Genomic DNA, 576,716 nt, shown 5'->3' on the forward strand with positions numbered 1-576,716 from the left:
TTTAACTTAAAGGAAAACAAACAAACAAACAAACAATGTCATATTGGTTTTCTATGTGATTGAGATCTGGCGATTGGGCAGGTCACACGTACCTCATTGGATTGCAAATACTCGGTATAACAACCCTAGTGTTTGGTTTGGTGTGTTTGGGCTTGTCGTTTTGGAATCTCCAAACTAAGGGCACATTTTGCTCAGTGTAAGCATACTTAAAATCGATTTAAATAGCTCTATATCTGACATTCATAGTATATTTTATGATATGAATTGGACCCATGACTGTCTTATTTGTGTACTTGGTATTTGGATTCATCTGAAAAGAGTACTTCATTTCTGTCTCGACCAGTTTAAATCTTATTTGTCAAATTGTATGCCAGCAGAACGATTTTGTTTAGAAATGAGAGATATTTTCGCTATAGCAATCAAGACCAGCCTTCGGCTAGCGGTTCGAGAACTAATTTTCTATTTTAAATTATTGCTAACCTCCCGGGTAAATTTTTTTGGAAATTTCTTAACACATTGACTGCCAAGGCACTTTCACCAAATAAGATGCTGGGGGCCACAGCATTTTCTTTGCGTAATCTCTTCGAAAACGTCAATATTGGAATTTAGGCTACTGTCGGTAATATTTACTGCTTAGAAACCGTTTTTTTATAAATAAGAGGGTCTTACGAAATGGCGAAAAGGATTTTTTATGGGATACTGAGTTAGAAAAGATACTCAGTACAAGTTCAGAAAGTGATGAAGAATGTCAAGATTACAATTTTGATGAGGAACTTCCAGACAACATCGAACAAATTCTTAAAATCCAGCACTATTGTCTGACATGGCTAGAGAGAATAAAAGTCGTGTCAACATATGTGTCCGACGTGGCGTAAACCGCATAGTGCAGTGTCACACATATGTGTCCGACGTGGCAGTCAATGTGTTAAACTCTCTTGCTCTACATTTAAAATGTAAAAGTCCCATTGTTTTGCAAATGATAAGGAGTATAAATATCCACATTCTATAAATACATTTTTGCTGAACTTAAATGCTGAAATTTACTTTAGAATAGAAAACCTAGTAAGTATTAATTTATCTTAGAAATATAATTTGGAAAAAGGTCATGTTTTTAAAAAGATCAAGTTTCCATTGTATTGTCACTCATTGTAATTCTTGTTTTACTTTGATTAAATATTTCGTGAAATTCTCGGAATAAAATTTGGATATTTTCTTTGGCAAAATCCGTTAAATTAGAAAAATCCGTTAAAAAAAATTGATATTATTGGACAAGACTAGATTCAAGATTCTCAAATTATTCTTTTTATTAATTTAGTCAAAAAGTTTTATTATTTTTTCCAAAATCCCTGGAATATAGAATTACAAAATCGTCCGAAATTAATAGACTTTAATTAATAAACTAATCAAAAATGTTCTTTAAGAAAATAAAAATAAAATTATACCAATTGAATTTTTCTTCATCAGAAAATGCAAACTAAAAATGTTTTCGGAAATAAATCACCTTTAGTCATCATGTTTGGCTACCATTATTCCTAAATACCCATTCAGCTCACCAACTGCTACTCCTAAGCTACCGTTACCGAAATAACTGCAGTGACCGTTACCAATAAAATCGTAAATACCGTCACCGATATTCTATAAATAATTTTATTATCAATAATTGAGTTTAATAAAATCTACAAAATTAAAAACACATTCTTCGTCAATGTATTTTTAATTGTCGAAAAGTTTATTAATAATTCAATACGGGCTGATTTACACGCCTTTATATTAAATAACTACAACAGTTGTTTATCAAAAAATAAATGAAATATAAATAAATGATGTTTAAAAAAAATATTTAGGGCTATTTAAAATGATTATAAAACAAATTTAAAATATTCACAATATTTTGTCATTATATACATATATGCAGTTTCAAAAATACACACATACTGCAATCATGTATAATTTACATATACAATAATTATATATAGCAAGCGTATATTTAAAATAACGTGTAAATATATTTTTTAATATACTTCCATAACAATTTTCAAACCTTTAAATTTCCCCTTTTTATTTTTAGTACCTAGTAATTATCAAAGCATACCAATAAATACAACTCTTATAAAATACAACCCTGTGTGTTGTCATTTACTTTTATTGTGTCTCTGGCATCACTGTGATTAAAAAACACCGACGCGAGTGAAAGAAAGACGTAGAAATTTTCAAGTAAACAATTTTCTCCGCAAATTTTATACTAAAAATTAAATAAAATATTAAAAATGTAGCATCAAACAACTACAAAAATAATTAAATTTATCATTTCATGCGGTCGCCATAAAATAAATTAGTATAAAGTGTTATTTTAAAGATAAATGTAAAAGCGAAAAAAATTTTGTGCATAAATTTTAAGCATGTTGGAAAAAATTGGAAGTGTCTAATAAAGTTGAACAAGAAGGAAAGAGAAAGAAGATTATGAATAAATAGTGGATGAGAAAGAATATAAGATCAACAGAGATAAAACTATAAATACCTGAAGGACGTTTTGTGTGTTTTTTGTTTTTACCTTACACACAACTATTTCATATTTTGTGTTTTCATTATTTTAAGTTTTTAAATGTTTTTGAACCTTTCCGGAGGGAAGACACAATTACTACTTGTATTGAGAAAAGTGCTGAAACACGGTATTATTTAAAACAAAACAGAAAAACGTAAATAAAATAAATTTTACACAAAAAAATATTAAATTTTTGTTTTAACAAATTATGTAAATACTTGAATGTAAATAAGTTTGTATAAAAAAAGTATTTCTATTGCAACCAAAAAAAAGTGAAATTTTGTATTTTGTGAGAAAAGTTTTATAAAAAAAACTTAAACTGGATAACATAATGGGAAGTTCGGATGATCGCGTATACGCGGCGGAGCGTATAATCCAAAAACGCATTAGAAAGGTAAACTTTGTTAATTAATTTACAAATTTTATACGTGAAATTAAAATACAAAATAAATTAATGTCCTTGCTTTGAAAAGTCCTTCAAAAATTTACTGTGTTGCTTCAAAATTTTAACAAAACCAACAACAACCAATATAAACTAGCAATAATAATCCTCTTAACATCTGCTGGCAGCTGTTGTTTAGTTCATTCACAAAAACACAAGACAATTTACGTTGTTAGTTTTTTTTGTCCATTTCATTATTGTTGTCTCGTGCTCCTTTTTGCTTCTTAATTTTTCATCATCTGCTGTAATTTTCTACCTTATTTTTTTTTTTGTTATTTATTTTTGTATAGACTACAAGAAAAACACCTTCCTTTTCAGTAATGTCAATATAATAAAATAAGTAAAACGCTTATATTCTAATAAAAGAATTTGTATTATCAATTGTTTTGAAAATATTATGTTAATTCTCGTTACGTTTTTACCATGCGAAAATGCGAACTTTTGAACATTCACAACAAATACATAAATAACATATATGGTGTGTATTTTCGCGGAAAATACTTTGCTCTCAGAGATTCCGAATACCTATCTTTAAGTTAATATTTACAGTATATTTTATAAGTTTTGTGATTTTACTTAAATCTTTTACTCCTTGTCTATAATGTTAAAAATTTTGTTCTGCACAATTCAATTTATCGTATATTCAACAAGTGCTTGTATGTGCAAAACTGTTTAATGGAAAATGTTCCCTCCTATATAATAATACACAAAGTTTAATAGCAGAACGTTTAGATATTCAATTCAGGGTGATTATCATTTTAATTCCAAAGCTAATTTTATTTATTTGGATATGAACCCATAAAACTTGTAATTCTGTTCACGTTTAAAGATTTGAACTAATATGTATAGGTATTGAAGGACATTCTCTGATGCATTAAATAAAAAATTATATCACATTAGGAGGTGGTAAAATTTAAATACACAGTTGTTGACAATACAATAGAAACTTTAGCAAATATTTTACTAGTAGGTGAAAATAAAAAGAAAATCTTATAAATGTGTATTTTTTTAGTATTTTATTAATAGATGTTTACCTTTATTTACTTATATTAACAACAACAGAAATAACTGAATTATGAAATTAGGAAATAAACTTAAAAATATTTATTATTATGTTATTTACAAAACAATGGAAACTTAGGTTTAATTTTTACAAAAATAGTTTGATCATTTTTGTTGGATTGCACTTGTTTTTTATTGCTGCTTAACAGCGACGAATCTTTTAAGCCATTAAATAATTAATCATTTATTTGAAATATTTTGCAACTCTTTTATAATCTTACAGGTATGTGTGGGATAAATGTCGTGCTAGAATCTCTAAACTAGGCGCATATTTTCCTCAATGTATGGATACAAATTGATCTATATTCGATTCCATACATAGTATAATTTTTGATATGAATTAGCACCATTAATTTCCTTGAAAAATAGGCCCACACCGCAATATTGCTGAACTTGACTGTCTTATTTGTGTAATTGGGGTCAAGTCAATTTTCTTCGGCCGTCTTACAAATGAACTCACATCACTGCCTCTTAAATTGTACGACCATTATGGGGCTTTTATAAAAAATACGTTTTTTTCGCGGGTGGTTAGCAATAAAGGCCAGACTCATTTACCCAGCTCCAAACTAATTTATTATTTTAGATTATTGATAAACTCCTGGGTAGTAATTTTTGCGAATATTTAAAACTCGTGATATTAAATTATATTGTCTTGTAGTAGTTTTATGAAGTTTTCCTTCCAAATGTTGAGTTTTTACAATGAAATTTTTTTTATTTTTTGAAAATCTAATACAAATTTTGTTTAGACGATGAAATTGTATTATGATACTTGAGTTTTTGATCGGTCGGTATTGAAAATTAGTTTAAAACAATTCAAAAACTTTTTATTTTCATATGTATCGGGTATGTATTTATAAAAACAAATAAGGCAAATAAAAATGTCAAGAAAATATAAAATAAAAATAACATTTTCAGAAAAATATCAAACGATTTTTTGAAATACCGACTGAATTCAATAATATTTTAAATTTGAAAAGTGTTAATACTCAATATTGCCGTCTATAAATACCTTAAGTAATATTTGTTTTATAACATAATATTTTAATAAATTATAAATAATAAATTATTCTTAATTTAATAAAACTATTTTAAATTTATGAATAGATTTAATTTTTAAACAAAATTTGCATTTGTTGACATAAAAAACGCTAAAATGTTTTTAATTAGCACCACTACTTGAATTAAATGCTATTATTTTTCTTCATATTTCGTGTTTGTCTTTTTATTTTATTTATTTACAGTTTGTATAGTGCAATTAAAGAATTATTAGTTATTGTTGTTGTTGTTTGCTGTCGTTTTGTGGTTCCTTTTTCCTTTTTAACAATATTCGAATTTACTCCTATTACAGCTGTTGTTTTCATTTTATCATTAGTCCTATGATACACCTTTCGTCCTTTATTCCACTTCATTGGTTATTGTTGTTGTTGCTGTTGTTTTATTACAACAATAAGGCACGTTCTACGTCATTGTGATTCATTTAAATTGAATGCATATTTTACATGTTGTCTCTTCTCGAGTAAAAGGTCTGAAAATAAATTTTATACATTTTTATGCTTTATGTCCTTTTTTATTATTTTAACCATTTTATTTTATTAATATTAGTGTGTTTAAATTTCAAGGTGGTGGCGCCGTTTTTAATTTAAATGTGTAGTTCGGTATGCCTGTGCATATTTAGTTATTTCAGTTTTCTTAGAATTTTATGATGGTCATTTCTGCGTGTTCCTGCTTTATCGCATAATTTACCTGCATGTATTATGCAGGTATTTCATATTTTCTATAATGATCCTTTTAGTATGTATTATAATATGTACTTGGGTTTTTATTTGTTTTACTGGAAAATTCTAATACTAATCCGTTGATTATCTTTTAAGAAAATTTAAATCACTATATGGTTCTGGAGTTTAGTTTAAATTGTACAGATTTTGTTGGTGTTTTCCTTTATTTGGGTTAGTCTTGCTGTTTAAGGTACTTTAAATTCATTTATGATCATTTATGATGTAGACTAGCGATATAGGCAGCAAATTTAATATTTCACACATACAACATGTGGGCATTTCCAAAATATTCATTAGCTATTGCACTAATGTTTCGATAGTTTCATACTAGATTAAAGATAAAATGAAACCTATTTCCTTAATCTAGAACGAGACTGTCGATGGCGTAAAACGACTACGCCAACCGCGATTTAAATGGCCTACTGTTTCTAAACATCTTAATTTGTAATAATTTCTTTTATTTAATTAAATTCTATACAATTTAAAACTAAATCATTTTTTATTTTAACTTTTTCAGGGCGTTGTGGAATATCGCGTCAAATGGAAAGGCTGGAATCAACGTTACAACACCTGGGAGCCCGAAGTCAACATTTTAGATCGCAGACTTATTGAAATCTACGAACAAGGTAATAAATCCTCTAATACCCCCTCAAAACGTGGTCCGAAAAAGAAGGAAAAAGAACGTGATCCTGATCCCGAACCAGAATCCGATGATGAATACACCTTTACCGAAGAGGATGCGCAACCCGGCCAGGCCTCAACCTCAGCGGCGGCAGGTAGCACAATTTCAACAACAAATACAACAGCCGCCACAACCTCCTCCGCCTCTCTAACATCCGCCTCAGCGAATAGTGCTCATAATCATCACCAGCATTATCATCATGATAAAGAGAAGGAAAAGGACAAGGAAAAGAAACATCATCATCATCACCACCATCATCATCACAGCTCTAAAGCGGAACGTACTTCAAGTAGACGATCCGAATCGCCGCATACACATGGTGACAGTAAGAGGCAAAAGGACCACAACACAACAAATTCATCGAGTTTGGCCTTTATACCCGAAGCAGATACGAATTCTTCTAGTTCCGAGGACCAACCCTTAAGTCGAAAGGAGGTTGGTACAAAGCGTAAAGCAGAGGTACTCAAGGAATCGGGTAAAATAGGTGTTACCATAAAAACATCACCAGATGGTCCACCACCCTCAAAAATACACTGTTCGGTGGATACAGCAACACCCATCTCCACGCCCCTAAAAGCTGAAACTGAGCCATTGTCGCCAGAAACACCAGCTTCAAGGCCAGAGCAAGCTACTCCATCGGAAAAACCTCAACAGTATAATGGCCAAGATGATGATGACGATGAGTCGTCGTCTCAAGCGGAATCACAAAATGAAACCGAAAATAATAACATGCATCACAATAACAACATCATTAATCACAATAACAATAATAATAATAACAACAACAACAATACAAACAACCAGCGCAATCAACATTTCGATAATAATTTGGAAAATTCACCGCCCAAACAAAAATCACAACCCCTTACACCTCTATCCCCGCAAGCTTTACCGCCGCGCTTCTGGTTGCCAGCGAAATGTAACATTTCGGATAAAGTTGTTATCACCGATGTCACAGTTAACTTTGAAACTGTAACCATACGAGAGTGTAAAACCGAAAGAGGTTTTTTTCGTGAACGCGATATGAAAAGCAGTGATTCTGTAGCCTAAGTATACAATAAACTACACACAAACTGTAACAGAAACAAAAAACCATGGCCAAAAGTTAAGGATTAAAATGGATATAAATTCCTAAAAGGCACTTAATGAGACTAAATTGAAACTGAATGTTATGCAGGACTTTAAAGTTCAAAATTTGCCATTTTGTATACAAAATATTTATTTTTCTAAGCAAATTTTGAATAATTTAAAGAGTTAAAAAAAATGTTTATCATTTCTGAAGCTTTTATTAACAAATACCCAAATACAAAAGTTAAAGAAATTCATAAGAATGAAAAGTTTTGTTGCCTATAAGTGTAAATACATACAAGCAGTAACTAGAACGTAAATATTTACAAAGTATATTATACGAATTATATATTTAAACAAAAAAAAAAAAACTTATACACATAAGTATATTTTTGTAGAGCTTGAAAAAGTAAAAAAAAAAATCTAAAACATTCTTGAAAATTAAAAATTATGAAACTCTTTATAATACGATATTATTATCTCTATATTCATATAGAACATAATTTTAAACAAATTATCCTTGAAATTATTGATATTTATACATACCTTACATTTTATTATAACATACATTTTTTTACACATTTTTATTTTATTTTTTTCAATTTTTTTTTTAATTTCATTTCAATTTTTTTTTTTAATTTTACTGTATATAATTTTTTATTTTTTTGAATACTTTTTACAACTTTAAGTTGTATTTACCTTTAACATTTTTTCTTCAAACTCTAACTTAATGAGTTCATTCTAAATTATACCAAAAATTATTTCTAAATACAAAACACCATAAAAAATTCATAGATAATTGTATTAGTTTTTTTGTATTATTTAAAAAAGAAAAGCATTTATAACATTGTGGGCCTTCTATGCTCTTAACAATGCTTAATGGAAATATTGTTTAGTTTCTTTAAATTAAATTGCTTTGTTTCTATAATTAATTGATTAAAACAGAATTTAATTTTAAAAAACTTTAAGATACTGCAACGTTTCTTTGTAAATTCTGCCCGAAACCTACAAATCTAACTTTTAGTCCTGAAGCAGAGATAATTTAGAAAACAGAAATGTTTTTGTAATATTTGTTTACTTGAATTGATTATAAAATATAAAATACATACCTTAAATTAAGGCCAGTATCAAATTATTTATAGTTTAATAGATATTCATTAAACTGATTATTATTTCGATAAAAAAAATGAATTTTTGAACTCTTCTGAATTCTATAGTATTTGGTATATATGTTTGCCATGTCAAATTCGCTTTAGTTTGGATTTTTATTGTAGGTTCGTAGTTCACATATTTCAAATAGAACTTTTAGTCAGATTTTAAAATATTTTATTTCATATTAAAGCTATGAATCGAAGATTTTATAGTATTTTCTGGATATAGCATAAAAATCTCAAAAAAGCTATATTCCAGTTTTCAAAGTTTGAGTTTTTCTTTGTATAGCCAATTAAAAATAAACATTTCTCTGCTATGAAAAAAAGGAATAGCTGCCCTGAGATAGCAATATAGGGACTTACCTCTGTGTCAGGCTTTCATTGATCAATATAAGTTTACCCTATAGTGCTTTAGCTATTTCCCAGTCGCATCATACATCATTATTTTACTTACTATTAAAATATAAAATCCTAAATTACAATGCTGAAAAACAAGAAAACTATTTGCTTAATCAACAAAGTTTATCAGTGTGTAGATACGATAAAACCAAAATAGAGCAAAAGCAATATTCTAAGGTGTCTTAAGTTGTATAAAATTGAAAGATTTGCCAAAAATATTTGCTTACAACAAACAAATAAAATGCAATCAGAACACAGCAATTTTAAAAATTACAATAATAAACTATATAAGATTAAGAAACAAATTATTGTAAAAATATCAATCATTTTCACAAAACACCTTAGTAGTAGAGCATAAAATTAAAACAAACAAATATTAAAAAAAAATGCATTAAATGAAATTAAACAAATTTATGTTACAAAAATACGCAAATTGTTTTAAGTAAACAAACATAAACTTATATAAAAACCTCTAATAAATAATTACACTAAAACAAAATAATTGTTAAATTGTAGTTGAAACTCATGAAAATCAATAATTATTAAAAATATACATACATACTTGTGTCAAAGATTTCAAAAAAATATGTAAAACATGCATTAAAAAGATGAGATGAAAAAATCAGAAATTAAACATTCAATATTAAAATACTTACATTACAAACATATATATTTTAATACATAATCGTATATAACGCGTCTAATCTACATACATTTAAACAAAAACAAAAAAATACACACAACACCAATTATAAAGAAAATCATAAGAAATAAAATTATGGAAAACAACAAAAATTATATTTTTAAAATTATACCTCTTGCTTGTTTGTTATTAAAATATATAAGTAATATATATTTATTAGTTTTTAAGAATTCTTGTGTTATTTATGTATTTCACAATTATTATTGTAAATATTTTATTTAATTAAAAACATAAAACAAACATTAAACTATTTTACATTATAACATGATTTAAGTAATATTTTAAAATAAAATATAAGCCGAAATATAACAAGATAAAAAAACTTGTAGTTTTTCTTAAAGAAATTGTTTACAATTTAGTTAAATAGCCGTTAAAATGATTGAAAAATAAGTTTAAAACCAAACAAACTTGGCAGCACTGTTTCAGTCTAATAACAGCGCCATCTGTTGATTGCCTATTGCCGAAATTAAAAAGCAAAAAATCGATATGGCAACATTTAGTTAATCCCTTTAAAAAATTCGATCTGGCAACACTAACATTTCTTGTGTTATTTTTAAAGAGTTGCCATATTGTTTTTGTTAAAGGGGTACCAAAATTGGAGAAGTGTTGCCACATCGATTTTTTGTTTTTCATTTTGAGCAATATGCAATCAATAGATGGCGCTAAAAACATCCCATAAAAGTGCTGCCAAGTTTATATATTTTTAATTGCATTTTTAACGGAAAATATGTGAATTTGCAGCATTGATGAATTGAAATAAACAACTTGTGTTTTAATTTGCTAAATTTTATATATTTTGATATATTTATTGAACATATTACATTAATTTATTGGATATATTAAATAAATGATAAAAATGGTCTGCATGTGAGTTATAAGATGTTATTGCAAATATTGAGTTTAAGCCTGTAATATAAAAAAAGATAAATAAATGGATAAAATAAATATAAATGTAAAAATTAATAATTTCGTTTTTTATCGAATGATTTTTTCAACACTAGCAACATAAATTTTGTCAACCTTATTAAAATTTGTCAGTAGCATGAGAAAAATATGATAATTTAGAGTGAATTTGATTATCAATAAATTCAGTTATTAAAACCAAAACCATAGGGTAACATAGATACGTGACGTAATTGTCAAAAACCAAAGATAGTCAATGTAATATGATTTGTTGTATTTTTGTTTGACAAAACGGAGTGTCTGTCTCTATGTATAATCTTTATGACCAATACTATTTTCTATGTGTGAAAAACAAAATGTTTATTTAAAACTTCTCTACAAGGAATTATTAAGATTCTTAGCATTAAAACTTGTAAGGATATTCTTATTTTAAGAAAATAACGATAATAATATTGGTTCTAATTTTAAAATTTGAAACAAATTTCATAGATTTTTTATAGATTTAACTTAGTTGGAATTCTTAAATCTTCTTTTTATAAAAGTATACATAATATTGAATTTCGATCAATTATTTGAAAACATTTACTGGTTTTTGGCTTAATTATTAGTTTGTTGGCGCCACTCCGGATAGTTACCAAACTTTTGCCAAAAGTACCTATAATTTTATGTTGAACATGAGGGTACATTTTGCTTTTTGTCACCAGACTATATTTATCGAGAAAGTTATGTTCTGACACTCGCACTGTTGTCAAATCGGCTAACTTGTTTTTTGCATGTTCTGAAACTCAGGCGTGTTGCATGACATCTTTTAACACAATTTTAAGAAAATTTTACTAGTTTTAATTCAAATTATACCTATATTCATAATTTTGTTTCTTTAAAGTTTGGTAGGTATAGTCTAAATAAATCAGTTCACTACAGTATAGTCTTGCGATTTTAACTCGAAAAGAGTCGAGCGATTGTGATTTACAGAACACATCTCTTGCGAGTACAAATTACAATCGCAAATGTTATGCGAGTGTTAGAACACGCCCGTATATTGGATAAATTTACCTTTTACATCAGATATAATTCATAAAATTGTTGAATCTCAGTTAAAATTGTTCTGTAAAGAACATTCATTATACCCGCTATAAAGAAAACTATTTTATGAAAAGGTGTTCGACACACACAGAGTTTAAAACTTGTCCGCCCGGCCATAGACCGGCAGACATCAAAACGTTTTTATTCGAAACCGCATTTCGGTTACCAATTATGAATAAAAATCGGGAATTGGGTCCAAATGTATTATTAATTTAAATTCCATATTTAAGTTTTTTAATTGGCGCCAATAAAGCTGGCCACACACGGAATGATTTGTTCGCCTGACTTGTGATTGAAGAAAATATCCAATTACTTGTGATTTTGTTCGCGCACAGCTCCATTAACAAGTAACAAGACGTCGAACACGAACAAATTGCACTCACAAATCATCCGTTTGTGGCCAGCTTCAACTAGATTTGTTCCTCCATCAAACCGTGTCATATTTATAAAAAAATTAATTAAACCCACATACTTACTTTTGATTTAGGAATCGCCTTAAAATTGCAAATAGTCACTGAAATTCGAGGACGAAACACCCGACTATTACCTTTTTAACACTACACTAATTTTAAAATTTAATTTTAATTAAACTTTTTAATTAATTCAAGTTGTGTTAGTAAATTATCTTCTTCTTCGCAATTGTTCAAGTGCACAAAATATACACAGTGTTGCATTTTATATGTAGAGATGCCATATCATATATACAAAATTAAAGTGGGCATATTTGTCCTTGCATTATTTCAGGATTTTAATATATCCATTATCACAAATAAAATCTCTCTCCCCATTAATAAAAAACACAGTTTCATTAAAATGTTTTTTATTTATTTTTAGATTAAATATATATTTTTGTATTTATTTAATTTTCTGTTGTTTTGGCATACATATTATACTTTTTTGTTGTTGTTGTTTTGACAATTACATATTTATCGTATGTATTAAATAAGTGTTGTATGTTTTTTTGTTTTATAAAGTGTATATATTAAGTGTTTTTTGTGATATCAATATCCATTACTATAATAAGGATAAAACAGTTACAAAACCAACTGGTCTAAACGTTTATCACCAACTATTTTTTATTTTCATTCGAATTTTTAAATTTTCAATATAAAAATTTAAAAAAACAAGAGAAAATACTAAAAGTATTTAACAAACATAAAGACTTTTGTTCTTTCTACCTTTAAATTGTTAACAATTTAATTCCTTGCTAGATTAATACAAAGATAAACTATTTAATAGTTTTGTTGTATTTTTTTTTTTTTGTTCAATATCTTTTGTTTAACACTAACTTTCCTATATATGTATGTATATAAACCAACGTTTTTCATTCATTATTGTTATTATATTCCTTGTTGTTTTGTGTGAGTTATGTGTTTTTGTCAAGTGTATTTATTGATTAATTATGTTTGGTTTTAATTGTATTTGTTTTTAACAAACAAATTAAAATGTATGAATTAAATAACAGATTTCCTCTTTTTCCTTTAAACCAAAATTGTTAGGGATTTGTTTGAGTTGTTAAAAAATATAAATTATTTTATTTAACTTAATTTCTAGTTTGGTAAGTGACTTTCATCCTAAATTAATTATTTTTATTATTAATGCTAATTTTGGCATTTTTTTTATTTTTAATTTAAATGTTGGTATTTAATTATTGATTTTTTATATCTTTCAAAATTTTAAAAATTTTCTTAATATTTTTTGTAGGTAATATTAAAAAAAACTAAATTAATTGTTTTTTTTTTTTAATTTATTCTTTTAATTTTTTAATATTCAATAAAAAACTTAATTCATTTATAAACTAATAATTATAAATTCGATCAGGGTGTTTTAGAATCAGTTATTAGAGTATAATTTCAGAAAGTAGTTTTAGTTTGAAATTAAAATTGTTATCGAATATATATTTTTATTTAAATAAATATTAGTGAAGACTAGGTAAGTAATGAACTTTTGAAAACTTAATTTTTTTTTATAAGTATTTTAAAAAGTTGTGTGCAAATTTTAGATGATTGCTTGTTTTGTGATAGACAAATATTTAGTGAAAACTTTGTTTGAAATATGTATATTTTTCATTAGAAAATAATACTTTTTAAATAAAAGCATTTTTTAACCGCATTCTAAATATTATGACAATGACAAAATTATAATAAAATTTTAAAAACATTAAAGAAATTTATTAAAACATGTGCAAAAAATACAAACAAATATAGGGCTGGTTTTTAACTTGAAGACTAAATTTAAAGTTTAATCTACGAATGTTGTTTTTGTGTGGTGGATTATTTTATTATATTTGCTAGTTAGACGGTTTAAGGTCTGCAATACTGAAAGTACAAACAGCCTTTTCATAAATTACTTAGTTTAAACTAGAGCCCATAACAATCAAAATTAATTAACATTAGATTAGAATTATTTTTAGATTAACTAATCTGATTATTAATTGGCATTTGATTTTCAAGTAAAAAACCCGCCGATACCCGATAACTAAAAGCTATAAAATTTTGTTTTATTATTCTGAAGAAGCTAATTACGAAATTATATCCACTTTCTATCCGAATGAAAAGCTGCGACGACGTATTTGTGCTGTCATAAAGTTCAGAATGTGGGTTATAACAGTTTTCCTATGGATAGATGACAACTAGATAGGTAACTGAGAGCCAAAAACCTAAGTCTGTTGTCAAAAACCTAATTCATGATAATGTATTGCATGTATTTTGTTATTGTATCAACCGTATGTGTGAAAAGATAGTAATTTTTCTGTTTTTATATTAAATTGTTGCCATTGTTACAAAGTTTTAATATAATATTGGAATAAATATATATATTTTTTTGTTAATGCTGTAATTTGTGACCAGTAGAGAGAGACATTGTAAGTGTGGTGTAGGCAGATTTGGTTTATAATTTAATTCCTTTTGTGTAACCAAGTAATGAAACAACTATTAGCGATAAAGTTTGTAATTCATTTGATTTTATAACTTTTTAGTTTTTCGATTTTTAAGTAAAGATTGAACCTTAAAATATGATTTAATAAAAAATATAAAAAGTCTCAAAGCATTTCAATTCCATTTAGGTATTAATTTCCTATTTGAAATAAGATTTCAATTCCGTCTTAGAATGGAATTGATGTCCTTAATACTCTGGTATTTTTTAAAAGGCAAAAATTATAATGTTGTTGTCCCGGCAGGATAAGGTAAGAATATACCAAATAAACATAACCAATATTTTCATTTCCATTTAATTTTTTAATTAATGCCACGCAGTAATCACATTTTAAATTTATAAAACATAATTTGCAAATTATGCATTCGAAAAAATTTAATACTGAAACTAATTAATTGCTTGTATTGAGGATTTCATAAAATTCAACTGTATGTAGTATGACTAAGTAGAGAGTTAAGGAGAAAAAAGTTGTCTGTTGCTTCATTTCATCAAGATGTAGTATAAAAATTTAGAGTTCTTCTACATGTTAAAATATTAATTATTTAGTTAGTTAGTTTGTTTGTTGTTGCGGATTGTGTGACATGTAGATAAAGTATTTATGTTACTTTTGGAGGCATTACATTGTAGGTACTTTACTAATTATACTTTGTATTTTAAAATTATTTTCAATCAATATTTCATTTTTAATGTTGTAAAAATAATTTTATAAATTTTAATTCGATTTAAAATTTTCAAACTATCTATTACATTTGTGTCATTAAATAAATTATTTTAATTTTATAAATAAATGTGTCTTCATTTATAATTGGTGACCCCGCAAAACAAATATTAAAATAATTGCTACAATCAACATGCCTGTTTTTGAAGATATTCCATTACGAAACACGACACAAGAGATGCCACAATCGAATCCATTGCCACCGCCTGCAGAGCCTACAAATGTTCCAGAAATTTCTTCTGCAAAAACACCAAAGCTTCCAACTTTTTGGAAAGATGAACCAGAAGTTTGGTTCTTCCAAGTTGAAGCTAGTTTCCGTATTTGTGGAATTACACAAGACACCACAAAATTTGAATATTTGGTTATGAATTTGGACCAATCCGTCCTATTTTTGGTAAAAGACATAATCGTTTCCCCACCTACGTCTGGTAAATACGAAGCACTTAAAAATCGTATCATTAATTCATTTGCTGAGTCTGCGAAACATCAATTAAAACGTTTGCTAAATGGCATGGATATGGGCGATCAAAAGCCATCCCATTACCTTCAACGTATGAAATCTTTATCCAATGGTAAGGTTAGTAGTGACATTTTGAAAACACTCTTTCTGGAACGATTACCAGATAAAGTAAAGAGTATTTTGGCCGTGTGTGAAACCAGTGACGTTGATAAATTAGCACTACAAGCCGACAAAATTGTTGAAGCTTTTTCAAGTTCAACATCAATGTTTGTTTCCGAAATATCTCCGCCTTTAAATGAAAATAATTTATCAAGTAAATTGGACAACATAATTTCTCGTATAGATGCGTTAGAGACACGTTCAAGATCAACACCACGTACAAACACGTCATCTTTCAAAGCTCGATCTCGTTCAAGAGGAAGTTCAAGAAATAGGAAAGAATCAGGTTTATGTTGGTATCATTGGCGTTTCGCTGAAAAAGCACTTAAATGTACTCAGCCATGCAAATTTGAAACCCCAAAAAACTAAGCTCCTCTCATACAAGTTTACCGACCGCTTGTATGGATGAATTATATAATGGTCGTTTATTTATTACCGAAAAGCACTCAAAAATCCAATTTCTTATCGACACTGGGGCTGAAATTTCAGTATATCCTTGCAAAAATCGTAAGTCACCTCAGAAACTTTCATTATACGCAGCAAACGGCACCGAAATCAAAACATATGGCAACATTATTCTAAATTTAGACTTAGGTCTGCGCAGAAGTTTTAAATGGAACTTCGTTATAGCTGATGTGTCTCGCCCAATCATTGGGGCAGATTTTCTTCGTCATTATCATCTTCTTCCAGACTTAAAGCAAAGAGCATTAGTTGATGGTACAACCAACCTTAAATCAAATGGCAATATTGTCAACGTCTCGTTTGTTGGTATCAAAATGGTTTCTGGCGAAAGTGTATATCACAATTTGCTGAAAAAGTATCCAGAAATTTTCACACCATCTGAAACGTTTGAATCAAATCATGGCACTTATCATCACATTATCACACGTGGACCAAGTATTTCTTGTAGACCAAGACGACTAGATCCAGTCAGATTAAAAGCAGCTAAAAATGAATTCCAGTACATGTTGGACAAGGGAATTATTAGACCATCCAGCAGTAATTGGGCAAATCCACTTCATATGGTAGAAAAGCCTAACGGGGAATGGCGTCCCTGTGGCGATTACAGGGCTCTAAACAAAATGACTGTTGCAGACAAATATCCTGTTCCATATTTAACGGATTTTCAAATGAACCTTCATGGATCGGTAATTTTTTCTAAATTAGATTTAATTAAAGCGTTTCATCAAATTCCAGTGCACCCAGATGATATACCGAAGACTGCTGTGACCACACCCTTCGGGTTATTCGAGTTCTTGAGAATGCCCTTCGGGTTGTGCAATGCTGCACAAACATTTCAGCGTTTTATCGATGGAGTTTGCAGAGGACTCGACTTCATATTCGTCTACATTGATGACGTCTGTGTCTTTTCAAAATCTGAAGAAGAACATCTAACACACCTACAAATTCTTTTTGAGCGATTTAAAGAGTTCGGAATTAAGGTTAATCCCGCAAAATGTGTTTTTGGTGCTTCAGAGATTGATTTTCTTGGACATCACATTACCTCAAATGGAATTACCCCACTTCCACAAAAAGTAAAATCAATAAATGAATATCCCCTACCTAAAAATATTAAGGAATTAAGAAGATTTTTGGCCATGTTGAATTTTTACCGCAAATTTCTTCCACATGGTGCCACTGTTCAAGCTACCCTTAATACTTTTTTGAAAGGGTCAACAAAAAAGAATGATAACCGTGAAATACCCTGGAATGAAGACTCCATAAATGCATTTAACAACTGTAAGAAAGCATTAGCTGATGCAACAGTTTTGGGCCACCCAGCTCCTGATGGAAAGATGGCACTAAAAGTTGACGCATCGAACTTCGCCGTTGGTGCAGTTTTAGAGCAACTCATTGATAACTCCTTGCAACCTCTTGGTTTTTTCAGTAAAAAACTGAACGATACTCAAGCGAAATACAGCACATATGACCGTGAACTTTTAGCTATATATAAAGCTATTCGTCATTTTCGTCACTTATTGGAAGCTCGAGAATTCACAATTTATACAGATCATCGTCCTTTGATATTCGCATTCAAACAAAAATTGGAGAAGGCATCACCTCGTCAAAGAAATCATCTTGATTTTATTGCTCAGTTTTCCACGGACATAAGGCATATTTCCGGCGCGCAAAATATTACAGCCGATGCTCTATCACGTATTGAGACAATTCAAATTCAAGCTATAGATTATAAAATGTTAAGTGAATCCCAAAGGAATGACCTCCAACTTAAAGAAATTTTGCAATCTCCAGGTAATATGAAATTTGTAGTAATAACACTTCCAAATACAGACTACCAAGTTTATTGTGAAATGTCAACTGGCGTAGCTCGTCCATATATTCCAAAAGAGTTTCGAGAGATAATATTTAAAAATATTCATACCCTCTCACATCCTGGTATACGTGCGACTCGACAACTCATTTGTAAAAAATTCTTTTGGCCATCAATGAACAAAAATATCAACGATTGGTCTCGTGGTTGTCAAAACTGTCAACGTTCTAAAATCACGAGACACACTAAGAGCAAACTTGCAAAATTCCCAATTGTTACCAACCGATTTTCAATGATTCATTTGGACATCGTAGGACCTTTACCTCAATCAGAAGGATATTCATATCTTTTAACGTGTGTCGATCGTTTCAGTCGTTGGCCGGAAGCTTTTCCTCTCAAGGATATTAAAGCTGAAACTGTGTTTAGAGTTTTCTATGATGGTTGGATATGTCGTTTTGGTATTCCAAGTACTATTGTAACTGATAGAGGTAGCCAATTTACCTCTCACATGTTCAGTGAGATAACAAAGAACTTTGGAATATCTCACAATTTTACAACATCATACCACCCACAAGCTAATGGATTGGTGGAACGTTTTCACCGAACACTGAAAGCCGGTCTCACATGTGCGGACAATGAGCAATGGACTGTTTCATTAAATACAGTGTTGTTTGGCTTAAGAGCAAGTATAAAAGAGGAACTTGGAGCATCTGCATCTGAAATGTTGTATGGTGAAACGGTGCATCTTCCAGGTGAATTTTTCAAACCCTGCGATAAAATAGACCCTACATCTCATTTAACAACAATCAGACAAATAGTAAATAATCTTAAATCCACTGAAACCTTCAACCATCAAAGCAATTCAAACAAGTTTTTTGTTCATCAAGACTTAAACAACTGTTCTCATGTTTGGATACGTCGTGATTGTTATTCAAAACCTTTGCAACCTAAATATGTAGGACCCTTCAAAGTTTTACAACGAAATCCAAAAACTTTTAAAGTTTTAGTTGGTATTAAACAGGAAACAATATCAATTGACCGCCTCAAGCCAGCTTTTTTTGTAAATAACGGCTTAGAAGAAAATATTCGAAATACTCAAAACAAGCAAACGATTTCAAAATCAAGATCCGGAAGGACGGTAAAGATTCCTGAACGCTTCTGCGTCCATTGAGGGGGGAGTACTTGTAGGTACTTTACTAATTATACTTTGTATTTTAAAATTATTTTCAATCAATATTTCATTTTTAATGTTGTAAAAATAATTTTATAAATTTTAATTCGATTTAAAATTTTCAAACTATCTATTACATTTGTGTCATTAAATAAATTATTTTAATTTTATAAATAAATGTGTCTTCATTTATAACATCTTAAATTGAGTTTTGTCTATCTGTTTTGTCTTTAACTATTTAAGTATCTGTTTAAATACATGTATAATATCAACATTATTTTTAGTATATAATTTGTTTTTATGTTTTTTGTTTTAAATAATTTTTGTCTTACTATAAGAATATCAATTACTGTGGGTAGTTTGCCTTTTTTAATTTTTTTAAGTGCTGTTTGTTTTAGAAAACAAAATAAAAATGAACGATATAACCAAAAATAAATGAAAAAGAAACAAAAATGTATATATTTTTTCATAAATACTTTATATATTTTTAAATATTTTTTTTTAATTATAAATTTAACATTTTTTTAATGATTTTTTTTTTTGGTAGTTTTTAAACAGTTTAACTATTTTTTATAAACCAGACTTATTATTTTTGTGTGTTAAATTTTAATTTTTTTGTTTTATTTGTTCATGTATTTGTTTTTAACTTATGTTTGTTTTCTTTTTTTTTCTTGTTTAATAAAATGTCATTTTGTCTTGTATTTAATGACTTTTAATAATTTCGGTTTTCAGTAACTTCTTTTTATATTTTTTCATTTTAAAATATTTGAAATTTTTATAAAAAAAATTGCTTCTTTCAATGTTAACATTTTGTTTTTTTTATTTTATTTTTTTAAACATATTTTAAAATTGTTTTAATAATTATTTGGTTTTTTTAATGTTAAATAAAAAAAAGACAAGAAATATGTTAAAAAATAATAATAAAACTTTAATATTTTACAAAATTGTAAAAAAACTTAATGAAAAATGTAATGACTTAATTTTAAATCTTCCAGTTTGTTCGCTTTGTTAACTTATAAAAATAAATAAAATATAATTAAAAAAAAATTAAACAGAAAATTAAATTAAATTTACAACTGTACAGTTAAATAGTTTTATAGTTAGAATTTAAAAAAAACATATATGTAATAAACAAAATATACATAAAATGTGTAAATATCGAATATATTTTCTTTAAAATTTAAAATAATTAACAATTCTTTAAACAACAATTATAATTGACTTCCAATACATACAGTTATTTTGTACAAATGAAATAAATTTTTACAAAGAGAAAAAGTAGGGTTAGATAGAGAGAAAAAAAGAGATAGAGAGAATGAAAATTAAACATAAACAATTTCGAGTACATATTGTTTGAGATTCCATATTTTTTTTTAATTAAAAATAAATTTACGAACTAACACCACCATTTTCAGAATGTTCTAACACGGTATAGGTTTCGGTAAGATCAGTGCCGGTTAATTGTAGGTCACCCGTTGAGTGGGCGGATTGTGTGGTTTTGTGAGTGGGAGAGTGATTTGGTGTCGAAGCGGTACTCTTTGGTTTTCTAAACCAATTACCCAAACGTCTTCTGCCCAAAGAACCCGTTTGAGTTTCATTTCCTTGAGCCGCTGTTGTATCTAGTCTTTGTGATTTCTTATGCGGTAAAGTATCACTGTATTTAAATGATTTCGCTGGCGATTCCGGCACCGAAGACTCACCCGATGTATTGGTATTGTTGCCAGTATTTATATTAGATTCATACAAGTATTCTTTTAACTTTTGTTCACCACTATCGCCACCCTCATAATCCGACTGATCGGAATAGTCTCTCTCATCAAAGGCATATTCAAAGCCGGTCATTTCGGATATGTATAAAGACTTGCCACCAAATTGCCGCTCCAAAGCCAAAGTATTCAAAAATCTGTGCTTACGATTGGCCGAACGAAAACTAAAATCAAACCATTTATCTCTGGCCTCACAGTATATCCGCAGCGAGTTTTTAATGGTGTGTCCAAACATTTTTCCATCTCTAACATTCACCACCCGGCATCTGTCCAAAAATATGCGTCCTTTATATATGAAATTAGATCTCTTGATAATGTCACGTTTACAATAGACCAATTGGTTGTCGAATAAGAAGAGGGTGCAACTGCTGTTCCAAAGATTTTGTTTTTGCCGTGTAGCATCGATTTGCACAAAGAAGCGAGTGCTGTGTAAGTGCAGTGGGGGTCCTTTGAAATTTTGAAAACTCCCCTGATGACGTGCTATAGTCTCACTGTGACGTTTTCCCTCATTAACAGCTTCTGTGACTGATTTCATGGCCTCCAAAGCCATATCAATGGTTTCGGTGGTATCCGGTATATCCAATTGACTAACATCGATTTGTTCATATTCCAGCAGACTAAATGCCGGTGGTTCAGTTCCCTTTGCTGAGCTTTTAATCATCTCTCCCAAATGTAAAGGATAACGGCAGATGCGTTGCACTGGCGCCAGCAAATGAGCGGATAAGGGTAGTTCAGCCAGATTTTCTGATTCGCGACAACTGAAAAAGGAGAAAAAAAATATATGGTTAGTTTTTATTGCAGATAATAACAAGAAAGAAAGCTATATTCGGCTGTGCTAAATCTTATAAAAAAATTTAAAACAATTTTTTTGGAATTTTTAATGATTAAACATTTTTGTTGGAAAAAAAATGACTGGAGAACTTGTATACTTCTGGTTGTGGACCAATAAAGAACAACTTAATTCTGCCTCACAAGAAAATGGAGCCAAAACAGACTTGATTTTTTTTATACTTATAAAATACCATTAATGAAAATACTAAATTTCATTATGTTGTTTTAATGTTAGATTAATATTGATATTATTCTACTTACTTATCCAATATTGTGCGAGCATCTTTAACTCTCTCATATGAAGCCAATTCAATCAAAGCCCGAGGATAAGAATTACAATATGTTGAATAACATAAAAATCCTTTATGCTGTAATAGATAAATTAAGACATATTATTAGAAATGATATTTAATATTTTCCAAAATAAAAAAAACTTACCATTTTCAAAAATACTTTAGCAACTTGATTTTGTTCGATGCCCTTGCGTAAGGCTTCCAAAAATTTACGTTGAAATTTATAAATGGCCGTGATGTTGGAGAAAATCAAACGTATACTATTGGGTGAAAAGATATCAATACGTTTGCTCATAGCAGGCAAATAACTAGAAAGAAGGAAGATGAGAAAACAAAAAATAGTTAGTTTTATATTTAAAATTAAACACCTAAAGGTAGGCTAACTATTATTGCAATAGAAAATCAACTCACCCTTCACATATGGCTGACAATAATTTCACATAATTTACTTCCGTATCCAATAGTTCTTTAACAGCACTCCTACGCAGCAAATCGGCACTGTCCATAATGACATTAAGACTTTGAGATGTTGATAGAATTGCCTGGGTATTGGCTGTTAGTGTTGTATTGTTGGCCGATGCATCATTAGCCACATTATTGTCTATGCCCGCAAAATGGGGTGTCGACGTAGATGATGGCGATGATGATGATTCAATTACAATGGTTGTGACATTATGCTGATCAATTACGGTGGTATTACAATTATCTTCCATGCTGCTGCTGTTGTCAAGTGCACAGGGAGCACTTGATGATGTATTCAATGTATGATTTCCTGTTTGAGCATTCTCATTAAATTCATGACTTAGCTGAGATGTTTCATTTTGCTGATGCTGCTCTAGCTGTTGCTGTTGTTGTTCATGTTGTTCGGCCATGTGTTGCAGATAGAAGAAATCCGTTTCGGGTGAGTGTATAACACGTACAAATTCTTTGGGAAACCAACCCAATTCAGGATCTAAAATTTCCTCCACCAGACTGGCATCTTCTTTTTTAATGCGACCAAACCACCAGGGACCTATTTCCTTACGTAATATTTCAATTAATGTGCCCTTTTCCAAACCCAACTCTTGTGGCCCAGCTGCAGTGAAATTGTACAATACCTCAGCATAGATGGGATAATAACTGGTTGCTACAATGAAAACAAACATGGCAAAAAAGAATAATGCATTAAAATCGATACTATAATATTTTTGTTTTATTTTTTGTTTTGTTTCACTATGAACTTTAACATTTTCCATTTTTAGAAGAGAACAAAATGAAATAGATATGTATGCAGCTAGTAGTGGAGGAGGTGTTTAATGTGCTGTAAACAGTTGACTGCAGTTTATAATTATTTTCTGTTTTTAATTTATTTACCTTCTTCATGTGATGTTACACTATCACTGTCACTATCGTCCAAATCATTGCGTGTCATGCCACAAGACTCCAGACCATTGGGTTGACTTATCGAACGTGTGGGCAATGATTCAGGCGCTTCTCTCTCATTATGCATGTCCATGCGTTTTAGCATATTTGACTTGGTCGAATGTGTGGTAGAAGTATTTTCATCAATAATGGATGTGACTTTGGCGGAATTGGTGCGACGTACGGTTCGTACTCTAAGGGAACTCTGGAATGGGGAAAGAAGTAAAGAATTGTTTATTAAATATACACATCATTGTTGCACGCAAAGCGAACAACAGTTTTTGCGAGTTTAAATATCAGCTTATACAAAACTACAATATTTGGTTTAAATTTTATAGTCTATGTCTAATACCAATATGACAAATCAGTTGGTTGTCGACAATGCTGAAATGTTTTTGTATGGAAATGTAATAGATAATTCAGTAGTGACATTACACAAACATTATAAGAAATTCGGGAGAAATTTTTATACAATCGCTAAGACAAAAATTATATTTGAATTTAAACCAAATTTCGTTATAAATTTAACAAATTAAAACTAGAATTTAACAAATCTCTTAAATTTGTTTACTATTTAAAATTATATTGCATACTTTAAGGCTTGTGTAAAAATAAACCACATATTATTTCATGTATTAAAGTCTACTTTGGCTTCTAAAAAACCTTTCAAACTTACCATTCCTTCTTGTTTTCTATTAAACAAACTGCCATTACCATTAGAAGCATGTATGCCACCATTGCCAGCCGCCAAAACTCTAGCAAATTGCTCATCATTCTCTAATTCAATTTGTATGCCCGAGTCGCCACTGTTGCATTTATCACGACGATTATATTTTGTTTTACGTCGCTCCTTTGATGTACGCCACACTAAAGGACCAAATCTATATTTATTACTTACAGCCGTACTACAGCCATCCGTAACATCCGTTTGCATTTCTGTATCGCCGGCCATTAGAAACGCTGTAGTGTCCGAAGTGGCTCCTGCGGCTGCTGCTGTTGTCGTAGATGTGCCAGGGGCTGATGTTGTTGATGCTGGTGTTTGATTTGTGGCTGATGGTTGATGTTTGTTGAAATTGGTTAATGTGCGTTTGAATTTCTGTAGAACTCCAACATTTTGTGTGGCGGCTGAGGAGGAGGTGGATGCGGAGGCGGCGGCAGTATTATTGTTGGTAGTGGTGGTTTGACAATCCTCATGACTAGTTGTGGTATAAGATGAATTACTAGATGGTACTCTTTGGTGTACAAGGGCATTATTGTTGTGTGATGATGTTCTGGCTGCTGCTGTGTTGTTGGTATCTGAGGTTAGGGATGGACTTGAAACGGCACGGATTTGATGAGACTAAAAGGAATAAAGAAAGTTTAAATAGAATTATTAAAATTATGTTACATTTTTCTTATTATTTTTATTTATTAAGGTATGTCTTTTGCTTTCTTTACTATTATTTTTTGTCTAATTTTATATTATAATTGTTTTGTGGGGATTTTATATTTATCAAGTGATTTGATTTGAAAAAGTACAAAAAAACTTATAAAAAAAAAGAAAAAGTCAAGCAATTGATGGATTGATTTGTGGTGCCAGTCATATATATTTTTGTTTGCAATTTATTTTTTGTAATTAAAATTCTTGGAAAAGAAATATATTTATTTATTATGAAATTGAAACAATAAAATTTAATAGTAAAATAAATATTTTTTTCTGTTTACAATTGTAAATATTGATTGAGGGTTCTGGTTTAAAGATCCAATTTGTTTGTTGATGATTGAAATAGATTTTTGATATAAAATTGTGTGTTCTCAAATAAAAAACAAATCAAGTTCTTCTTCAACTAAATAATTATGTAGAAATCCAGCTGTGGTATCAAAGAATTTTGAGTATTTTCAATTATAATAGCAAAAATATTTTTGTTTTTAGAAAAATTAATAAAAATCTTAGGATTATTAGAAAAAATACGACCAAAACTTTTAGTTTTAATCTATTGTAAGGATATGAGTGTGAATCTGTTCAACTAAAAATATGTTGCATACTTTTAGGAGATAATTTGTAAACTAAAAAAATTTTAAAAGCAAATAAGTTTTTGTTTTTAGAAAAATAAAACAAATCTTAGGTTAATTTAAAAAAAATATGACCAAAAACGGTGAGTTTTAATCTATTTGTAAGGATATGTAAAAAGGCAAGTGTCAATATGTTCTTGTAAAAAATATGTAGCATACTTTTAGGAGGAAATATGGAGGTGTGTCTGATTTGGTTAGAAAAGTATTAAAATACGTTTTAGGAAAGAGTAATATATTTTTATAGATTAATTCTTTGTATAATACACACATAACAGTTAAATTACAACAAATTTCAATTTATTAGTTAAAGACTAAACTATTAGGTTTTCATATTTCGCAATATTATTGTAAAGAATTTCAGACATAAGAGTTTTCAAATACATACATAAATTATTATCTTTCAATATTTAATTAAAGTGATAAAAAACAATTTCTTAATCTTATCACAAATATGTATGTGTCTTATGATTAATTGGTTAAAAAAAACCAAATATGTTTGCCAATGTTAAAGTAATTATAGGGGATATCCCATATATAGTAACATATTTCTTTAAAAACTTTTTAATTTTCTAAATTTAAATTAAAATTCTTTACCATTTTTTGCACTGGCGAAGGTACCACCTTTCGCCTTGGATAACATTGTAACGTGGGATAACACTTGTTGAGTATTTTATTAGATGTTTCCGTTGAGGGACTGCCACAATCGAAATCCCAAAATTTGATTAAACCATAAGTATCAATTAGGCTGGGTATAATAATTTTTTTCATTATTTATTCAAACTTCTTGTTTCACCACAAAATGATTGCACAATTCTGTTCACATTATTTTAACAGGTATTTTAAGTTCAAATTTGCAACTTATTAGAAAAAAAACTTGTTCTAATGACTAGTTTTGGCTTGATAATATAAATTCTTTCACATATGCATGAAGTTATAAAAAACTGAATGCTGTGACAGTAAAACTTTAAAATATTGTTTTGAATGTATTTCTTAACAGGTGTCAACTAAGGCAACGATAAATATTAACTGATTGTTATAGAATTTGAAAAATGTCGATAACCAAAGAACAACCAAACCAACACTCATCATATCTGTGTGCACACACAATTGTTTGTATGGGTTTTTATGCAAACATATATATTGTTAAAATTCAATCAATCTGCACTACTACTACCATTCATTAACCAGCCACAATAATTTTTTTTATAAAGAATCTATAGCAAAAAACCAGCTACAACAAAGTTAAAGTTAAAGGCCAACCTTTTATTGCAACCAAGAATAATAAAAAAATAAAATAAATATGTAATAACCAGCGCAACACACATATCACTTTCAGTTAATACAGTTTTTTTTTTCATTGTATCCATATAGAGATTTGTGTATAGAAATTAAAAGTGGTTAGAGTCTGGGGTAAGCTGCATAGGTATGTTGGTTAATTATAATTATTTTGTAAAATTATAGCTACATTCTATGTTATTCTCTGGCTTAAAGAGTTTTACACTCACAATAATTGTATTCGTAGTTTTATTAAAATATTTCTTATCACAAATATGATTAAATCAAATAATCTAATTGTGAAAAACGATTTTTATAGGAAATTTGTTGAAAAGTTTTCTCATAGAAATTTATAAAAACAAATTGTTTTGAAAATGTCTTCATAGAAAAGTTTCGGCATATATGGTTTTATCAATACTTTCTAAATAGTTCCACATTCAGTCCAGAAAAATTTCTACATAACTTATTCTATATGTGGTCAAAATTTGGTGAAATTCTACTTCCAAAAAAGATCAATTGAAATATTACTTTTGTTCTAGATGTCTACTAACACAAACATTTTAAACTCAATTATTTCGAAATGGCAAAAAAATTATACACTATTGTTCTATTAAGGGGACGATATATCCATATAATACATTTAGTGTAATCCCTAAATGTATACTACAACTATTTGTATATCCCTCATAGCTATTTGTATATCCCTAAATGTATGCTATAGATAACTGTATTTATGTCTTTAATATCAATATTTTATAGACATTTTTAAAATACTACAGAATTTCAAATGAATAAAATAAAAATTCATAACAATAACAATTGAGATAAAAGGAATTAGAATTATTTAAGAATTTAAAATAAAAAAATAATATTAAAAATTCTTAATAATATGCATAACAATGTCTAAAATTTATAATTTTTGTTAAGCATAAAAAGTGTTGCATATCCACAAGGGATTAATAAATTAACAATGTTGCATAAAAATGGTGTATAATTTAAATTTTTTGAAAAATGTCGCAATATTTGAGATTTGTCGAATTAAATTGCACAGATTTTTATCCATTTTGGTTAATTTTCTATTTCCACCATTTTGTTCTTCAGAAGAAATTATTAATAACAATTTCTGTTACCTTTTTTGATTTCATTTGTTAAGTAAATTACCAACATTTATGTAAGAGTGAATTTTAAAATGCTTAACAATGATTGAGCATTTGTTTGATGTAAAGTTGAACAAAAAAATTCTTAGTTTTTCATGATAAGATATGAACGTAGAATACAACGAAACAAACAAAATCAAATGTAAACAAAAAGGGTGTACAAATTGGTAGGTTTACTCTTGTTTAATCACGTTCATTTAATAACAAACAGACACCTTACATACTAGTTACATTTACATAAGTGGATACATACTTGTACCTACATATGTACATATGTATGTATTTATAATACATAGTATTATAAAACTTGTCATAAACATCTGTTGGTACATAAGATATGCATCCATACTCTGATACTTTGTATCCAAATGCAATTAATAATTAAAACTGTGGCGTCACTTCACAAACAACTTAAGTCGAAAATCATAGTTTTGAAATGTTAGTCAACTTTTGTTACAAAATCATTTGTAAAGTAAATAAAACTTTAAAAACGCAGTAAATAAATTATAAGTTTTATTAAGTGACTTACAATTTAAGTTAAACACTTATTAATTTTTGCCATAAGATTTCGACTTAAGTTGTTTACAACTTATTTATTTTTTAAAGCGTTTTATTTTTAAACATAGTTCCAAAGCCTAGATTAGCAAGGATTTATATAAAATCCATAAATCCTCGATTTACTTAAGTCTAGTTAAGCTGTTTTGCCCAATAGCCACAGTAATATAAATGTTAACCAGGTTCTTTTAACTCTCATACCTATTTGTATATGTGAGAGCTTGAATGTAATAACTACAACAACAACAAAAAGCAGTAGTCATTTGTATTAGGTGTTATCATCTGATATCCCAGATATCATTAGTTTTTTGTTGTTTGTTTTTATTCTTTTTCTCGTTTGTTTTTTGTTGTTGTTTGCCTGTGTGTAAATTGATATGTTTATGTCATAACAACATGTCTAGAGAGTAAATTTCTTTATTTTATTTTTCTACTTTTCTCATTGGTATCATTTCCTTTGTGTCAGATTGAGACTTGGCTGGCTGGCTGTCTGTTTAAGTGTGTGTAGTTTTCAACTTAATGAATGAACGACTGACTGAAGATTGAATGTGTCATTTACATGAATAACAAAAGTTTTTCATGTTGGTGGTGTTAGTAAATAGGTTTTTAATAAATTTAATTACAATATTTAAAACAAAAAAAAAAAACCAATAGAAAAGAAAATTAATTAATTCTAGTATTTTTTGTTAAGAATAATCATTAATAGTTGTGTAGAGGAATTTATGGCGGTGGTTATGGACTTAATTCCGTAAAAAGTAACATAATTGTTTGAAGAAAATTTTAAAATTGTTGTGGTTATATCTACATACAGTTTTTTAATACTTTTGTGGTTTGATTTCATAAAATTAGGACCTAATTAAACTATTTTCCCAATTTTACTGAGATAATTATACATTTTTATACAATGCCTAAAAGTATGCTACAGTCAGCAGTATTAATCTTATTATCGCCAATATTTGATAGAAACACATTAGGATGCGTATTTTCATGAATTTTTAAATAAAATTAAGTACCTACCTAAAAATGATTTATTATAAAAAAATGATTAAAGGAAATTTGAAAAAAAATGAATTCATAATAATTAACACAATTTATCTAAAAACAAGTAAGAGAGTTATCTATATACTACATATATAATCTAATAGACCCTTCACCTAATTACAATTTAAATATTTTTAGGTAAACAAAATTAATTTTTTTTTTAATTTAATTTATTTTTTCACCACTTATGGTGAAGGCTATAAGGTCCTAGATCCTTCCCTCTAGGCCCTATAGTACGTTCAACAGATAGACGGATATATTTTGAGTATCTTAGAATTTTATAAGAACCTGGAATATACATACTTTTGTAAGTCAATGAAATCCATCGTTTTTATGGTAGGTATAAAAAGTGTTGCATATCCATAAGGGATTTAGAAATTAAAAAAAGCTGCATCAAACTGCTGCATAATGTTAATAGGTATTTTTTTTAAATGTTTTAGAATCTATTACAAAATTTAACATTAAAAACACTTTTCTTTATATAACTTAAAAATTAAAGCAAGAGACTTTAAATCAGAATTTTGGAAATTAATATTAAAAAACTATTTCGTCATTTAATAAAATATTGTCAACATCTAGGTACCTAATTTAAAATCAATTGTAAAACCTTAAACATTTTAAATTAAATTAATTTTCTTTAAGTCTATTGATAAAAATCGATAACCAAATCAATTAAACTTTCATTAACTTATCAACTAACCCCATTTTCAATTGAGATACGATTTTTGATAAATTCTTGTACCTGATACAATTACGCAATTTTAAAACACAAACCACCAGCAAATGTTTGAAACAAATTATCAAATACCAGCCGCTTTGTTATAAAAATAACTATAATAAAAAGAATACTTAAGTACTTAAGTCTATTTATACACTAGTATTAAACTTAGTACTTAAAACTAATCATGTTTTTATGATCTAATATAAACAAATGCAAACAAAAACTACTACAAAACTAAACATGAGCTACATAATTTTATGACTAATTTTGTAATCATTTTGTTATTATGGCCAAAACAAAAAGAAAAAAATCGTTAAAAAGGTTTGAAATTTTGGGGAAGAAGGTTTTTAACAAAAGAGGCAGTAGATAGTGTTGAACTTTATTGTAGGTTATGGTTGGTTTTTATATATAAATTCAAGGAAACCTTTAAATTAAAGCTACAATTATGTGAATTAAAAGAACATCAAATGTTTCTTAGGTAATTTAATAAAGCAAAGTCAGTAACATTTAAATTTAATTAAACACATAACTAATTTTTTTGAAATACTTATTTGCAAAAATATACAAATTGTTTGCAATTAAATGTTAAGAGAAAAGATTTTTTTGGTAGGATATTAATTAAAAAAACAATATTTGTGTAAATTTCATGGAAAATAATTAAACAAATTATTCTTTAAATTTTTATTTATTTATTATATTTTTTAGCTTCAAAATAGCAGCAGTTTTATCTCTGGTTTTTAATAATAATTTTTCAATTAAAAAATAATTAAATTTTCCGCTATTTCCAAAGAAAACACACACAGTTTTCATTACTCCCACTTGAATACACTTGAATACTAACAACAACAAAAAGATCGCAACAAATTAACACGAATACTCTAAAAAACCGAATAATACTCTCAACAACAAAATAATTAAAGCATTTAAACAAAAACAACACTTAAGATGTGCGCAAAAACAAAACAAACAAAAAATGGCAGAAATATGTTTTGAAATTTAACCGTTAATTATCAGAGATGGATGTAACAATTATATTTTACAGTAAACAATTTACTACTTATCTATACTTAATGATTAATGGTATAATGACTAAACAAACTACCTCAATTATAGCAGGTAATTTAAAGTAGAAAGAGATTTGTTTTCATTTGAATTTAGAACGAAAATTTCGAAATATTGTACATAATGAAAAATCAACAAGTTGTTTGGCAAAGTGTTTACAAACAGTGCAAATAAATTTTGTTATGTTTTATTTAATTACAACTAATTGTACTACACAGCAAGCATATTGCAATTAAACACCAACGTAATTAATTAAACAAATAACAAATTAAAAGAAAATAAATGATACAACAAATGTATTCTAATTTGAAAATGAAATAATAACTAATTGTTTTATTTGTATGACTATAAAATAATAAAAAAACAGGTGTAAATTTACAGAAAAAAAAACAGTTTTCTTAGAAGCCCTAACCATGTTGTGACATTGAATTAAGTTTTACGAATTTATTTTTTTTAGTTTTTAAGCACAAGGTCTACTGGAAACAACTACATTTTAAATAAATTAATTCATATTAATTGTTTTATATGGTTTAAAGCGACTTTAAGTTACACTTGAGGAACTTATAAAATATGTATTAAAATATATTTAATGCCTTTAAATGGTTAAACTTAATATGCTTACATTTTGGTTTAGCTCTGAAGTTGCATTTAAACGATTCTATGTTTTTTTGAACCGGTTTGTTGGGGTCTTAAAATTTATTACTTGCCAAAAATTGGGATTTCATAAACAGCAAATGGAAAAAAAACTCATAAAGCAGCTGCATAATTTTGTTTTTTGTCTCATAAACTAAAAAAATATTCTCAATTTTGAGTTGACTCGCATATTAACCCATTTGAAGAGGGACAGGTACCCTACGTTTAAGAAAAAATATTAATAAATATTAACCAAAATGGCAACATCCCATTATAAATGGATTTTCACTCTGGAACGACCAGTGCCGCACTGGACCAAACACCCAGTGTCAACCGAAAGTGTTTCCCGAGGGAAAAGCAGTAGACACCGACTTGTTGCAATCACAACGTATAGAATCGTCGTTTGCTCTAACACAAATATCGTGTTTCATGTAGTTTTCAATTATTTTTGCAATTTTTCAGAAATGCACAAAACAAGGATTAATATCCTTCAAGGAAATTTATATGGAAAAAGGAACTGAAATTGCACTAGTCACATAACTGGTCCCTTGGGGATACATCCAGTCTAAATCTAACACTTTGTATGAAAGAAGAGTAAATTGAAAATCAAATTAATATTTATAAGAAATTGAATACCTTTTCGAAAATGTACCAACCAGAGAAATTAAGAAGAATCAGCTGATGCTTTAATATATAATTAATTGAAGATTGTGTAAGGTCTATACAATTCAACAGCTGAAAGTATATCCCTACATGAAAGAGAAAGAAAATTAGTTCCCTGATTAGTTACTCGGAAACGGTTTTGATACAATTTAGATACATTGTTAAAGGTCTCGAAACTCATTCAAACGAACTTCTTGTATTGCAAGATGAGAATGAAAATGGTCAGGGTTTCAACGATTAATTCGGAAAGGTAAATCGCCGTTTGTTTGTCAGATTTCGTTAAAGATATAGATAAATGCAACCACGAGCACAAATTATTCTCCTTCAAGAAAACTCAGGTCCGCTCAAACCAGAAAGAAAATCGGCTTACAAATAACTGAGATATAAGGAAAAAACCGGGACAAATTCGATTTTTGGCCTATTTTTGATCAATATATGGATTATAAAGTCATTAATATGTATAGATAATATGGATATCTAATGATAGATTCATTGCAACGATGTATATTAGACTATAGTAAGTTGGACCTACAATGGGTCAAAATCGGGAAAATATTTTTTAACCCAAATTTTTTTTTAACAAAAAATTTTTTTATCACAAATTTTTTTTTCAGTAATAAATTTTAAAAAATTTTTTCTAAAAAAAAAAATTTAAATTTTGTTTATCTAAAAATATTTTAAAGTATAATTTGATGAAGGGTATATAAGATTTGGCACAGCCGAATAAAACGCTTTTAAGCGGTTAACATGTTTACTCTAGAATTGTAGAATACTTCACTCAAAACTCTCAGGCGGCTTAAGCAAGGGGAAAGAAGCAACAGCTGAAAAAAATACTAAAAGTTTGGTCAATGAAATACAGTCCAGTGGATGTTTGCAACACAAACGAACAAAAATAAAAAAGACACTTAAAACTGAAACTCATATTTCAGGTTCATTCACTGATTCATACCAAATATACATTTTTTTTATTGTTTTAGCCATCTCCCTTTTTTTGTTACACTTTATGGCATGTTGGCTTGGCGGCATTTAAAACATGGCTAAAATTTTTAAGTATATACTATATATATTATATCTTTTAGCTTTAAACAAAATAAATTGTTAAATATTAAGTCATGCGTTGAATTACATTTTACATAAAAAATAAAAAAATAAAATAAAAAACAAACCCGCATACTATTGAGTTCATTCAGATCTACAATATATACATACATATTTCTCTTTCAAATTGACTACAATTTTGTAATAATGATAATGTGAAAATATTTGCAATCAAGAGTTTGTTATAGATACATTGACGGCAATAAATCAAACTTATTTATACAAACATATTTCTTATACAATATAAATTAAATTGATACTTAAGGAAGAAGACAACATTACGATATGTTTGTTTTTTTTGTAGCTACTGCCAGTCAGCCAGCCCTCTTTATAGGTTTCTTTGAAATATAATGTAATTGTGGTTTTGAAATTAATATCATTGGAAATACATTACTTTCTTATGTACAAACATATGCCAAAACATATGTAATAAATAATTACAAAAAAATATCAGAAAAAACAATGATTTAAATCAACCACATGTATATTTTTCCTATATTTAAGGGTCTTTGACTTTAATAGAAAATTGTAGTAAAAAGTGTGAAGCAAGAAATATCAAACAATTATTTATGATTTTATGTAAAGCCTCTAAAATTTATTAAAATTTTTAAATAAATTTTTCTTGTTTTTATTAAATCAATATAACAGCTGCTACTTTTCATTTAATTTCATCTGCTAAACAAGAAAATTTGAATACTCTATCACAATTTAAAAGTAACAGCCGTTTAGTCAATTTTTGTCAAGGCAACAATGTGTTGTTGTTTTTTTGTTAATATTGAACGGAAATTTGATATTTTCTGGTTTATTAAAAGTGAAATTTTTGAAAATATCTTGCTGTGTTGTATATAGAATGAACAAACAACAAATGTTCTACCAAAATCAAATTTAAGTATCTAAAAGTACTTGAGTTTGATTGAAAACGCAATCATGCTATGAAATGTTAAAACATCCTCTCTGTTTGTATCTTTTTGGTGGTAAATGTTTAAATAGGAAGTAAAAATGATTTATTATTGAAATTTTGTTAAGGAACTTATGTATGTAGATATTTTCTAGTAGATTTCTTAAGGGTGGGTTTTGCAGAGTTTTGTTAAGTAAAATTAATTTCAATTTCTTGTAGATTTCAGATATTGATCAGTGTTTTTTTTTTATATTACGGAATTTTGATTTGAATGATGTTCTTAATCAAAAATCCCCAAATGTCTTTTATTACAATAATAACAATTTAACTAAAAATTGTGAAAGTTAATTGTAAAGAAACATTCAGTAAAAATTATTTTAAATTTGTTAAAATTTGATTTTAAACATTACAATATGTTAAGGAATGTTTTTGCCATTGGCTCTCCTACTAGTGTTCTATAGTTGAAACATAATGTCGGCTTTTCGACTATCTTCGATCTTTAAAAAGTCGAGTTTTTTTTCTACCTTCATAATACTTTAGTTGAAAATAATATGTAGAATATAGACTTTTATTGACCAGTCGACTTTTTAGGGACTTTTAGGATTCTATAGTTAAAACTAAATGTCGCCATTTTCCAATTTTTAAAAAGTCGACATTCAAAAATTTTAAAAAAGTCGAATGGTTACTTTTTTAATATTTTTGAAAAGTGGAGTTTTGATGTTTATGAAAAGTCGACTTTTATATGTAGACTACTTTTTCTACTTCTATTGACCACTCGACTCTTTTTAGTTAGTCGACTTTTTAGGAGTAACGTAATCGATTGTTTGATTTTTTGCCAACAAAAATAGAAAAATTGATTTTTCGACTTTTTTGGACTATTCGACTTTTTTAAGTTAGTCGACTTTTCGACTTTTTAGGAATAATGTAATCGAATGTTCGATTTTTTTACTACCAAAAATTAAAATTCAAAAATCTACTTTTTCGACATTTACTGACTATTCGACTTTTTTTAGTTAGTCGACTTTTTTGGGATAACGTAATACGAATTTAAGCAGAAAGAACATTTTGTTGGAATTTTATATCAGTCGATTTTTTGGAGATAACTTAAATGGATTGTACAACTTTTTTCCGACCAAATAGTAGAATTCGCTTTTTGTTTTTTTCTGCAAAAAGTCGGTACTTCGATTGTTCGAAAGTAGATTCATTCGTAAATTTGAATTTAACCCCCCAATTCTAAAAATGCCAATAAATGCAAATATAACTGATATTTAATTTCAAAAACTTTGAAAGCTTTTTAAAATAATTTAAGTGCGTTTTTTAGCAACTGTTACAGGAGTTTTTGAAATGCAAAATCAGTTATATTTGCATTTATTGTCATTTTTTCGATGAGTGCCTTGGGTATGCTTGGGCATTAGAGGGTTAAGTTATCTTAAAAAAGTCGACTTACTGAAAAAAGTTGACTATGCCAGATTTGTTCAAAAGTGATTTAACTTTTAATTCAACGAGTGCAGACCACTGCCATTCACTCGTAGCTCCCAGGGGACGAAGTAGATGGATCATTTGCCTGTAAATAATACGAATGACAATTAAATTCTCAAAAAAGAAACAAAAGTCATAATTCAAAATTGATACGATTAAGTTGGTATTTATAGTAAATTTCGAGCAAGCTCATGTTTATAGTAAATTTTCGATCAAGTTGTTCTTTAAAGTAAATTTTCGAGAAAGTTGGTATTTATAGTAAATTTTATAGATATTAGCTATTTAAAGTTAATTTTGCAGTAATTTTATATTTTTAGTTGACTTACAAAAATTGAAGAAAGTCGAAAAGTCGACTTTTTGAAAGTCATGTCATACTTCTCGATGCTGATTTAGATTTGGGTTAGAAATAGTTTTAAATTCTAGGGCAAGGATTTAAAAAATGTTTAGATTAACATTTAAAAATCTTTAGGAAATATTTACTTCAGATTTAATAACAAAAAACTCATTTGGCTTCCTTTCACTTGACAACTCATTGTAAAATTGGCCCTCTTGTGAAATTTAAAATGATTTCTTGAAAACAAAAACTTTTGATTTAAGTATGTGTTACAATCATAAAAACAGACATACGAGTATATATGTACATCTTGAACTAGTTTAGTTTTTGTTATTTATTTTCGTTTTTATATTTTTGTTAAATATAAATTGTTGTCTTTCTTTCTCAAGGGTATGTGTTGGGGGGTGTTCAAAAGGAGACAACGTCGCAGCAGCAGATATTTTTTTTATGACATGATGATATTTTTCAAAACGTGAGTGTTGTTCTGGTTTTTAGGATGTTTTTGCTGGCTTTTTTTTTTCTTGGTACCCCCATCAAACACAACAAAAAAAATATACAAGTATTGTGTTATTTTATCCTTTTTGTCATTAGAAAGTATATATGTCTGTCTGTATGTATGATTTCTGTTGTTTCATTTTAGGTTTTTTGATTGCTTGTTGTCATGTAGAACATGTCGAAAAGTTGCAACCATATGTTGCAGGCGTGTCTTGCTAGACTAATGATGGGAACGCATCAAAATAAGCGGGGGTTGCTGAAGATATATATGAGTGTGAGAGTTTGTATATATGTGGAAATGGCTGGTGGAAATGCATATAGTAGGTCTTAATTGGAATTTATTAAAACGAGTATGTGATGACAGCTTGACAACAACAACATACTCAATGATGTTGCTGTTGTTGTAAAGATTTTGAAAGTAAAGTTTAGATTAAATTAAGTATAGCTGAAAAACCATGTTACTTTTATATCCCTTAATAATAAAAACTAAATCTAATGTAAGATCTAACTATAGGTTTTAATATAAAAAATTCTCAGATACAAATTTTACCAAATAACAGTTTGTGGTTGAATTTAAATCAGTGGTTGGCTCAAAAAGCAGACGTCAGATTAGGGTCCCCCGATAGACAAGACAATAGTGTGGGTTGCGGGTTCGATTCCCTCCAAAGGCTCTAGGTTTATATGCAGACAAGCTAAAAGGCTTAGCAGTTTTTTTTTATTATCTCCAATTTGTTTCTCTTTTTATAATTATATTGAGTTTCGCTCTCGCTCGTGGTGTGTACATCTGAACACCCGATCGCGGTCTGTCCCTGGTAGCTATGAGAGCCGTGTACTGACTTATATACAAGTTAGTAAAATGTTGCAAAAATGTATGTTGATAATTATAGGTTTTGATTACAGACTTCCCTTTAAAAATTAATTTTATAAATATTTTATTAAATCTTTAAAATTGTATTAAAAATGTATTAGTTTTTTTATTTTTTTGTTCAAATTTATATTTAAAATTCTTACAATACTATATTTTGAACCCTTTTAAACCTTCTTTCTTTGGTTTAAAAACTTGTCTATACAAGATAATAAAATTTTATTTTATTTTTAAAATGCCTGTATAGGTTCTAAATCCTTTTAACTAAATTGATGTCAGACAGAAATCTAACAAAAAACTAAATATCCTTGCCACATGTTGTCTATTAAACACATCTTATGTCAATATCTAAACCCAAAGGCTTAAGTAAGAAATCCTTTTAACACTCAAACAATGTAAATATCATCAACCAATATCAAAATTAACCAAAAATTAAAAAAAACGCAAGTGTAATGTTTATTTCTTATTTTTTTTTTTGTAAAATCAACAAAATGTTTCTATTTTAGTGATAGTGGTGAAAGAAGGTATACAGAAGAAGTAACTAAAGAAGAGGAAAAAATTCTTAATGCCACATACTGCAAATGCATATTGTATAAATAATGTAAAATAATCAACGGATATAAAAATAGATAAACATCTATTGAATGGCGGAAAGTTAAACACCAGACGTCACATGTTTAAATATATCCGTTTTTGTTTTTGTTACAACTTATTTTCTTTCGGTTTTTTTTCTGTTTAATTTAGTACATGTACTCTTGTCGTCGACAGTTTTGTTATTTTTAATTTTTTTTTTGGAAGTGAAAGAAACAGAAACAAAAATCGAATAAATAAACATTGACTTTTAGAGTTCAGAAAACTCATTAATAATCCACACTGGTAAAAGTAGAGAAATTTTCTGTTTAAAATACTATAAAATTTGTTTAGTTTAAAAATATGTTTAATACTTGTAAGGACAGAGAGAGAGAGAAAATTTGAAAAATGTCAGAATACTTGTTGAAACCAGACAATTTTTGGATTAGCACAAAACTTTATCAGGTAAATTAATGAATTTCCTTGAATTGTTGGATATACATATTTTTTAAAGTAATTTTTGAAATTATCAAGAACATATTAATTCGTAAATCTGCTTATTTTGATATTTTTCCTTACCGACTTCAAACTTATAAATAACTTGCAGGAAATTTGTGGTTACTGCTAAAAAAAATTAATTTTTTTGTTATTTAGTGCCACAAATGGTTGAATATATCACGTACATGGCTTAAATCAGTGGTCGGCACTCAAACGCACCGAATCAGATAGACTTTTGAGATGTTCACAACACGACTGTAAGAGAAAAAGATCAAAAGCGAAACAAATTGGAGACTGTGATCCAAAATCACAATCCTAATGTGGCATGATCTGTTTTGTGCTGGTTTAACTGGTTAAAATGTATTAACTGAACAAGTGAATTCATATTAGATCTGAGATCTTTCAATTGACCCCTTTCAATGAAAATATCAAGTTGAAGTGATAGATGCACTTCATAGAAACGCTCCATATCGCAGTTCTTTGCTGGTTCATTTCTCTCTTTAATTAAAACAGACAAAATTTATTAAAAACAAATGAACGCAGTAGGGTCTGAATACAAAATAGAACGCCACAACAGAAAAATTCGGTTATCACAACCAAAATAGTTTTCTCTGAAAAACAAAATTTACTTTTCTAATACAATTTGAAATTTTGAATTATTAAGGCGCTAACATTAGAACTTCTATGCACACAGAAAACAGATTCGTAATAGCAACATAGAATTTTCGGTTCTAGCAACAGAAAATCTGTTGATAAAGAAGAATTTCGGTTGAAGTAACCAAACTTTTGTTACCACTTCTAAAATATTGTAGCCAAAACTGTAAAAATCGGTCTCTAGGCAGAATCATTCGATTGGAAACCAATTCGGTTACTACTACGAATCTTTTTTCTCTGTGTGGATATTTTTATTTAGAAAAAATAAAATAAAATAAAAGGGTGTCCTTTTTAATTTATTATGCCTTCTGTTTGGAGTCCGTTTTTAAATTATTTTTCTTATTTATTTCATTGTTTTTAAATTTTTCTGCCATAAAAGCTGTTGTTTGTTTACCTTTTGTTGAAAATTATCAATTCTACATATTTTGAAATTTCATGATGTTGCCATATCATTGGGACACTTGAATTTAAGACTGAAACACTCAACTGATATTTAAAATAGAAAAACTATTTGTGTGTTAAATATGTAGACTAAAACTGGACATTAGTCTGAAATATTGAAGTTGGAAATACAAAGAAAACTTTATATTTCAATACTGTCTCCATTAAAAAAAATAGTTTAATGGAAAAATCTATAGTTTTTAACCGATATAGGCCACCGAGCTTCTCTTTTTTTAATTATTACTTTATTTTTGCTTTTAATGGAAAATTTCGGACAAGGATCTACTCACATCTTTCCAAAATCAATATAGCGAAATGAAACAAGTAAGAGAGCTATATTCGGCTCTCTTCACCAAATTATACTTCAAAATAAAAATTTTAAATATTTTTAGGTGAACAAAATTTATTTTTTTTGCAGTTTTTTAATTTTTTGGAAAAAAAAATTTTCAAATTGATTTTTTTTTAAATATTTTAAATTTAAAATTTTTTTTTTTTAAATTTAAAATATTTTTTTTTTTAAATTTAAAATAATTTTTTTGGTGAAAAAAAAATTTGGGTTAAAAAATATTTTTTCCGATTTTGACCCATTGTAGGTCCAACTTACTATGGTCTTATGGTTACAAAGGTCTTTGAAATATCCATATTGTCTATATTAATGACTTAGTAATCCAGATATACAGTCAAAAATAGGTCAAAAATCGAGGTTGTCCTGGTTTTTTCCTCATATCTCAGCCATTTGTGCCATCGATTTTGCTGATTTTAAATAGCAAAGTACTCGAAAGCATGTCTGATTTGGATCCCGAAGATATCAGGGGTCTTCAGAAAATTGATTTCAACAGACAGGCGGACATGGCTTAATCGACTCCGCTATTTATAAGGATCCAGAATATATATACTTTATAGGGTCGAAAATGAAAAATGTAGAAATTACAAACGGAATGACAAACTTATATATACCCTTCTCACGAAGGTGAAGGGTATAAAAAACTGAAGTTTTATAAAATATTTGGGGTAGAAGAAATAAAAAATTATTATTATTCAAAATACTCTTAATAGAGATCCAACACTATTTTTTATATGTTTTGGAAACACTTTTTCTGCTCCCATTGTGGTAAATTTAAAACAGATTCAATTGTCACTTTAGAATCTCTAAGTAATCAATCGTGTAGTGGGTATAATTTTTTTCTGTTTACGCTACACAATAAACAATTTTATTAAACAAATTACACTAAAAAACAATCGAGTTAGATACAATTATTGTTTTTCAAAATACGATTCTGGATTGTCACTTTAGAGTCCCCAAGTAATCAATAGTGTAGTGTGTTTAATAATTTATTTAAACATTTTACTTTTAAAAGTAGTTATTTTTCTCAACCGGACAGTAATCTATTGCAGAGACAATTTCTACTAAAAATCCGTTTGTATCTGCTTATAGAACCCCAACTAGGATACATTTTAAATTCTGATTTTTGAGAGATGAGCCAAACTATTTTTATTTAAAATATCCTTTCAAATTTCATTTAATATTCCCTTGAATTCAAATCTAAAAAATTTAGTTTCATTATCTCTAATTGTATTTTTTGTTTATGTTTCTAGCTAATACTTCAATTTAAACCATTTGAATTTAATACCCCCCTTACTTTATGGGACACATAAACGTAAAGAAAGTCAAATACATTTTTAATTGGACAGAGTAATTCAATTTCAGTTTAGATCAATGAAAATTGAATGAATGAATGAATGAATGCATACATTCATTTGGTAAATGTTCCAAAGATAAAATTTATGTTCATTTTAAAAATAAAAGAAGCTAGCAACAAATTCCATTAAATTCATTAGAAACAACAGAAAATTCACTTACCAAATTTGTTGGAAAACCATTACGTATGCCAATGACACTAATACCGTCATTTGTTGTCGTTGTACGTGTGTATCTGGAAAATAAAGAGAGAGAAAAAAAACAGGTACAAGGATTAAAAAAGAGTAATTAGTGTAAAACTGAAATTTTCTTATTCTAGGAAATAAGTAAAACAAAGTAAATTTTTTGCACAATTGAAAAAAACGGTTAAAAATAATTTCAAAAACTTGAACAAAAATTGTTTATTTTATTTACATAATATTGTGTAAAATTATGTTGAAACACGCGTACAGAATTGAGTAATTTTAACAGGTAAATTCGGTGTTGAAAAGGTAGAAAAGGAAATATTTTTAAACCATTAAATTTTATGACGGGTCATAAACTTTTAAATTGTTTAGAAAACAGCTTAAATTTCAACAAAAAAAACTAATATTTGTTTTGCGATAATAGAAACAATGAAATATTTAAGTATAAAATAAAACCTTTTGCTTATTTTTCCGTAATTTATTTGTAAAGGAGTTAAATGTTTAAATGATAGGCAAGAATCGCAGGCTTGATTGATGGTGTGAAAATTCGAGAGAAATTCGTGCAAGAGAGATAAGTGTAGTTTCTGCAAAAACAAGAAGACCTCCCAGCATTTAATATCTGTTTAAGGATTCAAGGAAAAATAATGTTCGTTTCACTGCTTGAATTCTTATTGTCCTGTTTTAAACTCTTATTTTTTAAGAAATCCAACAAATTCTGGGAAAATCCTTAACAACAAATTTTAATCTTTTTACATTTTTCTTCAGCATTATTTCTTTACTGCAGTAATTACTAACGTAACTGTAACAGTTGGGTTTCCTTTTACAATTTTCCTCACACATTACCTTTTTTTGTTGCTGCTGTTGTTGGATATCTAATGAAACTACATTTATTTGAAGAGATTTTTAAGCCTACTTTAAGAATTTATTTGTAGATAAAGATTTCTAAGCATTTGAAAATTTCAAAAAAGAAAATATCGATTTTTCTTGTTTGTTCAAAATTCAATATGATTAGGCCTAGAGCATGAAGGATGTATTAGATGTAGATATTTTTGTATCATTTGCTTAGATTGACAGGTGAAAGATTTCCAAAAGTAGATTTAGGTTATGAAATGTATTCGTATAAAAAAAACCTGATTGCATGATGAATTCTTTTGTTTTTACTGTATGGTTTTGCGATCTTAAAGATTTGTTTCAAAAAAAAAAAACCAAACAGGAAATATTTATGTTAATACAAGTTACACAGAAAGAAAGAATATTTCTATTTTATTGTTTAACGGATTCTTTTCATAAACGATTGTAAAAGAAAATGCGCCAGCTGGAAAAAAGAAATTTAATGGCTGAAATAAAAATTCTACAAATTCACTACATATTATGGTTATGTAGGAGAATTTTAAAAATTTAGGCCAAAATCCTGATAGAACGTCATTAAAGAAGTTAATACAGATAATTTTTAATAAAATAGTTATAAAATCATATTTTAGAAATCAAAGATTAGGCCGATGTCGAACAAACTATTTAATTTGAAAGTTTCGTATTCCAAAACTAACTCATTAAAGAATTTACCCTTAAAAAAGTTGTGTGATAAATATAAGGGGAAATCATACTTCATTGCACACTACCCCTGCAAACCTTGCATATGTTAATCAACTACTGCCACTATTCGACAATACCGAGCCACTGCGTTTCGCTGTTTTTTCGAATATAATCGTGGTCGTTGTTCCTTACAGGAAAAATTTCTCTAACGAAGTCCAAAATCGGTTGTTATACCCAAAATATAGATGTTGTAAGTGAATTGATATTTCAAAGATCATCCTAAGACTTTTCATGAATTGGCAGTAAAAATATTTTCGATGGATACCATAAAACTTGACTATCACTAAAATAAGTATCTCGTCTAAAGGAATGTTCTATGAAAGTGCTTTAACTAAAGGGGTTTCCAATAAGTTTGGGCCGATATTAAAAGTCTGTGACGGCAAATATAGTTTGGCAGCGTCCATCAAATCGCTTGATTAATATTCAGTCATTTTTGGACCCAAATCGCCAAGTCAAGTTTCAGTAATGAGCAATACGTCCAAATGATAAGAATGTATTACCAAATGGGTGTTCTTTAGAGGACTTTACGCCGAGGTTATTATTCTTTTCTCTCGAATTGAACGGCATAATAGACACACAGCGAACACCACCATTGAACACCATCTTGAATTGGCCACCAAGATCGTGGAATTTACGCAAGGCTTTTTGTTGTGGTCTTTCCAGAAATCACAGCTCTATAAGTCATTACTAATAAGTCATTACCGACCGATGCCCTCATAGTTAACATAAACCAGTTCATCGCTCGAATTCAGCAGTCATTGAAATTTGGAGCTCTCGGATTTAAGGTTTTCTGAAATCTCAGGTCTATAAGTCGATACCGATGCCCTCATAACCCAGTTCATCACTCAAATTCAGCAGTGTCATTGAAATGTGGACCTCAATTCGCCCTTATTGGAAAACCTTTTGCATGATCATAAAACTCATCACTTGGTCTACACGAACAAAATGTCTATCAAATGAATTCTGGATCTATGCATATAAACACGAAAGTGAACTTCAAATGAATGTACAAAACTTTCAAAGCGAAAAAAAACCAACAAAAGTTAAAAGCAGATTAATTTTCGACTGTTTCTTCGGTTCTTCTGGTCATTCGACCGATAGGTCTCAACAACTTTTTTTTTGCCACATTAGCTTTCAAGCCTTTTCAAGACTCTGTGTGACTTTCACCTTATAAAAGTCAATCACCCCTATCGCGAATCAATATGTTCCCATTTTTCGTTCAACAACTTTGTTCACGTGCAAAAAATTCCCCAGGTTGTGAAATTTTTAGATGAAATTCTGTTACGAACAAACTCAACTATTGTGAATGAAAAGTTCATGGGAATATCACTATTTTCCCTTCAAGGGAAATTAATATTTCATGGGAACATGAAATATCACATGTTATTGCCGATAATTTGATGATCTCAAAAGTTCATGAACTCAAAAGTTCCACAACTTTTCTTATGACACAATGAAATAATTTTATATAGAATATGTACCGTTCTTCTGCTTCAAGTCAAGCAGCACAAAGTAAAGTTTGACTACTTCTCCACAAGGGATAGTTGAATCAGTAGCGATCGAAGAAACCCCCAGTAATGATCGCAGATCAAAACTATTAAATCCTGATCTCATAAGAAAATGTTTAAATTTGATCTTGAGCCTATAGTTCCTTATTATTGATGGGACTATTCAACAGTTTCAAACCTAAAAGATCAATAGGTTTGAAACCCAAAATTCTATAATTGGGAAATTCGCCAATTTGCGATTTAGTATTGAGCCTACAGGTCTTTATTGTTGATGAGACTATTCAACAGTTTATGTAACAATAATGTTGCGAATCCCAAATGTCTATCATAAGAAAATTTTCCAATTTCCGAATTAGTATTGAGCCTACAGGTCTTTATTGTTGAAAAGACTATTCACAAGTTTAGGCAACAATACGGTAGCGGATCCAGCATAATAAGGGGCTGTCTAGCCAATTAATGCGCTGTTTCATTATTTTCATGGTTGCCTAGGGTGTATTCTAAAGGACACCTGACATATCATACCCAAAAAAAGAACCATAATCAAATGGCGATATAGATTTCAATTATTAGTCTTTTAAAAAACTAGGAACCAACCCACATAACACTAGTTTCTTATTAAAACTAAGTTAAAATGGCACAACCGTGCTTTAAAACCAGACCTTTGTCTAGGTAAATAAAGATATAAATTTCATTCATGGCTAAAAAGGTCCACGATTCTCCAGGTAGTATCAAAATTGTGTGGTTGGAACAATTTGAAAAAACGGAAATTTGATTCTGGAGAGTAAAAGAAATCGAAGTAAATGTAAAATTTTGTGTATTTCTGGTTTAAGCTAAATTAAAACCGAGTTTAAAGTTCGTTTTAGTTTTGGAAGAATTCCGAACTTTCAATGAGGGAGTTGCAGGTTCATTCCCTATCAGTGTTCGTGATAAATATACATATAAATTGGATAATTTTAGTTGGAATTTACGATTCAGTTATCTCAAGTTTTTTTCATGCAATAGCAAGTTATTATTTCCGGGAAATCGAGAAAACAAATAAATTGCAATATGTTCATTATTATCTTTTATATTTTTAATAAATATTTTTTTGTTAACTTCTTTATTTGATCAGTTGTTTAAAAATATTTTTAATTAACAACCTTTTTTGTTTATTTTTTAATTGTTTCTTTAAATTTATTATTACTTTTTTAAATAACACTTTTTTCAAAACATTTGAAGGTTAAAATTTAAATTATCCATGATTTTATTTATTAATATTATTCCATTCTTTTACACATTATCATTTGGCTTCAATTATCCCTCAACACTTGATAATGTAGTAAACTAATTAAAAAAAAATAATATTCATTGATTTAATAAATGAACATGACGATATATATCGTTAAATAAATTTTTGATCATTGATAGAATTTAAGCCACAATGGCTTTTAAAAAACACGTATCCAATTATGAGCGAATGAATGAAAACAAAAAATCGGCTGTTTGTAGGCTCCCACTGAGTAAAAGGTGGATGATAATGTTGAGTTGAGTGGGGAAAAGGGAATATTATTTGTACCTTTGACGTCGCTGTTGTAAAGTAGAGGCAGCAGATGCAGATTTCGCCAACAATAAACAACGTTTTCTGGTCATGGTTAAACTTGCGGCAGCTGATGACGATGTTGCTGATTTTGTAGTGCATGAAATTGTTTGTTGAACAGAGGATGTTGTTAATGTTCTTAATGATGATGATGATGATGGCAATGCTGGTGATGTTATGGTGGCAGTTAACATTTTTGTTGGTGTAACTGTATAAGAACCTTTACGATTTAACATTTTATGTGTCAACAAAATGGAGGAGGACACACAGTAAGACAATGAATTTGAAATTATTTTACTAGGTTGCTCTAGCTGTTCTAGTTGTTGTTCTAATAAATTATTTTCACTTTTATGGCTGGTATTTAAAATTTGACCGTTTAAATTGCTTTTACTGGTTTTATTTTTATTTAAACATAAAGCTTGACGTCGTTGTGTATCACGCTCCCGATATGATACCATAATAAAATTGCGCTTAAAGTTGTAACGTAAAAATTCAACGTATTGCAATTAAATAAACAATGAAAAACATAAACACAAATAAAGGTTGTATTAAATTTTATCACTTTAAGATATTAAACAAAAATTTAACAACACTTTAATATTAAAATAAAAAAAATCTATTAAATTTGCACAAAATAAACTGCTTTGTGTGCTATTGCTGATTTATCCAATTTCGAATGCAATTTTCTTTTATATGACATTTTCGTTTGTTTTGTGATTTTTCTTTGCAGTTTCGGTTTTTACGCGCGCGTTCGTTTAAAAATCGTTTAACGATTTGTTTATAAATAATCCATTCATACGAAACGTTCGAGTAGACGTTTAAAATCCGACTAACAAAAATTTATATTTTTGTCATATAAACAGCTATAGGAGTTTTTTTTTTCAAAAAATATGTTTTGTTTCTATATCACACCATTTGTCTGAGTATGGGGCTTTTGTGTGTGTGTGTGTTGTGCATGGGTTTTGAGAAAATAAAGAAACGAAAATTGAAAGACCCTTCAGAAATAAAAATATGCCTGTGTTGTACTAAACTACACACAACAGATATTAAACATATGCCTACTATATGCCTCGGTACTCTGAGTTGTTGTAATGCACATACAATTTTAATGAAAAACAATACAAAACACAGACACACACTAGCAACAAATATACTCATTTTGAGTGTAAAAATTTTATTTGTTTCACTCTCTTTTAATCTAAATACAAATACACTCTTGATGGTTAAAAATATAAATATGAAGCATAAAGTTAGGGTAGGTAAAGTAATGACAAACTGTCGGTTAATACAACAACAATAAGAAATAATAATAACAATGAAAAAAAAACATTACCAACAGGCATAAAATAATGCATGCATACTATTCATACATTCATCCACACATAAACAATTTCATACTCGTTCTAGTTATAACAGAATTAGCAAAGAGTTCGTTCGTTCGTTTATTTTTACAGTTAATGCTTGATTTTACGAAGAGTAAACTACTCACACAATTGGCAATCGTTTAATGGCTGTGTGCTTGTATTTGCTAAGTACGAGAGAGTTACTTTAAAATGCACAAACAAGTCAAATCGTTTAAAAATAATTGGCACGTTTGCTGAATGAGGGGTCAGATCAAGGTCTATTAATATTTTATGTTAATGCAAATGATTGACTAGTGCTGCCAGATAAGAGAATTTGTAAATACATGAGAGCGATTCAAATGTTTGAAAATCTAAGCAAGATTTAAATTAAATAGAGAATACAGTTTTCATCGCTTGGTATTATTCAAAAACTGTGGCCGTCAATACTTACATTATTTTAAAATATTATTCAACAATGAAAATGTGTTCTCTCGTGAACTGCTAATTTTTTTACTAACTGCTGGATTATCAGTCTGAGGATGTCAAAAATTCTGGAAGTCTCTGCAGACAAGCCAAAAGATTTGTTTAAAAAAAAAAACTGTTCTTTTCTGCACAAATTAAAATCCTACATGAATTTTGAGACACCCTATATTTTGGATTAGGAGCTTGATAGATAGATTAATGTTTATTATACCAAACAAAGTAATATTTTTTCGCTTCACAGACAAGTTTCTGTTAGATTGGACTTAAAAAATAATATATGTATCAGCAAAAATTGGAACTCTTGGGTGCAAACAGTATTAACTTTTAACCCAAAATCACTGACTGACCTGTCGGTAGCCCCAAATAGAGCCCAGGTTAACTGTTAGGCACATTTCTAATATCTCATTGATTCCTTTTATATGATAGAATCTTTTAATTCAATAGCACTTATCAATGATATTAATCCTAAACTATCCTTGATAATAAAGTTAATTTACAACTGTAATATGAGAAAGAAGGCATGGTTTTAGTACGTTTGTTAAACTCTACTATAAACTCTAACTTTCATAAGGATCACATTTCTTGGACTCGTACACAAAATGAAAAAGAAACAAGTAAGAGAGCTATATTCGGCTGTGCTAATCGTATATACCCTTCACCAAATTATACTTCAAAATACAAATTTTAAATATTTTTAGGTAAACAAAATTTATTTAAATTAAATTTATTTATTTTATTTATTATTCCAAAGTTGTTTTTTCATTTTTTGGAAAAAAAATTTTTTCGAATTGTTTTTTTAAATTTAAAATTTTCTTTTTTGTTTTTTAAATTTTTTATTTTAATAATTAGAAAAAAACTTTTGGTAAAAAAAAAATATTTTTTCCCCGATTTTCAACTTACTATGGTCTTATATACGTCGTTGCAAAGGTCTTTGAAATATCTATCATAAGATATCCATATTGTTTATATTAATGACTTAGTAATCCAGATATAGATAAAAAATAGGTAAAAAATCGAGGTTGATCTGGTTTTTTCCATATCTCAGCCATTTGTGGCTTGATTTTGTCGATTTTAAATAGCAACCGAGCCGAAAGAATTCCGGAGATATTGATGTATGAATCGTGTATGTAAGTTATTTGGGGGCTTCGGAAAGTTGATTTCAACAGACAGACCGACATATAGACAGACGGGCATGGCTTAATAGACTCCGCTATCTATAAGGATCCAGAATATATATACTTTATAGTTTCGGAAATGAAAAATGTAGAAATTACAAACGGAAGAAAAACAGTAAGAAAAAACCGTACAAAATTTATAAATGTCTCTACAAAATAGAGTAACTTCGGGTAATGTGGACTACCGTTTTGTTTTTTCTAAATTTTGGCCACAATATATATGGATATTAAAAGAGTTGTGAAGCAATAAATTAGCTAATGTATTCTCTAATGGTTTTTGCAGTTGAATATTTTTTCCGTTAACCCGGCAATTCCCATACCCTCGCCAAAGGGAGAAACAGTTTGTTTTTATTAAAAATAGTAAATATACGTCTAGTTTACACTATAAATAAGTTTAAAATAAAAAAAAATGTAGCTAGTTGCGATATTATAGCGGGGTCACCAATAGGTGACACTGGGCAGAGAAAAAATAATTTTCTGAAAATACTTGCTGATATTGTTAGCCTGAATATCTAGCAGTATTTATTAAAAAAAATTATTGTGATACTTAACCGTTTGGCATTTTTATAACAACTTATTTATCATAAGACACACACCAGTATGTTAAAATCAAAAACACTGCTTAAAGATTTTTAAAAATCCCCTAGTTAATAAAATTCTAGCGTTGCCAAAATAAAATCTGATATAAAACAGGATCTTATCTGTATATAAATAATATCAATATTTATCAGTGATATCTGTTTCTATGTTTAAAACTACCGTTAATCTTTGTCACCTGTAGGTGACACTGGGAATTGCCGGGTTAAAGGATAAACAATTTATGTGAAAATATTGTAAGGAACCCAAAAATCAGCATTAAAAAAATTGGAGGGTAATATGGACCACTATATGAGGCTAATGTGGACTAGTATTTAATACATAAAATTCATGAACCAGCTAATCATGAATGATTAAAAAATTTAATTTCAATATATTTTTATTAATACAAACTAAAAAGTCGCGTTAGTGGCTTAGATAGATTGCTTACAAAGTACATAGTTATTGTCGGGTAATATTTACCAGTAGTACCCCAGTAAGCACCAAAGCCCCAAAAATTCAAGCACTTGAACATTTTGTTGGAATTTGACTTGAATGCAAATGTAATTATACTTTAGACATGAAAAATATTTGAAAATTTATTTATTTTTCAAACAAAAAACATATGGCTTAAATTTATGTTTCCTTTTTACTGGAGAATGCTATTGAAATAAAGTGTAATACAACTGTAATTCAATTGCTTGACTATAATTCAAGGCTTGAATTACACTTGCTTTCAACTTGAATTCCAGTAAAAATGCTTATTGGGTACATAATCAAGTAATTTAAGTGGTCCACATTACACGAACTTGGGTTACAGTGGTAAAAAGTTATTTTTACCTAATAATCTAAATGTGCTTAAATTCTTACCAAATATATGCAAAACTACGTGTCCACTTTAACTATATAAAACAACCAAACATTAAATTCTACCAAGTAACTGTACCAAATTTTGTTTCTTACTTGAGCCGAAAAAAATGTTGAGCTGTCGCATTAATTTCAATACAAGAATAAAAAGTCAACATATTAATAACTCATGAAAGCAAATGTGTAATTGTTGTTTCAAACAAATTGTAAAATGTACGACAAATCAGTTTTATCATACCTTCAATAGTTTCTGAAAAAAGACACTGGTCCACATTAGACGCATAGTCCACAATACCCGAAGTTACTCTACGTTAAATTTACCTACACATTTGGTAGGTAAACACAGGCGGGGACGGAAAGGGTTATGAGAAAGGTGGATGAGAACTACTCATCTTTTAAGGCCATGAACAAATCAAGCCAATATCGGAAACTCTGTCCTAAAGTGAAGCATTCTGCATCGATCGTAACAATTAATAGTCGACCGGGACACGGTTTGGATTATAAAGTGGGTAGGGCAAAATTTCCCAACCACTTTATTCTAAATACTTTTTGACAGGTATTGTAACAAGTGGCCGTGCGTTGTCATGATGGAATATTACTGTTTCAATCTGTTGCGTTCGGTACAGGTTCCCTGTGATGATCTGGTCAGATTTCAGCAGCTCATACTAGATACGACTCTTTTGCTCCCACCAAATACAGAGAATTACCTTAGCGCCATGGATATTTGGCTTTAGTGTCGATTCGGCTGGTTGGCCGAGATTCACATACGATCTCTTACACTTCGAATTATTGTAATGTATCCATTTTCCATCGCAAGTAATGAATTGGTGCAAAAATAATTTTCTTTTATAGCGTTCAAGCATCATTTAGGACATGCAAAATCGTCGTTCAAGGTCTCTCGGTTTCAATTCGTATGGGACCCAATTTTCCTGATTGCAGCCAATGATTTCGCAAGCTCTTGTTGAGTTTTACAATAATCTTCATGGATTAATGCCTCCAATTCTTGGTCTTCAAACTTTTTTGACTGGCCTGGGCGATCTTCGTCTGCTGTATCAAAATCACCACTTCTGAACCGAACAAACCATCTCTAGCACATTGAAACCGATGGAATACATTCACCATAAGCTTTTGTGAGAAATCGGTATACAGCTCTTTTTTCAAATTGAAAAAGGAAAGCAAAACTTCCTGCATATGACGATTCGTTGGTACAAAATTCAACATTTTCGAAGCAAAAAAAAACATTGTAAATCCAACATTTTTAAGTCATACATCAATAATAAGATTTTAGCACAAGGAATGTTTTGTAGTATTCAGTCGAAAAAATATATGAAAATTAAGCTGATTTTTTTCTAACTAAAGACTACCTTGAATATTACTTTTTGAACTAAATTTATCAACAAAAGATTTATTGTTAAATATTTTGTTTTTGGTGTAAGTCACTTAAAATATACAAATAACTTAAGTGCAGATAATTTGCATGCAAAACAAGTATTTATTGCGATATTTATCATTGAGTTTGGCACAATTCTTATTCAAAAAGAGTAGAACCAAAAATTAAACTACAGTAAAGTTTAGATCATTTAACAACTGAAGCAAAGAAATATTTTTTTAATATAGGCATGTTTAAATTTAACTAAATATTTCTACAATGAAAATTCCTTGAAATATTTTGCTTTAAAAAGTTTCTTTATGAATTCATTCCTTAAACTTCTGCTTAAATAACCTCTCACACTTCAAACTGACAACGGACCGTGATTGTGTGTGTGTGTTTCATATATTTTCATTACTTCACTGACACAACTGTCATTTCAAATTTACTCCATACAACAGACGGCAAAGACTCCTTTTTGTTCATTGTTTCAGTGAAAAAAGAATCTAGTAATTTATCAAACAATCTCGGATAGAACAAAAACAAAACAAGTATGGATGGTTTCACTAACAAATCTAAAATAAAAAATCTGTGTATAAATTTCTTTAATTTAAAAAATCTTTTGAACACAGCTGTTTTAGTTTAAAAAAAAGCTTAAGAGCGCGTAAAACTAAGAGAGCTATAGGGACAAACTAAAAAAAATGCTAGTGGATTTTTAGTAGTATAAAGTGGCATGCAAGTTTTTGTGGCATTTGTTGCATATTTCAAGCATTATGTTATAAATCCAATAGGATTACTTATGCTGCATTAATAGTTTTTTATTTGTTGGGTGGTGGTAGAACTGATTATATTATACAGATGCATTTATTTATAATTCATTTATTTTTATTGTTTGTAAAAGTAAAGGGGTGAAATAGAAACTCCCAACATTCCTTAGGGAGTTTTGTGTTTGATGTTCACACCATCAAGTTCATTAGAAATTGATCTGATTCTTATGATAGTATAGTTAAGACAGACAGATTCGTTTATGATTGTGATTTATTTCTGTTGTTAAAATGTTAAACATATGAAATACATATTAATGTTATTGTACATATCAAATAAAATCTTTAAGAGCATAAATAATTTACAAGATTTGACAGTCGTTTATAGAGTTTTGTCATGTTTTTTTTTAAATGTCTTTGAGGAAATAACTCCGTCAACAATAACATTGAAATTAATACTTAAGTCGTGGGCAAATTCTGATCATGCCCCTGTTTCAGTTAAATGTAAAGTGGAGCAATTTAAAAATGATTTTTATAGCATTGTTAAAATAAGAGAGAAAACATGTTTTTCTCTCTTTGACAACTATAAATTTGTTTTGGTATATAGGGATTTAAAATCTCCGCATGATATCGTGTTTACAACATCGGTATGCAAGAACGCTATGTAAATTTAAGTGAAATTGAAAATATGCTTATTTTGCAATAGATTGATTTCATTGGGTTACCTTGTCAAAATAAGGACCTGAAAATTATGTCCTCATTGCGATAGTTAATGTTACGGAAATCTATCTAAAAATCCGAAACTAATCAACAGCTGATTGTATCGATCTTTTAAGATAAAACAAATCCATACCAAAGTTCCTTCCATACGAACATGAGACCTTATACACGCAGAGAAAAAATATAGTTGGGCATGGTTACTGTAACCATTTCAATATTGTTACAAGTTTTTTAACTATATTATAGTCACAGTAACCATTTACATGATTGTCATATAAATGGTTACTGTGACTATAATATAGTTAAAAAACTTGTAACACTATATAAATGGTTACAGTAACCATGCCCAATTATATTTTTTCTCTGCGTGTAGTAGAACGATTAATTTGGAATTATGAATTGAAGAATAATGCAAGGTAACATTTGTGTTATATAAAGTGAGCTCTCAAAATTCGTCTCTAAATTGTGCCTTGTCTTTATTCGCTGTTAAAAAAGTCTATCGGAAATTTGTTCTTACCAATGGAATAATTATCAACTGTCAAACTCTTCATGAACGAGGAATATTCGCGATTATGTTTTCAGATGATTGTTTTAATTTAAATTTATTATTCCGGCTCAAGTTCATTTATATGTTATAACTCAAGGAATACTTTGAAAAAGTAATTTAAACTATTTGCTGACAGAACTTTTATACCTACAGGCTTACTCAGCAATCTTCAGTTGTATAAGTTCTCTTGTAAATAAATCTATTTAACTCTCCATTATTGGGATATAGAATTCGGTGATTTTTTTTGGTTGAAATTTACAATTAAGCTCATTTTCATATTCAATATTTGAGATTCTGAGCCACTGAGAGAGAATTAGAGTCAGAGAAATATGCCGAACAAATTCCACCGCCTCGGCTACGGTGAAAATTTCATGAAATTACTCAGAAACTTATACTAAAAAGTTGACTTAAGATGAACTATTTTCGGGGGAACTTTTACAATTTATCTGGGGGGCTAGTTCAGCTGGCTTATAGCCCTTCGGCGCAGATCTCTGATCCACGTACCATTTACATCCAATCAAAGTAACTGAGTGGCGCAACATTTACGCCGGAATTGTTATTGGGCCTCATCTTTTCGAGGAAGTATGATCAAAGAGCTTTAATTGATGAGTATGGGATTAGACGGGAGGATATGCTATTGCAATAGGAATGTACAACTGCACATACACTTGCAGTAATAGTGATGTTTTGGTGATTTGGCAAACAATATTTTGATCATATTTCTCTGAGAATGCAAATTTCCGTAATTCAGCTGAATAATTTGGAGACGTGGTTGCGGTGTGAGTTGTACGATGATGAATTGTCAAACAATTCTGAATAAAAACAAGTAAAAATTTTAAGTATTTTTAGGTAAAAATTTTTTTTTTCAAAGTTGTTTTTTTTTAATTTTTTGGAAATTTTTTTTCGAATTGTTATTTTAAATTTTTTAAACTTTAATTATTTTTTTTAAATTTAAAAAAAAAAATTTTGTTTTTGAAATTTTTTTTTCGGTGAAAAAAATTCGGGTTAATACATATTTTTCCGGATTTTAACCATTGTAGGTCCAACTTACTATGGTCTACGTATACGCCGTTGCAGAGGTCTTTGAAATATTTATCATTAGATATCCATATTGTCTATATTAATGACATAGTAAACCAGATATCGGTCAAAAATCGAGGTTGTCCTGGTTTTTTCCTCATATCTCAGCCATTTGTGGACCGATTTTGCTGATTTTAAATTGATTTGGATCCCGAATTGACAGAAAGACGGACATGGCTTAATCGACTCCGTTATCTATTAGGATTCGGAATATATATACTTTATAGGGTCGGAAAATTATATTGTGGAAATTACAAACGGAATGACAAACCTATATATACCCTTCTCACGAAGGTGAAGGGTATAATGAAATGAAAGTATGACACCAGACACTCGTGGTCTGTGGAAAAAAACCTTTAAAGAAATATCCCTTTACAAGAGAGGTTATCATGTAGTGCAATGTTTTGAATCTAGGACAATATCTTATGGGACGAAGAATGGTGAATGATGCAGTCTATAATATGTAACATAGACTTTATAGCACAGGTCCGGTATTAGTTAAAAGATCAGATGGACCGAAGTATATTTTACGCCGTTTAAAAAAAACTGATACTCCATAATGTATTTTTCGACACTTCAAATTAGCTCAGGTCATGAGAGTTCACATGACCTGAGCACCGGGATGACTGTGTTAGCATACAACATTGAGTCTTGCTTGACCTCAATCAGAAATTATAATAAGATCACGATTCATGTTTAGTCTCATGGCACCAATATGTGTTTAGATCAAAGGACAACAAACTGAACACTGATGACCAGAACATCAAGACTGTTTGATTACAAAGCTGATGATTGTGTTAACGTATAACATTGGGTCTAGTGTTCATTAAAATCGGACCGAATCAGAGATTGTAATAAGATTACGATTTATGTTTAGCCTCACGCCACCAACTTTGGCCTATAACTGAATTAAAATGAATGGCAAATGTTGTAGTTATTTGTCGAAGAATATATGTAGAGAGAAGAGCCATTAACAAAAATAAGAAATAAGTTAAAATACAGGAACATGTACATATCAACAAATTTGGAATTCAATGGTGCCATTGAATACCAAATCATAACCGATAATTTTTCATATTTTAAATAGTAATTATAAAAACGATTTTTCAACAATGACATGATGTTGAAAATGTGTTCGATATTTGATTAACACAAGAATAAATGATTGTTTAGTAACTTTCCTAAAACATTTTAAATTATTATATCAATCACTGCGTTATTAATATCTAATATTTTCTATAATATTATTATTCAAATTTGGAAATCATTGGGAGAGATGTTAGTGTCAACAGGTGTTAAGAAATGTGCAAAATTTTGTAAATGAACCACAACCGAGGACTATTTTTGACTTTAGATAATGATTCCAAACATATTAATGTATTTTGGGATCATTATCTCATGATAAAGAAATTTTTCGATATAAATCATTTCAGAATAAATCATGTTTCAGTAGCTTTCTTAAACATAAACCGCATTATTAATTTTCTTTTAAACGTTTCCTTTATTTGCTATTATTTTTTTAAATTAAAATCGTTTGCTTCCAAATTTTATGATTCATAACTTTTCAATTTTAAAGTCATTTCCTTTCTAAAATAATTGTTTGAATTGGAATATTAAAATAAGAGAAAAACCCATAAATTGTCAATCAAAATGTTCAAAACATTAAGAACAAAAATTATTATTATTTTATGATTTATGGATTTAACACCTTTTTATGACTATCAAAAAAAATACCAAACAGGTAAAAATTATAGACAAATGAAAAATATCAGGTAAAAATTACAGAAAAATACACTCAAACTCAACAATTGCATAAATTGAGTGGAAAATACTCTCCCACACACACGCACATAAATCAAAACAATCACTCAAACTCCAGAAAGAAATTTTGTAAAGAAAGGAACATGAAAAAAACACAAAGAACAACTAAGGAAATGATTATTAATTAAAGGAGGAATAAATAAAAAAGAAAAGAAATGAAATGAAAAAAAAAACTACAACAATTTTGAAAGAATTAAAAACAGCTGCCCTTTAACCATAACACAAGTCTTAAAAAGTGTTTTTGTAAAAAGTAAAAAAAAAGAAATGTAGAATTGACGACCGACTGTGCAAGTAAAATGGTTCTTACAAAATACCGCCGTCTGTGTGCCTCGTTTAGGGAAATAAAGAAATATAAAAAAGAATAATGTTTAAACATGGATACGTACGAGTAACCTTTAAATAAAAAAATGAATAAGAATAAGTATTTAGTTATAGAAGATACATTTAAGGTTTTGTAAGATACAAATGCAATACAATACGGAATATAAAGTATATTTGGTTTAGCAAAGACAGCTGTTAAAAAGGGCCATTGTGTTATTGTCGTGGCGTGTGCTCTGGAGAAGACAATAAAGAATAATTTTCGATTAGTTTTGAAGCTACATATTTTTTTTAAAAAAAGATAATGCTGCAACCAACCACTTGTTATTCTTGTAATGTATTAGAAGAAACAGCAAGTGTCTACAGTTTGTTTTTTAAGAAAAAAAAAACTTGAACAAAATTTAAAGAAATCTGTTCTAAAACAGCTGCCTATTTTCCAGAAAAGCATTATTTAAAGTGGTTTTGATTTGTCTATTCTACTTCAACAGTATGCTGCAAGCTGTTACAGGTGTGTGTACTATTCTTAGATAGTTGCAACAGTGACCCTACATCATATTTCTCATAACACGCACTGACACAGATTTGTTTTGAAGCTGTGTAACAAAAATGCAAGTATTTGGAAAATGTTATGTCAGTGAACATATATAGGAAGACTGTGACTTTTATTTTAATTTGCAGAGAAACTACCCTATACAAAACTTGTTTCTCCTTTAAAATGCCATAATCAGTTTTTATTTTATAAAAGTTTCGGACAAAATTTTGCCGAATACCGAGTTTTGGCCTAATTCGAAACTGAAAATTCTGTGATTTTTGTTTTAATGTACAGAGAAACTACCCTAAAGAAAACATGTTTCTCCTTTAAAATTCCATAATCTGTTTTTTCTTTATAAAAGTTTCGGAAAAAATTTGTCGGAATAATTCGGTCGGACTCAATAAAACAGCGAAATACAACCTAAATTTCGACAATGCTTCAGAGGTTAGTCTAAAGTCTAAAACATGTAGAATATACTTTAAAGCTCCGGCTCATACAAAGGCGATGTATTCTATCTGCGGTACAACCAGTCAAGAGATTAGATGTAGCTAAGTATCTCCAACACCCTTTTAAAAAACAGATGTTCCAACTCACATCACATTGAACTCTCATGAACAGAACATTAAGATGATCGTTCGATCAAGATGTGATTCTTGAAATTGACCTTATTTGTACGACCCCCATTAGATCATGATTCATGTTTGCCCTCACGGCACCAATTTGACCTATAATTTAATGAAAACGAATAATAATATAAAAACCTTAAATTTTTCATTTGTTTCTTTTTTCACAGATCACGCACACTGGTGTCATACTGTAATCTTATTATACCCTTCACCTTCGTGAGAAGTTTGTCATTCCGTTTGTAATTTCCACAATATCATTTTCCGACCCTATAAGGTATATATATTCTAGATCCTTATAGGTAGCGGAGTCGATTAAGCCATGTCCGTCTGTCTGTCTGTTGAAATCAACTTTCGGAAGCCCCCAAATACACGATTCATACATCAATATTTCTAGAATTCTTCCGGCTCGGTTGCTATTTAAAATCGAGAAAATCGGTCCACAAATGGCTAAGATATAAGGAAAAAACCAGGACAACCTCTATTTATGACTTATATCTGGATTACTAAGTCATTAATAAAGACAATATGGATATCTAATGATAGATATTTCAAAGACCTTTGCAACGACGAAAAAATATTTTTCAACCCGAATTTTTTTTTCACTAAAAGTTTTTTTTCATGTTAAACAAAAAAAATTTTAAAATTAAAAAATTTTATAAAAAACACAATACTAAATTTTTTTTTCCAAAAAATTAAAAAAAACAACTTTGGAAAAAAAATAAATTTTGTTTACCTAAAAATATATAAAATAAGATTCGGCACAGCCAAATATAGCTCTCTTAATTTCGCCTAGATCGTGTGATATCAAACTTCTTGAATTTTTTCTTTGGTGGCAATGCTGGAAAGAGTGATCGAAAATGGACCCATCCGAATGGACCACCAACAGTAAAAACTTGTATAACTATGTCCAAAAAATTAGGCATTCATTGGGTGAGATTTGGCAAATATGTTAATGTCAAGACTTGTTAAGATTTTTTGCAATGCACTATGGTCCCAAATCGATTTTTTTGGCAAAAATTAAATTTTTTTTTTTAAAAATTGTTAAAAATTAATTTATTTTCCTAAAGACAATACTCCAAGCAATCAAGAAAATATATTTAAAAAAAAAAACAGTTGACAACACTGCTGGTCTGCTAGGCTTCCAAAGTTCAAACTTTAAACACGTATTCTTAAATTAGTGTTAAAACAGTATTACAATTGTATAACGAGCAAACCTTAAAAAATAAAGTTATAAAGTATTTCAAAAATGGCAAATGTAGCCCAAGTTAAGTAGTTCTATGTCATATTTTTGAATTTTATTTTTGTTGAGTCCTTGTCGTAATTCTTGATATTGTGATTGTGTAGTTTTATAGTCTCGCCATAACCTATAAGTTCCGTGGACCAAAAGTTGTGTTTGGGCACGAACTTGCATGGAAGTTTAAATGTGGAAGTGTTCGCCAAAGTGATTATTTTGAGTGTATATTCATATCTCTCCAGCATTTTTCAGCAAACACCCACAATTGTCATTTTATTTTAGCACAATTTTTGACTACCCGTACCGACATGCTTTCGGATTGGACAACTAACGGGAGCAAATATGATGTAGTAATAGAATGGGTTCTTTAAAAAAAATCAATAAAAATCTGAATATTAACAAAAAAAATTAAATAAAACTAATATATATAATTTTCTTTTACATATAAAAAAAGAGTTCAGTTTGGATACCTTCCCATTTAGTGGGCGTGGTCCAATTGACTATTTTTTGTTTAAATTTATTTATATGCCATGGACATTAAATGTGCTGAAATTAAAAGCTCTGACATGATTATTTTAATTTATGCCATAAAAACTGGATTTGAAACCATAGTGCAATGGCATCATTATATCATGTTGAAAAAATCTGAACCTTACCGTTTTTAATTTGTTTTTTGGTTACTGCATTACCAACTACGGCATTACCAAACAGGAAAGAAAACTGCAAGATGAAGCTAATAAATGTGAGTTATGTATTTTCAAGCCATTAATGAAACTAGTGAAAAATGGTATGATTGACATATTATATACCAACAATTTACAAAAATATGATTTTATTCGTGAAAAAAAAAATCCGCAAAAAAAAATATTAAAAAAAAATTCGGGTAAAATATATTTTTCCCGATTGTCCGTATAATTTTTTTTATAAATTTAACTTAAATTTTCGTGTTGTGTCTTTGGCCTCTAAATTTTTAGCAGAATTCCTGTCAGGAACTTTATGAGCCTTGTATGTTTTTAAACCGGCATTGGCTTTAACTTTTCGTACAAAATAGTCCGAGTACTGAGCTAACCGGACTGCTTTCCTACAGGATGTGTTGGGAGCTCTTTTGAAAATGTTTTCTATTTGTTTTCTATTCAACGGACATACTTTTTAATAACATTGGAATCAGTTTGATGGCAGACCTTTGATTATTTGGCCAACTTTCAAATAATACTTAAAAATTTTAATTAAAAAATTGTGTTAAGATTTTTTTGATCTCGTCGACTCCGCTATCTATAACGATCCAGAATATATATATCGAATCGAAAATGATAAATGTGGAAATTACGAACGAAATGCCAAACCTATATATGCTTTGCCACTTATGGTAAAGGGTGTAAAAATAAAAGTCAACCATGTAAAATTGTACTGAAACAGGCTCATAAACAAGATTCGCTTAGTTTCGGTTAGGACGAATTCAAATATGTTGGCCGTATATTAGGTTTGGAATCTAACGATTGTAAAATAGTTGTGCCGCACAACAACAGAATTATTAAGTATTTTATGATCATGTTATTAAAAAGGCCATTCATTAAATATTTCCAATTTTTTTTTGGGGAAAAAAATTTATACAAAAATGACTTTTCCAGAAAAACAGGACTATTAATTAAAACAATATACTCGTACATGTTAAAAATATGTGTACGAACAATTTTCTCTTTTTTTCCGGAAAAAATATGCTCATTAATATTACAAACATCGACATGGTATAAACATACGAAAATGTGTTTATGTAAATTTTGAATAAATTTTTACAATGAAATTCTCCCAAAAAGGATGTTTGCATATCCTTCGAAAAGAAATAAAAAAAAAATACAATAACATGTGTTTTTTCCTATTGGGTTTAAAATTACTAAAAATCTTCTCACATACTCGTACATGAATAAATTTCTCAACATCTTCATGGGATTTCCAGTTTAATTTGCACAACTCTACTACAAATAAACTTACATGTGTAAAACTGTTAACATATGAAAGTAAGACGAGGAACGAATGCAAACTGTAAGAAATCTCAGTAACTCGATATGAGGGTATTTGCTAAGTAGAATGGAGGATACACATGTTAAGGGAGGAAATTTTTATAGTTTTTGAAGTCTGTATTTTTGTTTTTTTAGGAAGTTGCAGGTGTGTTTTGTCTATTTTTATAATTGAAGTTGTAGTTTCTTGAGTACCGGATATTGGAAGACAGAGAGACGTTTTAGTTTTAAGAGGATCCTTAAGTGGAGTGCATATTTCCTGTTGCGTAAAAGAAATGTTGAATCTGTAAATTAAGTTATAAATAAGCAGAAAACGGCACTAGCATATCTTTCAACATAAATGTTTTAACTATTTGTGAAGTAGTTATTATAAATCTTTGTAAAATTTAAAAATTCTTTATGTATTATGGGGGAAAAAGTTCAATGATCCGATAAACCAGAGATTTTCAATACAATTTTAAAGGAAATTGTTTGTTAAACTCTTTTTAGTATTTAAAAAGATGTGTAAAATTAAGAGCTTAAGAGAAACGAAATTAACGTCTTGATTTTATGATAAATTCTGTTTTACTTTAATATATTGTCAGTGTTCTTCATGGTTTTATGCTTTAGGTTAATTTTGGCCCCATGTTAAAGGGTTAATTTCGTTTCTTTTTTCGATGTTATTATGAATACCGGCCTTTAGGATATATTTTTCTCAAGTTTCATAAAAATCTACCGAAAAATATATAATATTACTCCATGTTTCCAGGAAAAATACTACAGATTTTTACCCACTGTCGATCCGAAAAGGTATCATTATATCGCTCATTTGCTGCAACAACGTCATAACTAAAAATCCGGGTGTTTTGAACTGAGTAATACAAAATATGCGCCGTGGCCGTTCTTTAGTCCTTCATATAGTTTTATCAGTTTCAAAAAAAGTCAATTATTTTTTGTATGAGAGTGTTTTTTCGTTGTAAACGTCAAAATTAAAATTCATGTTTTCTCGTATATTTGACAAGTAAAAATTGTGGCTAAATACAGATTAGAATGATATTAATATCTACTACTTAAATCAGGTTTTATTTCTGAAATCGCATGATTTGTTGATAATTTATTTAAGAAATAGTGAAATGTCATAAAACATTCAAAGCCGTTTTTCTCGAAACGACTTTTTTTGAATTAGGACTTTGTTGCAGCAAATGAGCGATATATTCTAAAGTTAGTGACTTAGTAATCCAGATATAGATCAAAAACAAGTAAGAGAGCTATATTCGGCTTTGACGAATCTTATATACTCTACACCAAATTATACTTTAAAATAAAAATTTGAATTTTTTTTATGTAAACAAAATTTTTTTAAATTTATTTTATTAACGAAAAAAAAAATTTTATGGCAAAAACATTTTAAATTTATTTGTAAAAAAATTGATAATTTTTTTTTTTTTTTAAAGAAAAAAAAATTGTGTTAAAAAATATTTTTCCTGATTTTGGCCAATTGTAGGTCCGATATACGCCGTTGCAAAGGTCTTTTAAATATCTAATATAGGATATCCAAATTGTCTATATTAAGGACTTAGTAATCCATAGATTAAAAATAGGTCAAAAATCGAGGTTGTCCAGAAAAAAGTGGGTACTAAAATTATTAAATATTTTCAACAAAACCCAACTTGGTCTTACAGAAAGTTGGCCAAACAATCAAAGGTCTTCCGTCAAACTGATTCTAATGTTATTAAACAGTATCGAGAGAACTTGTCCGTTGACAGAAAACCTGGTTCAGGTAGAATGAATGGTCCACATGATGTTTCTAAAGCCAATAAATAAAAAGCATTTTCAAAAGAGTTCCCAACAAATCTGGTAGGAATGCAGTCTGGTTAGCTCAGTACTCGGACTATTTGGTACGAAAAGTTAAAGCCAATGCAACTTTAAAAACATACAAGGCTCATAAAGTTCCTGATAGGAACTTTGCTATAAATTTAGAGGCCAAAGACAAAGCACGGAAATTGAAGTCAAATTTCATTAAAAAAACCTGCTGTATAATGGATGATGAAACGTATGTTCTAGAAATTTTTTCGTAGCTTCTGGGTCAATATTTGTATGTTGCTAATGCTAGAGGGAATGTTGTAGAAAAGTTTAGGACCCTAAAGCATACAATTTTCCCAAAAAGTTCTTGGTATGACAAGCAAATATGAAGTTACGGCAAAAGAAGCAAACATTTGTTACAAAGGGCTCTAAAATACCGAAATTTACATCAAGGAAAGTTTATAGAAGAGGCTATTTCCATTCATAAGACTTCTTAATGTGTCACCTTCGTTAGAAGGGTATATATAAGTTTGTCATTCAGTTTGAAATTTCCACTATATAATTTTCCGACCCTATAGATAGCGGAGTCGATTAAACTATGTCCGTCTGTCTGTCTATTTATTGAAATCAATTTTCTGAAGACCGCAGATATCTTCGGGATTCAAATCTTCAATAATTCTGTCAGACATGCTTTCGAGAAGTTTCTTATTTAAAATCAGCAAATTCGGTCCACAAATGGCTGAGATATGAGGAAAAAAACAGGACAATCTCGATTTTTGACCTACATATATCTGGATTACTAAGTCATTAATATAGACAATATGGATATCTAATGATAGATATTTCAAAGACCTTTGCAACGACGTATATAAGACCATAGTAAGTTGGACCTACAATGGGTCAAAATCGGAACAAATATTTTTTAACCCGAATTTTTTTTCACCAAAAAAAATTAAAAAAAAAAAAATTAAATTTAAATAAAAGAAATTTTTAAATTTAAAAAAAAAAAATTAAATAACAATTCCAAAATTTTTTTTCCAAAAAATGAAAAATTAAGTTTGGGAAAAAAAAAAAATTTGTTTACCTAAAAATATTTAAAATTTGTATTTTGAAGTATAATTTGGTGAAGGGTATATAAGATTCGGCACTGCCGAATATAGCGCTCTTACTAGTTTCTGGCCCAATTTGGCATCCTTTCACTATGGCAAGCAAGGTCTTAAGTGGTACAATAACAATAATGTGGTATTTGTACCAAGAGAGTCAAATCCTCCAAGCTGTCTGGAGTTAAGGCCAGTGGAGAGATATTGGGCTATTGCTAAAAGAGAATTCAAGAGCACAAAAAGGTGTCCAAAAGTGTGGTAGATTTTAAACGGAGATGGTCTACCTTTTCGTACAAAGTGACAAAAAGCATTATAAAAACCTTAATGGAAGGGTTTCCGGAAATGGTTCATAAATTCATCACTATTGATTAGAACTATAAAAATAATAATTTTGTAAGTTCAAATAATAATTTCAATCAAATAAAAAAAAATCAAAACTGTTGCTTCACTTTATTATCACGAATGCGTTAAATCGGTCCCAGAGCCATTGCGCCACCAGTTAACATTAACCCTTAGACATACACATAGGTCTGGTCAGACTTTTTTTTTTTTTTTTTTGCAATTTAAACGACTTTGCGATATCACTAGAGACTTGATTTTTCAGGTACCCTCTTAAAATTTTCTGTTTAAATTCTAGTTATTTTTATTTTTTTGCAAAATGCGTAAAACAAAATTTTTTGTTGCCAATTCACAAAAAACTTTTCAGTAACAAAATCAGCTTTTTACGGTAAAATAAAAGCTAAGTTCTCAACACTTGTTTGTTGTTATATTTTTCTTTGTTGTTATATTTTCTTTGTCTTTGTGTTTTCCATTTTATTTTGTTACAAACTTTAAAAATGTTTATGGGAGTTTTTTGTTGACAAATTAAATACATTTTTTTGTATTTTTTTATAACTTTTAGATTTGAGATTATTTAAGCAGTTTTTATAATTATATTATGAGGTCTGGCCAGACTCATATGTTACTAATGTGACAAATAAAACATGTGTATCACGGAGGGTTAATCTATCATATTAATATTTTGTGGAGTAATTTTTTACACTTAACAAATATTTGTTCGGCTATACAATCTTGTAAGATTGATTCCAATCTTGTTAGTTTGAATTTCTTTGAGTGATGTTCCTGTGAAATGTGATATTTTCAAAATTAAAGTAATTTTAAATATTTCAAAATTTTCCCATCCTTATTAAACAAACATCATCTTTTCCATAATACTGGTTTGCATATCCTGACAAATCGTTTGTCATTTATTTGTATTTTCTAAAGATATATTTTTCTTCACACCTACTACATCTGAACATTCATCCCCCTCAGAATATGGGTAAATGAAGAAAAACAATAACTTCCATTTTTCACCTGTGTAGAAACTTAAATAAATATACAAAAAAAATAAAAAAATAAATATGTGCGACTAAAAGAACAAAGAGAAAACCTTGTATTAACAAAATAAAAATATAAAACAAAAAAACACACATGAGAAGTTGAATGAGGATACCTTAACCTCCTACTTGTTCCCATATTTACAGATCCTCTACAAAATGCTTAACAAATGAACGAACACATGAACGTGTCTTTCTAAACATTCAAACTATTTATTCAACCTGGGATAAAATGAAGGAAGGTACGAAGGGAATAATCGTGCAAAAAAAAAAATACAAAGCTAAATGCTACAATACCTTAAGAATACATAGACATAGTCATCCACAGAGGAATGAATTCATGCTGAATGTAGTAGATGTCAGTAGGGGAATGTGTTGTTTCTTTGGTATGAAACGTAAAAACGTTTAAACATTTAAATCCTGGGATTAAGCAATTTTAGCCGCCGTATGTGGTTTCCAAACTCTGTGCAACATACACACCCAAGTCATTCAGTCTGCCAGCCAGTTCGTCATTCTACTTACTCACGTTTCTTGCTGGTGATCTCACCTCTCTCACTCACCGTTTAACACGCAAAAAGCCATTGTAGCCATTGCCAGAACAAACAAATACAATGAATCTTGGTTTATTTGGTTCGATGCTGACTTGGGAAGATACATTTTTATTTTTGCCATTATTTCAGTGTGTTTTTGAAAATGTAACGTTTACAAAAACACAAAACAGGCTTCAGTTATGAATTCGTCCTTCTGGCGGTCACCAGTTGTAGTTGTACGATGCATTTCCCGCATTTTTTCGCAATCAAAATTTATCAGCAACAACTACGACATGCATTTTTGGTGGCAAAAGGAAATGTGGCTTTTATATTTTATGTACGTTCCGTATTCTTTACAATAATAACAGAAATGTTGTATCTAAGGACTAATGGCAGGCAAACTAGTACGCTATCATTATAGATAGCGGAGTTGATTATTGATTAACCCATGTCCGTCTGTCTGTCTGTAGAAATCAATTTTCTGAGGACCCCAGATATTTTCGGGATCCAAATCTTTAATAATTCTGTGAGACATGCTTTCGAGAAATTTGCTATTTAAAATCAGCAAAATCGGTCCACAAATGGCTGAGATATGATGAAAAAACCAGGACAACCTCGATTTTTTTTATCTATTTTTGGCCTATATCTGGATTACTAAGTCATTAATATAGACAATATGGATATCTAATGAAAGATATTTCAAACACCTTTGCAATGACGTATTTAAAACCATAGTAAGTTGGACCTACAAAGGGTCAAAATCGGAAAAAATATTTTTTAACCCGAATTTTTTTCACCAAAAGTTTTTTTGCTAAATATTAAAAAAAATTGAAAAAAAAAATTAAAATTTATAAAAAAAATTAGAAAAAAAATGTTTCCAAAAAATTAAAAAAACTGCAAAAAAAAATAAATTTTGTATACCAAAAAATATTTCAAATTTTTATTTTGAAGTATAATTTGGTGAAGGTTAAGATTAAACTCAATTATGTATATTTGGGGTGAAATCTATATAAATGAAACAGTTTTGAAAAATAAAGTACAATATCGGGACTAGATTTTATCTCTACATCTTTATCACTCATCTCCTTCCTTCATTTAAGAAGTTATAATTTGTGCAACAAAAAAAAAATTGCAAACCTGTTTCAAAAGTTATTTTTTGTTCTTCATTCTCCAATTTTATTTTTGCCAACAATGGGCAAAATGTATGTGACACAGCAATTTTCATACCTGTTGTTGATTGTGAGCCCTGCCCTGTCCTTTTTACCTGTTTCAATATTGAATTTTTGCCAGGAACACGAAACGTAACAAACAAAAATAATGTCTATAAAATTGCCGCTAACTATTTTCTTATTACACAAACAATTTATCTTATCAATGATTTGGTAGTAAAGCAAAAAAAATAAAAAAATTAAAGAATTCTTGTGGTTATTTTATGTAAATAATTTCACAGGAATTTTTTTTAAACATTCTCCGTCATTCTCTTGTTATCCTGGCATCCCAAAAAATATTCTGTAAGTTAAATTACTTGTCTTTTGAAGTAAATGGGATTTTAAAAAAGGTAACGCCATAATTTCTATAAAATAAAGGTTGCAAATCTTGTGTCTTTAATTCGAGGAATTTTGCGTGCTCTATTTTAAGTATCAATTGATAGATTTGTTTAAATTGTTTTAAAAGGAATTTGGTTTTCTTTTTAATACAGAGACAGACGAGGAGATTTAAATGATACCTGCAGTCTTATAGGCGACAATGTAAATTAAGTTTTGTGAAGAAATTTAAAGAAATAGCTGGTCAATTTTTTCATTGTATTTGAATATTTGAACATGTAAAATATTAACGAATATTTTCATAAGTTCTGGTACATATTCAAGCGTCCCAGCTAAAGTCTGTATTGAGTTACTTTTGGAAATAAATAATCTAGTAAGCAGTAGCATTTTTAGTCTTAAAATTAAATTAGTAATAAAATATTTCCTTGGGAGACGGCTACACTCTTTTGCAGTAAATAGAATTCATCAATGCCTTCTCGATCTTGTTTTGATATTTTTTTCTGGGAAACGGATACTTTTGCTTACGGGTTTCTAATAAAGTTTTTAGTTTGCATCTTTGCACTTTAGTTTATTTCTCTTACATATATTTACATATTTCCTGTTGAAAACCTTGGAAAGACTGTCGAGCTGTCAACATGTTTGTCTAACGAATCATTCAACGGATACTGCTCTGCGTGAGGTTGTATGACCTATTCAAAGATCACTTGAATTTAATCAGTTTTCCCAGATATAGTAATTCTACGGACCCTAGAGGATCTAAGTGTTGAAATATACATAAGCAATTGGATAGTGCCTATGTCGAATTCGAGAGACTTTGTTATGACAGTCTTGGAAACAGTGAAAAGTCAAAACAAGTTAGAGGTGGAATACTTGAGGGTGGCATAATCTCTCCTCTACCATGACTTAATTTTGGTAACTCGGTTCTTGTTTAATTAGTCAGCAAGAGAATTAAAGCTGTTGCTTATGTGGACGAAGTGGTATTGATGGTGGTATTGATGGTTACAGATGTGATTAGCGATATCCTAACCAGTGCCTTAGGGATCCTCAGCAAATGGTCCACAAAGATCAAATTTCAGACTGTGAACTTTCCTTCTGAATTCGAAATTATCATGGAAACTGAAAATTCAACACTTGGTTAAGAGGGCCACAGTTGCAAGAACATTGGTGCAAAATGGGGCTTGAGCTCTATGGTGGTTAATTGAATGTACGCCACAATAATATGTCTAATATTAACTTATAAATCTATGGTTTGGTGGAGCACAACAGATACCTGCTAGCATTGGAATCATTAATCTTTAGAGGCTCTGAAAACTAAATTGAACCTAAGTCTAATAAAACTTCTGACTACTTCTATCGGACTTATCATTCCTTCCAGGCAGTTCACAAACATATATTTGTTTACTGTAACAATATATATGGTTGATTATTAACCATATTATGGTTACCACAATCATGTAAATGGTTACTGTGACTATAATATAGTTAAAAAACGTGTAACAATATTGAAATGGTTACAGTAACCATGCCCAACTATATTTTTTCTCTGCGTGTAGAGGCGTCTATGGTAATGAGAAGTCAGACGAGCTGAACAGAGAAGAATCTATTTTAAATGTCTCAGTTGCAGTATCTGTCGCAATACCGCTTGGGACTATTAATACCAAAATAGATGCATGAAAAACACACTACTAAAGAATGCAACCAGACTTGGATTTCCTTAAAACTGTTACTGTAGCAACTGCCGGAACCGCAGAAAGGAGTAACAAGTTTCTAACTTTCACTGTGAATGTCCGGTTCTTCATTTCTCTAGACATAGATTTCTGAACGAATATAGCGATATATTGTTTCATTTGTTTTTAATGAAAAAAGGTATGCAAAGAATTAAAAATCCTTTTCTGTAAAGTTTGTAGTTATGAACTTAAGTTGTTTTCGCTGTTAGGGCTCGAACTATATCAATAAACGATCCTTAATTATCGATTTGTATTAAAAAATGCAAATGGAATAAATTGTTGGTTAAGATATTTTTGCAGTTAGGGCTAGATATATTTGAGATATCGGGAACCAGACTGTGTGATCTCATTTGAAGTGATAGGCTGGCTTTAGTTCTCATTTCACTAGCATCAAGTCCTGATTTAATTCATCGATCTACCTGAAATATTGGGAGCCAGGCTGTGCGACCTTATTGGATACGTGAATCAACAGTTAGTCTTGATCTAGTTAATAGATCTTATTGGATAGTGTCAACGGTTTCAACGTGCGAGAGATGGCATGTGCGGTTAAGAAATGGTGATTTTGACACGGAAGACAAAGATCGCCCAGGCAAGCCAAACAAGAATTGGAGGCATTACTGCAAGAAAATTGTTGTAAAACTCAACAAGAGCTTGCAAAATTAATGGAAGCAGAAATCATCCAAAAGCTGAGAGACTTTGAAGAACGATTTTGTATGTCTGAAATGCTGCTTGAACGCTATAAAAGAAAATAACTTTTCCACCGACATTGCTTGCGATGAAAAATGGATCCATTACGATAACCCGAAGCGTAAGACATCGTATGTGAATCCCGGCCAACCAGCCGGATTGATACCAAAGCAAAATATCCATGGTGCTAAGGTAATGCTCTGTATTTGGTGGGAGTAAGAGGGTCCTATCTATTATCAGCTGCTGAAATCTGGACATATAACGAATGGAACTGATTCGTTTGAAGCGAGCATTTGCGTACAGACAGCCAATCCAGCCAGACGGATGGACGAACATCGTTAAACCCACTCAGAAAGTGATTCAGAGCCGATAGGTATACTTTAGTCTATTTTTAGGCGTTACAAACATCAGCAAAAACGCATAATATTCTCGCTACTATGGTGTTGGTGTAGGGTATAATTAAGCATTTCTCAGATACGAGTATTATCAATCGAAAAACAATTTCATACATCACGTGTGGTGAAGAGAGCATAAAAATGCATGTTTTTAAATAATTTAAACGTATCAACGACATTGCGGTTTAACACTTTTACCAACAAAACAAATTCTAAACAATTCATGAACACCACAACGTACATGGAAATTTAAACTCATATTTTTACCTTTTCTAAGCTTTTCTGTAGTTTTTATTTTATATTTTATTTTGTGTGCAAATTTGGCATGAGCGATTACAGTTTTTTGCAGCGTTCTTGGTTTGTCACAAAATTCATGTTTATGGGTTGACATTTATATGACAGACCTCACGGATGATGAAGATGACGATGTTGGCTGATGATGATGATGGCAGATGGTGTGATTTTTATTTAAAAGCCACAACATGTTGTATGTTATATGTCGGAAGAGGTAAAGAGGAGCGGAACAGAGCGGGGGAGTAGCATAGGAAAATTTGTTCATGTTGGCACAAGAAGTTTTGTGGCTGTCTGTCTGTTCAACACCAAAAGTGAAGTGAAATGTAATGACATGGAAAACGACAAAGAAGGAATAAAATAAAAATGATGGAGTTTATATCTAAACAAAAAAAAATAAATAGAATCTAGGCGGCGCGTAAAAATTAATTTAATGTGCACACGATTTTTATTTGGTAAATGTGGTTTTTATTGTTGTTGAGAAGAGGAAGAAGAGGAAATGTGTGAGTTGATTTTGTTAAGGGTTTATGAATGGCAAAAGTAATGAAACACACACTGTAGAAGATGATGATGTGCCGTTTGAATTGTTTTGAAATGCTATAAATTGCATGACAAATTCATAGATGAAGCATCAGCAAAGAAATGGCCTGGAATAAAATCAATTTATGCTTGACTTTATTTTCACTCGCACAACTTTTGAGGAAAATTCTGTAAATTATTATAAAGATTTCTCTTTGTTTTTTTGTTTTGTTTGTTCAGTTTTCTGATTGCACTTGTGGTTAAACTACATAGTAAATGATTGAGGCAGCAGCATATGTATGAAAAATAAAAGAAATGATCATAATAATTATTATTTGATTGCATGTACACATGCACTTTAGTTTGATAGTTCGATAGATGGATGGATGGATGAATGGTTGGCTGCCTAGTCTGACTTTCCATATCTACTACTTTGGCTTTGGTTATGTCTATCTAGTAGGTGATATACTAACATTGATTTCATATGCATGTATTTAGCAGCAACTACCAATTATCTTTTGTTCTAAATTCAAACATTTATGCCATCATGCCAGTCGTTCATTTACTTTTTTTTTATTCATTCATTCCAAATTGCAATCGTAGCAAATAAAATTTTGCTTTTATTCAACACATTCATACATTCCACAAATGGAGAACAAATCATAATTATCATTATCATTATTATCGTCATCATCGTACATATCATATCATTTCATTTGATATTCGTATCATAGAGAATAATGCCACTGCAACAAATTACAGTATAACAATGCAACACCCCATTCAAGCATTTTTTTCTCCTTTGTCTGGCAGCCAGTTTTAGCAGTCATCATGTATGTTGCTTTCAACTCAAGTTTTAACTTATAATTTCAAAATTATGTCAATGAAGATTAAAGGTATGAGATCATGGAGCTTGAAAAATAAAGATTATACGCTCCATTTGTGGTGCGGTCAATGTGGTTATTCTTACTAGTTTTAAGTTATGAAACTTTCAATAGTGTTTTCAAAGCAGTGGTCGACAGAAATAGCAACCAGGGTATAAACATGACCGGTTTCCAACAGTTCTAGCAGACTGTCCCGAACTAGTGATTTCACCCATCATTTAGGGTGACAACTAGTTATATAACTAGCTACATGACTTTCGGATTGCAATTAAACTATCTGATAGCTGGTCCAAAGCAGTCAAAGCATTGGATTCACATACCGGCTAAATACAGTCAGTTACTTTACTAGCTACTTAACTGGTTACTTGATCAGCTACATATTTTAACATGTTAAAAAAGACATATTATGGACAGATTGCTCGTAAGCAACTATCTCCAATAGATTACTTTTGGTGAGTATAACAACTACTTTCTAATGTAAAATACTATATAAACGTTTAAAGTGTCTACACTATAGTTTACTTAGAGACACTAAAGTGACAATTGACTTCGAGTTAGTTTACATGTGATTTCAGTATACTTAAGCAAAAAGAATGTAACCAGTTTGCTCGAATTAATCACAAAAAAGTGCAGTACATAAGGAGTGAGATCGAAAAAACCTTAGCACACATTTTGCATTAAAACTTTTAACCCAAGTATTATTTGATTTTTTTTTTTTATCAAGTTACCTTTGAAAAGTATGTCAGTTATTATGTTTAATGTCAATTATGTTCATTTGTTGTTAATCTGATTAAAATGAGTGACAAGAAAAAAGTGCGTACTAAAATTATAAAATTTGATTCCAATGTTATTAAACAGTATCAAAAGAACTTGTCCTTTGATAGAAAACCTGGATTAAGTAGAAGGAATGGTCTACATGATGTTTCTAAAGACAATAAATAGAAAGCATTTTCAAAATACCTCCCAACACATCCGAAAGAAAAACAGCCCGGTTAGCTCAGTACTCGGACTATTTGGTACGAAAAGTTAAAGACAATGCAGGTTTAGAAACATACAAAGCTCAAAAAAATCCTGACAGGAACTCTGCTAAAAATTTAGAGGCACGGAAACCTGCTGCAAATGGATGACCGGGTCATTATTTTTATGTTGCTGATGCTCGAGGGAATATTGTAGAAAAGTTTAGGACCCAAAAGTTGAAAATTTTCCCAAAAAGTTCTTGGTATGGCAAGCAATATGCAGTTGCGGCAAAAGAAGACAAGCATTTATTACAAAGGTCTCTATAAATACCGAAGTTGTCCAAAAGTGTGTTAAATTTTAAACGGAGATGGACTACCTGTTCGTACAAAGTGACAGAAAGCACTATAAAAACCTTAATAGAAGGGTTCCGGAAAAGGTTCATAAATTATTCATTATTGATTAGAATTATAAAAACAAGTAAGAGAGCAATATTCGGCTGTGCCGACTCTTATATACCCTTCACCAAATTATACTTCAAAATACAAATTTTAAATATTTTTAGGTAAACAAATTTTTTTTTAATTTTTTTTCGAATTGTTATATTTTTTTTAAAATTAAATTTTGTTTTTAAATTTTAAAATTTTTTTTTTGTTTTTTAATTGTTTTTGGTGAAAAAAAATTCGGGTTAAAAAATATTTTTTCCGATTTTGAGCCATTGTAGGTCCAACTTACTGTGGTCTTATATACGTCGTTGGAAAGGTCTTTGAAATATTTATCATTAGATATCTATATTGTCTATATTATTGACTTAGTAATCCAGATATAGGTCAAAAATCGAAGTTGTCCTGGTTTTTTCCTCATATCTCAGCCATTTGTGGACCGATATTGCTGATTGCTGGATACTTCTTGAAAGCATGTCTGACAGAATTATTGAAGATTTGGATCCCGAAGATATCTGGGGTCTTCAGAAAATTGATTTCAACAGACAGACGGACATGGCTTAATTGACTCCGCTATATATAAGGATCCAAAATATATAGAATATATAGAATATATATAATTACAAAAGGAATGACAAACCTATATATACCCTTCTCACGAAGGTGAAGGGTATAATAATATTTTTTGTAAGTTGTAATAATAATTTTAATCAAATAAAAAAAAATTGAAACTGTAAGTTTATTAACATTTATGTATGTTAAGATTTTTTCGATCTCACTCCTTTCTTATTACAATTTTAAATTTTCTCCAAAATCCCAATTTTAGTCTAACTTTTCGGGCCATCACATTGTGGTTCCAAAACAAAATCCAGGTGGACAAAATTATGAAAATCGGTATCCTCAGAATTTAGAAAAACTATGTTTTTTCGGAAGCTGACAATCCGCTCTCCTCCAATACAAATGGGTTTTTCAATTGGACATTTCGTTTTCTCGACAGAAGCGCCAGAAGTTCAACAAATTTTGAATCATATTTTTGTTATTTTTTTTTAATATTTTACTGCTTTACTAAATTATATATATCTCAATTGTTTTACCATATAGAAATTCCTATTTCAAAACATAGATAAACATTGATATAAGCTTTTATTAAGTGTATATCTTATATTTATGGGCCTCTCAATAGTCCTTAAAACTTGGGTCACAAATATACTGATATTTTTATACCCTTCATCTTCATGAGAAGGGTATATATAAGTTTGTCATTCCGTTTGTAATTTCTACATTTTTCATTTTCGGCCCTATAAAGTATATATATTCTGGATCCTTATAGATAGCGGAGTCGATTAAGCCATGTCCGTATGTCTGTCTGTTGAAATCAATTTTCTGAAGACCCCAGATATCTTCGGGATCCAAATCTTCAATAATTCTGTCAGACATGCTTTCGAGAAGTTTGCTATTTAAAATCAGCAAAATCGGTCCATAAATAACGGAGATATGAGCAAAAAACCGGGACAACCTCGATTTTTGACCTATTTTTGATCTATATCTGGATTACTAAGTCATTAATATAGACAATATGTATATCTAATGATAGATATTTCAAAGTCCATTGCAACGATGTAGATAAAGATATTTTTTAACCCGAATTTTTTTTCATCAAAAATTTTTTTTTGTCATACAATTTTTATCCAATCAAAAAAATTTGGAAAAAACTTTTTTTAAAAAAATTAAAAAACAATTTCAAAAAAAAAAAATTTAAAACAATTAAAAAAAAAAATTAAATTTAGTTTGCCTAAAAATATTTAAAAAAAATTATTTTAAAGTATAATTTGGTGAAGGGTATATAAGATTCGACACAGCCGAATATAGCTCTCTTACTTGTTTTTTCTAAGAATGTTAAATAGCTTGCCAAAAAAAAAAGACCGTCGAAGCCCGTCCAATGACTATATACATCGTTTAAAGAAACTTCTGGGGAATGTCTTTGTAAAAAAATTGTAGCCGCCAGCACCCGCCTAAATACTTTTTTTTAATTTTTACGGAATGGAATTTTTAGAAATATTTCTTTATTATTGATTTTTAAATATCTAGAGTCTAGATTCTAGACCCTACTGTAACTTGAAATATAGTAAATACAGATCTTTTAAAAAATTTAGTTTCAGAAACACATGAAAACGTATTTTTTCTAATTTTTTATTAATGATTCTTATATGTATATCTAGACCCTACTGTAAATTGAAAAAAGTTTACATTGATCTTTTAAAATTGTTTTTTGTAATCGGAGATACCAATTCTATATAAAAAGAGCGCCAAATTATTTTTTCCACGTAGATTTTGATTTGGAACCACAGTGCATCAGTTCAATTTTAATATGGATCTAGTAAAATATGCCAATGCTAAATCGTGCCAAATTATTGTTATTAAGTATTATACTCTTTTTCTGGTACATATCTCCATTAATTGTGCCAGTAGTTATGTATATAAAACTTGTTTCGATACTGCTACTTGATACTTGCAATTTTTTTTTGAGAATCTGAAAGATTTCACTCCTTTTAACCACCGATTATGACTAAAACATATGCATTGTTCATAAGATAGGCATTAAACAAAGATTTATATTTATTATTGTAATATTTGCTGATGATGATTCTGTTCTGGCTGCTGGCTGCTGATGAAGCTGAGCATGAGGACGCGCTGATGATGGGGATGTTTCAGTCAACTTTTACACTACAATGACGTTACTTTTGAAGCTGTTGCATTTTGCCGAAGTGTTGTAAAAACATAAAAAGAATAATTACAACAACGAGAATATATTGCAACAATGAAAAAATGCATAAAAGCATCACGCATATTCTTTTTTTTGTACTCGTTTGCATCATGTTGCACTTACTCACTCCATATCCAAGTTTCTTTGTTTGTTTTAAGAGTGTGAACATATAAAAAAAGCACAAACGGCAGACAGCAGTCGGACTATAGCAAATATACGACTCAAAAATAGTAGTTAGTTTTACAAAGAGCAACAGCAGCAACTACACTCCAAAAAATATGTCAATTTAATTTAGAAATGCAAAAAAAAAGAAAAGAACTTAGATATGAAATCAAAATCATGACAATTGAAAGGCATGTGATCCATCACTTTTATGTACTGTCAAGTGCACTGGAAAAGGGGAGAAACATGATGAATTTGCTTAATGAATCAGAAACACCAACAATTTAAATTTTTTTAAATGAATTAAATTTCTCTTGAACAATGAATGAACGCAAAATTATACAACTGTCATAAATAGATGAATATTTTTCAATCATTCTTAAAAAATCTATATTTTCAGGACAATCTGTATGAGTTCTACAATAAATTAAAAATAAACCTGATGATGGTTCAAGTTTGTTTGATATTGTCAGATTTAGAACTAGATTGAAGGTAACACTACGAAGCAATTTTAAACAGATAAACCTTTTTGAATATAAGCCCTCGATATGTAGTTGTATCACCATTCAATTTCCCTAGGCTACCACTGTGCAAGCTCTTCATATTGCAAACATTTAAATTCAATAACAAAAACCATAATTAATTCCTTTTTGAAAATTGTGCAACCTCCATACTTGGAACTCTCTTCTTATCATAAAGATCTTATTAAAATTAATTTTTCAAGGAAATTTTAAAAAAACCATAATTTCTATTCTCTTGAATTCTGTGAATTATTTGAGTGTGTTTCCTGCCTACAATAATCATCTGTGAGTTTAAAATGATTCATATATTAAAAATCTATAAAGCCATACAATTTGATTTCATATTTTTATGTTGAGATTCTATGTTTTTATGGAAAATTGCATGTAGAACATGTCTGGAAATTTAACCAGTAGAACAGAAAGATTTCACAGCTAACACACACAGATGCTAACATGCATTTAAATACACTAACACATACAATGTATAATGGAGATGCATTTAGTGCTGGCAGTTCTTTGAAGGAATTTATTCGCGAAATAATTTCTAGGGTTATTTTTCAAAATTTCAAAGTTGACTGGCAATCAACAATGTTTTGAATAAGTAAAGGATCTTTCATTAAGCGCTTCCTATCATTAAATTTAAATAAATCAAAGGGTGCGTGAGATATCATAGTTTGAAAGGCCTATCGTTGCCATGGAATATAACATCGAGCAAATGTCCGTCGCTGCTTCGCTGGACGTCCAATTTTCTATGACTTCGGTGCATAAATCTGGCTGAATTGGGTTATGTTGGCTTTGAGTGCCGCTGCGGTTTGTGGCTTATTCGCATAGACCTGCGACTTACGAAAAACCCACAAGAAAAAGTCTAACGGGTTATATCGTACGATCTCAGTGGCCAGTGAGATGACCATGCCCTCAAATCACTCGTGCAGAATGTCCAATGTGGCATGAGCTGTGTGGTACGTAGCGACTTCCTGTTGAAACTACATGTCGTTGGTGTCCATATCATACAATTCAGGCCAAAATAGGTTGGCAATCATCTATCTATAGCGTTCGCCGTTGATGGTGATGGCCTGGCCAATGTCGTTCTCAAAGAGTCTAGAGAGTCCATTTTCGGGATGCATTGGACGCTCTTGCATCTCATGTGGATTGGTATCGTTTCAAATTCAAAAATTTTGTTTGTTGACGAAAGAAACTACTGAAGCTACAGTATTTGATTGAAATTATTATTACAACTTACAAAAAATATTAGTTTTATAGTTCTAATCAATAGTGATGAATTTGTGAACCTTTTTCGGAAACCCGTCCATTAAGTTTCTTAGTGGTTTCTGTCACTTTGTTCGAACAGGTCGTCCATCTCCTTTTAAAATCTACCACACTTTTGGACATCTTTTTTGTGCTCTTCAATTCTCTTTTAACAACAGCCTAATATCTCTCCACTGGCTTTAGCTCCAGGCAATTTGGAGGATTTGCCTCTCTTGGTACAAATACTATATTATTGTTCTTGTATCACTCAAGACCTTGCTTACCATAGTGACAGGATGCCAAATCAGGCCAAAAATATGTGGACTCATTAAAAAGTCTTATGAATGGAAGCATCCTCTTTTGTAAACATTCCTTAATGTAAATTTCGGTATTTTAGAGCCCTTTCTAACAAATGTTTGGCTTCTTTAGCCGCAACTGCATATTGCTTGCCATATCAAGCACTTTTTGGGAACATTTTCTGCTTTAGTGTCCTGCAATATTTCTTCAAGCATCATCAACATAAAAATATTTTCCAGAACATACGTTCCGTCATCTATTATGCAGCAAGTATATTTTTTTTATTAAATTTTACTTAAATTTTCGTGCTCTATTTTTTTGGCCTCTAAATTTTTTTTTTAAACCTGCATTGGCTTTAACTTTTCGTACCAAATAGTCCGAGTACTGAGCTAACCAGACTGCTTTCCTACCGGATGTGTTGGGAGTTCTTTTGAAAATGCGTTTTATTTATTGGCTATAGAAACATCATGTAGACCATTCCTTTTACATGAAACAGGAACCAAGTTCTCCCGATACTGTTTAATAACATTGGAATCAGTTTGACGGCAGACCTTTGATTGTTTGGTCAACGTTTTGTAGGACCAAGTAGGGTTTTGTTGAAAATATTTAATAATTTTAGTAGGCACTTTTTTCTCGTTACTCATTTTAATCAGATTAACAACAAATGAACTCAATTATGTTAAATAATAACTGATATACTTTTCAAAGGTAAAAAAAAAAAATAATACTTGGGTTAAAAGTTTTAAGGAAAAACGTGTGTTAAGGTTTTTTCGATCTCATTCCTTAATACGAGTGTGGATTAATAAGTCCGTGACTTTTTGAATTTCCCGCCACTTAATTGAAAGAGCAACACTGCTACTGTTAACAAGCATATGTCAGTTGACTCCTATCAAAATTTGAATAAGCTGGTTCGTTTAGTTTGTGTTTGACAGCCTTGATAGCATACTACTTTGTGACTGGAGGTGAAAATGGAAAAAAATTAATTTCGTCAGCTCATTAACTATCACTCAAGCCAAGACTAAAGGTAGGGTCACACATGACAAATATTTGACGAAAAAGACGTAACCACTAAATAAAATGGATTTGAATTCTATTATTTATTTGAAAAACTTATTTTACTTAGGACGATTGAAAACAAAAAATTTTGTTTGATTTTATTTGATGCTGTTTGATCTTACAAAACACTTGTAAGAGTAAACACCCCAAACAAATTTGTGGTAAAAAAGTGGTTACGCTTTTTTGAGCAAATATTTGCCATGTGTGACCCTACCTTAAGCTTGATAAATACTATGTGAACTCTGTACAATCAATTTCTATGGTAAAAATGTGGTTTACTGAATTTCATTGCGGCCGTAGAAGCACGGAAGCTGCCGAAAGTTCTGGATGCCAGTTGAGGTCTCTACACCCGAAACAATTGAAAATTTTGAAAAATTCCCGATATGGTGTTGACCGATCAGAGATTGAAAGTGATTGTGGAAGCCATAGGAATCTCAAATGGTTCAGTGGTTTCAATTTTGAATGATCACTTGGGTATGAGAAAGCTTTCCGGAAGATGGCCGCCGCGTTTGAAATTATTGACCAGCCCTTGTAACACAAAAGCGAGAGGTATCCTCTTAAAAGGTAAATAAGCAGTTAATGACTCTGTCAAACATTTCTGGGTGAGAATGTTCTAAAATCTATGCATATAAGACGAGTTAAAGCTTATAACATTTCAAGCTAAAACGTTCAAGATTTGGAAGCTAGAATGAAACGTGTAGTTGCAAACTCTACACAGATCATCGCCATTTTATGGAGGAGATAGTCGAGGAAATTTTTCATAATAGAGCAAAACCCCGATTAAAAATTCCGTAACATCTGAGTTAAGATTTCAATAGTCTTGTTCTTATCCTCAGTCAGTATTTTAAATTTCTTTTGATAATATTCGAAACTCAGATTTGTCTCAAAAAAATCTTCCAAATGCTTCCCTTTTTTCTTCATTTTTGTCACTTAAAAATGTAAAAATATTTAATTTGGAAAACTAATTCTAAACTTATGGGAAAACTTTGCTAAGATAGAAACCATTATTTACAGCTCTGTGAATGAATGTCATGATAAAACTATGCAGACGACTGACTACCTCTCACAGCAGAACAGCTAAGTAGAAATACGATTAATGTAATCTGTACTGAATAAACCAGATGCTACTTTATTCATTCATTTGGTGGCATTAAGAATGTGATACGATGTGTTGTGATGTGATATGCAGCAAAGAAATGATATGATACTAAAGATATGTTACCATAATATTCCTCTTGATGAAAATGATGATGAAGTTCATCATACAGTGAGAGAATGAGTGTTTGCCTGTAGGTTCTGTGTGCAGCTTATAGAATCAACAATTATTTGCAACATTATTGCATATAAACCAAGCATACACTGACACATATTCTGAAAACCTCACACTATTGCAGATTCTTTCATACTAAATCCATGTACATATAAATATGTATAAAGTGAAATGCTTGAATGCATTTCTTTTCCAAAATATTCGTACGAGTTGAGTATGTAGTTTGCCTGTGAATGGTTTTCATAGTTCGCACAGAATTGAGGCCATTCTGCATGATTTAACTTTAAAGTTTTTTTTTGTCTCTTCTTTTTTTTTCTTATTTGTTTGAAGCAGATAATAAGCTTATTAAATGATTATTCTTAAGCTAATGTTTCAGTTTACACCAGGTGAGGTAGGTTGAGGCATCAGTGTTGTGAACAGGCTAAAGAGTTAAAGAGAGGTGACGATAATCTACAGGAAATTAATGAATATTGAAAGGAGTTTCAAATAACAAAAGAAAATTTCAAAATTAAAACGATCTTCTTGGGTAAAAGGAAACAATTAGTTTTGTTAGCTTTTGTTGTGAAAAACAATGGAATTTTTATATTTAAATTTGTAAGAATTATTTCTATAAGATTTTTAATGAATACTTAAAAGATGTGACAATTATAGAATACGATATCTTAATAATTGAATGTTTATAAGAAGCTTTGTAAAGATTTTTGGTTTGAATAGAAATGTCATGTATTTTTATGTTACTGAAAGCAATTGGTTCTTATTTTTTTTGTATTTAAAATATGAAATGTTCTTATTTGTGTACATAATAGCAAGATATTCCTCTGAATGTTCTACCAAATTACATTTATTTAAATTGAATTCTCAATAATTTAACATCAATATCTTTAAGAATTTTTTAAAATCAGTTTATTCCACTAACTCAAAATTAAGATTTTATGGATTTGTCCATGATATCTTCACTTGCACTTTAAGTCTGTCATGATACATTTACAGTAATATTTCCTTAACAACTTGGTTACATATTTATTATATTTATTATATGACATGCTCATCGTCAATAGCTTTAATTTTGTATATCTCTTCTGGTATTTTCTAGGGTCTAAACCATTTTTATGGAAAATATTGTTAATATTAGAATTATTTTGCCCATTAGTATATGTTCCTATGAATTTTGGTATTGAAAACAATTTTTTTTGGGAATTCTAGAAAATCATCATGAGAAAAGTCCAAATACTTCCCAACGCTTACTTGCGCAAGCGAAGTTTGGGTATATACGACTTCAAGAAAAAAGTCCTTTATAGTCAACCGATGTAAAATATTTGCGAACAGTGGTCGGATAAATACGATAATAAGATAGGCAGATGCAAGTTCAGATGATAGGCCAATTTGCAGTGCATAAATAAGAGATAAAGGTAGACAAGAAAAAGGTTTGAATTCCGAAGTAAAATATTTCCGAACAGTGGCCGGCCGGTAAGAGAGAAATACGATAATAAGATAGGCAGATGCAAGTTCAGATGATAGGCCAATTTGATACGAACTTTTATCATCTGAACTTGCATCTGTCTATCTTATTATCGCTAGACTTAAACTGTAAAGTGTTCCTGATCGTGTTTCTCTCATACCGGCCACTGTTCGCAAATATTTTACTTCGGAATTCAAACCTTTTTCTTGTCTACCTTTATCTCTTATTATGCACTGAATTTTTTCCAAGAATCCAGTATAGTTCCACGCGTATTAATTTTTAACCAGATAGAATATTACACAAAACTTGACAGTTTGAAGGACTATAACAAAAACATTCTTAAGACATTAAATTTATAAGAAATAGTCTTCAATGAAGACTCTTCATATGTCTTTTCCAATCCGAAAGTAAGATAGTTTGAAACAATTTTTGGTGAAAAAATGTTGGCAAAAAAATTTAAAAAAAAATTTGGTGGCAAATAGGAGAAACAATTGAGGTCGTCGCTATTTCTTAAAAAAAAAAAATTTTTGGTAAAAAAACAAATTGGTTAAATTCTTCACTGAACCACACCGATTGCTTAGCAAAACTTATCGTGATTGTTTTCGGTTTCAAAGTGCGAGAGATGGTTGGTTCAGTTCAGGTGTTGAGATTCTGACACGGAAGATAAAGATTGCCCAGGCCAGCCACAAAAGTTTTAAGATCAAGAATTGAAGGCATTACTCCATGAAGAGTGTTGTCAAACTCAACAAGAGCTTCATCCAAAAGCAGGGAAATCTGGTACCATACGAATTTAAACCGAGAGACCTTGAAAGACGATTTTGTACCGAATAATTACTTGCGATGAAAAATGCATCCATTAAGATAATTCGAAGCGTAAGAGATCGTACTTCAAGCCCGGTCAACTAAGTGAATCGACACAAAAGCCAAATATCCATGGCGTTAAGGTAATTCTCTGTGTTTGGTGGGAACAAGAGAGTCCTATGAGCTGTTGAAATCTGGCCAGACGAATACAGGGAATCTGAAGCGAACGCTAAATCGTTGAAGCGAGCAGACATGAAACTGTAATATTCCATCATGACAACACTCGGCCGCATGTTGCAATATCTGTTAAAAACTATTTAGAATGAAGTAGTTGGGAGGTTTTGTCTCACTACTATTTGTAACGATCGAAGCAGGACGATCTCTCTGAGATACGCTTCACTTTGGAACGGAGTATCTGATGTTGGCTTGATTCGTTCTTAGTCACAAAAGATTGGCACAGGTCATAGCTAACAATGGCCAATACTGTAAATAAATGTATAAAAATAAATGCTAAAAATTAAAAAGAGTCATACACCCAATAGGTGGAACAAATTGAGGTAGTCGCGGTTTGTGGACCAATATTCTCGATTATAAATAGCAATCTAAGTTGGACTATATCATGTATATTGATGAATCAGTCATGTATGTAAGTTATTTAGGGACTTCGGAAAATTGATTTCAACAGACAATTCGAAGTGGCAATAAATAGATCCAGAATATATAATTATACTATATGGGGTCGCAAATGAGAAATGTGAAAATGACAAACTTATAGAAATAACTATCTACAAATTTATATTTCATAAAGCAAATTTGAAAATGTATACTCAAATTTACGATCTTTATTTCGGAGAAAAATTTAATTGAAAACCAAATATATTCAGACACTCGCATTTAAACATAACCCTGTGATAAAAATCATAAGTCATCCACTTCGCCTGCCTTCTTGAAGTTTTTTTACAACTTCATCATTAACTAATTCACAATCTAGATGCATTCCGTGGAAAGGAATAAGGTCTCTGATTTCCATGCTAAAAGGTCCAAAACACGTTTCAACATCCCTTCATTTAGAAAGTTTTTTTTTTATTGGTATTTCGTGTTCAAATAATGAGAGAAAAATACAAGCCAGATAAATGTTTATTTCTGTAACAGGTCCATTGTTGTCGAGAGTTATTTCTTGAGAAAAACTTTCATTTGATGCAGCTGTTCCTGTTCTCACTTTGCTTGCGTTTTCATATTTTGAAATGTGTAATTGAAAATTATGATAAAATATGTTTGAACATGTTTTATTGATCTTAAATTAAGTGATTTATTTATTATAAAAACGCAAAGCACGTTTTCTTGAATAGGGCTGAATAATTTATAAGACTAAATACGAGTGTTTCTTCAGAAAGTTAGTCTAGATTTTGTCCTGACTCACTGCCTTAAAATATTCTTTTTAATGTTATTTGTTTTTTTTTTTTATAAAATTTCATAATTCTATCACAAAATTTTCCAGGAAATCCCCAAACGTTTTAATTTAATCCTGAATATCATAAATCCACCACAAATCAGAAGGTGCAAAGATAACAATATGTATCAGTATGTTGATTTTTCTCTTCTCTTCCTTTTGTTTGCCTAAACAAACACATTTGTGTAGGCGCTTAGATGCCAATAAAGAACGGTTTCCTAGAAAACCCTTAGAATACATTTTTCACACTTTATTTAAAAAAAAAAACAGTCACTTTAATCTTTAAAATAAATATTTAAGTTGGAGAGAGAGAGAAACAATGTAAGTAAAAATGAAGTAAATAAAATATAAACAAGAATAAAAATTCATAAGATATCAATAACGCAATCGCCAGCCATGTCAGCCAATTCCATTAGTTATGGATGGAGCAGGAAAATAGTGAATGCATTACAATGATATAAAATACTAAAGATTTTAAAAGTGTTGACATTAACCAATCCAATCCAAAAGCAGCAAAAGAAAAATATGGTTATAATACAGGGTAACTCGAAGTTAAGGAATATTCTATATTATGTTGTAGTTTGTATAAATATAAGAAAAACATTTGAAGTGAAACATATTAGTTGTGGCTACCGAATGAATCGATGGATAGTATGCTTAGATTTTTTCTGTTCCTTTCTTAAGAACATTTTTAAAGTACTCCTTTTCCCAAGAATATTTTCGTTTACCCTGTTTATAACTAATGATGGTGGCGTCAAAATAATATGTAGTATATCCTTTTTGGTGTTGCGCACCGACACTGACTAAACAATAAAGTCACTTTGGCTGTATGATGTTGTCGTTGCATGTTGATGACTTGTACGAGTCTGTGTATAAATAAAGTGTTGCCTGTTGCAATGATCCAATTTATAAATGTAAACTGACTGTTCTAGAGTATACAAGGAAAAATGACGTGTCTTTTGGCTGGGTCTGGCTGGGTATTTTGCTATTACTGATGTCCATCTATATAACCATATATCCATCTAGTCTTAAACATGAAAATGTATGTACGAACAAACGAGTTGCAGCTATAGATACAGCAAAACAAACTGATGTAACAGCAACTGGCAAACACAACAACTTCTAGATAAAGTAGCATACCATTCCATACATATGTAGTAAATAATGTTACCAATATTGTTGCTACATTAAAGATAAAACACAAATACCCAACAAAATATACAAATATCACCAACATATAATATTGACTCTAATGCAGGTTAGGAAAGGTATTATTTCCTGATATGCTACTTTATGCTATGAGAGTTCTCATTTGAGTTAAATGTTTAACAATCAGTTTAAAGTCATGTGAGCTTCCACAGCAACCATGTAATTTATTAGGAGTAATTGACTTTACTCAAAATTACTCCACGATATTATAATGTTTACAATGCAAATTTATACAAAGTATTGACCATTGTTCAGCTTTCATCTTTTCCCATCTTCTGGCAACATATGGATTCCTAGCCATCTTTTGAGGCCATGAACGAATCAAGCCAATATCGGATAATCTGTTCCAAAATGAAGTGTATCACAGAGAGAGCGTTCTGCATCGATCAAAACAAAAAGTAGTTCGACGGGACACGGTTTGGACTAAGGAATTAGATCGGAAAAACAGTTTTTCCTTAAAACTATTTGATTTTTTTTGATCAAGTTACCTTTGAAAAGTATGTCAGTTATTATGTTTAATGTCAATTATGTTCATTTGTTGTTAATCTGATTAAAATTAGTGACCAGAAAAAAGTGCGTACTAAAATTATTAAATACTAGTTGACCTTACTTGTCCCGGCTTCGCCCGATAGCTATTTACTAATGTTAGTTCGTCAAGTTTCTCTAACCCACATACACCTGCCTGTTCTTATTTATATTTATACTTTAGGGGGCTTTTTTTATTACAGTTGACTGGAATCAAAAAAAAATTTCCGAGTTTTACCTGGAATTTTTGAATTTTTTTTCTTTACAAACCATCTCCCGAAATTTTCGAATCGAAAAAAAATCTGCCAAATCGCTCCAGCCGTTCTCTCGTGATGCCATTACATACATGGACCATTTCATTTTTATACATCGCACTCGTTCAACAATACTCTATTAACTCAAAATTTTTAAAAATTCACTTTTTGCTTGAAATCAACTAACAACATCAATATCTATCTACTTTAAAAATTTCAACGTATTCCGATTACTCTTTCATATCGAAAACCACATTTGAGACCATTTTCGTGATAATTAGTGACTACCTTGTATCAACAAAAAGGTATTATTTTGAGTTAATACAAAAATTTAAATAGAAATACATCGTATATTTTCATAAAAAAATTTATTATTTTGAATTGAAAATAAATCAAATTAAAAATAATCAAATTGTTTTATTTAAATTTGGTTGTATTTTGAGTTGATACTGTTTTGTTGATAAAATAATACAAAAAAATAACGAGAGGTTTCAGAAAAATGTTATTAACTCAAAAAATAGATTTATTTTGCAATAATTGCAATAATTTAAAAAAAAAACAATGTAAATATATTTTCAAATGGAATTTGCATAATATGATGTGTCCGGATTTTCAAATTCTCTTAAAATGTAATCACAAACAGTTTTTGGCCTCTACTGAACATTTTAAAATTTTGAGTTAATACAGTATTGTTGAACGAGTGCGATATATAGGTTTTCAACAAAACCCAACTTGGTCCTACAAAACGTTGGCCAAACAATCAAAGGTCTGCCGTCAAACTGATTCCAATGTTATCAAAGAGTATCGGGAGAACTTCTTTGTTAATAGAAAACCTGGTGTAGGTAAAAGGAATGGTCCACATGATGTTTCTAAAGCCAATAAATAGAAAGCATTTTCAAAAGAGCTCCCAACACAACCGGTAGGAAAGCAGTCTGGTTAGCTCAGTACTCGGACTATTTGGTACGAAAAGTTAAAGCCAATGCAGGTTTAAAAACATACAAGGCTCGAACCGTACCTGACAGGAACTCTGCTAAAAATTTAGAGGTTAAAGACAGAGCACGGAAATTGAAGTAAAGTTTTATACAAAAAATATATACCAGCTGCATAATGGATGACGGATCAATATTTTTATGTTACTGCTGCTCGTCGGAATATTGTAGAAAAGTTTAGGACCCAAAAGCTGAAAATTTTCCCAAAAAATTCTTGGTATGGCAAGCAATATGCGGTTTCGGCAAAAGAAGCCAAACATTTGTTACAAAGGGCTCTATAAATACCGAAATTTACATCAAGGAATGTTTACAAAAGAGGATGCTTCCATTCATAAGAATTCTTAATGTGTCCACTTATTTTTAGCCTGATTTGGCATCCTGTGACTATGTTAAGCAAGGTTTTGAGTGGTAAAAGAACAATAATGTGGTAGTTGTTTTTCCACTTTGGAGAAAATCCTCCAAACTGTTTGTGAGCTAAGGCCACACAGAAAAAATTATGACTAATTTTTTTTCAACTAAATTGTTATTTGATTTTAAATTAAAATTAATTAATATTTTTTATTGGTTTTATTATTCTTTTTATTTGTTTTTAAAAAATCTGAAAACTTATATAAAGCAAAAACAATTTTTAAATCTACGAGTAAAAAAAATTGTTTTAAGTTAAAAAAAGTAATATATGTCAAATATCTAAAAAAAATAAATAAACATATGAAAGAAATTTTGTATTTTATACAATTTTTTTCATAAATCCATTTTTAAGCGACTATTTATCCAATTATAAATTGCCCATTAAAATCCGGTATCACCGGTAAGTATAAGATTATCATTCTGTGTAGTTTTCTTAAGCTTTTAGGTCTTTTTATAGATTTCCCCGTTGATAAGAAAGGGTTGCTGCAGGACTTAACGATTCTGATGCTTAGAACTTCGGGGTTTATTTCGGGTAAGCACTATTGAACATATATACATGTATATTGATTGTCCACACCACTGCTTATTTTGAATATTATGTTTTGTTGTGTCATTCCACAGTGTTTGAAGACATCTATCAATTACATATTTTGCATATCCTGTACCTGTGGAGCAATTCAAGCAAATCCAATGCAAGTCCCTAGTTCTTAAGAGTTATTTATAGCTTTAAGTTTTATTTGGTTCAAAAACAGACGCTAGCATTCATACATATTCTTAATACCAAGGTACATACATTTCCATATACATATCAAAGTTGGAATGTAATTAAGGTTTTCCAATCACCTTAATTGACATGCAGTCCAATTATGAATAAAAATTCCAAGAGAGTTTTTTCCCTTTTCCTATTCAAATGCAATGTTAAAGAAAAGAAAAGGGAAAAAACTACCGGGGAATTTTTATTCATAATTGGGTTGATTATGAAATGTAGATCATAGCCACTGTCCTATGTCACCATTTCTCAATATTGCTATCCTATTATAAGGCCTAGTTGCTGTCCGAAAAAGCCCTAAATCTAAAAAGAACTAAAAGAGGACCTTTTTATCCTCTAACGCAGCTCATCAATGGCTAGGCCAGATACAATTGTTTAGAAATGGTATCATAACACACTTTAATATTTTATATCAAGTTTAATGTTTTTATACCAACGTTTGTTTTCACTAACATTACACTACACCTTTATATTATACTTGCATTACACTAATATTGCACTACATTATTGTAAAATTCTTATATTAACATATTTATAAGTAATTAACTGTAATTAAATATATGTAAGCGCTTTTTAATATAAATAAAGATGAACAATAATCTTATTTATTAATTATAAACAGTATTTTTTATTAATATTTTTATAGTATCAAAAATAAAAGATGTTTGGATATCTGCTCATAACCAATCAAAAAAAAATATTGATTTTATTAAAAAAATTGTTTGAATTTTTCATACATTTTCAAATATTTTGATTCATTAATACTGATAATATTTTAATAAAAAAAAAATAATAAAAATTTCAATAAAAAATTTACGAGTTTTAGTATTTGATTTTACAAATTCTGTGATAAGTCCTATTTCAATAAAAAAAATATTTGATTTTATAAATTTTGTGATTGAATACGAATTTTAGTTTTTTCTGTGCAGATAAGAGATACTGAGTTGTTGTTAAAAGAGTATTAAAGAGCACAAAAAAGGTGTGCAAAAGTATAGTAAATTGTCCGTCAGTCTGTCTGTTGAAATCAACTTTCCGAAGCTCCAAATAACTTACATACTATTTAAAATCGAGAAAATCGGTCCAGAAATGGCTGAGATATAAGGAAAAAACCAGAACAACCTCGATTTTTGACCTGGATATCTGGATTACTAAGTCATTAATATAGACAATATGGATATCTAATGATAGATATTTCAAAGTTGGACTTACAATGGGTCAAAATCGAAAAATATTCTTTAGCCCGAATTTATTTTCACCAGAAGTTCTTTTTCCGCTAAATATTAAAAAAAAAATTTTAAATTTAAAAAAAAAAAAATTTAAAAAACAATTCGAAATTTTTTTTTCCCAAACAATGAAAAAAACTACTTTGGGAAAAAAAATGTTGTAATTTGGTGAAGATTCGGTGATAGAAAATTACGGTGTCATATCTGGCCGCATATTCTGGGCGTTTTTAGGCCAATGCTCTCTTCAAACGAATTAGTTGCATTCAGTTCATAATAGATAGGACACTTTTGCTCCGACCAAATACAGTGAAGTACCGATTCGGCTGGTTGGTTGGACTTCAAATACGATCTGAAAATTTTTTTTTAATTTATAGCGTTCAAGCATCATTTCAGACATGCAAAATTGTCTGTCAAGGTCTCTCTGGCATTCAATTCGTAGGTACCTAATTTTCCTGCTTTTGGATGAATCCTGCTGCACACAAACATTTTGAAATTGCTGCTTGCGTACCTCCCAATGACTTTCCAAGCTCTTGTTGAGTTTGACAACAATCTTTATCGAGAAATGCCTGTAATTCTTGATGAAACACATTCACCATTATCTTCTGAGAGCGAGACTTTTTTCAAATTAAAGAAGTAAAGCAAAACTTCCCACATTTGACGCTTTGTTGGCACAAAACGTTGTTGTTTACACTATAATGTTCAATAACTAAGTGAAAATAAATGGCATATATATACCCTCCAAAATGATATATAAGTTATTAAAAACAAAAACTGTGTTCAAAAGATACCCAATATTTTAATGAGAACAGTAATTCTCTAAAAAGTTGATTTCATTAAACATAATTACGGAAAACAAAATTGTTTTTTTCATAATTTAAAATTATCTAAAGAATAGCGGAATAGACTGTATTTTTGATTGTTTCTGTTATTTTAAGATCGAGCTGTAAGTATTCGAATTTCTAACCAAGAAAAAATGGAATTAAATGAAAACACTCTTTCAAATTCTTTCCCTAAAAGCAATTCTAGCGCCTTTTATATCTTATTTTGTAATTTTTTTTATGTACACAAGACATGAATACATAAAAAATCCTTTTTTCGTTTAAATATATAAAATAACAGCATTGGTCGGGATCTATTTTACATTTGTCGTTCAGAGCTCCTCATAATTCTTTTTATTTGTATTTGCTGTAAACACCAGCATAAACATTTTTGTATGTGGTAAAACAAATTTTAAAATTGGTTTCCATGTCGACAAGATATTCTAGTTCTAGTTGTATTCGATATCTCACTCTCTGTAGCAGAAAAATGTTTTATAAAATTTATTTCATGTACAACGTCATATTAAATTTGCCACTTGAGGCAAGTAAATTCAATCGAAAAGAATGCATTTTTACTTTGACAAACAAAGATTTTTTCTTCTTGAATTTATTTTTTTGCCGATAACAATTTTGTAAGAATGTTAGAGGGAAGGTATTTGAACGATAAATAAAAAATTATAAATAAAAATATGTTTGTGGTTATTTTTTACTTGTTTTGTAATCTGAGTTATTTTTGGAATACAGTTGTTGGAGATAGTATTATTACTTATGTAAACAAAAAGAATATTAATGAAATCTAATAAAAAGCATTAGAAAATAAGCGAATTTGTTTTCTTTAATTTATCCCCTTCAAAGGCTTCTTAATTTTTTTATTTCATTAAAATTAATTTTCAATCCACACTACTTAATAAATCTATTTAATTAAAAATTATAAACACATATGATCATAATTAAGATTCAGCAGTTGGTAGTATGAACAAAAATATACCCGCATATGTGTATTGTTAAATTGCCATAGATCAATCTAAGACTTTCCATCATAGTTATTTTTTTGTCTCTAATATCATTTTCATTTCAGTTGCCTTAGAACAACAAATAATCATAAAATAAAACTAAAATCAATATATTAAACAGATGTTGGGGGTACTGTATTGTAATACATATTGTTTGCCTTATGGTTACAACCATTAAATTGTTGCTGTTTGTCTATTCTTAAGTTAAGATTGTTTAGACATTTCAGAGTTCAAGATGAGACAGAGAAGTTACAAAAACAGTGTGTCTCACAGTGGGAAATAAATTTTCATAAATTTAACTTTATGTTCTTTTAATTACCGAAGATTACATATTAAGCAGCAAACAGTTGTAGTTTTCCTCCTAAACAGAAATGTTTTATTAGATAGAGAGGGTGTGCTGTGCAGTGGTTTGAGTGATATTTAAGATGTCCTACTTTTGGTGTCATAAAAATTTAAAGAAACTTGTAAAAAATATTTATTATGCGTAGGAATCTTAGTATTATACAACGTTTCAAGACTAAATGTATTTAGAAGTCTTATTATCGTTAATACAGTGACAAATGATTTTTTTTCATCTATAAATATATTGAAAGATCCTAAATTGAAGCAAGTAAGAGAGCTATATTTGGATGTGCCGAATTTTATATACCCTACACCAAAGTATACTTTGAGATAAAGATTGAAAAAACTTTTTGTTGAAAAAATTTTTGGAGGGAAATATTTGTCCCGATGTTGACCCATTGTCTATCCAAATTTCTATGACGTTATATATATCGTTGGAAAGGTATTTGAAATTATAAATCCATATTGTTTATATTAATGACATATTAATCCAAATATAGATAAAAACAAGTAAGAAAGTATGGTAGGCCAAGCCCGACCATGTAATACCCTACACTAAGTAAAAAAAAAAAATTTTCTTTTAAAATTTCAATAATTTATATTTTTGAGTGATTTTCGGAAGTGGGCCTTATATGGAAGCTAGGTCGTGTGATTTATGTCTATATGAAACTAATTATGTTGAATTTTGTGTAAATACCAACATTTTTAAGCGATTTATGCACGTTAAAGTGATTTTCGGAAGCGGGTTTATATGGGAGCTATGACTAATTATGGACCGATCCTAACAAAATTTGGTGACATGCATTTTGAATACATAAAACTTTTTTGGAGCGGAATTTGTGGAGATATATATATAAATTAAACATTTATGACCGATAAAGTCCAATTTCGGAAGAACATTTGTATGGGGGCTAGTGAAATAATAGACCGATTTAAGCCAGTTTCAATAGGCTTGGTCCTTGAGCCGAAAAAATAATATGTATCAAATTTCATCGAAATATCTTCAAAATTGCGACCTGTACTCTTCGCACAATGTTTACATGCACAGCCGACCAGCCAGCTAGACGGACGGACATCGTTTAATCGACTCAAAAAGTGATTATAAGTCGATCGATATACTTTAATGTGGGTGTTAGGGTATAAATACGAGTAGTTATGGTTTTTTGCTTTGTGGGCCTATTTTCCCGAATTTAAATAGCAACCTAACCTGGGCTATAGCGTATAAAATGATGTAACAATTGTGTATATAATTTATTTCGAGGCTGCGAAAAGTTGATTACAACATACAGACAGACATGGCTATATGACTTAAAAATGCTGGGTTTTCAGTAGATGACGTATCCTGTGAACGAAGTTTTTGTTTTTAATAACTTATATGTCATTTTGAAGGGTACATATCTGTCATTTATTCTCACTAAGTTATTGAACATTATAGAGTAAACAACAAAGTTTTTTTTTTGCTTCGAAAATGTAAAATTTTGTGCCATCAAAGCGACATATGGGGGAAGTTTTGCTTTACTTCTTTAATTTGAAAAACAGTGCAGCTGAATCACACATATTGCTCACAAAAGCTAATGGTGAATGTGTTTCAATATGAGAGAGATCGTTTGTGCGGTTCAGAAGTGGTGATTTGGACACGGAAGATACAGCTAGCCCAGGCCAGCCAAAAAGAGTATGAAGACCAAGAATTGGAGGCATTACTCCATGAAGATTGTTGTCAAACTCAAGCAGCAATTTCAAAACATTTACGAAAGCAGGGAAATTGGGTACCATACGAATTGAAGCTGAGAGACCTTGAAAAACGATTTTTAAATGCAACTTGAAGCTATAAAAGAATATCATTTCTGCACCGAATCATTACTTGCGATGAAAAATTTATCCATTACAATATCCCGATGCGTAAGAGATCGTATATGTGAAGTCCGGACAACCAGCTGAATCGAAACCAAAGCCAAATATCCATGACGCTATGGTAATGCTCTGTATTTGGTGGGACGAAAAGGGTCCTATCTAATATGAACATTTGCCGGAAAACTCCCAGAATATGCAGCCGTAAACCGTAAAATTCCATGATAACAACGCTAGGCCACATGTTGCAATACCTGTTAAAAACTATTTAGAATAAAGTGGTTGGGAAGTTTTGCCTAACCCGTATTGTAGTCCAGACCTTGCCCCGTCCGACTACTATTTGTTTCAATCGATGCAGAACTCTCTCTGGGATACGCTACACTTTAGAATAGGGTATCCGAAATTGGCTTGATTTGTTCATGGCCTCAAAAGAGGAGTAGTTCTTTTAGCGCGGAATCCATATATTACCAAAAGGATGAGAAAGGCCATAGCTAGCAATGGCCAATACTTTGAATAAATTTATATTGTACAATTGTGTCAAAATAAAAGCTAAACATTTAAAAAAACTAGTTTGAATTATACTTCAAAATAAAAATTTTAAATATTTTTAGGTAAACAAAATTCATTTTTTTTCCAAAGTTTTTTTTTTAATTTTTTGTAAAATAAAATTTTTCGAATTGTTTTTTTAAATAATTTTTTTTTTTTAAAAAAACTTAGTGAAAAAAAAATTTAAAAAAAATAAAAGGTCCAACTTAGTTATATACGTCGTTGCAAAGGTCTTAGAAATATCTATAATTAGATATCCATATTGTCTAGTAATCCAGACATAGGTCAAAAATCGAGATTGTCCTGGTTATATCTCAGCCATTTGTGGACCGATTTTCTCGATTTTAAATTGCAACCAAGCCGGAAGAATTCCGGAGATATTAATGTATGAATTGTGTAAGTTATTTGGGGGCTTCGGAAAGTTGATTTCAACAGACAGACAGACAGACAGACAGACAGACAGACAGACAGACAGACAGACAGACAGACGGACATGGCTTAATCGACTCCGTTATCTATAAGGATCCAGATAGGATCGGAAAATTATATTGTGGAAATTACAAATGGAATGACAAACTTGGTGAAGGGTATAAATATATTTTATCGGCTCAAAATCTAAAAGTTTCCCGTTTTTTGTTTTTTTTTTAATTTTTTTAATTTTTACCAACCACACAAGCTACCAAACATGCTTCCCTTTTTTTTCATAATTAAAAATAACAAACATAATTTAAAGACATTAAAAGAAATTCATCCGCATTTTATACTTAAATAAGTCTCTTATTTATAAGGAAGAAATCCCTAATGACTTATAAATAATATTTTTTTACAAACTGAAGAAGAACATATAAAAATATAAATAAATATTCTTCGGTTGTAATATTCCAGGAATTGAAAATCGATAAAAATCTAAAATACCAACTACATTCAGTATCGCATTACAGCGCTTAACCTTTACAAATTATTAGATATTTATGACCTTTTTCTGTCATTTTACTACTTAAATACAAAAATAAGAAAAAGTAGTAAGTAAAAGAAGTAAAATGTTAAGCAGCAGAGGAATTGAATTACTCGTACTATTAGTGTCTGTTTACAAAATAATAATTACTTTAAGTGTAGGGTAACTCACTTTTTTTATTTTATAAAAAAAAACGTTTTTGGTTTCAAATATTAATTTGGGTGGTCTTAAGAATTTAAATTCATTAAAACACAGATTTGAAATTAAAAAATAAACCCCAACAATGTTAGTTAATCAAAGTAAATTTTACCGCTTTTAAAAAATTTTTCTAGTTTTAGGTTTTCATTGTCAAGAACATTTGCATTGTTTATTTTATGACCTACTGGTTTGGCTGTCAAAATGTTCTTTAACAACAAATGACAATTTACTTACATAACAACACTCTCTGTTTCTACACTTTAGTTTGCGATAAAATACGACTATAACCCCTGCTGTTTGGTTTAAATTGTGATAATTTTTCATTTATTGTGTCTACATTATAGTTAAAATATTGTGTATTTGGATATTGTTAAATTTTTGTAACAAGAAGAATTCTTTTAAGTTGAAATTCGGTTAAAAGTAACTTAAATTGCATAAAATATACAAAATAAATAATGTTGACTTTCAACTCGGAACAGAAATATGTATTGTCTACATGTTGTTAATTTCCTTGAATTTGTCTGAGCTGAACATGAACAATTTTCTTTCTTTATGGCTTCTGTAAATTAATAAAAATATTCTTTACGAAACTTGTACCGATGACGATGTTGTTTGTTCTACATTTCCTCGTTCATTTATTTTATGAATTAATTTATGAAAAAAGTACTTTTTGACACACATGTAGTTTTTTTTTCTTCATTGTTTGATACTTTAAAGCAACGTTTTCCCCCCATTTAAATTAAATTGGCTCTTTATTTCTTTCTCTATTTCTGTTATTTTTTGTATATATATGATGTATAGTTTTTTTTCCTGCTCCTCCCCAATTCACAAAGTGCTTCATTGAAATATTATATGATTCACTTCACTGATTTGTGCTGTGTATTTATTGGTGATGCACTCTTTTCTTTTGGATACTAGGTAACCCAGCAAACATTTGTGGCAGAATTAAATCCAAACATACAAGCAAATACTTATATTTCCCAACAATTTAAAACCTCAATACTTGTTTAGCTGTTATTTATCAAAATTAAAAAAATATTTGTAATATGAAATAATCAAAGCATACAGTTAAAGTAAAATCTTGTTTGTCGAAACCTCAATACTTGTTTAGCTGATATTTATGAAGATTTGTAAAAAAAGGTTTCTGTTATGTGAAATAATCAAAGCATACAATTAAAATTAGCTGTTACTTGTCAAAAATCAATTCACATTTGCAAAAATAAACACGTTAATTAATAACAAATTACTTTTGTATTATTCCTTAAAAATTTAAATAAATAAACAAGCAAACATTTTGCCACTATTTCAAACATAAATACTCCTTTATTTGTTATTTATTAAAATTTTATACGAAATAGTCTAAGCATATAATTTTAATTAAGTGTTATTTGTCAGAAACCAACTCAAGATTGCAAAAATTAACATGTTAATTGATAACAAATGATCCAAGTAAATAAACAATATAAATCTAATACATACTTTTTGAATTTTCCCATAAAAAAATACAGAAGTCACTCAATATTTTTCGCTTACCTGGAATGAGAAAGAAAAGTTAAATATAATTAGTTTGAATTTGGAACTTATAAAAACTTTATCGATAATATATGGGCAATTATTATAATTTGTATACATCTATTTACAGAATATATATTGTTTTATTATAAGAGAAAAATCTGTCACGTACGGTAAGTCACGTACGATATTAAATTTTATTTATTATAAAATCATCCAGATTGTTTTTATTTAAATATGATGGTTTGTAAAGGAAAAATATTTCGTTGAGAGTAAAACATTAAAAGAAAACAAAACGCCTCTCGCGATTCGAATATTTTTGCATATTTCTACATGTACCTCAAAATGAGTTCCGTTTTATGTCACGTACGATATACCCTTATTTCACTCAATATTTTGGACAATAATATTTCAAAAGAACTTTTTATTATTTTAAATAGTACCCTCTGAATGGAATTTTTCAGATACTCTTATTTTTGTAAAATCTATTCCACTCTATAGTCGTACAAATGTCACGTACGATGATATGGAATTGCCCATATGTATATAAGTAATTAAAAGTGTAACATTATTTACCACCATTCACCATTGTCCAGCACAAACGCCAAAATCTATCCATAGATCCACTAAATTCGATTGTTTAGGGGTAAAAACGGATATATTTGGAAACCTTATGTAGATACAAAAAATATATTTTTATAATTTTAAAAAAATAAGCAAATATGTGTTTGGCATTTTTATGAAATTCTAACATTTTAGGGGAGAAAACGGGTAAAATCTGTACCTTTTTTGTTTATACAGTATAAATTAATTTTATATTGTATTTTTTAATTAACAAAACTTGTCAAATACAAATTTGGTACATTTTGGAAATTCGAAATTTTTACCTTGCGGGGTAAAAATTGTATTACTGTTTGGTACTTTTTTCTAAACACGTTTTTATACCCTTTACCTTCGTGAGAAGGGTATATGTATATAAGTTTGTCATTCCGTTTGTAATTTCCACAATATAATTTTCCGACCCTATAAAGTGTATATATTCTGGATCCTTATAGATATCGGAGTCGATTAAGCCATATTCGTCTGTCTGTCCATCTGTTGAAATCAACTTTCCGAAGCCCCTAAATAACTTACATACACGATTCATACATCGATATATCCGGAATTCTTTCGGCTCGGTTGTTATTTAATATCGCGAAAATAGGCCAACCTACATCTGGATTACTAAGTCATTAATATAGACAATATGGATATCTAATGATAGATATTTCAAAGACCTTTTCAACGACGATGTGTCAAAATCGGAAAAAATATTTTTTAACCCGAATTATTTTTTCACCAAATATTTTTTTTCGCAAAATATTAAAAAATTGAAAAAACAAAAATTTTTTTTTTTAAATTTAAAAGAAATGAAAAAAAAAATTTTAACCCGAATTATTTTTTTACCAAGTTTTTTCGCAAAATATTAAAAAAAAATTGAAAAAAGCAAAAATTTTCTTTAAATTTTATTTTTAAATTTAAAAAAACAATTCAAAAATTTTTTGTTCCAAAAAATTAAAAAAAAAAATTTTAAAAAAATGTTTACCTAAAAATATTTAAAATTTGTATTTTGAAGTATAATTTGGTGAAGGGTATAGATCCATGGTAGGCGATCATATTGTTCAGTTACGATGATTTTCGTCAAAAACCCCGAATGTGAACAAAAGAGCGTAAAAATACACACATTTCATTCATTTGCTTTGAGAATATTTTATTTTTTACCCAAACATGCACACAAATTAAATGCCTCTATTTGCCTACCAATGGTATAGATAACATAAGATTCGGCACAGCCGAATATATGTAGGTCTCTTACTTGTTATACCCTTCACCATGAGTGGCAAGGGTATACATAAGTTTGTCATTCGGCACAGCCGAATATAGTTCTCTTACTTGTTTTATAATAAATTGAACATTTTATTATGATACGATACTGAATGTAGTGCTAGATTCAGTTAAATATAATTTGAATCAACTCAATGGGAAATAAGTGCATAAAAGCGGGGCAAATACATTTTACATGGGTGTCTGACTTATAACTGCGGGATTTAGAATATATGGGGTATCTTTTGAAAGCGGTTTTTGTTTTTAATAACTTATATGTCATTTTGAAGGGTATATATCTGTCATTGCGAGCTACTCAAACAGCAATTTCAAAACGTTTTACTAGCAGCAGGATTCATCCAAATGCAGGAAAATTGGATACCATACCGAATTGCAGGCAAAAGACCTTGAAAGACGATTTTGCATGTTCGAAATGATGCTTGAATGCTATAAAAGAAAATTATTTTTGTACCGAATCATTACTTGCGATGAAAAATGGTTTCATTACAAAAACCCGAAGCGTAAGAGGTTGTATGTGAAGTCCGGCCAACCAGCCGAATCGACACCAAAGCCAAATATCCATGGCGGTAAGGTAATTCTCTGTATTTGGTGGGATTAAAAGGGTTCTATCTATTAAGAGCTGCTGAAATCTGAGCAGACCATCACGGCGAACCTGTACCGAAGGCAACTGATTCATTTAAAGCGAGCATTGCCCGAAAAACGCCTTTAATATGCCGCCAGACATGAAACCGTAGTACATATTCCATCATGACATCGATCGATGCAGAACTCTCTCTCTCTTTTGAATAGAGTATCTGAAATTGGCTTGATTGGTTCTTGGCCTCAAAAGATGAGCAGTTCTTTTTGCTCGGTATCCATATGTTGCCAGAAAGATGGGAGAAGGTCATAGCTAACAATGGCCAATACTTTGAATACATTTTTTTGTACAAATGTTTCAAAAAAAAAAGTTAAAAATTTAAAAAAATCCCGCTTAATTTTGATACCATTTTAAATATTGGTTCCTCCAGTCATCCATTAACTAACATCGTATTATTTCAAACTCGAGTGCAAATGTGCACAATAGATTCGGCGAAATCCGGATAAACAGTTTGGTACTTTCTTGAGCACATGAATTGCTTGAGACATATTTGTGTCATGAAAATATTTCCATATTATGGAGTGATTAGCTATATTAAAACATTTATTGGGGTTTTATTTTGCAAACTATCATTTTGCCAGTAAATTATTTTCAATACACATATTAATTTGTAAATTAAATTAATTTATTTACTCATACGGTTTTTTGAAATAGTACGTAGACCGAACCATTCTGTTTGATTAATTTAATTTAATTTTATAGTAGTAAACCCCTATTTAAACTGTTAATAACTCTCTGTCTCTCTATGCTTGCTAATTTAATCAAACAATTTCGTTTTTTTTTTAATTTTCACGTTCATTGACATTCAGACATTTGCTGCTGCTGTCGACTATTTGCAATGATGTATTTTTATTCAATATTTAGTTTTACGTTCTTTCCTTTATTCACTTTTCTATGTTTGCATTTAGTCTGCTGCCTTTATTACAAGAGTCAAGAGCTACAATTTGATTCCAGTAGATAGGTAGAGATGTTCAAGGGCTGCTTGAATGGCTGTTTTGGTTGGGTGGTTGGTTCGTTATGTAGCCAGTTATTGGTATAAAACTAATATTGATTGATTGAAACGACCACCTCTATATATTCCACCATCCATCCATCCAGTTAGTCAGTGTTTTTGCAGCGAATCGTTTTATGTAATCACGTATTGTTGACAAATACGTGTTGTAATACATTTCATAAATGTTTCAGTTGTCGCTCTTTGAATTTTAGGTTTCATTCAGTTAAACATCATGTTTATTTTTGTTTGGCTGTTGTTGGGTCCTTTTGTAATGAAATTAAGTAAATGACATAAGTGTGGCAGCAATGAATACAATGATGATGGGTGGTAGGGTTAATTAGATGATTTACTAATAATCGTTCAATTTGTTTTGCATTTCAATTAGTTAATTATTTGCATACAAAGACAGCAAGAATCAATTGTACAGCTGTTACTACAGCAGATATGTTTTTCAGGGACAGCTAGAACAGTGGTCGACCCTCATAGCTACTAGGGAGCCGATCGCGATCGACAATTTGGAAGACTATGTGAGAAAAACTCGATAATATTTTCAACATCTACGTTTAAAATACTAAATAAATTCTTCATAAAACATAAGTCGTTGAGGGTAAATATTATTGAAATCGGGCATAGCAAATCCAACTGCCATTCAGATGAATCTTCCTAGATGGCTTTTGTAGTGAGTATTTAATAAGAGAGGAACTTGTTCTTGCATTGCTCCATTTTATGAAAAGTTTCATGATGATCCAGTTGATTCGATAGATTGGGATGCATGACCAAAGTTTATGGCGAATGTGTTTCATCGGTTTCAGCGAAAGATAGTTTGTGTGGTTCAGAAGAGGTGATTTTGACACGTAAGACAAAGATCGCCCATGCCAGCCAAACAAATTTGAAGACCAAAAATTGGAGGCATTACTCTATGAAGATTGATGTCAAACTCAACAAGAACTTGCAAAATCTTTGGGAGATACTTAAGCAACAATTTTGGAAACGTTTTCGAGCAGCAGGATTGAACCAAAAGCAGAGAAATTGGGTTGCATACGAATTGAAGCCAAGAGACATTGTATGTCCGAAATGCTGCTTGCATGCTATAAAAGAAAATCATTTTTGCACCGAATCCCTGCGCTGTAAATTTTATACATTACAATAACCCGAAGCGTAAGAGATCGTACGTAAAGCCAGGCAACCAGCCGAATTGACACCAAAGCCAAATATCTTTGCCGCTAAGGCCAGACCATCCCAGGGAACTTGTACTGAAAGCAACTGATTCATTTGAAGCGAGCATTTGCTGAAAAATGCACTGAATATGCGGCCAGACATGAAACCATAATATTTCATCATGACAACGATCGGTCACATGTTGCAATACCTGTTAAAAAGTATTTAGAAGGAAGTGGTTGGGAAGATTTGCCTCACCCGCTTTATAGTCCAGACCCCGTCCAACTACTATATGTTATGATCGATGCAGAACGCTCTCTTTGGGATACGCTTAACTTTGGAACAAAGTATCCGATACTGACTTGATTTTTTTTTGGCGCGGAATATACAATAAATTTTATTGTATAAATGTTTCAAAATAAAAGCTCAGAATTTGAAAAAACCCCTTAACAACCCAATTTAAATCACGTTGAAAATCATACAAAACCAACGCATGGAAATTTTTATAAATGTTTTACCCAAAAGAATGACTGACGATTAACACTTTAAATAAGTAAACCCTTATAATTAGGAGTTAAAAAAACACATTTTCTATTATCATTTTCACTCTTTTGTAACCTGATCATTTTTTAAATGAGCAACCCTGCTGTGTGTGATCTGTTTTACTTGTTATTCGATATAAAATGTCTGGAATTTATTAATAGTTCCCTTATGTTTCTGCATACAAAAGATCTGAGTACTTAAAAACGCAGAAAATTAATATAAAGTCATTCTTTAAAGAGTTATAAATAAAATTAAGGACCTTAAAAAATTGAATTCAATACAAGCTTCATTAAAATAAAAATTCACATAAAATTGTTGTTCGTTACGCAAATACAAATGACTATTTTGCATTGCCTTCTTTTATTCATTAATTTGTGATAAACAAAACAACAAACAAGTAAGAGGGTTATGTTCGGCTGTATCGAATCTTCTACACCCACCATCAATATGTTGTTTTGGACTTCTATCATGGACCGATCCTCACAAAAGGTGGTAGAAAGATTTAGATATTAATAATTATAAGACAATTATGAACCTTTAAGTCATTTTCAGAGGGGGGCCTTGTATGGGGACTAGGGAGAAATGTTGCCCGAATTTCTCTCTGCTTTACAGTATAATTTCAGAGATCTTAAAACTAATTTGTGAAAAATTTTATCAGTATTATCACATAATCAATACATTTTTGACTGATCAAACAGTATTCCGGGGGGCTAAATGACATCATGGACCGATATAGCCCATTTTCAATACCAAACAAGCCTAATCAACAGAGAGTATTTGTGTTTGGGCCCTATCATATTTTCAATACACAGACAGGCGGACGGACATAGGCGAGATCGTCTTAGAATCTTACAAGGACCCAGAATATATATATTATGACCAATATTTCGCTACGTTACAAACGGAATGACAAAATCAATATACAACCCATATTTTTTGATGGTGATTATAAAAATGCAACGCCAACAAAAAGCACTGAAAATCGTTAAAATAAAATGCAAAGGAGGGGGAGTGCATCATTCATGGAATGACTATACAACGTCACGGTTAAAGTGCATTAATTTCAAGTGCATTTCATTTCATTGCATGTATTGAGGATTTCTTTTGTCTCGCAACAAATGTCATGTAAAAAAACACACAACACAAAGCTACGTAAAAAAAAGGAAAACCAGAGGGGACTGAATGAAATGTAATGAAGGCAGCAAGAAATTTTCAACACAAATTATTCGCTGTCACAATGCATATTTTTTCGCTGTCAAAGGTCTTGCTTTTTCCCTTTCTAGGTCTGTTTTTATTCATCACTGAATGAATGAAGTTGTAATATGAATGTTATAGGAAATGACAAATTTGTTGTACATATTTTTTCAATTTCCATTTGCAGCTTCTAAAGGGAGAGAGTCTGGGGCTCAGACTCTCATAAAAAAAAGGAAACAAAAAAATACGTTCGTACATATAAATATTAAAATGAAGAATCCTCGTCTTCCATCATTATCATGCATATCAAAACAGCGCCATCACAATTATCATCAACCTCTTCATCATAGTCATTTGTAATGTAAAACATGCCAAACATGTACTTTATACATATTTTGTTGCATAAAACAATTTTTTTTAAAGTATGTATTACTGTGACAGTTTGTTTAACATAAAATGACAGACATTTATTTATGACAGCTACACAAATAGTTCTTTTTTTTATAAAGAATAGAATAAAATAATTTAACAAAACAATTTCTTAAAGGTTTTTTTTATATTATTTGTATTGACACGTTCAGTTTATTGAATTATCTAGTACCACGCAATTTTACTAAGACATGTTGCCTAAAAAATTATTATTCCTGAGGCGCCTTACAAAATTTCTATAAACTTTTAACATTGGTTTAAAGAACTGATAGGCACACATAGCCACCAGGGGCTGATCATGATCAGTTATTTAAGTGTAAACAAAACGAATGTCAACGAAGTTCATAGCATTTTGTAATAAGAAACAAAAATCACAATAGCTGTCCTATTACAACAGAACATGGAATGTAATCTATATTCCATATTCTCTCTATGACGACCACTGGTTGAGAGATACATATATCAATTCTTGTACTAATGGTGCGCATAATATTAATGGTTTGTTACAGTGTTTAAAATACTAGACTACAAGTAGCAGTAGCTACGAAAAAACACAAGTAGTCTAGTTAAAAAATTAATAAAAACTCGGAGTTAATAATTACTACTACTACTGCTACCTTCACATTTTAGTAGCAGTAGTTGTGGTAGTACTAATAAAAGAAAAATTTAAAAGTATCAGAGTAATTTATTTTCTATTGCTACCTTAAAAAAAAAAAAGTTTTGATGTTGCAGTCATTAATTTTTTTATTAATTCTGCTACTTTTAGTAGTAATAGAAGTAGCAGTTGAGGTAGTAGAAGAAGTAGCAGTTGTAGTAGCAGCTAAGTAGCAGTTGAGGTAGCAATAAAATAAGTCAAAAATAGAAATCGTCACCCAAAAAAGTATATTATGTGTTGTTGTTGTGAATGTATATTTGTGTAAGTTGGTCGTGTTGTAAACAAAAGTTCGGCTTTTTTGTTATACACACAGAAAACACGATCTTTCTGTTAGCAACACGAACATCTGAGACGAATAAAAACGAATAATTCTTTCAAACTCTCTCAAAACAAAAACAGCACACAGTGTTTAATTCTGTCAATTTTGGTGTTATGACTGAAGATTTTCTTTTTTGACTACTTTTATTGCTACCTTAACTGCTGCATCAACTGCTACTTTACTGCTACCTTAAAAATTAAAACTCGATATAGAGCAGTAGCAATGATTTGTATTTTTATGCTACTACTCCATTTACAATTCATGTTTTATTACTACTGCTCTGTTAAGAGTTTTATATTTTGAAGGTAGCAGTAGTTTTAAAAAAACAAGAAAACGAAAAAAGACAAATGCTACTGCTACCGCTACATACACTTTTTTGAAGCAGTAGTTGTAGCAACAGTTAAAAATTTGTTAGTTATCGTAGGTTTTTAAACACTGGTTTGTTATACGAACTATTTTAGTCACATTCTTGGGAAAAAATTGTATTAACATTTCCTTGTGGTGATTGAGTATGATTTCAACGTTGTCCATATGGGTTCTTATGCCTTACAACATCGATCGTGAACTAATAACACAATATCATTATGAAACTTTTATAAAATTAAGGAAGGGCATTAGTTACTCTCTTGTTAAATACCGACTATAGAATTGCAAAATGGTCTGATGTCCTTTGGTATAATCAAATTTGATAGAGTTGCTTGGTACAAAATTATTCTTTGATGATCCATCTGAAAGTGGACCGATAGCTGTTGGATTTGACATTTCCGACATTTCATATAGTAAATAAGTATATGTGTGTGACAACCACTTTAATGATGAAGGTTTTACCACATTATGTTGTTCTCGCCTTATGGTTTTTTATAATGATTCATCATGAAAATGATGAACATAAACTTATATTAATTTACTACAATCATATTGTTAGGTTTTAACCTTTTCAAAACGTTTGTTTATTTCGTTTAAATAAACCGGATACTTTTGATTGCAAATAAAAGCCGTTTAGTAGTTTGAAAATTGTAACAACTCTTTATTTATTTAAAATGTACAACAACAGAATTAAATAGTCACTCAGTGTTTTTTATACACGTTTATAAATTCGCAGAAATAAAGACACACTTTATAATGTACACGAATTCACTTGAAAAACACAGCACACTTTAAGACACTCAGTTGATGTTTATTTGAATAGCTAACGACTGCAACCTCTGTCACTATTTATAACACTGCCATCTGCACTCTAGATTTCTCTTTAACTGTCTAGAGGTTTCCAATACATACGCCATCTGTGGTGTACTTTCTACAATGTTCTTTAACTGAATATTCAAATTCGAATATACGGTCGCAGCAAACAGCGTTGCCAACTTACGATCAATGGCCAACTGAAAGCATTTATTCAATGTTAATATTGCCCACAGATATGTTACAGTTTGCTATTACAGCACTGTTATTTGAAAGCATTAGGCTACTTTTAAAAATCAGCCGTTAAAATCGTTATATTTGAATTCAAGTACAATTTCGTAACAATATATATCATTGCATTGTTGAAATATATAAGAAACCTTTTCCGGAAGCCCTTCCATTAAGGTTTTTATAGTGCTTTCTGTCACTTTGTTCAAACAGGTAGTCCATGTCCGTGTAAAATCTACAACACTTTTGGACACCTAATTTTGTGCTCTTCAATTATTTTTTAACAAAAGTCCAACATCTCTCCACTGGCCTTAGCTCCAGGCAGTTTGGAGGATTTGCCTCCCTTGGTACAAATACCACATTATTGTTCTTGAACCACTCAAGACCTTGCTTACCATAGTGACAGCATGCCAAATCAGGCCAAATATAAGGGGACACATTAAGAATTTCTTTGTAAACATTCCTTGATTTAAATTTCGGTATTTATAGAGTCCTCTGCAACAAATGTTTGGCTTCTTTTGCCGCAACTGCATATTGCTTGCCATACCAAGAACTTTTTGGGAAAATTTTCAACTTTTGGGTCCTAAACTTTTCTACAACATTCGCTCAAGCATCATAAAAATATTGACCGGGAAGCTGAGAAAAAATTTTCCAGAACATATGTTTCGTCATCCATTATGCAGCAGGTATATTTTTTTTAAAAAAATTTGACTTCAATTTCCGTGCTCTGTCTTTGGCCTCTAAATTTTTAGCATAGTTAAACCTACATTGGCTTTAACTTTTCATACCAAATAGTCCGAGTAGTGAGCTAACGCGACTGCTTTCCTACCGGATGAGTTGGGAGCTCTTTTGAAAATGCTTTCTATTTTATTGGCTTTAGAAACATCATGTGGACCATTCCTTCTACCTGAACCAGGTTTTCTATTAACGGGCAAGTTCTCCCAATAGTGTTTAATAACATTTGAATCAGTTTGACGGCAGACCTTTGATTGTTTGGCCAACTTTTTGTAGGACCAAGTAGGGTTTTGTTGAAAATATTAAATAATTTTAGTACGCACTTTTTTCTCGAGATGGTTTATGCGATTCAAAAAGTAGTGATTTTGACACGGAAGCCGAAGATCGCCCGGGTCACCCAAAAAAGTTTTAAGACCAAGAATTGGTGGCTTAACTCCATGAAAATTGTTGTCAGACTCAAAAAGGCATTGCAAACACAGGAGCTACTCAATCTGCAATTTCAAAACTTGTGCCAGCAGCAGGATTCATCCAATTTCCAACAGGGAAATTCGGTACCATATGAAGCCGAGAGATATTGAAAGAAGTTTTTGTATATCTGAAATGCTGCTTTTCAACGCTATAAAAGAAAATCATCTTTGGACCGATGCAAAATGTATCCATTATGATAACCCGAAGCGTAAGAGACCGTATGTGAAGCTCGGCTAACCAGCCGAATCGACACCAAAGCCAAATATCCATGGCGCTAAGTTAATGTTCTATATTTGATGCGACTAAAACGGTTCTATATATTATGAGTTGCTGAAATCTGGCCAGACCATCACAGGGAACCTGTACCGAACGCAACATATTCGTTTGAAGCTAGCATTGATCGAAAAACGAAAGTTTTTTTCACACACGCCTTATAGTCCAGACCATGTCTCGTACGACTACTATTGGTTTCAATCTATGTAGAAAGTTCTATCTGGGATACGCTTCACAGAGTATCCGAAATTGGCTTGATTCGTTCATGGCCTCAAAAGTTGAGCAGTTCTTTTGACTTGGAATCCATATGTTACCAGATAGTTGGGAAAAGCGCATAGCTATTAATAGCCAATACTTTGAATACATTTCCTTTGTACAAATGTTTCAAAATAAAAGCTAAAAATTTAAAAAAATATCCTGCATTTTTAAGTCACTATGAGTTGTAAGCCTTGTCTGTTTAATTTAAATTTTCTTCACAGTTTATATTTAAATCAGTGGTCGGCACTCATAGCCACCAGGAGCTGAAGGCCATGCTCTATTCATATGTATACAACACGAATGTGGGCGAAACCCATTAATATTATTATTATCAATACAATCTGAAAATTTACAATACATTTACTAATAAGGCATTTTCCGTCTTATTCGAAACTGATACTCATTATGCTCTCGCCTCCTAAGGAGCTGTAGCATATATTAAATTATTAACATTATTAAAAAAACCCAACACTTTAAAACAACTTTTGAAATTGAAAAGGAATAAAGACACCATTTACACTTAATTATGATAATTTTATTCGTATTGAAAAAAAAACCTAAAAAATTATTTTAAAATTCTTAACACTGAAAACACAATATCCAAAGGGCTCCCCGAATGAGCATTATAATGTCCCTAATGAATATTCTATAATATTATAACACACACACGAAAAAAGGGTTTAAACTTAAATATCATTTACACTTAACACATTTTATAGAATGTGGCACGCGTCAAAATAAGAGGTAGAATGTAAAAAAGAAGAAACAACTCATGTGTGTGCACCTCAACAATTTATATGCTGCAATTGTTTTCAATTTGATATACTTTGCCACGAAATTTGTTGGGGGCACACACAACATATTTGAGGCATATTTAAGGCAACACAAACACAAATAACGAATTTCAAGTCAAAACATACTTTATAAGCCGCCTTGCAATTATTTGACTTTGCTTGACTGTCTGACTGACTGACAGACAGTTCTAATGGATTTTTGTTTTTGTTATTAAAATTTTAATTTTTTGTTTTTTTATATGTAGTAGGTATACAGAGCTAAGAAAAATGTTGTTGCTGAATGTGTCAAGAGTTTTAGAAGTAGGTTTTTGTTACGTTTTTTGAATGCTTAATAAGAGTGCATTGCAGCATGAAAGTTATAAGTACAGATAAGACAGACTGTATAAATAACTCAAAAATTTTGAATTTATAAAAATATGTTTTTAATATATTTTTTATATTCAGCTAGCTTCTACTATATTTTCTAAAAAAATGTTGTAGTAAGTAGTAATTTATGTTAAGTTCTAATACTTTTTGAAATCTTCCACCAAAAAAAAAAGACAAATTAATAATATTCGTAATAAGGCAACCAACCAACTAACTAAGTAGAAGTAAAATCAAAAAGCTAAATATTTTTTAATTAATTAAATATTCAAAATGGTTGCACAACTTGTGCATATTATAACGATATCGTAGTAAAAGTTTGTATCTTGTTGCAAGCAATATGCAACATGTGCCAAAGAGCTGGCTGATACCCTACAAACTGTTTAACAAAAGCTTGAAAAACATCATAGCAATGGTACACGCAGTTGTCAGCAGCAGTATACTGCAGAATAACAAGAATTGGAGGCATTACTCTATGAAGACTCAACAAGATCTTGCAAAATTAATCGGCAACTTCAAAACGATTGCGAACAGCAGCATTCATCCAAAAACAGAGAAATTAATTGGGTATCATACGAATTGAAGCCGAGAGCCTTGAAAACTGATTTTGCATGTCTGGTCATCCATTACGATGACCAGAAGCGTTAGAACGTGAACCATGATTTTGTCTTGTTGAAATGTACAATTTCTTAAATTTTTTCATCAATAAATGATATTAGAGCACCTTTAAAAATTCATTATAAATTATACTGTTCACTTTAGGTGGAAAAAAATATATCCTTGCTTTCACAACAGCAGAAAAAGCAGCAATAGAATATCATTAGATTTCTAAACATATAGTCCGATTTTAGTTAAACTCCTTAGGGCTATAGAGGAGGTATAGTAGAATTTAAGCATTGAATTTGCATAGCTAATTAAATCCAGTTTTGCTTGTGATGTCAAATATAATCAAAAATCTGAAAAATTCTATTTTTGGAAGTTTTTAAAACTTTTCTTGGGAATGTTAAGATTTTCAATAATAAATTTACTGAAAGTTAGTCAGCTGACCTTTTCCCCTTCTTTCTGGCAACGTATGGATTCCGAGCCAAAAAAATCTGCTCATCATTTGAGGCCAACAACGAATCAAACCAATTTCGGATAGTCTGTTCTGAAGTGTATAGTAGTCGGCCGAGGTCTATAAGTGAGTGAGGCAAAACTTATCAACCACTTCATTCTAAATAGTTTCTAACAGGTATTGCAACATGTGACCGAGCGTTGTGGTGATAGAATATTACGATTTCATGTCTCGCCGCATATTCCGGGTGTTTTTCGGCAAATGTTCGCTTCAAACGAATCAGTTGCATTCGGTGCAGGTTCCCTGTGATGGTCTGGTCAGATTTCCGCAGTTCATAATATATAGGATCCTTTTGCTCCCACCAAATACAGAGCATTACCTTACCGCCATGGATAATGGCTTTGGTGTGGATTTTGTTGGATGGCTGGGCTTCACATACGATTTCTTAAGCATCGGGCTATCGTAATGGATCCATTTTTCATCGCAAGTAATGATTCGTTGCAAAAATTACTTTCTTTTATAGTGTTAAAGTATCATTTCGGACTTACAAAATCGTCTTTCAAGGTCTCTCAGCTTTCATTGTAATGGTACCCAATTTTCCAGCTTTTGGATGAATCCTGCTGATCCCAAACGTTTCGAAATTGCTGTTTGAGTAGCTCCAAATAATTTTGCAAGCTTTTGTTGAGTTTGACAACAATTTTAATGGAGTAAAGACCAAATCTTGGTCTTGGCTACCCTGGGCGATCATTGTCTTCGGTGTCAAAATCACCACTTCTGAACATTACAAACCATCTCTCGCACGATGAAGCCGATGGAACACATTCACCATAAGCTTTTGTGAGCAATCGGTGTGCTGCAGCTGCAATTTTTTCCAAATTAAAGTAGTAAAGCTAGACGATATGACGCTTTGTTGGTAGAAAATTCGACATTTTCGAAGAAAAAAGATTTGTTGTTTGCACTATAATGTTTAATAACTAAGTGAGAGTAAAGTAGAGATATTATTAAAAACAAAACTCGCTTTCAAAAGCTACGCCATTTATTGTAAATCCCGCATTTTTAAGTCATACACCCAATATATAAATGTGTAAAATTTCTTTCTAAAATATTCATTGGCTTAATAACACAATTTCTTCTTGCAAAATGACGTCTATAAATCATTCATCCGTTTCTACATTTTGAAAAACAAAACACAATTGCCTATATTATGGTATATCATAAGTCTATCTTAACTTTTCAACTAGTCAAATTAATTGCATCAAAATAAACAATTCTTAGTAATTAGCTTCGACTTTTTATTGTCTTCCACGTTTGGCAATGCCGTAGTCGGTAATGCAGTGTTGAAAAATTAATGACAAGGCAGCTAAGTTGTTTTGTTGACTTTAAATCCATTTATTTGACTAGCATATAGATAAGTTAGATATATTTAAAATAGAAGATTATGTCTTCTTTTCAATAATGTATACAATTTGTATCAATTAAAATACTTATGGAAGACTTTTTGCAAAAAAAAAAGACAAATGAAAATTGTTTATTATTTATTGTAATTATTGTTTATTAATGTTTTTGAATGAAATTTTACATTTATATAGAATTATTCGTTCGAAGAGTGAAAAAACTTAGATTTGTTAGTGAAAATCACGCATTTCTCAGAAATGTTTTTGCAGTTATAAAGTTCCGTTAAATTAAAATTTTTATAGCCTCGGGAAGTTGCATTCACATCGGACTATTTATTTAGAAAGCACTGATTTATTTATAATTTTCTCTAAATTTCTTACTAGTTATGCACTGTTTTACGCCAAACCGAATTCTCGGCAGCTAGTTTATACAAAGTCAGATCCCGTTTTAATGTTAAATAGTAAACTGCCTTTTAAATTTTATTGTTTTTGAACGACTTAAATCACTTTTATTAAAAAATCCTTTTTTTTACTGCTCAACATCATAACTGGGGATTTTCCTTTAGTAACGAACCTAAATAATTAAAACTTTTAAAAGTAAATCATAAAATGTAAAACCATTTTATTATACCCATTCACATTGTACTACAACTACATAATAGTTGTATTTTAATGCTATAAATAAAATATATTTTATGTTTACATTAAAGTTCAATTTACTACAAAATACCAAAACCAATAATCAACTAAAACCACACAATTTTCTTTAAGTAGAGGGACATAAAAGGGAATTACAGCTTGTTAGTACAGGTCTCTCTCTACATTGTACCCACTACTCATTTGTATATAAGTACTTTAAGTGCCAGAGTAAGTGTGAGAGATGTAGCCATGAAACAAAAAGTACCAAGTACTTTTTACTTTTTAATAATTAAAGTAACAATTATATACTTTCTTTCTTTTCTCTTCTCTGCTATTCCAAGGCTTGGGCATTAAGTGATGTGGGATGGGAGGGCAATGGGAAGGGGAAGTATGAACACAACTGAATCTTGTGCAGTATGAAATAAGTTTAATGACCTCATTTAATGCTTTAACTTTGTTTCTCTTTTTCATTAATTCGTTATATTTTCTTTCTTTTTTTTTCGTTTTTTTTTTGGGAAGAAGCAGATATAAAGTGTCAAGAACAAATTTTCCATACTGCGGATGTTGTGGATGTTAAAATTTTATACTAAAATGAAAAGTTGTTTCTATATTTAGAATGACATTAATTAAATGGCTCAAGAGAATAAATAAATACAATTTAATTATAGACTTGTTAAAAATGGAAAACACGAACATTATCAAAAAAGAAGTAAATAACATGCAATTATAAAAAAAAAGAAATTCAAATTTTAAAGAAAATGTGTGAGAAAATTTTAGAAAGGTCATAAGATGGATATTTTCTGTGGTTAGATTAAACAAAATTTGTAATGTTTTTCATAAAGAAATGGTTAATCAGATGAAAATTACTTTTCATTTCCTTTTTGGTTAATACTTAATTCATTCATTACACAAATTTCATTCCGTCAAGATCCGTCTGTTTGTTGAAATCAACTTTTCGAAGCCCCAAAAAACATTTACTAACTTATATGTCATTTTGAAGGGTACATATCTGTCATTTATTCTCACTTTCTTATTGAACATTATAGTGTAAACAAAAGTTTTCTTGCTTCCAAAATGGAGAATTTTGTACCAACAAAGCGTCATTTCGAGCCCTTAGCGCCAAATTATCGTAAGCGACATTTTCTAATTTTTTTTTATTGCAAAAATTAAAATTTTATGGACCGACTGATGTTTTAGCGTTCTCAGAATATCAAAATTGTTAATAACTTCAAAATTATAGGGGGTAGGATTTTATCGTACGTCAATGTTTACAAAAAGTCGATTTTTCGCTAATTTTTTGGGATAAAAGAACATTTTTTCTTTTTAAGTTATCGCAAAAAATTTCTAAGAGGATGTATAAGGAATTTATAGTTTCTGAAAGCTAAGTTTTCAAAAAATATTTTAAATGAAAAAAAAATTAAAAATTTTTGTTACCGAAGGGACCAGGTCCATTCAAAAAACACCTATTTTTTATGTAAAATTAAACTTTCGGGCAAAAATTATGAAATCGCATATTCGATATCAAAATATAGTAACCGATTTTGGATGGCCCAGTATGCTTTTAATTATTTTGTAAAGGGTTCCGGTACCTCCGACCCTTATATCCAAAAAACTAAAAATTTCCATTTTTGGGATTTTTCAACACTTTTTTGGGAATTGCGGGATTGCTGATAATAAATTTAAAAATTCGTTTTTATTTTTCCATTTTAAATGGAAAATTTTACATAACTGTGAAATTTCATTAAAAACTATTCATAAATAACAATTTTATTTCAATTCGAAAAATTTGTATCTATGCAAAAATTCAATAAAAAACATTTTTTGTCATATTTTTCAATAAAGTACTCCATGAATTTTTAATTGTCAATAGTTATAAATATTTTTGAAAAATAGACAAATAGCTTGAATTTCAAATAAACGAAAAAACCTTCTCCTGTAAAATTTGTGCTTTGTCGCTTACGATAATTTGGCGCTAAGGGCTCGATATGTGGGAAGTTTAGTTTTACTTCTTTAATTTAAAAAAAGTGCCGCTGAAGACATCGATTGCTCACCAAAGCTTATGGTGAATGTGTTTCATCGGTTTCAACGTGCGAGAGATGGTTTGTGCGGTTCAGAAGTGGTCAAAAAGCCAGTCAAAAAGTTTTAAGACCAAGAATTACTCCATGAAGATTCTTGTAAAAATCAACAAGAGCTAAAATAGCTACTCAATCAGCAATTTCAAAACGTTTGCAAGCAGCTGGATTCATCCAAAAGCAGGGAAATACGAATTGAAGCCGAGAGACCTTGAAATACGATTTGGATGTTTGAAATGATGCTTTGCAGTGAATCATTACTTGCGATGGATCCATTACGATAACTCGATGCGTAAGAGATCGTATGTAATGACCGGCCAACCAGCCGAATTAACACCAAAGTCAAATATCCAGTAACTAATTCTCTGTATTTAGTGGTAGCAAATGGGTCATATCTATTATGACCTGCATTGGGCAAAAGCGAGCATTAGCCAAAAAATGCCCAGAATATGTGGCCAGACATGAAACCGTAATATTCCATAATGACAATGTTCGGCAACATGTTGCCATAACTGTTAAAAAGTATTTACATAGAAGTGGTTGGGAAGTTTTGCCTCACCCGAATTATAGTCCAGACCTTGCCCCATCCGACTTCTATTTGTTCCGATTGATGCAGAACCCTCTCTCTGGGATTCGCTTCAGAAAAGAGCATTCGAAATTGGCATGATTCGTTCTTGGTCTCAAAAGATGATCAGTTCCTTTGGCCCGGAATCCATATTTTGCCAGAAAAATGGGAAAATATCATAGCTAAGAATGGCCAATACTTTGAGTAAATTTATGTTGTACAAATCCCTCATTTTTAAGTCATATACAAAAAATTTTCAATTTACCTTTGTATTGTATTTCAACCCCCCAAAAAACACAAAACTTTAATTTCTCGATAAGAATCTTAAGCAAATAGAGTGTAAAGTAATTTGTCTCTGCAATAAACAAATTCTTTAAAAACTTTATAAAATTAAAGACAGTTCAAATTAATAAACACTTTGCACAAAAGCCATTGAAAAAGTTGTTATTAAACGAGATAAGAAAACTTTTAGCTAAAACAAGGAAAGAAGACTGCGGGAAAAAGGACAAATACAAATTTATTTAATACATGGTTAAAATATCATTTTAAATAGTTGGGTTTTTTTCTCTTGAGCGCTTTGCCAACCATTGAGACCAGTACTTAAGTAGTTTTATGTGAAAAAAAATTTACAAGTTGTCTGGCTTTATGAGAATTTCATGACGCGTTTATCAAAGAATTAAATTGTAATACTTAAATGGTTAGATATATGTGTTTTTCTATTAAAAAAGTGTATTTAAAATAAAAAGATAACTAAGAGTTAATCTTTTAAGACATGTTTCATTCCTTTTACACTTAAATGGGGGACATATTTTGTTAATTAATGCTAATAACTTTTCTAATGGCTGTCGCATTAAATGCAAAGCCCAAAGATTATGTTAGTGTGTTCTTTTTTTGGGGGGAAAAAACACTTAGAAAAAAAATTTTTCTAAAACTTAAATGTGACAACTTATTTCTAATAATAATAGGTAAATTTAGTTAAGAACTTTTTTTAATTAAAATCATGGAATTAAATTTAATGTTGGCTTAATAATTTTTAATAGTTTTTTCATATATCGCTAGCTTAGCGAGTAATTATGCTAAGTCCACTTTTGGTGTAAATGGAGAAAACTTATAAATAAGTAAAAATACAATGTTTGCTTAAAAAACGTTTACAATTGAGACCATCAGTGCAAATGTGGTGCAACCCACAATTTTTGTTGGTTGCTGTTCTGGTGTTACACTCATTCCTTACATTACTATCAATATAAAAGAGGAGTAAGCCGCCTTTTGGTATTCAATAATATAACAAAGTGATAGAGCAAAAGTGGTGTAAGCTACACCTACCCCTAAGTAAATTGTTTGGGGTTACACCACTTTTGCGCTTATAGCCTCAATTATTGTTGTTAACTGTGGTGAAAATGTGCATTTTTTGATGAAAATTGTAAATCATTAGCTCCGTCAAATGGAAAGTCAAAATTATTTTTTCAAAAACTATTAAAATACCTTTAACAGGCATATTTTTCTGATCATTCAAATCTAAGAGAAATATATAAGAAAATACAAATAAAAGCAAAGGATCGAAAGAATTAATTTCTAATTCCATTTTCGAAATCAAAAAACTAAGGATTTTATTTAGAACGTTTTTTTTTGTTCCTGTAAATTCTGTGAAAAGAGACTTATCACATTTGTACACTGCTAATGATTAAGCCACCATTTCTGTCAGTGTACTTTTTTACTTTACTTTGTAAATGTCTACTTATTGTTGTCAAAAAATTACCTCAGTTGAGTAGTTCTAACAAAGGAGGATTATAAAGACATCATTGCTGAAAATACTCTAAAGGATATGAATCACAACAAAAAAAAGGAAAACTTTAAGTTTTTATTTTCCACCACAAAACAAAGATGTTTGTTGCCTGCCTTTATTCCCTCCCAGATTTGCTTTACAAATGCGAATACAAAAGAATTGATGGACCACAAAATGAAAAATATTTGTATGTAGAACTAAAAGCACGTCTTTCCTTTTAAATGCCACAATAAGAACAACAACAACAGCAGCAGCAACATTAGCCAGGACTAATGATGCCGATAATAATGATGATGTCTTCTTTCAATAACAAATGACTTGGTTGGTTATGGGAGTAGAAAAGCTTTAGATTTTAACAAATTTGATATTTTTGATGGGTAGGTAGGAGGAGGAGGACATTGTGAGAGCCGAAAATATTAGCAGGACAAAATGTTGAAGATTGTAAAGTGTTCTATTAATAGTTTTCTTTTACCTTGTTGAAATAAATTTGGAATTTGATAGCAAGATAGTAGGGGGAGATATAAAAAGTTTGTTACAATATTGGTAACATTTAGCAATTGATTTCCTAATAAAATTATTATTTAAGGAGTGAGATTGAAAAAATCTTAACATACATAAATGTTAATAAAAACAAGTAAGAAAGTATGGTCGGTCAAGCCCGACCATATAATATCCTACACTAAGTAAAAGAGCAAAAAAAATTTTTCTTTTAAAATTTCAATAATTTATATTTTTGAGTGATTTTTGAAAGTGGTCATTATATGGGGGCTATGACCAATTATGAACCGATCACCATGAAATTAGGTCGTGTGATTTATGTCTATATTAAAGTTAACTATGTTGAATTTTGTGTGTTTACCAACATTTTTAAGCGATTTATGCACGTTAAAGTGATTTTCGGAAGCGGGTCTATATGGGAGCTATGACTAATTATGGACCGATCGTAACAAAATTTGGTGACATGAATTTTGTGTATATAAAACTTATTTGGAGCGGAATTTGTGGAGATACATATATAAATTAAACATTTATGACCGATAAAGTCCAATTTCGGGAGGACATTTGTATGGGGGCTAGGTGAAATAATGGACCGATTTCAGCCAGTTTCAATAGGCTTGGTCCTTGAGCCGAAAATGTATCAAATATGTATCAAATTTCATCGAAATATCTTCAAAATTGCGACCTGTACTCTGCGCACAAGGTTTATATGGACAGCCAGCCAGCCGACCAGACGGACGGACGGACAGACAGACGGACATCGCTAATATTTAGCGATATTAGATATAGACTAATATTTTTGGGCGTTACAAACATCTGCACAAACGCATAATACCCTCCCCACTATTTTGGTGTAGGGTATAAAAACTTAACCTACCTAAATTTTTAGCAGAGTTTCTGTCAGGAACTTTTTGAGCTTTTTATGTTTTTAAACCTGCATTGGCTTTAACTTTTCGTACCAAATAGTCCGAGTACTGAGCTAACCAGACTGCTTTCCTATCGGATATGTTGGGAACTCTTTTTGAAATGTTTCCTATGTATTGGCTTTAGAAACATCATGTGGACAATTCGTTCTACCTCAACCAGGTTTTCTATCAATGGACAAGTTCCCCCGATACTGCTTTATAAGATTGAAATCAGTTTGACGGCAGACTTTTGATTGTTTGGCCAACTTTTTGTAGCACCCTGTTGGGTTTTGTTGAAAATATTTAATAATTTTAGTAAGCAACTGTTTTTTCGTCACTCATTTTAATCAGATTAACAACAAATTAACATTACTGACCTACTTTCTAAAGGTAACTTGATCAAAAAAAATATGTAATCAAATAATACATGGGTTAATAGTTTTAAGGAAAAACGGGTGTTAAGGTTTTTTCGATCTCACTCCTTAGGTTTAGAGGTTCTTAGAGGTTCAATAAAATGTCTGTTTATGCTAAAAAAGATCCTAAAACATCTTTATACCAACTGTCTGTATCTACAACATTCGTTTTCTACCCTGTATATTTATGTTTTTCAATTACATTCATACATATTTGGAATTTAATCTCCTAATAATATTTAATTTAAAAATTTAGTTTCGTTTTGTTTTTTAATCATTTTATCTTTGGCGCTATTTTTTTGCTGCTCCAACAAATTATTTTTAAAAACTTTATAACACGAAAAAGTACTTTGTTTTAACGTTTAGACAATTGTTCTTTTTTTTTATTCTTTTGTTATTGTTTTCAACAAAAATTTTCTCACATTAAGTTTTTATTTTTAATAAACGTCTCTTTTGACAGGTGACATCATATTTTACTTGACTTAAATAGTTATTACGAGTATTAATATTCTGAAAACAAAATATCTCAAAATAAAACAACAATATGGTAGATTTTTTGCCATCTGTCAGATTGTTTTTTTGTTTCATTTACTTGACTGAATCTCTTCTTTAGAACTTTATTATATTTGGTTGCTTTAATGATACAATTGTTTAAAATTAAAAAAAAAAAATTCGAAATTGTTTTTAATTTTTTTTTTCAATTTATTAGTGAAAAAACAATTTTTTTTAGTTGAAAAAAAAAAAATGCGAGTTAAAAAATATTTTTCCCGTTTTTTATCCATTGACTCGATTTTGACCCATTATATATCGTTGCAATGGACTTTGAAAAACCTATCATTAGATATCCATATTGTCTATATGAATGACTTAGTAATCATGGTGAAGGGTATAAAAATATATTTGTAAAGTGGCAATAAATAATAAATGGGTCGATTATGTATGGCAACAGAACTTCATTTGCGTTGTCAGTTGCCTAATTAAACAGTATGTCAACTGGCAGCATCATTTTCTGTGGTGAAGTGGCAACCAGAAATTTGTGGTTGCTCTCTGGCAACGCAACTGAAGTTCGGTAATCGACACAAACAATTTATTTGTGCTATGCATCGATTAATTACATTAATCCCAGGTAATCTAGTGCAGAGTAAATTGTCACTTTAGTGTCCCTAAGTAATCAGACGGGTAACCATCTTAAAATTTATTTAGTTCATTTAACAGAAGTAAACTGTAGCAGAGTCAAATTTCATTTCGCCCTGATTTAAACGGACAAGACGTTTATATAGAAAATTTGTATGGAAATCACCCAAAAACTAAATATTCTTTGCAACGTATCGTGCGTTTTTCTCAATCAAGACCTTAATGTCAATTCACCGAATTGCTGGGGCAGCAGTAAATGAAATTTAACTTAAAAATGCTGGATGTCTTTCAAGTTGTTAGCTTCTATTTTGATACATTTGTACAATATAAATTTATTCCAAATATTGGTCATTGTTAGCTATGGCCTTTTCCAATCTTTCTAGCAACATATTTATTCCAAGCCAACAGAAGTGCTCATCTTTTCAGGTCAAGAACGAGTTAAGCCAATTTCGGATACTCTGTTCCAAAGTGAAGTGTATCTCAGAGTGAGCGCTCTGGACAAAAATTCCCAATCACTTCATTCTAAATACTTTTTAACAGGTATTGCAACATGTAACCTAGCGTTGTCATGATGGAATATTACGGTTTCATGTCTGGCCACATATTCTGGACGGCCTATATTTTTCGGCCTATGCTCGCTTCAAACGAATCCGTTGCATTATGTACAGGTTCCCTGTGATGGTATGGTCAAATTCCAGCAGCTCATAATAGATAGGACCCATTTTGGTCCCACTAAATACTTTGGCTTTGGTGTCGATTCGGCTGATTGGCAGGGCTTCAAATACGATCTCAAACGTTTCGGGGTTTTCGTAATGGATCCATTTTTCATTGCAAGTGGTGATTCGCTGGAAAAATTAGGGTGAATTCCAAAACGTCTGTATGCAATGCAACCTTAAATAGTTGAGCGATTCTTAACGCAACCGTGTAAACTTTGATAATGTTTCATATCGCAAAATGTATGAAAAGTAAAAACAGGCAGTATGCTAAGTTTTTTTTTTTTAATTTTAACTACGAGTTTGCTTGCTTTGTCTTGATAAAGATATGACTGCATTGCATACAGACGTTTTGGAATTCACCCATACTTTCTGAATTCATACAGCAATTCAGATATACAAAATTTCGTCATTCAATGTCTCTCGGCTTCAATTCGTATTGTACTCAAATTCCCTGCTTTTGGATGAATCCCGCTGCTCGCAAACGTTTTCAAAATTGCTGCCTGAGTAGCTCCCAATGATTTTGCAAGCTCTTGTTGAGTTTGACAATAGTCTTCATGGAGTAGTGAATCCAATTCTTGGTCTTCAAATTTTTTGGCTGGCCTGGGCGATCTTTGTCTTCCGCGTTAAAATCGCTTCTTCTGAACCGCACAAACCATCTCACGCTCGTTGAAACCGATGTAACACATTCACCATAAGCTTTTTTTTTTTTTTTTTTTTTTTTATTATTTATTAGCCTATGGAAAATTATCCTTACAGGCAATTAACAATTATTTGTATAAATGCAATTAAAAAAACTTATTATAAAAATTATGAATTCAAATAAGCAATAATGTTGTTTTTAATTATATTGTTACTTAATGAAAAATCAATTAACATGTAAAATTTATTAAATTCCATACACATTCTCCTTATTGGATCAGCATTGGCAAAGTTCGCTCTAATAAATTTCACTGATAATGGAACAAAATGACGTGATGGTCGTTGAGGCACATTAAATGAGATATTTTGGATTAAAAAACCGGAACTTACACTACCATTTAGTGAACAATTGGTGCACCAGCGGTATTTCTCTTTCAAATTAAAGAAGTAAAGCAAAACTTCTCGTACATGACTCTTTGTTGATAGAAAATTCGCCATTTTCGAATCATAGAAACACTTTGTTGTCTGCACTATAGTGTTCAATAACTAAGTGAGAATAAATTACAAAATGAAATAAGATATTAAAAACAAAAACCGCGTTCACAAGATACGCCATCTATGGTAAATCCCGCGTTTTTAAGTCATAACATAACGTATTTGTTGGACTTGTAACCAACAAAAGTATACAGGGGAGCAGAGTTTTTTCAGTATAGTTTTTTTCAATTGGCCAAAAATTATAGTAAAATTTATATTTTGTAAATTAATTAAAAACATCACAATTTTTTTAAATTTTTAAAAATTATTACAATATTTTAAATGAGCATATTTTTATAAGCTTTCAAAGCCAAAATATAACTCCGCTTTACACTTGAAAGGGAGATTTTTCAAACATACTTGTATTTATGAAGTGCTTGTTGCTGTTTCAGTTTTACTCATATCAGTTCATCATTGTCTGTAGAAATATTAAAATTATTTGCAAATATTTGCCAAGACATACTGAATATTACATTAAATACATTTGAATACATATTTTTTGTTTATGTTTACATTTATAAATTCCATGGTTGTGACACACTTTATCGAGCATAACGAATGTAGGAGAGACAAAAGATTTTCAGTTTCCATATTGCACTCTGATGATGTTTCCACCTACCAAAGACACAACACCAAGGTAAATACGAGTATGTACAAGTATCTCTTAGGAGTAATCGTATCTACACACTATATTTTACAAACAAATTACACTAGAATAACAAAAACAGACTATAAATAATAATAATAAAAATAATAGACAAAACAAAAAAAAAACAAAGTTAAAAAGAAAATATACCGCTAAAAGCCAAGTTCTGGAACCACATATACTAAAAATTCAACAAACAAACAAACAAATAAGTTAAGAAATGCAAACAACCAACTACACAAATTGTTACAGTGTCTGGCTTAAAAGGTGGAAAAAATAATAATGTTGGGGTTTGCTTTAACAAGCACTACTACCAAAAGTACTTATTGGAACTTCAATGTTTACCTTAAAGTTGTTAAAAGTTTTGTTGGTAAACATTACATTGAGTAAATATCTATCTACCTACCTACATATGTATCTAGCTTTACTTGCACCGAACACGTGCCACAACTTTTCGTTAAAACTTATATAGTCGGCTGAAAGGTGGCTTGTCACTTCTTTAAAATTCTATATAGTTGCTGGTTGCTGTCGTAATGTAGTCATTGTGGCAAATGAAGTGAACTGCAATTGAATTTTATGACTTCCTCTTGCAGTTTGTAGGTTCTTCTATTATTTTCTTTTCATATTTTATACTCGTGTTTTCTTTATGATTTTTAATCACGACAGCAAGGAACAAATAAATGCGTTTATTATTATTATTTTTTAGTGTTGCGTCTTAGAAATAAATTAAAAATACATAGTAACAGAGTACAGTGAGTTATAAAATAATAAAATCTTAAAACAAAACAAGTAATAGTGATATATTCGACAGTGTCGATTCTTGTATACTTGGGGGTAGGGTCAATTATGGACTGATTCTCACAAAAGTTGTTAGAATGATTTAGGTTTATATAAAACTTGGTTATGTCCAATGTTAATTATTATAAGGCAATTATGAGTGTACAAGTCATTTTCTGTGGGGGGACCTTGAATGGTGACTAGAGACATATGTTGCCTAATTATCGTCATACTTTACAGTATAATTGCAGAATACTTAGAACTAATTTGTGCAAAATTTTATCAGGAGTGCCGCATAATCAACATATTTACGACTGCTCAAACAGTATTCTGGGGGACATTTGTATTAACCATTAACCATTTTCAATACCAAACAAAACTTATCAGCTAGCTAGCTCCTTTCGTTTTGGCACTATCGAGTTTTCAACAGACAGACAGACGGACGGACATACCAGGATCGTCTTAGAATCTTATGAGAACCCAGAATATATATGTGGGATTTCATGTCAAGTGAACAAACTTTTGAAATCGATGTCTTCCGATCGGGATGAAATTTGCACCAGGGTTAGTTCTATTGGATAGTAACTCAACAAGATCGGTCGAGAACTCTCTGAGTTAGAGGGGGTCAAAATTTGACATTTTGGCCAAAAATGTGTTTTTTCTCATGCATGTAACTTATTCCCAATTGTTCTTAGCAAAATGTGTCCCAAATAGTTTAGACAACTATTTTTTCAATATTTCGAAAAAAAAAATTCACATTTTTTTCCGAAATCTAAAACTATTTTGACTTTATTTTCAAAATCGGCCTATTTTTTTGCTAAAAAAAAGCTTAGGTCCTTTCCTTGAAGAACTTTTTAGTCGCTTAGTGGGATGAGAGTTCGATATCTAACAAAATAAATATTTTATAACTCAAGGCATACAATTTTTTTCCTTTTTTTTTTCAAAATCTAACTTTCTTTCCAGAAAGGTTCCAAGAGTTCGATTCTATAGGAATATTGAAAACATCTAAAATAAATGAAAATTAATAAAGTCATTTTTTTTATATTTTCATTAATTAATTAAGTTAAAAACGCTTTAATGTTAAATTTAGGAAAATTGGTACTTTTAATAATGTTATTGCAGAAAAAAGTACCGTTTTGGTACTATTAAGAAAAAGTACCAAAAAGGTTCTAACAATGATGTAAGAGCATTGTGAAATCACTTTAAGTTAGGAAAAACATTACACTTAGTACTTTTGTGAATAAAAATACCGTAAATGAAAATATGTGGAAATTGCAAAGGGAATGACAAACTTATACAGTGACGGACATTACAATAGAATCACTACCAATATTTCATTTAAAACCAGGAGCAATCATAAGGATTGGTGTGGGCCAGAAAATATAAAAAAGTGGCAAAATGTGTTGTGGACGGACGAAACGACCATTAATTTAACTGGTACCATTAATTTAACTGGCAAAAACCAAAAACGTTTAAATATGGTTGGGGAAATATTATTATATGGGGATGCTTTTCTTGGTTTTGCGTTGGTCCAATTTATTGGATTAAAGAAAATATGGATAGCACTTGTATGTAAATATTTTGGAGAATGTTATAAAGCCACATGCAGAATGGAATGGCTCTTCCAGCAAGATAATGACCCAAAGCACACGTCAGGTCTTGCCAAAAATGGTTTTTATATAACAAAATTCATGTTATGGAATGGCCGTCTCAATAACCAGACTTAAATCCTATGGAAAATAGTAAAAGACAAACTCGGACCTGAAAAATTTAAAAACAAGGAAGAACTTTGGCAGAAAATTCAGGAAATATGGTATGCAATTTCCCGATCTACATGCGAAAGTTTGTTAAATTCAATCCCCAAAAGATTTGATGCTGTTATTAGAAATAATTGATATGCAACAAAATATTAAGAAAACAACGAAATCTTATGATGATTTTTTATTTTTAAGCATTTTAAGGCCTGTTTTCTCAATGTATCGACAAACTGCCTGTTACTGAATGTCAACATAAATTTATTAGGCTGATAAACTGTCCGTTAACAATTTTGGTTTTCTCAATATACCGACAAAAAACATTATTTTCAGATGGAAATATCAGCTGTTTAATGTGGCCATCTACAGCCGAAATCTTTTGAAAAATTAATTATCCTGCATGTCTGCCAGGTAGTTAGGCCTGGCATGATAAACTCTTTCAGCATTCACTTGGAACTCATGTTCTTCGAGTTCATACTCCATCAAATTAATGTTAATTCCTCTATTAAACTTTATTTTATAAAATCTATTTAATTTCGTTTACAAAAACACAAACACATAAAAACTATGAACAGCAGTCAGCTGATTGAATTTATCTGTACGATAAATAAATAATTGGAAGATGAGGTCGGGTTAGCTTTGCGACAGAATAGAAGCAAATGAGACATTGAGAAAACCAAATTTCTTTAATCTGCAGTTTTTCCTTGGGAAAAAAGATAATCACCTAATGAGAAAACGGCCCTAAGACTGATTGATTCTATTTGAATGTCGCATATTTTATTTAGTTTTTTAGATTTGACATCGTTTTTAACATAAGAATGTGTTATTTTTTTATTTTATTTTTTTTTCTATTTATTGTTTACGTTATGAGCATTACACAGTACAACACATGATTTTGGGACTCAATTCTGACAATTGCACGTGAAAGTAGCCCCAAAAATAAGAACTTCTGCGTCATTAGTTTTGTCAAGTTGGCTGCCGTAATAAAATAATGGCCATATGAATTTTTCTTGCTCAAGGTTTATTTTTATCACTTTTTCTATATTTTAACATGGTTATATCTCGGTATACCGTACGGAATATCTCTTTTGTGGCTGAAGCAATGTTGTAGATATTGAAAAGGAGAAAAAAAAGCGGAACATACCTACCCGAAAAAAGTGCATCCAGTGCCTTAAAAATCGCAAAAATGCCCATTTTTAAATTTTTTTTACCTATTTTTCAACTTTTTTGCTCAATAACTGAATTACAAATCCAATTATGGACCGATCACCATCAAATTAGGTTGTGTGATTTGTGTCTATATCAAAGTTATTTATCATGAATTTTGTATGTATACCATCATTTTTAAGAGATTTATGCACTTTAAAGTGATTTTCGGAAGCGGGTCTTATATAGGAGCTACGACTAATTATGGACCGATCATAATAAAATTTAGTACGTATAATTTGTTCAGCCCAAGGACGAAGTCTATTGAAATTGGCTGAAATCGGACCATTATTTCACCTATCCCCCATACAAATGTCCTCCCGAAATTACACTTTATTGGTCATAAATGTTAAATTTATATATGTATCTCCACAAATTGTGCTACAAAATAAGTTTTATATATACAAAATTCATGTCACCAAATTTTATTATGATCGGTCCATAATTAGTCGTAGCTCCTATATAAGACCCGCTTCCGAAAATCACTTTAAAGTGCATAAATCTCTTAAAAATTATGGTATACATACAAAATTCATGATAAATAACTTTGATATAGACACAAATCACACAACCTAATTTGATGGTGATTGGTCCATAATTGGATTTGTAATCCAGTTATTGAGCAAAAAAGGTGAAAAATTGGTAAAAAAAAATTTAAAAATGGGCATTTTTGCGATTTTTAAGGCACTGGATGCACTTTTTTCGGGTAGGTATGTTCCGCTTTTTTTTCTCCTTTTCAATATCTACAACATTGCTTCAGCCACAAAAGAGATATTCCGTACGGTATACCGAGATATAACCATGTTAAAATATAGAAAAAGTGATAAAAATAAACCTTGAGCAAGAAAAATTCGTATGGCCATTATTTTATTACGGCAGCCAACTTGACAAAACTAATGACGCAGAAGTTCTTATTTTTGGGGCTACTTTCACGTGCAATTGTCAGAATTGAGTCCCAAAGCAATGAACTGAAAAATGTTGTACTGTGTTAATATATAATGAACAAATTTTAAATTTTTAAATCAAATTTTGTAGTTTTACCGCTTTAATCGAATTCATATGTAGTGATTCTATTGTATTGTGCGTCACTATATATATCATAACCACTCATGGTGCTGAGTATAATTAACTACAATGGAAAATTTAGGTAAAAAGTACCATACAAAGGATTATACAGAGACAAATTTGGGATAACAATTTGTTACATATTTTTTGCTGAGAAAATGAACGCACATTTGTTTGATTGATTCAAATCAGTGTCTTTAGAAATGATCGGCAAAATGTAGTAATTTAAAACATCAAGCTCAATCTTCAATTGGAAATAGATTCCTTTTTCTTAATTTGGAACTTTTTTCTATTCGTATTTGCAATTAAAAAACAATTGAATGGAAAAATTTGCAGATATGCTTCTAAATGAAGTACGAAATTGGGAATAGGAAACTTTATGGTACTTTTATCTTTCTTATGGTACAAAGAATTGTACTTTTTGAATTTTCTCAATAAATTAAACTAAAAACATAACAAATAAGCTCATATGAGTAAACCGAGAACCTATAAAAACAGCTTAATGGTACTTTTCTTAATACATATGGTACCTTTTTTGTAGGTAGTATTTTGTGAGGTACATTTATAAATATTAAAAATATATCGGAATTTTTGAATTAAACTAATTTTAATTTTGAATTAAATAAATTTTCGGGGTACTTTTTTGAATTTTTTTTTTTAAATTTCATTTAAAACCGATTTAAAATTGAAAAAACTTAAATTTACGAAAGGCACTTTTATGGTGCTTTTATTAAAGTTATTCTAAACAAGTAAGAGATCTATATTCGGCTGTGCCGAATCTTATATACCCTTCACCAAAGTGTACTTAAAAATATAATTTTTTTTAAATATTTTTATTTAAACAAAATCAAAATTTGTTTTTTAATGTTCTAAAATTTTTTAAAAAATTTTTTTTCCAAATTGTTTTTAATTTTTTTTAAAAAAAGTTTTTCAAAATTTTTTTTTTTAAATTTCTTTAATTAAATTTTTTTGGAAAAAGAATTTATGACAAAAAAAAATTTTTGATGAAAAAAAAATTCGGGTTAAAAAATATTTTTTTCCGATTTTGACAAATTGTATGTCCAACTTACTATGGTCTTATATACGTCGTTGCAAAGGTCTATGAAATATCTATCATTAGATATCCATATTGTCTATATTAATTAAAGGGTATAAAAAAGTACCATTTTGGTACTAATATAAAATGTATCAAAAAGGCTATAAACCTATGAAATCACGTTGAGAAAAATTTGATTTCAGAAAATTAATATTTTTGTTACTTTTGTGAACGAAAATACCAACCGTTGAACAATAGTAATAAAATCTTACAATTATTTCCCAGACTGTATAGTCGTTATGTCAAGAACTTTTTTTTTTTCTATCCGCAATAAAAATTATGACACAATTTGTGTGTTGTGTAACCCGCTCTAGGAAGCAAGAAATTACCTTGAAAATGTAAGCAGAGAAAAAAAAAATAAATTGAAAATTTAACGGATGTTAGAAAATATTACATAAAACGGGAAAAAAAGATTTTCTTATTTTCCAAAAACAGAAAATCAACTACCGTATTTTTTTTATTACTACATACAGCAGGTTTTCTAAACAATAACATAAAAATCTATTATTTATTTCCCCTGGTAAATTATTGTGGGTGAGAGAAGTTCGTCATCATCATCAACACTTTTAAATGCAAATTACGACTGAACAAAAAAAAAACGTAAAAAGTTCAACAAACTATATACACATAAGAACGAGTACATAGTTGCTGGAATTATTCTTGCCACAACAAGAAACCTCATCAACAAATTGTTAGAAAACAACCACAACAATAACAATAAGAAAAAAAAAACATCTAAAAACTAATAAACAAATCAGTCTGAACTGTGGAGCCCCCACGAAATGTGGAAATAGACTCAAAACAGAAAATTTACATTTCTCATGGCAAGGAAGACGACCAGACAAACAGACAAACAGACAAACAGACAAACAGACTCATTTTAGATGTAATTTTCTATTTGTAAGCTTTTTTGCTCTGTAATATAATTTGACTGACAGTATTTGTCTGTTTGTTTGATTATAATAAATTTAGTTTAATAATTTATTATTTGTAGCTATTTGTGTGTGTATTTGAGTTTGAGTTTGGTGCATCAGAACAATTGCCACAAATTGCTGGCAGCTTTGAATTTCTAGTTGCTGCTGCTGCTGTTGCCTTTTGTTCGCCATGTGTAGGTGGCAGGTTGCATTTTGCATAAATGATTAATTATATTGTGATGGCATATTTAATAATATCTATGTATGTACTTGCATTATAAATTTATTACCGAAGTGTTTATAAATAAAAGATTATTTAAGAATAAGTTTGCCTTTAAAATTTTTGAATTTAATTTTAAGTAGAATATGAAATCATGGATTAATTTGATATTCTATACATTTCAAATATATTCAAAAAAAGAACTGTTGCACACCACAAAATGTTTGATATGGAAAAGTAAATTTTCGATAAAAAAAAATTGTATACAAAACAAATACATACCATTTTTCTACAGAGAAAAACTGTTATACAGAAATTTGACTATGAAAAAACTGAAATGTATACGGAAATAATATTTGTTTATAGAAAAAACAGTTTTACAGAAATTTTTTTACAGAATAAATTGTTATACGGACATTTTTCTACATAAAAAACAATATTATAGAAATTTGACTAAGAAAAAACTGTTAGAAACTTACATAAAATTGTTTTACAGAAAAAACTGTTATATAGAAATTATTCTAAAGACAGAAAAAACTGTTATATTTCTATAGAAAAAACTGTTATACGGAAATTTTTCTAAGGAAAAAACAGTTATACAGAAATTTGTCTACAGAAAAAACTGTTATATAGAAATTTGATTATAAAAAACTGTTATACAGAAAAAAGAACTGTTATACGAAAATTTTTCTATAGAAAAAACTGTTATACAGATATTTTTCTATAGAAAAAACTATTATACAGAAATTTGACTATAAAAAAACTGTTATACAGAAAAATAACTGTTATACAGAAAAAATAACTGTTATACAGATATTTTTCTATAGAAAAAACTGTTATACAGAAATTTTTTATAGAAAAAACTGTTATACTGAAATTTTTCTATAGAAAAAACTGTGATACAGATTTTTTTTACAGAAAAAAATGTTATACAGACATTTTTCTATGTATATATAACGAAAAAAAACTTTTATACATAAAATTTTCTACAGAAAAAACTTGTATAAACAAACTTATCTATAAAATAAACAGTTTAGCTTAAAATATTCTATAGAAAAAACAGTTTTCTACAGCGAAAACTGTTAAACACAAACTTTGCTGCAGGAAAATCTGTTATACACAAAATTTTAATAGAAAATATTGTTATACAATAAATATCCGACAAAAAAAAACATTAAATTATCTTTAGGAAACATTGTTAAACACAAAATTTTCTATAGAAAATACTGCTATACACGTTTCATGGTGACTATTAATGCCGAAAACTGCCCTAGAGTCTAGAGAAATGGGCCTTATGTTGTTTTAAACTTTTCTAAATCGAAAATTTTTAATAAAAACATAAATTTTTTAACCTTTACTCTTCTGAATTCAAAAATATTTCGTGTGCATGCTATCCATGGCCACACAAAAATTTAAGTTCTCCAGAATTTCAAAATTCGCTATAGTTTGGTTTGCAAAATACGAGGGCGGGTCAATAAGTCCGTGTCTTTATGAAATTTTCTTCTCTTAACTAATAGTACAATACTGCTGCTGTCAGTTGACTCCTGTCAAAATTTTAACAAGTTGCGCCATTTAGTTTGTGTTCGACAGCCATTGATAGCAGATTAATAGCAGACTACCGCGTGACTTTAGGAGAAATAAATGAATTTCGTCTGCTCTTTTAGCATTGTTTTTTTGTGGAAAAAAAAAACATCTTTCAAATAAAAGCTCAATTTGATAAATACTATTGGAACTCTGCACCATAGACAACAACTAGATAGGTAACTGAGAGCCAAAAACCTAAGTCTGTTGTCAGAAACCTAATTCATGAGAATGTATTGCATGTATTTTGTTTTTGTATCACCCGTATGTGTGAAAAGAGAGTAATATTTTACTCTCCCCTTCCGTTCTATGCGTTTATTCTATGCTCTGCACTATCAACGATTCCTATCAACGGAAAAGTTCTCCCGATACTGTTTAATAATATTGGAATCAGTTTGACGGCAGACCTTTGGTAGGACCAAGTTGAGTTTAGTTGAAAATATTTAATAATTTTAGTACGCACTATTTTCTCATCACTCATTTTAATCAGATTAACAACAAATGAACATAATTGACATTAAACATAATAACTGACATATTTTTTAAAGGTAACTTGATCAAAAAAAAAATAATCAAATAATACATGGGTTAAAAGTTTTAAGGAAAAACGTGTGTTGAAGTTTTTTCGATCTCAGTCTTTATTTTGATTACATATTAACACCGGTGGCAAATCCTGTAGTTTATTAAGGAAATTAAAAACAATTTACATGAAATTGTTTACATTTTTTATACTTAATTAACATATTTACGGATAAATATAAATATATATGAATGTATAATATTAAATAACTTAAAATCATCAAATAGCTTAATAGATATTAACTTTCATTTCTTTATTACCTCGTACTTGTACCGTGATTTCTTACAATTTGAATTTAACAATTAAATATGAAGTATGTTGCTTTTATTAATGTAAATGCTTGTTGCATAACGTTGCAAATATCAGACAGACAGACGGACTGGTTGACAGACAGACAAACAAACAACAAAAGAAAATACTTTATTAATCATATTAAATTTAATACAATAGAGCAACATAAAATTCATCATTTATTCAATCATACAATTCAATTCAATTCCTTTCTTACATTTCGCCATATTCAACCAAAAACTCAAACTCAAACCTCAATTTGTGGCAGACATTTGCGTTCATTCATTCATTTATTTATTCATGCATCCATCTCTTAAATATGTTCAGCCTCACCACACACACAGATACTACTTGCATACATAAGTAGTAGTACATAGTTGCTCAGATACTTACAATAAAAGTGCATTAAATTTTAATTATTTTAATTGTATGGTTGTATGAATTTTTTTTGTAAATATTCAACTCTCTATTAAATACAATATCATCACATAATAATTGTTATAATAAAGTTGTAAATCATAATAAAGACTTTTTTTACACAAAATTTTTATGTTTGATAATGATCTGCTTTTTTTCAACTCAATAAATTTCAAAAAAAGTTTACGCATCCATATAAAAAAATCTATTGTTTTGAATATAAAAAAGTTATAGTAAAAAATTGTTTTTTTTTAAACAATAACCTAAACAACATTTGAACTTTATGATGTTTTTATTATCTCATGTTTTTGTTGGTTTAATAAACCTATATTATGTGTTATTTTTTCTGGAACAAAAAAAAAACAAGTGATTTAAATGCACTTAATCCTCTTTAAACTGGGAATTATTTAAATACTTGTATTTTAATTTCATTGATATGTTCAGTAGGAATGAAAAATACTGTTGTACATATAATTTTCTATAGAAAATACTGTTATACAGAAGATTTTCTAGAGAAAATACTGAAAAAATGTTTAAAAAAATAAAAAAATTATAGGATAATTTCAAAATATATCGAACCAAAAATAGAGTTTTGATTGGAAAAATGGGCGTGGCAACAACCATACAAAGTAAATAGTTATTTTCTATTGGGACAGTTTTCAAACTTTATAGGAATCAATTTCTTATCACTGCATCAAATTTAACCAAAAATGGGACGGATCATAACAGGGGGTGTGGCTCCTCCCATACAAAGTAAATTGTTATTTCAAAATATCCTCAAATTTTGACTTTAAATTTTACATAGTTTTTTTTACATTAGTGGGAGTGGAAGCTCCCATAGAAAGTAATTAGTTAATTTCGAATATCTGGAAAACTATAATTGTAAAGAATTTAAACATTTTACCAATCAATTTCTTATTACTGAGTTTAGATGAAAATAGGTGGAATTAGTGGGTGTGGCACCTTCCATGCAAAGTAAATATTTATTTAGAATATCTGGTGAACTATAATCCGGTGAGTCACCTTTCATACAAAGTACATAGTCAATTTTGAATATCTGAATAAATAAAATTGCGAGATTGTCTGAAATATTTTTTTATAATTTTACGTAATTTGGCTGAAAGGCTCGGATTTTTATTAGTGGACATGAAACATTGCATAGAAAACAAGTAAGAAAGTATGGTAAGAAATACCCTACACTAAGTAAAAGAGCAAAAACATTTTGCTTTTAAAATTTCAATAATTTATATTTTTGAGTGATTTTCGGAAGTGGACCTTATATGTGGGCTATGTCCAATTATGGACCGATCACCATGAAATTAGGTCATGTGATTTGTGTCTATATACTATGTTGAATTTTGTGAGTATACCAACATTTTTAAGCGATTTATGCACGTTAAAGTGATTTTCGGAAGCGGGTCTATATGGGAGCTATGACTAATTATGGACCGATCGTAACAAAATTTGGTGACATGAATTTTGTATATATAAGGAGCGAAATTTGTGGAGATACATTCAAAAATTAAACATTTATGACCGATAAAGTCCAATTTCGGAAGGACATTTGTATGGGGGCTAGGTGAAATAATGGACCGATTTCAGCTAGTTTCAATAGGCTTGGTCCTTGGGCCGAAAAAATAATATGTACCAAATTTGATCCAAATATCTTCAAAATTGCGACCTGTATTCTGCGCATTAGGTTTACATGGACATCCAGCCAGCCGACCAGACGGACGGACATCGTTTAATCGACTCAGAAAGTGATTCAAAGTCGATCGGTATACTTTTAGATGTTAGACTAATATTTTTGGGCGTTACAAACATCTGCACAAATGCATAATACCCTCCCCACTATGGTGGTGTAGGGTATAATAAGCAATTTTATATATTTTGGAATTTTGTATTAAAAATCGATTTTACGTGGAAAATATCAATGATAACAGATTTTTATTATTTTCGCTCTATTTAACAAATTATATGCAATTTTGAAATTTTGTATGAAAAAATCGATTTTTGTAGGAAAATATCAGTGTTTAAAGATTTTCACTATTTTCACTATTTTCGCTCTAAATCCTTTATTAACGAATTATAATTAGTAATTTGAGAAATTCTGCAATTTTGTATGAAAAAATAGAATTGGTTGCAAAATATCAGTGATTACAGATTTTCACTATTCTCGCTCTAAACCCTTTATTTAGCGAATTATAAGCCATTTTAAATTTTTGTAATTTTGTATTAAAAAATCGATTTTGGGTGAAAAATATCAATGATTATAAATTTTCACTATTTTCGCTGTAAACCCTTTATTTAACGAATTATAAGCAATTTGAGATATTTTGGAATTTTGTATAAAAAAATTGATTTTCGATGAAAAATATTAATGATCACAGATTTTAATTATTTTCGCTGTAAACCTTTATTTTACAAATTCCCAGGAAAAATTTTGTGAATTTTTGTAATGACCACTAGTTATTTCATGCATTCTTTTGTAAGGAGTGGTGGTTACCCAGCACATTATTTTATTTACTAGAATAAGTACTTATTTTTATGCAGGCTGGTAATGAACTTTTGCATTTAGCACAGCTATTTAGTATGTTTGACTGGAAAACGGGAGGTTAGTGGTTCGCCACCTGTCAAAGCCATTAATTTTTTTGTTCATATCATATTCATTTATATGTTGATGTTAAAACTATTGTTAACTTACAATAAAATAACTCGTACATGGAGCAGTGAGTTAGCAGCTTAACTATCAAACACAAGCAAATAATGTGACTGTTCGATTCCCACACAAGGCAATATTTTTTGTGTTTTTTTTTTAGCTACATATTCTTGTTGTGAATTTACTACTTATTTCTCAACTGATTGTAAGTACATTTGTAAGCTTGACCCCTGAATTTTTTAAAAATCTCGAACAACGGTAAGTAGTGTTTCAGTCAAATAATAAGTAGTTATCGCTTTGCTCCAATTATACTTGCTGGCTGACTAGGTAAGTAAAGTTTTTGCTGGGTTATAAGCAATTTTAGAAATTTTGGAATTTTGTATGAATCATTTTATGTGGAAAATATCAGGATAATTATTTTCGCTGTAAACCCTTTATTTAACGAATTATAAGCCATTTTAAATATATTGGATTTTTGAATGAAAAAATCAATTTTTGTTGGAAAATGTCAATTAGGTTCATTCGTTGTTAATTTGATTAAAATGAGTGACGAGAAAAAAGTGCATACTAAAATTATTAAATATTTTCAACAAAACCCAACATGGTCCTACAAAAAGTTGGCCAAACAATCAAAGGTCTGCCGTCAAACTGATTCCAATGTTATTAAACAGTATCGGGAGAACTTGTCCGTTGATAGAAAACCTGGTTCAGGTAGAAGGCGTGGTCCACATGATGCTAATAAATAAAAAGGCTTATTAAAGGCTCTCCCAACACATCAGGTAGGAAAGCAGTCCGGTTAACTCAGTACTCGGACTATTTGGTAAGAAAAGTTAAAGCCAATGCAGGTTTAAAAATATACAAGGTTCAAAAAGTTCCTGACAGGAACTATGCTAAAAATTTAGAGGCCACAGGCAGAGCACGGAAATTGAATACAATTTTTTTTTTTTTCGGCTGTGCCGAATCTTATATACCCTTCAACAAATTATACTTCAAAATTTTAAATATTTTTAGGTAAACAAAATTTAATTATTTTTCCAGTTGTTTTTTTAATTTTTTGGAAAAAAATTTTTTCGGTTGTTATTTTAAATTTTAATTTTTTTTTTAAATTTTAAATTTTTTTTGTTTTTAAATTTTTTTTTCCGATTTTGACCCATTGTAGGTCCATCTTACCATGGTCTTATATACGTCGTTGCAAATGTCTTTTAAGTATCTATCATTAGATATCCATATTGTCTATATTAATGTCTTAGTAATCCAGATATAGGTCAAAAATCGAGGTTGTCTGGGTTTTTTCCTCATATCTCAACCATTTGTGGACCGATTCTCACGAAGGTGAAGGGTATAATTCGGAGTACCTGGAAGTTATTCTAAAAAAAAGTGAAAGAAATTTTTTGGAAAAAAAGTGCACGAAAAATGTATTTTTTGGGAGTTAAGTTAAGCTGTATCACAAAGTCTGAATTAGCTGTTGTCCAAAAACTGATGAAACCTTTTTTTGAGGGCTGCTGATTTTCAGAATCTTTGGAGGCCCATAAAATAAAATTGGTCATCAAAATGGACAAACTGAGTATAGGGTTTTACTACCCTTTGATAGTAGAGTAGGGATGCCAATCCCGAAATCCCGATCCCGAAAATCCCGGGATTTTTCGGGATTAACAAATCCCGAAATATTATGAGATTTTTGATATTTTAAGAAGATTTTTGAAGCACCCAAAATACTTAGACAGCTAAATTTCAGCATATTTTTTATAATACTAATCTCGCTTCAAATCCAAACGCAGCCAGATTTTTTCATTTGAATCGGAGAGCAGCACGTCTCCCTTGCATTAACAGGCTTTTACACAATTTACACTTTTACGAAATTTATGTTCAAGTTATTTTCTAAAGGGGACTAGGGGCAAATGTAGCCCGATTTCCGCAGTACTTTACAGTATAATTTCAGAGTACTTACAACTTATTTTGTGCAAAATTTTATAAGGATTGCCGCATAATCAAGATATTTATGACTGCTCAAACAGTACTCCGGGGGACAATTGTATGGAGCTAGGGGAAATCATGGACCATTTTATTTTAATTTAACGCATTAGTTTTTGATTTGTTATGTTTTTACTTAAATATATTAATGAAATAATAGTTTTTATTGTTGAATTTGATGTTTTTGACGTTTAACTAAAATCCCGAAGTCCCGAAAAATCCCGAAATCCCGAAAAATCCCGGGATCCCGAAAAATCCCGGGGTCCCGAAAAATCCCGGGATCCCGGGATTTACATTTCTAAAATCCCGAATCCCGGGATTTGTAAAACCCAGTCCCGTTTGGCATCCCTATAGTAGAGTCGAAACTATACTGTCATGGTCGTGTGTTTTTCCAAAAGTCTTCATTTGTTGTATAGTTTTATTAGTGGACATGGAACCTCAAATACAAAATAAATATATATCATCAAATATCTGGTGAACTGTATTAGAGACGTCTGTACATATATAAAAACCAAACTAAAGCGAATTTCGAAATTATGGAGAACTTATGGTAAATATTCAAAAATTTATTTTTTTATCGACATTTTTGCCCCTATATATGTATATAAAAATATATATGTATATAAATCTATGTATGTAATCGCATCACGCTTCGAAATTTTCTGGAAATGGTTTGTAGCGAAAATTAATAAAAAGTTTTTAATGTATTGCCCCCTTTTCACTTCTCATTTTTCATAATAAGAGAATTTTTTGGAGAAACATGAGCTAACAACATTGTCTCCTTTTCACTACTCAAGAAATTCCGGTATTAATTTATTTTTTTATAAAATCCTTTCACATTTTTTATTTTAATACGATAGGGGTAGCGAAGCGAACCGGGTCAAGTTAGTTTTTCATATGACTACATTATTAAATGATTTTTTATTTCTTTATAACACTTAAACATTTAAAAAACCAATACAATACTAAATATTTTATATCTATTTATAATATTTCAATAAAAAACGTTAATTGCTTGTTATTAAGCATTGCTTGAATTTATTTTAGTACATAATTTATGTTAAATTTTTTTTTATTGAAACAATAAATGAATAGAAAATAATTTATTGTTTAATTATTAATTTAGTTACAAATAACATGAGTTACTTGTAACTTATTTAAACAATAAATAGTAGAAATAGTTTATTGACCATATTTTTTTCTGCAATAAATTATTGGTTTATTAAATACTATTTAAATAAAAAGGGGTAGTAATAAAGGCTAAATCAAATTAAATGCATTTTTAATCAGTTTTTGGGGCAAGTAATGTAACAATAACTGCCTTTTTAGGTTGCAAGAACAGAGAAAAGGCAAACTTTTTGCCAGAAAGGAAAACGCCCTCAAACTGATCAGTCTTATTTGGATACTTGTGGTCCAGCCTCTCTCCCTACGGCCGTCTTACAAATGTTCTCCCATCACTGCCTCTTACATTGTCTTTGTATTAATCCATTTCTGTCTCAATATTTTCTATTATCATCAGTTTAATAAAAGTTCTAAAAAGCAAAATGACCATAAAACAGCACTTAGAACTGACCCTTAATTGATTATAAAAGATGCTAACGAATGAATTTTGTTCCCATGATAACACTAATGATTTCTAGACATTTAAAAACTATCAAGTAAGTGTTTAAAGGTCAATTCAATAATAAAAATTAATCTCAAAAAGAGTTTCTAATAAATCTTAGCTAAAAACAAAGTAAATTTACAAAATAAAAATTTATAAAATACGCCATTAGAACAGAAAAAAAAACATTACAAAAATAAGCTTTTTAAGATTAGAAAAATAATTTTTAATCTCATTGTTTTGTAAATAAATAATCAGCAAACAATTTACAATAATGGGGGGTAATACAGTGCTACAGTCAACATTTTATATAGAGTACTGGCCAAGTAATATAATTTTGTTAAATTCAAAATCCCGAAAGTAACAGAGAGAATCATCATGTAAACGTTACATTAGGCCAATGAACTTTTATGAGTTTATTTTTTTATTATTATAATACGGCCAACCTTATTTCTCATGGTACAAGATTTGTTGTTTACACGATGTAAAATAGATGTTGGCTTTGTGATGTAAGGAACTGAATTCTAAACGCAGCATCAACCAGAAATTGGGGGCAAAAATGAGTTCAAATTGTGGCGCATACTTTTTTTCTTTGCTTTTAAATTTCCCCAAAAAAAGTAATAAACTTAAACAGAAAAAAACGTGTAAGTTCTATTTGTTTTTCAGGGTCTTGCTGGCTTTTATAATGACCGAGAAAAGTGAAGGCCAAAAGGAAGTGAGAATGAAAGAAGTTGTAAAAGAGCAATGAATGTATTTCTTTTTAATAAATGACTGGGACTATGTTTTTTTATTTATATTATAAAGATTTACGATATAACGTAAGTGATAAAAGATTTGCTTGAAAAACTGCTTATTTTATAAGGCTTATGAGAAATTAATATAAATGTTAGAACTTTTCTTTTCCTTCGAGGCTTTTAAACAACAAATTATAGCTATTTAACTTAAGTTACTTAGTTTAAATGGCTGGTTATATAAAAATGAACTGAAAGGTATTTAAAATTGTTTACTCTAAGAAATATCGTTCTACTTGACCCCAACGAGAATCAATTACCCATAGAATTTATACAGTTCGATGTAGCATTTCCCAGAGCCTACTATTGTTATCCAAGATAATAGGTCCTGTAAGTATCCTAAAGTCATTATTGTCGTTCAATGATAACTTCGTTCCTAGAGTGATCCTCATGGCCAGTAATTCATTTAACCACAACAAGATACGTTCACGAATGAGTGCTGAAATCAATCATAGAAATCATGGGCAGAATTTGACATGATCTTTTTTTCATCTTTTACTTTTATGATAAAACAATAAAACGAAGTAGTGTGAGTTATCATCGAATTTTTTATTAGTTTGAAAAGCCTATCGATCCATTATGTAAGGAATTTATTGGGTGTATGACTTACAAATGCAAGACTTTTTCAAATTTGTAGTTTTTCATTTGAAATATCTGTAAAATAAAAATTGTTTTCAAAGGATTGACCATTGTTAGCTATGACCATTTCCTGTCTTTCTGACAACATATGGATTCCAAGCCTAAAGAACTGCTCATTTTTAGAGATCAAGAGCGAATCAAGCTAATTTCGGATACTCTATTCTGAAGTGAAGTGTATCCCAGACAGAGCGTTCTACATTGATCGAAACAAGGGGCAAGTTCTCGACTATAAGGCGGGTGAAGCAAAACTTCACAACCACTTCATTCAAAATAGTTTTTAACAGTTATTGCAACATGTGGACGAGCAAAATCATGATGTCATGTCATTTTTCGACAGCTCGCTTCAAACGAATCAGTTGCATTCGTTACAGGATTATGTGATAGTCTGGGCAGATTTCAGCAGATCATAATAGACAGGACCCCTTTGGTACCACCAAATACAGAGCATTACCTTAGTGCCATGGATATTTGGCTTTGGTGTCGATTCGGCTGGGCTTCACATACGACATCTTACGCTTCGGGTTATCGTAATGGATCCATTCTCAGCGCAAGTAATGATTCGGTGCAAAACAGATTTTCTTTTATAGCGTTCAAACATCATTTCGGACATTCAAAATCTTTCAAGGTCTCTCAGCTTCAATTCGTATGGTACACAATTTCCCTGCTTTTGGATGAGTCCTGCTGCATGCAAATGCTTTGAAATTGCTGATTGAGTAGCTCCCAATGACTTTCCAAGCTCTTCTTGAGTTTGACAACAATCTTCATGGAGTAACGCCTCCAATTATTGGTCTTCAAACTTTTTTGGCTGGCCTGGGCCATCGTGCCAAAATCACCACTTCTGAACCGCAAAAACCATCACTCGCACGTCTAAAGTCTAATGGGGTCATATCCCACGATCTCAGTGGCCATTTCACAGCACCTCCATGTGATATTAGCATGTTCTGAAATCACTCGTGCAGAATGTCGAATGTGGCATGAGCTGTGTGGCACATAGAGTCGAACTTTTTTAAAGGTGATGAATGGCCAACGTCGGTCTCAAATAAATATGGAATGACGTCACCGCCAGCCTAAAATCCACACTAAACAGTGAATTTGTATCTCATGTTGGTATCGTCCCAAATTCGAGAATTTTGTTTTTTGTACGTATCCCACACAGAGAAAACAGATTCGTGATAGCAACCGAATTTGTTGCCAATCGAATGATTCTGTCTTAGTGACCGAATTTTACAGTTGTGGGTACAATATTTTGGAAGGGGCAACTAAAGTTTGGTTGCCTCAACTAAAATTCTTCTTTATCAACTGACTTTCTGTTGTTAGAACTGAAAAATTCTATGTGTGCAACCGAATCATTCGATTGGCAACAAATTCGATTGCTATGACGAATCTGTTTTCTCTGTGCACTCATCCAGAAATGGGACTCATCGCTGATGAAAATTTTCATGACAATTATGTTCAAAACAGAACATTTTGATAAAACAACTTTATCATATACACTTGTTCTTGAAAGCTATATCCGTCCAGGGTAATTTTGCAAAACAAACTGAATAAATAACAGAAAATTCGACAAATGTAGCTTCAACAATATGACCGCTGTTAAAGTTCGGAATTCCCTTTTGGAAGACCCTTTGTAATGTCCACTTTATCTTTTCCCACGAGTTTCATTAATACACAACTGTTTGGTAATGCCGTAGTCAGTAATGCAGTGAAACAAATTATAATACAAGAATTTTTTGTGAAAAAATTTAAAAGTTTTAAATATTTAAAATATAATGTGGTTGTAAAGCAGCATCGAATATTCACCCTTATCGAGGTTGGCGTAAACGTTTTACGCTAAATCTATATATATAAAAATGAAATGGTCCATGTATGTAATGTCATCACCGGAGAACGGCTGAAGCGATTAGGCTGATTTTTTTTTATTCGATTTGAAATTTTCAGGAGATGGTTTGTAAAGAAAAAATTTCAGGTAATACTCGGAAATTCTTTTTTTTGTGAGTCCAGTCAACTGTAATAAAAAAGCTCCCTAAAGTATGCAGTACAAATTTAGATATTTTATTTGCAAATAAATAAGAACAGGCTAATGTGCGTGGGTTGGAGAAACTTGAAGAACTAACATTAGTAAATGCTACCGGGCGAAGCCGGGGCGATCAACTAGTTAAATATAAAATACAAATCTAGTAAGAAACTGTCGTAGGAGTACAACCACGATAAGGGTCATTAAATGTTAGTTAGCTATAAACAGATTCAGGTTCAATCCTAGGGCGTTCAATTTAAAAATGCGGGATTTACAATAGATGGCGTATCTTTTGTTTTCAATAACTTATGTAATTTTGAAGGGTATATATCTGTCATTTATTCTCACTTAGTTATTGAACATTATAGTGTAAACAACTAAGTTTTAATTTGCATCGAAAATCTTAAATTTAAAAAGTGCCGCTGAAGCACACCGATTGCTCACCGAATCTTATGGTGGATGTGTTTCATCGATTTCAATGTATGAGAGATGGTTTGTCGGTTCAGAAGTTTTGACTTCGACATGGAAGACAAAGATCGCCCAGGCTAGCCAAAAAACTTTGAAGAACAAGAATTGTAGTCGTATCTCCATGAAGATTGCTGACAAACTCAACAAGAACTTGCAAAATCATTGGAAGCTACTCAAGCAGCAATTTCAAAACATTTGCGAGCAGCTGGATTCATCTAAAAGCAGGGAAACTGGTTAGCATACGTATTGTAGCCGAGAGACCTTGAAAGACGATTTTGCATGTCCGAAATGTTGTTTAAACTCTATAAAAGAAAATCAGTTTTGCAACGAATCATTACTTGCGGTGGATCTATTACGATAACCCGAAGCGTAAGAGATCGACCTTGAAGCTCGGCCAACCAGCTGAATCGACACCAAAACCAAATATCCATGACGCTAAGGTAATGCTCTGTATTTTGTGGGAACAAAGGGGTCATATCTATTATAAGATGCTGAAATCTGACCAGACCATCACAGAGAACCTGTGCTTAACTACGACCTTTCGAATTTAATCTGTTTTTTATATTGAAATTTTGAATTTAGTTTAAATGTTAAAAAATCATAAAGATGGGGGATTCAAAAACCGGCAACTGTTTTAGATATTATGATATATAAACCATTCGTATTATTATTTTTTTAGTAAACAAAATTATTTTTTTTTTAATTTTCAAATTTAAAAAAAAAATTCTTTCTATAATTTTTTTTTTTTCGAAAAAATTTTAGATGGCGCTACGAACTAAGTCCCCAAACCGCAAATGAATTAAGGCCCCAAAATGTTATGTAGAAAAAAACCAACAACGAAATTTAGGGACTTTGTTCATTTTTTGGGAATTTATTTCATTTCTAAAATTGGGGATTTAATTCATAATGAAATTACTCTGGCGTGTATCAAAAATTGGCTTCGCTCAGAGAAGTTGTTTTGCATTGCGGGCCTTCGGCCGGGCGCAAAGCTTTTCTAATTTGGGGTGTTTCAAAAACTGGCTTCGCTCAGAAAAGTTTTTTTTTTGCAGATTTGTGGTTTGGGGACTTTGTTCATTGGGGACTTGTTCGTAGCGCCATTTTAAATTTGTTAGTGAAAAAAATGTATGACAAAAAATTTGTTGGTTAAAAAATATTTTTTTTCTCAGAAATATTTTTTTGCATTGCCGGCCATCGTCCGGGAGCAAAGGTTTTCTCCTCTGGGGTGTATCAAAAACCGGCTTCGCTCAGAAAAGTTATTTTGCATTGCGAATTCTGGGCGAAGCCGGTTTTTGATACCCCCAGAGGAGAAAACCTTTGCTCCCGGACGATGGCCGGCAATGCAAAAAAATATTTCTGAGCGAAGCCATGTTTTTGATAAACCCCAGAGGAGAAAACCTTTGCTCCCGGACACTCCTTTGTGATCGGTCCATAATTGGTCATAGCCCCCATATAAGGCCCACTTCCGAAAATCACTCAAAAATATAAATTATTGAAATTTTAAAAGAAAAATGTTTTTGCTCTTTTACTTAGTGTAGGGTATTATATGGTCGGGCTTTACCGACCATACTTTCTTACTTGTTTTTATTTTATTAAAGTAATGACATTTTTATAAGCGGTTGTGGTAAGTACTTGACTCCAAGGACTTCACCGTGTTATAATACTGAGTTAAATGCTATTTTTTATTTTAACTCATTACTGGGCAATGAAAGTTTTTGCAGGGAAACACAAGTATTCCCGAAGATTTTGTAGTAAAAGAACATAAAGATTGGAATATCAAATTTGCTAAATACTTCAAGAGTATCTCTTTTTTTCTATAATAAAATTGCCTAAATTGCAAAATTTACTCTTGATATTTTTGTCATTCAATTCAATATTCCTGTGACATCTTCAGGAAGTCATAAATCTTGAAGCGGCTTCTCAAACCTCTTTCAACAAACAAAAGTAATACACAAATAATTGAATTTATTTTACATTTTCTACTCGATTTTGATTGTTTTTTTTTAAATTTATACAAACAAATGTAGACATATAAATAAAAAACCTTAAAATTCAACAAGTTGTGTACGATTTTTGTTACTGTTTTTTTTATTGTATTTGATTTTTGACCATTAAATTCTTCATTAAATCAAAGTGTTGTTTTTATTTTTTACTAACAAATTGCGTATATTTTTTATAAATATTTTGTTTTCCTACTTGTTGTTTTGTGTAACTTGGGAGAATAAATTTGAATTTATCTGTTTTGTAGTTTTTCGTTTTTTTTTTATTATTTGCCTTAACAATGACTTTGATTTATTAGAATTTGTTGTGTCGTACCCAAAATAATGCAAATAGTAGATTGAAAATAACATGAAGAATAAAAAACTATAAATATATTGTGCATGTTGTGATTTTGAGTTGGGAATGACTACACTTAGAGAAATGCTGATATTGTGTCCAAACAATTTATTAAATCAAAGCTATTTAGGAGTCTAAATCATTTTAAGAACTGGTCATAAAATTGGTAGATTTAAGTCATGAATTATAAATATGTTTTAAACTAAATTTGAATTTATGTATCTTGAAGTGATTGCTCAGTGTATTTCTACATAAACATGATGATGACATGTTGCCAAATATATTTATTGTATATGGAAACCTTGACAGAAATAAAAAAAACTGTAACAATAATTGAATTTAAATTCTTTAGCAGAAAAAATTTAAAAAACAAAATAAAGAAAAAAAATATATATAAAAACCATACAATTTTGGTCTTCAGTTTACTTTCATTTATTTTAAAATGTACACAGAGTATTCATTTTTTAGCAATTATTTTATGCATAAAATTTTTAACATTTTTATTTATTTCAGTATATTTTTTTTATTAGTCAAGGATATGTAGTTGGCAATATTGGTCAAGTACAATATGTATTTTAAGGTTTCGTTTGATTTAAACTAAAATATTTCAAATTCTTTTAAAAATGATAAAAAAAAATGATCAAACATCAACCATACCATAGACGACCATTAAATAATTGAAATGTTCTTGAGTTCTTTTTTAAGTGGTTGGGCAAATAGTTCTTTTATTTTTTAATAATTAAACTAAAAGCTTAACACGTACAAAAAAACAAGATGAAGGAAAAAACCAAGAACTACTTATGAATAAACAATACAAATTATAAGAAGCTTCTTTAATTTGTTCTATTTTAATATCGTCTGCAGTGTCTGCAGCAAATTTACTGCGAAATGTTCTTATTGTTCTGCGTTTAAGTTTTGTTTGATTACTTTTGTTAATGTTGCCAGCCATCATCAGTCTGCTGCTGCTGCTGCTCATGACGTTTAGAATGGCTTGTTATTTAAACATCATATTACTGCCAACTCAGCAATATTCAACTTATTCTCAGCAATAATAAGCATTAACAATCCATACTAATAAAAATAATGATGAAAATAATAATAAAAAAATTAAGAAAACAGCTAAAATTGCAAATGGCAGCAGCAATTGCAGACAATAGACATGATAATGATTCAACAATTAAGCAGAATATTAAAAGGATTCAATGATTTTTGAATCATTAAATAAATATTTACCACACTCTACCTTAATTCTCAGTTACACAGAAAAAATTATATTTCAATTCAAACATTTATCCCATATTGAACTGGTTTCAATTATTTCATAATTAAATCATGTATTCATTTGCTCAAAAACAAAATTTCTTGATATTTTCTATTGAATTTTGAGTTTTGAATTTTATTATTTTGACAATTGTATATACAATTTTCGTTATTGGTTGAATTTCAAATACAAAAATTATTGAATAGATAATTTTCGTAATTGAAAAAACAAAAAATAACAAAAATGTGTTTTCAATTACGAAATATGTGACAAATATTTGAATTGAAACGGTTTAAGAAATAGTTTTTTCTGTGTAGTAAAGACACAAACAAAATATAGTTCAAATGATCACAACAACCATTTTAACATGTTTACAGGCTATTCAACAATATTATGATCATTGTAATTATTCATATGGTTGAAGCATATTATGATGATTCATTATGAACATGATTGCTACAAACATATACTACAATCATATATACACAAAGATAACAGTTTCGTGATAGCAACCAAATTTGTTGCCAATCGAATGATTCTACCCTAGTGAACGAATTTTACAGTTGTGGGTACAATATTTTGGAAGGGGGAACTAAAGTTTGGTTGCTGTAACCGAAATTCTTCTTTATCAACTGACTTTCTGTTGATAGGACCGAAAAAATTCTATATGTGCAACCAAATTATTCGATTGGCAACAAATTCGGTTGCTATCATGAATCTGTTTTCTCTGTGTATGATTGCAGCAATCTTGTGAATCGTAACCATAACATATTATGGTTGCTTCTACCTTATGTATAATTACAGTGACCACATTATTGTTGAATATCCTGTAAACATGTTAAAATGATTGTTGTCATCATTTAGAACTCTATTTTGTTTGTCTATGGATGTACTTATGCATTAAATATTCTTAACTAAATGAGAATTAAGATCGATCAGTAAACAAGTGTTAATAAATCTGTATCTTCTAAACTACTGGTCCGATTGCAAAATGATGCATGAACGAATCGTACAGAAGAGCATAAGCTTTCAGAAAATGAAATTTGTGAACAGCCTGTTAGAAAACACGATTAGATCCAGGCTATCAAAATCGTTCACCTCTAGTTTGCAAAAATTTGTAGAGCTTGTAACTTATATTGGGGTTATGAATCAAAAATGAGGGATTTTTTTAAAATTTTTAGATTTTATTTTTAATCATTTATGTAAATTTATTAAAAGTATTAGCCATTGTTAGCTATAACCTTTTGCCATCTTTCTGGGAACATATGTATCACGAACCAAAAGAACTACTCATCTTTTGAGGCCAAGAACGAATCAAGCCAATATCGGATATTCTGGTCCAAAAGAAAGCTTTATGCATCGATCAAAACAAATAGTAGTGGGACGGGGAAAGTTCTGAACTATTAGGCGGGTGTGGCAAACTTCTCAACTTCACTTCATTCTAAATAGTTTTTAACAGTTATTGCAAAATGTGGCCGAGCGATGTCATGATGGAATACTACGGTTTTATGTCTGGCCGCATATTCTAGGCGTTTTTCTCACAATTCTTGCTTCAGACGAATCAGTTGCGTTCGGTACACGTTCCCTGTGATAGTCTGCTCAGATTTCAGCAGCTCACAATACATTGGACCATTTTGGTCCCACCAAATATAGAACATTACCATAGCGCAGGCGCGGATACAGAGGGGGTGAAATAGGAAATTTCCCCCACCAAAACCGAAAAGTTTTTATATAAAAAAAGGAATAAAAAGAAAAATGTAGAACAAATTTTAATTTCCCCAACCCCCAAAGGTTTGACCTGGATCCGCGCCTGCCATAGCGCCCTGGATATTTGACTTTGGTGTCGATTCTTGCTGGTTAGCCGGGCTTCGCATACAATATCTTACGCTTTGGGTTATCGTAATGGATCCATTTTTCATCGCAAATAATGATAAGCTGCAAAAATCATTTTCTATTATAGTGTTCAAGCAGCATTTAGAATATGCAAAATCGTCTTTCAATGTCTCTTGGCTTCAACTCGTATCGTACCCAATTTCCCTGCTTTTGGAAGGATACTGCTGATTACAAACGTTTTGAAATTGTTGCTTTAGTTGCTCCCAATGATTTTGCAAGTTCTTGTTGAGTTTGAAAACAATCTTCAAACTTTTTGGCTGGCCTGGGCGATATTTGTCTTCTGTGTCAAAATCACCACTTCTGAACCGCACAAACCACTTCTCGCACGTTGAAACAGCCGATAGAGCAATCGGTGAGCTCAGCGGCACTTGTTTTCAAATTAAAGAAATAAAGCAAAACTTCCCGCATATGACGTTTTGTTGGTACAAAATTCGGGATTTTCGAAGCAAAACATCATTGTTGTTTACACTATAATGTTCAATAACTAAGCAAGATTAAATGACAGATATGTACACTTCAAAATGACATAAGTTATTTAAAACAAAAACCCCCGTTCAAAAGATACGCCATTTATTGTAAATCACGCATTTTTAAGTCATACACTGAATAAATTCATAAAAATAAATTTCGTATCATATTTTCTAGTATTTAATTTTAGACTGTTTCTTTGGTTTGCTAATTTATGTGTTAGATGAAGTTTGTATTTAAATTACAGTTTAAAAACTTAAAAAGATTACAGCCATTTAATTCTCAAAAATTCCAACTAAAAAAAAACTGTTACTAAACAAACAGGCCATTGCTAAACAACACAGAAAATTAAAAAAAGTAATGCAAACAAATAAAAAAAATCAAAAGTAAAGCAAACAGTCAGGAAAAAAATGGGCGACTAACAACAAATCGTAAAAAAAATTATGAACATTATAAATTTCTACAAGGAATTGGCATTAGTCCAATTAAACACTCAAAGAAATTTGTATAAGAAAATTATATCCTTTATTTATGCTGCATTTAAAGCAAGAAACTAACAGCCTAAAAGTAGGCTAATGTTTAGAGGCATATATGTGAAGGTTAACAATTATTCAGCATGTAAATATACAAAGAAGACCGTGAAAAATCTTAGAATGATTACAAGCAAACAGTTTGCAGTAAAACAGATGTTTAGTGAAAAAATGTTGATGAAAAAAAATTCGGTTAAACATATTATTTTTTCGTCTGATCTTGGAGAGGTCTTTGAAATCCCTTTTCATTCAGATATCAATCTATATTATTAATGCACATGACTTAGTAATCAAGATATAGATTAAAAATCGATGAAGTCATGGTTATTTACTTAAACCTATATCTCAGCCATTTGTGTAGCGTTATTCTCGCTATTTTTAATGGTAACCTAGCGGATAAATTGATGTATCAATCATGTTTGTAAGTTATAAAAGGGCTACGGAAAGTTGATTTCAACAGACAGACGGACATTGCTATATTGACTCCGCTATCTATATCGATCCAGAATACATTTATGATTTTCTATCTAGCCATTTTTCTGAGTGTATTGCATTCAAAATCAAAACTTTTAGCACTGTTGGGATTCTATTTTTTTCTTATATATTTAATCTTAAATGTGCAGAGGTTGAGATTATTTTTAGTTTTTTTTTTGTTGCAATTCCATTTTTTGTTCTATTTCATTTCTGGCTTTAAGTCAGAAAATAAAAAAATTTCATGCTGTTTTTATTTTATTGTTACAATTTTTATTTCGTTTTTATTTTTATTTTTTTTTTCAGCATTTCTGTTTTGCAAGTTGCACTCGTAATGTTTGAGTGAGTTGGTTGCACTAATTTTATTTTTTATTTCTTTTGTGTTTAATGTTTTCTTTTTTTATTATTTAGAAATCGTTACGGTTTATTATTTTGACCATGCACTTGTAAGTTGAATTAGTTTCAAGAGAAACAAATTGAGGTTTTGTTTAGTTTTTTTTTCTTCATCTTCTTAGTAATGCAGGAATTCAGAGAATTTTAAATGTTTATAAATAGATGAAAAAAAAGAAAATTTTATAAAATTCTAGGTAAGTATTGAAATAATGTTAATATTTAAACGAATATTTAATGTCATAAATCTTGAATAGCAATTATGGAACCTATAGATATGCTACACTTATTTTAAATTTAATTGAATAAGAAGTATAGAGGGATTTTAGGGGAAATTGATAGGTAAAAGTATGATTTAAATTGTTTTTATACCCTTCACCTTCGTGAGAAGGGTATATATAAGTTTGTCATTCCGTTTGTAATTTCTACATTTTTCATTTCCGACCCTATAAAGTATATATATTCTGGTTACTTATAGATAGTGGAGTCGATTAAGCCATGTCCGCCTGTCTGTCTGTTGAAATAAATTTTCTGAAGACCCCAGATATCTTCGGGAACCAAATCTTCAATAATTCTGTCACACATGCTTTCGAGAAGTTTGCTATTTAAAATCAGCAAAATCGGTCCATAAATAACGGAGATATGAGCAAAAAACCGGGACAACCTCGATTTTTGACCTATTTTTGATCTATTTATGGATTACTAAGTCATTACTATAGACAATATGGATATCTAATGATAGATATTTCAAAGTCCATTGCAACGATGTAGATAAGGCTATAGTAAGTTGGACCTATAATGGGTCAAAATCGGGAAAAATATTTTTTAACCCGAATTTTTTTTCTTTAAAACATTTTTTTTTCATAAATTTTTTTTAAAAAAAAAAAAAAAATTAAAAAACAATTCCAAAAAATAATATTTTGAAAAACAATTTAAAAAAAATTAAATTTTGTTTACCTAAAAATATTTAAAAAAATTTATTTTAAAGTATAATTTGGTGAAGGGTATATAAGATTCGGCACACACGAATATAGATCTCTTACTTGTTTGATTTCAAATCATTCTCCATTTAATATCAAATCTGAATATTTACTGGGTTTTTATCGATGAGTAAGTGAATGAACCAGTTTATTCGGAGTTATATATTTGGTCATACATTATGAATAGGAATTAAGACCCTACAGATATGCTACACTTATTTCAAACAAAATTAAAGCAGTAGTATAGTGGAGTTTTAGGCGAAAACCATAATTTATGGAATGTGTCAATAACAAAGATAAAATTTAAAAAGTTTATTTGATTACAAATGAATATTTATTGCGTTTTTTATAGACAAACTAGTAGGTGAACAAGTTTAGTCGGAGTTCAGTTGTGGATTTTGTCTTTACAACTTCTTAATGTCATATATTATGAATAGCAATTAACCCTACAGATATGCTACACGTATTTAAAATATAGTTAAAGCAGTTGTATAGTGGGGTTATAGGCGAAAGGCATAGTTTAAAGAATGTGTCAATAATAAATATAAAATTTGTACAGTTTACTTGATTACAAATGATTTAATACAGGGTTTACAATTGCTACTATATTAGCCGTCAATTGCAGTAAATATACATTTTTATCAATCTGCATACTAAAAATATAGTTACTATTATAATTTTGTATAACTCTGCTAATATAAATTGCTGTTACTATTCATATATTACTATACAAATTGCAATGTTAGTTTGCAATTTCTAGTAGCAGATACAAACAGTTGTCAACTCGTTATTGTAGCACAACAACCAAAATATATGTTCGTGCTATAACAGCATACACACTTTTTTGCCGAACTAATATTGCGCGTCAGCATTCGTTTTTGTTTTGTTGTGCTAGCAATTTTCTCTGGCAGCAATTTACATTTCTTTGGTTGCTCTGCTATGGTTGCATTGATATTTCTTGTTTTTTGGCTATTTGGATGCTGCTAGTTATTTTATTGTCAAGTATGTAATACGAAATAACGATTATTCATTAGTGTAAATATTTTTGAATCTAACTGAGATATTGACTTGCATTTTTTTTGTAAGACCAAAAATTAAAATATCTAAACAAGAAAAAAATGTTCGGAATAAATGTGGATCAAATTGTTCCTAATATGTATTTGCAATCCTATTAAAATGTTGATAAAAATTTTAGTTTTAGAAACTCAATAAATATGTAATATGTAATAAAATCTTTATTTATTAGCAAAACTCAATGAAATTTTCAACGTTTTTTAAATTTGTCATTCCAAATTACAAAGTGTAAAAAACCTTTTCAAAAGGTCAAAAGGAATCCCACAATTCCTAAAAATTTATGCGAAAATCCCGAAAATGGTATTTTTTACAATTTTAACCATAGGGTCTACATTTCCTCCGGGGCTGGGAAAATACTTTGGGGATAAATAGGAAACACATCAAGGTTTCTAAAGCTGCTTTCCGTTTTTTGATCCCAACTTTGGGATTTTAGAACATGTGGCCCAAAGTTGAAATTTTGATAAAAAAAATAGGTCAAATTCCGAAGGACGAAAGGGCAACATGTTCAAAAAATAGGACATGTTTTTTATACCAAAATGTTCTCTGTAAAGCTACCTTACAGAAAAACATAAAATTGTTATATGTTCTTAAAGAAATTTTTTTTTTAATAAAAAAGAGTTCAGTCACCTTTTCATCCAAAAAACAGCAAAAATCTACTATTTTTTGAATTCTTAAATTGAAAATCGTTTATTTTTGGATCTATAATCGATATTACTCTGAAATATTTTGTATATTACTGATAATTTAGTTGTCTAACTAACAAAAAAAATCGAGCCCGTTCGGTACAAAAGTACGACATATATTTTTAAAAAAGCGGACCAAGGTATGGCAAAATTTTAAAATTTCAATTTTGAAATGCTTATAACTCGAAAAGTATAAGAGATAAATAGCACACGCAAGCATATTTTTTCAAGACATAGGCGAGCGCTTTCTAAACATATAAAACTCTTTGAAATCGAGTGGGAAACAAAAAAAATGGCACGTGTTTAAAAATTTTGCATGTCGAAGGTACCTTATTTTGAGCCCCCATAGCGCCGCCCCTGGGGCATTTGTTGGGCCCATTTTAATAATTTAAACTCGAATACTCATTGGCTACGCCCGCGTCAAATTTTATCCTGATCAGATCAGCAGTTTAGAAATGCCAGATTTATTTCAAAAAAATTTTGATTCTGCCCAACTGTACATTGGGTGTGTTTACTGATATGTTGTTATGCACTTATCAAGAACAGCAACTGATAGCATCAATTGCAGAAATGTCAATTGTGCTATAGCACAACCACGGAAGTGTGTATTTTTGCTAGAAAAGTTTGCCAGCACAACAAAATAAAACGAATGGAGTGCAATATTAGCACGACAAAAAAACTGTGTGTGCTACTAAAGCATGAACATATATTTTGGTGGATGTGCAATTAATTGTGTTTGCTACTAAAAATTGCAGACTAGCATTGCAATTTTAATAGTAATACGAACGAATAGTATGAATATTTATATTAGTTGATTGTGATGAAATGAGATAATTTCATATTTATTGCATAGTCAAATGTAAGCAATATGTTGCTAGAGCTGAATATCGAAACTCTGATTTAATATCCAACATGAATATTTACTGGGTTTTTATATACAAACTAGTAGGTGAATCAGTTTATACTAAGTTCAATTGTGTATTTAGTCTTTACAAATGTTTAATGTCTTAAATTTTGAATAGCAATTAAGTCCCTACATGTAGGCTACACTTATTTAAATTATAATTAAATAAGTAGTATAGTTCTAGGCGAAAGACAAGTATTAAGGAATGCGCCAATTAAATTTAAACAGTTTATTTGAGTACAAATCGTTTTATATAATAAACTTGAATATTTATTGCGTTTTTATCCACAAACTCGTTAGGTGAATCAGTGTCTATTTAGTCTTTACTTATATTTTGAAATTCATATTTCTGCATCATAAATAAGTAATAGTAAATTATTTATTTATGGGTTGGTATCAAATATAAAACATTACAAAAAAGTTATATTTAGATCACAATTGAACTAAAAATTAGTATTAATTTCTCTCAGTTCTCTTTATTTCTCCATAATGGCAAACTTTATTAAGTAGCACTCTAATTATCTTTACTACATGTCCTCAGTTTTCCGTAAAATATACAACACAAATTCCTTTAAAATTTTCTCAAAATGTGTGACATGTTTAACATGAAAAACACAAGCTTCTTTCTAACTCTATAAAAATTATAACAGAAATACACATAAAATAAACACACATTACGAGTAATAAAAACAACTTTATAAATTTATAACATCTTGTTAACCAAAACATCAAAAATAGCTACAAAACACACAAAATAATAAATAAATAAAAGACTCAAAGTTGTTGAACTATAAATGAGACCAAAATGAACATGATATATGACACAAACAGGGAAGACGAGATGGATAGATAGAAGATATTTAAACGCACTATAATGTTTTGCTTCCAGCAAAGACACACTGCCTGTCACTCACTATCAGTTTAATGAACAACGAACGGAATACATATTCTCCCTGTCATACGCAACTAACTAACTAACGATGCAAGTTGTATTGCAGCTCTAATGTGAGTTTGTACTATGTAATATGCAGGGGAAGTTGCATTTGATTCAGAGATATTTATTTAAAACAAACTTTAGGGTAATCCAGGAAATAAAATTATAGTCAAAAGAGATATGAATTTCTAGGAAGAATATCGGACCAGTAGTTTAGAAGATATAGATTTATTACCGTGTTCCCGAGTCTTTCTGAGGCTAAATTAAAAGAAGGGATATTTGTGGTTCCTCAAATAAGAAAAATTTTGGCTGATACCAAATTTAAGTGTCTATTAACCGATGTTGAAAAAGTATTTTAAACTTGTTGTTAAAGAATTTTTGGGGAATAAGACAATTTATTACATAATTTTGAACTGATGGGTGTAAATATGTCCCCAAAATTCACTTTTTACATTCTCATGTGGATTTTTTCCAGGAAAACCACGGTGACGAACTTAGAGAGTGTTTCCATCAAGATTTGAAGTTTTTCGAGAGGAATTATCAAGGTTTTTGGGATCAGAATAGGAGACTACTGTTGAAATGTCGTGAGGGAGACAAATGAAAATAATTATAAAATATAATTTAATGTATATTTTTACATGTTTCGTTTTTAATAAATATCTCAAAAGTTTGTCGACCAGGATTTTTTTAATATTTTTTCCGAAGTTAGAAGACCTAAATACACAAATCCCCATATGTTTCAATTCATGAGCAAAAACCTAGTAAACTAGTGTAATAAGTCATAGCTCCCATATAATGCCCACTTCCGAAAATCGTTTTAATGAATGTAGATTTCTTCAAAAAGTTGGTATTCAAACAAAATTCAACACATATAGCTTTTATATACACAGAAGTCATGCCACCTAATTTTATGGCGATTGGTCCATATTTAGATTGGTGTAGGGTATCATATACCCTTCACCATTTTTCATTTCCGACCCTATAAAGTATATATATTCTGGATCCTTATAGATAGCGGAGTCGATTAAGCCATGTCCGTCTGTCTGTTGAAATCAATTTTCTGAAGACCCCAGATATCTTCGGGATCCAAATCTTCAATAATTCTGTCAGACATGCTTTCGAGAAGTTTGCTATTTAAAATCAGCAAAATCGGTCCATAAATAACGGAGATATGAGCAAAAAACCGGGACAACCTCGATTTTTGACCCATTTTTGATCTATATCTGGATTACTAAGTCATTAATATAGACAATATGGATATCTAATGATAGATATTTCAAAGTCCATTGCAACGATGTAGATAAGGCTATAGTATGTTGGACCTACAATGGGTCAAAATCGGGAAAAATATTTTTTACCCGAATTTTTTTTTCATCCAAAAATTTTTTTGTCATACATTTTTTTTCCAAAAAAAAAAAATTTTTTTAAAAAATTTGGAAATAAATTTTTTTAAAAAAAATTAAAAAACAATTTCAAAAAAAAAAATTTTTTGAAAAACAATTAAAAAAAATTCAATTTTGTTTACCTAAAAATATTTAAAAAAAAATTATTTTAAAGTATAATTTGGTGAAGGGTATATAAGATTCGGCACAGCCGAATATAGCTCTCTTACTTGTTTTTTTTTTATAAAATTTTACCTCAATTTTTTCGCTCGTTCTTTTGCTTTTAAGTTCATTACAGCATTGAGATCTGGAACTTTCTACGACTTCAACCCTTCATTAGCTTTGGTTCTGCACACAAACGAATCAGAGCATTTAACTTTACGAGCTGCTTTTCTGATAGAAATGTTCGTTGCTCTTCGAAAGAGTTCTTCGACTTCTTTTGCCTTAACAATATCTGTTAGATTGTTTTTCTTCTTGATCTAGATTTCCATTCAATGTTCAAGTCTTCCATATACTGTTTAATGGCTTTGGAAACAGTGTGACGATAAACCTTCAGATCTTTTGCTTTTTTTAAAGTCCATAATGGATTTTTTTGAAAAGTTTAAAATATTTTGACCGAAATAAAAGATGATTTAGAAAAGATAATATCTGACATATCTTTTAAAAGCTAACGTGATTAAAAAATAATAATTTGTTGGACCATGGGTAAGTTTTGGCTAGAATAGTGTGTATAAGTTTTTTTTTGACTCACTCTTTATTATTGGGTAAAAGATGCGTGCTTTATAATGGATGATGAGACAGAAATACATTGAAAGGGAATTCATCACACTTTCAAATAATTATTTCCCTATTAAAGCAAGAGTTCATCCAGAATCGTCAAAACTTAATTAACTTAATATTTTACTCCTTTAATACTCTGATAACAGCACATTTGTAGTTTCCATATGTTTATTTCGGTAAATTATATCGGTCTGTCTGGCTTCAACAACTTGACTTTGTCATTTTCAACCAAAACCATTGCATTGCATTGTTTTATTTTACACTCTCTCTGTCGGTCCGTCCGTCCGTCTGCGGGTTTTTGTCATACCCCAACAGTCACAGTCATAAATATACACAGTGTCTTCTTATTATGTGTTGAAAATTTAATTTGTATAGTCTTTTTTTTGTTTTCTATCTTGTTGTGTTTTGTTTTAAAATCATTTGCTTTGTTTTCTTTTCTTTAGCTTTTTGGTATGATCATTAAGTTAATAGTGCGTAAGCTGCTTCCGCTTTTTTATGACCAAGTTAAGAAGACGACGACTCTCAACCATTTGAAATGAAATTTTTATGGTGAAAAGCAAAAGTGATTTGTTTTATTTGTGCTGTCTCTGTCTGTATCTATACTAAAGAGTTGGTTGCATTTAAAAAAAAATCATTTTTATTTAGGTAATTCTTAAGAAAAAGTGAAATTTTATTAGTAAAACAAAACACAAATGTATATTAAAATGCAAGAGCTTTAAATTGTATTTAAAAAAATGCACATTAAGATATGAATCATGCATTTTTTGGTGTTTTATTATACAATAGAAAAGGGGTGTTTGTTTGTTTTTATAACTCAAATCATAAATATTAACAAGAACTAAGAAATAAGACTTTTTCAATTGAAGAGTGAGTTAGAAAAAACTTATACACACTATTCCAGCCAAAACTTATTCTTGGTCCAACAAATTATTATTTTTTTAATCACGTTTTTTTCTAAATCATTCATTTTCAACTGTTATTTAGGTCAAAACGTTCATCGGAAAAAAGGACGTGAAAAAATAATTAAACTTTTCAAAAAAATCCAATAAGTCCTTGCACAAAAAGGCTAAAGATATGAAGGTTCATCGCCACACGGTTTCAAAAGCTATTAAACAGTATAAGGAAGACTTGAACATTGAAAGAAAACCTGGATCAGGAAGAAATTAGTAAAGCAAAAGAAGTCGAAGAGCACCGAACATTTCTATTAGAAAAGCCGATCGTAAAGTTAAATGATCTGATTCTTTTGTACGCAGAGCCAAACCTAATGCTAGGTTGAAGTCGTATCAAGTTCCAGATCGCAAAGCGTTAAATAACTTAGAAGCAAATGAACGAGGGAAATAATTTAGGTCAAATTTTATAAAAAATACACCATTTGTGTGATGGATGATGAAACTTATGCACTGGCAGACTTTTTAGAACTTCCAAGTCCAGATTTGTATTTGGCTGTTAGACAAGGTAATGTTCAAGAACAATACCGGAATAAAAAAATAAACAAAATTCCCTAAGAAGTTTATTGTGTGGCAAGCCATTCGCAGTTGTGGCAAAAGAAGCAAAACAGCACAGAGTGCCTTTATATTTCTGGCTCGATTTGGCATCATGTCACTATGGAAAAAGGGCCCTTGAGTGGAATTCAAACAATAGTACCTCGGAAGGCAACAACCCAACTGTCCAGAACTTCGGGCTGTGGAAAGGTATTGGGCTCTTGTAAAAAAAATAATTTCAAAACATAGGGAAGGTATCCCAGGACATGTTTGAATTTAATCCTCGTCCAAAATGGTAACGGAAGCAACTATAAACTCTTTAATTGGAGGATTTTCGGCAAAAGTGGATGAATTTACAAATAGCGGGTAATATGCCAATATTTTAATGTTTAATGAGTTTGTATAATATTTGAATAAATTTACGTATTTTTGAGAATTTTTATATTGAACTTGATTTTTTTCTGACTCACTCTTTATTATACAATATCTCACTCTTAAATGATTTATATTCAGAATCATTGCATTTTTGGGGTCTCTGTAACAGTATTTTCTATTAAAATGTTGTATATAACTGTCTTTTCCATATACATATTTCTGTATAACAGTTTTTTTTTACAGAAAAATGTCTGTATAGCTGTATTTTTTATAGAAAATTTGATGTATAGCAGTTTTTTTCGATAGAAAATTTTGTATGTCTATAAAATATCATCTGTATAATAATATTTTCGATGAAAATTTTCAGTATGACAGTATTTTCCATAGTAAAATTTCTGCACAGTTTTTTTTTATAGAAAAATGTCTGTATAGCTGTATTTTTTATAGAAAATTTGATGTATAGCAGTTTTTTTCGATAGAAAATTTTGTATGTCTATAAAATATCATCTGTATAATAATATTTTCGATGAAGATTTTCAGTATGACAGTATTTTCCATAGTAAAATTTCTGCACAGTTTTTTTTATAGAAAAATGTCTGTATAGCTGTATTTTTAATAGAAAATTTGTTGATTTTTCGATAGAAAATGTTGTGTATAACAGTATTGTCCATAGAAAATCTTCTGTATAATAGTATTTTCGATGAAAATTTTCTGTATAACAGTAGTTTCCATAGAAAATTTTGTGTATAACAGTATTTTTTATAGAAAAATTTATTTTTTATAGAAGATTTGTTGTATAACTGTTTTTTCGATAGAAAATTTTGTGTATAACAGTATTGTCTATAGAAAATCTTATGTATAATAGTATTTTCGATGAAAATTTTCTGTATAACAGTTGTTTTCATAGAAAAATGTTTTCGATAGAAAATTTTGTGTTTAACAGTTTTGTCGATAGAAAATGTGTTGTATAACACATGATAATTTTCTGTGTAACAGTATTTTCCATAGAAGATTTTCTGTATAACAGTTTTTTATAGAAAAATGCCTGTATAGCTGTATTTTTTATAGAAAATTTGTTGTATAACTGTTTTTTCGATAGAAAATTTTGTATATAACAGTATTGTCTATAGAAAATCGTCTGTATAATAGCATTTTCAATGAAAATTTTCTGTGTAACAGTATTTTCCATAGAAAATGTTCTGTATAAAAGTTTTTTTATAAAAAAATGCTGTAACAGTTTTTTCGATAGAAAATGTTGTATATAACAGTATTGTCTATAGAAAATCTTCTGTATAATAATATTTTTGATGAAAATTTTCTGTATAACAGTATTTTCTATAGTAAATGTTATGTATGACAGTTTTTACGTTAGAAAATTTAATGTATAACAGTTTTTTCAATGGAAAATTGTATGTATAACAGAAGTTTTCTAAGGAGTGGCCACACGTTAAATATTTAATATTTCCAAAAATCTAAAATCATTTTCAAACCTCAAAATATGTGGGCTGCTGTGTGGCAGAGTCTGTCTAGACCTTTAATAATTTACGGTTTCATTTTTCAATTTGTTTCTTTTTTCCAACAAACTTCAAGAATGTGGATTTCTTTACCCCACAACAAACAAAAATGTGTTAATAGTTTTTGGTGTTTTGTGTTTTACATCTTGATCTTATAAATATTTATATAAATTCATAAATAAAACAGAAAACTCCATAAAAAAAAGAAACAAACATGTGCTGTTAATTATAAAGAAATTTTTCTTTGTGATCTTTGACATATCGGAAATTTTACAAAAATATCTTAATTCTTTTTCCACACAAAAACTATAATTTAAATGTATTTATTTCTAATTTTATATGTTTGTTTGAATTTCTTGTTTTATATATTTGATTTAGTTAATTGATTGATGATGGCTCGCGATATTCAGCCATCCATCCACCTTTATTTAGTTTGTGTGTTTATTTGTTTATTGTATTTCAAATTCAATTATATTTTGTTGTAAAAATCACTATAAATTTTGAAAAAAAAACTAAATTTGATTTTAATTGATAGTACAATTTATATAGACTTTGTGGGTCAATTATTTTAATTACTACTTTGATTGGCTGTTATTTATTTCAGTTTGTTTCAGTATGTTGTAAATTTTAAGGTAATTTAGTATTCCTTTTATAAATAAGACCATATATGTGGGTATGGTTGGTTGAAATGTAAAATGGATTAAAATAGGTTTAAAGTAAAGGTCCAATTTTTAACTGATATTTCAAACCAATAAACATTTGGCCAGCAAATACAATACAAATTGTTAATCAGTTAAGTCGATTGGAATAAAATGTAAAATAATTGTGGATCACAAATGCATCGTAGAGGAGTACATAATCTTTAAAAAAGTCTTAATTGTTACCAACCAGCTACAATACAAGGCGAGATTCAAAGTGTCAAAGCCGACCACTTCTGGTTTGCAAAACTTTGTAGAGCTTTTAACATAATTACTGGATATTCAACAATGTTATGGCAACCATAATATTGTTAAATGGATCATGTTATTGTGTATGTGGACCACTAACTTATGCAATTCATTTTAATATAACTCGCTCACTTTGCCATTTCATCGTACTATAATTTTATTTTAGACTTATTTCATTGTTTATCTATGATTAATGTTTTTTTTTCTTTTCATCAACAAGTCTGCCACTCTGCTGCCATTTGTATTTAAAATTACAAAAAACTAAATCTCAATATTTAATTAATGTAAATTTTGACAATTTAATTGTTATTGCGCCATCATAATTGTTTTCTTTTGCGGCATGTTTTTTTTTCGATTTACAACATCTGTTAAAACATTAAATCGTCGAATAAATATTTATCTTAAACAAATTGTTAATGAACTTTGAAATAAAGCAAAAAAAACAATTAAAAGATGCCACTGAGATTAAAAATTGATTTTAAAAGCCAAAACCTTGTACTAATTTTTAAAGAAACCAACATAAAAAAGCAAATCGATTTGACCACACAGGTATATTTACTAGACAAGGGTTAGTAAATTAGCAAGGGCAAGAAAGGTACGAGTACCTGGGCGGTATATAAGTTTGTCATTTCGTTTGTAATTCCCACATTTTTCATTTGCGGAGTCGATATAGGCATGTCCGTCTGTATGTTGAAATCAACTTTCCAAAGCCACCAAATAATTTACATACTTGATTGAGAAATCAATATATCCGCTAAAGTCGAACTCACGTTGATATTTAATTTCGAAGAAATCGGGCCACAAATGGCTGAGATATAAGGAAAAAACCTGGACAACCTCGATTTTTGGCCTATTTTTTTTATCTATATCTGGATTACTAAGACAATATGGATGATAGATATTTCAAAGTCCTTTGCAACGATGTATATAACGCCATAATAAGTTGAATCTTCAATGGGTCAAAATCGGGAAAAATATTTTTTATTTGAATTTTTTTTTTACAAAAAAAAAAAAATTTTGTCATAAATTTTTTCAATAATAAATTAAATTTTAATTTTTTAATTTTGTTTACCTAAAAAAGTTTTTTTTATTTTTTTCAAAAATTTAAAAAAAAAAATTTCAAATTTTTTAAAAAAAATTTGGCAAAAATTTAAAAAAAAAATTTTTTGTTTACCTAAAAACCCTTAAGCATTTTCATTTTATAGTATAATTTGGTGAAGGGTATATAAAATATGGCACCACCGAATATAGCTCTCTTACTTGGTTTACTAGATTTTAAAATATTTCAATACAAAATATTAAAATATAGTAAAACTAAAGGCCAAGCAAATAAACTGAATATAAAAACTATAAATTTTTACACATTTTTTTGTCATTCATACTATTAAACAAACACCAAAAATCCCTTGAAGACAAAAGGTTAAGTACACTTCATGTCTAGGTTTTTTTTTCTTTAAAAGTTTTAAATATTTTCCCATAAACTGATAAAGAAAAACTAAAAACTACTATCAGTCAACAAAAAAAAACCAAAGAGATAAATATTTTATGTGAAAATTTACAGCAACAAATAAAGTTGCTAATTTAAGTTTAAAGAAAAAACAAAGACTGATGATGGTACCTTTAGTTAAGGTCATGTATGCCAAGCACAACTATGCTAAGTTAACTAAAGTTTAAACTCTACTTGATGTTTATAAACTAAAAGAAGAAGACTTGACTTTCTTTTTCAACACAAACAGCCCAACTAGACAACCATTTATCACACATAATTTTCCCATATTATAAAACGTACAAAACTATTGCTGCAGTACTGAACATACAAAAAAACGTACAAACTTAAACATGTTAAAAGTGTTTAATACGACAAAATATTTGTGTAATTAACTGTTAATTTCAGCTGAAAGACAATGAATGAAAGACAAAAATGAAACGTATATAAAATTAAAGAAATATTTTATGATGTTGTGGGTCTTTTGACCCATTCATCATTATATTTACTAGCTTGGCTGATGACTGACTCTTTCACTGCCAATTTGTTAAGTTATTTATTAATTATTTTGTTATTAACGGAAATTGCTGTTAAAAAGCAAAATTATGTTAATCTGTTTAATATTTGTAGGTTTTACTTTACACAAATTATTAATAAGAAAGTGCTGAATAATTTGGAGTTAAAGGAAATGTGATCTACTTCCTCCAAAATAGTTTTAAAATCACAATTGACGTTACACTTTTTACATACATGTTTACTATACTTTTATTTATATTTGTAGAACAACAAATTGTGATTTATTTAATATAATTTATTTGAAATACTATTTCATTGCGAGAAAGTTATGGCAAAACAAAGTATATGTCGCGAGACCTACAAAGAAAAAATGATTTCGATTTGAGAATAATTTGAAATTGAACTTCCTTTAAAATGTCAAACGTTTGCCAATGATTTGAAAATAATTCGAGAATAATAGCTTTTTCAATAATTAGTAAAATTCATTATCAATTTGATAAATAAATTTCTTCTCCACTTTTTCTCAAGTGCATTTCAAATGTGTAATTAAGTGTAAAAGAAACATAAATTTGATTTTTTTAAGTATTTTCTCATGCATTGAAACTTCTATTTAGGTTTGCAAAACATTTGAAATTTCATAAAATGCAATTTATCAAACTTTTTTCAAATCAACCTCAAAATTAATTAAAATTTTTTGCATTAAAAATGTAGCAAAAGAAAAACTATTTTGAGAAAAAAATTTATTTTTCGAATTGCTTTGACTAAACATGATTTTTTTAAACATTTTCTCAGATACTGAAACTTATATTAAGTGTGTGCATGATTTGATAACAGTTCTAGTTAACAAATCAAGTTCATAAAATGCAACTTATCGAAAGTATTTTTCTCAAATCAATCTCAAATTGTATAAAAATATGAAACTGAAAATTATCTTATTTTCAAATCCATTTCAAATGTGTACGTATTGCAATAAATAAATTTCACTTTAATTGAATTAAAATTAGTCTTCAGATTTTAAAACGATTCGGAATATGTAACAATTAATACTCTATGGAGAAAAGATAATTTATCAAAAAATTTGTCATGGATTGCAATTTATGTTTAGGTATGAGAATAATTTGCAAAACATATACCAAGTTCATAAAATGCAATTTATCAGACTTTTTTCTCAAATTGAATTCAATTTTGGAACTTAAACTTCTGTCGAGGCTTGAATTAGGTTTGCGAATCATGTTTGATGTCAAATGTTAAAGGATATCTAATGATAGATATTTCAAAGTCCATTGCAACGATTTATTTAAGGCTATAGTAACTAAAATAATTTTTTTTTTTTTGGAAAAAGAATTTACGACAAAAAATTTTTTGATGAAAAAAAAATTAGGATTACAAAAAAAAAAATTTTCCCGATTGGACCAACAACAAGTCAAAATCAGGAAAATTATTTTTTTAATCCAAATTTTTTTTTGTCATAAATTCTTTTTCCAAAAAAAAAAATTTTAATTTTTCCAAAAAAAATTTATAAAAAAAGTAAAAAACAATTTCGAAAAAAGAATTTGAAAAACAATTTTATAATTATACCCTTCACCTTCGTGAGAAGGGTATATACATATAAGTTTGTCATTCCGTTTGTAATTTCTACATTTTTCATTTCCGACCCTATAAAGTATATATATTCTGGATCCTTATAGATAGCGGAGTCGATTAAGCCATGTCCGCCTGTCTGTCTGTTGAAATCAATTTTTTGAAGACCCCAGATATCTTCGGAAACCAAATCTTCAATAATTCTGTCAGACATGCTTTCGAGAAGTTTGCTATTTAAAATCAGCAAAATCGGTCCATAAATAACGGAGATATGAGCAAAAAACAGGGACAGCCTCGATTTTTGACCTATTTTTGATCTATATCTGGATTACTAAGTCATTGATATAGACAATATGGATATCTAATGATAGATATTTCAAAGTCCATTGTAACGATGTAGATAAGGCTATATTAAGTTGGAATTACAATGGGTCAAAATCGGGAAAAAAAATTTTAACCCGAATTTTTTTTCATCAAAAAAAAAATTTTAAATTTAAAAAAAGAAAAAATAAAAAAAAAAAAATTAAATTTAAAATAATCGAAAAAATTTTTTTTCCAAAAAATTACAAAAAAAAATAAATTTTGTTTACCTAAAAATATTTAAAATTTTGAAGTATAATTTGGTGAAGGGTTTATAAGATTCGGCACAGCCGAATATAGCACTCTTACTTGTTTTTACATAAAAATATTTAAAACAATTTATTTGAAAGTATAGTTTGGTGGAGGGTATATAAGATTCGGCATAGTCGAATATTGCTATCTTCTCACCGGATGAAAAAATGTTCATTATAATTTTTTAAGTATTTTTGCAAAAAACTAAGATTATAAACGTTTCAATTTCCACTTTCCACTTAAATTATTAAACTTTAAAGATTTCAAAGAACGTAATCCCATAAATATGTTAAAGTTTTTGCAAATAACTAACCGCCTCACAGTATGCAATGATTTTAGTTTAACTGCCTAAGAATTATGTTTTTAATTCTCCGGCTAAGAAAATACATTTAGCAAAACTTAGACAACAGCACTTTATTTATAACCACAAACAAAACTTTTTCTAAATACTTTTAATTTTTCATGTTTTTCCTACAAAATCCAAAACTTTTCTTAAGATTTTAATTAAAAACCAAGTAAGAAACTAAATCAACCAACATACATTTCTAAAACAAGACATCACAACAAATATGTCAGTCCTATAACTGAGATGGAAATGCATTTGAACCAAAAATTTTGAGGTTAGAAAAAAAAAAAAGTTTTGGAAAATCGACTGGAAACTTTGCTATCTTTCATATGTAAGAGAGGAATAGGGTGATTTTTATTTAAAAAAAATATTAAATAAAATGTAGAAAAAATATCTAAATGATGGTCGTCTGTGTTTAACACATGTTCATTCAAACTTAAAAAAAAAAATAGAAAAAACTTTGAACTAGGAAAAATGTTTGAAACACAAACATTTTTACAAGTTTTTGTTTTATATAGCCATTTCAGATGTTTTTTAAGTAAATTACCACCATTATGATGATGATGACGATGAAGATGATGGGCCCTGATGGGCAAACATAATGTTAAGGAAACAGACGCAACTGAACTGTCTTAAACTTACACACAATTTCATGTTGGCCATAAAAACAAACAAAATAAAAAAATTATACAAAGAACCTAGTGCCAAAAACCAGACATGCGTTAAGGCCATTAACCCCTTATGATGATGTTGCTGCTTCTTTTTTTTTTTTTGGTTTTTCTTTCCCAAGCCCTTCTAAACTAACAAAAATAAATGTTTTAAATAATAGAATCATTTGCTTTAATAACAAATGTGGAGTAAATACATGAAATAAATTCAACACAAATTTAAAAATTCTGTGTGTTTCATTATTTTGTGTTACACGATTTATTGAAAATTTGTTTATTTGTCATGTAGTTGGAGAGAAAAAAAAGTTTTGTTTTTTTTTTAAATTTGTTAGAAAAGTTCACAAGACATTTGTTTCTTTTTTTCTGTTTTAAACAAAACTAAGACAAGTGCATTCAAATGTAAAATTTTAGTTTTTTTAATTTTACTGTGAGTGACAGACTTACAATGTAAACAATTTATTTAAATACCCTACATGGGGAATTTCGATTTGTTGGTAGGGCAATAAATATTCAGAATTCAAACAGGGCCATGATAACACAGGTGCTAAAGATCCGAAGGACCAGTGACTCAAGTTCTAAAGATGAATAAAAATTGCCCTCATAATAAGAACGAAATAACCTAAGCATACAAATGTACAATGAATGAATATTAGGGAGTTGAAAAGTTCACAGGTGCTTCCGAAGGGCAAGTGGCTCAAGTTCTAAAGTTGAATTAAAATTGCCTTCGCAATTAGAACGAAATAATCTAAGCATACAAATGTACAATGAATGAATATTAGAGAGTTGACAAGTTCTAAAAAAAGAACTAAATTTCCCTTACAATCACAATGAAATAACCTAAGCATACAAATATTCATTAATTGTTTTAGAAGTAGGAAAATAAATAAATTTGTGTCTTAGACTGCTTGCAATTCGACTTAACTAGTTGAATTTTTATTATCCAATTTACTAGTAATACTGCAGCTACCATTTCTTTCCTCTAGATTCTTATAATTTAATTCTTTCTTTTATGCTCATTAAACATGGACAGAGTATTTGTTCTAATAAGTTTAACACATTTTTCTTTTGTGTTTTTTTTTCTTTTTTGTTCTTTATTTTCTTCATATGTTTTTCCTCTAACAAAAAAAAAAGAAACATATGTAAACGGAAACTTGAAACAATAAAGGGGGGAAACAATTTAAATGAAGTGTGAAATTGTATTTGAAACTTGACAGAATTAGGTGACTTTTTCTATTCTAATATGTTTAATCAAATAAGTATAAGTAGTAATAATAAATGAATAATTTGTGTGATGTTAAAGATCTTCAACAATATGATTAAGTTTTTTAATGAAATAATTTTATGTTTCATGTTTGGAAATTAATCCGTACATTTTCCTTACATGGTTCATTCATTCTACAACAACTTGTTGTGTAGAAAGTTGGAAACTTCCAAAAGAAATTGGAAATTGTTTAAAGAAATAAAGAAATTTAATGTAGTTCGTTCAGTCAGATCATGTTCACATTCATGTTTATTATAAAAATGGTTTAACAATTTTTATGATATCTTTCTATATTTAAAGCATAATAATAAATGTAAAATATATAAAAAAATGTACACGTTTTAATTCCAACACATTTACACTTTTTTGTTAAATGTTAACAATTTTATTTCAATGTTTAGCATGTAAATTAGGAAGTTAAACATAATTTTTTTTTTCGTTTTAAATTGATTTTAATGAATCTATAACAATGTTGATATTCATATTAAACAATTTAATGACTCAATCAAAAAATTATTGGATTGCTACCATAACTGTTATACGGAGTAGTTAGAGAGGCGGATATGGTTAGGCTAAGAATAGTAATTTAAGTAGAGACTGAATAGAGTTATTAACATTTAAGGTAAGCTACCATTGAAAATACTGTTATATACATGTGCCGTTGCACCGTCCTGTTGGAACCACATGTTTTCCAATCCCAATACATCAAGTTGCGGCAAAAAGAACTTGTTGATCATTGCTCTGTAGCGCTCACCATTCACAGTAACCGTTTGGCCCGCGACGTCTTCGAAGAAAAAAGGTCCGATGACTCCTCCAGCGAAAACATCACACCATACAGTGACTTTAAGCGGTTGTAATGGCTCTTCATGGGTTACACGCGGATTTTCAGTGCCCCAGAAGCGTAAATTTTGCTTATTTACGTACCCGCTAAGATGGAAATGGGCCTCATCACTCATGATTATTTTTGATGAAAAAACCGACCGATTATTGGTCAAATAAATAGTCAGCAATATTCCGCGTTCTGCACCATGGAGCAGTGTAACGTATTATTGTTTATTAACGTGTATTTCGCATGTGTTTACTACACAAATGTCAAAACAGAACTGACATTAGGTGCCAATCTCAAAATGTATAGCATTTTCTGATAGGAGGATTACATTTGCGCCACCTTGTACATAAGATTTTTATAAAAAACTGTTATACACAAAATGTTTATAAAAATAACTATTATACAGAAAATTTTCAATAGTAAGAAACTGTTATACCTTATTTTTTTATAGAAAAAAGCTGTTATACATTAATTTTTCTGTAAAAAACATTTACACATTAAAAATTACAATTATACAAAAAAATAAGTGTATTCGGCAGTGCGAATCTTATAAAAAAAAAATAATAAAAAAAAAAATTTTGAAAAAAAAAATGTTGGTAAAAATTTTGTGTATAGATTTTGTATATAGAAATTAAAAACGGAATGACAAACTTATATTGGGCGTATGACTTAAAAATGCGCAATTTTTGGCTTTAATTTTGAAACATTTTTACAATAGAAATTTATTCAAAGTATTGGCCATTGTTAGCTATGACCTTTTCCAAGCTTTCTGGCAACATATGGATTCCGAGCCAAAGGAACTGCTCATCTGTTAAGGCCAAGAACGAATCAAGCCAATATCGGATACTATTTTCCAAAGTAAAGCGTATCCCATAGAGAGATTTCTGCATCGATGAAACAAATGGTAGTCGGACGGGGCATGGTCTGGCTATAAGGCGGGTGAGGCAAAACTTCCAAATCACTTCATTTTAAATACTTTTTAACAAGTATTGCACATGTGGCCGATCATTGTCATGAGTTAATATTACGGTTTCCTGTCTGGCCATTTTTCGGCCATTGCTCTCTTCAAACGAATCAGTTGCGTTCGGTACAGGTTGCTTTGATGGTCTGTCCAGATTTCAGCAGCTCATAATAGATTGGACACTTTTGCTACCACCAAATACAGAGCATTGTATATTTGGCTTTGGTATAGATACGATTCATACGATTTCTTACGTTTCCGGTTATCGTAATGGATCCGTTTTTCATCGCAAAAATTATTTTCTTTTATCAAGCTGCATTTCAGACGGTACTCAATTTCCCTGGTTTTGGATTAATCCTGCTGCTTGCAAATGTTTTGAAATTTTTGTAAGCTCTTGTTGAGTTTGACAACAATCTTCATGGATAATGCTTTCAATTCTTGGTCTTCAAACTTGTTTAGCTGGCCTGATCGATTTTTGTTTTCCGTGTCAAAATCAAAACTTGAAACCGATGGAACACATTTACCATAAGGTGAGCAATCCGTGAGCTTCAGCGGAACTTTTTTTTTGTAAATTAAAGAAATAAAGCAAAACTTTTCTGCATTTTCGAAGCAAGAAAAAATATTCAGGTTTTATTTTAATCGAATAAAAGTATAAAATTTTGTTAATATTCGAGTAATCAATAAATTTTTAAAATTTTCACGATTATTCAAAAGAATAACGAATAAAAAATAGCGGAGTTATTTCCATCAGTCCGTCAGTATGTTGAAATCAACTTTCCGACTCAACCAAATAGCTTACATACATGATTGATACATTAATATATGTAGCTGCAACACTTCAACTTAGATTGCTATTTATAATTGAGAAAAATCAGCACAAAGATGGCTGAGTTATAAGCAAACAACCGCGACTGCCTCGATTTTTTCTCCCAAATTTTTTGTCACCAAAATTATTTTTTTCAAAAGCTATTATTCACCCCAATTTTTTTTATTTTACCATAATTTGCTCACCAAAAAATTTTTACTTTTTAATCTAATTTTTTACCCAAAATCTTTTCGCCAACATTATTTTTAACAAAACATTTTTTTTACAAACAAATATTTTCAATCTTTATCATAAAGAGCATATTAGATTCGTCAGAGCCGAATATCTCTTACTTTTTTTTTTTTTTTTTGATTTTAACTTGAAAATTTATTTATTCGGATTAATCGATTTCGGATTATTCAAAATTTTATTCATTCGAATAAAAAATATATTTTTTCCTTGATTCGAGTAATTTTTATTCGAGTATTAATATTAATTTATTCGAGTATTAATCGATTAATTGAATAATTTGTGATAGTAAATTGAAAAAATATTTTAAATTTTTATCATAAATTAAAGATCCGAATATCTCTTACTTGTTTTATAATTTTAAATTGAAAATTAATTTATTCGGTAATTTATTAATCGATTAATCGAATAATGTTTTATTCTAAATTTTATTCATTCGAATAAAAAATATATTTTTTCCTCGATTCGAGTAATTTTTATTCGAGTATTATTATTAATTTATTCGAGTATTAATCGATTAATTGAATAATTTTTTATACTAAATCGAAAAATGTTATTCATTCGAATAAAAACAAAATAATTTCCTCGATTATTCAAATAATTTTTATTCGAATGACAACCATAATATTTATTTTTTCCTCGATTATTCCAGTAGTTTTTATACGAATGACGTCCCTAATTCCTATTCATTCGAATAAACTATATATTTTTTTTCCATTAATCGAATAATTTTTATTCGAATGACGACCCTAATATTTAATATATATAATATTTATTTTTTCCTGGATTCGAGTAATTTTTATTCGAATTTATTCGAGTATTAAGCGATTAATTGAATAATTTTTTATACTAAATTGAAAAATGTTATTCATTCGAATAAAAAATATAGTCTCTATTATTCGAGTAATTTTTATTCGAATGAGAAGCCTAATATTTATTCATTCGAATATAAAATTTATTTTTTGCTCGATTATTCCAGTAGTTTTTATATGATGACGTCCGTAATTTTTATTCATTCGAATAAAATATATATTTTTTTCTCCATTAATCGAATAATTTTTATTCGAATGACGACCCTAATATTTAATATATATAATATTTATTTTTTCCTGGATTCGAGTAATTTTTATTCGAATTTATTCGAGTATTAAGCGATTAATTGAATAATTTTTTATACTAAATCGAAAAATGTTATTCATTCGAACAAAAAAAAAATAATTTTAAATTAAAATTAATTTTTTCTCGATTATTCCAGTAATTTTGTATACGAATGACGTCCCTAATTTTTATTCATTCGTATAAAATATATATTTTTCTCCATTATTCGAATAATTTTTATTCGAATGACAACCCTAATATTTAAAACTTATTTGAAACTCCCAAAAAATTTACAAATTACTTCATGTAACTTATATAATATTCAGCTGAAACCAAAGCAGTTACACTGCACTCTTACTTATTATATGTAATATAGCAATGACATGTTTCTAAAGACAGTTTTTGGGAGGAAGCTGAAAAAAAAGATGAACAAAAACCAAAAACCTGACATTTCCTTTTTTGGCCCACAATGGCGAAGAACAATTATGCAATTTCATTCATTTTTTGATTGATTAACAAAAACCAAGCAACAATACGAAAAAAATAACAAAAAAAGCGACAGTAAAAGTTTAAAACAAAAGTAAACCTGACATCAAAATGCCATTTTAAAGCCGTATGAGTGAAGAAAAACAGAAAAAATGTCAAAGAAATGTATTCCGTAAAGTACGACTGAATAGTTAGTTTGATTGTTCATAACATGTAACATGTTTAAAATAATAATAAAAATATAAAAAAAATAAAAAAATTAAATGTATTTTTTAACACTACTGCTGTATGTTACTCACGTAATAAGCCATGTCTAAAAAAAAGTTATGTTTGGCTTTTATTTTCAAATTTGGTTTCAATTGTGCAGTGAAAGAGAGACATTATTTTACACTTAAATGATTGAAATGTTATACCATAAGAATTCCTTAAATTACATTACAGCATTTAACAATAAAAAGTGAATAAAAATAAAATTTGCAATATGGTGGTTTTGTGAAACAATACCTGTATGAAAAATCAATTTCACTTTTATAGTACCCCCCTTTTGGTATAACGGGTCTGGGTAGTAAATAAATGCTAAATTGAATTGTATAATTTAAATATTGATTGAGTTTTTTATGTGTTCGTTGACATATACGAGTAGAATTAAGTATAAGTGGCGCTTTTATAACTCGAGAGTTGCTTTAGCTAGTAAAAATATTTATAGTCACGAATAAATACAGAAGAGATTAGAAAAATAGCAAACATTAATGTGGGCTTTAAGACCGAAGTCACAGATAATGATCAGACACTTCCTTCCTTAAGTCAAGTCAAGAAAACATAACTACATTTATGCTTAAAGTATTCTCAACTGAATGAGAATTATTAATATTGGTTCTTTGGAATGAAATGTTATACTTTTTCATTCAAATGTTATACTTTTTCATACTTATGAAGTTGTCTAATAACTAAGTACTTATATGCGAGTAGTCACTACAAAGTATTGGGAGTATGACTTTAAAACGCGGGATTAACAATAGATGGCGTCGTATCTTTTGAACGCGATTTTTGTTTTTAATTTCATTACTAAGTTCTTCTTTACATTACTAAAGAACAACTTAAACATTAATTTAAAAAAATTCCCCATTCAAGGTCATTATTAAAACAACAAACCCCCAAAAACTACCATACAAATCATAATAAAATACTGCTGCTGCCGCTCCACATTGGGTTGAATCGCATCCAAAGTGACGCTTAACTCAGGCAATAATGTTAGATTTTTTCTATATATTTTTTTTTAAAGATTATGCCTTATTAAGTAAAAAAAAAGAAAAAATTTGAAATAAAGAATTTTATAAAAAAAATGTTCACAAAAGAAAAAATTTTCAAGTCCACTGAAAAAAATTTTAAAACTGATGTCTTCCGATCGGGACGAAATTTGCACCAAAGATAGTCCTATCGGATAGTAATTTATACAAACTCTCTGAGTTAGAGGGATTCCAAATTTGACACTTTGACCAAACAGGTGTTTTTTCTCATCCCGAGTTACCTCACTTTGAGGCCTTGAGGCTTCGGCGCGTATTAGTGATTTAACTCCAAATTCAAAACTTAAACTCAGCTGTACCTCCTCTATAGCCATGGGTAATTTTTTTTAAAATCGGACGATACGTTTAGAATTTACAGATTTATTTCCATTTTTTTCATTTATTTCCAGTTCTTCATTTTCGCCGCAGTGCAGCTCGAGTCTTTTAATAAAATCTTAATTTAAAGAAAAGCGCGCAAAAATGCGCAACATTTTTTTTGTTCAAATAAAAGCCTAAATGTTGTACTTTTTTTATTATATAATTTAAAAACAAACAACTACAAACATATCTAGTTATTATCCATCAAAAATTAAAAATACTCCAAATTTGGAACATTTAGAAAAAAAAAAATAAAAATGCTTTTAAAAAAAAAATCTAAATAAAAGATTCTTATTCATATACTCAAATATCTGAAGTTGATGGTTCCATCATAAAAAGTTAGCTTTTAAATGTTTTAAACAAAAAAAAAATTATTTTACTTGTGTTTAATTTCCATTTTTATTATTTTATCTAAAAATACGAAAAATTTTTCCACTTTGACAGAATATTGCAGAAAAAGTATGCAACCTAGAATAACGATTTTAGCTATTAGTGATGTAGAATTTTGTTTACTTTTACCCGGTACCAAATTTAATAAATAAATATTAATTCTAAAAAATCAATTAAGCGCCACTTTGACCATGATACAACCCAACGTGCGCTCCCTTATGAGACTGCACATATTTTAGCAACATATTCATACTCAGTTATGTAAATTATATTCCTCTACTCTTTTAACCATTTCTATCCCTTAAGGGATTTTTCAAATAAACCAAAACAATGATGCGCAGTTTTTTGGCGACTTTTCAATGTCATTGAATTGTTTTTAACCACAATTTTAAGGACTCACTAAAGGACAATCATTGTTCTTTGTTTTTGGTTTATTTGTATATTTAAACATAAACCAGTGGCAGAAACTGCAACACAAGCAGCAAGTAATTGTTTTTAAATGAAAGAGTTGCAAAAAAAGCTACAAATTAAAATCCTTTTTGGATCCTTTTTGGGGTGTTTGATAAATGAAAAAAAGATAAACTAAAAAGAAAAATACAAACGAATGAAATGACTGACTTGGCAGTTTTGAATTGAAAAGTAAATTTTAACTAAAAATAAACAATAAAAATGCTTATAATTAATTTATGTTTGCATATGAGTTGTTTCGGCGTTTAACCATACAAATTAAAGTATTATAAAAATCAAAGTTACACAGAATAGTCTGGTATTAATAGAGGTATTGTATCTAAACCAGTTCTGTGTTTACATCTCTTTGGTTTTTTCTATAGAAAAATTTGTGTATAACAGTTTTTTCTATAGAAAAATTTGTGTATAACAGTTTTTTCTATAGAAAAGTTGGTGTATAACAGTTTTTTCTATAGAAAAGTTGGAGTATAACAGTTTTTTCTATAGAAAATTTGGTGTGTAACAGTTTTTTCTATAGAAAAATTTGGTGTGTAACAGTTTTTTCTATAGAAAAATTGGTGTATAACTGTTTTTTCTATAGAAAAATTGGTGTATAACAGTTTTTTCTATAGAAAAATTGGTGTATAACAGTTTTTTCTATAGAAAAATTGGTGTATAACAGTTTTTTCCATAGAAAAATATGTGTATAACAGTGTTTTCCATAGAAAAATATGTGTATAACAGTGTTTTCCATAGAAAAATATGTGTATAACAGTGTTTTCCATAGACAAATTTGTTCATAGCAGTTTTTTTCATAGACAAATTTGTGTATAACAGCTTTTTCCATGGAAAAAATTGTGTATAACAGGTTTTTCTATACACAAATTTGTGTATAACAATTTTCTCTATAGAAAAATTTTTGTATAACTGTTTTTGCTATAGAGAAATTTTTCTATAGACAAATTTGTGTATAACAATTTTCTCTATAGAAAAATTTTTGTATAACTGTTTTTGCTATAGAGAAATTTGTGTATAGCCGTTTTTTCTATAGAAAAATTTGTGTATAACCGCTTTTTCCTATAGCAACATTTGTGTATAACAGTTTATTTTTAAGAAAAAATTGTGTATATCAGTTTTTTCTATAGAACATTTTGCGTATAACAGTTTCTTCTATAGAAAAATTTGTGTATAACAGTTTTTTCTATAGAAAAATTTGTGTTTAACAGTTTTTTCTATAGAAAAATTTGTGTATAACAGTTTTTTCTAAAGAAAAATATGTGTATAACAGTGTTTTTCATAGACAAATTTGTTTATAATAGTTTTTTCCATAGACAAATTTGTGTATAACAGTTTTTTTATGGAAAACATTGTGTATACCAGTTTTTTCTATAGAAAAATTGGTGTATAACAGTTTTTTCTAATGAAAAATATGTGTATAACAGTGTTTTTCATAGACAAATTTGTTTATAACAGATTTTTCCATAGTCAAATTTGTGTATAACAGTTTTTTTATGGAAAAAATTGTGTACCAGTTTTTTCTATAGAAAAATTGGTGTATAATAGTTTTTTCTATAGAAAAATATATGTATAACAGTGTTTTCCATAGAAAAATTTGTTTATAACAGTTTTCTCCTTAGAAAAATTTGTGTATAACTACTTTTTCCATGGAAATATTGGTGTATAACAGTTTCTTCCATAGAAAAATATGTGTATAACAGTGTTTTCCATAGACAAACTTGTTTATAGCAGTTTTTTCCATAGAAAAATTTGTGTATAACAGCCTTTTCCATGGAAAAAATTGTGTATAACAGGCTTTTCTATAGACAAATTTGTGTATAACAGTTTTCTCTATAGAAAAATGGTTGTATAACTGTTTTTTCTATAGAGAAATTTGTGTATAGCCGTTTTTCTATAGAAAAAATTGTGTATAACAGATTTTTCTATAGAAACATTTGTGTATAACAGTTTTTTTCTAAAGAAAATTGTATATATCAGTTTTTTCTATAGAACATTTAGCGTATAACAGTTTTTTCTATAAAAAAATGTGTGTATAACAATTTTTTCTATAGAAACATTTGTGTATAACAGTTTTTTCTATAGACAAATTTGTGTATAACTTTTTCTATAGAAAAATATGAACATTTTGCAGTTTTTTTCTATAGAAAAATTTGTGTATAACAGTGTTTTCCATAGACAAATTAGTTTATAACAGTTTTTTCCATAGAAAAATTTGTGTATAACAGATTTCTCTATAGAAAAATGTGTGTAGAACAGTTTTTTCTAAAAAAAAATATTTGCGTAAAAAAGTGTTTTCTATAGAACATTTTGCGTATAGCAGTATGTTATGTTAATATAATTTATTAAACATAAACATGATAATAAATGTAGGTTAAAAATATCATTTTGATTTGTAAACACACCCCCTTGAGTGATTTTGACCCAAAAGAATATTCAACATCTACATCAGATCTTAAAAAAAAATATATAAAATGAAACACTCAACCTTAAAGTCATAAAACAGCACTTTGCTACATTGTCAAAATACATAATGGCAAAGTAGCAAAAACATTGTTAACATCACATCGCAGCAACAGCAGCAGGAGCAACAACAACAACTACAACGTCATCATCAACAACATCATCCTTGCAATCTCATGTACTTGTACTTGCAACATTAAGTAACAGACTGAATAAGTGAGTGAGTGAATGAGTGAGAGTGGCAAGTAACACACAACAACCAATGTTGCACTTGTAACAAATCTAATCTATGCTATGCTATTGTTGCTCTTGACTTACTTGCAACATTTTGCGGGTGTGTTAAAACATAAATTATAGTACGTGATTATCATTGAATGTACTGGTACAAAATGCCACACACAAACATTTTCTTTTCAAAATAAATTTTATATTTTAAATTATAAATTTAATTTTTGAAAAAATCAGGAAGATGCTTGTTGTTGAATAAATGATACCAGCAGATTTTTCACGTTTTAGCTGCACATCTTTCTGGTAAAAGATGTTGGTGTTTGCAAGTTGTGAGAATAAATTTATTGTTTAAAAAAACACAAAACACTCTCACATCTTATTTTTATTTTTTACAATTGCATTCTTCCTGTGGAATTTTAAACGGATGATTTTTAAGTTTTATTGTACAAATGTATCAACTAGAAAACAAGTTAATGATGTTGTGCACGTACCTTAAGCGTTAATGGCAAATTAAGTATTCAATATTTTATTTCATACTTCATTTTTTTTCTTCGTTTTCTTTTGGCAAAGATTTCAGCACGCAAACGTTGGAAATTTTAAAGAAAGTGAATTTATAACTATAAACTAATGGATGGGACAAGGATTTCTTTAGAAATATAAGAAACACATTTGTAAAATGTACTCGTCGTTGTATACAAAACAGAAATGTTGTGGGGAATTTAAATAAGTAAAGATTTTAAATGGTGGTGGCTATACACACAGTAATGTTAAAATAAAAGGCAGCTTTAAATAAAAAAAAACAAAACTTTACAAATAATATACAAGCAATAATGATACAGATAAGGTCGTTTATGGCCCCAAATTAGATCGGTCAGATATACAGTGAGTGAAAACTGTATTCCGTAGTTTCAGTTTTCAAAAACACAAACTCTTTAAACAAATCAATTTCTTTCAAATTGGAAATAAGAGCGCCAAGCAGTTTAAAAATTGTAATAACTCTTCATTTATTCAAATTTACATAACAACAGTATATTATACACTTTAAAACCACTCTGGTAATACGGTATGATGTTAACTCATGCTAATCTTACGATCAACTCAGTGGGTTCAGCAACTCGCTCTTAATTTTTTATACACCAGCGGCATCTTCTGACGATTTCTAGCATGTTTTAGCGGAGACACTTCTAGAATGATCATGCAGTGCATGAATGTGTACTGAATAACAAGTCTCGACTATATTAACGTACTAGTTGCTAAACATTACAAAGGAATTGATGAGTGCAATTTCGTAACAATATTTATGAAAATATTGGTATTAAAAATCAGCAAAATCGATCCATAAATATAAGAGATATAAACAAAAAATTAATTCGCTTTGTTTACATATTATTTTTTCTATTTTGGTTATTTCAAACTTTCGAGCTTTGAAAATTCTAGATAAAAGACAAAATCGATAACTGCTCATATGTTCCTCATTTATTTTCCTTAATTTTAAAAATAAATGGTAATGGTGGGTGTATTGTACCACTTCTTCCTCTTAAATAATATATTTCCCGTAATTATTTTGCATTTTTCTTAGTTATTACTTGCATTTTTTCAAAATCCTTACACAAATTTATTCTACCATTTACTAAAACATTAAATAAAACATTGAACTTGTATATTTTTAAACCACCTACTTACTGTATACTCTTTCTAGAGGTTAAAGTTCTTCTACAGCTATTATTACGCAATTTTCTGTTATTTTCAAGCCAAATTAACCTTTACACTAAACTTAAGTAGCCGGTCATTTGCATATTTAGTTGGCGTGAAGAGTTCAAATAATAATAAATCTCTAGCAACTAGACAACTAAAAAAGAAATATGAAGAAAGCCACGCACCTTCTTATGTGAACTATAACAACTGTTAAAGATATGAATTATTATAAAAAAAAATCAGGCAAACCTTAGAAAACAATTTAATAGACAACAAAAATAAATAATTTACACTTGTAGTGGAATTTCACAAGAACGTTACTTGACAATTATATTTTTAATTGACTCTATATGAAAGGAAAAATGGTTGTCAAGTTATTTAAAAAAATGTTAATCATAATAGTGATTTTAAAATGAAAATTTAAAAAAAGAGCTAAAAGTGACACGAACTGACGAGTCAGCTATGTTTTAAATAAGTATTTTTTTATCGCTTCCAAAAAATAAGATTTGAGATAATCAAAATATGTATTTTTTGTGAGATTATTTCATCGTTGGAGTCAAATCTCTTTCCTCCGAGCCATTTTGGAAACAAGAAATAGCCACTTGGGACTAAATCCGTTGAATAGGGCGGATGAGGGAGCAATTCATATCCCAATTCATGATTTTTTTTCATTAAAACTGCACATGTGTACACCCTTTTGTGAGCAATCGCGGCGGCCATCTTGAGGAAAGCTTTCTTATACCCTAGAGATCATTCATAATTGAAACCACTGAGCCATGTGAGATGCCTATGGCTTCCAGAATATCTAGCACCTTCAATCTCTGATCGGCCAACACTATATGGTGATTTGTATACCCTACACCACCATAGTGGGGAGGGTATAATGCGTTTGTGCAGATGTTTGTAACGCCCAAAAATATTATTCTAAACCCTTAAAGTATACCGATCGACTTAGAATCACTTTCTGAGTTGATTAAACGATGTCCGTCCGTCCGTCCGTCTGGCTGGCTGTCCATGTAAACCTTGTGCGCAGAGTACAGGAATTTTGAAGATATTTCGATCAAATTTGGTACATATTATTTTTTGGGCCAAGGACCAAGCCTATTGAAACTGGCTGAAATCGGTCTATTATTTTACCTAGCCCCCATACAAATGTCCTTCCGAAATTGGTTTTTATCGGTCATAAATGTTAAATTTATGTATGTATCCCCACATATTCCGCTCCAAATAAGTTTTATATATACAAAATTCATGTCACCAAATTTTGTTACGATCGGTCCATAATTAGTCATAGCTCCCATATAGACCCGCTTCCGAAAATCACTTTAACGTGCATAAATCGCTTAAAAATGTTGGTATACACACAAAATTCAACATAGTTAACTTTAATATAGACATAAATCACACGACCTAATTTCATGGTGATCGGTTCATAATTGGTCATAGCCCCCATATAAGGGCCACTTCCGAAAATCACTCAAAAATATAAATTATTGAAATTTTAAAAGAAAAATGTTTTTGCTCTTTTAGATTACAAATTTAAAACGAGGAGATCAAGAGGGAAAGATCATCTTGCACTTCCAATCGTTAATGTTAACACTAGTGAATGGTGTTGAATCTCGATCTTATGGTCATAATAATCTAATAAGCGTCTAAGTTAACGTCTATGTTAAATATTTCTCTTTTTTTTGGAACAAAATCTTTAGCTTTACACAACTATCACAGAGTCGAGAATCTTTGCAATATAATCGTTCTGAAACATTTAAACGGCATCAACGATATTCAGCTCTATTAAAAATGTTCATGGATAATTTCTTCAAAAGAGTGGGTATTTGCCAGCCACTTATGTATTGTGCTATTTAATACATAACCCTATTCTGTGTACTTTCAATCAAATTAAAAACAAGTAAGAGAGCTATATTCGGCTGTGCCGAATCTTATATACCCTTTACCAAATTATACTTTAAAATAATTTAGTTAAACAAAATTCATTTTTTTTCGAAATTGTTTAATTTTTTTTGAAAAAGTTTTTTCCAAATTTTTTTTAATTTTTTTTTTTTTTTGTAAAAGAATTTATGACAAAAAAAAATTTTTGATGAAAAAAAAATTCGGGTTAAAAAATATTTTTCCCGATTTTGACTCATTGTAGGTCCAACATACTATAGCCTCATATACATCGTTGCAATGGACTTTGAAACATCTATCATTAGATATCCATATTGTCTATATTAATGACTTAGTAATCCAGTTATAGATCAAAAATAGGCCAAAAATTTAATTCTAAGGGACACTCTAGTAAACACGTCAAACAAATTTGTGCTAAAAAAGTGGTTTCGCATTTTTGAGCAAATATTTGTCATGTCTGACCATACCTTTAGACTGGCCGAAAATTCAAATAGAACTATTTGTTTTTTACGCAAAGGAACAATTTTATATTATTTAGAATTTTTTTGACGGATTTAATGAATTGTCTGATATTTTAATTTACTTAAAATGAGCTTAAATTTGACTAAAATGTCTACGCATTTCAAAATCGAAATATGACTATGTTATCTGAAACATGTTAATCACAAAAAATTTAGCAGCAACACGTTGAAACAAAATTTCAGCAACATGTTTACAAAAAAAATGTTGTATCAATAAGTTTATAGAAAAAAAGAAGCAGCAACATATTTATAGAAAAAAGTTGATAATTGTTGTAAAAGCAACATCTTTATAAAGGAAATGTTGAAGCATTATTTTTATAATATAAAATGTGGTAGAAATGTGTTTATAGATGAAATATTGCAGAAAACTTATAATATACGAAATGTTGCAGCAAAATCTTTATAGAGGAAATGTTACAGTAACATGTTTATAAATGACATTTTGTAACAACAATTTTATAGAGGAAATGTTACAGCAACATATTTATAGAGAAAATGTTGAATCACATCTTTATAGACAAAATATTGAATCAACATTTTTGTAAAATAAAATATTTAAATCAACATTTTTGTAAAGAAGATGTTGAAGTAACATCTTTGCAGAGCCAGAAGAATTCTCGATATATTGATGTATGAATAATGCATATATGTTATTTGGGGGCTTGATTTCAACATACAGACGGACATGGCTGTATCTACTTCGCTAATCTATAACGATCCAGAATATATATGTATACTTTGTGGGGTGGCAAATGAAAATTGTAGAAATTACAAACAGAATGACAAACTTATATGTATATAACCTTGTCACTCATGGTGAAGGCTACAAAAAAAAGCTAAAGAAAGAAGCTATGTGTTTTCTTTGATTCAAATCTTACGATCATTTTTCAACATTTTGCGTAAATTCCGGCACGTCAAGAATAAATTTGCAGATTAAACATTTGCGAGAGCTTAAGAAGTGATTGATGATTTAGAACACAATTTTTATTATTTATATGATTGTGGAAACAATGATATGGTAAAATTATGATTCACATGATTGTCGCGCACTCCATTACATGATTGTAGTAAATAAATATAAATGTTTATGGGAATCATGTTCATGATGAATCATTAAATCTTAATCAGGGTTATTCCTGTTCTCACTTTCACCATTCATCTTATTTTTGAAAGCACAATTACAACAATAGTATCTAATTTTCTCAGAATTTCTTATTTGAAATGTTTACACGTAATTTGTTTAACCTTAATTATATAATTTTCGAAATTTTATTTTATATTATATTGTTGTAATTATGCTTTCAAAAATAGGATGAATGGTGAAAGTGAGATCAGGAATAGCCATGAATATGTTGTTCTTAGATTATGTTATCCATAAGCCGAGAATAATATAATATGGTATAAAATGTTATAAAATGGTTACAGTAAATGTATACAACTATATTTTTTCTCTGCGTGTAGGGAAATAGATACTTCGCATCCTTGGTTTCCCCTAAACCATGAGTAGTTACTCTCATATAAGAATAAGTCATTTAGAACACAAAAAGTGTTTTACAATTCATTCAAATGTCTATTTCACTTCCTGGTTTTCCCCCAAAACATAACTAGTAACCCTCGTATAAGTAGTAACAATACAAATAACACATTAAAAAACAAATTTATTGCACATATAGATGAAGTTTTCTTCATAATGCATTTCTTTTTCAAAACAGATTTTATTAATTAAAAAAATTCAATTATATTTTTACTCCTTTTACTCTAATTTTTTCATTTCATATCAAACAAATTTGTAGTGTGTAACTACGTGACTAAAAATCTTAATATTGATTTGGTAAATTTCAAAACAACTGAGACTGAGCTAGATTTGTACGAACACCAAACATTAGAAAGAAAATTTGTTATTATTTATTTAGTTTTTACACATTTTTCCTCTTTTTTTTCTGTAGCAATTGTTGTAACAAATTTGTTTTCAATTTGATTTTTTTTTTCTTTTTCGAAATATTTGTATTATGAAATGTTTATTTTATCTTTTATTCAAATACAACAACTCAAATTTGTTTGGTCTAGGGTCTCGTGTAATGGATAAACAAACAAATAAAAGGAAAATTATTTGGTAATCATGGGTGGAATGAATGAAGAAAACGGTCTAATTGAAATTATGCTTGGTTAGAGTAGAAGATGTACAAGTTCGTACATGATTATTATGAAAATTAAAGAGATAGAAAAAGAAAAAGAAATTTGTTTATGGTGATAAATATAATTATGTAAATAGAGCAAATTACTACACGTTATGGCATGGCAATCACATATAATCTGTTTATTTAAATAAAAAAATAGAATAAAATCGATAACACATTTGTAAAATTACAGATTATTACGAGAAAATGTATTAATTAAGAGAAAAATCACTGATTTAACACAGAAGCTTTATAGAAATTTTAACTTTCAAAAAGGTTCCTTTTTCAAAAATTTGTATGGAAATAGAGCAGGCGCGGATCCAGGTTAACCATTTGGGGGGGAGTTGTAACTTAGAATTTGCTTTTTTCCTTTTTTTATATGAAAACTTTTCGGTGGCTATCGGTGGCGAGATCACATCACTTCTACATGAGATGACCATGCCCTCAAATTGCTCGTGCAGAATGTCCAATGAGGCATAAGCTGTGTATCACGTAGCGAAGTCCTGTTGAAATTCAGCCCAAATGAAGTTCGTAATTATCGACCAATAGAACTCGCTGTTGATCAACGTCGTTCTCAAAGAAATATGTACCGATAACGACGCCAGACCAAAATCAATACCAAACAGTGACTATTTAGGGATACATTGGTAGCTCATGGATCTCATGTTGATTGGTATAGTCCCTAATTCGACAAAGCGTGAGGCCCATTTATGGATTATCGCTGAAGATGATTTTTTATGAAAAATAAATAGAACAGAACATCCATTTTGATAAAACAATTTTATAATTTTCGTTGTTGAACGCTTATCCGTCCATGGAGATTTGGCAAAACAATCTGAATCAATGACAGCCAATTCGATAGAACTAGCTATTACAATATGTCAGCTATCAACTGTCAAATCTCGAAAGTCCTTTTTGGAAGATCCTTTATTTTCAAAGTGAGGTGAATGGTTTTACAAAATAAGGCGTTAATAGAATTCTTTTCTATTCAATTAAAAAATTACAATATTTTAGCATTCAAATGACATTTTCTTTGCCCCAAAAATAGAAGAACTCTTCAAATTTCACGCCTCAGGTGTTTATTGACACACCATCCCCTTCCTCCCTTCCTAGAAAAAAGCACCCTACCATAAATCAATTATTAAAGCAAAGAAACGATGTATGAAAAATAAAACACAAGAGAAATCATAATAAATTACAATCATAAATTGGCTGGGGTGGAAATTGATCATTTTCAACAGTTTGACGATGATATCTTGTCTGTGGGCCAAATTATTTGCGAACGATTAAGTCAATAAACAGAGCCATTAAACAGGCACAACAAACGCAAAACTTCATATTGAAAAGAAGCCAAGAAGTGGTGGGCAGTAGTCGTACAGAGAAAAAATAATCGACCATGACAAATAAAAACAAATATTAATTTCATGGTTTAATAAGGCTAAACAAAACGCCGAATAAATACATAAAAGCAGCACACCAAATTTGAAGGACCTTGTGATTTGAGGGTGGTTGACAGTATATGAGTTTATGTCAGCTAGCAGATGGTCAACAAAGTTGAATTTCTAAGTTCGGAGGAGAATTGAATAGAATAAGGTTTGAACTCAGTCAAACTAGAGCAGGAGGGAGTAAGTCTGTTACTATAAAATTCTTTTATCTGCAAATAAGAATACAGCGACCGTTCCAATCTTTCGATAGGGATTCCTCAAACACTCTTCCTGGACTTTTGTACACAATTAAGCTGGTGGTAACAAAAGATTTTCAAATCCCAATAATAGCTGAATTTGATTTTTTTTATATAACTCTATGCTGTCTTCAATTTACAAATGAAAATATGGCTGCATTAGTTATAAGAATCTCAGTCCTTATATGTAATTACATGTTTTTGAACGTGACCTTATAATTAGTTAATTTTCTGTATATGTGTCCACATACATATACATTTAATAATATTATTATAAGTAATTGCTTGGTCAAACAAACAATTGACTTTCTAAGAGACTCATAAAATATCTATACAAAACGTTAGAACAGCAACACTATTCCACTGTTCTTGAACAACAGTCCGTATCACGTTGATATTTATCAGAAATATTTTATGATAATTGGATTTTGGGTCCACAATAGAGATAGAGAGAGAGATAAGCAATAAAAACTTACCACATCAACACATCAAACAAAAAATACTAAGTACAACATTTTCACTTCACTTGAATGAAAATAAAAAAAAGACAACCAAACACCCTGGGCAACAAATAATACATTGTTTACACCATGTAATATTAACAATATTTACATTCAGCTAAAGCATTTATGTATTTATTCTAATGGGAAGAGTGAGTATGGTTTTGTGTGCGTGTCGACACACCCACCACTTTATTCATCCTCTAACACTATTTGCCAGCCACCACCAGCATAGATAGCACCATTAGCGTAGACATCATCGGTTACAAACAACCAGGAGCAAAAGTTAATGTCAAATTAAATAAATTAGCAGCACACACGCACTCAGCATTTGTTCATGTTAAACTCTACAATGTAAACGACATTGAGTTAAGGATATAGATTAGGGTGGCCCTAATCGCTAATAGCTCAGCCAATTTTGGACCGATTTTCTCGATTTTAAAAATTAACAACCTAATTTGTACTAAGCAGATATATTGATGTATCAATTATGTGTGAAAGTTATTCGGGGGTTTTGTAAAGTTGATTTCAACAGACAGGTGGACATGGATTATTGACTCCGCTAACTTTAATGATCCAGAATATATATACTTTATGGTGTCGTAAATGAAATATGTAGAAATTACAAATGGAATGACAAACTTATATATGGATGTGTCAAAAGCTATAAGGCCTAACTCTACTTTTCGAAAATCTCTCAATTTTGTTATATTACTATCTAATTAGCTGCGAACTCTTTGTAAATTTATTTTGTTATTTTATTCCGTTTTATCATTTTCATAAATTTTGGAAATCAATGTTTCAAACATCATTAATTTACACTAATTTTTACTTTGTGGAGTTAGGCCTTTTATCTTCTGACACATCCATATTAGGGTGGCCCTTAATAAACGAAAGTTGGATTTTGGCCATTCTCACCCCCTAGTTTGGTGAACATTAGTAAAAAAAATCATCCCGAAAAAAATTTTAGGTAAATCGGTTGGGGTTAAGATGTGCCGCAAGCCCTCTGAAGTTTTGAGATGTTTTTGTAAAAATTTTGCCATTAAACAATTACTTTTGCAATTTAATATAAAAGAATTGAAATGTGTACGTAATTGGCGTTCTAATGAGACATAAAAACCCGTAATTGGTCAAAAAATGTTAAAGTTATTAAAAATTCACCAGACCATTAATGTGTCTAAGGCAACTAGAACAAGAAATGTAGGAACAAAATTAACATATTTTGATAAATATTAAAATAAAAGCTCATTTTTACTTAAAATATATCCATATTTACTTGTATATGAGTTTTTGTCTTCGTAGGATACCGTTAACCTATTCGCAGGTATGACCAAAAAAATAAAATTTTTTAACGGCATTTTCAAAACTCCTTTTTCAAATTATTAAAAATTTTGTTTAACGAATTTCAGAATTTTTTGATGATCTCATTGGGATTTATTGAGAATATAATATGGAATAAAAATGTGAAAAAATTATGAAAATATCTCTTATAGTTTTTCAGTACTTGCGATTTAAATTTTGAAATTTTCGAGAAAAAACAATTACTTGGCAATTTTTTGGCGAATGAGCTCTATTTCCTTACTGTTATGCATTTTAAGTAAAACCTATTCAGAATATTATAGTCCAGATAATTCTAAATATACTCTGAAAGTTTTACTAAAATTGGAAAACGTTAAACCTTAAATCGTGAAGGTCAAAAGTCAAATTTTTCAATATTTGGAAAGAAAATTTGGTACCTTACGAATTGAAGCTGAGAGACCTTGAAAGACAAGTTTCTATATCCACTGATGCTTGAACGCTATAAAAGAAAATGATTTTTTCACCGAATCATTACATGCGATGAAAACTGGATCCATTACGATAACCCGAAGCGTAAGAGATTGTTTTTGAAGCCCGGCCAACCAGCCGAAGCGACACTAAAGCCAAATATCCATGGCGCTAAGGTAATATTCTGTATTTGGTGGGAGCAAAAGGGTCCTATCTATTATGAGCAGCAGTTTGAAGTCTAAGAATTGGAGGCATAACTCCATTAAGATTTTTGTGAAACTCAACTAAAACTTGCAAAATTATTGGGAGCTACTCTAGCAGCTGTTTCAAAAGGTTTCCGAGCAGCAGGATTTATCCAAAAGCAGGTAAATTTGAAGCCGAGAGACCTTGAAAGACGATTTTGCATGTCCGAAATGATGCTTCAACGCTAAAAAGAAAGTAATTTTTGCGCAGAATCGTTACTTGCGATGAAAAATGGATCGTTTACGATAACCCGAAGCGTAAGAGATGCGAAGCCCAAATCGACGCCAAATATCCATGGGACCAAAAGGTTCATATCTATTATAAGCTGCTGAAATCTGGCCACATCATCTCAGGGAACGTTTAGCGAACACAACTGATTCTTTTGAAGAGAGCATTGGCCGAAAAGCTCGCAGAATATGCGGCCCGTCCGACTACTATTTGTTTCGGTAGATGCATAACGCCCTTTTTGGGATATGCTTCCCTTTGGCACAGAGTATCCAAAATTGACTTGATTCGTTCTTGCCCTCAGAAGAAGAGCAGTTATTTTGTCTTGAAATCCATATGTGGCCAGAAAGATGGGAAAAGGTCATGGCTAACAATGACCAATACTTTGAGTAAATTTATATTGTTCAAATGTTTTGAAATAAGAGCTAAAAATGCAGAATTTTTAAGTCATACACCCAATAAACTTCGAGAATATTATTAACCCTTTTTGTATATGGAGCCAAAATAGTCCAAGACAGCAACGTTTTCTGAAAATATTGCCCAAAACTTTAAAAAAAATTTGCTAAAATTTTGAGCAGATTTTTTTAACTTTTTTTTGAGCATCAAAAATTGCAAAAGTGCAAAATAACAGCTACCCTAATATACATACTTACTCCCACACACTATACAAAATTGTGGATTTTCAAAAACACACACTGTTGATTCAGTCAAAACCAGGGAAGAAAATGAGGCTACAATTTTGCTTTTTGGTACAATTTGAATTTTCTAGAAAAATAATCTTAACTTTGATCATAATAGGAAATCACTTCGGTCTCAGATGAGCAATGTAATACCCCTCAAATTCCATTTTAAAGAATTTATTAGCCATTGGTCGTATTGTCGCTAGTTACCCTATTAATCAGCTTACAAGGCAATTTACCCTCGAATTTTCCCATTCAATTTCATTCAGTCCGGTTACAGACGAGGAATGGAATATCTGTCTTTCGGTACATAAAATAAAATCCGTGTTAAAGAATTCGTCAGCCATTAATTTGTATCACTAGTTACCCAATTATATACCCACAAGGCTATTTGACATTATTATGTCAAAGCAGGGGGGTTACTCTCTATTGCTATTAGTTTAAAATGTTTTTATTTTCAAGTTTTGACATTTAATTTTGCCATTCTTCGCTATTGTTTATTTTGTGGTGCCAGTATTGCTTCTTTATGCGAAAGCGTTTGCGTAGACGATACAGAGTATCAAATTGTATTCTTATCGCATTTACCTTTCGCATCGAAATTGCTTTCGCATCGCAATAGAGAGTAATCCCCCAGATCTAGAAATCACCAGTCATTTCACTAGCACTTAAACTAAACTAAAACCACTTTCCCGATAATGTATTTTTGCTAAATACAATTTTGAAACCCTCTACACTACTTTTAAGGCCCCAAAAAAAAAGTACCATGTTGTTATTTCTTTAATATAATTTTTGCAAATTTATTTTGGCCTCCTGGAAACAAACTCATGCACAATTTATTTAGTGCATATATGACAATAATGGCGAGTTTATAAATAATAATTGCTGTAAAGCCAACATAAACGGAAAATGTATTGTGGTTTTAAGGGTTGCATACATACGACTTGTCGTTGAACAATTTTACAGGCGAACAAGTAAAAATTAATTTAGCCAGAAACCGGTGTTGCATGAAATTGAAACGAAAGAGAAACAGGAAATTCAAATGGTTTTGAAATATTATAAAGTTAAAAGAGAATAAAGGTGAATTAAATGCACCTGAATATTTGACAACCTTTGGTTATCTTAAAAAAAATAACAGCAATTAATGTGATGAATTTACAGAGAATTTAAATACATGTGCAATAAAAGGAAAAAAAAAATACCTAAAATTGTCAAAAAAATAATCTAATTGAGTAAATTTTAAAGCATGTTGCAGGTTAAGTCCTATCTAACAAAAGAAAAAGATTAAACAATTAAAGAATTCCAACAAGTACCGGACAGTATTCGGTAGTATTTTCACTTTTTTATCGTTTAAGCCAGTGCTCGACATAAAGAGAACATGGTCTTTGATACCCTATGTCTCTGTTGCATGTTATTTTTGTTTCAATTTCAGACATTTTATGAACTTCCTTCGACATTCCTGTTGTTTAGAGTTAAATAATCGATTAAGTTTACTCCCTGGTGACCGCTGGTCTAAAGCCATCATTAATATTCAAGCATAAAATTGCAAGAATTTTTAAAATACTTTTTTTTTAAACAAAATGAATAACTTTTTAATCTATTTTTGAAAAGATTACTTTACATTGTCTTATTTATCTTTAGAAAAATATTCATTACAAAAAAGCACCAACCTTAAATAATTTTTAATTATGGCATAACAAAAATAGCACATTACAAAAAAAAAATGAAAGTGCCGACAGTCATAATTGATTTATCTTAAAACAATTTGTTGGTAATTGAAAATTAATTACAAAATTTTTACACATTTTTACACTTGTTACAAAATGAGTTTTGTAAAAGAAAACTTAAATAAAATAAAAAAAAATAAATGACAACAAGAATGATAAATGTGCAATTAATAAAATTAAAAAAAAAATTGCAACAAAAGCACAAGTACATACAAGTACTTTTAGCCACAATTTCAATGTGAACAAGAGTTATGAAAAATACAATAATTCCACTTAAAGGAATTGTAAACTTCTCTTCAATATAGCCAGCCTTACATTGCTATTGTATTGTTATACCAACTCCCACTACACCATACAAATTGGTTTAACTGTATAAATATTTGTATTGTCGCTGCTTAACTGGTAAAATAATAATCTCTTTAAATGGCTTACATGGTCAGGGACATTTTTATATAAATTCATATACAATAAAAGAAATAAATCCACAGTTTTTATTTTTAACTTTTGGCAGAAGTCAATTTGTTTTTATACCCACCCACCATCAATATTAAATGGGGGGTATAATGATTTCATCATTCCGTTTGTAACATATCGAAAAAAGTATATATATTCTGGATCCTTATGAGATTCTAAGACGACCTAGCCAATGTCCGTCTGTTGATTACACGATAGTTTCCAAACGAAAGGAGCTAGGATTTGTTTGAGCAGCCATAAATATGTTGATTATGCGGCAATCCTGCTAAAATGTTGCACAATTTAGTTTTAAGTACTCATTAGTGAAAAACAAAATCATTGGTTAAACTCTAGCTAAATTTGTTTCATGTTAACAGAGTATTAATCTACGTTTAACTAACAAGTAAAAAATAGCTCTTAGAGCTAAAAAAATATTTCGTGTCAATTTATTATTATAATTTGTTACATGTTACTCGTATTATTAAAGTCACAAGTTAAATGCTAGCAAAAGGATTTTATAAGCTAAATTTATAATTGTTTAACTTAACAGAGTATTAAGCTACGTTTAACTAACATGTAAAAAACTAGCTCTTAGAGCTGAAAAAATATTTCGTGGCTATCTATTATTATAATTTGTTACATGTTATTATTAAAGTCACAATTTAAATGCTAGAAAAAGGATTTTATAAGCTAAATTTATAAAGTCGTTTTATTGTTTATTAAATGGATTTAACAGACTGTCGACTTAAGCTTGTTAAATCAGTTAAATAAGTTAAATTGTGTTATTGCTTAATTGTGTACGCAATAGGGAGTTTTGTTAAATATTGTTGATTTAAGAAGCAGCAGTATATTTAAATATTGTGGGTAATTACATACTTAAGTAATGGAAATTGAATTGACAAAAGTTATCTAAAGCTTATTTATTAGTAATATCGAGCCCTTAGCGCCAAATTATCGTAAGCGACAAAACACAAATTTTACAGGAGAAGGTTTTTTCGATTATTTTGAAAATTCATGGAATACTTTATTGAAAAATATGACAACAAATATTTTTTATTGAATTTTTGCATAAATACAAATTTTTTGAATTGAAATAAAATATTTATTTATGAATAGTTTTTAATGAAATTTCACAGTTATGTAAAATTTTCTATTTAAAATTGAAAAATAAAAACGAATTTTGAAATTTATTATCAGCAATCCCGCAATTCCCAAAAAAGTGTTGAAAAATCTCAAAAATGGAAATTTTTAGTTTTTTGGCTATAATATCCATACCAGGGTCGGAGTTATCGGAATCCTTTACAAAATAATTAAAAACATATTGGGCCATCTAAAATCGGTTATTATATTTTGATAACGAATATGCGATTTGAAAATTTTTGCCCTAAGTTTAATTTTACATAAAAAATAGGTGTTTTTTGAATGGACCTGGTCCCTTCGGTAACAAAAATGTTGAATTTTTTTTTTCATTTAAAATATTTTATGAAAACTTAGCTTACAGAAAGTATAAATTCCTTATACATCCTCTTAGAAATTTTTTGCGATAACTTAAAAAGAAAAAAAGTTTTTTTTTCCCAAAAAAATTAGCTAAAAATCGTTATTTTTAAACAGTTCTTTTCTTATTTGACACATACGTATGTTGTTAGTCCAATGAAGGAAAACTGGAGAAAATCGGAAAATATTTGGATACGCTGTTATCAAAAAACTGGAGTAGATTAGTTGAAAATTTAACTTTCAAATGCGAATATCTCCTAAGATATAAAAGACAATTGATAGCTACGGCTAGGTCTTTTGTAGCACACAATGAAAAGACTTTATGTGTGTAATTTTTTTGAAATCGGAACACAAACGAAGAAATAGGATAATTTTAAAAATGTAATATACCCGAGGTGTCCTATTTTGAGGTGGGCAAATGAGGTCCACGTTCAGAACTTAAACTCAAGAACACTTCTTTTTTGCACATGTGAAATTTCATTCAAATCAATCAAACCATTTAGAAGTTACAGATTTATTTCTCTCTTTTTTTTCTATACCACTATGTGTCGCTTACGATAAAATTCGTTTACTGTAAAATGTAAACATTGACTTACGATAAAATCATACCCCCTATAATTTTGAAGTTATTAACAATTTTGATATTCTGAGAACGCTAAAACATCAGTCGGAACATAAAATTTTAATTTTTGCAATAAAAAAAATTTAGAAAATGTCGCTTACGATAATTTGGCGCTAAGGGCTCGATATATTTGAATCATCCTATACATATTTAAAGATATTTTGTGATGGATTTGAAGGATATAAGGAATTAACTCAATAAAGAAAGAATACTTAAAGGAATGAATTCACGTTTGGACTACTAAAGAATTCAGACAACGAAATAATCCTTTAAATGAATTGTTAAGAGAATATATTTAATTCGATTTTGAAAATTTAATTAAGAATTAATTGTTTCGAACATTTGCGGAAGAATTAGTTTTTTTAGGAATGGTATTAAGGAATGAATTGCTGGCATATCCCAAGGTGAATCCATTATAAGGCAAATTCATTATCTAAAACAAGTATAACATATCGAGGACCTATATTCAAAACTCTCTTTCCATAAAAAAAAATACTGTATTTTGCGTATTACTTGAGTAATTAAAATTCGGTATTCCGGTAGTATTACGCTCTTCAAATCTTGCAAATTTTTCCACTTATTTGGCTGAATTGATAGTGGACCAGAATATAGAGGTTTTGGTTCTATACGAACAGGTAGATTAATAAAAATGCAAAAAAAAACAGCAAAAAAAATATGTTTTGATGAGGGCTGTTTTACTGAACATTTTACCAACAAAAAGTAATTTTCGAGAAAATCAAAGATAGAGGGTTTTGAAATATATGTATATATTCGCAACAACAATAGTGAATTTGACAGTTCGGCCTCTAAACAAGTAAGAGAACTATATTGGACTTTGTTGAATCTTGTATACCATTCACCAAGTATACTTTAAGATCAAAATTTTAAATATTTTAGGTAAACAAAATTTAAAAAAAAAATTTTCTAATTTTTTTTCTTTAATTTTTAGTAAAACAAATTTGACGTGAAAATTTTTTTTTTCAAAATTAATTTTTAATAAAAATTAAAGTAATTTTTTTTTTAAATTTATTAGTGAGAAAAATTGTTTTGGAAAAAAAATTCGAGTCAAAAAATATTTTTCTTGATTTTGACCTATTGTAGGTCCGACTTACTTATATACGCCATTACAAAGGTCTTTGAAATATCTATCATTAGATATCCATATTGTCTATATTAATGACTTAGTAATCCAGATATAGATAAAAAGGGATAAAATACGAGATTGTCCGGTTTTTTCCTTATTAGTATCTCAGTCATATGTGGGTCGATTTTTAAATAGCAACAGAGTCTGGTCTTTAGCGGATATATTGATGCTACGGAAAGTTGATTTCAACATATAGACGGTTAGACAGAAATGGCTATATCGACTCCGTTATCTATAACGATCCAGAATATATATATTTGTGTGTTCGCAAACGAAAAATGTAGAAATTACAAACACTGAAGGGTATAAAAATCGCGGTAGTAGTGATTTTGGTTTTACTTATATCTCAGCCATTTGTGGGCCGATTTTCTCGAGTGTGAATCATGTAAGTTATTTGGGGGCTTCGATATGTTGATTTCAACACACAGACGGACATGGCTTTATCTACTCCGCTATCCATAACGATCCAGAATATATCTTTATATATATAATTCTTCTGTACGTGTGTTAGTAACTGAACTCCTCTTAACGGCTGGGCCGATTTCGATGAAATTTGTCGTGTGTGTTTGAATGGGTCCCTGGATGGTTTAGATTCACAATTGACCTATATAGGAACAATGGGCATAGCACCTCCCATACAAAGTAAACAAATTTTATTGCATATGTGGAGTTCTATAATTTAATTGAAAAAATAGTGGGAGTTTTCAAACTTTGTGTGAGCTAGGGCAGAACAACGTTTGCCGGGACAGCTAGTAATATATAATATAATTTATGGAGTCGGGTCGCAAATGAAAAATGTAGAAATTACAAGTTTGTTATTAGTGATAAAATTGTATATACATATATCCCTGCCACTCATGGTGAAGGATCTTTTGTTGTTGGAAATTTGGGTAGATTTTTGTTCAATAGGTATTTTGTTAACTAAACCCTTCAATTCATCGGATTCGCTTATAAATATAAAACTTACATTTTATCATTCATGGTGCCCTCCTCATCATCCTGAGCGCTGTCGCCTTGATCCGAAGGTGGTGTCACCACCGATGACTCCGGCTCTGCTATACTAACACAAGACTTGGTCATTATACACTCAGCCGATGCTGGTTGTACATTTATTTTCACTATATCCATGGTGGGCAAATACCATTTGCTTTGGGAGCCACTGCTGGCATAAAAGTCCAGAGTGCAAGGTTTCTTGCACAGCTGTTGCATTTGCACTGAAGAGCAGGGGTAATAAATGGAATCGTCGAGAGAAGAGTCACATTCATTAACCGATTCACGACCACTGTCAAAAGCAGTGGCGTCCTGTTGCTCTAGCAGCTGCTGTTTTGTTAAATTACTTTGGCAATAAGCCAAATGGGGACTAACGGCAGCATTCGTAACAGTTGCTGTTGTTGTTGTTGTCACCGCTGTTATTGTGTTTGTTTTGTATAATAAAGGTGCATCTTCTTCCTCTTCATTATTTGCCAGTTGTTGATTTCGTTGTTGTTGCTGCTTTCGTTTTTGCCCAGATGAGGAACAGTATGCGTTGGCGCACAAAACATCTGACCAAGATGTCAATGAAGAAGAACAAGAATTGCATGGAGAGGAGAATATGGTGGTGGTACTTTTGTCAGCCGCAGCAACAACTACAACAGTTGCTGTTGTTGATACACAATTTTCTGCTGATTCCATGGTTGTTGCTGCTGTTGCTGCCGCAGTTGTTGTTAGTTTAGAATTTATTGTTGTAGACATTTTTTATTTCCTTGCTTTTTTTTTCTCTTGTATATTTATGCTGGTATTGTTGTTATTTTTGTTGTTTTTCACACAATGATTATGAAATTCTTTACAGATTTTTTCCACTTTTTCTTTAAAAAATTCTTAAATATTTAACACTAAATTTATTTTACAATAATTTTCACTTTGTCGTACAATTAAAATAAACTTTGACATTTTCTTTACACTTGTTTTTCTGGCTTTACTTGTGATTTTGTTTCTTATTCATTTAGTCGGCGTTGACCATTAAAGGAATTTAATTGAAATTTATGAATGAATTTTTTTATTATCTTGTTTGTTGTTGTTGAATAAATTTCAACCCCGACACTAATTGACATGTTTTCATAAAATAATTGACTTTGTCATCACTAGAATTTTTAAAAATTCATTATTTTTTTATGCTTTTTTGTTGGTTTTCTTTTATTTTAAATTTAAACAAATGCACTGAATACAAATAAAATTTTATTTTAGTTGCCGCTTAACGCCACACGCTGCTTACATACGTTCGCGAAACAAAAACACGACTAAACATAAAAAATACACTCTCGTTACAGAAACTTTACAAATAAATAGTGTACGTGCGTGTGTGTTTTGTTATTGCTAGAGATGAGAAAGCTTGCAACGATAACAGAGTGTGGAAGAAAACAAAAACAAGCAAAAATGAGACGAAACAAAACCAATGTTTCATTTCATAGTGTTTCACTTGTCGAGAGAGTGGTTTTTTATATGAAAGAGAGGTAATTTAAATGAAAGTGCCCCAAAGTATGCTACAAGTAAACCGTTATAAATGGTTACCTATAACAGTGATGGCTAATAAATAATGTATTTTATGGTTTTTAATTGTGGTGCTTGAAGAAGACATTTTTATGGTGAGAAAATAAACAAAATTTAAAATCCAGGGAAATGGCGATTAAAAAAAAAAATGACCTAATTGATGTATTTGATTTAACAAAAGTTCATTTTATTAATATGTCGAAAATCGTGAAGAAAAATGGAATTGAAAAGTGACCTAATTGACATTTTTGATTTATTAAAACTTTATACCTATTTTGTGCTGATTAAAATGTTTTCTGTATTTCTATTAATTAAATAATTTGTATTGCATTGAACAAAAACCAATTTATGGCTTAGAACTTCGAATTAATGTTGTGATTAGAAATAAAATCATAATTCAAAATTAAAAATTAAAAAAATTAACGAATAAATTAACGAACTAAAGGAATTTTAATTTGTTAGCTTCAGTTAAAATCTTTTATTTGAATTTATTTGGTTTATTTGCTTAATTGCTTAATTGCTTTGTTTAATTGCTTAATAAAATTTATTAAATGATTAAATTTTTCTTCATCTCATATCTATTACAAAAAGGCTTAAGGCAATTTTCTTCAATTCATTTTGTAAATGATTAACGATAAACAAAAACAAATTATATATTGGACTATAGATTAACTATGTAGATTAGAGTGCTCCAAGATTGTATGGACGAAAAAAACTTTCTAGGTACAGGCCGTCCCCCCCTCTAGAATTGTTCTATGTATTGTAGAAACACGTTGTGTAAAATATTAGGATGATAGGATAACGTTAACTGGTGGCGCAACGACGCTGAAGTTTTGAGGTGCATTTACAAGGGGAAAATATGCAATTTTTTCAGTTTTTGTAAAAATTTTGCCATTAAATAATGATTTTTACAATTTAATTTAAAAGAATCGAAATGTGTACGTAATTGTCGTTATAATAAGATATAAAAGACAAAAATTGGTGAAAAAATGTTAAAGTTATTAAAAAATCGCCAGGCCATTAACGTGTCTCAGGCCACTAGAACAAGAAATTTATGAACAAAATTAACATATTTTGAGAAATATTAAAATAAAAGCTTATTTTTACTTAAAATATATCCATATTTACTTGTATATGAGTTTTTGTCCTCGTAGGATACCGTTAACCTATTCGCAGGTATGACCAAAAAAATTAAATTTTTTTAACGGCAGTTTCAAAACTCCAATTTCAAATTTTTAAAAATTTTGTTAAACAAATTTCAGAATTTTTTGATCATCACATGGGGATTTATTGACAACATAATATGAAATAAAAATGAGAAAAAAGTATGTCAATACCTCCTATAGTTTTTCCATACCTGCGATATAAATTTTGCGATTTTCGAGAAAAACTAATTTTTTGGCCATATTTTGGGGAATGACCAGAATTTCATTACTGTAATGATTTTTGAGTAAAAGCTATTCAGAATAATATAGTCCAGGTAATTTTAAATATAGTCTGAAAGTTTTACTAAAATCGGAAAACTTTAACCCTTAAATCGTGAAGGTCAAAGGTCAATTTTTTCAATATTTGGAATATCTCATGGAAAGATAGCGAAATATTATATATTTTTGTGCCGATTTTGATGAAACTTAAGAAAAATATAAAATGAAGTCTGGTATTCACAATAACAGTACAAAAATGGAAATTAACCCTTAATAGCACTTGGGGTCCAAATGACCCTCAACTTTTAAAATCACGAAAAACACATTAATTTTGACCCCAAGTACTCTTAAGGGTTAATTTCCATTTTTGTACTGTCATTGTGAATACTAGACTTCATTTTATATTTTTCTTAAGTTTCATCAAAATCGGCCCAAAAATATATAATATTTCGCTATCTTTCCATGAGAAATTCCAAATATTGAAAAAATTGACTTTGACCTTCACGATTTAAGGGTTAAAGTTTTCCGATTTTAGAAAAACTTTCAGACTACATTTAAAATTACCTGGACTATATTATTCTGAATAGATTTTACTTAAAAATCATTACAGTAAGGAAATTCTGGTCATTCCCCAAAATATGGCCAAAAAATTAGTTTTTCTCGAAAATCGCAAAATTTATATCGCAGGTACGGAAAAACTATTGGAGGTATTGACATACTTTTTTCACATTTTTATTCCCTATTATGTTGTCAATAAATCCCCATGTGATGATCAAAAAATTCTGAAATTTGTTTAACAAAATTTTTAAAAATTTGAAATTGGAGTTTTGAAATTGCCGTTAAAAAAATTTAATTTTTTTGGTCATACCTGCGAATAGGTTAACGGTATCCTACGAGGACAAAAACTCATATACAAGTAAATATGGATATATTTTAAGTAAAAATAAGCTTTTATTTTAATATTTCTCAAAATATGTTAATTTTGTTCATAAATTTCTTGTTCTAGTGGCCTGAGACACGTTAATGGCCTGGCGATTTTTTAATAACTTTAACATTTTTTCACCAATTTTTGTCTTTTATATCTTATTATAACGACAATTACGTACACATTTCGATTCTTTTAAATTAAATTGTAAAAGTCATTATTTAATGGCAAAATTTTTACAAAAACTGAAAAAATTGCATATTTTCCCCTTGTAAATGCACCTCAAAACTTCAGCGTCGTTGCGCCACCAGTTAACGTTATCCTATCATCCTAATATTTTACACAACGTGTTTCTACAATACATAGAACAATTCTAGAGGGGGGGACGGTCAAAATTCGCAATTTTATTTTTTTGGAGCACTCTAATGTAGATCCACTAAGAAGGGGTTTTTTAGAATTCGAAGGTTTAATTGATAAAAACGGGTAAATTCGGTAACCTTAGATGTTCTAATTTTATCTATATACTTAAAAACTAAGCAGACTTGTGTTTGGTACTTTTTTTAAATTCGAACGCCTTAGGGGAGAAAACGGGTAAAAACAATGTTTTGTTACTTTTTTGGCCCCTATAAATCTTTTAAACCAATAAAAATATAAATAAATTTTATATCGCATTATTTACTTATCAAACAAGTAAGAAAGTATGGTCGGTCAAGCCCGACCATATAAATTAGTAAAAATATTTTTCTTTTAAAATATCAATAATTTATATTCGTGAGTGATTTTCGGAAGTGGGCCTTATATGGGGGCTATGACCAATTATGGAACGATCACCATAAAATTAGGTCGTGTGATTTATGTCTATATTAAAGTTAACTATGTTGAATTTTGTGTATATACCAACATTTTTAAGCGATTTATGCACGTTAAAGTGATTTTCGGAAGCGGGTCTATATGGGAGCTATGACTAATTATGGTCGATCGTAACAAAATTTGGTGACATGAATTTTGTATACATAAAACTTATTTTAATTAATTTTAATTAGTGCAACTTCTATATTCTAACCCTCATTAACACGAAGTCTGGTTATGTCTTAACTAATAGTTATACTGACAGTTTTCATACAAAAATAATTTTAAACTACAGTTTAACAATTATTTAACACATAACCAGGCTTCTTGTTAATGGGGGTAATAGTACTTTCATAATTCTGTATATTAACAAAGTCGTCATTTTGGGTGGCGAAGCGCACTGGTTTAGTTAGTGAATGGATAAAGAAATCCTATTGAATATGATTATGAAAAATTAATTAATTCTTTCGAATCTTAAGATTAAAATAATTAAAAATATTTAAAGTATATGCTATGAACTAAAATTCTACGAATTTTCTGAACTATGTACATTTACGAGTATTATGTAGATTACATATTATTTTATTCTCTTACAAATTAAGTAATTGAAAAGTTCAAACGAATATTTATAAAATTAATATGAATTAACTGAATGGGGTTGCTTACCCTACACGTGCTCGATGTTGAGTAATATTCAAACTTGTCAAGATTCAAGTAAAAAATTAATTTGTGCAGCTAAAGATTTGACAAATAAATTCATTTCAGGCAGCATATAATAAAGGAATACATTTAATTTACATTTACACTCTACTTTAACGATAATTCGGCTTATGATATCTGCTGTTTTAGGTTATTTACTTGTAAATAGGCTGTTTGTTCACTAGTGACTTCCTGAGCAAACATTTTGTAAATTTTAGTAATTCATGTGTTACAAAGTAATGGGTGGTACTTATTATTGTCATTATCTCATGTAAATAATAATGAGTTGCTGGTAATGACCTATATACATATATCATTACCTACATGTTTGAAATAAGTAAGCTATTTATTTCTGAACTGATTGTAAGTAAATTTTTAAGCGAGACCCATGAATTTTTTTCAAATCTGGACCAAAAATGTGTAGTGTTTCAGTCAAATAATAAGTAGTTATGCCTTGGCTGCAAACAGTGTTTAAAAAACTAGACTACAAGTAGCAGTAGCAACGAAAAAACACAAGTAGTCTAGTTAAAAAATTAATAAAAACTCGGAGTCAATAATTACTACTACTACTGCTACCTTCACATTTTGGCAGTAGTTGCAGTAGTTGTAGTAGTACTAATAAAAGAAAAATTTAAAAGTAGCAGAGTAATTTATTTTCTATTGCTACCTTAAAAAAGAAAAAGTTTTGATGTAGCAGTCATTAGTTTTTTATTAATTCTACTACTTTTAAAATTTAGTAGTAATAGAAGTAGCAGTTGAGGTAGTAGAAGAAGTAGCAGTTAAGTAGCAGTTAAGTAGCAGTTGAAGTAGCAGCTAAGTAGCAGTTGAGGTAGCAATAAAATAAGTCAAAAATAAAAATCTTCAGCCAAAAAAGTATATTATGTGTTGTTGTTGTGAATGTATATTTGTTGTAAACAAAAGTTCGGCTTTTTTGTTATACACACAGAAAACACGATCTTTCTGTTAGCAACACAAACATCTGAGACGAATAAAATCGAATAATTCTTTCAAACTCTCTCAAAACAAAAACAACACACAGTGTTTAATTCTGTCAATTTTGGTGTTATGACTGAAGATTTTCTTTTTTTACTACTTTTATTGCTACCTTAACTGCTGCATCAACTGCTACTTTACTGCTACCTTAAAAATTAAAACTCGATATAGAGCAGTGCAATGATTTGTATTTTTATGCTACTACTCCATTTACAATTCATTTTTTATTAATACTGCTCTGTTAAGAGTTTTATATTTTGAAGGTAGCAGTTGTTTTAAAAAAACAAGAAAACGAAAAAAGACAAATGCTACTGCTACCGATACATACACTTTTTTGAAGCAGTAGTTGTAGCAACAGTTAAAAATTTGTTAGTTATCGTAGCTTTTTAAACACTGGCTGCAATATTACTTGCTGACCTACTAGAAAAGTAGAGTTTTTGCTGCGTCCCTAGTTACTTCTACAATTTATTTTGAAAATATACATAATATTAACTATTGCTTTTAATTGTAATTTATTGAGCTGGAGGTCGAATAAATTAGTCCTAAAATTAACTATTGCTATAATAATACTCTAATATACTGCGCTTAATTTATCTTGTATATAATAGCTTATAATTCGGTTCCATCTAGTCTTGACAAAACTATTTTAAAACCTTAAATTATCGTTCTTAATATTATTATTATAGCTTTAAGCAAAAGTTGTTAAAATTGTAAATCTCTTAATATGAGTACTTAAACGTGCAACAAACATGCATGCCCAGCCATGTCTTTCATCCACTCAACCATCAACCAACACATCTCCTCAGCGACACTAAGTTCAAGGACAGCTTAAAGGACATTTTCTTAAAGTACGGTGAATACTTGAAATTAAGCAAAAACCATAGGTTTAAGCATTTCAGCAGATGTAAAAATTAAATTCAAATGAATTGGATTACAAGGGAAACGTAGCAAAACAATGATGTTCTTTTAGTTAAATTACAAGCTACAAGAATTTAATAAAACTAATACTTAATGGGAAATTATAAAATTAAATTAGGAGACAAAGCAATTTCTATTCCACTCTTTAGATTGCATTGCCCTTAACCAAAAAATGATTTAACTAAAGGGTCTTTCAAGTAGTTATACGGGAATAGAAAATTAATATTATAGAAAGAATTGTGCTAAATTTCCCAATTATTGATAAATTCACTGACATTTATTGTTGGGGGGATAAGTTGGTTCCTATGCGCATTTCACTGGTTGCTTAGGCCAGATCATCAGGAAACCTTTTCCCAAAAGGCTTTCGAAAAACTAAAGATATTATACAATTCAAACTATATATTGAATGAGAATTACAGACACTCACCCCCATATGCATAAACAGTTTATAAATTTATCAAAGGTTTATGAAACAGATTTTGTATGGACATTTTGTTTTATAAACCTTTGATAAATTTATAAACTGTTTATGCATATGGGGGTCAAGCTTTATTTGTTAAAATATCAAAGCTTAAACAAAACACCAACAATAAACAGTGAGTTTATCTTTTCTTATATGGACTTTCTCTCTCAATATGGACTTCCGTACTTTGACCGTTGATTGTTACCATTATTGTTGAAGCTACATCTGTCGAATTGGTTATCTTTCATACAGTTTTTGTTTGCCAAATCACCTTGGACCGAATTTTGAACGATACCAATCCACATTAGATACAAGAGCGATCTGTGCATCCCGTTCCAGTTACTGTTTGGTGTGGATTTTGGGCTGGTGGCTTCATTGGTCCACATTTGTCTGAGAAGACATTGGCCATGCCAGGTCATCACCGTCATCGGCGAGCGCTTTAGGTCGATGATTGCCAACTTCTTTTGACCTAAATTGGATGTGATGGCCACCAACGATGGACAGTGCTTTGTCTCATAGACAAAAATATAAAATAAATTTGTACGACTTAAAAATACAGGATTTACAATAGATGATCAAGCGATCTTATAAAAGCGGTTTTTGTTTAGTTTTTAATAACTTATATCATTTTTAAGGGTACATATCTGTCATTTATTCCCACTTAGTTATTGAAAATTATAGTGTAAACCACAAAGTTGGTTTTGCTTCGAAAATGTCGAATTTTGTGCCAACAAAGCGTCATATGCCGGAAGTTTTGCTTTATTTCTTTAATTTGAAAAAAGTGGCTTTGAAGAACACCGATTGATCAACAAAGCTTATTGTGAATGTGTTGATTTTGACACGGACGACAAAGATCGCCCAGGCCATCCAAAAAAGTTTGAAGACCAAGAATTGGAGGCATTAGTTCATGAAGATTGTTGTAAAACTCAACAAGAGCTTGCAAAGTCATTGGGAGCTACTCAATCAGCAATTTCAAAACGTTTGCAAGCAGCAAGATTCATCCAAAAGCAAGGAAATTTGGTACCTTACGAACTGAAGCTGAGAGACTTTGAAAGACGACTTTGAATTTCCGAAATGATGTCTGAACGGTATAAAAATCATTTTGGCACCGAATCATTACTTCCGATGAAAACTGGATCCATTACGATAACCCGAAGCGTAAGAGATCGTTTGTGAAGACCGGCCAACCAGCCGAATCGACACCAAAGCCAAATATCCGTGGCGCTAATGTAATGCTCTGTATTTGGTGGGAACAAAAGGGTGCTATCTATTATGAGCTGCCAAAAAAGTTTGAAGTCCAAGAATTGGAGGCATAACTCCATTAAGATTGTTGTGAAACTCAAATAGAACTTGCAATCAGCAATTTCAAAACGTTTGCAAACAGCAGGATTCATCCAAAAGCAGAGAAATTGGGTACCATACGAATTAAAGCCGAGGATTATGCATGTCCGAAATGATGCTTGATCGCTATAAAAGAAAATCATTTTTGAACCGAATGAGTACTTGCGATGAAAACTGGATCCATTACGATAACCCTAAGCGTAAGAGATCGTATGTGAAGACCGACCAAGTAGCCGAATCGACACCAGAGATAAATATCCATGGCGCTGTAGCGAACGAAACTTATTCGTTTGAATCGAGCAATTGCCGTTTGACATGAAACCGTAATATCCATGACAATGCTTTGCAACGTGTTGCAATACCTGTTACAAACTACTATTTAGAAAGAAGTGGAAGATTTGCCTCACCCACCTTATAGTCCAGACCTTGCCCCGCCCGACAACTATTTGTTTCGATCGATGCAGAACCCTCTCTCTGGGATACGCTTCACTTTGGAACAAAGTCGGCTTGGTTCGTTCTTGGTCTCAAAAGATGAACGGTTCTTTTGGTTCGGAATCCATATGCTGCCAGCAAGATGGGAAAAGGTCATGGCTAAAAATGGTCAATAAATAAATTTATATTGCAGAAATGTTACAAAATAAAAGCTAAACATTTTAAAAACCCATCATTTTTAAGTCATACCCCCAATTGTGTGTGGTTAACGTAAAGGTAAACGATAGGCAGTCCGTCACCCCTGGGAAAAAGCAATCAAAGAATTAGCGAGGTTCCCCACCATTACACCAAATACACAGAAGACGTTGTTTCTAAGCAACGACAGATGGCATCCACATTATCCTAGACCAGCTACAGCAGACCAATCATCTACTTAGTTGGAACAACAACCGATTAACGAAACTGATGCAAGGCATAAATAACAATAGACTGGATCTTATGGTAACATCGTACATGTATCCTTGGACCCGCTACAGCAGACCAATCATCTACTTAGCAAGAACAACAACCGTTTAACGAAACTGATACAAAAATAACAATAGACTGGTTCTAATGGCAACATCGTACATGGAGAAGTACGATACTCCATTAACTAGGACAGTGCAATCTACATGGAAAATATACGAAAAACAACTGCAAATAAATCGTATAAGATGGAGATGCTTTGTGGAAGCCAAATGCTGCCAAGAGGGGTAATGGAAAAAAAACACCCAATACACATTGAAGCTTCTGCACGAGCTATTACTAATACATCTTAGTTCGATTTAGTTCGAGGTCCAAATATTAAATATACCAGTAGCCAACTATTTAAAATAGCGATTTCTGTATTGATTTATCAAAATCAACTGATACAGATCGGTCAAGCTATTTTTTTTGCAACTCGGACTTAGTTTGGGTACCAAATATTAGATTCTACCAGGGGCTTTGGCAGACTGTTCAATACAACGATTCCTTTTGACTGTTTAATAGCTCGGGTATGGTCGAGTGTTAAATACAGGAGAATCGACCAACTGTCCAATACAGCAACTCGAAAATCGACGCTCCCAAGGACAAACAGCCAGTTGAAAGGACATTACTAAACCGACTCAGTGCTTTAGGAACACTTTAAGGTCGGCGTAAGACTAATATTTTTAAGCATAAACCCATTATAAGGTGTAGGGTTTGAAATTGATTCTAGTTAGCATGTTTTTTTCTATTATTTATTCGATAAAATATTCGTTTATTCTCACCTGGTATCCCTTCCAAAGTCAAGCAGTGTAAATGGTAGGCTCTGTGTAGCCAGAGTAGGCAACTTTAGTAATTTATTCGTTTAAAATCAAAATCGTTGTAGGTGTTCCAATACCACAATAGCAACCTTTATGCAGTTGAGTTATTGTTTTTCAGCAAGTCCTGGCCAGGACTGATGATGATTATGATGATGTTTTTGACTTATATGAATGAAAAATTTAATGACAATGACTCTGTGGGGAGTAAAAATAAACTGATGTGATATATTGATGTGTGGTGTAACGCCTGCATACAGGCTAAATATGTGGTTTTATTGAAATTTATTCAATAAAAACATACCTTTTTTAATATATGTATGTAAATGGTGAAAATATTTGGCAATAATTAATTTTTAAAACATTAAAAGAAAAATTGAATTTTATAATTTTTAATTTGAGTTGTTGTAAAGATAATAAAATTAATATCATTATAAATATATTAAAAATATATTGTTTTATAAACATTTGGGGGATTCAAATGTTCTGCTATTAGCTCATAATATCCTAATATATTATGATAGTTGGAAGCACAACAACAATTTGTTTAAACCAGTGGTACGCAAAAAGAGGCATTTAATTTGTGTGCTCTTTTGGGTAAAAAATAAAATATCCACAACAACATCAAGAAACTGAATGAATTGTGTGTATTTTTACGCTCTATTACGCTCTTTTGTTCACATTCGGGTTGTTTGACGAAAATCATCGTAACCTCAACAATATGAACGCCTACCATGGGTTTAAACTATCATAATATTTTAGGACATTATGACAATATGACTTAATCCCCCAATTATAAAATATTTAAAAAAAATAAACACATTAATGAACTAATTTTGTACCAACAAATCTTCTATAATTAGAACACACCGAAGTTAATGGTGAATGTGTTTCATCGGTTTGAACTTGCGAGAAATGATTTGTGCGGTTCAGAAGTCGTGATTTCGACACGGAAGACAAATATCGCCTATGCCCGCCAAAAAAGTTTGAAACCAACTGCATGTCAATTAATTTTTTCTCCACAAATTTGTATACAAATCGTAGTTAAGGTTCAATGATTTAAGACTGTTGATTTGATGTCTAAAAAAGTTTCTATTGTTTTCTGTCTTAGTTCATATAATTTTAGTCAAAAAGGTGTTAATTTTATGTTTACTGGCGGGTAATTAAATTCAATCTTTGGTGGAGAGTTAGGGGTGTTTTTGGAGTTAAGCTAAATGCCACTTAACTGTTAACTCTGTCTGGTTATATGTTGCATAATAGATGACAGTTGTGAAAATATTGACAATTGATCGATTGTATATCTGTTTAATGTAAAAAAAATTCCTTAATTTTTGAACAATCGTTTAAACCAAAGAGAATATACATAGAGCGGAAACTCTGCTGTCAAAGACCTAACTCAGTTGTCAGAAACCTAAGTGGTGAGAATGTATTAGTAGAAAAAACTATGTGAAAACTAAAACAACACTCGTATGTGTGATAATTTTGAGAAATTTTTTTGTTTGAGTTTTTTTCTAGTTTCCGCTCTATGTTGTTTCTCTATGGTTTAAACAATGTATTTTTATTATAAAGAAAAGGCTGTGGTAATAAAAAATATGGAATCGACAATATATCTTAAATACCCATAAATAGGTTGATTTTAATGTAAAACATAACTAAAACTATTTAATAAAATGTAGTAATTCCAAATAAAAAAAAAGTTCCTAAGATATTTAAAACAAGTAAGGGTCAAGCCCGACCATATAATACCCTACACTAAGTAAAAGAGCAAAAACATTTTTCATTAAAAATTTCAATAATTTATATTTTTGAGTGATTTTCGGAAGTGGGCCTTATATGGGGGCTATGACCAATTATGGACCGATCACCATGAAATTATGTCGTGTGATTTACGTCTATATTAAAGTTAACTATGTTGAATTTTGTGTATATACCAAAATTTTTAAGCGATTTATGCACGTTAAAGTGATTTTCGGAAGCGGGCATATATGGGAGCTATGACTAATTATGGACCGATCGTAACAAAATTTGGTGACATGAATTTTGTATATATAAAACTTATTTGGAGCGGAATTTGTGGAGATACATATATAAATTAAACATTTATGACCGATAAATTCCAATTTCGGGAGGACATTTGTATGGGTGCTAGGTGAAGTAATGGACTGATTTAAGCCAGTTTTAATAGGCTTGGTCCTTGAGCCGAAAAAATGATATGTACCAAATTTCATCGAAATATCTTCAAAATTGCGACCTGTACTCTGCGCACAAGGTTTACATGGACAGCCAGCCAGCCGACCAGCCAGACGGTCGGACGGACATGGTTTAATCGACTCAGAAAGTGATTCTAAGTCGATCGGTATACTTTAAGGTGGGTGTTAGACTAATATTTTTGGGCGTTACAAACATCTGCACAAACGCATTATACCCTCCCCACTATGGTGGTGTAGGGTATAAAAATCCCCACAAGGAGATATTTTTTATTTTAAATGGGAAAGAGCTATTATTGTTTTAATACCATTAAAACTTAAAATAATTTCAAAATTTTTATAATTAAATGAAATCCCACAATTCTCAAAATATTTTCAAAAATTTCCAAAATGGAGATTTTTATAATTTCATCTGGGAAAGTGTTATTTTAACATTAAATAATAGTAAAACTATAATAAGTTTGAAAGTTTTAAATTCTAAAGAAATCCAAAAATTCCCAAAATATTTTTTAAAATTTCCATAAATTTTGATTTTCAAAAATTTATCTGGGAATTGTTAAAAAACCAATAATAAACTATAAACTTTCACATTCCCAAAAAAAATCTCAAAATGTCTAAAATAATTTTTTTTTTAAATTCTTGGTACTAATAATAGGTACTTTTTATGGGACTGTTAATAAACAAAAAAAAAACAATACATTTAACCGGGGATTGTTAATATAATAAAAATATGAATTCCAAACTCAATAAAAACAATTTAGAGAAAAATATTAAAATCCCACAACTCCCCAGATATTTTTTAAAATTTCCAAAAATGGGATTTACAAAATCTTATCTGGGAATTGTTAAAAAAAAACAAAAAAATTAATTATAAACTTACAACAACTTTGAAAACAAAAAAATAAGGAAAGCCCACAATTCCCAAAAAAAAAATTCAAAATTTTTAAAATAAACTTTTTACGGGATGGTTAACAAAGAAGAAAAAAAAACAATATTTTATCCTGGAATTGTTAATACAATAAAAATATGAATTCTAAACTCAATAAAAACAATTCAAATGTTCGGTATTTAGAGAAAATTATTAAAATCCCACAATTCCCCAGATATTTTTAAAATTTCGAAAAATGGGACTCTCAAAATTTTATCTGGGAATTGTTAAAAAAAACCAAAACAAACTATAAAGTAACTTCCAACAACTTTAAAAACAAAAAAGAAATCCCACAATACCAAAAAAAAAAAATTCAAAATTTTGAAATTTGCCATAGTTATTCAAAATGATTTCTGGGATTTGCTTTAAAAATACTTTTAAAACTAAAATTAAAAAAACTATAAAAAAAATTTTAGAATTTTTAAAATATTTGCCAAAAATATCATAAAGTGGATTTTGGAAAATTTGAGTTACAAACAAGTAAGAGAGCTATATTCGGCTGTGCCGAATCTTATATACCCTTCACCTAATTATACTTCAAAATACCAATTTTAAATATTTTTAGGTAAACGAAATTTTTTTTTTTATTTCAAAGTTGTTTTTTTCATTTTTTGGTAAATTTTTTTTTCGAATTGTTATTTTAAAATCTTATTAGACCATACTAAGTTGGTCCAACTTAGTATGGTCTTATATACGTCGTTGCAAAGGTCTTTGAAATATCTATCATTAGATATCCAAAAATAGGTCAAAAAACGAGGTTGTCCTGATTTTTTCTAATATCTCAGCCATTTGTAGACCGATTTTGCTGATTTTAAATAGGAAACTTCTCGAAAGCATGTCTGACCGAATTATTGAATATTTGGATCCGGAAGATATCTGGGGTCTTCAGAAAATTGATTTCAACAGACAAACAGACGAACATGGCTTAATCGACTCCACTATCTATAAGGATCCAGAATATATATACTTTATATGGAAATTACAAACGGAATGACAAACTTAAATACATATACCCTTCTTACGAAGGTGAAGGGTATAAAAAATATCGCGATTAAAAAATTAATTTCTGTAATAATATCAAAAAAAATCTGCTCACCCCTTTGGGATTTATACGTGGTTAAAACACCCCTGGGACAGGGCTCGGGACCAATATTACGATACACCACTATATCCGTATTCCCGTATAACAATATTTTGTTGCTGAATACTGGAGGCATTAATACCAATATAATGTTTAATATTTGTGGAATGATAAAAACCCGAAGATGAATTATCAAAGGCCGTGAAGACTTGAAGATGATGATCGATGGTGAGGGAAGAGGAAGGTATTTGTATTCTTTGCTGCTGATATTGATGCTGACGCTGACAAGAAAAAATTCCACATTTTTAAGGTATACACCCAATAAAATGTTGTAAAATCATTTATTTTCGTTTTTATTGTGATTACTTGAATTTTATACGAATGTCATCGAATATAGTCAACATTAGTTAGTTTTGGGGCACCAAAATCGTTAAAAAAACAAGCAAGTTGTATGTATGTATTTCAAATATTTATTTAGTTCAAATTTTATTTTTCAGTTTTTTCTCTACAATCACGTTTATATTTTACTATTTACGTTGATTTTCATTGCTGCTCAATGCCATAAAAGTTCATTAAACCACCATTTTATGGCTCCATAATGCCAAAAAGGAAAGGAATCTTCTTACACAACCAAAAAAAAAAACAAGCAAAACACATCCTTGAAAAAGGATCAAATTGTAAAAACAAATATGAATCTGTTAAAAAACTTTGAAAAGGTTTTTACATGTTGACTACAGCAGTTTAAGTAGAACGAACTCTTGAGGTAAAAAGTACCAAAAGACGAAAACTAACAATTTTAAGTATTTTATTGCGATTTTTTGTTTGGAACACTTTAAAATGATAATAAAAATGAGTAATAAATTCTAATAATGAGATGAAAACATGTTGCGGCCAATATTCAATGGCCGAATAATGAAAATATTTATATATTGTTGTATGCCACAAGCATGATTACACGCACTTGCCACACATAAATATGGATTTGTGGAAAATGTATATAATTTTTGGGGAATTTTGAAAAAAGTTACAAGTAGTAAATGTCATGTATGAGTGAGTAAGCAATGTAGGAGAATATTAGAATAGCTACTTTACAAAAGTTTGAATTTCAAGATCTAAATTCAAAATTTTTTTCAACGACCCATAATACGATTTTCTGCCGAAATTTAACTTGAACAACGAGCTTCATTTTATCTGATCAAGCTGACTTAGAAGCCACATATCATTCCCTCAAAGTTGTATCACTTATTCCAAAGCTGTCATGAAATTGATGAATTCGAAATGAACTGAATATTATGTGGTTCTATCCGGACTGCACACAAACAGCTCTCATGACAATGGACATTTTAAAGGATGTATTTCCTGGTCAACTAATGTCTCATTTTAACGATTTGTACACCTAAACCCTCTCTAAATGCAATGATGTTACTTGCTTTCTAAAAAACCCAACATGCTTCAATTTGCAAGCTGCATTTTAAAATACTTTCACAAATATAACACACATTTTTAATATAGATTTCATGTTGCAACCATAAAAATGTTTAATTAAACCCGAAAAATTGTTATAAACACACGCTTTGTTTATTCTCCAACATGGAAAATAAAAACAAATAAAATTAAAAAATTTATATAGAAATGAAATTTGTATTAGAAATAGAACACAACACTGCTCAAGTGTTATGGCATCCAGGGTAAAATTCACAATTTAGTTTAATACTTAATGGTTTTTTGTAATTGTTACAATTGGTTTAAAGGATATGCGTATGATTACAATTATTGTGATTTGGTCATTGTCAAGGCATGAAATACTGTTTAGGGTAGATTTAATAAAATACTGAATATAATTGAATACAAATTGTTTTTGAAAAAGTTTGACAACTTGAAAAGAAAACTGCATAATATTGATACAATAGAATCATATTCGTTCTTCATACGCCACCCACATTTAATTCTGATATGACTAATAAATCCTAAATCTTTCATAACTAAAAGTATGCTAAAGATACATTCACTAAACTGTCACTTTCCAAACAAGTATTAAAGACGTTTTCGTTACATTTTTGGAAATTCATTAATTTAAAGGGTGTCTACCCTTTGTACCTATTTTTTGGTACTTTTTTTCATAACATAAGAATATTTACACTACATACTACATTTGTAACTAATAACCAGTATTTAAAAAACTAGACTACAAGTAGCAGTAGCTACGAAAAAACACAAGTAGTCTAGTTAAAAAATTAATAAAAACTCGGAGTCAATAATTACTACTACTACTGCTACCTTCACATTTTGGTAGCAGTAGTTGTAGTAGTACTAATAAAAGAAAAATTTAAAAGTAGCAGAGTAATTTATTTTCTATTGCTACCTTAAAAAAGAAAAAGTTTTGATGTAGCAGTCATTAGTTTTTTATTAATTCTGCTACTTTTAAAATTTAGTAGTAATAGAAGTAGCAGTTGAGGTAGTAGAAGAAGTAGCATTTAAGTAGCAGTTGAAGTAGCAGCTAAGTAGCAGTTGAGGTAGCAATAAAATAAGTCAAAAATAAAAATCTTCAGCCAAAAAATTATATTATGTGTTGTTGTTGTGAATGTATATTTGTGTATGTTGGTCGTGTTGTAAACAAAAGTTCGGCTTTTTAGAAACACGAACATCTGAGACGAATAAAATCGAATAATTCTTTCAAACTCTCTCAAAACAAAAACAACACACAGTGTTTAATTCTGTCAATTTTGGTGTTATGACTGAAGATTTTCTTTTTTGACTACTTTTATTGCTACCTTAACTGCTGCATCAACTGCTACTTTACTGCTACCTTAAAAATTAAAACTCGATATAGAGCAGTAGCAATGATTTGTATTTTTATGCTACTACTCCATTTACAATTCATTTTTTATTAATACTGCTCTGTTAAGAGTTTTATATTTTGAAGGTAGCAGTTGTTTTAAAAAAACAAGAAAACGAAAAAAGACAAATGCTACTGCTACCGCTACATACACTTTTTTGAAGCAGTAGTTGTAGCAACAGTTAAAAATTTGTTAGTTATCGTAGCTTTTTAAACACTGCTAATAACCAAAAATATTAGTCTAACAGTGTACCAATCGCATGGGGTTCCAACTTTCTGAGTTGATTTTACTCTTATGCGCAAAGTATTGTTCGAAATTTTGAAGATATTTCGATAAAATTTGGGTCCTAAAAACGATTCTAATTATTTATAGGACCATGATAGTGAGACCCTATTCAAGTTAGATAGAATCGATCGATGATTTCACCTAGCCCCCATACAAATGACCTCCCGGAATTGTGGTTTTGCCCTGATTAATACCTGAACGGAAATATGTTATATATTAATACAAATTAGACCACACCTTATTTTTAAGATCAATTATGATTGATTATGTATATCTAAAAATCAATTTAACAGGAAATCTCTTATAAAAATCGAGATAAAATTTGTCTCAAATAACTTTTATAAATATCTAAATAATACTACCAAATTATATGAGCAGATATATCGGAATCATGCATCAATTTGTTAGTGTATATTTTAGCATATTATGCCCTTAAGATCATATTTTAGCATTTATTAGTTTCTACTGCATATTTATGGCATATTTTGACTTTTTAGAGCATATTTTTAGGGTCAATAAGTCCGTGATTTTTTTTAATTTAACGCCTCTTAACTAAAAAAGGAACACTGCTTCTGTCAACAGCCATCTGTCAAAGTTTGTACAGTTGTGTCATTTAGTTTGTGAAAATGGAAATGAGGAGAAAATGGAAAAAAAGGAATTTCGTGTGCTCATTCATTAAGCATTATTTTTTGCTGAAAAAACCTTAAAAAAATGCTTTTTTTGGAGTTTTTGCGAAGATACATATTTTTCAAATTGAAATTAAATTTTTATTTATGAATATTTTTTAATGAAATTTTACAGTTATATAGATTTTTCTATGGAAAATGCACAAATAAAAACAAATTTAAAAATTTGGTATCTGGAATACCGCAATTCCCAATAAAGTTTGGAAAAAGCATAGTCTTTGATATAGACTATGCGATTTGAGAATTTTTTCCCTAAAGTTGAAAAAAATATGTTTTTTTTGGATGGACCAGGTCCCCTCGGTATCAAAAATTATTTTTTTTTTCATTTAGAATATTTGATGTAATGTTAGTATAAATACCTTATAAATCAGCTTAGACATTTTTTAGATAACTTAAAAGAATTTTTTATTTTTATTTTATTTTATTAATATTATATAATACAATAAATGACACTATATAATAAAGTTGGATGAGAGTTCTGGTAGCTGTGACCTTCGACTCAACTTAAAAGAATAAAAGTACTTTTTTTTTTTTTTTTTTTTTTTTTTTTTTTAAAGAATAAAAGTACTTTTTTTTCCAAAAAACTATCGAAAAATCGCCTTTTTTAATTCAAATAACTTTGAATTTAGTCATGATTTTTAAACAATTTTTTTTATTTGACATATACATACATTTATTGTTAGTCCAATAAAATAAAAGAAAACATTTGAACCGCTGTTATCAAAAAACTGAAGTAAGATGGGTAACAATATTGAAAATTTAGATTTCAAATATGAATATCTGCTCGACAACGAGATTCCATATGTCTAATTTTTTTGGCATCGAAACACAAACGAAGAAATAGGATCGTTTTAAAAATGGATGGCCGCGCCCTATGTATCAAAAGATACACCAAAACACACCCGAGACTATAGCAGAGAACAGCAGTCAAAACAGTGGGTTTCTCGGGGTGTATCGGAGCCAAAGAAGTCCATAGTGGGTTTATCAGCCAGTAAAGTCATGACGACCATTTTTATACCCTTCACCTTCCTGAGAAGGGTATATATAAGTTTGTCATCTCGTTTGTAATTTCTACATTTTTCATTTCCGACCCTATAAAGTATATATATTCTGGATACTTATAGATAGTGGAGTCGATTAAGCCATGTCCGCCTGTCTGTCTGTTGACATCAATTTTCTGAAGACCCCAGATATCTTCGGGATCGAAATCTTCAATAATTCTGTCAGACATGTTTTCGAGAAGTTTGCAATTTAAAATCAGCAAAATCGGTCCACAAATGGCTGAGATATGAAGAAAAAAAACAGGACAACCATGATTTGTAACCTATTTTTGACCTATATTTGGCTTACTAAGTCATTAATATAGACAATATGGATATCTAATGACAGATATTTCAATGACGTATATAAAACCATAGTAAGTTGGAATAACAATGGGTCAAAATCGGAAAAATATTTTTTAACCGGATTTTTTTTAAAAAAAAAAAAAAAAATTTAAAAAAAAAAATTCGAAATTTTTTTTTGTTCAAAAGAAAAATAAATAAATTTTGTTTAGCTAAAAATATTTAAAATTTTTATTTTGAAGCCGAATATATTATATATATATATATTCACCCTTATCGCGAATCAATATTTCACATGAAATATTTTCCCTTTTCCTTTTTTCGTTCATCAACTTTGTTCACGTGAAAAAATTCCCCTTGTTGTGAAATTTTTAGATGGAATTTTGTATACAATAAATAGCTGTTACGAACAAAATCAACTATTGTGAATGTAAAGTTCATCGTGATATTGCCGATAGCAATTTTCCCTTCGAGGGAAATGAATATTTCATGGGAACAAAATTTCACATTTTATTGCCGATAGGGGTGATTATATTTTAAACTTTATGAGATAACATATAGAAATATACAAGATTTTCTTTATTTTCATATATTTGTAGAAATTACGAGCTGTACAAATCTTGTCGAATTTGATAGCCTGTATCTCACCTTGTACTCCAACAGAGTGATCGCAAATATAATTTTCTGAAAGCTTATGTTCTCCTGTACGATTCGCTCATACATCATTTTCAAATCGGACTTTATTACCACTTTTTTCCGATCGACACCACTGTATGCCGTCCACATCAATATCATCCAATTTAGGTGGTGCACCGATAGACTAGACGATTCCCGCTAGAGACTCTGGGTATATCAGCAGGCAAGGTAGAAAGAACTCTCTTATTAAGCTTGAACAGACTCATTTTCTATGAGCCCCCAATGATCCAAAGGCTTTTGTCTTGTCTATTAAGAAAAATCTAACCAAGCAAATAAGTGCCGGGCTAATGTTTTGTTTACATTACTTTCTCATATGTAAACTTAGACAATTTAACTGGAGGCTACACTCACGGAAATATGTTAGTAACAAAAGGAATAATAAAAGATGATGTGTGTATACAATTACACACAAAATTCTTATACATATGAAACAAGTAAAGAAATAGAGACTGTCAATCCCAACCATATAATACCCTCCTACACTGAGTATATGAGCAAAATATTTGTGCAGAAATTTATATCAAATTATTATATAGATAAGACATTTATGACAAAAAAGTCCTAATTCGGGAGGACATTTGTATGGGGTCTAGATGATATAATGGACCAATTTCCACCGATTTCATAATGGACCTATTTCATTGAAATATCTTCAAAAATACGACCTGTAGTTTGCGGACGGACATCGTTAAATCGACTTAGAAAGTGATCCTTAATCGATCGGTATACTTAAAGCTTGGACTAATAGTTTAATAGTTTCGGCCGTTACAAACGTCATAATTCATAATGCACTACCCACTATTGTAGTGTAGGTTATAACAGTAAGTAAAATAATCAAAGGTCCATGGCAGAATCTTTAGATGGCTTTGAAAGAGAATTATATGATATTAGAAGGCAACAAACCAAATATTTTTCTGCATTCTGAACCAATATTTACTTAAAATTTTAGCTAAAATCATATTTTACTTTATAATTTTAAAATCTATAAAATTTTTAGTGAAATTTTGTGTTAGAAAACTTTACAATTTATTGTTTAATAACCCTGTAATTATGTGTTCAACTGCAAGCTTTATCTCTAAAAATATAGACCATATTATATTTCTATACAGCTGTTTATGAGTTTTGTCTTTCATTCTCGGTAAAATTGTCTTGCATAAAATTGAAAATAAAAAATGCGGAAGTAGCAAAAGTTTCTTATAGCTTTTCTTCATCTATTTCTTATTATAGTTTTTTTTTTTGTTTTGCTTTAGTGTCAAATATTTTCCTACTAGTTCTTTACTTTTGCTTTCTTTACATAAACTAAATGTAAAAACTAAATAAAAGAAAATATGTGCTACGAAAACCTAAGAATTTATGTTTGGAAAACTTTATGGTGCAACTTTAAAACACAGAACAAAAATCTACTGAAATTGAAATGGTAAACTTAAATTCTAAGAATAACATAACAATATTAAGGAAAACTTAAAAGATTTACCAAAAAAAATAAATAAAATAATAATTTATAAGAAAAAATAAACAAATAAGAAAAGAAGAAATTAAGTTAAACATTAAATACAAGGGAATAATAAAGTTTCCATTAAAAATTATTAGGGGAAATAATTGCCATAAAATATACAAATTATAAATCTACACTAAAGTCAAAGTAACCACTATTACAAGCAAATGTTTATTTGATTTTACATGAACTTTGTAACAGCAAACAACAGACAGTGTGATAGATAGAAAAATATGGGGTAATAAAATGATATCTTCTGAACTACTGGTCCCATTGCAAACTGATATATAAACGAATCAGGACATATGCTTTCAAAACATGAAATTTGCTACTTAATGGTCACATCCATGCCACAAATCATGCCACAAAAGTAAATTGCAAAAAAATTAAATCATCAAATTTGTTTTCTATGATCACTTATGTTACAAACAACTTTTTGTAGTCTTTATTTAAAAAAACATTTAAACAACTTTTAGTTTACAATTTATGTAGTATGTAGTATATAACCCAACCAATTGCCACAAAAATGAAACAATATTATTTTCAACACACTTTTCATTTTCTAACTAAATCCTTTAAATGCCTTACAAACACATAAAAAACACTCTTATTTTTAGTTTCACTTTAAACTCTTTCCGTTTCCTTATCACATGTTCAAAAAAATAAAAGCCAACAACAAGAAAATTATTTATTATCCTTAACAACAACGATAAAAGCCAACAAAAGACCTCAACTGAAAGAAAAAACCTAACAAAAAAAAAACATATAAAACAAATAAAGTGAAAAAAATTGTGGCAATAGAAGAAGGTAAACAACCATTTGTAGCTATATGTAGCTCGAATTAATGTAGATAAAAAGTTAAACAAACTTGCACTTAAAAATACACTGAACTTAGAAAACTGTAAAAGGGGGAAACATACAACTGGAAATGTTAAATACCTTTAAAAAACCATAAATAAGAAACTGAAGTAAACATTTAAATAAAACTAGTGTGTCCACTAGATTGACATCTATATATAGAATTTTTCGATTATTGGTGATTAAAAAAAATTTTAAAATTTTAATTTTGAAAACAAAAATTCCAATAAAAACAGTTTTCGTATTTCATTTACCCACATAAAGAGTGAGATCGAAAAAATCTTAACATTATAAATGTTAATAAACAAGTACGAGATCTATATTCGGCTGTTCCAAATCTTATATACCCTTCACCAAATTATACTTGAAAATACAAATTTTAAATATTTCTTTTTTTTTAATTTTTTGGAAAAAAAATGTTTCTAATTAATAAATCTTTAATTTTTTTCTAATTGTTTTTTTTTAATTTTTGAAATAAAAATTTTTTTTTTAATATTTTGCGAAAAAAAACTTTTGGTGAAAAAATATTTTTTCCGATTTTGACCCATTGTAGGTCCAACTTACTATGGTCTTATATACGTCGTTGCAAAGGTCTTTGAAATATCCATATTGTCTATATTAATGACTTAGTAATCCAGATATAGGTCAAAAATCGAGGTTGTCCTGGTTTTTTCGTTATATCTCAGCCATTTGTGGACCGATTTTTAAATAGCAACCGAGCCGGAAGAATTCCGGAGATATAGATGTATAAATCGTGTATGTAAGTTATTTGGGGACTTTGGAAAGTTGATTTCAACAGACAGACTTGGCTTACTCGACTCTGCTATCTATAAGGATCCAGAATATATATACTTTTATAGGCTCGCAAAATTATATTGTGGAAATTACAAACGGAATGACCTTTTCACGAAGGTGAAGGGTATAAAAAGAAACTACTAAACCTACATTTTAATTTTTTTGTATTTGATTGCAATTACAAAAAATATATTTTTTATAGTTCTAATCGATAGTGCTGAATTTATGAACCTTTTCCGGAAACCCTTCCATTAAGGTTTTTATAGTGCTTTCTGTCACTTTGTTCAAACAGAAAGTCCATCTCCGTTTAAAATCTACCACACTTTTGGACATCTTTTTTCTATTCTTAACAAGAGCCCAATATTGTTCCACTGGCCTTAAGCTAGGTTTCCGCATACACCGTAATCGGCGCCGATAATGAAAACTGAAACTGAAAAACGTTGGTGTTCGTCATCGTCTCGTTTCTGAATTGTTTTCGTTTCAGTTGGGTGCGTTGCGGCATAAAACAGAAACGAAATTAGTTTTTAATTTTGGATGTCGCACATTAAATAGAATTTCATTATTTTTGACAAAATCTATTATTTTTTCCTCTTCCAATAAAGAACATTTATTTTTTTTATTCATTTTGATTTTCTTTAAATTTGAAATAAAAACATAATTAAAATAATTTCGTTCCTACAGCACCGAAAACAACCTACTTGAAGTTGTTTTCGTTCCGGCCCCAAATTACAGGTTTTTCGTTACTGACCGGCAGTTTTGAGGATTTGCCTCTCTTGGTACAAATACCGCATTATTGTTCTTGTAGTAGAGAAGTCTTATAAACGGAAGCTTAGAAAAACTTTCCAGAACATATGTATGTTTCGTCAACCATTGCAGCATGTATATTTTATGTATAAAATTTGACTTCAATTTCCGTGCTCTGTTTTTGGCCTTTAAATTTTTAGCAGAGTTCCTGTCATGAACTTTTTGAGCCTTGTATGTTTTTAAACCTGCATTGGCTTTAACTTTTTGTACTAAAGAGTCCTTTTTATTTATTATCTTTAGAAACATCATGTGCGCCATTCCATCTACCTGAACCAGGCTTTCTATCAACGGACTTGTTCTCAAGATACGGCAGACCTTGGTTGTTTGGCCAACTTTGGGACCAAATTGGGTTTTGTTCAAAATATTTAATAATTTTAATAAGATTAATAATAATACTTGAGTTATACCATAAAATAAAGCAATTTTCTTAACAAAAATTTCAGGAAATTTAATTTCAGTTTATAAAAACAAGGGACGAAATGAAAAATTTCAAAACAATGTAAGGAAGTATAGTCGGTCAAGCCCATCCATATGATACCTTGCAATGAGTTAATAAGCAAAAACCTTTTTCTCTTAAAATTGATATAATTTATTTTCGTGCCTGATTTTTGGAAATAGGCCTTATATGGGAGCTATGACAATTGTTAGCTATGACCTTTTCCCATCTTTCTGACATCATATGGATTCCAAACCTATCTCATCTTTTGAGGCTAAGAACGAAGCAAGCCAATTTTGGATACTCTGTTCTGAAGTGAAGCGTATCCCAGAGAGAGCGTTCTGCTTGGTGAAACATTACAGTTTCATGTTTAGCCGCATATTCTAAACGTTGCAACGTTTAGAATATGCGACAACGCGTTGTCCAGTTATGCTCAAAAATTCTGCATTTAGTATTTAGATGACAGAGAACAATTTTAGATCTTAGAAGCACGAGGTTTTATAAGTATTTGAACTTAAAATAATATACCTTTGCCATAAATTCTTTGCAAAGGTTTTATAAGTTTAGTTTAGTTACAACTTTTCAGAATTATTGAAATTTCAGGGTTTTCATAAATTTCTTAAATATATTTATTTAGATTTCATACTTGCTTGATTGATTATAATAATAGTTTCATACCTGCAATGAAAAAGAATGACATTTGTTTTTATTAGAATTGAAAATAAAAATGACAGATTAAGAAACTAGTTATATTTAAAAAATCTTTAGTAATAGTTGTAATTCCAATATCGAGTATCGAGTTAAATATTTTTTTGAATTCGTGCAATTTATTGTTAAAAAATTTAGCACTAGTTTTAGATTTTTTTTTTATATTTAACTAACATTTTCTTAGACAATTTTGATCCCAGATATAAAAGGGTTAACAATGTTCTAAATGTTTAAAATTAAAATATCGAAAAAAACTGAAATTACAATAAATATTATAAAATAGGCTGTGTTTTAAAGAAATAACTTTAACAAATTTGCGAAATCCGCTAATTTTAAATCGGTATCCAAGCCAATCTATAATAAGTAGATTCAACCGCTTTAATTTGCATTGATGCTTGATTCGTTTGTGCGTAGAGCCAAATCTAATGCTGGGTTGAAGTCGTATAAAGTTCAGAAAGTCCCAGATCGCAATGCGTTAAAGAACTTAAAAGCAAAAGAACGAGCGAACAAATTGAGGTAAAATTTTATAAAAAAAAAATTAACCTTTTGTGTAATGGATGATGAAACTTATGTACTGGCAGACATTTCACAACTTCAGGGTCAATATTTTTATAAAATGTTTAATGGGAGGATTTCCGGAAAAAGTAGATAAATTTATAAATACCTAATAATATGCCAATATTTTAATGTTTAGTGAATTTGTACAATATTTGAATAAATTTACGTATTTTTGAGAATTTTTATAATGAACGGTTTAAGTTTTATTTAACTTAATACAAATAAAAGTTTTTTGTTTGGCACACTGTTTATGTTGCTTATTTTTACCAGGAAAACTAAATAAAAATATAACTCCTAGGTAGACTTAAAGTACATAAAGTTAAACAAACAGAATCACACATGTGCAAGAGTTTAAATATAAACATATAACTGACCAAAAAGACATTAAAGGTTGTATGCATGTCGATATCATTACATTTCATCCTCAAAAGAAAGTCATTTTAAATTTGAAAATGTTTTTGTACTAATTATTGTCATATAAAAACCAAGAGACTTTTCATTAAGCATTCACTGGTTCATCGGTGGTAAATCAAAATAATGTCTTGACTATAAAGTCATTCTAAGTAAAACGGTTGTGAAATCAAATTTGGAAATATGGAATCCAATTGTAGGGAACGGCCAGCAATTCCAATAGCAATTCGGAATTAAAAAGAAAAAAATAATACAAAATTTATTATTTTAACTGTCATTTTGTCACCGCACTATGGAGTCGATCAGAAAAAAGGGTGTAATAAATTTGTATCTTCTAAACTACTGTTCAGATTACAAAATGATGTACGAAAGAAACGTACAGGAGGACTTAAGATTTCAGAAAATTAAATTTGTGACTACCCTGTTTGAATACAAGGTTACTTACAGGGTGTCAAAGTCGATCACCTCTGGTTTGAAAAACTTTGTAAAACTCGCAACTTGTTGCAATATCTCTCCTTGTATTCTAATAGGGTGGTCACAAATTTAATTTTCTGATATCGTATGTCCTCCTGTTAGATTCTTTCGTACATAGTAGTAGTTTTCCGATTGATAACACTGTTTACCACTCTATGTATCAGCCTAATATGTATTAAAAAGCCCTCACATTGGAATATATTACATGTAATATTGCTGTAAAATTCTAAAATGTATGACTTTTAGTCCAACACTATTCTTTCTAACCCTTTAATGTCCATTTTGTAAAAACAAGAACATTTGCCATGCATTTATAAATGATTTTAAAAGTTTTCAAAAGAATTTTGCAGTTTGAGGGGTTAACGATTTATGGACAGAATACCTTAAAGGGTTTCTCCTTCTATCTACAATATTTTGGTTAAATAAAACTACATAAAAGCAAGAAAAATCTATATGCAAGAAGTCGTTAAAAAAGACAGGCATTGGTACACTTTAGCTATAAGAAAATAAAAACAAACCTAAGTAAATATATACATTCAAATACATATCTATGTATATGCAAGTCACTGAACCATGTTATAAAAGCAAAACACACATAGAAATTATAGTCTTTTACAATTTTTAAAAAAGAAGTAACAAAAATATGTTTGTGCAAAAAAAAGATACCCACAGAAGGACACCATGATGCTGTTGTTGTACAGCATTTGTATGTGCTCGAATTTATGTTCAAAAAAGATAATTTGTTTATGGGTTTTTTACATAAAAAATACAAAACATTTTTAATTTTCAGCTTTTCTCTTTTCATTTCCCATTTATAAAACATGGTGTCAAGGTCATTTTGTTGGTTATTATTTTATATTTTGGCTGGCTTTTTAATACTTTGTTTGATAAATAATACATACTTTATGATATATTTTTGTATATTTTCCTTTTTGTTTACTTTCACTGCATTTTTGTTATTGTTTGCTGTATTTTTAAACTTAATTAAAATAAATTTCAATATAATTTATTAAAAATCTAAATTTTGTTACTTGTTTTTGAATATTTATGAAGAAATAATGTTTGTTTTTTTTAATGAAAACATTATTTAATACACATTGATTTATGTTGGTGGCGTATAAGTAATAGTAATTATATATTCGAATTAAATATTAAGTATACGTAGATTAAAAGGGAAAACATTGAAAAACCAAAAAAAAAAGAAAAACAAGTAAGAGTGTTATAATCGGCTGTGCCGAATCCCACCATCAATATGTGACAATAAAATAATTTTTAGATAGAGGGACTATATGGGGGTAGGGTCAATTAATTATTGACCGAAAGTTGGTAGAAAGATTCAGGTTCATATTCAGGTTGTTTATGTCCAATTTAATCACGATATTAATTACACTCTGCTACAAAATTACACTTTTTGTCAAAACTTGAAAAGCGACCTAATGGGGGTTGTAGGCCTAGGTGAGGACATACTAAAACCGTTTTCAAAGATTTTGAAACACTCTCAAAATTTTGAGATATTTTGAAAAAACTGTTTTAGGGTAGGTCGTAGTACTTTAGTACCTCTAACTCACACATTTTTAGACCGATTTCAAAATTTTAAACAATTATGGATAGACAAAGAATTAGGCTTTCATAAAATGTGTAAGTTTTTATAAAAAGTTTCGCTTAATTTTTTATTTTTTTGGTAATTTTTCATATTCAACAATAGTTAATTTAATTTTTTTCTACGAAAACCTATTCTTTTTTGCACAGTGTTTCAAAGACAACTTTATATGGGAAAAAATGTGATATTACTTGTTTAAATCGGTTTATATTTGCAAAAGTTATTAAACTTTTTTGAAAAAAGTTCGAAAAAATTTACCTTGTAAATTCAAAATTTTACAAATATTTTTTTTTCTACAGTTTTTGTTTATTTTTATTTATATGCGCTGGGGGAGAAAATTCTAAAAATGGTGTTAATTAAAAGTTGAATAACTTTTAGAATTTTCATCTGGTTTGAATAATTAAAACCATGTTTTGTTAAGAACTAAATTTCCTATATATGTTGGTATACATTTTTATAAACTTTCATACTAAAATCAAAAATGTTGATAAATTTTGTTTTTCTTTCAGATATCCTTAACAAAAACAATACTTATAACTTAAAAATGTATCAAAAAATACAAGTCATTTTAAAGCGTAATCAGTTTTCTTTCCAAACCCGTTAAAAAATTTAAAGTCGGACAAAATCTGACTAAGCTACAGGTCGATAAGTCGACGAACATCACTGAAAACTGTTTTTTCAGAATAACTTCTGAATTTGGGGGTGTTTCAGAAATTTTTAGAGACAATTTGTATTGTACTCAGCAAGACCTATAACCCACGCTAGGCCGTTTTCCAAGTTTTTTTTCCATCGTAGCACCGTGTTATTAATTATTATAATATTCACGTAATTTTCTGGGGAGGAGACCTTGTATGGGGACTAGGGAAAAATGTTGTTCGATTTTCGCCATACCTTACAGTATAAGCAAATCCCGATATAACGAATCTCACTTTAACGAAAATCCGATTTAACGCACGGTCAAAATCGTCACATTGGCTACCTTATATAACGAACGTTTCAAAAATTGTATGATATATCGATATATCGAATGGTGAGAAAAAACAAACAAATTTTTAACATTGACAACCTTATATAGCGAACATTTCGAAAATTGTACGCTCAATAAAACGAACAGAGAGTATGAAAAACAAAAATAGTAAAGAATGTAAAAATAAGAAAATAAGTCGTTACAGTACCGTTTTCAATGGTTACTCTTTTTAATAATTAGAATGCGAACGAAATCTTTCATTCGATATTGTGAAACAGGCTATAATTGTGCAAGTGTTCATGTGAATTAAGTAGGGAAACTGTAGAAGAATTTCATTGAAAGAAAAAGTAAAAAATTTAGATGAATGATTGAAATATGGAATAACAAAATTCTCAACATGTATTTTGAAGAAATCATTTAATCGTGACTAAGTGTTTGCTGTAAATTATCTTCACACAAATTAAGTGGAATCTGGAATCTTGAAAATCATTTTTTTTAAATGTTTGTCCCTAAGTTTAATTTTCTACAATGAAGGATTTATTAATCGTGGATAATTCACCAAGCCATCCTCCAGAAGAACAATTAGTAAAAACCACTAAAGATATAAATATTTGGACGATTTTCATTCCTCCTAATGTCACACAGCTCATCCAACATAGGGATCAAAAAGCCATACGTTTAGTTAAATTCCAATACAGAAAAAGTTGTCCAAAATTAAAAAAAAACATCTCGATATAACGAATTTTTCAATTTAACGAATGGGCCTGACAACATATCGTTCGTTCCGGGATTTGCCTGTACTTAGAACTGATTTGTGTAAAATGTTGGATTGCAATTTTAAAGGTGAAATCATGGACCGATATTGTCCATTCTGAATACCAAACAAACCTTATCAACATAGAGTATTTCAGCCAGCTAGCTGCTTTCGTTTGGACCATATCGTGTTTTCAACAGACAGACAGACGGACGGACATCTTTAGATCATCTTAGAATAGTATGAGGACTTAAATAAAGTAACCTTTTTTTATGCAAGTAATGCATTTTTACTTATTTTAATATTTTGTATTAAAATCTCAATTTTCTTAAACAGTGGACTTAGCACGTTTGCTCACTAAGCTAAGAGTGAGTAAAAAAAAACTTTTACACACCATTCCAGCTAAAACTTATCCTCAGATATTATATTTTTTATATCATTAATTTGGAACTCTTATTTCGGTCAAAAAGATCACAGCAGTATGTGAACAAATAATAAAAACTTTTCAGAAAAAAATCCAATAGGGACTTTCAAAAAAATAGCAAAAAGGTAATTTGAAGGTAACAGTGTGACGATGACACTGTTTCAAAAGCCATTAAACAGTATAAGGAAGATTTGAACATTGAAAGAAAATCAGGAAGAAAAAAAGGTCTAAACAAATTTTTCGAAATGCACCGAACACTTCTATCAGAAAATCAGCTCGTAAATTTAAATGCTCTTATTATTTCTTGCACAGCGCAAATAATTTGACAGTTCATCATGCCTGAAATACATACTCCTTTTTAAGGACTGACATCGAAAAAACCTTAACACACGGTTTTCCTTAAAACTTTTTATCCAAGTATTATTTGATTTTTTTTTATCAGCTACCTTTGAAAAGTATGTCAGTTATTATATTTAATGTCAATTATGTTCATTTATTGATAATCTGATTAAAATTAGTGGCGAGAAAAAAGTCCGTTTTAAAATTATTAAATATTTTCAACAAAACCCAACTTGGTCCTACAATAACTTGGCCAACCAATCAAAGGTCTGCCGTCAAACTCATTTCAATGTTATTAAACAGTATCGAGAGAACTTGTCCGTTGATAGAAAACCTGGTTTAGGTAGAAGGAATGGTCGTCTAAAGCCAATAAATAAAGCATTTTCAAAAGAGCTCCCAACACATACGGTAGGAAAGCAGTCCGACTAGCTCAGTAATCGGACTATTTGGTATGAAAAGTTAGAGCCAATGCAGGTTCAAAAAGTTCCTGACAGGAACTCTGCTAAAAATTTAGTGGCCAAAGACAGAGCACGGAAATTGAAGACAAATTTTATAAAAATTATACCTGCTGCATAATTTATGTTCTGGTAATTTTTCGCAGCTTCCGGGTCAATATTTTTATATTGCAGATGGTCGGGGGAATATTGTAGAAAAGTTTAGGACCCAAAATCTGAAAATTTTCCCAAAATGTTCTTGGTATGACAAGCAATGTGCAGTTGCGGCAAAAGAAGCCAAACATTTGTTACAAAGGGCTCTATAAATATCGAAATTTACATCAAGGAATGTCTACAAAAGAGGATGCTTCCATTCATAAGACTTCTTAATGTGTCCACTTATTTTTGGCCTGATTTGGCATTCTGTCACTATGTTAAGCAAGGGATTGAGTGGTACAAGAAGAATAATGGGGTATTTCTACCAAGAGAGGCAAATTCTCCAAACTGTCTGGAGCTAAAGCCAGTGTAGAGTTATTGGTCGCTTTTTTGTGTATAAGTTAAAAATCAAAACAATTGCATTTTTACTTTAGTTTATTATAAAAAGTAGGAAACAATAAATCAATACATAAAAAAAACGCCCCATTCCAAGGTTTTTTGTGGAGTGAAATGGTTAGTTTACTAACCACCATGGCGGTTGGCATTAAAAGTAACTATGATAACAATTTTTGTTGCGTATAAATTTTGTTGAAATCGAATATTTTTGACTAAATTTTCTGACCAAACAACCGAAATAGCAATAAAATCATAAACGATGACTTCAAAAAATATAATTGTTTAGCAAAATGGCAATATATGCCAAAAAAAATATGTTTTAAAGGCTATAGAAAAGGTGGTTAGTAAAGTGACCACCAAACCGGAGAGTTAAAAGATCATTGAAGAGCACAAAAAAGGTGTCCAAAAGTGTTGTAGATTTTAAGCGGAGATGGACAACCTGTTCGAACAGTGACATAAAAACCATAATGGAAGGGTTTCCGAAAAAAAGTCAAAATATAATCTCTCTTGATTATAACTATAAAAATAATATATGTTGTTAGTTGTAATAATAATTTCAATCAAATAAAAAAAATCAAAACTAGAGGTTTAGTGGTTTCTTTTTTTATTAACATTTATGTATGTTAAGATTTTTTCGATCTCACTCCTTGTGTATGATACATGATAGTATACATTTATACCCTTATAGATACCTATATATATTTATTCTCTAGTTATAAAATTCGTTTTTATAATTGACTTAAGCCGAAAATACTTGCTAATGTATAGTGCAGGAAATGTGTATATTCACACTTAAATAATAATAGAATTTTAAAGAAAAATTTTAGTGGCGAAAGGGGGAACACAATATATCTAATATCTAAAGAAGTATCCCGAATTTCATGGGATAAAAGCTAGTGCCCCCACCCCACAACATATACAAGATCTGATAATGTGATTTGTTGTGCAATTTATAATAAATCCCGTTTCCCTTGCTTTTATTATTATCTCCTGTGCTATAGTTATAGTTAAAGCTTCTTATAAGCTTACAAAAATAATTTTGCAAACTAATATATTGGCATCAAAAAAAAGAAGATAAAACTGAAATAAATTCCTCAATTTAATATAAATGAATTTATAAATTACTTATGGCATCTTTAAGTTTCGATTGTTTTATGGTTACTCAGCAACATTTTCTCTTAAAAGGGAATAAAAACGAAATATTTGCAAAGAATTTTACGAATATTTAATAAACCTACAGAAATAGTTAGCATCATATGAATTTGTCAGGGAAATAATAAGAAAATTTAATAAGTATAAATACTAAATAAGAGGAAAAAATATAACACAAATGAATATTTTTTTAGATTATATTAAAATTTATTAAAACCTGCCTTATTTTGTTCACATACTTTAATCATTTCCAAATATAAAGAACTTTTATAATCTGGTAATAAAGTTTAATTAGGTTGAAAATGTGTTCAATATAATGTTATGAATATTGTAAGAAACTTATGAAGCTTTATTAATTGTGTTGCCCTTTGCACGGAATTGCAAAACTGTGAACTAGTTTTTTTTTAACTCAACTAAAAATCGGAAATACATGTTTGATTATTTTTCAAATACTTTAATTATTTCCAAATATAAGGGACTCACTAAGTAAAAGAGCAAAAACATTTTTCTTTTAAAATTTTTGAGTGATTTTCGGAAGTGGGCCTTATATGGGGGCTATGACCAATTATGGACCGATCACCATGAAATTGGGTCGTGTGATTTATGTCTATATTAAAGTTAACTATGTTGGATTTTGTGAGTATACCAACATTTTTAAGCGATTTATACACGTTAAAGTGATTTTCGGAAGCGGGTCTATATGGGAACTATGACTAATTATTAACCGATCGTAACAAAAATTGGTGACATGCATTTTGTATATATAAAACTTATTTGGAGCAGAATTTGTGAAGATACATATATAAATTAAACATTTATGACCGATAAAGTCCAATTTCGGAAGGACATTTGTATGGGGGCTAGGTGAAATAATGGACCAATTTCAGCCAGTTTCAATAGGCTTGGTCCTTGGGCCGAACAAATAATATGTACCATATTTTATCGTAATATCTTCAAAATTGCGACCTGTACTCTTCGCACAAGTTTTACATGGACAGCTAGCTAGCCAGTCGACCAGCCAGCCATCAGAAAGTGATTCTAAGTCGATCGGTATACTTAAAGGTGGGTGTTTGACTAATATTTTTGGGCGTTACAAACATCTGCACAAACGCATTATACCCTCCCCACTATGGTGGTGTAGGGTTTAAAAATAAAGTTGTACATGATCACAGCAATTATTTTAACATTATTTAACAATATTATTTTTACTGTATTTATATGGTTGCGGTAACCATAATATGTTACAGTTAGGTTCAATATGATTGCAGCAATCATATACATGATTTTAGTAATTAAGTATGTATATGTTTGTGGATAACATGTCCATGGTGAATCACTAAATTATAAAGCTTTGAATATTTTGAGAAACTAATGGAGCCTTCTTCAATGGCAAAAATGTTGCCTTTTATCTGCACTTTGCGCTATTTGGAATAAGGGAAAGATATTAGAATTTTGTCGCTTAATTTTTGTAGAATATTTTTTCAAGTTTGCCATTAGAGAAAAAATATGGTACATGATCACATCAATCATTTTAACATTATTTAACATTATTATTTTTAATGTATTTATATGGTTGCGATAACCATAATATGTTACAGTTACGTTTTACATGATTGCAGCAATTATATATGTATATGATTTTAGTAATTCAGCATATCGACCCCTTAGCGCCAAATTATCGTAAGCGAAAAAACACAAATTTTACAGGAGAAGGTTTTTTCGATTATTTTGAAATTTATACATAGAATTAAAAATGTTATGATGCGATATAATATAAGTTCGTTCAAGCTATTTGTCTATTTTTCAAAAATATTTATAACTTTTGACAGTTAAAAATTCATGGAATACTTTATAGAAAAATATGACAAAAAATGTTTTTTATTGAATTTTTGCATAGATACACATTTTTCGAATTGAAATAAATTATTTATTTATGAATAGTTTTTAATGAAATTTCACAGTTATGTAGATTTTTCTATTTAAAATGGAAAATTAAAAACGAATTTTGAAATTTATTATCAGCAATCCCGCAATTCCCAAAAAAGTGTTGAAAAATTCCAAAAATGGTAATTTTTAGTTTTTTGGCTATAATATCCATACCAGGGTCGGGGTTATTGGGACCCTTTACAAAATAAATAGAAACATATTGAGCCACCTATAATCGGTTACTATATTTTGATATCGGATACGCGATTTGAGAATTTTTGGCCTAAAGTTTTATTTAACATAAAAAATGGGTATTTTTTGAAAGGACCTGATCCCCTCGGTAACAACAATTTTGAAATTGGTTTTCCTTTAAAATATTTTACGAAAACTTAGCTTTCAGAAAGTATAAATTCCTTATACATCCTCTTAGAAATTTTTTGCGATAACTTAAAAAGAAAAAAAGTAATTTTTTCCCAAAAAAATAGCGAGAAATTGTTTTTAAAATTTTTTTAAATTCGAATACATATAACTTTGGACTTAGTCATTATTTTTAAACAGTTCTTTTTCCATTTGATACATTCATGCGTTGTTAGTCCAATAAAGGAAAACTGGAGAGAATCGGGAAATATTTGGATACGCTGTTATCAAAAAACTGGAGTAGGGTGGGTAAAAATTTTGAAAATTTAATTTTCAAATGCGAATATCTCCTAAGCTATAATAGATAGCCACGACGAGGTTTTTTGTAGTGCTCGATGAGAAGATTCTACATGTATAATGTTTTTGAAATCGGAACTCAAACCAAGAAATAATATCGTTTTAAACATGTAACTCTCAAAGTAGGACACCTCGGGTATGTGTCCTACTTTGAGGGCCCTTGGTCGCGCTCCTGGTGGGATCCACGTTCAAAACTTAAACTCGACAACACTTCTTTTTTGCACACGTGAAATTTCATTCAAACCAATCCAATCATTTAGAAGTTACAGATTTATTTCCCTCTTTTTTTTTTCTATACCACTGTTTGTCGCTTACGATAAAATTTGTTTACTGTAAAATATAAACATTGACTTAAGATAAAATCTTACCCCCTATATTTTTGATGTTATTAACAATTTTGATATTCTGAGAACGCTAAAACATCAGTCGGTCCATAAAATTTTAATTTCTGCAATAAAACAAAAATTTTAAAAATGTCGCTTGCGATAATTTGGCGCTAAGGGCTCGATATGTTTGTGGTAATCATGTAAATGATATAATCCATCATCATAAAAATTATTGCCACAAAAATAGACTTACTTAATTACACGGTGCTACGATGGAAAAAAAAAACTTGGAAAACGACCTAGCGTGGGTTATAGGTCTTGCTGAGTACATTACAAATTGTGTCAAAAAAATTTCAGAAACACCCTCAAATTCAGAAGTTATTCTAAAGAAACCATTTTCAGTGATGTTCGTCAACTTATCGACCTATAACTTAGTCAGTTTTTGTCCACTTTTTATTTTTTTAACGTGTTGGGAAAGAAAACTGATTACGCTTCAAAATGACATGCATTTATTGATACCTTTGTAAGTCATAAGCAGGGAAACCAAAATATGCAAATGCATGTTTTTTCTGGTGAGTCGAATGAGCACATGGATAAGATATTTACACGTTTCAGAACTATTTAAGAATTTTGGCATCGATTTGTTAGTGCATATTTTTGCATATTTTACCCTTAAATACATATTTTTGCATATATTTGTTTTAAGAGCATATTTATGTCATATTTTGCGTTTTTAGAGCATATTTCACTGTTTAATAGCATATTTTGAGTTTATCAAAAACAAATTTTGTCTTACTTATTTTTCGCTGTTGTGTTACAGGTCTTTACTTCCTTTGTTTAAAATTCAAAATTGAAAAATAGATGGCTTTTCAACAAAAAAAAATTAAAAAACAGAAATTTTTTTTAAAATTTAAAATAACAATTCGAAAAATTTTTTTATCCAAAAAATGAAAAAACTGAAAAAAAATTTTTGTTCACCTAAAAATATTTAAATTTTTTATTTTGAAGTATAATAAGGTGAAGGGTATATAAGATTCGGCACAGCCGAATATAGCTCTCTTACTTGTTTTAATATAAAATAAGCACTATTTTAATAATAGCTCCATCTAAATATCAAATTTTAGTTCTAATTCAAACTTAACCGTTCTAAGTGTTAAAGAAATATTGTCTTTTAAATTTGCTCCTGTAACATCAGTTGATGTCGAAAGAACATTTTCTATATTTAAAAATGTTTTCAGATCCAATAGACAACGATTTTTATTTGAAAATTTAAGTAAATTTTTTTTGGTTAAAAATTATGTAAAAGTTTGTTTTTTGAAGAGCATATTTTTTAAGTTTTAAGAGCATATTTTAAAGTTTTTACAGCATATTTAAAGCGCCTAAAACGCTTTTTTAGAGCATATTTCCGGTTTCCCTGGTCATAAGTATTGCTTTTGTCAAGAATATCTAAATAAAAAACAAAATTTATCAACTTTTTTGATTTTAGTCGCTTTTCATTGCTTATTTTGATATAAAAGCTTATAAAAATGTATATAAATGTATAAAGAAAATTTAGTTCTTAATAAAACATGGTTTTAATTTTTGAAATAGGATGAAAACTGTAAAAGTTATTCATATTTTCATTAATAACTTTTTGAGTATAAAAAAAAAACAAAAAACTATACGAAAAAAATTTTCAATTTACAAGCTAAATTTTTTCGAACTTTTTTCGCAAAAGTTTAATAACTTTTACAAATATAAACCGATTTTAATAAGTAATATCTCGTTTTTGTCTATATAAAATTGTCTTTAAAACACTGTGCAAAAAAAATTGGTTTTCATAGAAAAAAATTAAAATAACTATTGTTGAATTTCAATAACTACGAAAAATATAAAAAAAAATTTAAACTTTTTATAACTTAAATAATTTCTTGGAATATACATTGTATGCATACATAACATGAAAACTTAATTTTTTGTCTATTCATAATTGTTTAAAAGTTTGAAATCGGTCTAAAAAGGTGTGAGTTAGAGGTACTAAAGTACTACGACCTACCCTAAAACTGTTTTTTCAAAATAACTCAAAATTTTGAGGGTGTTTCAAAATCTTTGAAAACGGTTTTAGTATGTCCTCACCTAGGCCTATAACCCCCATTAGATCGCTTATCAAAGTTCTGACAAAAAGTGTCATTTTGTAGTAGAGTGTTAGTAGAATCATATAGAGGGTCTTCTCATAGGGACTTTCGACTATAGCGGCTATATTGTTTAATCTACATCTGCAGAATTGGCTGTCATTTATTCAATTTGTTTTGCTAAATCTGTGAAAATGGATATGTTATGGCCTAAATGGTCTGTCTCTTTGTGTGTGAACTACAATTTTTAAATGATAATATGAATTAAAAGAAATGCCTTAATTAATCTGCTGGCAATTTTGACCCATGTTTGGTTCACATCATCTTATTTAAGACCAGTTATTTGAATTCAACACATTTTAAAATATCACAAATGACTTGACAAACCTGTGTCTACGCCGCACTGACTTGGCATTCAAACCATAGAGAAACATAGAGTGGAAACTAGAAAAAAACTCAAACAAAAAAATTACTCAAAATTATCACACATACGAGTGTTCTTTTTGTTTTCACATAGTTTTTTCTACTTATACGTTCACACTACTTAGGTTTCTGACAACTGAGTTAGGTCTTTGACAGGAGAGTTTCCGCTCTATATCTATTCTCTATGATTCAAATATTTTAAGCATATTTGAATTCTATCTGTTTAAGTTTTTTTTTTATTTTTTCTTCTTTATAATTTTTAATCTTTAGATTGATATAAAATCGATAAAACCCATTTATTTTTATACAATATTGTTCGTATTTTGCAAAAATGAGAGAAAAAAAAAATAAAAATAATTTGGTTTTTCTTTTATTTTATTGTCTATTTACAAACGCCCTTCTACGCCTTTCCAATTCAATTTATTACTCTGGCTAGATTTGCAGGTAAATAAAATATGTTTGCAATTTACGAACAGATACCCATAGACAGACAATTTGCTGTTGTCTTTTTTTTTATTATTTTTATTACATCAACAGCATAGAAAGAATTTGGTTATACATTTGGTAGATACATCCATCCATCCATCTATCCATCTACATAACGTTTTACCAAGGTCTGGCATATGTAACAACAGGGTGGCGGCTATAACCGAAATATTCCAATCAAATTGACAAACTGATGCCTAATTCCCCGTAGGTGAAATTCTCGAAAATCGTTTTCATGCATCGTTATGCATGTTGCCCGAAAAACTAATAAACGAACGTGTAAAGACAGACAGACAACAACGGATACATTGTGATGTTCAAATTATTTCTATCACTGACAATTTTATCTGTGTTTTATTATTCACTATATTTTTTTTGGATTGGGGGAAGGGAGGTGTTCTGTTCTCTATTCTTTTCAAGGGTTTTTTCATTTATATTGTTATTTGCTTATAAACAAAATAAACAAATGTTGTTAACAATAAATAAAGTACATATTTTGTGTAGGATTTCGGCAATATTTATTTATTTATTGTACGCCTAGTGGACATGCAATAATAAAACACAAAAATTCCTGTAAATCATTTAAGGGAGGCAAGAGTTTTTTGCCTAAAGCAATGCCACAAATGTTACATGTGTAAGAAAGAAATTGCCTCGAAAATATTGCCAATGAAGAGCTTAACACTTTCTAGTGCCATTGATTCCAGCAGTTTCAGAAAACTTGTAGAGATTTCTAGTTAAAAATAGCGCTGTACGGTCTCAAAACTTACAAAATTTTAAAATGCTAGCGAATTACCTTTTAACCGCTTCGAATTGTTAGCCAACAAAATCTTAATCATTATTATGATTATGTTTTTTGTATCGACAATACTTAAATTTTTAACCCACTTTTTTAATTATTTTTTTTTTATAAATTCTATTGGATATGTGTGTCATGGCAAAAGAATATATTTTTATTTTATTTTGTTACATGATTAAATTTTTATATGACAAAGGCTTTTACAGAAATCTACAAACAAAAATCCATTCAGCTTTAAGCCAAAATATATATGACTTTAAGGCTGCACAGAGCGTCAATTATATAATTAAAACGGCACACAGTGGGGGAAATGAAAAAAAGTGTAAATAAATCTATAACTTCTAAACGGATAGTCCGATGTTAATAAAATTTCTTAAAAAACATGTTGATTAAAAACAAGTAAGAGCGATATATTCGGCTGTGCCGAATCTTATATACCTTTCACCAAATTATACTTCAAAATACAAATTTTAAATAATTTTAGGTAAACAACATTTTTTTTTTCAAAAGATGTTTTTTTAATTTATTTCGAATTTTAAAATTTTTTTTTTTAAATTTAAAATATATTTTTTTAAATTTAAAAAAAAAAAATTTTGGTTTTTTAATTTTTTTTTAACAAGAGTCCAATATCTCTTTACTGGCCTTAGCTCCAGGCAGTTTGGAGGATTTGCCTCTCTTGGTACAAATGCCACATTATTGTTCTTGTACCACTCAAGACCTTGCTTACCATAGTGACAGGATGCCAAATCAGGCCTTTAAGAATCATCCTCTTTTGTAAATATTCTTGATGTAAATTTCGGTATTTATAGAGCCCTTTGTAGCCAAATCAGGCCATACCAAAAACTTGTTGGGAACAAATACTTGAATTTTTTTCATCAACTGAGTTTTAAGTGCGTTAGAGCCAAAATAAAAGGACCTCTAAAGCAGTCATGCCCAAGCCCTATACTCTTGGTGCTCATTTGTTTTTGTAAATGCTCTTAGCTATGGGCTGTGTGTTTTGTATACTCACTAGATCACTCAGCACTAGCAATACAAAATACACAAACAACTTTGTCTTATTAGCGGAGTTCAGTATTAAGTGCGAATGGTATTGCATCATTGCAAATGTAAAATTGTAAATGTTTTTGTGTGTATTTTGTTATTGGATTACGGTAAAATTTTGCATTTGCAATGATGCTAGACTATTCGCACTTAACAGTGAATAGCGCTATTATTTTTTTGTTGTTCTTCAAAGCAACAACACTTTCGTATGCTTTGCTAGTAAACATTGACGACTGCGATCAAATGTGTGTTTTGAAAGTGAGTTTTTTTTTTCTTTTTTCTTTGTATGAATTGGTTTTAACAACAAAAAATATTGAATAAAATGTAGTTTTTCTTTAAATGTATTGGTGTTTACTCTTCCATAAGGAACTTGTGGGCACCCCTGCTCTAAAGGTATGCAATTTATTATTAATGTTTCTAGTTTCTCAAAAATGTTTGGAAAAATCGGTAAAACATATATGGACAAAGATATGTGGAAATACGTTGACCCACCTCAGCGAACATCCGCTGTTAATAACATGATATGAACGAAACTAATGAAACTAAAAATACGAAATTTGGTCCGAATATTTTATAATAAGAAAATTATAATGATATAAATGTGAGAAAATATGTTTATTTAAAAAAAAAAAAAATGTTGGTCAAGTTGTAGAAAAATCTTATGAGTTCGTGGTGAATATGTATGAATTGATACAGTCGAATAAAACACACTTGTGTGTTAAAACAGTCCTCATACATACATATTTGTGGAAATATTTGAAAAAATAATTGACAATTACTTGGAATTTAGCAAACAATTTTTGTCTTAATTACCTGGCCACCACTGTATTTTGTAATATAAAAGTGACCTAATGCTCAATAAATTGGAAAATACAGTATCTAGGAAATTGTGTCTTCTATTCAAAAATCTATAAAATTTTAAAAACTAGAAAATTTATAAAATATTTTTTGCAAAAATAAATAAAACAAAATTTAGCTAATTTTTTTTGGGAAATTTTATATTTTTAAAATGCAATAAAAGTATTGTTTTTAATGTTTTAGATCTTCAAAACTCCCAAAAATGGGAATTTTATTAGAATTTTTAATCTTTCGAGGGTACCAAGTTTTGGGTTATAAAATAATCAGTAAAACAAATTTTTAAATTATTTTTCTTTTATAATATTTAAAAAAATGTTATCTTTCAGAAAAATGTAAATACATTATTTATATTTTTCTTATTTTCTATATAACATAAAATAAAGAAAGTACTTTTTTGAAAAACAAAATATTTCAAGAAAATCGGGAAAACTTTTGTTCTGATATTAGAAAAAAATCAGACTAAGAGGTTTGTAAAAAAAACTGAAATTTTAATTCGTAAAATATATCTATAGGAATGTTTTTTGTAGATAAATTGGCATCACTTTGAATATTTCATATACCCGAGATACCCCACATGTTGCTCCCACTAAGTTTAAAGTCTAAATTCAAAACTTTTTATTAAAATCGGTCTAATCGTTTAGAAGTTACAGAATTTTTTTTCCACTTTTTTCATTTCCCCACAGTGCGGCACTTTTTTAATGAAATTAATATTAATAAATGTTGCACATCCATAAACGTATCTGGGTGTGTAAGAAGAGTTGATGACATCTACTTTACACACGTGCAATTATAAAGGTGAACATTAAAATTACAACCCAACATGTGGAAATGAGCTGGTATCGTATTTTTATTTTCAAACACGCATACAGTGTTACAATGCTCTTTTTTTTGTGGTTGTCGACAAAACATGTTCGAGTACAAAAATAAAACTTCCGTTTACGGCAGCGAGTAATAATAGATAAATGAGGAAAATGTCACTGGGCACAATTATATTGTATTATTTTTTTGTTATTATGTATTATTAAATATAAACGAATAGATGTGTATTTTAAATATGTATGTATGTATATAAAAAGTACGTTGGAAATAACACATTATTAACATGTTTTTAAACATTTTGCCCCCATTATTATTATTTTTAAAATGTTTGTAATTATTTGTTTTTTTTTCCTATATGTACTTAAATGAACATATAAATATGTATATTACCATTTAGTAAAGGTTGTGTCCTTTTTAAAACTTGATTTAACATGTTTTTTTTTTAATGTTTAATATTAAATATTGTGCGTCAGTTCTATTAAATAAACTTATAAATGTTTAATTTTATTTTCGTTTTTTCTTTTTTAATCAACATTTACTGTTTGACACTTCTACACACTCTGTGACCTTAAAATTTAAAAAGATTTTTCCCTTATACACCTGCTTAAATTTTTCCATAAAGCTTATTTATTTTTGTATGCAGAAAAAAGTTTTATTATTTTGATATCGAAATTAAATACATGTAAGAGGATTCCCTTTTTTTGTATGTTAAAAGGGTATTTTAGTTAAAGGATACAAATAAATATTATAAGCTCAAATGGGTTTTAAATAATAATATTATTAAATACTTTAGGTTAAAAACCCACTGAAAAGAATGTCTTATTTTGAGGTATGACAAAAAAAAAAAGACGAAAAATCTCAAATAGGATTTGATGTCAATATGATGATTTAAAAAGAAAAAAACATTTATAATTAAAAACAAGCTCACATACAAAACTTCAAATTACAGTGATAGAAATTGATATGAATTTGCTGATAGATGAGGAATTTGTAACATGTGAAGGAAATGGTTTTGGATTATGAACCATGAAGATCAACAGAGATCAAGTGTCTAAAGGATAAGAAAACCCCGATTTAGGTTCAAAAAGCAGCTTTGGTCAAACCGAATTTATGCTTGAAAATATCTCCTCTTCTATTAATTCTCATATGCACATTTCCACAGTTGCGAACGCGACATTTGTATGTATTTAAAGTGAAAATAAGTAAGAGAGCTATATTCGGCTGCGCCGAATCTTATATACCCTTCACTAAATTATACTTCAAAATACAAATTTTAAATATTTTTAGGTAAATGAATTTTATTTTTTTTCCAAAGTTGTTTTTTTCATTTTTTTTGGAAAAATATTTTTTCGAATTATTTTAATATTTTTTTTATAAATTCTAAAAAAAATTTTTTTAGTGAAAAAAAAAATTCGGGTTAAAAAATATTTTTTCCGATTTTGACCCATTGTAGGTCCAACTTACTATGGTATTATATACGTCGTTGCAAAGGTCTTTGAAATATCTATCATTAGATATCCATATTGTCCATATTAATGACTTAGTAATCCAGATATAGGTTAAAAATCGAGGTTGTCCTGGTTTTTTCCTTATATCTCAGCCATTTGTGGACCGATTTTCTCGATTTAAAATAGCTTCGGGGGCTTCCGAAAGTTGATTTCAAAAGACAGACGGACATGGCTTAATCGAATCCGCTATCTATAAGGATCCAGAATATATATATTTTATAGAGTCGGAAAATTATATTGTGGAAATTATAAACGGAATGACAAACTTATATATCGATGGCTTTTATATTACTCGTTTTACTCGACTTTACTTTCTTACTGTTTATACCCTTCACCTTCGTGAGAAGGGTATATCAATGGCTTAATATAAAAAGGCCCTAACTCGTGTTTTTTTGTAAGTCCAGATTTTCGTTTACTTCGACAAATGATCCGATCATATATCATAATTAGCCAAAAAAAACTCAACTTAAAAAGACACGAGTTAGGGCCTTTTTATATTAAGCCATCGATATACCCTTCTCACGAAGGTGAAGGGTATAAAAAGTAAGAAAGTAAAGTCGAGTAAAACTGAGTAAATGAGCAAAAACGTTTTATACCCTACACCACCTTTTTATACCCTAACACCCACCTTAAAGTATACCTATCGACATAGAATCACTTTCTGAGTCGATTAAACGATGTCCGTCCGTCCGTCCGTCTGTCTGGTTGGCTGGCTGTCCATGTAAACCTTGTACGCAGAGTACAGATCGCAATTTTGAAGATATTTCGATCAAATTTGGTACATATTATTTTGTCGGCGCAAGGACCGAGCCTATTGAAACTGGCTGAAATCGGTTCATTATTTCACCTAGCCCCAATACAAATGTCCTCCCGAAATTGGACTTTATCGGTCATAAACGTTTAATTTATACATGTATCTCCACAAATTTCACTCTAAATAAGTTTTATATATACAAAATTCATTTCACCAAATTTTGTTACGATCGGTCCATAATTAGTCATAGCTCCCATATATACCCGCTTTCAAAAATCACTTTAACATGCATAAGTCTCTTAAAAATGTTGGTATACACACAAAATTCAATATAGTAAACTTTCATATAGACGTTAATCACACTACCTAATTTCAAGGTGATCGGTCCATAATTGGTCATAGCCCCCATATAAGGCCCACTTCCGAAAATCACTCAAAAATATAAATTATTGAAATTTTAAAAGAAAAATGTTTTTGCCCTTTTACTTAGTGTAGGGTATTATATGGTCGGGCTTGACCGACCATACTTTCTTACTTGTTTTCTTTTAAAATTTCTTAATTTTTTTTTCGTGTGTGATTTTCGGAAGTAGGCAGACAAGGGGATTTGTCACCAAATTTGTGCTTTAAAGTTTGATTTGTGGACAGAATTTTGGGGGGACGGATTTGGAGATTTTAACATATTTTGAGGATATTATTGGGTTTATCACTTAAAAATGCGGGGTCTACAATAGATGACGTATCTTTTGAAAGAGGTTTTTGTTTATAATAATTTATATGTAATTTTGAAGGGTAAATATCTGTCATTTATTCTCTATTAGTTATTGAACATTATAGTGTAAACAACAACGTTTTTTTTTGCATTAAAAATGTAGAATTTTGTAACAACAAAGCGTTTAATGCGAAAAGTTTTGCTTTACTTCTTTAATTTGAAAAAAAATTGCCGCTGAAGCAAACCGATTGCTCACCAAAGCGGAGAATGCGTTCCATTGGTTTCAATGTGCGAGAGACGGTTTGTGTGATTCAGAAGTGGTGATTTTGACACAGAAGACAAAGATCGCCCAGGCCAGCTAAAAAAGTTTGAAGAGCTAGAATTGGAGGCATTACTCCATGAAGTTTGTTGTAAAACTCAACAAGAGATTACAAAATCATTGGGAGCAACTTAATCAGCAATTTCAAAACGTTTGCAAGCAGCAAGATTCATCATAAAGCAGGGAAACTGGGTACCATGCGAATTTAGCTGAGAGACCTTGAAATATGATTTTGTATGTCTGAAATGCTGCTTGATCGCCATATAAGAAGCTCAGTTTTGCACCGAATCATTACTTGCGATTGAAAATGGATCTATTATGACAACCCGAAGCGTAAGAGATCGTGAAGCCCGGCCAACCAGCCGAATCGACACCAAATCCAAATATTCATGGCTGTAAGGGAATGCTCTTTTGTTGGTGGGATTAAAAGGGTTATATCTATTATAAGCTGTGGAAATCTAGCCAGATCATTACAGAAAACATATACCGAACACAACCGATTCGTTTGAATCGAGAATTGGCCGAAAAACTCCCACAATATGAAACCGTAATATTCCATCATGACAAAGCTAGGCCACATGTTGCAATAACTGTTAAAAACTATTAGAAAGAAGTTGTTGGGAAGTTTTCCCTCACCCACTTTATAGTTCAGACCGGGGTGCCCTGCCCGACTAATATTTATTTCGATCGATGCAGAACGCCCTAACTGGGATATACTTCACTTTGGAACAAAATATCCGAAATTGGCTTGATTCGTTCTTGGTCTCTAAAGATGAGCAGTTATTTTGGCTCGGAATCTATAAGTTGCCCCAAAAAGATGGAAAAAGGTCATAGCTAACAATGCCCAATACTTTGAATAAATTTATACTGTACAAATGTTTCAAAATAAATGTTTTGGAGAAATAAAATTTAAAATTTTTTTTGTATTTAAAAATTTCAGAATTTGATGAAAAACATAAAAATACAATCAATCGACTTACCTTTGTTGTTGATTTTCCATATCGTCTTCTTCCCGCCCGTTCTGATCTGCTCCATTTAACCAAATATTTGGCAGTGACATTCGCGGACGCCTGCAATAACGTTGAGCTTTACCCTTCGCTTTCACCTTCATATTCTTACGCTTTCTACACATGACCGTAGAAACTGTTGTGGTGGGTGTTGTTGTATTAGAACTATTGCCACTGCCACAACTGCTGGTAATGCTACTTTCATTGCAACTACTGCTAATGCTGCTGCTGGTGGTGCTGCCACCACTGAAATCATTGCCATCATTTTCCATAATTTTTCTCATCATCATCATCTTGGCATTTTTATGCTTAAATTTATTTGTTTGAAATTTTCTGGTTTGTTTTTCATTTGTAGAAATTCTAGGATATTTAGTTGGAGAAACGAAAATAAAATAAGAGGAAAAAAAACAATTAATATTTAAATGTTTATATAATAATTAAAGAATTTATTAGGGCTTGATTGTATGAAATTTTATTTAGTACTTATTATTACATTGGGTGTAATTTTGTCAAAGAAATTGGTTGTCTTTGTAATATAGCGAAATAGTTGGATGCAATTTCACGTCGATCGGTCCATAATTGGCCATAGCTCTTTAAAAACGACCCACTTTCAAAAATCTCTAACAAAGATATTATTTTCTTATTTATTTTTTATGTAATAATTTCAAATGTTCTAAGAATTTAGTTTAATAACGAAATGCGTTTAATAAATTCGAAAAAAATTCTACTTAAACAGGCTGCAAATTTAATACCCAAAAAAATAACAATATTTTAAAAGTAACAAGATACAAGTAACAAATTCTTGTTATTTGTTTTTTGAATTCATTTTTTTTATTTATTTTGCGATTGTATGCATGTTTGTTAACTTTCTGTTATTATTACATATTTTTTTATTTACATTTCCAGTTGAACAAATTTGCGTAATTTGCAAGTTAAAGGGAATCAAAAATAAAATTTTCCCTCCCAAAGGCAACAAAAAGCAACAAAAAAAGACATTTGCCATGATTAATGATTGTGCCTGCCTTCCTTCCTTTTTCTGTTTGATATTTTAATCATTAAAATTTCCATGGAACTGAGTTCACTCAGTTAAGAAGACATTGAAAACAATGCAAATTGAAATTACATATTTTCTGAGAAACAATTCTTCCCAATTTTTAAGGAAATTTTATTTGAATTACTTATTTGAAGTCCTAATTAGTCGTCATATGTAGTTCAGCTTTTCATGTCATTCTATTATTCACTCATCATTAATAAAATTTAATATAAAAAATATATTTGTAAGTGTATACTTTATTTAACATGTGTATGATATTTTAATATTCAGAAGTACTTTTAAAAATATTACAAAATGTATTATTCTTTTAGTTTAAAAAAGTCAAATTTGTTCAATGCCACCTCAATTTCATTTCGGTTTTATTTGAAATTTTAGCATATAATTTGGTGATCACAATGGGGAATTTACGATCTGTAATTTTGAAAGGTCACTTATCAGTCACTTATTCTCACTTATTTATTGAACAGTGTAAATGTGAATTGTGTAAACAACAAAGTTTATTCTTGCTTCGAAAATGTCGAATTTTATACCAACGAATCATCATATCGGGAAGTTTCCTTTTACTTCTTTAATTTGAAAAAAGGTTCCGCTGAAGTACACCGATTGCTCACCAAATGTTTTCAACGTTCGAAACATGGATTGTGCGTTTTAGAAATGGTGATTTTAATACAGAAGACAAAGATCACCCAGACCAGCCAAAAAAGTTTGAAGATCAAGAATTGGAGGCTCAAACTCAACAAGAGCTTGCAAAATAATAGGAAGATACTCAATCAGCAATTTTAAAATGTTTGCAAGCAGCAGGATTCTTTCAAAAGAAGGGAACTGGGCACATAAGAATTGAAGCTGAGAGACCTTGAAAGACGATTATGTATGTCGAATCATTACTAGCGATGGAAAACGGATCCATTACGATAATGGTATCTGAAGAGATCGTATCTGAAGCTCGATCAACCAGCCGCATCGACTCCAAAGCCAAATATCCAAGGCGCTAAGGTAATGCTCTGTATTTGAGTTAAGGTAATGCTCAAAACTATTATGAGTTGCTGAAATCTAGGGAACCTGTGCCGAACGCAACAGATTCTTCGGCCGAAAAACGCCCAGACATGTAACCGTAATATTTCATCATGACAACGCTAGGCCACATGTTGCACTACCTGTTAACCCTTGGTCTCCACTCAAAAATATTGCTGCGTGGAGACCTAGTGTAAAAACTATTTAGAATGAAGTGGTTGGGAAGTTTTGCCACAACCAGCCGTATAGTCCGGAAATTGCTCCGTCCGATTACCATTTGTTTCGGTCGATGCAGAACGCTCTCTCTCTCTCTGGGATACGCTTCAATTTTGAACATATTGGCTTGATTCGTTGTTAGCTTCAAAAGATGAGCAGTTCTTTTGGCTCGGAATCCATATGTTGCCAGAAAGATGGTAAAATGTCATAGCTCTTTGCAGAAAGATTTAGGTTCATATAAAACTTGTTGGTTGAGGAGAAGTTGCAAGTACTAGTACCTTTTCACACGTTCCCGTACTAAACACATTTAAATCTCAATAGATCGGATCGCTTTGATTTTTTTTAAACGATTCTAGATAAAATTTCCTTGGAATACATGTGGGGGCGGGTATACTTCCCCTGGACCATCAAGGAGTAATTTCAGTTTGAAAGTGAGATCGAAAAAATCTTAACATACATAAATGTTAATAAAAACTATTTTATTTGATTGAAATTATTATTAAAACTAACAAAAAATATTGTTTTTCTAGTTCTAATCAATAGTGATGTATTTATGAACCTTTTCCGGAAACACTTCCATTAAGGTTTTTATAGTGCTTTCTCTGTTTAAAATCTACCACACTTTGGACATCTTTTTTGTGCTCTTCAATTCTCTTTTATAAAATTTAACTTCAATTTCCGTGCTCTAAATTTTTAGCAGAGTTCCTGTCAGGAACTTTTTGAGCCTTGTATGTTTATAAATCTGCATTGGCTTTAACTTTTCGTATCAAATAGCCCGAGTATTGAGCTAACCGGACTGCTTTCCTACTGGATGTGTTGGGAGCTCTTTTGAAAATGCTTTCTATTTTTTTTGGTAGGACCAAGATATAATAATTTATTTAATAATTTTAGTACTCATTTTAATCAGACTAACAAAAAATTGACATTAAACATAATAACTGACACGCTTTACAAAGGTAACATGATCAAAAAAAAAATAATAAATAAATAATACTTGGTTTAAAAGGTTAAGGTTTTTTCGATCTTAGTCCTTATGGGGTCCTCACTAAAGTTGGTAGAAAGATTTACGTTCACATAAAACTTGTTTATGTCCAATTTCATCTTGATATTCATTATTATAAGACAATTATGAATGCTCAAGTAATTTCCTGGGGAGGACCTTGTATTGGTACTATTTGTATGTGGGCTAGGTCACGACCAAGGATGTTCCAATAGAGAAATTGGACGTAAAATCGATCGTTCGGAAAGTGTGATGCGAAATTTCTTGAAGAAAGGCCAAAATTATGGAGTTCGCAAACCTACAAAGGGAAATACAAAACTAACAAGAAGTCAATTTAATCTAATAAAACAAGAAGCAACCCGCAACAAACTGAATTCCACACAAATAAAGAATAAATTGAATCTTCCAGTGACTTCCAAACGCGGTGCACACATTTTACGAAACGATGAAAACATAAAATGAAAAAAGCCGAAATGTAAACCAATGCTAAAAAAGCACCATAAAATTCGCAAGAAAATATATGAAATGGACAGATGAGTGGAAAAAAGTAATTTTCTCTGACGAAAAAAAATTTAATTTATACGGTCCTGACTCATACTCATGCTATTGGCACGATTTCAGATCAAACGATGTTCGGATGTCAAAACGTAATTTCGGTGGTAGCAGTGTTAAGGTTTGGGCAGCGTTTTCTGCAGTTGGGAAGTCGAAAATATGTTTTGTTCCGAAAAAAATGAATAGTGCGATATATAACGAACTGTTGGAAGATGCTCTTCTCTCATTTATGGATGAAAACATGGATGAAGATTGCATTTTCCAACAAGATAATGCAATCTTCATGAACATAGCATTCCTCTGTTGGACTGGCCGGATTGTAGTCAGGACTTAAACCCAATGGAGAACTTGTGGGAATACATGGCCCGTAAAGTTTATGCAAATAATGCCCAGAATAAAAGAATAATGACTGTGACAGAGGTGAAATAAAAAATTAAACAAGTCTGGGAGGAAATTGATTCCGATCTGCTTAAAAAATTAGTGGAATCAATACCAGACCGTATATTAGAAAAAAATCCATAACAAAGGATCATCCACACATTATTAATAATGCTACAGTGGCCCATAAATTAAAGTGCGTTTATAGGAAAATACCCTTAAAAATGGCTGTTAATCTCGAAAATTAATTTAAAAAAATAAATAAATAAAGTACCTACAAATGAATTTTTTTTGTAAACAATATTTTAATTGAAGTTTTAACTAATTTAATAAACAAATTTGTATCCCCCCAAATATGTTCTTGTTTAATTTTTAAAATTTTTTTTAAAAAAAAGTAGTGTGCGTTTATAGGAATATGCACCAGTGTAGTCCGACTTAAATCCTATTTTTTTCAGAACCGAATCTATTATTCAGCCCAATCTCCAACAAATCGAAATTTTTTTTTTAAATTTTAATCGATGGATCGATTTTAGAATTTTCATTATCTTTAAAAAAATCAAATAATCTGTGGTGTTCACTCATTTTTGAGGCGGTGTGTATATGGATGAAACACAAAAACTGTTGCATGAATGAAATCTTCAGGAACTTACAATTTGTATTTTGGAACGAAAATCTGTATTTTTTATTGCTTATAATTTTCAATTAATACTAAAACAATTTCATTAAATATCATGTATTTAGTAAATATTATTGTCATCATCCTTATCAAACTAATTCTTTACTCACCTCTTCACATTGTCTTGCAGCTTCGTCTCATAAATAGAGAAATTATTATCAATAGTATTTGCTGTCGAAGTTGCTGTTGTTGCCCCTCCACTAGATGATGTTGCTGTTTTTGTCTCATAAATGTCAGTACAATCATTACGATCCCGGGTAATGGGCATTTCAAAATCCCCTAAAAATACTAAAGAAGTGGCGGCCAAGGGTATGACACGTGGCTGCGTTAGCTTTGTGGTGTTAGGTATTGATGATGTTAATGTCAGTGCTGCTGTGGATGGTGATAATGATGAAATTAAAGCTGGTGTTGAGACAGTTGCTGTTGTAGCCGTCACTGTCGCTGTTGTTTCCGTTAATTTTGTTGTCACCAGCGGAGATGATTTGACATTGACAACGGTATTGCTTGATGATATAGAACTGGGCTCTAAACATGTCATATCTTGGGGGGAAGTAGCTGGTGTTGCTGTTGAGGCCAAGGCATTTTTACACAATAAAGTCCATTGGGTTGTAGATTTAGGAAGGCGTATCATTGTTTGTTGTTCCCGTAATAATATGGAATCTTCTGTTTGGTTTTGTTGCTGTTGTGTTGGCTTTGGATTTGAATTTGTATTGATATTTATCTTTACCGAGGATATGTTGGCATTGAGTTGCGTTAAAGACTTTCCATTATTAAGTTCATCGTTGGAGCTGTGTGAGGAAGGCAGTGCTTTTGTTTTCATTTCCTCCTCAACATGATGGAAATTCTGAGTATTTTGTCGTTTCAAAGGTAAAGATTTCAAATATTCATAGTTGGGTTGCTGTAGATTGTGACAAGCTCCGCATTGTGGCCAATAGGAGCAGGGCTGGTTAGAGCAATCTTTAAGCAATTGTTGTTGTTTAGATGGAGGTTTTGTGGTAGCTGGTGTTGTAGTTGTTATTGTGGTATTTAGTGGAACATTTGTTGTTTTTGATTTAAATAAATCACTATAAAACAAAAAATAATAAATAACGAAATAATAATTGTAACCAAAGCAAAATACATATGTATGTTTGTAATTCTGTTTAATATTTTGTTTTGGGACATAAAGTGGTGAGTATTTTTTTTAGATATACTGGTGAGTGGTGAGTTTTTTTGTTATGTTAATATGAGATTTTTGACTTGCTGGTTTTTTAATTACACTTAATTTTTTTTTGGTTTTTTGGATTTGTTGTTAATTTTTAAGGTTTAACACTACTGTTGTTGTTAATTTTAAACTTAATTTATTATTGTTAATTTAATGTTTATTATTATTATTTTTTGGTATTTTAATATTAATTTAGTTTAGTTAGTTATACATACTACTATTTAGTTGATCCTTAAAAGTTCAAGTGTGTTGAAATTTATTTTAAATACTGTTTTTTTTATTTGCCAAGCAGTCTTCTTTTTTCAAAATCATTTTGAAATTTTTTTCAGTTTTTTCAGTTTTTTTTTAGTTTTAGTCAAAGAGTTTTAGTAGTTGGACTTCTTTAGGTCAGTTTTAATGCTAAATATGTTAAACTTATTTATTAAGTATTTAAGTTTTAGTGTTATTATAAAGTGGAAATCACTACAGTTTAATTTTGTTTTATTTTAGTTGTATTTTAAATTGAAACATTCATTCCATGGTGTAAAAAAAGGACAGGGTTAAAAATTTTGGGTTTTTAAGTTCATGTTCCAGAAAGTGTTCAATTATATTTTAGTTCTGTTTAATGGTTAAATAATTCTCACACTCTCTGGTTTCTAGGTTTCACTGTCATTTCAAGCAGTTTAAATTGATCCATATATAAAAAAAGCATTTTAGTTCAATCGTTTAAACATGCAACAAGCTTTATTTTTTTTTATTTCATTTCTGTGTATTTAATACCTTCCACGATTGTTACTTCTTGTTCTACGATACAGTTCATTGTACTCGTTACGATATTCATTTGGATCATTTGGAGTTATATCGTCTCTGGAGCCAGCATTGTGTGTACGCTCCAACGAATAGTGTGACTCATTGGGACTGTGAGTTCTTCTTAAAGACCTTTGCTGTTTCAAAGAATTCGAACTCATATGCTCGTATTGTCTATTGTCACTGTTCATAAAATTCAATTCCGAATTGCCGCCCGAATTGATGGTCTCACGATTTCTCAACATAGACATGGGTATATCATAATCCCCACCACCACCACCCGCACTATCGCCTCTACGAAAGTCCATAATGGGTGAACGATCTAAGGATTTACGCATTAAATCGTAAGTCATTTCATGGTCACACAATCTAGTGCCATAATTTTGCGGACTGGTGGTGGATCTTGGCACACTTAAGTTATTGCAGGATGAGCCCGACGATTGGGGACTGCGGGTATTTCTGCCATTACCTTCTACCGGCGAAGAGCGTCTTATTCTAGCCACATGATTTCTATCACTATTCTCATTGGCCTGCAAATATCTCATGGCATTGGCATTTAAATTATTATTCGTCACCACCGCCTCTCTATAGTCCTCATCAAACGAACGACTCTTATCAAATTCCAATCTCAAGGCAGCCTCTCGACTCAACAGATTCTGTGTACCTATCAAGGAGTTATTGCTATGCTGGCTCTTGATATTATTGCCGGGGGCATTATAATTACAATAATCAAAATCAAAGGAACGACTTTTATCAATATCGCTTTGGCGATGTCGTGCACTGCCAGCACCCGCCACACTGCCATTACTATTGTTTATCAATATCGATTGTGATTTGCCAGTTGTTCTAATAGTGGGCGGAAAGTTTGTCGATTGCATGTTACTCAGATTGTTTCTTATATTTGATTGTTGATACAAGGGCGGCTGATTGGTGTTGACATGATTTTGACCCACACAAACCACCATTTTGTGGCCACGATTGGGTGATCGCTCGGTTAGTTGTAGGGATCTGAAATGAAAGAGAAATTTTTTAGGAAATGTAATAAAAAAAAATTAGTTTAGTTCTAAAAAATCCAGAAAAAATGTTAGAACTTGTTCAAAAATATCCAGTTCTTCAAAAAGTGGAATCATAAATATTTCACATTCTTTCCTTGGAACTATTTATGTCACAACTATATATAGAACCCAACTCGAGTTATCAAGGAACTAGTTCTTGAATAACATAGTGATATACACAATGGTTCTGGATTAGTTCTTTAGATCTGTTATTAGTTGCGAAAATTTTTCATGGCACCGGTTTAAAAACTTTTTTTGAACCAAAGAAATAATAAAAACAAGTAAGAGAGCTATATTCGGCTGTGGCGAACCTTATATACCCTTCACCAAATTATACTGTAAAATAAATTTTTTTAAATACTTTTAGGTAAACACATTAAATTTTTTTTTTTTATTGTTTTTCAAAATTTTTTTTTTTTCGAAATTGTTTTTTAATTTTTTTTAAAAAAAGTTTTTTTCAAATTTTTTTTTATGACAAAAAAAATTTTTTGATAAAAAAAAATTCGGGTCAAAAAATATTTTTCCCGATTTTGACCCATTGTAGATCCAACTTACTATAGCCTTATCTACATCGTTGCAATGGACTTTGATATATCTATCATTAGATATCCATATTGTCTATATTAATGACTTAGTAATCCATATATAGATCAAAAATAGGTCAAAAATCGAGGTTGTCCCGGTTTTTTGCTCATATCTCCGTTATTTATAGACGAATTTTGCTGATTTTAAATAGCAAACTTCTCGAAAGCATGTCTGACAGAATTATTGAAGATTTGGATCCCGAAGATATCTGGGGTCTTCAGAAAATTGATTTCAACTAACAGACGGACATGGCTTCATCGACTCCGCTATCTATAAGGATCCAGAATATATATACTTTATAGGGTCGGAAATGAAAAATGTAGAAATTACAAACGGAATGACAAACTTATATATACCCTTCTCACGAAGGTGAAGGGTATAATAACTAGGTGGTCCAAGCGCATTATTTATGAAAGAACTAGTTCTAAAAGGATTCCAAAGGAAGTTTGTTTGCTCTTTGGAATTTTGCTAATTGTTGGAATTTTGTTTGCGTTATATAAAAATGAAATGGTTCATGTATGGAATGGCATCACGTAAGAACGGCTGGAACGATTTGGCTGATTTTTTTTTATTCGACACAAAATTTTCAGGAGTTGGGTTGTAAAGAAAAAAAAAATTTTAAATTCCGTGTAAAACTCGGAAATATTTTTTTGAGTCCAGTCAACTGTAATAAAAAACCTCCCTAAAGTATGCAGTACAAATTTAGATATTTTATTTGCAAATAAATTAGAACAGGTATGTGGGCTGGAGAAACTTGAAGAACTAACATTAGTAAATGCTACCGGGCGGACAACTAGTTTAAAATAATTGTTATTCGAATAACCAACCTAGTCGAAATCAATGAGCTAGCGTCATTTAACTCAAATGTTAAAAACTTTAAATTGATAACTTTTTTTTTCATTTTATCGATTACACTGTGCAACAAATGAAGACTTTTGGAAAAACAAGCGGTCATGACAGTATAGGTTCGACTCTACTACCAAAGGGTAGTAAAACACAATACTCAGTTTGGCAATTTTGGTGACCGATTTTTTTTATGGGCCTCCAAAGATTCTAAGTGGGTGGGCCCTCAAAAAAAGGTGTCATTAGTTTTTGGCCAACAGCTAATTCAGTATTGCTGATACCGCTTAACAATATATGGCAATAATATAGCTAAGAGTCCACCAAACTAATTTTGTTTACATTATTTTCAAAAAAGTAGTTTTTTCGTGTCCTTTTTTTGAAAAGGAACTCCTAAATTTTATCTAACAATATTTAGTAAAGTTGTAGATATGGCAAAGCCATCTGAACGTGTAAAAAATTTGTGTTTAAAAAGTATGATCAAGTGCAAACAAGGTTTGCTTCGTGGACTCTTAGCTATATTATTGCCATAGATAGTTAAGCGGTATCACCAAGTCTGAATAAGCTGTTGGCCTAAAACTAATGACAACTTTTTTTGCGGGCCCACTTAGAATCTTTGGAGACCCATAAAAAAATCGGTCACCAAAATTGCCAAACTGAGTATTGTGTTTTACTACCCTTTGGTAGTAGAGTCGAACCTATACTGTCATGACCGCGTTTGAGAGCCCAATGATTTTAAAAACTTTTGGAGGCCCATAAAAAATTTGTCCCCAAAATCGCCAAACTGAGTATAGGGTTTTACTATCCTTTGGTATTAGAGTTGAACTGTCATGACCGTGTGTTTTTTGCACTGTGTTACCGGTGAACGAGCAAATATAATATTTTTAATTTACAAATTAAATTTCATTATATTTACCTTGATCTTCTTATGCGATGCTCATCGGCCTGCTTTGCATTGCGACCCAACGAACGACGATGCGAATTGCTGGCCACATTCATGGCAACAACCCCCACTCTCAGACCACCACTCTCCATAACACCAATACCGCTACCCCCAACAGCAACCCCACTATGGCCATGATTGTCATGTTCTCGGCCACTGTAGCTGGAACTTGAGGAGCTGCGCGATATATTAACCTTTTCATGTTTGCGCTCCAAAGTATTACTGCGTGAACTTGAGTTTTGCCGCGAACCACTCAATGACACCTGTGAGCCTTTCTTACGGCGATCCTCGGGTGTCAGAGATCTCGATTCGGGTGTTATGGAACGTTGCTTACGCAGACTACTCGAAGAGCTGTGAGATTCATTGCGATCGGGTGTTAGAGAGCGTTGACGTTGGGTCTTGAAGGGTGACGTGGCCGGATGATAGCTGTTGGTGTTCAAAAACTCTGAACTGCCGGCATCATCCTCTTCATTGTCCAATTCATCATTGGAGAGATCTGTAAAGTAAAAAAAAAAAGTTTTATAATTTATATTAGTTATTGGAGTGGTTTTTTTTCGCTCTCTCTCTCTAATCCGAGAAAAGTTTAATTAACTTTAATAGATTTATATGCAGTTTGGCCATCTACTAATAAATAAAATTTGTAAATAATTTATAGTTTGTGTTGGATGAAAAGTGGTGGAGCAGAAAAAAAAAATAATAAAAAATGAAGAAAAACTTTAAATTATTATCTCATCCATACCATCCATTAATATTTTGTTAGTTTTCTTTATTTCTTTTGCATTCTAACAACCCCCCCCCCCCCTCTAACAAATCCTAGCATTCGTTTGCCATTAAATCCAACATAGCAGCAGTCAGTTTTAGTTTTACATTCATCTGTCTCTAAACCAAGGCAACAGACACAAAAAAAACCAACTAAATAACTTAAATTGTGTGTTTGAATGGTAAATGGATAGTTGTGGTTAGAAAAATAGCAGAATCAGAGTCATGGGAAAGTTTTAGAAAGAGTATAAACCAAAGTGAAAGTGCCATATTTTTTAATCTAATTGAGATATTACAAAAATTAACTTATCTAAACAAAAAAAATAGTTCGGAATAAATGTGGATCAAATTGGTCCTAATCTTATTAAAATTTTGATACAAATTTTGATTTTAGAAACTCAATAAATATGTAATAAAATCTATATTTATTAACAAAACTCAATCAAATTTTCAACGTTTTTTAAATGTGTTATTCTAAATAACATAGTGTAAAAAAATTAATCCGGCAATTCCTAAAAATTAGAGCGAAAATCCCAAAAATTACATTTTTTACAATTTTACCCATATGGTCCACATTTCCTTCGGGGCTGGGAAAATACGTTGGGGATAACTAGGGAACACATCAAGGTTTCCAAAACTGGTTTCCGTTTTCAGATTCCAGCTTTGGGATTTTAATACATGTGGCCCAATATTGAAATTTTGATAAAAAGTTTGTCAATTTCCGAAGGGCGTAAGGCCGACATATTCGAAAAATAGAATATATTTTTTATACCAAAATTTTCTCCGTAAAGATACCTTATAGAAAAACATAAAATTGTTATATGTTCTTATCGAAAGTTTTTTTAATAAAAAAAAGAGTTAAGTCGCCTTTTCGACCAAAAAACTGCAAAAATCTAATATTTTTTTAATTTTTAAATTGAAAATCGTTTAGTTTTGGATTCATAATTGATATTGCTATGCACTCGTTTGTATATTAATGGTAATTTATTTCTCTAACTAACAAAAAAAATTCGACTCCATTCGGCCCAAATGTACGCCCTATATTTTTTAAAAAGCGGACCAAGGTATGGCAAAATTTTAAAATTTAAATTTTGAAATACCTATAACTCAGAAATTATAAGAGATAAATAGCACACCAAGCATGTTTTTTCAAGATCAAGCCGAGGAAACAAAATAAAAATGGAACGTGTTTAAAAATTTTACATGTCGAAGGTACCCTACTTTGAGTCCCATATCGCCGCCCCTGGAACATATGTAGGGCCCATTATAATAACTTAAACTCGAATACTCCTTGGCTATGCCCATTTTATTCCGATCGGACCAGGCATTTAGAAATGCCAGATTTACATCCAAAAAATTTCAATTCTGCCCAACTGTGGTCTGGGTCAAATGGGATCAACAATATATTGTTGGACTAGGCTCGATAAACTATAAAATAGCTTTTATTCCGAAAGGTTAATTCCCATGGATCAAATATTAAGCGTAACCATTATCTTCAACAAATGTTTATTTCATCTTGCATGACTTTGGTAAGAGTGAACAACTTCAAACAAAATTGTTACATTGTTACCTTTTAAAAAACGGTGGTTTATTTCCTTCTAATTCCAAATAAAAGCGATCAGTAGTTTACAATTTGTAAAAACTTTATATTTATTTAAATTTACACAACAATTTAAATAGTCACTTACTTTATATCATTGGTAGGCGTTCATATTGTTCAAATTACGAAGATTTTCGTCAATTTTACACGTACACAAAACGAATGTAAACAATATAGAGTAATAGAGAATAAAAATACAAATATTTCAATCAGTTGCTAGATATTGTTGCGGATGTTTTATTTTTTACCCATACATGCACATAAATTAAAATCTCTCTATTCGCCTACCAATGCTTTATGTACATGGTTCGACCTTGTAGTAGTTTCATGAATCATCTAACGGACAAAACTAGAATATTCTATTTCTAGATCTGTTGGCAGCTTTAGTGTTAATGTTAGCAACTTTCAAGATTCGAAAAAAATTAATTTTACTTTCGAAAAGATGGCTCAACTTGCATTTTATGACCCTCACTGTAGCTACATAGAACACTAACTATGAGACAAACAAAAAAATTTCAGTATTTTTTTTTTTACAATTCTGTCCACGACTAGTTAAATAGTTGAACAGCTAACTCTCTACTACACAAGTTCGTGTAATAATTCCTTCACTACCTAATTCATTTTTTTTCTTTTTTTTTCCATTTAAGCGTTCTGTTCAAAATTCATATTCCTTTAAAATGCTGCTGGCCTGGTGGCGAGCACGGGCAGTGGGTAAATGAGATAATGGCAAAACTTTATATTTTTATCGCAGTTTTGCTGACAGATTGTTACCGACTTGAGTGCTAATTTTTTTTGTTGTTTTTGTTGTGTGCTGTGGCACTGGCAATAAAATCTCTTAACTTTAATATTTTACCACTTTTTTGAGTTTTTTTTTTTTTTTGTTCGCAATATTGTTTACTTAGTTGGTTTTTTAGTTGTCGTCGTCGTAGTTTCTGTTATTATCAAATGATGCAGATTTATTGTCATGCTGATACCAGAGCAGAAAATTATGCAAAAGAAAAAAAAAACAGAAAAAAAAGGTAAGAGCCAAACTAATTTTCAAGGATCTTAGGAAGCAATTTGGGGATTTAGTTTTATTACACTAGTTTGATAGAGAAATGAAGCAGAAATGATTTTCAAATTAAATTATGAATGGAGAAAGAAATATATAGCTGTTCTTAACAAAAAAAAAATATATTTAAAGTGCATACATAAAACCATTTATAGAAAATTAATTTATCAAGTGGCAAAAATCACGTTAATTAAAGTCCATACATGAGAAACAAATGCACCCCCAACGAGAAACTGTCTTGTGCGGATTTTGAATTGCAGTGAATTTGAATGTTTTTCGTTACAGGAACATGATAACGGAGTTCTTGCCTCAACTGGACGGCATGGATCTTGACAACATGTGGTTTAAGCAAGACGGCGCACAGTGGGTTGAATGGTACCCAAAGTGGCGATTAATTCATAGAAGCCGTAGTTTTAAAATATTATATTTTTTATTGATGAGTTATTATAAGCGCATAAAAACACAGCATTTTAGAAAAAAACGTTAAAAAAAAATTTTTAACCCTTTAAGCGCATTATTGTTTTTTTGGAAAAAAATACCTTTTTCACAATTTATGCTGTAACTTGGGAATGGAAAGCGATAAATTATTGAATAAAATTGGAAATTAGAGCATACTTAATATGCTATTAAAAAATTTAAAATATAAATTTATTGTATGTATTTATATTAGTATAAATTTAATTTAAAATCCAATTTTTGTTTTACACAAAATTGTATAAATTTACAATTTTTTTCAAAAAAGTCATAAAAGAGAATATTATAATATTTTAGTACTGAATAATCATAAATCCATAAAAACACAGCACTATAGAAAAAAAAGTTTAAAAAAAAAATTTTTTTAACCCGTTAAATGCTTTATTGTTTTTTGGAAAAAAAGACCTTAGCTCAAATTTTTGTAATGAACAATCATAAATACATAAAAACACAACTTTAAAAAAAATGTAAGAAAAAAATGTTTTAACCTATTTTGTATCAGAATATGTTTTTTTAGCAAGAGGAGTTCTTTCACTATAACTTAAATAAGTAAAAAACCTCAATAAACCCGCACGATTTTTTTTTCTGTATATAGAAGCTAAAAGTTCATATTTTAAGAGAATTTAATGGAATTTACCCGATCTCGCCCTGATTTTTTTTAAACTCAATCTATATATCGAAAAAACCCCAATAATGGAGAACTTTAAAAAAAATCTTAAAAAATATTTTCAAAACATTTACCTAAACAAAAATTATTCACTTATGTTCTAAAATACCTGAAGTTGATGGTTCCATTTTAATATTTCTACTTTTAATAGATTTAACAAAAAATTAAATATCACAATTTTCAATTTTAACCACAGCACGCAAAATTTGTAAAAATTATTTGACTTTGACCGCTCACTGCCAATAAAGTAAGTTACTCACAACTGTAATTTTAGCAGTTTGTGATGTATTATTTAATGCACTTTAACCCAATACCAAACATGACTGAAACAGATAAAGTTCAGCTTTTGAATTAATCGGCGCACAGAGGGATAGCTACATACATTTTTTGGCAAAAATTATAAGGAGTGGTCGTAGAGCTCTGAAATTTGGCACAGAGAATTATATGGACCAAATTAAGAAAAAAATAAAATTTTATCAAAATCGACCACGCCCAACGCCCACTGCCCATACAATCCAAATAGATTTTTTCGCATAAAATTTTTCCTATCCAAGTAAAAAGAAAATTTGGTACATATATTTTCTGAAACAAAAGAAGAACGCATGCCGAGTTTCAATAAAATCGGCCATGCCCACCGCCCACGAAACCCATTCATAGATAAGAATTTTTTTTGTTTATTATTCTACAAAAAATTTTAAGTTTTCATCCTGTTCCGAAAACTGCCGAAAACTACTTTTTTTTAATCGAAACAAGACACTCCCAACTTTCATTTTATTAAAAGGTTTGGGGGAAAGTGGGGCTACATTTTTTTTCCATGGAAAATCAAAAATAAAATAATTTTTATAGACTTATAGATTTGGGCATATCTTCTTAACGGTTTATGATATTCCCATAATTTTTAAAATATAAGTAAAATTTTCGCGTAACACCCTTGCATGGACTTTACTTCAGTTTTTTAAAAATAAAATAAAATTTTTCTTAAAACTATAAGTTTACATTACATCTTTAAACATTTCTCTACAATACTGCAACATTTGATTTTTAAAATTGACATTTTGACACCAAATCCCTCTGTGCGTCGCCATCTGCCACAACGAGCATGTATCAATCGATTTATTGTAGCAACGATTTTCAGAACAAATTATCTCAAGAAATTGTGATGTCAACAGATCACCAAGATCATGCGATTTAAAGCCGTTTGATATTTTTCTTAGGGGTTTTGTGAAATCCCGGGCTTATGCGAATAAACCAGAACAACTCCTGTGCTCCAACGCTTTATCAGTGAGATACAGCCAAATCTCTGTGAAAAAGTCATGGGAAATTAAAATTAAAAAAGTAATGGCCTATCAACAGAGTCATGGGGGTTATTTGGCGAATATTTTATTTCGTATTTAATTGAAACATGTCTTCTTTATAATCCAATAAAAAATCACAACTATCTTAAGTTATTATTTTAGTAAAATTGTTTTATGCTAAATTCCCAATTTTTATTTTAAGTTGCTCAGAGTAAACTTGCTATCAAATTTTGTGGCCCATGTCTTTATCCAGCAGTTTACTTTTAGTATTCTACCTTTATTTAAATTTGAATTCTTGGAATTTTTAGTTTCACATTCTATAAATATTATTTGAAAACGACAAACGCTTACAAAATTGAATTATTAAAACTTTTTTTTTCTAAAAACAAAACAATTTTACCACAATATTTAAATATAAAACTTTAACTGTGGACAAGTCGTATACGTTTTTTTTTTTTTAAAGCAAGAACATCAAGTCAACACACACAAGAATAATACTACCTACATTTTCCATTTCAAAGAATAACTATTAAGGAACACATGCATGCAATCAATGGCAGAGGAGACGGAAGTTAACACACATTCATATGTAGTATAAGGATTGAAATCGAAAAAATCTTAACATACTTAAATATTAATAAAAAAAGAAACCTACAGTTTTGATTTTTTATATTTGATTGAAATTATTATTACAACTTACAAAAAATATTATTTTTATAGTTCTAATCACTAGTGATGAATTTATGAAACTTTTCCGGAAACCCTTACATTAAGGCTTTTATAGAGCTTTCTGCCACTTTGTAGCCCATCTCCGTTTAAAATCTACCACACTTTTGGACACCTTTTTTGTGCTTTTCAATTCTTTTTTAACAAGAGCCCAATATCTCTCGACTGACCTTAGCTCCAGGCAGTTTAGAGTATTTGCCTCTCTGGGTACAAATACCTCATTATTGTTCTTGCACCACTCAAAACCTTGCTTACCATGGTGACAGGATGCCAAATCAGCCAAAAACAAGTGGACACATTAAGAAGTGTTATGAGCGGAAGCATCCTCATTTGTAGACATTCCTTGATGTAAATTTCGGTATTTAAAGAGCCCTTTGTAACAAATGTTTGGCTTCTATTGCCGCAACTGCATATTGCTTGCCATACCAAAAACTTTTTGGGTAAATGTTCTGCTCTGGGGTCCTAAACTTTCTAAAACATTCTCTCGAGCATCAGCACCATAAAAATATTGACCCGGTAGCTGCGAAAAATTTTCCAAACATACGTTTCGTCATCCATTATGCAGCAGGTATATTTTTTTTTATAAAATTTGACTTCAATTTGTATGCTCTGTCTTTGGCCTCTAAATTATTAGCAGAGTTCAAGAACTTTTTGAGCCTTGTAAGTTTTTAAAGCTGCATTGTCTTTAACCAAATAGTCTGAGTACTGAGATAACCGGGCTGCTTTCCTACCGGATGTAGTGGGAGCTCTTTTAAAAATGCTTTCTATTTATTGGCTTTAGAAACATCATGTTGACCAGGTTTTCTTACAACGGACAAGAGGTTTTCTATTAACGGACAAGTTCTCCCGATACTGTTTAATAACACTGGAATCAGTATAACGGCAGACCTTTGATTGTTTGGCCAACTTTTTGTAGGACCATGTTGGGTTTTGTTGAAAATATTTATTAATTTTAGTCCGCACGTTTGTCTCGTCACTCATTTTAATCAGATCAACAACATGATTGACATTAAACATTATAACTGACATAATTTTCAAAGGTAATTTGATAAAAAAAAAAAAAAATATCAAATAATAATTGGATTAAAAGTTTTAAAGAAAAACGTGTGTTAAGGTTTTTTCGATCTCACTCCTTAGTATGTATGTGTATATTAGGATGGCCCTTATTATGCACTTATTTGATTTTAGGTGCTTCCAATGTCTAAAAATGTTCTTTAGCTAATTTTAGCAAATTCGGCTAATGTTTGGGTCAAAGTATAAATTTTTTTTAAAAATTTAATTTCAAAATATTGTTTGGATTTTCATTTACCCATAGACGTTATTTTGACACGGAAGACAAAGATCGCCTAGGCCAGCTAAAATAGTTTGAAGACCATGAATTGGAGGCATTACTCCATGAAGATTGTTGTAAAACTCAAGAAAAGCGCAAAAAATCATTGGGAGTTAGTCAAGCAGCAATTTCAGGATTCTTACAAAAATAGGGAAATTGGGTACAATACGAATTGAAGCCGAGAGACCTTGAAGGATGATTTTGCATGTACGAAATGATGTTTGAAAAATTCCCAAATAAGGGCCACCTTAATGCACATACATATATTTTGCAAAAATCACAAAGATGTATTTGTTTGTGTAGATGTATATAAAATATATATTTGTTTTGTTAGTTGTAGTAGGTCTACTACATATACAATATTCTGCATTAACTATCAACATTATAATGGATGAATGCAAATCAGAGAAGAATAAAAACACTGAACGATCATGTTTATCATTATTGTTTGGCTTGATTGAACACAAATAAAAGACACATTTTACTACTTGACAATATAAAAAAAAAGAATATGCAGCAGCAAAAAAAACAAAAAAAAAAAACAGAAACTATTCTTAAAATGCAAACAAATAAAACAATAGAAGACGATGACGAAGAAGGAAATGAAAAAGAACAACAAAAACCCCAAACACTTGAACCTTAAATGCAATGCCAAGACCGATTATTGTATGCAGAAAATTTCTATATATCGTTAAGCTTAGTGTAAAAATGTGCTAAGTCATTTTTCACAAATTTTACAGGACAAACAAAAAACAATGTAAAATTGATTGTCACTAAAGTTGCTCTCAGAAGATAATGGAGCAGTAGCAGAGATGAATATAAATTTCAAAATTATCCAATATCTGCTTTAAATAAACTAATAATTAAAACAATTTTGGGGCTATAATATATTCAAGAACGTAGATATACTCAATACCATTTGATTGATATAATTTTGAAATTTTGGCAAACAAAAAAAAAAACAACTAAGAGTGCTATATTCGGCTGTGCCGAATCTTATATACCCTTCACGAAATTATACTTCAAAATTTTACATATTTTTAGGTAAACAAAATTTTATTTTTTTTCTAGTTCTTTTTTAATTTTTTGGAAAAAAAATTTTTTCGATTATTTTAAATTTTAAAATTTTTTTTTTTTAAATTTAAAATTTTTTTTTGTTTTTTAAATTTTTTTTTCCGATTTTGACCCATTGTAGGTCCAACTTACTATGGTCTTATATACGTCGTTGCCTTTGAAATATCTATCATTAGATATCCATATTGTCTATATTAATGTCTTAGTAATCCAGATATAGGTAAAAAATCGAGGTTGTCTTGGTTTTTTCCTCATATCTCAGCCATTTGTAACCGATTTTGATGAGTTTAAATAGCAAAATTCTTAAAAGCATGACTGACAGAATTATTGAAGAATTGGATCCCGAAGATATCTGGGGTCTTCAGAAAATTGATTTCAACAGACAGACGGACAGACAGACAGACGGACATGACTTAATCGACTCCGCTATCTATAAGGATCCAGAATATATATACTTTATAGGGTCGGAAATGAAAAATGTAGAAATTACAAACGGAATGACAAACTTATATATACCCTTCTCACGAAGGTGAAGGGTATAAAAAACATTTACTTAACACGTTTGCATACCGCAGTATTAAAACGACAAAATACGATATAATTGTTAATGTCTTTTAAGCAAACATTGAATTGTTACTTATCTCAACATTTTGTATACAAATCTCAATTTTCATAAAAAGTGGACTTAGCACATTTGCTTACTAAGCTAACGATGCATAAGGATATGTGGGTGTGTATGTGTACATGTGTAAGTAATTTGTAGGTGGTAGTGGTTGGTGTCCTTTTAGTAAAATACCAAAAGAAACATTGACACAAAAGAAACAGTTTTCTTTTGTGTCAATGTTTCTTAACATTTTTAAATTTTGGTATCCATTGTAACATTAAACTTCATACAAAATGTTTAAGATTGAAATAAAGGGTGAATTTAAATGGTTTGATCTATAGTGCAAAAATGATTTTAAGTTGTATATAACAAGCTAGAAATCCTATCATCCCTGAGTGTAAAAAAGTAAAAAATTTTCGCAAATGCTAACATCCTCACAGCTGAGTCTTTTATTGAGATCAAAATAGGGAATAAAAATATGAAAAAATTTAAAATTTATAACATTAAGGAAATTGGACTCATTCGCCTAAGTATGGACAAAAAATAATTTTTTCTTGAAAAACGCAAAATTTAAATCGCAGGCACGGAAAAACTGTAAGAGGTATTGACATAATTTTTTCATATTTTTATTCCCTATTTTGATCTCAATAAACCCCAATGTGATGATCGAAAAAATCTGAAATTTGTTTAACAAAATTTTTAAAAATTTGAAAATGGAGTTTTGAAACAGCCGTTAAAAAAAATTATTTTTTTTGGCCATACCTGCGAATAGGTTAACGGTATCCTACGAAGACAAAAACTCATATACAAGTAAATATGGGCATATTTTAAGTAAAAATGAGCTTTTATTTTAATTTTTCTCGAAATATCTTAATTTGTTTCCTAAATAGTTTGTTCAAGTGGCCTGAAACACGTTAATGGTCTGGCGAATTTGTAATAACTTTAAAATTTTTTAATCAAATTTTGTCATTTATATCTCATTACAACGAAAATTACGTACATATTTCGATTATTTTGCATTCAATTGCAAAATTATTTATTTAGTAGCAAAATTTTTTCAAAAACTGAAAAATTTGCATTTTTCTCTAATTTTGGCGATAATACAGTTTTTGGGTCATTTTGAACCAAAGGAGATACAGGGTTAATTTCCAAAATTTTTTTTTTAATGTAATATTCATTAATATAAATAAATCTACATATTTCTAGAAAACAATGCAGAAAGTTAACGAGTTTCACCTATTTATTCCATATTAACAGTAAAATTTTGCATATATCTGAACTTTGACCTCGATGCGCGTCCAGAAATCGTTGCCCGATTTGGCTCAAATTTTCAGCACTTAACATTTAGGCCTAGTGTCACAATATTCCACCCGGCACTCTTAAAAATTTTAACAAACATTTTTTTCCATACAACTGATTGTCACTCTAGTGGACACATTAAGAAGTCTTATGAATGGAAGCATCCTCTTTTGTTAACATTCCTCGATGTAAATTTCGGTATTTATAGAGCCCTTTGGAACAAATGTTTGACTTCTATTAACGCAACTGCATATTGCTTGTCATAGCAAGAACTTTTTGAGAACATTTTCTGCTTTTGGGTTCTAAACTTTTGTACAACAGAACATGCGTTTTGGCATCCATTATGCAGCAGCTATATTTTTTTTTATCAAATTTGACTTCAATTTCCGTGCTCTGTCTTTGGCCTCTAAATTTTTAGCAGAGTTCCTTTCAGGAATATTTTGAGCTTCGTATGTTTTTACTTTTCGTCCCAAATAGTCCGAGTACTGAGCTAACCGGACTGTTTTCCTACCTCTTTTGAAAATGCTATCTATTTATTGGCTTTAGAAACATCATGTGGACTATTCCTGGACCTGAACCAGGTTTTCTATCAACGGACAAGTTCTACCGATACTGTTATAATCAGTGTAAACTTCTTTATAACTTTAGTTTTGAAATCAGTTTGACGGCCGACCTTTGATTGTTTGGCCTACTTTTTGTATAATAATTTTAGTACGCACTTTTTTCTCGTCACTCATTTTAATCAGATTAACAACAAATGAACATAACTGACAACTTTTCAAAGCTAACTTGATCAAAAAAAAAAATCAAATAATACTTGGCTTAAAAGTTTTAAGGAAAAACGTGCTGTTAAATATTTGAACAACTTAAAAATATCTTTAATAGCGCTTACATTTATTTTTTAAAGAAAATCAAGAGAAACTTAAAAAATTCAAAAAGTGTAGTTAATCAATTTGCCCCATGAGGCATCCATACATGTTTTCCGATCCTACTAGGATGCATGTATGTATGTAAGCATTCTGAAACATGAAATATTTGTATTGTTTAAATGTTTTTAAAATCGATAAATATCGGTTTGAAATTTCCTTCATACAAATGCATGCACACACATTCATTCATTCATAGTATTTCAATGTTTAAACAAGAGTGAAACGTTTCCTTGTCTGATTGCTTCAATGACTGTTGTTTGTTTGCCTGCTCCATGTTTGTGTTTGTCGAGCAGTTTTTTGTTCATTCTTTTGTATTTTGGAAATCTTTCAAAAATCGAGAAAAGGAAAGACACTTGAGTATTCCTCATCTATTGTCCTTGTCAGTTGTTATTGAGTTATACATTTTATCTATGTAGAAACATCTGTGTGTGCAAGTATTTGGTTATGTCAATTCAATTGGCTTGATGTTTCTTTCTTTCTTTTTTTGCCATTTCAACAATGTCATTAGATTTGAACATGCAGTTTTAGTTTTGTTGACTGTTTGTTTACATTTGTATTTAGAAAATACCTCCTACATTAGAAGTTTACACTTAGATTAGCTTAAATTTTATTAAAGAAAATTCTTAAATGTGGTTTGATGTAAGAACGAGATGGATGGCTTTTAAAAGGTGACCAAAAACATTTGGTTTTTCTATATAATTCTGTTTATAACTTGAGTGAGTTTATAATGGCTAATTTTCTTTGTTTTTTTCTATGTAATTCTGTTTATAACTTGAGTGGGTTTATAATGGCTAATTTTCTGTGAAAAGTATTTTTGATATTTATCCAAAATAAAGAACCACCATTTTAATTACCTAGAAAGTTCTAAATAGTGTTTTACTAGGACAACTTGGCAAACTTCCCAAGGTAGACATAAAACTATTAGACAGCTAGGAACCTTGAAATTTAGATTTTAAAAATAAAATAAAAAAAATTATGGTTAAATTATAATTTAATTCAACATTTAAGAGCGACAAATGTAACCTTAACTTTAGTATTTTGTTATATCTATTATTAAATATTTGAGTTTTTTATACTAAAAATCGATTTTGGGTATACAGTATGAGTGATCAGGAAAGGAAAAAACCAGGACAACCTCGATTTGTGACCTATTTTTTGACCTATATCTGGATTAGTTTTAGATTATTATGAATTATATAGACAATATGGATATCTAATGATAGACATTTCAAACACCTTTGCAGCGACATATATAAGACCATAGTAAGTTGGACCTACAATGGGTCAAAATCGGAAAAAATATTTTTTAACCCGAATTTTTTTTTTCATCAAAAGTTTTTTTTCGCTAAATATTAAAAAACAATTTTTAAATTTAAAAAAAAAAAATTTAAAAAAAACAATTAGAAAAATTTTTTTTCCAAAAAATGAAAAAACAACTTTTGTTTACCTAAAAATATTTAAAATTTTTATTTTGGAGTATAATTTAGTGAAGGGTATATAAGATTCGGCATAGCCGAATATAGCCCTCTTACTTGTTTTATACTAAAAATTCATTTATAACGCGTTTGTGAAGATGTTTGTAACGCCCAAAAATATTAGTCTAACAGCCACCTTAAAGTATACCGATCGACTTAGAATCACTTTCTGAGCCGATTAAATGATGTCCGTCCGTCTGGCTGTCCATATAAACCTTGTGCGCAGAGTACAGGTCGCAATTTTGAAGATATTTCGATCAAATTTGGTACATATTATTTTTTCGGGAGGACCAAGCCAATTAAAACTGGCTGAAAACGGTCCATTATTTCACCTAGCCCCCATACAAATGTCCTTCCGAAATTGGACTTTATCGGTCATAAATGTGTAATTTATAAATACATCTCCACAAATTTCGCTCCAAACATAGTTAACTTTAATATAGACATAAATCACACGACCTAATTTCATGGTGATCGGTCCATAATTGGTCATAGCTCCCATATAAAATGTTTTTGCTCTTTTACTTAGTCGGGCTTGACCGACCATACTTTCTTACTTGTTTTGTTATAAATTTGTGATCACAGATTGTGATTGTTTTCCTTAAAACCGCAGTATTTACAAAGTTATTAACAATTTAAGATATTTGGATATTTATACCCTACACCACCATAGTGGGGAGGGTATTATGCGTTTGTGCAGATGTTTGTAACGCCCAAAAATATTAGTCTAACACCCACCTTAAAGTATACCGATCGACTTAGAATCACTTTCTGAGTCGATTAAACGATGTCCGTCCGTCCGTCTGGTCGGCTGGCTGGCTGGCTGGCTGGCTGCCCATGTAAACCTTGTGCGCAGAGTACAGGTCGCAATTTTGAAGATCTTTCGATCAAATTTGGTATATATTATTTTTTCTGCCCAAGGACCAAGCCTATTGAAACTGGCTGAAATCGGTCCATTATTTCACCTAGCCCCCATACAAATGTCCTTCCGAAATTTAACTTTATCGGTCATAAATGTTGAATTTATAAATGTTTCTCCACAAATTGCTCTCCAAATAAATTTTATGTATACAAAATTCATGTCACCAAATTTTGTTACGATCGGTCCATAATTAGTCATAGCTCCCATATAGACCCGCTTCCGAAAATCACTTTAACGTACATAAATCGCTTTAAAATGTATTTCACAAAATACAACATAGTAAACTTTCATATAGACACAATTCACACGACCTGATTCCATGGTGATCGGTCCATAAATGGTCATAGCCCCCGTATAAGGCCCACTTCCGAAAATCACTCAAAAATATAAATTATTGAAATTTTAAAAGAAAAATGTTTTTGCTCTTTTACTTAGTGTAGGGTATTATATGGTCGGGCTTGACCGACCATACTTTCTTACTTGTCTTTACTAAAAATCGATTTTTGGTATAAAATGTGAGTGATCACAGATTGAGCTTGTTTTCCCCAAAATCTCAATATTTAAAAAGTTATTAACGATTTAAGATATTTGAGTTTTTTTATACTAAAAATCTGGTATAAAATATGAGTGATCACAGATTGAGCTGGTTTTCATTAAAATCGCAGTATTTGAATTGCACAATATAATACGTAATAATCGAAAACATTATATAAACATGTGTGTTGCCTGCACAGTGTTACGTGCCTTAATAATTTTTTGTTTTCTCGGAATTACGGATTTTCTTTATGATAATATTTGTAAAGGGTATATTAAATGTAGCACAGTCGAATACAGCTATTTTATTTGTTTTAAATATTTTATTTATGGTTTTCCAATGAAAAATTTCGTAAGTTTTTTCTTCATGTCATGCTTAATTTAATGTTTTTTTTTTTTGTATTGCTTTTATTTATATTTTGTCAGTACAGGGTCATTCAAATATTAAACAAAGCAAAAAATATAAACCAAAACAAAAAAAAAAAATTTGATGGTTGTTTAAATACTGAGTAGAGAATAATGGTAAACCCCATGGGGATTATATAGTTTTAAACTTTTATTTTATTGGACGGAATAATATGTATATGCAACATATTAGGGGGGTTGGTATTCTAAAGATCAACATAGATTTACAATATTCTAGTATTAAATACCAGCTTTTTTGAAAAATGTACCCTAATACATATATTTATTTATAGCCATAAACTTTTGTCTCTTAAACATGTGACCAAACTCGATATAATACTTATTTATATTTTGTTTTTTGTTGTATGCTTGCAACTTCTTAATTAAGGAGGTGTTCCCAAATGGTATAAATTTAAACTTGAACCTTTCACTTTGCGTAAAGAAATTTTAGGACTTCACTTTGTAGGCCTTCTAAAAGGCATGTTTACACATTCTAAAAGATGTGATAGTCATTCTACTCCGGCTTCTCGCAGAAGATCTTATAGAAGGGATTTGGTTCTCCTTTTAAAAATACACATTCAAAATTCTATATGTTTCTAATTAAATTTATTTTTCTCTCTTTATTATAAAAAGTTACAGGAAACCAGAAGAATGTACAAAACCCAAAAAAACGATGTTGTGAAGATCGTGTGAAGTAGTTTTTTATATATAAAATTAAACACGTGATACTTTAAAGTCCATTATTTATATTTTATGCCTGAATTCATTAAGAAGATTTTCTCTAATAAACCTTTAAAAACTGTTTTCCTTCAGCAGACCTTCAATTAGGCTTTAATTTTAAGGCCATTTAATATAAGTTCAATGAGGCATTACGCATCTTACAGGTCTCCTTACAAGCCTTCCACGGAAGAACTTCTAATATGCCTTCTTATGTATGACTTCTATCAGCGCTCTAACAGAAGCAAGTATGCTAGTCCTTGGCTCTCAATGACACACTGTGTAAAATTGAAAAGATTTTGGATTTAGGCTGGGTGTCATTATGTCTGCCAAATAAGGCCTTTAGTAAGGCCTCTTTATTGCTTTTTTTCCCCGCTGGATTTTGTAATGTGTACTAAACATGAAAAAAACTTTCTTTCAATGAAAATGAGAAAAAAAAAGATGAAAACTTGCATAAATGTTTATACTTACATATTTGCATAACAAAAAGCTTAGAAGCAAAACAAAATTTAACTTTTAATGCAAAAATTATTTCAACAAATTTAGAATTAGCCAAAAAAAACAAGAAGCAAATTTAGCAACATGAAGATGTTAAAAAAATCTATACTTCTTTATGGTTTTAACAAGCTGATAAATTTTGAGTGAAAAGTGAAAAAAAGAATTTTATTACTTAAATTATAACATTAAGAGAGTTTATAGGTTCATTAATTTAGTTGAAACAAAATAAGTCCCAATAAACGAAAAGTACAATGTTTTTCCTTAAAACTTTTAACCCATGTATTATTTGACTTGTTTATCAAGTTACCTTTGAAAGTGAAAGAAACCTTAATGGAAGGGTTTCCGGAAAAGGTTCATAAATGTATCACTATTGATTAGAACTATAAAAATAATAGTTTTTGTAAGTTGTAATAATAATTTAAATCAAATAAATCAAATATGGTCAAGCCCGACCATACTTTCTTACTTGTTTTTTTAATACCCTACACTAAGTAAAAGAGCAAAAACATTTTTCTTTTAAAATTTCAATAATTTATATTTTTGAGTGATTTTCGGAAGTGGGGGCTGTGACCAATTATGGACCAATCACCAGGAAATTAGGTCGTGTGATTTATGTATATATTAAAGTTAACTATGTTGAATTTTGTGTGTATACCAACATTTTTAAGCGATTTATGCACGTTAAAGTGATTTTCGGAAGCGGGTCTATATGGGAGCTATGACTAATTTTGTGTATATAAAACATATTTGGAGAGGAATTTGTGGAGATACATATATAAATTAAACATTTATGACCGATAAAGTCCAATTTCGGGAGGACATTTGTATGGGGGCTAGGTGAAATAATGGACCGATTTCAGCCAGTTTCAATAGGCTTGGTCCTTGAGCCGAAAAAATTATTTGTACCAAATTTCATCGAAATATCTTCAAAATTGCGACAAGGTTTACATGGACAGTAGTGTTTATAAAAAACCGACTTTTTAAAAAACCGGTTTGTCGGTTAACCGAAAAATGGCCTTTTTTAAAAAACCGGTTTTTCGGTTAACCGACATCGAAAAAACCGGTTAACCGTCATATATGTGTAAAAAACATAAAATGTACAAGAAAGTATATACAGCTTTAAATTTTTTAATTTTTAGTAGTCAGGAATGGTTAATATTAAATAACTATAAATATACAAAAGTGCTAAGTCCATTTATTTTGTAAAAATTTCAAAATTATTATCTCAGTCAAATGGAAATGATTATAAATATGTTACTAAATATAAAATACTTGTTTTAATTATTGGTTTATTCATTAAATTTCAACCAAAAAATGTAAATCACTTTTTTAATTTAATATTTGATATCTTTGAAATTAATTTTCACCTCTACTTTCTGATATGAAAGACAAAATGTTCCAAGTCCCAAAAGAGGACCTATAAGATGTAAACGCACTTCCACTTAGCTGTGATTATTTGTTATTATAAAAAACTCCATTATCAGATTTCATAAATATTTCAAATAATGAATTTTAGAACGTTTTTTGTATCTCCTGTAATATTTCTGAAAAGCTAACGAAGTGATTAATAAATTAAAATTTTAAGAACAAAATACACTAATGAAGTCAAATTTATTGAAGGAAGGTATGTACATCGAATTCAATTTAACGTTTGGTAAGATCATCACTAAGTTTTTAATGAATCATTAGTAAGATTTAGCCTAAACTTATAGAATTATGCGGAATTTAATTTTAATTTTTAATAGTTTTATTATGTGCAAAAAAGTTTTTAAGTTTTTTAAGTTTTCTTAAAAATATTAATCTAAAGAGTTTTGTATTGTAAATCAGCAGTTTAGGTTTCAAATCAGACCAATAATGTGTATACAATGAATATTAAAAATGCACAAAAACGTGAGATTTATCAATTTTAGTCCCAAATTTTAAAAACCGGTTAACCGAGTGATAAAAACCGGATAAACCGGTTAACCGAAAATCAACATTTTAAATTAACCGGTTCGCAAAAAACCGAGATTTGGAAGAAAAACCGGTTTTTCGGTTAACCGGTTTATAAACACTAATGGACAGCCAGCCAGCCGACCAGACGGACGGACGGACGGACATCGTTTAATCGACTCAGAAAGTGATTCTAAGTTGATCGGTATACTTTAAGGTGGGTGTTAGACTAATATTTTTGGGCGTTACAAACATCTCCACAAATACATTACACCCTTCCCACTATGGTGGTGTAGGGTATAACTATCATATCAAAAAAGTGTAATATTAAGACTCCTAGGTTCGTCGGTTCGTACTTTAATCCTAAAATGTTCATAATTTCAGGTTTGTATGCTCAATAATTTAGAAAATAGTCCACTTTTTGGGTTCTCAGGAATATACATAGTATGTTCATTTAGATGAATTAGAAATATTTTTGAAAAAACTTTCCCTCATATATGATTTCAACTACATTCATGCATAGCATTGCGTTGGAACTTGGAAAATAGTGAGGAAAGAGGGAGTCGGAAACAAGTTTCCTAATTTCATCAGAAACTAGAGTTTTTCAAGGAAATTCCCGGGACGCCAAATCCCGGGAATTCAACAAAATTTTCAATCCCGGGAAATTGTGCGAGAATTCCCGGGAATTGTTTTCCTTAGTTTTATGTGATGTTTTTTGAACTTGACTTTCTCTAAAAGTTTATTAAAGCACCAAAACAAATGCAGAAGATTCATACAACAAAAAAGATTTAACCCAAATAGACCAATAAAAACTATATTAGTCACATTATTCCAAAAACTCGTGAATTTTCAAAGCTGTCACAGAATTCTATTCCGATCGAAAGTGGAATTATAGAAGAATTATTTTAGTATTTAGCTTTTTCACACAAAACACCTTTCATGGAATTGAATTTTGTTTAATATTATTGGATTTTCTTCAACATTTTTACTTAATTTTTGATTTAATAAGCAACAAAAATATTTAATTTTTGCGAAATAACAGAGTTAATTGAAATATATCGAAGGTAGAAGCCATTCCGATACAAATGACAAATGGTGACATGTTTGTTTATAGCCAAAATTAGAAATCGAGTCGGTTTATCTCTTTATATTAAATTGTTATTGGATTTGTTTTATTTGTATTCAATTACATTTTAAAACCAAAGACATTTTTTAGATTTTTAACGAAGTCCTCATTCTTAAAATGGAATAATTTGTTCTAGGCGGGAATTCTCGGAATCACGGTAAATTTTAAAATTAATCCCGATTTCCCGGGAAATGAAAACGTGCGGGAAAAAATCTAAGTGAAGCGCAATGAATAAGTTAAATACCTTACTGTCACCTTCGCCCTCTCCTGTACGAGTTCGAGAAGCTCCAAAATATACTTTAAAGCACCGGCCCATACATGGGAGTTTATTCCATTTTCGGTCTGATATAGGTGGTGTAAATAGTGAGGAGATCAGATGGAGTGAAGTAATTCCTACACTGTAGTAGTGAAAAAATAAAAGAGTACACAAATGTAAATGTATGAAATTCGTTTTTGTTTTGAGTTTACTTTGTGTTTTTACTCAGAGCATTCGTATTGCGTATGTATTAGTGAGAATAACATACTACCCCGGGGTAGTGTTTGGCCACCAACGGTTTAGACCACCAACGGTTTAGAACGTCTGATTCCACAACATTTAAATACAGATGAAGCGTTCGTTTTTGTGTCAACATGCAACACTAAGTCTTGCGAGCGTTGAAAGTGTTTCTATTCGGATGACTCCATTCAGAGATTGTCACAAGGTCTGAATCTATAACAACTCTTATAGTGCGATCTCTGTGAAAGCACGATATAAATCGAGAGAAGTTATTACCGACACCAAAAGCAATATGTTATGACATATCTAGAGCCACCACTTTACTTTCGTCAAAACGGTGAATGAAACCCCAATATTTTTCGGATAGGAAGGCTAGCAAGTCTCCGGTAGAGCGTTCTCTACGAAAGCCATACTGCCGGTCGCTGAATAGATTATAGGACTCGAAATACTTTACATGATGGTAGTTAACCATATTCTCCATAACTTTGGAAAGTGCAGAACAAATTCAGGGTTGTTAGTTATTATTGTTTGTTATTATTGTTTCCAAACTGCTAAACGTTACTTATTTAAATATGTATAGGGATAATATAGAAACTATTTCAACATACCTGATCTTGCACCACTATCACACGAATTCAAACGTTGACTGGCCGTCGTATCAAAGCTCCGAAATCTCGATACACCCATACTGTTGGCCATAACACCCGTTGAACCGCTGCCCGAACGACTGAACTGCGACTTACGAGAACGACCCAAAACATTATGGCTTTTGGAGCGCTCAAACGAACGATCATTATGAGCGGAACGTGGTGAATACTTTTGAGCAGTCAAGGAGTTGGCATGACCGGCCACACTGTACGAGGGAGGCGCTTCTTTAACCGAAGTATTTAGATAGGCAGTAGTTTTTTGATTCTGAGGAGATTGTATAGATGAGATAGAGGCCACAGGAGATTGATATTTAGGAGAAGATTCACGAGATTTTAAACTGCCACTACTGCCACCGCCCGAGTCTTTTTTCGTAAGATAATTGGGTGAGTTGCCAGTAAGTGTGCTAAAATTGGGCGAACGATCTCTGGGCAGGGGAGCTTTGACCACCCTCTCGGTGAGATTGCCATCAAAGCTGCGTGAAAACGTTTCGACATAAGCATCTGTGGGGGTGGGACGACGATTGTCGTATTCAAAGGAGCGGGAGAAGACCATGCCTTTATTATTGCCCCCATTAACAGGCTGCAGATTGGAGTTATTAATAATGGCTTGGGGTTGTAATACCGAATGTTGTTGTGGAGTCGGACGACTCGATATGGTGCGGCGGCGATCGAAGGATTTTACTTTAGCACTGCTATCTTGAAAGGCAGGTGGTGGCGAGAGTATGGGTGTTATGGGAGGCGGGGAATCATGATCATTGAGATTTTTGACTGGCAAAAATCCAGGACGCTCATTTAGTATTGAAGCCAGTTGAGGATCTACAATCCGATAGCCGGGTCTTAGAGCCGAATCCCTGGTATTGGCACTACCCAGACGAGCTTCATTTCTCTGTATTAATTCCTCTACTTTACTGCTGACAAACTTGGGTGGTTCCATCATGGAATGTTGATGTTGTAATAAAGCCTGGCGGGCCATATCCGAACGCCTGGTATTATCGATTTGTATCACACGTATGGTATTGCGTAAATCACCATTTTGATGGTTGTAATTGGCACGACGATAGCCACGATTTTCATCGTTGGCTCTTTTGGTGTTAACTTGGACCCAACCGGATTTATTCAAATAGATTTCCTCTTTGGAAGAGGGACCCAACGATTTTCTATTTGCTGACGAAGTTAGGCCGGTATAATACTGTTCTCCAAACAAATATGTAGGCATATGGATGCCAGTTCCGCCACCAGAAGTGGAGGAATTACCAGCAGGGCCACCGCCTCCACCACCACCCATATGATAATGCATTCTGCGCGATTCCAGTTTCTCGTTGAAACTGCGCGTAGAAGCCTCTAAACTTTCTCTTCTCTTGGCCACGTATTGCTGAAACGCTGACAGATGTTTAGTTTCTTCGACGGTTAATTGTGTAGTTTCGTTAGAACCATGAGGATCTCTTAGTTCTTGTTGTTGCAGCTGTTGATGCTTCTGAGGACTGTCATGTCTGGTGCGACCGTGATGATGTTTCGAGGGACTGGCTCTTAGTTTAGTGCGTCTCTTTTTGGGCGGCAAAGCTGGCAACGGCAGAGTACTAACATCGATTTTATCCAAAGTCGAGGAAGACAGTTCGTCGTTTTGGGATTCTCTTGTTACAGAATCTCTAGTCAAATGACTGTCATCCGATTGTGCTTCACTGGAGTCAAGGCAAGAGTAGTCTTGTCTTTGCAAAGGCGGTCGTCGTAACTCACTTTCTTGTGAGAGTGATGATTGCAGGGTTGTGATTAAAGGTACTATAGGTGAAGAACTGAAAGAGAAAGAGATAAAATATTAAATAATTATTTTTGCAAACAATTTAAACAAATCACTGAACTATAATTTATATTAAATTTATAATACAATAAATCCCTAATGCATAATTTAACTAGTTTTTAAAGTCATTTAGATAAATACATAGTTTAGAAAACTTATTTTTTTTTTAAAATACAAATATTTGTTAAATGTATTTATCTTTTTTAATCTATTGCTATTTATTTTATTTTTTGTATTTTTATAGTTTTTTTGTGGTGTTTTGTTTTGAGCACGAAATGAGGGAAGTGCAAATTCATGTTTATTTCAAATCGATAAACCTAAAAAAACTAGTCCATTATATCTACTCAACATACAATACATGAACAAAATCTGTTGTGATACATCATTTTAGAATTCTGCTTTAATGAATTTGTTTTTGCTTTTTTTTTTTTTTGATTTAAATGTCATTGAATTTTAAATAGTTTTTTATCCTGTTGGTCTTAATCCCTGTGATTATGAAAGCCAGATAAATTTATTTAATTTTGCGATTTTTTCTTTTACTATTTTTATGTCACTGACATACAAACATAGATATTTTGAATTCATAAATTGAAATGTCTATGGGTTTATTTAATATGTGTATTAGGGCAGCCCTAAAGATCAAAATGGACAGCGAAAAAAAAGTACGTGAACAAATAAATAAAATATGAACAAGAAAATCCAATATGAACAAAAAAAAAATAGCAAAAGATCTAAAGGTTCATCGTCACACTGTTTCAGAAGCCATTAAACACTATAAGGAAGACTTGAACATTGAAAGAATATCTGGATGAGGAAGAAAAAAAGGTCTAACTGATATTGGTAAGGCAAAAGAAGTCGTAGAACTCTATCGAAGAGCACCTAACTCTTCTATCAGAAAAGCAGCTCGTAAAGTTAAATGCTCTGATTTTTTTAAATATAACATTCTAGTTTTGTCCGTTAGATAATTCGTGGAACTACTAGAAGATGGCACTGTGTATATAAATAGTGACAGAAAGTTGCTGAGAATTACTTAATGTTTACCAGTGTCAAATGTTTTAAAAGTATGTCTTTGTATTGTGTAATTTAATTTTTTGTATTTAAAGAGAGTGACTATTTAAATTGTTATGAAAATTTAAACTACTGATCGCTTTTATTTGCATTTGAAAGCATATGATTTATTTAAAAGAAATAAACCATCGTTTTAAAAAGGTAAAAACGAAACAATATTTTAATTTTTTCTAAGAATTTTGTACAAGTTCTGTTTTTATATAAGTTTGTCATTCCGTCTGTAATTTCCACAATAAAATTTTCAGACCCTATAAAGATCCTGGATCCTTATAGATAGCGGAGTCGATTAAGCCATGTCCGTCTGTCTGTCTGTTGAAATCAATTTTCTGAAGACCCCAGATATCTTCGGGATCCAAATCTTCAATAATTCTGTCAAACATGTTTTCGAGAAGTTTCCTATTTAAAATCAGCAAAATCGGTCCACAAATGGCTGAGATATGACGAAAAAACCAGGACAATTTAGATTTTTGACCTATTTTTGATCTATATCTGGATTATTAAGTCATTAATATAGACAATATGGATATCTAATGATAGATATTTCAAAGACCTTTGCAATGACGTATATAAGACAATAGTAAGTAAGTTGGACCTACAATGGGTCAAAATCGGAAAAAATATTTTTTAACCTGAATTTTTTTTCATCAAAAAAAAAAAAATTAAAAAACAAAAATAACAATTCGAAAACAAAAATTTTCCAAAAAATTAAAAAAAACTTTGGAAAAAAAACACATAAATTTTGTTTACCTAAAAATATTTAAAATTTGCATTTTGAAGTATAATTTGGTGAATGGTATATAAGATTCGGCACAGCCGAATATAGCTCTCTTACTTGTTTTTTTATAGTTTAATAAGTTAATACAAGGTGGCGCACAAGTAATCCTCCTATCAGATGCTATAAATTTTGCGATTGGCCCCTAATGTCAGTTCTGTTTTGACATTTGTGTAATGTAGTAAACACATGCGAAATACACGTTAATGAACAATGTTACGCTACACTGCTCCAGAACGCGGAATATTCCTGACTATTTATTTGACCAATAATCGGTCGGTGACGATTGATGATTTTTCATCAAAAATAATCATGAGTGATGAGGCCCATTTCCATCTTGGCGGGTACGTAAATAAGCAAAATTTACGCTTCTGGGGCACTGAAAATCCACGTGTAACCCACGAATAGCCATTACACCCGCTCAAAGTCACTGTGTGCTGTTTTCGCTGGAGGAGTCATAGGACCTTTTTTCTTCGAAGACGTCGCGGGCCAAACGGTTACTATGAATGGTGAGCGATACAGAGCAATGATCAACGATTTCTTTTTGCCGCAACTTGATGAATAGGGATTGGAAAACATGTGGTTCCAATAGGACGGTGCAACGGCATACACTGCACGTGCCACAACCGATATGCTGAAGGATGCATTTCCCGGGCGCCTAATATCCCGTTTTGGCTATTTGCACTGGCCAGCAAGATCGCCTGATTTGACCGCTCCAGACTTCTTTTTGTGAGGCTTTTTGAAGTCGCGGGTTTATGTCAACAAGCCTCAGACTCTTGCAGCTCTTAAAGACAATATCCGTCAAGAATGTGAGAACCTATCGCCGGAAGTTTTAGCCAAAGTGATGGAAAATGACATAAAAAGGGCTCAAATGACAATCAACTGTGGCGGCGGCCATTTATATGACATCATATTGTCGACTTGATGTAAAAAAAATTAAAAGACCAAATAAAAATAATCCACAAGATTAATCAAAGTTTTTATTTTTTTTTTTAATTACAGCCTAAAAACATCGGAAGTTTACTTTTGCTCCACCTTGTATAAGAACGAAAAAAATAAACATGTTTAATACATTTGTAACTTGTCAGTTTTTTGAATTTGAAATCCATTACTAAAAAAGCAATTTGATTAAATGTTTTTTTTTCGGTTTTTTATTCATAACAAAGATGAGGAGTATTGATTTTCTTATTCCTTTTGTAACATATCGAAATATTGGTCTTTATATATCCTGGGTCCTTATGAGATTTTTAGGCGATCTAGCTATGTCCGTCCGTCTGTTGAAAACACGATAGGGCCCAAACGAAAGGAGCTAGCTGACTGAAATTTTCCACAAATACTCTGCGTTGATAAGTTTTGTTTGGTATTGAAAATAGAGAATATCGGTCCATGATTTCAGCTAGCCCCCAGGCAAATGTTCCCCCGGAATACTGTTTGAACAGTCATAAATATGTTGATTATGCGGCAATCCTCATAAAATGTTGCACAAATTGATCTAGGTAGTCTGAAGTTATACTGTAAAGTATGGCGAAAATCGGGCAACATTTTTCCCTAGTCTCCTTATAAGGTTCCCCTCAGAAAATTACTTTAACATTCATAATTGTCTTATAATATTTAATACCGTGATGAACCTAAATCTTTCTACCAACTTTTGTGGGGATCGGTCCTTAATTGACCCATATAACCCATATATCAGACCAAATTTGTATTGCCACATATTGATGGTGGGTAAAAAACATTCGGCACAGCTGAATATAACACTCTTACTTTTTTAATATTTTTCCTATTGAACAAATCACTGTAGACATTCGTTATTTTTCATTTACAAATTCATACATAGATAAATTTTATGTTTTTCATTTCGAAATTCCAGGAATTTTAAAGTTAATTATTTTGTATACATTTTTGCAATTTAATAAACATTTAATATAGCACACATAATAAATAAATATTTCCTAGCACATTCCAAATTTCACTTTAAAATTTCAGGAAAAAAAAAATAAATGATAAATGTTGGTACCTAATCAAAAATATTTTAGTTATAAATAATAAGTGAAAATACACATCCTAAAATACATTGTTCAAGACCAGACATAGGGCAAGTAATTTGGCTTATATTTAGTTAATAACTAAATATTTGTTGGCAATTTACAATAGCAAAAGCCTTTATTATTTACGGCAATTAATTATTATATTTTTATATTTATTGTAGTAAATATTTCGATGGCTGGCACCAGGCTGCTTAAAATTAAAAGTGGCTTAAAAATAGATTATTTTAAATATCAAAATATTTTAATATATACATTTTTCATTTCATTTATGTGTAAAAAAAAACACAAAAATAAAATAAACGAACAAATATTTATGCAAATAAATACATAATTGTTAAATAATAAAAATTTATTGACAAGTTAAATATTTAAACACTATACAATTTATTTCATATAATTACAGAAAAAAAACAAGTAACAGAGCTATTTTCGGATGTGCCGAATCTTATATACCCTTCACCAAATTATACTTTAAAATAAAAATTTAAAATATTGTTACGTTTTTACCTTTTAGAAACGTTGATTTATTTCCTTTAAATAAACCGAATGCTTTTGATTTCACATAAAAGCCGTTTAGTAGTTTAAAATTGTAACAACTCTTTATTTATTTAAAATGTACAACAACAGTTTAAATGGTCACTACGTGTTCTAATATACACACACAGCGTCTATAATCAACTAACTAATGACTGCAACCTCTGCCACTATTTATACACACGCCATCTTTCATGAATCTTCTTCAGTGACCTTAACGGACAAACTATTCGAATTCTAGAGCTTTCGATGTTAATGTTAGCAGCTTAAACATGCTGAGTGCATTACAAATTGTGTCTAAAAATTTCGGAAACACACTCAAATTCAGAAGTTATTCTAAAAAAAACATTTTCAGTGATGTTCGTCAACTTATCGACCTTTAACTCAGTCAGTTTTTGTCCGACTTTTTAACGGGTTTGGAAAGAAAACTGATTACGCTGTAAAATGACGTGAATTTTTTGATACATTTTTAAGTTATAAGAATTGTTTTTGTTAAGAATATCTAAAAGAAAAACAAAATTTATCAACTTTTTTGATTTTAGTCGTATTTCATTGTTTATTGGGATATGAAAGCTTATAAAAATTTACAACAATATATAAAGGAAATTTAGTTCTTAACAAAACGTAGTTTTAGTTATTCAAATCGGATAAAAATTGTAAAAGTTATTAAACTTTTCATTAACACCTTTTTTAGTATTTTCTCCTCCAGCGCATGTGAATAAAAACAAGTAAGAGAGCTATATTCGGCTGTGCCGAATCTTATATACCCTTCACCAAATTATACTTAAAAATATAATTTTTTTTAAATATTTTTATTTAAACAAAATCAAAATTTTTTTTTAATGTTTTAAAATTTTGTTAAAATTTTTTTTTTCCAAATAGTTTTTTAATTTTTTTTAAAAAAAGTTTTTTCAAAATTTTTTTTTTTAAATTTCTTTAATTAATTTTTTTGGAAAAAGATTTATGACAAAAAAAAATTTTTGATGAAAAAAAAAATTCGGGTTAAGAAATATTTTTTTCCGATTTTAACCCATTTTAGGTCCAACTTACTTTGGTCTTATATACGTAGTTGGTCTTTGAAATATCTATCATTAGATATCCATATTGTCTATATTAATGACTTAGTAATCCAGATATAGGTAAAAATAGGTCAAAAATCGAGGTTGTCCTATTTTTTTCCTTATATCTAGCCATTTGTGGACCGATTTCTCGATTTTAAATAGCGACCGAGCCGGAAGAATTTCGGAGATATTGATGTATGAATCGTGTATGTAAGTTATTTGGGGGCTTCGGAAAGTTGATTTCAACACACAGACGGACAGACGGACATGGCTATATCGATTCCGCTATCTATAACGATCCAGAATATATATACTTTATGGGGTCGCAAATGAAAAATGTGAAAATTACAAACGGAATGACAAACTTATATATACCCTTGCCACTCATGGTGAAGGGTATAAAAAAACAACAAAACTATACAAAAAAAAATATTTGCAAAATTTTGAATTTTCAAGGTAAATTTTTTCGAACTTGGTTCGAAAAAGTTTAATAACTTTTGCAAATTTAGACTGATTTTAAAAAGTAATATCATTTCTGTCTATATAAAATTGTCTTTAAAAAACTCTGCAAAGCAAAATAGGCCTTCATAGAAAAAAATTAAAATAACTATTGTTGAATTTAAAAATTACGATAAATATAAAAAATAAAGCGAAACTTTTTATAAAAACTTACATCATTTTTTGCAATATACATTTTATGTATATATTTTATGAAAGCTTAATTCTTTGTCTATCCATAATTGTTTAAAATTTTGTGAGTCTGTGAGTTAGATGTAATAAAGTACTACGACCTACCCTAAAACAGTTTTTTCAAAATACCTCAAAATTTTGAGGGTGTTTCAAATTCTTTGAAAACGGTTTTAGTATGTCCTCACCTAGGCCTACAACCCCCATTAGGTCGTTTTTCAAGTTCTGGAAAAAAGTGTCATTTTGTAGCAGAGTGTTATTAGCGAAAAGAATTTTTTTAATTTTATTAGTAAAAAAAATCAATTAAAAAAAATTAATTTTTTTGTGAAAAAAATTCGGGTTAAAAAATATTTTTCCTGATTTTGACCTATTGTAGGTCTAACTTACTTAGGACTTGGATATCCATATTGTCTATATTAGACTTAGTAATACAGATATAGATACAAAATCGAGGTTATCCTGGTTGTTTCCTTATATCGTGGGCCGATTGTCTAGATTTCAACTGATCCGGGATAATTACCGATATATTGATGTATGAGTCATGGATGTAAGTTGTTTGGGAGCTACAAAAAGTTAATTTCAATATACAGACGGACATGGTTATATTGACTCCGCTATCTATAACGATCCAGAATATATATACTTTATAGGGTCGGAAAATTATATTGTGGAAATTACAAACGGAATGACAAACTTATATATACCGCTGCCACTCATGGTGAAGGGTAAAAAACAAGTAAGACAGGATATTCGGTTAAGCCCGACAATAGATTATCCTTCACTGAGTAAATGTGCAAAAACATTTTTCTTTTAAAATTTCAATAACTTTTTTTCGTGAGTGATTTTCGGAAGTTGGCCTTATATGGGAGCTATGACTAATTGCACTGTGCAACAAATAACGACTTTTGGAAAAACACATTGCCCGAACAGTGTAGATTTGATTGTATTACCAACGGGAAGCAACACCCCATACTCAGTTTGACGATTTTGGTTGCAGTGTTATAGACCGATCGACCTGAAATTAGGGACATGACTTTTGTATATATATAAGTTATTTGGAGAAAAATTTGCTCTTGGTTGGCATAAAAATCGAACCAATTTGTATTATATTGGGTGTATGATGCGTTTTTTTTCAAATTCTTAGCTTTTATTTTCTTTCTGGCAACATATGGATTCCGAGCCAAACTTATGTCAGACACTGTACGTAAGTATGTTGTCATTAAATCTATAACAAACTCTTCCTTAACTAGAACAGTAAAAATAACATGTGAAATTAACACTCAGTGCATTGTACGAGTATGTATTTGATTACTAAAACACTGTTAGGGTAGAATTTTAAGTAAAATATCAAAAAGTATACAAATAACAATATACAAACTCCCACAAATAAAATATAATATGTATCACATATTTAAAGTAGTCACAGTTTAAGTTAAGCAAGGATTTCAACATATAAGAATAGCATCACATTACAAAAGAAAATACTGGGAAAAATAAAATAATAACATATTTTAAGGGGCCATATAAAAGTAAGAGTTTATTTTAAATTTTAATAAGAAATTACAAATTAAACTGTGATAAGCCTTGATATTTTCACATGAACTGAAATCTGTTCATGCTAGGCAACAGGATATTTTATAACGGAACTGAAATACATTGTCTTTAAATATCATGTCAGTTTAGACAAAACTTTATGGTTTAAACAACAAATTTATTAAACGTTTTGTATTGCAAAATATTAACACTATTTAATACTAGCAAACAAGCAGCAATATTACTACTCAGAACTATTTAATGTGCCATGAAGGTGGCCTGAAAACACCACCACTTACCATTATCTAGTTATGCCCAAATGTATGCTAATGTTTAGTATTTATTATATTTGATTTTAATTTTCATTAAAACCACAATACCCACCCCACACCCTTCACTCTTCTTAATTCCATTCACATGAAGTGCTTGAGGTTTGCAATAACGTATACTTACTTGCATTTTATGCAAATCAATTTATGCGAAAATTAATCAAATTCATTTGCAAACATACTGTTAGTCTCATAATTAGATGTTTGATTCTAAAATTTAAACCACCACAGCAAATGTCTGTTGCATAATTGTGGGCGTTTTTGAAATAAAACCATATTGCATATTTTATATTGAGCTTTGTGAGTAACAATGATAAAATTGGTTGCTAATTTTAAAGCGCTTGCTTTAAATGCGAAAGTATTAAATTATTGAAATTTGTATTAAATGAAAAGTTATAGTTTCATTAAAGTAAAAGGTGAAAATAAAATAATCACATTGATGGTTCAGAATTGCATCCAATAGTAGAATATTGCTCAATTATAAAAAAATGAACTATAATATGACAGATGACTTCAAAATGACACATCAGTTATTAAGTCATACCACCCAATGTGAAATCATTAATAAAATATTACATTTAGAAATTTTATCTACACTATTTTTTACATTAAATCTTTAAAGTCAACCAACCTTAACAGACGACAACATCATCATCATCAGTATCTGTTAGAGAGAAAATAATAAAAAAAAAACTAAATACTTGGATTCATATATAGAATGTAATATAGAAATAAACAACGAAAAAGCAAAGGTATCAAAAGTCATAATAGTTGTCGTTGCCATTCTAAACCCCTCAAATCCATTGTTAAAATTGAAAATGTATAAAAAACAGAAAAATAACGAAATACGAATAGCATTTTCAGGAGATGCGCTGCAAAGGCACTGAGAAAATGTCATTGACACTAGACTGTAAGGACACAAAAAAAAACACATAATAATATTATATTATATGAAAGTATATGTATATACATATGAGAATACATTTCTTTACTTACATATCTAAATAGAATTCACATACTAGCGGTAAATGAAATTAAGTATTAGGGTCCATTTGTAATTTGTAGACAAAAAATTTTAGAATTTGAAATTTAAATTGACAGAGAATATGGCCTTATCTACTAAAAGATCTCAGGCATTTAGCTAAACCTTACTTTTGGCTAGATTTAGCCAGTTGTCATTGTGACACAGCTTATATTCGGAGGTGTAGTTAAACTTAATTGAACATAAGCCAAAATGTTCCTGATTTAAAACTAATAGAGTCGGTAAACGAAAGGCCTACAAATGCACTCAATAATGCAAATTGGTGTGAAACTACGTAAAACAAGTAAGAGAGCTATATTGGGCTGTGCCGAATCTTATATACCCCTCACCAAATTATACTTCAAAATAAAAATTTTAAATATTTTTAGGTAAACAAAATTTAAAAAAAAATTTTATTCAAAATTATTTTCCAAAATTTAAAAAAAAATCAAAATTTTTTAAAAATTTTTTTCGAAATTTTTTTTTTAATTTTTTAAAATTATTAGTGAAAACAATATTTATGACAAAAAAATGTTTTGTTAAAAAAAAATCGGATTAAAAAATATTTTTCCTGATTTTGACCTATTGTAGGTCCAAATTACTATAGCCTTATGTACAGCGTTGCAATGTACTTTGAAATATCTATCATTAGATATCCATATTGCCTATATTAATGACTTAGTAATAAAGATATAGATTAAAAATAGGCCAAAAATCGAGGTTGTCCCGGGTTTTTCCTTATATCTCTGCTATTTGTGGACCGATTTCAATTCTGTTTGTAAGTTGGGGGCTATGGAAAGTTGATTTCAACATACGGACATGGCTATATCGACTTCGCTATCTATAATGATCCAGAATATATATACTTTGTGGGGTCGCAAATGAAAAAAATTTAGAAATTACAAACGGAATGACAAACTTATATATACCCTTGCCACTCATGGTAATTTTCAGAAATACTTACGGGATCGCTCAAAACAGAAATTTTTCTATCTTAAAAAAATATTATAACGTGAAAATCTTGCGAGCAAATGTATACTAAAATACTTGAAAATTATTGGGAGTATGACTTGAAACTGCGGGATTTACAATTGATCTTCTGAACCTGGTTTTTTAATGTGTATGTCATTTTGAAGGGTATATATGAACATTATAGTGCAAACAACGACATTTTTTTTTGCTTCGAAAATGTCGAATTTTGTGTCAACAAAGCGAATTTTGTGTCAACAATTTGAAAAATAGTGCCGCTGTGACACACAGATAGAGTTGTCAACCCGGTTTTTTTCCAATTTTCCGGTTTTTTTAAACCGGATTTTACAAAAGGAGTTCGAGTTATTATTCGACTAAATCGAATATTTTTTAAAATTTATTTTAAGATTTTATGCGATTACTATTAATAATTATCTATTTCCCTTTTTTAATTTTAAACAAATTTGAATACAAAAATGTTATATTTAAATAAACAAACCAACGTAAGCAAACTTTAAGTTTAGATTAATTAATTGGTCACAACTAAATGAAAGTTCATCAAGCTTTGATTTAGAATATATTGAAAGTGACTCGCAAAATTTAGAAGCTCAGTTTAATATTAAAAGAAGTTCAAAATCTACACAAAAGAACTAATATTGCAACAACGAGCGACTTAAAACAAGATTTGATTATTTGGTCAAATATTCAAAAATATCGAATTAAATCTTAAACAATGCAATTTTTACAGTAAATCCGTGTTTCTTCTTTAATTAAAAATAATTTAAGGAAAAAAATACAATTAACTATGTATTATTATTATCCATCCTTTCTTTTGATTTCAAATTCTGTGTAATTTGACTGAACGATTTTTTAATTTGTTTTAATAAAAAAAATAATTTAATATACCTCAATTCTTAAATTGACATAAAATGCTAAAAACCGGCTATTCGAACCGGTTTTTGATAGAAAAAACCGAAAACCAGTTTTTAAAAATTACGCTTTTTCGAATTATTCGAAAACCGGGTTTTAAAATATGTCGAATATTTGACAACTCTACACACAGATTGCTCACCAAAGCTTATGGTTAATGTCGGCTTCGACACGGAAGACAAAGATCGCCCAGGCCAGAAAAAAAAGTTTGAAGACCAAGAATTTGAAGCATTACTCCATGAAAATTGTTGTCAAACTCAACAAGAGCTCAAACAAATCATTGGGAGCTACTCAAGCAGCAATTACAAAATAGCAGCAGGATTCATATTAAAGCCGAGACACCTTGAAATTTTGTATGTCTGAAATGCGGCTTGAATGTTATAAAACAAAATCATTTTAGCACCCAATCATTACTTGCGATGACAAATGGATACATTGCGATAACCTGAAGCGTAAGAGATCGTATGTGAAGCCTGGACAACCAGCCGAATCGATACTAAAGCCAAATATCCATGGCGCTAGGGTAATTGTCTGTATTGGTGGGAGCAATAGGGTCCTATATATTATGAGCTGCTGAAATCTGAACAGACCAATACAGGGAACCTGTACCGAACGCAACGAATACGTTTGAAGCGAGCATTCGCCGAAAAACGCGTTCAGACATGAATCCGTAATATTCCATCATATCTACACTCGACCACATGTTGCAATACCTGTCAAAAAGTATTTTGAATGAAGTTTGGTAAGTTTTGCCTCAACCCTCCGACTAAGGACTAACAACTTTTAACGCAAGTTTTATTTTATTTGATTTTTTTTTGATCAAGTTACCTTTGTAAAGCACATCAGTTTATATATTTAGTATCAATTATGTTCATTTGTTGTTAATATGATTAAAATGACTGAGGAGAAAAAATGATATACTAAAATTATAAAATTTTTTCAACAAAACTCAACTTGATCCTACAAAAAGTTGGCCAAACAATCAATGGTCTGCCGTTAAACTGCTTAAATAGTATCGGGAGCATTTGTCTGTTGATAGAAAATCTGGTTTAGGTAGAACGAATGGTCCACATGATGTTTCTAAAGCCAATAAATAGAAAGCATTTTCCAAAGAGCTCCCAACACATCCGGTAGGAAAGCAGCCCGTTTAGCAAAGTACTCGGACTATTTGATACGAAAAGTTAAAGCCAATGCAAGTTTAAAAACATACAAGGCTCGGAAACTTCCTGACAGGAACTCTGCTAAAAGTTTAGAGACCAAAGACAGAGCTAGAAAATTGAAGTAAAATTTTATAAAAAAATACCTGCTGCAGAATGGATGACGAAATGTATGTTCTGGGAAAATTTTCGCAGGTCAATATTTGTATGTTACTGATGCTCGAGGGAATGTTGTAAAAAAGTTTAGGACCCAAAAGCAGAACATTTTCCCAAAAAGTTCTTGGTATGGCAAGCAGTATGCAGTTGCGGCAATAGAAGCCAAACAGAATACCGAAATTTACATCAAGGAAAGCTTACAATAAAGGTTGCTTCCATTCATAATACTTCTTAATGTGTTCACTTATTTTTGGCCAGATTTGGCATCCTGTCACTATGGTAAGCAAGGTCTTGAGTGGTAAAAGAACAATAATGTTATATTTGTACCAAGAGAGGCAAATCCTCCAAACTGGCTGGAGCTAAGGAAAGTGGAGAGATATTGGGCTCTTGTTAAAAGAGAATTAAAGATCACAAAAAATGTGTCCAAAAGTGTGGTAGATTTTAAACGGAGATGGACTTCCTGTTCGAAGAAAGTGGCAAAAAGCTCTATAAAAACCTTAATGGAAGGGTTTCCGGAAAATGTCCATAAATTCATCACTATTGTTTAGAACTATAAAAATAATAGTTTTTGTAAGTTGTAATAATAATTTCAATCAAATTAAAAAATCAAAAGTGGAAGTTTAGTGGTTTAATTATACCCTACACCAGATGTTTGTAACGCCCAAAAATATTAGTCTAACACCCACCTTAAAGTATACCGATCGACTTAGAATCACTTTCTGATTCGATTAAACGATGTCCGTCCGTCTGACTGGCTGGCTGTCCATGTAAACCTTGTGCGCAGAGTACAGGTCGCAATTTTGAAGATATTTCGATCAAATTTGGTACATATTATTTTTTCGGCTCAAGGACCAAGCCTATTGAAACTGGTTGAAATCGGTCCACTATTTCACCTAGACCCCATACTAATGTCCTCCCGAAATTGGACTTTATGGGTCATAAATGTTTAATTTATATATGTATCTCCACAAATTCCGCTCCAAATAAGTTTTACAAAATTCATGTCACCAAATTTTGTTACGATCGGTCCATAATTAGTCATAGCTCCCCATAGCTCCCGCTTCCGAAAATCACTTTAACGTGCATAAATCGCTTAAAAATGTTGGTAAACACACAAAATTCAACATAGTTAACTTTAATATAGACATAAGTCACACGACCTAATTTCATGGTGATCGGTCCATAATTGGTCATAGCCCCCATATAACCCCACTTCCGAAAATCTGTCAAAAATATAAATTATTGAAATTTTAAAAGAAACATTTTTTTGCTCTTTTACTTAGTGTAGGGTATTATATGGTCGGGCTTGACCGACCATACTTTTTTACTTGTTTTTATTAACATTTATGTATGTTAAGCATTTTTCGATCTCAGTCCTTACATACCTATATAAATTAAACACTTATGACCGATAAAGTCCTATTTAGAGTGGACATTTGTATAGTGGCTAGTTGAAATAATGGACCGATTTCAGCCAGTTTCAATAGAATTCGTCCTAGTGCCAAATTAAATCAAAATATCATTAAATTTTCGAGCTGATTGATTATTTAAATTTGGAAAAAAATTATACAGTTTTCCCTACAAGTTATACTTAATTGAGAAGAAACACTTAATTCAATAATTTTGTTAAATTTGTACCACCCAAGTTCTTTTGAACAAACACAATTGAAACATTTCTGACAGCATAAAAATTTTCAGCAGTTCTGCATTGACTACCAAAATAAGTCAATACTTTTAGGCAGTAATTTTCACTTGGCTGACACAATTTGTTACTTTATACATTCCTGGTAATCCAGCGTGAAGTCAATCGTCACTTTAGTGTCTCTAAGTAATCTGGGGTGTAGCCACTTAAAACATATAGTGTATTTATTTAGCACTTGTAATTGTGTAGCTAGTGGTGACCCCAATGATAATTAAAATCACTTGTTTGGAACACTTAGCCAGCACTGCTGGGTTATTATGCCACCCTAAGTTCCTTGAACTTTTGCCAGTAATAAATTATTTACTATTTACCGCATCATTCCGGTTGGCCCTAATGTGTACCTATTTATGGTACAAAAAATCCGTGCTTTTTTTCCTCTTTATTATTTACATAGAATTAGAAGTATGTGTGAGACACATACAAGTACACTATTTTTCCTAAACCTGACATTTAAACAGTTTTCAGCCATCACTTCCTACTGGCACTGTTATCATCATCCTCATCATCGCCACCACACACTACTACTTCAGTTTACACTGGAACGATTATACTCTATCCTTGCATGTTTGTGTGCCTGTTACTTGAAAATTCTTCAACCAAAAATATTTCGAAATCAAAAAACATGAAACATTTCCGCCAGCCAGAGTACATTTTCATGTACACGAACGAATTGTTTTCTATATTTTTTTTGTTTAGTTTGAAAGTTGTTTCTCTTTTTTTTCTTCTATTTTTCTATGTTTTTGTTTTGGGAAGATTTAAAAGGCGTTAACTTTACACAAAAATGTCATCAAAGTGCGTTGATTTATTTTGTATTTCTGTTATTTGGTGTATGAGTGTTATTGGAGGCTAAAACTTTTTTAAATGTTTGTCAATTCTATCAGTTACACACTTTACTACTTATTTATAGTGTGGTTTATCACACACATGTAAGTTTAAAAGAATTTTGAATATAGTACACAATATATTTATAAAGTGAATTTTATTAAATAAATTATTGGGGTAATAATTAGGGTATTCATTCGACTAATGATCGTTCGATTAATCGAATAATTTCTTACGAATAATTATTCGAACAATTTAAAAATGGCCATTTTCGAATAACGAATATTTCGAACAATTTCATGTAGAATAATCGAATAAAACGAACAAAACGTTCATATATATTTAAATTTATTAAATTGCTTAAAATTTTTCATAATTTCAAATTTAAATAAGTAATAATGACTTACAAAAATTGTATTGTTTCTGAAATTCAACAAATAACTAAAGACAAAAGGACTTTCGATCACTGTAGATGAGTGATATATAAATATTACTGCAAAAAATTACAATTCTAAAAACAAATCTTTCAAAATTTTTAACTTAGGACTTGAACCAATGAAAATAAAAGGTACGGAATAAAATATTTGTTATTTAGCTTGCGAAATATTAATCAAAATTTTAACTTAGATTAAAGTGGAGTTGAATGTGATGGATAATGTGATTTTGAAACGGTCGTCGATAGTGATATTGAGGATGACATTTATAATGATTACATTGAAATAGATGAAGGCCATGATCTTAAAATGTATACATATAGTGATGTTATTAACCGCGTACGTAAGTGTTGCAAAATATTTAATAAATCGAATGATAAACACAAATATTGCAAACTAACGGTTTGTTGCAAGAAAAGCATGGAGTTCGTCTTATACATGCTTTTGAACATCTTTGTCTAACATGGTAATAAACTTTTTGAGTATTTGTAAATGTGTCAATCATGCACTGCCTGACTTCAAATTAGCCACGTTCACTGACAATGATATAAAACTTTGGACAGATTCCCTTTATTGTGTAATTCCCGAAGACCACACTGCCTCTATCAAGATTCGGAAACGTTGATAGAGGCAGTGTTTAAAAAGCTACGATAACTAACAAATATTTAACTGTTGCTACAACTACTGCTTCAAAAAGTGTATGTAGCGGTAGCAGTAGCATTTGTCTTTTTTCGTTTTCTTGTTTTTTTAAAACTACTGCTACCTTCAAAATATAAAACTCTTAACAGGGCAGTAGTAATAAAACATGAATTGTAAATGGAGTAGTAGCATAAAAATACAAATCACTGCTACTGCTCTATATCGAGTTTTAATTTTTAAGGTAGCAGTAAAGTAGCAGTTGATGCTGCAGTTAAGGTAGCAATAAAAGTAGTCAAAAAAGAAAATCTTCAGTCATAACACCAAAATTGACAGAATTAAACACTGTGTGTTGTTTTTGTTTTGAGAGAGTTTGAAAGAATTATTCGATTTTATTCGTCTCAGATGTTCGTTGCTAACAGAAAAATCGTGTTTTCTGTGTGTATAACAAAAAAGCCGAACTTTTGTTTACAACACCAACTTACATAAATATATATTCACAACAACAACACATAATATACTTTTTTGGCTGAAGATTTTTATTTTTGACTTATTTTATTGCTACCTCAACTGCTACTTAGCTGCTACTTCAACTGCTACTTCTTCTACTACCTAAACTGCTACTTCTATTACTACTTAATTTTAAAAGTAACAGAATTAATAAAAAACTAATAACTGCTACATCAAAACTTTTTATTTTTTAAGGTAGCAATAGAAAATAAATTACTCTGCTACTTTTCAATTTTTCTTTTATTAGTACTACTACAACTACTGCTACCAAAATGTGAAGGTAGCAGTAGTAGTAGTAATTATTGACTCCGAGTTTTTATTAATTTTTTAACTAGGCTACTTGTGTTTTTTCGTTGCTACTGCTACTTGTAGTCTAGTTTTTTAAACACTGGATAGAGCTTGAAGTATAATGCAATTTGTTATAAATAATTTAGAAATAGTGAATAATTAATTTACTAAAGAATTTGTTACTCAATTTAAAACCCGAATTAATGAACGACATAAAAAGTTCTTAATACGTTAATATTGTATTTGAATTCAGGATCATGTTCAACTAGCTCAAATTTCTTAAAGCATAGCTCCAAAAGGGATAGTAAAGGGTTTGCTAGTCAATTGTTTTGTAGATTGTTCGAGAGTTAATCTGATCAGAATATTTCTATTGAAAATTTAATGATGGACTTTGTTTTCGAATGCTTTTTAACATTATCAATACTTGAATTGTTAACTTTAACGGTATTTTTTGTTTTTCTTTAACACTAAAATATTAAAAAACCGCCATCAAAATTTCATTCTTTACTTTTTTAAACAAATTTAAATTATTCGAATAATTTGATTAATTTTATTCGATTTATTCGAACAAGTTAAAATCTATTATTCGAATTATTCGTTTTATTCCAACAAGAGAAAAATCGAATAAATTGAATACCTTATTAATAATGCATCGGTTCGATTTTTGGTGCTCCAAAAGTCTTCTATATTTTGTATAAGAGTATTTTCTAAAGTAAATATTGTATATTATAGTATTTTCCATGGAAAATATAACTTATAGTAGATTCGGGAGAAAATGTAGTTTAAAATAATTAAAATATTGTTTATATATATAAAATGTTATTTATAACACTCTTTTCTACTGAGAATGTTGTTTACAACAGTATTTTCTTTAGATAATGTTATTTATACCAGTTTTTTTCCATATTGAATGCTATTTATAACAGTTTTTTCTAAAACAACTGCGCAGATTAAAAAAAGTGTTAAGCCTTACTTAAAGGTAATTTTATTGCGGAATTTCGGTTTTTTCTGTTTATTCCATAAACTAAACCGTTTTTGAGTTATGCGAATATATGTTGTGTAACCTCCTCCATTTTCGAAATAACGGTATATCTCGAAAACAAGAGCTAACCTAAAAAACGGTTAGCATCACTGAACTCAGCGTACTCGAATTAGTTTAACCCACTGGGTGCCCCACTTGACACAAAAAAAGTGTCAATTTCATGCACAGTGATGATGTAAATATAAATTAAAAATATTAATGTAATTTTAACATTGCCAAAAAAAAAGTTTTAAAACAATATCTCATTTTGTCGAACAGTATTTTTCTGGAATCCTTTTAATTTTATTAAGGACACGTGCAAAGACTTAACCCTTATGAAATGCATATGATTGGTTTAAAATTTATAAGTACTGGTTTTTAGTTGTTTCTGTCTAAACATGTGTGTAATTTTAATTATAAATCCTATACAAAATAAGTAAAATGCTTTAGTCGCAATTAATATGCTGAAAACAAATCCATATAGACAACTCAAACAATTGTTATTAAAAAGTAATTTTTTTAATAAAACTTATAATCGTTACGGCCCCTGATTGGAAGCAAAGAGTAATAGTGAGTATTCTACCAAACATTTTTTTTTTATTTTTGGACTCGTAATATATCTAACGTTTTAAATATACTTAACGTTTTAAATATATTTCACTAACTATTTAATATGAATTTATGTTATTATCCATGTGCAATAAACTAAACATAATTTTAAATAATGTTAAAGATTTCTTATTCCATTGAACTCATTTTTGGGCACTAAAACCGAAAATAGATGTCCGTTACCTAGTTTTTGCGGAGTTACGTAGTTTTTCAAAAAAACTTTTTTTCTTCAATTCATTTTTATATTTAACTAAAGTTGCCTTAAGTAATCATTTGTGGAAAAACATTAACTATTTGATTCGGGCGTTTTTTTGGGAAAATATGGAGTTACCCCGTTTTTCCATAAATATATTTTATTAATATTAAAAGGTTTACCCTTTATACATAAACTTTAAACTAAATTTCTTGATTTTATGGATTGTGGTTTAAAATTTTTTTTGAACAGCTATTGACTTTGTGGTTTATTTTATTTCAATAAATATCAAAATTTTAAACAAAAGGTATTCCGTTAAATGTTTGTACTAAACATGGTAATAAAATAGTTTTTTTAATTTATTTAAACCAAGTTTATCTGATTACAATCCAACTAACATAAACGTAGATACAGACTATGATCTCAAGCAAATGCAGACTGAGTTGGAGGAAAATATTCCAGAAGGTAGCAAGGAACATAAGAAAACGAAGCAAATCGTGATTTAGCAATCGGACGAAGATCTCGAAAACTCAGCAATAAATACTTCAGAAAACAAACTGAAATCATGTTCAAGAGAAGTTTTATTCAGGAATTCGACAAAAGCCTAAATGTGCGAGAACAACGTCAAGGTTGCAGAAAAAAAAATAATTTTAAAATGTTATCAGTAATGAATATCATATTGAGTTAAAAATCGAATATGTTTAATTTCTAAGTTTAATTTAAAAGTAACGGAATTTTGTTTGCTTTAAGAAATAAAATTATTTTTTCCCCAGATTTTAGAAAAAATTTAGTTATTCTAAGAAAAAATTAGGCATTCTCATATTTAAAATTTTTTGACATTTTCTTAGTTTTCGAAACAACATAGTTTTTTTTCTGTTTTTTAAAAAAATATGGAATTATCTTGTTTTTTTCAAAAATAGCATGGAGTAAAAACTAGGTATTTACATAAAAATTGGTATTTTTCTGATTTTATTTTTTCAAATAAAATTTAAATAACATAAAAATTTAATATTTTGCAAATAAAAAAATGAATGTGGCTTGAATTTATGTTTCGTATTTAATGGATAATGCTATTGATATAATTCAGTTGTTTGACACTGAACTCAAAAATGGAATAACACTTGAATTGGTACGCATACTTTAGATGTAGCACTATGCGACAAATAATAGGGTCAGTGATCGGCGGGGGTTCTGCCCAACGGGAAATGTTAGATCGGTAAAAGAAAAGTTATACGTGTCCCGGAGTTTCGCTGGGTCAGATTTAGGAATCGAGATATATCGTACACAGAAAAAATTATATTTCAATTCAAACATTTATCCCATATTGAACTGGTTTCAATTATTTCATAATTAAATCAAGTATTCATTTGCTCAAAAACAAAATTTCTTGATATTTTCTATTGAATTTTTAGTTTTGAATTTGATTATTTTGACAATTGAATATACAATTTTCGTTATTGGTTGAATTTCAAATACAAAAATTATTGAATAGATAATTTTCGTAATTGAAACACAAAAAATAACAAAAATGTGTTTTCAATTACGATAATAATTTTTGTATTTGAAATTCAACCAATAACGAAAATTGTATATTCAATTGTCAAAATAATCAAATTCAAAACTAAAAATTCAATAGAAAATATCAAGAAATTTTGTTTTTGCGCAAATGAATACTTGATTTAATTATGAAATAAATGAAACCAGTTCAATATGTGACAAATATTTGAATTGAAACGGTTTAAGAAATAGTTTTTTCTGTGTATAGGAAAATTTTTTATTTTTTTTTGCCTTTTTCATGCATTTTGACCATCTAAATGTCCGAATATTGCAAAGTTATGTTCAGTCAAGTTGTTAAGCTAAACGCCGGCTACAACATAGTCAATAAAGAATAGTGATATTTTTGGTTTTCTTTGAGTGGAACCCTGGAAAATCAGTTTTTTAAAATTTGTTCCTTAGTTATCTTACAAAACTCAATTAAAAACAAGTAAGAAAGTATGGTCGGTCAAGCCCGACCATATAATACCCTACACTAAGTAAAAGAGCAAAAAAAAATTTTCTTTTAAAATTTCAATAATTTATGTTTTTGAGTGATTTTCGGAAGTGAGCCTTATATGGGGGCTATGACCAATTATGGACCGATCACCATGAAATTAGGTCGTGTGATTTATGTGTATATTGAAGTTAACTATGTTGAATTTTGTGTGTTTACCAACATTTTTAAGCGATTTATGCACGTTAAAGTGATTTTCGGAAGCGGGTCTATATGGGAGCTATGACTAATTATGGACCGATCGTAACAAAATTTGGTGACATGAATTTTGTGTATATAAAACTTATTTGGAGCGGAATTTGTGGAGATACATATATAAATTAAACATTTATGACCGATAAAGTCCAATTTCGGGAGGACATTTGTATGGGGGCTAGGTGAAATAATGGACCGATTTCAGCCAGTTTCAATAGGCTTGGTCCTTGAGCCGAAAAAATAATTGTATAATATATATGTAAATTTCATCGAAATATCTTCAAAATTGCGACCTGTACTCTGCGCACAAGGTTTACATGGACAGCCAGCCAGCCAGCCAACCAGATGGACGGACGGACGGACATCGCTTAATCGACTCAGAAAGTGATTCTGAGTCGATCGGTATACTTTAAGGTGGGTGTTAAACTAATATTTTTGGGCGTTACAAACATCTGCACAAACGCATAATACCCTCCCCACTATGGTGGTGTAGGGTATAAAAATTAAAATTTTTCCTATACGAAACATACTAATTTCAAATCGATATATCTCGATTCCTAAATCTGACCCAGCGAAACTCCGGGACACGTATAACTTTTCGTTTACCGATCTAACATTTCCCGTTGGGCAGAACCCCCGCCGATCACTGACCCTATTATTTGTCGCATAGTGCTACAGCTAAAGTATGCATACCAATTCAAGTGTTATTCCATTTTTGGAATAACACTTTAACGGCCTACTTTTATGGGTTTAAACAATATACAGTCAATTTAAAGAATACAGTTCTATTAGTATTGATTATTCTCCAGTATTTATTAGGGTAAATTAATCTTGTTATATTGAAACAATCCGTACATAATACATACCAGAGTTGTAAAAGAATGATTAATTTTGACTGGATCTTTGGATCATTCATGAATTGGAATTAAAATTTGAATGAATGTATCAAATTTTAATTCAATTCATATTTTGGTCAAAATGAATGCAATTACATTTTTTAATTCATGGTCAAATATTAATCATTCGTTTACAGCTCTGGTACATACATGTCATAAAATTTGTGGTTTTATAGTTTATATAGATTGAAAGGTTGTGGTTTGGAGCTCTTACAAGGTGCTACTGTACAGACTTTTAGGAGAAAAAGAATTAAAAGATGATTTTTGCTTCTTAAATATATTTTAGAGGCATAAGCAAATCGAAGTGTAGGACAAAACTTGCAATTGGAAGTAGTTCTAAAGTTATGCATGCTTTCAGAAAGATTTCCAAATAGTTAAATTCTTTAGACAAGTTTTATAGAAATTAAATAAAATTCTTTACCAAATAATTTAAAACAGTTTTTTAAAAATAAATTTGAATCGTAAAAATTAAACTCTTCACAGTAAATTAAATTTGTTAAACGATACATAGAATATGAACTGCTTGAGGCATCAACTATTTTTAGCTCAATTTGTTTCCTTCTATTTTTATGTTCATGCTTTAAATATAACAATTTCCATGTTAGAAAAAAAAGAAATGAATTTTTAAAACATAAAAATATGTTGTCTTTATTTATGAGTTTATTTTGAATTGTAAAACATACAAAGAAGCATATCTTTAGGGGCTTAAAACAATTCTCTACTGTTTTACATTCAAACACACAAATACATCATTCTTTTTATACCATCACCAACATAAAGAGAGGGGCTATATTGAGTTTGTTATTTCGTTTGTAATATATCGAAATATTGGCAGTAGAACCAAAAAGTGGATCATTATAAAATTCAAAGAATTTTTAGCTATGTTCGTCTGTCCGTCTGTCCGTCTGTCTGCTGTTGGCACGATATAGCCTCATGGCAAGGACATACGGTGAAGCAATTTTCTCCGACTCGACTGAACTACCTCAGCTGACGATAAAACCATGTTACAAATACATAAGACCTACATCCGGAAAATACGTTATCCTTTAGCAATGTGTAATTTATTTCTGATATTTTATAATAATAGGAGAATTTGGCTGGTGAATCAGATAAATGTTGTTATACAAAACGCAAAACCAACATAATACCGGTTATGTTGGTTGTAGGTATAAGATTCGCCACAGCCGAATATAACACTCTTACTTGTTCCTGTTTAAAATTCCTACCAGACCAAACAACATACATTTTGTACGAAATTATCGAACAAAAACAGTTTGTAAGATTATGCAGAATTTTTCAAAAATATCATTCTTCGAAGAAAACTCAATAATTTATTAAAAGGTAAACACGAGAAATTGTATAAAATTTTAAAAATAACGAATCTTTGTAATAATTAAATAAATCTCAGTGGATATTGGAAATGATTCTTTATTGAAATTGTTCTCGAACCTTCCAGAACAAACTAAGCGACAGTTGAAGCGACATGATCCTTCTAGAATGTTTTTAAAAGAAACGTTCGCATAAAATTCTATGGTGAACAAATTGTCTGGTCAGTTGGGTTTATTCACAATGCATAAGAATTTTTAAACAATAAATACTTGATGGAAGTTTATTATTTTTACTTTTCTTTTTTGATTTTAAAAATTTACTCATATATGTATGTATGAGAATGCAAATAGCATTGGTATTGTATGTAACAATTGTTTAATATTATTTAAGCGCTCAGTTTTTCCTGCAATTTTAAATAATACCAAAAACATACATACAAATTGTTGTATACATACAATAAATTCAAATGAAAAATAAATCAAATTGTTTAGTAGCAGGTTAAAACTATAGAGAAATACATATAAAGCGGAAACTATAAACAAATTACTCAAAATAATCACACTACGAGTGTTGTTTTTGTTTTCGCATAGTTTTTTTTACTAATACTTTCTCTCCACTTAGGTTTTTGCAACTGAGTTAGGTCTTTGGCAGGAGAGTTTCAGATCTAATTATGTATATTAATCTATGGTTAAAACCTGAAAACAGATGTATTTGGAATTTCTTTCTGAAAATAAAGGATTTGTTCCCGTCTTTCTCTAAAAATACAATCTATAATTTGCTGCTATTAATTAAGAAAATATATATTATTTGTTTATATCCCCTTGTCTACTTCATCTGCTTTATTTTTTACTAATAATTATGTACATACTCATACAAATAAAACACTTATTTTCAAAATTAAAAATTTTTGTTTGAAGCATACTTCAGTTTATAAAAAGTATTTCATATTATTGTTGCATATTCCAAGGGTTTTAATTTCAAATTAAATTATAGTATCTACTCATATAATACTGTTGTTTAATGGTTGCTACTATAGTACAATTCTTGTCTATTCCATTTTGAAAACTATATATGAAGTTATGCAAACAATATTTTCTAATGTATTGCTTACATTGTCAGTTATTTTAAAAATTTAATTAGATTATATTTTGCATTCACAACTTTTTGGTTTCTATTTATTTATACAGTGATTTTAAAAAGAATCATATTTTAATCCATGAAGATGTGAATGTTTTTTTTTTGGTTTAATTTGAAATATAAAAATTCACTTAAAGAATTAAAAAAGGGAACATTTTAAAAAAATTAAAAAAAAGTTTTTGATTTTGGAAAAAAAAATTTTAAACATTTTTATTTTATTTTTCTAAAAATTTAAGAAATTTTGACCCCCTCTAACTCAAAGAGATCTTGACCGATCTTATTTAGTGTTTAAAACCGGATAACCGGTTAACCGAAAACCCGGGTTTTCTTCGAAATCTCGGTTTTTTGCAAACCGGTTAATTGAAAATGTTGATTTTCTGTTAACAATTATAAAAATTGTGTCTAAATTACTATCAATTTCCCGATCAGACGACATCGGTTTCAAAAGTTGGTTCACTTGACATGAAATCTCCATATATGTAAGGACTGAGATCAACAAATTCTTAACACACGTTTTTCATTAAAACTTTTAACCCAATCAGTGTTGCCAAAACGGCGGTTTTCCAGCTAGATCTGGAGGTATTTTTTCGTCGTTAGCGGGTATTTTTCGTAAAAAACCGCTAAGTGGTTTTTCTAGCTGCAAATTTTTTTCATTTGGCTTTTTTTTTAGCTTTTTCTATATCTTGTGTTTATATAAACGAAACAAAAAAATAAAATTTTTCGAATATTTTTTAAGTGTGAAAGCGGACAGTAGTCGGATTTACAATCTCCGATTTTAATGAAATTTACCACATACATAATATATTCTTCATATCAGTGACTTTTTCAATGGAAACTCAATTCGATGTAAAAATATCGCGATTTGAAGTACAAAACTTTAAAACTACTAAAGACCAGTATAATTTTTTACACCATTTTAAAGCCAATGATATTGTTCTTAAAATGGTGTGAAAGAAATTGTTTACTTCCAAAAGGTTAAAGGATAAAATATCAAAGATCGCGGTGTTAAAAATTAATAAAAAACACGGTATGAGGACACCTATTATAAAAAACTCTCTACTATATTCGTGCAAAAAAAATTCGATGGAGACTCGATTAGTTCAACCGTTATTAAAAGTATGTTTTTTCATATAAATTTTTTAATGGTTTATCGATAAATGGTGTTTGGCAAATATAATAAAAAAATCTAAGCGCCTTAATGACTTAAAATAAATACAGTTCTAAATCGAATGTTTTGAAAATTACATTAAGCCTAAAGCTACGTATACACGGTTGTCATATTCTTACAATATTGTCAGAAAATGTTCAATAAATGGTTAACACCCATATGTTTCAACATAAGTTCTCATGGTTGTGTTAACCATTTTATGAGCATGTTCTGACAATATTGTAAGAATATGACAACCGTGTATACGTAGCTTAAAGCTACGTATACACGGTTGTCATATTCTTACAATAGACAATTTTAGTAACATCTACATTATTACTTAGGTGGACAAATTTTTCAAATACTACATCGTTCTGGGTTAAGCTTTTGCAGTATCAGGATTCCGCAGAAAATAAAACTAGCTGAACTAGCTAATTTTAATTTGCAAATTATTTGTATGCCATGGTTAAATGTGGAGCGAGTTTTTAGTCATTGTACAATCAAAGTAAAGAACTTGTTTGCAAAATATACATATGTATTTTAATTTAATTATTAAATATGGTCTTAAAGTTTTGGCAACAGTCAACCCAAGTAATATTAGATTTTTTTTTGATCAAGTTACCTTTGAAAAGTATGATTAAAATGAGTGAATAGAAAAATGTGCGTACTAAAATTATTAAATATTTTCAAAAAAACATAACTTGGTCCTACAAAAAGTTGGCCAAACAATTAAACGTCTGCCGTTAAACTGATTTCAATGTTATTAAACAGTATCGGGAGAACTTGTCCGTTGATAGAAAATCTGGTTCAGGTAGAAGGAGTGATCCACATGATGTTTCTAAAGTCAATAAATAGAAAGCATTTTCCAAAGGGCTTCCAAAACATCCGGTAGGAAAACAGCCCGTTTAGCAAAGTACTTGGACTATTTGGTACGAAAAGTTGAAGCCAATGCAGGTTTAAAAACATACAATACTCAAAAATTACTGATAGGAACTCCGCTAAAAATACAGAGCACGGAAATTGAGGTCAAATTGTTAAAAACAAGTAAGAGAGCTATATTCGGCTGTACCGAATCTTATATACCCTTCACCAAATTATACTTTAAAATACAAATTTTAAATATTTTTAGTTAAACTAAATTTAAATTTTTTGCAGTTGTTTTTTATCTTTTAAATTTAAAAAAAAAATTTTTTTAATTTAAAAAAAAAATTTTAATTTTTTTCTTTAAAATTTAGTGAAAAAAAATTCGGGTCAAAAAATTAAAATTTTTTTTTTTTTTAATTTAAAAAAAAAAATAATTTTTAATTTTTTTCATTAATATTTAGTGAAAAAAATTGGGGTTAAAAAATCTTTTTTCGATTTTGACCCATTGTAGGTCCAACTTACTATGATATTATATACGTCGTTGCACAGGTCTTTTAAATATCTATCATTAGATATCCATATTGTCTATATTGATGATTTAGTAATCCAGATATGGGTCAAAAATAGGTCAAAAATCGAGGTTGTCCTGGTTTTTTCCTTATATCTCAGCCATTTTCACGATTTTAAATAGCAACCGAGCCGGTAGAATTTCGGAGATATTGATGTATGAATCGTGTATGTAAGTTATTTTAGGGCTTCGGAAAGTTGATTTCAACACACAGACGGACATGGCTATATCGACTCCGCTATCTCATGGTGAAAGGTATAAAAATATACCTGCTGCATAATGGATGACGAAACCTATTTTCTGGAAAAAATTTTCGCAGCTTCCGTGTCAATATTTTTATGTTGCTGATGCTCGAGGGAATGTTGGAGAAAAGTTTTGGACCCAAAAGCAGAAAATATTCGCAACAAGTTCTTGCTATGGCAAGCAATGTGCAGTTGCGGCACAAAAAGCCAAACATTTGTTTGAAATTTATATCACGGAATGTTTACAAAAGAGGATGCTTCCACTCATAAGACTTCTTAATCGGTCTACTTATTTTGGGCCTGATTTGGCATTCTGTCACTATGGTAAGCAAGGTCTTGCGTGGAATAATAACAATTATGTGGTATTTGTACCAAGATAGGCAAATTCTCTTGGCTCTTGTTAAAAGAGAATTGATGAGCATAAAAAAAGTGTTCAGAAGTGTGGTAGATTTTAAACGGAGTTGGACCATCTGTTCGAACAATGTGACAGGGAGTGTTGCAGAAAAGTTTAGGACCCAAAAGGACAAAATTTTCCCAAAAAGTTCATGGTATGGCAAGTAATATGCAGTTGCGGCAAAAGAAGCCAAACATTTGTTACAAAGGGCTCTATAAATACCAAAATTTACATCAACGAATTTTCACAAAAGAGGATACTTCCATTCATAAGACTTCTCCACTTATTTTTGGCCTGATTTGGAATCCTGTCACTATGGTAAGCAAGGTCTTGAGTGGTACAAGAACAATAATGTGGTATTTGTACCACTAGAGCCAAATGCTTCATAATGCCTGGAGCTAAGGCCAGTGGAGAGATATTGGGTTCTTGTTTAAAGAATATTGAAGAGTACAAAATAGGTTTCCAAAAGTGTGGTAGATTTTAAACGATGATGTTCGAACAAAGTGACAGAAAGACCTATAAAAACCTTAATGGAAGGGTTTCCGAAAAAGGTTCATAAATTCATCACTATTGATTAGAACTATGAAAATAATATTTTTTGAGTTGTAATAATAATTTCAATAAAATAAAAGAAAAATCAAAATTGTAGGTTTACTGTGTTATTATACCCTTCAGCTTCGTGAGAAGGGTATATATAAGTTTGTCGTTCCGTTTGTAATATCAAAATTTTTCATTTCCGACCCTATAAAGCATATATATTCTGGATCCTTATAGATAGCAGAGTCGATTAAGCCATGTCCGTATGTCTGTCTGTCTGTCAATTTTCTGAAGACCCCAGATATCTTCGGGATCCAAATCATCAATAATTCTGTCAGCTTTCGAGAAGTTTGCTATTTAAAATCAGCAAAATCGGTCCACAAATAGCTGAGATATGAGGAAAAAACCAGGACAACCTTGAGATTTGACCAATTTTTTACCTATATCTGTATTACTAAGTCATTAATATAGCCAATATGGATATCTAATGATAGATATTTCAAAGGCCTTTGCAACCACGTATATAAAACCATAGTAAGTTGGACCTAAAATGGGTCAAAATTTAAAAAAAAAAAATTTAAATAACAAAAAATCAAAAAAAGATCGAGCAGAATTAAAAAAAATAAATAAATAAACCTAAATATATCTTGAACTAAAAGATATAACTTACATATATTTTGTAGATCTCCTAATGGACTATTTACATTTTAAATTTCAGCTCATTTGGATCATACTTGGATTTTTGGAGATATTTTTAAATAATGTGAGACCCGATATTACGCTAATTAAGCGTAAAGGCCTCTATTTACCACTTTTGTGTCCTTGGTGACCCCCAATGAAATTTTATGGCAAAAAGTTTCGTAGAATATTTTAATCCTTAAATGTCCTTTTTGAAAGGACTGTCCAAACTACATTTGAACACTTTATTATAAATTATAAAATAATGTATAAATGTTGTATTTTTATTGATTTTTTATTAATTTCTGTATATTTTTAAATGCACTTATAATTAACCATTGAATTGTAACTGAATTTTGCTAAGTGCATTTGTATAACAATAATATTTTTTGTATTGTAAAAGATTAATCTATTGAATTTACTACTAGCAATAGATTTGTGAATTGTCGGTTAAATTCAGCCTCAGGTTCTTGAACACACCGAGGTTTCATGTAATTATATTTTAACTTTTTAAAACAATTACTTGTGTGCACTTACTTGCGTGAACACTTACTTTTGTGCACTTACTTGCGTGAACACCTTTCTTTTATACATACTTCTATGAAGTCAACCTAAACTTACTTTATTACCATTTTGTGACATACAATAAAATAATACATATATTTGTAACCTGAAATTGAAAAATCTTCTTAAAAGGTGAGCAACATACTCAACCCAAATAAACAAATATTAGAACTCAAACTAATTCTCCCTTTGTTTATTTATTTTATTTTGGCATAAATACCCATTATAATTACTAATTTTCCTACAGCCCTTTGTTCATCAAACAACTAATTTTTACCATCATCATAAATAAACAAAAACCAATTTTTGTTCAGGACTTTTTCGATTTTATCGAAAAAGGGGTCAATTTGACCCCTAGATATAGGAGATAGGGGGTTAAAATCTTCCACAAAAATGATCCCCATAAAATTCCACAATATAACTCTGACAATAAGAATTCTCTCAGATATTAACTTACAACATTTTTTTCAGTTAGTATTATGCTACCTTCGATCAAAAAATTAAAACTTTGACCAACTGTAAAAATAAATTCAGACCAGCTGGACCCTTTCAGAATTATAGGGTCGCTGTTCTGTTCCGATCAAAAAGTATCAATTTGTTGGACGTGTTATTAAAGGATCACTGCATAATTTATCATAGCTCACTTTCGCAAATAACTTTGGAGCCCACAAATCTTTTAAAATTATCACTATTAGAAGAAAATTAACTTTTAAAATATTCAATTGAGAAACATCGAAGGAAGTTTTTCCTTCCTACACCACCACTGTGCTGATGTAGGGTTATGACATGATCGGTCTATAACTTTATTAATTGTTAAGTTTTCGTCAGTGCACTGAACATTTTCAAACTCTATTACTATTGAAAACTAATCTAGTTAAAAAACTCTATATTTTAGTTAATTATTAGTTTGAATATTTTGCCATTTGTTTCAGCAACTAAAACTACATTTATGTAAATAATGAAATACATTTAAAAATTCGTGTGAGCGTGTGTCTGTATGTGCTTAAATGTGTGTGAGAAAACTATGAATGTGTAAATAACTGTGTGTGTGTTTGTATGTAAGTATTTGAATATAATTAACTTTGTGAAAAAAACAAAGTTTTAGTTGCTGTCGGTACTACATTGAAAAAGTAAACGAAAAACTTAATTAAATATCATGGCGCATAGTTTGAATAAATTAAAATAATATTAGTGCGGCACAGTGGCCCAAAAAACTTTACTTTTTAACTGATACATTTCTAGTAGAACTTAGAATATCTAGAATTGTTCAATGCTATTTCCAGGGATATTCCCAGTTTTGCTTAGATCTGAGCTAAAGTTAAAAAGCTGTATATTTGCCAGTTCTTTTCGTAATCAAACCACTGTGCTTTATATGTAAGAGTATTATGAGTATTTTCTCGTAGTTTGAGTGAGTGACTGACTGAGTAGACATGCATCTAAATAAATATAGATTTATGCGTGTGTGTCTGTTTGGTTTAGAATACATTTTTTTTGCTTGCTTAAATATGACAGTGACATTGAATTTTTTCTTGTTGTTTTATTTTTATAGCCTTCTATTATTGAACCAGTTGGAATGTATGAAAATATTGTAAAAGTGTTCCAAGAAACTTCGATGGTAGTTTTAGTTTATGCTAAACAAACAATTCAAATTGTATTTAAATGCTGATGGAAAAAATTTAAACATTTTCAACTAAAAGTTTTACAATTATGGGAAATAATGAGAAAATAAAAACCAATATGTGTTACGAAAAATTAAACGATTTTTCGTTTATGTAAAATATACATATCGTTAGCTTAGAGAGCAAACATATTAAGTCCTCTTTTTATGAAAATTAAGATTTTAGTACAGAACGTTAGAATTACTGCTTAAAAACTGTTAACAAATATTAAATTTTTTCCCGTTGTTATCGTACAAAAAATGCACTTAGTACGTTTGCATATCACAAACGTGCTAAATTCATTGCTGTCGCCGAAAATCCGAAAACATCAATTCGTCATCGTTTTCAACAACTTCAAATTTCACGAAGCTCTATGCAGCGAATTCAGCTTACACAGAAGCTCAAACCAGCAGACAATGGTAAGCGCTGGCAATTCGTTCAATGGTTAATGGACTGTCATTAGAGCCATGGGGGCCATTTGATATTTTATTCCATACTTAATCCGAACATGTCTTCTTTACAATCCAAAAATCACAACTGTCTCAAAAAATACGTGTTTTTATTTCAAAATGATAAAATTGCATTATTAATGAGACAAATAATTAAAAAGCGTCAAAATATTTTTAGCATAACTTTAATTATGATCAAGTTATACTGAAAACTTAAAATATATTTTATCTTGCTACTTGCTACATTCTCTCATTAGTATTTATTTATTTCTAGTTGACCGCCCGGCTTAGCCCAGTAGCATTTACTAATGTTAGTTCTTCAAGTTTCTCCAACCCACATACACCTGCCTGTTCTTATTTATTTGCAAATAAAATATCTAAATTTGTACTGCATACTTTAGGCAGCTTTTTTATTATTGGACCGAAAAAAATTTCTGGGTTTTACCCGGAATTTATTTTCAGAATAAAAAAAAAATCGCCAAATCGCTCCAGCCGTTCTCTCGTGATGACATTACATACATGGACCATTTCATTTTTATACCCTTCACCATGAGCGGCAAGGGTATATATAAGTTTGTCATTCCGTTTGTAATTTCTACATTTTTCATTTGCGACCCCACAAAGTATATATATTCTGAATCGTTATAGATAGCGGAGTCGATATAGCCATGTCCGTCTGTCCGTCTGTGTGTTGAAATCAACTTTCTGAAGCCCCCAAATAACTTACATACACGAATGATACATCAATATCTCCGAAATTCTTCCGGCTCGGTTGCTATTTAAAATCGAGAAAATCTGTCCACAAATGGCTGAGATATAAGCAAAAAACCAGGACAACCTCGATTTTTGACCTATATCTGGATTACTAAATCATTAATATAGACAATATGTATATCTAATGATAGATATTTCAAAGACCTGTGCAACGACGTATATTAGACCATAATAAGTTGGACCTACAATGGGTCAAAATCGAAAAAAATATTTTTGAAGCCGAATTTTTTTTTCACTAAATATTAAAAAAAAAAATTTAAAAACTAAAAAAAAAATCTTATTAAATTTAAAAAAAAAATTATTAAATTTAAAAAAATATTTCGAAAAAACAACTGGAAAAAAATTAAATTTTGTTTACCTAAAAATATTTAAAATTTTTATTTTAAAGTATATTTTGGTGAAGGGTATATAAAATTCGGCACAGCCGAATATAGCTCTCTTACTTGTTATATATACACAGAGAAAACAGATTCGTGATAGCAACCGAATGATTCTACCTTAGTAACCGAATTTTACAGTTGTAGCTACAATATTTTAGCAGCGGTAACCATATTTTGGTTGCTTCAATCGAAATTCTTTTTTATCAACTGACTTTATGTTGATGGAACCGAAAAATTCTATGTGTGCAACAGAATCATTCGATTGGCAAACAATTCGGTTGCTATCACGAATCTGTTTTCTCTGTGTATAGATTTACATATGAGTGTCATGATTGCATACATCCTTTGCAATTGAAAAAAGGGAGTCCGAAAATAGCTTGATTAAAGGTAAATTTGTCGCGTTCTGGTACCTAAATCAAAATTTTGTCGCTTTGGCTAAACATATAGCTAAAGGATATAATAATCACATCAAATACTTGATTTTGATTTTCTAAATGTGTCTGATTCGTTATCGTAAGTGTATCTGTATTTAAAAATAAATGTTTTTATTATTTTAACATGCTTATTTCGAAGAAGAGAAGCAACAATGCGGTACTTGGAAAACAATAAAATAGTACTTGGAAAACAATAAACTATAAATAATATTTATATGGAGCAGCTGAGAATACTTAGTGAAGCTGTATGGAAATTGGCAAAACCTAATACGAGCAGCTATAGCTGCTGAAAGATAACAGATGCAAATAAGGCAACAAATTTGCGACATAGAAAAAAAATGTGCTAAAGAAACATTTGGAAAACATTTGGAAAATCAGTAAAGGAGTCAGTGGACTAACTTAAAGAGCTAAAGTTATATAAAATGGATGTCGAACCAATAAATAAATAACAAATACGTGGAATTTTGTTGGAATTACGTGAACTATTTCTTATTACAAACATGATGGAGAAATATGTCGCATACTAAATCATTCTAAAGATTGTAAAAATCACGAATGTGCAACATCGAATGAACATAATTTAACCTGAAACGTAACAGTAGAATGTCACATTATTGTCTTGTTTAAAAAATCGCTTTAAAAAATTATGTTCCAATCCTCAGATTTTTGCATTTTTCTAAACATAGTTGCAAAACTAAGCATAGTGCTAGTAAAATGCTATCGAAAAATGGAAACAAGAATTTTCTTTGTTAAGATTTTTTATATGTCGCGTACTAAATCATACCAAAGAATGTAAAAAAACGAATGTTACAAATGTCGCGTGCAACATCGAATGAAAATATTTTCAACCTGTCATATATCAATAGAAAGACGCATTATTGTACTACATAAAAAATCGTTTAAAAAATGTTTTTCCAATTCGCAGATTTTGGCATTTTTCTAAACTCAGTCGCAAACAAGTACTATTTTTCGTTCTACTATGGATCCCATGTTTATTGTTAATATATTGGAAAGAACGCAACAATAAAACCTACCTTTTTAACTAAGCAAAGTGCTAGTAAAATGCTATAGAAAAATGAAAACAAGAATTTTCTTTACTAAGCTTTTTTATATGTCACGTACTAAATCATACTAAAGAGTTAAAGGTATTGAAGCACTATATAAAAAGTATGACGAACCAATAAATAAATATCAAACATACATTATGGGGAAATATGTCACGTACTAAATCATACCAATCAAATACTGTATAAAAACGAATGTTATATATGTCGCGTTCAACATCGAATGAAAATATTTCAACCGAACATTTATCAATAGGAAGCCGCATTATTGTACTATTTAAAAAATCGTTTAAAAAAAGGATCCAATTCGCAGATTGTTAAATTGTCGCAAACAAGATCTATTTTTTATTCCGCCATGGATCCCATGTTTATTGTTAATACATTACAAACAATGCAACGATAAAACAAATTACTAAAATGCTATCGAAAAAATCAAAACATGAAAAAGTTGCAAAGATTTTTTATATGTCGCATACTAAATCATACTAAAGATAATAAAATAAGATTGTTATAAATGTCGCATGCAACATCGAATGAAAATATTTCAAACAAGATCTATTTTTTGTTGCGCTATGGATTTCATGTTTCTTGTTATTATATTAGAAACAACCCAACGATAAAACCTACCTTTTGAACTAAACAAATTGACCCTAAATTACTATCGAAAAATGGAAACACATTTGATTACTTAATTTTAATCGCTTTTTTGTATATACCTCACTGGAAACATTAATTTCCTGGAATAAATGTTATTTACCAATATTTCAAATTAAACTCTGGTCAATTTAAACTTTTATTATAATTAGTTTCGCTGTAAAGCCTTAAACAAACTTTATAAGTATGTATTATAAAATTTGGCAAAATATATTAAAATTTAGGCCTACATTGTTATTAAAAATAAAATCATTTTAATCACTAACTATTTTTGGCCAATAACAAAACAAAATTCATATTCATTCAGCATTGTTTACCACTAATTACACTGTGCTACAAATTAAAATACACTCTTGGCAAAACTCGAAACTTCAAAGAAAATGTGCAAGGTCTAAACGTTATTCGATTATGCTAAAATTTTCAGCATTTGTCCTTTAGATCTGGGAGAATAATTTTAGACCTTGAGGTTATAGAAAAACTAAAAAGTGCAAAATAAAAGGCATCCTAATGAGTACTTTATGATTCAATATTGCAGCCTATACTTTAATAAAAAAACGTTTATATGGATATTCTGACGGAAGAACATGGCATAATCAACAGACAGATATGCTTTAACTCTTTGCGGTTGGCTGGTCAGTTTACTAACCACATTTTCTATAGTCTTTAAAATAGAGTTTATTGTCATCTATTGCCATTTTGGTAAAAAATTATAATTTTTGAAGTCATCGTTTTTGATTTTTTGCAAAACTTTGACAACAGGCTGCTCTGGTTAGATAAATACATTAATTTGAAAATATTGTAAAAATCAGTTTTTTTAAGAGACTTTCACACATTCAATAAAACCAATTAAGAAAATATGGTCGGTCAAGACCGTGTGTGTTTTTTAATTTATTTTAATCATAGCGTTTCGAAAACATTAATTTCATAACCGATTTAAGAACGTAGTAGCCCAGTGTAATTATGTTTTAACAAAAGCAATGGAAAATACATATAAAAAAACACAAAAGTACGCCTTCTCAATTTTTACAAATGCCAACAATAACTTGTCATGACCAAATACAAATGCAAGTAAAGTTAAAAAACCAGCACATGGTTTCATGGGTAACTTAAGTGGCTTTGGCTGACAGAGAATCAGACGGACACATAGTATTTGTGTTGTTGAATTAAAAACAAACTTGAAATGTTAAGACAAATCAAGAATGAAATTGTGGGCGTAGTGGACTGTTAGAAATATCAAGTGTGATTTAATAAGAAACCAATAAGACTGAGACAAATTTAAATAAAATTGTAATTTTAAAATCAAATGTTTGCTATTTATTTGTTGACACTTATTTTTGTTGTAGACCAGAAAGTAGAGCGATATGTATCGACAAAGTGAATTTAATAAATACAAATAAGAAAGTTATATTCAGTTAGGCCCAAACATATTATAACCTACACCAAAGTGTAAGTTTTGCAATTAATGATAGGAAAAGTAAAGCAGTAATCAATTTACTTATCATACCAATATTTATAACAGATGTTTGCCACCTTATTTATCTGTAAAATGTTGAATGTTATTCAAATTCATAAGAATTATCAAATAAGAAACAAAAATCATTATGTTGTTATAACACAGGTCAATAGCAAAAAAAGGCATGAATAACCACTATATAGATTTGATGCACCATGACTACCTAAGTAGAAAAATGCTAAAATTTTTCAATTCTTTGGAAAGATTTTTTTAAAAAAAATTTTAAGTAAAATTATAAATTCTGTAAGATTTTTCTCCACATAATTAATGATAACTCAAATATTACACCGATATTATTAAAATAAACTAAGAATAATGGAAATTTACATAGTCTTTAATCTGTTTATATATTGTGTTTCAACCGGCTCAGTAGTTTCGGAGTTATAATAACAAATTGAAGCAAAAAATATATTTTTTATGTGAAAATAGCAAAATTTGTTGTTTTAAAAAAATCATGAAAAATCGAAAACTGCCGAAATTGTTCAGATTTATTGCTTTATCGCAAAGCCACATGCAATAGGAACAAAATGAGATATTGGCCATAAAAATGTATTTATTCCTTACGAATTTATTCACATTTAAGTGAATTCGCTCATTTTCACAAAATTTTAGTTTTTTGTTTGATATACATAAAATGGAGTATTTAATGTTCTTCTTTCGAATGATTGAATTTTGAAAACATTTTCCCCATGCTATGGACAAATTTTCACATATGTATTACGTTTCAATCGGCTCAGTAGTTTCGGAGTTATAATAACCAATTGAAGGAAAAAATATATTTTTTACGTGAAAATAGAAACTTTTTTTGTTTTAAAAAAATCATGAAAAATCGAAAACGGCAGAAATTGCTCAGATTTATTGCTTTGTCACAAGCCTCATGTAATAGGAACAAAATGAGATATAGACCATAACAATTTATGGATTCCTTTCGAATTAATTCACAATTAAGTGAATTCGCTCATTTTCACAAAATTTTAGCTTTTTGTTTGATATACATAAAATTGAGTAGTTAATGTTCTTCTTTCGAATGATTGAATTTTGAAAACATTTTCCCCATGCTAAGTACAAATTTTCACATATATATTACGTTTCAATCGGCTCATTAGTGGCGGAGTTATAATAACATATTGAAGCAAAAAATATATTTTTTACGTGAAAATAGAAAATTTGTTTGTTTTAAAAAAATCATGAAAAATCGAAAACGATAAAAACAATTCAGATTTCGAAAACGGTAAAAATTGTTCAGATTTAGTGCTTTATTGCAAAGCCACATGTAATAGGAACAAAATGAGATATCGATCATAAAATTCGATGGATTTTTTTCAAATTTATTCACAATTAAGTGAATTCGCTCATTTTCACAAAATTTTAGCTTTTTGTTTGATATACATAAAATTGAGTATTTAATGTTCTTCTTTCGAATAATTGAATTTTGAAAACATTTTCCCCATGCTATGTAAAAATTTTCACATATATATTACGTTTCAATCAGCTCGGTAGTTACGCAGTTATGATAACAAATTGAAGCAAAAAATATATTTTTTACGTGAAAATAGCAAATTCTTTTGTTTTAAAAAAATCATGAAAAATCGAAAACGGTAAAAATTTTTCAGATTTATTGCTTTATTGCAAAGCCACATGTAATAGGAACAAAATGAGATATCGATCATAAAATTAGATGGATTCTTTTCGAATTTTTCACAATTAAGTGAATTCGCTCACAAAATTATATGACGAATTCTATAACATTTTACTAAAGAAATGAATAAAAACAAGTAAGAGAGCTATATTCGGCAGTGCTGAATCTTATATACCCTTCACCAAATTTTTATTTTAAAATAAAAATTTTAAATATTTTTAGGTAAACAAAATTTAAAAAAAAAATGTTTTGATGGATTTTTTTTTAATTTATTAAGAAAATAAATTTATGCAAAAAAAATTTTTTTTAATTTAAAAAAAAAAATTGCAATTTATTTGTGAAATAAATTTTATTGGTGAAAAAAAAATCGGGGTAAAAAATATTTTTCCCGACTATATACGCCGCTGCAAAGGTCCTTGAAATATCTACTATTGGATGTCCATATTGTCTATATTAATGACTTAATAATCCAGATATAGATCAAAAATCAAGGTTATCCTGGTTTTTGCCTTATATCTCAGCCATTTGTGGGCCGATTGTGTCGATGTTATAGCAACCTAGCCGGAAGAATTTGCGATATATTGATGTATCAATCATGTATGTAAGTTATTTGGGGGCTATGGAAAGTTGATTTCAAGATACAGACGGTCAGACGGACATGGCTGTGGGGTCGTAAATGAAAAATGTGGAAATTACAAACGGAATGACAAACTTATATGGGGCATTTCATGTCAAGTGAACCAACTTTTGAAATCGATGTCTTCCGATCGGTATGAAATTTGCACCAAGGTTAGCTCTATTGGATAGTAACTCAGACACAATTTTTCAACAACATCGGTCGAGAACTCTCTGAGTTATAGGGGGTAAAATTTTGACAATTTGGTCAAACAGGGGTTTTTTCTTATCCATGTAACTTATTACCTATTGTTCTTAGCAAAATGTGTCCCAAATAGTATAGATAGCTATTTCTTCGATCTTTCGAAAAAAAATATTTAAAAAAAAAAATAAAAATTTTTTAATATTTTTTTTCCGAAATCAAAAACTTTTTTGACTTTTTTTTAAAATTTTTTTTTTCTTAAAATAAAGTTTAGATATTTTCCTTGAACACCTACTTGGTCGCTTAGTGGGATGCGAGTGGGATATCTATCAAAATAAATATTTTGTAACTCAAAACATAAAATTGTTGACTTTTTTTGCAAAATCAAAAACTTTGTTGACTTTTTTTTTCAAAATGGACCCTTTTTTAATCTTTTTTTTTAGGTCAAACAAAAGCTTAGATATTATCCTTGAAGACCCTTTTGGTGGCTTAGTGGGATGCGAGTGGGATATCTATCAAAATAAATATTTTTTAACTCAAGACTTACAATTTTTGACTTTTTTTTTGCAAATACGATTTTTTTTCCAAATGGGCCCTTTTTTTAAAATTTTTTTTGTAGTCAAAAGAAAGCTTAGGTCCATTCCTTTAAGATATTTTTAGTCCCTTAGTGGGATGCGAGTGGGATATCTATCAAAATAAATATTTTGTAACGCAAGATATACAATTTTTTAATTTTTTTTGCAAAATCAAAATTTTTTTCCAATATGGGCCCTTTTTTAATTTTTTTTTTTGCTCAAAAGAAAGCCTAGGTCCATTCCTTTAAGATATTTTTAGTCCCTTAGTGGGATGCGAGTGGGATATCTATCAAAATAAATGTTTTAACACAAAAATTGTATGTCTTGAGTTACAAAACATTTATTTTGATATATATCCCACTCGCATCCCACTAAGCGATCAAAACCATCTTAAAGGAATAGGCCTAAGCTTTCTTTATAGCAAAAAAAAAAAATTACAAAAAGGGCCCATTTTAAAAAAAAGTCAAAAAAGTTTTTGATTTTGCCAAAAAATCAAAAATTGTATATCTTGAGTTACAAAATATTTATTTTGATAGATATCCCACTCGTATCCCACTAAGGGACCTAAAATATCTTAAAGGAATGGACCTAAGCTTTCTTTTGACTAAAAAAAAATTTTTAAAAAAGGGCCCATTTTGAAAAAAAATTCGAATTTGCAAAAAAAAAGTCAATAATTGAATGTCTTGAGTTACAAAATTTTTATTTTAATAGATATCCTACTCACATCTTCCTAAGTGACAAAATAGGTCGGTCTTAAAGGAAAAGACCTAAGCTTTCTTTTGAGCAAAAAAAAATTTTTTAAAAAAAGTCCCATATTGGAAAAAAATTTCGATTTTGCAAAAAAAAATTAAAAAATTGTTACAAAATATTTATTTTGATAGATATCCCACTCGCATCCCACTAAGGGACTAAAAATATCTTAAAGGAATGGACCTAAGCTTTCTTTTGACTACAAAAAAATTTAAAAAAAAGGGCCCATTTTGAAAAAAAAAAGTCAACAAAGTTTTTGATTTTGCAAAAAAAGTCAAAAATTTTATGTTTTGAGTTACAAAATATTTATTTTGATAGATATCCCACTCGCATCCCACTAAGCGACCAAGTAGGTGTTCAAGGAAAATATCTAAACTTTATTTTAAGAAAAAAAAAAAAAAAAAAAAAGGACCCATTTTAAAAAAAGTCAAAAAAGTTTTTGATTTCGGAAAAAAAATATTAAAAATTTTTTATTTTTTTTTTTAAATATTTTTTTTCGAAAGATCGAAGAAATAGCTATCTATACTATTTGGGACACATTTTGCTAAGAACAATAGGTAATAAGTTACATGGATAAGAAAAAACCCCTGTTTGATCAAATTGTCAAAATTTTACCCCCTATAACTCAGAGAGTTCTCGACCGATGTTGTTGAAAAATTGTGTCTGAGTTACTATCCAATAGAGCTAACCTTGGTGCAAATTTCATGTCTTCCGATCGGAAGACATCGATTTCAAAAGTTGGTTCACTTGACATGAAATGCCCCATATATAAAATCATCGTAAAATATCTATACTACAGTTTGTTTTACTACATTAAACAACCTTTGTTTCAAACTGAAATAAAATCGTTTCACATTATTAGAAATTTGTCTATGACACTTCTTCCAAAGTTCATATTTATTGTCTAGAATAGGGTAAAAATGAGCAAGTTTACCGAATAAAAAAAAAAGAACTCTATAAATTGTTTATCAAAGTAGAGTTCAAAACAACAAACTATTGTTATTTGAAATAAATACTGGAAAAAAGGCACTACGAAGCAGAAAAACAAACAACTAAAAGAGTAAAAAAATAAATCATAAGTGTGAGTACAAAATCATTGTTAGTTGGAAATAAAGTATTTTTGTTTGTGTATGAAGTTTCTAGTTCAATTTTATTTCCATTTTTCTTTTTTTTCAAAAGCACTTTACTACTTGGTGTTGTCATGATATGGAGGGACTGACTTTATATTGTTGAAAATGTGCAAGGCTTTGAGTTAAAAAGTAGAAAGAAAAAAAAAGCAAACTAGACTAGAATTCAATATAAAGTTAGTATGGAATTTAACAATGAATGTGAGTGGATATTTAACAGAAAAAACATACGTTTACTTTTTCTGCAATATAAAATGAGAAAAAAATCTTAAATTTGCTTAAAGAAATACATAAAAAAAAGTACAGGAATTTGAAATGAGAAACAATATGACAGGAAAGGAAAAAAAATTTTGATTTTAATGTTAAAGGATAATTTCTGAGAAAAATACAAAGACAGTTTTGAGCTATTGTGGTTTTGGGGAAACAACACAAAGTCATTTCTTATACAATTAGTACTCAAAGCTAGTTTGATTACTAGAGTATCCAAAACCGAAACCAAAAACCGGTCAACCGGTTTTTTCATCATTGTATTTGGTTTCGGTTTTTTTACAAACCGATTTTTGTAAGACGGTTAACCGGTTTTAATGAAATATATTTTCTTTGACAATATTTCGTAAAAGATATAAAATAATTACATTAAGATAGATTATTAAGAATTAAAAAATGCAAAATTTCCGAAGATTTAGTACACAATTCATAACACATTTCCCAATAGCGTCCACAAATAAAAATAAATTTAAGGAGAACTTTTTCATATTAAATAAAAATTGAATATAAACCGGTTAACCGGTTTTTTGAAGACAAAAACCGAAACCGTTTAACCGGTTTTTTTAAAATACTATAATTAAAACCGGTTTTTTCAAAAACACACTTTTTCGGTTAAACCGGAAACCGGTTTTTCAAATTCGCCGGTTTTTTGGACACTCTATGGATTACACAGGGCAACAAAATCAAAAAAATTTTAGAGGGTTTTTAAACCACTACACAATTCCAGTAGTACAAATATGGACCAAATTTAAAATTCTATGAAAAAGTTTTGTTTTTAAAATTGTGAATTTTTTTAGACGTTTCTCCACCATAATTTATGATAACTCAAAATAGGTTATTCCGATATTATTAAAATAAACTTAGAAAAATTCAAATTTATATAACCTTTAATCCGTTTATATATTGCGTTTTAATCTGCTCAGTAGTTTCAGAGTTATAATAACAAAGCTAAATATATATTTTTTTACGGGAAAATAGAAAATTTTTTCGTTTTAAAAAAAATAATGAAAAATCGAAAATGGCCGAAAATTTTCAGGTTTATTGATTTATCGCAATCATGAAAAATCGATTGACTCTTTTTGAATTTATTTCCACAAAATTTTATGTGCTTACACTCAAAGTGAATGCTTGTAAGCACATAAAATTTTGTGAAAATGAGCGAATTCACTTAATTGCGAATAAATTCAAAAACAGTTCATCGATTTTGATGTTCGATATCTTATTTTGTTGCTATTACATGAGGCTTGTGACAAAGCAATAAACCTCAACAATTTCTGCCGTTTTCGATTTTTCATGATTTTTTTAAAACAAACAAATTTTGCTATTTTCCCGTAAAAAATATATTTTTTGCTTCAATTTGTAATTATAACTCCGAAACTACTGAGGCGATTGAAACGTAATATATATGTAAATTCAATCATTCGAAAGAAAAACACTAACTACTCAATTTTATGTATATCAAACAAAAAGCTAAAATTTTGTGAAAATGAGCGAATTCACTTAAATGTGAATAAATTCGAAGAGAATCCATGGAATTTTATGATCGATATCTCATTTTGTTCCTATTACATGAGGCTTTGTGACAAAGAATAAATCTGAACAATTTCTGCCGTTTTCGATTTTTCATGATTTTTTTAAAACAAAAACATTTGCTATTTTCACGTAAAAAATATATTTTTTGATTCAATTTGTTATTATAACTCCGAAACTACTGAGGCGATTGAAACGTAATATATATGTGAAAAATATATATGTCTATAGCATGGAGAAATTTTTTGTCAAAATTCAGTCAATCGAAAGAAGAACATTAAATACTCAATTGCATTTATATCAAACAAAAGGCTAAAATTTTGTGAAAATGACCGAATTCACTTAATTGTGAATAAATTCGAAAAGAATCAATCGATTTTTATGTTTGATAAATCATTTTGTTCCTATTACATGTGGCTTTGCGATAAAGTAATAAATGTAAACAATTTCTGCCGTTTTCGATTTTTCATGAATTTTTTTAAAACAAAAATTGCTATTTTCACGTAAAAACTATCAGTCCAATTATGAAAAAAATTCCCCTTTCTAATTTTTCCTACTCAAATTCTATGTTAAAAAAACGAAATATTTGAAATCGTTGGACAATTTTCTGTAAAATAGGTTTATTCAATATTTTTAGGGGTCACATGAAATTTTTGATTTTTGCAACCTTAATTGTTCTACAGGCGCTACTGCGCACAGAGGGGTTTTGGTGTCAAAAAGTAAATTTCAAAAATCAAATGATGCAGTTTTTTAGAGAAATTTTTAAAGATGAAATGTACACTTATAGTTTTAAGAAAAATTTTATTTTATTTTTAAAAAATTTAAGTAAAGTTTCACGCAATTCAGTGATTTATATATGTATAATTTTCCTAATAATACCATTTACCTTTAACATATTTGAAAAAATATAACATTTCTCCATAAATAAAAAAAAAGTATGGGGATATCATAAACCGTTAAGAAGATATGCCCAAATCTATAAGTCTCTAAAAATTATTATATTTTTGATTTTCCATGAAAAAAAAATGTAGGCCCACTTTCCCCCAAGCTGCCTTTTTTAATAAAATTAAAGGTGGGAGTGTCTTGTTTCGATTCAGAAGATATGCCCAAATCTATAAGTCTCTAAAAATTATTATATTTTTGATTTTCATTGGAAAAAAAATGTAGCCCCACTTTCCCCCAAGCTGTTTTTTTTTAATAAAATGAAAGGTGGGAGTGTCTTGTTTCGATTAAAAAAATAAATAGTTTTCGGAAGTTTTCGGAACAAGATGAAAACTAAAAGTTTTTTGTCGAATAATAAACGAAATAACCAAACAAAATTTATTTACGTATGGGTTTCGTGGTCGATTTTGAAAAAAAATTTTTTTTCTTAATTTGGTCCATATAATTCTCGGTGCCAAATTTCAGCGCTCCTTATAATTTTTGCACAAAATTGTATTGCATTTGGATTGCATGGGCGGTATGCGGTGGGCATGGCCGATTTTATTAAAACTTAGCATACGTTCTTCTTTTGTTTGTATGTACCAAATTTCTAGACTTTTACTTGGATAGGACAAATTTTATGCGAAAAAATCGATTTGGATTGTATGGGCAGTGGACGTTGGGCGTGGTCGATTTTGATAAAATTTTATTTTTTTCTTAGTTTGGTCCATATAATTCTCGGTGCCAAATTTCAGTGCTCCACGACCACTCCTTATAATTTTTGCCAAAAAATGTATGAAGCCATCCCTCTGTGCTGTGCGACGTTGCAAAATTATATAATTCTCGGTGCCAAATTTCAGTGCTCCACGACCACTCCTTATAATTTTTGCCAAAAAATGTATGAAGCCATCCCTCTGTGCTGTGCGACGTTGCAAAATTATTGTTGTCAGTTTGATAATTCTTGTACACAAAAATTAAAGTTTTATAAAGATATAAAAAATGTAATATTTAAAGTTTTAATATATTCGCCATAAATATTATGGAGGATTTGGAAAAGTAAGGGATTACTCGATTTCAAATCAAACAAGGGCGGTGTCAAATCGACAACGGAAACGTGTCATTTCTTCGTTGTCGAATTGCCACAGTTCGTGTACAATTTGTGAACATATGGGGTTGATACACGGTTGACACCAAATGTTGTCATATCGTGCACGGATGTGTTCATTTCTTCGATGGCTGTAGTATTATCTTTCAAAAGCATTTTAGATGAATAATAATTAAAATTTTTAATTTTTTAAAAAATTAAACTCGCGCATAGAATCGCGAATTTTTCGAAATTAAAAGAATTGAAAATGTCCTAATGACACTAAAGTGCACGTATTTAAAGAATATGATCAAAATCAAAAGAACCAAGCTCAATTTGTTAGTGCTGTCTCATGGAATTCACAGTAATTATATACTTTATTGGGCCGAAAATGAAAAATATTGAAATTACAAACGGAATGACAAACCTATATATAATCTAATATCAAATCATATTCTTGAAATTTCTCCCGAATAAGATGCTTTGCTGGCATTATTCCGTGCAATTTAATATTTCTTATCAGTAAAAATACCTCAGATAACTCTGAAATAAATGAAATTCCATTACTTGTCATAATACCAATTGTATGTTTAAATAGAACAAACAAATGCATTCAAACACACACACACACACTTATACATTGCATTAAATACCTAAAAGTATACTACAGAGTCAAGTAAAGTAAATCCTTAAATCTACATTTACAATTACGTTCTATGAAAACTCGTCCTTCAGTTGCGGTGGCCGCAGGGTACCTGTTAAGAATGCGGTTACAATTCAACAATAATTGTAGTTTCAAATTAGGTGACTGATGCAGAAACATGAACGAATAAATTTATTTAAAATTCCGCTCCGTTTCGATATAATTTTGCTGAAAATTTTATAAAATTTTTCCTAGGTCGCTTACTGTCCCTTGGTAATTTGAAATGTGGTCAGTTTTAAGTTTTTGTTTTTATTTAATTTTTTAGTGATTCTATACTTCAGCACAATTATTATCTTACTATCCCTAAGTAGACCAGAGTGTAGTCAGTAGAATTTGCAATTGTTTTAAAGGAATAGTTAGTTTAGTCACCACTAGTTATTTTTTTTCCTATTGTCCCTTAGTAAACCATATAGTAGGTGGTTGGAAATTCCATTAGAACTCTTATTTAAGTACTATTTACTTTACTGGCCACCAGTAGACTATCATCAGATTAATTTTCTGTTTATTGTTATTGAATACTTGATCAATTTGATAATTTATTATGAACTGATTGTTTAGCTAATCACATAATATCTATCATATTTATTCGGTTTCGATTTAGAATGTTTAGTTGTTATTCTACTAACTACTAAGAACTGGCTATTAAAGTGAATCTTTATATTCTAAACATGTGTAAATTACCATAGCAAGTTTAGGAAATACAGCTGACCCTAGGCTAGTAAAATCAGTCAGTTCGTGGTTAGTGGCCAACACTGCAGGGTCATTTGCTCATACTGATTCTCACACTCAATGCCAGTAATAAGTAAACGGGTGTTAAACCACCAGACACATACTTGAACACTTTCACACACAAAGACATGGCAAAATGGCCAGAAGAGACCCTACTCTAACTACAAGAAATGAATAATAGATGGGAAATGTTCAACTTTAACTGCAGCTACAAAAAGGATATAAAACACATTCATATGTACAAAGAGAACTACCAATACTTTTAATAACAACAATAATAATATTTCCTTTTTTTTGTTTGTTCTTCATACAAATACAAGAATGTCTATTTATAGCTGCTGGTAAAAGTCGTGTTATTTCAAACATACATCTATTTTCTAATATCATTTTGCCATATCTACAAAAAAAAACTAACAAAAGCGACAATAGTTGAAGGAGGTATAAATAGTGGTTTGTTTCTACATTTCTACACTATTGGTTTTTAAATTGAGTACGACGTTTTGATATTAAATAATTATAAAAGACAAATCGAATTGTGCTACATATGAGTATCTAAAGTTCTTTAAAATATCAAGAAAAAAGGTGGGGTATGTTGATTTTGTCATTATGTTTGCAACATATCGAAATATTGACCTTAGAACCAAAAAGCTTATATATTTTGGTTCCTCAAAAGATTCTAAGACGATCTAGCAATATATTGGTATTGGTAAAATGGGCAATATTGGTTCATGATTTCACCTAGCCACAATACAAAAGTTCCCCGCGGAATACTGTTTGAGCAGTGATAAATATGTTGATTATGCGGAAATCCTGGGGTGTTACTCTCTATTGCGATGCGAAAGAAAAATGGTACAATTGGTACCCTTTATTTTGTTTTCACATCGCACAAAAAATTAGTTTAAAATGTTTTTATTTACAAGTTTTGACATTTAATTTTGTCATTCTTCTTTTGTGGTGCCAGTATTGCTTCTTTTTGCGAAAGCGTTTGCGTAGACGATACAGAGTACAAAATTGTATTCTTAACGCATTTACCTTTCGCATCGCAATAGAGAGTAACCCCCCTGATAAAATTTCGCACAAATTAGTTCTCTAAGTACTCTCAAATTATACTGTAAAGTATGGCGAAAATCGGGCACAGTTTGACCCCAGTACCCATACAAGGACCCCCTTTGAAAATTACTTGCACATTCAGAATTGTCTCATAATAAGTTTTATATGAACCTAAATCTTTCTACAAACTTTTAAGAGGATTGACCCTTTTCCCCATATAAGTCTTATATCATAAAAATATTTTATTGTCAATAAATAATACAGGTCAAAAGCAAAAAAAAGCTTGACTAACCACTATATGGATGTAATGCATCATGGCTAAGTACAAAAATTGTCAAATTTTACAATTCTATGGAGAGATTTTTTTTAAAAAAAACTTGAAGTAAAATTATTAATGTATAAATTATTAATTTTCGTACATATATTGTATTTCAGTAGTTTCGGAGTAATAACATATCGAAACAAAAAATATATTTTTTACGTGAAAATACCTAATTTTTTTTTTTAAAAAATCATGAAAAATTTAAAATTGCAAAAATTGTTCAGATTTATTACTTTATTACAAATCCACATGTATAAGAAACAAAATGAGATATCGATCATAAAAATCGATTGATTCTTTTCAAGTTTATTCACAATTAAGTAAATTCGCTCATTTTCACAAAATTTTAGTTTTTTGTTTGATATAAATAAAATTGAATAGTAAAAGTTCTTCATTCGATTGATTGAATTTTGAAAACATTTTCCCCATGCTATGTACAAATTTTCACATATATATTGTGTTTCAATCGGCTCAGTAGTTTCGGAGTTATAATAACAAATTGAAGCAAAAAATATATTTTTTAAGTGAAAATATCACATTTTTTTGTTTTAAAAAAATCATGAAAAATTTAAAGCAGCAAAAACTGTTCAGATTTATTACTTTATCACAAATCCACATGTATAAGAAACAAAATGAGATATCGATCATAAAAATCGATTGATTCTTTTCGAATTTATTCACAATTAAGTGAATTCGCTCATTTTCACAAAATTTTAGTTTTTTGTTTGATATACATAAAATGGAGTATTAAATGTTCTTCTTTCGAATGATTGAATTTTGAAAACATTTTCCACATGCTATGGACAAATTTTCTTATATATATTACGTTTCAATAGGCTCAGTAGTTTCGGAGTTTTAATAACAAATTGAAGCAAAAAATATATTTTTTACGTGAAAATAGATAATTTTTTTGTTTTAAAAAAAATCATGAAAAATCGAAAACAACAAAAATTGTTCAGATTTATTACTTTATCACAATGCCACATGTAGTAGGAACAAAATGAGATATTGACCATAAAAATTTATGGATTATTTTCGAATTTATTCACATTTAAGTGAATTCGCTCATTTTCACAAAATTTTAGTTTTTCTTTTGATATACATAAAATGGAGTAGTTAATGTTCTTCTTTCGATTGATTGAATTTTGAAAACATTTTCCCCATGCTATGTACAAAATTTATTATATATATTGCGTTTCAATCGGCTTAGCAGTTTCGGAGTTATAATAACAAATTGAAGCAAAAAATATATTTTTTAAGTGGAAATACCAAATTTATTTGTTTTAAAAAAATCATGAAAAATCGAAAACGTTTAAAATTGTTCTGGTTTATTACTTTATCACAAAGCCACATGTAATAGGAACAAAATGAGATATCGATCATAAAAATCGATTGATTGTTTTTGAATTTATTCACAATTAAGTGAATTCGCTCATTTTCAAAAAATTTTAGTTTTTGGTTTGATATACATAAAATTTAAAAAAGCTGATTCATATCTGTATAACTTGTATATATCTCTGGCGGATCATTAGCCTACAAATTTAGGGAATTTCATTTGTCATATTCACCACCTACATTTCCTTATTTATAGCAATTTATTAAAAAGAAATTCTTTCTTTATCGTTAAAAAAAAAAATGTTATTGTGTGTAGAGAACAATGTGGTAAATGAATACTATACTCTACATTTATAAGAATGAAAACATTGGCTTTGTGCTCTACCAGAGATAATATTGAAGGTGGCAGGAATTTCCTTTTTGCTTGGGTGTTTAACGTGTTGCCATAGTATTGTTTTGTTAGATATAAAAAATGTTCAATAAATTAAAATAAAACCAAAATACATGCAAACATATACACGTATATAAAGTCCTTTATTGTACTAACAAAGAAACCAATGTATTTTAACCAACAACGGACTTCTGACATATGTTTGATGTGGTCTAAAACGTTGCACAGTGGGGTCGTTTGAAAAAAATAGTAATAAATCTGTATCCACTAAACTAATCGAATCGTAGAGCTTCCAGAAAATGATATTTCTGATGACCTGTTAAAATATGAGGGTGTCAAAGTCAACCATCTCTGGTGTGCAAAGTTTTGAAGAGCTCGTAATTTGTACAAATATGGCTGTTCACAAATATAATTTTCTGAAATCCTATGTCCTACTCTACGATTTGTTCGTACATTATTCTGCAGTCGAGGTATTAGTTTAGAAGATACTAATTTATTACCCAATCGACCCCACTGTGCATTGTCATGCTAGAAATGATTTTGTGGTGAATATTCCTTTTATTGCTGTCCACACATTCACATTCATTAATCGTTGCCAAGGTAGTAGTAGTTAACAATCACAATTATAAATTTGAAAATATGAATATTTCAATTAAAATTTCACAAATCAAATCACAAATTTATGTTGAAAATAGAATTCCCTGTTTTAAACCGAAAAAATCTAATTATTTTTCCAAACTCTGTTTCTTTAAAATGCGCCTGAAAAATAATAAACATGAATTTTCATTTAAAATTGATAAATTCCATAAAAATGAGTTTCATTTTTGCCTCAATCTTCCTATGTATTTCAATGTGAGTCCGTTGAATGTTATGAATTCAATTGGAATACTTGTTATTTTAACCAGTGAAATTATTGATCCCAATCAGGATTTAAAACAATGGTCTGTCCTGCAGCAGCTAGATTTCTATTCAAGTATTTTTTTTTGTTAAAAATTTCATTCATTTAATATGTATTAAACGCATTCGTATTGGTGCAGCTTACATAAATACGCAAACAATGAGCTTAAAACAATACATACATATAAACAAAAGAATACATATACAAGTATATACATATTAGGGCGGCTCTTATTTGTCCATTTGTTGGCTCCCAAGGTCTAATTTTATTCCACATCAGCTTAAAATCGAATACTGACAATTTTAGTAAAATCAGATAATGTGATTTTACTTATTTGCCAGTCTGTGGCGGGAATCGAACCCCTAACCATCAGATTTTTTTTTCACTAAAGCAAAACTTCCCGCATATGACGCTTTGTTGGCCCAAAATTCAAAATTTTGGCATAGGCGATCTTTGTCTTCCGTGTCAAAATCACGACTTCTGAACCGCACAAACCATCTCTCGCACGTTCAAATCACACGACCTAATTTCATGGTGATCGGTCCATAATTGGTCATAGCCCACTTCCGAAAATCACTCAAAAATATAAATTATTGAAATTTTAAAAGAAAAACGTTTTTGCTCATTTACTTAGTGTAGGGTATTATATTGTCGGTCTTCACCGACCATACTTTCTTACTTGTTTATATTTTAATTAACCAGCAAAGAGCTAAGTTTTCAGTTTGTTAAATATACCCAAAAATCTGTTCCATTCATGAGAATTGTGAAATATCCTTTAACAAAGTATACAGGTTTTTTTATTTAAACATTTTTAAACGTAATTGCAAAATTTCCTTGAACTATAGAGTATTCATTAACAAACAGTTTGTTATCTACTAAATAAAATTAATTTCCTCAAAATTTCAACATTTGTTTAATCTTCTTTTTACAAAAAATTTCTATGAACTTTTAACAAAAAAATTGCTTTGCTGACTTATCTTTACAACGTAGCAAATTAAGGGATTTAAGCTACGAATATAATTTTTATATAAACCTGGACAGACATACATTGGATTTTGGCTGGGATATGTGGACCAACAATTTACAGGTTAAGTGACCATATACTATGTGATCTAATTGAAAGAATCTGTAATATGGAAACTTACATCATAAAGAGAAATGTTATTAAACATTTGAACTCATATATAAAATGTAGCGATATTGATATTTTTACGATCAAGAACGCGACTTTGAAGTGGAAAACTTAAAGAAATCTAAGTAAAAAATATGCTATTGTTTTAACTAAAATATAATAAAGCTTTTTGTTGTTGTTATATTTGTGATCGTTTTTTTCACAATGATTTAGCACGCGACATATTTTCCTGTCACGTTTCTTGTTGTTGTAGCAGCATAAACAATTTTATAATCTTTAATCTGGTGGTTCCACATGTAGTTCAAATCCAAGCAATTGTTCTACTTCAACAGGATGAGTTCATAAGTCCACTGGACGTAGTGAAGTAGGGCTGGCTGGATAGTTGAATATGTGGCGGTGTCATGAGGATCCTGATCATATGCTGGGTATAAGGGGAGGACGAAACCAAAAGACATTAAGTCTTTTGCTCCATCCTGATTTTAGTTGTGCCAGAACAACTCTTGTTTTACACTGCAGAATTTTTTCAGCGTCTGCTATCGGTGGTGGTCAACATTCATACGGTATCCTGCTACCGCGGAATTGATGACGTATCTATGAATGATGTTCAAAGCTGTCATATACGAGCTGCGCAACTTTTGCATGCTCTCCTCTTATATACGTAGGTCCTCTCTGACATGCTTCGGGGTAGGCTCCAACGGTGTGATATTGAAGTTTGGATGACTCCTCCGGTGACATCGTCATGCGTGAACATGACGTTTTGTTCCTTGACCGGTAGAACTTTAGTTTCATCGTGAAGATGGTGTACGGGGGTAATTTGAAGGCAGTCTGTGATGGTCCTTATGACTGCATTTTGACAGTTTTGTTTGTCAATTTCGATATCTTTTTATGATGCACAGTGGTATGAGAATAAAAAAAGATGTAAATAAATCTGTAACTTCTAAACCCTTAGACCGATTTGAATGAAATGTCACATGCGCAAAGAGGAAGTGTAGTCACCAAAAAACTGGAGTAGGGTGGGTAAAAATGTTGAAAATTAAATTTTCAAATGCGGCTATCTAAGCTATAAGAGATAATTGATAGCTACGACAAGGTTTTATATAGTGCTCGACAAGGAGATTCTGTATGTGTAAATCGGAACACAAACGAAGAAATAGGATCATTTTAAAAATTGAACATACCCGAGGTGTCCTACTTTGGGAACCCCCGGTCCCGCTCCTGGTGGGCTCATGAGGTCCAAATTCATAACTCAAACTCGACTACACTTCCTCTTTGCGCATGTGAAATTTCATTCAAATCGGAGTAAGGGTTTAGAAGTTACAGATTTATTTCCCTATTTTTTTATTCTCATACCACTGTGTGAAGTCTTTTCTTTTAAGTTTTGACAAGTACGCATTGTTGTTTCCCTTCTACTTTCGGCATACGTTTTACCTATATCTATAAATAAATATGCAAACTTACGATATCAAACGCGACACATTTTGATATTAAAAATGTTTAGTGTGATTATTATTAGCAGTAATATCTTCTTGTAGCTGATTTGAATTAAGCTTGTCAGGCACTTGATCAGAACTATTACGGAGTACTGATAACAAACGATGATTTAGTTACTAGAACGCGACGTTAGAATATGAACAAACACATGTGAAAAATGTCTCGTTAATCTAGATTTGTTTGGTCTCTTTCCATTGGATTTTATTAATTTGTTGTTGATTTAAATAATTCAAACAATAAATGCCAAAGAAAAAATGTGATTAATGTCCGTAATTTCAACAAATAGATATCTAAAGAAGTGGCCACTTAAAATCCGTACGCACTATAGTAATCATAACAACGCCCCTATTATCAAAATGGAAAAATATTTACATACGTCATTATGTTTAGTTTTAAAAAGTGTAGACACAATGGAAAATGAAGCTAGAGAAAAAATGTTGCACAAATATCTAGAAAATCCGACTTTGTCGGGTTAAAAGATAGCCAAAATCTGTTTTTCGGCAGATATCAGGTCAAAATTTTTACGTCTCGGCAGCTCGAGGTTGTGTGGCCTTTAAATATGAATATGTAAAATTGAACAAAAATATTAATTTGGCAGGCAATCCACAGCTGCGGTTTAAAGAGTCAAGCTTTTCAGACATGTTTTTAAAGAATTTTCAGAATTGTATATAAAAAGAGAGTTTGAAGAAGCGATTGCTGTCATTTATAAGACATTACACATCTGATACAAAGTTTCAGCCAAGTTGTCATTACTCAATGACAAGTTGTCAGTACTCAAATACAACTATGAAGTAGTATAATGAGAATAATATTGATGTTATACCAAAACATATCAATTAAACAAATTGCCCAAATCTTCGTCCAATCGAGATATATTGGGAAATTGTTAAACGTAACTTGAAAAGAGTGCAGGTACAGTAAATAACCAGATTTTGATGAGAACAAAGTGGAATAAATATGGTGGAATAACGGTAGAAGTGGGAAGAAAAGTTGTGCAGCTATTAATGGGAGGCATAAGAAGAAAAGCCAGAAAATTTATTCGCAATAAAGACACATAAACCTATAGTTATATATTTTTTAAAGCTTAACAAATTACCTTTAAATTCATGTATAAAATGTTAACATACGTTGTTTCATTTAAAAGTTATGCTCGCTTTAATCCGTACGGATTTTAAGTGGGCACTTCTTTATCAGTGCCTAGTTACTTATGGAGTAAAAATATTTCATAATTTTTGTGATATTTTTCATCAGTATTGGGTTCTTTCATATGAAATTTAAGCCGAAGCTTTTCCACTGTAGCACCGTGCATCATCGAATTTGTCCTGCTTTAATATACTATAATTATCTTACTTTTTTTTACATAAACTCACACATGAAGTTGAAATATAAAACTTTTGTTTCTTTCCTTGACATGTTTTCGTATACAAATATAATAACAATAATCTGTAATTCTCCAGAGTGATCAATCAGTTTCATTTGAATTTATTCTTGTACTTTTGTTTCATGTATTTTTGTATGTTAAAAAAACAAAAATTACAGCCATCAATCAATAGATTTGTGAAAATTTTCCCCAAGAATCTTTGGTGTAAACAAAGTGAAAATACAGAATATAGAAAAATTAAACAAAAAATGGAAATATAATATACATAAATGTAGAAGAGAAATGACATATAAAACGACTATATAAAGAGCGTTATATGTAACTTCCATCCCACTGGCAGCTGTCAAAAATTATAAAATTTTAAAACAGATTCAACATAAACTTGCATTACCATGTAATGGGTTAAACTAATCAGATAAGGAATCTTCACTACTTATAAGTGATTAAGTCAATATGGGTGCAAAAACAACACTAGAGTTTTCTTTCGATATTGCAACTCTATTATTTTCAGACTTTTTTTTTTTATCACAAATGTCTGATGTTTTTGAGTTATTTGAAAATTATTCCTCATTTGTAAAGCCAAGAGAAGTCACTTGATTACTTTACGCATCCTAGGTTATGTAATGCAGAACCAATTGTCACTTTAGTGTCTCTAAGTAAGCTAGAGTGTAGTCAGTTTAACATTTTTTTCTGTATTTTACTTTGGAACTTAAATAGTCAGTTTGGAACTTAAATTGTCAGTCTAAATTGCAGTCGTATTTAAATCGTTTATTTTAATTTCACTTTAGGAACAAGTCGGTTTAGTCACAATAAATCAGTGGTCGGCATAAGGAGAATATGCAGTATTATGTAATCTGACCTGCTATTGATTGTGAATTATGTTTCATATTTGATAATTTGTATGGGCCTCGTTAATATTCATGTTGTTTACAGATAAATAACCAATCATATTCGGCCCCTGGTGGTTATGAGTGCCGACCATTGCTATAAATTTCTTTTGGTATTCTATTTTTATTACTTCTTAACAACTTTTACTGAATGTAGGGTGTCAGAAAACTGTTTGCCATGTAAAATTAAACAACAACAAGAAAAGTTTTTCCATTCCCCAAAAAAATGGCAAGAGAAACATCATAAACTTCTCATGTACAAGTTTTGCAAACTTGTGTATGTTGTTCGTCAAATGTTGTAAATCTAAATTAATCTGTTTAAGTTTGTATTACAGTGTAATAAATATGTATGAGAGTACACAAAGTGTAAAATAGTTAAGGGCACCGATGTATTACAAACACAAAATTGAAGAACTGATGTGGCGTAACATTTTTATTATGAAACATCTGCTTGTAGTGTAATGTCCTTTAATATTTTGTTAATATTTTAAATTAATGATTTTTTAAATAGGTTTTACTTGGGGATATAATTTCCTTATATTTATATAAACTCAGTCCCAGATCAGTAGCGACAATCAAAATGAGAAAAGCCTTAAACAATAACACAAGGCAACAAAATCGAAAAAAAAAACTTTATAGACTTTTTAAACCACTACACAATTCTGATGTATTGTGGTTTCAATAGTACAAATATGAATCAAGTTTTAAAATCTATTTTAATTTTTTAAATAAATTTGTGAATTTTTTTTAGACGTATCTCCACATAATTCATGATAACTCAAAAATTGTGTGTACGATATTATTAAAATATACTAAGCAAAATTTAAATATACATAACCTTTAATCCGGTTTTATATTGCATTTCAATCGGCTCAGTAATTTCGGAGTTATATTAACAAATTGAAGCAAAAAATATATTTTTTACGTGAAAAAATTATTTTTTTTTTAAAAAATCTTAAAAATCGAAAACGGTCGAAATTGTTCAGATTTATTGCTTCATCACAAAGCCACATGTAATAGGAACAAAGTAAGACATCGGTCATAAATATCAATTGATTCTTTTCGAATGTATTCACAAATAAGTGAATTCGCTCATTTTCACAAAATTTTACTTTTTTATTTGATATACATAAAATTGAGTAGTTAATGTTCTTCTTTCGATTGATTTAATTTTGAAAACGTTTTCCTCATGCTATGAACAAATTTTCATATATATATTGCGTTTCAATTGGCTCAGTAGTTTCGGAGTTATAATAACAAATTGAAGCAAAAATTACATTTTTTAAGTTAAAAAAGAAAATTTTTTTGATTTAAAAAAATCATGAAAAATCGAAAACGGCCGAAATTGTTCAGATTTATTACTTTATCACAAAGCCACATGTAATAGGAACAAAATGAGACATCGGTCATAAATATCAATTGATTCTTTTCGAATTTATTCACAAATAAGTGAATTCGCTCATTTTCACAAAATTTTACTTTTTTATTTGATATGCATAAAATTGAGTAGTTAATGTTCTTCTTTCGATTGATTTAATTTTGAAAACATTTTTCTCATGCTATAGACAAATTTTCATATATATATTGCGTTTCAATCGGCTCAGTAGTTTCGGAGTTATAAGAACAAATTGAAGCAAAATATATATTTTTTACTTGAAAACAGTTAATTTTTTGTTTTTAAAAAATCTTAAAAATCGAAACCGTCAGAAATATACAGGTTTATTGCTTTATCGCAAAGCCACATGTAATACGAACAAAATGAGATATCGTTCATAAAATTCGATGGATTCTTTTCGAATTTATTCACAATTAAGTGAATTCGTTCATTTGCACAAAATTTTAGCTTTTTATTTGATATACATAAAATTGAGTACTTAATGTTCTTCCTTCGATTGATTGAATTTTGAAAACATTTTCCTCATGCTATGCAAATTTTCATATATATATTGCGTTTCAATCGGCTCAGTGGTTTCGGAGTTATAATAACAAATTGAAGCCAAAATTATACTTTTTACGTGAATTGAATAAGGAAAATTTTGTTTTTAAAAAAATCATCAAAAATCGAAAATGGCCGAAATTGTTCAGATTTATTGCTTTATCACAAAGCCACATGTAATAGGAACAAAATGAGATATCTATCATACAAATCTATGGATTTTTTTCGATATTATTCACAATTAAGTGAATTCGCTCATTTTCACAAAATTTTAGTTCTTTTTTGTTTGATATACATAAAATTGAGTAGTTAATGTTCTTCTTTCTATTGATTGAATTTTGAAAACATTTTCCCCATGCTATGTACGAATTTTTACATCGGAATTCAGTTCGTTTTTACGTTTGTTTTAAATTTTTCTTAGTTTATTTTAATAATATCGGGCTAACCCTTTTTTAGTTATCATTAATTAAGTGGAGAAACGTCTACAAAATTTATAATTTTACTTACGATTTTTTTTTTTTATTTCAAAAATATACATATATTATTTCATATTTATGAAATACATACCAATAACCATAGAGAATACACATAGAGCGGAAACTCTCCTGTCAATGACCTAACTCAGTTGTCAAAAACCTAAGTGGTGAGAATGTATTAATGTATTAAACTATGTGAAAACAAAAACAACATTCGTATTTTGAGTAATTTTTTTGTTTGAGTTTTTTGTAGTTTCCGCTCTATTTATATTTTATTTATGCCAATAACATCACAATTCCAATGGAAATCAATTTTAAATAAAAATTCCACTTTTAATAATACTTAACCATAAAAATGAAAACAATCAAAATATCAACAAAAATACTGTGAATTTATTGTGAAATTTTTGTACATTGATTTAATGGCCATATTATTTTTTTGTCAATTAAAGTTTTTAATTGCGGTTTCATTTCATTGGAAGTTATCGTATCTATTATACTTCTGATAAATCTATAGAGCATACAGAAGCAGCTCAAAGGGAAGTCAAACGGTGCAATTTTCTGGAATAATAACATGAACTATTTTCAGTACAAAATGTTTATCCACAATTGTTAATAAACAGCAGCAGATTTGTCTGAAATTCTTTTTAAATTAGAATTTCATAATTTTATTCTTTAAAGTTGTGTTTAGGTTATCGTTTTGTGTGTAGACATTTTGCAATATATGTATCAATTGACATCCTCAAACACAAGTAAAAGCAAAACGAATTCGAAAATAGTGACCAGAACTGGGAAATACATAATTACATTAAGAAAAAGCAACCAAATTCGTTTTTGTTTAATAATTATTTTTAAGGCTTAACAGTATTTCTATTATCATCTACCATCTTCATAATGTGGCTTAGTTATCAAAACAAAATAATTAAAATAAATAATAACTATGTTATTTTGTTGCAAAATAATACTCATACTTATTATATTTTAGTGGTTGATATTTGCAGGTTAATAAACTCGAAAAATTAGATACAAACTAATACTGATTTGAATTAATCTAAAGTGGTTTGAATGTTAATCTAATGAACACAGTTACACTCAGAAATGAAATTAAACTACACAACTAAGTTTAAAATAAAAATATTGCCAATGAGAAAAGTCAATTCGATTTAAGCCAGCGGTTCCACATGCAGTTCAATAAGTCCGCGACTTTTTTAATTTCCCCGCTCTTAACTAAAAAAATGGAATTTCGTGTGCTCATTATTTTTTTTGCTCAAATAAAGGCTACGCTTGATAAATACTAGGGTATTCATTCGAGTAGTGATCGTTCGATTAATCGAATAATTTGTTACGAATAATTATTCGAACAATTTCGCGTATTTATAAATGCGTCAATCATGCACTGTCTGACATCAAATTAGCCACGATCACTGACAATGATATCAAACTTTGGTCAGATTTGTGTAGTTCACTAAGACCGCTTGATTAAGCAAAGATTCGACAACGTTGATAGAGCTTGAGGGTAGAATACAATTTGTTATAAATAATTTATACAAAGTGAATAATATATTTACCAAAGTTTAAACCTGAATTAATGAACGACATAAAAAAGTTCTTAATACTTGAATTGTTAACTTTATTTTTTGTTTTTCTTTAACAATAAAATATTAATAAACTTACCTATCAAAACTTCATTCTCGAAAAATCTCAATGGTAAAAGAGTGGTTTACTGAATGGCGTTGTGGCCGTCCGGAAAGCACGGAAGTTCTCTAAACCCGAAAAAATTTACAAAAAAATCACGATATGATGATGCCTGATCGGAGATTGAAAGTGCGAGAGATTGTGGAAAACATAAATTTTAAATGATCACTCGGGTTTGCTAAGAATCGAATGTACAAAAGGTTGCACACCTGTGCAGCTTCCATGGCAAAAATCCATGAATTAGGCTACGAAATGCTCCGTCATACGCGCCAGAGAGGGGCAGAATCGAAATTTTTTTGAAATAAATCTGGCATTGCTGGTTCGATCGGTATAAAATTTGACGTGGACGTAGCCAAGGAGCATTCGAGTTTATGTTATTAAAATAGGGTACCTTCGACATGTAAAATTTTTAAAAACGTGCCATTTTTTTGTTTCTATCCGATTTCAAATTTTTTCAAAATTGATTGAAAAGCGCTCGGCTAGGACTTGAAAAAACATTGTTGCGTGTGCTATTTATCTCTTCTAATTTTCGAGTTATAGGCATTTAAATTTTAAAATTTGGCCTTACCTTAGCCCGCTCTTTTAAAAATATAGGGCGTTATTTTGGACCGAGTGGATTAGTTAGACAATTAAATTAGTAATAATTTAAAAAAAGATTTGAGGTCAATATCTATTATGGATCCAAAAATAAACTATTTTCAATTAAAATATTAAAAAAATAGTAGATTTTTACTGTATTTAACTCTTTTTTTTATTAAAGAAAAACTTTCTTTATGATTTTAAATTATATGTTTTTCTGTAAGGTATCTTTAAGGAGAACATTTTGGTATAAAAAACATGTAAAATTTTTCAAATATGGCGCTCCGACGGCCTTCGGAATTTGACCTATTTTTTTTTTTGGCCACATTCTCTAAAATCCCAAAGCTGGGATCAGAAAACAAAAAGCAGCCTTGGAAACCTTGATGTGTTCCCTATTTATTGCCAAAGTATTTTCCCAGCCCCAAAGGCAATGTGGACCCTATAGGCAAAATTGTAAAAAATACCATTTTTGGGATTTTCGCTCCAATTTTAAGGAATTGCGGGATTGCCTTTGACCTTTTGACAAGTTTTTTCACACTTTGTTATTTAGAATGATAAACATAAAAAAACGTTAGAAATTTCATTGTGTTTCGTTAAAAAATAAAACTTTTATTACATATTCATTGAGTTTCTAAAACTAAAATTTATATCAAAATTTTAATAGGATTGCAAATATTAGGAACAATTTGATCCACATTTATTCCGAGCTATATTGTATTGTTTAGAAAAGTTAATTTTTGGTATTACAAAAAAAATTATATCAATTAGATTCAAAAATATGCCACTTTAAAATTAAGTCTATCAAAAAAATAATGCACTTTTTCATACTAACCAAGTATGAAATTATGGTCAGTCAAGCCCGACCATATAATATCCTACACTAAGTAAAAGAGCGAAAACATTTTTCTTTTAAAATTTCAAAAATTTATATTTTTGAGTGATTTTCGGAAGTGGTCCTTATATGGGAGCTATGACCAATTATGGACCGATCAGCATGAAATTAGGTCGTGTGATTTATGTCTATATGAAAGTTAACTATGTTGAATTTTGTGTAACGGGTCTATATGGGACATATGAGTAATTATGGACCGATCGTAACAAAATTTGGTGACATGAATTTTGTATATATAAAACTTATTTGGAGCGCAATTTGTGGAGATACATTTATAAATTAAACATTTATGACCGATAAAGTCCCATTTCGGAAGGACATTTGTATGGGGGCTAGGTGAAATAATGGTCCGATTTCAGCCATTTTCAATAGCCTTGGTCCTTGGGCCAAAAAAATAATATCTACCAAATTTGATCGAAATATCTTCAAAATTGCTACCTGTACACTGCGCACAAGGTTTACATGGACAGCCAGCCAGCCGACCAGCCAGACAAACATCGTTTAATCGACTCAGAAAGTGATTCTAAGTCGATCGGTATACTTTAATGTGGATGTTAGACTAATATTTTTGGGCGTTACAAACATCTGCACAAACGCATTATACCCTCCCCACTATGGTGGTGCAGGATATAAAAAATAGTAAAACCGTTTCTAATAATCCCTATTTTATGTGAATAGACCCGCTTCCGAAAATCACTTTAACGTGCATAAATCGCTTAGAAATGTTGGTGTACTCACAAAATTCAACATAGTTATCTTTCATATAGACATAAATCACACTACCTAATTTCATGGTGATTGGTCCATAATTAGTCATAGCTCCCATATAAGGCCCACTTCCGAAAATCACTCAAAAATATAAATTATTGAAATTTTAAAAGAAAAATGTTTTTGCTCTTTTACTTAGTGTAGGGTATTATATGGACGGGCTTGACCGACCATACATTCTTATTTGTTTTTTATACCCTACACCACCATAGTGGGGAGGGTATTATGCGTTTGTGCAGATGTTTGTAACGCCCAAAAATATTAGTCTAACACCCACCTTAAAGTATACCGATCGACTTAGAATCACTTTCTGAGTCGATAAAACGATGTCCGTCCGTCCGTCCGTCTGGTTGGCTGGCTGGCTGGCTGTCCATGTAAACCTTGTGCGCAGAGTACAGGTCGCAATTTTGAAGATATTTCGATCAAATTTGGTACATATTACTTTTTCGGCCCAAGGACCAAGCCTATTGAAACTGGCTGAAATCGGTCCATTATTTCACCTAGCCCCCATACAAATGTCCCCTCGAAATTGGACTTTATCGGTCATAAATGTTAAATTTATCTATATATCTACACAAATTTTGCTCCAAATAAGTTTTATATATATAAAATTCATGTCACCAAATTTTGTTACGATCGGTCCATAATTAGTCATAGCTCCCATATAGACCCGCTTCCGAAAATCATTTTAACTTGCATAAATCGCTTAAAAATGTTGGTATACACACAAAATTCAACATAGTTAACTTTAATATAGACATAAATCACACGACCTAATTCCATGGTGATTGGTCCATAATTAGTCATAGCTCCCATATAAGGCCCACTTCCGAAAATCACTCATGAATATAAATTATTGATATTTTAAAAGAAAAATATTTTTACTCATTTACTTGGTGTAGGGTATTATATGGTCGGGCTTGACCGACCATACTTTCTTACTTGTTTTTTTTTTGGATTCATATATCTTTTTCAAATTAAGATGTAGGATATATAAGATTCAGCAGGGCCGAATAATTTTCCAATTTTTCCTGAAATTCCATAAAAAAATATAAAATTTCAGCTTTGATCTAGAAATGTTTTACAAATTAAGATGGATTTACCTAAATTTGGGAGAAAATCCTTGCTTGATGTACTACCTTAATTATTGTAGATTATACATTGAATTTTTTTTTGTTAAATAATGGTTTTTGATCTCAAATAAATCATTTTAAAATCAATCAGGAACCACAAACAATAACTACTAAATTACTAGCTAATTATGGTTTTTATAATATTTAATATTTTTCTTGGGAAATTATTATTTTCAACACTTTCCAAAACAAACTAAATTTTTGTTATCAGCTGGTATTTTTTGTGTGTTTTTACACCTTTTCTCCATAACTTCCTCTAATAAATCAATTTTTTTTGTTTAACTACAACAATTTTCCAACAAGTTTTATAATTTCTGTGAGTGTATGATTCGATTTAATTTGATTTTATTTTATTTATCAAGTAAAACCACTTGTATTAAAAACGATTTTGTAATAACTACAACCACTTAAAACAGCAAATGGTCAAGATTTGTATTACAATATAGGCAAAAAAAAAACACACATTTATGATGGCAAGAAAAAAACTTAATAATCACTATTTTCAGGAAAAAATACTGGTAATTTTGAGTAGTTAATTGTAGTATTTAACTTAGCCAGGCAGGCAAACGTCGTAATAGAGGCTGAAATTATTTGTTGAGAAAGAGAAAAAAAAAATATCACTAGACCTGATGGCGGTATTTGAACTTGAATTGCTTGCTGATGCACTGAACGCCATAGATTTAAATGCAATAGATTTATTCCATTAAAGAAAGACTTTCAGTCATTTATTTAGTTTTTTTTGTGCTGATTTTACTTTCAATATTGCAAACAGACACGCATATTGACTGGTACTTGAATTATTCATGGCAATAACACTCTAAGCTTATAAATTGGTTTGATGGTTTAGAAAAAACAAACAAAACAAACAATTTGACAAGAGATAAAAATATAATTTGCAAATTACAGAAATAAATTAAAGTTTTTTTCTTTTATTTTCTTCAATTACAAAAATCACATTTAAATAAAAAACAAATGGCAAATGTGGTGCGTTTTGTGGCATGTTATGGTTTATTGATTGCTGGTCAATTGTGTTTTAAAGTCAATGACTTGAAGGAATATTTTAGTTTAAGTCAATAGACTCGATTAGAAAATAAGAAAAAAATTGGTTTAATTTAAAATGATTCAACTTACAGGCTTCTTTTTGTAAAATTCAAAAATGTTTACGCAGAGAAAAAACATGGTTGTGGTAAACATAATCTAAGAGCAACATATTATGATAAAATTTATGATTGTGGCCCAACCATATTATGATCATTATTAATATGTATCATAAATATCATATTATGAAAAATCATTGTCATATATGATCATAATATGTTCTGAAGTAATCATTTTATAATCCAAGCACTCAGTTTTGTAATTGCTTCATAGTTTTAGTACAACCTTTTAACTGAATCACTAAAAAATTATTGATTTTAGTTCAGATCTGCACAACCATAATTAGCTCCATTATGTGGCAATTGCAGAAATTACCTCTTTGTTCAAAATCTATGTATTTCACACAAGTATCAGAGAAACTATTCGAATCTACCTACGTTCATTTATCATCCAAAAAGTCACTTGCATTGTGCGGCAATTGCAAAATATTATTTGCCATTAATAAATTATTAAATACAACCGCGTTTGAAACAAAACATTCTACGAAATTGTTTGTTTTACAATATGGATTTTATTTACGTTAAATGTTTACTAATTAAATACAAATATTTATAATGCAAACGATATAAAAGCAAAATTGAAAGTTTGTTTTTGTACAACAATTTTCTAACTGGTACCACGAAACAATCAATAATGTGTGTATAAAAGGAAAACCATTATGATTTTCCTCGAAATACATTAATATTTTATTAATTTCAATTATTAATAGTAAATATCAGTAACTACAACATAATTTTTGTAGTTACTAGTGATTTTAAGTAGATCACTATGGGCCTGGGAATTTCTATTTGTTGGCCAAAGTGCATTAAAGATAGATTTAAGTGCTGAAAGAAGGCAACTGACACAGAACTAGTTGGTCCAGCACGTATCTTGACACCATTTAGACACTTTGTAACAGGTCAAGGAACTAACCAAAATAAGGGTTTTTCTTTAGATCGTTACTTTTTTAATTGAAAATAAAGTACACAAGATATTGGGGTTTAGAGTAATTTATGTAAATAGAATTTTTCAAAATAAAAAATTATCATGACAATAAAGCCGATATACCAAAACCTTCACCAAACTGTCGATTCCCTGTACCCCAAAAACAGCAATTCGTTTGAATTTAGAAAAATCAAATGAGCCGAAGAAACGAAGAACGGCTATAAAACTGTTTTTAGAAAAAATTTGGATTTTTGGAATTCAGAATATTTGTTCTAATGTACAAAGAGAAAACAGATTCGTGATAGCAACCGAATTTGTTGCCAATCGAATGATTCGGTTGCACACATAGAATTTTTCAGTTCTAACAACAGAAAGTCAGTTGATAAAGAAGAATTTCAGTTGAGGCAACCAAACTTTAGTTACCCCTTCCAAAATATTATAGGCACAACTGTAAAATTCGGTCACTAAGATAGAATCTGGAACTGGTACCACGAAAACTCAAAATTCAAAACTCAAAATTCAATAGAAAAAATCAGAAAATGTTGTTTTTGAGCACATTAATACTTGATTCAATTATGAAGTAATTGAAACCAGTTCAATATGTGATAAATGTTTGAATTGAAATATAATTTTTTCTGTGTATGTATGTTAAGATTTTCTCGATTTTTACTGCTTATATTTAAAAAGAAATTGAATGGTGAATAAAATTATGTTTTGTATATATATTCTGGATCGTTATAGATAGCGAAGTCGATATAACCATGTCCGTCTGTATTTTTAAATCAACTTTCCGTAGCTCCCAAATAACTTACATTCCTGATTCAGTCATCAGTATAAACGCTATAGACCCGGTTCGGTTGCTTTCTAAAATCGAAAATGGCTGATATATAAGAAAAAAACCAGGATAACCTCGATTTTTGACATAATTTTTATATAAACTTGTATTACTAAGACATTAATGTAGACAATGTGGATATCTAATGGTAGATATTTCAAACACATTTGCAACGGCGAATATAAGGTCACAGTATCGGGAAAAATATTTATTAATTCGGATTTTTTTTAACCCAAACAATTTTTTTGTCGTAATATTTTCTTCACAAATAAATTTCCAAAAAAAAAATAAAAAAAAAATTTTTTAATTTTTTTCCCATAAAATCCTTTTCACTAATAAATTAAAAAAAAATAAAAATTTTAAAAAAAATTTTTTTAAATTAATAAATCTCATGTTTTTGTGCATTTTTTGTATTCATTGTATGCACATTATTGATCTGATTTGAAACCTAAACTGCTGATTTACAATAAAGACCTCTTAATATTTTTAAGAATTAAAATGATTCTAAATATTAGAGTTTACTGAAAAACTTTTTCAGAATAAATAAACTAGAAGTTAAGCTAAAAGTTAAGCTAAATCTTAATAATCACCCCTACCGCGAATCAATATTTCACATGAAATATTTTCCCTTTTCCCATTTTTCGTTCATAAACTTTGTTCACGGGAAAAAATTCCCCATGTTGTGAAATTTTTAGATAGAATTTTGTAAACATTAAACAGCTGTTACGAACAAAATCAACTATTGTGAATGAAAAGTTTAGGGGAATATCACGATAGCAATTTTCCCTTCGAGGGAAATGGATATTTCATGGGAACACAAATTTCACAGTTTTTCACGATAGGGGTGAATGATTCATTATAAACTTAGTGATGATTTTACCAAACGTTATGTTGAATTTGATGTGCATACCTTCTTTCAATCAATTTGATTTCATTAGTGTATTTTGTTCTTAAAATTTTATTTTATTAATCATTTCGTTAGCTTAGTGTACAAAGTCCATTTCAGAAATGTTACAGGAGAGACAAAAAACGTTCTAAAATCCATGATTTGAAATATTTATACCCTACACCACCATAGTGGGGAGGGTATAATGCGTTTGTGCAGATGTGTGTAACGCCCAAAAATATTGGTCTAACACCCACCTTAAAGTATACCGATCGACTTAGAATCACTTTTTGAGTCGATTAAACGATGTCCGTCCGTCCGTCTGGCTGGTTGGCTGGCTGTCCATGTAAACCTTGTGCGCAGAGTACAGGTCGCAATTTTGAAGATATTTCGATCAAGTTTGGTACATATTATTTTTTCGGCGCAAGGAACAAGCCTATTGAAACTGGCTGAAATCGCTTCATTATTTCACCTAGCCCCCATACAAATGTCCTCCCGAAATTGGACTTTATCGTTCATAAATGTTTAATTTATATATGTATCTCCACAAATTCCGCTCCAAATAAGTTTTATATACACAAAATTCATGTCACCAAATTTTGTTACGATCGGTCCATAATTAGTCATAGCTCCCATATAGACCGGCTTCCGAAAATCACTTTAACTTGCATAAATCGCTTAAAAATGTTGGTATACACACAAAATTCAACATAAATAACTTTCACATAGACATAAATCACACGACCTAATTTTATGGTGATCGGTCCATAATTGGTCATAGCTCCCATATAAGGCCCACTTCCGAAAATCACTCGCAATTTTGAAGATATTTCGATAAAGTTTGGTACATATAATTTTTTCGGCCCAAGCCTATTGAAACTGGCTGAAATCGGTCCATTATTTCACCTAGCCCCCATACAAATGTCCTCTCGAAATTGGACTTTATCGGTCATAATTGTTTAATTTATATATGTATCTACACAAATTTCGCTCCAAATAAGTTTTATATATACAAAATTCATGTCACCAAATTTTGTTAAGATCAGTTCATAATTAGTCATAGCTCCCATATAGACCCGCTTCCGAAAATCATTTTAACGTGCATAAATCGCTTAAAAATGTTGGTAAACACACAAAATTCAACATAGTTAACTTTAATATACACATAAATCACACGACCTAATTTCATGGCGATCGGTCCATAATTGGTCATAGCCCCCATATAAGGCCCACTTCCGAAAATCACTCAAAATAAATTATTGAAATTTTAAAAGAAAAATTTTTTTTGCTCTTTTACTTAGTGTAGGGTTTTATATGGTCGGGCTTGACCGACCATACTTTTTTTATTTTGAAGATGAAGCCGACTCACTCAAATCTGATAGAAGAAGATAGGTGCTATACAGCAGCCTTAATAGTACATCTTCAGCGACATCCCCTGTAGTCGAAGTATCATATTCGAATGGCTGTCTCCATAAAGTAATTAAAATCATATTTTTTTTTTTAACAATTTTAATCTATTTTCTATGTTATTTAGGATTTGCCAACTCTGTCGGCTGAAACTCTAAGGGAAGAGCGCTATTAGACGTTTATACTACTAAGCAGGGCTTCAAAAACTGTAATCAGGATGAACTCATAATTGTTGAAGAAACCAACTGTCAGAACATCCACCTTAGACCTCTGAATAAATACTCGAATCTATTCCAAAATTGTTTATCAATAGTGTGCATTTTAAATTACATAACGTTTCAATATTAAATCAAAGCTACATAACCTAAATATTAAATTGTTTCATTCTTCATTCAATATTGTTAAAATTTTATTTATAAAATAAAAAATATAATTTCAATAACTTTTCCACATTGTTTCAATAACATGACAATGTTGTTCTATACGAATTCAATATTAATTCAATGCCGGACAATATTATTTCTATATTGTTTCCACATTAAAAGGATTAAAATAGGGCAACTTTAAATTAATATATTGAAATAAAAAATATTGAAATAAAAAAAATTTAACATTACAAGACTTTCGTTAATGTTTCTTATTGATTCAATATCATTTTTATTGATTTTAAGTCTTTTTTTTTCTCTGGGTGTACGTTTGTATGTTTATGTCAAAACAGCCACCTTTTTACGAGATGTTACTGATTTATTTCCCTCTTTTTATACCCTTCACCATGAGTGGCAAGGGTATATGTAAGTTTGTCATTCCGTTTGTAATTTCTACATTTTTCATTTGCGACCCTGCAAAGTATAGTATATTCTTGATCGTTATAGATAGCGAAGTCGATATAGCCATTTCCGTCCGCCTGTCCGTCTGTATGTTGAAATCAACTTTCCGTAGCCCCAAAATAACTTATATGCATGATTCATAGTAGTATGTCAATATATCGGGAATTTTTGCGGCTCGGTTGATATTTAAAATTGACAAAATCGGCCCACAAATGGCTGAGATATAAAGAAAAAACCGGGAAAACCTCAATATTTGGCCTATTTCTTATCTATATCTGGATTACTAAATCATTAATATAGACAATATGGATATCTAATGATAGATATAGACAAAGTACATTGCAACGATATACATAAGGTTATAGTAAGTTGGACCTACAATGGGTCAAAATCGGCAAAAATATTTTTTAACCCTAATTTTTTTTCATCAAAAAAAATTTTTGTCAAAAATTCTTTTACCAAAAAATCATTGTGAGCTACTCAAGCAGCCATTTCAAAACGTTTGCGAGCAGCAGGATTCATCCAAGATACCTTGAAAGACGGGTTTTCATGTTTAAATGCTATAACGCTTGCACCGAATCATTACTTGTGATGAAAAATGGATTCATTACAATAACGAATCATAATAGATCGTATGTGAAGCCTGGCCAACTAGCCGAATCGACAACAAAGCCAAATATCCATGACTGAATTTGGTCTGTATTTAGTGGGGCCAAAAGTGTTCTATCTATTATGAGCTGTTGAAGTCTGGACCATCACAGAAAACCTGCACCGAACGCAACTAATGCGTTTGAAGCTAGCATTGGCCGAAAAATGCCCACGCTAGGCCACATATTGCAATATCAGTTAAAAACTATTTAGAAAGAAGTTATTGAAAAACTCCCGAAATTTTAAGTCATGCATCCAATAATTGGATTTTTTTTCAATATTTACAATAATGTAAAATTTGTTTTTCAACCTGAAATTTCCCGTATTTTGTTTGTAGCACTGAAAATTAAAAAAGTCCAATATAAGAGCCATCCTAATACAAAAACATTAGCAAATAAAATTCAATTATATGTTTCTGTGATTCTCATCTTTATTGTTTAAGCACGTGCAAACAAATATTTACAAATGTTTTTGATTTATACATTTAAATATGTATATTTGAATTCCCAGGAGAAAATCATGTTTATTGTATAATATGTTTATGATAAATGTAATTTAACTTTTTTTTTGGGGAAATTTCAGAGAAAACTAAAGATAAAGAAGTTAAAGCAAATAATTACGAAGGCAACAAACTGCTTTTTTAAAAAGAAAAACTAATAATTTATTTTTCTGAAAACAATTTGAAAACTCATAGTAAATATTGAAATAAATATGAGAAATTTTAGGCTCATTACTTTGAAAATAAAGATTTTTTAATGTGTTTTCAAATCTAAAGGTCTTTCGTAACAATTCAAGTTTGTTTTTGTGTTATGAATACAGATGTAACTAACTGTTGAAATTAATGTATTTTAATTTATTTTACACATAACACCTACTGACAAAATTAAAAACAAAAAAGAAAATAACAAAAATGCAATCTTTAAAGCATCAAAAAAAAAGAGATAAAATCAACTATTTGCAACAAGTGAAAAGACAAACTGAATAATATTTACAGATTTTTGGTCAAAACTCACCACCAACAATGAAACACAGTGACGTAAAACCTGACAACTATAACCAAAAGATAATAAAGCGCTTAAATACGGGCCTACAGCTGTACCAAACACTGTCTTCTAGAGGGAAAGACAGTGTAAACTAAACAAATTTGTGTATGACGAAAAAGTCACGCATAAAATTGAAATAACAAACTTAACAACGCACTCATTTCTATTTCAAATTGAATGAATGTTCCAAAATCAATAATGAATGTGTGGGTAGGTTGTTTTGAAAAGTTATAAAATAAAGTAAAAGCAAAAACATTTTTGAATATTTCAAAGTACCACAGATGAATTGATGATAAATTTGAACTTAAAACCATAAATGTTGAATGATTATTTAAAAATTAATAACAGAAGTATGAGTAACTGCCAAAACTGGGATTAGAAATGTTGACAGTAGTTGAAAAATTGAGTACATTTTTTTTATTAATTATTATTTTAATTTTTTGTAAGTTCAACGAACTCTAAAATAGTTTAAAGAAATTTAAAATTTTTTGCTTTATTTAGAGGAATGTATATAAGAGAGGGGTTTCAGATAATAAAGGTTTAAGCCATAAGATATACACATAGAGCGGAAACCAAAAAAAAAACTCAAAAAAAACTACTCAAAATAATCACGCATACCAGTGTTGTTTTTGTTTTCAACTATTTTGTTAATAATATATTCCAAATACTTAGGTTTTTGACAACTGAGTTAGGTCTATGATAGCACAGTTTTTCTATGATTTAAGTTTATAATTTTACTCATATGTACAGTAGGTCCTAGAGCTGTAATTGAATGAATTATGTGTTGTTTTTCTATAGCGAATACAAATGTATTTTGTTTTTGTTACAATAACAAAACACATGTTAAATTTCCACTCAAAGTACTAGTTCGCACATTATATTTGATTTTTAATTCACCATGAATTAAAATAATTTAATATCAATATCTTCGGGATCCAAATCTTTAATAATTCTGTCAGACATGTTTTCGAGAAGCTTTAAAATCAGCAAAATCAAGATATGAGGAAAAAACCAGGACAACCTCGATTTTTGACCTATATCTGGATTAATAAGTCATTAATATAGACAATATGGATATCTAGTCATAGATATTTCAAAGGCCTTTGCAACGACGTATATAAGACCATAGTAAGTTGGACCTACAATGGGTCAAAATCGGATAAATATTTTTTAGCCTGAATTTTTTTCAAAAAAAAAATATTAAAAAACAAACATTTTTTTTTAAAAATTTAAAAAAAAAATTTTTAAATTTAAAAAAAAATTCTAAATTTAAATTAACATTTCGAAAAAAAATTTGTTCCAAAAAATGAAAAAACTGCTTTGGAAAAAATAATAAATTTTGTTTACCTAAAAATATTTAAAATTTGTATTTTGAAGTACAATTTGGTGAAGGGTATATAAGATTCGGCACAGCCGAATATAACTCTCTTACTTGTTTTTAATTAAGAAAATAATTTATGAAAGTCAATAACAACATGAATTCATTCAATTATTTGTTTTGGATGAAACGAATACATTCAATAATTGTAATTCATTAAAATTAATTCAATTCATATTTTCAGCGAACTGAATGCATTTCAGAATTATTAATTCGTGATGAATTCATTCGTATTTTAATTTAATTCATTGTTTTGGTAAAATGAATGCAATGAAAAAACAAGGAAGAGATTTGGTTGTGCCAAATCTTATATGTCCTTCAACAAATTATACTTGAAAATAAAATTTTTTAATATTTTTATGTAAACAAAATTTTCAACATTTTTTATTAATTTTTTAATGAAACAAATTTAATGGCAAACTTTTTTTTTAATTTTTTTTCCAAAATTTTTTAAAAAAAATTTGTTTGTTTATTAGTAAAAAAATGTTATGAGAAAAAAGTTTTGTTGGTGAAAAAAATAATTCGGCACAGTAGAGGTCAAACTTTTCTTTCGTGGACAGTTTTGACTCTAAACATAAAAGGGAAAGCTTCTTTAGAAAATAGGCTACAAAACACTTTTTTAAGAAATAATTTTAACAAATTTGTGATCAAAAACTAATTTTTTTCGAAATCAATTCAATTTTAAATCGGTCACTATTACATTAAAGCATTACAGGTACATTACACAGGGCAACAAAATCAAATTTGATGTATCGTGTTTCAAGTAATTTAAAATTGTAATTTTTTTATAATCTTCTCCACATAATTAATGATAACTCAAAAATGGTTAGTCCGATATTATTAAAATAAACTTAGAAAAGTTGATATTTACATAACCTATAATCCATTTATTGCGTTTTAATCGGTTCAGTAGTTTCGGAGTTATAATAACAAATTGAAGCAAAAAATATATTTTTTCATGAAAATACCAAATTTGTTTGATTTAAAAACTCATGATAAAACGGCAGAAATTGTTCAGGTTTATTGCTTTATCGCAAAGCCACATATAATACCAACAAATTGATATATCAATTATAAAAATCGATGGACTCTTTTCGAATTTATTCACAATTAAGTGAATTCGCTCATTTTCACAAAATTCCAGTTTTTTGTTTGATATACATAAAATTGAGTAGTTAATGTTCTTCTTTCGATTGAATTTTGAAAACATTTTTCCAATGCTATGTACAAGTTTTCATAATATATATTGTTACGAAATTGTACTTGAATTCATATATAACTATTTTAAGGGCTGATTTAAAAGTAGCCTAATGCTTTCAAATAATAGTGCTGTAATAACAAACTGTAACATATCTGTGGGCATTATTAACATTGAATAAAAGCTTCCAGTTGGCCATTGATCGTAAGTTGGCAACGCTGTTTGCTGTGACCGTATATTCGAATTCGAATATTCAGTTAAAGAACATTGTAGAAAGTACACCACAGATGGCGTATGTATTAGAAACCTCTAGACAGTTAAAGAGAAATCTAGAGTGCAGATGGCAGTGTTATAAATAGTTGCAGTCGTTAGTGAGTTTATCAGAGACGCTTTTCGAACAAACATCAACTGAGTGCTGTGTTTTTCAAGTGAATTCGTGTACATTATAAAGTGTGCCTGTATTTCTGCGAATTTATAAACGTGTATAAAAAAACATTGAGTGACTATTTAATTCTGTGGTTGTTGTACATTTTAAATAAATAAAGAGTTGTTACAATTTTTAAACTACTAAACTTCTTTTATTTGCAATCAAAAGTATCCGGTTTATTTAAAGGAAATAAATCAACGTTTTGAAAAGGCTAAAACGTAATAATATTTATTGTGTTTCACTCGGCTCAGTAGTTTCGGAGTTATAATAACAAATTGGATCAAAAAAATATATTTTTTACGTGAAAATAGAAATTTTTTTTGTTTTAAAAAAAATCATGAAAAATCGAAAACGGCCAAAATTGATTGCTTTATCACAAAGCCTCATGTAATAGGAACAAAATGAGATATTGATCATAAAAATCTGTGGATTCTTTTCGAATTTAATGGAAATTTTACATGTGTCTTGTTGTTGTTACAATATACAATATTATAATTTTACTTAAAAATTGTTTAAAAAAAATTTTACCATTTTTTTAGAAAGGTAAAATCTATATAGTAAAGCCTTTTTTGCTGTTGTCCTGTGTTATTTTCAGTTTTTGAAATTTTGTTTAAAAAAGTGTTTGAAAATGGAAAATTTGGTATTTCAGATATGCATTAAATTTTATTTAGGATCACTTTTGGTATGAAGCTATAATGTGTTAAATTTGCAAGAAGAATTTTATATTTTATACTTAATAAGAAAATTAAATACAAAAACTATTCTTAATTGAAATTTGTTCTCAACATTTAGGCCCTAATTTTGTAAATCACGTCACCAAATAGATATTTATGTGGAAAGCAAAATATACAAATTCTGAACATATCAAACGCACCAGAATTCAAGCGTTGATTTGCCTTTCATAATTTGAAAATTTTCTATGAAAACCAAAAACAAAATTTTGAAATTTTGCTTTCCACTTTGGTGTTTTTAATTTTTTTTTGGAAAATATTTCTACTTTTGCTCACTGCTGGAAATGTCAAGTCTAAGCGTTATCCGATTTTGAAAGATAATGTGCATTGGTTGTTGAAATAGAATAGGATGTAATTTTTAATCTAAAAAGTAGTTCAAATTACTTGAAGAAAACATTAAAGGTTGCATTAGTTTGATTTATCAGCAGAATTAAGACATTCAATTAATATTATGTGTTTAAATTTTAACAAATGAAATTGATTAAAATTACTCAATATCACAACAAAACATAGCAGTTATTACATTCATATTTCCAAACATTTTGTACAGCAAATTATCAGCTTTTTAATGTTTCCTTACTTTTTGCTGGGTTATGAAAGTAAATTAAATTATTTCAAGGTTAAAACCGCACAAACCTTAACACATAAATTACAAAAATAATTCTACATCATGTCTTAATATTCTAATTTTAAAAATTTTGTTGATTATCAACCTATAATCCTTAAATATACAGTAATACATAAATTTACCTTAATTTTGTTAACGAAATTACAATTCGATTATATATGTAAGTCTATTTTGTCTGTGGCAAATTAGATAAATTACCTGAAAAGAGAGAAAAAAGAAAATAACAAATATTTAGTAAAATTTAATGTTTATCTTTAATACATATATTATATGAAAAAAAACAATTTATAATCATGACAAACAAAGTCTACATGTATTATTTTAACAGCTTCATTGTTTAGTCATTTAATATAAATATTATATAAAAACCACAAATATTTACCACATCCCTAGAGTTGGCTTGGGCTGCTGTGTAGTTGTTGCCAGGACTCACCCTAACCTTTAAGGTAAAGTTCATTTTACAAAAACCAAAAAAAATAACCAAAAATTTAGTTGTAAACGATGTTTACTTCCCAGGAAGTTTGAAGCTAAAACTGTACAAATATTTCAGTTTCAGCATACTTTCTGTCTGTTAGTATTAAATTTATGACCTCTGTATTTTGTGTGTTTTTATTAAATTTTGTGTGTGCGAAATAAAATCCATATGCCTTAACATCAGTATTGAAATGTTATTTCCTAATATTGAATTTAACCAATGAGTAGGTTGGTCATTGAACAGTGAGTGGGTAGTAAATTTGTGAGCAAATGAACAGGACAGCAGGCAGACAAATGTATTAATATGTGTATAGAATTTAACAATGTAAAGGGAATTTTTAAACAAATGTTTAAATTGAATATGGTTTGTTAAACTACTGAAATTTTAAGGAATATTAAGAGATGTAAACTCACTATTCCAGCCAAAACTTGTCCTTGGTGTAAAAATAATTATTTTTTTAATTACGTTAGCTTTTAAAAATATGTCAGATTATGTTTTCTAAATCATTAAATTTCAACTATTATTAGCAATGTCCAACAGCATTTTTGGAACAGAATAGCGACCCTATAATTCTGAAAGGGCATGTTGAGCTGGTCTGTATTTTTTTTTACAGTGGGTCAAAGTTTTAATTTTTTGATCGAAGGGAGCATTGTACTAACTGAAAAAAATGCTGTAAGTTAATATCTGAGAGAATTCTTATTGTCAGAGTTATACTATGGAATTTTATGGAGATCATTTTTGTGGATGATCTTAACCCTCTAGCTCCTCTCTTTAGGGGTCAATTTGAACCTTTTTCGAGAAAATCAAAAAAACTACTTTCAAAAAATATTTGCATCCTTAATATTTCACAAAAATGTTGCATGAAGTTATTCTTTCGCATCATATACAAATTTTATATAGCGCCGAAGAAAATTTTTTTCTACAAACGAAAAAATATAGATAATATTTTTTACATTTTCCAACTTTTAATGCAAGTAACTTTTTATAGGTACGAGATAACTGTTAGCAAGTTGTTTTGATTTTATTCAGAATTTTATAGCCAATACAGCTTATATTCTTAAACAAAATTTCGACCCTCCATAGGCCCCATATCTAAAAAAAACAAAAAAAGATCGAGCAGAATTAATAAAACAAGTAAGAAAGCTATATTTGGCTGTGCCGAATCTTATATACCCTTCACCAAATTATACTTTAAAATAAAAATTTGAAATATTTTTAGGTAAACAAATTTTTTTTTTCAGTTGTTTTTTCGAAATTGTTTTTTAATTTTTATACCCTTCAACTTCGTGAGAAGGGTATATATAAGTTTGTCATTCCGTTTGTAATTTCTACATTTTTCATTTCCGACCTATAAAGTATATATATTCTGGATCCTTGACAGACATGCTTTCGAGAATATTGCTATTTAAAATCAGCAAAATCGGTCCACAAATGGCTGAGATATGAGGAAAAAACCAAGACAACCTCGATTTTTGACCTATTTTTGACTTATATCTGGATTACTAAGACATTAATATAGACAATATGGATATCTAATGATAGATATTTCAAAGACATTTGCAACGACGTATATAAGACCATAGTAAGTTGGAACTACAATGGGTCAAAATCGGAAAAAAAAATTTAACCCGAATTTTTTTTCACAAAAAAAATTGAAAAAACAAAAAAAAAAAATTGAAAAATTTAAAAAAAAAATTTTAAAATTTAAAAACAAAAAATTTAAATTTTAAAAAAAAAATTTTAAAATTTAAAAAAAAAAAAATTTAAATAACAATCGAAAAAATTTTTTTCCAAAAAATGAAAAAAACAACTGGACAAAATATTAAATTTTGTTTACCTAAAAATATTTAAAATTTAAGTATAATTTGGTGAAGGGTATATAAGATTCGGCACAGCCGAATATAGCACTCTTACTTGTTTTTTTAAATTTTAAAATATTTTTTTTTAATTAAAAAAAAAATTTTTGAATTTAAATTTTTTTTTTTGAAAACAATTTTTTGGTGAAAAAAAAATTCGGGTTAAAAAATATTTTTTCCGATTTTGACCCATTGTAGGTCCAACTTATTATGGTCTTATATACGTCGTTGCACGGGTCTTTGAAATATCTATCATTAGATATTCATATTGTCTATATTAATGATTTAGTAATCCAGATATGGGTCAAAAATAGGCCAAAAATCAAAGTTGTCCTGTTTTTTCCTTATATCTCAACCATTTGTGGACGATTTTCTCGATTTTAAATAGCAAAATTTCGGAGATATTGATGTATGAATCGTGTATATAAGTTTTTTGGGAGCTTCGGAAAGTTGATTTCAACACTCAGACGCACATGGCTATATCGACTCCGCTATCTATAACGATCCAGAATATATATACTTTGTGGGGTCGCAAATGAAAAATGTAGAAATTACAAACGGAATGACAAACTTATATATACCCTAGCCACTCATGGTGAAGGGTATAATAAATAAATAAACCTAAATATCTCTTGAACTAAACATAACATATGTATGTTCTTGTAGATCTTTTTAAGAACTGTTTATATTTTAAATTTCAGCTCATTCGGAACATAAATGGATTTTTGGCGATTTTTTTAAATAATGTGAGACCCAAGGTATCGTGTAATTTTGCTAATTCAGCGTAAAGAGCATTATTTACAACTTTGCTATATTTGGTGGCCCCCACTGAAATATTCCTTCAAAAATTTCCTTTTTGAAAGGACTTTTTTATTTTATCAAAAAAGGGGTCAAATTTAGCCCTAAAGAGAGGAGCTAGAGGGTTAAGATCTTCCACAAAAATTATCCTCATTAAATTCCACCGTATAACTCTGACAATAAGAATTCTCTCAGACATTATCTTACAAAATTTTTTTCATTTAGTATAATGATCCCTTTGACAAAAAAATTAAAACTTTGACTTAAAAAAAAAAATTCAGCTGGACTATAAGTTTATTCTACAAAAATGATCTACCCAAAACGCCCTTTCATAACACATTACAACACATGATTTTGGGACTCAATTCTGACAATTGAACGTGAAAGTAGCCCTAAAAATAAGAACTTCTGCATCATTAGTTTTGCCGTAATAATTTAATGGCCATACAAATTTTTTTTGCTCAAGGTGGATTTTTATCACTTTTTCTATATTTAAACACGGTTATATCTCGGTATATCGTAAGGAATATCTCTTTTGTGTCTGAAGCAAAGTTGTAGATATTGAATAGGAGAAAAAAAAATGCGGAATCTACCCGAAAAAAGTGCATCCAGTGTCTTAAAAATCTCAAAAATACCCATTTTTTTAAATTTGTTACCAATTTTTCACCTTTTTTGCTCAATAACTGGATTACAAATCCAATAACTGGATTACAAATCCAATTATGAAATTAGGTCGTGCGATTTGCTTCTATATGAAAGTTATTTACCATGAATTTTGTATGTATACCATAATTTTTAAGAGATTTATGCACGTTAAAGTGATTTTTGGAAGCGGGTCTATATGGGAGCTATGACTAATTATGGACCGATCATAGGGTCGCTATTCGTTTCTAAAAATGCTGTTGGACAGTGTAATTATGTCGGACCAATAAATAATTAATACGAAACTTTTGGTGAAATTACTTGAACTAATAAATATTTCAAATGTGAAGGGAATAAATTGTCGCGTTATAAATTATTTATGGGCTTAGTTAAAGATTTAAAGGTGAAGCTATTGAAGCGAGCCAATAAATAACTAATGTGAAATTTTTGTTGAATTACTTGATATTACATAAATATAACAAACGTGACAAAACAATATGTCGCATGAAAAAAGTAGGACAAAAAGAAATTCACTTGATTTTACTTTAGTTAAAAAAAATGCTTCAATTCGCAAATTAATGCATTTTTCTAACTGCAATAGAAAACGAGTTTAATATTTTGTCGCATTCTTGATCTCTTGTTTATTGGTAATATGTTGGAAATAACAAAAATTATATTTTGAACTAAATTTAGTGCTATTTAAATCGTAAAAACTGGCTAGAAAAATATTTAAAGATGTATGTATTTGTTTCATTTCAAATACGTAAGAATGTCACGTTCACGTTTTGTAATATATGTCCTCAAAACTGTATTAAACACTAAAAAATATATTTGTTATCATAAGATGAAGATAAAAAAAAACATTTAGATCAGACATCGGCAAAGAGCCACATCATTCTCTCAAACAACTTTACAAACCTTTGTCTCAGTGCACAGAATGCCAGAGAGCGCTACTCAAAAAACGCAAATACAAAATGAAGTGGTGTTAGTGTGAAAAGGCAATTTTACATTCTGCCGATGTCTGATTTATATCATAGATTTTATTTTAATTTATAAAGTACATTTGCAGATAACTACGATTATGTTTATTTAATACTTTTTACATACTAAACATTTCAAAAATAAATTTTAATAACTGTTCTTATTATAAATATTTATTTATACGATATTGCAAATCTATTAAATCTTCATAAATTTCACATACAAATATATAACACTGTTCTACATCAAAACAAGTAAGAAAGTATGGTCGGTCAAGCCCGACATATAATACCCTACTAAAAGTAAATGAGCAAAAACATTTTTCTTTTAAAATATCAATAATTTATATTCGTGACTGAATTTCGGAAGTGGGCCTTATATGAGAGCTATGAGCAATTATGGACCGATCATCATGAAATTAGGTCGTGTGATTTATGTCTATATCAAAGTTATTTTTGGAGAATTTTGTGTGAAAACCAACATTTTTAAGAGATTTGTGCACGTTAAAGTGATTTTTGGAAGCGGATCTATATGGGAGTTATGACTAATTATGGACCGATCGTAACAAAATTTGGTGACATAAATTTTGTTTATATAAAACTTATTTGGAGCAAAATTTGTGGAGATACCTATATAAATTAAACATTTATGACTGATATAGTCCAATTTCGGAAGAACATTTGTATGAGGGCTAGGTGAAATAATGGACCGATTTCAGCCAGTTGCAATAGGCTTGGTCCTCGGGCCGAAAAAAGAATATTACCAAACTTAATCGAAATATCTTCAAAATTTAATCGATTCAGAAAGTGATTCTAAGTCGATCGGTGTTAGACTAATATTTTTGGGCGTTACAAACATCTGCACAAACGCATTATACCCTCCGCACTATAGTGGTGTAGGGCATAAATATGCAGGATTTCTCATATAGCAATTTTGTTTTATTGGAGACCATAGAGTTCGGAAATACTTGCAGTTTTTATCGATCACATCGTACATTTTTGAATTGCTACATGAGAACGCCTGTAACACTGTGTAATCAAACCTACCTTTACAGATTTGTCGATTAGTTTAAATTATTCTTGTTTGAAATAAATTTCAATTTGACATCAATCATAAAATCAATATATATGTGTCAGGTTACAACAAATTGTTTGAAGAAAATAAACTTTTTTTCTTAGATATTATAAACATATAAAGAAATATTATAATATATGTATTTTGCAAAAAATTCTAAGACAAAATATATTTATAACAAGTTTGTAAGTAAAATACTTTTTTATAATCTTTACAAGTATAAAAAAAAGAAAAGAAAATAATCCACTTGTCAATTTAAAGATAAAAAATTTTGCAATAAAAAAAATTATAGAAACCTTCAGTAAATAACACAATTGCTACTTACAATTTTAGCATTGAAAAATCACTTACAGTTTTATCTTAGTAAAAAGTATTGGAAAATAATATATAGAATATTATAATCTATATCTATCTATAATTTAATTAAAAAGAAAAACCTCTACACTCTTAACACAATTTGAGTTTTCAAGTCTTACATGTCCTGTTCTAATATTTATTTATAAATTAAAGCTTGTAAATTACTCTTTATTATAAATTTCTGTGTTTATTAAGTCCAATGTCTAAAATATTAGTACAACTTCTGAGTCACATTCGACTATCTTTTACTGCCCCCACATTCTCAAAACCATCCTGCTTCAAACTTAATAACTTGCACTCTGTAATTTGAGTTATTATTATTACAAATGTTATTGTTCCTAATCATAAATATAATTTAAGTCACTTTAGAGAGTTGAAATAATCACCAGAAAACTAAACCACAAAAATAAGTCCTTTTAACAGCACACATGCTCCTAGAAAAGGAGTGAGGTTTCATTAACTTGATAACGAATATACGAGTAGTTTCATTACGATGTGTGTGACAGCCAGATGTGTAAAGGCGACCAACCAACCAACCAACCAAACACATTTAATCATGCTAAAAGCTTAAAAATAATACTAGTTAAAAATATACTCTTTGGGTTTTCTCTAAAATTCTATTTTTTTTTCAAGTTTTTTTTTTGTCATTTTTGTCCCTGTGGCTATAGAGAAATATAAAGATACCAACCACCACTTGGGCTTTAGACACAGCAACTGAGCACTCTTATAGTTTTGTTGTTTTTTTATTATTTTATTTTGTCCTGAATCGTTATCCCTAAATAAGTTTAAGAAATTTTATGTTAAAGGAATATGTGAATACCCTACATAGAAGATGTAAGGAGAGTAAATATCTATAGCACATTATTGTATGTATTACGTAGGAATCAAAAATCATTATAAGTGTCATTACTTTGAATTTCAAAGTAATGCCTTTAGTATAAATTGGTTTAATAAATAAATTATTTCGATTTTCAATTTGTTTCATTGTAGTTAAAATCAGTGTTTAAAAAACTAGACTACAAGTAGCAGTAGCAACGAAAAAACACAAGTAGTCTAGTTAAAAAATTAATAAAAACTCGGAGTCAATAATTACTACTACTACTGCTACCTTCACATTTTGGTAGCAGTAGTTGTAGTAGTACTAATAAAAGAAAAATTTAAAAGTAGCAGAGTAATTTATTTTCTATTGCTACCTTAAAAAAGAAAAAGTTTTGATGTAGCAGTCATTAGTTTTTTATTAATTCTGCTACTTTTAAAATTTAGTAGTAATAGAAGTAGCAATTGAGGTAGTAGAAGAAGTAGCAGTTGAAGTAGCAGCTAAGTAGCAGTTGAGGTAGCAATAAAATAAGTCAAAAATAAAAATCTTCAGCCAAAAAAGTATATTATGTGTTGTTGTTGTGAATGCATATTTGTGTATGTTGGTCGTGTTGTAAACAAAAGTTCGGCTTTTTTGTTATACAGTGTATAATATACACACAGAAAACACGATCTTTCTGTTAGCAACACGAACATCTGAGACGAATAAAATCGAATAATTCTTTCAAACTCTCTCAAAACAAAAACAACACACAGTGTTTAATTCTGTCAATTTTGGTGTTATGACTGAAGATTTTCTTTTTTGACTACTTTTATTGCTACCTTAACTGCTGCATCAACTGCTACCTTAAAAATTAAAACTCGATATAGAGCAGTAGCAATGATTTGTATTTTTATGCTACTACTCCATTTACAATTCATGTTTTATTACTACTGCTCTGTTTGTTATCTCTCTTCTACTGCTCTTATTTGTTAGTTATCGTAGCTTTTTAAACACTGGTTAAAATAATGAACCTGACTCATCTCAAAAAAAAAAAATTAAAAAATTAATTAATTAAAATTAAGACTTTCGGCCTAGCTCAAAGATTTTCTCCTCTCGGATGTATCAAAAACCGACTTCAGTCAGTAGAGATTTTTTGCATTGCTGGGCGAAAAGCAAAAACCGACTTTTCCAGCTATAACATCCATACCAGGGGCGGGGTTACCGGAACCCTTTACAAAATAATTAAGAACATATTGGGCCATCTAAAATGGGATACTATATTTTGATATCGACTATGCGATTTGAGAATTTTTGCCCTAAAGTTGAATTTTACAGAAAAAATAGGCGTTTTTTTAATGGACCTGGTCCACTGGGTATCAAAAATTATAAATTTTTTTCATGTAAAATATTTGATGTAAAGTTAGCTTTTCAAAAAGTAGAAATTCATTATACATCCTTTTAGACTAATTTTAGATAACTAAAAAAGAATAAAAGTACTTTTTTCCTAAGAAAAAATAGCGAAAAATTGCCTTTTTTAATTTTTTATCATAGGATCAGTTTTAAAATAGGATCATTTTTAAAATTGACCATACCCGAGGTGTTCTACTTTGGGGACCCCTGGCCTAACTCCTTGTAAGCTCATGAGGTCAAGATTCAAAACTTAAACTCGACAATACTTCGCATTTGCGCATGTGAAATTTCATTCAAATCGGACTAAGGGTTTAGAAGTTACAGATTTATTTCCCTCTTTTTTTGTTCTCATACCACTATGGGCCGGCAATGCAAGAAATCTCTACTGAGCAAAGAAGGATTTTATACAACCCAGAGAAGGAGGACCGCTCCTTTCCGATGTATCCATAATGATTTCTTGCATAGTCGGCTTAGGACTGGGCGCCAAGGTTTTCTCTTTTTGGGGTGTATCAAAAACCGCCATCGCTTAGTAAAGTAATTTTTGCATTGCAGGGCGTAAAGGTTTTCTGAAGAATTTCGAAATATATCTGCAATAAAAGAAATATTTACTATGCGAAGCCGGTTTATGATACACACCAGAGGAGAAAACACTTTACTGAGCGAAGCCGCACAGTAGGGGAAATGAAAAAAAATGGAAATAAATCTGTAACTTGTAAACCAATAGTCTGCACAGTGGTGCAGAATCAAAATTTTTTGGAAATAAATCTGGCATTTCTAAACGGCTGGTCCGATCTGCATAAAATTTAACTTGGGAATAGACAAGGAGTAATGGATCCTACATATGCTCCAGGGTCGGCGCTATGGGGGCTCAAAGTAGGATACCTTCGACATGTAATATTTTCAAACACGTGCCATTTTTTCCCATCCAATTTAAAAGATTTATATATTTTTGAAATGCGTTCGGCTAGGTGCTATTATCTCTAATAGCGTGTGCTATTTATCTCTTATAATTTGCGAGTTATCGGCATTTCAAAACTGAAATTTTGCCATACCTTGGTCCGCTTTTTTAAAAGTATAGGGCGTACTTTTGCACCGAATGGACTCAAATTTTATTAGTTATTATTAGACAACTAAATTACTAATTATATACAAATGATTTCAGATCAATATCTATTATGGATCCAAAAATAAAAAATGTTCAATTTAAGAATTAAATAAATAGTAGATTTTAGCTTTTTTTGGGCGAAAAGGTGACTTAACTCCTTTTTTTTATTAAAAAAAAAAAACTTTCTTTAAGAACATATAAAAATTTTATGTTTTTCTGTAAGAAATCTTTACGGAGAAGATTTTGGTGAATAAAACATAACCAATTTTTCGAATATGTCGCCCCTACACCCTTCGGAATTTCACCTATCCAAATTTCAAATTTGGGCCACATGTTCCAAATACCCAAAGCTGGGATGAGAAAACGGAAAGCAGCTTTGGAAACCTTAATGTGTTCCCTATTTATCCACAAAGTATTTTCCCGGCCCCGAAGGAATTGTCAACCCTATGAGCAAAATTGTAAAAAATACCATTTTTGAGATTTTCGCTCAAATTTTTAGGAATTACGGGATTTTGTTTTACCTTGTCATTTTTGGTCTTACAAAAAAAATCTCAAGTCAATATCATCTCAATTAGATTAAAAAATATTGAAAAATTTTATTTATGTCTTAATCCCTTATAAAACAAATGTTTGCTCCCTTCTTAGTGTAGCGAACTTAAATAACCAAAAAGCTTTAAAGGCTTATTGTCTGCTACTAACTTTTTGTAAACACAGACACTCAAACACATGTGGCGCTTGCACACACAACATACATAGAAATAATCGTAAACTCTCATTTGCTGCATTACACCGACATCTGTATTTAAAATAGAAAATTTATGATTGTAACTTAGAAACTGATATATGCGATGACATTTTTAAACATCATAACTTTTTTAAATTCGAAATTTAAGTAGTTGATATATATAAGATACAGGATAGATTACTTGTGGTCAGTGAAGTTGCTAGTCCATCAAAACCAAGAGAAAATTGGACCTATAGTTAAAACCAAAGTTAACGTATGTTAAGCAGGTATAAATTAAAGCTTAGACAGATTATTAATGACATTTCTGAACTGACTATACTTCAGTTTACTAAAGAACAGTTAAGTGACGTACAGCCACTATTTTACCAATAGTTTCATTCAATTTTCAATAAAAAATTTTAAAAACAAAAGATATAACGATATAAAATGTTCAGTAAATTGAAATAAGGCCGTTTTATGATAAAACTTCAAGTGTTTTAACAATCACTTTTAAACTAGGAAATCTTATCCATCCTTCTTCATAATGAATAAATTCCCTTAAAATTAAGCTTATTAGTTGTTGTATGTGATTAAAGTTTTCTACAAATTAACAATTCTAAGAATTTTTATAACACAATATTTGTTTATACATGTGTGAGTGTTCTTTTTCTATTTCCGCATTTGTTATTTCCGCTCCTGTTAGCTGTAAAATGGTTGGTTACACTGATTAAAGAACCAGAAGTGGTTGCTAAAGACAAAAAACAAAAACCAAAAAAAATAAATAAATAAGAAACACCCAACGTAATAAAACTTGCTTTAGGGAGTATTTTTTTATTATACGAATTATTTTGTATAAATAAGGATATTTTTTTCTTTAAACTTTTAAATAATCAGAAAAGTAGGAGTGTTAAAGTGGAGTGAGTGTTGAGTGTTTTTTAAAGCAACACGAAATATATTTTTACACATTTTTCACACATTCACACTGTGGCTGTAGCCTACTGTATCCTTTCTAATAGAAATAATATTAATAAAAACCACAATAAGTGTGAAGGGAATAAAAAAAAATAATTATGAGAAGCTAAGCAGAGGAAATCTTATATAATTTTTTTATATTTTAGTTAAAAAGAAATTTATTTTTGGGATTTTTGTATAGGATAAAGTTATTTGGATTGCTCAAGTATCATTCGCCAAATTGATTAAGTTCATTTTCTTAATTATTTTGAAGCTTTATTATACCCTTCACCTTCGTGACCCTATAAAGTATATATATTCTGGATCCTTATAGATAGCTGAGTCGATCAAGCCATGTCCGTCTGCCTGTCTGTCTGTTGAAATCAATTTTCTGAAGACTCCTAATATCTTCGGGATCCAAATCTTCAATAATTCTGTCAGACATGTTTTCGAGAAGTTTGCTATTTAAAATCAGCAAAATCAGTCCACAAATGGCTGAGATGTGAGGAAAAAACCAGGACATCCTCGACCTATTTTTGACCTATATCTGGATTACTAAGTCATTAACTATAGACAATATGACCTTTGCAACGACGTATATAAGACCATAGTAAGTTGGACCTACAATGGGTCAAAATCGGAAAAAATATTTCTTAACCCGAATTTTTTTTTTCACCAAAAAAAAAAACAAAATTTTTTTTTTAAATTTAAAATTTTGAAAATTGAAAATTTAAAAAAAAAAAATTTTAAAAAACAATTTTTTTCCAAAAAATTAAAAAACTCAAAAAAAAAATTTTTGGTTTACCTAAAAATATTTCAAATTTTTATTTTGAAGTATATTTGGTGAAGGGTATATAAGATTCGACACAGCTGAATATAGCTCTCTTACTTGTTTAAAAATGTTTTGATGCCATTAAAGGATACACTTTTTTAGTCTTCAGTAAATATCCTAGTTGCCTATCCATTCGGTAACTAACCGTGACAAAAACATTAAAACCTAAACAGAGAGGAGTGTTCGTGTTTAAGTTTTGACAACGGAACCCACAGACCTCTCAGGAGTGACACAGTCCGATCTCTAAGTAGAGCACCTCACACAAGCAAAATTTTGAAACGCTTTGATCTCATATTCTGGTCGTTTTTCGGCCAAAACAGGCATTTCGGACATGAAAACTCGTATTTCAATGTCTCTCGGCTTCAATTGTATGGTACAATGCTAGCAAACGTTTTAAAATTGCTGCCTGAGTAGCTTCCAATGATTTTGCAAGCTCCTGTTGAGTTTTACAACAATCTTCAATGGACTAATGTCTCCAATTCTTCAAACTTTTTGGCTTGCCTAAGCGATCTTTGTCTTCCGTATCAAAATCACAACTTCTGAACTGCACAATTAATCTCTCGTACGTTGAAACCGATGCACAGTGGTTTAGAAAACACCTCAGCTCAAACCATGTGAAATTTCGTAACAATATCTCCAATAGTTCCCAAGATACCGAATTATTTCCAAAAATAAAAAGTTTATAAACCACTGTGCGATGAAACACATTCACCAAAAACTTTGGCGAACAAGCGGCGTGCTTTAGATGAACTTTTTACATTTTATAGAATTAAAGCAAAACTTACCGCATGATGCTTTGTTGGCACAAAGTTCTACAATTTCGAAGCAAAAAAAAGCATTTTTAATTTTTAACCCAAAATTCGTAGATTTTTGCATTTTTATTGAGTTTTTTTTTGTTTGTCGCGTTCTATATCTATTGATTATTGCTAAAATATTGTACAAATGGCCAAAGTGATATTTAAAAGTTATAGGAAAATGGCAACCAGAAAATAAATTGTTAAGATTTCTTAATTTCCATCATTTCACAGACGTACGAATGTCGTTCACAGACGTACGAAAGGTTGATTATTTATATTAATCTAACATTATTCTACATTAATCTAAAAAACATCCAAAATATTTTTTCTAGATATAGTCAAAAACGAGTTATATTTTTTTCTCGTTCTCGTTCTTGCGAATATATTGGAAACAACAAGACGACTAAACCTACATAGTGCAAACAAAAAACAACATTTTAAGACTTTTTTATTTTTCCAATTCAAAACTATGCGAATGTCGCGTTCTTGGCTTTTGTTGAAATTACTGGAAATAATCCTTATTACAAACATGATTGGAAAATATGTCACGTGCTAAATCATACTGAAGGTTGATTTACAAAAATTCGCAGATTTTTGAATTTTACTAGTAGAAAACGAGTAAATTTTTTTGTCGTGTTCTTGATCCCATGTTTATTGCAAATATATTGGAAACAGCATATCTACAAAACCTACATTTTGCTTTAAATATAGTGCTGGTAAAATGCTGTCGAAAAATGGAAATAAGAAAAACAAATCTTTAAGATTTCCTCAGAACAAATGTCGCGTTCTGAAACATCGAAATGAACTTATCTTTCATATTAAAGTACAATAAAACTAATTTCTTTAAATTTCCACTTAAATATTTTGCATTTTAAACAGCTTTTCTCTCCAGCCGTTGTCACAACCTTCATCGAGCAAAGACAGAATAATAACTTAACTTCTTTTCTTCTCATTTATTAGCCTTGTTAAATAATAAAATTACAATCATTTAAGTGTTTATATAATGTGTCTCTGTACATTATTTTTTTTCATATTTTATTTGTTGTCGGTTTAAAAGGGCTCATGAATAATTCCTGCGGTGAATTTTAACATTTCTTTGTTTTTTTTTTCTCTTTCGTGTCTACCAAAAATAAATAAAAATTTTTTTCAAGTTTATTTTATTTATTTTGTATTGTGTGTTTTTTTCTCTGTACAGTTCCTTTTTAATTTGCCATTCAACAGTGTTATATATGACTGTTTGTCGTTGAAATGTTGTTAATTATTTATGAATTCTCATTAAGTTAATAAATAAAATTAAATGAAAGATTTTCCGTTTAAGCACAAAGTGATGCAAAAAAGTTGATTCTACAATTAAAATGAAAAATTTAATGAAACAAAAAATATGTTGTGGTGCGCTGAGCATTCGTTTTTCCCTGAAGATGTTGGTGATAAATAAGCGGAAAATAAATGTGAAATATTAAAAAAGGAGTAGACCAGCTCTAGAAAATAAATTTGTTTTGGAAGGGAGTAATTTTATGTACTCTTTAGAATACACTAATTATGTCTACTTCAATTTGCTGGGTCAAGAACGCGACATTCATAAGCCTTCCAAGAAACCTTAAATTTATTTGTTTCTATTTTTAGTGCAAAATGTTGGATTTTGTCGTTTTATTGTTTCCTATATAGTAGAAATAAATATGACATCCAGAACGTGACAAAACATAGAACTATTCATTTTGAATGAATCTAGAAATATGCCAAAAACAACGAATTGGAACATACATTTTTAAAGCGCTTTTATTTTAACTAAAGTAGAATAATGTCACTTTCTGTAAAACTATTTGTGTATTTAGCACGCGACATATTTTCCTGTTACATTTGCAAGGAATAGTTCAAGTTATTTAAAAAAGCTTCATATTAATTATTTATAAGGGATTAATTTTACTCTTTAGTATATAAAAATAACTAGGCCAACATATTTTTCTAATAAGTTTCTAATTAGGAATAGTTCAAACTATTTCTAAAAAAAAATCGTATTAATTATTTATAAGGGATTAATTTTACTCTTTAGTATATAAAAATAACTAGGCCAACATATTTTTCTAATAAGTTTCTAATTAGGAATAGTTCAAACTATTTCTAAAAAAAAATCGTATTAATTATTTATAAGGGATTAATTTTACTCTTTAGTATATAAAAATAACTAGGCCAACATACAATCATCCATTTTAATCCAATTTTATGTCTACTTTCATAATAATAGACGTAAATCTACTAAAATAATAACTCTTTTATTCTCCTTTTTTTTGGCATTTTATAACACATTTTAATTAACATTATATTTATTATAATAAACCTAAAAACTATTGAAAAACTTATAATTAAAATATTGTTTATTATAGCATTTGTTGTTATCAATATTATTTAAACATTTTGACAATATCCTCCTATTGTGCTTGTGTCATTAGTAAAATTACTTTAATTTGATACGCACAAAAGGTAAAAATATTTCATATGAATGGAGAATAATTTTTTGCTGTTCAAATAATGACTTGTAAATACAATGGCTTTTGTTAAAATGCAATTTATAGTTACGAGTTTTTTAATTAAATAAATTGTATTTAAAATGAAATAAAAATCATAATTATAGTTCAATGGCCATTAATTAAAATTTGCTTACATTCAGAAATTTTATGCAAAACAAAAAGAACAAAATTGTGTTATATTTTTTTTATTAAATTTATTTATGATTAATAAAGTTTTATATACATATTTTTTTAAATAATCAAATAATAGATGGCATCATGAACTCCTAAAAAAATAAAATAATTTAAAAAAAATAATTAATATGGACTGACAACTCTCAAAGGAAAGCCTTATTATTCTACTTTTTGTTTTACAAATAAATCAGTTTAAAAACTTATATTCCATATTTTTAGTCGCGTTCTACATCCATGTTTATTGCTAATATATACGAAATAAACAACAATACTTAACTTTTACACTAGTCGTATCGCAACTAAAATAATATTGGAATATTTAAAGAAGAAACAAAATTGTTAAGAGTTTCTTATTCATTTCAATTTAGAAAAACTATTTTTATACCCTTCACCTTCGTGAGAAGGGTATATATAAGTTTGTCATTCCGTTTGTAATTTCTACATTTTTCATTTTCGACCCTATAAAGTATATATGTATATTCTGGATCCTTATAGATAGCGGAGTCGATTAAGCCATGTCCGTCTGTCTGTTGAAATCAATTTTCTGAAGACCCCAGATATCTTCGGGATCCAAATCTTCAATAATTCTGTCAGACATGCTTTGGAGAATTTTGCTATTTAAAATCAGCAAAATCGGTCCACAAATGGCTGAGATATGAGGAAAAAACCAAGACAACCTCGATTTTTTACCTATTTTTGACCTATATCTGGATTACTAAGATATTAATATAGACAATATGGATATCTAATGATAGATATTTCAAAGACATTTGCAACGACGTATATAAATAAGACCATAGTAAGATGGACCTACAATGGGTCAAAATCGGAAAAAAAATTTTAACCCGAATTTTTTTTTCACAAAGAATTGAAAAAACAAAAAAAAATTAAAAAAAAAAAATTTTTAAAAAAAAATTTTAAAATTTAAAAAAAAAATTTTTAAATTAAAAAAAAAAATTTTAAATAATCGAAAAAAACTGGAAAAAAATTAAATTTTGTTTACCTAAAAATATTTAAAATTTTGAAGTATATTCGGTACAGCCGAATATAGCACTCTTACTTGTTCCTATATATAAGCAATAAACATGAAATCCAGAAAGCGACAATAATAGAACTCGTTGTCAACTGCATCTGAAGGTTTTTTACTCTTGTTGTTACTAATATATTGGCAATAAACTAATGATGCAGAACGTGACAAAAATTAAAATTAGTTTTCGGCTGCATTTAAATGCTCCACATAGCTCTTTTTAGAGAGCAGTTAGTTTTAATTTTAGTTATAAGTTGTAAATACTTATTGTTAGGCTTATATACAATAAATAAATAAAAAACAAGTTTAAACAAAAATTTGTTTAAATGCAAAACTCTGCGTATTGGAAAATACTTTTTTTGTTGCTTGACTGGTTTTTGAAATAATCGATTGAAATGATGATTTTTGTACAAGTAAGCGACATTAAAACACGAACACAATCATATGAAAAATTGATTTAATAGGGCTTTGTTCGACCTTAACGTGTTTGTATTAATTTGTTTTTGATGGTCAAATTGATAGTTGTGATATTTGCCTTATTTTGTTCTACAATCTTTAGTATGATTTAGCAAATGACATTTGTAACGCGACATATTTTCCAGTGGCGCTTATATTAAGGATTTGCTTCAATTACTATAACACTTTAAATTAGCTAAGGTCCACAATGATTTGAAGTCTGAAAATTAAAATCTGATTTGTTTCTTTTTTCGATTGTTTGATAGAATTTTAGTAGCGCTATGTTTAGTGCTAATGGTAGGTATTGTCCTCTTGTTGTTACCAATATATTAACAATGAAATTGAGATGCAGAACGCGACAACAAAAATAGATTGGAATATATTTTTTAAGGGATATTTTAAGTTAAAGTTAAATATTGCGGCTTTCTGTTGAAATATTTCCGTTAAATCCATAGTATTTAGCACGCGACATTAGTTCCCATTACGTCTTATTTTCAGTCCCGTCTTATTTATTGGTTCGACATACTTTTTCTCTCATATAATTTAAATAAATTTTCTTTATTTCTTTCAGCAGCTGGCTATTTGTTTTTCCTAATTTCGATAGTGCTTCACGGTGTCTTCCCAGCAGCATAGTCCCAGTATTCGTTACACTTTAGAGCATCTCTTGCTTCGTATATTCTTTCATCACTCGTTTGACCCATTTAAATAAGCATGTTAAAATAATAAATTACGATAGAGAATGCGACATGCTTTCAAAGTCAATAAAAAATGTTTAGAGTGATTATTATATAAAACATTTGTTTTATTTAAACTCACTAAATTTTGATCGGATAAAACGATCGCGGAGTATTTCTAACAATTGATAATTTATGTACAAGTACGCGACATTAGAACATAAGCAACATCGAATGAAAAATATATTTAATTGAGCTTTGTTGGACAGTTGGGCCAATGAAACGATGAACGACTTCGCTTCATCTAATCGAAAATGGAATACAACTCTCATGTATGGGCCGGTGCTTCAAATTTCGACCGCATACAGGAGAGGCTGAAGGTGATTATGGGTGACAGTAGGGTATCTAACTCTAATGATTCGATGCAGCACCGACGCAATTCATTGTTCTATCGGTTCCAACAAATGGAAATGTGTTCTGATGAAATTAGGGATCCTGTTCGTGGTACCCGCAGATTTCTAGGTAATAAACACATCCCTTTGTGGACGATTGGCCAGTGGACCGCACAGCACACATCCGTACTTTCCGTATGTGGAACAAACTTACCGCTTAAGTGTTTCCTGTCATTTTCAATGTAGGAATGTTCAAATCGAATGTCCGCAAACACTACTCCCTCTTTCCATCATCCAACAACATATTTTCGTAGCTCCAACAAATTAAACATATTAAAATTAAATTGTGTATTACCAAAAATAACTTTACTTGATAAAATCACATTATCATTTAAAGTTATTTGGATTGAAAACATAAATGTTATTACTTTGGATCATATTATGATTACTTCAGAACACATTATGATCATGTATATATGACAATGTTATGTTTATATTGGGTTATTATACATAATTATTAGCTAATATTATAATGTAATTTACGACTATATTTGATCATATGATATTTTATGATACTAATAATGATCATAATATGTTTGGACTACAATCATTAATCTTATGTTTTAACCCTGCTTGCAGTTGCTCTTTATAAACTAAACCAATTGATAATGTTAATGATTTTATAAAATCTTTCAAATAATACTTATTTTCATCACAAAGTCACAAAATTAATCTGTGTGTTTTGCTTGAACAAAATGTGTTTGTATAAATTAAAAATCATTTGAATGGTTTCTTGTCATTACAGTCACAGTTACACTGTAAGCCCGGTAATAAATGTTTTACACGAGTGCAAATACGCACAAACTCGCAAACAGAAAACACTTTGTTTAAAAGGATGGCCCAAAAAGAACAAACAAAAGGAAAAAAGTCAAGGTTAACAACAACAACAACAACAACGCCAACCAAATTGTATTTTCATTAAGTACTTACCCAACTGACCAGAGTAATCGAAAATTGTAATACCATAGAAAAAATATTCACTTCTGGTGCAGTTGGTGATAGCTGAACAATAATTTTCAAAAGTTCGAGAACGACATCAATAACGAATCATTAGCAATATCAATACAGATTTGTTCACCATTACAAAAATTTAAAAAATTCCTAACAATTTATCAGATTTGTCTTTCCAATATTGATGTTAAAATCTTTAAAAATTCTTTATAATTTTACAAAAATGTTTTTTAGAAGTTTGTTGCGAAATTTCTTATAGCGAATAAATTTTAAATTGTTTGGTCTGGTGGGTAGTATTCTCTTAACATGCGGCTGTATGTGTGACAGAGAAAAAGAGAGCGTGAGAGATTGGGGAAGAGTGAGTTGCTTAATGTGTTTCTGTGTGTATCAAATTACAAGGTGTAAAGATATTTGTTGTTTTAGGCAGGATTATGTTTCGTTAAAGTATAAAAATCCTTTTAATATAAAAAAATGTATATTCTACTTAAGCAATGTAATTAATTTTAAAATTAATGTACTCATATAAATACACTTAAAATGAAAAGCATGTGTATTAGGGTAGACCAACAAAATATTAAACGTTTATTGCATTCTAAATAAGACTTTTTGTAATAAAATTAAATTTTATATGTGACAACTAAATCGACATTTCCACTAACTAATCTCAGTTGCTAACATAAGCTGAAAACTGAAACATTTGCTTTTGTTAATGTTCTAATGTCACGTTCTTGATCATTGTTTCTATCAGTACTCCACGATCGATATAATCAAGTGGCTGAACATTTTACCTCAAAGCAAATTTAACTGGCTTAACTAAAAAGAAAAAAATACTTAATAAAAAAATCACAGTAAACAGTTTATATTAACTTTCAAAGTGTGTCGCGTTCGTTATCATAACTGTATCTTTTATTAAAACCAAATATTTTTATTATTTTAACAAGCTTATTTACATGAATAAAACGTGGGCCGTAATAAGAAGGGAATCAACAAAGCGGAAGATCCGCTAAATTATTCGGTATATGACTTCAAAATGCGGGATGTACAATAGATGGCGTATGTTTTGAAAGCGGTTTTTGTTTTTAATAACACTTATAGTTAATTTTATAGGGTACATATCTTTAATTTATTCTCACTTAGTTATATTACAAAGTTTTGTTTTGCTTCGAAAATGTAGCACTTTGTGACAAAAAATCGTCATATCGAGCCCTTAGCGCCAAATTATCGTAAGCGACAAAACACAAATTTTACAGGAGAAGGTTTTTTCGATTATTTTGAAATTTATACATAGAATTAAAAATGTTATGAAGCGATATAATATAATTTCCTTCAAGCTATTTGTCTATTTTTCCAAAATATTTATAACTTTTGACAATTAAAAATTCATGGAATACTTTATTGAAAAATATGACAAAAAATGTTTTCTATTGAATTTTTGCATAGATACAACTTTTTCGAATTGAAATAAAATTGTTATTTATGAATAGTTTTTAATGAAATTTCACAGTTATGTAAAATTTTCTATTCAAAATGGAAAAATAAAAACGAATTTTGAAATTTATTATCAGCAATCCCGCAATTCCCAAAAAAGTGTTGAAAAATCCCAAAAATGGAAATTTTTAGTTTTTTGGCTATAATATCCATAATAGGGGCGGGGTTATCGGAACCCTTTACAAAATAATTAAAAGCTTATTGGGCCATCTAAAATCGGTTACTATATTTTGATATCAAATATGCGATTTGAGAATTTTTGCCCTAAAGTTCAATTTTACATAAAAAATAGGTGTTTTTTTAATGGACCTGGTCCCTTCGGTAACAAAAATTTTTAATTTTTTTTTCATTTAAAATATTTTATGAAAACTTAGCTTTCAGAAAGTATAAATTCCTTATACATGCTCTTAGACATTTTTTGCGATAACTTAAAAAGAAAAACAGTTCTTTTTTCCCAATAAATTAGCGAAAAATCGGCTTTTTAAAATTTTTTAAATTCAAATGCATATAACTTTGGACTTAGTCATTATTTGTAAACAGTTCTTTTTCTGTTTGACACATACAAAAGAAAATCGGAAAATATTTGGATACGCTGTTATCAAAAAACTGAAGTAGGTTGGGTAAAAATATTGAATATTTAATTTTCAAATGCGAATATCTCCTAAGCTACGACTAGGTCTTTTGTAGCGCTCGATGAAAAAATTGTATATGTGTAATTTTTTTGAAATCGGAACACAAACGATGAAATAGGATCGTTTTAAAAATGTAACATACCCTACTTTGAGGAACCTTGGTCGCGCCCCTGGTGGGCTCATGAGGTCCACATTCAGAACTTAAACTCGATAGCACTTCTTCTTTGCGCATGTGAAATTTCATTCCAACCAATCTAACCATTTAGAAGTTACAGATTTATTTCCTTCTTTTTTTTCTATACAACTGTGTGTCGCTTACGATAAAATTTGTTTACTGTAAAATTTAAACATTGACTTACGATAAAATTTTACCCCCTATAATTTTTCATAAAATTTTAATTTTTGTAATAAAAAAAATTTTGAAAATGTCGATAATTTGGCGCTAAGGGCTCGATATACGGGAAGTTTTGCTATACTTCTTTAAATTGAAAAAAGGTGCTGCTGAAGCACACCGATTGTCCACCGAAGCTTATGGTGAATGTGTTTCATCGGTTTCAACATGCGAGAGATGGTTTTTGCGGTTCATAAGTTGTGTTTTTGACATGGCAGCCAAAGATCGCCCAAGCCAGCCAAAAAAGTTTGAAGACCAAGAATGCGATAAAAAATGGATCCAGTGCAGTAAACCGAGGCGTAAGAGTTCATATGTGAAGTCCGGCCAAGCTGCCGAATCGACAACAAAGCCAAATATCCATGGTGCTAAGGTAATTCTCTATATTCGGTGAGATCATAAAGGGAACCTTTACCGAACGCAACTGATTCGTTTGAAGCGAGAATTGACCGAAAAACGACCAGAATATTCGGCCAGACATGAAACCGTAATATTCAATTATGACAACGTTCGGCCACATTATGCAATACCTGTTAAATAGTATTTAGCATAAAGTGTTGGGGAAGTTTTGCCTCTCTGATTTGATGTACAGACCGTACCCCGTCCGACTACTATTTGTTTCGAGCGATGCAGAATACGCTTCATTATAGAAAAGAGTATCCGATATTGGCTTGATTCGTTCTTGACCTCAAAAGATGAACATTTCTTATGGGACGGAATCCATATTTTATCAGCAAGATGGGAAAAGGTTATAGCTAACAATAGCCAATAATTTGAATAAATATATATTGTACAAATGTTTTAAAATAAAAGCTAAATATTTCAAAAAATTCCACATTTTTAAGTCATATACCCAATAGTTAAATTTTTTTTCGCGTTGTTGATCTCATAAAACATAATAATGCTACTAAAATGTTATCGAAAAATAGAAACAAGACACACTTTTTTTAAGATTTCTCTATACAAATGTGGCGTGATAAACCATTGAAATGGGTTTTATATGTCGCGTGCTAAACTAACATTAATTGTACTAAAATTCTTTTGATTGAATCAACTGTAATTCACATTATTCTTTGTTTTATTCGGTAAAAAAACAAATCGTTTTAAGAAGTATGTTCCAATTCGTGGATTTTTATATTTTTCCAGATGCATACGAAATCAAGTTCCAGTTTTTGTCACGTTCTTAATGACATGTTTATTGCTAATATATTGTACACAATAAACCGTCACTAAATATAGCGCTACTAAAATGCAATCGAAAAATGAAAATAAGGAACAAAATGAAAGGAGAACTTATGTCGCGTTCTAAATCTTGAAAATGTGTTATAAATGTTATGTAATGAGTTAAAAATAAACCAAATATTTCAACAATAAACAGAAAACTATTTTAGGTAAACAAATCGCTTTTAAAAATTATGTTGTAATTGTCGGATTTTTGCATTTTCTGGATGAAGCCAAAAACGAATTTTATTTTTTGTAACGTTCTGGGTTTTATATTTATTGCTAATATGTTGGAAAATATAAGACAATAAAACCTTTATTTTGCACTAAACACAGCTCTAAGGAAATTATGTTAAAAAATTTTAAGATTTATTTCTTTTTTAACACTTTAACGTATGTCGCGTTCTAAACCGTAAAAGTTAAGTGCTAAATAATACTAAAAATTGTAAATAAAACGAATGCGAATATTTCAACATGACATTTTGCATCAGAAAGCCATATTATTCCATATGAGTTAAAATAAAATCTTTTTAAAAATTATGTTCCAATTCGCGGATTTTTGAATTTTTCTAGATGCAGTCGTAGGTTTATTGTTAATATATTGGAATTAATAAATCTTGCTCTACTAAAATGCTATCGAAAAATGTTAACAAGAAATTGTTAGGATTTCATATTTTAATTCTTTTTAGAGGCTTACTAATGTCGCGTTCTTGACTGTAGAAATACCTTTATAGTGAAAAGTTTTAATTCTAGTTGATAATGTTATCGACAAATGAAGACAAGCTACAAATTAGTAAGATTTCTTAGTTTTATTCACTTTAAAATCATAAGAATGTCGCGTTCTTGACCACGAAAAATCCCAGATAATAAGTAATTTTCAATTTTAGATGAAAATATTATCGAAAAATAAAAAAAAACTAAATACAAACTGCTAAGATTTCTTAATTTTGTTCACTTCAATGTAGCGTTCGCGAACATGGAAATTCTGATACAGAACATCAGCCATTTTTAAGCCCAACCCTAATGTATATACATATTTCATGGTTATCTAATACAAATGAAATCTTTTATACTTACACACGTGTCTGAGGGAGCTTATGAGTTTAATGTGGCCTAATTTAACTAAGATCTCAAGAGCTTTTTAAAGACACCTTCTGTTTTATTTTTGAAGTTATTAAATTGTTGAGTAAATGTATGGTACGTAAAATATTTCAGATAATGGTTTACAATTCTAGGAATACACTTAATTGAAAACTGTTGTAGTCAAACAATTATCCAGAATAGATATTTAGGTTTTGATAAAAAATCAACTGACTTCGAGAGATAAATTTCTTATAAATTGTTTTTGTATGTCCAACCACATATCGCTATGTGCCAGTGATGCGAGTCCGCTCTGTTTCTTTTCCAGAGAAAAACACAAATGTGCAACATATTAGCCAGAAAAGAAAGTGTCATTAATTTCCAAGAAAAGTTAAAGTGAAAATACTTTAATGAAACGTATTAATTCTCACTCGTGTAACACATTCAACATTTATAAATAAATTTGCCATAATGGCAATTTAGACACGTAAAAATATTAATTTCAATATAAAGAGCAACCACGCATACAACTTGAAACACACGCCATCATCTCTCAAGCAAACATGCGATGTGAAAATCTGAAAACCAATTTAGGATTTGAAAGCTATTAAAAGGCAAAAGGAATTATAAATGAATTCATAATCATATGTGCGTGTGACTGAGAGTAGAGGAAGGATTATTGCAGCACATGGAACTAGTTCAGTGTAGACGAATTTATTAAGTTCTAAGAATTCATAGCAATTTTACATTGACTATTTAAGTAGTCAATTTATCTCTTTAAGACAGTAATTTGCACAGTAATATCTAACTACTGGTTTTAATTTATTTAGTTGTGGCTCAATTGGCTTCTCTTTGCATTACAGAGAGCACAACTCTGTAAAGAGAAGTCAATTGGTTACTTTAAACCTCCCAGGTAGTCTAGTATGAAGTCAATTGTGAATTTATCCCTTTTAGACAGTCATTTTCTTTTGGCTTCAATTCATTTATTTGTGCTCTTTGTAATGCAAAGAGAAGTCAATTGGTTACTTTACACCTCCCATGTAATATAGTATGAAGTCAATTGTCAGTTTAGTGTCTCTAAGTAATCTAGGACGTAGGTCATTTTAAATTATTCTAACAATTCTTTAACAATGTATTATGTTTATTTTGATAGCATTTATTGAACTGAAAAATACCTTTTAATACAATTTCAAGCAGTGTGTTGTAATTGCCAATTGCTAAATTTCCAATTGCAGGAATTTCAAACGCGTTGGAATGTGAATATGTAGCGGAGATATAGATGTTATTATTATAATTATTAATGAATTAACGGAAAATCAATAAAGCAAATCTATTAATGTGCTTTGAATGTGTTTGATGCTGTAATAAATAGTTTTTGACAGCTATAAATACACATATTGAAATAAATATTAATGCACACTCAAATATTTATATAAAAAGGATATTGAACACTGAATTGCCGGGAGTATGAGATCTTTAAATGTTTTAGTTAATTTATTTGATTAATAATTCATTTCTATACAATTGCAATTCAATTTATAAAGGACAAACACTTAATATATTGAGGTGCCAAACATATTATAACATTAATGCTATGAAAATCAAATATTTATGTTTGAATAAGTAATTAATATGAGAAAAAGATGTTGGAAAATTAGTTAATTGTTTTGTGCGAACCCAACCACCACCCTACATTCTACCTTTACTCAATGACACAATTAATATATTTTTCATTTGCCAAGAAAATAATACAAAATTATTGACTTGTAACGCATGTAAGTCTTGTTAAAAGTTGGAATGGCTATGAAAACAATTAATTAATTGATGTGAAGTGAAGTGAAAAAAACATGATATTTCCACTTAAAACATTATTTCGAATTTAATATTAAGCTTGGTAAACATATAGAAATGTTTTCAATGGGGGGGGAGGAAATAAAAGAAGCCAATTAAGGGAGTGTGAACATAGAAAAACTACTTTAATAGGGAAAAATTTTTTACAAAGTTGTATAAATAAACGAATTAAGGATAATGGAAGAACTTTAATGAGATAATTGGATTAAATTTACTTTGCTTACAATTGTATACAAATCTGACGAATCTGTGATCACTCATATTTCCCACCAAATATCGATTTTTATCTAAAATCAATCATATATCGTTAATGAGAGGTCATATTTCCCACCAAATATCGATTTTTATATAAAAAATCTAAAATCTCTCATATATCGTTAATGAGAGGTGCTAGAGGAAAAAGGGCAATAATCTGTGATCACTCATTTTTCCCAACAAATATGAAAAATCTAAAATCACTCATATATCGTTAATGAGAGGTGCTAGAGGAAAAAGGACAATAATCTGTGATCATTCATATTTCCAACCAAATATCGATTTTTATATGAAAAATCTAAAATTACTCATATATCGTTAATGAGACGTACTAGAGGAAAAAGGACAATAATATGTGATCACTCATATTACCCACCAAATATCGATTTTTATATGAAAATTCTAAAATCACTCGTATATCGTTAATGAGAGGTGCTAGAGGAAAAAGGACAATAATCTGTGATCAGTCATATTTCCAACCAAATATCGATTTTTATATGGAAAATCATAGATCGTTAACAAGAGGTCCTAAGGAAAACGGGCAATAATCTGTGATCACTCATATTTCCAAGCAAATATCGATTTTTATATGAAAAATCTAAAATCAATCATATATCGTTAATTAGAGGTCCTAGAGGAAAAAGGGCAATAATCTGTGATCACTCATATTTCCCACCAAATATCGATTTTTATATGAAAAATCTAAAATCACTCATATAAGGTTAATTAGAGGTCCTAGAGGAAAAAGTGCAATAATCTGTGATCACTCATTTTTCCCACCAAATATCGATTTTTATATGAAAAATTTAAAATCACTCATATATCGTTAATGAGAGGTCCTACAGGAAAAGGGGCAATAATCTGTGATCACTCATATTTCCCTCCAAATATCGATTTTTATATGAAAAATCTAAAATCACTCATATATCGTTAATGAGAGGTGCAAGAGGAAAAAGAGCGTTAATCTGTAATCACTCATATTTCCCACCAAATATCGATTTTTATATGAAAAATCAAAAATCTCCCATATATCGTTAATGAGAGGTCCTAGAAAAAAAAGGGCAATAATCTGTGATCACTCATGTTTCCCACCAAATATCGATTTTTATATGAAAAATCTAAAATCCCTCATATATCGTTAATGAGAGGTCCTTAGGAAAAAGCTTAATTATCTGTGATCACTCATGTTTCCCACCAAATATCGATTTTTATATGAAAAATCTAAAATCAATCATATATCGTTAATTAGAGGTCCTAGAGGAAAAAGTGCAATAATCTGTGATCACTCATATTTCCCTCCAAATATCGATTTTCATATGAAAAATCTAAAATCACTCATATATCGTCAATGAGAGGTCCTAGAGGAAAAAGGGCAATAATCTGTGATCACTCATATTTCCCACCAAATATCAATTTTTATATGAAAAAATTAAAATCACTCGTATATCGTTAATGAGAGGTCCTAGAGGAAAAAGGGCAATAATCTGTGATCACTCATATTTCCCTCCAAATATCGATTTTTATATGAAAAATCTAAAATCACTCATATATCGTTAATGAGAGGTCCTAGAGGAAAAAGGACAATAATCTGTAATCATTCATATTTCCCTCCAAATATCGATTTTCATATGAAAAATCTAAAATCACTCATATATCGTCAATGAGAGGTCCTAGAGGAAAAAAGGCAATAATCTGTGATCACTCATATTTCCCACCAAATATCAATTTTTATATGAAAAAATTAAAATCACTCATATATCGTTAATGAGAGGTCCTAGAGGAAAAAGGGCAATAATCTGTGATCACTCATATTTCTCTTCAAATATCAATTTTTATATGAAAAATCTAAAATCTCTCATATATCTCATATATCGTTAATGAGAGGTCCTAGAGGAAAAAAGGCAATAATCTGTGATCACTCATATTTCCCACCATATATCAATTTTTATATGAAAAAATTAAAATCACTCATATATCGTTAATGAGAGGTCCTAGAGGAAAAAGGGCAATAATCTGTGATCACTCATATTTCCCACCAAATATCGATTTTTATATGAAAAAATTAAAATCACTCATATATCGTTAATGAGAGGTCCTAGAGGAAAAAGGGCAATAATCTGTGATCACTCATTTTTCCCACCAAATTTCGATTTTTATATGAAAAATCTAAAATCTCTCATATATCGTTAATGAGAGGTCCTAGAGGAAAAAAGGCAATAATCTGTGATCACTCATATTTCCCACCAAATATCAATTTTTATATGAAAAAATTAAAATCACTCATATATCGTTAATGAGAGGTCCTAGAGGAAAAAGGGCAATAATCTGTGATCACTCATATTTCTCTTCAAATATCAATTTTTATATGAAAAATCTAAAATCTCTCATATATCTCATATATCGTTAATGAGAGGTCCTAGAGGAAAAAAGGCAATAATCTGTGATCACTCATATTTCCCACCATATATCAATTTTTATATGAAAAAATTAAAATCACTCATATATCGTTAATGAGAGGTCCTAGAGGAAAAAGGGCAATAATCTGTGATCACTTATATTTCCCACCAAATATCAATTTTTATATGAAAAAATTAAAATCACTCATATATCGTTAATGAGAGGTCCTAGAGGAAAAAGGGCAATAATCTGTGATCACTCATTTTTCCCACCAAATTTCGATTTTTATATGAAAAATCTAAAATCTCTCATAGATCGTTAATGAGAGGTCCTAGAGGAAAAAGGGCAATAATCTGTGATCACTCATTTTTCCCACCAAATATCGATTTTTATATGAAAAATCTAAAATCTCTCACAGATCGTTAATGAGAGGTCCTAGAGGAAAAAGGGCAATAATCTGTGATCACTCATATTTCCCACCAAATATCAATTTTTATATGAAAAATCTAAAATCTCTCATATATCGTTAATGAGTTGTCCTAGAGGAAAAAGGGCAATAATCTGTGAGCACTCATATTTCCCACCAAATATCGATTTTTATATGAAAAATCTAAAATCACTCATATATCGTTAATGAGAGGTTCTAGAGAAAAAAAGGGCAATAATCTGTGATCACTCATATTTCCCACCAAATATCGATTTTTATATGAAAAATCTAAAATCTCTCATATATCGTTAATGAGAGGTCCTAGAGGAAAAAAGGCAATAATCTGTGATCACTCATATTTCCCACCATATATCAATTTTTATATGAAAAAATTAAAATCACTCATATATCGTTAATGAGAGGTCCTAGAGGAAAAAGGGCAATAATCTGTGATCACTCATATTTCTCTTCAAATATCAATTTTTATATGAAAAATCTAAAATCTCTCATATATCGTTAATGAGAGGTCCTAGAGGAAAAAGGGCAATAATCTGTGATCACTCATATTTCCCACCAAATATCAATTTTTATATGAAAAATCTAAAATCACTCATATATCGTTAATGAGAGGTCCTAGAGGAAAAAGGGCAATAATCTGTGATCACTCATATTTCCCACCAAATATGAAAAATCTAAAATCACTCATATATCGTTAATGAGTTGTCCTATAGGAAAAAGGGCAATAATCTGTGATCACTCATTTTTCCCACCAAATATCGATTTTTATATGAAAAATCTAAAATCTCTCATAGACGTTAATGAGAGGTCCTAGAGTAAAAAGCACAATTATCTGTGATCACTCATATTTCCCACTAAATTTCGATTTTTATATGAAAAATCTAAAATCACTCATATATCGTTAATGAGAGGTCCTAGAGGAAAAAGAGAAATAATCTATGATCACTCATATTTCCCTCCAAATATCGATTTTTATATGAAAAATCTAAAATCAATCATATATCGTTAATGAGAGGTAATAGAGGAAAAAGGGCAATAAGCTGTGATCACTCATATTTCCCACCAAATATCGATTTTTATATGAAAAATCTAAAATCTCTCATAGATCGTTAATGAGAGGTCCTAGAGGAAAAAGGGCAATAATCTGTGATCACTCATTTTTCCCACCAAATATCGATTTTTATATGAAAAATCTAAAATCTCTCATAGATCGTTAATGAGAGGTCCTAGAGGAAAAAGGGCAATAATCTGTGATCACTCATTTTTCCCACCAAATATCGATTTTTATATGAAAAATCTAAAATCTCTCATATATCGTTAATGAGTTGTCCTAGAGGAAAAAGGGCAATAATCTGTGAGCACTCATATTTCCCACCAAATATCGATTTTTATATGAAAAATCTAAAATCACTCATATATCGTTAATGAGAGGTTCTAGAGAAAAAAAGGGCAATAATCTGTGATCACTCATTTTTCCCACCAAATATCGATTTTTATATGAAAAATTTAAAATCACTCATATTTCGTTAATGAGTGGTCCCAGAGGAAAAAGGGCAATAATCTGTGATCACTCATATTTCCCACCAAATATCGATTTTTATATGAAAAATCTAAAATCTCTCATAGATCGTTAATGAGAGGTCCTAGAATAAAAAGCACAATTATCTGTGATCACTCATATTTCCCACTAAATTTCGATTTTTATATGAAAAATCTAAAATCACTCATATATCGTTAATGAGAGGTCCTAGAGGAAAAAGGGAAAGAATCTGTGATCACTCATTTTTCCCACCAAATATCGATTTTTATATAAAAAATTTCAAATCACTCATATGTCGTTAATGAGAGGTGCTGGAGGAAAAAGGACAATAATCTGTGATCAGTCATATTTCCAACCAAATATCGATTTTTTGTATGGAAAATCTAAAATCACTCATATATCGTTAATGTGAGGTCCTAGAGCAAAAAGGGCAATAATCTGTGATCATTCATATTTCCCTCCAAATATCGATTTTTATATGAAAAATCTAAAATCACTCATATATCGTTAATGAGAGGCCCTAGAGGAAAAAATTCGATTCGAAATTTTCAGGAGATGGTTTGTGAAGAAAAAAATTCCGGGAAAAACTCGGAAATTCTTTTTTTTTGTGAGTCGAGTCAACTGTAATAAAAAAAGCTCCCTAAAGTATGCAGTACAAATTTAGATATTTTATTTGCAAATAAATAAGAACAGGCTAATGTGCGTGGGTTGGAGAAATCTTAAGAACTAACATTAGTAAATGCTACCGGGCGAAGCCGGGGCGGGGCGATCAACTAGTATTTAATAAAAATTTAATAATATAAACTGAAATCAGTTTATTTAAGAATATACTACTCAGAAATCTGACATAGCAGTCTGATTCACTCATTCCAAATCTGCTAGAATACTTATGTAAAGTTCATGTTCTTAAGCTATCCCTGCTATCTTAAAACTACGTAAGTAATTTTAATTTGTAATTTCTTTAGGCTCCACACAAGCGGAGCCATCCTAAAGTAGTATTTGCTATTGTTCCTATTATTGGTAAATTATAACAGTAGCTTAACAAGTAAATCTGTGTGAACAACTTAAGCTTTCAGGCGAATTCTTGAATTCATGTGCTACATTCATATGCGTGATTGTTGCAAAGAGTATGCGTGTGCATGAAGGGCTGTTCATTAGTAATGTGTGCAAGTGTGTACTCGTATGTCCTAAACAATGGAGGTGTTGTTGTGTAATTTATACCTGAAATCAGAAGAGCAGGAAATAACCTGCAGTATTAAAAGTAACAATAGCCATCAAAGCAATAGTTGCATTTAATAAGTTAACTTGTGATATTTTCAAAACTGTGTTAGTTTTTAAACTTTAGTTCCAAGAACTGCATTGCAACTTGTTTGGTTTAAAATCTTAGCTGTGTATGTGTATGGCCATAAAATTCCTAGAAAATACATTTCTTTGTTAATTCCAATTGTTCGTTTGTAGAAAAAACAATAGGCTCTTAGTTCTCGACAATTAATGTGCTCGAGTTGTTTAGATTTTTGCAAAATTTAATTACATTTTCCTCCATATGGTTTTCAGTGAAAATAAGAAATCACTGCTTAAATCATATCGAATTTAAAAGTATGAAATTTAAGAAGCTATACATGATTTTTGAGAGGTATTATTTGAAAAAACGAATTGGCAATAAAACTTCTTCTCGTGTGGAAATTCTCATATTTATCGAAAAAAAAAAATTCAGTTGTAATTTCAAAAATTTTACAAGGTTTTAATAATAGTATAGTCCCAGTAAATATTTATATGATTGAGTTAACCATAATATGGTTAACTTACGATTCACATGATTGTGTCAATCATATATATATCAGAGCTGTAAATGAATCACTCATTTTTGAATTAAATCGCGAATCATTCACACAAAAATATTAATTGAATGAAATTTGAGTCAATTCAAATGAATTTGGTAAAAATGAATTGCAATTCGTTTTCAATTCAAAAGAATTGAATTGATTTTGAATTAATTCAAATGAATTAGAAAAAAGAATTAGCAATTCAAATGAATGACTCAAAAATTAGTTGCAATCAATCAAATTCAAGAGCAGATCTCTAGGAGGAATGAAAAATTTCTCATCATAAAAATAGTTGTCACAAACATAAACTTGTTAACTCAACCATGGTTTTTAGACCTTGTAAAACTATTGAAATGGTTACAGTAAACATGCACAACTATAATTTTTTCTGATTGCATTTGGGTTTTGCTAGAATAACTTGAAATATTTCCCACGGCTATATCTCGAAAACATATTGGAATTTTGTTTTCCTGTCTTCAGCACAATTGTAGCTATAGACTAGGAGAAAAAAAGTGTAAAACAAACTAACTCGAAAAAAACTCATCTAGTGCCTCAAAATTGGTAAAATGTCAACAAATTTAAATTTTTTATATAATTTTTCACCATTTCGGCTCATAGCTGGCAAACTGTGGGAAATTCAGTAAAGTAGTCTTCAGAAAAAATATTCCCTATAATATAATTCATAATTCTTTAAAACATTATAATACTGGAATGAGCTTTTTTCACAGTTTCCAGCTGTATTTTACGTCGAAGGAGTGCGAAAAAAAACTTTTTGTGGAAAAAAAATCGGGTTAAAAATATTTTTTCCGATTCCATTGTAGGTCCAACTTACTATGGTTTTATATACTTCATTGCAAAGGTCTTTGAAATATCTATCATTAGATATCCATATTGTCTATATTAATGACTTAGTAATCCAGATATAGGACAAAAATACGTCAAAAATAGATGTTGTCCTGGTTTTTTCCTCATATCTCAGCCATTTGTGGACCGATTTTGCTGATTTTAAATAGAAAACTTCTCGAAAGCATGTCTGACAGAATTATTGAAGATTTGGATCCCGAAGATATCTGGGGTCTTCAGAAAATTGATTTCAACAGACAGACAGACATGGCTTAATCGACTCCGCTATCTATATGGGAAGAAAGCCGCAAAGAAAGGTGGACTTTCAGATTAATACCCAAAATAGAGGTATGGCTGAACAGAAGATACGGCGAAGTAAATTACAACCTAACGCAGTTTCTATCTGGACATGGAGGCTACAGAAGCTACCTCTACCGATTTGGACTTGATGATTCCCCGGAATGTCCGCACTACCCAAACTAAGCGGAAGATCCAGAGCATGTTCTGTTCGACTGTCCACGTTTTGTACAGGATCGTCAAATGGCTGCATGGTTGGAAGACAATTAAATACTCAAAATATTGTTGAGAGCATGCTTCATAATAAGGAAAATTTGGAAGCAATAGACAAGATGATAAAACGTATCCATGAGAAGCTTTGGATGGACGAGGAACTCAGACGAGAATCGACAATAAGAGACACATAGCCTAACAAAGGCTATCCCGCCCTGCGACGCAATATCTTTATAAACAGTTCCGTAGGGATTTAGGATGACGAAGGAGGTGCTTTAGTCGATATGAGTTCGACATAATCCGTTGGTATTATAAAACCACGGATATCTATGCAAGATTTACACCTGCCTAATGAAAAAAAAACTCCGCTATCTATAAGGATATACTTTATAGGGTCGGAAATGAATGAAATTATATATATCCTTCTCACGAAGGTGAAGGGTTTAAAAAGCTGGATGTATTGCTTGCAGAAGTTTGTTGGTGGAGTCATAAGGTATCCCAATATGAAGTTATAGATACCGTAGTCACAGAGGACGATAGATTTCAAAGATACTCCCAAAGAGATATACTATCAAGTTCAGATGATGCATCAACTTCAATTAATTCATATTTTTTTGTCTTTTGAAACGTGTTTTATACATTTCTCGAATTTCCGTAAAAAAAAGCTTTTTCCAGTATTATTTTGTAATGTTCGGAAGAATTATGAATAACTTATATTATAAGGAATATTTTTTCTGATTACTTTACTGAGTTTCCCGCATTTTTGCAGCTATGGGCCAAAAATATTGAAAAAAGATATAAAAAATTAGCTGATCTAAATAATCATCGAAAATTTTATATTACCCGTGCTGTGAATAATCTAAACGGAGTACTGATTATTTTTCGTTTAATGCTAGATAAAAATATCAACAATTTGATAAATTCAGAGAGTAAAACTCAAAAGTTTCAGATCATGCAAAAACATGATTGGAGATTTGACAAACGTGTGAAGATCACTGTGTACAATATCCCATGTAAAGTAACCCACGAAGTCTGCAAACTGTGTGGACGTAATTTTTGATGTTATTACTTTGGGGGTAATTAATGTCAATTGTTTTAAACATACTATTTTCCTGATATCTGAATAGAAAAGTGTTTATACATTTTGAAAGTTTATTACGAAAATAATATTTGAACAAATTAAAAATCTATTGGCAAAATAACAAAAAAAATACACTTGAATCGATATATTATTACGTTTTTACCTATTAAAAACCGTGGTTTATGTCGTTTAAATGAACTGTATTCTTTTAATTGCAAATAAAAGCGATCAGTAGCTTAAAACAACTCTGTATTTATTTAAATTTACACAACAATTTTAATAGTCACTCTAAAATTTATAATAATACACTGGCAATAGGGTTGATATTAAATCTAACAGCGCGTGCGATATACTGACTAATCTCCAACTAGCTGTTACTATTTATATACATTGTGTCATCTTCTAGCAGTTTTATGAATTATCTCAAGGACAAAACTAGATTTTTTCTACTTCTAGAGCTTTTAGCAGCTTTAACAGTTAATGTTATCAAACTTATAAACAAAGTTAATAACAGCATGTTATCAACATTGTTGATAAGTAAAAGTTTCTACTGATGGAAATATTTATAAACATGATGAATGCAGCAACCGCTACAGACCGCTGTAGAGTTATGAATCAAAGTACATAATAATAAAAAGTGCGTAATTTATTTTGTGTTCTACTGTATGCAGTTTTTTTGGACAAGACCTATTTATATGTTTTTGCTATTTTATGCACTGTTATACAATTTAGTATTTTTTTTTTAAATTATCTGCAAAATACTCGTATAATTGCATCAAGTAATTGAATTTCATATTTCCTTATTATGTTGGTTTTTTTTCGCTCAAAAATAAGTATAAAAATTATTTTTTTTATTACAAAAATTGTTCAGTCATATTTTGAAGCGAATGAACGAACGAACCAGGCAACCAACCATTCAGTTGCAACCGCCAAAACTAGTTGTATGTATAGCAATGCAGAAATTTTGTTTTTCATATTCTTTTTTTTTTTCATAGTTTTAACAAATGAATTCTTCTGCTATGGATACCAAACTGAAGCTGGAAAAATAAAACGAACGAAACCCACAAATGAGAATTCCCAATAACGATGTATGAATGCAATTTCCCAGGCACAAAACAGAAAGATTTAAACGAAAACAACCAGCAGAGGAAAGAGAGTCTGCTGGATGTTGCTGCACAAACACAAGCATCAAGTGTATGTAGTACATAGATGGCAAATAAATAAATGAATGAAAGACTGAAAGAAGGTATGAATGGTAGGGAAAATAACTGTTTGAATGAATGAATGATTTACCACAAAAACACACACTCACCACGAAAACAGATCCTGCCAAATAGACTAATGTAATGTTATATACGAGTACTACATATACTTACACAAATGTGTGTTTTTCAAACACAAATTCACATTCACATAAATGATTTTGCATATGAAAATATAAACAAGAAGGATTTGCTTGTATTTTTTTTTTACCACATTTACTAACATTATTGGTAACTATTACTGCTCTACCACTACCGTTGCAGCCACGATTGCTGCAGCTAGGATTGTAAATGTTATTGATATTGCAAGTAGGGTTTTCAATTTAGAAACTCTTGGGAACAATTAACGTTTATAAACTAGAAAGAGTGTTATATTCGGCTGTGAAACATCAATATGATACAATCTTTTTCTGATATAAGGGTTATAAAGAGATAGAGACAATTGTGGACCGATCCCCACAAATGTTGCACGATTTTTCACCAAATGTTGCACCATTTTTCGTCATTTGAGGGCTTCGAAAAGTTGATTTCAAGAGACAGAATTTTCAGAATTTGACAAATTTATGGTCAATACTGTCCAATACATCAAAGTCAAACTTCTACACTAAAAATATAAAATAGATGCAATTTTTTCGTTAATATAAATTTGTGCACTCTATTGAATCGTGACTATTACAAAGACATCTTTAACCCATATCAACTAGAAGTCAAAAATACTATTCACAGCAATTGTAAATACATATTGTCAGGTTTTTATCTTTTAAAATCGGTGGTTTGTTTCTTTTAAATAAACCGTGTTCTTTTAATTGCACATAAAAGCTGTCAGTAAGTAGTTTGAAAATTGTAACAACTCATTATTTATTTAAATTAACACAAAAACACACTTTATGATTTCCAAGAATACACTGCTAATAAAGTTGATGTTATTTTTAATAGCGCCTACAATATACGGACTCACTCACAACTCGCTGTTACTATTTAAATACACAGAGCCATCTTCTAGAAATCTCATGAATAATTCAACGAAAAAAAACTCTAAAATTCCACCTTCAGCTTTTTAAACTGCTTCACAGTTAATGTTGTCATCCTTATAAATATGGTTAATAACAGCGTGTTATCAACATTGTTGATAAGTTTCTACTGATGCAAATGTTTATAAACATGAATATTGCAAGCAGCCGTTACAGACCGTTAAATTCAAATTCATAATGAAATTTCGCAACAATATAAGGAGTGAGATCGAAAAAAACTTAACACACGTTTTTTCCAAGTATTATTTAATTTTTTTTATCACGTTACCTTTGAAAAGTATGTCAGTTATTATGTTTAATGTCAATTATGTTCATTTGTTGTTAATCTGATTAAAATGAGTGATGAGAAAAAAGTGCGAGAAAAATTATTAAATATTTTCAACAAAATCCAACTTGATCCTACAAAAAGTTTGTCAAACAATCAAAGGTCCGCCTCCAAACTGATTCCAATGTTACTAAACAGTATCGGGAGAACTTGTCTGTTGATAGTAAACCTGGTTCAGGCAGAAGGTAAGGTCCACATGATGTTTCTAAAGCCAATAAATACGAAGCATTTTCAAAAGAGCTGCCAACACATCCGATAGGAAAGCAGTGCAGTTAGCTCAGTACTCGATCAATTTGGTACGAAATGTTAAAGCCAATGTAGGTTTAAAAACATACAAGGCTCAAATAATTCCTGATAGGAACTCTGCTAAAAATTTGGAGGCCAAAGACAGAGCCAAAATGTAAGTCTAAAAAAAATTAAAAAATTAAATTAATTAAAAACTTAAAATAAAAAAATTTAAGTGTAATGTTGTACAAAATATATACCTGCTGCATAATGGATGGCGAAACGTATGTTATAGCTACTGCATAATGGGTCAATATTTTTATGTTGCTGATGCTAGAGGGAATGTTGAAGAAAAGTTTAGTACCCAAAACCAGACAATTTATTGTAAGTTGTAACAATAATTTCAATCAAATAAAACAAAATCAAAACTGTAGGTTTAGTGGTTTCTATATTGTTAACATTCATGTATGTTAAGATTTTAGGAGAAATAATGGACCGATTCTAACCAAATTCAATAGGCTTCGTCCTTGAGTTTGATTACAAGGTTTACATGGACGGAAGGACATCGCAAAATCGACTCAGAAAGTGATCCTGAGCAGATTGGTATACTTTAAGGTAAGTGTTGGGACAATATTTTGGTATGTTACAAACATCAGCACTAACCCAATATACTCTCTCCACTATGGTGGTGTAGGGTATAAAAAATGTGAATTTAGTTGAAAAAAAATATTCGGGTTAAAAAAATATTTTTCCCGATTTTGACTCATTGTAGGTCCGACCTTCTATGGCCTTATATTCGCTGTTGCAAAGGTCTTTGAAATGTCTATCATTAGATATCCATATTGTCTTTATTAATGACTTTATAATCCAGATATACATAGATCCAAAAAACAATCAAAAATCGGGTTGTCCTAGTTTTTTCCTTATATCTCAGCCATTTGTGGACCGAATTTCTCGATTTTAAATAACAACCAAACCGCTAGTGGATATATTGATGAATGGATCATGTATATAAGTTATTTGAAGACTACGGAAAGTTGATTTCAACATACAGACGGCCATGGCTACATCGACTCCGCTATCTATAACGATCCAAAATATATATACTTTGTGGGGCCTTAAATGAAAAATGTAGGAATTACAAACTTATATATATCCTTGCCACTCATGGTGAAGGGTATAAAAAGAAGATTTCTTTATGTATTAAGATTGTACTTCAAAGAAACCCTTTTTTCACTATTGCAACCACTGTATTTGCATGCAACAATCTGTATAAACCAACGATAGATGAGTCAACAATTTGAAATATTTGCTACTGAATGTTAAAAAATTAAGTTTTCTAAATTACAATCATTTAAAATGGGAAATTAAAGTTGCTTTAAATTACATGGTACACTATGCTACAAAATATGAAAACTGAATATACACTCGCCAAGAGTATTAGGTTGAGTACTTTATCATCCCGTTTTGGAATTTTAAAATAACTCCAAAAAGTGGAATTAGTGCCAGAAAAGTGAATTCGCCGGACCCTAAAACAAAAAAGGTGGGGAGTATATTGATTCTGTAATTTTGTAACAAATCGAAATATTGGTCGCAGAACCAAAAAATATATATATCCTGGGTCCCCATAAGATTCTAAGACGATCTAGCTATGTCCATACGTCCGTCCCTCTGTCTGTCTATTGAGAACACGATAGGAGCTAGCTAGTTCTCCACAAATACTCTATTTTTGATATTGAAAATGAGCAATATCGGTCCATGATTTCACCTAGCACCCGTACAAATGTCCCCTCCAAGTACACTGAAATTATACTGTAAAGTACGGCGAAAATTGGACAAGTTTTTTATGAACATAAATCTTTCTACCATCTTTTGTGAAGATAGCTCATATCAGAATAATATATATCAGAAAAATATTTTATTGTCAGATATTGATGGTCGGCATATAAGATTCTTGAATGAACCCTGGCTGAACTATTGAACCTTATTAATTATTCTTCTCAAATCCAACATTTATTTACAATACCTTTTTATAACTTCTACGCATTTTTCATGTTCACAAACTTCTTCAACAATTTAATAAAGCAAACGAGACAAGGTTCCTTTTCAAACGAAATAATCAGTTTTTGAAATCATCACATTTATTGTGAAAAGTTATTTGCTATTTTAACAATAACGTCTGCTAAAAGCAATAACCAAACATGTTTGTTTAATGTCTGGTCAAAGGTCATCACTGTGCTTTGAAACGGCTCTCAAAGAGGAATGAGAGAGTGGGGGCTCATGATTGTGTTTGTAAAACCACAGACCGTTTGATGGCCTGTTAATTATCCTGATACTTAAACTTTATATATTGCTGACCTTTTTTTTTTGTTTGTTTGCATTCTATATAAATGTTGCATCGAGAGCATAATTAGTGGTTTATTTGAACTTTTGGGTGATTTTTAACTAAATGACAGTTTGTTTTATTTTTAGTTTAAAAGTCCTTTAAATATTTGAGCCTTTTTTTTAGTTTTTAGTGCTCGGCTCTCGGTATAAACATAACATGGACCATAATACAATATTCTGCACATTCTTAATATGTAATCTGACCAGCTATTAATTGTAATTTTTGTTTCTTATTTAAGCATTTTTATGAACTTTGTTGACATTCGTGTTGTTCACTGGTAAATAACAAGGATTATGTTCTAACCATGATGGCAAAGAGTGCCGACCACTGGTACAGACTGTTGTTTATTTTAAAATAATGACACCAAAAGAGTTATAGATATTTTAAATTTTAAATTAAAATAAAAGTTTAGTCTGTTATGGACAATCTTTCAAAAGTAAATCTTTAAAATATAAAAAACAAAAGCTCATATTTTACAAAAAACTTAAATTTTAAATTGATTGCAAAATTTAGCTTGAACAACAACACTCGTTAAGCAAATACCCTGCAGCCTGTGTAACCAGTTCGGTTTGATCACAAAACAACTCAAAATCTGTTTAAGAGATCAAACTAGTAGAAAGTTGGCAATTGATACCTTTAAAACTGCAGGGTAAATACATTAATATGTGTTTTGTTATTGTTTCGTAAAATCTGTGTAGAAAAAATTATAGCTGTTGGATAATTTGCTCATTCATATGTTTTTTTGTTGTTATTTTTCTTACACTTTTTACAATTTTCTTAATAACAAGAAAAAAAGAGCAGACTTTACGCATGCAGATATATTCGAACATTGAAAACAACAATGGCAATATCTCAAAACAGCTTAAGTCAACATAAGCACAATTACACATTTGTTGTTTAATTTACAAATCATTTAACAAAAAAAATTTGATAAAATTTTTTGCTTTTGGTTTTTGGATGTCGAAGAACAATTGTCTAAAATTTGTAATTAATGATAATGCCATGCGCTTAAAAATTTAGTTATTTTAGCTTGTGATTTTAAACTATTATTGACTTAAGATGTTTTAATATGCTGCCACAGATGTGTATCATGTACACAGTGGGTTCAATTTACTATTAATTGGTAACAAATACACAACTTCTAAACAAATGATTCAATCTGTATAAAATTTGTACAAACAAACACTGTGGTAAATCACAAATCTAGCTGGACAAAATTAAAAAATAAATGTCTGGCAACATTCCTTCTGATCATTTAATGAGCTTATCAATACAATAGGGAACTGTAATTCATGTTTTGTTTTTTTGGTTTTTAGCTCCGATTAGGAAAAACTAAGCTTTAAAGTCAGTTATTGTCAACAGGTACATTAAGATTTAAAAGAGAAGTGTATTTTTTGTGTGACTTTGGTTTATGATTAAAAAGGCTACGGTGATTTTATTGTCATAATTTTTTTATAATATTATTAAGCTCTATTTCAAGGAAATATGCAACAATTTTCATTTAATTATTTCCATTGTAACTATTAAAAAAAACTGTTTTTTGTGAGAAGATCAGAAATTGGAAAAAATAAAATATTTCCTTTTTTCAAGTAGAGTTAAAGCTGTTTATTCCGCATAGTTCCGCTGTAAAACTATATTTGGGTTAATCTGTCAAGTGTTCAATTCAAGGTAAATCAGATATATTTTGCGCATTCTTGTGACCGCCATAAATTTTTTCACTTTTCCAGTATGACTTTTACTTTTTCACGAAAATTTTTTTTTGAAGAATGGGTAAAAACTCCCAAAATACATTGCGAAAAAAAAAATTGGTTTTTTATAATCGTTTATATATTTGAACTCATTTTTTATATGATTCATAAGTGAGAAGTGAACCCAACGTGATTTATTAATTTTGTCCAGTTAGATTTGCGATTTACCACACTGTGCGTCATAAGCGAGAAGTTTTGCTTTACTTCTTTATTTTGAAAAAAGTGCCGCTAAAGCTACCGGTTGCTCACCAAAACTTATGGTGAATGTGTTCCATCGGTTTCAACTTGCGAGAAATAGTTTCTGCAATTCGGAAATGCTGATTTTAACACGGAAGACAAAGATGGCTCAGGCCAGCCAAACAAGTTTGAAGACCAAGAATTGGAGGCATTACTCCATGAAGATTGTTGTAAAACTCAACAAGAGATTGAAAAATAAAGCAGCAGGATTCATCCAAAAGCAGGGAAATTGGGTGGTACAATACGAATTGAAAGCCGATTTTGCATGTCCGAAATTAGACTTGATGTGAATCATTACGAAGTGTAAGAGATCTTTGCGAATCCCGGACAACCAGCAGAATCGACACCAAAGCCAAATATCCATTGCGCTAAGGTAATGCTCTGTTATGAGCTGCTGAAATCTGGGCAGACCATCACAGGGAACCTGCACCGATCGCAACTGATAAGCTTGAAGCGAGCAGTGGCTGATAAACTCACAGGATATGCGGTCAGACATGAAACCGTCATATTCCATTATGACAACGTTCGGCCACATGATGCAATACCTGTTAAAAAGTATTTAGAATGAAGAGGTTGGGAAGTTTTCCCTCACACGCTTTATAGTCCAGAACGTTTCCTGTCCGACTACTACTTGTTTCGATCGATGCAGAACGCTTCCTATGTGATACGCTTCATTTTGGAACAGAATATTTGATAATGGCTAGATTCGTTCTTGGCCTCAAAAGATGAACACATCTTTTGGCTAGGAATTCATATGTTGTCAGAAAGATGGCCAATACTATGAATAAGTTTATATTGTACAAATGTTTCAAAATATAAGCTAATAATTTAAAAAAATCCCATATTTTTAAGTCATACATCCAATAGATACAATAGATCGCATTTCAAATGTCCAATTTTCTATGACTATATTTTCTATAAATCAGTGTGAATTTGCATTGTTATGTTTGTGTTGAAGGCCGCTGTGGTTTGTGACTTAAGAAAATCCCATAATAAAACAAGTAAGAAATTATGGTCGGTCAAGCCCGACAATATAATACCCTACACTAGGTAAAAGAGCAATAACATTTTTCTTTTAAAATTTCAATAAATTATATTTTTGAGTGATTTTTGGAAGTGGGCCTTATATGGGGGCTATGACCAATTATGGACCGATCACCATAAAATTAGGTCGTGTGATTTATGTCTATATGAAAGTTAACTATGTTGATTTGTGTGTGTATACCAAAATTATTAAGCGATTTATGCACGTTAAAGTGATTTCCGGAAGCTGGTCTATATGTGAGCTATGACTAATTATGGACCGATCGAAACAAAATTTGGTGACATGAATTTTGTATATATAAAACTTATTTGGAGCGTAATTTGTAGAAATACATATATAAATTAAACATTTATGGCCAATAAAGTCCAATTTCGGAAGGACATTTGTATGGGGGCTATGTGAAATAATGGACCGATTTCAGCCAGTTTCAATAGGCTTGGTCCTAGGGACGAAAAAATAATATGTACCAAATTTGATCGAAATATCTTCAAAATTGCTACCTGTACTCTGCGCACAAGGTTTACATGGACAGCCAGCCAGCCGACCAGCCAGACGGACGGATGGACATCGTTTAATCGACTCAGAAAGTGATTCTAAGTCGATCGGTATACTTTAAGGTGGTTGTTAGACTAATATTTTTGGGCGTTAACATCTGCACAAACGCATTATAACTTTCCCACTATGGTGGTGTGGGGTAGAAATACTAACGGGATCAAATGACACGATCTCGATGGTTAGTTCACCTTCTCGTGAGACGACCATGCCACCGTAATCGTTCGTGCAGAATGTCCAATGTGGCATGAGCTGTGTGGCACTTAGCGCCTTCCTGTTGAAAATACATGTCGTTGGTGTCCATATCATCCAATTGTGATGGTGATGGCCTGGCCAATTTATTCAGAAATGGAACACATCGCTGAAGATAATTTTTTTTAAAGAAACCATTTTAATGGTGATTTGACAAAACAAACTAAAAACTAAATAAGTGTCAGCCAATTAGACAGATGTAGCTTCAACAATAAACAGCTATCAACTCTCAAAGTTCGTAAGTCCCTATCGGAAGACCCTTTATTACATTTCAACTTCTGTATATTTTAACAAATTAAAAACATTTTATTTTTATTTCCTTCGCCATGAGTGGCAGGGTTATATATATGTTTGTCATTATGTTTGTAGTTTTTATATTTTTTATTTACGTCCCCACAAAGTTGGAAAGTCTGGATCATTATAGATACCGGAGTCGATATAGTCATGACCAGGAAAACCAATATATGCAAATGCATGTTTTTTCTGGTGAGTTTATATATTTACACGTTTCAGAACTATTTAAGAATTTTGGAATATATTTGTTAGTGCATATTTTTGCATATTTTAACCTTAAATTCATATTTTTGCATATATTTGTTTTAAGAGCTATTTATGTCATATTTTTGCTTTTTTAGCGCATATTTTACTGTTTAATAGCATATTTTAACCTTATCAAAAACAAATTTTGTCTTACTTATTTTTCGCTGTTGTGTTACAGGTTTTTTCTTTCTTTGTTTAAAATTCAAAATTGAAAAATAGATGAATTTTTTTAATATAAAATAAGCACTATTTTAATAATAGCGCCATCTAAATATCAAATTTTAGTTCTAATTCAAACTTAACCGTTCTAAGTGTTAAAGAAATATTGTCTTTTAAATTTGCTCCTGTAACATCAGTTGATGTCGAAAGAACATTTTCTATTTATTGCAATAATAACCTTAATTGAAGAAGTGACCTTATATTTATATAAAATATCATCAAAAAATACCTCTCGAGGCCTTTTCATAGCTTAAGCTCCTATTGTTTTTTCTTATACTTGTTTTAGTTCATGTTATTCTTGTTTATTTTATGTTACTTTACCTTTTTAGAAATGAATTGTATTGATTTTTTTAAATAAAAGTATATTTTTATACCCTTCAACTTCGTGAGAAGGGTATATATAAGTTTGTAATTTCTACATTTTTCATTTCCGAGCCTATAAAGTATATATATTCTGGATCCTTATAGATAGCGGAATCGATTAAGCCATATCCGTCTGTCCGTCCGTCTGTCTGTCTGTCGAAATAAATTTTCTTAAGACCCCAGATATCTTCGGGATCCAAATCTTCAATAATTTTGTCAGACATGCTTTCGAGAATTTTGCTATTTAAAATCAGCAAAATCGGTCCACAAATGGCTGAGATATGAGGAAAAAACCAAGACAACCTCGATTTTTGATGTATATCTGGATTACTAAGACATTAATATAGACAATATGGATATCTAATGATAGATATTTCAAAGACATTTGAAACGACGTATATAAGACCATAGTAAGTTGGACCTATAATGGGTCAAAATCGGAAAAAAAATTTTAACCCGAATTTTTTTTTCACAAAAAAAAATTTAAAAAACAAAAAAAAAAATTTTAAATTTAAAAAAAAAAAATTTAAATAACAATCGAAAAAAATATTTTTCCAAAAAATTTAAAAAACAGCTGGAAAATCGAGAAAATCGGCTGAGATATAAGGAAAAAACCGGGATATCCTCGATTTTTAAACAATTTCTGATCTATATCTGTATTATTAAGTCATTAGTATAGACAATATGGACATTTAAAGTCGGACCTACAATGGGTAAAAATCGGGAAAAATATTTTTGAACCAGAATTTTTTTTTTTCACCAAAATAAAATGTTTTCACTAAAAATATACAGAAAAAATTTAAAATTTTTTTTGGTCTAAAATCTTTTTTACTTAATATTTAAAAAAAAAAATTTGTTTACCTAAAAATATTTAAAATTTTTATTAAAAAGTATAATTTAATTCGGCACAGCCGAATATAGCTCTTTTACATATCATAATGCAAAATTGTTTACAGAATAACGGCGACGGACTTCGTCTAGTAAAATGTTTGAAACCTTTGCAAAAGCTATTTAGAAAACTTATTATTCTCAACAAATGAGCCCACTGTCGAATGCAATACTACAGCACAACAATTAGTTTAATTGTATTTACTTTTTTGTTATTGTATTCCATTTATTATTTTATGTAGTGGTTTTTTTTGCATTGCTTATACATATATTCGTATTTATTTGCTCTTTTAACATTAATTAAAAATCATAAAAAAATCAAAAAACAATAAAACTAATAACCAGTATTTGCATTCATGGTCAGGAGTTTCCATGACTTTTAAAAGTTTTTCTTTTAAAATCAAATTTTGCTCTTTATTTTCTTTGTTTTGTTGAGGTTTTTATTAATTTTATTTTCGTTTAAGTGAGTTAAGTGTATTTATGATATAATGTTAGTTTGTTCATACTTGTATATATTTTTGTTACCAATCAATGACCATGATTTCAATTTAATCAAAACATATATTAACTGTATATGGTTGTAATGTTTAAGCCATGTTTTGCTTATTTTGACATAATGATAAAAAAAAGTGTGAAATCGATAAATTACATTAACATTTACATTTATTTTCTATAAATAGTGGTAAAACAGGTGGTTTGATAATATTGAAGATATTTATTAAAGTCATATGCTGTTTAAATCTCCCGGTTAAGACATTTTATATAAGAGACAATCATGACATTTTAGCCATTGATTTACAGCTGTTGTCATTGTAATTGTAATATAATTAATATGAAGTTTATATTTATAAAATAGAGTCAAGCTAAACCTCGACATACATACATATATAAAGTTAAAATAAACTTAAACCGCTTTATTAAAAAAAAAAATTCTTTAAAATACCTCAGCTTATTGAAATGTTAAATAATTTCATAGAACATTAATAAAATGGCAAACGTGTACGTGGTAAAGGTTATATACAACCAGATATAAAATGAAGAGCCGCAGAACAAAAGCTACTTTTTCGAATTTTTTTACAAATTTATTTTTTGGTATTTTTATAATATTTGAAATCATTTAGAGAAAATCAATTTCCAAAAATTTTTAAATTTTCAAAAAAGTAACTTTTGTTCTGCGGTTCCTCAAATTTAGTTGTACTGTAACCATTTCAACATTTTTACAAGTTTTTTAACAATATTATGGTCACTGTAATCATTGATATGATCTAAATTTACATAGAAAGATCTACAGAAGCTCCACAAACCATGCCCACTTTTAGAATTAGTCTCTTAAATAAATCGGTTTGTAAATGATTTGATATAATCCTAAACTATTTACCAAAATTCTTAACCTGTTTTAAACAAATAACCTACAGCATTAGATTCTTTTTTCTTTTAATCCAAATTTATTTATTTTTTTTAGCAAACATTCTGTTTAAGAAATTTACGAACTGAAAAAGAAGTTTTTTTTTAAATTACATTTTAGATATTAAGTGATTGATTTAATGGACAATTTTATTGAAGTTTATATGTTTACAAAGTAAATAACTTGACCGGTTTATATAAAAATACACACATATTATTTTTCTTGTATTACTGCCAGTATTTTGTTTTTCTTTTAATGCAACCGGGAGCAGTAACCTAGAGTATGTGTGCAAAAGAGTGAGTGAGCTTTAAAAGAGGGAAGTGCTGCCAGGGGAAATTAGTGAGATTTATAACTGATTTTGGTTTCCTTAACTTAAAATTTATGTGCACGAATCAGTTTTCTATAGCTTAGAATATGAACGAAATTTTTCATTCGATATTGTGAAACAGGCTATTAGTGATTAAGGAATGCGACTTAAATTTTTAGATTCTTAAATTTAACAATTTGAATGTATGTTTCCATGAACGAGAGTTAATTTCTATATTATGAGAAATGGTCATATCGATAGAAAACGCCAATTCAGGCATCAGCATAATACACAAAATGTTGTTAGCAAACTATGTCAAGAAATTTGACAGTTTCTGCTGGGAAAATTAATGGAGATAAATATAAGCAGCAGTGCTATTATCATTCATTAAACATTTAGCGATAGATCCACTTTAAAAACATTCGGTGATATTGTATTGAAAATAAGCATTTCCACAGTCCCGAACGCGACATTCGTACGTCTTTGAAGTGACAAAAATAACTAATCTTAACAATTGTTTTGATTAAATTTTTATACTGCAGTAGCGGTATGTTTAGTGCAAATGATAGATTTTGTTGTTTCCAATATATCAGCAATAATCAAGAAATCCAGAACGCGACAAAAAAAAAACTAAAATCTGGGAATTGGAATATAATTTCTTAACGCGAATTGTTTTAGACTAATGTAAAATATTAACATATTTGCATTCGTTTGTGTTCCACCTTTAGTATGATGAAGCACGCGACATATATTCTAGTCATGCTTGTTACAATAACATTAAGTCTTGTTTCTTGATTCCATTTTCCGATAGTTGTTTTGTTGTTTCCAATACATTAGCAATAATGAAGGAATTCAGAAAGTGACAAAAAATGGAACTCGTTTTCGACTGCATGTAGTAAAAAAGCAAAAAATTTGGGAATTGGAATATAATTTCTGTACAACCCTTAGAATGATGTAGCACGCGACATATATTCCAGTCACGTTGTTAATAAGGATTAGTTTAAGTAATTTCAACAAAAGCTTTATATAGGACTTCAATAACATCAAGTATTTAACTAAGCCACGGTCCAGAACGCGACATTCGTACGCCTTTGAAGTGATGAAAATAAAGAAATAATAACAATTTATTTTCTTGTTGCCATTTTCCTATAACTTTTAAATAGCATTCTGTTTATTGTTTCCAATATTTTAGCAATAATCAAAGGATATAGAACGCGACAAACAATAAAGCTAATAGAGAAATCTGCGACTTTTAACATAATTTTATCAGAGAGATTTATTATACCCTTCACCATGAGTGGCAAGAGTATATATAAGTTTGTCATTCCGTTTGTAATTTCTACATTTTTCATTTGCGACCCCATAAAGTTTATATATTCTGGATCGTTATAGATAGCGGAGTCGATATAGCCATGTCCGTCTGTGTGTTGAAATCAACTTTCCAAATCCCCTAAATAACTACAAACATGATTGATACATGAAAATCTCCGGAATTCTTCCGGCTCGGTTGCTATTTAAAATCGAAAAAATTGGTCCACAAATGGCAAAAACCCCAAAAACCCATGCATTTTGTTAGTGTTTCATGAAATCATGTACATATATAATAGCAAAACACGTAAGAAAGTATGGTCGGTCAAGCCCGACCATATAATACCCTACACTAAGTAAAAGAGCAAAAAAAATTTTCTTTTAAAATTTCAATAATTTATATTTTTGAGTGATTTTCGGAAGTGGGGTTATATGGGGGCTATGACCAATTATGGACCGATCACCATGAAATTAGGTCGTGTGATTTATGTCTATATTAAAGTTAACTATGTTGAATTTTGTGTGTTTACCAACATTTTTAAGCGATTTATGCACGTTAAAGTGATTTTCGGAAGCGGGTCTATATGGGAGCTATGACTAATTATGGACCGATCGTAACAAAATTTGGTGACATGAATTTTGTATATATAAAACTTATTTGGAGCGAAATTTGTGTAGATACATAGATAAATTAAATGTTTATGACCGATAAAGTCCAATTTCGAGGGAACATTTGTATGGGGGCTAGGTGAAATAATGGACCGATTTCAGCCAGTTTCAATAGGCTTGGTCCTTGGGCCGAAAAAGTAATATGTACCAAATTTGATCGAAATATCTTCAAAATTGCGACCTGTACTCTGCGCACAAGGTTTACATGGACAGCCAGCCAGCCAGCCAACCAACCAGACGGACATAGTTTCATCGACTCAGAAAGTGATTCTAAGTCGATCGGTATTTTTGGGCGTTACAAACATCTGCACAAACGCATAATACCCTCCCCACTATGGTGGTGTAGGGTACAAAAAAGTGCCGCTGAAGCACACCGAAGATTATGGTAACTGTGTTCCATCGGTTTCAATGTGCGAGAGATGTGTCGTCCGGTTCAGAAGTGGTGATTTTGACACGGAAGACAAAGATCGTACAGGCCAGCCAAACAAGTTTGAAGACCAAGAAGTGGAGGATTACTACATGAAGATTGTTGTAGAACTCAACAAGAGCTTGCAAAATTATTGGAAGATACTCATGCTGCAATTTCAAAACGTTTTCGAGCAGCAGGATTCATACTATTCGAATTGAAGCCGAGAGACCTTGAAAGAGGATTTTGCATGTCCGAAATGACGCTGAATCTATAAGAGAAAATCATTTTTTGCGATGAAAAATGGATTAATTACGATAACCCGAAGCGTAAGAGTTCGTATGTGAAGCCCGGCCAACTAGCCGAATCGAAACCAAAGCCAAATATCCATCGCGCTAATATAATTATCTGTATTTGGTAGGACCAAAAGGGTCGTATCTATTATGAGCTGCTGAAATCCGGCCAGACCATGACCAAACACAACTAATTCGTTTGAAGCGAACATTGACCTAAAAAATCCTAAACATGAAACCGTAATATTCCATCATGAAAACGATCAGTCACATGTTGCAATACCTGTTAAAAACTCTTTAGAAAGAAGTTAGGAAGGTTAGGAAGTCTTGCCTCACCAGACCTTGTCACGTCCGACTACTATTTGTTTCGATCTATGCAGAACGCTCTCTCTGGCATAGGCTTCACTTTGGAACAGATTATCCGATATTGACTTCGTTCTAGACCTCAAATCCATATGTTGCCAGAGAGATGAGAAAAAAATCATAGTTAACAATGGCCAATACTTAGAATAAATTTATACTCGTATGAAAGTGTTTCAAATAGGATGAGATATTGAGTTATTTAAGATGTAAGTAAACAATCCAGGTACGCATATTGGCATTACTTCCCCTTAAACATGCTAAACAAACACGTTTGCTTTGTTTTTTTTTGTTTGCTCTTTTTTTCTAAACATTTCTGCAGTTTATATATTTTTTTAACGAAAGTGCAAGTGGATTTTGTTCGTAATTGTAGTCTATGAGCTCATATATACTACATGTTTGTATCGACATTTTGAAAGTTAATAAAAAAAATCAAATAGAAGAAACAACAACAAAGAACTATGGGTGCAAATGTTATAGTTGGTAATAGTGCCAAGTGATTAGTTCTACATAAAATAAGCATTTGGAAGTACTTCTTAGGGAATCACAGCAGCAGAATCTGTTATTGCAAAGGTAATGAGTTAAAATGTTAAATTCTAGCACTTCACTACTTACACAATCGTATTTTAACTCAGTATTTTAAAACGGTCATCTCTTTAGAGGCAAATATTTAGCTTTATAAATATGTTACAAGTAATGACTTAAATAATGAGTTTTTTTCGCATAGAAGTCGTTATCAGCAAAACCAGAATATAATCAGAGAAATTACTAGAAAATAAGCAGTTACATTATACAATAATAAATAAGTCATTACATGACTACTTTTAGGTAATGCTGACGGTATGTAGGCGACATAGAACAAGAATTATTGAGCATGTGCTAATTTCCAATTTCCAAATGCTAATTTTTACTTCTTCTTTTTAGCAAACATATAACACTTTTGTGCAGCTTTTGTTTAGTTACTGAATCACAGCACATTCACATTATTTTAGCTAATATCACACTTCCTTTATTATTAAATAACCGACAGTAGGGTGATTTAAACCAAATCATGACTTTTAAACACAATTCCTTTTCCTTTTAAGTCTTACAAATATTTTCACGTTTTTTTTTCTACTCTTTTTTATTTTTCTTAATTTTTCTCGCAATATTACTCGTATGTAGCAGTATTTTTTTCTGGTAAGTAGTTTTATGTTCATTTACTACTGGTAACTACTACTTGCTGCTTTGAATGCAGTTGCTGCGGGCTGGTATTTGGCTGGTTGTTTGGTTGCTGGCTCGGCCCGGCCTGGCTGCTGTTAGTTGCTGATTGCTATATTTTTTAAACCAGTTTTATGGTCGATTTGTGGTTATTTGTTTTAGCATTTTGTTTTTAGCCTTTTAGTATTTGATAGTTTTTTTTCTCATTATTTTGCTATTTATTTATTTAGTTTTTTTTCTCTCTCTCTCGCTCTTTAACTGCAACTACTTTGGTCTTCACTGGTTTAAAGTTGCCATTCAATGACATGCACTTATTATTACGCTGATCATGATTATTATGATGCCATGGCATGGATAGAAGTATTTAAGAAAAAATATTTGTGGCAAAAATTGTCATAAAGTCTTCAAATAATAGATATTTATAGAAAATGTTTATGAAAAGTACTAAGGCTAGTTAGTGGTGGCTAGTGCACACAGTTTTATAGAATTTAAAAATAACTATTTTATAGTAAATAAAGTTTTAGTGAGTTTTTACCTGTTTTGTTGAAAAAAATTTTAACTTATATATGGGAATGTTGAAAAAATTACCTGAAAATAAAAAAAAAATAAAATTTATTTTTAACTTTTTATGTAACTTTATTCAGGGAAATATACTACATTATTAAAAATTGCGTTTATAAAAAGAACACACTTTTAATAATTCTGCCAATAACATAAAATATTTTGTTTGATGAAAATATATTTAAATTTGTATTGCATGTTCCTTTATGTCTGGAAGGAACAATACGCTACTTTTTAATTTGAAATTTCAAGTGGACGTGTTACTTCCTATACAAAACAAATAGTTATTATGGAATATTTGGTGAACTATAATTGTGAAAGTCGCAAAACTTCGCGGAATTTACTTTATTTTATGCATCTTGGCTGAAACAATCAGAACTATAATTGTGACAGTCTTCAAACTTTATACGAATTAATAGCAGTATATTTTTTATGCTTTCAATAGGAAAAGCATGGTATAAAAATTAAAAATTAAGACAAAATTCCGGTATTAATTATATTAATTTAATTGTTTATAAAATCCTTTCACACCGGGCTAAGATAGTTTTATATAAAAACAAGTAAGAGTGCTATATTCATACTTCACCAAAGTATACTTTAGGAAAAATATTCGGCTGTACCGAATCTTATATACCCTTCACCAAATTATACTTTAAAATACAAAATTTAAAAACAAATACAAAATTGTTTTTGAAAATTTAAAAAATAAAAATTCAAATTTTTTTTTCCAAATTGGTTTTTTTAATTATTATTGAAAAAAAATTTATGACAAGCTATTTTTTTTTTTGGTAAAAAAAAAAATTCGGGCTAAAATATATTTTTTCCGATTTTGACCCATTTTAGTTCCAAATTACTATAACCTTCTATACATCGTTGCAATGGACTTTGAAATATCTATCATTAGATATCGATATTGTCTATATTTATGACTTAGTAATCCAGATATACAATGGATGACAAAACAATGGAAACTTTTCCAAATATTTCATTAGTGGCCTAAAATCTGAAATAATTTTTTAAAATAATTTAACATTTTTGTAGTATTTTATTTGTATACTTTTATTAACTTAATTTAACAAAAAAAAAGGACATAGTTAATTAAATTCTAAAAAACAACATTAAAAGATTTCTTTATTATGGCATTGACAAAACAATGGAAACTTAGGTTTCCATTGTTTTAGGCTATTAACAATCTCTCGAGGAGTTATTTTTGGGAATTTCTTGAACTCTCACGCTATTAAATTATCTTGTCTAGGAGTAGTCTTACGAGGTCTTCCACCTAAATGTTGAGTTTTTACAGAACCGGTCTCACGAAATTTCTTTATAATTTTTGAAACTTTAAAATCGTTATTTATTTTATTTTTTAAGTCTTCACAAATCTTAACTTTAGCCATTTTCGTTAACTTTGATAAAAAGCAAAACTTAGAAAAAGAAATTGTGAAAAATTACCAGAATTTAAAAATAAAATAACTGTATACAGGATGCTTTTTACATCGTTATTTTAAATATTATTTTCGTTTTACACTTCTTTCTTGCTGAAGTTTAAAACTTGCCATTGTTTTATCAGTAGCGAAATAGTGATTATTTTTAATTTTGTTCCCTTTTTTCAGAATATAACTAATTATGTTGTTTGTTTTTCAGTTAATTTATATAAATAAAACTATACAAGTAAAATACTAAAAAAAAAATTTTATTTTAAAAAAATATTTTAAATTTTTGGGCTTGTCTGTAGATGAAAAATAAGCCAAAAATCGAGGTTGTCCCAGTTTTTCCTTATATTATATTGTCCCCCAACACCAACCTAAAGTACTGGGTTTCCGCATACACCGTAATCGACGCTGATAACGAAAACTGCAACTGAAAAACGTTGGTGTTCGTCACCATCTCGTTTCTGAATTGTTTTCGTTTCAGTTGGGTGCGTTGCGGCATAAAACAGAAACGAAATTATTTTTTAAGTTGTCATTTGGAAATTAAATTGAATTTAATTATTTTTGCCAAAATTTATTATTTTTTCCTCTTCCAATAAAGAAAATTAATTTTTTTTATTCATTTTGATTTTCTTTAAATTTGAAATAAAAATATATTTAAAATAATTTCGTTAGCACCGAAAACAACCTACTTGAAGTTGTTTTCGTTACGGCCTCAAATGACAGGTTTTTCGTTACTGCTCGGTGCCGTTTCGTACCCAGTTTTCGTTGCCGATTTCTGAAACGAACTTTTTTTCGGTGCAAATGTATGGAATTTCGTTTTCGGTGCGGATTACGGTGTATTCGGAAACGTAGCTTGAGTCGATTATGTTCGTCCGTCCGTAATCAAACTACAGCTCGCAATTTCAAAGATAATTCGACAAAATTTGGTACAAGCTTTTCTATTGCCCCAATTTGAATTTGTTTAGAATCGGTCCATTATTTCTCCTAGCCCCCATACGATTGCCCTATCTGAAAATGGTTAAGCTCTCAGAAATATCTTAGTCATATACATAGATATCCAAACCAAATTCAACACAAATAAGTTTTATATAAGCCAAACTCGCACCACAAAATTTTCTGACGATCGGTCCATAATTAGTCATAGCTCCCATATGGAGCCCAATTCCGAAAATCATTTAGTCTGCCGTCAAACTGATTCCATTGTTATTAAACAGTATCGAGAGAACTTGTACGTTGGTAGAAAATCTGCTTTATGTAGAAGGAATGGACCACATGATGTTTCTAAAACCAATAAATAGAAAGCATTTTCTTGGTATGGCAAGCAATGTGCAGTTGCGGCAAAATAATCCAAACATTTGTTACAAAGGGCTCTATAAATACCGAATTTTAAATCAAGGAATTTTTTTACAAAAGAGGATGCTTCCATTCATAAGACTTCTTAATGTGTCCACTTATTTTTGGCCTGATTTGGCATCCTGTCACTATGGTAAGCAACGTCTTGAGTGGTATAAGAACAATAATGTGGTATTTGTACCAAGAATGGCAAGTCCTCAAAACTGCCTGGAGCTAAGGCCAGGGAAGAGATATTGGGCTCTTGTCAAAGTGAATAGAAAAGCACAAAAAAGGTGTTCAAAAGTGTGGTAGATTTGAAACGGAGATGGACTACCTGTTCGAACAAAGTGACAGAAAGCACAATAAAACCTTAATGGAAGGGTTTCCGGAAAAGATTCATAAATTCATCGCTATTGATTAGAACTATAAAAATAATCAATCAAATAAAAAACAAGTAAGAGAGCTATATTCGGCTGTGCTGAATCTTATATACCATTGACCAAATTATACTTAAAAATATTTTTTTTTTTGAAATATTTTTATTTAAACAAAATCAAATTTTTTTTTTAATGTTTTAAAATTTTTTTTTTTCCAAATTGTTTTTTATTTTTTTTTTTTAAAAAAGTTTTTTTAAATTTCTTTAATTAATTTTTTTGGAAAAAGAATTTATGACAAAAAAAAATTTTTTGATGAAAACAAAATTCGGGTTAAAAAATATTTTTTCCGATTTTGACCCATTATATGTCCAACTTACTATGGTCTTATATACGTCGTTGCAAAGGTCTTTGAAATATCTATCATTAGATATCGATATTGTCTATATTAATGACTTAGTAATCCAGATATAGGTAAAAAATAGGTCAAAAATCGAGGTTGTCCTAGTTTTTTCCTTATATCTCAGCCATTTGTGGACCGATATTCTCGATTTTAAATAGCGACCGAGCCGGAAGAATTTCGGAGATACTGATGTATGAATCGTATACTTTATGGGGTCGCAAATGAAAAATGTGGAAATTACAAACGGAATGACAAACTTATATATACCCTTGCCACTCATGGTGGAGGGTATATTTTAAACCACTAAACTGTAAGTTTAGCATATAAAATCCTCCTTTATACCTTTCAGATCCTTTTTGATTTTTTTTAGATTTTAAATACTTTTAATAATTTCTACAAGTTTTGAAAAAAGACTCGTTTCAGTAAAGTGTCCAGTTTGGTCAATTATGATGTTTTCATCCAACAATATGTACATGTAAATTAAATATGTCAGTTGTTATTGGATGTTCGAAAATATATGTAATTTTACTTTGACATTTGTAAAAATAAATACAAAAAAATAAGTTAAAGTACAAAAAAAAAGGAATTTCGGTTAATCGACACAAATCAATCGGTTTATTTGTTATTTGAAAATCGGTAATTTTGAATTATTCGAAAAGTTAACCGACCAAAATTAATCGGTTAACCGATTAACGGTTAATCGATTGAATAAAATAATTGAATATATATTTCATCATAAAAAGAACTATGCTCATTTTTTTATGTCTTGACAATCTCTGATTTTAATAACAAACAAAATAATAAAAGAATACTCGTAAACACTTTTATTTTAATCATAGTTATAAAAAAAGGCAAAAATTAAAATGAATACTTGTATAAATAATATTATTTTAATAAATCACATCTACTTGAATGAGCAGCAAGCAGCACCTGCGATAACAATGAATTATATGAATTACGCAAAAAACTAGAGTAGACACAAAATTTATTGAAAATCTTAATACAAAATGATACACAATTTTTTTGTCTGCAAAAATTTGCATAAATCGTATAAAATATATAAATATTTAAATGGGTTTTATTTATATGACTACTATGAAAAGGAGCCAATTGTTATCAAATTGTATTGGAATTGCGTATATAAAAGAAATGCACTAAGCAATAATTTATTAAAAATATTCATTCCAAACGAAATAAGCTAAGCGTACAAGTTTTGATCCTTTCCCAATAATTGACAATTTAAGGAAACTGCTTGAAACTATTACGATATCTTCAAATTGTTGAACAATTTGGATCATTAAATACAAATATACTTAATTTTTTGTTTTAAATTCGACTGTTCATTTACTACATTTATGAAAGGCTCCACTATAATTTGAGTGTTTAATTAATCTGACTCTTTGTATGCTTAGATTTTTTCGTTTACATGCCTTAACTTTTTAAGGCTTTCATTTACTTATGTTTCTCATTTTCATTTAATTTTCTATCAATAAAAAATCTCCATTTCCACTAGCTTAAATTACAATCATGTTTCCTTGTCTTTCTTGCTTAATATTAGAACTTTTTTCAATCTAATTAGTTTTCAATTTCTGTTTGTTCTCCCCGATTACTGAAGTTTATTTTTTGTGCTCTTTTTTTTTCAAAAAATAGTTGGTTTTAACTTTATGCAAAAAAGCAAGGAAATTCTTTATTTACACAGCATTTTAATATAATTTAACTGGGTATTAAAATGTATCTTAAGTACTGAGTTCTTTTTTTTCTGGTTTTATAAAGATAAAAACTATTTAATATTCTTTATTGTAAGAAAAATATTTCATATTTTCTACTTAAAGAATTTATGCAATTTTTTCTGTTCATATTTGTTAATACGAGTGTACGATAAATGGGTTAAGAAGGGACAAGGAAACACTTGCAAACAAAAAGAGCAATAAACTTTGAATTTCTTTTTTTTTTGTATATTCTGCTGCAAATATTTTAAGATAGAGAATGGAAAAATGTAGAGGAAATAAAAAAAAAATTAAGCTGATGAGCAATAATTAATTATAGAACGAATAAATATGTAGTTTTTATTGAAACAAGCCGGAAATTTATAGTGAAGATAAGAAACCTACATTGTTTTAAAAAGAGAACAAAACAAGCACTTAAGCAAAGCAGAGCTACTTGAAAAAGCTGGTGTGTTAGATGGCAAACACTATAAACATTGTTGTTTCTATTGAAGTAGATATTAATCTAATATGATGTTAAAGTACATATTGAAGCAGCATAGTGACTCAATGAACTACTAAGCTAAACAGCAAAAATATTATATTGGATTATTCTCCCTAAATCTAGGAAAAACTTATTTTAATAGATTAATATTGAGTATGTGACTTAAAATGCGGTGATTGCAATAAATTACGTATCTTTTAAATTACTAATATATCTTTGTGTAGGGTACATATCTGTAATTTATTCTCAATTAGTTATTGAACATTATAGGGTAAATAACAAAGTTTGTTTCTTTTCCAACGTTTGCGGGCAGCAGTATTCATCCAAAAGCAGGGAAATTGGGTACCATACGAATTGAATCCGAGAGACATTGAACGTCGAATTTGTATGTCTGAAATGCTGCTTGAACGCTAATTTTTGCACCGAATCATTACTTGCGATTAAAAATGGATTCATTACGATAACCCGAAGCGTAGGAGATCGTGGATTATTAATACAACTTACAAAAAATATCATTTTTATAGTTCCATACCATAGTGATAGGATGCCAAATCAGGCCAAAAATAAGTGGACACATTAAGAAGTCTTATGAATGGAAGCATACTCTTTTGTAAGCATTCCTTGATGTAAATTTCGGTATTTATTTTGTAACAAATGTTTGGCTTCTTTTACCGCAACTGCATATTGCTTGCCATGCCAATAAATTTTTGGGAAAATTTTTTGCTTTTGGGTCCTAAACTTTTCTACAATATTCCCTCGAGCATCAGCAACATAAAAATATTGACCCGGAAGCTGCGAAAAATTTTCAAGAACATACGTTTCGTCATCCATTATGCAGCAGGTATATTTTTTGTATAAAATTTTACTTCAATTTCCGTGCTCTGTCTTTGGCCTCTAAATTTTTAGCAGAGTTCCTTTTAGGAACTTTTTGAGCCTGGTATGGCTTTAAGTTTTCGTACCAAATAGTCCGAATACTGAAAATCCTTTCAATTTATAGACTTTAGAAACATCATGTGAACCATTCCTTCGACCTGATCCAGGTTTTCTATCAAAGGACATGTTCTCCTCATACTGTTTAATAACATTGAAATCAGTTTGACGGCAGACCTTTGATTGTTTATCCATGTTTTTTTAGGAACAAGTTGGGTTTTGTTGACAATATTTAATAATTTTAGTACGCACTTTTTTCTTATAGATAGCGGTGTTGAAATGTATGTTTAAATCAACTTTCCGTATCCCCTAAATAACTTGCATATATGATTCATACATCAATTTATTCGCTATAGAACCGGTTCAGTTGTCCCACAAATGGCTGAGATATATGGGAAAAAACTACTACAACCTCCATTTTGGCCTATTTTTGATCTATATATGGATTTCAAAGTCATTAATATAGATAACTAGCTAAAACCCGGTGTGCTTCGCTACCAGTACCGTAAAGATTTACAATATATTTAGTCTATCTAAAATTTGTTTCTATTCATGAGAAAAACATGGATTTTCTAGATTTAGTCCGCAAACTTGCAAAGACTGACGTTGAGCTTTATCAATTATCATTGCAAATACTAAGCAAATAGGAAACTGCAATCGATTAAAATCAAATGGCATTTCCGAAGTTATAATTCCCAGTTATAAAGGTCGCTCCGATTAGATTGTTCATTAATTGCCTTACTGTAAGTCGAGTGCCATTACAAATACGCAAACAATCATACAAACAAACACACATTGACTTTTATATACATACATACCCTGCAGTTCATTGCACTAGTTCCGCTACGTCGAATTCGTTGGCCACTAAGAACTACTACTAGTGAATTTTCAACCCACTCGCAACGTTATTGACTGGTGAATTTAACACGGGGATGTCATTGCAAGTGGCCGATTGGCACACTCTGCATAACACTTCACTATTAAATTCAATAGTGAAAATACTCCAGCATTTGAGAAAAAAAGAAAAAATTAATTTTTCTGAGAGCGGGGTTGAACACATAACCTCACGTTTTCTAGTAAAATGCTCTAACCACTAAACCAAAGAGCTCTTATTTGTACTGCTCTCTAATTGTTATTAAGAATAACACGTGAGTCTACTCTCTATTTTTGCATTTTCTACATCATCACTGAGAATGAAAACACAAACGGCCACATTCAGCATTACATGTGGCCATCGAAGTGGTATATTCTAGAAGATTTTATTTTTCTTGAATTTATTTTCAAAAAATAAAGACAAATATCTGACTATAGTTTATTACTGAATATGCTGGTGAAATGTAGTTCAAATGATAACCATTTAACTACCACTTTAGCAGCCACATCGAACTAGTTAGTTGTACAAGTAGTAATATAGCTAGTGCAAGGTTTCCAATTGGCACTTTTCAAACTGCTGGGTATATACTTATAAGGGTTTCAAATGTATACAAATTTTAACATTTACTTAATATTGTTGGTAGTCCGCGCACTTCTGTACTAAAAATTAATATTGGTAGCTGCTATAGCTTTCCCTATATATAATTTGTCATTATATCTATGGAAGGTGCCACTCCCACTTTTGCTAGTTTGCCCATTTTTGGCCTAATTATGTAATTCATACAAAGTTTCATTGCTTTACATATCAAAATTATTGACATAGATATGATTTTTGGTATTTAGTTTGTATGGGATGTGCCACACCTACTATTGACAGTCCGCCCATTCTTGTCCTAACTATTAATATTGATGATAGAATAACCGTGCAAAATTTATGGACTCTATCTCTTATTGTATAATAGATTTTTTAACCATCATCATAGGAGAGGTGCCACGCCCTCTGTGGCTTCTACTCTCATTTTGGCCTCAAATATTTATACAAACGGTGGTATTGTTCATGCAAAATTTGAGGACTGTAGCTATTATAGTTTCCAAAATATTTGATATTTAAAATTAACTTTGTATGGAAGGTACCACGTCCACTTGAAAATGCAAAACAAAAAGTATCCTATTGTTCCTTCCAGATATAGAAAAACATACACTCAAAATTTCAAGCAAATCTGGTTAGCCGTTTAGCCGTCTATAGACTTCAAATCAATAAATATACATATAAACACACATTCACTTTTATATATATAGATATGGATATCTAATGATAGATATTTCAAAATCCTTTTTTTTCACCCAAAATTTTTTTTTCATAAAATGGGGACAAATATTTTTTAATCAGAATTTATTTTTACCAACAAATTTTTTTTTCATAAAATTTTATACAGTAATAAATTAAAAATATTAAATTTAAAATTTAATATTTTTAAATTTAAAAAATAAAAAAAATTTAAAAAAAAAATCCCATACAATTTTTTTTAATAATAAATTAAAAATATAAAAAAAATTTTAAATGTTTTAAGAAAAATTTAAAAAGCTGTGCCGAATCTTGTATACCCACCATCAATATGAGATTTGAATGTTCAAGTCATTTGTATGGGGACTGGGGGACAAATGTTGCACGATTTTTGCGATAATTTACAGTATAATTTCAGAGTATTTAGAACTAATTGCTGCTAAATTTTATCAGGATTTCTGCATAATCAATATAGACTGCTCAAACTGTATTCCGGGGTGACATTTATATGGGGGATAGGTGAAATCATGGATCGACATTGTCCGTTTTCAATACCAAATAAACCTTATCAACAGAGAGAATTTGTTGACGATGCGTTGTTTTGCAGTTTAGGTGACGATTTGTGGAAAATTTCAGCTTCAGAAGGACATAGCTAGATCGTCTTAGAATTTCATAAGGACCCAGAATATATATACTTGAGGGTCTGTGATGAATAATTCGATGTGTTACAAACGGAATAACAGTATTAGTATCAACCCATCTTTGTTGATGGTGGGTATACAAATCACAATCAAAAGTTGGTTAGATTTTATCACAGAAATAAACCATATTCCATTTTCTCTTTATGCAAACCATTGTCCATTTGTGTAATACTTAAGAAAACCTATGTTGCCAACTTCCCTTAAGTAGCCTACTGTTAATAAACAAAAAAATAACAATAAGAAGGAGTGTTTTCTTAAAGGAAAAGTAAGAGGAGATTGTTTTATAATAAATCTGCTGATTTTGCATATTAAGGAAAATATGGCACAATAACAACGACCTACAAAACAAACAAGAAAAAAGTAGAAAAAACATTATCAGCAAACACTAGGTGAAAAGAAAATTAAATTTAAATCAAACACCTGGTATCCTTTTAAATCATAAACAAATTATTAAAACACCCTAACAAAGCAACGGAAACAAATACACTTTAGATGTATTAAATTCAGCCGTAATTAAAGTAAATTCTTATTTTAATAATAAAACCATCCACAACCAGCAGCAAGGGGGGAAAATATAGAAGAAAATGAAAATGAGACTAAAAGAAACTGTAAGTAAATGGTTTTATATTTCCCTTTTCTACTTTTATTACACGTTTTTTTATCATTTATTTATTTTGCCTTTTTGATATTATGAAAGAAATTATTTCAAATTAACAGACCAGAAGCCGTTTAGAACTGAACACCCAACTATAAATACGGCTGAGTAGTATTTATTTGCATTAGAAAAATAAATAGAAGAAAAAAAAACTGCCAACGTTAGCAAAATGTTGTTAAAAATCGTGGCAGACATAAAATTGCTGCCATATTTATCTTTTTATTTGCAGGCGAATTTTTTTAAATTAAAAGAAAAATAAACGTTTACTTTTTTTGTAAAAGAGAATATGAAAGTATTAAAAAACACTTTTTCGTTTTCATAAATAAATGCTTAAAAATTATTTTCGATGTTGGCAATTATTGCTAATCTTTTAAGGGTAGTAATTAGTAAATAAATTTAATTGTTTTTATAGAAAATTTAATAAAAAAAAAACAGGTCACAACTCCATAAATTTTGTAAGCAAAAAGTAAATACTACTGGCTTGAAGTAAATAATGTGAAACCTTAAATTTAAAGTCACAAAACTGGCTGCAATTAGAAATCGCCATTTGAAACGTAGTGTATGGAGAACCATGGGGTAATAGAACATTTAAATTATTATTCTGCCCGAACATGTTTGATACCAGTATCTAATTTAAACACAAAATAACAAAGTTATAAATAAACATTTTGATGATCATAGAGAATTGTTTAAGTTCTGTTTCTGTCATACACTGCATGAACAAATCTAAGCATACATATTTTAACATCGGACAAAATAATTTTGAGTTATCATTAATTATGTGGAGAAACGTTTAAAAAATTTTATAATTTTACTTAAAACTTTTTTTTAAAAAAAAAAAACATCTCCAAAGAATTTAAAATTTGGACCATATTTGTACTACTGGAACCACAACACATCAAAATTGTGCCTTTAAAATGTTTTTGATTTGTTTGCCTTTAATATTGGAACATTAACAACTCAATTTTATGTATATCAAATAAAAAACTAAAATTTTGTGAAAAGGAGCGAATTCACTTAATTCTGAATAAATTTGCAAATAATCGTTCAATATATATGATCAATATCTCATTTTGTACCTATTACATGTGGCTTAGCAATAAAGCAATAAATCTGAACAATTTCTGCCGTTTTCAATTTTTCATGATTTTTTTAAAACATACAAATTTTCTATTTTAACGTAAAAAATATATTTTTCGCTTCAATTTGTTATTATAACTCCGAAAATATAGGGTCGATTGAAAGGCAATATATACATGAAAATTTGTACATAGCATGGGGAAAATGTTTTCAAAATTCAATCAATCGAAAGAAGAACATTAACTACTCAATTCTATGTAAATAAAACAAAAACCTAAACATTTTTGAAAATGAGCGAATTCAATTAATTATGAATAAATTCGCAAATAATCAATCGATTTTTATGGTCGATATCTCGTTTTGTTCCTATTACATGTGGCTTTGCGATAAAGCAAAAAATCTGAATTTTTTTGCAGCTTTCGATTTTTCATGATTTTTTAAACAAAAAAAATTGATATTTTCATGTAAAAAAAAATATGTTCTGCTTCAATTTGTTATTATAACTCCGAAACTACTGAACCGATTAACGGATTAAAGGTTATGTAAATTTGTCAAAGTTTATTTAAATAATATCGGACTAACCCTTTTTGTGTTATCATTAATTATGTGGAGAAACGTCTAACAAAATTTATTATTTTTTTTGTTTGAAAAATTTGACAATTTTTGTACTTAGGTTGCCATGGTGCATCAAATCTTTAAAGAGGATATTCAAGGCTTTTTTGCTATTGGCCTGTGTAATAATACAAATCCAAGTATGGGTTTATGACTCAAAAAATTGTGGATTTTTTCCAAATTTTAGCTTTAATTTTTATCCTTCGAACAACATATGGATTTCGGACCAAAAGAGCTGCTCTTATTTTTAGGTTAATTTCCATTTTTGTACTGTTATTGTGAATACTAGACTTCATTTTATATTTTTCTTAAGCTTCAGCAAAATCGGCCCAAAAATATATAATATTTCGCTATCTTTCCATGAGAAATTCCAAATATTGAAAAAATTGACCTTTGACCTTCACGATTTAAGGGTTAAAGTTTTCCGATTTTAGTGAAACTTTCTGACTATATTTAAAATTACCTGGACTATATTATTCTGAATAGCTTTTACTTAAAAATCATTACAGTAAGGAAATTCTGGTCATTCCCCAAAATATGGCCAAAAAATTAGTTTTTTTCGAAAATCGCAAAATTTATATCGCAGGTACGGAAAAACTATAGGAGGTATTGACATATTTTTTTCACATTTTTATTCCCTATTATGTTGTCCATAAATCCCCATGTGATGATCAAAAAATTCTGAAATTTGTTTAACAAAATTTTTAAAAATTTGAAAATGGAGTTTTGAAACTGCCGTTAAAAAATTTAATTTTTTTTGGTCATACCTGCGAATAGGTTAACGGTATCCTACGAGGACAAAAACTCATATACAAGTAAATATGGATATATTTTAAGTAAAAATAAGCTTTTATTTTAATATTTCTCAAAATATGTTAATTTTGTTCATAAATTTCTTGTTCTAGTGGCCTGAGACACGTTAATGGCCTGGCGATTTTTTAATAACTTTAACATTTTTTCACCAATTTTTGTCTTTTATATCTTATTATAACGACAATTACGTACACATTTCGATTCTTTTAAATTAAATTGTAAAAGTCATTATTTAATGGGGGGACGGTCAAAATTCGCAATTTTATTTTTTTGGAGCACTCTAATGGCCACATAATCTGGGCGTTATTCAGCCTATTTTTATTTTAGATTTGGTCAATGACTTTTACATTTAAAGATTCAGAATTATATCTTTTGAGCAATAAACAACAAACAAAACAATTAACTACAAACACACCTCGTACAACTATACAAATTCTGAAACAACTAAAAGTTTTCTTGTCAAAATTCTAACACTTTCATGTCAACGCCAAACTAAAATGTTGGGAAAGTCTTAAAATACACTACAACTCAAACAAATTTACATGCATGTTTAAATAAAATAAAAACAAAGTTGTTTATATTTTCTATTTTTACATGAAAAATCTAGAGCATCGTTTAGTCACGCCTAAACTGTTCAGATTTATTTTTATATTTTTAACAGCAAACCAAAAGAAAACTATAAAACTGCTTATATTTTTAATAACTTTAAGGTAACACTAAACGAAGAAATCTAAGTATATCATTTATTGGTTTCATTCGTAATAATTAGCAGTTTAGAACTATTCAAAATTACAGTATTTTCTAACAAAATTATGAAAAACATTTAAAATTTTTGTGTATTACATATTAAAAGATATTTGATTGAAATTAAAAATGTACATACATATAAATATTTTCAAAAGGCCTATGGATTTTCTTTTTATAGCCTTTTAAAAATTTTAAATTGATTCAAAAATGACTGAGTTATGATTCGTTAATAGCGCCAAGTCACAAAAAAATGCATATACGTATGATTGATATTAATTCATATATTTAATAATCATACGTTTGTGGTACCAAAAATATTTCCTAAATTTAAATGAAACAAACAATTTTAGCTTCAGTATTTTCCAACATTTGTATCACACTCATAACATTATATTCAATATTTTCAACTGATAAAGTAGGATGACAAAAAATTTTAAAAATAAATTAAAAATTTAACAAAAAGATTTAAGTGTAAGTGACATTAAAAACAGGAAATTAACTTAATTTCAAAGCTATTTTTCTAAAGAACCATTGAAATAGCAAAAAAAAAAAAGGTTTTTCTAAAAAACTAAAAAGCCAATAGCAGTGCCGAAATAATGACTTGTGCCTGAAAATATCCGTATGTACAGTAGGGTGGCCCTTAATAAACGAAAGTTGGATTTTGGCCATTCTCAACCCCAGTTTGGTGAATATTAATAAATAATCACCCTGCAAAAATTTTAGGTAAATCGGTTGGGGTTAAGACGTGTCGCAAGCCCGCTGAAGTTTTGAGATGCATTTTTACAAGGGGAAAAAATGCATTTTTTCAGTTTTTGTAAAAATGTTTCCATTAAAAAATTACTTTTGCAATTTAATTTAAAAGAATCGAAATGTGTACGTAATTGTCATTCTAATGAGACATAAAAAACAAAAATTGGTCAAAAAATTTTAAAGTTATTAAAAATTCGCCAGGCCATTAACGTGTCTCAGGCAACTAGAACAAGAAATGTATGAACAAAATTAACATATTTTGATAAATTATAAAATAAAAGCTCATTTTTACTTAAAATATATCCAGATTTACTTGTATATGAGTTAACATATTCGCAGGTATGACCAAAAAAATTAAATTTTTTAATGGCAGTTTCAAAACTCCATTTTCAAATTTTTAAAAATTTTGTTAAACAAATTTAAGAATTTTTTGATCATCTCGCTGGGATTTATTAAGAATATAATAGGGAATAAAAATGTGAAAAACTTTTGAAATTTTCGAGAAAAACCAATTATTTGGCCATTTTTTGCGAATGAGCTCTATTTCCTTATTCTTATGAATTTTAAGTAAAACCTATTCAGAATATTATAAATATACTCTGAAAGTTTTACTATAATCGGAGAACGTTAAACCTTAAATCGTGAAGGTTAAAGGTCAAATTTTTCAATTTTTGGAATTTCTAATTTAAAGATAGCGAAATGTTGTATATTTTTGGGCCGATTTTGATGAAACTTAACAAAAATATAACACAAAGCCTAGTATTTACAAAAACAGCAGAAAAATTAAAATTAACCCTATATAGCACTTGGAGTTAAAATGACCCCAAACTTCTAAAACAATAAAAAAAATATGATTTTAAATGTTTGGGGTCATTTTAACCCCAAGTGCCATTTAGATTTAATTTCCATTCGTGTGCTGCGTTTAGAGTTTACTGTATATTTTTCTTCAGTTTCATCAAAATCGGACCAAAAATAAATAACATTTCTATATCTTTAAATTAGAAATTCCAAATATTGAAAAATTTGACCTTTGACCTTCACGATTTAAGGTTTAACGTTCTCCGATTATAGTAAAACTTTCAGAGTATATTTATAATTATCTGGAGTATAATATTCTGAATAGGTTTTACTTATAATTCATAACAGTAAGGAAATAGAGCTCATTCGCAAAAAAATGAACAAATAATAGGTTTTTCTCGAAAAATTTAAAAATTGAAATCGCAGGTACGGAAAAACTATAGGAGATATTTTCATAATTTTTTCACATTTTTATTCCCTATTATATTCTCAATAAATCCCAATGAGATGATCAAAAAATTCTGAAATTTGTTTCACAAAATTTTTAAAAATTTGAAAATGGAGTTTTGAAACTGCAGTTAAAAACTCATAAACAAGTAAATATGGATATATTTTAAGTAAAAATGAGATTTTATTTTAATATTTATCAAAATATGTTCATTTTGTTCCTACATTTCTTGTTCCATTTGCCTGAGACACGCTAATGGCCTGGCGATTTTTTAATAACTTCTGGTTTTTATGTCTCATTAGAACGACAATTACGTACACATTTCTATTATTTTAAATTAAATTGCAAAAGTAATTTTTTAATGGCAAAATTTTTACAAAAACTGAAAAAAATGCTTTTTTCCCCTTGTAAATGCATCTCAAAACTTCAGCGGGCTTGCGACACGTCTTAACCCCAACCGATTTACCTAAAATTTTTTCAGGATTATTTTTTTTACTAATGTTCACCAAACTGGGGGGTGAGAATGGCCAAAATCCAACTTTCTTTTATTAAGGGCCAGCCTAATGTACAGTGACTCTCAATAATATTCGCAATATGGTTTTCGTTACTTAATTACTTCATTATGAAATAAAATTTATGGGATTTCTAAAAATGTTGTTTTATAAATTAATAAACGTATACGAAGCTCTTTTCTGTGTTACATATTTATACCCTACACCACCATAGTGGGGAGGGTATTATGCATTTGTGCAGATGTTTGTAACGCCCAAAAATATTAGTCTAACACCCACCTTAAAGTAGACCGATCGACTTAGAATCACTTTCTGAGTCGATTAAGCGATGTCCGTCCGTCCGTCTGGTCGGCTGGCTGGCTGTCCATGTAAACCTTGTGCGCAGAGTACAGGTCGCAATTTTGAAGATATTTCGATGAAATTTGATACATATTATTTTTTCGGCTCAAGGACCAAGCCTATTGAAACTGGCTGAAATCGGTCCATTATTTCACCTAGCCCCCATTTAAATGTCTTCTCGAAATTGGACTTTATCGGTCATAAATGTTTAATTTATATATGTATCTCCACAAATTCTGCTCCAAATAAGTTTTATATACACAAAATTCATGTCACCAAATTTTGTTACGATCGGTCCATAATTAGTCATAGCTCCCATATAGACCCGCTTCCGAAAATCACTTTAACGTGCATAAATCGCTTAAAAATGTTGGTAAACACACAAAATTCAACATAGTTAACTTTAATATAGACATAAATCACACGACCTAATTTCATGGTGATCGGTCCATAATTGGTCATAGCCCCCATATAAGGCCCACTTCCGAAAATCACTAAAAAATATAAATTATTTAAATTTTAAAAGAAAAATTTTTTTTGCTCTTTTACTTAGTGAAGGGTATTATATGGTCGGGCTTGACCGACCATACTTTCTTACTTGTTTTTACATATAAACATTAAAATGCTGAAATATTGCACAAATATATACCTCATAAATTTAGTTTTTCATGCTGCCAAAATATACTACCAATTAACTTTAAAACTATGCAAAAATGTCTGGTATAACATAATTTTCAAGTTTATTTTAATTTTGTGAAAACAACGAATTTGAATGAGTCCTGAATTTTGTTAATTTTTTTACTTTTAGTATTATTAAATCTATTTTTATTTATCTATTTTATTTTATACCCTAAGAATAACTGAATTTGATCTCTAGATATATATGTATTTTCCTTGCCACTACATAAAATATCTAAGTTTTATTCACCTTCTTGCTGAAATTTTCGTTTAAAATAACTTGAAATAAAAATACCGAATATTAATGAGAGTCACTGTATGTATTTGCACAATATAAATGTTACTTTTCTAATGAAAACAAGAATATTGAATAGAAAAGTATTAGTGGGTGGGCTGGGTGTTTAGCTGGTTGGTGGTTAATAGGCCATACGTGTTTAGCATCATTGATTTTATAGAACATCCAGTTTAAATTAAAAACAAGGAAAATACATATTTTTTTGCTGTTTTATTTAAACTAAACAACATTTTAACAATATGTTAGAGAAAATAGAAAAACCAGAATTGTTAAAATGTTTTCAAAATAACAAGGAAATATCTTAAAAAAAAAAAATATGTGTAAAATGAAGGCTGAATTGAATGTTAGGCAGGCACTAGGAGTAAACAAAAAAAAATAGTTTTCATTAACCTCTGGAAATTAAATTTGGTTTTGAGATATCATTTCAACAGTTTTTGTTTTAGCATAAACTGTGGACTAATTACACTGTGCTACAAAAGTGAACGAAAAAAAGATCGCCCAGGCCAACCAAAAAATTTGAAGACCTTGAATCGGAGGCATTGGACATAAAAAGCCAAGAATATAAGGTCAGACATGAAACGCGTGCGACTACTATACGGAATACGCTTCAATTTAGAACAGAGTATTCGAAATTGGCATGATTCGTTCTTGACCAATCAACATGTGGCCAGAAAGATGGGAATAAATTGAATAAATTTATATTGTACAAATGTTTTAAAATAAAAGCTAAAAATTAAAGAAATATCCGAAATGAAAAAATTAATAGTGGTGTTCTCTGTCGGCTTTGTGATGTATGCTCCCAACAAACAAAATGTTTCGTGAGCCATTCTAATAAGCATGATTTGACAATATTGACATATTACTTTTCATACAATCAAATATTTTATTCTTATACTTTTTAAATTAAAATAAAATCTTGTCATAAATCCTTTGAATCTTTGAGATTGATTTATGGTTTTTGAAAACTTGTATACATGTAAATGTACATATCAGAATTCAAATAAAACAGAATAAAAAATAAAAGAAATAATAAATATAAATACACAGAAAAAATTATATTTCAATTCAAACATTTATACCATATTGAACTGGTTTAAATTATTTCATAATTAAATCAAGTATTCATGTGCTCAAAAACAAAATTTTCTGATATATTCTATAGAATTTTGAGTTTTGAATTTGATAATTTTGACAATTGAATACACAATTTTCGTTATTAGTTGAACTTTAAATGCAAAAATTATTGAATAATGCGCTCGATGAATATAACTCTCAATTATCTCTTATAGTTACAGTTAGGAGATATTCGCATCTGAAAATTAAATTTTAAATATTTTTACCCAACCTACTCCAGTTTATTGATAACATCGTATCCAAATATTTTCCGATTTTCTCCAGTTTTCCTTCATTATAATAACAGTCCAAAGTTATATGCATTTTAATTTAAAAAAATTTAAAAAGCCGATTTTTCGCAAATTTTTTGGGAAATGAACTTTTTTTCTTTTTAAGTTATCGCAAAAAAATTCTAAAAGGATGTATAAGGAATTTATACTTTCTGAAAGCTAAGTTTTCATAAAATATTTTAATTGAAAAAAAGGTCCATTCAAAAAACACCTATTTTTTATGTAAAATTAAAATTGAGGGCAAAAATTCTCCAATCGCATATTCAATATCAAAATATAGTAACCGATTTATGCTTTGAATTATTTTGTAAAGGGTTCCGATAACTCCGACCCTGGTATGGATATTATATTTAAAAACTAAAAATTTCCATTTTTGGGATTTTTCAACAATTTTTTGGGAATTGCTGATAATAAATTTCAAAATTCGTTTTTATTTTTCCATTTTAAATAGAAAATTGTACATAACTGTGAAATTTCATTAAAAACTATTCATAAATAACAATTTCATTACAGTTTGAAAAATTTGTATCTATGCAAAAATTCAATAAAAAACATTTTTGTCATATTTTTCTATAAAGTATTCCATGAATTTTTAATTGTCAAAAGTTATAAATATTTTTGAAAAATAGACAAATAGCTTGAACGAAATTATATTATATGGCATCATAACATTTTTAATTTTATGTATAAATTTCAAAATAATCGCAAAAACCTTGTCCTGTAAAATTTGTGTGTTTGTCGCTTACGATAATTTGTTGCTAAGGGCTGGATATAACCGCTATAGCAAATCGTTGTTCTTTATGTTGTTCAATTTCGATCTTTACGTTATAAAATTTTAGCTTCAATCGTTGGTCGTTATGTTGTTCAATTTTAGCTTCAACTTTAGGTCTTTGTGATGTTCAATTTTAGTTTCAATCATTGGCCTTTATGTTGTTCAATTTTAGCTTCAATCATTGGCCTTTATGTTGTTCAATTTTAGCTTCAATCATTGGCCTTTATGTTGTTCAATTTTAGCTTCAATCATTGTCCTTTATGTTGTTCAATTTTAGCTTCAATCATTGGCCTTTATGTTTTTCAATTTTAACTTCAATCATTGGCCTTTATGTTGTTCAGTTTTAGCTTCAATCATTGGCCTTTATGTTTTTCAATTTTAACTTCAATCATTGGCCTTTATGTTGTTCAATTTTAGCTTCAATCATTGGCCTTTATGTTGTTCAATTTTAGCTTCAATCATGGATCTTTATGTTGTTCAATTTTAACTTCAATCATTGGCCTATATGTTTTTGAATTTTAGCTTCAATCATTAGTCTTTATGTTTTTCAATTTTAGCTCCAACCGTTCGCCTTTATGTTGTTCAATTTTAGCTTCAATCATGGATCTTTATGTTGTTCAATTTTAACTTCAATAATTGGCCTTTATGTTGTTCAATCTTAGCTTTATGTTGTTCAATCTTAGCTTCAATCATTGGCCTTTATGTTGTTCAATTTTAGCTTCAATCATTGGCCTTACTGTTGTTTAATTTTAGCTTCAATCGTTGACCTTTATGTTGTTTAATTTTAGCTTCACTCATTGGCCTTTATGTTTTTCAATTTTAACTTCAATCATTGGCCTTTATGTTGTTCAATTTTAGCTTCAATCATTGGCCTTTATGTTGTTCAGTTTTAGCTTCAATCATTGGCCTTTATGTTGTTCAATTTTAGCTTCAATCATTGGCCTTTATGTTGTTCAGTTTTAGCTTCAATCATTGGCCTTTATGTTGTTCAATTTTAGCTTCAATCATTGGCCTTTATGTTTTTCAATTTTAACTTCAATCATTGGCCTTTATGTTGTTCAGTTTTAGCTTCAATCATTGGCCTTTATGTTGTTCAATTTTAGCTTCAATCATTGGTCTTTATGTTGTTCAATTTTAGCTTCAATCATGGATCTTTATGTTGTTCAATTTTAACTTCAATCATTGGCCTATATGTTTTTGAATTTTAGCTTCAATCATTAGTATTTATGTTTTTCAATTTTAGCTCCAACCGTTCGCCTTTATGTTGTTCAATTTTAGCTTCAATCATGGATCTTTATGTTGTTCAATTTTAACTTCAATAATTGGGCTTTATGTTGTTCAATCTTAGCTTAATGTTGTTCAATCTTAGCTTCAATCATTGGCCTTTATGTTGTTCAATTTTAGCTTCAATCATTGGCCTTACTGTTGTTTAATTTTAGTTTCAATCGTTGACCTTTATGTTGTTTAATTTTAGCTTCACTCATTGGCCTTTATGTTTTTCAATTTTAACTTCAATCATTGGCCTTTATGTTGTTCAATTTTAGCTTCAATCATTGGCCTTTATGTTGTTCAGTTTTAGCTTCAATCATTGGCCTTTATGTTGTTCAATTTTAGCTTCAATCATGGATCTTTATGTTGTTCAATTTTAGCTTCAATCATTTTCCTATATGTTGTTCAATTTAAGCTTCAATCATTGGCCTTTATATTGTTCAATTTTAGCTTCACTCATTGGCCTTGGTGTTGTTCAATTTTAGCTTCAATCATTGGCCTTTATATTCTTCAATTTTAGGTGTAATCGTTTGCCTTTATTCAATCATTTGTTTATATCCGCGTATTTTTTTATATAAATTTTTTTTTATTCTCCAACAACCCAACTAACAAAACTGAAAATCTACACTTTTGTAAATTGCCTGAAACTCATGATATTACCTTACATGTGTGTTAATATTATTTATAGTTAATGGAATTAACATCACCTTGCCTGCAGTGAAGGGTTTCCAAACCCTTCAAAAAGTGAAACTAAAATAAACACAACCAGAATATTTTTTTTTATTATTAAATTTACAAACACACATGTGTGTAAGGGCACTGGGGTAAGATGAAAAAACTTACACTTCTAAAGTAAATATTTACTTGAACTGTTATTATTATATTATTTCGCTTTTGTTTTTGTTTTCCTTTTTGTTTTTGAGGGGGCTCGCCCAACACTACAATTTAAAACTATAAACAAGATTGCAGGATGTGTTTTTTTATATTGAAGCCATTTTTCCTGTAACACTGCTGGCAGTGTGTTTGTAAGTGCGTATAAACAAAACAAACATAATGTCCTTATTTCTCATATAAAAATGAGTTTGTTGCTGTGTTTTTGCTTTTTTGCCAGAATCTGCAAACATGCACATTAATGTTTTAAATACATAAATACATTTATATATGTACATATACATAGGTGAGTGTGTGTGTGTTTGTATGAGTAAACCGTTGAATTTAATAAAAATTTTAAATTTATGGCATATTCTATACTGACACACAAATACAGTACATGGCAATATTAAGTAACAACTCTGTATTAAGGTATATAATTCGGGAATATTGGTAAACTTGAGAGCTAACGTAGCTAGTTATATAACCAGTTGTCATCCTAAATGATAGATAAAATCCCTAGTTCGTGACAGTCTCCTAGAACTGCTGGGTAATGTTACTATGACAGATAATTCCAAAATGATCACTGTTTATTTCATTTTGCTAGCAACTGTACTTTGCCATTTCTCCGCATAACTGAAACAATTTAAATTGAATTTTATAAATTTATTATTGAAATTAATTATTTGACTTGCAATTAATTAATTTTGTGAAACTTGTACAAATACATACATATTTTTAAAGCAATTTTATATTAAAAAAAAAACAGAAACAATATTGCTGCAATGCTATAAACGTGAACGGAGTATAAATTAAATTATTTAGGAATTTATGAAATCAAATTGATTAAATTTTTGTTGCTGTATTTTCACTTTATAAATTGAAAAATTTTAAATTTATAGTTTATAGTTTTTGAGCTGCAGGTTTATTAAATCCATGATTAAATATTGAAGTGAGAAAATAATATTTTAGCATAAAATTTAGTAAAATTTTATAAAAGAAATTTGTAACCCACTATGGCCTAGAGGCTAGGCTACTGAATTTTGACAAATAAAATAAATAAATTCATAAAGTCTGGAAATAAAAGAAACTAAAACAAAGAACAGCTTTAAGGTATTTTCCTTTGTAATGTATTTGGCAAGCAAAACAAATTATTATGACTACGGCTATAGCTGTCAACCTTTTCTTTATGTAATATAGATACAAAATGTAAATGTAAATATCTAACAAAATAAATAAAATAGCTTAAATAAATATTAAACTTATTTAAAAATGTCTATGTGTTTATTCAATTATTTGCTGTATTTTAAACACCATAGAAAGAAAATCTTCTAATCCAATAACGAAAACCAAGACGAAAATATTAACAGTGGACGGCAAAAGTGTTTCAATGTAAATATAACTTTAGGTAATCTAAATATAAAAGAGTAACGTTACTAAGTGGACTCATTGATTCAATATTGACCAGCCCAAATTTGGAATTTATATGTTGCCCTCTCCCTATGCAAGCCCACTAAGAAGGGATTTTTGGAAATTCGAAGGTTTAGGCGGTAAAAACGGATAAATTCGGTAACCTTTTATCTGCTAAACTAGATAAGAAACAGAACTTAAAATTAATTTTTATCTACAAACAAATAAAATTTTCGGTAGGGTAGAAAAAGGGTAAAAACAGTTTGGTACTTTTTTGCTAACGATTAAAATCTGTGTTCATTTGCCTAAAAATAATATGTTTTAAAAGAGTATCAAATTATTTGCCCTAATTTATCCCTAAATACATCCTCATTAAAGTCACTAATTACATTAGTTATTATACCCTTCAGCTTCGTGAGAAGGGTATATATAAGTTTGTCATTCCGTTTGTAATTTCTACATTTTTCATTTCCGACCCTATAAAGTATATATATTCTGGATCCTTATAGATAGCGGAGTCGATTAAGCCATGTCCGTCTGTCTGTCTGTCTGTCTGTCTGTCTGTCTGTCTGTCTGTCTGTCTGTCTGTCTGTCTGTCTGTCTGTCTGTCTGTCTGTCTGTCTGTCTGTCTGTCTGTCTGTCTGTCTGTCTGTCTGTCTGTCTGTCTGTCTGTCTGTCTGTCTGTCTGTCTGTCTGTCTGTCTGTCTGTCTGTCTGTCTGTCTGTCTGTCTGTCTGTCTGTCTGTCTGTCTGTCTGTCTGTCTGTCTGTCTGTCTGTCTGTCTGTCTGTCTGTCTGTCTGTCTGTCTGTCTGTCTGTCTGTCCGTCTGTCTGTCTGTTGAAATCAATTTTCTGAAGGCCCCAGATATCTTCGGGATCCAAATCTTCAACAATTCTGTCAGACATACTTTCGAGAATTTTGCTATTTAAAATCAGCAAAATCCGTCCATAAATAACGGAGATATGAGCAAAAATCCGAGACAACCTCTGAAAATTTCATCAAAAAACACAATGTATTGCATGCTTTGACAAAAAAACAACAAAACGTATGCTTGGGTGTGCAAGCTTTGTGTATTTGGTTTTTTTTGTTTTTTGTTTCTTTTGGCGTTGTTGTTGTTTTTTTACAACTAAACGTTTGTTTGGTTGTGTGTTGGTTTTTTTGACAAAAAATCAACAAATCGTATGTTTGAATGTGCATGCTTTGCGTATTTTGTTTCTTTTGGCGTTGTTGTTGTTTTTTATACAATTAAACGTATGTTTGGATGTGTGTTGGTTTCATTGCCTTGCGTATTTTGTTTTTTCTTTTGGTGTTTTGTTTCGTTTGGCGTTGTTGTTGTTTTTTGTGTTCTTGATAAATTTAGGATGCTGTACGCTGAAAGTGGGCAATGTACATACATATATACTAATTATAAAAAATAATAATGCATCCACAACAAAGGTGAAGGGTATATAAGATTCGGCATAGCCGAATATAGCACTCTTACTTGTTATACCCTTCAGCTTCGTGAGAAGGGTATATATAAGTTTGTCATTCCGTTTGTAATTTTTTTTTTTTTAATTTTATCAAAATTGTTTTAAAAATTATTAGTAAAATGCATTTTCCCTTTTTATACCCTTCACCTTCGTGAGAATGGTACACAGAGAAAACAGATTCGTGATAGCAACCGAATTTGTTTTCAATCGAATAATTCGGCTGCACACATAGAATTTTTCAGTTCTATCAACAGAAAGTCAGTTAACAAAGAAGAATTTCGGTTGAAGCAACCAAACTTTTGTTACCCCTTTCAAAATTTTGTAGTCGGAACTGTAAAATTCAGTTACTAAGGCAGAATCAATCGATTGGCAACAAATTCGGTTGCTATCACGAATCTGTTTTCTCTGTGTATACACAGATATAGCAACCGAATTTGTTGCCAATCGAATGATTCTGTCTTAGTGACCGAATTTTACAGTTGTGGCTACAATATTTTGGAAGGGGCAACTAAAGTTTGGTTGCCTCAACTGAAATTATTCTTTATCAACTGACTTTCTGTTGTTAGAACTGAAAAATTCTATGTGTGCAACCGAATCATTCGATTGGCAACAAATTCGGTTGCTATCACGAATCTGTTTTCTCTGTGTACCATAAAATTTTTTTATTAAATAAGTCAAATCTTTTTTTTTAAATCCTTTCATAGTATAGTTCTATGGTTTAAATAACTTTTTATGTGGACACTGTTGTAAACACACAGCTAGTCGTCGTCTTAGTGAAATAGAATGACCTTGAAAGAGGAAAAAAATATAAACCTGTGTATAACATGTTGAAAAAAGGACACACAGGTTATGTTTAAATACAAGCATGTACTTATACAATTGTGTACAGATACACCTCAGTCTGTACTGCAGTTATGCATAACTGTATATCGGATTTATGTGTATATACATATATTAGGGTGGCTCTTACATTGCATCTCTTCAATTTTTTAAATTAACTCTTTGCGGTTGGGTGGTTAGTTTACTAACCACATTTTCTATAGTCTTTAAAACATAGCTTATTGGCATCTATTGTTATTTTGCTAAAGAATTATATTTTTTCAAGTCATCGTTTATGATTTTTTGCAAAACTTTGCCGTCAGGCTGCTGTGGTTAGATAAATATATTAATTTGAAAATATTGTAAAAATAATTTTTTTTAAGAGACTTTCATGCATTCAATAAAAAAAAGCACAGAGTGTTTATTGTTCATCGAATTCAGTGTTACTTTGAAATTTCGGTTGTTTGGTCAGAAAATTTTGTCAAAGATAATCGATTTCAAAAAAAATGTATACGAAAAAAAAAATGTTTGATAGTTATTTTTAATGGTTAGTAAACTAACCACTTCACTCCACAAAAAAACCTTGGAATGGGGTGATTTTTTCATGTTTTGATTTATTTTTTCTTACTTTTAATAAGTTATTAAAGTAAAAATGCAATTGTTATATACTAAAAAGCATGGCTGCAAGAGTTAAGAAAAAAATATTTAAAAAACCTCCAAATTTATTTTACCCTACACCACCATAATGTGAAGGGTGTTATGCATTTCTGCTGATGTTTGTAGCGCCCAAAAAATTTCAGTCTAACACCAACCTAAATGTGCAACCACTAAATGTTATACGATTTTGTGCAATTTGCCAGCAGTTCAATATAAGAGCTAGCCTAATATACAAGTACGCAGTTCATAGATATTTTATGGCAAAAAAATATCTCTAAATAAATATTGTACTTGTTGCTTGCTGCTGTGTTTCATAACAATTTTTCTGTTTGCAGAAAACATGTAATAGACCAGAAAATAAAACCAAAATTAAATATTATTTAAATTTTATTAAAATAAATAAAATTTACTAAAAGGTATTTACAAAAGAAACTAGATGGTACACTTTTACAACGTAATATTGTTATACCCTACACCACCATAGTGGGGAGGGTATAATGCGTTTGTGCAGATGTTTGTAACGCCGAAAAATATTAGTCTAACACCCACCTTCTGAGTCGATTAAACGATGTCCGTCCGTCCGTCCGTCTGGCTGGCTGGTCGGCTGGCTGTCCATGTAAACCTTGTGCGCAGAGTACAGGTCGCAATTTTGAAGATATTTCGATCAAATTTGGTACATATTATTTTTTGGGCCCAATCGATCCATTAGCCCCCATACAAATGTCCTTCCGAAATTGGACTTTATCGGTCATAAATGTTTAATTTATAAATGTATCTACACAAATTCCGCTACAAATAAGTTTTATATATACAAAATTCATGTCACCAAATTTTTTTACGATCGGTCCATAATTAGTCATAGCTCCCATATAACCCCACTTCCGAAAATCACTCAAAAATATAGTATTATATGGTCGGGCTTGACCTACCATACTTTCTTACTTGTTTTTTCGTACATTAAGGGCTTGATTCAGAAACATAGGGAAATGTAAAGGTTATTCATTTCAAAAAAATGGAAAATTACACTCTAATTTTTTTAAACTTTTACACAACAAAAACTTCCGCAAAAAAAATAAAATTTTTTTCTTGTTTAAAATACAAAGAAGTTTAGATTTGAAAATTATATAAATGGCAGCAGATTTGTACATTAAATGAATTAAAATATGGAACCAATCGGTTAATGTTAACCCCTGCTGGAAATCGATTAACCAGCCATTTATCTCTTCTTAAACTTAATTTAATTTACCCACATTAAACTAAAACTTATTTAAAATGACCCTTCCTAAGCTTCCATTAAGAGAATTAAAAAAAAAAACTGAAATCTCTAAACAGCCACGAAAAAGGACATAAGTACAATAAACAGCCCTTTTCTTGTTGTGTCAGCCAGTCAGCCTGCCAAACAGCAGCAGCAGCCGCCTCATTCAATGTTTAGAGGGCTGCCTGCCTTAGCAGTGTTAGAGCAGCATCTCAACATCAGCAAATGTCAAACAAGTTGGAAGGAGAATTTATTTGATAAATGATGCAAATGTTGATGTTTTCAGTCTGCGTTTTTTGTTTATGTAATAAATTGATGTAAATGAATCTAATTATGAGCAGGGCCATTAAAAATATAAACAAATAAAAAACGAAAAAAAAAAAAATTTCGACATATTTTCATGCAAAATAATAATAATATGTATTAGAAATGTTAAATGAAGCTGTCAAAAGAACATAACAATGAAAAATTTGTGTGTAAAATTATTACATTTAGAAGTCAAATGAAAATTTCATATTTACAATTTAAAAAGTTGAGTTAAAATGCTAAATTCTGGCCGTTCACTACTTAAACAATAACGTTTAACTCATTACTTTAACACGCTGATGTCAGTAGAGTGAGGACTTACCAGAACAATTTTCAATATAACAGATAATAAATAAGACATTATACTACTACTTGTAAGTAATGCAGACGGTATTTAGTAGTCATTGAAAGGTAAGATATTGAGTAATTGCAAGTGATTATAAAGTATTTGCTGAGTTAGTTAAAAATTATAAGAAACATGATAATAACTTTACATTACTGATAATGATAATAATATGTGCTTGATAATAACAACTGCATACCATAGGCACTACTACGAAGTTGTTTAGTAATGACTGGATTCAAATGTAATCTAAAAGGCATACCAAATATTTGAATTGAATAGAAAAGAGCGTTTATTTTTCTTTAGAGTGTTACGCGGTCATATAAGCACTCCTTTGTTAAAGTTTCCATGACACTAAGGGTGGTGCTCAATTAGCAATTTTTCTAGTGTCACTGCTCCCAAGGACTTAAGTTGTTCTCCGTCATCTAGAAAACATATGGTGAACATTTGAGCAAACTCGGATAACGAGAACAGTTTTGGTCATATAAGTTGCCCATTTGCCTTAAAAATGCGGGATTTAAAATAATAATTTAATTTAATAACTCATATGTCATTTTGAAGGGTACATAGTTGTCATTTAATCTCACTAGCTATTGAACATTATATTGTAAACAACGATGTTTTTTTGCTTCGAAAATGTCGAATTTTGTATCATCGAATCGTCATATGCGGGAAGTTTTGATTTTCTTCTTTAGTTTGAATAAAAATCACGCTGAAGCACACCCATTGCTCACCAAAGCTTATGGTGATTGTGTGTCATCGGTTTCAACGTGCGAGAGATGGTTTCTTCGGTTCAGAAGTAGTGATTTTGATACATAAGACGAATATCGCCCAGGCCAGCCAAAAAAGTTTGAAGACCTATAATTGTAGGCATTACTCTATGAAGAGCTTGACAAATCATTGGGAGCTACTCAAGCTGCAATTTCAAAACGTTTGCAAGCAGCAGAATTTATCCAAAAGTAGGGGAATTGGGAATCATACGAATTGAAGCCGAAAGACCTTGGAAGACGATTTTGCATGTCTGAAATTTTCTATAAAAGAAATTTATTTTTGCATCGAATCATTACTTGCGACGATAAATGGATCCATTACGATAACCTGATGTGTTAGAGATCGTATATGAATTCCGGCCAACCAGCCGAGTCGACACCAACGCCAAATATCCATTGCGCTAAGGTAATTCTATGTATTTGGTGGGAGCAAAAGGGTTCTATCTATTATGAGCTGCTGAAATCTGGCCAGAAAATCACAGGGAACCTCTACCGAACACAAATGATTCGTTTGTAGAGAGAATTTGCCGAAAAACGACCAGAATGTGCTGCCAGACATGAAACCGTAAAATTTCATCATGAAAACGCTCGACCACATACCTGTGAAAATGTTTTTAGAATGTAGTGGTTGGGTCTTATAGTCCCGCCCTTACCCCGTCCGAATACTATTTGTTCCGATCGATGTAGAACTCTCTCTCTGGTATACGCTTCTCTTTGGAACAGAGTATTCGATATTTGCTTGATTCATTCTTGACCTCAAAAGATGAGCAGTTATTTTGCCTCAGAATCCATATGTTGCCAGAAAGATGGGAAAAGGTCACAGCTAACAATTGTTGGTTGGGAAGTTTTGCCTTATACGCCGACTACTATTTCATTCGATAGATGCAGAACGCTCTCTCTCTGTGATAAATGTGACTGACGTTTTTGTTGATACAGCGTTTCGAAACTGTGACCGCCAAACTTTCTTTATTTTTGATATATTGTTGAACAACGAAAACTAGTTGTTCTATAGTGTAATGCTCTATTCATATTGTTACGTTTTTACCTTTTAAAAACGTTGGTTTATTTCCTTTAAATAAACCGGATACTCTTGATTACAAATAAAAACAGTTTAGTAGTTTAAAATTGTAACAACTCTTTATTTATTTAAATTTACTATGTGTTTTATACAAATACACACTTATAATTCACAAATTATACAGCACACTGTCAGCCAGTTAATTTTTGTTCGCTTAACGATGCTTCAAAGTAGACTGGTTGATGTTATCACGGCCACCTTATATACTATACTACATTACCATCCAGATGTTTCCAGCACCATCTATTGATGCTTCTTGAAAGTTCTATGTCTACAATGATCAACTCAAAGCTTTTATTCAATGTTATAATGTTCCACGGCTATGTTAATAATGTCCACAGTTATGTTAACAGCTGCAACAAGACAACTCCAGAAATAGAAATGTTGAGAAACATGATGCAACTTGAAATTAGGCGTTAGAAGCCGTTTTGTTTGAATACAAATACAATTTCGTAACAATATTAATTTTAACTGTCAGCTGTTAAAATTTCTATTGTTTGGCAAAACTTTACTAATTTTGGGAGACCCTTTACAACAAATCATTCTGAGCCTTTAAAAATACTTAAATTTTGTCCTCCATAAAAAACTGAGCAACTTGTTTGAATTTATCAAATTAGTAATGGATACACAGTACTTTTGAACATGAAATTCTACCAAAAACAGTTCGAACGTATTAACTTTTCCACTGCCAGTTATGATATTTCTTACAAATTACTTATTACGTTAGTGATATCAATGGAATTAATGCTTGAGCAGAAGTTTGAATTAATAATTCCATTGTTACATTTTAATCCATTACTTGGTAATGGATGTCAATGAGGGGTATTAAATAATAGGAAAACATTTCAAGCACAATTTACTGCAGAAAGAAAATAAGAAAAAACTGATATGCTTATTAAACGTATGAGTTACAATTATTATATTCATTTTATTTTCTCGGAAATCTGCTTAACTTATGTACTTTAGAATAACAACATTTCATTATATGTCTGTTTCCTAGAATAACTGAAATTGCCAGCAAAAACTTTTGTTATCCATTAATCAACAATGAAAGGAATTCAAAACTCAGGATACAATTTTGTTCGAAACAAGCAGTGTTTTAGAATTCCTACATTTGAACAAAATTTCCAAGAAGTGATTTTGTATGTTGTGCAATGTTGAAATAATCAAAATTGAGATTACTTTCTAAAATACTTGACCAGTTAAAGCTAAAAAACCTATCAAAATGTTTTATAACAAAGTTTAAGCTCCAAAAAAAAAACTGCAGCATATGTAATAAAAAAATCTGATTTTTGCAACTTTTGGGGAGAAAAAATGTTCCAGATTTGAGAGACATATTCAAACATAACATGTAAAAATGTTGTATTCGGCTGTGCCGAATCTTATGTACCCACCATCAATATGTCTAGGAGTCTAGATCGTATATAACGTTGCATGTTGCTTACTTATATAAATATACACAGAAAAAACTATTTCTTAAACCGTTTCCTTCCGAATTGAAATATAATTTTTTCTGTGTATCGAATTGAATTGCAGTTTGTCCATTTCAACAGCAAACAAACCAACAGAAATCCACAGAAATTATTGGTGGGAAATTTCAGCCATCTAGTTCCTTCCTATGTTTTCAACAGGCAGACATACGGACGGACATAGCTAGATCGTCTTAGAATCGTATGAGCACCCACATCCTTTTTTAGGCTGGGCATAAAAATGCTTTTTTAAACAATCATTCAAATTTAACTTGAAATTATAACATTAGGTAACCAATATTTCTGCTCTTTAAATTGTCCCAACTGTTTTTAAATATTATTAAAATCTTATTGTTCATACATAGAATTTTTAAAATAAAGTTTTGTTACTTCATACAAACAATACCAGAATTTCTGAGAATTCATTAAATCTGCATACATATTTATGACACAATTTTTATGCAATTGTGTATCGTACAATACGCATTAAATTGTTCTATCTCATTGTCTAGCTTTTTTTTAATTTTAAACTCAACTTACTTTCATTAGTTTTTATGACAAAAAGTCATGTTAAATATTTAAAATGTTATTACTTTTTCAAATTATAGTGTTAGTGTCACATTTTATTTGGTATTATTTTTATGATTCAAAGTAAAACGTAAAGGATATATGTAGAAGAATTTATAAAGTATTTATTTCTTAGCAATAAGGAATTCAATAAATATTTTCCAAAAACAATTTTTCTTATAAAAAAACTAAGTTTTTCACAAAATACAGATTCTTTAAAAAGAACTTTTCCAACAAAATATTTGGTGCATGACCTAAAAATTCATGATTTTTTCAAATATTTGGCTTTTATTTTGAAACATTTGTACAATCTAAATTTATTCAAAGTCTTTACCATTGTTAGCTATGACTTTTTCTCATCTTTAAGGCTAAGAAGACCATTCTGCATAGATTGACCTTTTCCCATCTTTCTGACAACATATGGATTTCGATCCCAAAGAGCTGCTCATCTTTTTTGCCTCAACTGCAAATGGTTTGCCGTCACAAGAACTGCATGGGAACAGGTGTATTTATACCCTGCACCACCATAGTGGGGAGGGTATAATGCGTTTGTGCAGATGTTTGTAACGCCCAAAAATATTAGTCCAACACCCACCTTAAAGTGGGAGTCGATTAAACGATGTCCGTCCGTCCGTCTGGTCGGCTGGCTGTCCATGTAAACCTTGTGCGCAGAGTACAGGTCGCAATTTTGAAGATATTTCAATAAAATTTGGTACATGTTATTTTTTCGGCCCAAGGACCACGCCTATTGAAACTGGCTGAAATCGGTCCATTATTTCACCTAGCCCCCATACAAATGTCCTCTCGAAATTGGACTTTATCGGTCATAAATGTTTAATTTATAAATGTATCTATACAAATTGCGCTCCAAATAAGTTTTATATATACAAAATTCATGTCACCAAATTTTGTTACGATCGGTCCATAATTAGTCATAGCTCCCATATAGACCCGCTTCCGAAAATCACTTTAACGTGCATAAATCGCTTAAAATGTTGGTATACTCATAAAATTCAACATAGTAAACTTTCATATAGACTAATTCACTAATTTCATGGTGATCGGTCCATAATTGGTCATAGCCCCCATATAAGGCCCACTTCCGAAAATCACTCAAAAATACAAATTATTGAAATTTTAAAAGAAAAATGTTTTTACTCTTTTACTTAGTGTAGGGTATTATATGGTCGGGCTTGACTGACCATACTTTCTTACTTGTTTTTTATAAAATTTTACCTGAATTTTTTCGCTCGTTCTTTTGGGATCTGGAACTTTCTGAATTTTATACGACTTCAACCCAACTTTACCAGCAGCTTTTCAGATGGAAGTGTTCTCTGCTCTTCGAAAGAGTTGTTCGACTTCTTTTGCCCTACCAATATCTGTTAGACCTTTTTTTCTTTTAGACTTTTTTTCTTCCTGAACCAGGTTTTCTTTCAATGTTCCAGCCTTTCTTAAACTGCTTAATGGCTTTGGAAAAAGTGTGACGATGAACCTTCAGACCTTTTTCTATATTTTTGAAATTCAATATTCGCATTTTTGGAAAAGTTTTAAATATTTTTTTCATGTACTTTTTACGGTGACCATTTTGACCGAAATAACAGTTAAAAATAAATGATTTAGAATATAAAATATGTTATTTTTATACCCTTCAGCTTCGTGAGAAGGGTATATATAAGTTTGTCATTCCGTTTGTAATTTCTACATTTTTCATTTCCGACCCTATAAAGTATATATATTCTGGATCCTTATAGATAGCGGAGTCGATTAAGCCATGTCCGTCTGTCTGTCTGTCCGTCTGTCTGTCTGTCTGTCTGTTGAAATCAATTTTCTGAAGGCCCCAGATATCTCCGGGATCCAAATCTTCAACAATTCTGTCAGACATACTTTCGAGAATTTTGCTATTTAAAATCAGCAAAATCCGTCCATAAATAACGGAGATATGAGCAAAAATCCGAGACAACCTCGGAAAATTTCATCAAAAAACACAATGTATTGCATGCTTTGACAAAAAAGCAACAAAACGTATGGTTGGATGTGCAGCTTTTCGTATTTTGTTTTTTTTTGTGTTTTGTTTCTTTTGGCGTTGTTGTTGTTTTTTATACAACTAAACTTTTGTTTGGTTGTGTGTTGGTTTTTTTGACAAAAAATCAACAAATCGTATGTTTGAATGTGCATGCTTTGCGTATTTTGTTTTTCTTTTGTGTGTTTTTTCTTTTGGCGTTGTTGTTGTTTTTTATTCAATTAAACGTATGTTTGGATATGTGTTGGTTTCATTGCCTTGCGTATTTTGTTTTTGTTTTTTCTTTCTGTGTTCTGTTTCGTTTGGCGTTGTTGTTGTTTTTTGTGTTCTTGATAAATTTAGGATGCTGTACGCTGAAAGTGGGCAATGTACATACATACCTATATACATACTTATTATAAAAAATAATAATGCATCCACAACAAAGGTGAAGGGTATATAAGATTCGGCATAGCCGAATATAGCACTCTTACTTGTTAAAATCTAACAAGATTAAAAACATAATAATTTGTTTGACCAAGGATAAGTTTTTACTGACTCACTCTTGAGTAGTCGGAAGGAGCACGGTCTGGACTATAAGGTGCGTGAGGCAAAACTTTCCAACCACTTCAATCTAAATGCTTTTTAACAGGTATTGCAACTTGTGGCCCAGCGCATAGTGGTATAGAATTAAAATACAGGGAAATAAATCTGTAACTTCTAAACCCTTAGTCCGATTTGGCTGAAATTTGTTTTTGAGTCTAAGCTTTGAATTTTGACAGCATGTGTCTAAGAGGAGGTATAAGGAATTTATACTTTTTGAAAAGCTAACTTTTCATCAAACGAAGAAATAGAATCGTTTTAAAAATGTAACATACCCGAGGTGTCCTACTTTGAGGAACCTTGGTCGCGCACCTGTTGGGCTCATGCGGTCCAAGTTCATAACTTAAACTCGAAAACACTTCTACTTTGTGCATGTGAAATTTCATTGAAATCGGACTTACAATTTAGAAGTTACATATTGATATCTCTTTATTTTTGTTTGTCAATACCATTGTGCAGCGTTGTCATGATTTAATATTACGATTTCATGTCTGGCCGCATATGTTGGGCGTTTTTCCGCCTCGCTTCAAACGTATCAGTGCGTTCGGTACAGGTTCCCTGTGATGGTATGGTCAGATTTCAGCAGCTCATAATAGATAGGACTCTTTTGATCTAACCAAATACAGAGCATTACTATGGCGCCATGGATATTTGCTTTGGTGTCGATTCGGCTGTTTTGCCGGGCTTCATAAACGTTCTCTTACGCTTCGGGTTCGTAAAGGATACAATTTTCATCGCAAATAATGATCGTTGCAAAAATGATTTTTAGCAATCAAGCATTATTTCGGACATACAAAATCATCTTTCAAGATCTCTCGGCTTCAATTCGTATGGTAACCAATTTCCCTGTTTTTAGACGAATCCTGTTGCTCGCAAACGTTTTGACATTGCTGCTTGAGTAGCTTCCGATGATTTGGCAAGCTTTTGTTGAGTTTTACAACAATTTTCATGAAGTAATGCCACCAATTCGTGGTCTTTAAACTTTTTTGACACTCCTTTGTCTTTCGTATCAAAATCAGCACTTCTGAACCACTCAAACCATATCTCGCACATTAAAACCGATGGATCACATTCACCATAAGCTTTGGTGAGCAATCGCAAGCCTCAGCTGCACTTTTTTTGTCAACTTAAAGAAGTAAAGCAAAACTTCCTACACATGACGCTTTGTGCGTTAAAAATTATACATTTTCGTAGCAAAAAAAAACTTTTGTTTACACTGTAATGTTCAATAACTACACACAGATAAAATTACTGTAACCATTTCAATATTTTTATATTTATACCATTCACCTTCGTGAGAAGGGTATAAGTTTGTAATTCCGTTTGTAATTTCTACATTTTTCATTTCCGACCCTATAAAGTATATATATTATAGATCCTTATAGATAGCGGAGTCGATTAAGCCATGTCCGTCTGTCTGTTGAAATCAATTTTCTGAAGACCCCAGATATCTTCGGGATCCAAATCTTCAATAATTCTGTCAGACATGCTTTCGAGAAGTTTGCTATTTAAAATCTGCAAAATCGGTCCATAAATAACGGAGATATGAGCAAAAAACCGGGACAACCTCGATTTTTGACCCATTTTTGATCTATATCTGGATTACTAAGTCATTAATATAGACAATATGGATATCTAATGATAGATATTTCAAAGTCCATTGCAACGATGTAGATAAGGCTATAGTAAGTTGGATCTACAATGTGTCAAAATCGGGAAAAATATTTTTTTACCCGAATTTTTTTTTCATCCAAAAATTTTTTTTGTCATAAATTTTTTTTCCAAAAAAATTTAAAAAAATAATTTGTAAAAAATTTGGAAAAAACATTTTTTAAAAAAAATTAAAAAATTTTGAAAAACAATTAAAAAAAAATTTAAATTTTGTTTACCTAAAATATTTAAAAAAATTATTTTAAAGTATAATTTGGTGAAGGGTACATAAGATTCGGCACAGCCGAATATGGCTCTCTTACTTGTTAACTAACCATTTACATGATATGATAAGGAGTGAGATCGAAAAATTCTTAACACACGTTTTTCATTACATTTTTTAACCCAAGTATTATTTGAATTTTTTTTTGATCAAGTTACCTTTGAAAAACATGTCAGTTATTATGTGTAATGTCAATTATATTAATTTTTTTGTTAATCTGATTAAAATGAGTGACCAGAAAAAAGTGCGTACTGAAATTATTAAATATTTTCAACAAAACCCAACTTGGTCTTACAAAAAGTTGGCCAAGCATACAAAGGTCTGCCGTCAAACTGTTTCCAATGTTATTAAACAGTACCGGGAGAACTTGTCAGTTGATAGAAAACCTGGTTCAGGTAGAAGGAATGGTCCACATGATGTTTCTAAAGCCAAAAAAATAGAACGCATTTTCAAAAGAGCTCCCAACACATCCGGTAGGAAAGCAGCCCGGTTAGCTCAGTGCTCGGACTATTTGGTACGAAAAGTTAAAGCTAATGCAGGTTTAAAAACATACAAGGCTCAAAAAGTTCCTGACAGGAACGCTACTAAAAATTTAGAGGCCAAAAACAGAGCACGGAAATTGAAGTCAAGTTTTATAAAAAAATATTCTTGCTGCATAATGGATGACGAAACGTATGTTCTGGCAGATTTTTCGCAACTTCCAGGTCAAAAATTTTATGTTGCTGATGCTCGAGGGAATGTTGAAGAAAAGTTTAGGACCCAAAAGCAGACAAAATTTCCCAGAAAGTTGTTGGTATGGCAAGCAATATGCAGTTGCGGCAAAAGAAGCCACTCATTTGTTACAACGGGCTCTATAAATACCGAAATTTACATCAAGGAATGTTTACAAAAAAGGCTGCTTCCATTCATAAGACTTCATAATGTGTCCACTTATTTTTGGCCTGACTTGGCATCCTGTCACTATGGCAAACAAGCCCTTGAGTGGTACAAGAACAATAATGTGGTATTTGTACCAAGAGAGGCAAATCCTCCAAACTGCCCGGAGCTAAGGCCAGTGGAGAGATATTGGGCTCTTGTTAAAAGAGAATTGAAGAGTACAAAAAAGGTGTCCAAAAGTGTGGTAGATTTTAAACGGAGATGGACTACATGTTCGAGCAAAGTGACAGAAAGCACTATAAAAACGTTAATGGAAGGGTTTCCGAAAAAGGTTCAAAATTTCATCACTAGTGATTAAAACTATAAAAATAATTTTTTTTGTAAATTGTAATAATAATTTCAATCAAATAAAAAAAAAATTAAAGCTGTAAGTTTAGTGGTTTCTTTTTTATAAACATATATGTATGTTAAGAATTTTTCGATCTCACTCCTTATTTACAATATATGACGTATCTTTTGAACGCGGTTTATGTTTTTAATAACTTATACGTCATTTTGAAGGGTACATATCTGTCATTTATTCTCACTTACACGCAGAGAAAAAATATAATTGGACATGGTTACTGTAACCATTTAAATAGTGTTACAAGATTTTTAATAATATTATAGTCACAGTAACCATTTACATGATTGTGGTAACCATAATATGGTTAATTTAAGATTCACATGATTGTATCAACCATATATATGGTTACAGTAAACAAATATATGTTTGTGACAACCATTCATATGATGAAGGACTTATCATATTATGTTACTCTCGGCTTAAGGCTTATCATAATCTGAGAACAACATATTATGATAAAATTATTCATCATAAATATGGTTGCCACAAACATATATTTGTTTACTGTAACCATATATATGGTTGATACAATCATGTGAATCAAAAATTAACCATATTATGGTTACCACAATCATGTAAATGGTTACTGTGACTATAATATTATTAAAAATCTTGTAACACTATTTAAATGGTTACAGTAACCATGCCCAATTATATTTTTTCTCTCCGTGTAAGTGAGAATAAATGACAGATATGTATGTACCCTTCAAAATGACGTATAAGTTATTAAAAACATAAACCGCGTTCAAAAGATACGTCATATATTGTTAGTTCGCATTTTTAAGTCACACAACCAATACAAAAAAAATAAATAAAAATTGTTTGCCAGAAGAAAGTATTAATTAAAAATAAAAAACATTTTTTATACAAATTTTCTATTTAAATAAAAAGAAATCATAATAAATCCTTTTTTTAATTAAAAAATTCTTATATAAAGCTTTAGCCTCTAAAAATGCTTGATTAGCTTCTGTATAAAAATTTATTCAAAAAAGTTTTACTAAAACATATTTTTACTTCTTTCACAAAAAAAAAAAACGGTTTTTCACCAAAATGTATTTTGAGATTTATGCCTAAAATCAAATTTTTCAGAAAATAATAATTGAAAAAAAGTTTTCAACTATTTTTTTAACATACTATGGTAACAATATATGTACCTCCCCCTTTTAACATTAAACACTTCATCAAAGAGTTAAATTGCTGTAAATTCTATTCCACATACATATACATATGTAGGTACCTATGAACTTCAAAAATAATTTAAGCTTTATTATTGAAATTTTATGTAAATAATTTTCACATGAAATAATTTCCCAAAAACATACAGAGCAAAACAAACATACCTTTTTTGGGGGGAAAGCAGGCAGAAATATCAAAACACTTTGCTGCAAACTTCGTTTAACAGGAAACAAAACAGTAATTCACACAATAACAGAAACGATTTTAAGGATATTTTTCTCTCTGAAGTCGTTGTTGTAACTGCATATTAAATTGTTTCATATCATAAAACTCGTAATGTAATTTAAAATATTTTATGGCATTTAGTAGACAAAAAACAAGTATGTAAAAAAAAAAATAACGTAACAACAGTGTATAAAAAAATGTTCGTATACTTTGTTATTAAAAAAAATATATATTTGATTTTATCACACAGTTGAATTAAAATTTTCTTTAATGTATTTTCTTTGCTTTGTTTTTTTGTTCGCAGGATAAACTTTGAGGAAGGCAACCAAAAAAACACTAATTCCGTTTAGATCTTTTTGATTTTTTTTTGTTTTACTTTTTAGGTAATTTAAGCATTTTATGCTTTAATAATATTGCCTTTATTTTATTTTATTTTTAATTTTACTGTTTTTTTAAATAGTAGTATTTTATTACACAATTAACTTTTTAACTTTTATTTTTCCAAAAAATCGCAACTTTTTTGTTTCTTCTTTTATTAAGGAATTCTTTTGAATTTGTTTTCGTTTTATTATTTTTTACACTTAGATGAACACTTTCGGCGAATTTTTGTGTTGTTAAGGAATGTATTATAATTTTTGAGGGATATTGCACAATGGGTTAAACGCGTGAAATTTAAATGAAATAAATATATATGTGTTTTTGAATTTAAATATATTTTTTATTAAATTTATTTGTATTAAGGTCAAAGGTTGAATTGAATACGGACATAATTAGCTAGTTGAAGATTTTGTTAAGGAGCCAAAAATATATTTATATAAGATTTTCATTGTGGTTTTTAATTAAGGATTAATATTGAATACACATATATTTTTCAATAAATTTCTTATGTTAACTCCCACTGTGCACTATAAGTAATTTGTTTTTTTTCTTTTTTTTTTTTTTGATATTTTGTTTTTGGAGTAGTTGTTGCTTGTTATGTTCAGCTTTAACATTGTTAAAGAACTGATTTCAATTAATTATTGTAAAAGCTTTACACTTTTCAAAATATTTTAGTTAAAAACCAAGTAATTTTCCTTAAGAACTTTTACAAAATTAAATCACAAATAACACTATACAACAAAATAAATTTTTTTCCAAAATTACAAGGTCCGACCAATAAATTTTGATAGAGGTGACAAAAAAAAATACACGCGTATCGACATTTTGAAAGTTTACATTTGAATTTCATTTGAGGGGGGGGGTTAAAGTTTCCCAACTCTGGGACATTCTTATTGTTAATCTTCATAAGAAACCATATGATCCTTACATTTTGGGTATAAAATGTATTCAGCAAAGTTATGTAAAATGTTACGGAGAATATTTTTGTAGAATATATTAACCCTCTACATCCTCAAGACATGGGTCTTTTTTGTCCTTCTTTTAAAAAAGGTGCAAAAACCACCATTAAAACAGAGATTTAAGGGGTTAAACTGTTCTGCAAAAAAATTATACGTGAAATTTTACTATAAGTCCCTGAATACATCAAAACGGAAAATTCAACAAGAAAGTCAGAAATAAGACATAACAAAAGAGAGCTTACGGTTAATTTCGTATTTATTAAGAAGTAAAATCGTTTGCTTTAATTATTCTTTTTATTAAGCAGATCTACTATTTCTTATTTGAGACTTTTTGTGTTTTTCTATCATAAATTAAATAAGGAAAATCTTTAGAATCTTTGTTCAAGGATAATTTTTTACTTCAATATCCTGTGTTCAATATAAAACAAATTTTTAGGAAAATATATAGAATCAAGGTTGCATTACCTTTACTATGAAAACAATATTGAACAAATTCGATAAGCAGTTAAAATGTTATATACATATACAAATATGGACATGGTAAAGCTTATAATTGGCTGAGACAAAAGTCAAAACCCACATCAACTTCGATGTCACATACGCACAGTGGCGCCATTTGAGCTTTTTCGTTGCAAAAATCATAACTTTTGAACCAAATGAGATAATCAAAAAATTTAAAAGGCATATGATACATAATTGATCAACATATGAAATGAGTAGGTGCCTTCTTTTGGGTTAGCAAAGTAAAATTAAATATTTTTTATTTAAAAATTATTGTTTTTATGATTTAAAGTTATTCTGGAAAAGATTTAAGTTTATTTTTAAGTTTATATTTATATTTATTTATTAATTTTTGTAAAATATTGCTCACAATCCGTAAAAGAAGATAGATACACCTTCTTGGGTTTTCACGGTTATCTATATATGTATATAAAAGAGTAACGTTACTGACTGACTGAATGACTGACTGATTCATCATCGCACAGCCCAAACGGCTGAAGCTAGAATCACGAAATTTTAACTGTGGGTTCCTCCCTCCCCAAAACGATCCGATAAGAAGGGATTTTTGGAAATTCGAACGTTTAGGGGGTAAAAAAGGGTAAAAACGGGTAAATTCGGCAACCTTATATCTTCAAAACTAATAAAGATACAAAAAAACTTAAAATAGCATGTTACTCCATTTAAAAAATAAGCTGACAGGTGTTTCGTACTTTTTGGATATTCGAAACTTTTAGGAGAGAAAACGGGTAAAAACTGAATTTTGGTACTTTTTTTGCACCCTATGTATCTTTTAAACCAATAAACATAGAAACAAATTTTGAATCGTATTCTTTAATTAACAAAAAATAAAAAATATAAGTTTGGTACTTTTTGGAAATTCGAACCCTTAAGGGATAAAAATGGTGTTTATTTTTGGTACTTTTTCATAAAATATGTTTTTCTATAATTTGACATAGACATACGAATATTTTATTATGAGCTCCCACCACGATACAGAAATTTATTTGAATTAAATTTTACCAAAGCAATGGGGATAAAAAAGGTACTAAAAAGGGAATAAAATCGGGAAAATACATTTTATTGAAATTATTAAGCCAATTTTGATAATTTTTTAACATTGGTTCCTGGATTCGTACAAAAATTAACTAACAGAGTGTTATTTGGAACTCGAGTGCCAAGGTGTATATTGGGCCAAATCCGGGTAAACAGTTTGGTACTTTTTTTAAAACATATTTTTTCTTGGGCACATTAACACAGATTTTAATCGTTTGAGACATGTCTGTAGCATAAACAATTTTAGCAAAATGGAATATTTTTAAAGTTCGAACTCGATTGTTTCAAGGAAGAAAAGGGAAATTGGTACTTTTTTTAATATTTTAAATTATTTCACTTATCGACATTGAAGTTAGCTGATATGTATCTGAGTGAAGTTTGTTTTAGGAATAGGGTACAATATTTAGGTACCAAAATGTGAGAACTGAACTATAGGAACTTTTTTATTCATCTAATTGTACTTTTTGAATTTTCTATAACAATGAACTTAGAAACATGATATTTAGCATATATGGTCCCAAGTGAGTGAGAATTCTAGAGATAGACTTTTTGGTACTTTTTCTTTATTCGACCTTTTGTAATTTCTTCACCAATTAACCTAAAACCATGAAATTAAGCTTATATGGGAGTGAGTGGGATACCACAAGTGGGGGCTTTTTGGTACTTTTTATATATTCTAATGGTACTTTTTGAATTTTCTGCAATAATGAAATTAGGCGTCTATGGTCCCAAGTGAGTGAAAATTCAAGGCCATACTTCTTGGTACTTTTTCTTTGTTCTCATAGGTACTTTTTTGAATTTACTATAATAACGGACCTAGAGTTTCCAAAAAACCGAAGAATTTCAAAACCGTGGTTTCGCTTTTTTCGGTTTTGTGATAATTGTGAAATATTAATTGTTATAGAAACAAAATTAGTTGATAATATAGGAAAGGCTATACAAATTTAAAATTCAAACTTGACGGGTTATGGTTTAGTGAGTACGAATTCAAATGTGATAATCAATGGTAATATTTGTTTATTGCAATGGTACTTTTTGAATATTTTATAATAATAAACCTAAAAGTTTCAAATTAGGCACACATGATTCTGAATGAATTTGAATTCACAAAAGGTGAGAAAGGGTCACCTTTTGTGAAGGGAGACTTAATAGTACTATTTCACTCTTCTAATTGGGGTGGCGAAGCGCACCGGGTCAGCTAGTATGTCATAAATTGCCCAAAAATGCATGCAACATATTTTTGGAACCATGTCTTTACCTCTAGCAAAAATGGGACAAGACCGGGCAACTAGACATTTTAGCATTAGGTAAAGGAATAGTAAAGAAGTTATTTTGAAAATATGATAAATATAGACATTAAATTTTTTATTTTCCATCAAAGTTGAGAAATATTAAGGGTATTCATTTCAATAAATATGGGAAATTACACTCTGATTTTTTTACACTTGGTTATAGTTTGTGAAAAATACAACTTTTTGTGAAATATTTTTCTTGTGTTTGTTGTGTAAAAGTGTACAAAAATCAGAGTGTAATTTTCCATATTTTGGAAATGATAGTTGGTAAATATCGATTTACTTGAACAAGCACAAAGCAAACAGTACATTTTTTTCTATTCTGTTCTTAATAAATATATCTATCAATAAAATAGAAAAAGAATGATGATCTGTTATCTAGTTTTCGAGATACTATATCTGAAAGCGAACCAAATTATCTAATTTTGGGCTATATCTTCATCCCAAAAACCGATTGTAATAGTAGTAGCATATTTGTAATCGTTGGACAATTTCCTGTAAAATAAGTTTATTCAAAATTTTTTAGGGCACATGAAATTTTTGAACCTCACTTGTTCTTCGGGCGCCACCGTGATATGGTCATAGCCGAGATATCATATCTGTGCTTTATTCTCTCTTAGTTACTGAAACAACAAAGGACACTCAATATTTGACACGAACCGGATGATATACTATTTTTTTAGAAGAAATTTATTGGCATTCTTAAAGGATATTAAAGGACATTTTTAAAATCTTTTGATCCTTACAGGATAAAATAAAGATAATACAAAATATTTTAAAACTCTTCTTGTTCTTTCGACATCAAATTTGTTATTGTTGGATCAGCAGGAGTATTTTTAAATATTTTTGGAAAAATGTACTTCTTTGAAACTTTGAAGTCCTTTAAAAAGGACAGAGAATCACGAAATGAAAAACTGAAACGCAGCTTTTCTCCATTTAATTTATTGTTTTTTGTGGCTAACGAATTTTTTCTCTGATTGTAGTACGGTGTAATAAATAATTAAAATTTTAAGATGAATAGGATGTTGCTGATTTAGTCAGTGTAGGGTATTATATGGCCGAATATACTTTCTTACTTGTTTTTGTTTACATACAGTGACTTACAATACAATAGAATCACTACATATGAATTCGATTAAAGCGGTAAAACTACAAAATTTGATTTCAAAATTTAAAATTGTTCATTATATATTAATGCTCATAATGTAAACAATAGAAAAAAATAAAATCTAAAAAATAACACATTCTTATGTTAAAAACGATGTCAAATCGAAAAGACTAAATAAAATATGCGACATTCATATATAATCAATCAGTTTTAAAATGATTAAAAATAAAAAATCATCATAAGAATTCGTTGTTTTCTTAATATTTTGTTGCATATCAATTATTTCTAATAACAGCATCAAATCTTTTGGGGATTGAATTTAACAAAGTTTCGCATGTAGATCGGGAAATTGCATAACATATTTCCTGAATTTTCTGACAAAGTTCTTCCTTGTTTTTCAATTTTTCAGGTCCGAGTTTGTCTTTTACTATTTTCCATAGGATTTAAGTCTGGTTATTGAGACGGCCATTCCATAACATGAATTTTGTTATATAAAAACCATTTTTTGGCAAGACCTGACGTGTGCTTTGGGTCATTATCTTGCTGGAAGAGCCATTTTAAAGGCATATTCCATTCTGCATGTGGCTTTATAACATTCTCCAAAATATTTACATACAAGTGCTTATCCATATTTTCTTTAATCCAATAAATTGGACCAACGTAATACCAAGAAAAGCATCCCCATATAATAATATTTCCCCAACCATGTTTAAACGTTTTTGGTTTTTCATATTTTTTGGACGTCTAACCCATGTCTTATCATCACTACCAATTAAATTAATGGTCGTTTCGTCCGTCCACATTTTGCCACTTTTTTATATTTTCTGGCCCACACCAATCCTTATGATTGCTCCTGGTTTTAAATGAAATATTGGTAGTGATTCTATTGTAATGTCCGTCACTGTATATTATAAACATTTTAAATCAATTCCAAAACAATTTCAATTTAAAAACGGCCTAATGAAGTGATTCCTCCATATTGCCTACAATCTACACTAATTCCTACAATAAAGTTTATCTGAGATGAAAATATGTACTTAACACATTGTTTCGAGGTTTTTGTTTACAAAGTAAATATTCATTAAAATCCGACTTGGCACATTTTCACACTAAGCTAACGATATATCGCTCCTTTGCTGCAACGTCGTCATAACTTAAAAAATTAAATTTTTCAGTAGACCGTTTCTTATTTTTTTAAACCGATATATTTTTTTTTAGAATTTTTTTAAGAAAATAACACAAAGGGCCAATTTGGTCAAAACATTTTTTTTAATTATGACGTTGTTGCTGAAACTGAAAAATTTTGTGATATTTTTGGCACAATTTAAATTAAATATTTAAATTTTTCAGAATTAATTCTTAAAGCTTATTTTTGCATTTTCAATGCTATTGTTCGTTTTTTCAAAAATTTTTGGAATATATATTTGATTATCATTAAAACACTTATTATTTATAATTATTTTTTTATAATTTTGCATGTATGTATATTATATTGTTTGTTGTTGTTGTAAAATTTTAGCAAATTTGTTGATTTATTTATTTTTATATTAATTAAAATTTTCAACTTTTTTGAAATTTTAGTTTTTTTTTTAATTTTATAAAAACTTTTTGAGTTTTAGTTATTTCATGAATTATTTTCTTTTATATTGTGTAGTAAATCTTTATTGCATATTTCATAAATTTCTTTGCTTTTCAGCTTCCATTTGTTAAGTAGAAAAACTTGAGTGAATTTTTATTTTCAAAACTTTTCCTCTTTGCTGTAGAATGTACGAGTTGTATGTATATTAATCATATTTTTCACTATATTTATTTTTTCATTTTGTTGGCAAAAGTAATCCATTTTTTAATTTCCTTAGTAACATCAGTTTTCACTTTTTTTTAAAGAAAATTTATTCTTTTGATAAAAGAATTCAAAGCCAGCTATTGCAATTTAATATTGACATTTTTTGTCGCATAAAATTTATAAAAAAAAAATTTTGTTGATTTAATTAAACACTTTGTTGAATTTTGTTTTGTATTTTAACACATTTTTTTTCTCAAATTTTCTTAATATTTTTTTTTCTTCACAACAAGTGTGTACTCTATTCAATTCACATTATTTTTCTTCTTATATTTTTGCAATTGAATCGAGTATATTTTTTCGCATTACTTTATTTGGTATCAAGTGGCAAAAAGTTTGGACAAACCAACCAACAGACACAATATTGAAGAACAAAAAAAAAAACACAACACTAATAGAGTTGTAGATAGAATAATAATATTAATTACGCGTACCTGTTATGCGGCGAGTGTGTTGTGACACCTGCAAACTCCGAATTACAACTGATGTTTGTAGTATTGGTTTTACTGTCATTGGCAGTGAGTGTGCACGACGCAGCAGTCATAGCAACAGCAGCAGCATCATTAACATCAACAGCTTCTTTTGTTGTTTGTTGATCCATCATCATCACACTGACTTCTTTAAGAGCAGCAGTAGCTGTAGCTGCTGCTGCTGTGGTAGCAGCATCAGCAGAAGTAGTTGTCGCTGCAACAGCATCATCCACATTATTATCATCATTAGTTTTTGTTGTAGCTGTTTGAGTGGAAACTAGTTTTTCCTCAACAGCAGTATCCACAATTTTTGTTTCCTCCACATGTTGCTGTGGTTTCTCAGCCTCCAATGTAAGCGAATCACTTGTTTCGGCATCATGTTGCAGCGTGGCTATGGCCTTAGAGATTTCTTTAATTTCTTGTAAAATATCTGGGTTTTCCAATAAAGGTTTTTCTATAGTAGTCTGCTCAATATTTTCCAAATTGTTGCTAGACTCTTTTATCAATTCCTCTTTAATTTGTTGTACTTCAGCTTGTTCTTCTTCTTTCGGTTTTGTTGCGGCAACATTTGTGGATTTTATTGCTGCTGAGCATGTCACAGTTGCTGCCTCTTTCTCCGTTTCCGTCTTCGTCATCGTTTTAGTCTCTGTTTCCGTTGCTTTTGTTTTGTTTATTTTTATTACTGTCGTCGTTATTCCGGTTTCTCTTGTTGATGTTGATATTCTTGTTGTTGTGCTCTCTGGTTTTTCTTGGCTGTAAATGATTTTTGTTTTTATTTCTTGTTTTGTTTTGCTCGCTCTTTCGCGGCTTAGACAACTACTACTGCTGGTTTTACGTTTGCTGACACGTGTTGGCTGGCCAGCCATGCCGATGTGGAGCGTGGGTGGCTTGAGGGTCTGTGGTGAGTGCTGCTGTTGTTGTGTATTGATATATGAGTCGTGTTGTTGCCACTCTAATTGGCAACATGTATCACAACTCAAAGTTGAGGTGGGTATTTTATGATGCGTTTGGTCACGACCTCCAGCACTGCCACCACCATAGTTATTTGAATTGGAGGAGGAGGGTGAACGTCTTTGGCTACGATGTTTTTTGGTTGCGGACGAGGATGTTGATGCTGTATTAGCTGTTGATGTTTTGCTGGTTATAACGGTAGTGGTGGGTTTTTCATCTTCATGTTGCTGCTGTTGATTTCTCAATCGGTTTTCTCTTCTCTCTTCCTCGTGCAAATAATCACGTTTATGTTTGCTAATACGTTTCGTTTCTCTTTTATCGCCTTTGTATGCTTTATCGTTGTCTTTCGTAATAAAATTAACCTCGTCGTTGTTGTTGTTTGTTGTTTCCAATTCGTTTTTGCTGGCAAATTCGTTGATTTCCTGTTTTTTCTTGGTGTGTTTGTTAACCTTGAGCTCCAAGGCAGGGTCTCCAGCCACAGTCACAGCCACACCATCAACAGTAACAACAACTTCGTTGCTGTTAGCACTAGTCGAGCTGGTGGGGTTGGCTGTAGTAACACCAACACTACATGCTGTAGTTGTAGCCGAGATAATTGTAGCAATTCCCATTGAATTGCCACTGCTGTCTGCCAGTTGTTGCTGGGTTTCGTTAACATCGTTTTCTGTTTGGATATTTGTAAAAACTTCATTATCCTGGCATTGTAACTGCTTATCTTTATCTTTATTGTTGCTATTGCTGTTACTGTTGATATTTTTCTTTTTCACTTCATTTTTATTCATTTGTTGCTCCTGCTGCAATGGCTCATTTGTTTTATGACAGTCTGCTGGTGGCGGCTGTTGTTGCTGCTGCTGCTGCTCATTTTCTGGTTGGCCTTCAACCTCAAGGTTTCTTTGCTCTTGCTGTTGGCCCTCATCATTTGTATCCTGTGTTGGAAAAGAGCAACAAACACAAACAAATAAATAAATTTCCTTAATTTGTGTAGGAGAAAAAAAAGTTATAAAATATTTAATTTTTGTCCTGCTTAATGTTGTTAGTGATTCTTAAAGAAAGTTCCTGTTAAAGCAGCAGGTGTGTTTTCTTTAAAGATTTATGCAGAACTTTGAAGGAGGAAAAGTTTCGTAGAGTCGAGTTATTAATTAAAGTGTAGAGGTATGAGTTTGAAAGTGTACAAGCTTGAATGGACCTTAATTGTGAATGTCTGAAAGGGGAATTTATGGAAAACAAATATGTTGGAGTGTGTGAAATTTCTGTGGAATTAAACAAATTAAATTCAAGGTTAATAATATGTTGATGCATGTTGCCATGCTTTTGAAATTCGAAACAAAAGAAACATTTTAAAATATTGTAGACTATTTTGAGTAACCTTGAAAATTGAATCCTTACAATTGCTTAAAATGAACATATTGGTACAATTTTTACAATATTAAATCAGTGCTTCCTACAGTACGGAAGCAAATTTTTTGTATATTTATTAGTCATAAGGACTGATAACGAAAGAATTTTAGCACACGTTTTTCATTAAAACTTTTAACCCAAGTATTATTTTATTCTTGATCCAGTTACCTTTGTAAAGTATGTCAGTTATTAAGTTTAATGTCAATTATGTTCATTTGTTGTAAATCTGATTAAAATGAGTGACGAGAAAAAAAGAGCGTACTAAAATAATTAAATATTTTCAACAAAACCCAACTTGGTTTTACAAAAAGTTGGCCAAACAATTTCAAAAGAGCTCCCAACAAATCCGATAGGAAAGCAGTTCGGTTAGCTCAGTACAGCAATATTTTGCACAAAAAGTTAAAGCCAATGCTGGTTTAAAAACATACAAAGCTCAAAAAGTTAATGACAGGAACTCTGCTAAAAATTTAGAGACCAAAGACAGAGCACGGAAATTGAAGTCAAATTTTATAAAAAAAAATATACCTGCTGCATGCATAATGGATGAAGAAACCTATGTTTTGGAAAATTTTTCGCAGCTTCTGGGTCAATATTTTTATGTTGCTGATGCTCTCTAGGGAATGTTGTAGAAAAGTTTAGGAACCAAAAGCAGAAATTTTTCCCAAAAAGTTCTTGGTATGGCAAGCAATATGCAGTTGCGGCTAAAGGTGAGCCAAACATTGTTACAAAGGGCTCTATAAATACCGATATTCACATCAAGGAATGTTTACAAAAGAGGATGCTTCCACCCATAAGACTTCTTAATGTGTCCACTTATGTTTGGCCTGATTTGGCATCCTTCCACTAGGGTAAGCAAGATCTTGAGTGGTACAAGAACAATAATGTGGTATTTGTACCAAGAGAGGCAAATCCTCCAAACTGCCTGGATCTAAGGCCAGTTGAGATATATTGGGCTCTTGTTAAAATAGTATTGAGGAGCAAAAAAAAGGTGTACAAATGTGTGGTAGATTTTAAACGGAGATAACTATAAAAACCTGAAAAAAGGGCTTCCGGAAATGGTTCATAAATTCATCACTATTGATTAGAACTATAAAAATAATTTTTTTTTGTAAATTGTAATAATAATTTCAATCAAATAAAAAATAATCAAAACTGTAAGTTTAGTGGTTTCTTTTTTATTAACTTTTATGTATTTCGATTTCACTCCTTATATTGTATTTATGTCGAGGTTGGCTACCGATTTGAAATGGTTGAAAGGTAATGCTAACACTAATAGTAAATTCAGACTGATTTCCATAATTAATCTATTTAATTTCAACTTCTGTAGATTTCAATTAACTAACTTATGGAAGACAAACGTTTGCATTTTCATTACTTATTGAGTAACGGTAATTTCGTCAATAACGTTGTTACCTTATTTCGGTAATGGTAATTTAGCAGTAATAGTAATTGTAGTATTTTCAGAAATGACATTTAGAGGTAATGGTACTTTAGTGGTACCCTAAACCACCATAGTGGGAGGGTATTATGAGTTTATGCTGATGTTTGTATCGGCCAAATATTTAAGTCTAATTCCGTCCGTTCGACTGGCTGCCAGTCCATGTAAACATGTGCGAAAAGCATAATTATACCATTCAGCTTCGTGAGAAGGGTATATATAAGTTTGTCATTCCGTTTGTAATTTCTAAATTTTTCATTTCCGACCCTATAAAGTATATATATTCTGGATCCTTATAGATAGCGGAGTCGATTAAGCCATGTCTGTCTGTCTGTCTGTCTGTCTGTCTGTCTGTCTGTCTGTCTGTCTGTCTGTCTGTCTGTCTGTCTGTCTGTCTGTCTGTCTGTCTGTCTGTCTGTCTGTCTGTCTGTCTGTCTGTCTGTCTGTCTGTCTGTCTGTCTGTCTGTCTGTCTGTCTGTCTGTCTGTCTGTCTGTCTGTCTGTCTGTCTGTCTGTCTGTCTGTCTGTCTGTCTGTCTGTCTGTCTGTCTGTCTGTCTGTCTGTCTGTCTGTCTGTCTGTCTGTCTGTCTGTCTGTCTGTCTGTCTGTCTGTCTGTCTGTCTGTCTGTCTGTCTGTCTGTCTGTCTGTCTGTCTGTCTGTCTGTCTGTCTGTCTGTCTGTCTGTCTGTCTGTCTGTCTGTCTGTCTGTCTGTCTGTCTGTCTGTCTGTCTGTCTGTCTGTCTGTCTGTCTGTCTGTCTGTCTGTCTGTCTGTCTGTCTGTCTGTCTGTCTGTCTGTCTGTCTGTCTGTCTGTCTGTCTGTCTGTCTGTCTGTCTGTCTGTCTGTCTGTCTGTCTGTCTGTCTGTCTGTCTGTCTGTCTGTCTGTCTGTCTGTCTGTCTGTCTGTCTGTCTGTCTGTCTGTCTGTCTGTCTGTCTGTCTGTCTGTCTGTCTGTCTGTCTGTCTGTCTGTCTGTCTGTCTGTCTGTCTGTCTGTCTGTCTGTCTGTCTGTCTGTCTGTCTGTCTGTCTGTCTGTCTGTCTGTCTGTCTGTCTGTCTGTCTGTCTGTCTGTCTGTCTGTCTGTCTGTCTGTCTGTCTGTCTGTCTGTCTGTCTGTCTGTCTGTCTGTCTGTCTGTCTGTCTGTCTGTCTGTCTGTCTGTCTGTCTGTCTGTCTGTCTGTCTGTCTGTCTGTCTGTCTGTCTGTCTGTCTGTCTGTCTGTCTGTCTGTCTGTCTGTCTGTCTGTCTGTCTGTCTGTCTGTCTGTCTGTCTGTCTGTCTGTCTGTCTGTCTGTCTGTCTGTCTGTCTGTCTGTCTGTCTGTCTGTCCGTCTGTCTGTCTGTCTGTCTGTCTGTCTGTCTGTCTGTCTGTCTGTCTGTCTGTCTGTCTATCGGTCCATAGATAACGGAGATATGAGCAAAAAACCGGGACAACCTCGATTTTTCACCAATTTTTGACATATATCTGGATTACTAAATCATTAATATAGACAATATGGATATCTAATGATAGATATTTCAAAGTCCATTACAACGATGTAGATAAGGCTGTAGTAAGTTGGACCTACAACGGGTCAAAATCATTAAAAAAAAAAAAAAAATTTGAAAAACAATTAAAAAAAATAAATTTTGTTTACCTAAAAATATTTAAAAAAAAATTATTTTAAAGTATAATTTAGTGAAGGTATATAAGATTCGGCACAGCCGAATATAGCTCTCTTACTTGTTTTTGTATAAAATTTGTCCTCAATTATCGTGCTCTGTCTTTGACCTCTAAATTTTTAGCAAAGTTTCTGTCAGGAACTTTTTAAGCCTTGTATGATTTTAAACCTGCACTGGCTTTAACTTTAGGTACCGAGGTAATAGTCCGAGTACTGCGCTTACCGGACTGCTTTCCTATCGGATGTATTGGGAGCTCTATTGAAAATGCTTTCTATTTAGTGGCTTCAGAAACATCATGTGAAGCATTCCTTCTACCTGAACAAGGTTTTCTATCAACGGACCAGTTCTCCCGATACTTTTTAATAATATTGGAATTAGTTTGACGACAAAGCTTTGATCAACTTTTTGTTATTAAACATAATAACAGACATGTTTTTCAAAGCATGTCTGTTATTATGTTCAAACAAAAATCAAATAATAGTTGGGTTAAAAGTTCTAATGAAAAACGTGTGTTAAGGTTTTTTCAATCTCACTCCTTATACATATTTTGTTCCCAATAACATTTAAATGCATAAAAACCACAGATATTTTCTAGTAATAGAATATATAAAATAAACCATATCATCATAACATAATGCAGAAAAATCGGTGGCCGTGCTATATAGGGCGTGGATATATAAGATTCTCTTACTTTTTGAAATTTACAAATTCCTTGCTCACAGTTCTGTTTGCAGCAGAAATCATAAAACAAAAATATTTCACCATGCAACATAAGAAACACTTCTGCGTTTAAAAGTCTTTAATGTTTATTACAAAATTGCGTTCTCCCCCATTGCATAATTTCAAGTTACTATGTAGTAATTATATTCATTAGAATTGCTTCCAATTCAAATGGAATATTAACATCATAAATTTTCACGGTTACTGAGAAGGATTTCATTTATTACCTTAAATTAGTTTCGAAAACTTTTTTATGAAAATAGCAAAAACATTTTCTAGAACCCAGAAACAATACGTTCATTAAGAATAACCGAAAAAAAAACGATGTGCCCGTACAAAATTTCATAATTTTAGCTATTCATCAAATTTAAGTTACAACATGTTAACCATTTTGTTGGAAGTGGCTACATTGTTAAGTAACTATGATGTACTATTAAACAAATTGGATTTTGTAATAGTTTCCAGAATAATCAAAATGATTATGTAAATTTAAGGACAAGAGAATCATTTAATTATTTTCACATTTATTCCAATGATACCAACTACAATTTTGCTGTAATTTGGAGGGCGCATCAGATTTATAGCCAAATTTCTATAATAAAAGTCTTGTAGTAACTTCACATTTCACCCACTCACTCTAACCCAGCTGAAACGTGAATAGCAAGGTAATTTCCTTTTCAAAACAACAAAAAAAATGTGGAAGGTGGAAAAGTAAAACAAAAAACTAACAACATGTAATCAATTTTGTTTAAGCACTTTTAAAAATTCTAAATACAACCTCCACCTAAATGTCTCGGCAATTATTTACAGTTTTATGCAACAAAATTTCTATACAACAAAGAGGCAACAAAATAAAATACCAAAAAAAAAACGAGCATGCAGGAATTTTGTGCAAGTATTTCGAAAACCTTGTCTTAGCACTTCTAAGTTTTTCATTCCTATAGCTGCTCTTTGTTTTTGTTGTGCCCAACTATTCACAAACATTGCCATAATGTCAACTTAGAATTTCTACGTTTGTACGAAGGAAAACTGTAGTCAGGTTGTCACTACGACAGTTTTAGTTGAAACTGGGTGCGAGAAATTAATTTATGCAAGGCACAATGGGCCAGAGTTGTTTTAAAAGTGTGGTTATTTGGGGGGATATTATTGGGTTTATGACTTAAAAATCCGAGACTCACAATAGATGGCGTATCTTTCTTTTGAAGGGTATCTATCTGTAATTTATTCTCACTTAGTTATTGAACATTATAGTGTACATAAAAACGCTTTTTTTGGATTCGAAAATGTAGAATTTTGTACCATTAAAGCGTCATATACGGGAAGATTAGCTTTACTTCTTTGAAAAAAGTGTCGCTGCAGCACACCGATTGCTCACCAAAGCTTATGGTGAATGTGTTCTATCGGTTTTAACGTTCGAGAGCGGGTTTGTTCGGTTCAGAAGTGGTGATATTTTGAAGATAAAGATCGCCCAGGCCAGCCAAAAAAGACCAAGAATTGGAGGCATTATTCCATGAATATTGTTTTAATACTCAACAAGGCCTTACAAAATCGTTGGAAGCTACTCAAACAGCAATTACAAAACGTTTGCCAACAGCAGTATTCATCCAAAAGCAGGAAATAAAATGTTGCATGTCCGAAATAATGCTAGAACGCTATAAAAGAAAGTAATTTTTTCACCGAATCATTACTGGATACATTACAATAACCCTAAGCATAAGGTATCGTATGTGAAGCCCGGTCAACCAGCCGAATCGACACCAAAGCCTCATTCCCACGACAGCCGGTTCTACGTACCGGAATGACCCGAGTTCACTCGTCCAAGGGCTGTCAACTCAGCAATCACTGCTGCTACAACAACACCAAAGCCTAATATCCATGGCGATAATGTAATTTTCTGTATTTGCTGGGAACAAAAGGGTTCTATCTATTATGAGCTTCTGAAATTTGACCAACTGATTGAAGCTAGCATTGGCGGAACGTAATACTCCATCATGGCAACGCTAGGCCACATGTAGCAATACCTGTTAAAAACTATTTAGAAAGAAGTGATTGGGAGGTTTTACCTCAACCGCCTTATAGTGCAGACCTTGCCCCGTCCGACTGCTACTTGTTTCGATTGATCCAGAACGCTCTCTCTGGGATACGCTTCACTTTGGAACAGAGTGTCTCAAATTGGCTTGATTCGTTGTTGACCTCAAAAGATGAGCAGTTCTTTTGGCTCGGAATCCATATGTTTTCAGAAGGATGGGAAAATGTCATAGCTAACAATATCCAATACTTTGAAACTATATGTGATAACTATAAGAGATAAGCTATTCAAATAAAAAGAAATATCTACAAATTGCTTAACAACAAAGTATCATCCATTGAAATCTGTCCATATTTGCACTGTATAACAAGCTGTATGAAGTTTTCCTAACCCGAGGTGTTCAACTTTGACACCCTGTATCTCAACTTGTATTCTAACAGGGTAGTCACAAATTTCATTTTATTAAAGCTTATGCACTCCTCTACGATTCGTTGATACATCATCGGACCAGTAGTTTAGAAGACTCACATTTATTACCACCTTTTTTCTACTGATCAAACAGTGCGTTATTTGGGAACATAAAACCAAGAATATTTGTCTCTCTAAGGGTGATTTGGGTAAAATCCACACCTTCATGTGAGATATTCTTTGGTCGGATGTCAAATTTATTAATACTGTGCTACTTCTCTTTCCATTATTCATCAAAAGCTTCATGTACTTTGGATGATTAGAAGTATTCAGAGGAAGGTTGTGAGTATCACGTGGACCCTGAATACAAGCTGGGTATAATTAAAACCTGTCTATCGATCCTCACCTCTGTTATGACAGAAAATTATGCAATTGCCTAAGTCAGTTGTTCGAAACGAATAACTCAGTATATTAACCAGATGTAAGGAGTGAAATCGAAAAAATCTTTACATACATAAATGTTAATAAAAAAATAAACCACTAAACCTACATTTTTTATTATTACAACTTACTAAAGACATAATTTTTATAGTTCTAATCAATAGTGATTAATTTATGAACCTTTTCCCGAAACCCTTCATTAAGGTTTTTTTTGAGCTTTCTGTCACTTTGTTCGAATAGGTAGCCCATCTCCGTTTAAAATCCAACACAATCTTGAACACTTTTTCTGTGCTCTTCAATTCTCTTTTAACAAGTGCCCAATATCTCTCTACTGGCTTTTGATCCAAGCAGTTTGGAGAATTTGCCTCTCTTGGTACAAATACCACAGTATTGTTCTTGTACCGCTTAAGACCTTGCTTACCATAGTGACAGGATGACAAATCAGTCCAAAAATAAGTGGACACATTAAGAAGTCTTATGAATGGAAGCATCCTCTTTTGTAAACATTTCTTGATGTAAATTTCGCTATTTATTTAGAGCCCTTTGTAAAAAATATTTGTCTTCTTTTGCCGGAACTGCATATTCTTGCAATACCAAGAACTTTTTGGGAAAATGTTCTGCTTTTGGGTCCTAAACTTTTCTACAACATTCCCTCGAGCATCAGTAATATAAAAATAGTGGCCTGGAAGCTGCGAAAAATTTTCCAGAACATACATTTCGTCATAATGGATGAGGCAGGTATATTTTTTTTTTATAAAATTTAACTTAAATTTTTCGTACCAAATACTCCTAGTACTGAGCTAATCGGACTGCTTTCCTACCGGATGTGTTGGGAGCTCTTTTGAAAATGCTTTCTATTTATTGGCTTTAGAAACATCATGTGGACCATTCCTTCCACCTGAACCAGGTTTTCTATCAACGAACAAGTTCTCCCGATACTGTTTACTAACATTGGAATCAGTTTGACGACAGACCTTTGATTGTTTGAACAACTGTTGGTAGGACCAAGTTGGGTTTTGTTGAAAATATTTAATAATTTTAGTGCGCATTTTTTTCCGTGGTCACTCATTTTAATCAGATTAACAACAAATGAACATAATTGACTTGTAACTTGATACAAAAAAAATCAAATAATACTTGGGTTGAAAGTTTTAAGGATAAACGTGTGTTAAGGTTTTTTCGATCTCAATCCTTAATATATATATTTATTAATACTGTGCTATCTCTACTTCGATTATTCATCACAAGCTACTAGTCCTTTGGATGGACCCTGAACACAAACTGGTCTGAATTAAAGCCTGTTCATCGATCCCCACCTCAGTTATGACAGAAAATGGTGCAATTGCTTAAGGATGTTCTTCGAAGCGAATAACTCACTATATTAGCTCCGTTCCCACGATAATTGAATCAACGTCCCGTATTGACCCGATTGCCAGCTTATGATCAGGCTGCCGCTCACATCAGCTACACTTCTAAACCGGTAAAAGGAGCAGAATTCCTTGACGCTGGCCTTGAATCAGAACTCCCCGATGTGAAAATTGTATAGCTTTAGCTGTTCCAAAGGGTAAAATGAAAAACCCAAGCCCGATTTTGAAATACTCCAGAGGAGAAAACCTTGCAACTCCGGAAATCTTTACTGAAGGAAAGAGGGGTGAAATTCTTCGAGCACGGCAAATGAGCCGGCAATCCAAACAAACATTTTAGAGCGAAGTTTTGCCTTCTTCCCACAATATTTACTTATATTGTCATTATTTTAGCTCGAATATCTATTAAAATTAATCTTTCCCTTTCCCACTGTGCTAGTAGCAAAGAACTAAAAATGTAAAATTCGTTTTCTTCTTACCTGTTGCTGCAATGTTGGATTTTTCAAATATTTTTCTTCAGAAGCTTCATGTCCTTGTTGTTGTAGTTGTAGTTCTGGTTGTTTTTGCTGACATTGTTCTTGTTCAGATTGTTGACATTTAGTTTCCGCATAAGACTGCTGCTGTTGTTGCTGCTGCTGTTGCTGTTCTTGTTTTTGTTCCTGTTTTTGTTGCGTATTGGAAGCCATACTGCTACTTGCTGCCGTACAGCCTGAATCCTCACTGCGTGCATCGTAGAAAACGTCATCGTCATACGTTTCAGTTGGGTCACGTTGTTGAAAATCCATGGCGGTAACAATGGATGATGATGCGGATGTGGCGGAGACTAGAGTCAGCGAGGAGTTGGAAGTTTGTGTCTGTGCCGTGCTGGGTGTTTGCAATGTGATGGCCTCCTCATCTTTTTCGTCTGTCTTTTCCCTGCTGGGTTGGTTCAAAGAAATTTCTTCGTCTGTTATTAATGTCTGTGTTTGTATTTCTTCAGGTAGGAGCTTTTTGGCATCAGTTACGATGCTATTGTTGGCCAAGTTAGGAGCAGTGGTGATGGTGGTGGTGATGGGGCTGCTATTGGTTGTGGCTGCATTTGATTCTGTTACGGTATGTGTTGTTGGCATTGTTTTAATGTTTGTGGTTTCATTTGTATTGTCTGTTGAATCTATTGTTGTCAGGTTACTCTCGACAATATTCACTGTTTTATGCTGGTCCTTTGTTTTACTATCTTTTGTTTCAGTTTGCTGTTGTTGCTGTAATGTTACTTCCGTCGTTGGTTGCTGTTCTTCTTCTTTTTCATCTTTAGTAATTGTTGTTACTGATTCCTGATGCTGTTTTTCATGTTCACCACTTTCGTGTTGCTTACGTTTCCGTTTCCTGTCCCTTTCTTGCTTTGTATCATCTCTCATGGTATCTTGCATATTCTGCTGTAGTTCTTGCAAATCAGCATAGGTGGCCGGTGAGGGCGGCGGTGGTGCTGGTATATCTTTGCGTCGGTGACCACTCAATGAGGCTGCCAAGGACTGTGACGTTATCTTTGAAGATTCCTTTGAGTGTTTTTTCACATGACGTTTTTCTTCGTTTATAAATTCTTGTGGGGCATAATGTTCGTTTGATTTTCCCTCAAGTGCCTCACGTGGAGTTGCTGTGGTGTTTCTTGATTTAGGACTGTTATGGGGACTTATCCTGTTTGTGCTCTTAGGTATAGCTCCCTTGTTGGAGGCTATTAAACGATCTAAAGAAGCATATTCTTTCCTTTCCACACAGGGCTCACTTGATTTAGCCGGCAAACGCCTTTGCAGTGGTTGCGGAGTTGTTTGACCCGGATTTAGTTGGGGGTGTTGTTGCAAACTTGTCCTGGGAGCCGGTGTAGGTTTTGTGGTACGCTCTTTGGCCAAGGGTAATGTAGTAATACCCATTATCTCCCTATCCCGTTCCTTGTCACGATTTTCTTTTTTCATAGATTTCTTAGGACTCATCGATTCCATATTGCCATTTCTTTGCATTTCCGCTTGGTAAATGCTACGTTTGACATCATTGACATGCTTAAAGAAATCTTGGGCATATTTATTTTGTTTCAAAGCCTGCTGTTTTTCACTGCTAGTAGCAACATCATAGTTTTCCAAAGCTGGTGGTGGCGGTTGTCCACCTGTAGAGGGTAACGTACCTTTAGCCGTTTTGCGTGGTATGCCGCCACCACTATAGACCTCATCAAAGTCGGATGAAAAGTATACCGAGGAGCAGTCACAATTCCGGCAATCATATTTGCAATGATCCGAGAAGGTACATTTCTCGGCAGATGATGTTGCTGCTGCCGCTGCTGTTGTGCCACCATTATTTTGTGTAGCTGTATTCACCACTCTAGGATTAGTTAAGAGACCCGCTCCTGGACCACTATCCAAACTACAACGACGACAATCATAACCAAAACGACAACTCTCAGCACTGCCAAAGTAGCGTCTCTGAGCGGCCGTAGCATAAGATGACATTAGGGAATTTTCAAAATTATGATGTTCATTTAGATGTGAGGTTCCATAATGTCTATTGTGACCATATCTCTGGCTGCCATAATAAGTATCACTGCTGCGTGATAAGGAATACTCACTTAAAATCGATGCTCTCGAATCTGATTTATAAATCTGAGAAGGATTTTCAAACATGGCATTTGAATTGTCTACCAAAATTTGTGAACCTCCCAAACGTCTGCTGGCAGCATACATTAACGGCTGCAAAGGTTGGGGCGGCAAGTAACTATTGTTGACCGAAGATGATCCTGTTACGGTGGCCAAATTTGAACCATTATAGAAATTAGCATCCAAGTGGGTAAACGTATTGAATTTATGTTGATGCTGCAATGAATCACTGGAGGAACTTGATTTAGTATTCACACGTTGCATAGACGAAACACCGCTGGGGAAGTGGCCAGTGACCTGTAAAGAAAAAAGGTTAAGAAATTAGTATTAAGAGAAAAAATAAATAAGTCTTATGGTAAAACCTTGATCACTGTTGTATGAGGATATTCTATGCATTTAGGTCCACATAAGTATTTAATTGCGACAAATTAATTAGAAAATAACGTATCTGTTCGTTGTTTTATTATGGAAACTTGGATTATATTCATTCACTGGAGTCGAATTATATGCACTAAATTTACACCTCAATTCTAAATAACAATTTCCTTGGGAGTTTTTTCCCTTTTCCCAATTCCCCTATTCTAAACAAAATCTCTCCCTTATTCTAAATGAACTTCGAAACGGGAAACATGTAGGTATTACAAATGTTAAAAAAAGGGAGAATGTGATGATAAAATTTGGGAAAAATTCCGCCAAAAAATTCTAAAGGAGTTGTAGCACAAAATGTAGAAATTTATCCATCTTGGGCATAAATCTTCTTCAAAAACATTTACAACTTCTCCCAAAACTTTGCTAAGACTTCCCTGGGTCACAGATACATCAAAATCCTTCCCTATACCCGTTTTATTCCCTGGGAATATTGAGAATTGGGCTGTTAGCTTATTTCAGATTCAGCAAGTAAGCCGTAGAGTATCAACAAAAAGGAGCCATTAGCTGTATAGCCAATAGGAGTGTTAGCCGAGGAGAGTCAATTGAAGTGATGTAAAGCAGAAAACACTAAGGGAGGAGAGCCATGAAACGTTGTGATGATCTAGTTCGATAATAAATTGAATCGGTAACACCAGTCTCAGGTTAGAAGGAAAAGGCACTGGTTTATTATCATCAAGCAAGTACACAGGCTCAAGGAAAGAATGTTTAGATAATTTTCTTGGAAGTTAAGACTCGGAAAAGCTAGGGTACTAATAATAGATTCAATAGTTACGAGATGTACATATATTGAGAGAGTAAGCTTCACAGAGCAGCAGCAATTTGTTATGAATAAAGAAGCACTCACTTTGAAATGTGACTCAATAAACTGTATAAGATATTGAACTATGTAATTAATTAAAAGGTGATGTTAATTATATACATCCAAAGGCCTAAAGCTCTCTTTTGATTAAGTAAACCATCCTTCTGGCTGAAAATATTGAAGAGGATACATTCACTTTCATTGCTGGCTTAAAGACGAACTGGCAGGGATGTGCCTTTCTGGCTTTCCAATCAATGTAGTGTTTTGAGATCCCAGCTATAAATTCGGTCATGGGATTCTCTCGGATATTCGGATTTATGCCGACAGCTAAGCAGCCCTGAGATCTCTCATGGATATTTATGACATCCATGACGGGTATTAACGAAGTGGCGATTGCCAAACAGCTCTAAAACTCATGGATGCTTATAAACGATATGGCGAAGCATTACATGATTGGACTCTATTAAAATCAAGGTCATCAAGCTGGACAACCTATTCAGATCGTGAACATTTACTCTTCGATTACGCACAGACAACATTATCCTGCATGATTACTTATGGCAATATGTCCTAAATATAATTGTCGTTAGTTTACGACTCTAACGAACATTTCTAGGACTGAGTAGTGGAATCTAATAGACATTGCTTGTTCGGGTTGGATGCTAGAAAATTATTTGTCTCTCATGTTATGACTTTTGGAGAAGTTCTTAGAATGCAGAGAGGAAGAAATGATGTTCGACTTTAGCTGGATTGCTACGCTTTATAAGACCTGTTGAGGATAGAGGTCAGAAGGATGAAACAATTTTTTCGCGCTATAGATTGTTTGGGTAAATTACTTACAAAGATAGAATAAAGCAGTGTTTAAAAAACTAGACTACAAGTAGCAGTAGCAACGAAAAAATACAAGTAGCCTAGTTAAAAAATTAATAAAAACTCGGAGTCAATAATTACTACTACTACTGCTACCTTCACATTTTGGTAGCAGTAGTTGTAGTAGTACTAATAAAAGCAAAAATTAAAAGTAGCAGAGTAATTTATTTTCTATTGCTACCTTAAAAAAGAAAAAGTTTTGATGTAGCAGTCATTAGTTTTTTACTAATTCTGCTACTTTTAAAATTTTGTAGTAATAGAAGTAGCAGTTGATTTAGTAGAAGAAGTAGCAGTTAAGTAGCAGATGAAGTAGCAGCTAAGTAAGTAGCAGCTAAGCAATAAAATAAGTCAAAAATAAAAATCTTCAGCCTAAAAAGTATATTATGTGTTGTTGTTGTGAATTTATATTTGTGTAAGTTGGTCGTGTTGTAAACAAAAGTTTTGTTATACACACAAAAAACACGATCTTTCTGTTAGCAACACGAACATCTGAGACGAATAAAAACGAATAATTCTTTCAAACTCTCTCAAAACAAAAACAACACACAGTGTTTAATTCTGTCAATTTTGGTGTTATGACTGAAGATTTTCTTTTTAGACTACTTTTATTGCTACCTTAACTGCTGCATCAACTGCTACTTTACTGCTACCTTAAAAATTAAAACTCGATATAGAGCAGTAGCAATGATTTGTATTTTTGTGCTACTACTCCATTTACAATTCATGTTTTATTACTACTGCTCTGTTAAGAGTTTTATATTTTGAAGGTAGCAGTAGTTTTAAAAAAACAAGAAAACGAAAAAAGACAAATGCTACTGCTACCGCTACATACACTTTTTTGAAGCAGTAGTTGTAGCAACAGTTAAAAATTTGTTAGTTATCGTAGCTTTTTAAACACTGGAATAAAGTGATGATGCATATTTCCTAACACCATAGCTTTTCCAGGTATCATAACCGAATGAAGCTGAAGCATCCAATTAAATGTGCAGTGTGTCACTCGATTTCATGCTAAAATCTTTTTAATTTTACTCGTATGATGTACAGGATGTTTGAATCAAATTTAACTTTTAATCATTTCAAAATCTTAGAAATGTGACTTAGCTCTCTAAAACATTGCATAGAGTGTGACACTATCCTACAGTAGATGGCTTTAATAATGTTTTAATATTTCCTAGTAAATACAAGAAACCTTCATTCACATATTCCCATGTAAATAGTTTTTTTGGACCAGCACTCAGGGGATGCAAAGCATTGTGTTGGAACTAGGAAAATAGGTAATGGGAGGGAGGATATAGGTAATAGTGTTTGTGGACATTTGATTTGTATTTTCCTATATTCAAAGTGACAAGGAAGACTTCGGAGGAAGCTTATTTCGCATACGGACAGTAGGGCTAAAGAACGAATTTTCCCTGTATTGATGAGCCCTTGCCGAAGAACGTGTGTTGCGTAAAAAACTACGGGTTTCGGGAATAAGTTCCCTACTTTCAGCAGACCACATACTATTGTAGTATAGGTAGAACAATGAAACAAAACCCACATTGCGACGATGTTCCAGTGAGTCAATAGGGCTGGATACCCTACTGCCACTGATAAGCACCTTAGCCCTCTCCTGTACGCGGTCGAGTAACTCCAAAATAGACTTCGAAGCACCTGCCCACACATGAGAGTTGTATTCCATTTTAGGTCGGATATAAGTAGTGGAAATAGTAAAAAGATCAGATGGATAAGATTCGAAGCTTCTTTCGACACTCCAAAAATGTGTTTTGTCCTGACATCGCACTGAGTACTCATGCCTAGAACATCAGAGCTTCTGATTCCTTAATATTTACAAAAACATATGGAGCAACATGATCTGTTGTGCGTTAACATACAATATTGAATATTGCATGCATTGAAATCGGCTCTATTCGTACAACCCCAATCAAAGATTGTCACATGATCTTGGTTAGCGTATTATTCATGTTTTGCCTCATTTTTCCAATCTCCGACAGGGTTGGCCTATAATTGAATGCCTATGAATAGCAAATGTTGCTGTCATCTACAAATGAGTAGATATGGTTGGAAGTTTGACGTAGAAGCTCGTTTATAAAGATAAGAAATAGAGTGGAAGAAAGGACGGAGCCTTGCGGTACCCCTGAATTGATCATGAACTCGTTTGATGAGATTCCATCTATAAGAACTCGTACAGTGCGATCTCTGAGAAAGTTATTACCGACACCAAAAGCAATAAGTTTTGCTAAAAGCGCACCATGACATACTCTATCAAACGCTTTGGAAATATCTAGAGCCACCAATTTAATTTCGCCAAAACGGTGTATGGAACGACACCATTTTTCCGATATGAAGGCTAGCAGGTCTCCCGTAGAACGTCCTCTACGAAAGCCATGCTGCCCGTCGCTTAGCAAATCGTTCGACTCTAAATATTTCACAAGATGGTAGTTAACCATACTCTGCATAACTTTTGAAAGTGCAGAACAAATTGGTATTGGGCGATAATTTTCTCCCTTTTAGGAATTGGCGTTACATTAGCAACCTTACAACATACTGGATACTGGGAAAGGTTTGCTAACGGAGCTAGCGTCGACGGACACTAGCTCCGTTAGCACCAGTGCTGGTATACCATCAGGACCAGGAGACTTATTTATTTTACAGAATTCTATAGAGTAATGTAACTACAAAATATGCTAGTAAGCCTTTCGGATATCTTGAATCTCCTTTTTTGGAACTTTTGTTTCTTGATCTTGACATATTCCTTAATCAGAATTAATGGCAATAAATCGACAAATCTCTTACAGGACATTCAAAAAGAATATCCACATTGCTTTGTGAATTGACTGGCATTGCATTGTGAATTGAATTAAAATTTGAACACAATTGGGATGATTAAAATAATCCGTGATGGAAACTTGGATCCGCCACAACATCCCAGAGATGAAACAAAATTTTTTTTCATAAATTGCGAGTTGTTTTCTCATTTTTCATATGCTGCAGATTTAGCAAATATTTTGATTTAAATTCTAAATAAAATGTTCTCCAATAAAATATGAAGATGGAAATCATGATTTGAAGTGAAAAATCGTAAAGAATTTTAAAAAAAATAAAAAAAGCTTTATCCCGTTCTCTTATTATAAGTTCCTACTCACCATATAAGCTCTAGGTCTTGGCACCGATGAAGTTTGAGACCAAAATCCGGTTTGAGTATGAGGAGTATAGAAATTCGGTTGTTTATAACCATAAAACTGTTGATGCTGCTGCTGTTGAGATGGCACAGATTGATGCTGTTGTGATTGCTGCGGCTGCTGTTGTTGTTGCAGCTGAGAATGATGCTGATGCAAATGATGATCACTGGGAGTAGTAGTGGCGGTACTGGTAGTTGAAGTAGACTGATGTTGTACATGAGAATGTTTATGTTGTGGGGCTGGCTGTTGTTGTTGTTGTGTGGAAGGTTGTTGGAATTGTAAAATGGGATTGTAGTCGCCAGTTATGGCCACGGGAGTAGTTTCAATTTTATACACGCCCGGATTATTGGGATTATACGACTGGAACTCTAGAATAGGAGCCGAATTAACCTGATTTTCCATGGCTGTTCGGGCGGAACTGTTATTATTTAGATTGCCAGCATTCAAACGATTGTTAGTATTATTTGATTTCGTATTAGAGTTATTAAATGTCTGAGTCACGGTTCTATTTTGATTGACATTGGCCGTTATTTCCGGCTGCAAGCAGTATTCACAGTCTGGCTTATCACACTGTTGCATGCATAGCTCACAATCGGCATACATTATGTTTTGTTCGGCTGCTGTTGTGGCGGCATGATGAGTGCTGCTAGCTTGCTGTTTGGTTGTATTAGAAGGATTTTGATTTTCATCATCTTCCTCACTGGGCGGAGCATCTTTAAAGAATATTTCTTCATAGATATTTTCCTCACTATTGGCCTGGAGTTTACTCTTGCCTAGTGTCAATGATGTGGTATTTTCCCCTCCTCCTCCTGCTCCTCCTGCTGAGTGTGATATAGTGGCCAGTGTATTGTTGGTGGAAGACTGAAAATTACTTTTTTGTTTTTCAACAAATTTTTTCGAAGACTTTAGGCCTTCTTTAAGCAAGTAATAATTGAAACTTTTTATGCCAATTTCTCCTTTTAGAAAACGTTTGCCCATTTGTATTTTTGAAGTACTGGCATTACTGAGTGAGGCCGAGGTAGAGGCGGCCACACTTTGATTCTCCTTGGCCGAACTGTGCAGCGAGAAAATATCTTCGTTGTCATGAGCCGGAGGCGGAAAGTCCTGATGACTTTGTTGCCGTTGCCAGGCGGCCTCATCACTGCGTTGTTTGCCCAAATTGTAGCGTGTCAAGGCCAAACGTTGTGGTGGTTCGGGTGGTCTATCTCGCTCTCGCTCTTTCTCTTCATTTTCTTTGGTTTCCTGCTGTGATTGCTGACGTTTGTTGTCCAAACTCAAGTTACGTTTCTGTTTGCTTGTGCGTTTTTCAGGTCTCCTTTTTATTTCTAGCTTTTCCATTTGTTCCCCTATAATGGCATTGGATCGCTCTAAGCTTCTACCGCGGCCAATTGCCTCCGATCTGGAGGAAGTGGCTCTTTGGTAACGTAAGTCCTCTTCGGAGCTACTGAAAGCTATGTGGCCGATATCTTCTTGGGCTAGTTTTTGGAATTCTTTGGTTAATTTACTGCGTTTACCCAATGAACTGCTACCGCCAGAATTGTGTTTGCCACCAACACCGGCTCCACTGAGGGTCAGCATATCAGAATTTACCAGATTAACACTGTTTCTACGCATGGGATTTGCCAGATGACTGATGTCATCAGTATAAGCTGGATCGTCGTAAATACGATCACGCACAGAAGACACAGAACGATCTTTGCTCTGAAAGAAAGAAAATTTAAATTTTCTCGTTAGTAATTCGATTCAAAGATAAAAATATTGCAGGATTTGTTAAAATTCATAAATTTTCATTATTAAATCTTTTTAATTGCTCATAATTTACTTATTGCCACCACGTTTTATTCTTTTTGTTTAAATATTAAAATCGTTTTAACTAAAGTAATTCCTTTATTTTCACTGCTTTAGTTTAAATCCTGCAAAACCTTTTTGATCCTCTTAATGGTATTTATTATTTCATAAATATTTCCACATTTATTTTCTCGCTAGCAAGAGGAGTCAAAGCTAAACCACATTTCATTTTTTTTTTTATATTGTCATAGAGCATATTGACAAGTCATACTACATCCATATTTACTTAAACATTATGCTCTATCTTTCTAGTTTAAAAATTTATTTAAATTCCTAAAACATTAGCCACAGAGTATGTTGGTTTGTATGTCTATGTTGCTTTGGCATCGTAGACATTAATTAAAAAGACTTCAATTGAAGCGTTATGTCTACCAACAGACAAATTAGCTTTAGCAGATTAGCACACAAACATTGTATGGAAGTGTGCAGCATCCCAGCAGACATTTGATATTACATTTTAAATGATAAATATATAAATTTTAACTTTCTTGATTTTGTAATCGTCACAACTAAAATCTTTTAACGAATTGCAGTTATTAAATAATATACTTTTTACTGCCTACTGTATACCGTCTGCATTACTTAGAAGTAGAAGAATAATGACTTATTCATTATCTACTAATGGTCTGAATTTCACAACTCTGGTCAATTATTCGAGTTTTATTTCAATCGAATAAAATTTTGAATATTTGCATTATTCAAGTGATTGATTAATTTTGGAAATTTCCTGGATTATTCGAAGAAAAAAATAATAATCGAATAATTTAATGAAAAATATTTGAAAAAAAAAATGAATAAATTTATACACACTATTCCAGCTAAAACTTATACTTGGTCGAGCAAATTATTATTTTTTTTAATCACGATAGCTTTATTCTAAACTAGCTGACCCGGTGCGCTTCGCCACCACAATTAGAAGAATGAAATCATAATCAGGCATGTGATGAAAAACGATCGTTTTCAAAACTGAAATCAATTTCAAAAACGATTTAGGTGTGATGAATTTCGATTGATTTCATATTACATTTTTGTTTCATTCCGTATCATTTTTATAACAAAAAACAACAAAATAAGCAACTCTCCATTTGTTTACCTTAATTAATGTGAAAATTTAATTTCGATAAATTCCCTTTTAAACAAATTCGAATTTGAAACTAATATGACAAAACGATTCACACAAACACATCACACCTTTTGTCGTTTTCAAATCGTTTTTGCATCTAAATCGTTTTTCATCACATACCTGAATATTAATAGGCAAGTCGATTTCTTTAGACCCCTTTTACTCTCACATTATACATTTAATTTGGACAAGAAATATACCATTTTAAAGGGATTTCTTCACAGAAGTGCAGAATATATATGTTATTGAAATCGGTTCAGTTTTTTAGGAGTTATAAGCGTTTAAAGATGTTACTAACACATATGCAAAAACGTGTACATGTGAACCTTAAGCTAAAAAGTAAACAAAGCAATGCGTGTTTGTTCAATTTGTTGTTGTAAATAAATAGGAGAAACAATTAAACTGTATTGATTTCGCTGTTTTAAGTGAGATTTGTTATAGCAAACAAAGAAGAAGACCTTAGTAATTTAAATTCGCTTTAATAAATATATTTTTAAGGTGTTTTTTTATTTTCTAACTCCCATATGCATAAACAATTTTTAAATTTATCAAAGGTTTATAAAACAAAATTTGTTTCTAAAGCTTTGACAAACTGTTTATGCATGTGGGGGTAAATATGTAATTGTAGATAAGTAAATAGTTATTTTATAATTGTGACGATTTTCAACGGTTTACCACTGCATGAAGTTTAATCAAAATTGGGACGGATCGAAAAAAATGGTGAGTCGCCTCCCATACAAAGTAAATAGTTATTTCTAAATATTTTGTGAACTATAATTGCAAGATTCTTCAAATTAGTCTAAATGTCTCTTTTATAATTTTGCATAGTTTCGCTGAAATTGTTCGGGATTGGAATAGTGGGCGTGACACACCCTATATATATTAATTAATGTTGTTCCTATAAGGAGCATAGGGCCGTAAACCCTATACAGAGTATATAATTAATTTCGAATATCTGTAGAACTGTATTGTAAAAGTGTTTAAGCTTATAGCGAATTAATTTCTTATTACTGTGCGGAGTTTAGCTGAATATAGACGGAATTAGATTAGAGGGCATGGCACCCAAAATGGGAGGGTCGGAAAAGGAGGTGAGTCACCTCCCATATAAAGTAATAATTGCAAAGTTCTTCAAACTTTGTCGGCATAGCTCTCTTACCATTTTACACAGATTGGCTGAAAATGGTCGGGATTGCATTAGTGGTTATGGCACAAAGTAAATAATTAATTTTGAATATCTGGTGAACTATAATTCTAAAAGAATTTAAACTCTGTATCAATCAATTTATTACCATTCTAAGGAAGTTAGCTAAAAAAGAATTTATTCCTAATCCCTGTTCGAATTTTAGCTAAGCATGATGTGCTTAGTAGGAATGACCTCTCCCTTATAAAGGAAAGTTAAAGTAAAGCTTGATATTTTCGTAAGAGTCATTTTGTGAATATAATTGTAAATGTCTAATTTCATATTTCTGGGTCCATTATTATAGAAAATGCAAAAGAAAGTTACCCCTAAAGTTACCTTTTGTGGATTCAAATTCACTCAGAATCATGTGTGCTTAATTTTAAATTTTTAAGTTTATTATTATAAAATATTCAAAAGTACCATTGCAATAAACAAATATTACCATTGATTATCACATTTGAATTCGCATTCACTAAACCATAAGCCGTCAAGTTTGAATCTTGTATATATTTGTATAGCATTTCCTACATTATCAGCTAAGTTTCAAAAGTGATAGGTTTCGGTTTTGTAATAATTTATTAAATATTAAGGACCATTATTACAACTTGCCGTTATAGTTAAAGGTAACTTTAAGCAATAGAAAAATGTACCCTTAAAGGTAACTTTAACTGTAACGGCAAGTTGTAATAATGGTCCTTAATATTTAATAAATTATTACAAAACCGAAACCTATCACTTTTGAAATTCTTCGGTTTTTTGGAAACTCTAGGTCGATTATTATAGATAATTCAAAAAAGTAGCCATGAGAATAAAGAAAAATTACCAAAAAGTATGCCCTTGAATATTCACTCACTTGGGACCATATACGCCTAATTTCATATTTCTACGTCTATTATTACCGAAAATTCAAAAAGTACCATTAGAATATATAAAAAGGACCACAAAGCACCCTATTGTGGTTGCCCACTCACTCGGGTCCATATAAGCTTAATTTCATGTCTTTAGGTTCATTGGTGAAGAAATTACTAAAAGTACCATTCGAATAAAGAAAATGTACCAAAAAATAGTCCCCTAGAATTCTCACTCACTTAGGACCATATATGTTTAATTTCATATTTGTATGGCCATTATTACAGCAAATTCAAAAAGTACCATTGGAATATAGAAAAAGTACCAAAAAGCAGCCACTTGTGCATTCCCACCCACTCGGGCCCATGTAAACTTTATTTCATGTTTCTAGGTTCATTGCTGAAGAAATTACAAAAAGTACCATTCGAATAAAGAAAAAATCTCCCCCTAAAATTCTCACTCACTTAGGACCACATATGCTTAATTTCACATTTCTAGATCCATTATTATAGAAAATTTAAAAAGCACCATTAGAAGAATAAAAAAGTACCTATAGTTCAATTCTTACATTTTGGTACCTAAATATTATCCCCTATTCCTAACACTAACTTCACTCAGATACATATCAGCTAACTTTAATGTCGATAAGTGAAATAATTTAAAATATTAAAAAAAAGTACCATTAGGAGAAAAGTACCAATTTCCCTTTTGCTCCTTGAAAACCCCTCAAGTTTGAAATTTAAAAATATTCCATTTTGCCAAAATTTTTTATGCTACAGACATGTCTCAAAAGATTAAAATCTGTGTTAATATGCCCCAGAAAAAATATGTTTTAAAAAAAGTACCAAACTGTTTACCCGGATTTGACCCAATATACACCTTGGCACTCGAGTTCCAAATGACACCCTGTTAGTTAATTTTTGTATGAATCCAGGAACCAATGTTAAAAAAAAAATTATCAAAATTGGCTTAATAATTTGCAATAAAATGTTATTTTCCCGATTTTATCCCCTTTTTGGTACCTTTTTTATCCCCATTGCGGTGGTAAAATTTTATTCAAATAAATTTCTGTAGCGTGGTGGGAGCTCATAATAAAATATTCGTATGTCTATATCAAATTATAGAAAAACATATTTTATGAAAAAGTACCAAAAATAAACACAATTTTTATCCCTTAAGGGTTCGAATTTCCAAAAAGTACCAAACATATATTTTTTATTTTTTGTAAGGTAAAGAATACGATTTAAGATTTGTTTCTATGTTTAATGGTGTAAAAGATACATGGGTTGCCAAAAAAGTACCAAAATACAGTTTTTACCCGTTTTCTCCCTAAAAGATTCAAATTTCGAAAAAGTACCAGACACATGTCAGCTTATTTTTTAAATGGAGTAACATGCAAATTTAAGTTTTTTTGTATCTTTATTATTTTTTACCCCCTAAACGTTCGAATTTCCAAAAATCCCTTCTTAGTGGATCGTTTGATTCTACCTTCAGTCGTTTGGGCTGTGCGATGATGAATCAGTCAGTCATTCATTCAGTCAGTCAGTAACGTTACTCTTTTATATATATAGATCATCATAAACCTACTGTTATTTCGGCCAAATTGGTCACCGAAAAAGTACAAGAAGAAATATTGTTAAGAATTTGAATCAGCGATTTGAATTTAACAGTCTGTAACGGCTGCTAGCAACATTCATCATGTTTATAAACATTTTCATCTGTAAAAACTTCTACTTATCAACAATGTTAATAGCACGCAGTTATTAGCATTGTTTATTAGTATGGCAACACTAAATGTTTAAACTGCCAACATTAACATTGAAGCTGCTGAAAGCTCTAGAAATCGAGCATTCTAGTTTTGTCCGTTAAGATAATTTATGAAGCTACTGGAAGGAAGATGGCGCTGTGTATAAATAGTGGCAGCGGTTGTAATCGGTAGTTAATATGTCATAGGCGCTACATTCTTCTAATTTAAGTATGTGTATTATTGTGAATAATAAAAGCGTATTTGTATAAAAACACATAGTGACTATTTAAACTGTCGTTGTGTAAATTTGAATAAATAAAGATTTCTAGCAATTTTAAACTACTAAACTGCTTATATTTGCAATCATAAGTATTCGGTTTATTTAAAGGAAATAAACCACCGTTTTTAAAAGGTAAAAACGTAACAATATTTTAAAATTTTCAAACAAATCCAATATGGGCTTTCAAAAATAAAGCTAAATATCTGAAGGTTCATCGCCACACTGTTTTAAAAGCCATTAAACAGTATAAGGAAGTTTTAAACATTGAAAGGAATGAGGAATGAACCTGGAAGGATAAAAAAAAGGTCTAACAGATATTGCTAAGAAAAAAGAAGACGAACAACTCTTTCGAAGAGCACCGAACACTTCTATCAGAAAAGCAGCTCATAAAGTTAAATTCTCTGATTCTTTAGGGAGCAGATCCAAATCTAATGCTGGATTGAGGTCGTATTAAGTTCAGAAAGTTCCAGATCGCAATTAAGTAAAGAAGTTAGCAGCAAAAGAACGAGCGATAAAAATAAGGCTAAATGTTCCTGCTGATGACTATTTATAACTTCCAAGTAAAGATTTTTATGTGGCTGATGGACAAGGTAATGTTCAAGAATAATACCAGACAAAAAAAAAAAAAAAATTCCCCAAAAAGTTTCTTGTATGGCAAGCCATTTGCAGTAGTGACAAAATGATCCAATTAGTTGTGACATCAGGCACGATAAACACAGAAATATATATTACGGAGTGTCCACAAAAACGGCATTTACCTTTCTTAAAACAACACAGAGTGCCTGACGCTATGGAAATTTAAATAATAATGACCATTTTGTACCACGGGATTCTAATCCCAGAACTTCGGCCTATGGGAAGGTATTGGGCTCTTGTAAAAAATAGTTAAACAATACAGGAAAGGTATCCCAGGACATGTCCCGTTTTAAGCGTAAATGGACCAAAAAGGTAAAGGTAAATCGGTAATTGGTGGAAAATATGAGTGATCACAGATTATTGCCCTTTTCCTCTAGGACCTCTCATTAACGATATATGAGTGATTTTATAAAAATCGATATTTGCTTGGAAATATGAGTGATCACAGATTATTTTTCCTCAAGGACCTCTTAATAACGATCTATGAGTGATTTTAGATTTTTCATTTAAAAATCGATATTAGGTAAGAAATATGAGTGATCACAGATTATTGCCCATTATCCTCTAGGACCTCTTAATAAGGATCTATGAGTGATTTTAGATTTTTCATATAAAAATCGGTATTTGGTGGAAACTATGAGTGATCACAGCCTATTGCCCTTTTTCCTCTAGGACCTTTTAATAACGATCTATGAGTGATTTTAGATTTTTCATAAAGAAATCAATTTTTGGTGGAAAATATGAGTGATCACAGATTATTGCCCTTTTTCCTCTAGGACCTCTCATTAACGATATATGAGTGATTTTAGATTTTTCATATAAAAATCGATATTTGGTGGGAAATATGAGTGATCACAGATTATTGCCCATTATCCTCTAGGACCTCTTAATAAGGATCTTTAGATTTTTCATATAAAAATCGGTATTTGGTGGAAACTATGAGTGATCACAGATTATTGCCCTTTTCCTCTATGGCCTCTTGTTAACGATCTATGAGGGATTTTAGATTTTTCATATAAAAATCGATATTTGGTGGGAAATATGAGTGATCACAGATTATTGCCCTTTTTCCTCTAGGGCCTCTCATTAACGATATATGAGTGATTTTAGATTTTTCATGTAAAAATCGATATTTGCTTGGAAATATGAGTGATCACAGATTATTGCCCTTTTTCCTCTAGGTCCTCTTAGTAACGATCTACGAGTGATTTTAGATTTTTCATATAAAAATTGAAATTTGGTGGAAAATATGGGTGATCACTGATTATTGCTCATTTTTTATAAATTTACGTATTTTTGATAATTTTTATATTGAACGGTATAAGTTTTATTTAACTTAACTTAACAAGTATAAGTATTTATTGGCACACTCTTTACATAGATACATTATTATATAAAAAATAGTTTATATAAAAGGAATTTGATATAAAATAAAAGTAAAACCTCATACAATATTATTAAATATTTATGCGATTAAATTCTAAACCAGCTACAACAACTTGTGTAAAAAATACTACAAAAAAAAATATAAACATCAAAGCTTTTGATAGTGAATACATTCAACTCTAATCCTTCATACCTACACTTGGCCACTGTAGTAAACAGAAAACCAATAGTTACAGATTACATTTTAACAAGCTCGAAAAAATATGAATTTAATATTTTTTTTAAACGATAAAGAGTAAAATGAAACTACATATTTTACTCTTTATCTTTTACACGTGTAATAAAATCTAAAGTTTGTTTAGTTGATTGACTGACTTACCTTGGTTTTAGTTTTCTTGCGATTACGATGTGGTATCGTAACATCACTTAATTTTAATAATTTTGGTCTAATTGGACGTTTTTCACTGCCAACCACTACTCCACTAGAGTTTGCACCTGGCGCATTAACATTGCTACTGCCACTAGAAACTGCTAACGTAACACCACCAGCACCTCCTCCACTTCCCGACATATTTTTGCTGTTGCGCTCAAATGTTAAATCCAAATAGGTTTCGGATGTCATGTTTTCTTTTGTTAAATTTTAATATTGAATTAATGAGTTTCTTGTCTGTCTCTCCGTTTAAATCAAAGCTCGTTTATGTTTCAAAGCAGGGATCATTGTCCGTTGTTTGTTGTTCCTCCTAGTGAGCTGTTTGTACATTTCAGCTGCAGTAATTTGACTGTAATTGGAAGAAAGTTTAATTAAAATGATGAGAAAAAATAGAAATAGGATTATTTGTAAAAGTGTGAGAAAAACAAAGATTCATATTATAATTTAGTATTAAGTTCAATTTAATTGCTGCAAAACTGTTGTAAAGAATTTGTTTGAAAATAACATAAAATTAACATATTAAAATTAATTAATAAGTATTCAAAAAAACCCTCGATATTTGGTTGAAAATATGAGTGATCACAGATTATTGCACTTTTTCCTCTAGGACCTCTTGTTAACGATCTATGAGTGATTTTAGATTATCCATATAAAAATCGATATTTGGTTGGAAATATAAGTGATCACAGATTATTGCCCTTTTTCCTCTAGGACCTCTTATTAACGATCTATGAGTGATTTTAGATTTTTCATATAAAAATCGATATTTGGAGGGAAATATGAGTGATCACAGATTATTGCCCTTTTTCCTCTAGGACCTCTTGTTAACGATATATGAGTGATTTTAGATTTTCCATATAAAAATCGATATTTGGAGGGAAATATGAGTGATCACAGATTATTGCCCTTTTTCCTCTAGGACCTCTTGTTAACGATATATGAGCGAATTTAGATTTTTCATATAAAAATCGATATTTGGCTGGAAATATGAGTGATCACAAATTATTGCCCTTTTTTCTCTAGGACCGCTTGTTAACGATCTATGAGTGATTTTAGATTTTCCATATAAAAATCGATATTTGACTGGAAATATGAGTGATCACAGATTATTGCCCTTTTTCCTCTTGGACCTCTTGTTAACGATCTATGAGCGATTTTAGATTTTCCATATAAAAATCGATATTTGGTTGGAAATATGAGTGATCACAGATTATTGCCCTATTTGCTCTAGGACCTCTTATTAACAATCTATGTGTAATTTTAGATTTTTCATATAAAGATCGATATTTGGTGGGAAATATGAGTGATCACAGATTATTGCCCTTTTTCCTCTAGGACCTCTTGTTAACGATCTATGAGTGATTTTAGATTTTCCATATAAAAATCGATATTTGGTGGGAAATATGAGTGATCACAGATTATTGCCCTTTTTCCTCTAGCACCTCTCATTAACGATATATGAGCGATTTTAGATTTTCCATATAAAAATCGATATTTGGTTGGAAATATGAGTGATCACAGATTATTGCCCTTTTTCCTCTAGCACCTCTCATTAACGATATATGAGCGATTTTAGATTTTCCATATAAAAATCGATATTTGGTTGGAAATATGAGTGATCACAGATTATTGCCCTTTTTCCTCTAGGACCTCTTGTTAACGATCTATGAGTGATTTTAGATTTTCCATATAAAAATCGATATTTGGTGGGAAATATGAGTGATCACAGATTATTGTGTTTTTTCCTCTATGAGCTCTTGTTAACGATCTATGAGTGATTTTAGATTTTCGATATAAAAATCGATATTTGCTTGGAAATATGAGTGATCACAGATTATTGCCCTTTTTCCTCTAGGACCTCTTGTTAACGATCTATGTGATTTTAGATTTTCCATATAAAAATCGATATTTGGTGGGAAATATGAGTGATCACAGATTATTGCCCTTTTTCCTGTAGGACCTCTAGGATCACAGATTATTGCCCTTTTTCCTCTAGGACCTCTTGTTAACGATCTATGAGTGATTTTAGATTTTCCATATAAAAATCGATATTTGGTGGGAAATATGAGTGATCACAGATTATTGCCCTTTTTCCTCTAGGACCCCTTGTTAACGATATATGACTGATTTTAGATTTTCCATATAAAAATCGATATTTGGTGGGAAATATGAGTGATCACAGATTATTGTGTTTTTTGCTCTAGGAGCTCTTGTTAACGATCTATGAGTGATTTTAGATTTCTCATATAAAAATCGATATTTGGTGGTAAATATGAGTGATCACAGATTATTGCCCTTTTTCCTCTAGGACCTGTTGTTAACGATCTATGAGCGATTTTAGATTTTCCATATAAAAATCGATATTTGGTGGGAAATATGAGTGATCACAGATTATTGCCCTTTTTCCCCTAGGACCTCTTATTAACGATCTATGAGCGATTTTAGATTTTTCATATAAAAATCGATTTTTGCTTGAAAATATGAGTGATCACAGATTATTGCTCTTTTTCCTCTAGGACCTCTTGTTAACGATCTATGAGTGATTTTAGATTTTTCATATAAAAATCGATATTTGCTTGGAAATATGAGTGATCACAGATTATTGCTCTTTTTCCTCTAGGACCTCTTGTTAACGATTTATTAGTGATTTTAAATTTTCCATATAAAAATCGATTTTTGCTTGGAAATATGAGTGATCACATATTATTGCCCTTTTTCCTCTAGGACCTCTTGTTAACGATCTATGAGTGATTTTAGATTTTTCATATAAAAATCGATATTTGCTTGGAAATATGAGTGATCACAGATTATTGCCCTTTTTCCTGTAGGACCTCTAGGATCACAGATTATTGCCCTTTTTCCTCTAGGACCTCTTGTTAACGATATATGAGTGATTTTAGATTTTCCATATAAAAATCGATATTTGGTGGGAAATATGAGTGATCACAGATTATTGCCCTTTTTCCTCTAGGGCCTCTTGTTAACGATCTATGTGTGATTTGTCATTTGTTTCTTAATTTGTTGTCCTGTGTAATCGATTTTAAATTATTATGGGATTTATAAAAACCGACTTAACATATTTTCACACTAATCTATCACCATATTTAGATAACTATAGTGCTAATGCTTTTTTAATTTAAATTCATTCATTATCTCTGTTTTCTGTTACTATTCTACAAAAAGAAAAACAATTTTCAATTACCATTTTCTAAATTACCAGTTGGAATACATGATTTTTATTCATTATTTAAACTTTTACAAAACTTAATTATATTTCCAGCTGTTATTTAGTCTCCTTTTACGTTTTAATGTTAAATTTTTTATAATTTCCCCCCATGATTTTGTATATTTTTGTTTTTTTTTATTTTTTTGTTACCTGTGGCTTGCAAATAATTCACTTTTGTACAAGTTTGTATAATACTTCAACAAAGACGAAATAAAGAAGAACAGCAAGTAAATCTGTTTGAAATGTTAAATTATTTTATTTTGAAAACTTTTTTTTTGAATTTTTTTTCATCCACTTCAAAACGAATATCAAGTACAAGCAGACTGAAAAAAAGTTTATCTGTATTTGGTGTATATAAAATAAAGGGAATTGAAAAAAGAAATACATTTAAGTTATCAAAAAAATACAAAAAAAAATTAAGCAAAAGAAGCAAAAGCAAGATAATTAGATCCTCGGGGAATAAACAACAAAAAAATGTCCGTTACAAAGTTGTGGAAAAAGAAATCTGCTTGTTGGTGTGCAACCAAGTTGCTGGTTCCCAGGATGTTACTTTTGTTTATGCCTGTTTAAATCTTTAAACTTCTTTTGGTGGCCTGATAAATGACAAATATTTGTTAGCGTGACAAATTTTGTAAATTTAAAATTAATATAAATTGGTCTGCTGAAACTTTAATGCAGTGACATAAAATAATTGACACAAAACCTTGTAACTAGGTTTAAACAGTATCAATATTTTCTTTGTTAGACTATTCTGCTTTATTTGTATGCTTTGGTTTTTTTTTTCCTTTTTATTTATCTATTTTTAAAATTGAATTTAATAATAAATGATTTCAAACATTGTCTTGTAAAAGAACAGTTAATTTATATAAATTTAAGCTTGACATGTCATTAAACTTTTCGCTATCCTGTAAAAACTTACTCAGACATAAACATGTCAATTTTGTGCTGAAAAAAAATTGCAAGTTGTTAATGCTGTTTAAAGCCAACAAATTAAAATATTGCCAAAATGAAAGACAGCTCAACATATTATTTAAATATACCCTGCAGTTCATGACACTAGTTTCACCTCAATGAATGCATTTTCTATTAGCTTCTGGATCTAAAGCTACATAGAGAAAACAGATTCGTAATAGCAACCGAATTTATTGACAATCGAATGATTCGGTTGCACGCATAATATTTGTTGGTTCCATCAACAGAAAGTCAGTTGATAAAGAAGAATTTCGGTTGAAGCAACTAAATTTTTGTTACCTCTTCTAAGGTTTTGTAACCACAACTGTAAAATTAGGCCACTAAGGTGGAATCATTCGATTAGCAACAAATTCGGTTGCTATCACGAATCTGTTTTCTCTGTGTAGTTACTTAAATATCTACTTGTAGGGAAGTAGGGTTGTAAATGGTGAATTTATCAAGGGGAAGTCGTGAATATCTGAAATTGCACCGTATACAAAACCAGGAAGTAGTGATCATCTGATCTTGATTCCTTTCTCCTTGATAAATTTATATTAAATTGTGCATACAAGTACGGAAATAGAAGACAGTCTAGTAGTACATAGTATAAAACCAGTTAAGCGCTGTCACTTGACTTCTTTCTGCACTAAACGAGGATTTATCGGGTTTGGTTCACCATAATAGGGTCAGTATTTATTTTTTTTTTGCTTAAACGATGCATTTATTATTACAAAACAGTAATGGCTCAATAACTAAATTTTGGAATTTTTGTTGCTTAACTGGTTTTTGAAATAAACGATTCAATTGTTGTCTTCTTCGACTAAATAGTCGTTTAGCACAAACTGGTGAAATATAATTCCTACTCCTTCCATTGTTAATCCCTTCTCTTTGAGAATTTCTAAGAAATCTTGCATAAATATAGGAAATGTAGTCAGAAGAGAATTTCCATGCTTTCACCAAACACTAAACTATAGAAATTGCTTCAATCTACTTCGATCTTAAATCGCTACTCCTTGGAAAAATTCTGGCAACACTTTAATGTTTTCGATCTTAGTTCAGAAACTTTATTGTCTGCTTCTACCAAAATATTTTTAAACATTAAACCTGGGAATATTTTTCCTAATAATTTGATCATACTTCACCTTTTCTTGAAAATTTTCTAGAAAATGTTGAATAAATACAGGAAATGAAGTCAAAACATACTCCTTTTTTATTGCTTGCCCCAAACAGAAAACCGGATCGTTAATTCTTGGAAAGTGTTTTGGGAAATCTTACCGGAATGGAAAACATAAAGACAAAAGAAACCTTTTTTGAACATTTTCAATCCTGATTTTTCCAAAATAGTCCTTCGCAATAAACCAGAGGCATAATATTCCAAATCTTTTGAAGTTTAATAATTTCGAAAATATCTAGGAACTATAGGCGAAATGTTTCTTTCATTAGTTTCCAAGAACTCGGAATATTCTCCTCAATCCCTTGATCAAAAATCTATTCTCCTTGGAAATTTTTTGGGACATCTTTCATAAGTATTAAAATAATGTCAGAATAGGCCGCTATTTGGAATTTTACAATCTTAAGAGACTATTTATTGTCTGCTTTCACTCACTGCAAATCTGAGAAATATAATCCTTTGATCTTAAACCTTTGCTCTTCATAGTAAAACAATGAAGACTAAATACATTTTTTTAATGATTTCAATCTTACTTAGAAATATTGGTTTTTAAAAATTCGGGATTTTTTTAAATTTTTAGCTTTAATTTTGAAACATTGGCAATTGTTAGCAATGACCTTTTTCCATTTTTCTGACATCATATGGATTCAACTTTTGAGGCCAAGAACGAATCAGGCCAATTTCGGATACCCTGTTCTGAAGTGAAAAGTATCCCAGAGAGAGAGAGAGCGCTCTGCATCGATTGAAACAAATAGTTTTCGGACGGGCCAAGGTTTAGACTATAAAGCGGGTGAGGTGAGTCAAAACTTCTAAACCACTTTTTTATAAATAGTTTTTAACAGGCATTACAACATGTGGCCGAGAGTTTTTGGCTACTGCTAGCTTCAAACGAATCAGTTGCGTTCGGTACAGGTTCCCTGGTCTGGTCAGATTTCAATAGCTCATAATAGATAGGACCCTTTTGATCCCACAAAAAACAGAGAATCATCTTAGCGCTATGGATATTGGACTTTGGTGTCGATTTGGCTGGTTGGCCGGGCTTCACATACGATCTCTTATGATTCGGATTGTCGTAATGAATCCATTTTTCATCGCAAGTAATGCAAGTAAATGATTTTCTTTTAAAGCGTTCAAGCAGCATTTCGGACATACAAAATCCTCATTCACGATCGCTCGACTTCAATTCCCGTGGTACGCAATTTGGATGAATTCTGCTGCTCGCAAACATTTTGAAATTGCTGCTTGAGTAGCTCCCAATGATTTTGCAAGCTCTTGTTGAGTTTTAAAACAATCTTCATGGATTAATGCCTCCAATTCTTGGTCTTCAAACTATTTAGGCTGACCTGGGAGATATTTTTGTTCCATGTCCAAATCACCACTTCTAAACCACACAAACCATCTCTCTCACATTGAAACTGATAGAACACATTCACCATAAGTTTCGGTGAGCTATCGGTGTAAGAAAGTATGGTCGGTCAAACCCGACCATATAATACCCTACACTAAGTAAATGAGCAAAAACATTTTTCTTTTAAAATTTCAATAATTTATATTTTTAAGTGATTTTTAGGCCTTATATGGGAGCTATGAAAAATTATGGACCGATCAGCATGACATTAGGTCGTGTGATTTATGTCTATATTAAAGTTGACTATGTTGAATTTTGTGAGTATACCAACATTTTTAAGCGATTTATGCACGTTAAAGTGATTTTCGGAAGCGGGTCTATATGGGAGCTATGACTAATTATGAACCGATATTAACAAAATTTGGTGACATGAATTTTGTGTATATAAAACTTATTTGGAGCGGAATTTGTGGAGATACATATATAAATTAAACATTTATGACCGATAAAGTCCAATTTTGTATGGAGGCTAGGTGAAATAATGGACCGATTTCCAGCCAGTTTCAATAGGCTTGGTCCTTGAGCCGGAAAAATAATATGTACCAAATTTCATCGAAATATCTTCAAAATTGCGACCTGTACTCTGCGCACAAGGTTTAATCGACTCAAAAAGTGATTCTAAGTCGATCGGTATACTTTAAGGTGGGTGTCAGACTAATATTTTTGGGCGTTACAAACATCTGCACAAACGCATTATACGCTCCCCACTATGGTGGTGTAGGGTATAAAAAGTAAAGCAAAACTTACAAAATTCGATGTTTTCGAAGCAAAAAAACTTTGTTGTTTAATGTTCAATAAATAAGTGAGAATAAATGACAGATATGTACCCTTCAAAATGATATATATGTTATTAAAAACAAAAAACGCGTTCAAGAGATACGAATGCTTAATTTTTATATCAAACTTACAAAATTATCGTTTGTCTTTGACAACAAATCTACGAATATTCTTCACACTCCTTTGAACCTACACGCAGAGAAAAAATATAGTTGGACATGGTTACTGTAACCATTTCAATATTGTTACAAGTTTTTTAACTATATTATAGTCACAGTAACCATTTACATGATTGTGGTAACCATAATATGGTTAATTTACGATTCACATGATTGTATCAACCATATATATGGTTACAGTAAACATATATATGTTTGTGACAACCATTCATATGATGAAGGACTTATCATATTATGGTGCTCTCGGCTTAAGGCTTATCATAATCTGAGAACAACATATTATGATAAAATTATTCATCATAAATATGGTTGCCACAAACATATATTTGTTTACTGTAACCATATATATGGTTGATACAATCATGTGAATCGTAAATTAACCATATTATGGTTACCACAATCATGTAAATGGTTACTGTGACTATAATATTGTTAAAAATCTTGTAACACTATATAAATGGTTACAGTAACCATGCCCAATTATATTTTTTCTCTGCGTGTAGATCACTTCTCCTTCGAAATGTTCTAACAAATCTTAAATAAATACAGAAAAGGAAGACTCCTTATTTCTATACTTTCCCCCAAAATAGTCTCATCCAACAAACTGGAAGCATATAATTCCAACTCCTTTGATCTTAAATCGATATTTCATTGAAAGTTTCTAAAAATCTTGCCAGAATAGAGAAAATAAGGACTAAAGAAGCTTTTTTTGTTTTCAGTATTACTTTACAGTTAATAATATATCTGCTGCAAATCAAACCTGAGAATACTATTCCCACTTTGATCTTAAATCGCTTCTCCTTTCTAGAAAATCTTGAATAAATACAACAAATTAAGTCATAAAACAATGTGTTGTCCCTAGAATTGCAATTCCTTTGAAGTTAAATAATTTCTACCTCGAAAATGTCTACGAACTCTTGGTAAAATAGAGAAATAAAAGGATTTTTAATATGTCTTCAGTACAAACTGAAAGAATTTTCTCTCTTTCCTACTCTTAATATCTTAAATAGTTATCACTAGGGGGCGGATTTATATGCAAATGCATGTTTTTTCTCGAACGTGTTAATACAATGTGACCAATTATCTATCTGAATCGCACATTTTGCTGCAAAATGGCATCGATTTGTTAGTGCATATTTTTGCATATTTTATTGATAATGCATATTTTGTTATATTTTACTTCAAAATGCATATTATGCCAATTTTTAATAAAAATATAATTTTTTGTCATTAATGGGCAATACATTATTTCGACATTTTTTTTGTCGAATTTATTATAGAAATAGCAGTAGATAACTAACTTCTTTCGACATCGAGAAACTGGCATTAAGTTCTTCATTTCTTTAACAGTAATTGAAAATTATCATTTCAAAACACTTTTCTTCAAAAAAGTTTAGTTTTTTTAAGTATCAAAAAATCATTAAATGTATCGAAAAACATTCATATTTGTTTTAATTGCAAATTCGATTTATAAGAGATTTCGTTATCGAAAGATTCACATACACAGTTACCGCTCCTGACAGTAATATCTACGAGACTGTCGTAAACTAGTGATTTTGGATAACTTAGAGACACTATAGATTACATAGAGACACTTAAGTGATAATTGTCTTTATGCTAGATTCCATGGGATGTATAAAGTAACCAATTGACTTCTCTCTGCATTACAAATAGCACGTCAAATGACCCAAAATATATAAATTGGAGTCAGCCAAGTGATCAGATATTATTTCCCTCTATAAGGGATACATTTACTAATTGCTTAATTGCTTGGTTATTACGAGATAAATATTAAGGTTGGATGCTACTTTACAGCACGATCAAAATAGAGAAGCTCTAAAGATTATGGCTTTAAACAAGTATTCATACCTAGATATTACAATTAATATATCGTCCATCGTTTTTTCAGAAGAAAAATTATTTTAAAAATAGTTTTAGAACTTTATTTGTTTAATTCCTGGTATAATTTAAAGAGTTCTAACTGCTGGCAACAGTGTTGTGTATTTTTTGGACATTTCGAATTCCATACTTAATTATTTTATGTTTCTGCACAAAAATATAAGTGCATATTTTTTAAATTTTGAGGTCATATTTTGATTTTTTTGAAGCATATTTTAGGCGCATATTTTCCAATAATAAATGCATGAAAATCCGCCCCCTAGTTATCACATACAAATATAAAAGAACCTCCACTAGATTTGGATCAGGATGATATTATTTTACAAAAGAAAACATTTGAAAATAGTTTTGTCTTAATGTTCTTTCATAAAGAGAATTTTGTAAATTTCTTTTAAATTTTCTCCTGGTAGAACCCTAAAAATATTTGTTCAAAGAAAAGATTTCAAAATATCTTCATTATCCTTTAGGATTTTCCATGTAAGGAATTGTATGATTTCTTTCAAATTTTTGTTTTCATATAGAAAATAATATTCCATAATATTAGATCGGGATCATCCACCGATCCTAGGATGATCATGGTTTAGTTTCTTCCATTAATGGTATTTAATAGCTTTCATCAAATCTTCAAAACCTCAGATTTATTTCTAATATCAATGAATATCCTATAAATTTGGACAAGGAAAGAAAATCTCCTTAAATTTTGGATTCATTCCGGAATGATGTAGTAATAAGACATAATAATGAAAGAAAACATTTCTTTATTAAGTCTTGTGATTAGGGCTAACTACATGATAAGACTTGAATGATAATAGAAGAAACTGCTTTAATTACACCTACAGAACAGCTGAGTATTCATACTCACTTCTATACATAAAATAACTTACACGTATTAAGACATATCCCTAGTATGAGTAGTAGTGGAATTTTCGTATAGACTAAAACAACAAAACACCATTTACTTTGAAAGCCAATTAACTAAAAAGACACAACTCTAGAGCAACATACAGCAACCAGCCAGCCAACCAACCAACCCAACCTAACTATTTAATATTGGCCCAGGAAGAAAAAAAGTAATACAAAATGTGGTTGCTCTATAATGGAGTGGAAATATAAATATAGAAAACAAAATGTGTGCATAAAAAACAAGAAGAAAAAAACTAAAAAAACACGTAGAAACCATTAATAGTTTAGTGGCAACAACGAACGACAGACAGTCAGGCAAACATAAAGAATGACACACAAACTAAGTAAAGCTGAAAGATGTGGAAAGCTGTTCTTGGCAGCCTGACGAAATTGAGAGGAAATGAAAAGGAAATGTAGGAACAAAAAATATGTATTGTATAGCATACGTTGAGGGGCCTGACATAATTAGGAATTCATATGGTTTGGTTAATGCACAATGGGTTAGAGTGATACAAAAATATAGAAAAATAAATAGGATTTTTGTGAGTCTTTGAACTTTTATGAGATCAGAAACCATGAAAACTCGCTATTACTCTTTGTTGCATGCAAAAATTGTTTTTAAGAAACTTATAATGTTAAATATGTAAACAATACTAACAGAGATTTCACAAAGCCCTTTTCAATTTAACCTATTTTTAAGTCCCTCGAAATCCTCCAATTTCAATCGTTTCTCCCGCTAACCCATTTTTAGCATTTACTACAATCGAAAACAACCTTTACAATAGATGGAGTATCTTCTGAATGCGGTTTTTGCTTTTAATAACTTGTAAGGAGTGAGATCGAAAAAACCTTAACACACATTTTTCCTTAAAACTTTTAACCCAAGTATTATTTGATTTTTTTTTGATCATGTTACCTTTGAAATGTATGTCAGTTATTATGTTTAATGTCAATTATGTTAATTTGTTGTTAATCTGATTAAAATGAGTGACGAGAAAAAAGTGCGTACTAAAATTATTAAATATTTTCAACAAAAACCAACTTGGTCCTACAAAAAGTTGGCCAAACAATCAAAGGTCTGCCATCATACTGATTCCAATGAATCGGGAGAACTTGTCCGTAGTTAGAAAACCTGGATCATGTAGAAGGAATGGTCCACATTATTTTTCTAAAGCCAATAAATAGAAAGCATTTTCAAAAGAGCTTCCAACACATCCAGTAGAAAAGCAGTTCGCTTAGCTCACTACTCGGCCTTTTTGGTGCGAAAAGTTAAATTCAATGTAGGTTTAAAAACATACAAAGCTCAAAAAGTTCCTGACAGGAACTCTGCTAAAAATTTAGAGGCCAAAGACATAGCACAGAAATTGAAGTCAAATTTTATACAAAAAACAGGTATAATGGATGACCAAACGTATGTTCTGGAAATTTCCAGCTTCCAGGTCAATATTTCGAGGGAATGTTTGAAAATTTTATGACCCAAAAGCAGAAAATTGTCCCAAAAAGTGCTTGGTATGGCCAGCAATATGCAGTTGCGGCAAAAGAAGCGAAACATTTGTTACAAAGGGCTCTATAAATACCGAAATGTACATCAAGGAATGTTTACAAAAGAGGATGCTTCCATTCATAATGTGTCTACTTATTTTTGGCCTGTCACTATGCAGTGGTTTAGAAACTTTTTTTTTGGAAATAATTCGGCATCTTGGGAATTATTGGAGATATTGTTACGAAATTTCACATGGTTTGAGCTGAGGTGTTTGCGAGTTCATTTACGTTTGTTCAGCTTCCTAGCGATAATGAGGGCCAGTGCGTAGTCCCTCAAAGTTAGTCACCTCGGGTCTCAAATTAAAAAAAAAAAAATAGCCAAAGATTCATTTTATGATTAGAAAAGTGCCATGTGATAGTAAAAGCACTTAGTAAGTTTTTTAGGAAACATATGGTATTATACAAATATGGAGCTTTTTTGTGGATCGATGCTTTGGCTTTTTTAGAATTTTTTACTATTTTATTTAGAATTTTATCGCCAATATAGCTGATATTTTAAAAATAAATTTCGACCCTCAGTAGGCCCGCCATATCTAACAAACCATAAAAAGATCGAGCAAAATTAAAAAAAAAATTAATCAATAAACCTGAATATCTCTTTAACTAATTGAGATAACATACACTTGTAAGCGTATTTTTTGTACACCTTCTCAAGGACTATTTATATTTAATTTCAGCTCATTCGGATCATAAATGAATTTGTTGCGATTTTTTTTAAAAAATTTGAGACCCGAGGTGACCAATTTTGAGGGGCTACGCACTGGCCACCATTATCACTAGGAAGCTGAACACACGTAAATCAACTCGAAATCACCTCAGCTCAAACCATGTGCAATTTCGTAACAATATCTCTAATAATTCCCAAGATACCGAATTATTTCCAACAAAAAAAAATTTCTAAAACACTGTGCTATGGAAAACAAGGTTTTGAGTGGTACAAAAACAATAATGTGTTACTTGTACCAAGAGAGACAAATCCTCCAAACTACCTGGAGCAAGCAAGCTGTCGTATACTTCACCGGAATTCAGTTAGCGATAAGGTTTCTGTTAAAGCTGGTGTACGACAAGGCTGCATCTTGTCGCCGTTACTCTTTAACGTAGTGCTGGACATTGTCATGAGAAATGCAACGAGCAACAACAGAGGCATAACATGGGGTTTAGGCGGCCGCCTGGCCGATCTTGACTATGCCGACGACATATGCCTTCTAACACACAGTCACTATGACATGGTGCAAAGCCTTCAAATGGTAGAGACAGAAGCTGCAAAGGCTGGACTCAAATGGTAGAGACAGAAACTGCAAAGGCAGGACTCAAAGTAAATATAAATAAGACGAACCGGCCATTCTCTGTCCAAGACATCCAACTACAGAACGTGCACCACTTTTGCTACTTGGGTAGCATCATAACATCGTCTGGAGGCTCTTCTGATGATGTCTCAAATTGCACCATGAGAGCTCGGCAAGCTTTCGGACAACTAAGCACAGTTCGGAGATCACCATCAATCCCCACCCGCACTAAGCTAACCATTTTCACTTCGTGTGTTAAGTCTGTGCTCCTTTATGGTTGTGAAACGTGGAATATGGCGGCTAGAGACGTAAACACTATGCAAGTTTTCACCAACAAATGCCTAAGAAGAATACTAAAAATCTACTGGCCCAACAGAATATCAAACACACACCTCTGGACAGTCACAAATCAAAGGCAAATACATTCCGAAGTTTTGAGAAGGAAATGGCTATGGATAGGCCACGCATTACGAAGACCTCCCGGAGATGTAACCCGCAATGCCATTGACTGGAATCCGCAAGGTAGTAGAAGGAAAGGACGGCCTGCCCACACTTGGAGAAGACAGTTAGACATAGAGGCTTCGCGAGCAGGAAAAAGCTGGAATGAAATCAAGAACCTAGCATCAAACAGAAACGATTGGAAATCATTTGTTGAGGCCCTATGTTCCTTATAGGAACTAAAGGAATTAATAATAAGGCCAGTGTAGAGATATTGTACTCCTGTTCAAATTGAAGAGCAGAACAAAGGTATCCAAAAGTGTGGTAGATTTTAAACGGAGTTGGACTATCTGTTCTAACAAAGTGACAGAAATCACTATAAAAACCTTAATGGAACGGTTTCCGGAAAAGGTTCATAAATTCATCACTATTGATTAAAACTATAAAAAGACCAAGCATTACTCCATGAATATTGTTGTCAAATTCAACAAGTATCATTGGGAGCTATTCAAGCAGCAATTTCAAAACGTTTACAAGCAAAGGCAGGGAAATTGGGTACCATACGAATTTAAGCCAAGATAACTTGAAAGGCGATTCTGCATGTCCGAAAAGATGCTTGAAAACTATAAAAGAAAATCAGTTTTGCTCCGTCTTATTACTTGCAATGAAAAATGGATACATTATAATGACCCGAATCATAAGAGATCGTATCTGAAGCGCGACCGAATCGTCACCAAAGCCTTATAACCATGGCGCTAAGGTAATTCTCTGTATGTGGTGGAATGAGCTGCTGAAATCTGACCAGACCATCGCATGCAACCTCTACCGAACTCAACTGATTCGAAGCGATCATTTGCCGAAAAACGCTCAGAATATGCGGCCAGACATAAAACCGTAATATTCCATCATGACAATACTCGGCAATACCTGTTAAAAAGTATTTAGAATGAAGTGGTTGGGAAGTTTTGCCGCACCCGCTTTATAGTCCACACAGTTCCCCGTCCGACTACTATTTGTATCGATCGATGCAGAACGCTCTCTCTGGGATACGCTTCACTTTGGAACAGAGTATCCGAAATTGGCTTGGTTCGTTCTTGGCCTCAAAAGATGAGCAGTTCTTTTGGCTCGGAATCCATATGTTGTTAGAAAGATGGGAAAAGGTCATAGCTAACAATGGCCAATACTTTGAATAAATTTCTATTGTACAAATTTTTCAAAATCAAAACTAAAAATTTGAAGTTATACACCCAATAATACATTTAATACTACCCGATATTTGCTATCTTGTTGTAAATACATATGATTAAGTATAAATAATGATTTTAATATTTATACCCTACACCACCATAGTGGGGAGAGTATTATGCGTTTGTGCAAATGTTTGTAACGCCCAAAAATATTGGTCTAACACCCACCTTAAAGTATACCGATCGACTTAGAATCACTTTCTGAGTCGATAAAACGATGTCCGTCCGTCCGTCTGGTCGACTGGCTGGCTGGCTGTCCATGTAAACCTTGTGCGCCGAGTACAGGTCGCAATTTTGAAGATATTTCGCTAAAATTTGGTACATATTATTTTTTCGGCTCAAGGACCAAGCCTATTGAAACTGGCTGAAATCGGTACATTATTTCACCTAGCCCCCATACAAATGTCCCCTCGAAATTGGACTTTATTGGTCATAAATGTTTAATTTATATATGTATCTCCACAAATTCCGCTCCAAATAAGTTTTATATACACAAAATTCATGTCACGAAATTTTGTTACGATCGGTCCATAATTAGTCATAGCTCCCATATAGACCCGCTTCCGAAAATCACTTTAACGTGCATAAATCACTTAAAAATGTTGGTATACACACAAAATTCAACATAGTTAACTTTAATATAGACATAAATCACACGACCTAATTTCATGGTGATCGGTCCATAATTAGTCATAGCCCCCATATAAGGCCCACTTCCGAAAATCACTCAAAATTATAAATTATTGAAATTTTAAAAGACAAATGTTTTTGCTCTTTTACTTAGTGTAGGGTATTATATGGTCGGGCTTGACTGATCATACTTTCTTACTTGTTTTAATTAATTTTAAATAAGTAATGTATTTAGTAGCAGACATTTTTTGTTTTACAATTTTACTATAGAAGTTTTTTTTTAAAAGAAAATTCTAAGATATTAATGCGTACTTCAGTTCCTTCTTGAAATTCAAGTCTCAACTTATTTTTAGCACGTTTTGTTGGTCAAAAAGTAAAACAATAAAAAACTTATAATAAGAAAGAAAACTCTAAACAATGCTGGTATTTAAGTGTTACAAGTAGTTTTTAATTATTGTCTCATTTAGTAATTCCTTTATTCATTCATTCGAGCAATCTCTCTTGTTCATTTATTTATTTAGCACGTTTAGAAGACTTTGGCATTTACACTGGGCTGTTTTAATGATTTCTGGCTGGTAAATAAGAGAGAGAACAAAATGGCAAAAACAAAAAAAAAATAAAATAAACATTTTAGATTCTTAACAAATGTAGAAGAGAGTGTGTATGTGAGTATCTAAAACATTACGAGGCCATTTAAAGTGTCACTTGGGTGCACTTGTAGAACACGTTAAATATTTTCATTTCCTTCAGCTCTCACACACAAACACACCCATACTCATTTCTAAAGCTACAACAAAAATAACATGTTAAAAACACGTTGTTGTTTTGTATTGTTTTGTTTTCTTCATTTTGTTTTGTATTCAATATTTGTTGTTGTTGTTCATGCTTCATGTTTAGTTGTTGTCTCTAGAGAGACAGAGAGCATGAGTAAGTGAGAATATTATTACAGGAAGTCACTAGAAAAAACAATATATTTATGTGTATCCGTCAGTGTTTAGGTGCGCATTTCTATATACATATTGAAGTGTGTGAGAATAACACTGACTTACACATGCCAAAAGCTGTAACTTTTATGGTTCTTGGCAAAAAAATAAGAGCAATACAACCATTTTGACTTCAAAAGTCTGTATGTATAAGCTTGTCTGTTTCGATATGTAGCTCTTTTTGTATGAAAGTGTGAACATTTCGCAAACATTTTTATGATAAAATAGTTGGGCAAAACAAAATCCAAACATACTCGTACCAAAACGTCAACAAAAAAACAACAGTATTATGATGATGTATCATCATGGCAAAAGCAAACATAATGTCATGCTGTATCATTTTTTATGATTTCAGTTCACTTCTCGGGAAATTCACAAAAAAAAAATTAAAAGAGAAAATATGTCAGATTTTTGTGAGATGCTATTTAGATTAAAATGTTGTTTAAAAGCGTTTTTAAAATAGACAAACATATTTTTTATTGCGTTTTAAAATTGTGGTGTGACTTTGACTAAAATATCCTCTTCTTTTAAATAGCTAATTGCTGAGACATATCCCATTAATAGTAGTGTCCGACCGAATATTCGAAGTCGGTTTCTAAATAGGCCAAAAATCAGCCTAATACCAATTTTCGGTCAGAATTTGGCTGAATACCGAAACGTGTTTAACCTTTATGTCAACAGCTTAACTGCTTTACGCACGTCAACAGCAACATACCTGGGTATGTTCATACGTTTTGTATGGTGAATGGCTGCCGTTAGCATAAAAATGCTAATATCTAACTCGTTTGTTGGAATTTCTGTATTATTTTGTAAGAAATAGACAAAAAGATAACACATTTTATGATAACCAGTTTTACCCCTATATTTAGTCATTGTTTTTTGAAAAAAGTGGTTGTGTAAGTATAACAAAAAATGATTTTTATTGAGTTTTTGCAAAGATACAAAATTTTCAAATTAAAATATTTTTTTTATTTATTAATAGTTCTTAATGAAATTTTACAGTTATATAGGCTTTTCTATTAGATATAGAAAAATAAAAAGAAATTTTGAATTTTATAATCAGGAATCCCGTAATCCCCAAAAATGTTTTGAAAAATCCCAAAAATGGGATTTTTTAGTTTTTTTGCTATAATATCCACTCCAGGTTATTGGAATCCTTTACAAAATAATTAAGAACATATTTGGCCATTTAAAGTGGGTTACTTTATTTTGATATCGACTATAAGATTTGAGAATTTTTGCCCTAAATTTGAATTTTTCATAAAAAATAGGCGTTATTTGAATGGAGCTGATCCCCTCCGTATCAAGAATTTTTAAATTTATTTTCATTTAAAATATTTAGTGTAATGTTAGCTTTTCAAAAAGTATAAATTCCTAATACATCATCTTTGGAATTTTTTAGATAACTTAAAAATAAAAAAAAGTACTTTTTTCCCAAAAACTAGAGAAAAATCGCGTTTTTAAATTTTTTTAAATTCAAATACATATAACTTTGGAGTGCGTCACGATTTTTAAATAGCTTTTTTTTTGTTTGACATATAAATTTGTTGTTAGTCCAATAAAAGAAAAATGGAGAAAATCGGGATATATTTGGACCCGCTGTTATCAAAAATGTGGAGTAGAGTGGGTAAAAACGTTGAAAAAATTCTATACTTTTCAATTTTATCATTATATTTAAATGCGTTATACTATGGATACCCAGGTATGCATGCTGTTGACGTAAGGGTGCAACTTTGTAAATGTGCTTTATCTTCCAAACGGGTGATCCTATCCTAACCAAACTTGGCACATTTGCGGAAAACAGTTTTGGCTAGGATATCAAGAAGGATATCAAATCGATCCGATAATCCAATGAAAATGCAAAACATACCCAGGTATGTTGCCGTTGACATAAAGGTTAAAGGAAAAACATAGATTATTGAATTTGAAGGCAAAAGATATTTTTAATATAATTAATAGACCACAAATACATTTCAAAAGTTTCGGTTTGTTTCGTATTAGGCCGATCGGATTCTAATATATAGAAAATTTCTGAGAAATTTATTGGGTGTATGACTTAAAAATGCAGGATTTTTGTCAAATTGTTAGCTTTTAATTTGAAACTTGTGTACAATATAAATATATTCATTGACCATTATTTAGTTAAATACAATTTAAACCGATCAATATAATAATTCTCAAAAATACTTATGTAAATTTATTCAAATATTGTACTAATTCATTAAATATTTTTACGAAATCACACTATCAATTTGAATTTAACGGTTTTAACACAGATTTCCACCAGATTTTATACTTGTATACTTTTGATAATGTATAAACATTAGTGGACACTTTCAACATTAACTGTTGAAGCTGCAAACAATAAGGCTGCAGAAAGCTTTACAAATATAACATTCTAGTTTTGTCTGTTAGATAATTCATGAAACCTCTGGAAGATGGCACTGTATATATAAATAGGTACAATAAATTGCAGTCCGTCAGTTTATTGTGAATCTTTGTTGAGACAATATCAAACTGATAAATAATTTAAGTGTGTTCTAAAACCGTAATTTAATTGTGTGTAGAGTAAATATTTAAACTGTTGTGTAAATTTGAATAAATAAAGAGTGGTTACAATTTTAAACTACTTAACTTGTTTTATTTGCTATCAAAACAATTAGGATTACTTAAAGGAAATAAACCACAATTTTAAAAGGTAAAAACGTAACAATATTAAAATATTACTCGATATTTATAAATTTATCTACGTTTGATGGAAATCCTCCCTTTTAAGATTTTACGCTTAAAATCGAAAATGTCCCTTCTCTGTTCTTTAATTCTTTTTTTACAAGAGTCCAATACTTTTTCTCAGGCCGAAGTGGGTGGATTTGCTTTCCGTGACACAAAATTGACATTATTGTTTGAATACCACTCAAGGGCATTTTTTCCATAGTGGCATAATGCCAAAACTACAAATAGCGAATTTTTTTGTCTAGTATTGTTCTTGAACACTACCTCGTCCATCAGAAAAGAATCAGGGCATTTAACTGTTCGAGCTACTTTTCAGATATAAGTGTTCAATGCTCATCGAAAGAATTGTTCGACTTATTGCTTTGCCAATATCTGTTATACCTTTTTTCTTCCTGATCCAGGTTTCCTTTCAATGTTAACGTTTTCCTTATACTGCTTAATGGCTTTTGAAACAGTGTGACGATGAACCTTCAGATCTTTTGCTATTTTTATACCCTACACCACCATAGTGGGGAGGGTATAATGCGTTTGTGCAGATGTTTGTAACGCCCTAAAATATTAGTCTAACACCCACCTTAAAGTATACCGATCGACTTAGAATCACTTTCTGAGTCGATTAATCGGTCCATTATTTCACCTAGCCCCCATACAAATGTCCTCCCGAAGTTGGACTTTATCGGTCGTAAATTTTTAATTTATCTATGTATCTACACAAATTTCGCTCCATATAAGTTTTATATATACAAAATTCATGTCACCAAATTTTGTTACGATCGGTCCATAATTAGTCATAGCTCCCATATAGATTCGCTTCTGAAAATCACTTTAACATGCATAAATCTCTTAAAAATGTTGGTATATACACAAAATTCAACATAAATAACTTTCATATAGACATAAATCACACGACCTAATTTCATAATTGGTCATAGCTCCCATATAAGGCCCACTTCCGAAACTCACTCGAAAATATAAATTATTAAAATTTTAAAAGAAAAATATTTTTACTAATTTACTTGGTGTAGGGTATTATATGGTCGGGCTTGACCGACCATACTTTCTTACTTGTTTTAAATTCTATATTGGATTTTTTAGAAAAGTTTTGATTATTTTTTCGAGAACTTTTTTTCCGCTGTCCATTTTGATCCAAACTTTTGAAATTTAATAATATCTGTCATATTTTTAAAAGCTAACGTGATTAAAGATAGAATAATTTGTTAGATCAAGGATAAGTTTTGGCTGGAATAGTGTGTAAGTTATTGACTCACTCTTTATCACCTATTTCCATCTTTCTGGCAACATATGGATTCCGAACTGCTCATCTCTCGAGGCAAAGAACGAATCCAGCCAATATCGGATACTCTGTTCCAAAGTCAAGAGTTCTGCAACGATTGTCGATCGTTGTCATGATGGTATATTACGATTTCATGTCTGGCCAAATATTATGTTCGTTTTTCGGCCAATGCTCGCTTCAGACCAATCAGTTGTGTTCGATACAGATTCCCTATGATGGTCTGGTCAGATTTCAGCAGCTCATAACCCTTTTGCTCCCACCAAATACATAGAATTACCTTAGCGCCATGGATTTTTGGCTGTGGTATCGATTTGGCTGGTTGGTCTCCTTCGGGATATTGTACTGGATCTCTTTTTCATCTCAAGTAATGATTCGGTACAAAAATTATGCGTTCAAACAGCATTTCAGACATACAAAATTGTCTTTCAAGGTCTATCCACTTCAATTCGTATGGAACACAACTTCCCTGCTTTTGAATGAATCCTGCTGCTCGCAAACGTTTAGCAATTGCTGCATCAGTAGCTCCAGCAACACTTATTGTTTAAAATTAAAGAAGTAAAGCAAAACGCTTTATTGGTACAAAATTCGACATTTTCGAGTGTTGTTTAACACTATAATGTTCAATAACTAAGAATAAATGACTGATATGTTCCCTTCAAAATGACATATAACATAGCAAATTTCTGAGAAATTTACTATAAAATAGCAAATTTCTGAGAAATTTACTATAAAATAGCAAATTTCTGAGAAATTTACTATAAAATAGCAAATTTCTGAGAAATTTACTAAAAAAAAAAAATCGGAAATTTCTGAGAAATTTACTATAAAAATAGCAAATTTCTGAGAAATAAATTAGCTAATTTTTTTGGAAAATTTGAGCATTTTACAAAATTATGTAGAAGAACCGATAAACCACAAAAATAGCTTATGGGATTTTACCATATCACAATGCATTTTATTATTTCTAGCTTTCTTTCCCTTCTTCCAAAAAGCAATACAAAGTACATGAAATTCGTCCTTGCTATTTACATCAAGCTCTCTCCCTCATTAAAACTTGTTTGGTTATTTTATCCTCATTTTGTTGCAATGATAATATTTGTCCCTAAGGACTATTTCTCTCTTCCCCCAAATATATGTAAGTGTATCTATTGGTTACGGTGTTGTGTTGAAAATGAAATGAAACTGAAAATCTTATTTCTTTTCCGGGAAACTTTCTTATCTTTAAAATGTGTGTTATTTTTTTGTTTGTTTTGCTTACAAACTCTTTAATAAACTTCAGTGGGTTTTGTTGTCATTGTAACTAAATACAAATTGTCAATATTGACAATTTTTATTTTAAACATTTTAATAAAAGAAATGACATGTGTCAAGTATAAGAAATATTATTTTTTAGTTTTTAATTAAATAATAGATATTTATCAACATTTTTACATTCTTGCTTAAAATAAATTATAAAATTTTAAGGAAATAAATATGTACAAGTGGAAAAAAAATATATGTAGCTATACTATACACGTTTTCAACATGATGAAACATTACTTGATTGTGCTTATCATAATCCGAGAGCATTACAATGTAGTACAGTCCCTCATCATAAAAATGATTGCCAGAAACATATTACTACAAACATATATATGATTGCTGCAATCATGTGAATCGTATCATTACATATTATAGTTGCCACAATCATATAAATAATTACAGTGACCATAATGATGTTAAAAAGCAGGTAATCATATTAAATCATGTATGATCAAGTACAACCATGTGTTTGTAGAAAAACTGGTAAATTAGCAAAGGATCAGGAAAGTTTAATAAGAACCTAATGAGTGATAGGAAACCTGAAGCTGGTAAAACGAATTTCAAAGTTTAAAATTCTAGTAAATACAAATTTGAGGCAGTCTAATAAACTACATGCATATTTTTAATTCCAGTTACCTGACATATCAATCTTCATCATAAATTATAAAAATATAATCAACCTGTTCAAGGTTTCTCTTAATTCTAATTTTTCATATCTTCTCCTTTCCTTTTTTTTAGTTTATGTTTTATGATAATTAAAATAAAATTAGTGAAATTAGTTAATCATCAAATAATCAATCACAAGTTGTTAACAAAAATAAACAGTGAAGATTGATTAAAAAATATGATGGAAATACTAAAGTTTGTACGAGTTTGAAAGATGAACCAAAAAAACACTTGTCATCATTCTCATGAAAAAAGGGAGATTTTCCTGAAAAACTCAATCTCTTTCAATGTCATCATCATGATGAGGAAAATTACTTTTTCTATGGAGGCTTAACAACTCACTGAAATATAATATAATACAATATTTATTTTATATTTTCTTTTACTTTAAAGAATTCTTTAATTTAGAACAAGTTAAATAGATGTTTTTGTTATTGTTGCTGTAGTTAACGATAAGTTTAGCCACAATTCTGTGTTGGCAATTATTAAGGTATTGTGTTCTTAGAAGGGTTTAAATTGTTATTATACCCTTCACCTTCGTGAGAAGGGTATATATAAGTTTGTCATTCCGTTTGTAATTTCTACATTTTTCATTTCCGACCCTATATCGGAGTCGATTAAGCCATGTCCGTCCGTCTGTCTGTCAGTCCGTTAGTTGCAATCAATTTTCTGAAGACCCCAGATATCTTCGGGATCCAAATCTTCAATAATTCTGTCAGACATGCTTTCTATTTAAAATCAGCTAAATCCGTCCATAAATAACGGAGATATGAGCAAAAAACCGGGACAACCTCGATTTTTGACCTATTTTTGATCTATATATGGATTACTAAGTTATTAATATAGACAATATGGATATCTAATGATAGATATTTCAAAGTCCATTGCAACGATGTAGATAAGGCTATAGTAAGTTGGACCTACAATGGGGCAAAATCGGGAAAAATATTTTTTGACCCGAATTTTTTTCATCAAAAAATTTTTTTTGTCATAAATTTTTTTTCCAAAAAAAATTTAAAAAAATTTTACAAAATCTTTTTTTGAAAAAAATTTTGAAAAACAAAAAATTAATTTTTACCTAAAAATATTTAAAAAAAAATTATTTTAAAGTATAATTACGATTTTTAACATTGTGAAATAGAAAAACGATTTTGCGTTAAACATGATACAAATCAAATATTCGTTAGACTATATAATCTGGCAGATGTTAATTAGTATACATCTGCAAGCGTACAGCAGTCAGATTTAATCTCGCCGGTATCACTGATATTTAACACAGTTAATATTTATTACAAGTTTATATCAATTTAAAACATTTTCTTTCGGTTTTTTTAATATTTAATTTTGACAAAACTCAGAAAACGTACCATATGAAGGAACCTATCCCATTTGTCGGTACAGAGATGGTGGAAGTTTTTTCGGATGAACATGACTGCGATTTTTTCTACTACACAGAGAAAACAGATTCGTAATAGCAACCGAATTTGTTGCCAATCGATTGATTAGTGACTTAGTGACCGAATTTTACAGCTGTGGCTACAAAATTTTGGAAGGGGAACAAAAGTTTGGTTGCTTTAACCGAAATTCATCTTTATCAACTGACTTTCTGTTGATAGGACCGAAAAATTCTATGTTTGCAACCGAATCATTCGATTGGCAACAAATTCGGTTGCTATCACGAATCTGTTTTCTCTGTGTACCGAGAAAAAAAATCTTTGAAATCAAAATTGTTCAACATATCATAGTTAAATCTCTGCATTAAAAATAGCAAATAGATGAAATTTATTTGTTTTGATCACTTTTTTTCTCAGAAATATGCTATTTTATTGTAAATTTCTCAGAAATGTTCGATTTTATTCCAAATTTGATATTTTATAGAAACTTGCTATTTCGTACAGACATTTTCTATTTTATAGAAATGTGCTATTTTATTGTAAATTTACAATTTTATAGAAACATGCTATTTTATAAAAATTTGCTATTTTATAGGAAATATCTCAGAAAATTTCTATTTTACTATTTGATATTTTGTACTAAACTTGCTATTTTATAGAAATTAGCTATTTATAGGAAAACAAATGTTATCTATATATATAAAAGAGTAACGTTACTGACTGACTGATTCATCACCGCACAGCCCAAACGGCTGAAGCTAGAATCATGAAATTTTAACTGTGGGTTCCTCCCTCCCCAAAACGATCCGATAAGAAGGGATTTTTGGAAATTCGAACGTTTAGGGGGTAAAAAAGGGTAAAAACGGGTAAATTGGGTAACCTTATATCTTCAAAACTAATAAAGATACAAAAAAACTTAAAATTGCATGTTACTTCATCTAAAAAATAAGCTGACAGGTGTTTCGTACTTTTTCGAAATTCGAACATTTTAGGGGAGAAAACGGGTAAAAACTGTATTTTGGTACTTTTTGGCACCCTATGTATCTTTTAAACCAATAAACATAGAAACAAATTTTAAATAGTATTCTTTACTTATCAAAAAATATAAGTTTGGTACTTTTTGGAAATTCGAACCCTTAAGGGATAAAAATTGTGTTTATTTTTGGTACTTTTTCATAAAATATTTTTTTCTATAATTTGACATAGCCATACGAATATTTTATTATGAGCACGATACAGAAATTTATTTTAAAAAAAATTTTACCACCGCAATGGGGATAGAAAAGGTACCAAAAAGGGGATAAAATCGGGAAAATACATTTTATTTGAAATTATTAAGCCAATTTTGATAATTTTTTTAACATTGGTTCCTGGATTCATACAAAAATTAACTAACAGGGTGTTATTTGGAACTCGAGTAAGTAGGTGTATATTGGGCCAAATCCGGGTAAACATTTTGGTACTTTTTTTAAAACATATTTTTTCTTGGGCACATTAACACAGATTTCAATCGTTTGAGACATGTCGGTAGCATAAACAATTTTGGCAAAATGGAGTATTTTTAAATTTCAAGCTTTAGGGGTGTTCAAGGAGGAAAAGGGAAATTGGTACTTTTTTCCTAATGGTACTTTTTTAATATTTTAATTATTACACTTATATACATTATAAAGTTAGCTGATATACATCTTAGTGAAGTTAGTGTTAGGAATAGGGGATAAGATTTAGGTACCAAAATGTGTGAACTGAACTATAGGTACTTTTTTGTTCTTCTAATGGTACTTTTTTGAAATTTCTATAACAATGGACTTAGAAACATGAAATTAAACATATATGGTCCTAAGTGAGTGAGAATTCTAGGGGGAGACTTTTTGGTACTTTTTCTTTATTGGAATGGTACTTTTTGTAATTTCTTCACCAATGAACCTAAAAACATGAAATTAAGCTTATATGGCCCGGAGTGAGTGGGAATCTACAAGTGGGGGATTTTTGGTACTTTTTATATATTCTAATGGTACTTTTTGAATTTTTTGTAATAATGGACATAGAAATATGAAATTAGGCGTATATGATCCCAAGTGAGTGAAAATTCAAAGGCATACTTCGTGGTACTTTTTCTTTATTCTCATGGGTACTTTTTTGAATTTCCTATAATAATGGACCTAGAGTTTCCAAAAAATCGAAGAATTTCAAAAACGCGGTTTCGGTTTTAAAAAATTAAAAACCGATCGGTTTCGGTTTTGTGATAATTTATTAAATATTAAGTATTATAGAAACAAAATTATTTGATAATATAGGAAATGATATACAAATCTAAAATTCAAACTTGACGAGTTATGGTTTAGTGAATGCGAATTTAAAAGTGATAATCAATGGTACTATTTCCTTATTGCAATGGTACTCTTTGAATATTTTATAATAATAAACCTAAAAATTTAAAATTAGGAACATATTTTGCATTTTCTACAATAATATACCCAGAAATATGAAATTAGACATTTACAATTAGATTCACAAAGTGAGACTTGATAGTACTATTTCTTTCTTCTACTTGGGGTGGCGAAGCGCACCGGGTCAGCTAGTTTTATAATAAATTTCTCAGAAATTTGCTATTTTCATAGTAAATTTCTCAGAAATTTGCTATTTTATTGAGGGTATTCATTTCAAAAAAATGGAAAATTACACTCTGATTTTTTTACACTTTTACACAACCTTATTGTTAATTTACAGTTTCACAGAAACTTGCTATTTTATAGGAAATTTCTCAGAAATTTTTATTTTGTAGAAACTTGCTATTTTGTACTAAATTTGCTATTTATACGAAGTTTCTACGAAATTTGTCATTTTATAGGTAATTTCTCAGAAATTTTTTATTTTATTGTAAATTTTTCCAAAAGTTTCTATTTTATAGAAAATTTATCAGAAATTTGCCATTTATTGTAAATTATTTTACAGTAATTTTCTCAGAAATTTATAGAACGCTATCCTTAATTTACTATTTCAAGTCCCTTTACCCTTTTTCCCATAATTTTATTAAGAATTTCACTCTTCGGCAAATATACTCCACTAGCCATTAAAATAATTGATTGTTTATTTGTTTAACTAAACAAATGAAATTAATGAAAATACCAGTACTTACAAATTAAATACAAAGTAAACAGCTTAACTAGAAAAAAACTTTGCGAAAAAAAAAGAAAATATTTTCTTCAACTACTATGTGTTTGTTTTAACTACAAAATTTATTTAGTCAAAGATAAATATTTGTGCTATGGAAGTTAAGGGGGCAGTGGTTTTTCATCTTCCTATATCTTCAGTTTACTTGTGTTTACTCAATTACTGCCATCAATTGTAACTTTTTCCATTAATTTTTTGAAGACATTTTCTGTTTTTTTTGTTGGCTGTTGTATTGGTTCTTTTTGTGTTTGAAAAATGTTCAAGTGAAGTCAGAAATGATTATAATTTCATGTCACAACAAACGAGAGTGGGCACTTGAAACTTTACAGACAGTTGGCAGGAAGTTGAGGAAATAAATAGCAAACGTATACTACAACAGTATTTGGTCATTGAAGTGCTACTGTATGAGTTTTTGAGTTTAAATGTTTTTTTGTGAAATTTGAGGAATTTTTGTTGATTTTTAATTTGCAGGCCAATGAACCTAATGAAATGTTGAAGATAAATTTGGAAGTCTCTAGGTAGTGATTCATTAAATTGATTTAGGTTATGAAGTAGTAAATATTGAAAATCAGCAAAATCGATGGAAGTCAAAGTATCTATTTTAGACAGTTACTTGACTTGCTGCAATAATATAAAGATAATTCAAGTGGTTACTTTACATATCCCTGGTAATCTAACATATAATTTTAACGACTATTATCGGCTACTATCGCCAAGGAACCAGTTTAGTGTCTATAAAAGGAAAACAATATTTTTGTTGAAAGAATTCTTTATTAATGTTAATATTTAAACTATTTAAGAAAACATAGTTTTTAGATCAAGAATACTAAACATTTAAATTGTAAAATTTTCTATTTCCTTAGGCATCCTATGTTTTTTATGTTTATACGTTGTTAAGAACTAAAAGGAAGACAAAGAATTTGAAAAATCACAAAATGTTTGTATTTGACATAAAAGTTGTGTAGTTTCTTTGTCGAGTTTAACAGGATATTAGTTTTTTTGCTTTCATTATTTCTAGCACTAAGAAGTACAACTTAAAAAGGGGCAAAAGACACACAAGACAATGGCAGTAGAAAATTCTCAAACAAATAAGAGAGAGAAACAGCTAAAAACATTATTTAACTTATGTTAGTTTTCTATTTTTTTTATTCGAGCTGGAATTATGGACTGACACACAAAACGACAGTTAGCCAAACATATAGTATTTCACAAACAAATAACAAGAACAAATAAAAAAAAGATTCCTTAAAGAATCATATTAAAAAGAGATGAGTAAAATGCAAACAAAAAAAAAACAAGAAAACTACAAGTAATTTTTCATTTCTGTTTTCCTTAACCTGCTAAAGAAATTGAAAATCTTCTTGGCATACAATAGAGCAAACATTTATATTTTACAAGCAGAATGGAATTCTAATACAAAACTACAAAAGAAAGAAATAAGGAACGAAAGGAGGAGAAAAAAAATAAAAACTGTCTATTAGTTGAGGAACTGCTGAAAGGAAAAAAAATACTGGCTGAAAGACTGAAAGAAAGCAGAGCCGTTAAGCACGTCTCCTTGTCTAACAGCCCATAAAATGTGTAAAAGTATTTAACGCATCTAAAGGAAAAATGGGGGGAGGGAGGAAAATAAAAGAAAATGAAAATAAAAATATGTTTGTATGAAAGCAGCTAAATAAATAAATAAATAATACAAAACAAACAAATACTTATACTCAAGTGTCGAAAATAAGCGTTTTTTTTAAAGAAAAATGTTATAACAGGAAGTTATAGGAATTTTCCCAGAAATTTATTTATGGCATATTTCTCTGCAATTTGCTATGGTCTCAATCTCTTGACATACATAGCTAGGTTAGTAACTGGAATTGAAATAGCCAATTATTATGCTTCTGTGATACATCACATTGGAATGAAATTTGTGATAGGATACTGTACTGGCGATTCATTTTATAACAAACTAGCTGACCCGGTGCGCTTCGCCACCCCAATTAGAAGACAGAAATTGTACTATTAAGTCTCCCGCTCACTCGGGTCCATATAATCTTTATTTCATGTTTTGAAATTCATTGGTGGAGAAATTACTAAAAGTACAGTTCGAATAAAGAAACAGTACCAAAAAGTCTCCCCCTAGAATTCTCACTCACTTAGGACCATATATGCTTAATTTCATGTTTCTAAGTCCATTGTAATAGAAAATTCAATATGTACCATTAGAAGAATGAAAAAGTACCTATAGTTCAGTTCTCACACTTTGGTACCTAAATATAATCCCTTATTTCTAACACTAACTTCACTCAGAATACATATCAGCTAACTTTAATGTCGATAAGTGAAATAATTTAAAATATTAAAAAGGTACCATTAGGAGAAAAGTACCAATTTCCCTTTTCCTCCTTGAACACCCCTCAAGTTTGAAATTTAAAAATATTCCATTTTGCAAAAGTTGTTTATGCTGCAGACATGTCTCAATCGATTAAAACCTGTGTTAATGTGCCCAATAATAAATATGTTTTAAAAAAAGTACCAAACTGTTTACCCGGATTTGGCCTAAAATAAACCATGGCACTCGAGTTCCAAATAACATCCTGTTAGTTAATTTTTGTATGAATCCAGGAACCAATGTTAAAAAAATTTTCAAAATCGGCTTAATAATTTGCAATAAAATGTATTTTCCCGATTTTATCCCCTTTTGTATCGCCATTGCGGTGGTAAAATATTATACAAATAATTTTCTGTATCGTGGTGGGTGCTCATAGTACAATTTACGAATGTCTATGTCAAATTATAGAAAAACATATTTTATGAAAAAGTACCAAAAATAAACACAATTTTTATCCCTTAAGGCTTCGAATTTCCAAAAGGTGCCAAACTTATATTTTTTTAGTTTTTGATAAGTAAAGAATACGATTTAAATTTTGTTTCTATGTTTATTGGTTTAAAAGATTACCAAAATACAGTTTTTACCCGTTTTCTTCCCTAAAAGGTTCGAATTTCGAAAAAGTACGAAACACCTGTCAGCTTATTTTTTAAATGGAGTAACATGCAATTACAAGTTTTTTTGTATCTTTATTAGTTTTGAAGATACAAGATTACAAGATTTACCCGTTTTTACCCTTTTTTACCCCCTAAACGTTCGAATTTCCAAAAATCCCTTCTTAGTGGATCGTTTTGGGCAGGGAGGAACCCACAGTTAAAATTTCATGATTCTAGCTTCAGTCGTTTGGGCTGTGGGATGATGAATCAGTCAGTCATTCAGTCAGTCAGTAACGTTACTCTTTTATATATACAGATGGTCACCTCTTTCCTCTTTCCTCTTTCCTCTTTCCTCTTTCCTCTTTCCTCTTTCCTCTTTCCTCTTTCCTCTCTCCTCTCTCCTCTCTCCTCTCTCCTCTCTCCTCTCTCCTCTCTCCTCTTTCCTCTCTCCTCTTTCCCCTTTCCTCTTTCCACTTACTTTGGACACTACGGATATTACGACAGTTGTGAGTTGTGAGACAGTGGACTGAGTATGAAATCTAGCAAACCGAACTTGTATTGTTCACAAGGAATTTCATGATTCCTTATTTCTCACTACCCCGATTAAATGGTGTTGAACTAACACTCTCGGACCGCGCAAAATACTTGGGTGTCATTCTGGACAGAAAACTATCCTGGAAACCCAATATCCTAGCAAGAACATCGAAAGCCTTGACTGTAATGTATGTCTGTAGGAAGGCCATAGGTAGGCAATGGGGTATTAGACTCCGGTATGTGAATTGGCTATTTGTTGCGGTCACCAAGCCGATATTATTCTATGGAGTATCTGTCTGGTGGAAAGTACTAGATATAAGCTCAAATTGCATGCTATTCGAGAAAGTTTTAAGGAGAATGCCAATCCTGATAGCAGGAGCCCAATGAACGACTGCAACAAAGTGGGTATTTATCCCTGTGGATATAGTAACCAGAAAAATTGCTTTCACAACGGTCTTCAGCTTAATGCGATTGCTGCATGGAAACGTGGATCATACGGTCACGCCAGTATAATCGGAAGTATATAGAATCTTGCAGATAATATTGATTATAGATCTCCTTGGCCCTTCATATCAAATTCACTTGACACAACGAGTCTATCAGTCTATAAGGATCGAGTTGGCGGAGGTGTTTACATTCAGGAATATGGAATTGAGTTATCTTTTAGAATTCCAAATGAATGTGGTATTATTCGAGCTGAAATATCGGCTATTATAATAAGATATCAGACAGAGATATTCTTATATATACTGATAGTCAAGCCGTAAATAAAATCTCTGACAGGTGTTTACACAGCATCGAAAGTATTCTAGGAATGCCTGAATCCTTAAATAAGATGGCGAGACTTTCAACAGTCGTACCCACTTGAGTACGAGGACATGGATATATTTTAGGCAATTGTATTGCTGATGAACTGGCCATGATGCTTGACGGAGACATAGACTTCCTATGCGGAATTCCGTTATCTAAATGCAAGCGGCGAATTAGTAACTTTTACTATGAGCTCGTTGAGACAAGATTTGAACCCACTAGACTAGCAGAATGAAATAGCCTCTACTTAACCGAAGACGGACAACATATCTTCTTGGCACATCTCGCTCACAATTTGCCAGGAGACTTGGCCTGCCCTATAATGACTTCTGTAGAAGCTGTCAGAATGAAGAAGAGGATAAGACCATTTTTCATCTTCACATTAAGAGGTTAGGTTTCTGGGACATCGTTCCCTCAATAGTCTTTCTGAACTTTTGGTCGTGAAGTTAGAATTTAAAATCTCCTAGGGGTGACCTAGTATCAGTGAAATGGAGTACACTAATTTCCTTACTACTCCTCTTCTGACCTCTTCTTCTATATTTTTTTCTACACCTTTATTCTATCTGACATTCCTCTTCACTTTATCAAAGGTTTTTCATACCTAATTTTTCATCCTTAAACTGTGATATATTTTATAGATTATATAAGGTTAAGCTAATTTGTTATTAATTGTTGAAATACTTATGTAAAATCTCATAATTTGTGAATTGTAAACTTGAAAAATTTGAATAAAGGAAAAAATATATAATAATAACATTCCTCTTCACTTTTCATTTCTATCTGGCCATCTCTATTTCTCTATTTTAAGGTAACGCAAATTCTTTCTGAACTGTATGGACCCAAGTGAGCTTCTAATAGACGGCTGGCTGGCACCCTAACCTATACTTCTATAAAAAAAATCTAATAATTTAAATCCTCTTCAAAATAAACCGCTATTATTCTATACTAATTTTTTTTCTCCCTTTAATTTGTTTCTATCTTTCTTTATTTTCCCTTTAAGCATAATAATAAATACACAAGTAAATAATAGAAATACAAAAGAAGTCTTAAGAGAATGAATAGAATAAATAACAAAAGTACAGATTATTTATGCAAATTTATAATTTATTTCTACAAGTATTATTGCAAGTTGAGTTATTAAAATTGAAAAAACATAACTAAATGAAAAAACTTCTCTATTTTACAGGGAAAAAACAACGTAAGTAATTAAAAAACAGCATTCAATATAAAAATCTAACTGGTTTTAGTGGTTTAAATTAAAATTGCTAGAAAACGACTTAAATTCCTTGCCTTTAAACATAAAAAATTTCAAATGTAATACACGTTACGTTATTGATATTAGATTATCTTCTTTTCCGGAAATTATTTATTCGCAACAGAGAGAGAGCGCGCACACAAAAAAATAAAAACGGTTGAAAGAAATTTCCAAAAAAAAAGAAATAAAAATAACGACCTTGAGCATATGTGTGGAATACACTTTGTAAGCCATGATGGATAGATACTTAAAAATACTTATGTTGGAAAACATTCCTTTAAATTTAATCATCTTAATATAGCAAACGTTTTTATTTCTTTTTCTTTTTTTTTTCTTTGTAACATTTTAAAAAGAATGTTAAATAATGGCTTAAGGCATTATTTACTCATATATTATCATAAACATTTAAAATATTCCTAGTTTTTGTATATGTTGGTTATAGGACTAAACTGATGCCAAAAATCTAAAAAATTAAATTGTGAATTCCAAGCAGAAATTTAAAATTTTTCAAGCATTTTTATATATACAAAATATACACCATTTACAACTGTAATTCAGAAAATTCCAATTATATTTCAGAAATTTCCAATTTCTATTTATTTATATTTCAGAATTTTCCAATTATATTCCAGAATTTCGTATATTTCACAATTTTCTAATTGAATTTCAGAAATTTCCAATTATATTTCAGAAAGATAAACAAATTGAAATTTCCGAAATACAATTAGAAATTTTTGAAAAATAATAGGAAATTCTGGAATATAAATAAATAGAAATTGGACCAATTATGCCTCCATCCAAAAATCTGAAACAAACAGTGCACAATGTGAATCGAAATATTTTAGAAATAAATCTTCCATTTTCATCTGGTTGATCCGATTCACACAGGCGAAGCAGAGGAGTGATCGTGTTTATTTTTTGACGACAGACCCCAAAGAAAGACATGGACTATTTTCATTGGGTTGATAAATTTAATTTTTTAGAAAAATCTGAAAATTTTCTTCATAGGCCTGAGGAGGTATCTGTTCTCTTAAATGAGCCAATTTTTATTTTAGAAACTTATACAAAATGTATACAATACTAAGAAGTTTTTAGAAAATCAACTTAAAATAAAACTGACTGACTGAATGACTAATTCATAATCGCATAGCCCAAACGACTAAAGCTAGAAGCATGAAACGATAAGGGTAAGAACGGGTAAATTCTTCAAAATTAATAATGATACAAAAAATACTTAAAATTGCATGTTACTCTATTTAAAAAAAAAACTAATAGGTGTTTGGTACCTTTTCGTAGTTCGAAACTTTTAGGGGAGAAAACGGGTAAAAACTGTATTTTGGTACGTTTTTTTTGGCACTCTATGAATTTTTAAACCAATAAACATAGAAACACATTTGAAATCGTATTCTTTACTTATCAAAAAATAACAAATATGAATTTGGTACTTTTTAGAAATTCGAACCCTTAAGGGATAAAAATTGTATTTATTTTTGGTGCTTTTTTCATAAAATAAGTTTTTCAATAAATTGACATAGACCTATGAATATTTTATTATGAGCTCCCACCAGGATACAGAAATTTATTTGAATAAATTTTTACCACAGCAATAGGTTACCAAAAAGGGGATAAAAACGGGAAATTACCTTTTATTTGACATTTTTAAACCAATTTTAATACAAATTTTAATATTGGTTCCTGGAACTCACAGAGTGTTATTTGGTACTCGAGTGCCAAGATGTATATTGGGTCAAATCGGGGTAAACAGATTGGTACTTTTTTTAAAACATAATTTTTCTTGAGCACATTAACACAGATTTGAATCGTTTGAGACATGCATAGGGTTTTTAATTTCCCGACATTTTTTGATTCCCGGGAATCGGGAAATTTTTTTTTACATTCCCGGGTATACGGCTATTAGGAATATTATAGCCAAATTTCATATAAAAACTTAATGTTATAATTAATAAATATCAGAGCTTCGAATTAATTAACAAAATTTGAGCTTAATTCACTAAAATCTTAATCCGTAATTAAAAAATGTCAGCCTTTCATTTAATAAATCCATTCCTAATATTTAATTTTTTAGATTCATTCAGTTAATCAATAACATAATTTATTCAAACTTTGAATGATTAAATTTGTGTTCAATCAAATCATTTACAAAATTAATTGAACAAATTGTCTTAAACCTTTTTGTACTAGATTTGAATTGAAGAAAAAATTAATCATTTAATACATTTTTGAAAGTATTTTGTTATGGATTTGAAGAAGAAATTTAAAGAAATTATAATGATTCAATAAGAAATTAATTCTATAAATAATGAATTCTCTTTTTAAATTTTCATACGAAAAACTCCAAATAAATAATAATAATAAGCGGTCTATTATTGCCAAGATATAAGCAAAAAATAGTAAAAATCTTTTTACTGTTTTTTGGTGAAAAAACAAAGTTCTAACTCGTTTTCTATGTATTTTCGTCAGTTTTTAATACCCGGGATTTCCGACTAAGTGAAAAATTGGCAAAATTCCCGGGAAAGTTATACCGGGAATTCCCAGTATAAAAACCCTAGACATGCAGCACAACAAAAATGGCTAAATGGAGTATTCTTAAATTTTAAAAAGGTAAAGGGAAATTGGTACTTTTCTCCTAATGGTACTTTTTTAATATTTCTAATTATTTCTGAGTGCAGTTAGGGTTACGAATAGGATATAATATTTAGGTAGACAATTGTAAGAACTAAACTATAGGTACTTTTTCGTTTTTCTCATGGCACTTTTTGAATTTTCTTTAATAACGTACCTAGAAATAAGAAATTAAGCATATATGGCTGTGAGTGAATAAGAATCCAAGGAGAAGACTTCATGGTACTTTTATTTATTCTAATGGTACTTTTTGTATACATTTATAATAATGAAGCTGGAATCATGAAATTAGACATATTTGATCCTGAGTGAGTAAGAATTCGCAAAAGGTGTGTTTAATATGGTACGTTTTTCCTTCTGGTGCTTTTTAAATTTTCTATAATAATGGATCTAGAAATGTGAAATTAAGCATATATGGTATTAAGTGAGTTAGAATTCTAGGGGGACTTTATGGTAGTTATTCTTTATTCGTATGGTACACAAAAGGACACAATAGTACTTTTTATTTCTTCGAATGGTACTTTATTAATTTTCTTTAATAAGGAACCTTGAAACATTAAATTAGATACAATAAATGTTCCTAAATATGTAACAATCCACAAGCGGAGATTTAAGGGTATTTTTTAGCCATCTAACGGTACTTTTTGAATTCTTGCTTTAGCTAAAAGAACTTAAAATGTTGTCAACTACAGTTTTTTGCTTTATTTTGTTTTATACTAACAATTTAGCCAACGAAGTAGCGGGTAAAATGCTAGCATTTTACAAAACATGTTCCGAAATTGGGTGCTTGTAACTTTATCAGAGATATAACTAATATTTTATATCGGACCCTAGGACACAACAAAAAAAACCAAACAAAAAAATTGGACAAGATTAAAAAAAAATAAAATTTGCAGATATTTTTGGGTAATGTGTGGAAAGCAATTAATTTTAAGGAGTCATTATTGAACACAGTACAGCAAGATGGGCCACATTTGAAGATAGAATAACATTTCTTTTGATTTTTCTTGGATATGTCTGAAAATATCAACCAAATGGTTTCATATATGATTCATAAATAATCATTCAAACCCTTCAAAGCGTCCTAAACCTATACATTTTTACCCTGATTTGATTTTTTTATAATTAAACAAAAATTTTGAGAAATTGTATCTAAACTCAACTAATTCTATTTGGCTACATATCTATTCCTGGTGAGGAGGATCTTACTAATGTCTACTAATAAATGTTTTAAGAAAATTTAAAAGAAAATGAAAAAACTAAACCAAAGTTTGCACAATTGAGTATATCCTTTTTGTTTTACAAACTGTCCTTGTTTAACAATTTTCTTAAGGTTTCTTGCCGGACATTTAAGGGATGATACGACAAAACCACATTTTAAGTTTTCCCCAAAAAGTATTGGAAATAATTTATTCATAGACAAATTATTAAGGATAGCCGATAAATAAAATTGAATAATAAAAGTTTAAAAAAAGGAAACTTTATAAATCCTTAATTATTTTTGTTGGGAAACTTTTATTTTTTAAAATAAACAAGTATTTTCTAGTATTTCCTAGATTTTTTTGCAGAGTGTACTTTAAAATGACTATTACAAATCCACTTTCTAACAAACAATACTTACTTTCTAGTATTTGTATGTAGGTTATTATTCTCAGAGTAAATCTTGCTTAACCCCCTTTTTGTCTTCTACACATGACATGTATTTTATGTTATAAAATAATCGTTTTACATTTTTTCTTTAAATAAGGCTGATTATAGATTTAATATATTCTTATTTTCATTTTCTTCTTCACCTCCTCTGTGTGTGTGATTTTTGCCATCTTCCGTAAAAAGATTAAAAATTGTTACTTGTTTCCTGGTATAAAAATTTAATTCTAAGAAAATAAAAGTTTCTTTTTGTATTATATTCTCCTTTAATATGTATTTGAAATGTAACTTTCTTATCATGTTTTTTGATGTAATAGAAAATGGAACACACACTTATACATCAACTCTCCCCTACAGATTCTCAAACATACATACAAACTTAGAAATATACATCCAAACATACCCCAACAGTCAATGTATCCTTTATAGACACTCATTTCCTTTAATGTTTGATCTGTTGGCTAACTCCAATTCATATATGTTGGGTCATTGTGCTCTTTGTAGTACAGAGAGAACTTAATTGGTTACTTTATACATCCCATGTAGTCGAGCGTAGAGGCAATTTTCACTTTAGTGTCTCTAAGTAACCTAGAATGTAGTCACTTTAAAATGCTGTAGCTCTGAATTGGATAATCGGTTCGAAATTTCTTGATATTCTAGCCAGAACTATTTTCCGCAATTGGTCCAAGTTTGGTTAGGACAGGATCACCCGTTTGGAAGATAAAGCCCATTTACAAAGTTGCACCCTTACGTCAACAGTATACATACAACAAAAGGCGATTTTTCTCTAGTTTTTGGGAAAAAAGTACTTTTTTTATTTTTAAGTTATCTAAAAAATTTCAAAGATGGTGTATTAGGAATTTATACTTTTTGAAAAGCTAACATTAAACTTAATATTTTAAATGAAAATAAATTTAAAAATTCTTGATACGGAGGGGATCAGGTCCATTAAAATTACGCCTATTTTGTATGTAAAATTCAAATTTAGATCAAAAATTCTCAAATCGCATAGTCGTTATCAAAATATAGAGGGATTCCGGATTATAAATTTCAAAATTTGTTTTTATTTTTCTATATCTAATAGAAGAGTTTATATAGCTGTAAAATTTCATTAAAAACTGTTAATAAATAAAAAAAATATTTAAATTTGAAAAATGTTTATCTTTGCAAAAACTCAATAAAAAGTATTTTTTGTCATACCTATGCAACCACTTTTTTCAAAAAACAATGATTGTCTATTTCTAACAAAATAAAAAAAACAAGTAAGAAAGTATGATCGGTCAAGCCCGACCATATAATACCCTACACTAATTAAAAGAGCAAAAACATTTTTCTTTTAAAATTTCAATAATTTATATTTTTAAGTGATTTCGGAAGTGGGCCTTATATGGGGGCTATGACCAATTATGGACCGATCACCATGAAATTAGTGATCGTGATTTATGTCTATATTAAAGTTAACTATGTTAAATTTTGTGTGTATACCGACATTTTTAAACGATTTATGCACGTTAAAGTGATTTTCGGAAGCGGGTCTATATGGGAGCTATGACTAATTATGGACCGATCGTAACAAAATTTGGTGACATGCATTTTGTGTATATAAAACTTATTTGGAGCGGAATTTGTGGAGATACATATATAAATTTAACATTTATGACCGATAAAGTCCAATTTCATGAGGACATTTGTATGGGGGCTAGGTGAAATAATGGACCGATTTCAGCCAGTTTCAATAGGCTTGGTCCTTGAGCCGAAAAAATAATATGTACCAAATTTCATCGAAATATCTTCAAAATTGTGACCTGTACTCTGCGCACAAGGTTTACATGGACAGCCAGCCAGCCGACCAGACGGACGGACGGACATCGTTTAATCGACTCAGAAAGTGATTCTAAGTCGATCGGTATACTTTAATATGGGTGTTACACTAATATTTTTGGGCGTTACAAACATCTGCACAAACGCATTATACCCTCCCCACTATGGTGGTGTAGGGTATAATAATACAGAAATTCCAACAAACGAGTTAGATATTAGCATTTTGATGCTAACGGCAGCCATTCACCATACAAAACGTATGAATATACCCAGGTATGTTGCTGTTGACGTGCGTAAAGCAGTTCTGCTGCTGACATAAAGGTTAAACGTTTATTTTTAACTGCACTTTACCAGAAGTAATATGTTGGAGAGTTGTCGGGAGAAGGTATGTTTACAAGCAATTGGTTATTGGACTGTCTATGCGATGTATTTTTAACTGACTATTTGAGATCAATTAACACCCTTACATGATTAAATAACTAGTTATGTAGCTGATCAAGTAATCAGTTAGGCAGCTATTAAGGTGACTGACTGTGTGTAACCGGCATGTGAATCCAATGTGTTGACTAATTTGTACTAGCTATCATACAGTCTAATTGTATGTAATCAAAAAGGGAATATTTACGCCCTGCTTAGGACACGTACGTGTTAAAGTAACTATTCACGTAGCTAGTTATGTAACTAGTTACCACCCTAAATGTTATATATAAACTCACTAGTTCAGTACAGCCTCCTAGAACCCCAGTATAGAAGATAGAAGTCAATTGGTTACTTTATACATCCCGTGTAATCTAGCATAAAGTCAATTGTCACTTTAGTGTATCTAGGTAATCTATTGAAGAGTTGTCTGATGAAGGTTTGTTTACAAGCAAATGGTTATTGGATTGTCTATTAGATGTCTTTTTAACACCATATATTCCAGATTATTTGGGGACACTAAAGGGTGTCAATTAACTATTCTTTAGGTTCCCTGGGATGTATAAAGTAACCAATTCACAACTCTGAGGATTAATAAGAATCCATAAATATAGAAATTGAAGTCAGCCAAGAAGCTGGCGAAAAACGCTACATTGTCACAACAAAAACTGCAGGGTATAGTAATATGTGTATAAATAAATAAATCTCAGTTGATAAATTACAAGAGTAAAATTAACAATTTCATGTCATGTTGTTGGTGTTGCAGGTTTGTTATAGAATCTATAACATATATAATATAGATGATGTTGTAGTTGCTGTTGTTGTCATTGTCTTGTGTGCTACCGTTTTCGTTACTCTCTTGAGAATATTGATTTTATGTTTTCACACATGTGAAAACTTTATAGAAACCAACAGCAGATTAAATCATTGATTGTTCAACAAACCCAACGAATTTAAGATCGCCCTACTACTCTAAACTACTATGAAGGGACCAACCATATTATCATCTTCCAGTTTGTTAGTTTAGGTCTTTGTTTGATCAAAATTAATCAAGTAAAACCAACCTTATCTAACAGTAAATGGTCGGTTTTGTAATACCTAGTAGCAAGTATTTGTGGGGAGATTTTGGTTGCAAAAAGTTACACATAAACTTTAGAATAAAAAAATTATACAGCTCACAGTTTATTATACACAGAAAATATACAAAATTTCAATGTATTTAGAAAAGAGTTGAAATTTTCTGACAAATAAAGTATATCTTTGCCTGGTCTACAAAGAGACCTAAGGTTTTTAACTACTTTTTAGAAGAATCAAAAAAACGGGTTATTTTTTTTATATGAAAACCATAGAAATTGGTACATGATCCTTTGTGATTACTTTGTAATCAGTATAGACATTTGGAGACATATTGGCAATTGAATAAGAATCACATATGTTCAATAAAAAATATTTTCTAAAATGGATCCATTTTTAAAGATTTTTTTTTAAAGTTTGTAGGGCCTGGCCGACAAACATTGGGGGCCGCACTCAGGTAAATACAAATCAAATCAGTGAGTTCTCAGCTCTGACTGTTTTCAATTTCATTTGGATATTTGAAATCGTTTAAGAGCTATCGAATTATTTTCAAAATAAAATGATCCTAAACCTGTATGGGCTGGTCAAGCAGTTACTGGTGCTTGATATCGAGTCTTGATAATAGAGTTCTTACTGCCTAAATTGTATGATATAGTTACGAAATTGTACTTGAATTCAAATAGAACGATTTTAACGGCTGATTTAAAAGTAGCATAATGCTTTCAAATAACAGTGCTGTAATAGCAAACTGTAACATATCTGTGGGCATTATTAACATTGAATAAAAGCTTTCAGTTGACCATTGATCGTAAGTATGGCAACGCTGTTTGCTGCGACCGTATATTCCAATTCAAATATTCAGTTAAAGAACATTGTAGAAAGTACACCGCAGATGCCGTATGTATTAGAACGCTCTGGACAATTAAAGAGCAATCTAGAGTACAGATGGCAGTGTTCTAAATAGTGGCAGAGGTTGCAGTCGTTAGTGAGTTTATCAGAGACGCTATTCGAATAAACATCAACTGAGTGCCTTAAAGTGTGCTGTATTTTTCAAGTGAATTCGTGTACATTACAAAGTGTGTCTGTATTTCTGCGAATTTATAAACGTGTATAAAAAACATTGAGTGACTATTTAATTCTGTGGTTGTTGTACATTTTAAATAAATAAAGAGTTGTTACAATTTTCAAACTACTAAACGGCTATTATTTGCAATCAAAAGTATCCGGTTTATTTAAAGGAAATAAAACAAACGTTTTGAAAATGTTAAAACGTAACAATATTAATGTGGACAACATATGGTTTCAACAAGACAGTAGCTCTTGCCATGCTGTTCTTTAAACAATTCAATTACTGCATAAAACATTTCCTGGTCATGTACTCTCTCGGTTCGGTGATCAAAATTGAGATTTTTAAAAAGAGTCAGGAAAATGTTTTTAGATGCTAATAAGTGGTGTGAAACTCTCTTGGTATGAATGCATTGTATTAAGCAATCTTGTGACTCTCATACAAAACGATCGACTCATGATCAATGATGAATATCTAGGTCAATGTAAAACATGTGTTATACTAGACGAACCAAATTGAAATTTACGGAACAATTATGATGAATTACCAGTCTTTAAATAAATAGAATTCATCTTAACTCTTTCATCCACGGTTTTACTAAATCTTTACTTTAATTAAGCTTCATTGATTATGAAAAATAAGAAAAAATAAAAATACAGCTAAAGGTTTTTATAGAAGAGGGTGGTTAGTTGATTAACCACCATGGCGGTTGGCATTAAAAATAATTATGATAAACATTTTCGTATTGTATAAATTTGTTTGAAACCTAATCATTTTGACAAAATTTTTTGACCAACATAAACGAAATAGCTGAGTAGTTGAGACATTCTCCAATTTTATTATATCTCCGGTGTAAACACCCATCTCTTCCAATCAAAAATTGGTTCCTTATTTAGGTTCCACCACAGCAGTTTGGGTAGATAAGTCACTAACAGAAGTATTAGCCAAATTTCATAGAAGTGTGTCATCAGACGAATCAAAATCACCATCAAATTTTGGCTCCAAAGCGCTATCAGATCGGTTTGCTCCTCATAATTCTCTTCTTTGTCGGATTCAAGACTGCATACACTTTCACCATTCGAAGGTATACCTTCCAACAAAATATGGCATCCTTACAAAATAACATAAAACCTATTTCAGTCTCGGTGGTTAGTAATCTAACCACTTTATTACTTACGATATTTATCAAAGAGCATAGTATAAAATATAACTTTGTTAACATACGACAACCAACAAAAACAGTAAATAACAAAGCAACACTGAATTCGATGAACAATAAACACTCTAAGCTTATTTATTGAATCCGGAGCACCCTGACGGCAAAGTTTTGTAATAAAATATGAAGGATGACTTCAAACAATTTAATCGTTTAGCAAAATGCCAATTGATGTCAGTAAAAATGTTTTGAAGACTCTAGAAAAGGTGGTTAGATAAGTGACCACTAAATTCACATCGCAATATGTCTACCCTGTTAAAGCACTTTCTCAATATTTCGAAATTACTCGAAAATGTAAATTAGTATATTTCCATTCCATAAAGAAACAGTGCCAAATAAGGACTGAGATCGAAAAACCTTAAAACCTTTGTAAAGAATGTCAGTAATTATGCTTAATGTCATTTTTGTTAATTTTAAAATGAATGACGAGAAAGAAGTGAGTACTAAAATTATTAAATATTTTCAACAAAACCCAACTTGGTCCTACAAAATGTTGACCAAACAATCAAAGGACTGCCATCAAACAGAATGCAACTCTAAGAAAATTGACTTGATTTTTAAAATTTTGAAAAAAAAAAAAATAATTATTAAAAATTGCTAAAAACTATAATACTGTTACAATACAGTAATTTACTATTAATACTAATAAACTCAAGGATATGAAATCTACAAAGGATAACAGAATTAACGAATGATGCATTTTCCGTTCAATATGGTGAATTTTTCGAAAACCAAGAAAATTTTAAGAATTTTTATTTATTTCTTTACCAATTTAAAATCTTTCGGTTATTCTCTATGAAAACGAAATCAAATAATTGTGGTGGTGTGCCTAAAACTGAGTGTATAAGAGCTCAAGATCAAAAGGATATGACTAGTTAATGTTAGAAGGGTGCTGAAATTTAATGCTAAAATAATATTTTCACAATCATATGACATCATGTGGTCTTTAAAAATTACAAATAATGAAATCATATTCAAATATCCATTTATTTTGGTAAGTAAACGAATTCCAACACAGAGGAAGACAATTGTAAATAATATTAAATTTGACATTGTTAATATTTCATAGAATCCTAACTTCAGCTTACGTCATTACTTCAATGTCTAACATTTTAGTTTTTTTTTAATCAAAATTATTTCGGCACTCTAATTATAACACAATTCTTAATTATATCTAAATTTTTATAACGGAATAGGAACATGGCGTTTTTTGGATAAAATGTGTATCCTTTGGAATTTTAATGTCCTTAAATTTGTTTGTATTAATAGTAAATTATGGTAATGCAACATTGTTATAGTTTTTAGCAATTTTTTATAATAATTTTTTTTCAAAATTTTAAAAATCAAGTCAATTTTCTTAAGTTGCATTTTTTTTTGCTCGCACAATTTTACCACTTGTTTTACTAAAAAATTTATAATTATCCTTACGTAAAAAAATATTGGACAAAATGTCATACAATAATTGCCAATGATCGATAAGAATATAAAAACAGCAGATGTGGACAATTGGATACCTTTTTGAGCAAAATCAGTGCTGTTGAAAATCACGTTGCATAGCGTTGCATTTTTTATGCTCGCTACTGTACATATGTATGTTAAGAATTTTTCGATCTCAGTCCCTACTTCCAACTGGATTCTGAACCAAATTTATGCCATTACTCAAATATCTAATACCTGAATATAGTTATTGGTTCTAATCTAAATTGCTGCTTAAAACATAAAAAAATGTTATAAATAGTCCTCAAAATAATAAAATTTTCTAGGGTTGGCTTGTTCACTTGTGTAGGGATTTTCAACTTCCGTTTCTAAAAGCATCATAAAACTAAAAACTCTGATTATTGCCAAGTATCTTATAGACATTTTAAATTATTAAATCCCCCTACTTTTGTGGTAAAATCTATAGATGTTCATTTTACTTATCCTCAGTCTATGTTTTCATTTGTAACTTTTGCTCTTTTTGCCAGTGTATGAATGAATGGCATCATTAGACAATGACTTGGGCAAAAAAAAAAAAAAGGAGGAAAATAAAAAAACAAAGTAATGACATGCTAAAGGAAATTATATTTGTTGGAGTGGGTGTATGCTTGGGTATGTGTATTTTGACATTTCTAACACATAAACTATTATTATGATACATTTGTACATACATATATAGTTAGCTATTGAATTGACTTGAATTTTTGCTGTGTTGTAGTTATATTTTGGTAGCTATTTCACATACAATACACAGATTTCTATTGTACATTTAATCTATTGTCTATTTAACTTTAGATTTTACTATTGAATCCTTGTTGAACGGAAGGGATAATACTCGTATCATGATAAGCAATACAATGTAATGTGACATAGACTTATGTAAATTTACACACATTTACAATACCCAGCAGTTTTGAAACAACCAACCCAGCAGTTCTTGTTTAACATTTCTAATATGTTCCAAGTTTTGCAGGGTACACCTACATTATTTCTCATATGACTGTATCTTTGTATTTATATCAAAATATAAATACACTAAAAGAAATTATTCATTACTAACAGAATTCATTATTCTGTTTATTAAATTTACATACATATCTAAATAAACATAATTTATTCATTAAACGTTTCTTTGTCATTTTAATGCAACATTTCATCTATCAGTATTGATTACATACTTTTGTTAAACACACAATCTGGTTGTATTAGAAATTATGATCACGTTTTAGTAGCCAGTATTATTTGGTTGTGCAGTCACTGCTCTCATTTCAGGAGCAAACCACATTGTAATGAAAGTTGATGAAATTATTATACATTGTACAATATAGAAATATGTGTTAGCACAATAATATTACCAGATAAAAATTTCGTTCCAAAATAGCAGAAACTTAGTAATGACTTGCAATTACTTTCTTTTTAACGGCTACTGCATACCGCTTGCATTACTTAGAAGTAGTTGTATAATGACTTATTTATTATTTGTTATAAAACAGCTTATTTTCTAGTCACTTGAATCGATTTTACTAATAACGGCTTCTGTGAGACCTACCTAACTATCAATGAGTTATTGAAGTCATTACTTGTAACTAGTTTTAGTTATATTAATGTAATATTTATAAGCAGCTGTAAAACTTAATTTGCAAATTAGTTTCTGATGGCTGTTCTGAGTTTATTGAGTCATAATTTTTTTTTTTCCTTTATTTATTCCACTTGGGAACATAGGGCTTCTACAATCAAATTGCAACTAATTCTATCATTACAGATTAATTTAATTTCAGCAAAAGATTTGTTAACTTTCTTAAGTTCATTGAAAATTGTTCTACGCCATGTATTTTTTGGACGACCGGGGCGCCGACTTCCTTGGGGATTCCATTCTAAGGCGGCTCTCGTAACGCTGCCAATAGGTTTACGGAGAGTTTGTCCTATCCATCTCCATTTTCTTCTTGTTATTTGACGAACAATTGGTTCTTCCTTTGTTAGGCTCCAGAGCTCTGTGTTTGTGGTTTTATGTGGTTTTATGTGGCCAAAATATCCGACATATTATACGTAGACACTTGTTTATAAATATTTGGAGTCTCTGTGCTATAGTGTTTGTCATCAGCCAAGTTTCGCTTTCATAAAGCAGTGTAGATTTTACGCAAGCATTGAATATGCGGATCTTCGTGTCCCGTGATAATTGAGGGGCCCTCCACGTTTTATTTAGGCGAACAAATGCTGACCTTGCCTTTTTTAGTCTAGTAGACACATCTTCCTCCACACCACCATCAATTAACATCATGCATCCCAGATAACAAAAATGATTTACAAATTTAATCATCTGATTTTGTATTCTGAAGTGGTTGTCGGTGACCTTAATAACTCGTATTGCATGTGTCTTTTCAATGTTTATTTCTAAACCAACGGCCCTTGCTAACTTGACTAAATCGTCTACTTAGCTTTGCATGTCGTTGAATTTGTACGAAATGAGCCAGATATCGTCTGCGAAATCCAAGTCTTCCAGATGTTTGCGAAAGCCCCAAACAATACCCTTTTTCTTTGCGCATAGTTTTAACATAACCTCATCAAGTACCACGGCAAAAACCAATGGCGAAAGAGGACAACCCTGCTTCACTCCCGCGTTTGTGCTGAAGGATTCACTGATCATCCCATTATGACGCACTTGTAGTGAGGAATTGGTGTACATAGCCTTGATGAGGTTTATTAATTTTGCTGGTACGCCCTTATCTCTTAATGCGTCCCATATTGCGCCACGTCTTATAGAATCGAATGCTTTTCTAAAGTCGACAAAGACTAAATAAAGCGGTGTGCGCCACTCTACAGACTGTTCTATTATAACACGAAGAGTATTTGTCTGATCTAAACAATTCCGATGTGGCCGAAAACCTGCCTGTTCGTCTCGCAATGTCTGCTCAACACACTGCAGTCTATTATTTATTATTATAGCAATTATTTTGTAAATAGTATTAAGCAGGGTTGTCAACAGTTGTCGCAGTTAGTCAAATCGTTTTTCTTTGGAAGCTTAATGATGATTCCTTTTGTCCATGTGTTAGGAAACTGTTCATTTGCCCAAGCATCACGAATATAGGGTTGTAAAATGTCTGCTGATATTGCAGGGTTAGCTTGAAGGAGCTCTGGAATGCCATCTTCCCCAGGTGCTTTGTTTCTTTTAAGTTTTAAAATAGCGCATGTAATTTCATCGAAGCTGGGATCATCGTCAGATATTATGTGGTCAGCAATTGTAGTTGCTACGAAAGAAGATGAGGGGTTTTCTACACTGATGTCTTCAGCGATGTTACTAATGCCTTCGAAGTGTTGTTTCCATCGACGAGCTTGATCTTCTAGGTTGGTAAGTAGCTGACCATTTGTATCCTTTACGGCATGGTTACGGCTCATATTTTGATTCGAAAGTCGGTCTATTAGTTGGTGGTGCTCTTTCTTATTATTCGCTCCTGCTGCTGCTTCTCCTTCAATGGCTATGTTTTCGAAGTATTTTCTTTTGTCTCTTCGGGCTGATGTCTTTACGGCCTTTGCTACGGTGTTGTATCGTGGTTTTAGATTTGGGTCCTCCAATTTCTGTTGTTTCAAGCGATTACTTTCCTGTATTAAATTCCAGGTTATGTCCGATATCCATATCTTTCTATTTCCCTTACATTTGTATCCAATTTCGCCCTTTGCTAAATTCCTAAGCAGATTGCATGTTTCCTCCCATGATCCGTTACTTGATGGTAAACAATCTCTTAACAATTCACCAACTCTATCATTCTTAGTCCTATCACGTAGCTTGGTGACATCTAAACGTCTATGAGTTTGCTGCGTATTTCTCTTGTATATACTTTTAAGTTTAATTTTTATTGTGGCTACCACTAGCTCGTGGTCGCTGTCCATATCAGCGCCTCTTCTAGTGCGCACGTCTGCTAATGTTCCTCTCCATTTTCGACGAATACAGATGTGATCTATCTGATTCCGCGTAGTACCATTTGGGGATGTCCAAGTATATTTATGAATATCTTTGTGAGGGAAGATTGAACCACCAATCACCATATCAAATGCCTGACAAAATTCTATAAATCGCTCTCCATTGTTGTTTTTAGTCATAATTACCTTAAAAAAATTATTTGACAACTTTTTTATTAGCTTTTTAAAGTTTGTGGGTTAAGGTTTTTATAGAGCTTTCTGTCACTTTGTTCGAACCGGTAGTCCATCTCCATTTAAAATTTTGGACACGTTTTTTGTGCTCTTCAATTCTCTTTTAACAAGAGCCCAATATCTCTTCACTGGACTTAGCTCCAGGCAATTTGGAGGATCTGCCAATTACTACATTACTGTTCTTGTACCACTCAACACCTTGCTTACCATAGAGACAGGATGTCAAATCAGGCCACAAATAAGTGGACACATTAAGATGTTTTATAAATGGAAGCATCCTCTTTTGTAAACATTCCTTGATGTAAATTTCTCTATAACAAATGTTTGGCTTATTTTGCCACAACTGCATATTGCTTGCCATGCCAAGAACTATTTGGGAAATTTTGTCTGCTTTTGGGTCTTAAACTTTTCCACAATATTCCCTCGAGCATTAGCAACATAAAAATATTGAAAAATTTTCCTGAACATACGTTTCGTCATCCATTATGCAGCAGGAATATTTTTTTTATAAAACTTGACTTCAATTTCCGTGCTCTGTTTTTGGCCTCTAAATTTTAAGCAGAGTTCCTATCAGGAACTTTTTGAGCCTTGTGTGTTTTTAAACCTGTATTGGCTTTAACTTTTCGTACCAAATAGTCCGAGTACTGAGTTAACCGAACTGCTTTCCTACCGAATGTGTTGGGAGCTCTTTTGAAAATGCTTTTATTGGCTTTAGAAACATCATATGGACCATTAATTCTACCTCATCCAGGTTTTCTATAAACGAACAAGTTCTCCCGATACTGTGTAATAACATTGGAAACAGTTTGACGGCAGACCTAAGATTGTTTGGCCAACTTTTTGTAGGACCAAGTTGGGTTTTGTTAAAAATATTTAATAATTTTAGTACGAACTTTTTTCTCGTCACTGATTTTAATCAGATTAGCAACAAATGAACATAATTTACATTAAACATACTAACTGACATTGATCAAAAAAAAATCGAATAATACTTGGGTTAAAAGTTTTAATGACAAACGTGTATTAAGGTTTTTTCGATCTCACTCCTTTGATTGTTACGAAATTGCACTATCAATTTTAATTTAATGATTTGTAACGACTGCTTACAACATTCATCAAGTTTATAAACATGGCAATCAGTAGAAGCTGCTACTTATCAACAATGTTGATACCAAGCAGTTAAACACTAACCCCCGTATTCATAAAAAAAAATTTAATTTTAAAGCAAAATTTTCATACATAATTTGATTTTAAAACGTTGTTTAAATTTAAAATTAGTTACGGCCTTAAATGCTTAAGCTACTAACATTAACAGGGAAGCTGCTGAAAGCTCTAGAAATATAAAAGTCTAGTTTTGTCCATTAAGAATTCATGAAGCTACTGGAAGGAAGATGGCGCTGTGTATAAATAGTGCCAGCGATTACAGTGGGTAGTCCTAGTTAACATCAACTGCATTCTTGTATTCTTGTTATACCCTACACCACCATAGTGGGGAGGGTATAATGCGTTTGTGCAGATGTTTGTAACGCCCAAAAATATTAGTCTAACACCCGCCTTAAAGTATACCGATCGACTTAGAATCACTTTCTGAGTCCATGTAAACCTTGTGCGCAGAGTACAGGTCGCAATTTTGAAGATATTTCGATGAAATTTGGTACATATTATTTTTTCGGCTCAAGGACCAAGCCTATTGAAACTGGCTGAAATCGGTCCATTATTTCACCTAGCCCCCATACAAATGTCCTTCCAAAATTGGACTTTATCGGTCATAAATGTTTAATTTATATATGTATCTCCACAAATTCCGCTCCAAATAAGTTTTATATACACAAAATTCATGTCACCAAATTTTGTTACGATCGGTCCATAATTAATCATAGCTCCTATATAGACCCGCTTCCGAAAATCGCTTAAAAATGTTGGTATACACACAAAATTCAACATAGTTAACTTTAATTTAGTCATAAATCACACGACCTAATTTCATGGTGATCGGTCCATAATTAGTCATAGCCCCCATATAAGGCCCACTTCCGAAACTCACTCAAAAATATAAATTATTGAAATTTTAAAAGAAAAATGTTTTTGCTCTTATACTTAGTGTAGGGTATTATATGGTCGGGCTTGACCGATCATACTTTCTTACTTGTTGTGAATTGTAAACGTTTGTATGAAAACACTGAGTGACTAATTAATTTAATGTTGTTGTGTAAATTTGAATAAATAAAGAGTTGTTACAATTGTAAACTACTAAACTGCTTTTATTTGCAATCAAAAGTATCCGGTTTATTTAAAGGAAAGAAACCACCTTTTTTAAAAGGTAAAAACGTAACAAATTCAAGTACTTCAAGTATTTTTAAAATCATATAAAATGATGGATACAGTATGTCTGCATATCAAACATATTTTCAACTTCTCTCTTACTTTAGTTATTTTAGAATCTAAATTTACACAATCGTATACAGTAATTTTCATCAACAACAACAGTGCCAGCAAAAGTAAAGAAAGCTGAAAAAAATTTTATATTTTATGTCCTTGTCATCAATAATGTAAGATTATTTTACATTTTCATAATTCATCTACTCAGCTCACGTTTCGTAGCAAACATTTTCTTTCCATTTCTTGTCATTTCAATTCATTGCTGCATTACACTCTTGTGCAATTTAAATGATTCAAGGGGGGATGGGTATTTTGAATACAACGAACCGTGTGTAATCAAATGATTAATGTTTATGTCATTTGATGATTTTTTCCTCTTGTTAGTTTTATTTTTTATTATAGATAAATCAATATTTTCTATTACAGAGATTATTTAGATGTTGGATATTTTTTTTTTTTTTTTGGTTGATTTAATTAGCTTTGAAAAATAAACTAGAGGTAGCATAATGTCATTAATTTTAGTTGGACAATTGGTGGTTCAAGATTTTTAGGTTGAATATAAACAAGGGATATAAAACTAATAAAACTCCCTAAAAGTCCAACATTTTTAACATGTAACATCAAAAGATATAGAAATTTACGTTCAGGTGGGATGACGCCCAGGATGTCGCCTGAATAATGTCGCACGTCTTAACGGATGTATTGAGCAAATGTCAAATTTTGTGCCAACAAAGCATCATATGCGGGAAGTTTTGCTTTACTTCTTTAATTTGAAAAAAAGTGCCGCTGAAGCACAACGATTGTTCACCAAACTTATGGTGAATCGGTTTCAAAGTGGTGATTTTGACACGGAAGACAAAGATTACCCAGGCCAGCCAAGAAAGTTTGAAGACCAAGAATTGGAGGCATTACTCCAAGAAGATTGTTGTCAAATTCAACAAGAGACACGATTTAGCTATAAAAGAAAATCATTTTTGCACCAAATCATTACTCAATCATAAAACACTGCATTAGGTCCGATTAGCCGATTTTCGAATTTTCTCATACATTTGAAAATCTGTGTCTTGAAATTTTGTATATAGGCACTTCTTCCGAAATTCGAATTTAAAGCGGGTAAAAACGAGTAAAAACTGGTATAATCGAAAAACATCCCCATAACTAATAAAGTTAGCATTAAAAATCCAACATAATCAGAATTTATGCAAAAAAGAAATAAAGAAAAAAATTATTTAAAATTTTTTTTAAAATTTTTTTTTTCCAAACAAAAATTAATTTTTTTTTAAAAAAGTTTTTTCCAATTTTTTTTTTTAATTTAAAAAAAAAGAATTTGGAAAAAGAATTTACCAAAAAAAATTTTTTGATGAAAAAAAATTCGGGTTTAAAAATATTGTTCCCGATTTTGACCCATTGTAGGTCCAACCTACTATAGCCTTATATACATCGTTGCAATGGACTTTGAAATATCTAACATTTGATATCTATATTGTTTATATTAATGACTTAGTAATCCAGATATAGGTCAAAAATAGGGCAAAAATCGAGGTTGTCCCGGTTTTTTCCTTATATATCATATATCTTCGATTTTGTCGAAATAGTAACCGAGCCGGAAGAATTCTCGATATATTGATGTATGAATCATGTATGTAAGTTATTTGGTGGCTACGGAAAGTTGATTTCAACATATAGACGGATAGAAGGAGATGCATATATCGATTTCGCTATCTATAACGATCCAGAATATATATACTTTATGGGGTCTCAAATGAAAAATGTAGAAATTACAAACGGAATGACAAACTTACATATAGCCTTGCCACTCATGGTGAAGGGTGTAATAAGTGGACAGTTGTGTGGTACTTTTAGATTTTTGAACTTTTAAGGGGATAAAAGTTTTGGATTTTGAAATTAAATTTAAATGGAATTGTAGTGCTTGTAAAAAAATTTCAAATAGATTTTGGCACTTTTTAGAAATTTTAACGTATAAGGGGATTGATTTATCCCTGCTATTGGTACTTTTTTTTACAAAAATATTAAAAACAAGTAAGAGAGCTATATTCGGCTGTGCCGAATCTTATATACCCTTCACCAAATTATACTTTAAAATTCATTTTTTTTAAATATTTTTAAGTAAACAAAATTTAATTTTTTTTAATTGTTTTTCAAAATTTTTTTTTTTTGAAATTGTTTTTTAATTTTTTTAAAAAAAAAGTTTTTTCGAAATTTTTTTTTAAATTTTTTTTTTTTGGAAAAAAATTTATGGCAAATAAATTTTTTGATGAAAAAAAAATTCGGGTTAAAATTTTTTTTTCCCGATTTTGACCCATTGTAGGTCCAACTTACTATAGCCTTATCTACATCGTTGCAATGGACTTTGAAATATCTATCATTAGATATCCATATTGTCTATATTAATGACTTAGTAATCCAGATATAGATAAAAAATCGAGGTTGTCCCGGTTTTTTGCTCATATCTCCGTTATTTATGGACCGATTTTGCTGATTTTAAATAGCAAACTTCTCGAAAGCATGTCTGACAGAATTATTGAAGATTTGGATCCCGAAGATATCTGGGGTCTTCAGAAAATTGATTTCAACAGACAGACAGACAGACGGACATGGCTTAATCGACTCCGCTATCTATAAGGATCCAGAATATATATACTTTATAGGGTCGGAAATGAAAAATGTAGAAATTACAAAGGGAATGACAAACTTATATATACCCTTCTCACGAAGGTGAAGGGTATAAAAAAGAATTAATAAGAAAATTCTTCCGAGGTACAAAAAATGTATCAAAACGGGTCAATTGCATAATGGTTGCTGGACTAATTTTTCTTGCTAATTCGAAAATGGATTTTTTTTTTAAACTGTCGAATTCGAAATCCAATGTATTAGTTTCAGTTTTCGGTTTCAAATCAGACAAGTATATTTCAACTGGTCTCAAGGCCAATCGCTAAGTTTTGCTGGTTTGGACTTAGGAAATTGCTTATCCGCTAGAATTAAGATAAACAAAATTTAGTTTTTTCCATCAAAAAAAAAACAAACAATTTTTATTTTTTTATCATAGTAGCACACATCGGGTATCCCCCCGCTAGTTCTTTATAATTTTCATTATTATTTTAGCAGCCGTTTAATTTAAGGTCAAGTATGTCAAGATGTCCCTCATCCTACTCCGATCCTACAATTAATATTAATGTTAATTAATTCACATTAAATACGAATACGCGCACAAAACCTCTTAAGAAATCATTGTATTGTATTTCGACGACATTATTCGGACAATCATTACATTTTTCTTGGTACTGCGAAAATGAAACGCAAATGTTGAAATGATTTTATGACACAACATTAAAATCACAGTTAAAGCCATTAAATGATTCGAAACAAATTATTACTACAGCACATCAGAGGAAAACATTAAAAAAAAAAAAAGTATTTAAAGAATGTTCATGGAAAAATGGAGCATGAGTGTATAGAGTGTATAGTGTATAGTAGGATGGCACCGTTTGTGTAGGGGTTTTTTTATATTTACTTCATATTAGTTACAAATAAACTGTATACCGATATTTGTTCAATAAAAAGATCTTAAAATGGCCTATCGAACGATATTCGTATTGTTTGTTCTGATATTTCACATAAATTTAAATTGTTGAAGTTTTCATATTGATATATTGGCTGTAATTGGAATGAGATTAAATGCAATTTGAGTTAATTTTTCTGCTAATTCCATCACATACTGTTACGTTTTAACCTTTTCAAAACGTTTGGTTTATTTCCTTTAAATAAACCGGATACTTTTGATTGCAAATAAAAGCCGTTTAGTAGTTTGAAAATTGTAACAACTCTTCATTTATTTAAAATGTACAACAACATAATTAAATAGTCACTCAATGTTTTTTTATACACGTTTATAAATTCGCAGAAATACAGACACACTTTATAATGTACACGAATTCACTTGAAAAACACAACACACTTTAAGGCACTCAGTTGATGTTTATTCGAAAAGCGTCTCTGATAAATTCACTAATGACTGCAACCTCTGCCACTAGATTGCCATCTGCACTCTAGATTGCTCTTTAACTGTCTAGAGCTTTCTAATACATACGCCATCTGTGGTGTAATTTCTACAATGTTCTTTAACTGAATATTCGAATTCGAATATACGGTCGCAGCAAACAGCGTTGCCATACTTACGATCAATGGTCAACTGAAAGCTTTTATTCAATGTTAATAATGCCCACAGATATGTTACAGTTTGCTATTACAGCACTGCTATTTGAAAGCATTAGGCTACTTTTAAATCAGCCGTTAAAATCGTTATATTTGAATTCAAGTACATTTTCGTAACAATACCAAAGACCATGCTGCTGAGCTGATCGGTGCCAAGAGTGTTCAAAGTTGCCCTAAAAAAATATGGAAATTTCGAATATGGCCTAGACCTACTGTAATTAAAAAACCATTGCAACGTAGTTGAATTTAGCTAAAGCTTTAAGATTTGAAGAAAGCGTATAATTTGTATGGACTTGAAAAGTTAAAGAGCTACAAGAACTCTTAAAATAATGTATTTTTCTATTGTCCTAAAAGCCATGTCCATATTATCTTTACAATCTTCTAACAAAAAATATCTTAAGAAACCCATATTTACACAAAATATCTCGTCCATGGTGAGAAACCATAAAAAGGTCATAAAATGCACACAATAAATAAAAGCTCATAAAATTTAACTTTCAACAAAAAGCACTAACTCAAACTCAAATAAAGAAGCACATTGAATAAAGTGGAAATGGCAAATGCTGCTCGTAATAATAATAAAAAGGGAAAACAAAAAGTTCCTTTTTCGTTTTACTCTCTCTGTTGTTTATTAAATTTTTTCAAACAAGAAAACTGAATATAAAAATGGAAAAACACCAGACACAACTGACATTGAATTTAATACTTTGGACATGGTGTCGATGTTGAGCTGTCATCAAGGATATTATTCTAAAAAAAACACACACTTGCACAAACACACACAAATTTGTTTTATCTTTAAAAATGTAAGTGCGTAAGGAAGCCAAAAACAGGAAGGAATGACTAAAGAGAGTCAAATCGTGTATTCAAGAAACCTCAAGAAACTTATACAAATAAGACATTGTGGATATTGCAGCTATTGCAGCTATTGCTGTTGATGTTAAATAAAACGACAAGAGAGAGCTAGTCATAAAATATAACAACAACGAAAACTAACTGAAATGAAAACAGAGAACATGTTATAACTTGTCGCAACAATATATAGTGACAATCATAATACAAATACTGACACTATTACAACAACTACTATATAATAGTAAAAAATTACATACTAAGGAGTGAGATCGAAAAAATCTTAACATACATAAATGTTAATAAAAAAGAAACCACTAAAACTAGTTTTGATTTTTTTTATTCGATTGAAATTATTATTAAAACCTAAAAAAATATTATTTTTATATGTAGTTCTAATCAATAGTGACGAATTTATGAAAATTTTCCGAAATCTCTTTCATTAAGATTTGTCTGTCAACAAGATCCCAATAAATCTCCAATGCACAGTAGGTAATTTGACCGAATATCTTGGCCAAAATTAATTTTTTGCACTAACAATTATAACGTTTTTGTTAATGACGTTTGATTAAGAATAAATCAAAGCAAATAACTGCATATACATATATCAGCTGATTTATGGGCTGTCGAAGTAGACATTTGCAGACAAAAAGTGTAATTTTGATATGAATTAATCTTTAACTTACGACGTGAAAATTTTTGATTTTGTCATAGTGACAGATGTGGTGTAAATTTTACACCTTATAATTTTTGCAAAAAATTTTACTTTAAAAAACATTTTTTCGTTAATATTTGCTTTTCAAAAATAAGATACAATAAATTTTATTTAAAAAAAATTAAAAAAAGAAAGCAAAATGTTATTTGAAACAAAAATCCAGGCACTTTATTTCGCAAGCGTTTAAAAAAACAAGTAAGAGAGCTATATTCGGCTGTGCCGAATCTTATATACCCTTCACCAAATTATACTTTAAAATAAATTTTTTTAGTATTTTTAGGTAAACAAAATTTAATTTTTTTTTAATTGTTTTTCAAATTTTTTTTTCCAAATTGTTTTTTAAAATTCAAATTTTTTTAAAATTTTTTTTTCAAATTTTTTTTTTTAAAAAAAAATTTATGACAAAAATAATTTTTTGATGAAAAAAAAAATCGTGTCAAAAAAAAATTTTCCCGATTTTGACCCATTGTAGGTCCAACTTACTATATATAGCCTTATCTACATCGTTGCCATGAACTTTGAAATATCTATCATTAGATATCCATATTGTCTATATTAATGACTTAGTTAGTAATCCATATATAGATCAAAAATCGAGGTTGTCCCGGTTTTTTGCTCATATCTCCGTTATTTATGGAAGGATTTTGCTGATTTTTAATAGCAAACTTCGAAAACATGTCTGACAGAATTATTGAAGATTTGGATCTCGAAGATATCTGGGGTCATCAAAAAATTGATTTCAACTAACAGACGGACATGGCTTATGCCCGTAATTTTAACAAGTAGATATCTACGGTGTAAAATAATCAGCAGATAAAGTTACCTAAAAGGTAACTTGACATTAATTTCAAATCAATATCTACGGGTAAAAATTACCAAATATTTTTACTCCATAAGTAACTAAGCACTGATAGATATCTATTTGTTGAAATTACGGGCATTAATCGACTCCGCTATCTATAAGGATCCAGAATATATATACTTTATAGGGTCGGAAATGAAAAATGTTGAAATTACAAACGGAATGACAAACTTATATATACCCTTCTCACGAAGGTGAAGGGTATAATAAAGAGAGGGTGTAAAATTTACCACCACCTCATAAGTTAAAGGTTAAAACGTTTTTTTTTTATCAGTTATTAAACAAATAGAAGGAAATCGCGCATAATACGGTAAAGAGAGGGGATAGTAAGTACTTAAAAAAAAACTAAATTTTTTGGTGGTGTTACTGATTTTGTTAACAAAACGTGTAATTCTAACTTAACCTCAAATTAATGACTTTTTCCATAAATATAAACTTCACATAAGCTTTTGATAATGTTGGCCATGGACTGCGTTTTTCATTGATGAAAAGTGTTAATTAAAGAATTCTGAATTTATTTTTTATTTTTCGTTTCGGTTTTTTCTCGGTATTTGATTTATATCATTTCCGTTCAGCCAGCCTCTGCTTAAAATATAGCAAACTTTCTAATGTGAAAAAAATAATAAGAAAACAATCTATGGTGTTTACAATTTTATTATCAGTGAAATTTATTTAAATAATGTTTCAAAACAATATTTAGCTTCGTTAAATCAAAATATACATACTTTTTGAAAATATTGATCGTTAAGGTGGCACAAAGCTCACGGAAAATTAACGACTTTTTCTAGCAAGATTTTGTCTGAATGGCTTATTGTGAGCGCCCTTACGTATTTTAATCGTGCCGAATTTCAAAAAAATTGATCAGTTAGTTTTCGAGATATTCAGTTTTTTTACTTTTTTTTCATATGGTGGCAACCCTAAAAATATTCACTATTACAAAAATCAAAAAACCCAGTTGTACATGCTCATGAAAAACTCTTAAATTCTAAATTTCAGCCATATCGGTCCAAAACTTTGGCTGAAATTAATTATGGCCTAAAAAGTAGGTGAAATTACCTACTGTGCATTGGCCTCAGCTCCAGGCAGTTTGGAGGATTTGCCTCTCTTAAAACAAATAAAACATTATTGTTGTTGTACCATACAAGACTTTGCTTACCATAGTGACAGGATGCCAAATTAGGCCAGAAATAAGTGGACACATTAAGATGTCTTATGAATGGAAGCATTTGTAAACATTACTTAATGTAAATTTCGGTATTTATAGCGCCCTTTGTAACAAATGTTTATATCTCTACATCCCCATAACTAATAAAGTTAGCACCAAAAATCCAAAATAATCTGAATTTATGCACAAAAATAAGTGGACAGTTGTGTGGTACTTTTAGATTTTTGAACTTTTAAGGGGATAAAAGTTTCGGTACATTTTTTGTATCCCAATATCAACGCAAGGGTATACATAAGTTTGTCATTCCGTTTGTAATTTCCACATTTTTCATTTGCGACCCCATAATGTATATATATTCTGGATCGTTATAGATAGCGGAATCAATATAGCCATGTCCGTCTGTGTGTTGAAATCAACTTTCCGAAGCCCCCAAATAACTTACATACACGATTCATACATCAATATCTCCGAAATTCTTCCGGCTCGGTCGCTATTTAAAATCGAGAAAATCGGTCCACAAATGGCTGAGATATAATTAAAAAACTAGGACAACCTCGATGTTTGACCTATTTTTGACCTATATCTGGATTACTAAGTCATTAATATAGACAATATGGATATCTAATGATAGATAATTCAAAGACCTTTGCAACGACGTATATAAGACCATAGTAAGTTGGACATACAATGGGTCAAAATCGGAATTTTTTTTCATCAACAATTTTTTTTTGTCATAAATTCTTTTTCCAAAAAAATTAATTAAAGAAATTTAAAAAAAAAAATTTTGAAAAAACTTTTTTTAAAAAAAATTAAAAAATAATTTGGAAAAGAAAATTTTAAAACATTAAAAAAAAAAATTTGATTTTGTTTAAATAAAAAATATTTTTAAGTATAATTTGGTGAAGGGTATATAAGATTCGACACAGCCGAATATAGCTCTCTTACTTGTTCTTGCTAATTCGAAAATGGATTTGTTTCTAAACTGTCGAATTCGAAATCCGATGTATTCAGTTTTCGGTTTCAAATCAGACAAGAATATTACTACTTTAGTAAAAACTGAGTGCTTTATAATGGCATTCGCCATAATTATCTTCAGGTCTCAAGGCCAATCGCTAGGATTTGATGGTTTGAACTTAGGAAATTGTTTATACGCTAGAATTAAGATAAACAAAATTTATTTTTTTTCATCAAAAAAACAAAAATATTTATTTTTATCGTAGTAGCTAGTATTTCAGGCGAATTAGCCCAACATCCTTACTGTTATTAATTTTAGTAAGACCGATGCAGCATATTGTAGTCGAAATAATTTGAAATATACTGTTACGTTTTAACCTTTTTAAAACGCTGGTTTATTTCCTTTAAATAAACCGGATACTTTTGATTGCAAATAAAAGCCGTTTCGTAGTTTGAAAATTGTAACAACTCTTCATTTATTTAAAATGTACAACAACATAATTAAATAGTCACTCAATGTTTTTTATACACGTTTATAAATTCGCAGAAATACAGACACACTTTATATAATGTACACGAATTCACTTGAAAAACACAACACACTTTAAGGCACTCAGTTGATGTTTATTCGAAAAGCGTCTCTGATAAACTGACTCACGACTGCAACCTCTGCCACCATTTATAACACTGCCATCTGCACTCTAGATTGTTCTTTAACTGTCAAAACTCGAACATTCCAGATCCCACCAACACACACGCCACACATGCCAACTTACGATCAATGGTCAACTGAAAGCTTTTATTTAATAATGCCCACAGATATGTTACAGTTTGCTCTTACAGCACTGTTATTTGAAAGCATTATGCCACTTTTAAATCAGCCCCCAAAACCGTTATACTTGAACTCAAGTACAATTTCGCATCAATACTTTGAAAGTTTTACTAAAATCGGAAAACGTTAACCCTTAAATAGTGCAGGTCAAAGGTAAAATGATTTCAATATTTGGAATTTCTAATGGAAAGATATCGACATGTTATATATTTTTGGGCCGATTTTAATGAAACTTATGAAAAATATAACATAAAGCCTAGTACATATTTACAATAGCACGAAAATGGAAATTAACTCTTAACCCTATAACACGCAAACTTTAAAAAGCTAAAAAAAAGTTGCCGAATAATTTTTTTTTTAGGGTAGTTATGACCCAATAAACCCAGAAAAGCTATCATAAACTAATTTGCAAATTAAGTTTAGGAACCAGGTGCAAACAGGTGTAGAGTGCCTTAGGGCATTGTTGCCGGTTTAGGTGTAAAAAACAATAATTATGATACGATTTTATTGAAAAACGAATGAAAAAGAAACGACAATTATGACATCACTCAAAAAACAGCTGACAGAACAAAAACTTAAAGTCAGAATGCATTTCGACCTGCGTGGTCGGCAAAGTTTGCCGATAATTATTTTTTGAGATAATTGGTAATTTGGTAATACCCACAATAACTATGCTACAAATCCAAGTGTTTGAAATTAACACTTATTTTAGTTTTAAAAAATAAATTATTTCAAATAAATTTTATAAAATGATATTTGTTTATGTGACTTGTATTTAAATTTAATTATGTGTTTCCAAATAGCATTTGAAATTGAAATATTTTATATACCCTTCGTGAGAAGGGTATATATAAGTTTGTCATTCCGTTTGTAATTTCTACATTTTTCATTTCCGACCCTATAAAGTATATATATTCTGGATCCTTATAGATTGCGGAGTCGATTAAGCCATGTCCGTCTGTCTGTCTGTCTGTTGAAATCAATTTTCTGAAGACCCCAGATATCTTCGGGATACAAATCTTCAATAACTCTGTCAGACATGCTTTCGAGAAGTTTGCTATTTAAAATCAGCAAAATCGGTCCATAAATAACGGAGATATGAGCAAAAAACCGGGACAACCTCGATTTTTTACCTATTTTTGATCTATATCTGGATTACTAAGTCATTAATATAGACAATATGGATATCTAATGATAGATATTTCAAAGTCCATTGCAACGATGTAGATAAGCCTATAGTAAGTTGGACCTCCAATGGGTCAAAATCGGGAAAAATATTTTTTAACCCGAATTTTTTTTTCATCAAAAAATTTTTTTGTCATACATTTTTTTTCCAAAAAAAAAAAAAATTTTAAAAAAATTTTTAAAAAAATTTAGAAAAAACTTTTAAAAAAAAATTAAAAAACAAAAATTTTGAAAAACAATTAAAAAAATTAAATTTTGTTTACCTAAAAATATTTAAAAAAAAATTTTTTAAAGTAAAATTTGGTGAAGGGTATATAAGATTCGGCACAGCCGAATATAGCGCTCTTACTTGTTTTTTTATATTAAACGATATTATTTTTATGACTTTTAAACATTTAATTTTAATGTACACTTTATAAAAAAAAACGTATCTACTATATACGTCATTAAAATCTGGTTTTCATTTTGCACATTTTTATTTCAATTCAGTTTTATGTGGGTTTCAATGGGGAGACTCTGCTGCTGTTGTGTCTTTTATTATAAAAATATTCCAAATTTACATACAAGCTCACTTGCATATTTATGTATATTTAGCTGTGTGTGAGATTCTAAGTATGTATTTGTGTATTTGAGTTAGTGTTAGAGTATATGTGCACATGAATCTTAAATTTAATGCAAATATTCGTTGTTATTTATACCAAAATGATAATGGATGTTGTACAGTGGGGACAAAAGTTAAAGCTAAACGTGATAATTTTAAAATTTTTGTGAAATTTCATACTTGTTTGAAAAGTTTTCCATGGTAATTTTCAAAACAAAAAAAAAAGAAACTTAAATGTTTTAAAACTTTTTACGTTTTCTATGCTTAACTATTAGCCGACACTGTGTCTTCTTGTAAGGTAGTAAATACTCCTCTATTCACCTCTATCCAGTCTTTTCATTATAAAACACAAGAGTTGGATTAGACAAACAAAAAGAGCGCAAATAAAAGCATTTATTCAGTATTTATGTATGAAATAATAAATGTACGAGGATATAAAGGGAAGTGGCTCAAGTACAAGTGCTGGTATATGTATGTATGTAAAATGGCATTAGTAATGTGGCTGTAAAATAAAAGAAGATTTATTTATTTCATTTGCCAAGCTATGGCAAGAGCTGGCACTAATTGTAAGTCAAAAACAGACAAGTGAATAAGGATATTTTTTTTGTATTTTTATTCATGATATAAATACGACGTTTTTAAGTAGATTGGCATATTTTTAAAAACAAATAAATTTGTTTAAAAAAAAAATTTAAAGGAAATTTAAATGTTTTCTATATGGAAAACTCAATTAAAGTGAAAAAAGTAAAAATTAAATATATTTTTATTTTGACAGTAGGCTGAACTTTCTTTATTAATATTAAGATTAATTTTGGGCAATTTTTCGTTTTCAAGATATGTAATTGCAAAAAAACCAAGTATCGCACGGCACAAACACACAAGTGGTTTTTGAGGCCAACAATTCAAATGACGATTTCAAAGAAATTGAGGCATTATTTTAATGTGACTAATTTCCTTTCGTCTCGCTTAAAAATTATGTTGACTTTACATAAGCAATATTTATACAATTCTTTTTTTATAACCACCATTAAAAATATGGGGTATTATTACTCCATTTGTAACATATCGAAATATTGGTCGTAGAACCATATGTACAGTGACGGACAATACAATAGAATCACTACATATGAATTCGATTAAAGCGGTAAAACTACAAAATTTGATTTCAAAATTTAAAATTTGTTCATTATATATTAATGCTCATAACGTAAACAATAAATAAAAAAAAATAAAATAAAAAAATAACACATTCTTATGTTAAAAACGATGTCAAATCTAAAGACTAAATAAAATATGCGACATTCAAATAGAATCAATCAGTCTTAAAATGATTAAAAATAAAAAATCATCATAAGAATTCGTTGTTTTCTTAATATTTTGTTGCATATCAATTATTTCTAATAACAGCATCAAATCTTTTGGGGATTGAATTTAACAAACTTTCTCATGTAGATCGGGAAATTGCATACCATATTTCCTGAATTTTCTGCCAAAGTTCTTCCTTGTTTTTCAATTTTTCAGGTCCGAGTTTGTCTTTTACTATTTTCCATAGGATTTAAGTCTGGTTATTGAGACGGCCATTCCATAACATGAATTTTGTTATATAAAAACCATTTTTTGGCAAGACCTGACGTGTGCTTTGGATCATTATCTTGTTGGAAGAGCCATTTTAAGGGCATATTCCATTCTGCATGTGGCTTTATAACATTCTCCAAAATATTTACATACAAGTGCATATCCATATTTTCTTTAAATTGGACCAACGCAATACCAAGAAAAGCATCCCCATATAATAATATTTCCCCAACCATGTTTAAACGTTTTTGGTTTTTGCCATTTTTTGGACGTCTAACCCATGTCTTATCATCACTACCAATTAAATGAATGGTCGTTTCGTCCGTCCACAACACATTTTGCCACTTTTTTATATTTTCTGGCCCACACCAATCCTCATGATTGCTCCTGGTTTTAAATGAAATATTGGTAGTGATTCTATTGTAATGTCCGTCACTGTATATTCTCATCATTAGATTCTAAGACAAACTAGCTATGCCAGATGGTTATGATAAACATGTACAACTATATTTCTTCTCTGAATATAGTTTTAGATGATTTTAACTGAGTTTGTAAGATAACTAACGAAAAAAATTATGAAAAACTGATTTTCCACGGTCCCATTCAATGAAAACCAAAACTACCACTTTTCTTTATTGACTATGTTGTAGCCGACGTTGAGATTAACAACTTTACTGAACCTAACTTTGGGATATGCATGAAAAAGGCAAACAAATTAAAATTTTTCCTATACGATACATACTAATTTCAAATCGATATATCTCGATTCCTAGACCTGACCCAGCGAAACGCCGGGACACGTATAACTTTTTTTTATGGATCTATCATTTCCCGGTGGGTAGAACCCCCGCCGATCGATGACGCATAGTGTAATTGATCCTACCCCCCACATAACCCCTATGTCAATAAATAAAAACATACTCCCATATTGATGATGGGTATTCAAGATTCGGGACAACCGAATATAACACTGTTATTTGTATAATTAATTTTAAACACTTTTGCACGCGAAATTTTTTCCCATCATGATATTTATGTTGTTTCTGCTGCTCTTTTTACGAAACTAAGGACTGAGATAGAACAAATTTTAGCATAAATATATTTAAAAAAAATGAAACCACTAAACATACAGTTTTGATTTTTTTTCTAATCAATAGTGATGAATTTATGAACCTTTACCGGAAACCTTTACATTAAGGTTTTTATAGTGCTTTCTGTCACTTTATTCAAACAGGAGGTCCTTCTCCGTTTAAAATCTACCACACATTTGGCCATCTTGATAGTGTTCTTCAATTCTTTTTTAACAAGAGCCCATTATCTCTCCACTGGCCTTAGCTGTAGGCAGTTTGGACGATTTGCCTTTCTTGGTATAAATACCACATTATTGTTCTTGTTCCACTCAAGACCTTTCTTACCATAGAGACAGGATGGACACATTAAGAAGTCTTATGAATGGTAGCATCCTCTTTTGTAAACATTCCTTGATGTAGATTTCGGTATTTATTTATAGAGCCCTTTATAACAAATGTTTGACTTCTTTTGCGCGCAACAGCATATTGCTTGCCATTCTAAGAACTTTTTGGGTCCTAAACTTCCTATAACATTCCCTCGAGCATCAGCAACATAAAAATATTGACCCGAAAGCTGCGAAAAGTTTTGACATCCATTATGCAGCAGGAATATTTTTTGTGCTCTGTCTTTGTCTTCTAAATTTTTAGCAGAGATCCTGTCACGAACTTTTTGAGCATTGTATGTTTTTAACCCTGCATTGGCTTTAACTTTTCGTACCAAATGGTCCGAGTACTGAGCTAGCCGGGCTGCTTTCCTACCGAATGTGTTGGGAGCTCTTTTGAAAATGCTTTCTATTTATTGACTTTAGAAAAATCATGTGGGTCATTCCTACTACATGAACCAGGTTTTCTATCAACGGACAAGTTCTCCCGCTACTGTTTAATAACATTGAAAACAGTTTGATGGCAGACTTTTGATTGTTTGACCAACTTTTTGTATGACCAATTTGGGTTTTGTTGAAAATATTTAATAATTTTAGTACGCACTTTTTCAGATTACGCATTTTAATCAGATTAACAACAAATGAACATAATTGATATTAATCATAATAACTAACATGCTTAACAAAGGTAACTTGATCAAAAAAAAAAATCAAATAATACTTGGGTTAAAAGTTTTAAGAAAAAACGTGTGTTTAGGTTTTATCGATATCAGTCCTTATATCTGGATTACTAGGTCATTAGATAATATGGATATCTAATGATAGATATTTCAAAGATCTTTGTAAAGGCCAAAGTAAGTCTGACCTAGTCAGGTCAAAATCAGGAAAAATACTTTTTACTCTGAATTTTTTTGTTTAAGAAAAATTTTTTTTTCAGCAATAAATTTAAATATTTTGTTTAAAATACTTTTATTTAACAAAATTAAAAATTTTTTAATTTCTTTTAAATGGTTTTTAAATTTTTTTAAAATTTTTTTTTTGGAAAAATAATTTATGAGAAAAATTTTTTTAAATTTTTTTTTTTTAAAAAAAAGATTTTTTTCCAAATTTTTTGGACAAAATTATTTATAAGAAAAAAAAAAATCGATTTTTCGAACTAGTGTTATTTGTCGATTTTAAATAGCAACCGAGCCGGATGAATTCCCGATATATTAATGTATGAATCATGCATTTAAGTTATTTGGGGGCTACGGGAAGTTTATTTCAACCATAGCTGTAAATTGTGAATATTTTTATTCAAAATATTTCCAAAAACTTAATTATTTTTGAATTTTAGTTATATTTGAAAAAATAAATTTATATAGAAATCATTCTATATTATTCAAAATAGGATACTAATTAATATATATCTATTTAGAATATAAAGCAATAAATATTATTTGATTTAAATAGAATACGATATCAAATATATTATACTTAAAAGTTTTGAATAAACATTGATAAAATTATACTAATATTATTTGTATTTTAGTAACAATAAGTTGTATTTTATTCAATATATAATGAATAGATTTTAAAATATTTTAATCAATATGAAAACATGTAATTATTTAAAATTATATTTTTATAGTAAAAATTAAATATTAATTTAGTATATTCAATTAGTTATAAATAAAATATTATTTTATTTATTCGAAAATTTGTTGATAGATTTTATTCAATGCAATTTTCTTTTTTATTAATTTTATTTCTCCAAAAAAAAGAAAAATATTTAAATATTCAACAAAAAAATTTTGAATACTTTTATTTATAGAAATTTTCTTTGAATAATTTTATTTGTGAAAATAAAGTCAAATATTTTAACAACAAATTTTTGAACAGTTTTATAAAAAAAAGATTTTTGTGTGTGAAAATGAGCTCGGACGATGAAGATGTTTCATCCGATGATTATGAAAAAGATCCTTCGTTTTCTATGAAAAAACAAAAACAATGCTCAAAAATAATTCAACGATAAATAGCCCTAGGAGGAATGCCATGTCAGACGATCATTTTGAACAACTAGTTACTTTAAAAACAGTTTTCAAAAATAATTCATGAATTTTGTTCTTCACAATTTAAATTAATAATAAACCTCCAATTGAAACCATTAATCTGTGTTCATATTCTAGTGATAATCAATGATTAAGTAGTAGTTTTTAAAAATATATTAGATATCAGAGAATTAGGGTCTGAAAAAAATTTGTAATTCGTTTTGAAAATAACTTTTTCAACTCAGAATGCAATCAGAAGACATTTTACATCAGTATTATTGTGAAATAAAAATATTCTTTAACATTTATTAGAATTATTTCTATTCAGTAATTTTTGGAAAAATAAATTTATTTGTTTCAAATTTGTGAGAAATAAAAATATTTCTAAAGTTTTATTAGAATTATTTCTATTCAATCAGTTTTTGTTTGAATAATTTTAGTTTTTTGTGTTTTGTTTGAATAAATATTCCAAAGAAATTAGTTGATTTTTTGTATCTAAATGATATAAATTTAAATTTTATTCAACTTTGTTTTATTTGAATATATAAAATTTTACTATTTTCTAAAAAAATATAAATATAATTTAATTAAACTAATATAAAATGATTATATTTATAATTTATTTGGTATTAAAAGATATAAATATGGATAAATTTAACTGTAAATATTATTAATAAATTAGACAAATACTTTATTTAACTAATAAATAATTTGGAAAATAAATATTTATAATTGGAAACAAAAACTAAAATAATATAAAAAATATTTATATTTTGTATTTTATTCACAAGTTACAGCTATGATTTCAACATAAAGACGGACATGGCTAGATCGACTTCGCTATCTATAACGCTCCACTTTGTGGGGTCGCAAATGTAAAATGTAGAAATTACAAACGGAATTACAAGGGCGAAGGGTATAAAAATGTGAAGCTCTTAATAAAAGTCCCTGGTGTTTCTTCCAGAACGTAATAATATTTTTTTCCTGCAGATGACTACACATTGATGTGGCGAAATATTGAAATAAAAATATAAACATTTTTATAAAATACAGCTTAAGCTAAAATAATTATTATTTTAAAGTGTAATAAAAAGATCAAATAAAGTAAAATTACTAAAAAAAAAAGAATATCTTCCTTAAACTTTTATAGGGTTTAATGACAATTTAAGTTGGTTTATTGGCTTTTAATAAAATATCATTCACTCAGTCACTCCCTCACTCACTTATTTTATACCACAAACATGTGACGTATACGTAATATTATTTTGTTTATTTATTTATTAAACACACAGCAAATATCACTCATACGTCACGTTGTTATGAAAACCATAAAATATTTTGTATTGTTTTGAATGTTGTTGTTGTTGTTTCTTTTATTTTTAACTTACAAACACTCGCATGCACAGGAAATGTTGTGGTTTAATAACACAGACAAGTTTAAAAACATAGAGAGAGAGAAAGAGAGAGCGAAAGAGAACAGAGACTTTTTAAATAACTTGTTATATCGCATTCATTTATTCAGACGTTCGTTTGGCATTTCAACAAACGTGTAATACTTGAATAATGCTAAAACTTTTACAATTAATTTACGGTTTTACACTTGTGTGTTTGTGTAAGTGAAAGTGTGTAAATTTACGTTTCACCATTCGTTATGTTAAAGAAACCAACATGAGTGGTGTTAGATGTTAGATTCAGCTCAAACAACTCAAACAAGTGCCCTCAACCTGAATTATTTTCGAAGTTTGAGGTTTTGCCATAGAAATAACATAAATTAAAAGTTTAAATCAAAAACATTAAAGCAGTTAATTCTCATTTTTTTTTGTCAAGTAACTAACAACAAATAATTAACAAACAGAGAAACCACAGCAAACCAATTAAAATTTTTAGCAAAGAAACCGGATTTATTATAAATTTTTAATATAAAGAAAAACAGAAAATAGATAAATTAATTTATAAACATGGATCATATATCGATATATCAGCTATGGTCCGCAGAACTTGGCTATTTAAAATCGGGAAAATGGATAGACATAAATAGACTATAACTGTTTACAACTGACATACAAGGTAAGCTAATGAATTTCGTAGTGGACTAGAATAGCCACTCCATTAAGCTGGAGCCTTGAAATAGCTGAGTCTTCCAAATATATATGGATAATATTCATTATAAGGACTGAGATCGAAAAAATCTTAACGTACTTAAATGTTAATAATAAAGAAACCACAAAATCTACAGTTTTGATTTTTTATTTGATTGAAATTATTATTACAATTTACAAACTATATTATTTTTATAGTTCTAATCAATAGTGATGAATTTATGAACCTTTTCCGGAAATCCTTCCATTAAGGTTTTTATAGTGCTTTCTGTCACTTTGTTTGTTTTTGTGCTCTTCAATTCTCATTTAACAAGACCTCAAACCTCTCCACAGGCCTTAGATCCCGGCAGTTTGGAGGATTTGCCTCTCTTGATACAAATACCACATTATTGCTCTTGTACCACTCAAGCCCTTGCTTACCATAGTGACAGCATGCCAAATCAGGCCAACAATAAGTGGACACATTAAGAATGTCTTCCTTTTTTGTAAACATTCCTTGTTGAAAATTTCGGTATTTATAGAGCCTTTGTAACAAATGTTTGGCTTCTTTTGCCGCAACTGCATATTGATTGCCACACCAAGAACTTTTTGCGAAAATTGTCTGCTTTTTGGTCCTAAACTTTTCTACAACATACCCTCGAGCATCATCAACATAACAATATTGACCTAGAAGCCGCGAAAAATTGTCCATAACATATGTACGTTTCGTCATCCATTATGCAGCATTTATATTTTTTTATTGAATTTGTCTTCAATTTCCGTGCTCTGTCTTTGGACTATAAATTTTTAGCAGAGTTCATGTCAGGAACTTTTAGAGCCTTGTGTGTGTTTTAAACCTGCATTCGCTTTATCTTTTCGTACCAAATAGTCCGAGTACTGAGCTAAGCGGACTGCTTTCCTACCTGTTGTGTTGGGAGCTCTTTTGAAAATTCTTTCTATTTATTGGCTTTAGAAACATCATGTAGACCATTCCTTCTGCCTGAACCAGGTTTTCTATCAACGGAAAAGTTCTCCCAATACTGTTTAATAATATTGAATTCAGTTTGAAGGCAGACCCTTGATTGTTTGTCCAACTTTTTGTATTACCAAGTTGGTTTTTGTTCAAAATATTTAACCCTCCGTATGTCGCAATCATTTTCAATCGAGACTAGAAAGACGCGTTTGAAAATAACCTCTTCACTGTTTATTTCGAAAACACAAAAAGAATATCAAATTCAAAGTATTTAAAAGAATAATACAAATAAAATTGCAGTATAAATATATTTATATCAAAAAATAGCTTAAAAAAAATTATGCCTGTATCAACTAGATCAGTTGCGAGTAACGGAGTGTTAATAATTTTAGTGCGCACTTTTTTCTCATCTCTCATTTTAATCAGATTAACAACAAATGAACATAATTGACATTAAACATAATAACTGACATACTTTTCAAAGGTAACTTGATAAAAAAAATCAAATATTACTTGGGTTTTAAGGAAAAACATGTGTTAAGATTTTTTCGATCTCACTCCTTAGTATTTATTTTATTTAAATTTTAAACTTTGTTAATTTTCGTTTCGTATATATTACACTTAATTTCAAACTCATTATTGTTGATACTAATCACAAATCTTGCCAATATTTCGCTTGAAAAGTTCTGGGTTAATATTTACATTGTAACAAATAACAATTATTATTGCGCTTAAATCTTGAGAAAATTTTGCATTTCATTAAAATTTTGTCATATTTGTTATAAAATTTTTTGGTCTGAGGCTAAAAAACACAATATAATGTATGGAAGCATGTAGAAAAACTTGCCAGCGGGAAGATAAATGAGTGAAGTGGCCTTCTACAAATCCTTTTTATCCAATAACATGCATTTTTAATCTAATTTAAATATAAACAAGTAAGAGATCTATATTCGGCTGTGCCGAATCTTATACAACCTTCACCAAATTATACTTCAAAATAAAAATTTTAAATATTTTTAGGTAAACAAAATTAATTTTTTTTCCAAATTTGTTTTTTTAATTTTTTGGAAAATTTTTTTTCCAAAATTTTGTTTTTTAAATTTTTTTGTTGGTGAAAAAAAAATTCGGGTTAAAAAATCGGAAGTTGTTTTTTTAATTTTTTGGAATTTTTTTTTCAATTTTTATTTTAAAATTTTTTTTTTAAATTTAAAAAAAATTTTTTGTTTTTTAAATTTTTTTTTGGTGAAAAAAAAATTAGGATTAAAAAATATTTTTTTCCGATTTTGACCTATTGTAGGTCCAACTTATATACGTCGTTGCATATTGTCCATATTAATGACTTAGTAATAGATATAGGTCAAAAATCGAGGTTATTCTGGTTTTTTCCTCATATCTCAGCCATTTGTGGACTGATTTTGCTGATTTTAAATAGGAAACTTCTCGAAAGCATGTCTGTCAGAATTATTGAAGATTTGGATCCCGAAGATATCTGGGGTCTTCAGAAAATTGATTTCAACAGACATATAGACAGACAGACATGGCTTAGTCGACTCCGCTATCTATAAGGATCCAGAATATATATACTTACTTTATAGGGTCGGAAAATTATATTGTGGAAATTACAAACGGAATGACAAACTTATATATACCCTTCTCAGGAAGGTGAATGGTATAATAAGTTAATTGGGGCCTACTGAAAGTTGATTTCAATATACAGACCGACATGGCTATATCGACTTCGCTATCTACATATAACGATCCAGAATAAATATACTTTGTGGGGCACCAAATGAAAAATTTGGAAATTACAAACGGAATGACAAAGTTATGGTGAAGGATATATTTTTACTCATTTCTTGGCATTTAATCATTCTACAGCCAATTTTGTTTATAATCTTAAACCTAAAATGGGCCAGTAGTTTATAGGCCTGTCTTTAATTACCTTCCCCCTAGATTATTATTGTATTGTGCGTATGTGTGAATAATCGTATTGCTGAATATATGAATGTAAAAATTTAGCATAAATTTTGTATAAGTTTTATTTTCTTTAGCAAGTATACAATTTAATCAACTGATAATAAGCCACAAAGCAGAAGAAATATTTGATGGTACTGAAAAGATTTAGAGGCAAAAAAAACAAGTTCAAATACTTACAGGGATAAAGTACCAACAAAAAAAAGTTTATAAAACAATGATTATTTATGGAAATTTTTCTGTTTTTCCACCGCTAAAGCCATTTATGGTAATGATAAATATTAAGGTGGAGGTATTTTGTATTAGGGGAGAATTGTAAGAAAGGAAACTTGTTTTTATTTATTGATTTTAGATTGATATGATAGAAACCAACATACGGAAGCACCTGAATAAATTCGGGTTAAATATCAAAGTAAATATAACTTATATGCACATATAACACACGATACATCCTAGCAGTTCTAGGATACTGTCCCGAACTGGTGATTTTACTTATCATCACAACTAGTTACCTAACTAGCTACGTCAATAGTTATTTTAACACGTGCATGTCCTAAGCAGGAGGTAAATTAACCATTTTTAATTACAATGAGACTGTCTAATAGCTGCTCCATTATATTCACATATCAGCTACATAGAATCAGCTACCTTACTGGCTACCTAACTGATTACTGGACCAGCTACATAACTAGTTATTTTAACAAGTAATAGTCAGTTAAAAATACATTTCATATACAGTCCAATAACCGATTGCTTGTAAATAAACCTTCCTCCAACAACTCACCAATATATTACTTATTTTGGGTAAAATAACAACTTTGTAAAGAGCAGTACAAAATAAACGTTTTGCACCATTGAGCCAACGTTAACTGTTAAAGCTGGTAACATTAAGGATTCTGAAAGCTATAGAAATAGAACATTCTAGTTTTGCCTGTTAGATAATTCATGAAACTTCTAGACGATGGCACTGTGTATGTAAATAGTTGGAGCAAGTGAGTCAGTTTATCATAGGCGTTTTTAGAATAAACATCAACTGCATTACCAGTGTATTCTTGTACATTATAAAGTGTGTAAATTAAATGTGTGTGTATTCCTGTGAATTATAAACCTGTATTTGTACAAAAAGACAGAGTCACTATTTAAACTGTTTATGTGTAAATTTGAATAAATAAAGAGTTTAAACTACTAAATTGCTTTTGTTTGCAATCAAAAGGAAATAAACCACCGTTTTTATACCCTTCACCATGAGTGGCAAGGGTATATATAAGTTTGTCATTCCGTTTGTAATTTCCACATCTTTCATTTGCGACCCCATAAAGTATATATATTCTGGATCGTTATAGATAGTGGAATCGATATAGCCATGTCCTTCTGTCCGTCTGTGTGTTGAAATCAACTTTCCCCCAAATAACATACATACACGATTCATACATCCATATCTCCGAAATTCTTCCGGATCGGTCGCTATTTAAAATCGAGAAAATCGGCTGATTTTTGACCTATATCTGGATTACTAAGTCATTAATATAGACAATATGGATATCTAATGATAGATATTTTAAAGACCTCTGCAACGACGTATATAAGATCATAGTAAGTTGGACCTACAATGGGTCAAAATCGGAAAAAAATATTTTTTAACCCGAATTTTTTTTTCATCAAAAATTTTTTTTGTCATAAATTCTTTTTCAAAAAAAATTAATTAGAAATTTAAAAAAAAAAATGTTAAAACACTTTTTTAAAAAAAAAAATGTTAAAACACTTTTTTAAAAAAAAAAATAAAAAACAATTTGGAAAAAAAAAATTTTTTTAAAAAATTTTAAAACATTAAAAAAAAATTTTGATTTTTTTTAAATAAAAATATTTAAAAAAAAAATATTTTTAAGTATAATTTGGTGAAGGGTATATAAGATTCGGCACAGCCGAATATAGCTCTCTTACTTGTTAAAAGGTAAAAACGTAACAATATCAACACAATTTGTATAAAACAAGTTAAGCAAGTAGTCAATGTATCCCTTATAGACAGTAATTGTCACTAATCTCTGATCACTTGGCTAATTCCAATTGATATATTATTGGACATTTGACAAGTATGTGCACTTTGTAGTGAAGAAACAAGTCAATTGTCCATTTACTGTCTCTAAGTAATCTAGAGTGTAGTCATTTAAATTTTTTTTTGTATTGCACCTTAGAAAGTAGTTATTTTACCCAGCAGAACAAAAAATTAGTTACATAGCTAATTCTGTAACCCGTGCTGACCCCAAATGATAAGTAAAATTACTAGTTCGGTATAATCACCAAAAACTACTGGGTCCTCTCATATCCACTTGAAGTACATATTTATTTCCAATATAGAATTTTTTTGTTTATTCCTGCACATATAATAATTTCATATTTATTTATATGTATGTATAAGTATTTATTTAAATAACATTTTAAATAAATTGTTAAAAACGTTTAAAATTCATATATTTTTATTATTTACTACTCGTGTGTATTGGCATGGTGATGATGTGCTCATGGTAATGTTAAAGTTATTTCAGAGGGTTAATACAATCCAATGAAAAAATATGAAAACATATTGCTTCAAGGCTTTTATGCTAAGGAGTGAGATCGAAAAAACCTTAACACATGTATTTCCTTAAAACTTTAACCCAAGTATTATTTTGATTTTTTTAGTCCAGTCAACTGTAATAAAAAAGCTCCCTAAAGTATGCAGTACAAATTTAGATATTTTGTTTGCAAATAAATAAGAACAGGCAGGTGTATGTGGGTTGGAGAAACTTGAAGAACTAACATTAGTAAATGCTACCGGGTGGGCCAACTAGTTTTCTATAAAACCCAACTTGGTCCTACAAAAGTTGGCAATCAAAGGTCTGTTGTAAAACTGATTCCAATGTTATTAAACAGTATGAGAAGAACTTGTCCGTTAATAGAAAACCTGGTTCAGGTAGAAGGCATGGTCTACATGAAGTTTCTAAAGCCAATAAAAAGAAAGCATTTTCAAGAAATCTCCCAACACATCCAATAGGAAAGCAGTCCGTTTAGCTCAGTTCTCGAACTATTTGGTACGAAAAGTTAAAGTCAATGCGGGTGTAAAAACATAAAAGGCTCAAAAAGTTTCTGACAGAAACTCTGCTAAAAATTTAGAGGCCAAAGACAGAGCACGGAGATTGAAGTCATATTTTATAAAAAAAAAAAATATCTCTGCTGCATAATGGATGACGAAATCTTAATGGAAGGGTTTCCGGAAAAGGTTCATAAATTCATCACTATTGATTAGAACTATAAAAATAATATTTTTTTAACATTTCAAGCGTTTGACTCTGTGTTTACCGGATTTATTCTGATATTTTAACACTACCTCGAGTATCTTTATATAACAATCTAGACCCTGACGTTCCACAGAGACTTTGAAGAAATGGTTTTAGCTTGGTGTTCTTCAATGGCTTGAGACCTTTATACAATTTTAGACGCCATTAGCTTTAACTCCACATACCAACAACTAGGAATATTTCCTTTTTTAAAATGCTTTTCTGACTGAAGTTAAGGGAAAATCATCTAAAGAGATAGTAATTTGTTTTTTGAAATACTAATAATTCATTTTATTAAAGCTGAATTTTTATTAAAGAAAAATGTGGGGGAATTTTTCTTGGCTCACTCCTTATTTACTGAAATACTCGTACAAATAATTTTATATTTTAGATGTGAGAAGGAGCATGGAAAATTTAACAAAAAATGAGGGTGTTTAACATTTTTCTTCTGGGAATATTGTTTTATTTTTTCACATGTGTAGGAGTATGAAAGTGTGTCTCAAAGTAAATGATTTCACGGTATTATTAGTTTATGAAAGTAATTGAAACACTTCTCATTTTTTTGGAAAAATAAAAGCGTGTTAAAAACAAAGGGGAATTTACATGCAGTTAATAACAAAATCTTGTTATTTTTAAATTAAAAGATATTAAACATAAAACAAAGTATAATTACATTTAAAACAATTGAATGAAATAATTGAAAAAATTTCTGACAATAACTTTTGGGAATAGAAAAACATTAAGTTACGGAACAAAAAATAAAGATAATTGTTAATGAAATTTACTATTTCCCCAGCCCCAGGATCCCTCTATAACCTAGCATTTCCTTATAATTTAAAGGCATTCTTGGTCTGCAGCTGCTGGAATGCAGTCTATTCCGTACATACAGAGAACAGTCATGTCAACTTGATCATGACCTACTAGGATTGTTATTATGTTTTTATATGTATTCAATCAAGGGCTTTTAGAAGTAATAAAGAAAAAATAAAATTTATTTGTTATTCATTATTATATACATTATAGTATAAGACGTAGTCTTTAGTATAAGACGTAGTCTTTATTATAAGACGTAGTCTTTATTATAAGACGTAGTCTCTAGTATAAGACGTAGTCTTAATTATAAGACGTAGTCTTTAGTATAAGACGTAGTCTTTAGTATAAGACGTAGTCTTTAGTATAAGACGTAGTCTTTAGTATAAGACGTAGTCTTTAGTATAAGACGTAGTCTTTAGTATAAGACGTAGTCTTTAGTATAAGACGTAGTCTTTAGTATAAGACGTAGTCTTTAGTATAAGACGTAGTCTTTAGTATAAGACGTAGTCTTTAGTATAAGACGTAGTCTTTAGTATAAGACGTAGTCTTTAGTATAAGACGTAGTCTTTAGTATAAGACGTAGTATTTAGTATAAGACGTAGTCTTTAGTATAAGACGTAGTATTTAGTATAAGACGTAGTCTTTAGTATAAGACGTAGTCTTTAGTATAAGACGTAGTCTTTAGTATAAGACGTAGTCTTTAGTATAAGACGTAGTCTTTAGTATAAGACGTAGTCTTTAGTATAAGACGTAGTCTTTAGTATAAGACGTAGTCTTTAGTATAAGACGTAGTCTTTAGTATAAGACGTAGTCTTTAGTATAAGACGTAGTCTTTAGTATAAGACGTAGTCTTTAGTATAAGACGTAGTCTTTAGTATAAGACGTAGTCTTTAGTATAAGACGTTGTCTTTAGTATAAGACGTAGTCTTTAGTATAAGACGTAGTCTTTAGTATAAGACGTAGTCTTTAGTATAAAACGTAGTCTTTAGTATAAGACGTAGTCTTTAGTATAAAACGTAGTCTTTAGTATAAGACGTAGTATTTAGTATAAGACGTAGTCTTTAGTATAAGACGTAGTCTTTAGTATAAGACGTAGTCTTTAGTATAAGACGTAGTCTTTAGTATAAGACGTAGTCTTTAGTATAAGACGTAGTCTTTAGTATAAGACGTAGTCTTTAGTATAAGACGTAGTCTTTAGTATAAGACGTAGTCTTTAGTATAAGACGTAGTCTTTAGTATAAGGCGTAGTCTTTAGTATAAGACGTAGTCTTTAGTATAAGACGTAGTCTTTAGTATAAGACGTAGTCTTTAGTATAAGACGTAGTCTTTAGTATAAGACGTAGTCTTTAGTATAAGACGTAGTCTTTAGTATAAGACGTAGTCTTTAGTATAAGACGTAGTCTTTAGTATAAGACGTAGTCTTTAGTATAAGACGTAGTCTTTAGTATAAGACGTAGTCTTTAGTATAAGACGTAGTCTTTAGTATAAGACGTAGTCTTTAGTATAAGACGTAGTCTTTAGTATAAGACGTAGTCTTTAGTATAAGACGTAGTCTTTAGTATAAGACGTAGTCTTTAGTATAAGACGTAGTCTTTAGTATAAGACGTAGTCTTTAGTATAAGACGTAGTCTTTAGTATAAAACGTAGTCTTTAGTATAAAACGTAGTCTTTAGTATAAGACGTAGTCTTTAGTATAAAACGTAGTCTTTAGTATAAGACGTAGTATTTAGTATAAGACGTAGTCTTTAGTATAAGACGTAGTCTTTAGTATAAGACGTAGTCTTTAGTATAAGACGTAGTCTTTAGTATAAGACGTAGTCTTTAGTATAAGACGTAGTCTTTAGTATAAGACGTAGTCTTTAGTATAAGACGTAGTCTTTAGTATAAGACGTAGTCTTTAGTATAAGACGTAGTCTTTAGTATAAGACGTAGTCTTTAGTATAAGACGTAGTCTTTAGTATAAGACGTAGTCTTTAGTATAAGACGTAGTCTTTAGTATAAGGCGTAGTCTTTAGTATAAGACGTAGTCTTTAGTATAAGACGTAGTCTTTAGTATAAGACGTAGTCTTTAGTATAAGACGTAGTCTTTAGTATAAGACGTAGTCTTTAGTATAAGACGTAGTCTTTAGTATAAGACGTAGTCTTTAGTATAAGACGTAGTCTTTAGTATAAGACGTAGTCTTTAGTATAAGACGTAGTCTTTAGTATAAGACGTAGTCTTTAGTATAAGACGTAGTCTTTAGTATAAGACGTAGTCTTTAGTATAAGACGTAGTCTTTATTATAAGACGTAGTCTTTAGTATAAAACGTAGTCTTTAGTATAAAACGTAGTGTTTAGTATAAAACGTAGTCTTTAGTATAAAACGTAGTCTTTAGTATAAAACGTAGTCTTTAGTATAAAACGTAGTCTTTAGTATAAAACGTAGTCTTTATTATAAAACGTAGTCTTTAGTATAAAACGTAGTCTTTAGTACAAGATCATGTATCACTGTAATGTGATCACGAAAATCGTAAATACAGTATTTTTTAAGTCGTGTATTCCTTCACCATTTTTATATTTCCTTTTTTTTTTGGTAAATGATACTGAATATTTACCAAAAAAAAAAAAAAAATTATTTTCCCTTTGTGTCTAGTTAAACTTATAAGTTGAAAGTATTTGAGTATTCATACGTTTTATATCGACCTAATAAACAAATTGTGTTTATGTAAATGTGAAATCATTTGAAAATTTTGCTTCTTTTTTTTTGAAAGATGAAAAAAAAGAGTTGTTTTCCTATGCAGACATGATGTGTTCGATAAACCCCTCATGCGTTGAATAAATTATTGGCAGAAATCATTTATCACTCTGGTGGGTCTGGTGGGTGCTAAAGCAGAGTAAAGCTGTTTAAAACAGTGAGAAAAACTAAATAAAGATTATTTGTTAAAATACGTACATAATACATAGCCATGTTAATAGGGTGGCTTGGAATTGTGTTAAAACTTTTGCAGTATATTTTCTAACCCTTATACATAAAGTAATTGTATGGTTTTCTTTGGTATGACTTGTTGAGGGAAAACTTATTGAAAAATAAGGCAAGGTAAACAAGGAAGAAGAGGGTAGACAGCTTAAATTTGACATAAGCATCGTCAAATTTGACGTTTGTACACGTGCTCAAAACATTTTGTCATAGGGGAAACATTAAATCGTGAACATTAGCATGTGATGATTTTCGACTTGTATTAAGTGAATAACTCTTAAGGATGCAGCCTCTTCCGTACCATTGTGTATCACTTGGCTTTCAATTGTCGAGCTTCCTTATCTTTAAAATAAGTTTATTGACGGTGGTTCTACAGTTGTCAAACTCTATGTGAACTAATTTGTATTGCAAGTCATGCGAAATTTACGTATGTTTGGTCATTCGACTTTCTAAAAGATTTCTTCGATCACAAAGATACCAGTAAAATTTTGGAAATTTCGTCATCAAATGGAATCAGAAAGACATTGAATATGTAAAAAAAACTCCTGGATCAAAAAGAAAAGTTGATATTCTTAGTGCCGAAGAGTTCTGTATAAATGAAATCGTAAAAAGTTTTGTAAAGGTATATTTTATAACAAAATTAACCCTAAATTCATATCTTTCCTGAAAAATCCGACATTTAAATCATAGACAAAAACACATAGATCGGAAACTTTCCTGTTTAGGACCTAACTCAGTTGTCAAAAACCTAAGTGGTGAGAATGTATTAGTAAAAAAACTATGTGAAAACAAAAACAACACTCGTATGTGTTATTTTCAGTAATTTTTTTGTTTGATTTTTTGTAGCTAGTTTCCATTCTATATATGTTTCTCTATGCTCAAAATGTAATTTGAGAATTTTTGATTTATATTACGTTTTTCAGTATCGTTTACAATAGAACGTTACGTTAGAATATTTCAAATGTTTATTACATTGTTAGTGGTTGATTTGTAGCAATTTACAAGTGTGTCTGAAGGGTCAGCAAAATTTTATAGAAAAATTGATTTGATTTTGTATTCAACTCAATTTCAATCTTCTTATTTTTTCTTTGTACAAATACAATTTCAGTCAATCAAATTAAATGTAAATTTTAATTTATTTCTTAAAGGAAAGCAAACATACAAAACAGTGCCAATATACACGCAGAGAAAAGATATAGTTTTACATGTTTACCATAACCATTTCAATAAGTATTTAACAATATTATGGTCACTTTAATTATTTATATGATTGCGGTAACCACAATATGTTTAAGTTTTCTTTCATATGATTGTAGCAATCATATATATATAATTGTAGTAATTAAGTATAAGTTTGCGGCAATAATTTGTATGATGTAATAAATACTTCGCCATATTGTGTTGTCCTCGGATTAGAATAGCTGACATATCTTTTGAACGTGGTTTTGTTTTTAATAACTTATGTGTAATTTTGAAGGGTACATATCTGACATTTATTCTCACTTAGTTATTGAACATTATAGTGTAAACAACAAAGATTTTTTTTCGCTTTGAAAATGTCGAATTTTGTACCGACAAAACGTCATATGCTGGAAGTTTTGCTTTACTTCTTTCATTTGAAAAAAAGTGCCGCTGAAACACACCGATTGCATACCGAAGCTTATGATAAATGTGTTCCATCGCCCAGTGACGCCCGTAGAACAAGTGAGGTTGCAAAAATCAAAATTTCATGTGACCCTAAAAATATTAAATAAACCTCTTTTACAGTAAATTGTCCAACGATTTCAAAAACTCTTATTACTCTTATTACAATCTGATTTTCAGTTTTCAAAAAAACAGAAAATTTTTTAGGTAATTTGGTCCGCTTTCAGATACAATATATTGAAAACTATGTAACTGATCGTCATTATTTTTGATTCTTTTGATAGATATATTTATTAAGAGAAGAATAAACAAAAATTGTACTGTTTGCTTTGTATTTGTCCAGGTAAATCGATATTTACCAACTATCCATTTTTTCAATATTTCTCAACTTTGATATAAATAAAAAAAAAATATAATTTTCTATATTTGCCATATTTTCAAAATAAGATCTTTGATTATTCCTTTACCTAATGCAAAAATTTCCAGCTGCCCGTTCTTGCTCCATTTTTTGCTAGAGGTAAAATTTTGAAAGAAGACATGGTTTCAAAAATGACATATGACTGTGAAAAACCAACGAAAAAAAATTTTTTTTTTAATCTTTTCTGGAATAATTTTAAATCATAAAAGCCTTTAAAAAGAAACATAAAAAATCAAAAATTTTAAAAAATATTTTTCCCCTAAAATTCATTTTTCCACAAATTTCAACTTTGCTAACCCATAAGTTGGCACCTGAAAGGCCAACTCAAACACTCATTTCATAGGCTGATCAATTATCTATCATATGCCTTTTACATTTTTTAATTATCTCATTTGGTTCAAAAGTTATGATTTTTGCAACGAAAAAATGGCGCCACTGTGCATCGGTCTCAACGATAGAGAGATGGTTTTTGCGGTTCAGAAGTGGTAATTTTGACACGGAAGACAAAGATTGCCCAGGCCAGCCAAAAAAGTTTGAAGACCAAGAATTGTAGGCATTACTCCATGAAGATTGTTGCCAAACTCAACAAGAGCTTGAAAAATCATTAAGAGCTCCTCAATCAGCAATTTCAAAATGTTTGCGAGCAGCAGGATTCATCCAAAAGCAGGGGAATTGAGTACCATACCAATTGTAGCTGAGAGTCCTTGAAAGACGATTTTGCATGTCTGAAATGCTGCTTCAACGCTATGAAAGAAAACCATTTTTGCACCGAATAATTACTTACGAGTGAAAATGGATCAATTAGGATTTCCCGAAGCATAAGAGATCGCATGTGAAGCACGACCAACCAGTCGTATCGACACCTAAGCCAAATATCCATGGCGCTAAGGTAATTTTCTGTGTTTGGTGGGACCAAAAGGGACCTATCTATTATGAGCTGCTGAAATCTGGCCACACCATCACAGGGAACCTGTACCGAATGCAACTGATTCGTTAGAAGCGAGCATTGGCCGAAAACCAGTAATATTCCATCATGACAAACACTCGGCCAATATGTGTTAAAAACTATTTAGAATGAAGTGTTTGGGAAGTTTTGCCTCACCCGCCTTATAGTGCAGACCTTGCCCCGTCCGACTACTATTTGTTTCGATCGAAGAAAAACACTCTCTCTGGGATACGCTTCACTTTGGAGCTTGATTTGTTCATGGCCTCAAAAGATAAGCTGATGAGATGATGACTCTGAATTCATATGTATCTATCAGTAGCATACGAGGGTGAGTCAATTATTCCGTGACTTTTTGAATGTCCCGCCTCGTAACTGAAAGGGCAACTCTGCTCCTGTCATCTGTCATTTGACTCCTGTCAAAATTTGAACAAGCTGCGCCATTTAGTTTGTATTTGACAGCCATTGATAGCAGACTACCTCGTGACTTGAGGAAAAAATGTGAAAAAAAAGTGAATTTAATTTTTGCAGAAAAAAAACATCACTCAAACCAAGGCTAAGCTTGAAAAATACTACGTGAACTCTGGACCATCAATATCAATGGTAAAAAAAGTGGGGTTTAATTTTAAAAAAATCACGATATTTTGTTGGCGGATCAGAGAATGAAAGAGCGAGAGATTGTGGATGCATTAGACATCTCACATGGCTCAGTGGTTTCAATGATCACTTGAGTATGAGAAAGCTTTGCGCAAGATGGCTCCCACGTTTGTTCACAATCGAGTACAATCATGGAATTAGGCTACAAATTGCCCCCTCATCCGCCCTATTCTCCGGATTTAGCACCGAGTGACTATTTCTTGTTGCCAAACCTGAACAAATGGTTGGTTTTTTAAACTAAAAAATAAAATACATATTTTGATGACCTCGACAAATCTTATTTTTTGGAAGCGATAAAAACTGGAGAAACGTTGGACAAAGTGTATAGAAAGGAGACTATATTGAAAAATAAAAGGTGTTATTATCCAAAAACCTGTGTTTAATTCAAAAAGTCACGGACTTATTGACCCACCCTCGTATAGAATTTTTTTATATGATAAATGTTCCGAATTTTATCAAAAATACAAACTTTTCCGACCCCAGTAAAAATAATTTCAACAAAAAAATCTCTTGAGCTAAATGTTATAACCTACTTATTTGTAGATATTTTCAAGTACTAGCTAAATATAAAATTTATACAGTTTTTTAAATTTTGTTGGTCCGAAGTTAGCAATTTTGGGGGGCCGCCCTCTAGTTCCCATTCAAAAATATCTCCGCACTAAGTATTTGAGATGGCATTACGATATATCCAATTGTTCATCGAATTATTTCCAAAACCATATGTAGTTTACTATAAACCTTTATTTACTCCTCAGAAGTTACACAAACCTTGCCCGCTTTGACAAATTTGTACATTTTATCATATAATGCGTGCAAAAATCTGTTACACTAAAATTTCTGTTAAGTCAGTATGTGTTTGAGTTCAAAATTTACATTTGATATGTTAATAACATTTTGTACGCATTATATGAAAAAGAGTACACATTTGTCAAAGGGGGCAAGGTTTGTGGAACTTCTGAGGAGTAAATAAAGGCTTTTTATAAGTATATGATATTGTTGAAAACCATAGGACTTAAGGATTGATATTTTAGAAAAATTCAATAATTTTATACAATTTTGGGACGTCATTTGCCTTAAAAACTAAAAAAATTACAATATGGTGATTATCCACGAATAAAAATACAAAATTTGAATTAATGTAAAATTTTAACAGTTAAAGGTATCATAACAAAATTTGGAACCAATATAGACTCAAATGTCCTTAAATCAATGGCATTAGAATTTTTGACATTTTTTATTTTCAAATACCGAAATTCCTGAAACGGGGAAAATGTGTTCCAAAAACTGAGTTTTTTTTTAGAAAAGTGCCTACTGTGTCGTTATTTACCGTATGATAGTAAAAAAAACTTAGTAAATATTTAAGCAACATTTGGGGTTATACAAATATGGAGCTTTTTCGTGGATCCGTGCTTTGCCTTTTTAGAATTTTCTACTCAAACCGACATTTTTTTTTAGAAATTGGCCAAGTTTGGATAGGTCTGGGGGGTGATATGTCCGCTTTAGTGAGCCAAATTTTTCTTAACACGCTTTTGCATTTAGTTATCTTTCCGAATCATATAAAAATTCTATATAGTCCCGAAGAAAATTTTTTTTCTACAAAAGAAAAAATATATGGGTTTTTTTTTGCGAAAAAACGTAAAAAATATGGCTCTTTTTACAAGTTCTAGCTTTGGATGCGTATAACTTTTTATAGGGAACAGATAACTGTTAGCAAGTTTCTTTTATTTTATTTAGAATTTTATCGCCAATATAGTTGATATTTTAAAAATAAATTTCGACCCTCCGTAAGCCCGCCATATCTAAAAAGCCATAAAAAGATCGAGCAAAATTAAAAAAAATAATTCAATAAACCTGAATATCTCTTCAACTAATAGAGATAACCTACACTTGTGAGCGTATTTTTTGCTTTTTATATTTAAAATGTCAGCTCATTCGGATCATAAATGGATTTTTGGCGATTTTTTTCAAAAATTTGAGACCAGAGGTTACCAACTTTGGGGGGCTATGCACTGGCCCCCATTATCACTAGGAAGCTGAACAAACGTAAATCAACTCGAAAACCCCTCAGCTCCAACCATATGAAATTTCGTAACAATGTATCTAATACTTCGCGAGATACCGAATTATTACCAAAAAAAAAAGTTTCTAAACCACTGTGCACTGTGCTACGTGTGGTATGAGCGATAATTTTCTTTCTAATTTCAATTTGTTTTCCACCTCAATATTGACAGCCTTATTTTATAAAATTTACGAATTTTTCGACGAACGAATATGTGACAAATATGGTTTTTATGAATCACAAACATTTTTTTTATGTTTTTATACAATTTTTTTCTTCAAAATTTCAAATGTTCAAAGAATTTCTTTTGAAAAATATAAAATTTTCTTAACACAGGCGAGAACAAAATTACTTGCGTTACTATGACGAATGGAATGAGCTAAAAGTTTTATAAATAGCCCATGTTTTTAAATTTGTAAAACTTAATTTATTTCGCACTATGGCCATAAAAATTATTGACACATTTAAGTAGATAATTATTACTGAATTTTTTAATGTTACGAGTCTAACAAGTTTTATAGCTTAAGCTAAAATTAAATTAACATTTTCTTAGATGCTTTAAAATGAAAAATATTTTTTTTCTCTTTTGTCTTTTTATTTTACAATTGATAATTTATTACCTTTTTTCTGTTGATGATGATGACTGTTGGTAAGAAGATGTTGTTGTTAGTAAGATTCACTCCATTATTAATGATGTTGAATTAAATGCATGGAAAAACTAAGAGAATTGTGGCTACTGGTCGTTGTCCTTAACAGGAACTTTTAGTTGGCTTTTGGGTAATGAATATCTAGTAAATTTTTGGTATATTTTTGGTTTTACAATAATAATAAAAACAATACATTGGTTTAGATGTAAATTTACACACACGTTGTTTAGTAAATGATAAAGCTTTATTTTTCTTGTATAGTAGGGATAACTTTTACACTCTCTTTTCTCTGCTCTTTTTTAAGGAAGCACTCTTTTAAGCTGAAACACACAAATGTAAACAAACGAAGAAAGGAAAGTTTAAGAGAGAGTGCAAAACTTTGTTTGCCTTTTTACACTTATACACACACATATATAAACATATACATTAACACTCATTTAATTTTACATTTGAGAGCCAGAGAAAATCTCATTCATATAAAACTGTGTTGTGTTGTGTTGATTTCCAGCATGTTGTTGTGCTTTTTTGCTTTTTTTTGTTGTTGTTGATTCTTTATGTTTGATATTAATTTTTGCTTTATTTTCTTTTGGCTTTTATTTTTTGCTTTTAAGGATTAATTTAATTTATATCTCTATGAATTATTTCTTATCTTTCTGATTATTAGGTATAATATTTAATATTTTGGTGTTGTAGTATTTTAAATTTAATTTTTTTCCATAGATTTGTTAACATTTATTAAAATTTTTTACTCCGCTTAAGACTTAATTTAATAATTTTCTTTTTTTTATAACAAATCACTGCATATTTTTAGGGTGTGGCTAAGAAATATTTAATAATATTTAGTTTGCACTTATTTTAGGAATTCTGTTTAACTTTAACACTTTTTTTAATTGGTTTACAATATGTATTTTGTAATCATTGCTAAGATAAATTTATATTTTATTAGAGTGAAGAAGAAATATTTGCTTTTTATTAGTCTTTAAACAGCCTCATTGTTAGGAGAGCTTTATTGTTGTGGCTGCTGCTGTTGTTGTAAGGTTTTGTTTAAGAGCATTTATTATTAATGTATGGCATTATTATTGTTATTGCAGCATTGAAAAATTGTGTCTATGGTTATTTTCTATGAATTTTTATCATTTTTCTTTGTATTTATTTTTATTTTTTTATTATATTTTATTTCGCATTTAGATTACGCCTGTCTCATCATTGTTTTTTTTTTATTTTTTTTTCAACATCCTTTATAGACTGTCATACACATGTACTCTTGCACATTCTCTGATTTTCACACACATACACTTATACATTCAGTCTTACACCTAGTAAATTCTAGGATTCAGTGTTTTTCTGTTTTTTTTTTTTTTTGTTTGTTATGAATAGTATTTTATTGTGGAATTTATACTGGTTTGTATTTTGTTGTTGTTGTTGTTGTTGCTGTTGTATTTATCTTTTATTTGAGGTTGTTGTAGTAGACAGGCGCGGTTTATATACATAATATTTTTCAATGTTCACAATCAGCATTTCAAATAAAACAACAAAAGGACATTTAAATTGGGTAAGTTTCGTTTTAAAGATCTTTAATAAAAAATAAATAGATTGACTTAAAGTTTTGTATTTGACTGTGAAGTATCTTATAAAAATCTCTGAGTGCAAAAGAGCCATATTCTGCTGTGTTGTAAAAGAGCCATATTCTGCTGTGTTGAATCTTATTTAGCCTTCAATAAATTATACTTTAAAATAACATTTTTAAATATTTTTAGGTAAACAAAATTTAAAAAAAAAAAATTTGAATTTAAAAAATAAAATTATTTTTTAATTTATGCCAAAAAAAAATTAAATTAAAAAGAAATTTATTTTTTTTTAAATTTATTAGTGCGAAAATTGTTTGACAAAAAATTTTTTTTTGATGAAAAAAAATTCGGGTTAAAAAATATTTTCCCGATTTTGACCCATTGTAGGTCCGACTTACTATGACCTTATATATGCAATGGTTTTTGAAATATATATCATTCGATTTCAATATTGTGTATATTAATGACTTGGTAATCCAGATATAGATCAAAAATTTAGGTTATCCATGGTTATTTCCTTACTTGTGGGCCGATTTTAAATAGTAACCGGGTATATTTATGTATGAATCATGTATATATGTTATTTTGTGATAAGGAACGTTGATTTCAACATACAGACGATCATACTGAAATGGCTGTAACGATCCAGAAAATACTAATGAAATAACAAACTTATATATACCCTTGCCATGGTGAAGGGTATAAAAATGTTTAATGAAAAACAATTTTTTGTTAAAAATTTTTGTTAAAAATTAGGTTTAAAAAATATTTCCCGATTTTGACCCATTATCGGTCCGAAATACTATTGCTATTTTTAGATATCCATTAGTGATGGAAAAGTTGACACGATTTTACTTGTTTATACCCTTCACCTTCGTGAGAAGGTTATATACAGCGGTTGACAAAACAATGGAAACTTTTCCAAATATTCCATATGTAGCCCAAAATTTAAAATATTTTTTTAAAATAAAAATATTTTTTTTACTATTTTACTTGTATAGTTTTATGTATATAAATTAAATGAAAATCAAACAACATAATTAATTATATTCTGAAAAAAGGGAACAAAATTAAAAATATTCACTATTTCGCTACTGGCAAAACAATGGAAACTTTTAAACTTCAGCAAGAAAGAAGTGTAAAACGAAAATAATATTTAAAAGAACGATGTAAAAAGCATCCTGTTTACAGTTATTTTATTTTTAAATTCTGGTAATTTTTCACAATTTCTTTTTCTAAGTTTTTCGCATAATGGTTTTTTTCAAAGTTAACGAAAATGGCTAAAGTTAAGATTTGTGAAGACTTAAAAAATTAAATAATTAACGATTTAAAGGCTGGTTTAAAACAAAAAAGTATCTCTGACAAACATTCAATAAATAAATCAGCAGTTTCAAAAATTATAAAGAAATTTCGTGAGACTGGTTCTGTAAAAACTCAACATTAAGGTGGAAGACCTCGTAAGACTACTCCTAGACATGATAATTTAATAGCGAGAGAGTTCAAGAAATTCCCAAAAATAACTCCTAAAATTAGAAATAAGTAGTCGCAGGACAAATGAGGCTGGTCTTGGTCCTGTGAAAAAATCACTCATTTCTAAAAAGAACCGTTCTGCTCGTCTACAATTTGCCAGGGATCATTTAAACTGGTCGATACGGAAATGGAATACTGTCCTCTTTTCCGACGAATCCAAATACAATTTAAGAGGCAGTAATGGGAGAACATTTGTAAGACGACCAAAGGGAAAAAGATTAGATCCAAAGTACACAAATAAGACTGTAAAGTTTGGCGGTGGCAAAGTTATGGTATGGGGTGTTTTTCAGGGCAAGGTATGGGCCCAATTCATATTATAAAAGATACCATGACAGGTATAGGATACAGAACCATATTAAACGATGTTATGTAACCATACGCTGAGGAAAATATGCCCCTAGTTTGGAGATTCCAACACGACAACGACCCGAAACACACCTCTAGGGTTGTAACCGAGTGGTTACAATCCAACGAGGTACGTGTTTTGAAGTGGCCTGCCCAATCTCCAGATCTCAATCCCATAGAAAATCTATAGGAAATTGTAGATTGTAAAAAACTTACACCAGGAAGGAAGATTTATCGGAGGCGGTTATAAAGGAATGGCAAAATATTTCAAAGGAGACCATTGACTCTTTAATTGGTTCAATGCATCGTCGATGTGTAGCAGTTATAAAAAATAAGGGATACCCAACAAAATATTGAGTTATTGCAAAGTTCAAATTGTTTTGTCAATGCCGTAATAAAGAAATCTTTTAATTTTGTTTTCTCATTTTTAGAATTTAATTAATTAAAACCATTTGTCATTCCGTTTGTAATTTCCACAATATAATTTTTCGACCTTATACAGTACATACATTCTCGATTCTATAAGCAGCCGATTAAGCCATGTCTGTCTATCTTTCTGTCTGTCTGTATGTTGAAATCAATTTTCTGAAGACCCCAGATATCTTAGGGATCCAAATCTTCAATATTTCTGTCAGACATGCTTTCGAGAAGTTTCCTATAAAGTGTTTGCCGTTATTGCGAGATCATAATTCATTCCAAAGTCTTAATACGAAAGGAAAACAAATGTCGATTACAAGAAAATCCTGGCCGACAACTTTTCCAAAAAGTATCACGAAAATCGTGCATTAGAATTGACAATTTGGCTGTCACAATGAATCTGATTTTAATGTGTATTGAACAACTATTGATTAATTTACTAAAGATGTCATTAGTCGTTGACAAAAGAAAAGGAGTAAAGTGTTACAAAAAGAACTACATGGTTTTATTAAATTGCTGTTACTGTACTGCTGTTGTCGTGTTATTGGTGTCAAATTGTTTTACATGTGAGATTTTTCTCTAGTGGTTTCTTGTTATGGTGCGGTAGGTTATTTTCCTGCAATGACGTTTAATGTAATTGTCGTCGTTATCGGTTTTTTTTTGTATTAGAGCTTCTATTGTTTGCAGAAAACACAGTTTGTAATAAAATTCTGATTAGATAAACAAACTTAAGACAAACTTATAATCGCATTTTTAACATGCTAAGAAAAATTAAATAAAAGAGTTTACCAAGTCAAATATTGAATTAAAAACATGTCATTATACTAATTAAACATTAGAGTGAATACAAGATAGCATAATAAATCAAAGTTAAATTTAGAAATTGCTTAACTTCACATAAGCCTTTTACAGATTTTAATGACAAAAATACTTAAATTATTTATTAATTACGTTTTTTGGGAATTAATCTATTTGGCAAGTTGAATAATCACATATATCTTATTACACTTTAAATACAGTTTCTTTTTGTTTTTGTGTTCTAATCCTTTTTTTTTCCAAAATTCTAACATTTCTCTTTAATTAAATTAAATATTTAACTGTCCCATAGTGTCCGCCAGTGGAAATGAGTTAAAATGTAAATTTCCTTTTACTCTAAAAAAAAATAGAATAAATAAATGCCAAATGTTATTTAGAATACATATAACCTCAGCATTTAGCAGCTTTAACGAACAATTGACATTTCAAGGCAAATGAAAAGAGAAAAAAAAACATAGTTTTATTTTAAGAAAAGTTCGGCATACAGGCAGATTCAGTCAAGCAGCCAACCAGTCAGTCAGTCAGCCAGTCTTGCATATAAATTGTACTTTGAATACATACATCTTGACCTTACACTTTAACTAACAAATTCAAGATTTTTCTAAATGAGTACGCAAACTTAAAACACGTATACTTGGTTGGAATTAATAGACAGACATTCATACATAAAGGCAGACACGCTCATATATTTACATTAGTGTGCTTCAGAATTTTATGATGGAAAAAATCTTTAAGCTATTAAGTAGGCTACACGTGCCCAAAGAAAACAAATTCGTAGTAGCAACCGAATATGTTGACAATCGAGTGATTCGGTGGCACATATAGAATTTTTCGTTCTATAAACAGAACGTCAATTGCTTGAAGTAATCAAGCTTTTTTACACCTTCTAAAATTTTATAGTCACAACTGTAAAGTTCGGTCGCTATGGTAGAATCACTCGATTGTCAACAAATTCGGTTGCTACCACGAATCAGTTTTCTCTGTGTGAGATTTGAAAATGAAAATTTATAAAACGAACTATTTGACCGCCCCGGCTTCGCCCGGTAGCTTTTACTAATGTTAGTTCTTCAAGTTTCTCCAACCCAACCTGCGGCCAAATTACAGCATTCGATATCGAGTAAAATTGTTCGTAATTTTCTTATTTGAGATTATGGCATTCAATATTGAGCAAGAAATTTAGTACATTTTACCATAATTTCGATATCTAAATTATTTTTCGATACGATAGCTCATTCGATCACGAATGCGGTAATTTGGCCCCTGCCTGTTCTTATTTATTTGCTAATAAAATATCTAAATTTGTACTGCATACTTTAGGGAGCTTTTTTTATTACGGTTGACTGGACTCAAAAAAAAATTTCCGAATTTTACACGGACATGGACCATTTCATTTATATATATATAGATAAGAACATATTTTCGATTTACCCTGAAAGGTAAATATCAATGTAAAATTTTGAAAGAGAAAATAGTTTAAGTTATTCTCAAAAAAAAAAGGAATGTGTCAGAGGCATATTCCGTTTCCAAAACGGATTTAAAAATATCCGCAAAAATTATTTTTATATCTGTAGAAAAAATAAGGTCACTGTATTTACCCGCTTTTACCCCCCAAACCTTCGAATGTCCCAAAAACCCTACATAGGGAGAGAGGAACCCACAGTCCAAATTTCATGTGTCTACCTTTTGGCGTTTAAGCTGGACGAAGTAAGTATTGTTACGAAATTGTAATTGAATTCAAATATAACGATTTTAAGGGCTGATTTAAAAGTAGCATAATGCTTTCAAATAACAGTGCAAACTGTAACATATCTGTGGGCATTATTAAATAAAAGCTTTCAGTTGACCATTGATCGTAAGTTGGCAACGCTGTATTCGAATTCGAATATTCAGTTAAAGAACATTGTAGAAAGTACACCACAGATGGCGTATGTATTAGTAAGATCTAGAATATTCGAACTGCGACAGTTAAAGAGCAATCTAGAGTGCAGATGGCAGTGTTATAAATAGTGGCAGAGGTTGCAGCCGTGAGTCAGTTTATCAGAGACGCTTTTCGAATAAACATCAACTGAGTGCCTTAAAGTGTGCTGTGTTTTTCAAGTGAATTCGTTTACATTATAAATTGTGTCTGTATTTCTGCGAATTTATAAACGTGTATAAAAAACATTGAGTGACTATTTAATTCTGTTGCTGTACATTTTAAATAAATAAAGAGTTGTTACAATTTTTAAACTACTAAACGGGTTTTATTTGCAATCAAAAGTATCCGGTTTATTTAAAGGAAATAAACCAAACGTTTTGAAAAGGTTAAAACGTAACAGTATGGCTGACATCATAAACGCATTTTGCAAAGCAACACTGCAATGCATAGTGTTCATAAACGCAATAGATTTTGTTTTGGCAATGTCGCAAGTTCATTATAGTATGGCAATGCTTTTCCATGCGCAGCATTTGTCAAATTTGTGAACCGTTTTTATTTATGATTCTTTACAAAACATTTATGCGTTCATGAATGTCACAAAGTATTGCTTTGCCTTGTAATTGCTTTGCATTACTGCGTTTATGAAGTCGGCCTATGTTACTTCACCTTAAGCAATTAATGTAATACTGGACGTTTTTGTTTAGAGGCAGCTCAGTTTTCTGTGACAGATGATTTACTTTGAATATCATGGATTTATTCGACATACTCATCAGGCATTACGTTTATGGTGCTTAAAATCGTCCCTGCGATCGATTAATTCGAGAAACTATGGATCGTTTTCGCAATACGTTTACTCTTAACGATAATACGCATCCCGAAAGGCGCGCCGTACTGTCAGCACAGAACAAGTGTTAATGATAATCCAAATGCGTCAATTCGTCATCGTGCTCAGCTATTTAACTTGTGTCTACCCAAGAACTTGTTTTGAGTGCTACCAAGATTCAACTCGTACAGAAATTGAAGCCGCACGATCATCGTACATTTGGTGAATGGGCCGAAGGAAATATCGCCATTGCATCACAATTTTATTTGGAAATGTTATTCAATAATGAAGCGCACGTTAGATTAGATAGTTATTTAACCATTAAACACAATTAAATCCAGAAAACTCACTGTTTGTTCATATGTCTTCACAAATAACGATGGTCAGAACGTCATAGTCAACGGTGAGCGGTAAAGTTACATGCTTACTAGCTTGTTCGTACCTCAATTTGAAGGCATTAGTATTACAGATAGGTGGTTTCAGCAGGATGGTAGCACATATCACACAGCGCGCGATACAATCAATTGACTGAAACATTTGCCGAACGAATAATTTATGTAATTATGTAATTTCTAATTTGACACCATTAGATTATTTTTCGCTGGGGATATGTCCCAGGTCTATGCAGGTATACTGCAGAAATAAGGTCTGATTTACTGCGAAGGGTGTGTGAAAATTGGATCTCCAGGTTACACCATGTACATTAAATTGTCATGGATAATTTAATGACATTAAATTATCCAATTGGATAGATATTAGAAAGGTTTATCACTGTGCTAACGCTCAATTGTTGGTATCGTTATGTATGTATGTCATTTAAATCCTTAATTCAATGGATTCTACGAAATCCTTTGTTCTAATCCTATACACGAAGGTCTTACCTGACATGCCTCGGGGAGACTTGAACTGTATGGCATTTGTTTCATGACTTGGAAAACATTCGTTTCCGTATTGTATATCCGATACAATGGATCCTGCACAAATGTCTACATGTTCTCCTCCTTTCCACGAGGTATTTCTGGACATGCCTCGGGCTTCCAACTATATGATGTTGTATCCATAATGACTCCTCCGATGACTTCCCAGAGTATGGTGTTCGAATCCCGTGACAGTTCTTAGCGCAGAATTTTGGCAGCTTTTAATATTTCTCCACTTTTGTTATACGAAACAAACCACACTGGAGCAGCGTACCACTGACCAACAAAGTATCTTGTTGGTAGCCAATAGAGTTTCTTTATCCAGACTTTAGGTGTATACCGACAACCGCATTGAGAATCATGTTTCAACTTCAAGCATTGTGTAAATTGTGGGACCCCTTTTTTGTCGATAATAAGCGAACTCAGCAGCGAAATACTTCACAACATGGACCTTGGACAAGGTTCTCAATGCGGGTTAGATTACCGTCAGAGACTCTGGGTGTATCTGCAGACAAGCAAAACTCTTTTTTGGAATTTTTTTTTTTTTTTATTGAAACATAAATTCACGCATATCACGAAAATGGTCTTTTGTCGAAATTTGCCATGACAATTTGAAATAAATGTGGCAGAATTTCATTAATGCAGTTTTGAACATCCTTCAATGCAATTGTGGTTGTGGGCTTTTGACCTCAAATAAGCCACAATCTAGGGTGCCAATTCTGATCACGGAAACAATACGGTAATTATTTCAAGGGCTGCATGATTACCAGATAAGAACAGAGATAGAAAAAATCTTAACATACATAAATGTTAATAAAAAAACAAACCACTAAACCGACAGTTTTGATTTTTTTTATTTCATTGAAATTATTATTTTTATAGTTGTAATCAATAGTGATGAATTTATGAATGTTTTCCGGAAACCATTCCATTAAGGTTTTATAATGCTTTCTGTGACTTTGTTCGACCAGTTAGTCCATCTCCGTTTAAAATCTACCAAACTTTTGGACACCTTTTTTTGTGCCCTTCAATTCTTTTAACGAGAGCTTAACCCTCTAACCGGCCAATTTTATTTTGTGGTAAAAAATATACCAGGTTATTGTTTGAATAAAAAAAAAATACGTTGGAATAAAAAAAAACAAAATACAAGTGCACGTTCATATTCATCACAATAAGTAGATTGTTTGTCTCTTTACACATATTTACCGTTATAGCGGGAGAAATAAGCAAATAAAGCAGCATTACACACATTTAACATACCCCGCCTAAAGGCAGCCTTGCCGGTTAGAGGGTTAATATCTTTCCACTGGTCTTAGCTCCAGGCAGTTTGGAGGATTTGCCTCTCTTGGTACAAATACCACATTATTGTTCTTCTACCAGTGAAGACCTTGTTTACCATAGTGACAGGATGCCAAATCAGGTCAACAAATTAAGAAGTCTTATGAATGAAAATGTTGGTATTTATAGAGCCCTTTGTAACAAATATTTGACTTCTTTTGCCGCAACTGCATGTTGCTTGCCATACCAAGAACTTTTTGGGAACATTTTCTGCTTTTTGGTCCTAAACTTTTCTACAACATTCCCGAACATCACCAACATAAAAATATTGACCCGGAAGCGAAAAATTCCATACGTACGTTTCGCCTTCCATTATACAGCAGGTATATTTTTTGTATAAAATTTGACTTTAATTTCCGTAATCTGTCTTTGGCCTCAACATTTTGACCAGAGTTCCTGTCAGGAACTTTCTGAGCCTTATATGTTTTTAAACCTGCATTGGCTTTAACTTTTCGTACCAAATAGTCCGAGTACTGAGCTAAACGGACTGCTTTCCTATCGGATGTGTTGGGAGCTCTTTTGAAAATACTTTCTATTTATTTGCTTTAGAAACATAATGTGGACCATTGCTAGGGTTTTTATCCCGGGAATTCCCGATACAAAATTCCCGTGAATTTTGCCAATTTTTCACTACCCGATTCCCGGGATTTTTAGTCGGGAATCCCGGGAATTAAAAACTGACGAAAATACATAGAAAACAAGTTAGAACTCTATTTTTTCACCTAAAAACAGTGAAAAGTTTTTTTTACAGTTTTTTTCTTATATCTCGTCAATAATAGACCGCTTATTATTATTATTTATTTGGGGTTTTTCGTATGAAAATTTAAAAAGTGAATTCATTATTTATAGAATTTATTTCTTATTGAATCATTAAATTTCTTTAAATTTCTTCTTCAAATCCATAACAAAATAGCTTAAAAAATTTATTAATTTATAAAATTTTTCTTCAATTCGAATCTAGTACAAAAAGGCTTAAAGAATTTTTTCAATTAATTTTGTAAATGATTTGATTTAACAAAAATTTAATCATTCAAAGTTTGAATAAATTCTGTTATTAATTAACTTTAAAATTAATTCAGTTTAAACGAAGGGATTGAATCTAAAAAATTAAATATTAGGAATGGAATTATGCAATGAAAGGCTGACATTCTTTAATTACGGATTAAGATTTTAGTGAATTAAGCTCAAATTTTATTAATTAATTCAAAGCTCTGATATTTAATAATTACAACACTAAGTTTTTATATGAAATTTGGCTATAATATTCCTAATTTACAGTATTGTTATATATTTCGGGAATAGCCGGGTATCCGGGAATGTAGAAAAAAATTTACCGATTCCCGGAAATCAAAAAAGGTCAGGAAATTAAAAACCCTAACCATTGCTTCTCGATACTGTTTAATAACACTGGAATCAGTTTGACGGTACACCTTCGATTGTTTGGCCAACTTTTTGTAAGACCAAGTAGGGTTTCGTTGAAAATATTTAACAATTTTGACATTAAACATAATAACTGACATAGTTTTCAAAGGTACTTATTCAAAAAAAATGTCAAATAATACTTGGGTTAAAAGTTTTAAGGAAAAATGTGTGTTATGGTTTTTTCGATCTCACTCCTGAGACAATATGGATATCTAATGATAAATATTTAAAAGATCATTACAACGACGTATATAAGTAAGTATATAGTAATTCGGACCTACAATGTACAACTGGTCATAAACTGTAGGTTTCTTTGCTCTCCTGATAACATGTGATGTCTAAGTTAGGGGTTTTGAATATATTCATTCGATGTTGATAAAACGTTTAAAGACAAGAATACAAAATAGTATATTTTTTTAATTTACCAGCAAATTGTAGACAATGTGTGTACAATGCACGTGTTTAGTATTGATTCCATTTTACAAATAAAACAATTCTAAAGAGAGAAATGTAGAACTTTTCAAGTTATTTTTTTATTTTTATTTTTTGTGCTTAGCCCACATAAAAGCAGATCTTTTTGTCAATAATTTCAATAACATTTAAAATGAATATTACACAGACACAAAATTGTTGTCATTTTCTACTAAAGGAATTTCATATGAAAGTAAAATGAAATGGGGGAAAAAATTGGCATCAATTTAAAAATGTTTTTGTTTTTTTATTTTTTATTTTTTATTTTTGTATAACAGTCGCACTTTTACACTCACTCTCACATAAATGTCCTCTTGTTTAAAGAAGGATGTATAATGCATACATGACTCTGTGTGTGGCAGGATGTATGCTACATGCTACATATACATGTGTATGTATGTGTTGTCATACATACATTGTTAACGCACACACCCAAATGAATAATACATACGAGTTATTTCACAACACGTTTTAACAATTTCAACGAAAGCAGCAGCGTTTAAAAGCAACTTATTTGAATTACAAATTTTGATTGTATCTTTGTGGGTTTGCAACATTTTCACTGCGATTTAAATGTAAAAGATTACATTTCATTTTTTATATTTATTTTTTCTTTAACAAAATTTAGCTTTATTTAAATAGCTTAAACACTTTCCATATACATCATTTTTATATACCTATAGGGATATACATACATATATGTATGTATTTCTTTTTTTCAATTTCTTTTTGTATATTTGATTTTGTTTAAAACATTTTCTTTTTTCTTCAATTCTTTTTCATTATTTTAGACAGATTTTCAAAAATTTGTTCCACGATTTTACAAGTACCACACAACTGTATGAAGGTTGACGATTGAACTGAACTGAATTGTCCTTTGAAGCTTTTTTCAGCACTACAAACGAAATGAAGAAGAATCCCATTTAAATACATACACACACTCATGTACGTATGTACGCATGCAGGCAGGAGGCATTCGCTGAAGCACAGAACAGAACAGATTTTATGTTCGTAATGAAAAACGTCAGTCAGCAGCTTCCAAAAATGTTCTCTTTATTTTATACACTCACACATAAACACATACATACATGTTGTTTTTTGTTAGTATTGTGTGTCCTTTTACTGTGAATATTCGTATACACATAAACACTCTCTTTCATTTACACTGACACTGATTAACTCTTGTTCTAGGTTTTTACTACCTTCATGGACCAACACTTACACACACACACACACGCTTGCCAAAACATATACACAAAAACACACTGACAACACTCGTTCGTATACACACCATGAACATGGTGTTTGCTCTACATTTGTTCAATGGAAAAAAAGTTTTCAACTCTCTCTCGTGGTCCTTTCGTTCGGTGTTCTCTCAGTTAGAAAATTGAAATTCCCCCATTGCCAACTGAGTTGCCCGGTGGTTTTTCGTATGATATTTATGGGGAAATTGCAAATTTATATTCAGTAATTTATGAGTTTATAGTGTTACAATTGGCATAATAGCTCGATAACTAGATAACCCTATATGGTAACTATGAAAAGTCATCAAGAGTCGTAGGTGTTTATTAAAGCTGTAGAACTATTAAAATTTTGTTTTGGACGATTGAGATTATTGTTTTTCTGGATGATCCAGTGTCCCCACAATTAAAACTTCGTCTTTTTTATGCTCCATACACGTTCATGACTTAATAACCCACAGTGTTATTATAGCCTACAACAGGGTATTATGCGTTTGTGCTGATGTTTGTAACGCCCAAAAATATTAGTTTAACACCCATCTTAAAGTATACTGATCGACTCTGAATCAAACGATGTCCGTCCGTCCGTCTGGCTAGATGTCCGTGTAAACCTTGTAGGCAAAGTACAGGTCGCAATTTTAAAAATATTTCGAAGATATTGAAACTGGCTGAAATCTGTCCATTATTTTACCTATTCCCATCCAAATTTCCACCTGAAATAGGACTTTATCAGTCATAAATGTTTAATTTGTATAGGTATCTAAACAAGTTTCGCTAGTAATAGGTTTCATATATAAGAAAGTCATTTCACCTAATTTTATGACGATCGGTCTACATGCTATCCACACGCAGAGAAAAAATATAGTTGAGCATGGTTACTGTAACCATTTCAATATTGTTACAAGTTTTTTAACTGTATTATAGTCACAGTAGCCATTTATATGATTGTGGTAACCATAATATGGTTAATTTACGATTCACATGATTATAGCAACCATATATATGGTTACAGTAAACAAATATATGTTTGTGACAACCATTCATATGATGAAGGACTTATCGTATTATGTTGGTCTCGGCTTAAGGCTTATCATTAGGGGGCGGATTTATATGCAAATGCATGTTTTTTCTCGAACTTCCAAATACAATGTAGACTAATTATCTATCCGAATCGCACATTTTGCTGCAAAATGGCATCGATTTGTTAGTGCATATTTTTGCATATTTTATTGATAATGCATATTTTGTTATATTTTACTTCAAAATGCATATTTTTATGCATATTATGCCAATTTTTAATAAAAATATAATTTTTTGTCGTTAATGGGCAATACATTGTTTCGACAAACA

General features: G+C 30.2%; 4 protein-coding genes across 6 annotated transcripts; 1 reads left to right on the forward strand and 3 right to left on the reverse strand.

The window, feature by feature from the left end:
* The first annotated feature begins 2,185 nt into the window (after positions 1–2,185).
* On the forward strand, positions 2,186–8,092 carry Pc (Polycomb). Its single transcript, XM_065505592.1, has 2 exons — positions 2,186–2,936; positions 6,339–8,092. Exons 1-2 carry the CDS (start codon positions 2,874–2,876, stop codon positions 7,551–7,553), a joined length of 1,278 nt encoding a protein of 425 aa, XP_065361664.1. The 5' UTR covers positions 2,186–2,873; the 3' UTR covers positions 7,554–8,092.
* Positions 8,093–19,983: 11,891 nt separating this feature from the next.
* Positions 19,984–196,930, reverse strand: LOC135953277 (uncharacterized). 3 transcript variants are annotated; one of them, XM_065503093.1, is made up of 8 exons: positions 195,654–196,930; positions 42,165–42,237; positions 24,492–25,154; positions 23,768–24,020; positions 22,826–23,540; positions 22,560–22,722; positions 22,383–22,489; positions 19,984–22,048 (listed from the first exon to the last, which is right to left on the reverse strand). In XM_065503093.1, exons 1-8 carry the CDS (start codon positions 196,415–196,417, stop codon positions 20,914–20,916), a joined length of 3,873 nt encoding a protein of 1,290 aa, XP_065359165.1. In that variant the 5' UTR covers positions 196,418–196,930; the 3' UTR covers positions 19,984–20,913. The 3 variants fall into 3 exon arrangements, with proteins under 3 accessions (XP_065359165.1, XP_065359166.1, XP_065359167.1); XM_065503094.1 differs by lacking the exon at positions 195,654–196,930 and adding an exon at positions 46,844–47,393; XM_065503095.1 differs by lacking the exons at positions 42,165–42,237; positions 195,654–196,930 and adding an exon at positions 26,462–26,722.
* A 13,935-nt stretch (positions 196,931–210,865) lies between these two features.
* LOC135955357 (uncharacterized) lies at positions 210,866–460,992 on the reverse strand. The gene is made up of 9 exons (XM_065505710.1): positions 460,078–460,992; positions 449,161–451,073; positions 274,021–275,849; positions 253,473–253,995; positions 250,044–251,084; positions 248,197–249,150; positions 243,173–243,559; positions 221,680–221,707; positions 210,866–211,075 (listed from the first exon to the last, which is right to left on the reverse strand). The coding sequence occupies exons 1-9, from the start codon at positions 460,990–460,992 to the stop codon at positions 210,866–210,868; spliced, it is 7,800 nt and encodes a 2,599-aa protein (XP_065361782.1).
* A 34-nt stretch (positions 460,993–461,026) lies between these two features.
* Positions 461,027–477,243, reverse strand: LOC135955359 (myb-like protein AA). Its single transcript, XM_065505711.1, has 4 exons — positions 476,922–477,243; positions 467,458–469,194; positions 461,220–462,513; positions 461,027–461,130 (listed from the first exon to the last, which is right to left on the reverse strand). Exons 1-4 carry the CDS (start codon positions 477,162–477,164, stop codon positions 461,027–461,029), a joined length of 3,378 nt encoding a protein of 1,125 aa, XP_065361783.1. The 5' UTR covers positions 477,165–477,243.
* Between the last annotated feature and the right edge of the window lie 99,473 nt (positions 477,244–576,716).

Source organism: Calliphora vicina, chromosome 3 (assembly GCF_958450345.1).
Source record: "Calliphora vicina chromosome 3, idCalVici1.1, whole genome shotgun sequence".
Lineage (NCBI taxonomy): Eukaryota > Metazoa > Arthropoda > Insecta > Diptera > Calliphoridae > Calliphora > Calliphora vicina.

What these genes read in the sequence shown, in the direction of transcription:
- LOC135955357 (XM_065505710.1), bottom strand. Translation starts at nt 460,992, where the DNA reads ATGAGAGATGATACAAAGCAAGAAAGGGACAGGAAACGGAAACGTAAG. An exon ending in ATCCAACATTGCAGCAACAG is followed by an intron (nt 451,074 to 460,077) that starts GTAAGAAGAAAA and finishes TTTCCAACACAG; the next exon opens with GATACAAATGATGAGGGCCA. An exon ending in AACAATCGTGGAAGGTATTA is followed by an intron (nt 249,151 to 250,043) that starts AATACACAGAAA and finishes TTTGTTTTATAG; the next exon opens with TGATTTATTTAAATCAAAAA.
- LOC135955359 (XM_065505711.1), bottom strand. Translation starts at nt 477,164, where the DNA reads ATGACATCCGAAACCTATTTGGATTTAACATTTGAGCGCAACAGCAAA. An exon ending in GCAAGAAAACTAAAACCAAG is followed by an intron (nt 469,195 to 476,921) that starts GTAAGTCAGTCA and finishes TCTTTCTTTCAG; the next exon opens with AGCAAAGATCGTTCTGTGTC. An exon ending in AAACACCACAGCAACTCCAC is followed by an intron (nt 461,131 to 461,219) that starts GTGAGGCACTTG and finishes AAACACTCAAAG; the next exon opens with GAATCTTCAAAGATAACGTC.
- LOC135953277 (XM_065503093.1), bottom strand. Translation starts at nt 196,417, where the DNA reads ATGTCTACAACAATAAATTCTAAACTAACAACAACTGCGGCAGCAACA. An exon ending in TGTAACATCACATGAAGAAG is followed by an intron (nt 23,541 to 23,767) that starts GTAAATAAATTA and finishes TTTTCATTGTAG; the next exon opens with CAACCAGTTATTATCCCATC. An exon ending in GCTCGCACAATATTGGATAA is followed by an intron (nt 22,049 to 22,382) that starts GTAAGTAGAATA and finishes CTCCTTTTTCAG; the next exon opens with TTGTCGCGAATCAGAAAATC.
- Pc (XM_065505592.1), top strand. Translation starts at nt 2,874, where the DNA reads ATGGGAAGTTCGGATGATCGCGTATACGCGGCGGAGCGTATAATCCAA. An exon ending in TCCAAAAACGCATTAGAAAG is followed by an intron (nt 2,937 to 6,338) that starts GTAAACTTTGTT and finishes TAACTTTTTCAG; the next exon opens with GGCGTTGTGGAATATCGCGT.